This window comes from Canis aureus, chromosome 18 (assembly GCF_053574225.1).
Source record: "Canis aureus isolate CA01 chromosome 18, VMU_Caureus_v.1.0, whole genome shotgun sequence".
Classification (NCBI taxonomy): domain Eukaryota; kingdom Metazoa; phylum Chordata; class Mammalia; order Carnivora; family Canidae; genus Canis; species Canis aureus.
Window position 1 is genome coordinate 30,809,589 of NC_135628.1, and position 422,660 is coordinate 31,232,248.

The 422,660-nt window shown below is 34.5% G+C and overlaps 1 protein-coding gene and 2 long non-coding RNA genes across 6 annotated transcripts; 2 read left to right on the forward strand and 1 right to left on the reverse strand.

Moving 5' to 3' along the window:
- The first annotated feature begins 46,030 nt into the window (after positions 1–46,030).
- Positions 46,031–390,244, forward strand: AGMO (alkylglycerol monooxygenase). 3 transcript variants are annotated; one of them, XM_077856705.1, is made up of 13 exons: positions 46,032–46,353; positions 48,419–48,549; positions 59,929–60,080; positions 170,975–171,078; positions 182,209–182,304; positions 205,866–205,932; positions 208,301–208,366; positions 208,454–208,533; positions 215,327–215,461; positions 217,416–217,532; positions 229,255–229,337; positions 238,348–238,453; positions 372,249–372,392. In XM_077856705.1, exons 1-13 carry the CDS (start codon positions 46,231–46,233, stop codon positions 372,297–372,299), a joined length of 1,311 nt encoding a protein of 436 aa, XP_077712831.1. In that variant the 5' UTR covers positions 46,032–46,230; the 3' UTR covers positions 372,300–372,392. The 3 variants fall into 3 exon arrangements, with proteins under 3 accessions (XP_077712832.1, XP_077712831.1, XP_077712830.1); XM_077856704.1 differs by lacking the exon at positions 372,249–372,392 and adding an exon at positions 388,868–390,244 and having other exon boundaries at positions 46,033–46,353; XM_077856706.1 differs by lacking the exons at positions 215,327–215,461; positions 372,249–372,392 and adding an exon at positions 388,868–390,244 and having other exon boundaries at positions 46,031–46,353.
- Positions 154,960–176,444, reverse strand: LOC144288821 (uncharacterized). Of its 2 annotated transcripts, none has more exons than XR_013356819.1 (6): positions 176,328–176,444; positions 173,324–173,461; positions 171,749–171,826; positions 163,199–163,241; positions 162,591–162,666; positions 154,960–156,638 (listed from the first exon to the last, which is right to left on the reverse strand). It is a non-coding gene; the product is annotated as an uncharacterized LOC144288821 (long non-coding RNA). The 2 variants fall into 2 exon arrangements; XR_013356818.1 differs by having other exon boundaries at positions 162,591–162,692.
- Positions 390,245–407,234: 16,990 nt separating the features above from the next.
- On the forward strand, positions 407,235–413,961 carry LOC144288327 (uncharacterized). The gene is made up of 2 exons (XR_013356283.1): positions 407,235–407,847; positions 411,176–413,961. It is a non-coding gene; the product is annotated as an uncharacterized LOC144288327 (long non-coding RNA).
- The last annotated feature ends 8,699 nt before the right edge of the window (positions 413,962–422,660 follow it).

Genomic DNA, 422,660 nt, shown 5'->3' on the forward strand with positions numbered 1-422,660 from the left:
TATTACAGAATTAGTACAGTAGGCACCCCTTAGGTGGTTTGCCTTTCCACAGTTTCGGTTCTGGAAGTAGATGATCCTCCTGATGATTCGTCAGAAGGTCAATAGTAGCCTAACTTTACCTCAGAGTGTCTACATTACTCCCCTCACTTGTCTCACCACAAAGGCATTTAATCATCTCTCAACATTAGGAAGTGTGAGTACACAGTAATAAGATATTTTGGGAGACACTATATTCATGTAGCTTTTATTACAATATACTGTTAAAATTCTTCTATTTTAGTATTACTCATTGTTGTTAATCACTTGTCATGCCTAATTATAAGTTGAAATTTACCACAGTTGTGTAGGCATAGGAAGAAACACAGTCTATGTATAGGGTTTGATACTATCTCAGTTTCAGACATTTACTGGGGGTCTTGGAATGTAGCCCCTGTGGCTCCAAGAGAGGACATCTGTAAATCAAGGAATTTGTTCAAAATAATTTTACCTTAAATTTTCTTTAAATGATTTTTCCAGATTACCTTAGCAAATATTTGGTTAAAGTTAATTCAATTCAATTCACTAATTTAGTCAACAAATATTTGTATACTAATTACATGTTATGCTCTAGTCCATCATTTTATTTATTATGTTACTGACTTTTGTTAGCGTATTTCTTTTTCTTTAAAGATTTTATTTATTTATTTATGAAAGGCACAGAGATATAGGCAGAGAAGCAGGCTCCCTGCAGTGAGCCTGATGCGAGACTTGATCCTGGGATCATGACCTGAGCCAAAGGCAGATGCTCAACCACTGAGCCACCCAGGTGCCCCTGTTAGCATATTTCTTAACGTTAAATCACGTTTGGAATGTTGGTGTATTCAGCATTTTTGTGTGCTTATTCATTCCAGTTCCATCTGATCAATGCAAAAACTCACTTCTATCCCCTGAGTGTTGGGTAGGAGCAGACATAGCTGCACCTGGATCATCTTTAAGAAAAGGAGCGCTTAACAAAGGCTGGCTGACACATATGACTCACAATTTTTGTGTTTTCAACTATCATTTTATTTCTGCCAGCAGATTTTCAAGGTACTGTAGCAAAACCAATATTGATTCTGATCATTTACACTCCATATTTGGAAATTTATTTTGATCACTCATTTGGAAAACAAAGGCAAAAGAAAAATTAAACTCCCTTACTACTTATATAGCCCACTGGCAAGTCCTTGAAACAGGCAGAGCAACACTTCCTCTAGGAACTCAGCTGCCTCAATGTTAATACTTTGCTAAGAGCAAGAAACAATCTTAGCCCGACTCCCAGGATCCTGTAAGTCTACTTTAACATAAAAAATTCCTTTGGAAACTTCGTCTTCACCCTCCCAAGATACATTTTGGCAATCATCCTCCAAGCATATGACCTACCATTTAGACACAGAAAGGGTCTCATTACCATGGTTTTATTAGTCAGTAATAAATGACCTTTTCTCAACAATAGCTAGCATGCTCAAGATCCTGGAAACCTACTTCCAAAATTTCCTAGAGACTTAACCCCTTCGCAACTTGAAAGTATATAATCGGCCACTCCTCATGACTCCAATGCAGCTCTTTTGGCTCACAGGTCCTGTCCCTGTGCTTTATAAAACCACCTTTTTTGCACCAAAGATGTCTCAAGACACCAAAGATGTCTCAAGAATTCTTTGTTGGCCATCAGCTTCGAGCCCTAACATCTTTTCTACATCACTAGTTATTATTTTATTGTTGTTTCTTTGAAAATACATGATTTTGAAAGTTTGTTAGACTATTACATGGAATTTTACTAGATCATAAGGAAATTTTCTTGTAAGTCATTCTTTCAGCAATATGAGTTCACCTAAGTTTTTTGTGTCATTCTTGCTAGTCAATAATTCAATCATAAAAGATAATTTTAAAGAGACTTCTAAAGGTGTTGGAAATAATTTTGATGAACATGTTCAAAGTTAAAGAACGGTCATCTGCAATTAAAAATAACAATTTCATGAATAAAGCCATATGAAACTGTGACTCTGTCATGCCATTTGATGTTCTAGGTGGTTCCCTAGGCAAGAGGACAGAAGAATTGGTCCTGTATTGTGCCCACTTAAACCATTTAGGGAAACCTGACTCATGAAAATAGCTGTCCTCCTGGTTCCCATTCTTCTGCTGTAATCAGTTCTCCACACTGCAGCAAGACTGTTTCCTTTAAAATGCAAATCAGATTAGTAAGTGGTTCATGGTGAGTTGCAAATGTAAAATTTCAAGTGAAAGCTGTAATCCATAATGATACACTTGTAGACATTTTTAAAAAGCCAATCAGATCATGTCTCTCCTTTACACTAGACACTTCGATGGCTTAGAATAAAAATCAAAACCCTTATCTGGGCCTCGAGACAGATCTGACCACAAAGTGGTGACTCCTATCATCTTCTCATACTTCTTCTGCAAGGCTTCAGCTCTAACCACTCTTGCTTCCTGCCTATCCTTGGCCACCCTGAGTACTCCTCTCTCTCATTTAGGTCTTGCATTTCCTGGTCCCTCTGCCTGGAATGCTTTTCCATCACATATATCTTGGACTTATTCCCTCATTTCTTTTAGGTCTCTACTTTCCCATAGGCAACACTTGATCTTCTTATATAAAATGGCACTGCTTGTCACATTCTACCCCTTTGAGTAATATTGTTTTTTCTTATCAGCTCTAGTTAACTTTCTGCTTAGTTCCTCCTCTTATTGATTTCAGCCTTCAAGAGAGCTGGAACTTTGTCCGCTGTGTCATTGCTGTATCTCTAGTATCTTGAACAGTCCCAGGAAGTCCCACCACCAGCCTACATCTTGAGTTTCTGTGAATTAGAAAAGGACACTCCTGCCTCAAGATATTAGTATGCCAAACCTGGTGACCATAGTGATCGTTGTAAAACTATATGGCTATTGTGAGGTGGACACCCCCTGGAGATATGCAGCGCATAATTTGCATAATTATGAACATTGACTCTGCTCTTGACAGGTTGTAGCAATCAATAAATATTTGTTTAATTAATCTCTTCAGAGAAATACCTGTAAATCTAAATTACTTGTAAAATGTACCTCTGAAACACATGTTTAATGGCCACTATATTGGTGCCATAAGCCAAAACAAAAGTTTGGTTATACAGTCTTTGAAATTGGACTAAAAATATATCAAGACAGATGAGACTAAATAGAAAAGTTAAGGAGAATAGGCCTTAACAGATGTTCACTTATGGTTTGAGAGAAAAGGGAAATTTTTCCTTTTGCTCAGATGTCTGTCTTGAAATTCTCACATTTTTTTGCAGACAGTTTGGCTGACTTCCAAACATACATCGTTGCTTGTCTGGTATGAGGAATGCCATCTGTGCAGTATGGAAGTTCTTTTTCAGAAATGGACTGCTAATTATGCTCTGGGCAGGTGCTGTTAAAGTGAAATCAGGTGTCAAGCTTACAGTGTTCTAAAATGGCTATGTTTTGTTGAAAAAGAATGGCATAATATTGTAAAATGGAATTCAAGCATGGCATATAAGCATTCCATTTTGGGGGTGTTGCAAAGGTCAGATTGCATAGCAAAACTGTAAGATTTTCAAACTACTTCTACCATCAACAATGGAATAAAGCTTTACATTAAATCAGGGATATAGGCTACATCAAAGTTATGTATTTCCTACTAAAATATCATCCCAATTATATTATTTTTGAAAAATCCATAGAGAACAGTGAGATGAAAAGTATAGCCACCAATTCCAAAATACATAAATTAATTCTGCACTATTAGTCAAAATTGGGTTTAAATAATTATTAAATGGAACCCCATTTTATTATCAGAGTAAACAGGCCTCCATGGAGTCTTTTGCTCCCTCCGTGGCAAAATGTCCAATTTATTTCCTTTACATATATTAATAAAAAGGAAGTATTACAGGCTTTCACAGTTTTACTTCAAACTCATGGTGGCACACTCATTTGATAAGGTGCTAACTCATATAAATTAAGGTACAAAAACCTCAGACAATTTTAAAAGTAGAAATGTCTACTACTATAGAAATGTCTACTACAATAAAAAGTCTTCATTAGTATTGTAAGAATCTAACTCTATTATTGCTTATGGTATGTCACCTATCTGCTATTTGCAGTATAACTAATACATTATATCATCTAATCCTCACAGCAGCTCTCTTAGACTCAATTATCTCATCTGTCCTAGGCTGCAGATGAGATAATTGTGTTCAGTAAATTGAAGTGTCTTGCCTAAATCCACATGGCACTACACGGCAGTGTTGGGGCTCATAATTAAGGCTTTTGAACCTCAAAGCCTGTGTTTTAACTATTTCAAAAATAGCCGTTTGTCTAAACAAGTATATTAGGTAGAAGGATTTCCCTCATTAGCTCATCTAATCTCAAAGGAAATGTCATTTGCATAGTAAAATATCACAATTTACATACTACTTGATTTCAGCTGGAATTTTAGCCACTGTAGCCAAGACAAACAGGGCCACTAAGAGGAAGTTTAAAAAAGGCTTCTCCTTCATCATGAATTTAGTGGGTTTGTTAAAGCCAAGGAACTTAAAGCAAGAAGCTTATTCTTATATCCAATTCAATTGCTCAGTTATCTTGTTTCTTGTCCTACAATGGATTAGAATTATCAAATAAGACATGGAAAGTTGTTATTGCCAGAAACAGGCTATGAACTGGAAGCTTACATATCATAAGAGAATACAGAAAAAGAAAAAAGAGTGATTTGGAGCTGTTAAAAAAATACACCGAGGCATATTAAGAATTGTAAGGGTTTATTTGAGCAAGAAGTGATTCAAATGGGATAATGCCAAACCGGAAGTGGTTAGGAGCATTCCACGGACAGGAGTTAGGGGAGACACTTTTATAGAAAACAGAAGGAGGCAAATTATTGATTAAAGGTTAAATTCCAGTTGGCTGTTTGTGATTGGATGGCCTTAGCATTTTGATTTTGTAACCTGGAGGCTTAGGTTTTTCATCACTTACTTATATAGACTGCCATGGCATAAGAGCCACATCAGTCTAATGGCCTCTATGTTTAATTAATTTCATAGAGCTAATTGCAGTTAGATGAAAAAAAATCTGTGTTATGGTATGATTTTGTTATTAGGATGTTTTTTAAATATACTTTTTATTGAAGTTCGATTTGCCAACATACAGTATAACACCCAGTGCTCATCCCGTCAAGTGCCCTCCTCAGTGCTGGTCACCCAGTCACCCCATCCCCCCACCCAACTCCCACTTCCACTATTAAGATGTTTTAAAAATAAGACAGCAGGTCCAAAATGAAGTGCTAAGCCCTCTGTCACCACACAGAGATTTAATTACAGTTTCAGTTCTCCCAGCAATGAGATCTTAAACCAGTCAAAAAGGAATCACCTGATGGGCACTGGTTAGGTAAACCTGAAAGATCCCTTCCATCCTCTGAAGGAAAGTAACTTTGCAATAACCAACCTCCTTTTGGCTGCATGTAACTTCCTTGCTCCTTTTCCCTTCTGCCTACAAAATTCTTTCATTTTATATGGGTCTTCAGAGTTCTTTTCTATCTGCTAAATTGAATGCTGCCAGATTTGAATTCAATTTTGATCAAATAAACTCTTAAAAATGTTAATGTGCTCAGTTTATTTTTTAATAGCTCTAGGGTCAGAGAAGGCTTCCAGGAGCACTGGGCACCTAGACAGGTAGCTGCTGACTCCCCCTGAGCTCTCTACTCTTTCAGCCCCTGGAAGTTGATGGTAGGTCTCTCTCAGACCCTGGCTTCCCCCTACCTTTTACATTTTGTACTTTCAGACCTTGAGTATTTCTTTTTCTGGACTGGGTCCAGAAGTTGACCAGAGTCAGTGTGGGTCCAATGTAGAAACCGCACTGGGTCTGGTATCAGGCTGAGTCCAGCTTAAGCTGGAATTGGGTTCAATATGAGGCCTCAGGGAAGTAAAATTGTATTTTAAGGCAGAACAAGCAGTTTAACCTTAATAAAGGTAATCTTGAATTACAGTGGCCACAGTGGAGAACTTTTCGTCTAGATAGGCTTATTCATTTCTAAGGTGCCCTAGAGGAAAAGAAGTCTTAGCTAAGCATTCACTATAAATGGTCGAGGGGAAATTATTTTTCCTTCTATACAGTTTTTGGCGACCAGGATGAGATCCACTGAGACACACCACTTGTTCCAGAGACTGCAGAGGGCATCCTGGAAAAACTGTAGAGATCATCAAAGGGTGAGAATTCTTAGCAAAGTCAGTTCTCCCAGACCTCTATCTGTGGTGCCCAGTCAAGAGAGAAAGGTAAAATTTTACATTGTTCCTTTCAGATTGGCAGGCAAAAAACATTTGTAAGAATTACATCTTTGAATTGTGACTTGAGATTTTGCTTTCTAGTACCATCGGTTGTCAATCCTTTCCCCGTCTTCTTGTTTGTCTCATTTCGTGCCCTAAGAACTTGACTTACCTTGCTGCTTGACTAGGGCATGTGGGTTCTTGTGTGTGCAGGCAGCTCAACCATCATATTTGTGGCTCCCAAAATATGGGAGGATAGAATTTTCAATTGTACTCCATTTGTGGCGAGGATCGTACTGACTGTTGTCAGCTCTCAGTTGAGGGGAAGGCAATTGCCTACATCTTTCTTTTGGTTATCTCTGGGAGTGGCTCTGGATATTGGAAGAGTAGCACCTCTTTGGGGGACGCCTCTTATGTACATTGGATTTTTCAATACTGACAGGAATTTTACTGTTTGTCTCAGCTGAAACTGGACAAAATATTGAAAGAATTTTTTAAAGTAGCTCTATGGTCAGAAGTTGGCCAAATTTGAAGCTGATATTCAGAACCCGATAGGAGCTTTTTCTCAGTTCTTCTCCCATAAACTTCAGTGAAACTATGTACCCAGAGAAAAAGAAAAATATTCTGAAACCTTTGTGGAAGAATTTATTAAACCTTTACAAAGACACAGAGTTCTAAATCTAGAATATAGGAATCTTTTGACTTCCATGTTAGTTGAAGGTCTTCTTTCTGATACAAAGAAGCAATTTGAGGTTAATATAGTTGGATAGATGGGTCAGCCAAAATATCATTCAGATTGCAACCCAGTTCTTGGAGGAATTAAAAGCAACTGGGTAGTAGAGTAGTTCTATTTTTAACATTCTGAGGAACCTCCATACTGTTTTCCAGAGTGGCTGTACCGGTTTGCATTCCCAACAACAATACAAGAAGGTTCCCTTTTTTGCACATCCTCACCAACATCTGTTGTTTCCTGAGTTGCTAATTTTAGCCATTCTGACAGGTGTGAGGTTGTATCTCATTGTGGTTTTCATTCATATTTCCCTGATGATGAATAATGTTGAGCACTTTTTCATGTGTCTGTTAGCCATTTGTTGTATTCTTCGGAGAAATATCTGTTCATGTCTTCTGCCCATTTCCTAATGGGATTATGTATTTTTTTGGTGTTGACTTTGATGAATTCTTTATAGATTCTGGATACTAGCCTCTTAGCTGATAAGTCATTTGCAAATATCTTCTTCCATTCTGTCAGTTGCCTTTTAATTTTATGTACTGTTTTCTTCATGGGCAGAAGGTTTTTATCTTGATGATGTCCCAACAGTTCAGTTTTGCTTTTGTTTCCCTTGCCTCTGGAGACGTGTCTAGCAAGAAGTTGCTGCAGCCAAGATGAATAAGGTTGCTGCCTGCTTTCTCCTCCAGGATTTTGATGGTTTCCTATCTTACATTTAAGTCTTTCAATCCATTTTGAATTCATTTTTGTGCATGATATAAGAAAGTGGTCCAGTTTCATTCTTTTTGCAGGTGCCTGTCGAGTTTTCCCAACACCATTGGTTGAAGAAACTGTCTTTTTTCCTTTGGATATTCTTTCCTGCTTTGTTGTGGATGGATTAGTTGACCATATAGTTGTGGGTCCATTTCTGGGTTCCCTATTCTTTTCCATTGATCTGTTTGTTTTTTTCACCAGTACCATCCTGTCTTGATGATGACAGCTTTGTAATAGAGATTGAGGTCTGGGATTGTGATGCCTCCCACTTTATTTTCTTTTTCAACTTTTCTCTGGCCAGTAAGGGTCTTTTCTAGTTTCACACAAGCTTTAGGATTGTTTGTTCTGGTTCTACAAAAATGCTGATGTTATGTTGATAGGGATTTCAATGAATGTGTAAATCGTTTTAGGTATACACATTTAACAATATTTGTTCTTCCAATCCATGAGCATGGAATGTTTTTCCATTTCTTTGTATCTTCTTCAGTTTCTTTCATAAGTGTTCTATAGTTTTCAGCATACAGGTCTTTTACCTCTTTGGTTAGGTTTATTCCTAGATATCTTATGGTTTTATAAAAGACCTGGATTTAGATAGCAAAAGCTCTCCTTGGAGAAATATGCATCCTTTCTCTGTTCCCTTGAGGTACAGTCTCCTCTAGGAAGCCAGAGCCATAAGATCTCTGTGTTCGTGTATATATTTATGAGTGTCTACATATATACGTTATTTTTTAAAGATTTATTTATTATTTATTCATGCAGAGAGAGAGGCAGAGACATAGGCAGAGGGAGAAACAGGCTCCCTACAGGGAAACTTATGCTGGATTCAGTTCCAGGATTCTGAGATCATGACCTGAGCCAAAGGCAGATGCTCAAACACTGAGCCACCCAGTTGCCCATATGTGTTATAAACATGTGATTTTTTTTTCTGCCTCTGGATGGTGCTGCCAAAATTAATTTATAAAGAACTCTATTTAATGTGCTATAAAAAAGTAAGAATACTATCATGGTGCCTGCATGGTTCAGTCAATTAAGCATCCGACTCTTGATTTCGGCTCCGGTTATGATCTCATGGTTGAGCCCAGAAATCATGGGATTCTTTCTCTTTCTCTTCCTCTGCCCCTCCCACTCTTGCTTTCTCTCTCTTTCTCTCTCTCTAAAATAAATAAATAAATCCTAAAAAATAGGAATACTCAAAATATAGAAACTAACCCAAATGTTTTTCAACTTCACATGGACAAGGATAATCTTCAGTAAATAAAAACTACTTTAAGTTTGGTATTTTAATTAAAGCGGCCTATCTTTAGAACTATCAATATTGAATTTAATGCAGCATATAACTTTTATTCTACTCAAGTTTACTAAAAGTCAAATAAGTTCGTGTTACTTCCATTACATAATTTCTCAGTGAGAACGAAAACTTAAGTTGATGGTTAACATTTAATGTCTCATAAAATTTTCATGAGTAATCTAAGCAAAATGTTAAGAAAAAGTAGGTAGATATAAGTAAAAGTAAAATAATGTTTTAGAGTATCTGCTTAAAATAGTTTCATAACCTTTTTGCTAACTTGAAATCTTACAGTTATACTGACATAAGTTAAATGATGAATATTCATTGAGCATCTAGATCATTTCCAAATAAGATAAAATGCTGAAATATTAATTACTGAACACTTTGGACTTCTTTTTACTAAAGAACTAAAGATACAATGGTCTACTAGTAAACATGTTTTGTGCCGCATTGGAAAATTTACTATGAAAAAGAATATACTCTTAGGAAGTATGAAAGACATTTGTAAATTTGCCAACCACAGAATGCTAGTGTACCAGACAGTCCACAATTGCTTACTTCTTAGGCTCCATTAGGAATTATGATTCTAAGGGCTAAAATTCTAATCAGTTTTGTAATTAAAAATACTTAGAAATAGTAAGAGTGAAAGAAATCAACTGTGTGTGAAAAATAGGTAAGGAAAGTAAAATTACAGGTTGTTTCAGAATGAGTAAAAAGAAAAAAACTTTAGGACAAAAACTGAATGGATATTAAAAAAAAGTTGTATAGGGTTTGTGGAAAAAGAATCTTGGGGAAGGAATTTTATGTGGTCAAGCTGGCTAAGATTGAAAATGGACTTAAGTGTTTTAAAAATGAATTTTAGTATCAAAAGCATACTGATACAAAACTAGAATCTGGTTTTCTCTCTGTTAAAAATAAATAGTTTTCTTGGATTATTGGTCTGCTCTTAATAAGAAATTGTGAACAAAGATTTTTCTTTAACTTTTCAGTAATCTATTTAGTAAAGATTTTGTGTTTTACCAAAATAATTCATATGCTTCCCATTGAAGTAAAAGCTAGTCTTCTCCCTATTAGAAGAGCTAAATTTCATCCACAACTGTGTAATCCTCTGTACTTGTCCTTAACATCCCCTATTGTCATTTTGGTTAGATAGAAAATGAAGTATTATTTTGTAATTCCTCCACATGCAATTATATATTATATATTATAGTGAATAATTCAGTAGCAAATAAACCATAAATACATTTTTAACTAACATAATCATTAAAATATGCAATTCAACAAAACTATGTAGGATGAAAAACATTGGATTTTACCCAGTATTCATTAATGAGTGATTACTTTTATGATGACATAGGACTATTCTCTTACCTAGACCTTGTCATGTGAATATCTGTCTAGTGACTCTAGTTCAGTGACTTTTTAAAAAATTAATTCATTAATTTATTTTTTAGGTTCAGTGACTTGTTATGTGTGTTCCTTGGTTTATCACTGAATATTTAAATTAATTTATATTAATTAAATTTTGCTCACTGATGAAAAATATTTAAGTTTTTTTTAGATATTTAGATAAAATACAGGACCCCAGGGTCCTGCCTTTACTGGCTCAATTGATTCCAAATGACAGTGGATTTACCCAGGCTTCCATCTGACTTTTGATTTAGGAATATTCCCACCTGTGACTTCATAGTAAGTTGTTGCAGGGACATCCAGGCCTTTTAATGTTTTGGGTAAGCTTTAAAAGAGACAGAGACTAATTTGATTTATAAATTATCATACTTCTGTATACAAGAAGGCAACACAGTGCCTGAAATCTATCTCAAAGTTGTTTCTGTCTACACTTACATTATTGTAAAACAGCTACCCCAACAAAGTGTTAATAGTTTTTTTTTTTTCCATTTTTAGCTACTTCACCCCCCAAATTTTATCATCCACAGTACATGATAGTAGATTGGAAAGAACATTATCAAGAAAGAAGTATTCAATCAATTTCAACTGAAATCCTTACCCTTTGTCTGGGAATTCCACCCACTCTCCTTATAAACATTTGGCAATTTGTGACATTTTACACATATGAAGAGAAGACTTCATGTCCCAACATCACATGTATACTATGCATCCAATAGGGAAAAGGGAGTAAAATCTAAGAGAATAAAAACAAATCCAAAAAGTAAGGAAAGAGAGTGTTGTAGGATTGCTAAATGCAGAATGATGCTGAAGTATTGGCTAATCCCCCAGGCAGTTAGTACTGCAGATCCCCTGTGATAATGAGGGGCTCCAGGAGGCCTGCAAACTACAATGAAGCAAACCTTATGAATATACAATATATCAAGAATATAATCAAATACTCATCTGCTATCAATAGCAAAAAAAATGTTATTTCTTCCTTTTGTCTTTTATTAGATTTTTTTAACTTTATATTTTGAATTATTTTAAAGACACCTAGAGAAAAAAAAAAAGCTACCTTATTATTTGATTTTGGTGACTCTTCTTCCTTCCAAAATTCCACTTAGCTAAAAATCTTTCTGGAGCAAGGCAGTGTATAAAAAATAAAAACATGCCAATTGGTTAACATTTTCTTACCTTCTGGCTCAGTAGTAAATTATGATATTTTATACACTTTTGTCATGGCTTTCCATTCTGAAATTACTCCCTGAACTTGCTGTTGTGACTGCATCTAGATTCCACTCAACCCTATCCTTAACAAATTTCAATGGGTAAAAAGGTGTGAGATGGATTTTCTAAATGTCAGTATTGGTGGATATATTTTCTGACCCACAGAATCTGTTAAGGCTGAGGGAACCAGAATCTTCTGACAGTCATAAGTCAGTTGTTAACAAATCCTTTATGTTGGAGCATAGACTAAAATTGGAGAGACACAGGGAGATTGGCTCCCCACCTCCCCAAGTACGTATTATTTTTTTAAAGATTTTATTTATTTATTTTTTAAAAATATTTTATTTATTTATTAATGAGAGACACGGACAGATGGAGCCATAGAGAGAGGGAGCTTGATCTGGGACTCGATTTGAGGACCCTGAGATCATGACCTAAGCAAACACTTAACTCACTGAACCATCCAGGTGCCCCTCCCCAAGTATTTAAATGGCTCAATTTCAAAACTATCACTTTAACTTCTAACCTTTGAGAACACATTTTTTCCAGGATATTACCATATTATAAATCACTCAAAATGATAATTTTTCCTCATGAAACAGGAAATAAGAGATAAAGATACAAATTATTTATTTTCCTAAGTATAGGAAACAGCAAGAAAGGTGAAAAATTTGAATAAAGACAAGATAAAAATTGTTAAGCTATACTTTGTAATTTTGCCTTAGTGGCTGAACAAGACCAATACAAATAGTGTTTTATAAACACAAAATTTCATCTGACACCTTTTTAATTTTTTTAAATTCAAGCATAATTTCGTATTTTTGGATATCATACCCCTGGCTTTTCACTAGAGATTCATAATATACCTTAAACTGGATTTATTGTTAGGTTTCCTTTTCTTTGGGGAGCGTGTTTGCTCTCCATTTCTCCTTATCTGGTGTTTGTATTTCAATTACTATTACCTCCTTAGTCAGTAAATTGCATTTTGTGGTTGGTAGTAGCTTTTTTTCCTAAACATCTATAAATCCAGTTCCTGGAAATTCAGTGTACTGTTAAATATTTTTAATCTTACATGGAAAATACTTGGGCAGAAATTGCCAATGAAAATGATATCTCTTACTCAAAAGTGACATTTCCCAAAGTAGTCATATTTAACAAACAATTATGATGGCTTGTATTAAGGACTCTTTGATGTAATTCAAAGTATAATCCAATGTATATTTCCCATTAATCAGTTTCATATAAAACATTTAAAGGATTAATTTTACTAATCTAGGATATACCAGTAGGGTTGTTTATGGCTACAGGTCTTATATATCTCAATGAATTTTTTGATAGGAAAATGATTCCACTTGTTTCTAGCTAAATTGTTATATAGAAGATGTTAACATGTCATTGTGCCTTATCTCCAGCCACTCCCAGTGGCACTAGACATTGGAGGCATGCTCTAATTTTTCCACATGTATATATATCCATATCTTTAAACCCTGGGTATAGTTTTGTTCTGTAGCTAACATTTTAACTCACGCACCACAGTGGGTTTTGTTTATTTTTGTACCTTTCAGAAACACTTTCCTGCCAGGATTCTCCTTCTTTTGCTTGAACCCCCTTTCCTGTCAGTGTTTTCCAAGACTACATCTGGTCCTCTTTGAGATTATCACTCAAACTCTGCTGAGTGTCACAGGTTTTATTCTGTATTAGGGAGTTAGCTTTCTGAGAAGATGACATGTATATAGACTGAAATCTAAGTAGTTGAACTGAGATTCAGGAATAGTTGCTTTTGGCTGACTCTTATTCTCTTTACCACTTTTCTGAAAATGAATATATTTCAATTAGAAAAAAAAAAGAAGTTGCCCAAATTAAACATTTTGCTTTTCTTCTAAAACCAAGGGGGAAACTTCTCTCCTTATGAAATGTTTTATAACCTCCATTCTTACTCATTCATTAGAGTATTCAATTTAAATTTTGAGATCTTTACCATATTCAGTTTACTATGTTAAATGAAACAATATATTTGTAAGGTGTATGTTTGTATTGAATGTGAAAAATGAATATTCTACTTTAGATAATCTGATAGATTAGATTATTATTTTCACCAGTTGTTTGCTTCCTTCCCTGGTTCAGGGCTGCTTCATAAATCACTTTTTCTCAATGGAAAGAGTTAGAATTCCTTGGAAATTGTATTTTCATGTAAATATGCTGAGACAAAAAAATTACAAAAATAACAGAATTTAATGTGTTTAGATAAATATAAATTAGATAAAAGCTTGCAAACAATTAAAAATGTAATTTTTAAAGTTTTCAAATATTATTAGAACTTTGTATAAAACTTGAGCTTGAGATAGGAATGTCTTCTGTAAAGTTTCAAACTGAAGAGGGGAATATATTTCCAATATATACTGATATTTCAGTGGTGTCAGGTTTCCAGTTGAACATGGTAACTATAGTGAGATAAATTTTTTTTAATTGACTATGAGTTTTATTAATTCTACTTCAAATAAGTTATGCTTTTATTTCACTTTTATAAATTTGTTTTTTCTTTATGTTCTTAGAAGAATTCATGACCAACATGACTATTTGTGCATTTAAGACTTTCACCACATAGCTATTTCACATAAACCTTAACAGGTGGCATTCACATCATGCATACTCAGGCTGCCCAGTGATGGCAAATGCAAAGAGTCAGGTCCAGACATATAAAAAATATTGTTTTCCTAGACACTTTTCCTGTAATAGGACACATCTCCACCTGGAACAAATCCACAAATACTTCAAAGTGCAATAAATCCCATTCAAACTTATTAGCTCTTTCATTTCCTAGACGGACTTCTCCTGTGTTATGTCCTACTCAAATTATACCACTGCACATTATAATCCTAAGTCAAAATTGCATCTTCCTTCTGACTCTTTCCCTTCCTGCACTCAAATTGATGGTAGATAGTTCAGTTAACTCCCCTGAATCTTTGCTCTGCTACTCCTTCTTTGATCTTATTACTTTGACAATGACACTCATTATTATTAGACATCTGGGTGATTTTATATATCTCCAGAAAGAATTAAAGTTTGCTTCTGGCATTCTTTTAGGCTAGGAGCACATAACCTTAATCCAGTTAGGAATGAGATAATTTGTAGCTGAGTTTATCTATTTGAGGATGATTTACTTCTAATTTATCCTTATTCTAAGGTATGACTCTGAGCCTCTCTTTATTGGAAACAGAACTTAACTTTTTTTTCTATATTCCATACCTACTCATTTAGCATCTTCAGATTATAGAAATTTTGCTGAGCTTCTGATCCTGTCACTTTATTCAGTGAAGTCATTTAGCTTCTGAGCTAATGCTTGGAATCCGCAAATGGTTTGATTACTTTCTTTCTCCTCAGGATTGAGGCTTATCAAGTCTTACCTTTCTCACTCTCTAATGCCTTCAAACTTATTTTTTTTATGAAAAATGGACATAACATAAAATATACCCTTTTAAGGTGAACATCTACCTTATTCCCAAACATTTTATGATCCCAAAAGAAAATCCTATAATCATAAAGCAGTTACTTTCCATTACTGCCTTCATCCTCCAGCCCCTGGAAATCAATTTTCTGTGTTTATGAATTTATCTCTTCTAGGTATTTCATATGAATGGAATAATAAAATATGCAACCTTTTTGTCTGACTTCTTTCACTTAACAAATTTTTAAAGTTCATTTATGTTAAATTAACTATGTAGTCATATTTCATTTTAATGGCTTAATAATATTCCATTGTTTGTAGAGATCACATTTTGTTCATCTAGTCATCTATTGGTAGACATTTGGGATGTTTTCACCGTTTGGTTATTGCAAATAGTGTTTCCATAAACATATATTTCCAAATAATTGTGAAGTGCCTGTTTTCAATTCTTTTGGGCATACACCTAGCATTGGAATTGCTGGGTCACATGGTAATTCTATGTTTAATTTTTTTAAAGAATTACCAACCTGTTTTTTTACAGTAGCTAAACAATTTTACATTCTTACCTAACAATGTATAAGATTCTGATTTCTCTACATCCTTGCTAACAGTTGTTATATGCTGTTGTGTTTTTATTGTTGTTTTTTAAAATAGTGGCCATTCTAATCTCTAATGATTAATGTGAGCTTCTTTTCATGTGATTGTTGGTCATTTGTGGATCTTATTTGGAGAAATAGCTGTTCAAGTCTTTGGCCTATTTTGAAATTGGGAAGTTTGACTTTTTGCTTTTGAGTTGTATGAATTCTCTGTGTATTCTGGAAAGTTTACACTTATAATATAATAGAATTTGCAAATATTTTCTCATGTTAGTCATCTTTTTATTTTTTAGCAGTGTCCTTTGACGAACGAAAGTTTTCCATTTTGATAAAATCCAATTTAACTCTTTTTTTCTCCTTTTGTCATGTATTTTTTTGTGTCATATATAAGAATTCACTGTCAAATTCAAAGTCATGAAGAAACAATCCTGTGTTTTCTTCGAATAGTTTCATGATTTTAGTTCTTCTGTTTAGGTTATTTATTTTTAGTTATTTTTTTAACGTGGTATAAGGTAGGGACTCAACTCTATCCTTATATATGTAGGTATCTAGTTATCTTAGCACAGGTTTTTTTGGTTTTTTGTTTGTTTGTTTTAGTTTCAAGTTTTTATTCAAATTCCAGTTAACATATAGTGTAATTTTAGTTTCAGGAGTAGATTTTAGTGACTCATTACTTATATCAGCACAGTTTTTGAAAAGGCTGTTGGGGGCGCCTGGATGGCTCAGTCAGCAAAGAATCCAGTTCTTGGTTTCGGCTCAAGTCATGATCTCATAGTCATGCGATGGAACCCCATGTGAGCTCTGTACTCAGCATGGAGTCTGCTTCAGATTCTTTCTCCCTCTCCCTCTTTCTCTTTCAAATAAATTAATTAAATCTTTTTTTTTTAAAGGAAAGATTATTCTTTTCCTATTAAATGATATTGGTATTCTTGTCAAAAGTCTATTTGGGTATAGATATACAGGTTTATTTCTGGACTCTCAATTGTATTCCATTGGTCTATATTTCTAACCTATGTCAGTACTACACTATTTTGACTACCATAGCTTTGTACTAAGTGTTACTAATTGGAATATAAGTCCTCCAACTTTTTTTCTTTTTCTTCTCTATTGTTTTAGCTCTTTAGGACCCTTGTAATCCCATATGAATATAAAGATGGTCTTTCCCATTTCTGAAAAAAAGACTGTTAGAATTTTGATATGGATAATTTTAAATCTGTAGATCACTTTGGGTAGTATTGCAATCTTAATAGCATTGTTTTCTAGTCTGTGAACATAGGATATAGAACTATTATTCTATATAGATTGGTCTTCCTTCCTTCCTAATTATTTTTTCAAAAATATTTTGTAGTTTTCTCAAATATAATTGTTTTAAATAACTTTTGTTACTTAGGAGAAGGTTTAAGTTCACAGTAAAACTGAGTGGAAAGTACAAAGAGTTCTCATGTACCACCTGCCTCTCCCTCACCCCCTGAACTTCCCACTGTTAACATTCCCCATCAGAGTGGTACATTTGTTACAATGAACCTAAATTGTTATATTGTTACCACTCAAAGTATATATCTTTCACTGAGGTTCACTGTTAGTCTTGTACATTCTGTGGATTTTGACAAATAGATAATGATATATGTTCATCTTTGTCGTATCATACAGAATATTTTCACTGTCTTTGTTCTCTGCCTATTCATCCCTTTCTTGCATGAAATCCCTGGGAACTACTAATATTTTTACTGTCTCCATAGTTTTCTTCATTTTTCATTTTCCAGAATGCCACGTAGTTGGAATCATATAGTATGTAGCCTTTTCAGACTGGCTTCTTTCACTTAGTAATATGTGTTTAAATTTTCTGTAAGTCTTTTCATGGCTTGATAGATCATTTTAAGTACTTAGTACTGAATAATATTCTATTGTCTGGATGTATCAGTTTGTTTACCTAGTCTCCTTTTACTTTTTATTTTATTTTTTTAATTTTTATTTATTTATGATAGTCACAGAGAGAGAGAGAGAGAGAGAGGCAGAGACACAGGCAGAGGGAGAGGGAGAAGCAGGCTCCATGCACCGGGAGCCCGACGTGGGATTCGATCCCGGGTCTCCAGGATCGTGCCCTGGGCCAAAGGCAGGCTCTAAACCGCTGCGCCACCCAGGGATCCCCCTAGTCTCCTTTTAAAGGACATTTTGATTGCTCATATGTTTTCCCAATTGTGATAAAGCTATGATAAACTGTGTGGACATAGTTTTTAACTCCTGCGAGTAGATACCAAAGAGCACAACTGCTGGATCATATGGGAAGATAATGCCTAGTTCTATAAAAAAACAAAACAAAACAAAACAAAAACAAAAACAAAAACAAAAACAAAAACAAACCGGTCAAACTATCTTCCAGAGTGACTCTACTATTTTGCATTCCCATCAGCAATGAATGAGATTTCCTACTACTCCATATCTTCATCAGTATTTGGTATTGTCAGTGTTTGGATGCTCATCATTCTTACAAGTATAGAATAGTATGTTGTTTTAACTTTCAAATACATTGAGTTGGCTTATAGTACTTGCTCACTCTTTCCATTATATAATAAACTTACTCAATTGTAGGCTTATATTATTAGAGTAACATATAGTAAACTTTATATTGTTAAAGATAAATATTATTTACCTTTGTTTTTTTATATATTTTTATTATTATTATTTATTATTTACTTTTGTATCAGTTATATATAGAGTGTGTGTGTTTGTGTGTGTACTTGTGTTATGGTGTTTGGATTCAACCAAAAAGAAAAACACAAAATTTTGGGGATGGCTGGGTGTTCAGTGGTTGAGCATCTGCCTTCCGCTAAGGGTATGATCCCGAGTCTGGGATCAAGTCCTGCCCGCATTGGGCTCCCTGTGAGGAGCCTGCTTCTCTCTCTCTCTGTGTCTCTGCCTCTCTCTCTGTGTATCTCTCATGAATAAATAAATAAAATCTTAAAACAATTTTTTTGAAAATAAATTGATATTTTGTCTTTCTAATCAATATTTTCTTAGTGTTAATTATGAGTTTACCAAAGTACAGCAAAGCATATGGCAATGTCAGGTGTAAGCTGTATTAACAGCCTGGATATAATTATAATGTATCTGAGAAATATAAGAAATAAACAGATGATCTTTGAAGATTTTACTGTCAGGCATGTATTATAATGCTATGTATTAGGGAATGGACAGCAATAAACTGACACTAAAATATAGTCCTCATTTTCTAAAACTAAGGTGTTCCCAGACATATAGAAACTATTGAGGGTGATATATTTATTATCTTGATTGCAGTGATGGTCTCATTGATCTAACACCACAAAAGTAAGATAACAAAATAAATACAGATTAAAAAAAAAAGATTTTATTTACTTATTCATGAGAGACAGAGAGAGAGAGGGGGAGAGGCAGAGACACTGGCAGAGGGAGAAGCAGGCTCTATCAGAGGGAGCCTGATGTGGGACTTGATCCCAGGTCTCCAGGATCACATCCCAGGCTGAAGGCAGCGCTAAACCACTGGGCCACTGGGGCTGCCCTAAATACAGATTTTTATGAGGAAAATTATAAAACTCTAAAAAAAGGAGTACCAGAAATTCAAAATAAAATGAGAGGTATTCCATGTTCTTGGATAGAAAGTTCAATATTGCTAAGATTCCAAATCTTGCCAAAGCATCCTATTCAACATAATCTCAATCAAAATTCTGGTAAGTTATTCTGATTCTGATTTGATGGAAGTTGAAAGGCCTAGAATAGCCACCATGGTACAGGAGAAAAAATTAAGTCAGAGGCTTGAAACTACTTAAGTTCAAGACTTAATATAAATCTAGTGTATTCAAGAGAGTGTGATATTGATAAAAGAATATAAAACTATATCAATTGATCAGAACAGACAGCCCAGAAATAGACTCACACAAATATAGTAAATTCATCTTTGATCCAGGGGCAATGGCAATTCAAAGGAGAAAGGACAGTCTTTTTAGTATATGGTGCTGGAGCAACTGGACATCCATATACAAGATTTAAAAACCATACCATTTACAAAGATTAACTCAAAATGAGTCACATACCTAAATATAAAGTGCAAAACTATAGAATTTCTGGAAGATAAGCTAGAAGATTATCTATTTGATGTTGGGTTTGGCAATGATTTTTTAAATGGAACCAAAAGTGCACTCAATGAAAGAAAAATGTGATAGGTTGGTCTTTTTAAAATTAAAGACTTCTGTTCTGCAAAAGACACTGTCAAGAGAATAAAAATACAAGCCAAATATAGAGAAAGAATATTTGCAAAACACATATCTGACAAAGAACTTTTATATCTAAAATATACAAAGAAATCCTAAAACTAATAAGAAAGCAAACAGCTGAATTTAAAAATGGATAAAATATGTGAACAGATATCTAACCAACAAGATGTACAGATGACAAGCATATAAAAAGATGCTCAACAGCAAGTGTCATTATGAAATTGAAAGTTAAACAGTGAGATACTATTATTAGATATAATACACGCTTTTTAAAATTACTGAATCCAAAAAACCTGGCAATAATTGTTGACAGGAATACAGAGCAAGGAGAATTTATCATTTATTATTTATTTATTGGTAGTGAAATGCAGAAATATTATAGCCACTTCAAAAGATAGTTTGGCAATGTCTTAAAAATCCAACATAGTCTTACCACATGATCCTGCAATCATGCTCCTAGATATTTACTCAACTGAGTTGGAAACTTATGGCTACACACAAAAAAACTGCATTTAAATGTTTATAGCAGTTTTATTCATAGTTGCCAAAATTTAGAAGTAACCAAGGTGTCCTTCAATAGCTCAATGAATAAACAAACTGTGGTTCATCTATACAAAAGAATGTTATTCAGTGATAAAAATAAATGAGTTGTCAAGCCAAAACAAAACAAAACAAACAAACAAACAAAAAAACAAAAAAAGAAAGAAAGAAAAAAAATGGTGGAAACTTAAATTCATATTGGTAGTGAAAGAAGCCTGTATGAAAAGGCTACACACTATGATTCCAGCCATATGACATCCTCAGAAAGGCAAAATGATAGAGGCAGTAAAATAATCAGGGGTTGCCACAAAATGGGGAGAGAAGAGAGGAGTGCATAGGTATATTAAAAGAATGGGTTGTTTAGGTCTGTGAAACTATTTTGTATGATGCTGTAATGGTGGATCTATAACATTATAAATTTTACACATTTTTTTTAAAACTCATAGAACTGCAGAGTACACAGTGAATTCTAATATAAATTGTGGGTATCAGTTAATTGAAACAAATGAATAATAAATAAAATAAAGCCAGATATAACTGTATTTGCATTAGTACTAATCCATATTCAAAGAATTTTGCTTTCAATTTTTTAAGTTATTTTGTGCATTTAATTAGACCCTAGTTTGTGATCTAATATTTCATCTTTCTCCCATGTTTGTTAACCAGCCTTCAGCTAATTACTAATCTAATGCCCTATCTCAAGTTTTATTTTCCTCTGATACTCTATAACTATATACAGTGAATATCATTATTTGCTTTATATTATATTAAAGTGTTCTAGTTTTCCAGTCATCTTTCCAATATATTCCCATGGTCTCTACTTTGTCCCTGTCCACCTAAGTACATTCCTGTACTTATCTCATGCTCCTTTTCTCTCATTATTTAAACCTACTCTTCTGACTTGATTTGCCAGTATATAGCTAAATGTTCATTTTGTTTTCTATTTAAATTTCTGACTTGGATGTTTGAAAACTTGCTATAAAATTCTTCCTATTTGATGTTTCACCTCAAAATTCAACATATTTAAAACTGATGTTTAAAAACAATGATAAATTCATCAAAAGAATTGGATTACCTTCTAATTCCAGTGGAATATGTCTTCATTGTTGTAAGAACTGTGTTTGAATTGTTGGAATATTATTTCAAATTTCCTCTTTCCCTTAAACTCTCATTTTTTAAACCTCTTTTATCCATTCCTTTAATCGGATTCCCGTCATCACTACTGGATTCTGACCACCTCATATCTGAGGCTATTGTTGAAGTCTGCTAATTGTTACTCTGCTTCTACCATTTATTCCTTCCAATCTAGCTGTTAAATTCTGAATTGATTGTCTGTCAATACCATTTTTACACATCAATTTTGCTTCAAAAACAGAGTTTATTTGTCATAGAGTGGCATTCATAGTCTTTCATAATTTAACATCAGATACCTCTTAGATTTAGCTCTCAGTATACAAATGCACCAGCCCCACCCAGCAAAACACAGCTATTGATTTGTTCACAGAACTTGCCTCTAGGACTAGACATACATTCCCAATTAACATATTTTGTTCCCATTCTCTCACTCATATGTCAATATCGTACTCATATTTTATCTTCTCTCTGCTCACTTTTCTGTAGCTCATATTGATTTTACTCTTATATTTTACTGTAAATCATCTCTTAATGTCCTTTTTCCACAATGCTATTGCAAGTTCTTATGTGGGATGTCAGGGGGTTACTATCCCCATCCCAGATAATGGCTATAATTTATATGCTGAGATGCAATGTTTCCTACACAGAATGGCAAACTTGCAGACAGAAAAAGCCCATAAGAGAAAATATCATGGAATAATTTTCTCCTCTAAAGGAAAGGTGGCATGTTCTGACATTTATTTATTCAAAAATGCTTTCTGAGATTTTACTCTTTGTAAGAACCAGGACTAGGCCCCAAGATACCAACAATGAAGAAAACACCTTAAAGTTTGTATTAATTAGTATTCTAGGCATTCCACATTATGCTTTTTTAATTTTCTGGGGCCTCTGCCTTTTAAAAAAATTATCAAGCATATGCTTTGTAAATATATGAACGGTTGGGAGGGGGGAAATTCTAGTACCTCAAAACAGCAAGAACATTCATTAAGGAAAAAAACTACTTAAACTAGAGCCATATGTGTCCTTCTCTTTGTGGCCATATTATGCCAAGAAGACAGGCTTTTAACTCTGCTTTATACATCAACACAAAGGAGTTTTTCCAGGCAGGCTACTGTCTGTGCCAAATTTGCCACAGTGACATTTAGAGAACAGGCCTTCCTATGTTAAGAATTTATAAGCCATGAGGATAGAAGGCATTCAACTATCTCCATTTTCAGAGGTCATAATAACAATATTTCTGTTTCCTCTAACTTACTTTGAAATAGGTTTGCAGTTTGTGACTATTTGTTGTTTGTGAGATTTTTGTTGGACATAAGAAATTAGTTCATTTTGAATTTTTTATATCAATACCTGTATCCTAGTAATTTAATAAGGATTGCAAAAATTTAGAATGAACTGATTGGCAACCTTAAACTACATGGAATGATTAAGTTTCTTGAAAGATGGTGATATCAACCTCTGCTAATAATCACTAGAACCACAATGATGTCAAACATAACTACAGAACTAGAGAGAAAAAGAAGAAGGGAAAGAAAACCCTCAAGTGTTGCCTGGCTGGCTCAGTTGGTGGAGCATCCAACCTTTGATTTTATCAGGTTTAAGGGATTGAGTCCAGTGTCAGGCTCATGCTTAGCACAGAATCTTCTTGTGCCTCTCCCTCTGCTCCTTACCCCGCTCACTCTCTCTCTCTCTCAAAATAAATAAATAAATACAATCTTTAAAACAATAAAATTAAAAACAAAAACAAAACCTTAAAGAATAGACAGAAAGGGCAGAAAATATATAAATGATAGAGTTAAGTCTAGGTATATCAGTAATTACATTAAATGTAAATGTTCTGTATACCACAATTATCACGAAGCATTTGTCAGATTGAATGTAATAGCAAGGCCAGATAGTAGTGTATGGTTATTGGAAATGCACTTTAAGTGTAAAGATGCTAATAGAGTACAAGTAATAGGATAGAAAAGGATATCCAATACTAGTTAGCACTAATAAAAAAGTCTGGAGTGGCTATATTATTAGGCAAAGTAGATTTCAGAGATAAAATATAACCACTGCTAAAGAAAGCTATTTCCTAATGATTAAGGGCCTGCATTAGGATGAGATAGCAATTCTACATATTTATCACCTAATAACAGAGTACCAAAATACATGAAGGAAAAACTTAAAACTGTAAGAAAGGAAAGAAATCCATATTTGTAGTCAGAGATTCTAATACCATCCCTCTCAAAAATAAATTGAACAAGCAGAAATCAGTAAGGATATACAAACTTAAATATCATCACCTAACTTTGGTTTTAATACATCATTTCACCAAACAACAGCAGAATACCTTCCTTTTTCATTTTTTTTTTCCTAGTACATTGGAGAACATTTAGATAGAGGATCCTTGGGGCTATAAAACAAGTCTCAACAAATGTAAAACGTCTCAAGTCGAACAAAATGCATTCTGTAAATACACTGAAACTAAATTAAAAATCAATAATAAGCCCCTAGAAAATAGTCAGGTATTTGGAAAATAAATAACACACAGAAATAACCATGTATCAAAGAATAAATCATTAAAGGAATAAATATTTTAAACTAAATAAAAACAAAAATATAACATCAAAATTTCTCTTTGTTCTTAGATGACATTTTCATATATATAATATATAATATCTGTGTTATATATATAATAGCTATATATAATACAGATATAATATCTGTATATACAAAAGGCCTACTAGAACTGATTAGTGAGTTTGGCGAAGTTTGGGATGTAAAACAAGATTAATTGTATTCTAGCAGGAACAATTAGAAACTGAAAGTAAAAAAGAAATACCATTTACAATAGCGTCAAAAATTATGAAATAAGGATAAATCTGACAAAATTTATGCAAAAACCATAGGCAAAAGGCTATAATACACAGTAAGAAAAAAGAATTGTTAAATAAGTGGGAAAACGTACCAAATTCTTAGATTAGAAGGCTGAAGATTTTTAAGATGTTAATCTATCCAAATTAATCTACGGATTCCATTCAATACAAATTCAAGTCCATTTATTAGTTGTTTTTTTTTGTAAAAATTGGTATATAAAATTTATATTGAAATTCAAATAATGTAGAACAGGTGATGTGAATTTAAATAAGAAGAACAAAGTTTGAGAATTAATACTATACTACCTGATTTCAATACCTACTATAAGGCTACAATAATCAAGAAAATATGTTGTTGTGAAGATAGAAAAACACATTAGTGAACAGAATACAGGATCCAGAGGTAAGTTTACACATACATGGACAACTGTTTTTTAACAAAGAAGACTATTTTCTCCACTGAAAAGACTGTATTTTCTTCACTGAATTGCTTTTGCTTTAAGGAAAATATACTCTTTACGATATATGATGCTGGAACAATTGGCTATCCAAATAAAAAAAATAAGAAATTTTATCTATAACTTGCACAATGAACAAAAATAACTTAAAACACTTTGTATACTTAATATAAAACCTGTATTTATATTTATAAAAACTATAAACTTATAGAACATAGGAGAAAACCTTTGTATCTATGAGTTAAGCAAAGATTTTTTTAAAGTAAGAATTTCCTAAATATAACACCAGAAGCATAACAGATAAGAATGTTGGGGCATCTGGGTGGTTCAGTCAGTTAAGAGTCTGCCTTTGGCTCAGGTCATGGTCCTGGGGTACTGGGATTGAGCCCTGAGTCAGACTCCTTACTCAGCAGGGAGCTCTGCTTCTCTTCCTCTTTATAAAATAAATAAAAAGAATCTCAAAACAAACAAATAAATATACAAAAAAACCCACAAAAATGTCAATAAGTTGGACTTCATTAAAAAAAAAAAAAGAACTTCCATGTTTCAAGGTTACTATTAAGAGAATATAAAGACAAGCCAGAGACTGGGAAAAAATGTAATGAACTCATAAAACTCAATAAAAAATAAAAAAACAAAACAGAAACAACTAAAAAAACCCTCTCAACTCAATAGAAAGATGGGCAAAAGATTTGAATAGACAATTTACCAGAGAAATTGCATAAATGGCAAATAAGCACATAAAAGGATACTCAACATTAATGTTCATTAGGAAATAAGAACACACAATATGATATTACTATATATACCTATTTTAAAGGCTAAAGTTAAAAAGACTGACTATAGCAAATATTTCAAAAGATAGGAACTCGCTCTTGTACACTGCTGGTATAATTTTAAATTAGTACACTTATTTTGGAAAGTGGTTTGGCTGTTCTTAAAAAGTTAAATACACATTTACTATATAGTCCATCCATTCTACTCCTAAGCATTTTCTCAAGAGAAATTGAAGTATATGTTGATACAAGATGTACACATGAGTGTTTACAGTATCTTTATTAGTTATAGTAAAAAACTGCAAAATACTCAATGTTTATCAGCAGATCAATGGATAAATGAATTATAAAATATCCATATAATGGATTTGTTCATCAATAAAAGTAAATAAAACTTGATACATACAACAAGTTGGATGACTCACAAATGCTGAGTGAAATAAACCAAAATGAAAAAGTCTATAGTTCTTACTATATTATGACATTCAAAGAACATTTTAGAAAATGTGGACTAATTTGTAATGACTGATGAGGATGGAATTTGGAGGTAGAAGTAGAACAATATATTATAAAGTTCATGAGGAACTTCGGGGCATGACAAATATATTCATTATCTTGATGGTGGTGTTAGTTTCATGGGTGTATACATAGACCCATAGCATACTTTAAATATATACAGTTTGCATATGTAGATTATACCTTAATAAAGTTGTTTACAAATATGTTGATCCATGTTCCACTTTGAATCATTTGTCTATGCATGACTTTGCAATGACATGCATTAGTAATTGGAAAATATCTGTCACAGAATTACACTGTCAAGTCGATAATGGCCTATATACATTTTCCAAGATATTTTCATTTGGAAGCTAGGAATTATTGTTGAAGTGGCAGGCTTATTTAGTTCAGTTTCTTGAAAATGTTTCCAAGTACTAAAGTCTGAAGAACTATAATTTGTCCATTGTTCTTTTATGTCTAACGTTTCCGTGAAAACAGTGGATAGTTAAGCTCACAAGTCAGTCATAAAAGTGATTTTTCTTGAGATATCTATTATACTTTATTATGCAACAGCAGTGTTTTGTGGGCAGTTCCCATTTTGTCAAATAGAATATTATAAAGGTATGAACTTAAAAATTGAGATTTAATAAAGTTCACATTTTTAACTACTTGAGAAAGGATATTTTTCAGTGTATTTTTTTGCTTTTGTTTTGCATTGCCAGTCTGTTGTGCTAAAGAGTACAGTGTTTCCTACCTAGTATAATTTGTTGTCAACAGTTTTACCCACCATTGCTTTTGCACACAGTGAAAAAAACAAATAATGTCTTAGAGTTATTGTGAAAATAGTTTTGACTTTTTAGCCCCAGAAAGGTCTTTTGGAATCACAGGGTTTTACAGCCCATTTTCAGAACTGTTGGAAATGATTACATATTTAAAAGATAGAAAAAAAAAAAACATTTGAGGTATTGTAAAGGCAAGTAGTACAAGAAACAAACAAGAAAAGAATAATTAAAAGCACCTGGGCGAAAAAACCCTAAAAGGGTAAATTATGTTCCAAATATGAAGCAAACTAAAATGTGGCAAGATTTTACAGTTTAAAGTGTCTTAAACAAGAATGTCAATAACATTTTTCTTGCATAGTCCAGAGTTTCTGACATTGGAACATATGAAAAAGAAATATAACTCTTACATATTTTTTAGCCAGGAATAAATGATTTTTATATACTTGTATAATTAAGATCTTGTTTATTTATTTCCAACATTTAGGGTAGATAAATCACATAGCACTTGGTTGGGATTACTAACTAGATTCACCTGTTAACAGCTTTCAGGTGAAGTGCTCATCAAGGATGGGATGTGGCAGTGGAAATCCATTGGCAGGAAAGATGGAGAGAACAGGCTGCTAAAAAATAACAGGCAAGAGATACCATTCGTCAAGTGACAGAGTGATTGATTGATTGATTGAATGATTGTAAAGATTTTATTTATTTGGCAGAGAGAATGCACAAGCAGGGGAAGCAGAAGGGAGACGGAGAAGCAGGCTCCCTGCAGAGCAGGTACTGGGATCAGGACCTGAGCCTAAGGAGGTAGATGCTTAACCGACTGAGTCACCCAGGTGCCCCAGGAATACAGATTTAAATAAATTGCTTAAAGTTACAATTGTAATGCAATATAAGCCTTCAGTTAATGGCATTTAAAGAAGACTACTGTGGAGGAGTTGGAAGGCATGAACAAACTAAATCTTCAGTTTCAGGGCAAGATGATCTCTAGTTAACTTTTGAAACTAATAAATCAGTATTCAAGTAGAATAGTTATAAAAATAGCCTCTAACAATTAAAATTAGACACAAAATAGAATTCTGTTTCTAGAAAATTGGACTGAAGTAAGGAGGAAGAATAATCTTTTTAGCACTGTCTTCTGTAGTGTTTTCTTCAATAAAAGCAGTGATTGAGTAATTAAATAAATAATATACATTAATGTGTATTTGGTATATTACATAGTCATATACATTATTTACATTTAAGATATATATGGCATATATAATTAATTACAAAATTAAAATAAATAAGTAAATATTTTACCCGTGGTTTAACTCATAGGCATTGCTCATCTCTCATAATGATACCTTAAGTTTGATCTCCTTGAGTTTGTAGGCTTTTTTATTCTTAATGCATAGTACAGTATCCAGCCTATGGTAGGTGCTCAGTAAATATTGAGTAAATGTATAGCTACCATGATATTGTTGTAGTCCCAAGGAACACTGTGACATCCTTTGAAGAATTTCATCTGATACAACTTTACTTTTCTCCACCTATCTTTCTAGGGATTCTAGTGTAAAATTAAACTATAGTCTGGTGGTCAGTGTCCTTTTTCAATAAATAGAAGGGAAGAAAGTAATGTCTTTTTGAGTGCCTGCTCTTTGCCTCATGCATCATTTTATTTAATCTTTACCACAATCATATGTATGAATTATACTAGCAAGACCATTGCAAGTCATCTTGCTTCTCCTGCTAGTCCAGTGCTAGGTAAAGTGGAAGAGCCTCAAAAAATAGTCATTGAAGAAATGAAAGTTAAAATTATTGGGATACCTGGGTGGCTCCGCGGTTGAGCATCTGCCTTCCGCTCGGGTCGTGATCCTGGGGCCCGGGGATAGAGTCCTGCTTGGGGCTCCCTGTGCGGAGCCTGCTTCTCCCTCTGCCTGTGTCTCTTAACTCTCTCTCTCTGTGTCTCTCATGAATAAATAAATAAAATCTTAAAAAAAAAAAAAGTTAAAATTATTTTACTGAGAAATAGAGAAAACAAAGCATCAGAAACTTTAAACAACTTTTTTAGAGTTATACTAGAACTGGTAAATGGTTTGAAATACACACCTGGCCAAGCTCAGAACCTGGGGATCCACATTATGTCCTGGTGTGACACTGGGAAACATATTGCCAACTCTGTTTTGGTTCGGTATTGTGGGTTTTGTTTTTAAATTATGTAGTTTTATTTAGCTTCAAGGAAAGACTTGCATCTGATCCTTGGTTCGGTATTGTGGGTTTTGTTTTTAAATTATGTAGTTTTATTTAGCTTCAAGGAAAGACTTGCATCTGATCCTTGAACAGTCTTTTAAATTAATGGTTACAATGTACCATCTTCGATTAACAGGCTAATTCTTTGTAGCTATTTTCCTAGACTACACTACAACTTTATGAGTAGAACGCTATTGGCATTGAGTACCTGATTTTCCCGTAAAGGAACTTTTAGGAAATTGAAGTTCAAGTGATAGTAGCTATTATATTGAACACTTTTACAACCTCCATGAATCTGACTGCTTGAATTTTATAATGTAGCATGTTAATAAATGAAATTAAATTAAGCTTTGATTTAGCATTGACTTAGACACTTTACCAAGCAACTTGGTTCAGTCATGATGCCCTAATCCATATTCCATTTTCTTTAAATATGTCCATGCCATTTTTTTTTAAGTGTAACACACACATACCAAGAGCAAAACCACACCTAACCTATGGATGCTGGCCAAAATTTAGCTTTTGATTTGGCATTCTCTGTACCAAGAGTCTGTGCTATACTTGGTAACTAGACTAATAATAAATGTCACATAGAGCCCTAAAAATAGACCACTGCCAGTTTTGATATAGTCTGCAAATAGCTGGAAAACAATATGAGTCACCCTTTCAAGGGTGTTCTCTTTTTTGTTAGTTTGTTTTAATATTCCAAGATAATGTTAAGTGATAGAAATAAATTCCATTGGCTCAGTTCTGAATACTATTTCATTTTTTAAAAAGATTTTACTTACTTATTCATGAGAGATACAAAAAGAGAGAGGCAGAGACACAGGCGGAGGGAGAAGCAGGCTTCATGCAGGGAGCCCGATGTGGGACTCGATCCCAGGACCCTGGGATCAGGCCCGGAGCCGAAGGCAGACACTCAATCACTGAGCCACTTAGGCATCCCCCAAATAGTATTTCAAATCCGGTAAATGGCTGCTGATTTCACGTTGTTTTGTCTTAGCTTCTTTCAACTTGTACTTTATGAGTTGTGTTTAGTTTGGGTCCAGTATTCAGAAACTCAAACCAATAGCATCTGAGGATTCTCTGTTTTGAAGTGTCTATAGATCAGGAATAGATCTATATTATATAGAATAAGCCAGCTTTTAAAGTGGGCTAAGTTTCTGATCCCATTCAAGTCTGATGGTATCATTAAGTCTTTTAGATATTTGAATAATTCCCACCAAATAGAATGTAAAAAGAGTTTAATGTAAAGCATACTGAAGTTAGAAATTTTTCTTCTTTTTTACTTCATAATTCATATTTTAAAATATTCCTATTGTTTGAATCAGACTTCACTGTTTCAGTTTTCACACCCTCCCCAGCCATTCAGTAAACTACATTTTACCTCTTCTTTGTTGTCCCCTTTACAGTCATTTTTTGGTACGCACCATACACAAAATATCCCAAGGATGGGCTCATATGATTATCACTAATGGAAGTGCAGGCTTCTCAGAGTTGGGTCTTTTATTTTTGTCACCTTTAAGAAAGTGCTGGTTTAAAAAACTGTTGTGTTTACCTTCAGCATAATTATCTTTGACTTTGCTCACATTTTAAATTATAAATATGACCTTGAATAATTTAAGTACTCCTCATATCCAGTTCCCTCATTTGTTAAATGGGATAATATATTCCTCATGAGATAAATATTAAATAAAATAATATGATATTAGTCGAACTTTAGTTATAAGACTATCAATTTTGAAAAAAAGTTGCTAGATTGTTAAATGTCTTTAATTTTACTTAAATATTAATACAATTTTATAGAAGAAATTTTATATTATAAACATAAATGCTCAATAATATTTTCTATAGATGGTATTTTTAAAAAGTAAAACAACAAAAATATCATTAAATATTTAACATTTAATAAAAATTTAATAACAATAAGAACTTAAAAGCAAATGATAAAAATTTATTTATGAAGTACATGAATGAGAACATTTCTTGAATAAAGCAAACTATTAAAAATCAGTTGGCAATAAACTCAGTATTGGACTCAATATTGCTTTCTTTATGAACATGAAGTTCTTCATCTGTAGACATATCAGTGTTTTTCCTTTGATATCATTTAGCATAGGAATACTAAATGATATGTATATGCAGCAGGAATATATATTGTATCATTACTCAGGTTGTTATTTAATTTTTTTTTCAGAGTCCCATATTGATTTATTTTTATACATCTGCAAACTACAGCTTCTGCAAATAACAGAAGTGTGGTAAACTAGATGCTTCCCCTCAGGAATTAAAATATAATAAACATACTATAGATTGAGGAGCCCCTTGACTTAGTAGCAAGTATCGAGGGCTATGAGATCCTACAATACAGTAGGAAATGTGCAAATGTCAGAAGTCCAAATGACAATATTCTCGGTAGATGATCACTCCTGTGGATAGTGGTTACTTGGTTCCTAGAAAACATGGTTCCCTGATGTACTTCCTTTGCATGTATTTTCTACTTATATTTATGAAAGTATCTTTCTATTTGCCCTTATATTTCTAATTTAATTTGCCTGTAATTTTCCAGGGAATGGTTGTTCAATTATTGGAATTCTATCATGGAACCCCATGGATTGGAGTTTTATTGGTAGAAGGACTTTAATTGCAGTTTCACTCCCTTTACTAGTAATGACAGTATTAAGATTTTCAAATTCTTTTGATGTCCCCTTTTGGTAAGCTATATTTCCAGTTACTGTTTCCACTTTGGTGGCGCACATTATTCCACGTATAATTGATGAACTATATTTGTCTAAATATTTCCAGATACTTAATTCATTTAAAATTTTTATAGAAATGGGCAGCCTTACTGTCCATGGAGGAGAGGTGCAATATTTATTAATTTACCTAAGATATGTTTAACTATCAGAAAAACACCACATATCTATGTATTTGAAGACTTTCAGGAACATTCACTGTTTTAGAGATAAAATATTAAGTATCTTAATTGGCAGATATGCTTCCTGAGAAAGAAGATATGTAAGAAAATTCACATTTTTTTCAAGGATATTACAAATAAATTTAAGAAAAAAATATTTAAATTGACTGATAGTTTAAACAGAGCTGTCAAATAATTCTTATCCTAAAAGTATATTGAAAAAGGTAGATTGAGGACAGAAAAAGACTAGTACAAATCATGTATTAATGAATTTTACCTTTCCTTTTTTACTGAAGTATAATTAACCTATAGTGTTATATCACTTTCAGGTGTAGAGTACAATATAATGATTTAACAATTTCATACATTACTCAGTGCTAATCAAGATAAGTATGCTAATCATCTTTACGTATTTCACTTATCCTGACACACATTTCCCCTCTAGCAACCACCAGCTTTGTCTTTTTTTCTTTGTTCATTTGTTTTGTTTTTTAAATTCCACGTACAAATGAAATCATACAGTACTTGTTTTTCTGATTTACTTCACTTAGCATTAAACCCTGTAGATCCAACCATGTTGTTGCAGATGGCAAGAGCTCAAGCTTTTTTATGGCTGAGTAATATTCCATTGTACATATATACATAATTCTTATCCATTTTTTCTATCAATGTACACAGGTTACTTCCATTTTTTGGCTATTGTAAATAATGCTACAAGAAACATAGGGGTGCACGCCTCCTCTTGAATTAATGCCTTTATTTTCTTGGGATTAATACCTAGTAGTGAAATAACTTGATTATATAGTAATTCTATTTATAATTTTTTGAGGAGCCCTCATACTGTTTTCCACAGTGGCTGCACCAGCTTTCATTCCCATCAACAGTGGGTTCCCTTTTCCCTATATGCCCCCTAATACTTGTTATTTCTAATCTTTGATACTATTTCTTTTAACAGGTATTTTAACAATATCTCATTGTGGTTTTGATTTGCATTTGCCTGATGATGAGTGATGTTGAACATCTTTGCACGTATCCGTTGGCCATTTGTATGTCTTCTTTGGAAAAATATCTATTCGTGTCTTCTGTCCATTTTTAATTGTATTATTATTGGTAGTATTAGTATTGAGTTGTATACATTTTTATATATTTTGAATATTAACCCCTTTTGGATATATCATTTCCAAGAATCTTCTCCCATTCAGTAGGTTGCTTTGTTTTATTGATGACATTCTTTGCTGTCCAAAAGTAGTTTAATTGTGCTTCTGTTTCCCTTGGCTGAGGAAACATATCTAGAAGAATGTTACTATAGCAGATGTCAAAGAAAATACTATCTTCTTTTCTAGGAATTTTATGGTTTCAAGTTTCATATGCAGGTCTTTAATCCATTTTGAGTTTGTCTTTGTGTTTGATGCAAGAAAGTGGTCCAGTTTCATTCTTTGGCATGTAGCTATCCAGGTTTCCCACCACCATAAGTTGAAGAGACTGTCTTTTCCCCCCTGTATGGCCTTGCCTCTTTTTGTCATAGATTAATTTATCATATAATCATATGTTTATTTCTGGGATCTCTGTTCTGTTCCCTTGACCTATGTGTCTATTTTTATGCCAGTACCATACTGTTTTAATTACTACAGCTTTATAGTATAACTTGAAATCTGGGATTGAGATACCTCCAGCTTTGTTCTTCTTTCTCAAGATGGCTTTGGCCATTTGGGAATTTTTGTAGTTTCATAAAAATTTTAGGATTATTTATTTTAGTTCTGTGAAAAATGCTGTTGGTATTCTGATAGAGATTGCATTAAATTTGTAAATTTCTTTGGTAATATGGACACTTAACAATATTGTTTTTTCCAGTCCGTGAGCATTGAATATCTTTCCATTTATTTATGTCATCTTCAATTTCTTTCACCAGTGTTTTATAGTCTTTGGAGTACAAGTCTTTCATCCCTTGGTTAAGTTTATTCCTAGGTATTTTATTATTTTTGAGACAATATAACAGGATGTTTTCTTAATTTATCTGCTACTTCATTATTAGTACATAGAAATTCATCCAATTTCTGTGTATATTAATTTTGTATCCTGCACCTTTACTGAATTCATTTATCAGTTCTAGTAGTTTTTTAGTAGAGTCTTTAGAGTTATTAATGTTTTAGCGGATTTTTAAAAAGAATAAGTCCAGCATTGATGCATACTTATAGGAGACTGCTTCAGGTTGAAACTAATTTGAAACTAGAATTTGCCATCTGTGTTCCCTTTGCTGTTGGGCTGAGAGGCCTCTGTCCTAATGCAGGAATGATTTGGGCTCCCAATCCACTACCTGCCACAAATGCACACAATAGGACATTTCACAGTCATAGAGATAAGCGCAGTTGCTGCAAATTATGTCATAGCATATATGATAATAAGATCTATAAGTTAGAAAATCCTATGAAATGGTGTATTTCAAACATTCTCTCTCTCTCTCTCTCAATCTGTCTTGAATGAAAAGCTGATATGCTAAGCCATTTAGTTGAAAACTGACAGTGTCGGGAGAAGCAGAATTGGCAAGACTTGGAGATAGAATGGATGTGAGAGTGGGAGGGCTTAGGATGTATCTAAACGCTATAGAAACATCTCTACTCTAAAAAGTGGCAGCCTTCACAAAAGTAATGATACAGGACAGATCACAATTTTGACAATGGTGATGGGAGGATGGGGCAATGATAAACAATGATAAGCTCAATACTGACATGTCACATTCTAGGCATGAATGTAGCATTCCACTGAGATATTCAGGAGTCAGCTGGTATTCAAAGACAACCATCAGGAGGGCATATACAGTATTCATGAAGAGTGAGAGGGAGGGATCCAAGGATACTAAGAGGACCTGAAAAATATTTAAGGAAGAGGCAAAAATAAGCTTGAAGGTGCTGAGGTGCATTTGAGAGACTGAGAAAAATCACAGAGAATGAAATGAAGAAGGTGGAGGCATGCAATGAGATTGTTGCTGGGATTGCTAGGAGCTGGTTCATGGTATATACTCAAATCTTGGTAAGATGGGCATGGGAATTTGTAATTTGTTTCAAAAGCAATGAAAGGGAATGTAAAATTTTAAGTTAAAAATGACCGATATTATTAACATTCTAGAAAGATTTTTCTAATTATTGTGTAGGCAGCAGATTCAAAGCATGTTGTAGAGAAAGCAGATAGGTGTCATAAAAGGTAATTATAATGATGCTGGAGAGACATAAAGGAGGCTTGAGGATAGTTAACAGTAGAAAGGAAAGGGGTCAGATTTGGAGGTATGGTTTTCGATTTTTTTAAACTGTAACTTAAATTTAAACAAAAATAAAATTTCAACTTGCAAGATATGTGTCTCAGTGACTGGTATGTATGTAACTGTAATGAAATTTCATGAAATTATACTTATTTATATACCTGATAAAAAATGTTGACATTTGGAAGAATTTTAATTATCTTTCTTCCTACTTTATTTTAAAAATTCTACTCATGACCCATTATCTGACTTCACAACTCACAAGTAGGTCCAATACCCACTTGTTTGCTAGTACAATCTACAGGAATTGATGTTAAACTGAATATGAAAAATAAGAAAGAGAAACATCAAGGTAGAGGCTGTTCAGTGAAATATGTCAGAACTACTGAATATTCCCTGGAAACCCAATGTGGCCATGGTTATATTTGGTATGCTATATTTTGAACCAATGGATTACTGTGTGTTGTCTGTTATAAATAGAAATAAATATGCTGTGAACATGTGTGTACAGGTATTTGCATGGTGGGTAGTTTTCATTCCTTTTAGGTACATTTCTAGGAGTTATATGGATAGACCATAAGGTTAGTGTATATTGAAATTTTTAAAGAATCTGCCTGATAGCTTTCCATCATGGTATGTATGATTTTCCATTCCCATCAGGGAGATAATTCTTTTTTTTTTAAATTTTTATTTATTTATGATAGTCACAGAGAGAGAGAGAGGCGCAGAGACACAGGCAGAGGGAGAAGCAGGCTCCATGCACCGGGAGCCCGATGTGGGATTCGATCCCCGGTCTATCAGGATCGCGCCCTGGGCCAAAGGCAGGCGCCAAACCGCTGCGCCACCCAGGGATCCCTCAGGGAGATAATTCTTGAAATAAAAATTAAATACAATGAAAAATTCATCAGTTTGGATTTGGATCATGAATTAGTTCCTAAACATCTTTAATTTTTTCCATTGACATCACCAGCAGCCTGATCCCAGCAGATACTAAGTCTTCTTAATTACAATATGTGCTTTTGTGAAGATAATAAAAATTTACAAGTATATCCCTGAGAATGTCTGTCAAAATGAGGCACTAACTAGAAAATTGCTCTTTTTACTCATTAAACAATCTCTTAACTTCTCTTCACCTCATGACAAGATGGAATTAAAATATCTAACACCAGTACACTCAATAAAGCTCAATCATACAGAGTAAAATAGGTGATAAAAATTAAGTAAGGAAAATATAGGCAGGAATCAATATGGATCCAGGGGTGAGTTTGGTATGCTACCACTTGAGTGCTATACACTGGCTAGATTTATGCCATAAATTTGGCACTAAGCTACATATTAAACTATCTGAAGTGGGAAACATGATTAGGTAGGTGATTCATTGCATCCATAAAATTAAATAGCACCAGTGCTGTTCAGGAGAAACACATTATTCTTGGTACTGAAACTAGGGAGAAATTCCTAACCACATGTCCTAGAGAATGATAAGACCTGGATTTATGTCTTCGATGAATTGCTTCAACTCTGCTTCATAAAAGAAGGTTCACAGGTCCTTTCATCAGCAGGCAGCAGTTCCTGTGATGGATATTTAGGTAAAGGACTTTGTCTGATCTGCTGGTATTATTAGAAACACACTTTTGTATGTAGTGTAGAACACTAATCTTGTCTTTTTACTTATTTTGAATTATATACGTCGTTCATAGTGATTTCTCCCTTAGATTATAAGCGATAATTGCCATTACCAGAGATATGTGTCCATTCTTTACCTGAAAGAGAAATGGCTGTACAGAGACCCTAATTTAAATAGCAATCCCCAAACCATACAGTATGTAATATAGGCTCTACAAGGTATTTGCAAGTGTGAGAGTAAAAAGAATTCTGCATAAATTACAATTGAGAAACTCCAAATTGAGCAAATTCAAATAAATTTATTTGCTGCTGGACTTGTCAGAACCTTTAAAATATTTATTCCACGTGAGATTAATTTCTAAGCAGTATATGCATTATTTTGTATTTTTCAAACTTATTTTCCAAAATAAATTCTTCTCTTTGCAGAGAACCTCATGAGCTATTTCAAGAAATACTCTTGAGATCTTACACATTCTTTTATTCTGCACTGTGCATTTGGGTTAATTCCAGCATTGACTCAAAATCAATCCTATAAAGAGCGAGTTACATCCATTCTGACACTGATATGTGTGCAGCACTCTGAGTTGCTCTTTTGGCACTGACTACTGTTAAAATAACAATGAGATGTATTAGCTTGATGGGATTTTAAAGAAATAACTTCTGAAATACTATTTGTTTTTTATGCTCTGAACTCAAGCGTATGCCATAAATTTCTTAAAGATCATACCTGATCTTTGCCTTCTAAGTCGTGGAAAGGACTTTGGCCAAAAGTAATAAAATCTGATCTAAGAAAATAGAGATTGATTTAAGTTTCACATGGTGCCATTTTTAAGTGAAAAGTATTAATACAAAGGATTCAAAGGCTCTTATAGACAATATTAAAATTTTAGCAGCAAATAGCTATATTATTTTTTAAAAATTGCCCTCAAAATATGTAAGGATGAAAATAATGAACTTTGTGTTATGACAATATATTTGCCACAAATTATGCAGCCTTTTAAATATGAAAAAAGATAATGAAAAATAAAAATAAGCCTGCATATGCCAAAGACTGGAAAGCATGCAGAGCAACTGGAAGTCTCATGCTGGTGGGGATGCTTAATGGTACGTACACTTTGGAAAACCAGTTTGACAGTTTCTTAGAATGTATGCTTTCTAACTCTATCTTAAAATAAGAATAGGGAAGATTATTTCAATTACTTCTGCAATGAGACTATTTCATAGTGATGTGAAGATTATATTTTATGTTTTCTGTATTTGAACTACAAAAATTTTGTCATGCAAATAAGATCAATGTAACAAAAATGGTTTTCAAATTAAAATGTGTATTGTTTATGCATACAGACATGGTTGAACAGTCTATATGTGGAAATCGTCCTTATGTTTGGCGTGTAGCTATTCTATTCTTGTGAGCACTTCTTTCTATTCATAGCTAATTCTCCTATTTTGAGTTTTCAGCTCCGGATTTATATATCCAACTGCTGGACTCATCTCCACTTAGATGTCTGCAGACATATCATGTTTAAAGCCAAATCCCTCAATTTGTCTGTTGTAGTAAACAACAACTCTTCTTTCATTTGCTTAAACAAAACTTTTGAAACTACACATTTCCTCATCCAGTCTGTTAGTAAACCTTGTCAACTTTACCATCAAAATGTATCCAGAGCCTTTCCATTTCTCACTACTTCTGGAGAAGCCATCCTAGTGAAAGTCACATGTGGTACCTGGACCACCTCACTCACTTCTGTGCAGGCTCCTGCCCCTTTAAAATCTATTCTTCACATGGAAACCAGACTGATGTTTTGTTTTGTTTTTTGTTCTGTTTTGTTTTAAGATTTTATTTATTTATTCATGAGAGACACACAGAGAGAGGAAGAGACATAGGCAGAGGGAGAGGCACTTCCTGTGGGGAGGCTGTTGCTGGACTCAATCCCAAAACCCCAGGATCACGCCCTGAGCCTAAGGCAGACGCTCAACCACTGAGACACCCAGATGCCCCTAGACCGATGGCTTTAATACCTACCTCAGATTATGTGACGCTTTTGTTCAAAACCCTCCAGTGCTTTTTGTCAACATTAGGGAACTATACCAAGTGAACGTTAGGGAACTATACCAAGTGAAACACAAAACACATTATAAGTTTAAATTTTGCTTATATAATATTCTAAATGGATGGAGAGCTCTCCCGGGTAGTGGTTCAGAGACTAAAACACCTGCTCTTTTTAGGCTTTGTCATTCATCATGGGGCTTCCAATTTTTAGAAAATTGCTCCTAAAATTACACATAGAGTGTGGACTCATTTATTAACATAATGTACCTGAGAAAACTTTAAATACGGATATACATTAAAATATTAATAAAGTACTAATATGGTGGGATTATGATATCTTTTTTCTTGAGTATGTTCTTCATTTTTCTATATTTCTATAGTGAATATATATAGTTTCTATAATCTCAGAAAAATAAAATTTTAAAGATGGTGGTGTAAGAGAAGAAGTTGTCTCAAATAATTAAAGAGAAGGATATGTGGAGAAGTGTTATGGACTGAATTGTGACTCTCCAAATTTCAGATGTTCAAGATCTGCCCCCCAATATGACTATACCTGGAAGTAACTAAGGTTAAATCAGGTCACAAAGGTGGAATCCTAATCTGATAGGACTGGTGTCCTTATAAAAACAACAGAAACAAAAGGAATATGTGTCAGGGTCCCCTTTCTTGCATCTACCTTGAAATTCAACCTTGATGTGTTATTCTTAATGCCTAGTAGAAAGATGACTTCTCCAACCCAGTTTTTCAAAAGCAGAGTTTGATCGCTCTGCTATATTAGATAAACTCTGTAATCTGCAAATGGTCAGGACTGGTGATAAGAAATATGGCTGAGTCACTTTGGTCTTTACGGCCAATGACCCCAGAGAAGGATGGAACCCTCTGGGGTGGCAAGGAGTAGAGAATTTATCATAGAAGAGAAAAGACAGGGACTGAGAAGATTTTCTGTAAACAAGATCTCATTTTTCCCTGTTGTCAAATTGTCCAAAATCAAAAGGCAAAATTTTCTGGCTGGAAGCCCTCCATAATAGACCATCAACCTTCTCCAGCCTCAATAGATAGAAATTACAGAGATTACATATTAAATGGTCTTTTTGTATGACTGGAGTAGAAGAGGCCAAAGAGCAAGAATCAAATTAAGGAAAACTGGCCAGCAATACAACAGTTCCAAACCAATAAAAAACATTCAAAGATTGGTAGAGACTGACCATATTCACAGCCCCTCCTCCACCTACTTAAGCTAAACCGATGAGATAAACGTAAACTCTGAAGCTCCATGTATAGTTGGAGGTATATCACCAAGAAATAGTTATTCACATCTTTTAGAGGTGGGGGATGTATGAAAAGACATATCCATTCAAGGTTAAACAAATTGAAAATGAGGGCAGGGAAAGAGGATGCCAAAATTAGGTGAAGGACTTCCTTATAATCCCCCCGGAAATTAAGAATAGTTTTAGGCAGAACTGTTGTATGCACATAAAGAAGTTAAATAGGACATGAATTTGAAGGAAAGTGAAATTATGTGATAAGCAATAGACATAATAGGGCAACTAAGAGAGTTAAGGAAAGAGTTTAAGAAAACAAATAATGTCATTGTAGAATTTAGAGTAGAGCCAGAAGAAATAGTGAAGAAAAAATATACCAAAAGTATCGGTTTGAACGAATCAGTTAGAGAGCCTTAGAAAATAAGAAATGAAAATGCTCAGAGACAGTAAATGGATGTGGATACAAATGGGATCTGATAAACATAAATTACATTTGTGAAGAAGTATAAAAAAATAAATGAAACAAAAATAATAGGAAAAATAAAGTAGCAGAAAATTTCCATGAAGTAAAGGAAGATTTGGAATCTGAGGTTTAAGAGACCTGCTTCTTCAAGATATACCTATAGGAAGAAGAAATAACACACCAAAATGATTTAATTTCAAGAGCACAAAAATATTTCACAAACATCCAAGAGGCAGAACTGAGTAACTCAAGGGGAAAAAAAAGTCACATTGAACTCAGACTTAATATTAGTCTGAAATGTTAAATGCTTAAATAAAATGCAGGATAGTAAGTGGAGATTCTCTCCCTCCTCTTCTTATAATGCACATCTCATTAAAAATTATTTTTACATGATTTATAATTTTATAAACATTAAGGCTAAGTATCACATGCAGAAGAGTCTGTGATGAAGAATTTCTGTAATTACTAAAAAGCATCACGTCTTGTGTTAGAGGCCTATTGCTTCTCAGACATGGTGCCTGGGTGGCTCAGTCAGTTAACTGTCTGACTCTTTATTTCAGCTCAATCATGATCTGAGTCAAGAGATCGAGCCCTGTTTCGGGCTCTGCACTAAGCGTGGAGCCTGCTTAATATTGTCCCTCTACTTCTGCCCCACTCCACTTCCCCCAATTGAGGGCTCTCTCCCTCTCAAAATAAACAAACAAACAAAAACAAACAAAACAAAACAAACTTTACTTCTTTTCATCTCCAAGTTCATACTTTATTGGCTGTGAAAATGGATCCGAGTCTTTTAAATATTTTTTTCCTTGCTAGCAAGATGATGTTAAGCTTTGTCAGAAGCAGACCCTGGATAATCATTGTTGAAAGCGCAATGCTGTGGGCATCGTGGGCAGGCTGTACATTCCATAAACAGGAGTGAGTCCAGTCTGAGGGCCAACTAGTGAACATGGTCCTCTTAATGACCTCTTCCAACACAATTTCCAGTAAGTTCCTCCATCCACCCTGAGGGGACTGACTACTCTACTTCTGCTATTCCTATATTTTTTAGAGTTCCTTCAATTTTAATTAGGCACTCCCTCATTACTCCAGTTCCCTATTATAGCTGACAATTTTTTTATTTACTTATTTATTTGTATGAAGTAGAATTTTTAAAAAGATGTTATTCATTTAAGAGAGAATGAGGGCGGGGGGAGGGAGAGAGAGAGAGAGTACATGAGTGGGGGAAGGGGCAGGAGGAGAGGAAGAACCAGACTCCCCAGTGAGCAGGGAGCCCAAAGCAGGACTCAATCCCAGGACCCTGAGATTGTGACCTGAGCTGAAGGAAGATGCCTAACTGACTGAACCACCCAGGCACCCCTGTACAAAGTAGAATAAACATACAATGTTATGTTACTTTCAGGTGTACAATATAGTGATTCAGCAATTTTTTACATTACTCAGTGCTCATCGCAATAAGTGTACTCTAACCTCTTTACCTATTTTACCCATCTCACCATCAATCTCCCTTCTGGCAACCAACAGCTTATTCTCTGTATTTGAGTCTGTTTGTTTTTTTCTTTTTCTTTTTTTTTTTTTAATTATTTCTTTATTAATGAGAGACACAGAGAGAGAGAGAGGCAGAGATACAGGCAGAGGGAGAAGCGGGTTCCATGAAAGGAGTCCGATGTGGGACTCAATCCCAGGAATCCATGATCAGGACCTGAGCCAAAGGCAAGACGCTCAACCCCTGAGCAACCCAGCCGTCCCTGTTTTGTGTTTTTCTTTTGGGTTTTTTCATTTCTTTGGTTTCTTAAATCCCACGCATGAGTGAAACCTTATGGCATTTGTCTTTGCCTGCCCTTAATAACTTAGCTTTACGCTTTCTAGGCCCATCTGTGTTGTTAAAATGGCAAGATCTCATTCTTTTCTATGTCTGAGTAGTGTTCCATTGTGTGTATATACCACTTCTTTATCCATTCATCTGTGGATAGGTACTTGGGTTGCTTCCATAATTTGGCAGTTGTAAATAGTGCTACAGTAAACATAGGTGTGCATGTATCTTTTCAAATTAGTCCTTTCATTTTCTTTGGGTAAATATCCAGTAGAGGAATTACTGAGTCATATGATAATTTCATTTTTAATTTTTTGAGGACCCTCCACACTGTTTTTCACAGTGGCTATGCGAATTTTCATTCCAACAGTGCACAAGAGTTCCTTTTTCTCCTCACCAACACTTGTTTCTTACCTTTTTTATTTCAACCACTCTGACAACTGTGAGTTGATATCCCATTGTGATTTTGACTTGCATTTTCCTGATGATTGGTGATGTTGAACATCTCTTCCTGTATCTATTGGCAGTCTATGTGTCTTCTTTGGAAAAATGTCTAGTTAGGTCCTCTGGCAGTTTTTTTAAATCTAATTATTTGTATTTTTTAGTGTTGAGTTGCACAAATATCTACATATATATAAAATATCATATATATATAATAGACATATATAGGATATTAACCCTTATTGGATATATAATTTCCCAACATCTTCTCTGATTCAGTATGTTGCCTTGTCATTTTGTTGATGATTTTCCCTTCTGTGAAAAAGCTTTTTTGTTGGTATACTCCCAATGGTTTATTTTTCCTTTTGTTTCTCCTGCCTGATGAGATATATCTAGAAAAATATTTCTACAGACTATGTCAAGACTGACAATTCTTTATTTTTTTAATTTTTTTTCTGACAATTCTTTATATTAAACTTTCCCTGTTCAGATTACTTTCCCTGTTCAGATCTCTCTTCCTTGACTGGATGCTTATCAGAATCATTAGAAGTTTCATATCAGGTTTTTTGTTGTTGTTGTTGTTGTTGTTGTTGTTGTTTCTTTGTTTTTTTTTTTTATGTCTGTTCAATACAGAAAGCTTCTGATGTCTTTTTGTTCTGATTTATTTGTAAATGAGAACATTAGTGCAGCAAGTTCTCATGTCTAGAATTCTCATGGGATGCTTATCATTCATATCAGGCTCTTTATAAGAATTTCCACTTAGATAAAAGAAAGGACTGCCAGCAAAGCCACATTGATTAGGAGTCTTTGGAGAGAAACCTGGAAGAAAAGCATCTTGGAACTATCTCAGGCTTCCTCTTTCTCTCCTGGTATAGGCTTTAAGCCATCTATTCCATATATCTTGCTTCACCTGACAGGTTTCTAGCCAAAGTGTTTTGTCTTTGTTGATTTTAGGGGGAATTAATTTTTGAACTAGAGATTTTATATTTAACCAAAGTACTCTTCACATATATAGGTAAGAAAAAAATATGGTAAGACATCCAATCATATTTATAACTTCTAATGAAAAAAAGGAAGAAAAGACAGAAAACTTTGCCACTTGTGCCAGTACAAGAAAAAAAAAAAAAAAAAAGAATGAAGAAGATGGGTGGTTGGCTGGCTCAGTCAGCAGAGTGTGTGACTCTCAACCTTGGGGTGTGGGCTTGAGCCCCATGTCAGGGGAGAGATTACTTAAAAAATAAAATCTAAAAAAAAAAAAAAGAATGGAGAGGATAAGGAATCAATAGTTAGCATTAGCATCATTTAAATACAGAATGAGGCTTAAATGGTGGTAGTGTCTATGTTCATTTGTTTGAGACAAGTTTATTGAGTGCTTATGATGTCAATTCTCCCAAATCAATCCCACTTAAAGTGCCAATATATTTTTTCAAATTTAGTTTAAATAGATCCACTAGGACAAATGTGAAAAATATTTTAAAATTTTTGAAGAACAAAATTCACAAGTGAAAAGTTATTCTACAAGTCACTATAATTTATTATGGTAGTTCAATAATTAAGACAACATGACACAGTACAAGAATAGATACATACATCGATGGAACAGAGTGGAGAGCCTGGAAACAGTGCAGATATATTGACAAATAGTGTAGTAAGTACTGACTTTAAATAATGGTATGGGAAGAACTGGGATCTGTCCAGGGGTGGTAGGGAGGGTATAACATGAAATAATGACTTTATACCATGTGCAAACTGATGTCCAGATAACTAAAGGAAAAACTGAAAAATCCTAGAAACATTCTAGAAGAAAACACAGGTCATTTTTATTGAATTCTGATGAAGAAAACATTCACAAACAAGACCCAAAGGAACAAGTAATGAACTAAAAGATGGCAGTACACACAAGTTACAATTGCTGTAAGAAAGAAAGAAAGACGAACGCTATCTAATAACCACATAGTGAGTGGAGCAAACATCTGTTACATTGCTGACTCCACAATAACTCAAGTTCTACCACTTTTCCAATGCCCACTTCCACAAACAAATGTTAGGCCTTTTTCAAGATGAAGTACCATACTTATTGTAGTGTTTATACATTTCTTAACCATGTAACACACATGTAGAAAAGTGTACTATAATTTTTATCAGGTCTCAATCTTCTTTTTTTTTCCTTATGGATCATTACAAAACTTTTCAGTATTGCACTCAAATCCTATTTTTCTCATATGCCTCATTGTTTTCATTGCACAGCTTTGCATAATATACTGATTTTTATCAGCATGTATGTCATATAACAGCAGAATTGACTATTCAAAGTGGAATGTGCCCTCTAATCTCCCTAAAAGGCATAATCAACTTGTGCTCCTCCTACAGAACACAAATATGGACATGCAGCAACATCTTAGCAGATTCTTCAGAGTCCCCATAAGCACTCAGAAGAATACAGGTGTGATTAGTCAAGGTTCCATTAAACATGATAGATCATGTAATAAACCAAATGCCCCTAAATTGGTTTGCAAACATTCAGAAGTTAACATCATACAAATTCAGAAATCTATAGGCAATAACCAGTCTGATATATTCAGTGCTTATTGACTTTGCGCTTAGTCTTACTGAGATTAGAGCACCCTGTCCTTTCAGGAAATAAGACTCTGCGAGGAAGACTACAAACTGAACACGACGTGAAGTTAACAAAACAAAACAAAACAAAAAAGAATTTTCCTTTCGTGATCTGAGTCTTGAATTGCCATACACTTTTTCAGAGTGAACTTTCACTTGTTAGCACTTTTTTCTTCCCCTTTCTTTTTTTTTTTTTTCTTCCCCTTTCTAAGGCTGTATCATGTTTTTGTTTTGTTTGTCTGTTTTTCCACTTCTTTTTAATGTTAAGTTACTCCACCTACAGTCAAACTCCAGTGTTTATCTTAGATTTGGGCATGATTCCTCCCCTTTCCCTCCTCACGTGTCCTGCACCGCTGAACTCTGAACTCTGTCTTGATCCCTGTATTTTCTTGTCTCTACGCAGGCTCTTGGCTGTGTTCTCCATGGAGCTTTGTTTCTAGCTGTTCTCTGACAAAGAGCTTGTTCTGTGCAGCACAGCTCTCGTCCTCTTTGTTCAGCCTCTGGCTTCAACCACTGAATCACAAATATTCTCCAGCTGGGAATCAGACAAGGGCAGACATGAACCCAGAAGCCCAACAGGATGTTTCAGTTTCCCAGAGAATTCGCATGATGTTTTACATGATGAAGCCCAATGAAACGTCATTCCAAATACTGGAAGAGGTGCCTGATTATGTAAAACAGGTGAGACTCTCTGGGAAGAGACTACTGTTGCTTTTTTCTTAATAATAAGTAAGCTAGGGGATTGCTAGGTGGTTCAGCGGTTTAGTGCCTGCCTTTGGCCCAGGGCGTGATCCTGAGATTCCAGGATCGAGTCCCACATTGGGCTTTCTTGCATGGAGCCTGCTTCTCCCTCTGCCTGTGTCTCTGCCTCTCTCTCTGTGTTTCTCATGAATAAACAAATACAATATTTAAAAAAAATAATAAGTAAGCTAAACACATCCTGGGGTTTTTGTTCACTTTCGTTCTTCAAATTATTAAATTCTAATAAAAAACAATTCTGTTTTATAAAGGCATGGAACACAATTAGAATTTCTACTTGAATTTCCATACAGTATGTGTAACCAATTTCTCCTGTTAAACTCCTTTCCTTGGATATGTCACTGCAGAATGTGATAAAACTTTACAAAGTTTTCCTAGATACAGTGGTGTTACAAATTTAGCTGTCAGAAGCTCAGTGTCAAATGGTTATATGACATCAGTAAACTTTGTAACAGTTTTGGTTTTAAAGGGCAAACCACCTCCCAGGAAACTATTTCCTCTTGAATTTAGTAGAGTAGTTCTGCAGAATGGATATAGAGCTGAGTCTAACTCTGACTTCCTAAGTTTGAACTTGAACCAAGTTTTCTTTGAAATTCTGAAGTGTTCAGAGGCACTTTTTACTTCTGGTTCCTGGCTATGATTGGAAGTGGAAATATCCAGAATTAGAACTTGAATACCTAAGTTCCCCACCCTGTCAAAGTTGTTCCTATAACACTTACTAGTTCAGACCAGAAATAAGGGGAAAAAAATGACATCAGAGAATATGTTCTTGGGAGTTCAGTTTAGAAAATTCAGAACTCATGACCAGTTTCCAAGTGAGTGAAACCCATAACTTTCAGGATTTGATATTATTCCTTTCTGAGTTTTCTAAGGAGAAAAATGTGGTACTCACATCTTCATAAGTCATTACCTTTTGCATTTAACACCAAACTTCGTTCAATATTTGTTATCCATAGTGGAGCCTAAAAACACTTACCATAGCACAAAACTAAATCTGAGTGAATAAAACTTGGATGATGTTTTAGATTTTTTAAATTTTTTTTAAAGATGTTATTTATCTATTTGAGAGAGTGTGTGCAGAGCAAGAGAGGGAAAGAGAGAGAAAGAGCATGAGCGAGGATAAAGGCAGATGGAGAGGGAGAAGCATACTTCCCACTGAGCGAGGAGCCGGGTGTGGGGTTCAAACCCCGACCCAAGCCAAAGGCAGATGCCTAACAGACTGAGCCACCCAGGTGCCCCTGAATGATGTTTTAAATACACATTTTAAGTGATCATATTCCCTAAAATACTTGGAAGAAAATGCTTTGTTTCTACAATTTCAATTTTGTCATTCCTGTAATTCTAATATGAAAAACTAGCAATGCATGTGTCCTAAGTGAAGCCTTGTAAAGAGGGTCTGTGTTAGTCATGGAGATAATAGACTTCTGATTTTTGTGCTTATTTAATATGTATTTTTAGGGGCACCTGGGTGGCTCAGTTGGTTAAGTCTGCCTTCCATTCAGGTAATGATCCAGTCCGGCATCAGGCTCCCTGCTCAGCGGGGAGTCTGCTTCTCCCTCTACCTCTGCCTGTCACTCCCCTTGCTTTGTGCTCTCTCTCTCTCTCTCTGTCAAATAAATAAATAAATAAATAAATAAATAAATAAATAAATAAAATCTTTTTTAAAATGTATTTTTTTTTTAGCTCTAACTTGAAACCTGTCCATCCTAATCTTATTATTTTCTTGGCAGAAATATCATGGTTACATCTATGTTATATTTCATTTCCAAATTGGATGATAGATTTTGAGCACCTTTTTCATATATATCCAAAATAAATAGATTACTTTGCCTGTTGGGAGGAAATGATCCTGTAGGATAAGTATATACCTTCTCCTGCTATGAGATGTCACTCTGGGCCTCTGACTTCTGGAATGACTAATCAGGAAATGTGGAAGAATTTCATACCAAGCACAATAACATCTTTTTTTGTGCCATTTCCTTTCCAGGCAACTCCATTTTTCATTTCCTTAATGCTTCTTGAACTGGTCATCAGCTGGATTCTCAAAGGGAAGCCACCAGGTCGTTTGGATGATGCATTAACATCAATATCAGCCGGTGTTTTTTCTCGGCTTCCAAGGTGAGTTAGTAGGTTAGCCACAGTGAGTGAATGAGCCAAAATTCTCTAAGTAAGATGGAAAAGGAACCCACCATATGGAGAATTTCTCTATTTTCACATATACACATAAATCCCCAAAGAATTCAGTTTCTGTCATTATTTAAATTTTTGATATTTTATTCAGCATAGATTTGTTTTTGTATACATTTTTAAAGATACTGCTCTAAATATTACTTATCTTGATTACTGAGTTTACTGCTGCCCCCTTAAATTTTGTGCCCAAGGTAAAGGTTTTTCTTGCCTTACCCTAGGCCCAACCCTGAGTTATGGTCTAGTTATCTCCTGGAAAATCAATTTTGCCTCAGGCAAATTCACACGCTAAGTAACCTGGGGTACAGTCACTCCCTAATAAAGATTGCAGAAAGGGTTGAATTACTACATGGCCTCCCAAGTTGTCTCTAGTGCTCATTTTCAGTCAAACATTTTCATAATGTGGATCTGGTGAAAATTTTTCACAGGTTCCATCTTGCCTAAGGATAATGTCTGAATTTTTCCCCATGATCTATAGAAGCCTTTGTCTATCTACCTGTACTTTTGCTCCCTTCATTCTCTTTCCCCCTTTGCAATATTTGTTCCTTCCATACTCTACCACTTGCCATTGCCCAGATGTCACACATGCTTCCCTCTGCTTGGAAAGCCATTCACGTGGCTGACTCTGATTCATTTCTTAAGTCTAAGCAAAGACTTCTCTTAAAGGGTCACATTGTTCAGTGAATCTTTTCTGTTCTCCAATGTACTTCAGGTATCACTTCACTGTGGTCCCAGGGAATCTTGTGTTTACCTCAGATATAGAATTGTCACATGGCATTATGCTTACCCGTTTTGTTTCCAGTCCTCCCTGATAAATTGCATGCAATTCGCGAGCAAGAGGGTTCTTCTTCATAGTTTTAACTATAATGCCTGGAATGATGTCTGGTACATCCTAGATTTTTTTAATTTCATATTTTTATAGTTTTATGTTGATGATAAGATTAGATGATAAAGGAACCAAACAGTAAATAATAAATGACCTACTACTTTTTAGGAAGAGTAAATTATAATGTAGGCAGAGGAGAAAGCAGAAGAAATGCGTGGGAAGCTCTTTAATATGTGAGGATTTAACAAAGAGGCAGAGGGTGACCAAAGATTCCCTTAAAACTCTGTGCTTTGCATTGCTGACGAATGTTCTCGTTCCTACATCTCACCCATTGCTTCTTTTACTGTTTTAAGAGCTTTATTTCTGACTAGTGCTCATTGCTTCAGAATGTTTCTATGAACCACTCAGTGGCAAACCAAGATAGATTTTTCAAAAATAAAACCTAAAGATATCTGAGAAAAGTAGAAAAATTTCATATAATTGCATAAAACTATTTAGATAGGAAGTAACCTAAAGGTAAAAATTTCTTTCATAAATGTTACTATGGAAAAGTAGACTAGTGGGTATAAAATAATAGTAATAATTCTGATAATTATCATAATAATGACTCTGAAAATCCACTCCTATGGTTTCACATTGCTGTCAGAATTAGAGGATAATATCTCAAATTATTTGCAGTTAATTCCCATAATACGCTAAATAAGAGTTCATAATTATACATAATTTCCTCTGTTTCATGTCTCCTCGAACAGAATTGAGCAAGAAATACATTCAACATGCTGAAAGGATACATAGAATTGATCATTGAAACTACCCAGTTGGTTACTGTAGTTTATTCTGAGGAAGTTAAGTGTACAGGTTTATGGAAATTATACAACTGACAAACTGTAAGAATAACATGATAATTGAGAATTGCCCTCAGGTACAATTAAAGATCACACATTTTGTTGAGTTGGAATGAATTTATTAAGAAATCAAGGAGACATCAAGCTGAATGAATGTTTGAGCATTACTTTTATTTTTTCAAGGTGGACTTTGGTAACAAGCAGAGTTAGATTATCCTCTTATCATAACATGATAACTACTAGAAATATAAACTGCATCCTTAATACTATATTTCTTCTAAGCAGTGTGGTTAAAAAACAGAGTACGGGGTTTTAACAGGATATATAAGAATCAAATATATATATATTTCATATATATAATTACATATGTGTGTGTGTGTGTGTGTGTGTGTGTGTGTGTATTTGCTAAAAACGAACCCCCAAAGCATAAGGGAGATGGGGAGGAAGGAGAGAAGGAAAAAAAGAAAGACAGGAGAGAGAATGGGAGAGATCAAAACAAAGCAGTCCTTCAGGGATGATACACGCAGCAACTTCCCTTCACAGCCCACTACCCACAACGCTCCTTAAACTAACACAAGCTGTTCATCCTGGTGCCCTCTGAGAGAAAGGTAAAATGTTGTGAACTTGAATGGAGAGTATATGTTTCCTAGTTGCATTTTGAATGGGAACGGAAAAATGCTTGTTGCTGTTGTTGTTCTTGTAGATGTGGCCAGCAATTCCAAATTATGAAATGTGGATACTTTCGTAAGTTTTATGAGAATTTCATCTTTTATAACCTTTTATCTAGAACATTTCAGCAAAGCGAATGATCTGAAAAAGAAATTTTAAAATATTCTTATTTATTTTGTTCCTATTAAGTACACACACACACACACACACACACACACACAAGCAGAGAAGGAAAGCTGATCCACAGGATCCACTCCACTCAATCCCCTTTCAGCAAAAGACAGGAAGGGGGATTTAACAGAAACTCTTAAAACAATATTTCAGCATCAAGGGGAATCCTCGTGCAAATCATTAACAGCTGAAGTTTAGATTAACACGGCATTGATCAAACCCTCTCCAAGGGACTAATTTCATTTTCTACACCAGCAACAGGGGCTTGCCACATCCTTAAAATACATGATTGTGAGAAAAATGGTACTATACCATTTGTTAATCTACTTGTGAGGAATTACATGTCGGATAATAATTCCAAGTAGGCATATGGCCTCTGACAAAAGAAATTGTGGAAATCAAAGTGAAACCATGAACATGTTTTTCCACTTTGCCATTCATGTAATGGAAATGCTGTATGCAGACTTTGAGGAAAAACAATGTTTGTTTGAAGATCTCAATTTCATTATTACATAAAAGTCCAAGTATCTTGAAGATTAGTAGCACACTTAGCATATTGATAGAAAAGATACATACTGTGACTTTCAAATATTTATGTAAGGGAAAATATTAATCATAGACAAGATTATATCTTGTTTATAAGCCTGTCAGACAGACCGTGACGTGTAATAAAAGCCCATGTGTCCTAAGAACCAGATTCTGGGCAGACCTGCATCTGTTTTGCTCTTCTGGAATCTAGTAGACAGACTCTTCCTCGTTAGAATCTAGTTCTGAAGTTATAGACAGATATTCGTATTTATAATAGTTAAATGTCGTGTAGCATACGTAGATAATCTGCCTATCAATTACTTGCATATGTGACTATAAAAAATTAAACTTAACAAAATACTTACTAAACCTACTTTAAAAAAATCTATCTAAAACTTGTGAAATATCCTGCTACTGACTTAAATGCTAATGAGTGAAAAATAATCACATCTCTTTTTTTCCCCCTGCTTATTTAAGCAGAACCCAATTTCCAATTCTTCATTAGAAAACCAGGACCTCAATTTGTTACTTCCTTCCAATGTTTCTGCTTCCATAAATTGCATCCTCCCCAGAGAAATTTTATTCCCGATATAAATATCTACAGTATGTTTGTTTTTAATGGGTTCATTTAGTCTGTTGAAACAGCAGATTATAAATCAAATTGCAATAGGCTGAGGGATAATTTAAGTAGGTAAATTTTCAAATAAGTTGGGGACACTCCACTTTTAATACATATGGGTCATTGCCAATTTTTACTATGGAGCCAGCTCCACGATATTCAACCATACATATGCACAGTTTTACTGGCCATGACTGCCACAGAATTTTCCATTCCTGACAAGAAAGTTTCAATTCATTAAAAAAAAATTAGAGAGGAGGAAATTAAATTTCTTTAAAATACTTTGACTCCTTGGGGTGGGATTGGAGAATAAAGGAAAATTGTATACTGAGTTTTTATACTAGACTGTGGTATCAGAGGCAGTACTGCCTTTGGTGACATCAGACTACTAACAAATCATTGCCTGTCATTTTGGGTGAGGACTTTAATAAATAGTTATTCCTTTTTCAAAATAAGAGAGAATGCATTTATGTACTGTTAATTACGATATTTCATTATTAATATTCTTTTTATTTACCTAAATTTTTATTAACACTACAGGTGAAGATAATAACGTTTTGAAATTTGTTGGTTTGTTAATTATGTTTGCTGGGGAGAATATCCGATTTCCTCTCAACTTTTATCTCAAACTTTGTAAATAGACTTTGTCTTCGTTGTTAATTGTGGAATTTCAGAGGTTGCTATTAGGCTAACCCTCCCTAATGATGCAAGCAAGCTTCCTTGTACTTATTCAGTAGAGAAATGGAATTACTTCAAGTAATTTACATCTTGCAAAGTAAAGAATGTAGTGAATTTGCTTCTTCCAAATTTACCACGTTCTATTTATAAAAGTCCATAGGTTTCCTGGTTGTTGTAAAAAGAAATTAAGTGATTGCATCATCAATGTAATGTCATTTCGCAGCAAGAACTATCAGTACAAATGTTATCTGTCTTTAGGAGGTGGAGGTTGTATTACGTATTCTGTTAATACTGAGCAAAAATCAATATTCCACTAGATGGAGCAAAAGTGGCAGTAGCTTTAAGATAGGGCAAGTTCCTGGACTAGGTTTAGGAGATTTTGAAATAAATAAACAACAAAATTTCTTGGAAAAATCCGTATATATAGTCCAACCATATTCTTTTCTAACTTTCTGAAGCTTGTAAGAATATTTAGAATGATCCTGTTCAAATATTGTTTTATTTTCTGGCTTAGAAGACAGGATTATTAGAAACAAAAAATGTTCTATTGATTTTCTTCCATTTTGCATTAACTAGCCAAATCAGACAAGACACACAGCTCTAATGACAGTGATGAAATAGTATAAATTGGCAGATATCTGTGGGTTCTGAGTACAAAATTTCATTTCGAGTCGCTTTGAAATGTTGTGTTTACAATAAAAGCATCACATCAAATTTCACTTGCTTAATGTATGACTAGACTATGAGAGTATTTGAGAGTTAGAAAATTTTAGGGTCCTTTTAGCCTAATTTTCTCATATTTTAAATTAGCCCTAAGATGCTGAAGGGTGGACAACCTATCCAATGTTACCTTTTTGCTTTTTTTTTTTTTTAAAAATGTTTATTTATTTATGATAGTCACACAGAGAGAGAGGCAGAGACATAGGCAGAGGGAGAAGCAGGCTCCATGCACCAGGAGCCCGACATGGGATTCGATCCCAGGTCTCTAGGATCGCGCCCTGGGCCAAAGGCAGGCGCTAAACCACTGCGCCACCCAGGGATCCCTACCTTTTTGCTTTTGATGCTGGGTATATTCAAACTAAGATGACTTTGAGAACTGCATAGCTTTGTAATTCTCAATCTCCAATTAATATTTATTCCAATGCACTGATTATTTTTAAGTTTTAACATTATAAATTAACTTCATCTTTTTAAAAATTCGGGATCAGACCTGGAATAGCAATTGAGTAACTAAATACTGACAGGACAATTTTTAAGTTTTGAGAGAAATGTTATATAAAATGCTACCTTTCATTTGCCAGAAACATCTTAGATGCAAGAGAAATTGAAATTATTTGAGGAGAAATCATGAAGAAAAAAGACAATAGGAGGAAAGCTCTATAAACGAAGGTTGTTGATTAGAGGATTCTCATGTCTCCTTATATTTAGACCATTTCTTCGTCTTGCATTCAAAATTATTGAGTAAAAAGGATCTAGTATTTGGTTATATAAAGCTCTATGCTTCCCCAAATTTCATCTCCATATGATAAAGAAAGCTCACTACATTCATACATATTACATATGTCTCTTCCCACAGAGAGTTGAAGTTCGAATTCCACAGTGCAGAGTCATATGCTGGAGGTCAAGGCTGGGAGAGGACAGAGGAATTGGGAAGAAAAAGAGGAAGGGAGCTTTGGTTTATGATTCAGGGTCTGGTGGGAACATTTTTGAAAATGTAGGTGCTATTTCCTGCAATCAAGGGCTTTCCAGAGCTTGATAATCATTTCCCAGCTGTATCCCTTTGCTGAATTGTTTTTAGCTGTGGGTACTCCATGGCTGTTTTTTCCCATCTATGATGGAAGAGGATCATATTCATCTTGCTGATAGAAAGCAGGGAGTTTAACTCCCACAGCTTTTCCCCTTTTTCCCTTTGCTTTGGGGAAGGTTTGGCTTCTTGCTAAAGTGTGAAAAAAAAAGTCTTGACTGTAGTATGTCAGGCATATTTCAGCTCGATTTGTGTCAACCCTAATAAGTAAGTTTACAGAGTAATAAATTGGGTGTCTGCTCAAGACCTGGCACCTGTACAGGAAATAAAAATGTATTTTCAATTGCAGGCAGGTTCTCTTTGTTTTGCAAGTGGAAGTTTTACACTTTTCCTGGGACCCTCTTTCTTTTATTGAAGTCTTAGTATCTCTAAAGCCTATTTCAATTGTCTGTGGAACAGGCAAGGGAGATAGCACTTTAAAAAAAAAAAGAGAGATTCTGAATGGATGGAACACTGATGAGACAGGTGATTATGAATGCCGTGTTCACCAGTGTGTCCTCCTAGTTTCATGTTTTACCTGGCACCTCGCAGGCCTTCAACTTGAATTTATTGAATGATTCAGTAAATCCATAAATGGATCTGCTTTAATAGCATGTACTAAAGTTTACGCAATAAGCTATAGATTATTTCAACTTTTTGTACTATTTTCTAAGTTTTAAAGTTTTTTCTTCCTGGATTAATCTTTTTTAAGGATTATTGAGTGGAACACTTGTGCCTCTCAAGAAATGTTTTAGCATTTTGTTGTCATAACTGGGTGGCAGAGCTGTGCTACCAGTATCTAGTAAATAGAGACCCAAGAGGAGGTACCTGGTGGCTCAGTCAGTTAGGTATTTGACTCTTGGCTTTGGCACAGGTCCTGATCTCAGAGTCATGGGATCAAGTCCTTCATTGGGCTTAAAGCTCAGTGAGGCATCTACTTGGGATTCTTTTTCTCCCTCTCCCTCTGCCACTCCCCTGCTCACTTTTGTTCTCCCTCTCTCTCCTCATCCCTCCCTCTCTCTCTAAAATAAATAAATACATCTTAAAAAAATAGAGACCCAGGGATGCTGCTAAACATTCTACAATTCACAGGACAGGTCCTCACAACAAAGAGTTATATGGCCCAAATGGGAATAATATCAAGGTTTAGAATCCCTATTTTAGAGAAATTGTTAGATTGAGCCAAACAAAATTGATATTATTCACTGTTTTTTACTTAAAAGTTGAATTTTATATGGTTAGTCCTCTATTAATGGATAATAGGAAGCAATTGTAAAATTTCATAATTCGAGTAACTTTTTCCACATAATAGACCCCAACAATAAAGAATTGTCTTGAATGAATGTCAGTAATGACACTGTCAAGAAGCCCTTGTCTAAGTATATAAAAGTTTCTAACCAAGCTAACATGCTTTAGGATAAAATTTGTTCTTTCTCCCACCTTGATAAATGTTGTATATTAGTTTGTCGTGATTGCAGATCTGCTTGTTTATAGTGCAAGGGAAGTTGCTTTGATCTAAGAGTGAATTACTTCACGTCGAGGAAGCCTTGGTAAGACAATGTCATCATATTATGATGCTACTGAGTGCTTTTGATATGGCCATATGATACAATGGACATTTAAACTCAAGAATTTGTGAGGACTTAAAGAAAATGTTCAGCCTAGGCAAGGCTGTTCTTTACTGACCTAAATCACTCTCTGAAGACCGTGGGACATTAGCTCCTGCCATGGCAAGGCTACTCTTCATTGGCAGTGGTGGAGACCGTGCAGCGGCCCCATGAAAGAAATCATCTTGCCCATTAACACTGGTGCCTTTGTTCTGCCAGCACTGTGCTTCTCTAGCAACAAGAGACTTTCAATTTGTGCTGGCAGCTAGACATCAGCTCTTGATTGGCTCCACTAATTCTTCCAAGAGCCAACCCATAGAAAAAGCTATACCTTCACTAAATCTGGACTTTATTTCTTCCATCTCCCTTTTGCCTAAAACAATAGTGTAATTAATCTATCACTGGTTTGGAGTTTTTATTTCTTTATTGGCTTATGAAGAGGCATGATCCTGTATGCTACTGGCTTGTGAAATATTACTATTCTAAATTATAATTCCTACAGCAAATCTGCCTTAAATAAATTAACAAAGATAGTCTCTAAGCATAATTTGCCATGAACAAAATAATGAATAAAATAATAATAATAATAATAATAATAATAAACATAGGGACACCTGGGTGGCTCAGCAGTCTGCCTTTGGTTCAGGGCATGATCCCAGAGTCCTGGGATCGAGTTCTGCATTGGGTTTCCTGCATGGAGCCTGCTTCTCCCTCTGCTTATGTCTCTGCCTCTCTCTCTCTCTCTGTCCTTCATGAATAAATAAATAAAATATTTAAAATAATAATAATAATAATAAACATAATAATAAATTGGAAGACAAGTTTACATTTTAAGTTTTTGAATTCCTCAGAACATTGTGGGTGCTCCTGGCCCATGGGCAGTTCTATCTCGTGACGGACCCCGAACACTTGTATGTGACTATCCCAGAATGCTTGTCCTAGTTCTTGTCTGCATATCTAAAAATAGTCACTGGGGATTACCTTGTCATGTCTAGTAGTTTACACACCTGCACAGGTTGGCTCTCTGGAGGACCAGACGAGAAAAGAAGCCCATGCAGTTCCTACAAGCAGAGTCAGAGGCATTTTGATTGGGATTCTGAAATATCTAGGGCATGGCCTGGGTCATGACAGGGGTTCTGCATAAACAGTTTCCTTTGGTCAAGAACTCACACTCAGAGACAAAACTGCTCTTTCTAGCCATATAATTGTTGGAGAAGGTCATTGGGAGAATGTGTCCACTGCATGACCCTCAAACTGGACTTGGGCAATCAGTCTCCTTCCTTCACCCCGTCCTTGGAATGTATATTCTGCAACTATTCCCATACTAGTTTTAAGGATGAAACCTTAAGAGAGTAAGGTGTTGAGACCATCTGGACTGAATATGTGACTAGCAGGCAAGTAAAGATCTATTTATCTTGAGGCTGCCCAAGACAAGTCTTCTGTGTAAGTTTTTTTCCTTATTAAAACTACTACCCACCATTGTGGAGTGGTTTGCCTCTTTCTTTGGTTTTTCCTTGCTTTCCACATAGAGGAGCCACTTTAGGAACCAACAATAATATCAAATTGAAAATTGGGTTTTAAGATCTGATAATGTGTAGTCCTTTTCAAAAATGTAGGTATTTGACATTTCTAGTCATTATTTGTATTAATGCTGTTATGGCATAACCTAGTGTTTTATGTTACAGATTAATAACATGAAGCCCTCAAAATACAAGACAATTTTAATACTATTAAATCATAGTTATAGTCATATCATTAAATCAAAAGTAGATTAAAATTAAAGGCTCATGATCTTCAAAAGACTCAGTTACATGTTAATTCATAGATACTCACTGTCAAAGGGAAATACTATTAAAATGGTGAATTTTAATAAGTATACTAATTTGAGCTTTTTTCAGCTTTTATTTAAAATTAGAATGTTTAACAATTTCCTCTTTTGCTAATAGCTTATAAATGAATCTTTATTAAATAAAATGATTAGTTTATTTTACATGTTAATGATAAATATAAAAGAAAAAGTCAATTCAACCAAGTTTATATAAGTGATAAAGGAATGATTATCTTTAGTCTAAATTTAAATTTGATCATAGATAATTTCAAGAGAAAAAGCTACGCTTAATAAAATTCAAGTATATGATGTATTTTTTTTTAAACTACTTGAAATAATAACGTATAGAAACTTGGTAGCATAGGTGGCAAGACATATTCTGGTATCTGGGTTTTAAAAACAATTGTGTTTTTTAACGAGTTTAAAAAACTTTTTTAAAAAGATTTTATTTATTTGAGATAGAGCGTGAACATGAGAGAGAAAGAAGGAGTGGGGTGGGTAGGAAGAGTGTCAGAGGGAGAAGCCGACTCCCTACTAAGCAGGGAGCCTGATGCAGGGCTCAAATCCAGGACCTCTGGACCATGACCTGAGCCAAAGGCAGACGCTCAACCAACTGAGCAACTCAGGTGCCTCTATTTACCACATCTTGTTTATCCTTTTTCATCTATGATGGAGGCTTGGGTTGTTTCCATATCTTGGCTATGGAAAGTAAAGCTGCAATAAACAAAGGGGTACATATATATTTTTTTCAGATTAGTGTTTTCATTTTCTTTGGTGAGTACCCAGCAGTGGACTTACAAGATCATATGGCATTTCTATTTTTAATTTCTTGAGGAAACTGCATACTGTTTTTTGCAGTGGCTGCACCAATTCACATTCCCACCAACGATGCATGAAGTTTCTCTTTTCTCCATATCCTCACCAACACCTGTTGTTTCTTGTCTTCTCCCTCTGACTGGTGTAATGTGATACCTCATTGTGATTATTAGGTTTTTTTATTTTATTTCTAGGGAAACATTATTCCCTTATATCTTGAGAGTTGTAGTTTATATTACTACAAGAATTATTGAAATGCTGTAAGAATCCAATTTGTGATCCTAAGTATAACATCTAAAAACAGAAAAATATGTGTACATGTGTGCGTGTGCAAAAGAGAGGAGGGAATAGAGAGAAATAAAGAAAATAGTAGCCAGAAGCAACTTTAATTGAAAGGCAAATTTTATGAGATTAACGTATTTTAAAATAGTAGGCATTTTTGCAGTCCCCTTTAAACTTTATGCCTCTTACACTTCCTTTAAAAAGCACCCTTGTTGTGCTCTTTGTTAAGATTTGGAAATGAAAGTCACAGAAAATAAGTTGTAGTTTTGAAAATGAATGTTACAGAAAATAAGTTGTAGTTTTTTCATGTTTATTTTGTATGAGTTCCATGGAAGTATTTTAAGAGACATTTAAAAAGGAGAAAAAAATTTTAAAAAATAAAAAAGGAAAATGGCATCCTACAATCCATGAAACTGAGAGTGTAAATAGTTGACATCCATGATAACTACGAGGAAAAAGGAAGCATCATGTGAAATATTTTGATACCAAGGAAACTGAGCTGTTTAAAAGGTATGATAGAACAGTGAGAAAAGAAGAGAGAAAGAATTTTATTTTTATATAGGAATAACTTAATTTTTAAATGCTACCTAAAATGTTTTAGCATAATTTTATATTTAAAATGTGGTATAATCATTGTTTGTGAATTTTATTTTTCCAGCTTGTTTTCTAGAAGCATTGAATTGACCACTTACATTTATGTCTGGGAGAACTACAGGCTCATCAATTTGCCTTGGGATTCTCCATGGACTTGGTATTTGACTTTCTTAGGAGTTGATTTCGGCTACTACTGGTTCCATCGCATGGCCCATGGTAAGTTGCAAATCAAGGTTTTATTGATAATGTATTTTGAATAGTTTTGCTTATAGTAAGTATTCAGTAAATACTGAAGGAATGAATAAATGAATAACATCGTGCATTTTGTATAAAGATGAATGATAAAAGTTTAGTTTGAAGTTTAAATGGAAACAATCTGGTCATTTTTGAAAAAAAAGAAATTATTGGAGATACATTTTTTCACTCCTCTTGTATATAACTTGTAAAAAAGGTGAAAAAGTGATGGTTGTAGCATTACTTTTTAATATACTGCCTTCCGTTTTTCTTATTACAACATGCTTGGTAGAGTTTGTGGACTTTTGCACTTAATATGAGACTTCACATCACAGTTATCAGTGGTCATTCAGAAGAGCCCTGGAACAGCATGGAATCCTAGCTGTCATACATAAGCTTGATTCAAGTTCTTGGCAGTAATTCCATATTGCAAATGAAAATGCAATCATCTAGGCACTAACCTTAATACATTTCAGTATTACCATAGTTTTGCAAAATTTCTCATTTAATACAAAGCCCTCTTACCTCACTGGTTCACTGAATTTGCTTTTTGGGATTCTTGGCTGTACTTTCCAAAGAAATGTTTTGTTATGAAAAGGTAAGTGGAAGAACAGGAAACAGTCTAAACCTCTCTAAGGCTAAGTAGAGGTTGGAGAAGGATTGTAAAGGTAAGGTGAGCAAGTGGTCTCTAAGGAAGAAGAAGGCATGCAAAAGCATTTCTGAAGGGAAATTGGGAAAGTGCTAATTTTGAAAACCTACTAAAGAGTAGAACTGAACTTTTCAGTGGGTGGTTGGGTTGAGTGGGTGGGGAGGAAGGAAGGAAGAGGAAGAAATCTGGAATAATAATACAAAGTAGAGGGGAGATGGCAAGAAGAGACTCATGATCAGGATGAGTAACTGAGCAATGTGTGTAGGAGTATGGTGATCAAACATCCTTCCCAAGCGAGGATGGAGGAAGAAGAAGCAATGTAGGCAAATACTATGCTTAAAGGCAGTGAAATTTTAAATGCAAAAATTATTTTTGTTAAGTACTTTAAACATTACACATAATGAAACTATAAAGAATGTTAATTCATTAAAACAATTTGAAGGGAATGTATAAACTAGAAAAAGTTATTTATTTTGTGTGTGATAACCTTTGTCTGGGAAAATAACAGGTCAGCCTCTGACATCATTTCCTTGTGTATAAATGCAAGAGGATACTCCCAAATTGAACATGACTAGGAATAAGATATGGTCATGTAGCAAATTTTGTATTTTATTTCAAAATAGTCGTTTTCTCCCTAAAATAAACCCATTGGCAAGCTTCCTCATTTTCTATGCAGCAGATGGGTAACGCAGAAAGCATTTACATTGTATTATTTAATTTCAGGAGCCTTCTAATATCACACTGTCCTGGACAGATGTGTTTGTGTGGGAAATCTGCAAATTCGCTTAATCTTTAAAAGCCCATTATAACAGGAAACAAAGAACCAACAAAATATTACCAAATATAAAACTTTAAAAAATATGTGGATTGCTAAGTGCTCTCAGGGAAGAGCAATAAAGTAAAATAATATATTAAATAAATAGAATCAAGGCTATTTGAAGTATGCTTCCCATTAGAAAATTTTGAACCAAATCCAATGGAGGCAGGCATTAAAAAAAAATCTGAAAACCTTCTGGAAAAACACTCACCACCTTCGGGCTATGAAGTCTAATCATAAGTTCAAAGACTTTTGACTTATGATGGAAAGCTCATAGGAAAAAAATAAATTAGTAGTTGAATGTGTCAACCTTCGATATGATAGTTGACTTTTAAATTGTATGTAATAACAATGTAAAATATTAAAATGGACTTCTAGAAGTCTAGAAGTACACAGGAGTAAGAAAAACTTATAATATCAAATTTCTTGAGCCTCTTGGGTGACTGAGCACATACTAATTAATTAGCCAAATGTATTTAACTGAGAAGTTTGAGGACTTCTAAAATCCTAATGTTTGTCCTATAATATAATAAGAAAAAAAGCCCTCTTTTCTCTACTTGCAATAAAATTATAGAATAAAAATGCATTCCACATTTGTTGATATGTTAAATGCTGTGAGTTTTGAAGAAATAATAGACACTTTTCGTTTTTACCTATATATAGATTATTTCTTAGTAGCCCAAATTACTGCTAGGGTTTTTGTTGTTATTGTTTTGTTAGTGTTATTTGTTTGGTTTGCACACGTACAGAATTTTCTTACATTACAGGTATGGAAAAAAGTTTATTTTCAAAAACTTGAATTCTATTTCTATTCTTATGCAAAAGAACAGAGGGATATTTGAGACTGTTATTTATTTCATTCTCTTTTCCTCTGGAATAATGAGAAATTAATCGCTCATTATTATCAACTTACAGAAAAATAAGAGCAGCACAATAATTTCTATAGAATACCTTAACATGTTTAGAAAGAAAGGGTAGAATAACAAAATTAAATAGGTGTTAAATTAAAAACAGCTTCTGGCATGCTTAGTCTCCATACAAAAGGTTGCATTATCTTTCTTTGTCTTTCCTATTAGTTATACTAAACATGTAAAAAATCCAGTAAAGATTTTTAAGGGAGCACTTAAAATGTAAAAGATTACAATTTAGAAGCAAGGATGATCCTTCCAGAGTGCTAGGCATGGACTTTATCTCATCTTGGTTATGGTTACATGAATGTATGAATCTGTAATAAATGTTGAGTTGTGTGCTTAAAGTTTACAAACTCTATGCATAGTTCAAAAAAAGTTAAGTTAGTTAGTAAATAATGCCACCAATATGATTTCTTAGTGAATAGTTTGAAGTCAGAATGATATCATAGGTAACCCAATTTAGAAATAAGAACCAAGAAATTATTTGTGACTGTAAGCATAAACAGTTACTAGAGGTGGACCCTACAGACATTTCTCCTTTGCAAGCTCACTTGATGTTAGGCTTTGTCCTTTTAAAAGATTGGAGGGATATTACAGAATCAGAACAGCGAGGGTTTTGTTCCATTTGCCAGAGTGTTGTTTTTCACGTGGCACTTAGCAGATTGGTGCCAGTTAACCCTACACCTTTTGGTAGGACCTTCTGTCTTCCAGGGGACCACATCAGAGGACTGCCTGTAATATTCTCCCTCTGGGATCTGTATATTCTAGCAAGTCTCTCTATCACCACCAGAATCCTGTGGTGCCACAATCTCTCCAAAGATGTCTGACTCAGACTTGGTGGGGAGAGAAGGGTGGAGAATTTTCTAAATTTGTACATACCAGCTTTGTTCATTCCCTCTCAGCTCCATAGGCAGTAACTGTGCTCATAGTTGCTACTTCTATACCACTGAACTACTCCCTGTTTACATCTTTTAACTCCTTTTTTATCAGTTAATAATTCTTTACATTAACTTTTCAAATCACTGGTGTGTTTTTTGTCTCCTCATAGGACCCTGACTTATAAAGCCAGTCTTCCCACATATTCTATAGAATGGTATATTGAAGTTCACCCTGACTATATCTTTAATATCTCATTCTGAGGCATTGATTACTCATTTGGGCTATAATAAGATTTAGTTCATTTCTGAAATAAAGATGTTCATCCATAAAATTGTTATAATAAGAATCTATAAAATCCCCTCAAACTCTCATTCTTTTACTCAATAAGTAAACTGTATAGTTCAGTTTCTATTTATCTCTTTATGTATCTAAATAAGGTAAGTGATCATAATTTTTGTTTAATTACTTATATTCATTCCTATAATTTTGTTGTGATTAAGTGGGCATCTGTAGATGACTTATTAAACTTCATTTTTTCCTCTTCCTTTCTGACTTTTAACAGGGGTTGAATTTAGACCATCTTCACTTCCAGTATTGTTTAAATAAAGAAAATAAGCAGATGTATTGATTAAAATTAATTTTATTTTCTGATAGAACTGTGGTCTCTATTGAAGAAAAGGTGACTTAAATTCAGCTATGTTTGTGTTTATTTTTAAAAAAATACAAGAATATGCCTAATTTTTATAGCTTTTTGCTGTATATTTCACTCTTTATTTTAAAAATACAGTGTGATTTTATTCATATTGGATCACTGAGAGTGACACCCAGTGTGCATTGGCCTAAATTATAGTACTTCCTCTCACCTCTTCCCATGATTTTTTACTTTGTCAGTCCTTGAGTCATCATCATTCAGAATATCCATAAGGGTAGCCTTGGAATTCCCATCAATTTACTTAAGACCTCCAGTTTCTCACCATTACTTTCTATATCAACCATTTTCCTCTGAGTTCATTTTAATGAAAAATCAGTCCTATGTCTGATGCTAAATATTTTTTAAGAGAGAACTTAAAATTTATATGCGCTGAAGGATTAGCATTATTTCTCCACAGAAAGACTCATTTGAAGGAGCCCGCCTCTTAGAAATAGCTTATGTTTATCACTGGCAGTTGTGGTCACCCTTAAAACCACGGTTTGAATTTCCTTTGATGTAGTTAGATTCCAAATGTAGGTGATATATGAAAAGCACATTTGAAACAAAGATTTAGGCCATCATCCAGGTGTTGAAAATATGCCTGCATTGAGACATCAAACAGGCAAGGTCATATACCTGATAATAAAGAATAAGAGTTTCAGGAATCTCCAACAGCCTATATTTGAACATTGATACTAAAGTTGGAAATATTTCCAGGAATAGTTGGGAGTATTTGAGAATGGCTACGGTAATATTTTCCAGGGATTAAAAAAGCTGTGAAATGAGTAATCAAAATGAAATTGAAAGACAAAGAAGGAGTAAAGATTAACTCTTGGTCTGCTTGTGACTCTGCTTAAGACAGAGAATGTGCCTGATTTTTTTTTTCCTTTAGTGCTAGAACTTAGTCCACTTGCCTCTCAGCAAAAAGAGCACTGAAATTTGTTTCCAGAAATATAGTCATATAACTGTATGTGCAGTTATTTACCACACATATAACCTTGGGGTTAACTTTTTTGAGATAGATTTTATTGGTTTTATTTATCTCTCAATTTTGTGAAGTTTAAATGAAAAATGCTTTAAGAGTGCATCAACAAAGTAAAAATGAATGAATGAATACACCAACATGAAGAAAGCAAGATGGAGGCTTATGTAAAGATTTATAGGTATTTAAAATGGGCAGAAGAAGGAAAAACTGAAGTTTGACCTTAAGTCAGGGTGACCTTCAGGATTGTATTGAAATGATAATTAAATATGACCTGGGAAAAGCACATTTTATCCCAAGTAATTTTGTTCAAAAGAAAAATTTAGAAAAATCTTATTGGATGTATATGACACATTAGCAAACATAAAGTTTGAGCACAGCCATGCTAGATGGTGAAAAGCAAAATTAGGTAGAATTCTATCCTCTTTCATTTAATAAACAATTTTAACTGTGACTGAATTTAATGTTACCATATTAAAATAACACAATGAGAAAAACTGCTCTGTGAATTACTAAGAAAATAAGTGAAGATTCCTGGAAATACTATCGACTAACCTAGAGACTTTTTTTTTTTTTACAGTTATACACTTTTTATTCATGCTTTAATTTTTTCAGTAAATAATTAATGATCACCTATTGTATACTAACCCTATACTAGGCACCAGAGATAGCTTTGTTAATGACAGATCTGGCCACTGATTGTTCATTCTACTATGGATGACAAGTGTTAATAATTAGTTATAATAATAATAATAAGGGAAGTACAAAGATAATTATAGCATGAACTCTGAAACTGACAGGGGAAACAAAATTGACACTAAATTCTTATATTTCCACATTTCTGAATATATTGATCATTTTTCTCAAAGAAGTGTACATAAAAAACAAATGGGGTTCTGTTGAAAATGCATGTGATGATAGTAATAGTATTAAAAGCAATGCTAATAATTAAAAGTTAACTATTATTAAAAGCCATTGGAGAATGTTTAAAAAGCATAGATTCTGGAGTAGGTTATCTTTTCTTAAAAAAAATATTTTATTTATTTTTCATGAGAAACAGAGAGAGAGAGAGAGAGACAGGCAGAGGGAGAAGCAGGCTCCATGCAGGGAGCCCAAGTGGGACTCCATCCCAGGTCTCCAGGATCACGCCCTGGGCTGAAGGTGGCGCTAAACCGTTGAGCCACCCGGGCTGCCGGTGGAGTAGATTATCTTAATTCAGTTCCCAGTGTTGCCACTTACTGAGATTTGGAACAGGTTAATCTGTCTTGATTTCTTCATTTATTAAGTGAGGATAATACTGTGTACTTAATAGGGTTTTTATAAATATTTAAATGATCTAAAGGTAGGAAAGTGACTTGTACATTGTAAATACTGTTTAAGTATTATTATTATTATTGAATTAATGTTTATTACATTGCTAAGTGCTAGACTAGGTGCTTTATATTAATAATATAACATGTTATATTATTTACTTCCCAGAACAATCATATGAACTAGGCATTCAGTTGTTCATCAGGTATTAAGTGAGGAACTACTATATACTAGGAATTCTAATTCTAATAGTGAAAACATAAATGCCACTGTCTTTGTGAAGCGTGCATTCTAATAGAAAAGGAAATCCGGATATAAAACATATGTAATATTATGCCAGATAGTGAGGAGTGCTGTTGGGATAGAGGGAGAAGGATACAGGAGTCTAGTAAGTCCTCTATTGGAACTCATAGAGGTAATAGGTGGCATTTTAGTAGAAACTTTAATGGGGTAAAGAATGCATCCTAGGAATGTCTGAGGAAAGAGCTTTCTACACAGAGGAATCTGCTGGTTCAAAGTACCCAAGGAGAGAATGTGCTGGACAAATTTGAGAAATATCAAGAAACTGTACTGGGGAACTGGAGGAAAGAGACTGAGGAAGTTAGTCAGGATTCTGGTCATATAGGATCCTGTAGACTGGCAATATCAAAAGGTAAGTCAATTCTCAGCTACTCTCCCCACTTTACCTTGCTGCCTATTTATCATAGATGTAGTATAAAGGCAGGAAGATTTTTAGGAGAGGAGTAACATTTATTTATTAATTTAATAAATACTCATCAAAAACCTTCTTCATGCTTTCACTTTCATTGGCATATGTGATACTCAAACAAAAGCCAAAACAGTCTTATGTAGGTTACTAATATAATGTCAGGATGTGATATGTGCAGTAAAACTAATAAGGCAGGTTAGAAGAAATAGAAAGTGTCATATAGGTTTGAGCATTAAAATTTTATATAGAATGATCCATAATATTTGTCTGATAGAGTGACTTTTAAGCACAGACTTAAAGCTCTTTAAGAATATAATTCATGTGGGATCCCTGGGTGGCTCAGTGGTTTAGCGCCTGCCTTTGGCCCAGGGCACGATCCTGGAGTCCCGGGATCGAGTCCCGCATCAGACTCCCTGTGTGGAGCCTGCTTCTCCCTCTGCCTGTGTCTCTGCTTCTCTCTCTCTCTCTCTCTGTGTCTCTTATGAATAAATAAACAAAATCTTAAAAAAAAGAATATAATTCATGTGATTCTGGGGAGAGTACCAGGCAGATATGATAGCAAGTGCAAAGGCTCTGAGGCAGAGAAATCATGGGCCTTTTGAGTAAATGGAAGGAGATCATTGTGTCTGGAGCTACATGGTAGAGGATTAAAGTTGCAAGAAATGAAGGGCATCACAAATGTGAGGCAGTTAAGGCAGATCATGCAAGAACTCATAAACTATTATAAAGACATGGATTTTACTCAGTGTGAACTGAGAAGTCACAATAAGATTTGCCTTTTATTTTTTTAAAAGGTTTTATTTATTTATATTAGAGAGAGAGAGAACACGTGAGCAGAAGGGAGGAGCAGAAGGAGAGGGAGAAGCAGACTCCCCTCTGAGCAAGGAGCCCCATGTGGGGCTTGATCCCAGGACCCTGAGATCATGACCTGAGGGAAGGCAGACACTTAACTGACTGAGCTACCCAGGCACCCTGGATTTATCATTTAAAATTATTGTTCTATTTCAATGAATTTGAAACTTTCTATATCAATTCACCATTAAGTTTCTTACTCTATTTTGGTATTATTTATTTAATTTAGAAAAATTCTGTTTCATCCTAGCTAATGCTATAACTGGAAATGGAAATACAAGGTATGCAATTGAGAAGGAAGAAATGAAACTGTCTTTGTTTGCAGATGGCTTTATTGTATATGTAGAAAATCCAAAAGAATCAACAATAACATGGGGCACCTGGGTGGCTTGGTGGTTGGGCATCTGCCTTTGGCTCAGGGCATGATCCCAGTCCTGGGATTGGGTCCCATGTCGGGCTCCCTGCGAGGAGCCTGCTTCTCCCTCTGCCTATGTCTCTGCTTCTCTCTGTGTGTCTCTCATGAATGAATAAATAAAATCTTTAAAAACAAACAATAAGAAGACTATAACAATAAGAATCCTGGAACTAATAAGCAATTATAATAAGGTTGCAGGATGTAAGGTTAATATAAAAGAGTCAATAGATTTTTTATAATGGCAATGCATAATTGGAATTTGAAATTAAAAACATAATACCATCGGGGCACCTGGGTGGCTCAGCTAAGTGTCCAACTCTTAATTTCAGCTCAGATCATGATTTTATGGTTGTGAGTTGGAGCCCCATGTCAGGCTCTGCACTGGGTGTGGAGCCTGCTTAATATTCTCTCTCTCTCTCTCTCTCTCTCTCCTTCTGCCCCTCCCCTCCAACTGTGCTCTTTCTCTAAAAACAAACACCCATTTATATTAGTATCCAAAAAATAATATTAATTAATAATATTGAAGGAAAATAAAAAGTTGAGGTCTGACACTACTTAAAGACTTACTACAATGCTACAGTAACCAAGACAGTGTGGTATTGGTGAAAGAATAGATGGATAGATCACTGGAACAAAATACAGAGTGTAAAAATAGACTCGCATAAATATAGTCAGCTGATGTCTGCCAAAGGAGCAAAGGGAATACAGTGGAGTCAGGACAGTCTTTTCAATACATAGTGCCAGAACAATTGGACATTCACATGCAAAAAATTGAATCTAGACACAGACTCTGAATTCACAAAAATTCATTCCAAATATATCGTAGACCTAAATGTAAAGTGCAAAACTCTAAAATTACTAGATGGTATCTCCTAGAAGATAATTAGGAGAAAACCTAGATGACCTTGGATATGTCAAGGATTTGTTTTATATGATACAAAGGCTTTATCTATGAAAGATTTGGCAAGCTGGACTTTATTAAAATTAAAAACTTCTGTTCTGTGAAAGACAATGTCAAGAGAGTGAGAAGAGAAGCCAGGCTGGAAGAAAACATTGGCAAAAGACACATTTGATGTGGGACTATTCTCCAAAATACACAAAGAACTCTTAAAAGTCAACCATAAGAGAACAATGACCAAAGTGAAAAATGGGCCCTTCACCTTTACAGACACCTCACCGAAGAATATGTACGGATGTCAAATAAGCATATGAAAAGATGCTATGGATCGCCTGGGTGGCTCAGTAGTTTAGTGCCTGCCTTCACCCAGAGCATGATCCTGGAGTCCGGGGATGAAGTCCTATGTCAGGCTCCCTGAATGGAGTCTGCTTCTCCCTCTGCCTGTGTCTCTGCCTCTCTCTCTGTGTCTCTCATGAATAAATAAATAAAATCTAAAAAAAAAAAAAAAAAGAAAAGAAAAGAAAAGATGTTGCACATCATCTAATCAGGGAAATGCAAATTATTGAATAGTGAGATGCCACTACACACTGTTATAATGTCCCAAATCTAGAACATTCATAACACCACATACTGGCCAGGTTGTGGAACAACAGAGATTCTCATGATTGCTGATGGAATGCAAAATGGTATAGCCATTTTGGAATATAATTTGTCTGTTTCTTACAAAACTAAACATACTCTACCTAAATGATCCAGCAGTTGGATTCCTTGGTATTTACATAAAGGATGTGAAAAATCATGTTCACAGAAAAACTTATACATAGATGTTTATAGCAACATTATTCAAATGTGCCAAAGCCTAGAAGCAATCAAAAAGTTATTCAGTAGTTGAAAGGATACATAAGCTGTGGTGCATCTAGATGATGGAATATTATTCAGCACTGGACAGAAAAGAGCTATCAAGCCATAAAAGACATGGGGGAAACAAATACATATTACTAAGTGAAAGAGTCCAATATAAAAAGTCTACATACTTTATAGACAATCTGAAATAGTCAAAACTATGACGACAGTGAATAGCTCAGTGGTTACCAGAATTCAGGGGGAATAGTGGGGTGGGTAGGTGGGACACAGAATTTTTAGTAAAATACTCTGTATGATGTCACAATGAAGGATTTATATCATTATACATTTACCCAGATTTATACATTTTTATCACCAATATTGAGCCCTATTCTAAGTTATGCAATTTGGAAGAATTTGTCAATATACGTTCCTCAGTTGCACCAAATGAATCATTCTGGTGAGGGAAGTTGATAAGGGGAAGGGTATTGATGTGTGAGGGCTGAGGGTACATAGGACATCTCTGTACCTTCCTCTTAATTTTTGCTGTGAACTTACAGCTACTCTAAAAAATGAAGTCTTTAATTCTATTTCCAATGCAATGGACTGATTCTTTGTTATTTTTAGAAATATATTAACTACTTGAAACATAAATCTATTATTTTGAAGTTCCTTCATTAATCCTTATAGATATCTTCCCAAATTTAATTATACCTTTTGTTTGGTGCCTCAGCATTTTTCACACTCCAGAGTAGTGCACTATAGAATAATATGTGGCAATCACCAGGGAAGATGGTGGAGCAGAAGGATCCTCTGCTCACCTCATCCCACAGATAGAACTACACCCACATCGGTGTAAATAACAGAATAACAAGCCAAAGACTGGCAGAGCAGACTCTTCACAACTAAATGTAGAGAAGAAGGGGAGCCAAAGGGGCCACAGAACTATTTGCAAGAAGGAGGCACACAAGGGGTGTGGAAAAGAGAGAGGAGCAGACCACTGCATTACGCACCCCGACACTGAAGATGAATCCCCATAACATTTGTGTTAGAAAACTAAAGAGGCCTGATTTTGCAAGTTCTTACAATCATTGGGGCTTAAGAGCTGGAACTTAAAATCAGGAGCTTGGCTCTGGGAGAGCTTGAGGGCAATAGGAAACCGAGTCTCCATCTTTAGCCAGCACAACCAACAGCCCCACTGAGAACAGCATAAAAACAGCAGTTGAGCAATACCTGGGGTATATGAGAAGATTTATTTACTAATTTCAGAGCATGTGTTGAAGGGGCAGGGATCTTTTGAAGATTTCTCCAAGAACAAAAGACTTAGTGGGTGCCATTTCCCTCCCTCACCTCAGCCCAGATACATGGACACCTGTAGGAACTGCACAGGGCAACACTCTCCACCTAGCTACCTAACAGCACATGCCACGCATGCATGCTTCTTTAGATCATTCAAATGAAGTGGAAAGAAAGCCAGGGTAGCAATACTTATATTGGACAATGTTGACTTTAAAACAAAGACATAACAAGAGACAAAAAAGTATACTCGCATAATCATAAAACAAACAATCCAGCAAGAAAGTATAGCAATTGTAAACATTTATGCTCCCAACATAGGAGCACCTAAATACATAAAGCATCTAATAATAAACATAAAGGAAGTAATCAATAGTAATATGATAATAGCAGGGGACTTTAAAACCCCACTTATATCAATGGGTAGGTTATCCAAACAGAAAATCAACAAAGAAACAATATCTTTGAATGACACATTGGACCAGATGGATCTAACAGACATAGAGCATTCCATCCTAAAATAGCAGAATACACGTTCTTTACAAGCACGCTTGGAATATTCTCCAGAATAGATCACATATTAGGCTCAACAAGTTAAAAAAAAAAAGAAACTGAAGTCATACCAGGCATCTTTTCCAACCACAATGTTATGAAACTAGAAATCAACCACAAGAAAAAATCTGGAAGAAACACAAAGGCATGAGGTTCAATAACATGGTACTAAATAATGAATGGATCAACCAAGAAATCAAAGAGGATATAAAAAAATTCATGGAGACAATTAAAAATGAAAACACAATGATCCAAAATGTTTTTCACGCAGCAGAAGTTGTTCTAAGAGAGTTTATAGCAATATGGGCCTACCTCAAGAAGCAAGAAAATTGTCAGATAAATAATCTAACCTTACACCTAAAGGAGCTAGAAAAGAGCAAACAAAACCCAAAACCAGTAGAAGGAAGGGAATAATAAAGATTAGAGCAGAAATAAAATAGAAATTAAAGACAAAGCAAAACAAGAGAACAGATCAATGAAACCAGGAGCTGATTCTTTGAAAAGATCCACAAAGTCAATAAACATTTAGCCAGACTCATCAAAAACAAAAACAAAAAAACAAAAAACAAAACATAACAAAGAGGGAGAGAGAGAGAGAGAGAGAGCACTTAAATAAACAAAATCATAAATGAAAGAGGAGCAATAACAACCAACATCACAGAAATACAAAGGGTTGTAAGAAAATATGATGAAAAATTATATGTCCACAAGCTGGACAACCTATAAGTAATAAAGAAATTCTTAGAAACATATAATCTCCCAAAATTGAATAAGGAAGAAATAGAAAATTTGAACAGAATGATTACCTGCATTGAAATGGAATCAGTAATCAAAAAACTCCCAACAGGGGCACCTGGGTGGCTCAGTGGTTGAGTGTCTGTCTTTGGCTCAGGTTGTGATTCTGAGGTCCTGAGATTGAGTCTGCTTCTCTTTCTGCCTATGTCTCTGCCTCTCTTTCTCTCTATGTCTCTCTCTGTCTCTCATGAATAAATAAATAAATTTATTTATTTATTTATTTTTTATTTATTAATAAATAAAATCTTAAAAAAAAAAACCTCCCAACAAACAAAGATACATGACCAGATAGCTTCACAGGTGAATTATTTCAAACATATAAAGAAAAATTAATACCTATCCTTCTGAAACTATTCCAAAAAGTAGAACAAGAGGAAAGCTTCCAAATTCATTCTGTGAGACCAATATTACCTTGATATCAAAACCAGATAAAGACACTACAAAAAAGAGAACTACAGGCCAATATTTCTGATGAACACAGATGCAAAAATCCTCAACAAAATATTAGCAAACCAAATCCAACAGTATATTAAAAAGAATCATTCACCACAATCAAGTGGAATTTATTCCTGGGATGCATGGGTAGTTCAACATTCACAAATCAATCAACATGATGCATTACATCAAGTAGAGAAGGATAAAAAAACATATGATCATTTCAGTAGATGCAGAAAAAGCACTTGACAAAGAACAGCATACATTCATGATAAAAGCACCCAGTAAAATAGGTTTAGAGGGAACATAGCTCAGCAGAATAGAGACTATTTATGAAAAATACATAGCTAACATCATACTTAATGATGAAAAGCTGAGAGATTTCCCCCTAAGGTCAGGAACAAGATAAGGATGTCCAATCTCATCAATTTTATTCAATATAGTACTAGCAGTATTACCACAGCCATCAGACAAGAAGAAATAAAAGGCATCCAAATTGGTATGGAAGAGGCAAACCTTTCACTATTTGCAGATGACATGAATAGTATATATAGAAAACCCTAAAGACTCCACCAAAGAACTACTAGAACTAATAGATGAACTCAGTAAGGTCACAGAATACAAAATCAATATACAGAAATCCATTGCATTTCTATAGATTAATAATGAAGTAGGAGAAAGAGAAATTAAGAAAACAATCCCATTTACAATTAATTATAAAATTAGTATCACTAAAAATAATTAAAAACCAAGAAGTAGACTTAACCAAGGACATGAAAGATCTGAATTCTGAAAATTATAAAACATTGATCAAAGAAACTGAAGATGATGCAAATAAATGGAAAGATATTCTATGCTCATGGATTGAAAGAACCAACATTGTTTAAATGTTTATACCACCCAAAGCAGTCTACAGATTTAATGTGATCTCTATCAAAATACCAATAGCATTTTTTTACATAACTAGAACAAATAATCCAAAAACTTGTATGGAGCCATACAACACAAATAGCCAAAACAATCTTGAAAAAGAAGAAAACTGGAGATATCACAATCCCAAATATCAAGATAATATCAGAGTTTTAGTAATTCAAATAGCATGGTATTGGTAGAAAAATAGACATAAGATCATGGGGTACAGAATAGAGAGCCCAGAAATAAGCCCATGATTATATGCTCGATTCATCTTCTACAAAGGAGGCAAGAATGTGCAGTGCAAAGAAGACAAGCTCTTTAACAAATAGTGTTGGGAAAACTGGACAGCTATATACAAAAGAATGAAACTGGACCCCTTTCTTACACAATACACAATACACAAAGATAAATTCAAAGTAGATTAAAGACCTAAATGTGAGACCTGAAACCATAAAAAGCCTAGACGAGAGCACAGGCAGTAAATTTCTCTGACACTGGCATAGCATCATCTTTCTAGTTATGTCATGTCAGGAAAGGGAAACAAAAGCAAAAATAAACTAATGAGACTATATTAAAATAAAAAAAATCTTTCCTCACAGCAAAGGAAACAAAAAACAAAGCTAAAAGACAATCTGCTAAATGGGAGAAGATATTTGCAAATGACATATCCAATAAAGGGTTAGTATCCAAAATACATAAAAACTTCATAGCTCAACACCAAACAAACAAAAAACAAAAAAACAAAACAAACCCCCCAAAACAACAAATAATCTAATTTAAAGAAGAGCAGAAGGCATAAACAGACATTTTGCCCAAAGGAGACACACAGATGGCCAACAGACACATGAAAAAATGCTCAACATCCCTCATCATCAGGAAATGCAAATCAAAACTACAGTGAGATATTACCTTATATCTACCTGTCAACTAAAATAAAAAACACCACCAACAAGCATTCATGAGAATGTGGTGAAAAAGGAATCCTAGTACACTGATGGTGGGAATGCAAACTGGTGCAACCACATGGAAAGCAGTGTGGAGGTTCTTCAGAAATTAAAAATAGAATTACCATATAATCCAGTAATTCTACTACTATTTACCCAAAGAATATGAAAACACTAATTCAAAAAGATAAATGCACCCCTATGTTTATTGCAGTATTATTTACAATAGCCAAATTATGGAAGCAACCTAAGTGTCCATGATAGATGAATAAAGAAAATGTGGAATAAACACACACACAATGGAATATTACTCAATCATAAAAAAGAATGAAATCTTGCCATTGGCAATAACAAAAGTAGATCTGATGGCATAATGCTATGTGAAATAAGTCAGACAGAGAAAGGCAAATAACACATGATTTTACTGATATATTGATTTTAAGAAACAAAACAAAAAACAGACTTTTAAATAAAAAGAACAAACGGATGATTACCAGAGGCAAGATGGATGGGGAGATTGGTGAAACAGGTCAAGGGGATTAAGAGTACCTTATCCTGGTGAGCACTGAGTATAGTTTTGTTGAATCACTATAATATACACCTAAAATGAATGTGACACTCTATATTAACTCTACTGGAATAAAAATATAAATAAAAGTAAAAATAAATTTAAAAAAATAAATGAAAAAAAATAATAAATGGCTATGCCGTGGGTTTTTTCTGTTTCTGTTTTTTTGGGATTAGCTTATTTTTTGTAGGGTTAGAAAATATATATTATGTATATAGATTTATATTCAGTTAAGTGTTATTAAGATCATGTGTATAGGGAATTTGACAATCTGAGAATTTATTCCTTAAAACTACCTTTGTATTGAATAACCTTTGGGGTTTTTGCATTGCATACTACAATTTGAAAGGCTCTATCTTAGATTATGGAAGTATCAACAGAGGTGATGGGAATTGGTTAGATTCTGGATATATTTTGAAGGTAATGCCAGTAGGATTTGCTGACATTTTTTATGTGAGTTGTGTAGGAAAGAGGAAATTCATAAATGCTCCAAAAACTTGGCCTGAGAAAATGAGTGAATACTGTCATTTATTTAGAAGGAAGATTTGTGGATTGAGTAGACTGGGACATGGGGCTGGGGATTGATTTACCAGTTTTATTCCCTCTGTTTATAGAAATAAAAAGGGGTCAAATAGTTAAGTAATATGCCACAAAGCTAGTAAATTTTAGTGCCTGTTTTCAATCCAACTTTAGTCTGACTAAGGATGTGGGTTGTGAAAGAAATGAGATTCTCTCATACATTTATAGTTTGGAGCAAAGAAAGTATTGTAGAATCAGAAGGAGAATAAAATTAAGTAAAGCAAGACTCATGGCTGACTCTATGGAAGTGGCTATCCTTAACACCTTGGCCTACTGTCTTTGTCCCAATTTTAGAAAAGACCAGTAATCTTTTCCCTTTTAGGACATTTGGACTCAGATTGATTTTCTTGGTTTAATGTCTTGGGGGATTTTTTGCTTCAAGTAGTAAGGAAAAACAACCAAAAATTTCCTCACAATTCTAAAGGCTAGAAAAATCTGAGATCAAGAGATCACCAAGGTTGGTTTCTTCTGAGGCCTCTCTTCTTGGATGATAGATGACGATTTTGTGGTCCTTTTGTGTGTGTGTGTGTTTAAAGATTTTTTTATTTATTTATTTATTCATTCATTCATTCATTTTAGAGATAGAGGTGGGGGGGGGGTTGGAAGGGCCAGAGGGAAAGAGAGAATCTCAAGTAGACTCCCCGCTGAGTGTGGAGCCTAACCCGGGGCTTGATCTCATGACCTGAGCTGAAATCAAGAGTGAGTTGCTTGACTGAGCCACCCAGGTGCCTCTGGTTTGCTGTGTTTCTATATCATCTTCCTTTTGTATGTGTCTCTCTCCTAATCTCCTTTATAAGGGTATCAGTCATACTAGAGTAGGACCCACCCTGATCATCTTCTTTGAACTTAATTACCTTTTTAAAGCTCTGTCTTCAAAAATAGTCACATTCTGAGGTACTGGGGTTTAGGAATTCAACATATAATATTTTTTTGGGGGGGGGGACACAGTTCATCCCACTAATAAATAAACTAGCTGATGAGAAAACAGTATGTTCTCACCTCATGATTTCATGAGTGCAGCTTCATTGGCCGGAGGAAGAAGTGATGTTTAGTGGGGGAAAAAAAAGACACATGTCGTCAATGATTCCTAGTTTCCAATATACTTAATCTTTCTAAAACTCAGTTTCTTGATTTGTGAAATGGGAATAATAATCTCTTTATTCTTATGTGGTCAACAAGCTTGAATAAATAATGAATTGTGATACATCATAGAGCCAGCACTAAATACTAAAACTCTCACGTTAATTTTAAAGATCTTATTTAAAGTACTTCAGATTTGTTCACCGTTTTTTCTAAAACTTTCTAAGATATTAGAATATATTTTTGTACAATGTTTGTACAAATTATAAATTATGCACAGAAGTCAAAATAATTAGCTTAAAATGTATAATTTTTGGAGTTTAATTAATTTTCTAAGTTATTTTTCTTCTATATGTTCAAAAGCAAACAAATCTCTCAATTTACTATCATTTTGTAACAAAAGTTTTTGTTATAAAGTTTTTGGAATTTTAATTCTTTTATTTTGAAGATACAAAAAGAGAGTGCCATAAGAATGGATTTTATATTTATATAAAAATAAATAATTTGTCTTTCTTATTTCAAAGCACTTGTAAGAAATAAAAATATTGCAGAAAAAAAGCACAGGGGAGCAAAAGATAGAAAATGAAATGTAAACCTAAACTCATCCCCCAAGGACAGCTTCTGTAAGCACAATGTAATGAAGGGAACCTGGAAGCAAATTGCTTGGGTTCAGACCCCGGTTTAACATTTTTTGTGTCATATTAAACAAGCTATGCCTCCTCTTTTTCCCCCTTATTTACAGTATTCAAATAACTATAGCAAAATCCACATTAGGTCAATGTGAGGTTTAAATGAATTACAATTGAGAAAACAGTGAAGAGAGAACCTCATTTTTGACACATGGAAAAAAAACCACAATTAACTGTTACATTGGTCTCTCTGTTTATGTTATGTGTTATCTATAATATAACAATATGAAAATTACTATGTTTTCCTTAAAAGATAATTAATATACATTACTTGTTAAAATAATTACCTTTATCAAAATGCCATATTAAGTTTATTTATCCTCATACAAACTTTTTTCTCTCATTGTTACTTGGAGATAACAAAAGGACTTCATAAAGGATCTTAAAATATTTATTATATAGCTATATCATTTGGTATATGTACAAGCGTATTATATAATATAAAGCTAGGGAATTCTGATATATGAAACACATCATGTGGATTTCTATTTATTAAATTTTAATGAAATTGTCTTTATATTTAATAAGATTCATTCATAGGAAAATGAACATTTTAGATCTCAACACAGATGTATAGGCAATAGGAAACACTGAAAGATGGTTTTAGGCTTGCACTCATACAGGTAAGCTATTAATGATCTTTTTTTAGATGAATGGTTGTCAACTATAATAAATAAAATTACAGTGCACTTTTTAAAATTTTTTATTTATTTATGATAGTCACAGAGAGAGAGAGGCAGAGACACAGGCAGAGGGAGAAGCAGGCTCCATGCACCGGGAGCCCGGTGTGGGATTCGATCCCGGGTCTCCAGGATCGCGCCCTGGGCCAAAGGCAGGCGCCAAACCGCTGTGCCACCCAGGGATCCCTACAGTGCACTTTTATTTTAAAATTATTTCTTTTCCTCAAGTGAATATTATGGAATTTGATTTTTTTTAATAAAAATTTTTTTTCCCACTAGAACAGAAATAAATTTTAATTTGTTGAAAAGTGCAGCAGTGAACAGGGTCTTTTTTGAAGGGCACTTTCTAAGTCAGGTGACTGAGATGACACAAAGCCAGGGCAGAGTAATTTCTAGGAACAGATGACACAAACACAGGAATTCACAGAAGTCAGTGGGACCTAAGTGGTGGTGAAAGTCAAGAACCCAAGTAGTCCCATCTCGTTCAGTGATACACCAGCTGAAATACCCTTTGAGTTCTCTTAGTGAGGACCCTCGAGCAATCCATCGTCTTTTGTTAAAGCACCAATCCTTAGACACCAGAAATAAACTTAAGTTTGTTTCTCACAGACCAAGGTATAACTTCCATGACTATTATTTTGTAAATAACCTTGGATTGTGAATTAAAATGTACTTTGGAACAGTATGGTTGGTCAAATTCAAAGATGCTCAGAAGGGGTTGCCCCCCCGCTTGGTATTTGAAGGAGAGCTTTTAATAGGACAAGGCTTCAGGCTTATCACACTCCTTTTTCCTTCAAACTTCAATGTTTTTATATATTGTACTTTTTAAAAATAGTGAAAATTTTTGGAAGAAAAAACCCATTAGAATTTGTACATTTTATCTACATTTTAAAAGTTTCTTTTGCTAACTTCTCAGCTTAATTAAACATTAACTTGTCAATAGTTTTTTTCTAACTTAGAGATTGAAATAGCTTTTCCAGCACCTAGAAAGTGACTTGGGAAAAAAAATCACTAAAACAGATTTGTTCTTTCTTCTTTTATGCTAGTAAGTAATTTGACTTCATCCTTTTTCTTTAAATTCTGAAGGCTTATACTTAGATTGGTTCCCAAAATGTAATTTTCATAGGCAATTTAAAAGCAAGTGTATGTTTTTTCTACTCTCCAAATTCACAAATCTTCATAATATAAAAAAACTCCACAACTGTATATTTTCACAATATATAGCATGTGGGGTATTATTTTTCTAAATAAATTTTTGTTCCTAGCTCTGTGCTTTGGAGGTATTTGAAGCATCAAAAAGGACATGTCCTCTATTATATTGTGAATTAAACAAATACAGATGAGCCCCAGAAAATATACCAGATACACAGGTGGCAGCTAAATCAATAAGAAATCTTATTTCACAACTGCTAGATTTCATTAGCAGTGATTTCTGTGTCTTTAGAAATTTAAGAAAATATGCCATTATGCATAATTTGAGATGGGCTCTACCATGGTGATAATATTGCTTAGGGAAAAAACTTACTCTAAGTAACGACTTAGGGAACTGCACATAAAGCATAAAATCAAATAAGTAGAAAGTGGTTTAAAAATGTAAGTGAGCCAGGGATCCCTGGGTGGCTCAGCGATTTGGCGCCTGCCTTTGGCCCAGGGCGCGATCCTGGAGTCCCGGGATCGAGTCCCGCGTCGGGCTCCCGGCATGGAGCCTGCTTCTCCCTCCTCCTCTGCCTCTCTCTCTCTCTCTGTCTATCATAAATAAATAAATATTTTTTAAAAAATGTAAGTGAGTTTAAGTAGAGGATATTCCAGTGGAAGTAGTGATATATAAATTATATTTATACAAAGACCCATATTTAAAATCTTGCTGAAAAGGAATGTCGAGCAATCACATAATTTGAATAAACCAGATAATAGTTACATAGGCATATTAAATAGCTTACTTTTTTGACTAAATATCAGTGGAAAACTGGGGATATGAAAAAGGAGATATACAATTACTAATGTCAAGAACAGATATTAGTACTTTATGAGAATGGCGATAAATAAGAATAATTCAGTATAATGAAATACATAACCACAGCATAACAGGAACTCATCGGAATGACAGCAGGTATTACTTAGATTTTAAGTTAATCACCAACTTGTCGGTGATTCTAAATACATACTTCAGGGTATACACACATCAAAAACTTCAACAGGAAGAACTAATGAATATCACTGTGAGGGGTTTTGCCAAAAGTTGGAAGGTGAAGGATGAATACTGAATTTTACTAAAATTTAAATTTAAGGGAGTGGTTTAATAGGTGACAAGTAGTCTCCTTGCCATTTTCAAATCCTGTAGGACTCCAGATTCTTCATTAGAATTAGATCTAGTGAATAAAATATTTGTGAACATATTAAGGTCATATAAATGCCAGACCTTCTTGTCCTATTAGGCAATGAAAACCTTTATGAAAACCTTTATGAAACAGTATCAGCGGTGACTAACATTTACTGAGTTCTTTTAGTGTTTCTAAGTGTTTCTTATACATTTTAATATTTAATTTAAAAATACCCAGATGATTTCTATCATAACATTTTCACAAAAGAGAAAACTAAAACAAAAAGAGTTTAAGTAACTTGTCCAACTCTCAGAATTAATATGCCAGAGCATGGATATTTTTGACCAATGGACATTGATTTCAGAGTCTGTGGGCTTTGCCATTTCTTTAGTGTCTTTGTAAAATTAAAAATTTTCATTAAATACAACATATATGAATATCAACATTATGCAAAATACCTATTTTAGATTGTGTTAACATATGTAAATCCTCAAATAATTTGTCAGGAAAGAGAATTTAAATATATTGATTTGGTTGTTAAGGTTGTCAAAATTTTTACCAGTTATGCCAAGAATATCTTTTATGAAATTTTTAATTAAGTCAATATTTACCAAATAGTTCTTTTGTCTTTTCTGAGGGGGTGCCTTTTATTTTGAAACTGTCACCTCATTTTTTAACGCTACTTAGATCTGAAGTATCTGGGCCAGTGGTCTTATAAGATGGTCTACATCTAGATGTATCTGACTATTCTCTCGCAGTATTCCTTAACTCTACCCCTCTGATCTCTGAGTTATCTGCAAACTGGATGTTAGATTTAGACTCCAGATTGACTAGACTCAGGATAAGTATTTTTTGGCAAGAATAGTTCATAAATAATATTAGGTACTTCAAATTAGGATTTCCATGAAGCAGATGATAATTGCTTTAGCCAAAATCCATGAAGGTGCATTTTCCCTTTAATAAGAAATCAATATATAAATGAATATGCAATTGTAGATATATTATGTATGTTCATATATCCATGAGATAAACATGACAACTTTCTAGAAGAAAAATTGCATATTCAAGTTGATTCAGTAACCTAAGGAAAACCATTAAAGATTTACTCAGGGGGCATCTGGATGGCTCAGTCTGTTAAGCATCTGCTTTTGGGTCAGGTCGCTCAGGTTATGGTGGGTCCTGGGATCAAACCCTGTGTCAGGCAGGGAGTCTGTTTCTCCCTCTCTCTGCCTCTCCCCCTACTTGCGCATGCACACTCTCTCTCAAATAAATAAATAAATAAATAAATAAATAAATAAATAAATAAACAAATAAATAAACAAAAAAATAAAATCTTTAAAAAAATCTAGAAGAATTCAGTTGTCAAAAATCAGCACTTTTTGTATGTAACAATTACATACAAATTGTTTGTATGTAACAATTACATACAAATGCAATTAACCTATACTTTGACACATAATTCTATTCTGCTCACCAAGCCTTCATATAATCATTTTAGCTTCCATTTTTTTAAAATGCCTGAATTACTATTACTATTATGGGAATTGCAAAATGATGATGTTTTAAAATTCTATTATTCCTTTTTTAACCATTATCTGGCATTTTTCTGTGTCTTACAGTGAACAGACCTAGAATATATGGATAGTATGTATAATTTCATATTGATATCTCAAATTCAATTTTAATATTTTAGATTTTGCTCTTCTCATATTTGCTCATTTCTCATATTTGTATTTATATTCTCTTAAACTGAAAATCTTGACTTGTAATAATATTAATAATATTAATGTATTTACTTTTTGCTGCTGTGTTATACAGTCTATGATAAATCTTTTATAGAAAAATATCAAACTAAAAATTTACTGATAGAAGTTTAAGATTTCTTTTCAGGTTTTTTTTTTTTTTTATTCTTTTTTATTTTTTTTTTATGCGTTCCATTATGAGGACGCCTGGGTGGCTCAGCAGTTGAGCATCTGCCTTTGGCTCAGTGCGTGATCCCAGTCGGGGAATTGAGTCCCACATCAGGCTCCCTGTGAGGAGCCTGTTTCTCCTTCTGTCTGTGTCCCTTGCCTCTCTCTGTGTGTCTCTCATGAATAAATATATAAAATCTTTACAAAAAAATGTGTTGCATTATGAGTATAATCAGAGAACTCTTCCAAAATTACTTGAGATAATTTTTTTCTCTGTTTGGTTATGTTAACAATTTGATATATAGTTAAATTAATTTGTTTCATTTATGTTCAGTTGTTTATATTTACTTTTATTTTCATGGTACATAAAATAATTCAGAAGCATAAAAATATATATTCAGAAATATTGTTCCCATCTCTCTTCCTTTTACCTATTGCAACCACACTATATAGTTAACCTTTTTTTGTAACTCCTCTCTCTTCCTCTGTACATTTTAATAAAAATGTAACTATACCTACTAATCTCCCCTATATACATAGACATACACAAACATATAAACATTTGAAACATAAATATTTTTAAATATAAAACAAGCATACACACATACAGCTATAGACAGATTTAAATATAACACATAGCAGGGGAACCTGGGTGGCTCAGGGGTTGAGCGCCTCCTTTCGGCCCAGGGCTGATCCTCGGGTGCTGGGATCAAGTCCCACATCCGGCTCCCTACGGAGAGCCTGCTTCTCCCTCTGCCTGTGTCTCTGCCTCTCTGTGTGTGTCTCTCAAGAATAAATAAATAAAATCTTTTTTAAAAAATATAACATAGCAGTACACACACACCATTAAATTTCTTAATCACAATAGTCACGTCTCCTATTTTATTGTCCTTTTATTAAGAGATGTGCTAAACTCTTGCACTGTGATTATAAGATTTTAAATTATTCTTATGATTCTGTCAAGTGAGGCTGAGCCATTAGGTGTACACACATTCAGAATCATTGCTTTTTTTGATGACTTGAAAATTTTAATATTTTGAAGTGTGAGATCCTTATCTGTTGTGCATACAGATCTTCCACATTTGTGCTCAAGCTCCCTCCTTTCTATATTCAAGTTATCTTTACTTTGTCAAAGAAAAGATACCTGCTCAATAACTGTGTGGACCATCAGTGTCTTGTTTTTTTCATATGAAGTCTTTGTTCTTTATTCTATAGAAGCAAATGTTAATGGAGCACATGCCGCTTATCCTCCCATGTTCCTTTCTCCAGAGTCAAAAGGAATTCAGACTGCTTATTTTTATACTTACTGGTATCCTGGGGAAAAAGGTAAAGAAGAGTTTATAAAACCTGGACAAAAGAAGGATGTAACTTTTTCAGTTCTCCCAAGGGCTGAATCTTGGCTGACATAACTGACAGTTTTTGGACATACAGAAGGAAATGATGAGTTGGGCTAAATGTCCAGATGTGTGCTCAACAGATGTATAAGGTTACATTTGAAAAGGCAAGGAATGCAATACCTGTATCTTTAGAGAGGAAGTTGTAAATAGTAAACACATAACTCAGCTATCAACTGTAGTCTGATTTTAAAAGATTTTTGGAGTGACACAAACACTTTTTCATCTCCTTAAAGCATTTCGCCAGTGCTTAAAAAAGTCCTTATATCTGAAAAATCAGTTCAAAAAAGATCATAAATTGAAGTAAATCAAATGGAGACTTAGAATATAATTCTTGCTTTATCCTCTTTAAAATATGGTTGAACATTTTTATTAACTTATTTTTATGATAAAATATAAACAGACTTTTAAAATCTTTACTCATCTATACCTGGTAATTTCTTGTTCTTAATACTACATCTTTATAAACACCTTGCAATATTCTATTACCTCAGGCTAGGAAAACTATTGAAGAAAAATAGCACAATTACTCCATTTCTTTTCAATTCCATAGAACAATGCCATTTTTTAGCAATTTATTTCTGAATTCTCTTAAGAAAACCAAAATGCACAATATCTTAGAATATCAAGCAAGAAGAGTGGAGTCTGTTCTACATGAGAGTTAATGTAGCACTACACTGAAATGTTCCGGCTTGGGATAGATAACCACCCTCATTCAAATATTCATTCATATACATCAAAATATTCTTTTATGTTCTACATGGTTACCATGCCTTGCATGCTTCTTAGAAGCCAAAACATACATCCATGGGAATGACAACAAAGCACATCCTAATTCGGGAATTTTAAAGGCCTCTGGGATTTAAAGTTGACACTTCTTTGGCTGAGCTCCAATGCACAACTGAACTGGGAAAAAGAAAGAAGCCATTTGGGCTCTGTGTTTCTCTACATCTCAGACAGTTCTGGAGAGAAAAAATTATGTCCAAGGTAAAAGTATGATAACTTGCTCAGATAATAAGATGTTAATTTGAAATGAATTAAACAATCTTTAATAAAGAGAAAATTGTCAGTTGAAATTCACCTAAGAGTTGGACTACTTGGATTATTAGTTGGACTACCTTTAGGAGTCTCAGGAGCATCAGTCTACAGCAAATAATTCTTCATAATGGAAGAGAAATTTAAAAACTCACAGCATTTCCTCTTCATCCTTTGCAAATGCAGCCAAGGGAGGAGCTACTTCTCTAGGGTTTAGCTTCTTCCTATTTCAGACAGGTGCTGGGGGAAGAAGTGAGGAGAGAAATGGCAGAAAGAGGAGTCCAGCATTGGATAAGATGTTCAGGCATCAGGGGGTTCATCGACATCTCCCTTCTCCCAGGACAGCCTCCAAATCTAACAGAGATGTTGCTTCCCTTAGTTGTGTTTGAGTGCAGAGATGGCGGTAGGGAAGGGGAAGGTGAGCAAACTGCCAAAAAAAGTTGAACTATCTCTAGAAAAGTGTCTACATTTCAATCAATACCACAAAAAGCCATAAAGGAGAGATGGTTAGTTTAGTTATTCTTGCAAAATATACCACTACAAGTGTTTTTCTTCCCTCACTGACATTAAGTAGCTATGTATATGGCACGTTTTATTGGTCAAGATATAAAAGCATTTTCACATATTCACATGCTTTTTTAAGACATTCGTTTAGTTTCTTTCCTAATCTTTAGAGCCTTTAATTTCTAGAAAGGCAGTTTCATCAAGAGGATAAGAGGAGAGAATTTAAAGTCAGACCTGATTTCACATTCTGGTTCAATCAGCTATTCATTATTGTGACCATGTACAAACTACTTGATTTCTCTGAGTCTCAATTTACTAATTTTTAAAATGTGCACGAGTATTTTTATATAATACTCAAAATGTGAGATTAAATGAAATAATTATGTGTGCAAAGGCCGGCATATAGCTGAGATAGTTGTTTTAATTATTATTACTCGTATGTACAATAAGGATGTGGTAGCCATTCCAAGAACTCCAGAATTCCAGGCTAGAAGAGTCAGTGCTCGTTGATTAAGATGCTTTGTCTCACTGATACTCTACAGTCTCAGAAATTTTTAACAGAGTACTATAAATAACTGCTTCTAAAGATGGCACTTATATTCTATCACTTTATAAGAGTATAAGAAAATGAGAAAAGAGATCTTGCCTTACTCATCGTTGAAAGGGCAACATCAAGTACTATTTGGATTGGTATATTCTATATGTTTGCAAGTACTTTGTGAACTCATTCTATATGAGTAATAATAATTATGCTACTTTGCATTTCCAAATTATCTTTCTTTAAAGACTAAAATAATACCTTTCCCTTATATATTCTGATTTAAGTTAAATATCTTAAACCAAATAATACACACTTATTTTTTTTAATGATTTAAGGAATATTTTCTTTACAATAAAAAAATTAAATATATTTTTACTTCTGGAAATCTAGTCAAGGGGGCAGGGTAGGTAGATTTAGTGAGCCAGGAGTTTCTGAGTTCCATTTTGGACATGTTAAATTTGAGATGCCTATTAGACCCTCTAGTGGAAAAGCCAAGGAGGAAGTTTTATGTAAGATCGGCATTCAGGGAAGAAAAGAGATCCAGGCTGGAGATATAAATGTACACATTTTAAGGATATTAATAGTATTTAAAACTATGAGAGAGATTGAGATACAAAGGAATGAGTCTGTAGAGAGAAAAATCTCCATAAGCTGAGACTTATGGTATTCCATTATCTTTATTTGGACATATAAAGAAGAAACAGCAAAGTAGACTAGAAAAGCAACAGAAAAATCACAAGGGGGGTGTGGTGTAGCATCCTAAAAGAAAGTGGAGAAAGTGTATCAAGAAGAACTTCATGATGAAGTGTGTCAAAAACTGCTGAGAGATTCCTGGTTTACAAACAGTAGTAGCCCAGGTTACTGGGACTACCTTCCTTTCTGAGGGCAGCTAAAAACTTCTGGATAAATATAGAAGCTGTCTTAATATTTTCGGAGAGATATCCGAATAGTGAAGAGTCAGTAGGCCGAATCTTGAAGACAGTTAAGGACACAGAAAATTAAGGTAGCACTCCAATCCACCTTTATTGTGTGGGCATCTGGTAGTCCTGAATGAAGTGTGAAAATGAGTGGAGATTTTGGTTATCTTTGGGTGCAAGGAGGTAGGAGTTAAGGCCTTAAAGAGTGCAAGATCAAACAGATATCAACTAACCCCATCATTCACACACACCTCCACCCCGAATGTGGGAAAAATATCTTGATACAGGGAAATAGAGGAAATAAAGAAATATAAAATCAATATTAGTCTCTAAGAGTTTGCAAATCACACATCATTTCAAACAGATAATTGTAGCCAAAATGTACATTGCCGGATTTGTCCAAGATATTTCAAGACATGAATGTAGTTCAAAGTGGTGCTCAAGATACCTCACAACAAATAATGCAAATCCCTTGGAAAAAATATTGATGCTTACATAAGCCTCCATTGTGTTTTCAAAAGCAATGACCAGCACACATCAAAGAAAATCAGGCACACAAGGAAACAGTATAATTATATTTAACAACTAGCAAAAACAATGGACAAGTGAGACTCGTGGTAGAGATTTCAGACATCTATAGTATCAGACACAGATTTTAGCAACTATGCTTAAGATGTTTTAAAGAGTTAAAAGAAAATCATACAAATAAATAGACATATTAGGAAAATAATTTCAAGTGACATTGCAGATTTGCAAAGAATAGACTTTCTAGAAACGAAAAATAGAAAAATTGAAATAAAAAATAGAGTACTTTAATTTGATAGCAGATTGCATAAGGCAAGAGAGAAAATTACTCAATTGTAGATCAAAAGAAATTCCACAGAATGAAGGCTATTAGGGAAAAATTAAAGGATGGAAATGAAGGAAGAAAGGATAAATAACACCAAACAGCAAAAAGCTGAAATTTCATGTATGTTAAAGAGTCCTATTTCTTCAGGACTCCTTAGTGCCTGGAGCCAGCCTTAGCATTACTCCAAATTTTTTCTGAGCAAATGAAAATATTATTGAAGCAAAAAATGCATATTGTCTGAGGACGGGCCTGTGAAATACTGACCCAATATAGTCAATTTTATTAAATGTGTGGGCAAACCTCTAGTTTACATACTTCTCAGTCAGAAAATATCAAACTTCATCATAAGTGATTTATAATGAGTGAGACTGATGCAAATTTTATTTGAGAAGACAGAAGTATTTCAGAGTATTACATAGTGTGCTGTTCTGTGGGTGCAACGTTTGGATGAATGAAGCCTGTTGTAGCAGCAGAAGTTCCATTTAACTTATTTAACTTAGTTTGTATATTCATTTCCTTTTCTTAATCATTAGTGTCTATTTGTCCTTAAGGAAGTTACTTATTCTTTCAAAGCCCCCCCTTTTCTTATCCAAAAATTAGAAATAATAAAACTGTCCCCTTTTTACCTTGTCAGATTGTCCTGAGCCTTAACAAATTAAGCACAAATTAGGTAATTTGTGTCATACTGTCAAGGGCCCTGCAATTATAAGTACTGGTTCCATGCAGAACTCCTGAAGCTTCCTCACAGGAAAGGTCATTATGTCAATTTTGAGCATTACTGATGATGTTTTCTTTTTCTTCCTCCATATTCTTAAAAACTCTGGGAAGTGTGTATTAAGGCATATTTTTAGGTTAAATTTTCATGCATTAGTTATATGGCATAAGAAAATAGAAATATGCAAAAATGTGATCAATTTTTGTTTGCTCTTCTATTACAAAAACTGACATTACGGTACTAAGTTAAGTCTAGTAAGGGGGTGGTGAGAAGTGTAAAGAATCTACTGTTGCGTGAGATGTGCACAGGCTCTGTCTTGTGTTGGCATTCTTGTTGGGCTCTCCTTGGTATTTTTCTCTCTTCCTTTGTAGACTGGATTAAGCTCAATCTTGTTGCTCTATTCTTTATCTCTTTATCCATTTTTACTTCCCTATGTATGTTAACACCACATCCTAATGGGATGTGTTAACAAGACAAAAGAGGGTTTTTTACTGCAGCAAGCAGCTGCCTTACATGCATTTCAATAGTTACACTGTTTATTTATACAAATAAATAAATAAATAGCCACTATAATAACTTCCAAAGAAAAGAGGACATTACAAATGGCAGCTTGCCTTCTTGATTCATTACAGCTGAATACAAATTAGTGCTTTTACTATTTCCCAGATAATACAAGAATCACAGAACACTTCCATTAATCCTTGTGTCTTTTGTTCATTTTTTTTGTCATTTTTATTCTACTTGTATTTCAACCCTATAAGACAATTATTTTAAACAGTATTCATTTAGATTTACTCACTTTTTACTTTCCCCAGGGACTTTCTTTCTTATTGTGTGGTCATCTGGGACAACTTCTTGAAACTCTTTCAGTACAACTTTCAACACAGACCCACATACTATCTAAAGAACAAGTCTCTCTTTTCGCTTTTGTATATTTACCTGGCCAATGTCACATATAAAAAAAAAGATTTTTTTTTTTTTTTTTAAGAATTCCTTAGGGGTGCCTGAGTGGCTCAGTTGGTTGAACTTCTGACTCTTGATTTCCCTCAAGTCATGATCTCAGGGTTGTGGGATCAAAGCCCAAATCATGTCTGCTTGAGAATGTCTTGTGCCCCTCCCCCCCACGTCCCCACGTCCCCACTCCACTCACTCTCTTGCTCGCATGCACACTCTCTCTGTCTCCAAACTAAATAAAATAAATCTTTTAAAAAACTGCTTAATGTCACAGGCTACCTAGTCAATGTTCAAATTTCTCATTGTCTTATAAATGTCATAACATTTAGCTTAGTTTTTTAATAAGGATGCAATAAAGTCCTTACCTTGCTGAAGTTACTTTATTAAATATAATTTAACTGTAAAGGCCACTTCTTATCTCCACTCCCCATTTTTTTTTCTTGCAATTTATTTGTCAAAGGAATTATGTATCTCCTTCCCACATATATGCCTATCTGGGTTTGCTGATTGCATCCCAGTGATAAAGTGTACATATTCCTTTGTCTTCTGTAATTCCTGTGAATTACTGGTAGAAATCTAAAGACTGGATAAGATTGAAGTTTGGCTTTAGGGACAAGATCACTTTGTAAGTGGTATTGTTTTCTATTGTCAGGAGGAGCATGCTCTTGTGTTTTTCTCTCTTTTTGTGATGTTAGCACTGAGAATCATGCAACCAGTCTTTATACCAATGTCTCTCCATTCATTATGGTTTTCTGAAGTTCTTCAGTAGATTCCTCTAGGAAAAATATTTCTTGACTTTTTTTTATGCCGATAACAGTGTGTCCTTGGCTTTTATACTTGGAAGTCAGTTTAGCTTCATATGAAATCCTGAGCTCACATTTTCTTTTCTTGAGTATTTTAAATATGTTTTTCCTTTTCCTTCTCTTTCTTTTTTCTTTAAATGGAGCATCATTTTAATAAATACAACATAAATTTGTTTTCCTTTCCTTTTCAAGTGATCCAGTCAAATCTCTAGTATGTGAGATCATGATCCTTTTATTCATTTTATGGGAAATTAGTTTTCCTTAAATTGAGGTGAAAGGGTTTGCTTACAATAGCTCTCTCAACTTTGAAGCATTCTCTTTTTTTATTATTAAATTTTAATGTAGTATACATGTCTGAAACATTTATACAATAATATAGCATTACCTATATATATGATTTATATAATTATATATATATGATTTTATATGGTTATGCTTTATATTTTCTGAGATGTCCAGACTCTATTTTCTTCTCCCACTTTTACCTGAATTTTTCATTTCCTGTGCTCTTACAGCAGTTTCCTATATCTACAGTGGTATTGGAATTAATATGAATGAGATGAAGGAGACTACTTCAGGTACAATATTAGTACCAAATATTGCTTGGGGAATTTTGGTTTTGTTTTTGTTCCACAAACAAAAATATTGGAGTACATAGTGAATTAAGGTTCAGAACCAAAATAGGCAGACATATACTACCTCATATTATCTGTAGTTTCCTAGCAAGTTTCAGAGGTGGTGAAGGGAATACATATGTTTTCCCATCATCTGGCCACTGAGAGCAGTGGTTTCAAAAACACATTATCACAGAGCGCCAGTGGAGGACTGGTTATCACCACAGACTCTGGAATCTGACGCCTAGTGTTTGAATCTTAGCTCTGTCACTTAGAATCTGCACAAATTGGGTAAGTTTCTTAGCCTCTTTATGACTTAGTTTCCTCATCTATAAAAATAAACTACTACTAGTTACTTACTGGTAACTAGTAGTATTTTATATCATTTATATGCAGTTTCTGACACGTAGTAAATGTTCAATTACTAAAACTTCACTCAGTTCATCTTAAGAGGTTTTGAGGTAAATTCAAGTCACTGAACTCGAAATATCTTTCCAAGTAAGTTCAATAATGTGACTTTACTTTTAAATTTAATAAAAATCAGACAAAATGCAGTTAAAATGAAAATGAATGTTCTTTCTAGGTAGTTTTGATCTTTACAGGATTAAAATTGTGTTTTCCTGTCCTTTTATAAATTTGCCATTGTGGTAGTCTAGACGTTGGCAACTTGCCAAGTGTGTAGGTGGATACTTCATTTTAAAATACTGAATTTTGTATCATGCTGAAGTTATTAAGCTTTAAAAAGTCATCAGATAGCTCATCTGATAGTCACTTTTATTTTACTTTTCTTCTTTAAAAACAGAAATAAAGATTTTATTTGGAGTTTTTAGACTCCCTCTCTTATTAATAATCTAAACAAAAAAGTATTTCCCTAAATTACAAATTGATGGGAATTATGTGAAATATTTTGAAGTTACAGACTGCATGGGGGTTTAACATCAGTTAATTTTTATAGAAGTAATTATATAAATTATGTTTATATTAACTCCTCATCCTCATCTTACAACTCTGTAGCACAAGTAACTGTCTGGTGCATGTTTTTATTTTAGTACCAGTACCATAAGCATCTAACTGGAAGGAAGAATGACATAGTCCTGGTTCAGATGATATAGAAATAACATCTGCCTGGTTGGGTGAAGTGGCAGAGAGTAGTTTTAGCTATATTCTTGAGTAAGCACAGATATCTATAAATTCTGCTAAATTATTGATTACACTTCAACCAGACAAAACACATGTTAGCTTTATATTATCTTATATGAATACCAGGTCTGTGTCTTACTCTAGCTTAATTGTATGATCTATCCTCCATACTGCTCATAAATCCTCATGACCTTGAAAAGAAAAAAAGTAAACAGCTTTTTTCTCCTGTTATTTTAAATGGACACTTTCTTTCTTATTCTGGGTATGGTGAAGGATTTTGTTCATTGTGCTCTTCATTATGACATGACAAACTGTAGCAGTTTGGAGGTAGGGGATTTTATTTGAAGCATGGATAACCCAGAGATACAGCTCTGTGCCCCCTGGAATCACACTTGGGAAACTGGATTAATGTCTTATATAATAATCATGAAATTAGAATTAGCATTATAAAATTGATGACTTGGAGCAAATAATAATCCTAGAAAAACCACTTCAGAGAAGAAACAATGTTTACTGATAATATTAAACACTCAGTTATCTTTTTATTTTAAAGAGGTGAATATTGAACTGAGTATTTTGCATTTATTGAGGTAATATTAGAAAATGATTGCATCTCCGGTTCTAGGTTGAGGACTTTTTTCCAGGACCTATGACAGGCTGTTTTCTCTTAGTCTCTCTCTCTCTCTCTCTTTTTTTTTTTCCATTTTAACTAGAAAAGAAAAATCTTTCTTGCCAGATTATTTTAACCCTAAGTAATAAAATTGTATCTAAGAATGTAGTTATTAGAAAGAACTGCTATCTATTTAAAACTTACGGAAACACTTAATTTTTAAGGCAACATTAACTGGGGTTGAATTATGGAGGAATTCCTCCGGAAGTTCATGTCAGAGGAATGTTATTGCCAAATAAATCCACTATGATCAGTTGAGCGACAGTGAATAGGAAAGGCACTTAAAATAATTGGACACTCAGGGGTACCTTTCCAAAGTCTGTTGTGACATGTTAGCTGTGTCACTCCCATTAAAACCAGTGGGGGTTTTGAGGATGAAATTCATCTTTACAGATTAAAGCCTTCCTTCTTAACACGTGGCACTGTAGAAACGATCAGAGAAGCCCGGGGTGGAACATATCAAGTGTTCTTTGCAAAATAGTGATACCAATTTTTCCCCCTCACATTTGTCTTTTGAAACTTTCTAAATTTTAATGCATTCAACTGATTATGGAAGGAACAGATATATTTAAGCTAGAATTTATATGTTAAAATGATCATTTTTTAAGTTGATACGCTGGGTCACAAAATAACTATTGCCTTTTAAAATGTTTTTTTATATTCCATCCAGAAATGTATCCTTTTTAGATCTCCACTCCCTCTGCTGGTATTCAGATAGATGCTTAAATTTCTTCTAGAAGGGTTGAGGGCTTTTACACAAACTGTGTGTAAATGGTCTCTATCATTACTTTAGGGAGGATTATAGAAGGAAAGAATGATTTTTAAGACGACACAGAGCCAATCTCCCTATGTAATTTGAGAAATGACAATACGTTTATCTTATTAGAAAGGAAAATGTAATATGGTTTTTTAATAATTTTTTTGAATTGGGAGCAAGAAATGTGACTCATTTGCTATCATTTATTTTAGGGAAATTTTTGTGATGTTGTCAGAGAACATTAATCAATGTTTACATTCCTTGCATGCTCTGATTCATGTACAAATCAAAAAAGTTTCTTTTGTAAATATGCTCCAGGGATATTCAAAAGGAATATCTGAGTTATATAATTCTTGAAAAATACATTAATTATTCAATCAATAAACACTAGATAGAATAAATAAATTTGACCTCAAATCTCTGCTCTGTCACTTAACAGTTGTATGCTAAAGATAATTTAACTTCTTTTTTTATCTTACTTTCTTCATCTGTAAAATCATGATAATAAAACCTTCCTATCAAGGTTATATGAGCAGTAAACAATGGAGTGGATATTAACCACCAGCAATTTGTTTGTTGATGGTCCCTATTCCAGATTAACAGATGTACCATCTAACCTGCTTCAGAGAACTAAATGAATAAGTAACTTGAGAAAATAAATGAATGACTTAAAACTAGTGGGCCACTGTAGCTCTGATTTGTCCTGGTTTTCTGAATCAATGCCTTAATTGCAAAACTAACACCAATGATGATGCATATAGGGCCCTGGTGTGGATCGGTAAGAGAAGGTATGTGAGGAAAGTTACTCTTGTTCTCACCATTTTATGTCCCTACATTTAGACCTCTGTTACTAGCACAGAGTCAGAAATCTGTGATAGAATTTTAATTGGAACACACATCTTCAGGCATCAAATTCAGTATTCTTTTTTCTATCACACTTCCACTGTCCTACCCATTAATGACTAAATGAAAAAAGAAAATAATGTACTCTGTTTCTCTAAATATATTTGCCTGATTTGCTTTCCACATTTTTGTTTCTGCCTAACATCACCTTACCTAAACCATTGTTTTTCATCTTACTTGTTAAACTGAAGTCTTCCTTTCTGTAGTTCATCATTTATTCGTTAGAATAATTTGCCGTGGCATTTCCTAGGGTGGCCCTTACAGAATCCAGGGGAAGAGATGAGAGGGAACTTTATGAGGAGCAACACAGGATGCAAATGTTAGCCAGGCCCTTGAAACCATCAGAGACTCTCTAGAGAACTGACCTGTGAGCTGGGGACCACTGCTTTGATAATTTTAAGAGGCCCATTGTTTATTATAAATTGTCTTTTTCTCTAAGGTGACAGCAGCAGTATATATAATTATAAATTGCTTCCCAGTGTCCTGCCTCTGGCATTCACCCATGCTGCCAGAATGTGTGTTGGTGGTGGGGGTGGTTAGTGAAAGAATGTTTAAAGATGAAGGAGGAGGGGCAGGGCTGGATACAGGCTCCTCTGGTCTGAAACTGTGTAAAAGATCAGGGAATTTTGGAGAGGTGAGAAAACATAAACTTGGTCATCTAATTATAGAATGTCAATTCTAAAATACTTAAGAGATCATTTGATTTAAAACCCTTATTTGGCAGATGAGAAAATGCATGCCCAGAGAGGATAAGTGGATTAATCTGTCATTCAGAATCTGATATATGCTTAGATTTGTGAACTTCAAGACTTGAAACATCTTACTGCCTCTGACTGTTCTTTTTCATTTTATACGTACTGAGTAGTTTTGATAAAGTTGATTTCAAATACAAAATTAAATTACAATATTAACTTAATATAGATTTAATTAGCCTCCCTTATAGCGAAAGCTTTTTGAAACCACTTAGGTTCTTCTGCAGTTCATTTTAATTTTTTCCCTTGTGATTATTTACTCTTGGATTATTGCATTTTGGCCAACTCTGCTTTTCACAGAGTTTTCCTATCTTTCTTCTTTTATGCTTTCTACTCTGTCCAATTACACTTATCTTCCTATTAAATAAAGAATTACTGTCTTAAGTCTATTCTTGATTTTAAAAATGTATATGCTAACCTTTCCTTGTCCCTACAAATTTGCCACTTAATGCTCTTAGCATTTTGTGTTGTTGTATGTCATTATTTCATCTCAACCTTGCTCTATAGGAAGCAATAATGGAGTTCTTGTTTATTAACTTAATTGGACCTAAAATCAATAATTACAGTGATTGAATTGTTAATCACATACTTTATTATAATTATTATTTTAATTTTATGGTAAATTTGAATATCTGCAAAAGTGTAAAGAATAGTATAATAAACACCATTACCAATAAACTCGTTACCCAGTTTCAAAATTACCAATCATCTGCCATTCTTACCTCACCCATTACAGGCACAAACTTTTTTGCCTGAAATATTGTAAAACCAATCTTAAACATTGTATTTCAACTCTGAGTATGTATTTGCAACTCTAACAACACTCTTCTTTTAATATAAGAATGCTGTGGCAACTGGGTGCCTTAATCACTTGAGCATGGGACTCTTGATTTCTGCTCAGGTCATGATCTCAAGGTTGTGGGATGAAGCCCTGAGTTAGGCTCTGTGCTGAACATGAAGCCTGCTTGGTATTCTTTCTCTCCCTCTCCCTCTGCCCCTCTCTGCACCCCACCCTCAAGCACACACTCTCTCTCTAAAGAAAATAATAATTATTAATAACAATGCCATTATCACACAACTTATAATAATTCCTTAATAGCATCTAATGAACAGAGTTTGTTTGTTTGGTTTTTAACAGTTGATTGTTTGAATTAAAATCTAAAAATAAGATCAAACAGATTTGTGACAGATGTCATAATCTTTTTAAATCTATCTGACAATCCTTCCTTTTTTTCTTTCCACTTATCTGTTGAGAAACCATGTTGTCTTTTTTTTTTATCTGAAGACCTGACCATATTTAATTCTCTTAATGCCACTTTTATTCTTCTATCACTGTAATATTTCCTGAAACCATAATTAGATCTAGAGAACTGATAAGGTTCAAGTTGAATTTTGGGAGAGTAGGAAAAGCAAAGATACTTTCTAGATAGTGCTATCTACACTTATGTTAACATATCATGAGTGGTATCAAGTTGACCCATCTATTATGAAGGTCCACATCAACTATCAATCTAGTGATTGTAGCACCTGGTGAGAAATATTTCTTAATTCATGATCTTATCAGGACTGCAAAATGGTAATTTTCTAAGTATATTATTTCTCCTGCATTTAAATCTATAAAGAAAAATTTCCCCTCACTATATATTCAATGAGTTAGTCAGCTAGTGAATTAGTTTAGGAAAGGCAGGGTAAAGACTTGGTTCTCTCTTGGTAATTTTTAGATTAATCAATTGGTTTCTTAGCAAAGATGATCCAGGAGTCTATTTTGCTTTTTTGAAATATTGTAAGATCTTGGTTTTATGAGCTTTCAAAAATGTATTTGTTGTGTTAAACTCTTGTAAATTGATCATTTGTTTTTATACTTGAATATGCTTATGACCTTTGATGTGACCTTATTAGTCTGGTAACCGTTTTGTTTTTAGGCAAGATAAGCTGTCTTCACTTCATCATCTACATTATTTGACCCAAACCTGGAATTAGCTATTACTTTGAAAAGTTCTGATTTAATTTTGGGGATCACATTCCAGGTGCTAGGATGTACATTACTAGGAGGGTGTCAATGTTTATAGGCCATTTTCATGGAAAGAAGTATGGAATATTTTTCTTTCCTTAAAAAAAGAAATATGGAGAATTATAAAAAGTTTATGGGATTTCCTTGATCTATACTTGACATTTTCTATGAGTTCAGTATATTATTAGAATAGAAAGTAACACACACACACATACACAAATATATGAATTTATACTGACACCTGCAAATAAAAATAAATATTATAGCATTTTTGCTTCTTGGATTATGTTTTTAAAATATTTTTACTTATAATGAAAATTTTGGTTCCTAATGACTTTAAAGTAATTACTAGTGTACTATATTCTCTCTAAAAACAAAGTAATTTAATCTTAAACTGTATTAATCTACTGTGTGGCTCTTTTTGTCCTTTGGACATGCCCTACTAGGGATAAACACATAAAATACTGTTTAAAATAACTAGAAAGAAAGTTTTTTTTGGTATTCCATTAACAGGAAATTCAGCTAAGCCCACTTGTTAATTATTTTCAATTTCTAAGCTTTGGTTTTTAAAATTTTAAGCATGTTTATGACTTAGATAAAACATTTGCATCTAAAGTCAAAACTATAAGATAATGTATATTCAGAGAGAATTTGCTTTCATACACTCCATGTGTACACACACCTACTTCTCTCCTTCCCCATGTATATAAACATTTTTATTAATTCTTATTTCAAAGTTCAGATGCTTCCTTTTGGGAAAAATATTTATATTTGTATGCATACACATATAATCTCTACTTTTTCTTTGCAAAAATTTCATAAAGTGAATATAATTTTGTACATTTTTTCATATAATAATATATCATGGAGGTCAATATGAGGAAGCTTATAGAGATCTGCTTTGTTCAATTACAGTTGCATAATACATTGTGAGATGTATCATAGTTTATTCAGGCTGTTTACTATAGTCAGACATTTGGATTATCTCAGTCTTTGGCAACAATAAATAGCCTTTTCCATATATTCATTATTATTTTTTTGGCAGTATATATCTAAAAGAGTTTTTTAAGGGGACCTCAAAGGGAAAATGAATATGTATGTTTGATAGATATTGCAAAATTCCATCACAGTGGCGGTGATCCATTTTGTATACTCATCTGCCTTGTATGAGAACACCAGTTTCTTCATAGCCTCTCTAAAAAGAGTGTACTGTCAAACTTATAAATATTGGTCCATCTGATTGTATTTCAGTGTAATTTTAATGGCATAGAGACCCATTTGGAAGATTTCTTGTTGATAGAACAAGCAATCCTGTATACCATGATTTTTTAATGCACATATGTCTGCCAGTGAACCCTTTCTTAGGTAAGCATTTGCTTCAAAACTATATTCAGTTCTGTGTTACAAAGGGCGTACGTAAATGGAGAGCCTAGAGTAGACTTTATTTTTATTGATGGCTGCAGTGGAATAGAAGACTTCTTTGCGTTGTTCTCAAATTTACCACTAGATTTGGGGTGGGGGGAGGAAGGTCTGTGTTGCATTGAAGTTTTTACTGATCACTTCCTAAATGATCACTTAATAATGATCCTCTTTGAAAAGATCGGAGGACCATGACTTAAAATTTTATGTGGTATTCATTTTTAAGCACAAAGATAGAAGAATACTTTTGACTTTATGTACCCTCAAATTTTCCACTCTAAATACTTCATGATTCATGCAACTTCATTTCTTCTTTGAGGATGACATGACTTTTTTTATAACTTGATTTTTAAAATTTAGTTATCAAATAAAATTTTTTACAGTTTAGATAACTGTTGCAAAATAGTTTAAAATTTATAAACAGTGCTGGAAAAATATACAGTAGATATCTTCAAAAAAGTACATTTCTTACTGTTTCTCATTTATACTCTAAAAACACAATGAAACAAGAACCAGACACCCTTTACATTTGTACCTCTGATTAAATTAGACACTTGTGGTAAATCAAATGTATTTTATAAGTGAAGGAATAGGAAGCCAAATTCTTATTTGGGCTGGAAATTTTCTAAAGGAAGAAAATAAGCACACTGTTTTGATTTGGTCAATGCATCAGTAAGTTTAATTTTCCAATTGACTAGAGAGATGCTGTAATACCTTCTACAAACATGATTTGTAACCTCCTAACCTCTCTTATTCTGGGCACACAAAATTAAACTATTTTTCATCTGTAACAAACTGCAGAAACATAAGCATGGAAAAGTCATTCTTTGCTTCCTTTATGTATACAAGTGACTTAAACAATATAAATAACCAGAATAATGTCTCCAGAAAAAAAAGGCATTCATCAGTTTTCTGATGCAAAAATTAGAGTTACACTCAAAACTATCAAATAGTCCCATTAGCTACCCTTTTTTGCTAATGTACAAAGTAAATTATCACTACTACATTTTTCCACCAGAGAAACATTTTTGCAAGGAAAAAGTTATAGCAACTTATTTCTTGACTGCTAGGAAATCTTAGCTATTTCTTTTTAAAAAATGATCTTTTTGGACAGCCTTTATATTTTCTGTGATAGTAGGTATAATTAACATGTAGATAGCCAAATTAATAGTCTCTATAAGCCTCTGACATAGGATGTTTAATTAGTGTAATCTAATTCACTGAAGGGAGCCAAGTAAAATTACTACATAGGCTAAGTGTGTGTGGTGGGGGGAGGGCAGCCTGCATAGTATAATTTGAAGAGTCTTCTTACCACCAAGTATTTCTCCCACCAAGCCTGATATGGTATCCAGAAAATTATTTTTGAAACATATTCCTTTTGATTAAGGCATTGGTCTTTAAATATACTATTTATTAAAATCTCTTAGTAAAGTTTCTAAAAACTCCTTTGCTCAAGTGCTAACAGCTCACTCTATAAGAATCTCCTAGAATGGACTAAAGACTCCAGAACATTTATTTCTTTGTTTTAATGTTGATTTTGGTATACTTTAAGTTTGGACAACCACTGAGTTAAGGAACTATAATCTTCATATTCTTCTGTTAAACTGAAATTGCCCTATGGTTTGATACAGAATATGTTGGGATTCACAAGTCAAGTGAGTCACAGGCAGTGGTATTATGATTGTGGAGAAGATGTTTCTTTTGCTGTTCTTCTGGCTTCTCGGTGTTTTTATAAGTCTTGTCTCTTTATGATTTCTCTCTATTATCAATACATGATTTTAAAAATAACCTAATAATTGTGAGGTTTGGAGTTAATGCAACTCAGTGTTTGTGTACTCCTACTATTTGGAAACATCAAAGGAATGGATGTCTTATATTTAAATAAAGATATATTTTCTGTGGCTTTCTTCTCATGAGATATCATGCCTTATTTCAGTTGTCAAAACCAGTTCAGAGATTCTTTACCCCTTGATAATATTTGTACCTGCATTTATAGAGTTCTTTACTCTTTATTTATTCATTCATCATCATCTTTTAAGAGCGAGATAGGAGAGGGGCAGAGGGAGAGGAAGAGAGAGAATCTTAAGGAGGTTTCATGCTAGGCAGGACTCTATCTCACAACACTGAGATCATGACCTGATCCAAAATTAAAAGTCAGATGCTCAACCAACTGAGGCACCCAGGTGCCCTGAGTTCCTTACTATTTAAAACATACTTACTCAACTATGTTTTTTATTTTATGCTTAAAAGAAATCCATGTGAAATAGTATAGTTGTATTGTAGAAACAAAGACTCAAGGAGGTAAGAAGATTAGAAGACAATACAAACAAATGGTTACAGTATGAGGCTTTGGAGTCTGACAGATCGGGTTTCAAATCTTGGCTATATCTTAGAACCCTGAGCAAGATACTAAATTTTTCTGACTCACCTTTTCTCATCTGTAAAATAGGAATAATATGGTTGTTGTGAGGAGTAAATGTGTTAAAATGATTTCAAGAAACAACTCAGTGCTCAAGAAATGGGCCATTTGCCAAGGATGTAGGACGACTAAGGCAAGTGTGGTGGTTCTCTGACATAGAGTTCATTGTACTTTCCTCTTGAGCATACCTTAGACGCTTTCCATCAGATTCTTTCCAGATGTTACAGATAGCGGAGAGCGGGGCAAGAATGGCATATAATATAGATAAGTTTTCAGAATAGAGAAAAGGGTACATGGCTAGGGACATTGTGAGGAATACAAGGCCTAAAATATCAATGAAGTTTGGGGTAAATGGGAATGTGATCGTTAATAAAAGAGTGAGTAACCATGAATAATGAGTATTAAATGAGGGTTGAGGTAACTGAATTGTGTCTTACTAATTTCACTGAATTAAAAGAATATTTAATCAGTATTTTATCATGCATATTTTCTCTTTTTAAAGATTTTATTTATTTATTCACAAGAGACGCAGAGAGAGAGAGAGGCAGGGACACAGGCAGAAGGAGAAGCAGGCTCCATTCAGGGAGCCTGACGTGGGACTCGATCCCAGGTCTCCAGGATTATGCCCTGGGCCAAAGGCAGACTCTCAACCACTGAGACACCCAGGCGTCCCTTATCATGCGTATTTTCAATCAACTAGACAAATTGAAAGAATTTCCCAGTGAACATTCACATAAACATGCACTTACCATCTAGATCCTACAATTGACTTTTTGTTATAATTTGATCACATATCGCTCCATTTTTTCATCCTCTTCACAGCAATTGCATCAGGCAGGATAGCAGCATTTTCACTGGTTTCTTAAACCTCTATCCTTGTAAGGCAACAGGAAGATTGAGTAAGGTGACATCAGAACTAACAGGAGGTTCCATTACAGGACAGAAACCTTGATCTTAGGACACCCATGTCTTACATAATAGACAGTAAGCATCTTTTTCCTTTACTCTAAACAGAATCTCTTTCAGAAACATGGTAATTTGTCATTTGGTTGACTTTGACTCTCAATAGGCCCTATGAAGCTGATGTGCAAAGCCAACCATTTATCCAGTGGTAGATCAGAGGGGATGCTGACCAGGCATATCTCAGGTATGCTTTGTCAAATCCTTTTCTCACTGCCCATGTTATAACCCTCTTGAGATAGCAGAATGATCACAAGGAAGCTGAGGCCTTTCCACTCATCTTCAGGATAGGTGTGATGATATCTGCAGTGCTGCTCAGGCCATGCAAGGCAATATCTAATAGTATTGCTTTTTAATGTATTTTTAGCATATCATAGATATTATGAACTGAATGTGGTTGCTCCCTGCCCCCTTCAAGTCATATGTTGAAACTCTAGTCCCTAATGTGGGGGTATTTAGAGGTGGAACCTTGGGGAGGTACTTAGACTTATATTAGGTCATGCGGGCAGAAAACTTATCATGGGATTAAAGCCTATAATAAGAGAGAGACCTTCTTCCCTCTCTGTCTCCATGTACATGCCCCCAGAAAAGACCATGTGAGCACACAGTGAGAAGGCAGCTATCTATTAGCCAGGAAGAGGGCCTTACCCAATATCTGATTCTGACAGTACCTTGATCTTGGACTTCCCAGCCTCTAGGACTGTGAGAAATAAATGTCTGTTGTCTAAGATGTCAGCCTATGGCATTTTCTTACAGCATCCCAAGCAGACTAAGTGGATGTGCTTACAAATAGAGTGAGGTATTGGGAAGCTATGAGCTATAGGGATTTAAAATCAAAACTACTTTTCCTCTTTAGTTACTATGTAAGGCCTATAAAATCCCCCCTTCCTTTGTAGAGAGGAATGCTCTAAGATCGTGTTGGGAAGACAACTTGAGTGTAAAGTAATTCTAAGCAAACAATATTTCGATGACATAAGGCTAAAGGAATCAGAAACATATGGGCCACATTCTAAAACATATTAGAGCATAAGCATGAAGGAGAAGGGGTAGGACTTGGAAAGATGCCAAATCCTATTGGTACTGCCAAACCTAAGCTAGTGTGAGAAGAAGAGGGGCATTTTACAACTCCAGGGGGGCAATCAGAGCCTCGGAATCCTGGAATTTAAGGCAATAGAATATTAGAAATCTAAAGCGTGGGGCAGAATGCTGTGAGGCAAGTGTGTACTGGCAGAGGCATCAATGGTGGGAGATTTTACTTTTGCTTGTGAGAACTGTATTTGCCAAAGTTGTTTGGTTTTGGGGTTTTGTTTTGTTTTTCCCTAAAGCAATGAAAATGAAAAAGTCATACTTTGGGTTATACTGGCTTGGTAAAATTTCTAAGGTTCTAGGGTCATCACATTCAAGGCAATATTAACTAGAGTGTATTTATAATTAGTGACAGCTGCCTGTTCACCCAACTTGTAAATATTGGTTAATAGACCTCCAAGAGGGCAGCCTGGGTGGCACAGTGGTTTAGCGCCCCCTTTAGCCTACGGTGTGATCCTGGAGACCCGGAATTGAGTCCCACATTGGGCTCCCTGCATGGAGCCTGCTTCTCCCTCTGCCTGTGTCTCTGCCTCTCTCTCTCTCTCTCTGTGTCTCTCATGAATAAATAAAGTCTTAAAAAAATAGACCTGCAAGAATAACTATGTCAATATAACAATTTCTTCAGGACACTATATTTGGCCTGGTTAAGTGGTGGCTGTAATTCTATGCCCCTAAAAAATAGAGCTCTGAGTTAAGATCTATTCCGTAATACTTAAGAGGATATTCATGCATTAGGCATTTTCTATAAACTGGCTACTTATTTCTCATAATTATCAAGACTAATGAGGAAAAAGGAAATATTTTTTCTGCTCAAACCCTCACTGAGCATGCTTCTCCCCGATGGCACGTGGTCCAGGAGCACCTTTACTAGATAGCTATGAACAGCTTCACTGGGCACTTGTGCTACTGTTCACTACAACTGTTTCAGCTGACACAAGATAATTAATCTCAACACACTACAACATAATTTCATGTATTTATACTATAATTGCACATTTTAATTTCGGTCATTAAACATATTTAGAGAGCATTAATTTTAAAATGAAGTACTTATTTTAATTGTATAGCATGAATATAATCAACCATAATGCACTAGATCTAGTACTAAATTCAGTTTTAGTATATGCTACAGAATATGAATAGCGGTGCTCAAATACCCTGAACTTATGTTTTTATTTTGATAAGCCTCTATTTTCAAATCAAATCTTAGTTGAGGAGTGTCTCTTGAAAGCCCTATCCTCATTGTCTTAAGTTATAAGGAAATATTTACTTAGTCTCCATTATGTATAATATACTGAGCCAGATTCTGAAGGTATTTGGTGCTGTGGGACTTATTCATTGAACTTGAGAGCCTTAATTTAGTATTGAAGAGGAAATAAGAAATACAAATTACAAATAAATATCTGGAAAACCATGCCCTGATCTTGATCATTGTACTGGGATTATGTAAGTAAATATCCTGTTCCTTAGGAAATGCACAGGGAAAGATTTAGGAGTAAAGGAACCTGAGGCCTCCAGGTTACTAACAAATGGATAAAAATATTCTGTAATGTGTGTGTGTATGTGTGTGTGCACGCGCACATGTCTAAAAGAGAGAGAAAGAGTAACAAAACAAATGGGGCAAAATGCAAAAATGTTGGTGAATTTGGGTAACAATTATACAGGAATTCGTTGTATCTTGTCTGCAACTTTTTTTTTCAGATTTTATTTATTTATTCATGAGAGAGAGAGAGAGACAGAGAGAGACCAAGGGCAAAGCAGGCTCCACACAGGGAGCCCGATGTGGGACTCAATTCCGGATCTCCGGGATCACACCCTGTGCTGAAGGCAACACTAAACCGCTGAGCCACCCAGGCTGCCCTTGTCTGCAATTTTTAAGTAAGCTTGAAAAACAGAAGTAAATAAAGCTCTGATAGAAGCCTGTATTGGAACAATTTGGCAATCTCTTAATCTAGATCATTCAGATATTTATACGGGAAGTTTGAAACAAAAATTTGACTCTTAAGAATCTTAGAGAAATAATTAGAAAATTATTTATTGCAGCATTGACTATCATAGCAAACACTTCTAAAACACCTAAATATCTCATAGTGAGACAAGAAAGTGATGAGGTCAGAAATGGCAAATTTAATTTAAGATGTAGAGGGCAAAGGGGCTGGAAAAATCAAAACAAAAACCAAAGCAGGAACAGAAGAAAAAGTTGTAAAAGGATCAGGATAAAGGCAGAGGTGTAGAAGCAATCTTTTCCTTTTATTTCCCTTTCTTCCTTCCTTTCATCTTTCCTTCATTCCTTCATCTATGAATTCAACATGTGTTTACTGTAAGACTACTAAGTCCCAAGCACTTTATAATTATTGGGGAAATAGTGATGAACTAGATAAAGAAGGTCCTTGCCTTTACTGAGCTCAAGGTCTAGTAAAATCATGACAACAACGGAAGGAGAAGGTGATAAAATGTGTGTAATTATATAAAAACTTTGAATGTGGGGCCCCCGGGTGGCTCAGTGCTTGAGTGTCAGCCTTTGGCTCAGGTCATGATCTTGGCGTCCTGGGATGGAGGACCTGATAGGGAGCCTGCTTCCCTCTCTGCTTATGTCTCTGCCTCTCTATCTGTGTCTCTCATGAATGGATGGATAAAATCTCTAAAAAAAAGAAATCTTTGAATGTGAATGAACATAAAGAAGATCAGTAGTATATGTGTTCAGACACATTCAGGGGGCATGAAGGACTGAAAAAGAAGTTTTCACAAGCCCAACAACTACTACTTCATGGAAGAATAGAAAATAATATAATAAAGTCAAGATCTCCTCTGTTCTTCATTTTGCAATGGTATTTCCTTTCCTTAATAAAAGAAGCCATTTACTGAGACATTTAGATATTTATTTGAGAAGAGAAATTCCCAAACTTTCTTGACTTATGATACTCGTAGTGTCTCAGGACATTTTCACAGCATCCCTATGTCAGGAGAAATATCCATCAGTTCTGTATATTAGGCAGTTAGGTCAAGTCAACTTAAAAGTATTTATGTCCTAACAACTTAGTAGCTGTTTGAAAAAATAAGACATATAAATTGAAAACATTTATTTCATTCTTAAACAACCACAATTACTTCCTAATGGGATATTGTGTCTATTGGGCAGCGCACAGTTACTCAAATCTGGAAATCAGATTGTATACCAATGTTCTCATTTCCTCTCCTGCATTGCATTAACCATGGTGTTTTATGAAACCCCCACTTTACGAAGACAGGATGTCGTAGAAATAAATGTAGTGCTTTGTAATGTTGGAATTGTGAACACTTTGAGCTAGTAATTTGTGTAGTTAGATAGACGTCAAGTATGACTGTGAAGGGCACGAGGGTACCTAAGGACATAATTTGGGGACTGTGGTTCTAGAAGATTTCATTTCTGGCTTCCACACAATGTATAGCCCTGTGGAAAATCAGGTCATTTCCATTGCTAGGGAGTGAATTTAGTAATAGTAGTAGTAGTGGTAGTAGCCGTATGGGGCCTAAAAGGACCTGCTATATGACTTGCAGTAAGTTGTAAGCCATTTCAGTTCACAGAGTTTCAGTTTCCTTAAAATGAAAAACACATCTTGTCCATTTACAATCCTAGAATGAGTATCAAATAAGATGTTATGTTGGAAAGCACTTTAGAACACAGGAAATGCTCTATAAGAATGATGTTTCATACTGCCACCACTGTTGGTATTGACACTCTGTGAAGTCTTAGTGGGATAGAGACTCTGGTATAGAATTGTACTGCCAATATTTCTAGCTTTGGTCTAATTAGGACAATTGGTTAGAAGCCAGGATGATATTTATCCTCCCTCCAATCAGTTGAAAGGTAATAGACTTTAGTGTCTCTGATGTTAGGATTCAGAAAATGGCTAGTTTTGATGTGAAGAGCCATATATCATCTATTTACTACAAATATATTAAAAAATAAAAATTATTGTCTTGAGAAGTCTTTTGTTTCCATCTGGTAGATTTCCTTTGGTATGCTCTGATTCTCACAAATACAGAAGTATGAATTTTGTATGAACTGATTAATGCCATGTCTTTAAAATGTGTTGTATGATGATCTGTTTGGTCTCTGGGATATCATCCTAGGCTGTGCTGTAACTTTAGCACATGGTACTTTTCGTCATTAGCATGAAGTGATTTAAATGAGTTAATATTATTAAAGCTTTTAGAGCATTATATATAGTGCTTACTTCTTGGTATGACACATAATAAGTATTATATCTAAGTGTTTAATAGTAAAAATATGAGAGAATTTACTCTTTTTAGTCTTGGAACAAATGAGGAGCAAATAGAATAAATACTAGTATGAGATTCATTTAGCAAGTGATGTTAAGATTATTGTGGGCCAAGACCATTCCCTGGCAATTCTTCTCTCTTACCTCCCAGTATAGTTTTTGTCCTTGCTTTTTATTTGCACACATGACATTGAATAATTATTGCTTCCTCGCATGTTCCCCAACTAGACTGTAACATGCTGGTTGGTAGGGACTTTTTCTCCATCATCTCTGTATCTTACAGGGTCTGGACATATAAACATTGTTTGATACATCTTTGTTGATTAATGGACTAAGAAATTAAAACAGTAAATACATGTAATGCAACCTAATTATTGATTGAACAGATTAGAATCTCAGACTTATAGTTGCTAAACCACCAGGACTCTCTTCGAAGATTCCACCTAACATAAATCCTACTGGTAGGTGACATGCTTACCAAAATATTGATTCTTGAGCCAAGCTATATTGATAACAAGTAATCTATTTTGATGAGTAGTTTCACCAATATAGCTGATTACTTAATGCCCTCAAGCATTTTATAATATTCAATCTTTAAATTATAAGACTTTTTTTTACATGGGTTTCTGACAAGATCAGAGTTTATGGCAGACAATAGGTATTCTATATCCACCCCAGCTTATTTTGTATATGAAATAGTGAGATTATTTTTTATTTTCTTGTATTGATTTCCCTCTTCACTTGATTTAAATTCCTTATGGTCTCTGCATTTAGAATTGTCTATTACTAAAATGTTCCTTGCAGATTGTTCAGTTTATGGTGCACAATATTACTTTTTCATTGGTAATTGCACTGCAGATTATTATATGAAAAAAGATCCATTCTTTTCTTGAGGCATAAAACCAAGTTCCTGTCTGTATTGCGGATGTTAAAAATCCCAAGACACCTAAGGAAGAAGAGTGGGAGTATTAACTCTAGAAAAAAAAAAAAAAAAGCTCTGGCCAAATACCCATGAAAAGACTCTCTCATCACAGCACAGGGGACTAAGATTGTTAAGAATGATTTTTCTGAGAAAACTCCTTTATGTAATTACAATAAAATATTGAGCATTTCTTTGGATTTTATACACATTCCTTTCCAAGAGGAAATCCCAAAACGTTTTGTAAAATCTACAAATTTATACTACCAGAAAATAAAATTAATGATTTAAATAAATTATTAACATTTCAGGTACAATAATTTAGCTCATTCATAAAATATCCTAAATGCCAAATTGGTAAAAGCAGAACGAGTTTTTCCCCATGAAAAATTATGTGATATTTACAACTCAGGAGTCTATTTTTATATAAATCTAAAATTTTTAAAAGCTTGGGGAAGACTCCTAAAAGCAGAACAAAGATTAGATTTTAATAACTTATTGATACATATTCTCAAATTAGACCTCTCAATTCAGAGCTTTGTAATATTTTAGTTTGTCTCCATTGTGCTTTGGGATCATTTACTTATGATTCTGTTGAAATATGTTTACTTTTGTTGCAAATTCTTCTTAAAGTTCACCATTTGAATATCAAAATGCAAATCCTATCAACCTTTTGAAGTGTACAGACATTTGACCAATGTGTTACCTTAGATAACATCAGGTTGAAAGGCCACAAGGGTCTGGGCTACTGTGCCCAGTAGAATTGATGATGGCGCTCATTGCAACTGGGGGCTTTGAATGTGCACTGGTTGTTAAGATAAACACAAAATGTTAATGCCAAGAGACTCAGCCCAACAGAGCTGTAGATGGATGTTATTATTTTTATGAAGAAGGCCTCTGGTGATAAAACAGGTTTGACCCTGTTAGTGGGAGCTCCATAAATCTTTCCTGGCTGAAGGTTCCTGGCCGTGTAGGTTGGAGGGTGGACAAAAGAATCAAAAGATCCAGGATGTACTGTACATGTGAGGATTGCCTATGGGACTTTGCAATAATATAACAATAGCCAAGACTGCAAGGCACAGCTTCAGTTCCTGCCTGCTTTCAACTGCTTCTAATAACAGTTTTAATTTTAGAGTCTTCTTTCTCTACAGCATTAAAGAAAATTTTTATAAGTTATACCAATTTTTATCATCGTTTAGGGTTTTCTTCTACTAATAAAAGGCTCCCCACGATTTTACAAGTTTTATAATAAATATTAGTTATTTTATTTTCATGGCCATTATGAAAGTAATGTTTTTCAGTTATTTATGTTGAACATGTTCAAGAGCCTTTCCTAAATTAAAAAATATCATTAAAAAATGTAGACTTCACTTTTTAGGGCAGAGGTCATAGTTTGAGGACATAGTATGTAATTTATTGGAATCTTTATATTTTATTAGTTATTACAAATTAAAGTAAGGAAAATTAATTATGTTACATTGTAACATTTCCCAAATTGTTGTATTTGAATAGAAATCTTTATCTTTAATAAAACAACTCAACACATATTCAGTTTATCAAATATTGTCATTTTTTTCTATTGATTTTTAAATGACAATTTATTTATTTATTTATTTATTTATTTATTTATTTATTTATTTATTGTTTACATATAGTATAAGAGTCACAATAGAATGTGTTTCTGTGTACTTGTTGTTGGACATGAACAGGTCAAAGATATAGTCTTTCTTGCTGGTGGTTCTAAACTGTTCTGTGACAGTGAGAATCAAAGCTCAGTGATCTTTAAATATTTATTAAGTACCAACTGATTGTTCAACACTATTAGGTGTTTTGTGATTTAAATGAAATATGTGATGTGAACCTTAATGATTTTCTGAGGTTAGATCAAAGCCCAATATTTTCCCATGCCTTGTCAAATAGATAATAAAACAAGTTCTATGTTATATGACCCATGATAATGTCAAGAATGGGCTTATTTAACATTTATTGAGTCTGATTGCTTAAAGACATTTTCAAATATTACCATGAAGGCAGAGAGTATTACACAGGTCAACTGTCCCTTGGTATGTTTCCCTGGAAAAGCAAAACAAAACAAAGCAAAATCTTCTTTTGCAATATGGTATCTGGCTCTCAGTACACATTGTAATCATCAAAGAGTCAAGACTATTTTTTTAAAATAATTTCCCTAGGAAACTACACTTCCAAAGAACATCTTTAATAACGAAGGCTAACCGGATTCACTAGGAGTATAATATTAAAAAACCACCTTCTATTTTCTGTTAAGCTGAAACTCAGGTTGAACAGCTTTTGAAAAGTTGGAGAAAATATGTTCCACATTTCAATAAACTTAGTGGCTTTATACCTTGCTCCCTCTGCTTATGGGCCAGCAATAAAATATGCCATTTCCTTTCCTTTTTAGAAACAGAGCTTCATTCTAAATAGATCTAGGAAAAGTCATACATATATCATAAAGAAGGAAACTACTGAAAACTTAATTCTGATTTCTTGGTTTTTTTTAAGATTTTTAATTTGTTAGGTCATCCTCAGAAGCTGAAGTACTGTTTCCTGTGTCTGTTCTAATTACATTGTAGGAGAAAATGTATTTTAGTTGTCACTGACATTCCAAGAATTTCTAAACGTTTTCAAATATTTTAAGGGCTCTGAATATTACTTTGGAAAATTATGCCCATTTTATGGACTTTTTTCCTCAAAATTCCTGATGTCATTTGGCAAAATAGTATAAATATAAAAGAAAAGATGTGATTATGAAACATGTTTAAATAAAATACTAAATTTTCTAATCAGTTTTTATAGTGTTCAGGGAAAAAAAGTGGACTCTTGTATGGTTAGGAAGTTAGCAATTTTTCAGTATAGTTTAAAAAATAATCATAATAGCTAACTAAATTGAGAACATACTGTATAAGTAGAATCACTGTCCAATTGATCAGATCACAAAATTATTTTGAAAGTGAAATTATAATTTTCATCTTTATCAATTTAAGTATGTTATATAATTTTATCTAATATATTCACTTCTCTCTCAAATTAAATGTGCTAGCACAGAGGCTATAAGATGCTTCAGTCACAAGGCTATGACCCTATATGGCTTTTGACCTGCTTATCTGTGTATCCACTCCATTAACTTCTAACTCCTATTATAATTTACATATTTGGTCATTCTGTTTTGTTTCACACTTATATTTTTTCATTTTAATTATTTCTTACAATTTATTTTGAATCATTTTTTAACCAAATTGAAGTATAAAATACAACTTTATATTTAAAATCTTTGTAAAAAAAAACTTGAAACCACCATTATTTAAGTGTTATAGATTAGAGTCAATTTTGAAATAAATAATTTCATGTTTTTTTTCTTAAGTCTTCACTTTTCTTCATCTCTTCAAACTGACTGGGGTTTGACATGTCTTCTTTAGAGGATAGGAAGGATGGAGGAGGAGCCTGGTGGTTATCAAAAAACAAACAAACAAACAAACAGGGCAGCAAAGAAAGACTCTGTCGCTAGTGGTTCTTGGTTTTTGTTTCATTTGCATATTTTTTTGTGAAGTATAAGGTAGAGAAAATAAGTTTTTCATAGCAAAACAATTCTGCCCATTTTTTCCCCAGTAAGAAGTTTCCCCAGAAAGAACTTATTTTAGTCAAAACAGCTGTAATTTTTTGAAATCAAATAAAATATAAAGAAGTTTTATCATGTATTTTTAAGAAATCCAAAGTGAACACTGTGAATTTTATTTGCCATGACAATAAAATTATTATTAAATTCAGGGTATATTGTGCCTGAGTTCTTACAATTTAGCTTAAGTTTTCTTAAATTAATTGCAGCATTATTTTTTTAACTGCCACTTTTGGTCTTTTTCTCTATATTTAGCTTTTCATTTTTACAAAACTTGTTTTCTCTCCTTATATATTTATTTAGGGTGGCTTACAAAAAATCAGGACTCATTTGAATGTTCTGTTCTGTCAAGCAAAAATCTCCGTTTGTTCATGTTTACTAGGTGTCATTTCTCAAGCTTGTTTATTTCAATTCATGAGAAAGTGTTTTTCATAAACCCAGGGTCATAGGATTGAACTTGAGAATCCACATCACTTCCCAGAAACAATATTTGGTCTCGTCAATCCAAATTATACCTCTGGCTGTCTGGAGATTTTGTGTTGATGTGGTCCTAGAGACCACTGAGCTTGGATGATGTTATCTAGATGCTGAACAGCACTCTTACACCCTATATCTGCTTGAAAACATTTGATAGCAACAACTCTGTGTGCATGAAGGGCAGTTTTTGTTGTCTACAAATGACATAGCGAAAGTCCAACGAATGGGTTGCACAGTACAGTAGAAAAATCAGTGGATTGCAATCATCTCTTCTGAATATGAAATCCAGAGCTGCTACCGACAAGCATTTTTTTTAACCCCCAAAACACAGAAAGGGTACAAATGCAGTGGAATTGAATAGAGCATTCCTTAAGACCACCAAAAAATGACTCCATAACTGTACCGGTAGTCTTAGAATATTTCAGACCTGGAAGCCCCAGATAAGGCCTATGTATAAAAGAGAAACTGATACAGAAGAATAAAGCACATTTCCTTGAAAAGATGGCCTTGTTTGTAAACAAAGAATTACTCCTCCTTGATTATAAGAACAGTGAGAAGGAGTAACGCAATCCTGGTAATGATCACCAGGGTGCTGTGTGAGGACGGTGAAGCCTGTAATCCGTCATCTCCATTTTCTTCCAAGGCTGCCATCAATCTCCATCAGGCCCCAACTTCTTGCATACCCCCCACCAAATTGGGAGAAATGTCTCTGTTATGCTTTAAGAAATGAGTTACAATGTGCATTTGTTAACACTGAGCAGAGTTCCCTGATCGCCGAAGTACAAACCACCCCAGAGACCTCAAATGAACATGAGAAAATTGATGAAGCCTGTTCACGTGCTCATGACCACAGACAAAAGTAATTTGGGTTTCTTGGTTTTGTTTCTATCTTCTAAGCCAACATTTTTGCCATCACTTTTGTATCTCTCTCTTTAAAAAATCTTTTCTCTCATTTTCCCATACTTAAGACAGCGTTTTTTTAATCACTTTTTTTTTTTACTTCTCTACGCTTACCACTATCTTATATCCACATTTCCCTTACTTCTTTTGACCTGCCAGCCTTTAAAATTTCTTATTCACCTGGTGCATATTTCATTCATGTATAAATCTAGCTGAACAGAAAGCATAAGACGTTTTAAACAGGTTGGTTCTCAACAACATTTTTAAGTTCATGATTATTTGTTTTCTCCAACTCTGAAACATCTCATATTTTCATGACAGACTCTGTCTTATCATTTCTCTTGTTTATAAGTTCATCTTCAGGATTTGGTATAACAGAAATGCTAGCCACATAATAGAGATGGGAAATGTTTTTTTTTTTTTTTCAGGTAAATGAAAGTGTTTGAATTTGGCATTTTTTTTTCTTACTGGTTGGAAGAATTCATCCAGGAAACATCTGGGTATTTATTTAAACATATTTAGTTTAAGGCAGTTTCTAATTTAATTTATTTAGGAAATATACCACTATACAGATTTTCTAATCATTATTTCCTTTTCTATAAGTTTTTGCTCGTAGGTACTTGCCCAATTTATCTAATTTTCAAATGTTTGGCGTGAAATTATTTATAATCTCATCCTATAAACTTTTTAAGTCTGTAGGATTTATAATGTGATCTATATTTTATTTCCTTTATTAGATAATGCATGCCTTCCTTATATTTTTCTTGATCAGTCTTATTTACTGGTGCATCAATTTTTTTCAGTTCTTCCAAAGAACCATCTCTTACTTTAGTTGAGTCTCTCTATTGTACATTTGTTTTCTGTTTCTTTTATTTTTGCTCTTTTATTATTTCCTTCCTCCTCCCCTCTTTAGATTTAATTTTATTTTTTAAACTTTTTAATATTCATATTTATATAATTGATTTTTCAAACTTCTTCTTTTAAATATGTGTGCTAAGGCTATAAACTACCCTCAAAGCATAGCTTTATATGCATCCTGTAATTTGTGATATGTCATGTTTTCATTATCATTTAATTTGTTGTGATTTCTTCTTGAACTGCTGTGTTATTTACAAGGATATCGCTTCATTTCCAAACATTTAGGAGTTTTCTAGTTAGATTTTTTTCCTATTGGTTGCTAGCTTAATTCCACCATGTTTAGAGAACATGCCTGCAAGTATTTCAATCTTTTGACACTTATTAAACTGGATTATGGACTAACACTTAGCCTGAGAATTGTGATAGGAATACTTGAAAAAAATGGAATTCAGTAAAGCACACAGTTAACAAATTTGACCTAATTTCTACATCCTTACTAGCTTTTTTTGTCTACTTGTCTCATCAGTTATTGAAAGATAGTTTCCTCAGAATGTGGACTTATCAATTTATCCTTTAGTTCTGTCATTTTTTTTTTTGCTTAAAAATTTTGAAACTATATTGCTAGGTATATACAATTAAGATAGTTATAGTTTTGTCCTATCAGATTGATCTTTTTTATCGCTAAGAAATATTCTTCTTCATTGTTAGAGATGCTTTGTGCCTCTCTAGAATCAAAGAAACTGTCCAGTTCTTCTTCATTTTAAGCTATGATGTCTTTGACAGAGATTCAAGTGCTGGGAGGTAACTCCCAACACTTATGTCATTCTCGAAGTGTCCCCAAAGTCCTTCCCTACTGACAAAGATCTCGCTGCACTTTTCTAAACACCATTATTAGAAACTATGGGTAGGATTCCTCCAATTAAATATTTTGTATTGAGAATTATCATCTTTTACTTTTTCCTCTTATTTTCTATTCTTTCTTCATCCCACTATTTCCCTTTAAAGCAGTGAAGAGAGAGACTGCTACAATCTAGAAGTAATATTTTTTTACCGTACAGTTTTATAATGATGTGGCAATAAATATTAATGCCATAGCTCTTCCAATTTTTTCTCACACCTAAGAATCTATAGTTCTTAATGTTTCTTATTCATTAATCAATCATTATGGCCAACACACAGTTAATTCTCAGTTATTTTAACTTTAGGTGGGGCTTCAACCAATCATCATAACTTTCCTGTGGCAATAACAGGTGACTTTTTCTCCATATAATAACAAAGACAGCTTTTAACCAAAACACCCAAACTATAAAATTTTCTTATGAGATGGGAGAAATGGGATAAAACAAAATCTGTCCCAAAGGGTCTTGCACCTTGATGCTAAAGGTGTCAGCTAATTTTGGTAAGTGCTTGAATTAGAATAAAACTAAAAGGAGAATTTCAGCCAAAATTAAGTCAATTTAGAAACTAATCTAATCTTACCCTGCTTATGATGTCCTATTACTTATTTGCTACTTAGTGGTAGGAAATACTACAAGTCCTTTTTCTAGGAAGTCATATGATTTTATCCTTTTATCTATCTTGCTTTTAGAGCTCTCCTTTTCCCTGCTCCACCATGGCATCACCTACATTCTGAGGTCTATCCAATTCTCCATTTCTACCCCATTCTCCATTTTAAACTTCAGGAAGTTAGACTCAACTGACTCAAGACATTTTTACCTTTCTCATAAAACTTCACGCTACAGATGTCCTGAACAGAACTTCTCTGTACTCACAAACCCACACTTCCTCCCACATGACAGAGGACCCCATACTCTAATGTGGAAAACTGAGTAATCCTTTATTACATGCACCAGCAATTTATAATCACTTTTAAATACTACTTGAGACGAATATTTGTCTCAGAAATAACTAGCAATCAAACATTTCTATATCTGTTTTATTTCAGGTATACCATCTTCTCAGACTATGGCAACTGTTTCTGATTAAGTCACCCTGCTATCTCCCCTTGTCTTACCCATTTGCCTAAAAAACTAGAGTAATTTTCTAAAATAAACCCCCCAGAAACCAAAATGTCACTTTTTTCCTTAAAGTCATCCACAGACTCTTGGTTGCCAAACTATAGTTTAAAATCCTTACCAAGAACATATTCTTTATAATCTGGCTCCATCTTACAGTCCCAGCCCTATTACTAACCTCTCATTGTCACACCTACCATATATATTTTTTTCAGCCATATTAATTTGCTCAGCCCCCTTAGAGAGGAAACACCCTGGCATGGGGTATGCTGTCAGTATAAATGGGGTGCAGGAATGCATGAGGCATGAGAAGGAAGGTCAGTGTTTACTTACATGACTCTTACTAAATTATGTTTGCAAGCATGAACCCAAACTACCACAGCTTCTCATTTTTATCCCATGAAAGATGATGAAAAAAGATGATAATCTCTTTCAAATTTGAACTATCTATACTAAGGGCAATATTTAAATAACCTAAAACTATAGCTATGGGACACAGTAGAAAGAACATTAGATCAAGAATCTGGAGATCTTAGCTTTACTATGAAATTCAGGAAAATCACCTAATCTCTCAGTGAGTAATTTCCTTGCAGATCGTATTTCTCAGGTCTTGTCAACTGTAGAATCCTATGGACATAGAATGATCATCATATCAAATGTGTTAGATTCATTCTATCTTTCTGCACTCTCATTGGCTTCTTCCCTTTTCAGGCTCTGCCTCATTTTACTTTTGTCACTTTAAATTCTTATCACAAACATACAAGAGCTTCTTATTTCTTTTTTTCATTTTTTAAAAAGATTTTAAAAATTTATTCATGAAAGACACAGAGAGAGAAAGGCAGAGACATAGGCAGAGGGAGAAGCAGGCTCCAGGCAGGGAGCCTGATGTGGGACTGGATCCTGAGACTGCGGATCACGCCCTGACCCAGGGGCAGGTGCTCAACCACTGAGCTACCCAGGCGTCCCAAGAGGTTCTTATTTCAAGAAGTTCCCTCTTTTTCATACTAATGACATGTTGTTTTAATGTCTATCATTTCTGCATAGAAAATAATTAAGTACAACAATGCATCCTTTCTTTGTCTATGCAGATTTTTATATTGATTCTAATGAAAACTATGCATGAGCAATTGTATGTCTAAATTCTTTAGCCTCAAAGCTGTATCACTTGCAGGTGCAATGTATATTAGCTCATTTGTCTGACATAACACGATATAAAGTTACTGTGCAAGATTACGTTTCCAGTTCCTATCCCAGATGATGAATGGCATGATAGATTAGGGTTCTAGGGCACCAAATGTAGGATAAATCTGGTTATCTGGAGTGTTTTTCAAAAACCAAATCATTACCTTGAAAATAAAAGAGACAGTCTTGGTGAAGTCAAAATAATTGCTTAAGATCTGATCTGATCTGAACAGCCTTTACTTTTAATGTAAGTAACAGACTCTCTGGCTGGCTCTGGAGTGAGAACAGGAACACAATCAGTGATGACAACACATGACATGGCTGGTGTCTGAGGTTCCCATCGTTATGTGTGGTGTCCTGTTCAGGTCAGCAAATTCCGCAGGATTTTACACCCCATTGACTGTACTAGTGACAAGATCTGATATCTGTCAGCAGACAGAAAAGTCACAGCCATGTTGTGTGCATGTGCTGGTCCCACTTTCCTGGCTTTTGTAAAGTGTATTAGCTGGTCTGCTTCAGGGATCACTTTACAGTCTGACCCATCATGGGAAGGAAAAAACAGTTAAACATTTCTCCTCTAATTCAGTGTATTCTCAGTGACACTTGAGAAATGTGGTCCTCTTTTTCCAAGAAGCACCCTTGGAGATGAACAGATCATATCTTCTCATTTTATGGACCAGGGAATTAAAGGCTGGTGGGATTAAATGACACACTTGAGGTGACATATCAAATTAGGGAATATATTAGATACATGAATTCAACTTATTCTCGGTCTAGGGATTTCACATTATTCTAAGCTTGTTTTCCAATTAACACTAGAGTTATATTATATCATAAGTATGATTAAACCATTGGTACAGATAGGCTTTATTTTTCTGTACCCAAGAAGGGATGGTAGCTGGTCAAAGACAGCATTTCTCTGGAGATTATGTGTCTCTTTATTATACATTAGGGAAAGACACCAGGTTCACCCTCTCATATTGTGGGATTCCCTACAAATAAGGAAAGTGTCTGGTTGCAGGGTGGCCCCAAATTAAATAAATTTCCCCATTAGAAGTCTTTCTGAAATTTGGCTAGCTATCAGAATCACTGAGGGTTATATGATGACTTTTTTATGTTTTAATTTATATTTTCATCATAATTCTCAAATATTAGGACAGAACAACAGAATAAAATCTCCTTTGATAATCAGTGAGTCAGGTTTATTGTTCTGAGGTAAATCCGACTTGCAGTCGGGTTTCAGACTCGTGGTTGTTATGGAAAGAGGTCTAGGCAATCTGTGGATTTCTACTTTAGCATAAGCCTTTCTAATTCTGCAAACTACAACTGAAAATATTTACGTCATGTAACACCTTTCAATAAAGTTTGGAAAGTTTGCTTTACATTGACAAGTCCATACACTTAGATAGTAATGCTTTTCCTGGTTTATTCATAAAATATTATTATCTCGATAATAGCAGGAATGAACAAGTGTATTTTGGGACTGAATCATACCTTGGAAGTGTAGAAAATCTCTTTTTTCTCTTCTGACCTTCCTGCCCGAACCTGAGGGGCAGCAACATCATTTGGAAATGTTTTGATATTTTCAAGGTGTGTAGAAGAATAATTCCAAACTTTGAAGTACCACACAGAAATTCTGGAGAAACAAAGCTTTAGGTTATCATGTATAAAAATATGTCTTTATATACTGTTCATGATAATCTCTACATTTCACCACAGTTTCAGGCATAGGCTTCAAGTTAGAATTCTGATTTTCAAAGGAGAGGGTAGAAAAGTGCCTAAACAAGTGTGTGTGTGTTATTTTTAAGAGGATTACTGTGGAAAAATGGCTAAGCATTAAAATCAATTACTCTCAATTAAACTTGCAAACTGTAGGCATATTTGCCTTTTCAATCTTTTGTATTTTTGACTTACAAATGGGAAATTGGCTTAATCATTCTATTGCTTTCATATTTGAGAAAACCTGTTTCATAGTAGTGATTCTGAAGAGGCACAAAATTAGAAGCGAAAGGAAGCATACTTTTGAGTGTCTAGAGTATTGAGGCAATACTATTTCTTGTGATAATCAATTTGGAGTGCAAAATTTGGTAACAAATTTGGAATCCATAAAGGAAGAAAGGATATTTTCCTGGCTCACTGAGCATTGGGAAACTGTTTGTCTTTTGTTGGCATTTTACATACCAGCTACATAAAAATATTAGGTAGCCCACAAAAATTGCCTATTTTTTTCTTTCAAAGTTTATGAACTGAAAAAATTCTCCCCCTTTTTTGGTCAAATTCTGCTATAAAATAGATACACTTTTCATATTATCCTGTCCCAAGTTATCATTCTTTTACATTCATTATATTCTATTTTGCTAAACATGGTTACACCTGGAAACATGGTAGGCTTTTACAAAATAGAAAATGTATATATGACAGTTATTTGATGAAAACATATGCATTGTCTATGGTGCAGGTTCTATAATCCAATTTAGTTACCAGTTTCAGTGATATCCAGTTACTATAGTCAAGAGATCCTTTCTTGATACTTGAGGTCATCTTCCATTCCTTAAGGATAAAGAAAGGCAAATCAGAAGTGAAATTAGTTTTCTACTTCAAAATGGATTTCCATTTTGTACATATTTGTATCATTAGTTATATACTTATATATTGCTAGGTGTTTTTGTTCTTCAGTGCTTTATTTCAAAGTTTCACTCATTCTTTAACCTGAGATTATCAATTTTGTTTAACATATAAAGCAGTTTGAGAGCGTGTCTTTTTTTATAAAATGGCATTTTCTGGAATGGATGTTTATTGAGAGAATGACGATTTTGCTGTACACACATACTGTATCACAAACTGATGCAATTCAATGAAATATAAAAAGCACTTCCAGGACAACCCCGGTGGTCCAGCGGTTTAGCGCCACCTTCAGCCCAGGGCATGATCCTGGAGACCTAGGATCGAGGCCCACGTCCGGCTCCTTGCATGGAGCCCGCTTCTCCCTCTGCCTGTGTCTCTGCCTCTCTCTCTCTCTCTCTCTCTCTCTCTCTGTGTGTCTCTCATGAATAAATAAATAAATAAAATCTTTTTTTTTAAAATAAATAAAATCTTAAAAAAAAAGCACTTCCATACTATTGGGGTCAGGGGCTCCTTGTGCTGGTGTCAGCTCAGGTAAGTAAAAGATCATGGTGGTTAAGAGGTGGTCTCTAGACTCAGAATGTTGGAGTGTGAACACCAACTCAAGTGGCAAGTTACTTTAATTCACTGTTTCTAATTCCTCATCCACAAAATCGAGTAGATGATATCAAAATTAGCCATGGATAGCATTTTTAAGAACAAAAATCCAAGGGCCCCTGGGTGGTGCAGTTAAGTGCCCAATTCTTGGTTAGGTTCAGGTCTTGAGCTCAGGGTTGTGAGATTGAGCCCCACCTTGGGCTCAGCTCAGCAAGGCTCCTGGCTCTGCCTGGAGTCTGTTATCTGCCTCTCTTTCCATGCTTGTGTTCTCTCTCTCTCTCTCTCTCAAATAAATAAATAAATAAATACATAAATAAATCTTAAAAAAATTAAATTCCATGACATTTCATGCATAAAGGCCTTCAAATGGTGCAAAATTCACCCATTTTGTTTTACCTGTGTTTCACGATATTTGGAGATGTGTTCAAATGTTTTAAAGTCCAATAGACACTTTATCAGCAACTTTCAAAGCTTGATAAAAAGAAAAAGGTTCTTTGATTCTTTCATACTCTATCCTCCCCTGGGAGACTGTACACTGAAAAATAGTCTTCACAAGAAAGAAAAGAAGGATAAAACCACCACCACTACAAATCCAGATTTGTATTTTTCCCAATTTTGAAGAAACTCTAACTTGAAGTAGAAAGCTATAGAGATAATAACTTACTTTATGTCCATAGGAAGATGAAGGCAAGACAATCTTCCTTATCCACGTCCTGCCCCCCTTAGAGCTTCTTGTCAAATAAATGCATGTTGGTGTATGAAGAAGCATTCCATGGAAAGAATATCTTCAGAGACTGAATTTTTCATGAATGTTGTAGTTTACTACTTTCAGTAAAATGTCAGGAATGATATAATCCATATGTGGATTAATGTAACCTCGCAGAAATCTTTGAAATCTGAGATACTGTTTTGGAAAACTGTTACCTTGGTTTCCACAATTTTTTCCTCATATCCTCTGCTTATTCAAACAGCATCAAGCAGCAATTATTTTTGATACTTGAGGTCATCTTCCATTCCTTAAGGATAAAGGCAAATCAGAAGTGAAACTAGATTTCTACTTCAAAATGGATTCCCACTTTGTACATATTTGTGTCATTAAGCTTCCCCTTGAAGTGACATTCCATCTCTTACTTGCCCAAAAGTTTTGCACAAGTCCAATTTGAATCCAATTCAACCTTTCACTTACTTTGGTTGTTAAATTCCAGTTCATTGCTAATGTTCTATTATGTGATGATGATTTGGAAGCATTTCTACCACAGCATTGGAAAATTAAGGCACGCAGGGAAAATGCAACCATTTATATTTACAACTCATTTAAATCCTCTTTTAAATCCTGCTTCTTGAATCATTTTACTCCTTTCTTTTTTAGCCTATAGTCACATCTAGCTGAGTTACCTTAGAAATTCTAAATGAAGTGGAAAGGCATTGATAGATTTACAATTAATAAACTTAAATCCTTCTTGGTAAGCATCTTATGATTGTACATTTACAGATTCTTGATATTTTACATTGAAGAAAATTAGATTTGGCCATATTAATGGAATACATGACAAACATATAAAGAGTTCAGTGGGAAGCAATAAAAACAGGATGTCAGATTTCTTATTGCTCAGTCTCCTGCTTGTGTCTCCTATTCAGTGTACAGGCAAAAGTGACTTTTAGATCCACTCTTAATCACATTGAACATGCCTAATTATTTTATAAAAGGATTCACTCACATAGAAAGATGAAATATTTGGTTTGATAATATATTTTTACAGAATAAAAACACTTCTCTTTTTGACATAGGTGAAGGCATAATGTATATGGCTAATATCACCATGACAAAGTTCCTTTACATGTTGTCAAGAAATACGGTCACATTTGAGTTATTAAAGCATCAAACAAATACATTTTTCAGAATAAAAGTATTTTTAAATCAATCGTGGCATTGAGTTCTTTCTGTGACTTTACAATAGGACTATGTGACCTTTCTCAAGTCAGCACTACATTTTACTTTCTTATGTATAAAATTGAGAGTTTAGACTGGGTGACATCTAAGGTTTCTTTCAGTTCTAAAATATTATGATTTTAGAGTGTTTCAGTGTGTTAGGAGGGACCTCCCATATTTAGTTCCTTATTTTCATTTCACAGAAGGGAAACGGGTTAAAATAATTTGCTAATTGCATACATCTGAGCTTAAGTACAGAACCTTCCTGTTAAGAAACACATTTCCATTCAGCTTGTTGAAAATGTTCATGGGATGTATAGTAAATTATTCTTCGTAATGAATTAATGAGAAAGTTGACCATAATATGAGATTTTCTGACACCATGATTATTGCTAACAAAAATGTGTTTTATCTGAGCCAGAACTTCACCCCCTAAAAAAGCTGACAATGGCCTACAGCACTGACTACTAGCATTACAGTACTTGAAATCTACTTAAATTTAGAGATTTGAGTGGTCATAATCTTTAACCTCAAAGAATTGAAAATCTTCTGCAAGCTGCTAAAATTCAACACATCTTTCAAAAGCTTTTCATCAGAATTTGTAGGCTCCAGCATTTTGAATAACTAGATCATTTAGAACTTGGCTCATATTTATTGTTAGGATTCTTCTTAATACAAAATTACTTGTTTTTATGTTCTAGTCTCTGGGCAGCCAAGTCATCCTGCTAATCAGTCTATACTTCCACAACTTCCAAAAGTGCAAACTGAACTGCTTCTTTTCCTCCTCAGAGATTTGCTGTCCCATTTGTTTTTAAGCTTTTTGAAAGAAAAAAAACACACACACACACACACACACAAACCTTGGCTTTACATAAGAGCTGTGCCTTGTGGAAGTTTTGGAAATTTTAAATTGCAGTCAAGATCCCCACTCGCAGGTGAAACATTATCTGGTCATCTTGTCATTAGTGCTGACAGTTTTGGCTGAGCTTGAAGTTAAGAAAAATGCTGGAATGAACCTGGAAACAGTCATATGTTCCTCATCCATCACCTCATTAATCACAAAGTTAACATTGTCTCTGAAACAATGCTGCTTTATTGTGGGGTAATCCTCATTTATAGTTAGAGCTACTAAACAATATTCAAGAGTCCAGATTCTCCTCCGTGCCCTGCCAAGTATGGCTGAGAAATGACAATCATGACATTATTCATTGATAATTAAAGCAGAAAGACAGATCCTGGGCAATGATCTCATTCTTATAGTTATACAGAATGGAATATGCTAGTAAGAGATTCCATGTAGACCCATAAATATTATTTTTCCTTTTTTTGTTTTACTATTTGCATCATAGTTTATTGCTAACTATACAGTGAAGTCAGAAAATATTAAATTTAAAGCTCTGTACTTCCAGTGTATTATCTCTGTTTACTAATGGCCATGACATTTAATATCTCATCTCTAGCTTACAAAGTTGTGAGATCATACCAGTGTGTGATATCAATACAAAGAATTATGGAGGAAATGGAGAAATGATAATGATGACAATTGGGTACAATTCTGATTTATGTGCACACTATTCTAGAGGTATAAATAAACCACTTAGGGAAATGTGTTCATCATAATGTGTTGGAGTTGCAATATATCATTAAATCCAGAGAGCAAATGTATCTCCATGAGTACTTAATTTTTACTCACAGGCAGCCAATTGTTCCAGAGGGACCTGATTGTTTTGTTTTGCGCTTTTTTTAACGTACAATTGAGGTCTAAGATTATGGATATATTTAATTATTCATAAAAATATACATGACATACAACAGAGAAAAAAGAAATTTGTTATCTATTCACTCCCCACAAAGAAAAGGGTACATTTGAAATAAATATTTGTGTTTATGTGCATACTAAAGAAGGATATGGAGTTTGTCTTACTTTTTTCTTTCAAGCTCTTTAAGCATGTAAGAGTAAATATTTATGTTCCTATAGTTTTCTGTCCTTGAGAATTGAAAAAAAATAATAATTATGAAAAAATAGCAAAATCTTTAAGTGATCTAAGATCACATACAGTTTAATTTTGGTATGACTTGCCTTTAAGAAGAAATGGTCCACTTAGATCACATAAGACTACTCTGGACTTTTTCCACCTTTAATTTACCCTGACTTTAAGTTGTGACTCGTTTTATGAAAGTCAATCTATTAAGATTCCAGTTATGGATAGGCAAAGTTGTAAAATTTTAGAAATTGATTAAATTTCTTTTATTTCTATTTATTAAATTTCTATTATTTCTTTTTTTTAAATTACAAGCTCATGTAACAGATAAAATGAAAAAAATGTTAAGAAACTCTGAAGTTGTAATACTGCAATATGACTATGTTGACTATTAATATTGTCTTCCCCTCATTTCAGATTTCTTGTTTAGTCTTCAAAGCTCTTCCATGTAGTTTGTTTCCAAAGCTCTACCAGAACTCTTCCTGTGAAGGTGAAATGTAGTCTCCTAATGATTAAATTACATGGCATTTCCACACCTTATTTCACCTCTTTACATGCTACCCCATCTTTCTTGAATGTCTGCCTTCTCTTTTGGGGCACTTCTTCTGATTCTCCTGCATCTGACCATCTTTTGTCAGTCATTTACCCATTCCTCTTTTTCTGCCTAGACCTTAGAAATTATTTCCATTAGGTTTTAGTTATTTGATCCTTTCACCTGCAAGTCAGCTATTCCCAAATGAGATCATTCATTCTTTTGGTTTTTCTCTGGATGCCTCTCCAAGTATGATGGACATGACCGTCATCTAAATCCCTGCTTGACCTTTCTCTCCTGAGATCTAGATTTCTATTTCCAGTTGTATCTACTAGACATTTCTTTCCAGATATCCCCTAGCTTGTTCAAAATTAAACTGTGTTAAAATGAAATGCAATCCCATCCTGGCTTTCCTTGTGTTCTATAATTCCATTAATGATATCACCATCTCATAGCCATCTCATAAGCATCTAAAGAGCGTTGACTCTTTTCTCTAATTCCCTTCCACATTCACCCAATCACAAAATCCTGTCAATTAACTACTAAGATGGGTTTGGGTCTCCCCATTGCTTTCATTCCTACTGTCCTATTTAGACTCTATCTCTTTCCATAAACTATGAGGAGCTCAGTTCAACCAAGAGTACATAGTAAGTGTCTCAGGAGGTGACCAAACTTCAATGAGTCTCTGACTCCTAGTTATTTAGTCAGATAATTAACAATGTAATCCATACATTCATTTTGTTAAAATTAGGGGGTATTTTTAAAAGAATTGTTTATTTATTTTAGAGAGAGAGAGGGAGCATTTGCACTTGTGTGAGTTGGGGGAGGGGTAAAGGAAGAGGAAGAGAGAGAATCCTAAAGTAGACTCTCCACTGAGCATGAAGCCCAACACAGGGCTCAATCTCATGACCCATGAGAGCATGACCTGAGCTGAAACCAGAAAGAGTCTGAGGTTAACCAATTGAGCCTCCCAAGTACCCCTATTTTGTTAAAATTAATTTTGTGGTGGGGCACCTGGGTAGCTCAGTGGTTGAGCATCTGCTTTTGGCTCAGTTCATGAACCCGGGGTCCTGGATTCAAGTCCCGCATCAGATTCCCTGTGGGTAGCCTGCTTCTCCCTCTGCCTATGTCTCTGCCTCTCTGTGTGTCTCTCATGACTAAATAAGCAAAATCTTAAAAAAATAGTGCCTGAGGGGCTCAGTTGGTTGAGTGATGGACTCTCGGTTTTGTTTTTAAAAATTTTACTTATCTATTCATGAGAGACACAGAGAGAGAGGCAGAGACACAGGCAGAGGAAGAAGCAGGCTCCATTCTGGAAGCCCGATGTGGGACTCAATCCCAGGTCTCCAGGATCAGGCCCTGGGCTGAAGGCGGCTCTAAACCACTGAGCCCCCACCGGCTGCCCAGTGGACTCTTTGTTTTGGCTCAGGTCATGATCTCTGGTTTGTGAGATGGGTACCATATTGGGCTCTGTGCTCAGCAGAGTCTGCTCCCCATCTCCCTGCTTCTGCAAACACACTCTCTCTCAAAATATATAAATTTATTCCTAAAAAATTAGTTTTGTGTTGCTGTTGTCTTTACATCACTTTCACTTAATATCTGTGTTAGACATGGATAAAATTTTATCCTATTGTTTGACGATATTATCTATTTATTTGAGAGAGAGAGTGAGCAAGAGAGAAAGAGTACAAGTCAGTGGGAGAGGCAATTTAATTAAAAAATTAAAATTTAATTTTTAAAAATTAAAAAATCTTTAAATTTTTTAAGATTTTGATTTATGTACTTGAGAAAGAGCTAGAGAGAGAGAGCACGTGTACATGCAAGCATGAATGGGAAGAGAGGGAGAGGGAGCAGGGAGACTGATAACAATCATGACCTGAGCCAAAGGCCATTGCTTAACTGACTGAGCCACCCAGGAATGTCTGACATGGATAAAATTTTAACTGACTTTCCTCAGCTATCATAAATGAAAATAATGTAATATAAGTTTATTATTTTATCAGAAGGTCCATCTCCCTAGCTTTTTACAAGAAAAATTAACTACATATTCATATATGAGATTTTCAAACCAGTCTTCCTATAGACAGCAAAAGTCATAAGATATTAAAATAGCTAATGAAAGGGGACTTGTAAAAGTTCTCATTGAGATGAGGTGAAGAAGTTGAAAGCATTACTTTGCATAACAACAGTAGTGATGTTATTATGGCCAAGAGTACTTTCCAGAAACACAGAGCAGCTCTAGAGCATGTGTGAGACTTGAATCAAGGTCATCATGATATTATATTGTGGTAATTTATCAAAATAAGTCATTATATCCTCACATTGTTACATGCAAAGAAAACAACCTGTAAATTCCTACTTGAAAAATTTACTCTTGGGGCATCTGGATGGCTCAGTGCTTGAGTTGTTGGCTCTGGGTGTGATCCTGGGGTCCTTGAATCTAGTTCTGCATCAGGCAGGACTCCCATAGGGAGCCTGCTTCCCTCTCTGCCTCTCTCTGTGTATCCCTCATGAATTCATGAAAAAAAAAAAAAGCTTATTTTCTAAATATGTTCTGAGTTTACATTTATATAAATTGAGAAGAAGGGGCAGCCTGGGTGGCTCAGCGGTTTAGTGTCGTCTTCAGCCCAGGGCCTGATCCTGGAGACCCAGGATTGAGTCCTATGTTGGGCTCCCTGCATGGATCCTGCTTTTCCCTCTGCCTATGTCTCTGCCTCTCTCCCTCTCTCATAAATAAATGAATAAAATCTTTAAAAAAATTGAGAAGAAAAGGAAGGCGGAAATCAGCCTGTAATGCAAGGGAAATTCTTAGTTTATTCAGTTATCATTGTAATACTTTTATTGATATAAAAATTGATAGAGAATATATAAACAAAGCAGAGTTTTAGTTACTTTTCTCCTCAATTCACAGTAATAGTATTGAGATAATTAGAAAAACTTTGAATATTAAAATCACCTATCTCTACCCATTTAGCACAATCCCCAAACTTGCATAAGTGTCAGGTAATATTTGATAAGCAAGTCAAATATAACCTCTTGTTGGTAAGAATTCATATAAATAAATACACACATATATACATTTGCTATTTATATGAATTGTGTTCTATATGTAATATATAAATACACATGTATATTCAGAGATAATATGAATTTATGCCTATAGGAAACTTAATCTAGTCAAGTATAGAACAAATCACACATATATACACACTTATAAATTATACATACACATATCTATGTAATTTGTATACATAAACACAACACATATGTATAATTGTTACATATGTTCAATACTCATATATCATAAAGGTACATATAATTATACAATTGACAGCACTACACATTTTCCCTACAGTGAAACTGTTAGACAATATAGGAAATTATTTTTTTAGAAAGTCCACCTCCTTAGCCTATTACAAAAAATTAACTACACATCCATATGTGAGAAAGAGCTTGCTTTTGAATCTTCATAAAAATCATTCTTTTATAGAAAATTCATCTTGGTGTGACCATTTTGATGCCAGTGTGTGGTACTGTCAATAAAAACACAAACAAAAAATCCTTGCATAGCCTTGCCACTTATGAGAATATTACAAAGGGTGTAACTCTTAATAGTATTTTTACAATCACCATGTTGGATTAGCGACTCTAGCCAGCACTTAAGCTCAGATTCTTCTTGATGGGTTATCCCAAAAGTGTATGAGAATTTAATGAATTGCCCACCTTGTTCAGTCAGGAAGCGGGAGGAGAGTTGTTGTGAGCAGATCTGTTAGAACATCTTGTTAAGGGAGGCAGAGGAAGGTTACAAATGAGAAACAGACTAGTAGGTCTGCTGAGGTCAAAGGAGAAGCTGGGTTTGTGTGGGAGGTGGTAGGGCCTTGCTGGGGTCAGGGGTGGGACACATCCTTCATGTAGCATCTCAGGGTCAAGCTGTAGTAAACGATGAACACTTTCCTAAAACAAGGGCATATAAAATCACTCTTCTAAAAAAAGTAACTATTTTTTTATCATCAATAATGTTTCCTTAAAATTATAAAATTATGAAGAAGATTTAGTGAATTCAAATATAGATTTATTTAACAAATCCCATACTGCCTCAAAAATAATATCCCAAAACTACAGATACCTGTTATTTAATATGGTGCAAATACCCTGTGTGAAATTCTGGATTTTCTATTTGCCTGGAAGAGCCATTATAGACACAGTGTTGGGGTGTAAATATTTTCAGGAATCCTGCTATTATTAAATTTCCATGCACTGTTGTGAAGTTTAACTCATTTTGTATGTATTTAAAATGTTTTTTATTCTGTTTTTTGTTTTGTTTTGTTTGTTCCTTTGGAAAAGGAAGAACACTTACAATGCCTTCATGTAAAACAACTTTTAATTAAGAAACACCTACGTTCAGACAAGTAAAAATACCATAACCATTTCTCTTTTCAGGACGAATACTGTAGCTGCCATGAATTAAGCCTAATGTGTCTGGCCAAGTTTTTCTCCAAAAGAATCCCCTTACTTGTAGGCCTTTTACATTCCCTAAATGTGCCCTTTGGCTGCTCACTGTGTTCCACATGTTCACATGAAATTGGGGGAGCCCTAGTAAATCCAATACATCTATTAGGTATGTAGGAATACAACATTTCATTGTTGTCTGGATCATGCTTTCCATATAAAATCCCCTGAGAGACTATTACATTGAATAGGATTTACATTCTTCCATCCTTTTGGTTATATGTCTTTTTTAAATTTAGTAGGACTGTAAACTGTATTATCCATATTTGAAAATATTGTTGCAATAGTACTAAAGAATCAACAGGGCCATGCTACAAAATATTATTTTATACCTCTATTTTGTATTTATCTTGCCAAGTCATTACTAATCATTGTCCTCTTTTCCATTTCCCTGTTAACTTTATCTACTACTATTTACAAATTAAAGAGTGGGTATAAAGTATGGGATCTGGATCCAGAATTTTGTTTGAAACTGACTCTATCCTTTATCAAATGCTTACACATTACTTAAGATGGAAGTACCAAAAATTGCTTGAAATGCTTTACAGGTATTAACTAATTTAATCCTGTAGCAATCCTATGAGGTAGATACAATTATTTGTCCATTTCACAGATGAAAAAAAAGAAAAAACCTGCATCAGAGAGAGTTCAGTAACAGAGCAGAAATTTCAACTCAGGCAGTGGCATTGTAAAGTCTGCCTTCTTAAATAATTCTATATGGTCTCTCCATTTCATGACTTGGGGCAATTTTCTTAACCTTTCTGTCTTCTTCATCTATAAAATGGGACTACTCAGGGTATCACGTTCAGAGACTTGTGATGGTTAGCCATGTTATAGCAGTAATCTTGCCTTGAGTGTTAACTTTTGTTATGTCCACATCATTTTCCCTACTGACCTTTTATATATATAATATATATATAATATATATATTATATATATACATATACATATACATATATATGCATATACATATAATATATATACATATATAATATATATATTTTTAATTGAAGTTCGATTTGCCAACATATAGTATAAACCCAGTGCTCATCCCGTCAAGTGCCCTCCTCGGTGCCAATCACCCAGTTGTCCCATCCACCCATCCACCTCCCCTTCCACTACCCCTTGGTCGTTTCCCACAGTTAGGAGTCTGTCATGTTTTGTCATCCTCTCTAACCTTTTTTATGACTGCAGAAGCATGATGCTTCTGCCCTAATCAGAACTTTGCTTGAAAGCTAGAATTCTCCTCCCCTTCCCCCATCTCCAATCAGTCTATGCACTGATAATGTCAGTACAAAGGTAGCTTTCTCAGAGGACCTTTCCTGACCCTCACACTAGGTGAGCACTCCTTCCCCCTTAGCCTTGGCCCCCTAGGAAATGAAGCCTGAGGCTAAAACATATGCTTTTTCACTTTGGCTGGATATTTTCCCGGGGAAGTATGATCTTAGGAAAGTGGGAGTGAGGAAAATGAAAGCCAGGCATGAAAGGAAAGAGATAGTAAATGCAAAGGAGTACATTACTCAGCAGGCCCCAGCCTCTTGACAAGCAGATTGCTCATCTCCCCCACGCCTCTTCCAAGAGTCCTAATAGGCTCCCTGAGCTGTCCATCAGGGTTAGGAAGGGAAAAGAATTTATTCTGCTGGCTCTGGATTTCCATCAGTCAAAGGTGCTCCATTAGGCTTTAACTCCTTTACACTGTCGTGTACGTGCTTGGATCCCAAGCAGATCCATGATGGTTCTTGCTTTAAAAGCAACATCAAATCCAAAAGGTGAAGGGTTAGAGGTTTTTGCAAAGCCTGGAGGTAAGACACAGTTCGTTTGTACCCTTGAGCCCTATAAGGATTGATGCAGCCACCACAGCTGTCCCTGAGTGTGTAATGGGGGCTGTGCGGTTTTGTGGTGGCAGCAGTTCAGCCCCATGGATTCAGGAAGAGCAAAGATAGGATATCATGGGTCATAAAGTGAGCCAAGTGTGGAAACTGATCAGGAAGGTGCAAAATTCAGGCCAGTTTGCTCTGTTGTTCACATTTATAAGTTCAGGTCTTTTTGTTTTACAGTGTTTATCATAGTTTAAAATTACATCTTCATTTTTTAAAGATTTTATTTACTTCTGTGAGAGAGAGAAAGAGTGAGAGAGACAGAGATCATGCACGAGCAGGAGGAGGGGAAGGGAGAGGGAAAAGCAGGCTCCCCACTGAGCAGGGAGCTTGATGACAGGCTCTATCCTTCCAGGACCCCGAGATCATGACCTGAGCCGAAGACAGATGCTTAACCAACTGAGCCACCCAGGTGCCTTTAAAATTACATATTTGTTTACAAGATTATTACATGAATTATTGTCTCCTCCACTAGACAGAAAGAGACCTTAAGGATGGGAAAAGTACAAAAGGTTCAGAATATATAGATTTGAATCTTGGTCTCACTAATTGCTAACTCTGTTTTGGGACAAGTTGCCTCGCTTCTCTGTGCCCCATTTCTGTCAGGATAAGATAAAAATGCAATGAATATTAAAAGAGACACCATCAATAAGTATTAGCTATTATTACTGTCACAATCATCATCATCATCTTTGTACCCACAGTAATTAGCACAGTGCCTGCCCGGTAGACTCTGGAATATAGGGCATGAGAACAGAGAGGACTGAGATTCAGTCTTTTCTATTCATTGTTATACCTCCAACTCATAAAGGAGAATTATAAGCATACTAGGTATTTCAATAAGTGTGTTCAGAAATATTAGATAAATGAGAGAAAAAATGCCAGTAAATCTTTCCATTTGTGTTCTTGAAAGTGTATCTTATATGGATTTAGGAGAGGTTTTACAGTAGTCCCGAGTAATTTTTTACATAGCAAACCATTAATTTTTAAGTATAGTTGTCTTGGTTTACCTTTAGGATGCATCTCTAAGTAAAGAAAAATAAACAAACGAATCCTTTGGAGCAAATTATAAAGTTCTGTGTTACTAAGCCTCCTTCTCTGAACTAAGAAGGTGAAAAACTTTTGTCTGTCTTGAATAGATACTGATAGAAATTGAAGTGTGATGTTTTCCAACACTAACATATGCTTTAATAACGTCAAATTACTGCTGTTTCATCTAGTATTGAGCCATGCGGTTAAGTTTTTTTAGATTAATTATTGTGCCCTTTGTTGACTATTCTTCCACAAGCATTTAAATCATGATGAGAGATTTTATTTTTCTGTCATGCTGTTCTGTACTTCATCACTGAATGATGGGTACTCACAATGAAGGCCTTCTGACTTAATCAAACAGAATATTGCCAGGAACTCAATAAAAGACCCAAACCAAAAAGACAGTGTAACTACGTACCATAGACATGGTTTTTGACAGTACTGTTTATTAGCTGGAATATCTTGGCAGGTTTATTTTATTCTTTGAAACTCAACTTACTCTTCTGTAGGATAGGGTCACCAATACCAATCTCATGGTGATATTTTGACTATTAAATGAAATAAATATTTTACCTGTGTGATATCAGATCCAACATACCAGCTTCTAGTTAATATGGGAAGATTTATGTACTTATTCTGATTTAAGACCCAAAACAGGGGTTTTTTGTTTGTTGCTTGTTTCTGTAAAGCAGTGGTAAGAAGAGAAGGGAAAGACATATCAGGAAGAGGGAGCAGCATAAGTTGGTCCCAGTGAGTCCACAAATGGTAGATTTGGCTCACAAAGGCATGTACTCAGCCCATCAAAATTATAGATGTGAGGTGAATGGATAAAAAGATGTGGTACATACACAATGGAATATTATTCAGCCATAAGAAAGGAAGATACCCTCCAATTTGGGAATGCAACATGGTTGGATCTTGAGCACCTGAAGCAAAATAAGTATGACAGAGCAAGACAAGTACTGTCTGATATCACTGATATGTAGAATCTAAAAAAAAAAAAAAAAAAAAAAAAAAGTAAACCTGTAAAAAAAAAAAGAGAATAAAATGGTGGTTACCAGAGGATGAGGGTTGGTGGGGGGATAAGAGTGATAGTGTTTAAGGGTACAAACTTGTAATGAGAAATAAATAAGTCATCGAGATCTAATGCAAAGTATAATGAATAGAGAAAATAAGATTATAATGAGGTAATGTGCTAGATTTTGCTACCTCCACAGTCATATTACAATATATAAATATCGAAGTAATATGCTGTACATCTTAAACTTATTCTATGTTACTTATAAAATTTATTCCCCCAAACCCCCAAAATAAAGATAGCTTTTCTGGGGTCATGATACAACAAAAGGCAATGTGGCCTGAGCTACTTGTCTAATTGTAGAAAGAAAAAAAAAACATGACAATGTGGACCTAGTGATGTGCAAATTAGTCCTTTGACTTTGGGTCTGTGTTTGCAAATTGCGACAAACATAGAGGGCTGCTTTTTACCAAGGTTACCTCATTTTATGTTATTGATTACATAATAGAGAGTTATTATTTATTACTTAAGAGTTAGTGTCCTAGATAGTATGTTTTACTGTGATTTACTATTATTGTTTTAGCTTAGTCTTTAGATTTGTTATTTTATAAACATAGTTGGTGACTTCTTGTTAAGAAAAAGGTCTATGCTTATTAATACAACACAATGCACCATACTTGCAACTATTCTTTTCTCTACAATCAGTGCCACTATCTGATCATGATACAATCATTACCACCATCTGAAACAACCATGAATCTTACTCTAGATTTTCTAGGCCCATTTCTCTAATGTTTTTATATTGGAGGACATTCCTTTTAGGTGAATTGACTAATTCTTTTTGAGACCTTGTTGGTCGGTGTCTTTCATGGGTTGTGGAAGAAGTATAATAATAGAGAAACTACCAAAGAGATTAAGTAATTCACAAACATTGGTATGACTTACCTGTTCAAAAAATTTTTATGAGGAGTTTTTTATTTCCAGATGTACCATGTCACATGCAGCACATCAGAGATTAGTTTTGCCTAAAAGGATTAGCTAAAGTCTGCATTTTAAACTGTAGAATTATTTTAATATTTAAAGAACCATCAGGAACCCAGTGCATAATTTATTGATGGCAAGTGACCAAGTAGATCTGGCTAAGATTACATATTTTTATGGAGGGAGAAGACGAGAGCCTCTGGTAAACTCCAGTTTCCATTCCAATTCAATCAGAATACAAAAACGTGAACTCTAACGGGTCTACATTTATCTCACTTTTGCTTGAAGAATCTATGAAAAAGGTCTTCACTAAGTGATCAAGATTGTGTCTTTTCTTCTTCAAGCAAACAAATAGAATGATTAAGGAATCCCCTTGGCCATTATTGGGACATATTTTGAAGAGATTGGTCAACAATTTCCTCATGGATCAATATATCAAATTATGCCCTAAAATTCAGTCAGTTCTGCTGAAATAGTCTGAGAATGATTCTTTAATCTTGTGTCAAAGAGTTTCATCCTGACTTAGAACTAAAAACATTCAAATACAACTTTTGAGTGTTTCTTCTATTGTTATACCCACGATTATTTGAAATGGTCACAGTGTTCCTATACCTGCACATTCAAACAATAGTTTCTTAATTACTTTAACATTTCTGTATGCCTCAGACAAATGTAATTATCCTTCTTTTCCTGAATATTTCTTTGTTCGTGTCTTCACTGCTCATTTTTCCCCCTATCTAAAATGCCTTCCGTTCTTCTCTTCCTGATAAAGAGGCTTAACTCAATTTTGGCTACTGCTCTACTGCTCTCCAAAATGTCAATGAATTATCCAGTTTCACACAGCTAGATAGAGGCATTGGCTCAAGGAGTCCATTGAAAATATACCGATAGATTTCTTGAAGAAGAGAAAGGACCCTATCAATTTTTTTTTTCCCTTGGGTCTCCAGTGTTGAATCTATAATGTGTTCAGGAAATGCTTTTTAATTCTTCTCTTCAAAGTAAATAGAAATAAAGTGAAATTATAGAATCCTATTTGTGTGTGTACGTGTGTGTGCGTGTGTGTGTGTGTTGCCAGTACGAGTGGGTATAGAAGATAGGCAGTGGAGGAAGTTCTGGTCTTTGCCTTCAGACAAATGTAGAGAAGCTTACTGGACTACAGTAGGAAAAGGAGATAAGTAAATATGAAGTAAGACTATGTAATCTGTAGTGAACAAATTTCTAGTATATTCTCACTGCTTTTAATATGCCTCCTAACTAAGGTCCATTTCTACTGCCTCTACTTAGAAAAATGAAAAGGGCCTCTACTTGCAATCCTGTACTTATACATTTGTATATTCTAAACACTCACTATGTCCTGGTAAATAATGCATCCCAAATAGGCACAGCAGAATTTCATCCAGTGATTCAGAATTAAAGGAGAGTGGAATGTTCTTCCTTTTCATAACTTATTCCAATTATATAATTCATAGTGATCTGACACTCCAGATATTCCCATCTAGTTAATTTCATTCACATCGTATAGTAAAGCTCTGTGAAACTGGACCTTTTCAGGGAAGCTGACAGCCTGTCATCCTGCAATTTATGCCTGCTGCATTCTACCCTCTAGGAAATTTGGCTCTGAGTTTCAGAAGAATCCTGTGGAGGAGAGAGAACAGACTACAGTTTGGAAAGCAATTCATTTTTTCCTTTTCTTCCTATTTTGCATGGATTCTTTTATAAATCATTATCATTCTATATTATATAGAATTGGATATGTGAAATGTTCATATAGAACGTTTTGGTGGATCACATGATGCAGCTTAATTTCTCCTTGTGCCTGTGATAGAGTTCTATAAAGAAAAATTTATAGTATTTAGCAGTTAGTGAATCACTAACTGTAGGTAGATTAGATAATGTTGATAACGATCTAGAGTTCCGGCATGTCGTATAACTCTCACGACTGTAATTTAGCTGTGCCTATTAACTTTTGTTTTTAGTGTTCAGGAGTCAAGACATCATTTAGCTATAGGAAGTATGGTTTCTTTTAAGTTATCCCTTTACATATTTCGGCACTTAATCATATATTTTAATTTGTATAATTTTTCCTATGATAGTATAGAAAGAAAGATATCTATGACATTAATAGAATTGATATTGCAGCAAACTAATAAAAAATCTTAAAGACTTATAATTGATGGAACGATGATATAAAATACTTGTTTCATTTTTACAGTCCTGAAACCTTCCATCTCTTTCAGAACATCAAAGAAATTAGAAACAAATAATTTCACCTTACAAAAATTTTATAATACATCAATGTCAACTGACATTTATTGAACTCACATAGTGTGTTAATAATTTAGGGTACTGGGGAATACAAACTATGAAATTAGCTATCTGATATTCTCTAAAACTTACCCTACTAGAAATTCTGTGTTAATGTAGGTGATAAAATTGATCTACAGTATCATATGTATTTTGTGTATAGCTTTCACATTAGAAAACTTTTTACCTTTTCCAAGTAGGATTCTTCTGAGTCCAACTTAATATTGGTCAGCCTTAAGCTTGTGGACCTGTGGTCATTTGTAGAACTATTGTGAATTATTTGAAACATTTGTGGTACATAAATAAAGGGAAGGTTTTATTTCATTTATTTCAGTGTTTATAATATTTGTCTATCATGACACTGAATCTCTGGTCCTTTTGCCAAATATAACCACAAAACAGTATTCGTATTTTCCTGAGAGCCTTGGGAATTTGTACCACACTTCTTCAAGTAAATACACGTGTAAATATGTGAGTTTCTCAGCCCCCCAAAGACTCTGGTTTTCCTTTCTTGGCAAGGGAAGTGAATTCTAAGATCCTGAATCATTTACTGAGTATGCTTTTCTTCTGATATCCCAGAGGTCTGATCAACAAAGTGCCAAAAGACATGCTCATTCTAGAGAGACCAGCAGCCCAGGTCTCTCTGCAGGAAGATTTGATGAATGTTAATGAAAACCCCTACTGCTCAGATATAGACAAGTTAGAGCTCTGATAAAATAGGCCCTCCGTGGTTATCCTAATATCTAAGTAAATCACCACGTCCTATAGCTTTTTACCGAAGCTCGTTGTGCTTGACCTTAAGTGTAACCCATTATGGTTGTTATTGCTATCTAGAGGTGGTAAAGATGAAGTTGTAACACTGGGAGGAAATGTGAGTAATGCTGTTTCTCTACAACCTTTATTTAACATGTGTTTTGTGAAAACAAGAAGGAGCAATCAAGATAGTTTTACAAAAACAGGATTAACATGGGATATTTATTATTATCTCCAGTTATAAAGTTTTATTTATTTTTTCAGTTATAAAGTTTTAAAGAAATACAATGCTGACCTCAAAGACATTTAGCACTATAATGAGACCGTAAATGGAGTAGTAGAAAATTCTAACTACTTTGAAGCAATGACTTTTTGTTTGATGACCTATGCTTTACCTCTTATCTCTGGGCACTTACTGGGTAAAAAAAAAGCAAAACAAAACACTGGGTATATCACACAGTAGGCCCACAATTAATGTCTATTGCTTGAATTATTAGAATATTCTTTATTATAAATTCAGCAAAGAAATTATACACTATTAAATTATAATATATTCTATTGATTATAATATAAATTACCTTAACTTCCTCAAAAATTCAGTTTAATTTCCAATTTAGACTTATAAATTATTTGTTAGTTCACATTTTATCTAAAAAACTTCCTTATAGAACTTATTTTTGTTCCAAAATTTTCCAGCTTCCTATAAATGTTCCTAATTACATATTTGTTACTTTTTCACTAATACCTTATTTTTAAATCCTGTCAATGTGAGTTGAAAATCTTTTTTTTTTTTTTTTTAATTTTTATTTATTTATGATAGTCACACAGAGAGAGGCAGAGACACAGGCAGAGGGAGAAGCAGGCTCCATGCACCGGGAGCCCGACGTGGGATTCGATCCCGGGTCTCCAGGATCGCGCCCTGGGCCAAAGGCAGGAGCTAAACCGCTGCGCCACCCAGGGATCCCTGTGAGCTGAAAATCTTATTGTTAAATTGGCATAAAGCCTAAGCCAATATTTAATTTCTCAGGTCTCACTAAATAACTTATTAACATTAAAATTATTTTTAAGGACATTTCGGTGGCTCAGCAATTGAGCTTCTGTCTTCAGCCCAGGGCGTGATCCTGGAGTCCCAGGATCGAGTCCCACGTCGGGATCCCTGCATGGAGCCTGCTTCTCCCTCTGCCTGTGTCTCTGCCTCTCTCTCTGTTTCTGTGTCTCTCATGAATAAATAAATAAAATCTTTTAAAAAATAGGTATTTATATCATATATATTTCTTAATATAGCAAGTGTAGTTGTACACAATCTAATTTAAATAAGATAAAATGTTTTCCATAATCATGATGGCTGTACTTTTCAGAGGCTCTTCATAAAGAAAAAATTACTGGGAGAAAGTGTGGTTGTTGATATTGTCTATGAAAAAATTTAAAAATGAGGACTTGCCTCTAAGGTTTGACACCTGGGTTTCAGTAAAAGAAATAGCGAAATTGGATATATAGCTACTTAAAACCTCTTGTATTCCTTTTGTTCACTCTTGTATCCCCAGGACTACAAAGTACCTGAAAATCTTGCTATAACCACAGTGAGCACTCAAGAGGTATTTAGTCATGAACAAATAGAATTTAATCAATGAATGAATTAAATGAGTGAAAATTCTTAACAAATACTAATCACTAATTATGGTTTAAAATTCAATATTGGCTGCACATTAAGAACATGATATCCTTCTAATAGAATCTAGAATGACTAAGAAGACTACCCCAGTCTTACACAATAATTGTTATAGTTTGCCTTGTCAGATAGCTTGTTGTATAGGCATCTTGCTCTTCTTGGTCATATTTTTCTGAGTTTAAATTGAATAAAATTATATGTTTTGTAAAAACATAACTTTGTTTAGAACCATTATAAAATCTATGAGCACAAGTCATTAAATTCATGGCTTGGACAGAATGATTTTTTTTTCCTGAAATAACTAACAGTCACTTTTTTTTTTCTTTTAAAGATCAATCCTAAATTTTACCCATCCCTTAAAAGTTGAAAAAGAATTATTTTAGGATTCAGAAAAGTTCATTCCAGGACCTTTTATGATATCTATGCCTCCCTGGGGAGAGGGCAGGAAATGAGAGCATTCTGCACATGACCACTCTTCCCCTCCTCTCAGCATCTTGAGGCCGTGCAAAGGGCCTCTGTCATCTGAGAACCCCCTCAAACCTCTGCCCGCGAGCACCTTTTCTCACTGCATCACTTAGATTGTTTTTACACATATGAACCGTTTCAGGGAACTTTATTGACTTATTCACTCAAAAATAAAAGCAAATAGTTTTTAGTCAAAACAATCCATTGTATGATTGTATTCACATTGCTTAACTAAGTCAATCAAATTGCCAAAACCAGTGTGTGTGCACAAGACATGGTTTAAATTGCTAGAACTAACGTTTAAGAAACAAGAAAAGAAACACTAAGTTTTTATGGTATAGTTTTAAAACAGGACACTTGCATGTGAGTAGTGTTGCAAATTATCAAATATCTTTACAGGGATTCTTTATGTATTAGTTGAACTATATGAAATCACTAGTATTCACCTGCTTCTGACCTGAAAAAAAAAACTAATTTTGCGTGCTTCAATCTGACATATGATGGAGGCTGATGTTTCTTTAAGTCTGGAGTAATGTTAAGCTAATTAAAAGAAGGAAGAAGATGTCACAGGGATGGTAGAAAGGAGTGTCCTCTTTGGATTTGAAGGCAGGAGTTCAGGGTTCCGCACTTGGCTTTATTATTTAGTGTTTGTGTAGTCTTAGGAAATTCACTAATTCCTTTTGGTCTTCAGTTTTCTCTTAGATAAAGCAGAGATATTAATAACACCCTCAACAGTTGTTGCAGGGATTAAAGGAGGTGACGTATGTGAAAGTACTTTGAAAACCATAGAGAACCATAAAATCCAAGATAATATGCAGACTTCTGTTTAATACTGTCTAGCAAAAGTAAGATGAATAATGAGAAAAGCAAGAAAACTTTTCTCTTGTATAATAACTGATTCCTTTCATAAAAAGAAAAAAAAGTAAAATATTATACTTATTGCTTTATAAGACAGACATCCCATGTGCATTTTTAAGCTGTGATATCTGCCAATAAAATTCCCAGGCTAGGCCATTCCTTTCCTATGAAAGCAAGTCACACCACTCCCAAGCTTCATGCAAACTGTCAGTACCATCTAAAAATACTCTTACATATTATGAATTAATGCTTCCCACTTTGACATTACAGTATCGTTTTTATATACTCTCTCAGTGCTTTTCTCCAAGCATGATTTTATTAATGCTCATTTTTGGTACAAGACAAAAATCTTTGCAAATATTTGTTCTTGTTTTTCTTTGGAACTGTGAGAGGAGACTGCTGGCTGTTAAAGGAGGGACAGGATGTCTTTTTTGGGCTGTAGTTGTATTTGGCTTGATCCACTGAAGGAGAGACGGTGCTCTTAGGTGCCAATATTTGGTTAAGAACTCACAGCAGAAAAATAGCTACTTTGGTAATTCAAGTGATGCTTCCTTGTAGGCAAGTGAGAGAGTACGCAGGCCTGTGAGCTAAATAAACTTTTTTTCCTTTCTTTTCCTACTTCTGAATAGTTACTATGTAAATTTAACTCAGTTTATTTCATTATAGACTACCTAATTAAATAACGATTTTGGGTATCAGGGATGGGTTAGATTTTCAACATGTATGTATTTGTGCTAAAGAGTAAAACAGCAAAAGAATGATTTCTCTATTACCTATAGAGCTATGTGTACAGATGGCAGGCATAATTTATTCTTTGTCATCATGTATTCTCCATAAAATGTAACTGTCACACTTAATCATTGGAGTCCAAATATTAATGATACTACTGTAGTCATATATCCACGGCAAGCTAATCCACTATAGTTCTTTCCTAACATATTGAAAGAATTGATAATAATTGCAATAAACATTAATTACACATTATGTTTGTGCTAACAGTGCATAAGTAAATATTAAGCCTAACAGCAGAGTTTCTCAGAATGTATTTCACAGAACATATATTCCACTTTTTACAATTCTGCTTCTTGGACTTTTCTAGGAACATCGTCAAATTGTGAAATAAGTTTAGGAAAGTCAAGTTTAAAGAAAGCTAAATGTGTTTTCTACTCTGAACCTTTGTTATATTAATAAACATCATGTATCTCTAAAAGGTGGATATTATACTTATTAAAATTATCTGACCACTGAATGGCTGGTAGACTTCAGAAAATCTTGATTTTGAGACATAATATGCAAAAGGAATTGATATTTCAAATTCTTTGTTGGAAAAATTGATAGTGTTGAAATAAAAATCCCAAACTTTCATTGGAATATTAAAGTTTATTTTTTAAATGACTGAATATTGTTTGTTACAACATTAAGTATTATTAAAAGTTCATAGATTACTGTAGCAATTTATACTACAAAAACATGGATATTTGTTTCTATTTCAACATGGCTGCTTGACCACTTGCATTCATCTCTACTTCTTCAAGAAGCCTTATGAAAATTACAGTTACACAATGGAAAGCCTTAAACCCTAAAAATAATAAGAAGCAAGTGGAAGGTACTGCAACAAAATTTTGAAAGCTGAAAGTTGATAGCAAGAATTTGACAACTTAGCTGAACCAAGAAGGCTGAATCCAAAGCTCACAGATTTTGGAGCCAAGAACAAAGATAGGCTGTACCAGACACCCTAGAAGTGTCAAGAATTAGAGACAGTAAGAGCATCTGAAGAGGGTTTATAGTTAGGAGTTCAAAACTAGAGGATCAGTTGAAATTCTGTATAAGCATTTTTTAATCCCCAGAAGCCCAGAACACCTGAGCAAACTTTATCCCCTTACTCAGGAAAAGTCAGTTTACTTTCTGATCGAAGTGAACTAGAAGGTCCTTGGACGTGGGAATAGCTGGTAGAGCTGAGAACAAGATAACTAAACATCACAGGAAAATTGAGGCAATCTTTTTCACTGCATTCAAGAATTTCTGAATTTCTCTTGTAACCTCCATGCCAATAATAAAAAGATTTCTCCCTGACCTATAGATATTCAAAGTGTTTGAGAAAGATAGAAGTCAAACTAAAAAACAAAATAGCAGTAGCAACCAAAGAAAATTGGGGAAACAGAGACATGCATGGAGCAGAAGAAAATAGTTTTTAAATCCTATCATAATGTCTTTAAAGAAGTAAGAGTAAGTATTGCATTTATAAAACAAGAATAGAATGCTATATAAAAGAAATGTACAGGAACAAAAATGAGTTTGACAAATAAAATATAGAACAGAAATAAAATACTCCAAATATGGGCTGGAAGATAAAGTTGAGAAAAACTTCCAAAGGATAGAATAAAAAACAAAAAAAAAGAAAAAAAAAAAAAAACCTAGAAATAAGGTAAAAAAAAAAAAAAAAAAAAAAGAAGAAGAAAAAGAAATAGAGGATTAGTCCAAAGATCTAAAGTGTAATCAACTTTAAGACTTTTTTTTTTTTTTTTTTAATAGAGCAGTTTTAGGTTCAGAAGAAAATTAAGAGGAGATTTCTTCGGTAACTCTTACTCCCATATATGCATAGCCTTGCCTATTATCAACATTCCCACTAGACTGATACATTAGTTATAACTGGACCTACACTGACACACCATAATCACTCAAAGTCCATAATTTACATTCTGTGTAACGTGGTGTTGTACATTCTATGGGTTTGGACAAATGTGTAATGACATATATCCCTCATTATATCATGAGAAGTATTTTCATTGCCCTAGAAATCTTCTGAGCTTCACCTGTTTATCCTTCCCCTCACTCCAACCCCTGGCAATCACTGATCCTTTTACTTTCCATAGTTTTGCCTTTTCCAAAAGGTATATAATTTAAATCATAATATAGTCTTTTTAGATTGGCTTATTTCACTTATTAATACATGTGTAAGTTTCCTTCATACATTTTCATGGCTTGATAGCTTATATCTTTTTAGTGCCAATTAATAATATTCTATTCTTTGAATACACCAGTTTATCCATTCACTTACTGAATGATATTTTGGTTGCTTCCAAATTTTTATAATTATGAATACATCTGCTGTGAAAATTCATGTTCAGGATTTTGTGTAAATATGTTTTCAATTCCTTTGGGCAAATACCAAGGAGAGCAATTGCTGGATCATATGGTAAGAATATGTTTAGCTTTATAAGAAACTACTAAGCTGTCTTTCAAAGTGGCTGTATAATTTTTTATTCCCACCAGCAATAATGAAAGTTCCTGTTATTCCACAGTCTCACCAGCATTTGGAGTTGACAGCGTTCTGGATTTTGACCATTTTAATTGTTGTGTAGTCATCTCATTGTTTTTTGAATTTGCATTTCCCTGATCACATGTAATGTGGAGCATATTCTAATACACTTGTCATTTGTGTATGTTGTTTTATAAGGAGGCTGTTAAGCTATTGGGTTCATTGTTTCCTTGTTGCTGAGTTTTACTTTTTTTTTTTCCCCCTATATTTTGGATAGCTGTCCTTTATCAGATGTGTCTTTTTTTTTTTAAGATTTTATTTATTTATTCATGAGAAACACAAAGAGGGGAGAGAGAGGAGAGAGAGAGAGAGAGAGAGAGAGAGAGAGAGAGAGAGGCAGAGGGAGAAGCAGACTCCATGCAGGGACCCCGACGCGGGACTCGATCCGGGGTCTCCAGGATCATGCCCTGGGGCAAAGGTGGCGCTAAACCGCTGAGCCACCCGGGCTACCCAGATGTGTCTTTTGTAAACATTTTCTTTCACTGTAATTTGTCTTCTCAACCGCTTGACGTTATCTTTCACAGATCAATTTTTTTTATTTTAATAAAGTCCAGCTTATCAGTTCTTTGATGGATTATACTTTCAATGCTGTATCTAAGAAGTTACTGCAATACCCAGAGTTGTCTAGATTTTCTCATAACTTATCTTTTAGGAATTTTAGTATTTTATATTTAGATCTGTGATGCATTTTGAATTAATTTTTGTGAAGAGTTGTAAGGTCTGAGTCTAGATTCCTTTTTTTAAATTTTTGCATTTGGATGTCTGGTTTTCCAGCATTGTTTGTTGAAAAAACTATCTTTGCTCCATTGTATTACCTTTGCTCCTTTGTCACAGGACAAAGTTCTCTATATTTATGTGAGTCCATTACTGGGATCTCTATTTTGCTGTATTAATCTATTTGTCTGTTCTTTCACCAATACCACACTGTCTTGAATACTCTAGCTTGTAGTACATCTTGAAATCAGGTCATGTTGTTTTTAAGATACTGTCTTTTAATATTGTGTTTGCTATTTTGAGTCCTTTGCTTCCCCATATAAACTTTAGAATTGGCAAAAATTCAAAAACTGACTTGCTGGGATTTTGGTTGTGATTGCATTGATTTTATTGATCAAGTTGAGAAAAACTGACATCTTGACAGTATTGAGCCTTCCTATCCATGAACATATACTGTCTCTCCATTTAGTTAGTTTTTGTTTGATTTTGTTTATTTACTGTTCGTTGTATAAGTCTTATACATATTCTATTAGATTTATACCTATTTCATTATGGGAAGTGCTAATATAAATGGCATTGTGTTTTTAATTTCAAATTTTGTGTGTTCATTGCTGATATATCTGAAAGCAATCAATTTTTAAAAAGATTTTATTCCCTTTCACTATTATTTATATTCCCCAAATGAATGAGAACATATAATGTTTGTCCTTCTCCGATTGACTTACTTCACTCAGCATATAACCCTTCAGTTCCATCCACGTTGAAGCAAATGGTGGGTATTTGTCGTTTCTAATAGCTGAGTAATATTCCATTGTATACATAAACCACATCTTCTTTATCCATTCATCTTTTGATGGACACCGAGGCTCCTTCCACAGTGGCTATTGTGGACATTGCTGCTAGAAACATCAGGGTGCAGGTGTCCCGGCGTTTCATTGCATCTGTATCTTTGGGGTAAATCCCCAACAGTGCAATTGCTGGGTCAAAGGGAATATAAGGGAAGGGAGAAGAAATGTGTGGGAAATATCAGAAAGGGAGACAGAACATAAAAACTCCTAACTCTGGGAAACGAACTAGGGGTGGTGGAAGGGGTGGAGGGCGGGGGTTGGGAGTGAATGGGTGACGGGCACTGGGGGTTATTCTGTATGTTGGTAAATTGAACACCAATAAAAAATAAATTAAAAAAAAGAATTTATTTGTTTATTCATGAGAGAGTAAGAGAAAGAGGCAGAGACACAGGCAGAGGGAGAAGCAGGAGAAGCAGGCTTTCCGCAGGAGCAGGAGCCCAATGTGAGACTCTACCCCCGGACTCCGGGATCACGCCCTGAGTCAAAGGCAGACACTCAACCGCTGAGCCACCCAGTCATCCCTGAAAGCAATGAACTTTTGTATACTAACTTTGTATCCTGAAATCTCTTGTTATAATCTCTTACTAGTTCCAGGAGCTTCTTTTGTCATTTCAGTTGGATTTTTCATATAGATGATTATGTTGTCTGTGAACAAAGACACTTTTATATCTTCTTTCTCAATCTGTAGAACTTTTGTTTCCTTTTCTTACTATGTTAGCTAGAACTTCCATTACAGTCTTCAAAAGGAGTTGTAGAGGGAACATCCATGCCTATTCCTGGTCTTAATGGAAAGCTTCCAGTTTTTCACTATTAAGTATGGCCTTAGCTATAGGTTTTTGTTTGTTTGTTTGTTTTTTGTAAATATCCTTTATCAAGTTAAGGAAGAGTCCTTCTATTCCTAGATTATTGAGAATTTTTTGTCATGAATGAGCATTGGATTTTAACAAATACTTTTTCTGCTTCTATTGATATGATTTTTGTTTTTTAGCCTGTTGAATTATGGGTTATTTTATTTTTTGAATGTTGAATCAGTCTTGTGTACCTGGGATAAATCCCATTTGGTTGTGGTGTCTAATTCCTTTTGCATATTATTGGATTCAATTTGCTGATATTTTGTTGAGGACTTTGCATGTATGTTCATGAGAAATATTAGTCAGTAGTTTTCTTGTAATATCTGTGGGTGGCTTTGGTTAACCTACTGGTCCCCCCCCCCCAAAAAAAAAGAACAGAGAAAGTGGAAAGTTATTATCAAAAAAAAAATAAATCAAGAAAATTTTTGAGACTTAAAGATTAGAACTTTCCAAGTTTAGCATGTTCCAGCCAAGTAAATGAAAATAATACCTATACTTAAATATGTTATTATGAAATGTCAGAACATTGGAAATAAAAACATAGACTAATGTTTTCTAGAAAGGTGAAAGTAATCAAGTCAGATATCCAAAAGTGATGGAATAAAAATTGCATGAGATTTTTCACCAGCAACTAGATGTTGGTGGCATTCAGTGCATTCAAAATTCTGAAGGAAAATTATTCCCAGCCTGAAATCATATACCTAAGCAAAGTATCAATCAAGCATGTGAAGAGAATGAAAAATATTTTCCAGTGTGCCTGATACTGAACTTTACCTTCTGCAGACTAGAGGGGGTATTTATTAAGACAAAATTTAAAGAAATAGGAAGAAATGGCATCTAGGAAACAGGAAATCCAGTAAGAGAGACATAGAAGAAAACCCCCAAATGATGGTTAAGGGTAACCCTAGGACAACAGCTATGAAGCAACCTGAGAAGAGAAGCTAATGAGCCAAAGTCTCCACAAATTATTTCCAAAAAGAAAAATAAAAGTCACCTTTCTCAGAATACTTATTATATATGTTATTTTATTTTTTATTTAAATTCAATTTGCCAACTTATACTACATCATCAGTTTCAGATGTAGTTTCCAATAGTTCATCAGTTGTGTGTAACACCCAGTGCTCATAACATCACATGCCCATCACCCAGTTGACCCCCCAAACCTCCCCTTCAGCAACCCTCAGTTTGTTTCCCAGAGTTAAGAGCTTCTCATGGTTTGTCTCCCTCTCTGATTTTTTTCCCATTCAGTTTCTCTTCTTTCCCTTATGGTCCTCTGCACTATTTCCTATACTCTGCATATAAAGTATTAATAGAGAGGCTTTCAGCGGCAGGATTTGTGGATAAATCAATGATAGCTAAGCAGAGAAAAAACAAATTTTGTGTAAACAGAATGGAAGAAGAAAATCTCATAATATGCTGCATAGCTCAACAGCATATAACATTTTCAAAGTCACTAAATACACACATTTAAATTTATCAAAAATAATGATGACAGCTCTATTGGGAAGAAATGAGAGGAAATCTGTGGAATATGTATGTGTGTTTGTGAGTGTGTGTGTGTGTGTGTGTGTATACGTGCCAGTATAAAGAGCTAAATTTTATCTGTTGTAGCAGGCAAGCAGGCAGGCAATAGATAATGTCTAAAATATTTGAAAAATAGTAATATAAGAATGCCATTTTAACATATGGAGATAGCAGCACCCAGGTGGCTCAGTTGGTTAAGCGTCTGCCTTCAGCTCAGGTCATGATATCATGGTCCTGAGATTGAGTTCTTCATCAGGCTCCCTGCTCATTGGGGAGTCTGCTTCTCCCTCTCTCTTTGCCTTTCCACATACTTGTGTACTTTCCCTCTCTCTGTCAATAAATAAGTAAAACCTTTTTTAAAATATGGAGGTAAATACCAAAGAAAATAGTTAAAGCATTTGAAAGCGGTTGCCTCTGGGAAGCAAGAATCAGAAAGGGGAAAAGAGGGGTCAAGCATTGATGTTTCCCTTTACAAGCATAATGGAAAGCATAACTTCTAAAAATATATAATATATTACTTGGTAAATATATAAAAATATGTAAGCCAGGAATATCCAAAGAGATAGAAGAATCAAAGCTCTCAAAATGATGGTACTTATATAATTAGGGTAAATATATACTAAAAGCAGAACATTATAGGATTTTTAAAATGTTTAAGGGTAATGGAAATGTTTGTCATATCATATTTTGTTTATTATTATTATTATCATACTCATACACTAATCACACACTAAAAGATTGGCAGGATATACACTAAGGCGTTATCAATGACCATCTCTGTGTACAGAGAGTATATATGTCAGTAATATTTTTCCATGTATTATTCTATTTTTCCAATTTACTACAATAAACAAAAATTTACTTTTGTAATGAGAAAAGTAATATTTGCTGTGTACCTACTATTCGTAGAGTACAAATAATATTCTATTTTTGTCATCTCCTTTGAGTTTTCTCAATATTCTGTTGTGGTGTATTTTCCTGACACTCAGATTGGAGGCTATTTTGAGGAAGGTCTCTCAGCTCCATAGGTAGTGGAAGTGGGATGAGAAACCAGGTAGGTGTGATCTAAACAATTTGGCAGACTCTTCAGTGGAACCTGCTGCCAAAAACTTCCTGTATTGACCTACCCGCAGCTCTTCTTTTCACAAGCTTGAGCTCTAGCCTACAGGAGTACCTTTTGTTTTCCAGATGCTCTAGTCACAGTTAGGTCTTTCCACCTTTGCTTATTTTCCTTTGCCTGAAATGCCTTTTTTTTTTTTTTTTTTTTTAACCTGGAGAAATCTTTCAAGACCTGCTAAAGAAAGCACCTCTGGTTAGTTGCTTTCTCGTCTCTCTTCATATTTCAACCATTTGTTAAAGCTGCACTTTTTTTACAGCCTGCCTTGTGTTGTAGTCTGTTGGGCTGCATCTGCTTTCTCTACATTATGAATATTTCAAACACGGGAGGCTTTTATCCTTTGATCCACACTTCTTAGTACAGATGTAGTTTTGTTTTGTTTCACTTTTAATTGGAAAGATGTATAACTGGACCACTCATGAAGGTTTCTTCTCTCACCCACCTCTTCTTCTACCCCAGTGAATTTTTCATTTTAACTTATTGAGATATAATTTCTATACCCTTTAAAGTAAAATTTACCCTTTCAAGATGTATAATTCATTGACTTTTAGCATCTTCTCAAGGTTGCATAACTATCACCACTATCTAATCCGAAAACATTTTCATCAACCTAAAAGAAATCTCAAGTACATTAGCAGTGACTCTCCACTCCCCCTCCCTCCAGATCATGGCAACTGCTAATTTACTTTGTTTCTATGTAGTTGCCTATTTTGGACATTTCATGTGAATGATATCTGGCCTTCTGCGTCTGGCCTTTTTCACTTAGCATGAGGTTTTTAGGTTAATCCACACTGATACATCCCCATGTATCAATACTTAATTTCTTTTATGGCTCAATAATATTTCATTATACAGAATACCACATTTTATTTATATATTTATTAGCTAATGGATATTTGGCCATTCCACCTTTTGGATATTATAAATAATGCTATTATGAACATCTGTGTACAAGTTTTATGTAAATACATAAAACTCTCTTGGGTGCATACCTAGGAGTGGAATTGCAGACTTATGTGATAACTCTATGTTTAACTTTTTGAGGAGTTTTAAACTGTTTTCCAAAGCAGCTGAACCATTGTACATTCCACCAGCAACGTATGTATTCTAATCTCTACACATCTGCATTTGCATTTGTTACTGTCTACTTGTTTTGATTATAACAAATTTAGTAGATATAAAGTGGTATCTTATCATAATTTTGATTGGCATTTCACTGATGACTGATAACATTGAGCATCTTGTCCTTTGTTTATTGGTTGGTCACCTTTAATCTTCTTCTGAGAAATATCTATGTAAGCATTTGCTTATATTTAAATCAGATAATTTATCTTACTATTGTTGAGTTATAAGTTCTTTTATATTCTAGTTGTAAGGACTTTATTAGTACAATTTGAAAAAATTTTCCTTCATTCTATGGATTGTCTTTCATTTTCTTGTGTCCTTTGATCTACATTTTTAATTTTAATTTAAACCAATATATCTATTTTTTTGTTTGTTTAAGATAGATATCATACCTAAGAGACTATTGCCTAAACCAAGGTCACAGAGAAATACACATATGTTTTCTTTCAAAAGTTGTTTAGTGGGATCCCTGGGTGGCACAGTGGTTTAGCGCCTGCCTTTGGCCCAGGGCGCGATCCTGGAGACCCGGGATCGAATCCCACATCGGGCTCCCGGTACATGGAGCCTGCTTCTCCCTCGGCCTGTGTCTCTGCCCCTCTCTCTCTCTGTGTGTGACTATCATAAATAAATAAATAAATTGTTTAGTTTTAGCTCTTACATTTAGGTCTTTGATCCATTTAGACTTATTTTTAGTGTATGAGGGACACAATGTTTTACAAATAGAGAATGCACAGAAAATGTTTATTGCAACAAATTGAATTGAGATTGAGATGACTAGAATGTTGTCGTTTTTTTTTTTTTTTTTTTTTTTTTTTTTTTTTTTTTTTTTTTTTTAGAATGTTGTCTTCTAATAGAATTTTATTCTACTGACAAAGTATTGAGCTTGAATTGTCCAGGCAGAGAGATAAAAGGTAAATATTAAAAAATGTCATCCACATCCAGTGTGATACATGAGAAAGACACAGAAACGAAATTCTGGAGACTGAGATTGAGGCTGATTTGTTGAGAGTGTGAATATAATTTGCAAAGTATGGTGAAGTATATGGATCACTATAAATAATTATACCTATGTAAGAGATGATTATATGTAGTATTAGTCTAGATTTGTCACCAAATTGCTTTGTGCCCTTGAGCAAGTTATTCACTCTGCATCTCCACTTTTCTTCTCTATGTGAAAATTGATAATGTCCATGGCTTACATATATTGCAGCAAGAAGAATAAAGAAACAAGTGCAGAGCCTAGGGGACACACATATGCTATACAGACACTCCAAAAAAGCACATGAGAAGAAGGTATATTAAGAAATAAGAATACCCTAGAACTATCATCCAGGTGAGATAAGGAGCTGGTGAGCCAGAATATTTAATGACTGGGAGAAGAAAAGAAGATGATATTCCATACAAGTTTTATGCAAATTGGAATATACATCAAATGAAAAGAGACATAATTTAACTTTTGTTTCTGATACAGCAAAAGTTTGAGATCCATTTATAAAATTAAGTAGGATATTAATCTTTAACATAGTGAAAAATTAGGAGCCATGATATGAATTCTTAGATAATAACACTATAATAACTTTATAAGATTTAATACTTGTTACTATTCAGTTACATCTCTTTTTTCTTTCTCTTCTTTATTTCCTTCCTCTCTTCTTTCTTTCCTTCTCCCTCTCTCCTTTCTTTCTTTCTTTCTTTCTTTCTTTCTTTCTTTCTTTCTTTCTTTCTTTCTTTTTCTTCTTTCTTTCTCTCTTTCTTTCTTCTTTCTTTCTTTCTTTCTTTCTTTCTTTTTCTTTCTTTCTTTCTTTCTTTCTTTCTTTCTTTCTTTCTTTCTTTTTCTTTCTTTCTTTCTTTCTCTTTCTTTCTCTCTCTCTCTCCTTTTTCCCTTATTCAGATTTTCAGTTTCTCAAAGAAATAAAATTATCCTGGCTAATATCTTTGGAGCAACGATTCCATACCAAATAGGAGCCAGCCTATTCCTAGGCATGAGAGTGTTTGTGCAACTGAATAGGAAGTCCTATTGATACAATGCATTTCTACAAACATTTTCCAAAATACCATTATTTCTCTAATGAAGAAACTGACTATATACACTATGTATATATGAATATTATGTATATATACACTATGTATATATGAATATTATGTATATTTGAATATATACATATACTAATAAAAGAAATGCAATGACTTGTGTTAGTTTATACTAGAACTCAAGGCCTTTAAAATCTTGTGCCTTGGGGGTCCCTGGGTGGCTCAGCGGTTTAGCGCTGCCTTCAGCCCAGGGCGTGATCCTGGAGTCCCAGGATCGAGTCCCGCGTCGGGCTCCCGGCATGGTGCCTGCTTCTCCTTCTGCCTGTGCCTCTCTCTCTCTCTCTCTCTCTCTATGTCTATCATGATTAAATAAATAAAATCTTAAAAAAATGAAAAAATAAAATCTTGTGCCTTTTGCATTATTAGAAACATCTTTATTTCTTCATTCTAGATTAGAGTGTTGCTCTGTCCACAAACCGTCTTTGAAAGTGAAAATATTCCCTTTTGTTCATCCCTAAGAATATAGCTCCAAGAGGTCAGTGGTTACACAGGAGGAGGTCCCTAGGAGGTCCCTGGGGAAGAAGGAGGGAAGGAAGGAAGGAAGGAAGGAAGGAAGGAAGGAAGGAAGGAAGGAAGTTCCTGAAACAAGAGAGAAATATTTAATTAATTATTTCAATATTGTTTCATGTGGCCAATGTCAACTCTAAATTTTTGAAAACTGATAATTCATATCATAAGTTGCATTTCTCAATTAACCAGTATCCACAACTCCTCATCACCTATTTTAGGAAGATTATGTGAATTACTCTAACCTTTTTAAAATATAGGCAATACATTATAAACATTGTCTTCTTTGAAATTTATAGTTTCCATTACAGTGAAAATAATTTTATATCACATATAAAATATTAAAATATGTATTAAAATACATATTTAAACATTAAAAATATGTATAATCCTCTACAGAATTGCTTGCTTTCCCTAACAAACAGGCTAAAAAAGCCCAGCTAAAATTCTAGATGAAAAAAGATGATAGGTTTGACTAAAACATCCTCTGCTGAAATTTATTTTGCTTTAGTAAAGTATGATGCTAGACAATATTCCTGACATATTTAGCTTCATTTCTCACTGAAATAAAACATTGTAATTGAATAACATAACAGTTAACATTATCTATTAAAGAACTTTTTTTCTTTATTTCAGTTCTAATTTTATTTTTGCCCCTTCCAAAGTAATGCGTAATAGCATTTGTTTAATTTTTCCTGTCAGTATTTTATGTTTTGATTCCTAAGCATCTATTTCAAATAAAAGTAAGAAATTTGCCAAAAGAGTTGGTTCTATTAAAAGAGTGTATCAGCCAGCAACAGGCCTTTCAGTAAAACCAAAGGAAGTAACATATATTCATGTTCATTTTATTGGTAAGAGCACATTTCATTGCTAAAAAGGTATAGAGACCAATAATTTAATTCATTGATGATAATATCAGATACTGTATTTACTTTGTGTGTATGTGTGTGCGTGTGTGTGAGAGAGAGAGAGAGTGTGTGTATATGGTTGTGAATAGAGTAACCAAGATTAACAATCTCATTTATGTAAATATTTTTTAAAAGATTTTATTTATTTATTCATGAGAAACAGAGAGAGAGAGAGAGAGAGAGAGGCAGATACATAGGCAGAGGGAGAATAAGGCTCCATGCAGGGAGTGTGGGACTTGATTCTGGGACTCCAGGATCATGCCCTGGGCCAAAGGCAGGCGCTCACCCACTGAGCCATCAAGGGGTCCCATCACTTATCTAAATATTCACTTCGAAATCCACAAAAGGACTTTCTTTCTTTCTTCCTTTCTTTCTTCCTTCCTTTCTTTCTTTCTTTTAAAAAATACATTTAAATAAATACTTTTGGTGAAATTTTAAAGAAAGCAGCACAGATATTTTGAGCAAAAACTAGTATTTTTAGTAAATTTAATTAACTGAAGTAGAAATTTAAAGTGTTCAGCTGATAGAGAATATTTGTGATGTTTTACTAAAATTTCTGGTTCTTTTTAAAGAAAAATTAAGTTTCCTGATTATGTAAATTAAGTTGGAAAAAGAGTTGAGCAAAAATTCATTTAAGTATCTGGGTCTTAAAACTATTTGCTGTAAAATTTGAGTAAAGGGGATTTTAAGATGTGATGAAGTGTTAAGGGGTCCTTTTTTATTCAAGTGATATTTGAATTCCATTTTCCTTACTTAAATGGAACATTATTAAATAGTTTATATTTTGTAGACTTCACTTTGAGTGTTAGTAATAGTTCCTAAAAATGCACATAAAATGAATTGCTAAATATTACTTAACTTTTAAGTCAAACACTATTTTAAACTAAGTCGTTTTTCACCTTTTTTTGAACCAAGTAGTACTTTGTAAAAGTAAAAAATATACATAAGTAAAGTTAATCTCAATGTCCACTTTTGAATTTGTTTTAAAGGAAAACACATTGTAACAATTATTTTGCATTGTTTATATGTATTTTTAATAGAGAAAGTTATTCTCTTAATGCATTAAACACCAGCCTTTTAGGAAATTATTATTTTAACATTCAGGCAGTTTCAACCCTAGCCTTTTCTGATGTTTTAATCTGACCAATCTGGCCCCAGCTATATTGTTCTTTCTCTGATCTCCATTATAAGCAATGTTTGCACAACTAATCTGGCACTAGTAGTTTCCTATTTCCCATTTTTTTTTTTCCCACATGAATGTCTTCATCTTCTCCATCTAAAGAACACATATTTCAGAGCAGGCACTATGCATCACTCACCTGGACATTCTATCTCATGCAGAGCTGCATATTTACCAATTTCAGACTTCAGGAAAGAGTATGGGATCTGAGACCAAAATGATCTAAATTTAAGTCCTGGCTCTGCCACTTTGTACCTATGATCTTGAAAAGTTTTTCCTTGGGCAGCCCGGGTGGCTCGGCAGTTTAGCGCCGCCTTCAGTCCAGGGTGTGATCCTGGAGACCTGGAATCAAGACCCACGTCGGACTCCCTGCATGGAGCCTGCTTCTCCTTCTGCCTGTGTGTGTCTCTCTCTCTCTCTCTCTCTGTGTCTCTCATGAATAAGTAAATATTGAGTTTTCCTCAATTTCCTCTTCTTTAAAATAGGAAGAACTAAGAGTTAACTCATTATTAAGGTTAGCAAATATAATCTTCAAAATATGCCTAGCCCTCTAAACATTTTTGTTCTTCAATGTATGTTTCTTACTTCTCTTCCTAACTACTTTTACCTCTCTTCACAACTACTTACAATAAACTTTTTTTTTGTCTTTATTTCCCCTGTCTCCACCACTCCTTTTAAAAATGGTTCCTTTCTGGTGTCCCTAACTCAAAAACAGCATAAAGACCTGATAGAATTTTACTCACATTTGAAAAAGTCTTGGCAGTGACCCTAGGCAAAAACTAAAAACTGAAAAAAAAAAAAAAAAAAAGGAAAAGAAAGAAAGCAAGCAAGCCAAAACATAACATAACTTAAACTTACTAGAGAAATCACTCATGGCTGTTAGGATCAATTTAAGACCTTATGGTTAATGGTTTTACTTGCAAAATATTCAATGTTTATTTCATTGAATGGGTCAAAGAAGTAGGTCATTTACTTAAAGAATGAATATAATAAGACCTAGGTGGTAGGTCAAATCACCATGAGGTTAGTTGGTTTCACTGGATTTGGTGGCTTTAACTAATTTGTAACTTAAAGCAATCAAATGAGTAACTTATTTAACTCAATCAGAATCCATCTCCACCTGTAAAAAAGAAAAACTCACATTCTAGTCCTGCTTGATATTGTGAATGTAGCCACATTCTTCTTCATGAAAAGCAATACCTTAACTTGCTCATATTGATGGGAACATTGGGAACTCTAAATAGCATTGCCACGATCATGCAGCTTCTGAATGTCTTGCTTCCATAGTATCACATTTTTACCCCAGTAAGGAGCTCAGTGTTTCTTTAACACCTGTTTTATGTCATCTTATATAAATTCCTTTCATTTTACTTACATTGCAAGTGTTCCCTCCTATTGCTCTACTCTCCATAGGGGTGGAGGTATAGCTGGAACATGTTATACTGTGGAAATAACTTCTAAAAAAGCACACTGACAATTGTTATTATTAACACAATTGATCACTAAGTTCTTATGTCTGGAAAAAGAGGGTCAAGACATTGTTAAACAGATCCAGATACTACCAGGCTATCATTAAGATGAAATTTTTGGTGAACAGTTTTCTGGTAGAGGAAATTTTAAATCTCTCTCAGCATTGGTTAGATAAATAGCATAAGAACCTGTTGGCTAACTTACCCATTTATCCTCTTTTGTCCTGCCATTAGTGCCTCAGCCTCCAACCACTAAGTTTTGAGCATTGTGGGAAAGGTTTCATTGGCATCACTTATTGCCATTAAAGCACTTCCCTTCTGAATGTTGGCTGCCAAAGTATGTGGTATCCTGTGGAGCAAGAGGATGAGGACATAGATTGCAGTGAGGCTGAACAGTTTGCACTTCCTAGCAGTGACACCAGACATCAATCTTTCCTAAAGACAGCCGAGAACACATGAATATAAGAACTCTTTAAAAAGAACAAGTGAGGCATTATCCAACCGAAAAAAAAAAAAAAAAAAAAGGCCACCAAAGCATTTTCCTAGTAAGTTTTTCAAGGATGAAAATGCATCGAAATTACTTACGTTGTCATGTTGGTTGTTTTAAGAAACAAATAAAAAAGAAATCTCTATAAGGTAGATATTTATGAGGTTGGAATTATTGATGGTGTAATGTTTGAGAATCATTTAATTGCATCTCAAAGTATGGGTTGCATGTTTTACATGTGCACATCAGCTGGCCTTACAAAGGAATACTAATTTGGTCACAGTTAATCTGTTTCACATGGTCTGTAGCATCAAACGTGACATCATTATAGGAAATCATTTAATGCAACTCTGCAATGCTAGGAGATTTTTTTTTTTTTTTTTTTTTTTTTTTTTTTTGTCATTTGACAAGGTTTCAGACAAGCTGGTCACAAGAAAAGAGAGAATTACTAGGAGAAATGTGTTAAGATCATTGTTTTGACCTATACTAATTTGTTGTGTTATCTAATAGATTTGTGGCTGCTCAAATTTACAATGCACTGCAAAGATCAGAGATCAAGGCAAATTGCTGTAGACTCACAGGCACTAGGCTCTACTGAGAAATGTCTAATATGAGTTGTAGACTTAGATAATATTTTGATTCATGTCTTCTCATTTTAACCAATTTAAATGATCTTCATTGCATGCAGAGTAACTTTAAAATAAGTTTCTGATATTAATGACATCATAAAGTATTTCTAATAATGTGTTTTTGAAATTATATTTAAATAGAATACTACTTTTAGAAAAGAGCAATATTTTCAATAATAAATATGTTTTTTTTGTATTTGACCAGTAAGATTAAGACTAGTTCACAGTACAACCACAAATATTTGGAATAACAGAAAAGAGGGAGAAAGGGGATGCATGCAAGCTTTGACTGACTTCCTTTGGATTTTACTAACAAGTTGAATAATACTACAAGAGAACTCCGTGGATAGTCCTATGTGTTTCAATCACTTTTTGGTTTTCTATTGTGGGGTCTAAAAATATTCAGAGTTTTGTGTAGCTATATAATTGATTTGTTTTTGTTTTTATTGTTTGAAGCTTCTGAAAAGAAAATATGACAAAATGATATATCACATTCATATTCTCCCAGCCTCAAGAGTGTAGCAAAATTATATTTCTTCAAGTGGAGATTAATTTTGTGGAGGGGTAAGCTTAATTATGAGCAAGTGGGGTAGCTCTAGCGGAGACATTCTGCAAATAGTTAAGAAATAGAAAAACAGCCCTCATTATAGATGAATGGGCTCCAAGTTTGATATTTTCACTTCAGGACAAAGGGGCAGCAAGACACCAAATGATAATATTTAATATATACTAAAGGATTAAAAGAGAATTCCTTTAGTATGAAAGCTACCTTATGTAGAATCTGACTGCATCAAATACAGTTTTTTTTTTTTTTCTTTTGGTTTGTTTGGGTTTTTTTTGTTGTTGTTGTTGTTGTTTTTGTTTGTTTGTTTGTTTTGTTTCTTCATGTGCTCTCTCCTATAATTTTTCTAAGGTGTCAAATCTGAAAAAAGAATATCTTAGATTTTATTATTGACCTTCACAAGTAATAATGTATTTTGTGTTACCTTTGCCATTCAACATTTTTTCTTCATATTTTCTCACATGTATGAATGTTCCTTTGAGTAATAAAACCAACTCTTAGGCCTGTTTGTTGCTGTGTATTAGAAGAAAACATCACAAGCTTATGTGCAGTTATTTTAAAAAATTATTTATAAAGACATATTGATTTTTGTCCTGAATATTTGCTAAGCCCTGCATAATTATCTAAAGAGAGGTCAGAAGGATACAAAAAGGCACTGAGATCTGCTTCAAAGTTTTCCTGGGTTATTGTCTCCCTTGCTTGTGTGGCCAAGATGATGGTGACACCATTAAGAAGGAAAGGACAATAGGGGATGGAAAGCAAGACAATGAAATAAATTCAAAGCATAATATGTATGGAATTCACCCCCCCAAAGGAATTCAGACTCAGAAGTCAAAAGAGACCCGTAGACTAAAGTATTTCAAAGTCATCAACTTTTGGATAAGCAATGATTTGAAGTAATTTCAGGTAACAGCACAGCATGAAAAACAGCAAGTGCAAGGAGCAAAGAAAAATGAGTTAGTCCCTTTAAATATGTAACTAAAGGGGAAGAGGTCAGGGAAATACTCCTGGCCTGAAAAAAGAAAGAGGAGAAATGAGAGCAAGGGGAAAGGAATGCAAAGGAAGAGGTTTTCAAGACAGATGCAGTGGTCGGATGTTTCAGAAAGTTCAAATAAAATGACACCTAAAAGAGGTCTTCAGTTTTGATAAGGAAGGAGACAATAAGGATTTTGGAGATAAATAAGTGATATTCAGAATGAGCTTAATGAATAGGAGGTAAGGAAGTAAAGAAACTGCTCTTTTAAGATATTTGAGATAAAAACAAATTAAAGAAATGGAAGGTCCAAGAATCATGTTTTACAAAGTGGACTGTTTGGTTATGATTGAAATTAGGGAAAAGGTATCAGTGTAAAGGGAAAGGGAAACTTTAAAAAGCATTGATTTCACTAATGAAAATACATATTATTTAGCACATAAAACAGTGTGACTTGGTAGTGACTACTACTCAAATAAGCCAATTTTTGATAAACCCAGTTTGAATCAAGAAAAATATATTGGTGTCTACTATTGCAAAGACACAATGAGGTGCTGTAGAAAATACAAAGATGGACAAATTAATCTCATTAAGAAACCCATAATATAGAAGAGAATGCAAAATAGTAGAGTATTTGTGATGTTAGATGCCTAGGAATAATAAAGATTTTGTAATAATTGTGGCCAGAAGGGCTAGAAAATGACATAGGTAGTGGTCCTTGAGAGATTAAGAATATTTTGACAGGTCTTACACACAGAGGATTGTGAAAATGCTGAGAATGGAGAGTACACAGAAAAGAGGAGAGGGAGGCTACATAATTTTTCATTTTTTTGATATAACAAACTTACTCTTCTGGTTTTACATTAATCATTACAAATATGTAAAAACAACTCTTATTTTGTTGGTTGTACAAAGCAGGCTGTGGGCTGGATTTGGCCCATAAATTAATGCTGACCCTTATACTACATTGTGAATAGTCTAAGGGTAGCATATCTTACACATAGATGTCACAGTGAATATTATATTTCTTTTTTTAAAAGATTCTATTTATCCGTGAGAAACACACACACACACACACACACACACACACACACGGAGAAGGAGAGAGAGAGAGAGAGAGAGAGTCAGAGACACAGTCAGAGGGAGAAGCAGTCTCCCTGCAGGGAGCCCAATGTGGGACCCAATCCTGGGACCCCAGAATCTCACCCTAAACTGAAGGCAGACACTTTAATCACTGAGCCACCCAGGCATCCCTATTATATTTCTTTATTGTATTGAGACACTGGGGCCTCAGTCTACGAAAGCAGGCATGGGTTATGAAAGGGAAGGAGGTGATATAGTAGATTGATGGGAAGCCAATAGTGGAATCTCACTGGAAATGGCAGGGAGAAAAAGGCATGATCAAATGTACAATAGTCATATTACAAGGTACAATAGTCATATTACAAGATCAGAAACAGGAATTATGGGCAGAAAACAATGAATTCAGTTAGGAAATGGCATTTTGGTTTGAAAGTCATATAGCAAGAGGGTCATATTTGGGGAATCCAACAGGTAGACTAGGAGGTTACCCCATTAGAATAGTACAGCATATGTTCCCACATAGCCACTTTCATCTTTCAATGCCCAAAGGTCAAAGAATATTACATAAACCTCTTTCTCCAGTAGCAATAAGACAAGGTAGTCCTTGGCATTCTTCCTCTTAAATGAGACATACGTTCAGATTTAAGGAATACTTTGAAGGAGAGGAGGAAAGGGCAAAATAACTTATCAAAGTAACAACATTCAGTTGTAAGCTGTGTCAGCAAGTGGTAATAACAGAGTGAGGAACAACAGTTCCCAATGTACAAAATGAAATCTATCAGATATAGACAATGCCCTCAAAAACCAGTAACAATGCTAATCTAAGTCAGAATGACATCATTCACAAAGGATACACTGACTTGTTCAATTGGGACCTTCAGTTCCGATTCAATGTGGCACCTTCATTGGACACCATAGTATTTCTCATATATCCAGTGATATTGAAAGTTTCTGACATAAAAACCATACTCATTTGCTATGACACAGTAAAAATTAGTTTCAAAATGTGACGATGAATTTTAAGATCAATAGTAAGCTCTTATTATTGGCAGAGAGATACTGGTAAGTTTTTGTTGTTGTTGACAGGTAATTTACTCATGAGGTTTATCAAAGAGAGAATGAAGACAGATTGCAACCACTTTCTAACGAGTGGTTTCAATGCCATTTTTCCTTGATCTCTGTCTTCCTGACAAACTCCTGGTTGTTTTGCTTTCCTATTCACTTCCTTATGTTGCTCTCTTTTTTAACTTTGGAAGTTATTTGTTCTTAGATTCTGTGACCTGTGGAGACAAATTAATAAATCATTGTTCCAGGGCAGCCTGGATGGCTCAGCAGTTTAGCGCCACCTTCAGCCCAGGACGTGATCCTGGAGACCCGGTATCAAGTCCCACATCGGGCTCCCTGCATGGAGCCTGCTTCTCCCTCTGCCTGTGTCTCTGACTCTCTCTCTCTCTCTCTCTCTCTCTCTCTCTCTCTCGAATAAATAAATAAATAAATAATTTTAAAAAATCATCGTTCCAAACATAATACAGCAGAAGCTCATTGTGTCTCACAACAGGCAAGCATGGGGCACAGGAGTGTCACAGAGTGCATGCTAAACCTAGCTAACTCTATTGACGTAAAGAAAACGCTTCTCCCATGATTTCTGACCCCTGATTTTACTGGTTGGGTTATTATGAATGCCAAATATACATCATTAAATACTCTGGAAAATTCCTTGTTTTTAATCTATGAAGTTGTGTGCCTTTTTTTGAATAAATTTTAAGACTCTCATAATAAAAATCACTAACTTTATCAAAACCCAAATCATGACTTTTATGTGGTTCCTGACAACCGGGACCCTCTAGGACTAGAGTTTGGTTTTATTCAATGGATAAGTAATTTTTATGAGACTTAAGCATTGTCAAATTTGTGGTTATTTTGAAATATAATACTGTTAACTTTTGCTCAAATGATTTTTATCTAAGTCTGCCAACATTTTCAGTTAGGGATAGTGTCCTTATGGACATGGCTAATTTTCCACATGATTGAAAGGTATGGGAATCTCTCTCAGCCAAAAATATCTCTTCATTGACCTATTATATTTCTGGAAATTTCACTATGTATACCACTTAAGAATTTTAGTTTAATGATATCTTTTCTACTGAGGAAGAGCTCTTTCCATGGGTCAGAAGTGATATAAGTCAGGATTCTGTAGCAGATTACTCAGTCCATGGCCTAGGCCCCAGGAAGTATAAGTTTGAACTAAACATACCTAGGTGGTCACTTAGTCTTGATCAATATCTATACACAAACCAACTAGGAGTAGAGGAATATAAATGGAGAATGATGGAGCTTAGAGAAAGAAGATACATTGAAATCAAGCTGTCTTATTTATAGCATTACTTTCAGGCAACCCTGGATATAATCTTGTAACAGAATAGACAGTAAAGTCATCAGAATGAAGTTAGGAATGACTCCAGGTAGCAGAGGAAAGAGTGGGAAAACCCAGAGGAAATGTTTTGGATTTTCTATAACCATCACTTTTAAGCAGTCATTTTGGAAGTTTAGTGATAATAAAATGTTACCTTGAGCTGCGCTAGTTGGAGGTTGCATTTAGAAGCATAGGAACCAGTTTCCTCAGTATGCTATGACGTACTTTCCCTGTAGAAATGAGTCGGTAGGAAGAACTGGGTGATGGAGAACATAGTTTGTAGTAAGGTCACTGACATTAATGGTTACCATATCACATCCACATGTATTAGGAGCAAAAGTTACTAGTGGGAATGTAGGAGAGTTAGTTCACTGAGTTGTCACAAATCCCAGTGATTTAATGCAATAAGGATTTATTTCTCACTCACATTCTGGTTAAATATGGGTGAGTGAGGGGACCCTACTCCGTGCTATCATTCAGACATCCAAGATCCTTCCATCTTTCGTTTGTCTTTGCATACAGAACCCAGGGCACCAGCATCCTCTGCTGAATATTTTATATGTTGTTTGCAGTTGAAGGGGAACAGAGAGAGTGGAGGAGGTACAGCTGCTCTTTACCTCATCCTGAGATCATATACAATATTTCTACTCCCACTTCATCACTGAGAATCAGTCACAACACCCACTGAGGGATAGTGGGGGTAAAAAATATAGTTTCTGCAACTGATAACAAAATTATTAACTAATAATAATAATTACTCACCTTAGGCAAATTATTAGATCTCATTGTATCTCCATTTCTTCCTCTATAAAATGGAAACCATACAATTACTATCTTCTAATGTAGTTGTGAGTAACATATGAATTAGTACGTGTGATGTGTTTAAATATTGCCTGGTACATGTTAATATGTGTTTATAATTATTGCTGTTGATATTATTAATATATATATAACTTTGGGTAAAAAGAGGGAGGGACTTTTCTGACTATTCTAACCATTGAGTCAAATATGCAATGATCAAAAGCTGATTTGCATGAGATACTGTGAAATCTCATTTCCAGGAAATTTTGAGAATAGACAATAAAGGAAGTTAGGAAAGTGGTCAGTCACTTAAAAGGAGGGAAGATAATATCTTCTTAAGTTCTACAGAAGCCCTGGTTATAATAATCTTTAAGAAGTTTTTATAGAATATTGACTACAAAGTGATGCAGAACATATGCACTTCATACAGAATTATATTTATCTTAAGGTACATAAAACTTTCCTGGACCACTCAATTCTTTCTATACCTTGTTAAAAATTTCTTTTTGGCTGTAGTTTCTTTGAGGAATTTTTTTTCTATTTTTTTTATATTAGAATACCTAAACAAATATTTGTACATAGTAGAGATTTCATAGAGTAGTGCTAAATAAGCCTTTATTTTTAAAAATTTACAATTTAAATGTAATCTTATTAGGTTTAATCTTAATTTTTAGACCTTCCCAAATGGCTTTAAAGGAATACAACTGACATAAATGTGGACATATGAAAATTCTAAAGTTTTAAAATTATATTTCTCATTTGTAATGCAAGTGAATATGGTAGGTCGTAATAACACACTTATCAATATGATTTTGATTAATTTTACCGTTTTTTTCAAATAACTCAATAATAAGCTTTACATTTTTGCTTATGCATTGTATAGAAAAGAAGTTTAGATTGGAAAATAATATAAATCCTAATGGATTATTTTTTACTTCATACTGAAAAGCTGTATCTGCTTCTTTTTTGCTTTGTTTAAATTTTAAAAGAATATAAACACAGAAATAGAGAATGCTCATTCTAAAAACTTACATGATTGAATTTAAAAGCTTCCATTGAATATAAATTTTTAAAAACATATTGAAGTTGTGATTCCTAGAAAGTTTAGAATGACTATTTAGTGTTTGTGACAACTTTAGTGCCATAAAGTTAGTTCCTCTAAAGAAATAATTTAGTATCTACATGTTGCTAAACATTCAGATAAGAAGAGAAAAATCTGGTCAATTCTGTATATGAACAGTTTCTGTGATGCTGAACATCTAGATATGTGCAAACGTGTTGATCAAGAATTGTGGAGGTCCAGCCAACTTGTTCATTTTTCCTCATTGATTTGACATTTTTAGATATACTTAGTAATTTGTATTTTTATTAATTGGGCAAAGGACAGATTAGAATAAGATACAACAAATATTAGTCTCGATGAATGAATTGATATTGTCATCAATTTTATCATGACAATTTCATTTGCTGCTATAGCAAGAGCATGAAGTTGTGTTGATAAAATTGATGATGCTGGTAATTCATTCAATGAGTAGAGAATAGGAAGGTAAGTGAGAGTATGTTCATTGTTATTCACTGGCTATAATATTTTCCGATTAGACTTTAGTTTAATAGCTTGAATCTTTTACTTTCTGTTTGCTTAACTCAATAAATTTCTTGAAATAATTTATCAATCCTGCTTATCTGTTGGGAAGAGATTGTACAAACTTTTGAAGGATTCACTTATATCTGGCATATTCAAATTCAAAGTGACGATTGTTTTCATTTTTAAAAAGGAGAAGTTCAATGGTTTATAGTGTTAGATTTCTTGTCAAAGGGAATAGGTAGTTGTCCCTATTCAAAGTCAGCATTTAAGTGTGCACATTGAACACCTTAATGTCCTTAACTTATTGGAAATTATCATCTAAGACCCAGAGAAAACTTGGACCCAAGTACCACCATTTCTGAAAGAAAAAAAAAATCCAAGAAGGATGTGAATATATTAAATAAATCGCTGCTGAAAGAGAAGGAAAAAAAAATCTTTCCTTTAGTGAAACAATTTTTCCCTTCACTCTCTCAATTTCATTTTTAAAAAATTTTAAAAGATTTTATTTATTTATTCATGAGATACAGAGAGAGAGAGAGAGAGAGACAAAGACATATGCAGAGAGAGAAGCAGGCTCCATGCAGGGAGCCCCATGTGGGACTCAATCCCAGGACTCCAGGATCACACCCTGGGCCAAAGGCAAACGCTCAACCGCTGAGCCACCCAGGAGTCTCCTCATTTTTATTATTAATAAAATTAAAAAATTAAACTAGACAGTTCTGTGAGACTCTTTGCAGTTCTCATGTTCCATAGTCAACATAAATACTAATGTGGCTATAAGGTGTTACTATCACCCCTTTCTTGGTGCCAAGCATCACTAACATTTTACAAATATGCCTCTTACATTTCTGCCTTCATAACTTGAGGGCTTTCCAAATTATGAGAGAAGGCAACATCATCACTCCCCAAAGATGCCCCAAGACTTTCTGGCCTGTCCACTAATGAAGATTAAATAGCTATCCTGTACCTGTTAAAATTTCTTGTAGACCTATGTTTATGGCTCAGATTAACCTACAGGGTTATTCTCTCCATCCATAGAGGCAAGACACTTATTTAGACAAAATATTTATTTAGATACATTTTAGATGTATAACACACATAGACTTTGTTAGCTTCCAGACACAAATTTCTCATCATTCTGAAAATTTTCCCCAAAGTAACACTGTTCTTTGTTATATATGTTAAAAATATCCTTTAATAAAACTCTCGAGTATTTATATTGTGTTTAATCAAAATTAAGACTTTTTTTCATCATAAGACTCTTAAAAAATGAAGAGTCAAGGAGAAAATGTTTGCAAATCACATATCTAATAAAGGACTTGTATGAAGATTATATAAGATTTCTGAAAGTTGAAAAATAAGAAAATAACTCAATTAAAACATGGGCACAAATTTTGAATAAATAGTTCAAAGGACATATACAGATGGCAAATGACTACATGGAAAGCTAATCATAGTCATTAGCCATTATGTCAATGAAAATTAAAACTTCAATGTGACACAATTACATAGATATTAAAATGCTATGAAATAAATGAATTAAAAATAAAATTAATAATGTCAAGTGTTGCCAGAAATGTGGAGCAAATGTAACTCTCATACAATCCTTGTGATAATACAAAAAGGCACAGCCATTTTGGGAAATGGTTGGACTATTTCTTTAGAAGCTAAATGTAAAAATACCACACAGCTCAGTAATCTCACTCCTAGGTATTTGTCCAAGTGAAATGAAACTTATGTTCAGAGAAAAACTATATGAGAATGTTTATAGGTGCTTTATTTGTAATTGCCCCAAACTGGAAGCAACTAAAATGTTCTCCAGCTACTGAATGAATAAAAACAAAACAGTAAGTGTGATGTGACCATGGAAATGGAATACTATTTGGCAAAAAAAAAAAAAAAAAAAAAAGGAACAAACTACTGATAAATATAGCAAAATGGAGAAATCTGCAATGCATTATGCTAAGTGAAAGAAACCAGACTCAAAAGGCTAAATACCATAATTCATTTATACGACATTCTCAAAAAGGCAAAACTATAGGAAAGAATTCAAATCATTGGATGCAAGACACTGGGAGAATGAGGCCAAAGAGGATTGACTACTATATTATATACTTCTTTGTAACACATTAGTGGTTTATCTCACAGTCTCTGTGGGTCTGGAATCTGGGCACAGCTTCGTTGAGTGCTTCTGGCTCATGATCTTTCATGAGGTTGTAGTTAAGTAGTTAAGCTGTCTGCTAGCTGCAGTGTTATATGAAGGATCAGCTAGGAGAAGATCTGCTTCCAAACTCACTTACATGGTTGTTGGCAGGATTCAGTTCCTTGTAGATTGATCTGAGATGCTTAGTTCCTCACCGGTTAACTTGAGGCCTCTCCTAATTCCCTACTATATATGCTTTTCCAAAAGGCAGTTCACAACATGGCAGCTAACTTTCCTCAGAGCATATGAGAGTATGAGAGAGTACCCGAGACTTAAGCCTCTTTTTACAACCTGATATCAGAAATGACATCCCATCACCTTTGCCAAAATTATATTCATTGGACAGGAATTATTAAATCTAGCCTATGATCAAAAAGAGGGATTACACAAGAGATGAACATCCTACAAGGGCAGGAATCATTGGGGGCCATCGTAGAAGCTACCTCCATAGGCAATACTCTGGATCCCAGTGATTCATTTTTCTGCTACATTCAAAACATCCTCACCTCCAAGGTCCCAAGAGTTTCATCCCATTACATTATCAGTTCCAGAAACTCATCATCTGAACAGGGAGCCATGTTTAATTCTACTTGCCACAACCACAACCACAAAGTACAATGAAAATTTTTTTGGTTGGTCAAAACTATTCTGTATCTTAATTATGATTATGCACCTATACTTGTTTGGTAAAAACTCATATTACCCACTACTTAAAGGGATAAGTTTCATTGCCTGTAAGATGTACTTCAGTTTTAAAAAATATAGAAACAGGGATCCCTGGGTGGCGCAGTGGTTTAGCGCCTGCCTTTGGCCTAGGGCGCGATCCTGGAGACCCAGGATCAAATCCCACGTCGGGCTCCCGGTGCATGGAGCCTGCTTCTCCCTCTGCCTATGTCACTGCCTCTCTCTCTCTCTCTCTCTCTATCATAAATAAATAAAAAAATTTAAAAAAAAATATAGAAACAGTTAACAAACTCAACAATATAACACACACAAACACATATATTACATTTAATTTTGACCAAATTGAATGATTAGTCAATTTATTAATAAAATACACTTCTGCAAATATATGTTTTAATACTGGTAGACAGCATAACTGTTTCTAACTATATCATTGAAAAGCCATAATAACATACCAAATGCTTGTAAAAATCAGTAATTCTCTTATAGAAAAATAAAATTGTTATAGGCTACAACTTGTAATTACATTAGTTATTTGATAGACTTTTGTTCTTAAAATATCATTTTTTCCTCGTTAATATTTGTTTTTGTTCCTTAGAACAGATAATTGATCAATTAAAATATTAGGGAAAGTGAACATATTTGTAAATGCGTCATTATTATATTTTCATTTTGTTTATAAAAGAACTATTGAAACAGTTTTCTATAAAATGCATTTTTATAACCACTTGGAAAATGATTTACTTCAAGTAAAGTGCGTAAACAGTGAGAAAAAAAATCTTATATTTTTTTCTTGTTTTTCCTAGTTTTGAAAAGTGACAGAAGTAAGGCAGTAGGATCCAGTTACTGTACCCTGTTTATACAGCTGTACTTCATTGAACGAAGTCTTGTGTTACACACAGTTTGTGATAGGAAGTAAATGCTTTTAAAACAACTAAAGAGATAGGTCTTTAACCTCCACCTTTGCGGATTCTTTGTTCCACCATTTAGCTTCTGTGGGAGTTATAGGAAGTAATTTAAATATGTGTTTTTACTCTCTAATTGAGCCTCATTTGATTAGCTCATTCCCTCTGATCTCAATATGGATGCAGTATGAGTTTTTAAAGCACATCCTTAAAAGTGCAACAAATTTTTTTAAGTCTATAATTAATAGGTCCTGAAATTTTAATAATGGGTATGTTCTAAAGAGAAGGTGGTGTTTTAATTATTTCAGGGTCTCACTCTGTAAGGAGATTTTAAAGATTTGGGAGATTCAACAAATTTATTACCTCTTAATAAACTTCTGTACAATATCTGAAGATACCAAGTGCCACAGGATTCTTAGTATATCTCTTATTTATAGCTGTATAAACCAGTCAATGAATCAGAGATTAAGGTTCTAGGTTATTTCAAAGATTGTACCTGGAAAGTTAGAGGTCATTCTGGTGAAGTAGTTTTCAAAAAAAAAAAAAAAAAAGAAGTAGTAGTTTTCATTTGTATAAGAGCAATTTCCTCAATTGCTTGGGTGAAAATATAGGGTCATTACTAGGAATAATTAAAATGTCAAACAATCAGGATCAAATTATATATAAATTTATGGCTTATGAAAATACTTGCCCCCCCTTGAAAGTATACAACTTTTAACAACAATGACTTATGATGGGGCCCTTTATTCATAATTCTGTTCATAATTTTTCCCTTTTCACAGAATTAAGTCCTTCTTATATCTGAGCTATTATTTATTTACCAAAATTCTTTTTGTCCCTACACAGACTGTCCAAAGAGTTTTCATTTCCTCAATAAATGGCAGAGAAGTCCACCCAGATTGACAGGGGGATGGAATATATATATATATATATATATATATATATATATATATATATATTCCATGATTTTCATCAAATCTTCTAACAAATTATTCTACTATGTGCCAGGTATTTTAACTACTAGTTTATGGCAGTTGTAAAGGCAAATAACCAGGGGCACCTGGGTGGCTCCGTTAGTTAAGCATCTGACTTTTGTTTTGGCTCAAGTCATGATCTCAGGGTCCTGAGATCTAAATCAAGCCCTATGGCAGACTCTGTGCTGTGCATGGAGCCTGCTTAAGATTCTTTCTCTTCCTTTCCCTCTGTTCTTCTTCCCTTCCTCTTTCCTCCTCCTCCCACTCTGGTGCTCCCCTCTGTGCACTCTCTCTTATATAAAAAAAAAAAAAAAAAGACCCATAACCCAATATTTCCACTCTTAAGTTCACTGTTCAGTCTCCATGCATGGAAAATTAAAAGATTTAATTTCTAACCTATACAGGCATGTATATAGTGATTACATCACAGGGTTAATTCTATATCCTATATTTGTAGCAAAAAAACTTAATTATAGTTAGTTTAGCTAAGAACATATTTTCTTTTAACTGAATAGACTATAATGTGGTATCTGTAATTCTGGTAGGAAATAAAAAGTAGGCACAAAATGAAAAAATGTGGGCTTGTTCTATCTACTTAGAAGGTCATTATAGTGGTCTATTGTAGAAAAAACAACTATCCCTTTGGGATGTAAATGAATTGCAAGGCAGTATGTGGGCAACCTGCATAATACTTGATGAAAATAAACAATTTACATTTCCTTTTTTATTATAATTATGGACAGCAATTATATGAGAATATTTTAGGAGTGATAGTGTTTTGGTAAGGTATAGGAAGAGCTATATGTATTAACTAATATATTTCTGTAAAAAAAAAAAAAGAAATATTAAGTCCTGGAACCAAATATTACTCTGCTTTGCCTTTTATTCCAATAGATTTTAAGACTTCTTAAAAAACCATCAGGAAGGAACTTCATGTAATATTTCATTCCAATATTTATCCACCAATTTCTCCCATGACATTATTCTTCTTTAATTATAAATATATTATCAGATACTGAAGACTCATCACTATCCATTGACAGTATTGTTACAATATTCACAACTTTTATGATTTATCATATTATAATAATAGCAAGTATAAATTTTGGAAATCATTTTAGCTGGCTGGAGGCATTTAATTATATCATATACACTGTACATACTTATTTTCTATGTTTCAATTTTCTTATTTGTTTGTAGTTTATACCCTCTCTGTTTCCAAAAATCATTTGAAGCAGCTTACTTTAATTATAAGTATATTGGCTAGGTTTTTCAGAGATGTTCCAGATTTTTCTTCCTCACTTAACAAGAACAGCATACATAACTGAAAATGTGAGTTGCTTTGTTCTTATTCTCATGGCTCATTTCAAATTATGTGTTTTGCAGAGGTTAATATTATGTGGGCTGGACACCAAACCCACCACAGTTCTGAAGACTATAACTTATCCACAGCACTGAGACAATCTGTTCTCCAAATATATACTTCCTGGGTAAGTTGTATAAAATTGAATAAACGTGATAACATAATACATTTTTTAAAGTCTCAATTGTTTCTATTTCCTGCAAGTAAGCTAAAGAAAATGTTTTACTAAAATGCTTTTCTCTCCTTTTATAAAGCAAGACACATAATGAAGCAAGTAATGTTTTGCAATGGTAGTCTTTTATTTGACAAAATAAAACTAAAGAAAGCAAAACAACAAAAAACTTAATCTTGAGGTATTAAGCAAGGTGAGAGATTGTCAATTTTTTAATTTACTATAACATGAGATTGGTATATGGACAATATCTCAATTCAGATATAAGCAAACAAAGATTTCATTTGAAATTTTTAAAACCAGGTTTTAAAAATTCAGTTCCCATTTCTGCATGCTTAAGTGAAATCTACTTTTTTTTTTTTTGCTTTTCATTTACATATTAGAGCAGTTCATATGAGGTTCAATATAAATTTTGGCTCTAAAATATTTTTGCACAAGGAAATGAGCAGAATAACGAAAACCAGAAATAACCTCTAGTTTGAAGTTTCTTCTGATTCATTGGGCAAACCTGACCCACTCGGTAATAGCCCTCATTTGTGATTGTCACTCTTTAGATTTCCATAGCTGTCCAAAATACTGCTGCTTAGGGGCATATTGAGCTCAGAGGTCAGAGTTATTGGGATACCTGGCTGGCTTAGTCAGTAGAGCATCTGGCTCTTGATTTGGAGGTCATGAGTTTGAGCACTCATGGGTATAGATATTGCTTTAAAAAAAAAAAGAAAGTCAGAGTTATTGATGTATAAATGCTATTAACTATAACTTATAATGATCTAACATTTGTATGGTTAATTTTTTATAGTTTGAGGGGCACTTGTGGATATCATTTATTGAATACTTTCTGTGCACCAATCTTCTAATATCTCTTTAAGCATTAACTTATTTGATCTTCGTGGCAAATTTAAGACACAGGTACTATTACAACCCTCATTTTAAAATGATGAAACTGAGTTCATAGTTGAGTCATGAAACTAACAAAGAGTTGAATTTGAACTCATTCACCCTGGCTGTAGGATCCCCAATCTTATCCTCACACTAAATACTCTTCTGTTTGTCTCTATAGTATTTTTCACTTGTGTTACTGCATTAGATAAAGTGCTACTATTATCAGGGAACCAAAGATCAGTGAGGTTAAGTACACAGCCAATAAGTGACAAAGCCCCATGTTTGATACTAGGTGTCTCATAACAGGTAAAAATACATACACTGGCTTGTGTTATAACTCAAACAGCAGCATAGGCAAAACAAATCTATGAGCCAGTGATAGTACAAATACATTTGTTTAAAGAGATATTAAAAGAAATCCACCCTCTCTCCCACATACCACATACCACACACCTGTGTTACAGCTTGCGTTAATTTTCTAGGACCGCCATGACAAAGTATCACAAACTGTATAGCTTAGAACAACAGAAATGTGTTGTCTCGTAGTTCTGGAAGCCAGTAGTCTGAAATTATTGTTGTCAGGGCCATGGTCAGCCCTAAAGACTCTGGGGAAGGACTTTTCTAGTCCTGTCTGTGAAATTTTCAGTTTCTGATAGTTCCTTGGCTTTTGGGAGCATAATGTCAGCCTTCACATGGTGATCTCCCCATGTCTATGTCCAAATTTCTCTTTTTTATATGTAAGGACACCAGTCATTTTGTATTAGGCCAACCCTTCTCCATTATGAGCACTATCTTAACTGATTATATTGTAAGGACTCTATTTCCAAATAAGGTCAAATTCTGAGGTATTAGGCAATAGGATTTCAACACATGAATTTTTGGGGAAACACAGTTCAATGCATAACATGCTCTAAGCAACATAGGTGGAAAAAAATATATATATATATTCTATATATATATATAGAATATATATATATATATATATATATATATATATATATATATATTCCATCTCCTTATAGCTTGTGCTGGAACTCTGGATGATTCAATGGAAAGAAAATACTACCCCTTTCACAGCTGCATAGCTCAAGACTAGTTTAGAGCTCTAGTGAATTAAGGAAACAGATCCCAGATGGAGGGGAGGGATATTGACTATCCTCCCTTCATAAGAAATAGCTTCATTAATACAAACTTTTATTATCCTGTACAAAACAGGCTGGATATGTGACTGATTAAAATAGTAATCTCAGAAATCTTTATTCCCTCCTGAGTTACATATTTCTCTTTGCATAAAGATAACTCAGCCTCTAGTACTTACATTTTGGAGGAGAAAGCCTCCAAGAAAAGATGTAGCTATATTTGAAATTGCTCCAGGGAACTCAAATGTAGTGAGTGAGTTGGTTGTCTGAGGAATTATCAAATGAAAATTGTTATCAGAACATCATAGACTTCAGAACTAGAAGAAAACCAGGAGACAATATATTTAAATCAGCCCCTTTAAAAACTACAAAAATGAATCTCAGAGGAGCCTGCTACATCATACAGTATTGAACATTGCTGGTTGGAATTTGAGTCCAGACATCTGACTTCTAGTTTATGATAATCTTTATCCTGATTTCATTTGTGCCATTCCCCCTATTAAGTCAATGCACTCAAAGTTACAGATTAGTGAAAGCCTAAGTAAAATGCAGGTTCACACCTATTTATTGCCAGTATAAATCCCTTTTACAACCTCATATCATCTTGCCAACGACACAAAATATGCTGAGTAAGGAAATGAGCACTGGGAATGCATCAGCAACTGCTAATTTGGAGTAGGGGAAGGAGCAGGGGCATTTGCAGTGTGGGAAATGGAAGGTAGAGATTGTGAATCAGTCTGAGTTTTTGTCTAGCATTTGTAGTTCTGTTAGAAGAGAGCATAGATGGTTTAAGTGTCTGATGGTTAACAATCTGTAATAGGTCTTTCTAGACATTAAAATCAAAGAGTACCATCAGGATTTTTTCATTTTCTTTGAGCCTTTTGTAAGATTCTTTTCATTAGCACTGCTGTGTAAGGTTTATAACTTGGTAGTTACTAAGGTAACAGTATATTTTAGAACATATAATACATGTCTTTGAAGAGAGAATTAATTTGTAAAATGAAAAGCAAAATTAATTTCAGAGTGCTTTTCTTTGATATTACTATGAGAATTATGGTGACAGACCTGTCATTTAAAGTAGTTAACAACAATAATTCAGCTTTCAAGAATTTCTAACCATATTTTTTGCACTTTTTAAAATCCAGTTTTAACCTTAGTTTTAACATTACTCAACCAAAAAGAATTGCAATGGGTGGAGTAACACTTTAAATGGGCTTTATTTACTATACTCTGGAATAGGTGGTTTTGCATGTTACTTCAGTCTTTTGTGACATATCTTAATTAATATAACTATTAAAACTTGATAGTCTCTCCAAATAATAAAATGTGTCTAGATCTACAGATATGTTATATATAACAGTGTCAGGACTAACATTTCATTTTCTTCCAGCTTTATTCAGATAGAATACCTGAATGCTATAGGTTATATTCAATGCATAGCTAGAGAAGTGCTACAAAAATAACAGAATGGAATATGTCAAAGGGTTACAAGAGCCAGCTTGAGAGAACTCCCAAAAGCCAAAATCTGGAACAATTTGAACAACAATATAACATAATGTGGAGTTATATATAATCCAAAGCATTAAATAAATATCTTTGAAATCAGTCCATACTGATATAGATAAATGATTGAATAACTAAATAAATGGGGACAAATATTTAGGAGACAAATTCCTTTAAAGAATTCCAAAAGAATTCCAGATAACATACACAGATACTTCCCTGTCCCCAGAAAATGTGCTTACACCAGTCCTGTGACTGTGGACTATACTGAGTAACTCTTGGTCCAAGAATAGAGAATGCATAAGGGCCAATAGTAATGTAATGGGACAGATGGTGGCTACACTTGTGCTGAACATAGCATTATGTATAGATTTAGCAAATCAGTAAGTTGCATACTTGAAACTAATGTAACATTGTGTGTCAACTATATTCAGATCAAAACAAACAAACAAAACAGACACACATTCACCAAAAAGAAAAAGAGACAAAGGGTGAAATGGCAAGGGGGGGCTGACTTTAGAACACACAATCTCAGATAAAGTTAACATTTAACAGTGATATCTTGATAACATATACCATTTGATAAGACTTGATAATAATGTCCTATTAAATGGCCCTTCTCCCCTGTGGTATTTATCACCAAAACCCATAGCCCCAGGCTTTAACCATGAGAAAAGACATTTGCCAAACCCAAACTGAGAGGCATTCTACAAAATATGTAACCTAATGCTCTTCAAAAGTACAAAATGAAACACAAGTGACATCTAAGAAACTGTCACAGATCAGAAGAGCCTATAAGATGTAAAAACTATGTAATAATGCATCCTGGATGGGATCCTAAAACAGAAAAAGAACATTAGGGGAGAAAAACTAGTGATATCTAAATAAGGTGTAGAGTTTAGTGGAGTCTGATTAATAGTAATGTACCAATTTGTTTCTTAGTTGTGGCAATACAGCACAATATAATGTTAACAAGAGAAACTGAATGGAGAGTATGTAGCAAGTCTGTACTACCTTTGTAATTCTTTTACAAATATAAAACTTATAAAAATATTTATTAAAAAATATAACTACATCTAGTAGCTACATTTTCCCAGAGCCACTATGAAAAATGTAGCAACTCTAGAAAACCCAAAACCAGCCAAACAAAACCCCTTAGAATCAGCAGCAATAGTCATTGATTCCTGGGGTGCCTAAAGCATCATAAAGAACAGTGATCTAGCTGGTACAATATTATCTGTTTAAATATTTTTTAAAATATTTTATTCATTTATTCATGAGAGATGCAGAGACATAGGCAGAGGGAGAAGTAGGATCCCCACAGGGAACCTGTAGGGGAATTGATCCCAAGCCAAAGGCAGATGCTCAAACACTGAGCCACCCAGGCACCCCTAAAGATTTCATTTGTTTGTTTGTCTGTTTATTGAAAGAGAGAGAGAGTGATAGCATGATCTGGAGGAGGGGCAGAGGGAAAGGAGAGAGAGAGAGAGAATCCTAAGTCAACTCTGCACTCAGCGAGTGCTCGATTCCATGACCCCAGATCATGACCTGAGCCAAAACCAAGAGTCATTCAATCAACTAAGCCACCCAGGCACCCCCAGCCATTACTATTTTAAATTGGTTCTACAGCAACTCTTTATTTTTCCATTTTTAATCCCTCAATCCATTACCCAATGTTACCTTTCCAGAACGCTAGCTCTGAACAAGCTAAATTGCTCTATAGCTTTGAGAGAGGAATTTCATAGACTCCCTGCCACATGCAGAGGAGGTCAAAACCTGTTCCCACTTCTGTCTCTAATCTCATCTTCCACAATCTCCCATTGTCACCTCATCTTCAGTTAACAATTTTCAGTTCCCTAAATCTACTCTGTCATAATGTCTTGATATGTCATTGCCCATGCAGTTACCTCTGCTAGGAAAATTGTTGCTTCTTTACCCCTGATTGTTATAGCCTTCAAGACTCAATTCCTTCTTCTCTACACATGCTTTTCTAACTTTGCCTAGGTTTCTTTTATTTTCTATAAAACCCCTGCATATCTATCTTATAATATCTATTTTTTGCATTATTGCTTTTCATGCCTGCCCATAAACTTTAAAAGTATTTTTCACGAGTATCTCTAAACTGCCTGATGCAGTCAGTACTTAATAAATGTATAATACATAAATGAAAGAAATTTTTAAAAGTTTTATGATGTCACATATTTGATATTATGGATGTCAAATATTCTGCTATGGTAACTAGGCTAAGTCTGGTGTGTGAAATACTTTAAATCTGTCATTCATTTGAGTATTTTTCATTTAAAATATCTCCAAACATTAGAGAATAGGTAACTTATTTACCTTTTTGAATAAAATGTATTTTGGTATGTTCTTTTCATATATTAGGCTATAGAATGGGAAAGAGTACATCTACATTTAATGAGCTGAGTATTTCTCTTAAGAGCATGGTAAATTAATGATAAATGGACTTAGTTTAAATGACTAGGCTGAGTAATTTATTTTTAGCTCGGTAATATATCTGAATTCTTAAAATCGTTTTGTTTTTCACATTACTGTTATAATGAATACTATAAGAATTTATAAAATATATAGTGTATTAAGCAATCTAAAAAGAGGTAAATTTTATCTACCATCAGAGTAGAGAAATATAACATCAGTTTATGAACATTTTTCTTACCACAGGTTAGGGAACCCGTAAATATATGATGATATTATTTTTGAGCATAATAATTTAAAAATACATAATGATTACATTTAAGAAACACTAGGGAAATAAGGAAGTCTGAATCCCAGATAGCTCACTAATTAGCTAGCTTCGCCACTCTGAATCAATTGATTGATGTTTGCACCTCAGTGATTTTGCACATGAAATGGGATAATTAATATTTGCTCTGCCTTTGTCTATTATTAGTTTGAAAATTACTTTCAGGGATGAGTATGGAAATTCTTTGAACTATATCGAGTATGTTTCACTTGTATTAATATTGTTTTTTTATTACATATAAGATTGCAGAGGAACCTTTAGTGAAATCTCAAATCTTTTATTATATCATACTTTCTGCCAAACTACATAAGCAAAGGCTATTTTTCAATATGTGAGAGTTAGAATTATGTAAAGACAAATGTGAACAAATAAAGGCACAGAAACTAACAACTTTGATGTACTGCAGTTAAATACGTTGGGGATAAAATTCTCATAACTCTTAAGTTACAGATGGAAAACATACCTTGAGCCCCCCGTGCAGTAAAGAAACAAAACAACTCTCAGGACTTTGTCTCAGAATTCCAAGGCATTCCTCCCCACCCTCAACCACCATTCAGAGACAGCATATAAGACAAAGTTTGTATCAACATATTAAATAAATGAAGCCCTTATCTTGTGTTTTGACTAGTTTGAGCCTTGATTCTAGCATGCATCAGGAAAATGGAATTATTCTGTAATTTATCAAAGTCAATTCAAAGTTTGGTAAAAATAAAATCATTCTCTTATATTTGATGTTTCATTTTACAGATACTTAATAGTCATTTGTAGTTTTTTTGATGAAGGATAGATAAGAAGACTCATAGTGAAGAGCTCTACATAAGACAGCATTATCCTATTGCTACTTTTAAAGAAATGTAAAGCTGGCTAAAATATTCAACTCCCTTTATATGTAATTGTTCCTGCTTTGAAATATACATTTCACTCATTTTGTTTGTTTTGTTTTCTGTATACAATCTTGATTGTCAGAGCTGGTCATGGTAGCAAAGATTGGGGATATAAAGAGAAATAGGATGAGCTCTGTTCTTAAAGTGCTTGCTTTCTTTGTTGGGATTCCAGTAAGTCAACAGCTATTATTAATACAGGTTGTTAAGATTTTAGAGAGAAGTGTGTGCTTTGAGAACTATGATGGGTGAAATGAAGAATCACAGAAGAAATGCCTGAGCCCAATCTGTAAGAAAAATGAAATTTTGTCAAAATGAGATTGTGAATGGATATTATATAGAAGGAACATATCTTTGGAAACACAAAAATATGAGAAAATATAATAAACTTAGGGAATTGCAAGGAAAGTGCATGGTTTAGTTTCTAAGAGCTGCCATACCAATGTACCAAGACTGGATCTTAGAAATTTATTGCCTCATAGTTCTGGATGCTAGAAATTGGATATCAAGGTATAGGCAGGGTTGATTACTTCTGAAGGCTGTGAGGAAATATCTATTCCATGCCTCATTTCTAACTTCTGGTCACTTGCTGGTGATTTATGGTGTTCCTTAGCTTGTGGATATACCATACCGATCTCTGACTTCGTCTTCACATGGCATTCTTCCTGTGTGCATGTCTGTCTCTATATCCAAATCCCCCCCCCCAAATTTTTAAGATTTTGTTTATTTATTTGAGAGAGAGAGAGAGCGAGAGAGTGAGAGTACAAGCAGGGGGAGAGGCAGAGAGAGAGGGAGAAGCAGACTCCCCATTGAGCAGGGAGCCCTATGCGGGGCTCAATCCCAGTACCCTGAGATCATGACCTGAGCCAAAGCAGCTGCTTAACCACTGAGCCACCCAGATGCCCCCAAATTTCCCATTTATATGGAAACCTATCAATTCGATTAGACCCCTCCCCCATTACCTCATTTTACCTTGATTACTTCCATAAAGAATCTATTTCCAAATAAGGGCACATTCTGATGTACTAGGGGATTAGGCCTCATATATATTTTTGGGAAACATAATTCAATGCATAAAGTTTGAGTGTGACTAGAATATAGGATGGATAAGAAGGTGTAATGGGCAAAGGGAAAAATGGATAAAAGCATAGAAATGGGAACAGAAAGATGAGCCTAAATTACTTAAAATAAGGATGTCCTAAGTAGAAACACAGGCACTTATTCCAAACATGCAATCAAAGTAAATTAAAGGATAGATAGAGATTAGTATACTCTATCTGCAATCAGATTTGGTTCTGGGCAGCCCCGGTGGCACAGCGGTTTAGCGCCGCCTGCAGCCCAGGGTGTGATCCTGGAGACCCAGGATCAGGTCCCACATCAGGCTTCCTACATGGAGCCTGCTTCTCCCTCTGCCTGTGTCTCTGCCTCTCTCTCTCTCTCTCTCTCTCTCTCTCTCTCTGTTGCTCATGAAAAAATAAAGAAAATCTTAAAAAAAAAAAAAGATTTGGTTCTGTATCCTGATAGATTATGTAGATTTTAGGAATGTGGCACAGTGTACTTGATTATTCAAACTTTAGTTCCTCAATTATGAAGGAAATGTTTTCTCTTAAGTAGCTTTATAAAAATAAATAATAGAAATATAGATATTAGTAAAGTTAAATTAGTTTATTGAAATAAGATAGACATGAATCCTGGAGCTCATTTTTTTTTTTCCATTTCAAAGTAATTATACACCTAACTTTAACCAGTTTGCTTTGCAGCTCACTTGTGGACAGCTCTCCTCTCTTGACCCCTGCTTCTCCTCCCAGTTTGTCATGCCTCGTGGCTTTATTTCCTACAGCATCCAACCTAAAGTGTATTTCTTTGACTCTGGAAAACAGTCCGCCTACTGTTACATCTGTCCTGAAATCCCTGAGCTGTGCTTAAATCCAGTCACCCACCTACTTCATTCCCACACTCAGCTTGCTGAACTCTGTGGGTGCCCTACAGTACCAACTGGCAGCTTGTTGCTCCTCCATAGATGGCTTCCAGAGCTGAGTGGTCCATGCTCCTCACCAAGCTGTAAACATGATAGTCTTCCCTACTGGGGTGAAGACCTTCCAGAATTTTGCAGTCTCCTTAAGGGCTTTTCTCCAGTCATGTTCCTTGCTTTCAGCCAACGATCATATTTAAAACTTCACGGAGAACATGAGTTTTTCTGTTTTACCCTGTCTCTATTTTCTTTTCAGATATGTTCACTTAGATTTGTGAATCCACAAGTGCACACACTTCCTTGTCTCTAGTTTTATAGAAAGTGTTCACCTCTTTTCCAGTTCAGATCATGATCTTGGGGTGGTAAGGTCAGGGTGATGAGATCAAGCCCTGCATTAAGTTCCTTGCACAATGAGGAGTCTGCCTCTCTCTCTCTGCCCCTCCTCCCAATCACAGCTTGCTCTCTTTCTTTAAAATAAATAAATATATATATTTTTAAAAATCAAAATATTATGACAGATCTTTTGGAACCAAAACGATGACTAAGTTTCAAATGGTTTTCTTTACCATTCTCTTGAGAGAACTGAAGCCTAGAGAAATTTAAGAACTTTGTGAACATCACAGAGATTCTGTAGTAGAACCAAGACTTAAAGTGGATGTCTTGAAAAAGAGCCTAGTATTCTTTTGTTACTCACTAATCCAATCCTTTGCTTAATAGTACATTTATAAATAATAAAACTGATCCTACTTGTGATGACAGTTGAGATTTTTCATGACTTAAGGTTCAAGACCAAAACTAGAAGTGTTTATGTAAATGTCCAATTTCAGATGCATAATCACAGCTAAACATAGTTGAAATGATATTGGCCTGAGAACAAAAACTATAACAATAATTTAGAAATAAAATTTAATATTTAGAAGAAATATTTTAAAAATAACTAGTCTTTTGGAAATATTAACTCTATAAAATCCAAAGTGTAAAGTGGAAGAAAGATTCCTTTTATTCTTATTTGTTTGTTTAACATTTCATTTAATAAAATGTTTTCTTACAACATGAAATCGCTCTTGGAGATCAAAGTCATTACGAGAACACAGCAGATTGTGCTTATTAGTTGATTCTAACCAGTTCTGCGGTTTAAGCAGAAGTTGTTTTTCCAAGGCAGAGGCATTTCCGTCTGTTAGGAAATACAGACCTTTAAAATTTGTTTCCACTATGGCATTATATCATAGCTTCTTCCTTACTAACTTTGAAGAATTTAAGACATATCATGTTTTCAATCAACCACATAAGAACATTTAAAAGAGAAAATGTATATCATCTTGTTATATTCTTATATGAAGTTACTTTTTTAAATTATAATTTCATTTTTTTACTAAGCATGCCAGGCCATAATACAGTTATGGGGATCTGTCAAGGTATAAAGGCACATGCTCTTTTCTTTTCTTTTTTGTTCTTTTTTCTTCCCTTCCCTTCCCTTCCCTTCCCTTCCCTTCCCTTCCCTTCCCTTCTCTTTCTCCGTCGTCGTCTTCTTCTTCTTCTTCTTCTTCTTCTTCTTCTTCTTCTTCTTCTCCTTCTCCTTCTCTTTCTCCTTCTCCTTCTCAGTATTTCTGTGTATAAGAAAAACCTCTTTACTTCCAGGAAACACATCCAACCTTTTCAAGATTAAGGAAATAACACACCAAGTATGCTATTTTAATTAGACAATATTAAGTGAGAACTAAAAAGTCTGGTGGACTTAGCTCCAACATGTCTGTAACTTTATCACCATGTGGAAAATTAATGTTGCAAAGTCAAATGTGGCAATAAAATATACAGAATAAGGCATATTTGCTAAAGAATAAGTTGTATTCATGAAGCTTATACTCATAACATTGAGCCATGAATAAAACTGTGTTTTATGTTGAGAAGTAATATGTATAAATTTTAAAATGTTTAATTTTTTAGATGTTCTACTCTCCCCTGGCCCTCTTCATACCACCTTCAGTATATGCTGTTCATCTTCAATTCAATCTTCTCTACCAATTTTGGATCCACACAGAGGTAACTCTATTTTTTTTTTTTAAGTTTTATACCTAAATAGTTAGCCTGAAGCAATGTCCTCGAAATCCACTAGCAGCTGATTTATTGTGTAAGAAAAATCTTTGTCTGCCTTCTTTAAGGAGAAACATCTGTTCATTTTTATTCCTTTTTATTGAATATATATTGCAAAGTTTATAAGAAGCAATGAGGCCAGTTGGTCTCAATTAAATAAAACAATTTTTTGAACTATTAAGTACCAAAACATTCTAATACTGTATTCAATACAATGTCTTCCTGTATTACAGTTTATTAAACATTGTTTACCAAAAGATGTTGAAATTCATTTCTATTTAAAGATATAAATATAATATATTAATAAATATCAAATATATTATAGATAATTTATAAATATAGTAATATATTTACAAATATATATGTAATTTTATATATTTAATATAAATGCTATTTAAAATAATTATCATTTTATAATATAATTTATTGTGTGTACTGGTATTGATACATTTCAAGGTACATATTTATACATACACACATACATATATCAATCAGAGGGTACTCCTTGGAAAAAGTTTAATGCTTAAAGAAATTGTGAAGATATAATTTGATTGGAAATCTTGCTTTAATTTTAGAGTTTAGGTTTTATTTAGAGAGTGTTCAATATGTTTAGTTCTTTTCTCCTTAGAAAAGTGAGCAAGTATAGTTTCTTGGGTTTTCTGTGATATCTCAAATTGTCAGATGTGAATGTTTGCAGATAGATCATTAAGCAACTGATTGTTTTATGAACTATTGTACGGTTCTGGTTGTTAAATACCAAAAATCACAGACCCAGAAAAATTTTTACTTATACACATGAGAACCTTTCTAAGCATTTGGCATTTGTTGGAAGCCTTTTGAAGTTTCGTAGGAAACACAGTGATGGGTGTTGCAGCTGGTTGAATACTGCAGATCACGGCTGCATTTGATATCAAAGCCTGATACAACAAAGTGCATTATTCATTAATCTGCAGTATTTCATGCTACTGCTTTACTTGGAATACAGAGACTGTTGCTATGACTTTGGACATATGTGGCATTATTTGAAGACCTGTGGTGAAACAGCATTACATTTTATGGCAGTTGACATACATCAAACAGTCAATAAGACAACCGTCTGAGGCCAATTCTGACTGTAGAGGTCAAAGACCAAATTTGTTTAAATCAGTAGAGGAAAGCTTTCTGATGATTTACATGGAGGGGTTAAAGGAGAATTACATTTTTATAGCAGCTCTGCTACAGGTCAGGCCACGTGTTGGGTCAGGTATTAGTTTGGATACAGAACAATGGTGCCTAAGTAACTTCCTCATTTTCCCGTGCCCCTCAGAGAGGTCTATGAGCTTGAGTTCCATTGCAATATGTAAATGGGCAGTGGAGGAAAGCCCGTGATGAGACATTTCTTTTAAGCTCAGGACCTCCAGGTGGTTTCATTTCCAAGCTCAAAAGCAAAGTATGACAACCTTTCACATGTGTTGTACCTCATATTTTTTAAAATATAGTATCATGTATAATTACTACTACTGAGCTGCACAGGAAGCAAGAAGACACTTTCTGAAATTGAGGTTTTCTCTAAAAATTTAAAATGATATCATTAGGCGTGAATACATTTATAAGATTTTTTTTACAGCTGTGCATTTCATTACATTTATTATTCTAGACAGCATATTACCACTCGTTTAAAAGAACAGAATCATACAGGAAGTAGAACCAAGAGATTTGTAACAGTGGCCATTTCTAGAGAGAGAGGCAAGTGTAATCAAGAAATGGAGTGAAAAGAAGACTTAATTAAAAAAAAATATATATATATTATTATCATGTGCTTGCCCTAGGTTTTCAAAGTTTAATACACAGAAACAATACTCCATTCACAGAAACAATATGCGAGCTGAAGTACATGTGACAATGATGGCCAAACAGCCTAGAATAGTCTCAAATGGAGGTTTGATTCTTCCAGTTGTTTCACTGCTACTGACATCCATAAAATAAGCTTTCATTCTGAGGGGATTTGGCCGTAAGAAGGTAATGATTTTGTAAAAGTGAAGACAGGTTCATGTGTGTCAATCAATCAGGTTAGGATAAGAGAAATAAAATACAAGACAAAGCAAAACAGTAACAATATGCTTTTGGAAGATTGTATGTGAGAGAAAAAATATATCATGAAACAAACTGAAGAGTTTATAATGAAATTTTCTATTTATTTTTGGATTACTTTTGATGAAGACACAACAGTGTCCGTCCCCTTTTCTTTTCTGAAAATCACAAAATCTGCTATAAATTATACTCTGTTGTTTAATTCTTGCCTACATTTTTGTTTATTGTTCATTCATCCAAAGTGTCTGCAACACATAGTCAGTGATGCTCTTTTCTTCTGAGTTTACACAGGCAAGTAGAAAAATTTATTATTTAATGCATGTTTTAAAGTTAATAGCTGTGGAACACTGTAACTTTTTTTAGATTTTAAATGATATTTGGGTATTGGTTGATTCACACAGTACAAGAGTAATAGTAACATTATCTCTTACCTTTGATTTGCTATCATTGTTCATGCTATATCAGTCAATGCTTGGGCAAAGAAACATAAAAGAGAAATAATTATTTGTATTGAAGATTTGAACCAACATGATTCAAGAATTTTTATACTGCTGAACTGAAGCCCCTAAATGGGATATGATGCAGTTGCAAAGAATATGAGCAATCTTTTTATGTACTAACTTGGACAGATATCCAAAAAATAACAGGGCATGGTGTGTGTTAATATTTATATTAAAAAAGAGAAAACAACCATATGTTTTATATGTTCACAGATGCATGAAATGTTTCTAGAAGTACTTTGGCTATGTGGGTAGCCAACTCTTTTCCCAGGGGAGAGATATTTGGGATGACTAGGAAAGAAGGATTAGGATGAGATATTAACATTAATTTTACCCATTCTAATGTGGTCAAGGAGCTATCTCTTTGTGATAATAGTTCCCTAATAATTGATGATGTTGTGCAGCATTCCATGTACTTATTGGGCATTGATGCATTTGCATTAATAAACTGCCCGTTCAAGCTTTTATCTATTTTTTATTAAGTTGTTTGCCTGAGTATCTTGGAATTCTTTATAGATTTTGGACATAAATCATTGTCAGCTTATATGTAGTTACATTGTATTTCCCCATCCTGTAGCATGCTTTTTCATTTTCTTTGTGATTACTTTTGAAAAAAATGTTGAATTTCAAAGTTTAATTTATCTTTTCCTACTGGTTACTTTAGGTGGATTTTGTTTGTTTTTTGTATTTTCTCCAAGAAGTCTTGATTATCATTTTTTGAATACCCACTTACTATTGCACCCTTTAGACTGGAGACTTTGTTTCAGCCTTTGGATTTCCTGAGTCCTTTGTTGAAAAGAAATTGACCATATGCAGTTGGCTCTAATTTTAGACTTCTATTTTCTTCCAATGATTTTTTTCCTTTTATACTAATCCCTCACTTTAATGATTGTTATTGCTTAATAGGAAGACTCGTATAAAATGATGTGTTTGAAAATTCTCCAGGGGGATACCTGGGTGGCTCAGCAGTTGAGCATCTGCCTTTGGCTCAGGGCATGATCCCAGGGTCCTGGGATCGAGTCCCACATCTCCCTTTCCCTATGTCTCTGCCTCTCTCTCTGTGTCTTTCATGAATAAATAAATAAAATTTATAAATTAAAAAAAAAAAAGTTCTCCAGGGCTTTCTTATGGACAATTGTATAGTCTTTGAATAGAGAGTTTTCCTTTCCTTTCCTTTCCTTTCCTTTCCTTTCCTTTCCTTTCCTTTCCTTTCCTTTCCTTTCCTTTCCTTCCCTTCCCTTCCCTTCCCTTCCCTTTTCTTTCTTTCTTTCTTTCTTTCTTTCTTTCTTTCTTTCTTTCTTTCTTTCTTTCTTTCTTCTTTTTCTTCTTTCTTTCTTTCTTTCTTTCTTTCTTTCTTTCTCTTTCTTTCTTTTTCTTTTATTCCTTTATTTATGTCATATATTTCTCTCTCTTTCTCTCTCTCTCTTACTTCATTGTTTAGAGTTCACAGATAGTTTAGGTCAAAGTTTGGAAAACAAACAAACCAATCTACCTGTTAATTATTTCCTTAAACATTGTATCTGTGCTTTTCTCTCTGGACTCAAAATACATGTTTATTAGACCACTTGATATTGATTCATATTAGTTATGCTCTCCAATTATTTAAATTTCATTTTTTTATTTAAATTGGCTATTTTTTGTTAATTTGTCTTCAGATTTAATTACCTTTTCACCTGCTCTTGCTAATGTATTATTAAGCCCATTCAGTGGATATCTCACATCAGATAGTGTGCCTTAAGTTATAGAATTTCCATTTTTATTTATAAATAGGTTTTACTTCTCTGCTGAAATTATCTGTCACTCGTTATGATTGTGTTTTCCTTTAAGTCTTAAATTTAATAATTATTTTAAATTTTTATTTTTTTAAAGATTTATTTATTTATTCATGAGAGACACAGAGCGCAAGAGAGAGGCAGAGACACAGGCAGAGGGAGAAACAGGCTCCATGCAGGGAGCCTGACATGGGACTCGATCCCAGGACTCTAGGATCACAACCTGGGCTGAAGGCAGCGCTAAACCTCTGAGCCACCCGGGCTGCCCTATTTTTAAATTCCCATCAACTAATTCCAACATCTGAGTCATGTGTAAGTCTACTTCATTTGACTGTTATTTTCCTTCTCTGTATATCTCGTAAATTATTATTGTTGTTATATGCCAGTCTACTTGGCACATTTGTCATAGGGACTTTAGATTCTGTGATATTCCTCTGACTTTTTATTATTTTTATTGTGGGAGACAGTGAAATAATTAGCTAATTATCCTACATATTTGGAGGCTTTGATTGGACATGGGACTTTTGGTATGATCTGAAGTCCTGGGGTTTTTTATTTTTATTTTTTATTTTTATTTTATTTTTATTTTTTATTTTTATTTTTTATTTACTATCCTTGGTGGTCTTTAATTAGTGGTCTTTACTCTTAGGGCAAAAACTTTTTTTTTTTTTTAAAGATTTTATTTATATAAGAAAAAAAGAGAGCACTAGCAGAAGGACGGGCGCAGGGAGACAAAGAAGGAGAGGGACTCCCCGCTGAGCACAGAGCTTGATGCAAGATTTGAGGCAGGGCTCCATGCTGGGCTCCAGGGTAGTTGGGTTGGGGATGGGGGTCCTCTTTTCCAGAACATGGAGATCTTGACCTGAGCCAAAATCAGACCCTTAAGCAACTGAGCCACACGAGTGCCCCGTATCTTTTGTTTTTGTTTTGTTTTGTTTAAATGAAATGCCTGTAGTGTTTACAAAAATTTAGCATTTGCATTCTACTTTTTCTCTTACCAGCACTAGGCAACAGTTGAGATCCTCGTCAGCAATTTTCTAGCTTTTTACATTTCTAGCTTTTCAGCAAGTTCCTTAATGCCTCTTCCTATCCATGAATATTTGTATGATATTTAAGAGTCAGTCAAGACTCTTAATTCAAGAGTCAGGAGACTTATATGTGGTTATTGTGGCTTCTCCCTCTGTGGGTCCTTTCTTTATAGGAAAGAAACCTTTCAGTTTCCAGTCACTCTTGCTGTCTCAAATTTTGATTTCTGATCCTAGCTTCATGAGACTGGCACTTCTTCTTTCAATCTTCCCACTCCCACCCTCTTCTCATTGCAATCAGGACATGCCTTAGGGCAGTCATTCTATTGGAATCCTACTGAGTGAACTATATCCACTAAGCATAAACGGTGCCACCAGAGCTCTAGTTAGCAAGCTATGAGGAAAACAAATTCTTCTCATCACAACACTATACTCATACAACTGTCCCAAGAAGATGTTTTCTCTGCAAATATGTATATGACATGCATATAGAGTAAGCATCAATAGAAATTAGAATATAGGGGAACTACAGGAATGCAATGTGCAAAATTAGAAAGCATAAGGGATATGCAGTGGAATTATGAAGCAATGTAACTGAAGAGACAATAGGAACTTGAAGCTCATAGAAGGTAGGAGATAGAAGAATAGGAAAATGTTATGAGTGGGAAATATCAGAGAGGGTGATAGAAGATGAGAGACTCCAAACTCTGGGAAATGAACGAGGAGTAGTGGAAGGGAAGGTGGCGGGGGGATGGGGTGACTGGGTGACAGGCACTGAGGGAGGCACTTGATGGGATGAGCACTGGGTGTTATGCTATATGTTGGCAAATCGAACTCCAATAAAAAATATAAATAAATAAATAAATAAATAAATAAATAAATAAATAAATAAATAGGAAAACATAACTCTATAGCAGCAAAAGCAATAGAGTGGTAGCAGCATGAGCTGGGATTTAGGAGATCTGACTTCTTCATACAACTAATAGAGTGGTTTGCTTATTGCCCTTTTTTGTCCAACATTATGATTTTCTTGGAAGTCTAGCAGTATTTTTCTCTTAATCAAAATCTTATGGAGTCTACCAAGACCCAGTCTTGTATGAAAATGCAGTTTTATTTTAAGTGGACTTATCTATTACATCCTATTATTTATTAAACCGATGAGAAAGAATAAAATATATATTTGTAACATGAATTTTAAGTCATGATTACAGAGAAATATGTTTAGCTTATCTCACATTTCTGTAGCTGTTATTTTATTTTTTGTGTGGATAGGTAATATATTAGAATTATTGAGCTAGTTGATAAAGCTCTTTCACTAATAGATTAATATTTTTTGCATAAAGATGATATTTGGGAAGATATTCTTAAATACTTCACATACTATAATTATTAGTCTTTACATATGAATATTGTAACACATATTTACTCATCTCAAGTGTTTTTCTTAAGACATAATAAAAGTGGGGTACCTGGGAGGTTCAGTTGATTGTCTTCTTTCAGCTCAGGTCATGCTCTCCGGATCCTGGGATCAAACCCTCCCATTCTTGGGCTCCCTGTTTAGCAGGAAGTCTACTTTTCTCTGTCCCTCTGTCCTGTCCCCCCACTCTCCCTGCACATGCATCGTATCTCCCTGTATCATAAATAAATAAATAAATAAATAAATTAGAAAAACATAATAAAAGTAGGGGTGCCTGGCTGGCTTGGTCCATAGAACTTGGAAGTCTTGACCTTAGAGTCATGAATTCATGCCTCATGTTGGGTGTAGAGTTTACTTACAAAAAAAAGAAAATAAAAAATAAAAAATAAAAATAATACTATTTACATAGTGTAAGCTATGTTTGCCTCTTGCGGCCTCAGGGATTATATCGCCTGAGTTCAAGTCCTGACTTCATTTATTACTATTACTATGACCTTGGACAGTGTACTTTACCTTCCTGTGCCTTAGTTTCTTCATATGTAAAATAAAGATAATAACAATACACAGTATTGAGTATTTAAAAAGATAGTTCATATCCTAATCTGTCAGTTAAATGTTTGCAGTAGTTCTGTTATTGTTCTTATCTTTTCTGCAATCTAGATACTGATTTTGTTGTATGTCACTTACTAATCATTCCTAGACATCGTTATGATTATTTACGTACATTTTTATACCTTATAATTTTAATGCAACTCTTATTTTGGTTAGTATGACTCATTAATATGAATAAATGCAGTTGGATTTTAGACTTAAGGAAGTAATGCACAAGTTTACTTTAGAAAAAATGTATTTCTTTATGAGTTTGAAATTCTGATCATGAAATGCATTATTTAGGGGTTTTTGTCATAATCTTTTTTTTCTAATTCAGGAACCAATCGATGTACAAAATTATGAAATTTGCCAAATTCAATGTATCTTTTTAAATATTTCAATTATTATATCCTATTGACTTTCATTGAGTGCCTCTTGCTTTCCTAGTCTTGCATGTAATAACAAGGACAAAAATAAATAAATAAATACTGAAACAATGAGATATAATATTCTGTATGAAGGAAAAGTAGCTCAAAAGATATTTTATTTTTTATTATTTTTTTTTAATATTTAATATTTTTATTTTTTTATTTTTTTTTTTATTTTTTTTTTTATTGGTGTTCAATTTACTAACATACAGAATAACACCCAGTGCCCGTCACCCATTCACTCCCACCCCCCGCCCTCCTCCCCTTCTACTACCCCTAGTTCGTTTCCCAGAGTTAGCAGTCTTTACGTTCTGTCTCCCTTTCTGATATTTTTAAAATGACTGAATTTTAGAAGGCTAAACAGCTACGGTTATCCCAAGTCACAAATTCTCAGTTACTTATATTTGTCATTGATGTGATATGTCCCAAGGAAAAACTTTGATGGGATGAGACTTCTGTTTGTCTCATATTTTTCATTTTGAATGTCATTTCATTTCCAGAACTCATTTTTTCAGGAAGTATTTTAAACATTTTAACCAATATATTCTCACTAAATCTTCAAGACAAGTCTATAGAATAGGTAATACTATTTCCTCAGATTAAGTATACTAAATAACCTGTCGTGCATCACAGGATTAGTAACTGTCAAAGCTGGGCTTTGTACTAAGAAGTCAGGCTCCAGATTCCTTATTTTCATCCATTTCTGATCTTACTGTTATAATAGCCACGATATATTAAACATCCAATATGTGCCAAGTGAAAAATTTTCATTTAATTCTAATAAAATAATTTGAATTACTAAAGGTCAATTAAACTTTTATAGGTTGTAAAGAATCAATATAAGTTCAAATAACTTCAGTTAATGGGGCTTTATTTTAAGGATACATGTAGAAGTACATGTAGCAGGAAACTATCCCAGAAATTTAATAGACAATTTCAGAAAATTGGAATTTTTATATTCACCAACTTTGTAGGCAAACATTATCCTTTTTAAAGCTAAGACTATTGAGATTCTACAGTTTATATAAGGTAACACAGCTGGCTTCAGAGCTTATGTTTTGGCTATGACTTACTTATCACCTTCTTCAAACAATATATTTATATATTTATATTTATTTGTACCATGATGGGAGGCAACAGGGTTCATAAATAACCCATATGGCACACTGAAAGAAGATCAAAGCTATTGGTTAGTTAAGACAGAGCTCAGTTGTAATTTTTGCCTGGACCAAGTTCTGTGTGACTTTTATACACATCTATTTGTCCCTCTTACAATTTGACCTATCCTCAGAGACCAGTCCTACTGGAAACCTCTTGGTAATGTTCAATTGCTTGATGAACGAAATCTAAACTGTTTTAAGTTTAGATTTCTCATGCACTGCCTTCCAAATAGATTTCCTGTGTACATCCCATACTTTCCATTCCGTGCAATTCTGTCAAATTAGACTATTTTCCAGCTCCCAAATACATCTGATATACAATCATTAGTATTTCTCTTCTTTCATATTTTCTACATACATTCTTTAAGGCCCAACTCAAATTCATTCTTCATTAAGTATGTCCTCTGTTAACAGTGTAAGTACCTATGTAGCTCAGGCCATGTGTCAGTCACTATGCTAAGTATTTCATAAGATTTACTGATTTAAGCATCATACGATCCTATTGTCCCCATTCAAAGAGAGGAAATTGAAGTATTAGAGATTAAATAACTTGCCGAATGTTGTAGCTAGATTAACAGATATGTGATACAAAGCCTGGTAAAAAATTTTCACCTTTCCTCCTCTGTAATCTGGTATCACTGATTTTACATTTCTTAGAAATGACCCAGATTACCTGAAACAACCCCAATATATGCCTATTTTCCTGGCATAATTGTTAATAGCTCATCCTTTCACTCTTTTAAGGTATTATACAATCATTTTCCTCCTAAATAACCCTTTGATCTTTCTTAACCTTTTTCATTCATTATTTCACCTTAGCTCATACTCCTTCCATCAATTACATAGATGGCTATGATAGAATTTTATTTTTTCTATTCCTACACTCTTTTCTATATATTTGCATACAACATCCATGGTGATGATTTTAGAGACCCAGTAATATCAGGCACTGCCAACATGAGAACAAACATCCACAATGGGTAGTTTTGAATGGCTTTCTGCTGCCTCCAAGACAAAATGAAATACCTTAAATTCATGAATAGATTTCAGGGTTCTTAGAATATGATCTTTGCTTACCTCTCCATTCCCATCCCATTAGTTAGATGCTCTAGCCAAACCACACTGCATTTTGCTCTCAAGCGTACCAAACACTTACTCATTCTCTGTATTTATACATGCTCTCTTTGTTGATGACCTTTTCCAAATGTTCTTCATGATGCTATTCAATTACCACTTCCTTCACAGTGTCTTTTTTTTACCTTCTACTTAACCCTTTAAGTGCAGTTTCTTTATATTACAATTGTGTTTATTTCTATTTCCATACTGACAGTTAATAAATGAGAGTATGAACTCTGCTGGAGGACATAAATGCTATGACACACTGTTTCCTGCTTATGGAAAGCATTCAGTTAATAATGCTTAGTTTTACTTCTTATACCTCTATATTATATTTCTTGCTAAACTCTGTTTCTCCCATTTTTCTGAGTTCCTTAATAGCAAAAAACAAAATTTGCCTCATCTATTGTGTGAACATGTTTGTCTATATAAGTACATATATTATATACATATGAATGAACTTTAATAAATGCATATGGCAGTGTTTAAATAAATATTTATATCTCTTGTATAATAAATTTGTTATGTATATACATATTCGTACTTATATCTGGAATATAGCTATGCCATATCCCCCCTAATAGAATATAAATTTTTTAGGCTTATGATCATATATCTTTTAAGATTTAAAGGAGTTTTCAGGAAGAAGTAGTTTTTAAAACACATGTTTCTGAAAAAATACTTATTTTAACAAAAATAAAATTTCATGCTTCTCATCCATCACTTGCTTATTTCAGTAGTACCTAATCTAATAAGACTTTTGTTCTGGAAGTAAACTGAGATATTTCATAGTACTTTTGCCTGTTTATTCTCATAGTCCCTTCTATTCCTCTCTGAATTTCAGGTTCCAATTCTCTCTTCTTCTTTTAAAGGATTTATTTTACCTTAATTTAATTTTATCTGAAAGAGAGACTGAGATAGTGAAAGAGAGCAGGAGCAGGGAAAAGAGGGAGAAGCAGTCTTCCTATGGGAAGCTCTATGTGGGGCTTGATCCCAAGACTCTGGGACAATGACCTGAGCCAAAGGGACCATGACCTGAGCCAAAGACAGATGCTCAACTGATTGAGCTACTCCAGCACCCCTCCAATTCTCTCTTTGTAGTACTCTTCTTCTTTAGAATTTAATTTACTTCACTATTTTCATATTGTCTCTAAGTAATTATGTATTTTGTATCTCTAATGCTAACACTCTTATGGATTTAAGGCCAATGTTTCCAATGTCTCATTTAACATATTCACAGGAATACTTAACACTACCCCTAGTTAACATGTTTAAAATGTATTTCATTATGTGTCAAATCAGCTGCTCTTCTTTGCTTCCATTGCTACTTCAGGTCAACATCATGATCAAATCTTGATTTGCTTCTAACCTCTTTGTAGCCTGTCTTTAAGTCCTATACATGTTTTCCCTAGAAATGGTTTTTTGTTCTATTCTATTTACCTTTTAAGATAATTCACCCTCAACTTATTCGTGTATTATTTTGTAGTTTTTCCCCAAATGTATTAGATATACAAATCTCTTTGAAATTCATACATTAAAAAAGTAGTTCTTGAGTGCCTACTCTGGGCCAGAGAAAGAGACTATTCTAACCTGCTGATCTTAACTGGTTTTGCTTGTTAAGGATCATTTTAAGAATCATGTCCTCCTTCAAGAATCTATTAGATTTTAGTGATTCTTTCCTAAAGGAAAAAACTTCACACACACAAAAAAATTATATTGAGCTTCCCGAAGAATATCATTGGACTATCTAAAAATTCATAGATCACTGTTTTAAAATGTCTGTTGTGAAAAGACTGGAATTTGAGGCTTTCTGGCATAAGGTATAAGTTGGAAATTTACTGACAGACTTGAAAAGAAGAATATTTTAGGAACAAGAGAGTAATACGACATAATGTTTAAGAGTATAGGTTGTATAATCAAAGAGATATCTGCCCTCTGTTAGAGGTTTGTACACTACTGTGTTTGCAGAACCTAAAAGAGTTCCTGCATAATAGAATCTCAAGAAATGCTTGCTAAAGGATGAGTGTGAATATTTAGTAAAAGTTATTTAAATTCTCTGACCTTGCTTTCTAATCTGTTAACTGAAGGTAATTATACTCACCCCATAGAGTGTGGTGAGGCTTAATACGATAACATTTGTTAAGTGAATAATCAGGAAAATAATACTAGTTATTATAGTGGTTATTATGAAAGAAGTCATAAGACTATTTATTAGAATTGGTACATAAAGGCAGAGACGGATGGGTCACATGCATGTATCAGAATTATCTGGGTGCTTTCTCAAGATATAGAATGATAGACCCCTTCTAAGAACCACAGAATATGAATAAATCTCCTCTGAGCTAGGATAGGAATCTACAACATTGATACTATAAAGCTTGAGCACCATGAGTATAGGAGCTGACAATAAACTTCTTGAAGATAAAGACTGTTTTATTCATCTTTGTTTTCCCACTGTCTTGAACTTGGGTGACCATCAATGAATATCTTTGTAATTAACGAATGAATTGATCTTGCTAACTAGACTTTTTACGATATATATGTGTATTGGAGAGGAACCAGAGAAACAAATGCTCATAGCAAAGACTTAGATCAGAGAGGACTGAATTGTGTTTCTTCAAATTCATGTGTTGTAGCTGTAATCCCGAAAGTAATGATATTTGAAAATGGGGTTTTTAGAATGTAAACAGGTCATGAGAGTGGAATCCTCATGATAGGATTAGTGCCCTTGTAAGAAGAGACATGAAAGAGAGGAAACAGTAAGAAAGTAGCTCTTACCAAACACTGAATCTTCTGACACCTTGATCTTGGACTCCCTAGCCTCTGTTACTGTGAGAAGTAATGTTTGTTTTTATGCCATTTAATATATTGTATTTAGTTATAGCATCCTGAACTAAGACAGAATGTACTAATTAAAAAAAGAGGCCAGGGTGGCTCAGCAGTTTAGCGCTGCCTTCAGCCCAGGGCCTGATCCTGGAGACCCGGGATCGAGTCCCATGTTGGGCTCCATGCATGGGGCCTGCTTCTTCCTCTGCCTGTGTCTCTGCCTCTCTCTTTCTCTGTATGTCTCTCATTAATAATAAATAAATAAAATCTTTAAAAAAAATCATGAGGGATGAGTGGAGGGCATATACTTTAGCTTGTTCTTAGAAAGAAAGTATGCACATGAAAACAGGGCAAATGAATTTAAGACAGATCCTTGTAGCTTCTAACCTAATGATTGAAAATCCATTATATACTTGACTTTAAAAGATTAGTACTTGCAAATATTTTTTAACGACCAAAACTTATAATTAGAAGATCTGTCACATGAGATTATAAACTCTAATGCAGATCATATGTTTTATGGATGGAAGTATCAAATGCTTAGGCAATTCCAGGTACATAGTCAGTAATCCATTAATATTTGTTGATGAATGAATGTAGAAGCCACACCTGAAATTGAGAATATTTTAATAGTAATCAAAATGTAGTGAGTTTTAGAATGAGTCATATATATGGGGCATATATTACAATGCCTAGATTGGACTTTTTTTTTTTTTAATTGGATATTTAAACAAGGACTACTTAACCCCTCAGTTTATTAGCTACCTTTTCTTAACAAAATGTTACTACTACTGATAATAATGTGGTTCTTTTTTTTCCACTGAGTATCCAAACGGGTAAATATAAAATTTGCATTACATTAGAATAAAGTTTTATATGTTATGCTTATGAATGTTTCCTATTTCCCTTCTGTCAATTTAATAGGTGTCGTTAAAAAAAGAAAGTCACTTGGAATTGACCTCTCTTTGAAGAAACACATTCAGTAGCTAGTTGTACTCATTTTTCCAAGGAAAAGTCAAAAGTGTTATTTAAAATGTAAGCCGAGACAAATTCAAATAAAATGCTAACTAGTCTAGCTTTTGTCCTCTTGTTTAAGGAATAATACAATCATAAATGACAAGAATCAGCCTTCAAGATAATTTATTATAAACGCAGTCCTTTAAAACTGCTGTTTGTTGTATAAACATAGCCTAAGTCTCACTCTTCTTAAAACTAAGCTTTTAACTCTTTAACCCTATGGTATAGATTCATCAGAAATTTACTCCCTATGAAGCTCTTTATGATCCCAACAGTCCTGATTCTTCCAGATTGTTTTATTTCCAAACTATAAATATTGTTTTTTCACTCCTCAGTGTGGAAATTCAGCTACCTCCATATTACATGCTTACTGAAGTAGAAAGCTGCCTAATCAGATAGGAAAACATTTGGCTGTGAATAAATCAGCATTTGTCGAGGATTTCAAAGTGTGAAACTAGGCAGACAAGCACACATCCTAAGAGCTCTGCTTTCTCTTGCTTCCCTGTAGAGAAATCAGAGGTTAATATGGCTGCCGCCACCATCTGTCTAAATACTTGAGTGTGTTGTCTTGAATTAACATAGCAGAACTAGTGGGGGAGGTAATTAAGATTTTATTTTTACATTTCATCACCAGATGCTCTACAATATAAATTTATCCATAAATGTTAAGATTGATTAAGATTTTAACAAGAACGATGAGTATTTAAAAATCAACTAATTCAGAATAAGAAGTAAAATTATTTTAATGTGTTAACTTGCAGTGTTCATGGATTTTATTCCTTTACTAAAACTTTCAATAAGGAATTGCTGTAGAATTTCTTGATAGTAAAAAATTTATTCCTATATATATATTCAAACAATAATAACTGCCATTGTCACTCATTGTAACTTTTTAAAAATATATTTTATTTATTTATTCATGAGAGACACAGAGAGAGAGAAACAGAGACATAGGCAGAGGGAGAAGCAGGCTCCATCCAGGGATTCCAGTGTGGGACTCGAACCTGGGACTCCAGGATCACGCCCTGGGCTGAAGGCAGATGCTCAACCACTGAGCCACCCAGGTGTCCCTCATTGTAACTTTAAGAAATAAATTACCTGCAACTAAATTGTAATTTCCATTGTTCCACTCTGTGGTCTCTGGAAAGATCTTAATTTTCATAAAATAAGCACTCATAAAATAAGTACTTTTCATAAAAGAAGCACTCAATAAATACCTCTTAAATAAAGCAACCTCACATAGTGACTGTTGAAGAAGCTTATGAACAAAAGAAAGTTCTCTACAGTGTTCTCCAGGAGCAATCAATGGGATTTTTTGCAAAGCTACACTATAGGGGGCTATATATAAGAATATACTTTTACCAAAGGTAATTTTTAGCTTTTGACCTAGAAAGGAATTCAATTTGCTTCTTATTAGGTAATCTTGTGCCAGTTATAAATTCAAGTTGATTATAAGTTCAAGTATCTGCACTGTGCAATAGTAACTAAAAAGAAAAAAAAAGAGTGATTTTCTCATCCTTCTCAAAAGTACAGAAAATTTTTGAAAAAAAAAACTTTATAAAACTTTTTTTTTTCTGAAAATGTTCTAACTTTTCCAAGGAAGAATCCACTGGCTTGTAAATAAGCTTCCTGCAGGAAATGCCTGTGTACTAGTTCATTTCTTTTTACTTCTAAAGCCTAGTAAAGTCCATAGAAATTCAAAAAATCTTTGCAGAATAATTGGACTGGCTGACAAGGGATTACTTGGTTGGCTTATTGTGCAATTGTCTTTTGATAAAAAACTCAGATAAAATTTATAAAACAGATTTTAATCTGAAACATTACTTCCAATGCTAATAGAGAACTTTACTGATAACTTAGTATTTAAATATATAATTGAAAGGTCTTGGAAATATTTATAACCAACTTGCTTTTCAAAAAGATATGCATAATCCTATAGTCATTGTAAAGATCTTTCCAAATAAAAGATTTTTTTGAATTTTTTATTCATAAATGTACATGCATAGTTGCAGACATGCTTAGCTGATAGATGAAAGAAAGAAGGAAAAAAATAAAAAAATAAAATAAAAATAAAAAGAAAGAAGGAAAAAGAAAGGAAAGAGAGAAGGAAGTTAAATTACCATGAAATAAATAACTAATCATGGTATAATTATCAGTCCATTTAATTTTAGTTTGGATTTGCATTGAATCTTGTGATTAATGTACCTGAAAAGTTTGCCATTTTCAGACTATCTGTCAAGCATATCATCCTTGGTTAAATATAACATGACAGTGATTTGTATATCAGATGATAATGTATTAGGAACAAGTTAGTATTTCCCTTAAATACTATCTGTAGTGAGACACAGAGGCCCAAGTGGTATGTGTCCCTGGAACATCAATCATGCATGATACTATATAGAAGTCTTGACTAGTTAGAGTCAATGGCATCACTGTAATCTAATGCTCATCTGAATGCAGGCATTTTCCTACTATGGAGATTTCATTTCACTTCACCCCCAGCCCAGTCACTCTTCAGCATCTATCATATTGTTAGCACATTCATTGTTAATGAGGATTCTGTAAAACACATGCTTCCTAGGACATATTTTCCCTATTATGATTTTCTCCCTCTCAGACAGGAAGCATGAATATTTGTAAGCATGTCTTATTTGGAAAGAAACTTATACTTAACCATAGGCTCACATTTTCTTTCTGAAAACTAAGTGGTTATGAATATTCCTGTAGGTTTTCAATAATATATTCCAGTATTTTTAGTACCCATTTGCAAATAGAAAAACTGAAGAGTGGAAATATAATGTGACATTTCCAGTAGTATACTAAAATTTGACAAAAGAATAGAATTGAGTGGTTTCTTTTTAAGATGGATTTAGAAAGTCTCTTCTGTAATATCAATAGTCAGAGTAAGGTGAGAAGAGGCAATTTTCCAAGCAATTCATAAAAACAAAATTAATCATGTTTTGAATTAACTGAGTTTTTGTGGAAAGCAAGTCTGGCGAACCAACTTGTGCATCAGTTAATCATTTCTGCGACTCTTAATTGAACTACAAAACCCTAAACAGTCAATATTTCCCAATCAGAAGAATCAGTGAAAATAACTAAGAAATGTATAGAATAGAATATGTTAATTTTACAAGAAATAACTTCAGACAGGACATTAATTTAGAACATTTATTTTGATGTTTTATAGAGTTCTACTTTAAGTGATTTTTTTCAATTTCAATTGGAAAGACCTCCAGAGGTATATTTTTCAGGTGATGGGGGTTAATTAAAAAACTCTTGAGAGCTACAATGTGGAAGGAATTCATTACAACCAATTCATAGTAGACATTTAATTATTTTATTTACCACATGTACTTATTTTATCAATTTCTAGGGCAAAATTATTCCTGCCTGGTAACCTAGATACAACGGAAGTTTCACTAACCTTTAGGCCTCTACGTCATTCAGCTCACTCAAAATGTGACTGTAGGGCAAGGAGAGAGGAGGGTCATAAGAACTCTCAAAAGACATTTCAGAATCCTTTGGTGATACGGAAACTGTATTTTGTATCTCTGGCTCCCTTTAACTGAAGCTGAAGCCTTCACAGACTGAACTGAGAAAACATAAAAATAATTCAAGAAATCCATCTGCCAATGATCACCAGAATTCAACTATCCCATTATCTGGATTGTGTGATTTTTAATATTTCTGGTTTTTTATTTGTTTGTTTGTTTGTTTGTTGTTACTGGCTTTTGGCTCCTTCATTTTATCTATTTATCTTAATTTTCCAATTCACTAGATCACAGATCATGTTTGGATTTGCTCTCTGGGCTTTAAATGAAAAGGACACTTCAGGCTCATGTTTTGCCTCTATCCTTGGGAATGACCACTAGGCTCATTCCTTAATGCACCCCTTCCTCCAATTTCCAGACTAGAAGACAAGAATTATACAATGCTTCCCTCCAGAACTGCAAAAAGATTAAAGTGCAGCAAGACATGTATCCCTATGAATCAGAGGGCATTATCAACGCTGGGGTACTGTCCTGTGCATCGTAGGATGTTTAGTAGCACTAAAACGTGGTACTCACTAAATTACTGTAGCACTTCCTCTAGTTCCAACATCCAAAAGTATCTCCAGATATTGCCACATGTCCCGTGGGAGCACAATCATCTCCATCTGAGAACTACTACTATAAACGCAAAAGAGGACAGTGGGGCAAATTTATCTGCTCAATATAATCTTGTTGGGTTGTCACTATATGGAAGGCAATGTTGCATGTGCTGTGAGAAACTTAAAGCGAGACAAGGTACAGTTTCTGTCCTCATTGAACTTTCAATTTTGTATAGGAGGTGAATACAAACAGCTAGAAATAGAATAGTGTGACAAAAATTAGTGATGTCTTAATACAATTTTGAGAAAGGTAAACAAAATTCTCATTAAAAAATCAAGAAAAGTGTTTCAAAATTTAGGTATGTATTAAAGGAAGAGTCGGATTTGAACAGGTTGAGATGGAAGGTTAAGGCCTTTGAGGCAGAAGAAAGAGAACATTGGAATTTAGTCTTGAGGAAGAGTTTGAACAGCTTTGAATTTCACAGATTTGGCGTTTCATTTAGTTCGTTATGAGGAGCCTTTCATTCAAGTTCACTTTATTTTTGATGAAGGCAAGGACATGATGAGAAGATGACATTAAATTAAGACCCTGTTCTCCTGATTTTATATTTAACTCTTCTCCTCCCCACCCATAAACTATGAGAGAGAACTGAGTTTGTGGCCACTATGGCAAATGATCCAGAGCACATCTGCTGGATATAATTTAATCAATGGAATGGATGGAGCTTATTATTATAAAATTGTCATTTTCATTATTTATTCATTCATAATTATTATTATACAAGAAAAATAGCTCAAGAAATTATCCCTTTGGAAAAGTATGATTTCAAGAAATAGCAAAATGTTTAGGTTACTGTTCTAAATTTTGGGTCAGAAATTAGCATCCAAGTATTAATAGTATGGAAATTGAAAACACAATTTAAATAAGGGCAAAGGAAATAATCTAAAGACCTCTGTTTGGAACATTGGTTCTTAACCTCTGAGGGAGGACTCACCTATCCCTTTGAATATATGATGAAAAGAGTAGTTTCCTCCCAGAAAAACACCCATTGGCACATATTCATAAAATTTGGTATAACACTTAAGGGTGAGCTTGACTTTTCAAATCCCATTCATGGCCTTTCTAGGCATCCATGATTCTCAGGTTATCAAACTCTGACAGAAATCTATAGCATACAAGACTTAGACCATTGCTGTGGGGACCTACAGAACACTAGAAGTGCCTAAAATCCCATGAGTGGATTCGAATCTGAAATGTCTAAATTTGTTATAAGTTTGGATTTCTGTTTAATAGAATATAATTAAAAAAGCATTTTGTTATTGTCCATGAAACTTCTAAAAGTTTAAATTATTTTTATTTGATAGAAATATTTCTGTACCATTTAGAAGCAATGTGATAGAAAAATAAAAAGAATCCTGAGGTGAAATCGAGAAGACTTTAGGGCTTTTCCCAAGCTGTTTGAACTTGGACTATTAATTTAACTTCTCTGAACTTCAGTTTTTATACTTAAAAAAAATAACAGAATATTGGACTATATGTTTTTTAGTCCTGTAAATATTATAAAATTCCGTCATTTAAATTAACTCGTCCAAATCTTTAAAAATAAGACAAAAAACTAATTTTCTAAAAAAGAGAATAGCTGCAATTATTTCCACAGTAACATATTTTCAGGAAGTGATTCAAAGCTAGATGTGGTTGTATTGCTAAATGACTGAATTTGCAAAAGTGGGCGATAATTAAGTCATTATGCTCAACCCATATTAATTATTGATGACTTCTCCATGATTTTGAGTCAGAAGAGTTTTCTACAAAAGCAATTCTGACTGGGCTGTCTGAATGATGAATCATCTCCCACACCAAGGTGGTCTTCCTCAGCTCCAAGGTACGCATAGGCATTACCAGGAAATTGGACTGGGGTTGCCTGTGTTGTACTTGGCTTTTAACGTTAAAAATGTGGAGGTGGGAGGAATCTTTCAGTATTGATATCACCATGCTTTAGCCTGTAAGAGCAAAAGATTTTCTCTGAGGAAAAGTTCTTGACATTAAAAAATAATAATAATAATGCACTCAGCCAAGGCTCTAATCATCTGAATGCACTCACCATTTGTGTGGCTTTAAATCTGGCTGCATGCATGCCAGGACCAAGGATCAGAAATGCATCTGGGTAGCAGAAGCTGGTCAGTGTAGTCTCCTCCACCCCCTTTTGTTGTCTGTTTTTGTAACACATGTTAGGCACCAAAGAGACAAACAAGGATAAAATGGTTTTCTCCTTTTCCATCTGGTTCTCTGCCAGAGATACAAAGCCCGAACAGAGCATCAGATTTCAATGTTCCGACTGCTGAGAAACCCCACTTTCTTGTTCTCTATCCATCACCATTTTTCTTCTTAACAAATATTTTCCCACCAAGTACAAAGCAATGGAGTCCAATAAAATACAGGGAGTACTTACACCCCTCCCAATCCCTGGCCATTAGTAATATATTTTTGAGATAATATCTTTTGTGGCTTATTTGATAGGAATGTAGTCTGATATAAGTGCTACAAATTCACAGTATTTTGGACTCCTGGAATTAAAAAATACAGATAGTTCTTTGGATATAAATGAATTCTGTTCTATGGGTTAACCAAAAAGTCCATTGTTTGGAGCTCATAGTATATTTCTCATGGAAATAATTTTAAAATAGTGATACAATTCCAGGATAAAAAAAGAGAGAGAGAGAGTGAGAGAGGAGGGAGGCAAAGAAGAAAGGGACAGAGAGAAGGAGGTTAAATCAATGTAGGACACAAAATATTTTATATCCTTTGCACATAAACATTTCTATCTGTTCCATAATGGAAACTGATAATTCCTTAGAAGTTTGGCAACAGTATGGAAGGCAAGGACTGCTTCTTTCAAGTGTGTAAACAATGGGTTTAAGAAGGAGATTACGGTGGCACCTGCCCTGTGGAGAGATACAGTGCTGCCATGTGGAAATATTGCTGCAATTTCCACCTCAAGAGCGTACAGGACCGCACAAGCTGAGGATAGCATGACTACTGCAGCTGTTCACCTTTGCAGAGCAATTTTTAACTGGGTGTTTTAATATCTGTCAGAGATTGTCAAAAAATGATTAAACCCCACTATATAAATAGTTACAATCTAGAAATTTGTTTGGGACTTTAGAGATCTATTAATATTTTCAACTGGCTAACTGAGCATCACTGTGTATTACTAGAGTAGTAATTTATTTAAAATTTAATCTTGAAAATTTTCAAACATTCAGAAAAGTAAAGAAAATAATAGAATGCATTTATGTTTATCTGTCATTTCAATTAAAAAAATCATTTTGGGGGCATCTGGGTGGTTCAGTCAGTTAAGCATCTGCTTTTGGTTCAGGTCATGATCCCAGGTCCTGGGATCAATTCCTCATCAGGGTCCCTATTCAGTGAGGACTCTGCTTCTCTCTCTCCCCACCCCCCTGCTTGTGCTGTCTCATGCTTTCTCTCAAGTAAGTACATAAAATCTTTTAAAAATCATTATGATTTTTATTATTTTCACTAGTTATCCTTTTTTCTTTTTCTTCATTCATTGCCAAGTATTTTATAAAACATAGGTCTCATGTTAAAGAACTCTAAAGAAAACAATTAGAGCTTCTTACACTATGACAACTCCAACATAATTCGCAATAAAAACAGTATTATTTACCATATAATAACCCTGTATATAATCATTGTCTAACCCTCATTGCCTATAAAATGTCTTTTTTGTTTGGTTCAAGTTAGTATTTAAACAAGATTGCCACACTCCATTTGGGTATTATGTAACTTTAATATATTTTTTTTTCTTGAGCAGTCGCATCTCTCTTTTCCCTATACCACTGACTTGTTGCCAATTCGTGTCAGTGTCATGATTGTCAGAGGATGTTTCTCCCCTTAAGCATCATTTAACGTATTCCTTTATTCCTCATATATTCTCTAAATGGGAATTAACTCTAAAGATGAGTAATTTCTTAAAATATAACAGTATGTTGATTTTGTCATTAGATGCCATTAAGACCGTAATTAAAGTAAACATTCTAGTATCTGCCATGACTGATGGAAGAATAACGTAATTAAAATTAAAAGGGTTCCCATATTACTTAACATTCATTACTTAGCACACCAAATGTCTCATATATGACCTGCTGTTCTTTTTTTATGACACCGACCTCCTTCCTACACTCCTTACAATTTGTAGACTCTGACATGGAGGTCCTTACTGAGAAATGTTGAGAGAGAACATTAAAGAGTTAGAAACCACATTTTGAAGGGTCCTTAATTGCAAAAACAAACATACAAACAAAAATCCACAAAAAAACAAAACAGGGCCCTTTATATATTTGACTTCTAATTGTACCTCTAAAATGGACTCAAAGGTGGTTCATCTATAGGTAAAAGACCATTCAGGATTATATTTGAATAAGCAGAATCACCCTAATATAGTAGTTAAAAATTGTAATAGTAAACTGTTGCTACATGACTAAATATTGGGTGAAACTAACTTTCAACTAACCAGAAAGCAAATGTAATATATGTTTTCCCTTCCCTAGTTGTGCGCTAGTTACCATAAATTAACAAGACACAGCTGAAAGGAGAAGAATGTGAAATGACATGAGACCTGAGAGGTGTGCCTTGACAGCGGAAGTATATAAATACTGTACTGTTATTTTTTTTTAATTTAAGGATTTTTATTTATTTATTCATAAGAGACAGAGAGAGAGAGACAGAGAGAGAGAGAGAGAGGGACAGAAACACAGGCAGAGGGAGAAGCAGGCTCCACGCAGGGAGCCCGATGTGGGACTCAGTCCCAGGACTCCAGGATCACACCCTGGGCCAAAGGCAGGCGCTCAACCACTGAGCCATCCAGGGATCCCCTGTACTGTTTGTAATATTCAGAATGTTCTTATGTAGATATTTTTTAATGTTTCCATTTTATATATGAGGAAGCTGAGTTATAAAAAGCTTAAATTGTTTTCCAAGATCACATATAATAAATGGAGTTTTAAGGAACTAAATTTAGTCAGTCGAACTCTTAACTTGTCTACTATTATACTGCCTCTCAATATAGAGTTAGAAACTTATTGTTATTTATTTATTTACTTGAGAGAGAGAGAGCATGCATATGCACACAAGATTTGCGGGGGGAAAGAGAGCATAGGAAGACAGAGAGAGAAAAATCTTAAGCAGGCTCCATGTGCAGATTGGGCCCAAACCTGGGTTTAATCTCATGATCCTGAGATCATGACCTGAGCCAAAATCAAGAGTCCAATGCCTAACTGACTAAGCCACCGTGCCCCCTGAAGCTTATTATTAATTTTATATGAATACCAGGAAGTATAGGAACTTCTTCTGACTTTCTTACTAACCTTGAAACTTGAAATATCTCTTAACCTGAGTGGTCTTTTAACGTGTATTTTTAGACCCATTAATTGACACCTATGTGTATAAATATAAATATTGGTCTTGTTTTAAACAGGTCATCAATAACCTTGGTCCTTTGGAACTGATTATTAATACTCCTAGCCATCATAGGGTTCATCATGGTAAGGAAATTTTATTTTTTTTCCTTCTTCATTTCTTTAAGAACAGTATTATTTTGTATCTTTTCATCACAATTAATCATCATAGTCACCATTCATTGTATACATAGATATCTTTCTTCCACTTCACCTGGATAAGCCTCATTTCCAAAGAAAAGATTGGAGGGGAAAAAAAAAAAAAAAAACACCTTTCTTGGATTTTCCTTTTTGTCTAGATCTCCTTGTTGCAATGGAAAACAAAACAAGTTAACCACCTGAGGCGATGCACACTTTCTACGTTTAAGGAGCCAGTTGAATGTCACTTCCTGACCCTATGCTGAGGATCATTCCTATATCCAGCCAGAAAGCTCTGGTCTTGAAAATTGTTGGATTTCAAGAAAGCCTAATAAGTAGCAATTAACTTTCTTGCCTAAATTCTGTGAGCTACAATAGCCTGACAAAGAAAAAATCCCATGTGGCTCCTGCCTAATGTTTAAAGACAGCAAGAAATGTTTACATGTGTATACCAAAAGACCTGTACAAGAATGTGCGTAACAGCATTATTTGTAATTGAAAAAAATTCAAAGCCTTATCACAGTAGAACATAGAAATTGTAGACCATGCATGTAATGGGGAATTATATAGCAATAAAAATGTCCAGGCTGTTGCAATTCAGGATGACCTAAATAAATCTCACAAACACAATGTCGAGGGTAGGAAGACAGTAATAAAATAATAAATATGGTTGTTCTTTTGTAAGTTTCCAGGCATCATAGTTAGGCCTGCCTTCCCAACGGATGAGTCCATTTCCTCCTGGCTGGGAGCAGAGTGGAAGCATAAGCCACCCTCCCCCACCAAGGAAGAGAGAGGGCAGAATCAGGCTGCACACAGTTTCCTTTTCCAATCTCCATAGGCCTTTCCTGGGGTGTCTGAGTGGGCTCAGCTGGTTAAGCGTCTGACTCTTGATTTTGGCTCAGGGCATGATCTCAAAATTGTGGGATCAGCCCCATGACGGGCTCCTCGCTTGGCCATGAAGCCTGCTTAAAATTCTCTCTTGCCTTCTTCCCTCTTCACCCCTGATCCATTCTCTCTCTTTCTCTCCGCCCCCACCCTCTGCCTTCTAAAAAAAAAGAAAAAAAAAATCCAAACTCCACAGGCATTCCCCAACCCAAGGGGACTGCTAGTGAAGGCCTGGAGAGGCCAAGGGTTATATATTGTACAGGACAGGTACCCTTCATATAAAAGGCAAAGTAAGGAGTGGAGAAGAATAAGTCAGAATTGAAGAAGAAACAGTTGCTAGTGTCCTCTGTTTCACTTCCGGGCACTTGCCACTCATACTGTTTTATATCTGGGTTCCTCAGCCTCAGCACTACTAACATTTTATGCCAAACATTTTGGAGGTGGGACGTTAGGGGTGGGCTACCCTGTCTCTTGCGTCTTCATTTTCAAACATGTATTTGCATGTATGTAAAGGCATGTAAAGGAATGACACAAAGACAGTTGAGTTTGTTGGAGCAATGGCTTGATCCCCTTGATTTACGCTCATGTGAATATGGTTGTATCTATTTATGCATTTTTTAATCATTAAAGGAACTATGCCCAGCTAGTTCCATTTAAATTATAATTTGAATACTTTGGAGCAGAAAAAATATATTTTTTGAGTTAATAAAAATAATCAAGGGTAATTTAATTTTCACTCATGTCTTTTATGATTAAAAAAAAAAACAACAGTAAAGTTTCATTCCAAGTAGAAAATTTTCTTCCTGGAAAAGATGTAGAGAAAAGGGGTAGAGATAACAACTCACTTAAATATATATATATATATATATATATATATATATATATATATATATATCTTATTTTTGTATTGCCTTTTTTCTGGGTTAAATTTTTTTTAAGATTTTTATTTATTCATTCATGAGAAAGAGAGGGAGGCAGAGACACAGGCAGAGGGAGAAGCAGGCTCCATGCAGGGAGCCCGACATGGGACTCCATCCTAGGTCTCCAGGATCTCACCCTGGGCTGAAGGTGGCGCCAAACCGCTGAGCCACCGGGGCTGCCCTAATTTTCAATTATTACATTTTGATAGTTTTAAGTAAAATTACTTAGAATGATTCCAGATTTCTAAAACCACTTTTTAAAATCTAGGATAATTCTAAATATATGTAGTTTTAAGGAATTCTTTGCTATTTTTAGTAAAATTAATTCAAAAAGAAATACAAAAAAGTAGTTGACTAGCAAATAATCTGATTGTCAGTGAAAAGGTATTCCTAGGAAAATCATTTTGTTGCATAAGTCTTAATTTTGTGAATGGGTTCTAAAATACAATAAGATGTCTCAAAAGCATAATTTCATATTTCAAAAAAACTCTTAAAAACATTTTGTTTCATAGGCAGAAACCGTTATTGCATAGACAAAAATTATGCTGGCGTTCTTATCATATGGGACAGAATTTTTGGTAAGTAAAATGTATATTAATTTAAAAATAGTAACCTAGCTCCTTAACTCACAGGGAATCAAAGATCATATCCTGTTTATCTTCCAGGGACATTCGAGGCAGAAAATGAAAAAGTTGTATATGGTCTAACACATCCCATAAATACATTTGAACCATTCCAGGTGCAGGTAACTGATTTTATTGATTATATCCTTTCATAAATCTTATAGTTAAAAAAAAGATCAATTGTTGAAAGGTGAAAGTACGTTACACTATCCTGAAAATAAAGGTTTTTGGTTTTTTTTTTTTTAACCATAAAAGCAGTTGGAAATAATTCTGGCACTCAAACAAAATCTCTGATCAAATTGGGCAAAATGCACTTGAAAACAACTCATTATAAGATCTCTTAAATATATCTACTACCGAGAATTTTTTTAAAATAGTGCTTTAGCAAACATATCCTTTCTCAGAACAGACCTGAAATATATTCATGTATTCAGAAGGAGCAGTAGTAAATGCATAATTAAGGCTGATACCACAGTAAGAAAAAATATTTGCTTTAAGGCTGCATGACTCTGGTTAGAAATTCAACATGAGGCCTTTGCCCTACTCTTCTTGGACCTAGATGTCAGGAGCTATTACAAGCTGGTTAAGTCTGCACATTACCTCACCTGCTAAGAGTTGTTGCACTGGACCCGTTTTCTGTTAGACATGTGGTATTAGTTGTTCACTGATCTCAATGGCTGGCACTAGAGAAATGAAGAATGTCTGTGAAGCTCCGATTCGTCAGCAATGGACCACCACAAACACTCCTGGGGCTAGGAACTAGTAAATGAGAAAAAGATAAGAATGCTTGAAAAACTGAAGAGGTCAGCCAGTGACAGCTCTGTATATGGTTGGGTTTACAGAATTCAGTAAGGGAGGAAATTATAGGTTTATGTGGGGTCTGTTTTCTGAACCTCTGTCTTAAAAGTTTTTAAGAAATTTAAAATAAGAACGTGACATTTATTGAGATTTTACTATGTGCAGGGTATTGCTAATGCCTCAACACAAATGTTTAATGTAGACTTTACTAAAATCTTATGAAACAGTGATTCTTTTTATCCTCATTTTTTAGAGGATGAAACTGAAATTGCCAGGTTTTTTTTTTATGTTTATTTTATTTTATTTTTTTTATTGGTGTTCAATTTACTAACGTAGAGAATAACACCCAGTGCCCGTCACCCATTCACTCCCACCCCGCGCCCTCCTCCCCTTCTACCACCCCTAGTTCGTTTCCCAGAGTTAGCAGTCTTTACGTTCTGTCTCCCTTTCTGATATTTCCCACACATTTCTTCTCCCTTCCCTTATTTTCCCTTTCACTATTATTTATATTCCCCAAATGAATGAGAACATATAATGTTTGTCCTTCTCCGACTGACTTACTTCACTCAGCATAATACCCTCCAGTTCCATCCACGTTGAAGCAAATGGTGGGTTTTAAATAAGTTAACCAGCTACATACAGCAAGCTTAACCAAAGAGGGTTGCAGGCCAAGCCCAAGACTTGCCTACCTCAATTTAACTTTTGCACCGTGCTGCCTATTTACAGAAAAAGCCATCACAAATTGCCTCCATTTTCAAATGAAAGATATTTTTATCTCACTACTTCAAAAGAGAACAGTTAATTATTTATTTTCTTCCTTCTCAACTATAGGCCATTTCTATCTCTATGTTGGGCATTATTAAAAATATATCTCTCAGGGGAAGATTAACAAATATTTCAGAGTACTTTCTTAGTAAGAAATTTTATAGAATTGAAATCAATTTTAAAATAATACATTGAGGGGCATCTGGGTGGCCCAGTCAGTTGAGTGTCTGCCTTCAGCTCAGGTTATGATCCTGGGGTCCTGGGATTGAGTCCCGCATCAGGCTCCAGGCTCCAGGGGGAGCCTGCTTCTCCCTCTCCCTCTGCCTGCCAACTCCCCCTGTTTGTGCTCTCTCTCTCTCTCTCTTTCTCAGTCTCTCTCCGTCAAATAAATAAATAAAATCTTAAAAAAAACAATACGGGGATAGAGGGAACATTCCTCAACATCTTAAAAGCCATCTACGAAAAGCCCACAGCAAATATCATTCTCAATGGGGAAGCACTGGGAGCCTTTCCCCTAAGATCAGGAACAAGACAGGGATGTCCACTCTCACCACTGCTATTCAACATAGTACTGGAAGTCCTAGCCTCAGCAATCAGACAACAAAAAGACATTAAAGGCATTCAAATTGGCAAAGAAGAAGTCAAACTCTCGCTCTTCACCGATGACATGATACTCTATGTAGAAAACCCAAAGTCTCCACCCCAAGATTGCTAAAACTCATACAGCAATTCGGTAGTGTGGCAGGATACAAAATCAATGCCCAGAAATCAGTGGCATTTCTATACACTAACAATGAGACTGAAGAAAGAGAAATTAAGGAGTCAATCCCATTTACAATTGCACCCAAAAGCATAAGATACCTAGGGATAAACCTAACCAAAGAGGTAAAGGATCTATACCCTCAAAACTATAGAACACTTCTGAAAGAAATTGAGGAAGACACAAAGAGATGGAAAAATATTTCATGCTCATGGATTGGCAGAATTAATATTGTGAAAATGTCAATGTTACCCAGGGCAATTTACACGTTTAATGCAATCCCTATCAAAATACCATGGACTTTCTTCAGAGAGTTAGAACAAATTATTTTAAGATTTGTGTGGAATCAGAAAAGACCCCGAATAGCCAGGGGAATTTTAAAAAAGAAAACCACATCTGGGGGCATCACAATGCCAGATTTCAGGTTGTACTACAAAGCTGTGGTCATCAAGACAGTGTGGTACTGGCACAAAAACAGACACATAGATCAGTGGAACAGAATAGAGAACCCAGAAGTGGACCCTGGACTTTATGGTCAACTAATATTCGATAAAGGAGGAAAGACTATCCATTGGAAGAAAGACAGTCTCTTCAATAAATGGTGCTGGGAAAATTGGACATCCACATGCAGAAGAATGAAACTAGACCACTCTCTTGCACCATACACAAAGATAAACTCAAAATGGATGAAAGATCTAAATGTGAGACAAGATTCCATCAAAATCCTAGAGGAGAACACAGGCAACACCCTTTTTGAACTCGGCCACAGTAACTTCTTGCAAGATACATCCACGAAGGCAAAAGAAACAAAAGCAAAAATGAACTATTGGGACTTCATCAAGATAAGAAGCTTTTGCACAGCAAAGGATACAGTCAACAAAACTCAAAGACAACCTATAGAATGGGAGAAGATATTTGCAAATGACATATCAGATAAAGGGCTAGTTTCCAAGATCTATAAAGAACTTCTTAAACTCAACACCAAAGAAACAAACAATCCAATCATGAAATGGGCAAAAGACATGAACAGAAATCTCACAGAGGAAGACATAGACATGGCCAACATGCATATGAGAAAATGCTCCGCATCACTGGCCATCAGGGAAATACAAATCAAAACCACAATGAGATACCAACTCACACCAGTGAGAATGGGGCAAATTAACAAGGCAGGAAACAACAAATGTTGGAGAGGATGCAGAGAAAAGGGAACCCTCATACACTGTTGGTATGTGAACTGGTGCAGCCACTCTGGAAAACTGTGTGGAGGTTCCTCAAAGAGTTAAAAATAGACCTGCCCTATGACCCAGCAATTGCACTGTTGGGGATTTACCCCAAAGATTCAGATGCAACGAAACGCCGGGACACCTGCACCCCGATGTTTATAGCAGCAATGGCCACAATAGCCAAACTGTGGAAGGAGCCTCGGTGTCCATCAAAAGATGAGTGGATCAAGAAGATGTGGTTTATGTATACAATGGAATATTACTCAGCTATTAGAAATGACAAATACCCACCATTTGCTTCAACGTGGATGGAACTGGAGGGTATTATGCTGACTGAAGTAAGTCAATCAGAGAAGGACAAACATTATATGTTCTCATTCATGTGGGGAATATAAATAATAGTGAAAGGGAATATAAGGGAAGGGAGAAGAAATGTGTGGGAAATATCAGAAAGGGAGACAGAACGTAAAGACTGCTAACTCTGGGAAACGAACTAGGGGTGGTAGAAGGGGAGGAGGGCGGGGGGTGGGCATGATTGCGTGACGGGCACTGGGGGTTATTCTGTACATTGGTAAATTGAACACCAATAAAAAAATAATAATAAAAAATCACCAACTCAGAAGCCAGAAAAAAAAAAACAAAAAAACAAAACAAAACAAAACAAAAAACAATACGTTGAGAGCTACCTTTTCACTTGGTGTAGTCTTATCTCTATAATAAGGACATTAAAAAGGAAATAGCCTACTGGTCTCTGTCCTCTGGGATGGAGCCTTTGAAATTTCATGTGCAGGGATTCCTGGGTGGCTCAGTGGTTGTGTCTGCCTTTGCCTCAGGTCATGATCCCAGGGTCCTGGGATCAAGACCCACATCAGGCTCCCCACAGAGACCCTGCTTCTCCCTCTGCCTATGTTTCTGCCTCTCCCCCTGTGTCTCTCATGAATAAATAAATAAGATCTTTAAAAAAATTGCATGTGCATGTGAATCATGAGAGGATCTTATTATTAATGTGCAGATTCTGTGCAGTAGGTCTGAAGTGTGTCCAACATTCTGTATTTCTAACAAGCTCCTGGGAGATGCTGAACCTTTTGTTCCCTGGCTGATCCTCTATGTAGCAAGGCTTTGGGAGTGTACACTCCTGCTGAAGAAAAGGAGCTCATATCTGAAACAGAATGGAAAACAGAAAATTACACACCATGAGCCATACAAGGAGTTACATAATTAGAATTTGGAGGGACACAATATTCAGACAGTCACAATATTTATGAGCGACCACTGTGTATCTCTGTCAGGTTCGGTGCCCCAGGCCTCTGCCCTCATATAAGCATTTTGTTATCACAACTGCGTGTAAGGCATAGGCTTCTAGATGCTCACTTACATTGTGAAAATGTCATATAGGCATGTTGTGTGAATTAAGAGTTCCTGACCCTACAAAACATATACTTACTCTTACTTACATTCCTTTATATTCAGATAAATTTCTCACCTTTCCCTCAGAGGCATCAAAAGCAAGTAGGATGAGTGGGGAAAAATTAGAGAGGAAGACAAACCATGAAAGACTCCTAACTCTGGGAAATAAAGGGTTGCAGAAGGGGAGGTGGGTGGGGGATAGGATAACTGGGTGATAGACATTAAGTAGGGCACTTGATGGGATGAGCACTGAATGTTATACTATATGTTGGCAAACGGAATTTAAATAAAATATATTTTTTAAAAAAGTAAGTAGGATGGCCCCCACTAGTTGGGAGAGGGTTCTTCCCCCCTTTATTATAAGGCATAGGACACTCACTTTGCTCTCCTTTGGAATCTAGGAGTTTCAGAGCATTGGAAAGCAAATAAATAAGAAAGTACTTCTAATTTAAAAACGTTGCCATGTATTTTTCATAGCCTGTGTCTAGGATGAGAGCAATAACATGCAGTTAGAGGCATCTAGGTGGCTCGGTGGGTTGAATGGCGGATTTTGGGTTTTGACTCGGTCATGATCTTAGGGTCCTGGGAACCAGCCCTGCAACGGGCTCCATGCTCAGCAGAAAGCCTACTTGCGGTTCTGTCCTCCCTCAGCCCTTCCCCCTCACTGTGCTCACTCTTTCTCTAAAATAAATAAATAAGTAAATAAGTAAATAAAATGCAGTTTTCAAAATAACACGAGGGATAAGTATATTAATATATGTTATAACTCCTAAGCACATTACATTGTGTATTATTATTATTTTTTTATTATTAAGGCCCGGGATAAATTCCCATCTGACAGTTCCCTTTTCCGGAAAAGCTGCTCTGCTAAAACCTACATTGCTCATTAATTGTTTCAGATTTCTTATTGTAATGTTTCAAGCAGTTTTAAAACCATTTTTATTATCCTAGCAGTTTAATTTATTTAAGAGACAGTGAAAATGCCAGTAAGACCACAAATTCTCATAGAACCAAAACTCCTTTCTACATTAATTTATTATATCACTTATAATAGAAGTCAGCTTTAGAGTTTATAGCTCTAGGACTATTTTTAAATCCAATGATACATTATTATGATATGTATGGAATACATAGCTAATTACCCATTAGCTGATATTTACCAAATACTTCTCATATTTGAGCCTACTTTTAACTTCTGTACTTGTCAAATGTACAATGTTATTTACAGAATATGGATTTCCGCAATAAGACTAAGAAATGGACTGGAATATTTTCCATTAATTATAGACACGATTATCTACAACTCAATACAGTAATTAAAGGACTATTTTTAAAATTTTTATTTATTTATTCATGAGAGAGAGAGAGAGGCAGAGACACAGGCAGAGGGAGAAGCAGTCTCCATGCAGGGAGCCTGATGTGGGGCTCGATACCCGGACTCCAGGATCACGCCCTGGGCTGAAGGCAGGTGCTAAACCACTGAGCCACCCAGGGATCCCCTAAAGACTATTTTTAAATATGTAATATGTTTCCATGTTCAACCTCTTAATATCCATATAGCAAGACTTCAGAAATAATATCATTAAACATGGATGTCGAGTGCACAAGCTGCTAAGTTAATTCCATTGGAAACAGACATTTTTCTATTTTGTCGATTTTCTAAATAGTTGTCCTCTTTTATAATTTCAAAATTATAATTTTGTGGAGCTTCAGAAATATTGAAAGAACACATTTAAGCTTAAAGGACACAGAATGAGTAGAGTGAATTACAATTTGGAATGCAAGTGTATATTAATCTACATTAACCAAATTGCACATAACCCATATATTACAGAACAAATAAACAAATCACATTGAAAAATAAATAAATAAATAAATGTATAATCAATTATATAATCAATTAATATTTTTGTTATGAATTTTTCTTATTTTAAATAAGCCATATTTTTATTCTTCTAGTTTCACCATTTAGTTTACATATGGACTACATTCTGGGCCACACCTGGATTCTTCAATAAGTTTTCTGTCATATTTAAAGGACCAGGATGGGGTCCAGGTAAACCAAGACTTGGACTAAGTGAAGAAATCCCAGAGGTAAATTGAGTTCGTGTTAGTGATGGTGAAGATTAGCATCATATTGCCAGGTCTACAGCCAGCCTGTTGACTTCATGCAGATGTGGAAAAAAAAAAAAAATGTCCTCTTAGGCAGATACTGCTCTCTGGTTCACAACCTGCTGAGTGGAAACCACCTAGGGGCCAAATTAGAGTGGGGACTTCTCCCAGTCAGACACTGCCTCTTACTTGGGAGCATGGTTTGGGGAACAGAACAGCAGAGGCTAGTTTTCAGATCCACTCAAACATATAGCAAAGAGTATTTATGTAATGCAAAAACAATGCAAACACATGTCCCTTGGTCACAAAATTCTAAAACACTAGAGATGGAGGGAGCCTTAGAGATGATTCAGTGTAGCCTTAATTATGTTCATGAAAAAAATGAAGAGATGGTCAACATCACTAATAATCAGGCAAATGCAAACCAAAACCACAATGAGATATCACCTTACACCTGATAGAATGGCTAAAACAAAAAAGACAAGAAATAACAAGTGTTAGTGAGGATGTAGAGAAGAAGAATTTCCCATATGCTGTTGATGGGAATGTAAATAAGTACAGCCAATGAGTGGAGGGGCCTGAAAGATACAGACTTCTAGTTATGAAATGAGTAAGTTACAGGAATAAAAGTCACAGCATAAAGAATATAGTTGATGATATTGTAATAGCAGTATATCAAGATAGATGGTAGCTATACTTGTGGTGAACATACCATAAGGTATAAATTAATCAAATCACCAAGTTGTACACTTGAAACTAATGTAACATTGTGTGGTAACTATACTGAAATTAAAGAAAGAAACAAAGTCTCTAGAATGGAAAGTCTAAAGTCACACCAAGGTGATATGGTTATTAAATTAGACCATAACTTTATCCATTCTGTAGTAGAGTAGTAGTAGCATTAAATTCAGAAATCATATTAAAACCCAAAAGCAAGTGAAGTGGAGATTTGAAACTCTGGAAAACCAATGAAAAATTCAGTTTTAATCTGGAATTCTTTATATAGAGGTGATAAGAAGGAATTTCTTTCCAATCCTTGGGATACATATTGTGATTCCTTATTTTAATAATTGTCATTAATAGTAATCTAAAAACAATAGAAAGAGTAAACTATTGTTGATTTTAAAGATGATTGTGAGTATAAAAATTAGCCAGTATTACAAGGAAATAAAACCAGTTTTTATTTGAATATTGTTATTTTTCAAAAATCTTGATCTAAGTAAGGATGGTTTCTCATCCAATTATGAAAGCTGCTATGCTGATATTTCCCAGATGCTTTTAATTTTGTTCATAACCAGTTATGTAACAATGAGTAAACTGATAGGTGAAAATAATTTCCTTATTTCAGCCCCCAAAATTTAGTTAACTATGATCCATTTTTTATTCCTTCTATTTTTCAATAGATAATCCAAAGTGAATATTCTACATAGTTGTGCCTAAATTTGCATTACAAAAGTAGAATTGTAGTATTTCTGAGAAACTCTATAGCTTAAGAAAGTTGTTTCCAATAAAGCAATATTTCCCTTTAAGGCATGATTATCTCCATTACTAGAATCACTTCCCATTTTTTTTCTTTTTCTTTACTTTCATGTGTAATCATGGACATATTTCTGTATTCATATTTTGTATTTCATCTTTTTATATTCATTTTGGTTGTTTATCATCAGTACATATTGATGACTCAATTCTTACACTGGTTTATTATAAAGCAGACTAAATCAAAATCATAATGCTTCTGAAATGAAAAACGAGTTTCTGTACTTTTGTTTTTCTATCCAAACCAGAAAGATAGCATTAGAGTCATTTGGGGGGAAATAAAAGAAATAGCAAAGTTTTTCTTTTCTTTTTGTGCATCTCCTTTTCACTTAGTGTGAATTTCAATGAGAGGAATAAGCCAAGAAACAATTAAAGGAACACCTTTTTTCTTTCTTCCTAGGTCACGGGGAAAGAAGTTCCCTTCTCATCATCTGTGTCCCATCTATTAAAGATATATGCAGTTGTGCAGTTTGCTTTGATGCTAGCATTTTATGAAGAGACCTTTGCAGATAAAGCTGTAAGTGGTGTCCATTTTAAGTATCTAGGAAATTTTGTGAGAAAATTATCTGCTCTTCTATTATAGCTGTGCTCTATTTTTTTCTGTAACGTCCACTTTAATGTTGGAAAATCTCCCTTTTAAACAGATAAATTAATTCTCCTAGACTATTAAGTATAAGTTAATTAATTATATCTAAAGTGTTCCTATGTAGAATATCTATCAGATGGTATGCTAATGATATTGATTTGGCATTGGAGAAACAATAAAAGTCTTACCTGAGAATTTTTAACCACAAACCAGCCTTCACTCCGGTATAGGTCCTGGACTAATACTAACCATGGATTTATAAACCTAAACCAAGAATATGGTTTAAAGTATTCTCAGATTAAGTCTCGTGTGTCTAATAGAACCATGTTCAAAACATGCTTGGAGCAATCTCCTCAAACTTGAGTGTCAGAATATTCCCACAGATTATGTCAATGATTATGAACTCAGAGCTAAACAGCACAGAAACACCCGAGAGAAAGCAGGCCATCACGATGAAGCATTAGCAAAAATGACAAAACAGAATTGAACTCTCAAAAACAACAGATGTTTAAAATTAAAGTAAAACATAAATTTAGTAAATTTAATATGTTTGAAGAAGCCGAAAATGAAATTGAGAAGATGTGAAAATTATGAAAACTTAAGAAACAAGACCATCAAAAATCATAGGGCATATTTAAAAATAATCACATTAAACTTGTAGAACACAAAAATTTGATAACAGACCTGAGAAAGTCGATGATTTAAATAGCAGTTTAATTTTTATTTATTTATGATAGTCACACACACAGAGAAAGAGAGAGGCAGAGACATAGGCAGAGGGAGAAGCAGGCTCCATGCACCGGGAGCCTGACGTGGGATTCGATCCCAGGTCTCCAGGATCCCGCCCTGGGCCAAAGGCAGGCGCCAAACCGCTGCGCCACCCAGGGATCCCTAAATAGCAGTTTAAAGGCAAATTAAGAGTCTCAGTGAATTAATAGTCATCCATTTTTTTTTAAATGACCCATTATACAGTGCTAAAAGATAATGAGGTAAGTAAAACATGACAAATTATCTTCAGGCATAAAGAATAATGTGGAAAAATACAAAAAAAAAAAAAAAGATGGCAGAATTAAAAAAAAATAAATGAATACAAATGGGATTAGTGGACAGTGAATTCAACCAAAACAAATTAACTTTATTCAAAGACTAGGTTTGTGCTATTTACAGATATCAGTCCATGAAAACTCCATGCTAATAGACATTCATAAATAATATATGCAGAAAAAAATGTGGCTACTATATAGTTACTTTTGATAATTTAATATATAAACCCTATCGGATCATTTTTAATAATTTCATACCATTTTAATAATCCTAATATGGTAATTCCACTAGAACAATTACAATTATTCCATACATCCTATTTAATGAATTTAAGAAGGAAGCCTACTTGAAATAGATTACTGAATGTGTTAGGTAGGACTCACTGGTTATATGTGAGAGATATTCAATCCAGGGTAAATTTATTAACTCACATGACTGAAGAGTTTGGGGCTATTTCTTCTGGATGCAGTGTTGACCCAAAGAGTCAAATGATGTTATCAGGAACTTTCTCATTCTTTTCTGCAACTAGGCTTTTCTCAGTGCAGGTTTTCCTACAAACTCTCCTCCTTCATGGTGGCAAGATGTCTACCAGCAGTTCTAGCTTTAAATACTGCTAAACCAAGATTCCCAGAAGTGATGGCTCCAAGGTGGAGTCTGATGTTCTGGATATCACTGAACCAATCAATGTCATTCATCCTATGAATGGGGGAAGAGGGTCAGTTCCACAGGATCCTCACGGTCAGAGAAGAGGAAAAGAATAGCTTGAAAGAAAATTAAGTGATGGTACACAGAAAAAATGAAATAGATGTGAATAGACAAAAATAACAAATATTAGATACTTATAAATCCTTCTCACTAATAAATATATGCTTAAACTTGTTTCCAAAAAATACTCTTTAAACACTTATAAAATGCATAGTAACATATAAACTTCCCTGTAGGATACCTTTACTTAAATTATCTATTACATGAGTGTCTATTAGATATCTTCTGCCCTATGAAACAGAATATCCAATTAAATATGTCTTAAATATAACTGGAAATTCAGGGGCTGGTGTTTCTGGGATTGGTTAGTTCATCAGTTCAAACATGTAGAGCTTCCAAAAAGGCTTTTCTATAATTCCTTTGGCTTTCATCATCATAAGATAATCACAGCAATTTCAGTGCTCACAGACTGTGACCAAAATCAGCAAGTTCTCTTCTTCTATAGCATCTTATAAATTTCATTTATTTAAGAAGGAGGGAAAATTAAATCTTGAGGATCCCTGAGTGGCTCAGCAGTTGAGCTCCTGCCTTCGGCCCAGGGCGTGATCTTGGAGTCCTAGGATCCAGTCCCACATTAGGCTCCCTGCATGGAGCCTGCTTCTCCCTCTGCCTGTATCTCTGTCTCTGTCTTTCTCTCTCTCTTTCTCTCTCTCTCTCTGTCTCATGAATAAATAAATAAAATCTTTAAAAAAAAGGAAGGAAAAAAAGCCCCAGAATATTTCCCAGCAAATGTCCTTTCATGTCTCATTATTCAGGAGTAATTCACATGTCCACACTGAACCAATAACTAACACCAGCTCATGAATTAACCATGAATGAAATATACCAGACATAATTTATACCCTGGGGATAAAGAGTTCACTTTCCTCCTGAGCACATTCCTTGCTTATACCTTGACAAAATCAGCATAGTAATAGTACAGAAGAAGTGGGGGATATTTCCTGGTTGGGCAGTCAATAGTGTGTGGCACAGTATGTCCTACTAAATAAAATAGGCTTACAGAAAGTTACTATAACAGCACTGGATAATATACTAAGGAAATCCCATTTTAACTTTTAACCTTATTTAAAGATCTTACCGATTGGTATTAGTCATATGTATTTATAGGTTTTACATTTAAAACTAATAAGCTAGCATTGTTACAAGTAGTAACCCCAATTTTTGAACAATAGGCAAGTTCATATGTGCTCTCTGTCCAAAGACAATATTTGTACAAAAACTATAGTAAAATATTGAATTAACTTTTTTGAGTATAACAGAAAACAATGAATTAAATTCTAGTTTTCATTTTGTGAAATGAAAGTAAGAAATAGGATGCAATGTGACCAGAAATTCTCGAGAACAGAGTGGTAGGAAACATGCTGGCTCATTGTTTGCTCTTTCATATATGCACCGCAAGTAATAAAATCAATTCCATGTTGTGCTGGGTTCAGTTGTCTTTAGCTTCAAAATGAGACAAAATATGAACACAAGAATTTATTTTAGTAGTAAAGTTTTCTTAAAAGCAGCATGAACCAAATCACTCTTAGCAATGCATGTGTAGACATCAAACTACCATAATAGACTAATACTCAGGTATGACATAAGTAACCCATCACTGATTACTTCGTTAAGTTACTTTGTTATCTTATTTTTTTTCACCTAAATAATGACCAGAATATGCATGTGTGAATAGAGCTCCCATAGTTGAATGAGACCAGAAGAAAAGCTAGATCATCTACATCTAAATATCTAACTCTCTATAAACTAATCAATGTTGAGTACAGTTTGCATTATTGAATTTTTAGTTGTACTAAGTAAAACCCAAAATAAATTATACCCACTCATAGAAATAAAATTAGAAATTTATCCATTTTGATTTTGAAATAGAAACCCTTCACATTAAGTTTACCAAGATATTTGATGGTCTAGGCATGTGAAAGTACTTCCTGGGCAAAAATGTAGCTAGATACAGTGTATATTAAAAGTTGCAACTGATAACAAGTCTTCATAAGATTTTTCTACCTCAATAAAAAACAGAAACTCGTATAGATATATTGACAAAGAGAAATGCCAAGTGTTGAAATCCTTTTCAGGCTGAAATTAGAGTTGGAGACAGCTTCGTTCCTGACACAAATTAATTTTGAAAGGTGTATTTGCTTGTTTCCCACACATGTTTTTCTTTGCTAAAAACATGCTGCGCAACGAGGAAAAAAAGTTGCTTATTTGTAACATTCTGTAGTACCTTTTTAGGCTCAGCAATGTTTAAAAGCATATGAAGACATTAACATCCAACAGCAATATTTTTTTTCCAGATTCACTGTAGCCAATAATCACATAGAAAAGTTGTGGCTGACTTGTAATTGGGGATCCTGCTGTGGTCCCACAGCCTTTTCTGTTTATGCATATACCAGAGTAGATAAATACTTACTTGTTTTAGGTGTGCATGTTCTGTATAAATAACTTTGAGAGTCAAAAAAGCAATTTGATGGCCACCACAAAAGTGTAAAAGGCACATTCCTTTCTTACTGAGACTTGAAATGCATACATTTAAATATATAGTGTTTGGTTTAGTGATATGACCCACAGACTTCTATGTTGATTTTGGTTTGGTAATGCTTGGGGAATCAATTCCTTAGCTGCCAGAGTCCAGTTCATGGGGTGATATCATGAATACACGTTTGAAATGAAAATATGGACACACTAGCGTGTTTCCAAAGTAAAACTGTAAAGGCAATGCTATTCTTTTAAATAATAGACACACTCAAAAGAGTTTGAATCTTTCACAGAGTCTTAGAATGTGTAAGAAAGTTTCCACAGGTAGTTTTTTTAACACAGATTATTTGATGATATATTTCAAGTTAATGAGGCATCTGAGAATATCCAATATAAATTTGGGAACATACTTTTATAGTTTTGAATTCCCCTGTATATTGAATTCTATAAAATATTATGGGCACTGCAATTTTGTAACTAAGGTTTTCATGTGGACATATTTTAACAGACTCTTTGAAAAAAAATCACTATATTTAATTGTACTCTCATAATACAGCGTAGCTTATGCAAATTAGATCTAGTTTATGTCTTACACAAAATCTCTCAAGTCAATATCCAGGGTCTACTTTTTGTTGTTGTTGTTTTGTTTTGCTTTGTTTTTTTTATTTTTTTTTTTAACTCCAGTGCAGCCCATTGAGATCTAATTTAATTTCTTAAAGTTTTTAGGTGATATCTAAAGTAATGTGAAAAACAAACAAACAAACATGTGAGCTAAAATAAGCATCAGTTATAACTGAAAGCCTGAAATAAATGTATTAAGTGTCTGCTAAAGGATATTTTTAAAAGCTACCTTCTAAGAAGCATGTGCTTCAGGCGCTCAGAAAAGTGATTATCATGAGTTCTAATGAAAAATAGAATTGTTTGGGGATTTTTTTAAAGATTTATTTTATGATTTATTCATGAGAGACACAGAGACAGAGAGAGAGAGAGAGAGAGAGAGAGGGAGAGGCAGAGACACAGGCAGAGGGAGAGGCAGGCTCCATGCAGGGAGCCCGACGTGGGACTCGATCTCGGGTCTCCAGGATCACACTCTGGGCCAAAGGCAGCACTAAACCTCTGAGCCACCCAGGGATCCCCCAAAAATATAATTGTTAAAAAATATTTTATTTATTTATTTGAGAGAAAGGACACAAAATGAGGGAAGAGGCAGAGGGAGAGGGAGAAGTAAATTCCCCGCTGAGCAAGGAACCTGACTCGGGACTTAATTCCAGACCCCGGGGATCATGACCTGAGCTGAAGACAGATGCTTAATCGTCTGTGCTACCCAGGCTCCCTGAAAAATATAATTTTTGTACACTATGATTAAGTGGGATACTGCACATTAAAAAATATCATTTATAGGGCAGCCCCGATGGCCCAGCGGTTTGGCACCGCCTTGGTCCCAGGGCGTGATCCTGGAGACCCGGGATCGAGTCCCACATCAGGCTCCCTGCATGGAGTCTGCTTCTCCCTCTGCCTGTGTCTCTGCTTCTCTCTCTCTCTCTCTCTCTCTCTCTCTCTCTCTGTCTGTCTTGAATAAATAAATAAAATCTTTTAAAAAATATATCATTTATACAAATAATGAAATATTAACTGTGAAATTAAACATGTCATATTATTAGTATTGTCCCAAACTTTTTTTTTTGTCCCAAACTTTGATCCCTATCAGGCAGCTCCTTTAATCATACTAAACACAATCAACTATAAAACTGTTTATAATTTGAAGTAATATCACATTTTGATTTATGAAAAATATGTAAAAATTAGACATTTTCACTCAGCTTTGGAAACTCAAAGTTAAAATTCACAGTTCTGAGGAGTTGTCTTTTTTCATTAAAAGTAATCCTCATGAAAAGAAAGTCTTTCTCAGTCTATCTTTTAACACTTCTTTTTTTCTTTTGTATTTTGATAAATAACTGAAAGATATATAGCTTATATTCTCAGTTGTTTCTTAAATGAAAAAAAGGTAAGAGTTTTCTATCACAAGTATAGCAAAAGTTGGTGTACAGATTTCAATGAGATCTTGAAGTGAATACTGATAATTTAGAATGTCTTCATTGACAGCCAAAATAGTTTTACTGAACTTCCAAGAAGGATACTATGTCAAAATGGATATCTCCCAGCAACCTCGGTAGGACCTTGCGTTCTGAGGTTGTTGCCTTTTGGATTAATTATTACCCAATATTGAGGCAAGACTCTTCTGTGTTCTCTACCCAATGCCCGGTGAACCATGAAGTTACCCAGTCTGTCTGGTGAGAACATCCGCTAGAGCCAGCACTTCGCAAGCTCTCACGTTGCAAGCTGTAATCCTTCTCTGGCCTCTGATGGCTTTCTCATGTGCATGACCTGAAATACTGGACTTGATGGACACTTTCTGCAGATTTCTAGAGTTCTCTCTGTGCAGCTCTTTCTTTATTGGCACTCTGTCCTCAAAATGCTGAATCCCAGCTCTACTTCTTCAATTCAGAAAGTCCCCAAATTCCCGTGTTCCCTCTGTTCTGTGGCCTGGAAACTCTCTCAAAGTAGTAAACTGGGACAATAATAGGGGTTATGTCATTTATATTTCATTTTCTGGGAATCACTGACCTTTGTTGCCTTATGCTCAGTGTCTTGAAAACATTTTTTTTTCAGATAAATATTTTTTCAAGTGAGGGGTAAACTGGCTGTTGTTTTTCTATCTTGTCAGGAACACATTCATTTTTTAATGGAGTGGAATCATAGCGTAAAGTACAACTGTAACATAACTGCTCTTTAGGTATTCAAATAAAGTTTTTAAAATGCAATGTTTTGCTTTTATTCCTTACTTTTTATGTAAAAATGTAGTAATTACCTATCAGTTCAGTGTTTCTGAACAATATATTCACTATCTTTTTTAGCCAATATATTTTCTCCTTTGATATATTTAGTTTCTTTGCTTCTCGTTTATTTGTTTGGAATTCTAGAAAATGTTCATTCTAATCACATTCTTTTTTTGTATAGGCTTCAATAGTAACCACCTAGCGGGTTCTGATAACTTAGAAAAGAAAGAGTATAGTCAATATTGACAGTTTTTTTAAAAAAAAGCATGGTCTTATTTCAAGATAGATTTTTGAGATTCATATGCAAAAATTACAAATTATATATTGTATTATAGTAACCCTGGGGGTTCTATTCTTGTGTCTGTTGCAATACTAAGTATCTTCAAACCTCAAGTTTCAGTGTGACAAATCCAGCAGCTCAAGGCAATGGGAAGGTGGAGCCCACAGTCACAAGGGGGAATGACACAGCCTCCTAGAAGGTGTGCCAGCAAACCCAATCCACTGCCTTCATATCAGAAATCACCAGGATTTAAGTATTAGATGATTTTGACCTCCTTTTAAAGATGCTTGGGAAGATAAGCAATTTGACTTCAAAATAAGACTTCGGTAGTTCTTCTCAGACACCTGTTAGAGAAAATCCTAAAATTTTACTACTTTGTTATAATATCAGTATCTAGACATTTTCATTTCTAAGTCCTTTGAAAAAATCATAGAAAATATTATCAAAACATTTTGACAATACACAAGGTTTTTTCTTAAGATTTATTTACTTGAGAGAGAGAGAGAAGGAGAGGGAGAGGGAGAGAGTGCAAGCAGGGAGAGGGACAGAAGGAGAAGGAAAGAGAGTCTTAAGCAGACTCTGTGCTGAGTATGGAGCCCAATGTGAGGCTCGATCTCATAGTTCTGAGATCACAACCAGAGCTGAAACCAAAAGTCAAGCTCTTAACCTACTGCACCACCCAGGCACCCAATATCTAGAGTTTTTAAAAAAGAAATTGTTTATATAGAAGCATACTATTATTTTACAACATAGTGTATGGAGCTGATATTTCCCTTTGTGAGATATGTCAGGTAGGGAAATAGGAAAAGTAGTTATATTGATCAGCAAAGTTCTCCCATGAAATAGTGAAGAGGTAATATCCCCATCTGAGAAGAAAAAGGCTTTCTTCTTTATACTATAAGCAAAGGAAGGAATCCCACAAACTCATTGATTGTTTAAGCACTTTGAAGCAAACATGTAATTCTAGAGTTCCTATGCAGTTAAAGATGCTTCCTGAGTTGTTTTTTTTTTCCCCATCTACTTAAATGGAAGTTGAACAGAGGTAGAGTTCTTCAGGCATACAGATTTGGACAGTGAATCTTGCACTGGGAAACTTCTATGGAAATAAGGGAAAATGAACTGCTGATTTGAGAGATCGTTTTTATTTTATTTTATTTTTTAAAAAATATTTTATTTATTTATTCATGAGAGACACAGAAAGAGGCAGAGAGAGAAGCAGGCTCCATGAAGGGAGCCCGATGTGGGACTCGATCCTGGAACTCCGGGATCACGCCCTGAGCCAGAGGCAGACACTCAACTGCTGAGCCACTCGGGCATCTGGAGAGATCATTTTTAAAAAGGAAAAATAATTCCTTGCTTGATAAAGCTTTTCACGGTTATGGCCTTCCTCACGGTGGTTTAGTTTTGTTGTTGCTGTTGTTGTTGTTTTGGTGACAAAGACTTAAAATGCATTCAAAGGCTAATTAAGAATAATTCCATTTTAGCAGTTTAGGACAGCACTATTTTATATGAAAGATTTATCAGCAGTGTATGGTATGAAATGGGACTCAACCCAAGGAAAAATAAAATTTTATTTGTTATAAAAACTAATAAGCTTTAAGTCATTTCACAGATTGTTTAAAACACAGGAGTCAAAGTGTTTATAATGGTCAAAGCCTATATACATCCTATTTTATGCTTTTTCTCCCTTTTTGCTCTAGTGTTGCTGGCCTATGGACATATTATCAGGGATTAAAGTAGTATGATTTGTAGGGCAGGGATTTTGTCTTTCTTACCCACTCTTTTAAATTCTTATGTACCGTGTGCCTAGCACATACCTCTGAATTTCCAATGATATTGGAAAGAGTTAATGGACCTTTGATTTTTGCTTCTTTATTTTATAGTAATTCATTAAGGTTAACCCAAGTACCATTTGAAAAAGCAGGATAGCCTAAAAATAACAACAATGATATTCTTATCATAACCATTAGTTAGCTTTGTGCCAAGCACTCTTCTCAGTACTTTATTATAGTTGCTGCCAAATCCATATTTTATTTCAGTTGTACCAAACACATAAAAGAGCCCTAGGAATGCCAAATAATTTGCCTATGATTACATGGTTTATAGATTAAATTCATAATTCCAATCCCATATTCTTACAGAGCATTTAAAATCATGCTATAGTTTTTGGGCACAAATGGTTTCTTTCTTTCATGTGAATTTTCTCCTAAGGAATCAAAATGAAGCAAAAATAATGAAAACAGTAATTTTCTTTAAAGACAAAATGTTTCCCTTAAGCAACCATTAATCTGCTCAAGCACACCCAGTTGCTTCCACCACCAAGAAAATATTTTTCTGGTACTTTTGCTGCACTATCCCAAAGCAGCCGCTGCTGAATTCTGCATACCCAAATAGTGTTTCACTAAAACATTGTAGCGTCCACTGAGCATGCCCTCTTATATCTGATACCTAGCTCTGTCCCCATATCCCTAAATATTACGATACTTTTTGTTCATATTTTTATTACTTTTCTGTACTCATCTACTAAACTATTGCTTTGTTTTAAATCCCTATCAATTCTGGGTGCCATCTGGGCATATGATAGTGAATAGGGAGGTGTTGTAAGTTGGCCATGAGGTCAGGGTTGATTTACAAGGAGGTGTGGAGCTGGGATATTGGATGTGGACAACAGCTGCAATTGATAGCTTTTGCTTATTGTTTATAACTTTGGACAGATACAATTTTGGTAGGTGTATATATTAGTTAACAGTGAGTTGAAATTACCTTGTTATTTCATTAAAAAGCAGAGAGATAGTGTTTGCATAATGTTTTGATCACTATTTTAACCACTTTGTTGTATTGCACTTCTGGTATTCTCATTAGGGTGAAACATAAACAGCATTAGTGTGATACAACAAAGTGGCTAAAATAGTGACCAAAACATTACAGTCTCTCTGTAGGGGAATCCTTCAGGGGATGTGTATCCAACTTTTTGCTTTCACTGATCCATTTTTAAACTAAAGCACTATTCATCTGACTCTAAACAGTAGTTATGTTAACCTCAATTTAGATCTCTGTCCTTGTCCTCTTTAAGTTTGTTGCTCATATTTATCCACCATTGTCACATTTTGAGGTCAGGAAGGTGATTTTGTTTGTTTGTTTGTTTGTTTGTTTTTTAAAGATTTTATTTATTTATTCATGAGAGACACAGAGACAGAGAGAGAGGCAGAGACACAGGCAGAGGGATAAGCAGGCTCCATTGCAGGGAGCCCGACGTCGGACTTGATCCCGGGTCTCCAGGATCACTGGGCTGAAGGCAGCGGTGGACGGCTGAGCCACTCCGGCTGCCCAGGAAGGTGATTTTGAATTTCAGAAGCATCATTTATTTCTGTGTGATGATGGATAACTTACTTAATCCTTTGATTCCCATTTTATTTTTTTTTTCGTATGTGAAACAGATATAATGATCCCGTTTTATTTTTTTTTCATATGTGAAACAGATTTTTTTCATATGTGAAACAACCTTATGTGGAAGGTTGTAGGGAGTATAAAAAGAATAAAAGTATATGAAACACATAACATGAAAGCTATAAAATAGTAGATGCTCAATAAACATTATTATTAAATTTTGATATGTAAGCAAAATGCATAATTTTATAATTATAATGAAACATGTTGTTTTGTTACAATATTTCAAAAGATAGCCTTTGACATGTACATATGAACCTATAGATTTCACCAAATATATGAGTATATATTTGTACAATATGTTCCATTTATGTGTTTGCACTCATAAACACATCCTCCTTTAAATATTTTGTGTATTAAATTGATGATATTAAAAATAGCTATTGCAATGTGATATTTATTTATTCATAAAAATGTATGTGATTTCTCCATATATGGGAACATAGGTGTTTCAAAAAATTATAAATCAAAACATAGAGGAGAATTTTTAGAAAGAACACTTTAAGCAATTTAAGTGTCCAATTCATTCTCTAATTGTCCAGCTCTTATAATCAAATGCCATTAGGAAACCCAAAATGTTCTCTGTGTTTTCAACCTTTTTGAAAACTGTCAGTGACAAATGGTGTAATATAAACAAAATATAAATATATTTATAAATATATAAATGTATATAATAAATATAAATATTATAAATATTTATAATATAAATAAAACTTGAGGTGGGTTTTCTTGACAGTTTTAAATTCTGATGTTCCTTTTGGTAACTCTCCTAAAGAATTTGCTTGTCTCTGTGTTTCCTTGACAGGCACTATCACAGGCCACCCTCCTTTTGAGGGTTTGCTTCATTATCCTAACATTGACTTCCATTGGATTTCTTCTAGATCAAAGGCAAGAAGTGAAATTCTTTCATTTTTTGTAGTTTTATAATGTTGTTTTAAAAAATATATGTGAAACTTTGATATTCATCATCATTTCTTATTAAAAATAAAGTTGAACCTATAATTTCACAATATTTTACATTAAACAGAATAGCAGTTTATCTGATTTTTATAATCAAGAGTGGATTTTAAATCTAAGCATATTAAATGCAATCTAGGTTTTTAATATTATTAATGAAAACCTATAAATGTAATGAGTAATTTGGCAAAACATAGACCATAAATCTAAGTACTTAACAAAATATGGAACATATTTGAGTACTTTCCTTTGCCAGTGAACACTTCAATATATGCCAGAATGTGTGCTGTGTACTTAAAGAGTATGTCCTTTCCTTCACATAGCTTGCTATTTATTTATTTATTTATTTATTTATTTATTTATTTATTATTTTAAAGATTTTATTTATTTATTCATGAGAGAGAGAGAGAGAGAGGCAGAGACACAGGCAGAGGGAGAAGCAGGCTCCATGCAGGGAGCCCGATGTGGATCTTAATCCCGGATCTCCAGGATCACGCCCTGGTCTGAAGGCGGGCTAAACGGCTGAGCCACCCGTGCTGCCCCCCACAGCATATTTAAAGAAATTTGTATTAATAACTACCCTAGCCAGAAACTGCATTCATCTACACAATTTGAGACAGAGATTTTTAAAAAATCAGAGATGATGAGTGCAATAAATGAGATTAGGAACATGCTTGATGCAGTGAACAGCAGGCTGGAAGAAGCAGAGGACCAAGTTAGTGACCTAAAAGAAAAAGTAATAGAAAGTAATCAAGCTACAAAAGAGAGAAAAAAGAATTATGCAAAAAGAGATTAGACTTAGGGAACTCAGTTTTCCCATGAAAAGCAATAACATTAGCATTATAGGGGTCCCAGAAGAAAAGAAAGAAAAGGAGGCAGCAAACTTCTCTAATCTGGGAAAGGAAACAGATATCCAGATACAGGAGACACAGAGAACTTCCAAAAAATCAACAAAAGATCCACACTGAGACATATGATTAAAATGGCAAAACATAGTGATAAAGAAAAATTTTAAAGCAACAAGAAAAAAAAAAAGTTACATACAAGGAAAACTCCACAAGGCTATCAGCAGATTTTTCAGCAGAAGATTTTCAAGCCAGAAGGAAGTGGCATGATTCAAAGGGCTCAATGGGAAAAATCTGCAGTTGAGAATAATCTATCCAGCACGGCTACCATTCGGAATAAAAGGAGAAATAGAGTTCCCCAGAAAAACAAAACCTAAAGGAGTTCATGTCCACTAAACCAGCCCTGCAAGAAATAGTCAAGGTGACTCTTTGAGTGGAAAGGAAAGACCAACAGTGACAGTATGAAGGTGGGAAACACAGGAGTGGTAAAAATGAATATTTTTGTAGAATATCAGTCAAGGAACTCATACCAAAAAAAGAAGGATGTAAAGTATAACACCATATACTTAAAACATGGTGAAGAGAGGAGTAAAGAAAGAATGGGTTCAAACTTAAATGACAATCAACTTAATATAGATTTCTATTTGCAAAAGGTATTATATACAAGCCAAATGGTAACCATAAATAAAAAAAAATTACTACTAAATATGCAAGGAATAAAAAGAAAGGAATCCAAATATATCACTAAAGAAAACCAGCAAGCCATTAAACAGATAAGACAAGAAAGGATTGGAGAAAAGCTTCAGAAATAACCACAAAACAGGTAATAAAATGGCAAAAAAATACATATCTATAAGTAATTACTTAAATGTAAATGGACTAAAGAGTCCAATCAAAAGACATAGGGTAACAAAATAGATTAGAAAAAAAAGAGAGACACATCTATATGCTGTTTAAAAGAGACTCATTTCAGACTTAAAAACACCTGCAGATTGAAGTGAGGAAATGGAGATACATTTAGCATGCAAATCTTTTTTCAAAGAAAAGCCTGAGTAGCAATACTCATATCAGAGAAAATAGATTTTAAATGAAAACTTTAACAAGAGACAAAGAAGGGCACAATATAATAACAAAGGGGACAATCCAACAAGATATAATAATTGAAAATATTTATGCACGCAACATGGGAGCAGCCAAATACATAGAACAGCGAATAAAGGAACTAATTGATAATAATACAATTATAGTAGGGAAATTTAATATCCCACTTATATCAATAGATCATCTAAACTGAAAATCAACTGAAACAGGAACACACATTTGAATAACACACTGAACCAGATGGATTTAACAGATATATTCAGAACATGCCATCCTAAAACAATAGAATACCCATTCTTTTTGAGTGCACATGGAGCATTCTCCAGGATAAGTCACATATTAGGCCACCAAACAAGCCACAGTAAATTGAAAAAGATTGAAGTCACACCTTTTCTGACCACAGTGCTATGAAACTAAAAGTCAACCACAAGAAAAAAAAAATCTGGGAAGAACACAAATACAGGGAGGTTGAATAGCATGCTACTAAACAATGAATAGATAAACCAGGAAATAAAAGAAGAAATCAAAATTTCATGGAAAGAAATGAAAATGAAAACACAATAGTTCAAAGCCTTTGAGATGCAGCAAAAGCAATCCTAAGAGGGTAATTTGTAGCAATACAGACTTACCTCAAGAAACAAGAAAAATCTCAACTAACTGATTTAACCTTGCACCTAAAGGAGCTAGAAAAGTAACAATAGATAAAACCTAAACCTACCAGAAGAAAGGAAATAATAAAGATGAGAGCTGAAATAAATGATCTAGAAACTTAAAAAACAATAGAACAGATCAATGAAACCAGGAGCTAGTTCTTGGAAAAATCAATAAAATTGATAAAACTGTAGCCATGCTTATCAAGAAAAAAAGAGAAAGGATTCAAGTAAATAAAATTACAAATAAGAGAGGAAAAATAACAACCAACACAGCAGAAGTATTATTACAAAAGAATATTATGAAAAACTATATGCCAAAAAATGGCCAACCTCAAAGAAATTGATAAATTCCTACAAACATATAACCTACCAAAACTGAAACAAGAACTAAAAAAAAAAAAAAAATTTAACAGACTGATAATCAGAAAAGAAATTGAATCAATAATCAAAAAACTCCCACCAAACAGAATTCCAGGACTAAATAAATGGTTTCTTACAATCCTTCCATTAAGGAAGAGTTAATATCTATTCTCAAACTATTCCAGAAGATAGAAGAGGAAGGACAACTTAACAACTTTTGCTATGAGGCCAGCATTACCCTGATGCCAAAACCAGATAAAGACCTCACCCCAAAAAAAGAAGTACAGTCCAAGATCTCTGGTGAACATAGATTCAAAAATCCTCAACAAACTACTGAAAACTAAATCCAATAATATATTAAAAAGATTGCTCACCAAGATGATGTGGGGTTTATTCCTGGGTTGCCAGGGCAGCTCAATATTCACAAATTGATCAAAATGACATATCATATAAGTAAAAGAAAGAAAGAAAGGATAAGAACTACATGATCACTTCAATAAATGCAAAAAAAAAGTACTTGACAAAGTACATCTATTCAAGATAAAAACCTTCAATGTAGGAACAGAGGGAACACACTTCCACATCATTAAGACCATACGCAAGACACCCACAGTTAATGTAATCCTCAATGGGGCAAAACTGAAAGCTTTTCATGTAAAGTCAGAAACAAAACAAGGATTTCCACTCTCAGCACTTTTATTCAATCTAGTACTGGAAGTCCTAGCCATACGAATATGACATCAAAAAGAAATAAAAGAGAAAAATTAATAAAAGACATCCAAATTGATAAGCAAGAAATAAAACCTTCACTATTTGCAGATGATGTAATATTCCACACCGAAAACCCTACACCCACCAAAAAAACCTTCTAGTACTCAAAGAAATTCAGTAAACTCGCAAGATATAAAATCAGTATACAGAAATCTGTTGCGTTTCTATACACTAATAATGAAACAGGAGAAAGAGAAATTAAGAAAACATTTCCATTTAAAATTGGATCAAAAATAATAAAGTACCTAGGAATAAATCTAACCAAAAGAGGTGAAATACCTGTACTCTGAAAACTGTAAAACACTGATAAAAGAAATTAAAGATGATACAAAGAAATCGAAACATATTCTATACTCATGGATTGGAAAAAACAAATACTGTTAAAATGTCTACCCAAAGCAATCTACACATTCACTGCAACCACTGTCAAAATACCAACATTTATATATGTAAGAGATATATAAAACTGGAACTAAAATTCCTAAAATTTGTATGGAGCCACAAAAAACCTCAAATAGCCAAAGCAATCTTGAAAAGCAAAGCTCGGGGCATCACAATCTGGACTTCAAGTTATATTACAAAGTTTTAGTGATAAAAATAATATGGTACTGGCACAAAAATAGACACATAGATCAGTAGAACAGAATAGAAAACCCGAAATACGTCCACAATTATATAGTCAATTAATCTTCAACAAAGCATGAAAAAATATCCAATGGGGACTAAAAATTGTCTGTCTCTTCAATAGATGGTTTTGGAAAAACTGGTCAGCCATATCCAAAAAATGAAACTGGACTGCTTTGCTTACACCATACACCAAAAACGAATTCAAAATGGATTAAAAACCTAAATGTGAGACCTGAAATCATAAAAATTCTGGAAGAGAACATAGGCAGTAACTTCTCTGACATTGGCCATAGCAACTTTTTTCTAGTTAGGTCCCTTGAAACAAGGGAAATAATAGCAAAATTAAACTGTTAGGACTTGATCAAAATAAAAAGCTTATCAAAAAGGAAATAATCAACAAAACTGAAAGTCAGCTCATTGAATGGGAGGCTATATCTGCAAATAACATAGCCAATAAAAGGTTAGTATCCAGAATACATAAAGAACTTATACAGTTCAACACCCAAAAACCAAATAATCCAATTAAAAAAATGGGCAGAAGACATGAACAGTTATTTTTCCAAAGAAGACATTCAGATGGCCAACAGACACATGAAAATATGGTTATCATCACCTATCATCTGGGAAATGCAAATCAGAACTACAATGAGATATCACGTCATCCCTATCGGAATGGCTAAAACCAACAACACAAGAAACAACAGGCGTTGGTGAGGATACGAAGAAAAAGGAACCTTCCTGTGCTGTTGATGGGAATACAAACTGGTGCTGCCACTGTGGAAAACAGTAATCGCACTTCTAGGTATTTAACCAAAAATACAAAAACACTAATTCAGAGGGATACATGCACCCTTTTGTTTACAGCAGCATTATTTACAACAGCTAAGATATGGAAGCAGCCCAAGACGTGTCCATTGATTGATTAATGGATATATGGAAGAGTGATATATATATATATATATATTATTCCACCCTAAAAAAGAATGAAATCTTGCCATTTGCAATAACATGGATAGAGCTAGAGAATATAATGCTAAGTGAAATAAGTCAAAGACAAATACCATATGATTTCACTCATATGTGGAAGAAACAAAATAAATGAGCAAAGGGAAAACAAGAGAGAGAAAGAAAAAAACAAGAAAGATTCTTACCTATAGAGAACCAACAGATGGTTACCAGAAGGGAGGGGTGAATGCGGGGATGGTGAAATAGGTGATGGAAATTAAGGAGCTTCCTTGTAATGGACAGTGGGGTATGTATGGAATTGTCAAATCACTATATTGTACCCATGAAACTAATATATCACTATACGTTAACTAACTGGAATTAAAAACTTAAGGGGTGCCTGGGTAGCTCAGTTGGTTAAGTGTCTGCCTTCAGCTCAGGTCATGATCCTAAGTCCTGGGATCCAGTCCTGCATCGGGCTTCCCACTCAGTGGGAGGCTGCTTTTCCCTCTCCCTCTCCCTCTTCTCCTCCCCACTGTGGTCTCTCTCTTCTTTCAAATAAATAAATAAAATCTTAAAAAATAATAAAAACTTAAATGAGTAAAAGATCTCTGTAAAACACTATCAAAGTATTGAAATATGAAAAATAAGGAACTAAATAAATGGAGAGATAACTATAGTCATAGATTGGAATGCTTGGCATTATAAAGATTATAAATTATCAACAAAATATTTACATATTTAATACATTTGGAATTGAAATTGTAAAAGGTTTTTTCCTCGAATTTGTCAGGGTCTTTCTAAGATCTATGTAAATGGAAATACAAAGGACCTACAATAGCCAACACTGTCTCGAGGTTAAAAAAATGGCAGTAGTTGCTCTACTTGCTGTCAAGATTTATTATAAAGCTACAGTAATTAGACATGTTTTATTGGCACAAAGATTAGAACAGAGAACCTAGAAACAGATCTACGAATATATATATATACTTGATTTGTGACAAAAGTGTCCCTGCAGAGCTGTGGAAAAAGGCTGTCTTTTCAATAAATGGTCTTGGAAACACTGGATTTCCACATAGGAATAAGAAAAATAAACTTGATAAATATCTCACACCATAAAAAGTTAATTCTGGGGTCAGGGACTTACAGATTTAAAAATGAATGGAAAACTAATATAGATCCAGCAAATAGCATAGTAACATATCTCTATAACCTTGATGTAGGTAAAAATATTAAATGGCACAAAAAATCCCTAATCATAAAGGTAAATTGATTAATCAGACTATAATAACATTAAGAAAGTAAATTCTTCTATAATTAACTCTCATTAAGACAGTAAAAAATAAAACCTTGAAATAGGAAATGCTTTTTGCAAATTTTGTAAGTAGTAAATACCTTTTATCCTAAATGGCTAAAAGTGTTGACAATCTCTATTGATGAAATGCTCACACACTGAAGGAAGAATTTGTATCATGATATCTATTGAAAAACTGAACATTTTACTAAATTTGAACATATATACTATATTAACTGGCAGTCCAAGCATGTAAAAGAATGTTCAGATAGTATTTTTCATAATAAACAAATGCTGTCGACAATCCAAATGTCCTTTACGAGGTGAATGGATGCATGGATATTGACATATTAACACAATGGAACGCTCTATAAGAGTGAAAAGAATGAATTGCTGCTATGTGCAACATCATAGGTGTATCTCATTAACAACACTAAGTGAAAGATGCTAGGTACAAAAGAGTGTGTACAATATAATGACATTTAGGAGCACCTGGGTGGTTCAGTGATTGAGTGTCTGCCTTTGGCTCTGTTCTTGATCCTGGGGTCCTGGGATCTAGTCCCGCATCAGGCTCCCCTCCAGGGAGTCTTCTTCTCCCTCTGCCTATGTCTCTACCTCTCTTCCTGGATCTCTTATGAATAAATAAATAAAATCTTTTAAAAGAACCAATGTAATGCCATTTATAAAAAGCAAAAATATATATGTACAATAATTTTAAATAATTTATGCTAATGTGGTAAACATGTAAATTTTAAAAAGAGAAAAAGGCTATGACTACCTTAAAAGGGTAATGATTCTTTCTCAGGTAGAAGGAAAGTGGTAGTATTGAAGAGGTGTTATCTTTAGGGATGCTGATATTGAGTGGTGGTTATGAGGTTGTTTATTTGTTGAAATCATCAAACTGCATATTTCTGCTTTATATATTTCTCTCCATATATAGTTAATTTCACAATTTAAAATATTTAAGAGTAAATAATAGAATATAATTAATAAAAATTGTGTTTAAAATAGACATTTTTTTATGTTGGAAATAATCCAGATATTGATTTTTTTTTAAAAAGACTCTAGTTTATACTAATTATATAGCATTATTTGACAAGGTGAAAATTTTAATATTTTATTCACAAAAAGAAAAGTCATATTTACTTGAATGCAAACAAATCATAAAGCATTACTCGTTTTAACTGAGTTTAAAGTAGAAAAAATTGTTCTCTTTTTTGCATAAAAATGTTATATTCAATTTTTTAAAATAGCTATAATTAGAAGCATGAGATATATTTAAGTTAAATAAATGTACTACTTTAGATTTTTTTCACTTTTCTCTTTATACCTCTATATTCTAAATTAAATAATACATCTGTATTATGCCATTAATTCAAGAATATTTTAACTAGACAATTCACCTGTCATAGCAATACTGTTTATTTGTTACAAAATATTTATCCAATGAATGTTAGATCAATATATGAAGTTTATTTTAAGCTGATAAACTAGCTGTTCATTCCTAACATTACAAGGTAATTTATAAATGCTTATCTGTGGGGATCCCTGGGTGGCTCAGCAGTTTAGTGCCTGCCTTCAGCCCAGGGTGTGATCCTGGAGTCCTGGGATCGAGTCCCACATCAGGCTCCCTGCATGGAGCCTGCTTCTCCCTCTGCCTGTGTCTCTGCCTTTCTCTCTCTCTCTGTGTCTCTCATGAATAAATAAATGAAATCTTAAAAAAAAAATAAATGCTTATCTGTATAAGACATTCAATGCTGTTTCAAATACAAAAACATGCTTACTTAACCTTTTTAGAGTTTGAATTTTAAAAATACCATATATACAAAATTGTTCATCACAAAATAATTAACAAAGGTCTATAATTATGCTACTTATAATATTAGGCATAATCACACATTATCCATTTTCCCAATAGTTCAGAAATTGACAATTCATGATTATAGAGTGGTTTAACTATATTAGTCCTCCTTACAAGTAATTTTTTAAATACATGAAGTATAAAAGTATTGAGTGAATGACAGAAGTCTCATTTACTTCAAATCCTAGAAAATTAGTTGTTTAGTATTTTATTTATTAGTTGAAAGTATGCTTCACCCTAACTCATCATAGTTCAAACCAAGCAATACTTTGATACAGAACACATTTTCTGTAAAAAGATGCATTTATTTCTTAATTTAATGGCCATTTTCAAACAGCTTCAGAGGCTCAAGCTCTTCAAATGCATTAAAATACTGTATATTTCTTGAAAATTAAAAGAAATGTATATCACTGTATCAATTATAACATGTAAACATGTAAAGAGCATGTTTAAAGCTAATACATGTTAATGACATTTATTTCAGACCTAAGGCAGCTGTTCTGGAAACTTTCCGGTGCTTGGTATTCCTAATGTTGTACAGAATTGGTCATCTGAAGCCTTTGATTCCTTCCTTGTCATTTGCTTTTGAGGTAAGAGATTTGTTTTAGGTGGCTATCACATGATTATACAACTATTGTGTATTAAACCCATTCATTCAACAGTGTTCTTGTCTATTCATTTTGTGGCTAGTATTCATGGGAAACTCTTACCTATTCATTTACCTAACCATACTGTATTAATTGTGTCATCTGGAGCTAGTTAATATTGTTGAGTTTCAGCTTTCTGGTCTTTAAATTTGGATCAATATCATTAACCTCTTAGAATTGTTGGACAAATTATATTGCATGATGTTTATAAAGAAAAATTAGTCCACATAGTTGGTTCTCAGCAAGTAAACAGATTACAGAAAAGTATTGGCAGAGACTCTTCCATTTGAGATTTTTCTTTATAGGCTTTTAAGGTAAAAATTGTGATTAAAATGTCTTTATCAAATACCCACAAGAGATAATGATTCTATAGAAATAAAACCACTGATGTCACTGAAATCTTTCTACGCCTGAAAAATATTAAGTTATAATTTGATGTTCTATGATGACTAAAACATCTTCCAAGATCTTCCAAAACTGTGGGGATATATGTTTATTATCTCAGATCTGTTAGACAACTGTTAAAACTTTTTTTATTCTCATTATTCTATTAAATTAAGGGTTACATAACTTAACCTGATCAGCCCGCCAACATGCCCAGGATATGAAATATGTAACCTTATTTAAAAATGAAACATAAATGCAAACATTCCCCCAGCATCAATGAAAAGACTAAAGCAAGTGCTTTTATAATTTAGTAATGATAGTAAATTGAAGAAAACTCTTTGGAAAACAATTTGGCACTGCCATACAAAGCATATGAGTATAAAAATGAGGGATGATATACATATATATACATGCATATATTTATAAATATATGAATACATAAACATACATATAAATATATAATAAATGTATTTATTATATGTATGTAAATATATCTGGAAATATAAATAACAACTTAATATGTGGTTGCCTATGGGAAGGTGAACTGTGTGACTGGGAGAAAGAAATATGGGGAAGATTTTCTTAATGTGAAGTTAATATTCTTTACTATTTAAAATTTCTGCACCACCTGAATATATTTCTTACTTTAAATATTGTGTAAATTTAAGAAATGATGCATGAAATGTTAGTAACAGGCTACTAGATATCATCTAATCTAATCCATTTTGTGTTTAAATAGGCACTAAATAAAGTTTATATAACAAGTGCTTATATTGTTTCTTTAGATTACAACCTAAAATCAAAATGAAAAAGCATATATTACACGTATTTAATGAGATTTGGAAATATATATGCCAAAAAATAAAATATTAAAATCAAAGAATAACATTTTCACATTCTAATGAGGAAAAATATTGTAATCATAGGTATGAGAGAAAATAATTCCACTTAATGAATCTGCTCTTGGGTATACTGTGGTAGTTTATCTTAAATGCTCCATAAGCAAATAGAGAATGTGGATTCTTTAAGGTAGCCATGGTATAAGCAAGTGGGATGTAGGCTTATAGAACCACATTGCATTTAGGGTTCATTGATGATGGGATAGTAGAGGACTGTGTAGTGTGTCTAACTTTTGAACATGATGAATTCTAATGGTGAGATGCGGTCCATTGACTTATTTTAGTAAGTAGGTGAACATGAGTGGCTAGGACTTGAGCTTTGAAGCCCCATTGCCTGAATTTGATTTCTAACTCAGGAACTTGCTAATATTTGTCAATTTAAATATTCTTAGCTTTGCCTTCCTTGTCTATAAATGGATGAAGTAAAAATGTCTATCTAGTAGAATTTTGAGGATTAAAGGAGAACCTGTATAAGAGATTTAGCACATCTAAATCTCGTTAACACATGCTTAGCATTCAGTACCTGTTCAATAAAAAATAGATGCTATTATTATTCTCATTTTATATGAAATGAAAAATTCCTTGGATTAATTCTTTGGTTTGCCTCAGGATCCAAAAGTGAAATTTGGGAACCACTGGCTTAAAGGAGCAAATAATGTTGAGCCCAAAAGTCATGATTATGAATTCTTAGCCTAATGCTGACTCTATGACATTAGACTCTGTGCCTCAGGTTGCTAACTGTAAAATATATTTAATGAGAGTTCACATGCACTGATATTTTACTGTGTTCTAAATGCCTTGCTCCTATTATTTCATTTAATCTTCATGTCAGTGTAATAGGGTGTAGCTACTCTTATTATTTTTATAATAAAAAAAACTGAGTTACAGAGAGCTTGAAAACTTGTCTGCATTAACATAACTAATAAGGAAACCAGTCAGAATACAAACTCAGATAGTCTGACACTGTTACTCAATTATCTAGTGACATTTCCTTCCATGTAAGGATAACAATACTCATGCACTTCAAGGGATTTAGATAAAAAAATACAGATGCAATGGAACGAAAGGTCTATGAAAAATGTGAAGACCAAATAAAGGATCTTATCATTTTGACTCCAAAAATGTTTTGAAAAGGCTTCAATAATTTACCTCTGAGCTATCTTTAGTTTATGATTCGAGGGAAGGAAGACAATGGCAAAATATTTCAGGCTGTTTACCTACTCTTTCCAGAACCTGTTCTTGTTCATCTAGGCACACACATGGCTGGTTCTTCAAGAATGAACACTGACTGTGATTTGCCAATGAAACATTTCCTCAACATGGTGTATTAATATGTCTAGTTATATGGTTTGTTGCAAAAAGTTAATGACACAAAGGTAGCATTATAGGAAGCACCTGATACATGTTAGTTAATATCATTGTTCATGTTTACTATTAGTACTCTATATTATAATTAAAATATTGCTGCTATTATTATTAAAGCATTATAATCATCATTATTATTAACCATTGAATTTCCATTGGTAAAACTGAACAAATCTTCTGCGACTGGAAGTCAGTAACTACATGTAAAGACTGGGTTAGTATTTTATTATCAACATTTTACCTATGAAGCAGCCTTTTCTTTCTTTTTAGAGTTCAAAAATATTAAATTATAAGTTATCAATTTTTATGTTCCTTAAACTCAAAATTTAAAAAAAGTTCTTACAATCTTAATTGTAAATTTAATATTTGTGTCTTCCTCACATTAGGATTTTATGTAAATTCTTACTACTTATCAAACTATTAAGATAACTAATTCTTTGCCCCACATAAGGAGGATAGAAACCTAACAAATAGCCTCAGTGACTACATTTAATAGGAATCAGGAGTGATCACATTATAATGACACAATGTTCTCATCATTTTTCTTTGAAGCTATCATTAGAATCAGTGTCATTGAAGCAATTAATCCCTTGTTTTATAAATTAATTTTGTATATATTGGCAGCATCAGCTTGTAGCCCTGTGACTCTTTTCTATTTATCTAGAAGGCTGGTTGCAAGTCTTTCTGTCATACTGCTTCATTATGTAAGTCAGATGCTGTAGATTTGTATGGTAATCATCCTTCTACACTAAGTGAGTGTACCACTGGCCACACTTACAGCTATAAACACATACGCACAAGCACACACAGAATGGAAAATTGACCTTCAATTAATTACCAGTTCCTACGTAATTATAATTCTGAGTCAGAAGTACAAAATAGAATTTAAATTTGATCCTGTGACCTGTACGTGGAAGATTTATTCCCTTTAGCTTCTATCCACAGAATATGAAGTAAGGGAGTGGTGCTCTGGGTATCTATAAATGGAATTAATTGCTATACAAATGCATAGTTGTTTATTTAGTGTTTGCAGTGATTAGCCCATACCCTTGCATATTTCTTTAGCTAGGTTTATTAATATTTTGACCACCAACTCGTGTAGATTTTTTTAAGATTTTTAAAATGTATTTATTTAGAGAGTGTGAGGGAGGAGCAGGGAGAGAGGGAGAGAGAATCTCAAGCATACTTCCTGCTGAGTATGGAGCTGACATAGAGGTCAATCCCATGACCCTAAGACCATAACCTAAGCCGAAACCAGGAGTCTGATACTCAACCAATAGAGCCACCCAGGCACCCCTACTTTTTTTTTTTTACTTGCTTTTTCATTCACAGGAAATTTGATAGAAAAACAGTCCCTTCATTTTTTCATCCATTCATTTCTCACTAACATACAGCACAGACATTTTTTTTTTCTACTAGCTCATATGCCTGTGAGATTGTGGTTGATTTGCCTTCCTTACATCAATAACCTTAAAAATATTTGACCTGATGTGCCTTTAAAGGGAAGATAGCAAAGTCAAAGATGAATAGCTATTTTTGATAAAAAATATATGTATAAGATAATGGAAAATACTTGTTTACAGATATTTTGATCCTATGTGTATTTTGTTAAATATAACTTTTTATTTAATTGAGAAAATAGTTAAGGTGCTGGGAAAAGCATTGGCTTTGAAGTCACACATTCAAAAATGTCATTCCCAGCTCTACCAATTGGTTGTGTGGTCTTTAGGAAGTTATCAAAAATAACCACAGTTTGGCTCACTTAGCTTAGTTCTCTTAGCAAAAAAAGGAGAAAAAAAATCCCACAGGGGTTGTTTTGATATTCAGAGGACTAAAGGAGATAGAGTCAGTAGAACCTAATATAATACCTCGTTTTTGAGTAGTGTGCATTATTCATAATAATTATATCCATGTATATTATAAACACACATACATACACAAACCACACATACAAACCTAAAATAGTGGTTTTAAAACTACATTAAAAGCAATGAAAATACCAACCTGAAAATATTTGCTTTTTAGTGGCCAAATAATTTGAGTTGATTCCAAAAGAACTTTTAGAATTAAAAAAAAATGGCTTTAAATTTATACCTCAGAAAAATTCTAAAATCAGATTTATGGATTTTAGTTTAAATCATCAAAATAGAAGCACATCATCCCTAAATAGTAACCCAACTTACATCTGCTGACGATGTACACAAGAGCTGGGTAGAATTTGGACATGAAAGATTTGGCAGGAAGGTGCAGAGCACTTCAATGAGGGAAGAGTGTAATGAAAAGTCCAGAAGCAGAGGAGACCATGGGCTGCTTCAGTGATAGGAGCCTAGTAACAACAGCCCGAAGTGTGGCTCCTGATAGGAGGTAAATAAATGCCCACAGAAGATAGAACCAGCTAGCCTAATGCTTTAAATAGCAGGCAGAAATGTTTATTCAACACTTACTGGAACACCTGCTCCAGTAAAAACAGAGCAAAAGCCCTGTCTTTGTGGAGATTAGATTTTAATCAGTGTATTAATTTTTGATTGCTGTGTAACAAATTACCACAAATTTAGTGGCTTAAAACAACACCCATTTATTATCTAACAGTTCCCATGGGTCAGGAGGTCAGGCACAGTTTTGCTCAAAACTGTTCAGACTCTCAAGAGGCTGCATTTAAAGTAAGTATTGGCCAGATTGTGTTCTCATCTGGAGGCTCAACGACGGAAAAATTCACTTCCGAGCTCATTCACGTTGTTGACAGAACTCATTTCCTTGCAGCTGTATGACTTAGGGCCCCAGCTTTTTGCTGGCTTTTGAGTAGAGGCTGCTCCCAGGTCCTGGAGGCTGCCTGCAGGTCCATGCCACATGGACATCCTCAACATGGCTGCTTACTTCATCAAGCAAGCAAGGAGAAACTTGCTTCAGGAAGGGCTCAATCCCTCTTCTTAAGAGCGTAGAGCTGATTAAGCTAGGCTCCCTCAGGATAATCTGTTGTATCAAATAAAAAACAACTGATTCAGGACCTTAATTACATCTGCAAAATCCCTTCATCTATTCCATATTCTGTTGGCTAGAAGCAAGTCATAGGCCTCACACACACTCCAGGGGAGGGGATTGTACAGGTTAACAGGTCATAAATGGCAAGGGTAGGGATCATGGGGCCACCCTAGTTTCTGTCTGCCAGTTTGGGAGGATGCACACAATTACTCAGACAAATATTTATATACATACACATATATATTTATATTCATATATAGGGTTAGTAGGTAATGATAAGTACCATGTTAAAAAGTAAATGGGGGTAGAGGAGGCAAAATTCTTTTAGAACATGGTACTCAAGGAAGGCTGGAGGAATTTCAGTTAAGACTTGATGTGAACACAAAAACCAAATGCGTTCCTGGGGAAGAGCAGGTGAAGGCAACATCAGGTGCAAAGGTGCCAAGGCAGGGTGTGCCTATCATGTACATGAACACTACATGTTTGGAATTGTGTAAGCAAGAGGGAGGGTGATAGAAAATAGAGCAATAATGGGGATCAGACCACATAGGCCCTTTTGGTCACTGTAATTATTCATCATACTCCAGATAAAATGACACCCCTGAGGAGTTGGAGCACAAGTGCTATATGAACTGACTTACATTTTAAGATCACTTCGATGGCTGAGTTGAGGACAATGAAAGGAGGGTAGGAAGAGGATGTGAGGACACCAGTTAGGATGTTATTGTAAACCTGAAGGTGAGAGAAGTTAATGTCCTAGAGAAGGGAGGTAATCAGATTCCAGAAGCAATTTTAAAGTAGAAAAAGAAAGCTTTGCTCACAAGTCAGATGAGAAAATGGAAAACAAAACAAAATAAAAACAAAAACAAGAGTCAAGAATGACTGCAATGGTTTTGGTCTGAGAAAATAAAAGAATGGAGTTACCATGAACGAAGATGGGAAGAATCTAGGAGGAAAAGTTGGAAGTGGTAGTGGATCTCCAAGTTCAATTTTATTTGATAGAATTGTGTTTATTGATTTCAGTTATCTTCTTATTGATAAAGTTATTAATCTACTTTGCACAAACAATTCAATGCAGAGAAGATAGATGGGAAGAAAATATACCTACATTTTATTAATGTTTGTGTTTATGTGTTGTGACTTGATTTTTTTTTCTTTGTGATTACTACATTTTTTAGTGAACATATGTTATCTGTAATCCAATATTGTGAAGTCTTTTTTTTTTTTCCAGCCAGGTTTCCCTGTTCAGAGTTTTTAAATAGGGGTTAAGATGAAATATGCAAAAGATATGTCTGGACAACCAGAGGGAAGTCAGAGCTTCAGTTAAAGGCACTTGAATGCTGTTGGCAATAGCAGGGAACAGCAGAACATGGATGGGTGGGGCTTCTACCAGCTGTGCTATCAGAGTCCCAGGGCTGCTATTTATTAGAGGAGTCACTGAAAAGTAACTGAAATGATGTCATGAAACCATGATTTTTTGTTAAATTAAGACTATTAGAGCAATTTAAGTTTTCCAGCAAAACTGACAGAAAGGTAGAGATTTCCCATCTACTCCTTGCCCCTACAAATGTACTCACCACAGTGGTGCATTTGTTACATTTGTTACAACTGATGAACTGAGGTTGTCCCATCATAGTCATCCAAAGTCCATAATTTACCTTATGGTTCTCTATTGTTGAAAATGTTTAGTTTGAACATAGATAGATAGATAGATAGATAGATAGATAGATAGATAGATAGATAAAGTATTCATTATTATAGTATCACACAGAGTAGTTCCACTGCCCTAAAGCTCCTCTGCGCTCTGCCTTATTCATCCCTCCCTATGCTCCTCAATCCCTGACTGACCTTTTTGCTGTGTCCATTTTTCCGCCTTTAGTCATTTAGTTGGGATCAGATAGTATGAAACAATTTCAGATTGTCTTCCTTCACTTAGTAATATGCATTTAAAGTTTCTTTGTGTCTTTTCATGGATTCGTAGCTCTTTTGTTTCTTATGCTGAACCTTTTTCCATTGTTTGGACGTACCATAGTTTATTCATTCACCTACTAAAGGGCATTTTGGTTCCTTCCGAGTTTTAGCAATTATGAATAACAATGCTATAAATATCCCTGTGTGGGTTTTTGTGCAGACTTAAGTTTTCAGTTCCTTTCGGTAAATACAAAGGAGCACAACTGCTGGATCATATGGTAAGAGAATGTTTAGTTTTGTAAGAAATCTCCAAATTGTCTTCCAAAATGGCTGTACCACTTAGCATTCCTGGAGGAGAGTTTCTTTTGCTTCATATCCTCACTAGCATTTGGTGTTAACAGTGTTCCAGATTTTGGCCATTCTGATAGGTATGAAGGGATATCGCATTGTTTTATTTGCGTTTACCTGTTGACATATGATGTGGAGCATCTTTTCATATGATTATTTGCCCCTTGTGTATGTGTTTTGGTGAGTTATCTGTTAAGATCTATAGCCCATATTTAAAAGTTTGGTTGTTTTCTTATGCTGAGTTTTAAGAGTTCTTTGTATATTTTGGATAACTTGTCTTCTCATTCTTTTGACATTGTCTTTTGCATAGCAGAAGTTTTTAATTTTAAAAAATCAGCTTATAAATTATTTCTTTGATGGATTGTGTCTTTGGTGTTGTATCCAAAAAAGCACTGCTGTTCTCAAGATCATCTGTTTTTTCCTATGTTATCATCTGGGAGTTTTCTAGTTTTGTGTTTTTAAATTTAAATCTCTTATTTTTTAGTAAGTTTTTGTGAAGAGTGTAATGTCTGTGTCTAGATTCATTTGTGCGTGTATGTCCATTTCTTTCAGCACCATTTTTTTGAAAAGACTATCTTTGCTCCACTGTATTGTCCTTGTTCCCTTATTAAAGATCAGTTGACTATATTTATATAGATTGAATTCCTCCCTATTCTGTTCCATTGATATAATTGCATATTCTTTCAAGAATACCACACTGCCTTGATCATTGTTGCTTTCCAGTAAGTCTTGATGTCAGGTAATGTCAATCCAACACTGTCCTTCTTTACATTGTGATGGATGTTCTGGGTCTTTTGCCTTTTCACATAAACTAGAATCAGTTTGTCAATATTACAAATTAACTGGCTGGGATTTTTATGGTGATTATGTTGAATCTAGTCGGAATAACTGACATCTTGACAATATTGAATCTTCCTATACATGAATGAAGAATATCTCTCCATTTATTTAGGTTTTTTAAAAAAATATTTATTTATTTATTTGAGAGAGAGCACAGGAAGGGAGGGGCTGAGAGAGAGAGAATATCAAGCAGATTCCCCATTGAGTGTGAAGCCCCATGTGGGGCTCGATCTCACAACCCTGAGATCATGACCTGAGGCAAAATCAAGAGTTGGACACTTAACTGACTGAAACACCCAGGCACCCCATCTATTTATTTAGTTTTTTATTTCATTCTTGGTGTTTTCTAAGTTTCCTCATACAGAACTTGTATATATGGTATTTTGTTAGATTTATTACCTGAATTTTTTTTTTTTTTTAGTTTTAATGTAAAAGGCATTGCACTTTTAAATTTTGAATTCCTCTGGTTCATTCCTGGTACGTAGAGACTGATTGAATTTTTATATTAGCCCTGTATCCTGCAACCTTGTTCTAATCACTTATTAGTCTCAGGAGTTTTTGCTGATTCTTTCAGATTTTCTATGTAGATAATCATATCATCTGCTTAGCTTAGCAAGAAAGGGACAGAACTAGGAGTTTAGTTGTTGACTTTTTAAACTAAATTTATTTTTTATTGGTGTTCAATTTGCCAACATATAGAATAACACCCAGTGCTCATCCCATCAGTGCCCCCCTCAGTGCCTGTCACCTTGTTGACTTTTTATTTATAGATTTATCACTAAAAGAAGAAAGCTTCAGTTAAACTACATCTATATATAAGTTTTTGGCTTTATTATCATTTATTTAAATTTTTACCAAGAAATATCATAGGTAATTTTAGTTTACGAATGCCACAGGTAGTATTCTAAGTGGTTTGTAAATATCCTTTCCTCAAATACTCATAACAACTTTATAATGTGGATGCTACTGTATGTCACATTTAACAGATGAGGAAATTGAGACATTAAGAAGACATCCAATTTGCCCAAGAACACAATTCTGTGTGTAGGAGAGACAGGATTCAAACCCAGACAGTCTGGAATCTGTGCCTTTAACATGCTATACTGTGAATCATGCCTTGAATTTTTTAGCTACTGTTATGTGTCAATGTCGGCTTTTTTTGGTCTGGATTCATTTAGTTACAAGTGATAGAAAACTCAATAAACACTGGTTAAGAAAAAAGTGAAAATACTGATTTACATTTGATGCTGGCATTCTTTACGGCCTACTCCGGGCTCCTGCTTTCTTCTGTCCACCCTTACCATTTCTATTTCTTTCTTTTTTTTATTTTTAAAGCTTTTATTTATTTATTCATGAGAGATACAGAGAGAGAGAGAGAAAGAAAGAGAGAGAGAGAGAGAGGAGAGAGAGAGAGAGGCAGAGAGGCAGAGACACAGGAGAGGGAGAAGCAGGCTCCATTCAGGGAGCCCAATGTGGGACTCAATCCTCCAGGATCAGGCCCTGGGCCAAAGGCGGCGCTAAACCTCTGAGCCACTGGGCTGCCCCCCATTTATATTTCTTTAAACACCATGGATGTGATGACTCCCAAAATTTTATTTCCAGACCAGACCTTTAACCTTAGCTGCAAACTCACACATTCTGCTACCTATTTAAGATCTCTTGAATGACATAGGCACATCATGCAATTGTATATACAAATGTGAGCTCTTAATGTTTTCTCCTACATATCCTGTTCCATCTCAGTAGATTTACATCGCGATAAATAGACACCACAGACACTTTTACTTACTTCATAAATCTAGGAATCATTCTTGTTTTGCCTTCTTTTGTTACTTTTTCAGCAACTTCTGTGGCTTCTACTCCAAGATACTTAGACTTCATTCCCATTGTCACCATCCATGTTATGTGTGTAACATGATTAAATTTAAACTCCTAAATAGATTTAGATGGCACTTAGAATAAAATGCAAACCCTTTACCATAAACTATAAGGCCCTCAGTGAAACATTCATAGACATACTCAGTTGCCACTACAGGCTCATTTCTCAGCCTTGGAAGTTAAGATAATAAAAAGCTTAATTTTTTATTATTTATATGGGTAAATAAAATTATGGCTCCAATATACAGCAGCTGCTTTATTTCTAATAGAGTCAGGAGAAATATCGTGTAACTTTTTTCATTGGTATAGTTAGGAATTTATTGGGAAAAAAACTACACAGAGAAAAGAAACACCTAATGATATATCTGCAGGTCATTTTGATTCATCTCAACATTTTTCTTTAATTATCTCATCTTTTAAAATTTAAATATATTAATTTTAAATAGAAAATTTTTCACTACAGTAATAGAAAATTATAAAATTTAAATAGCCCATAAATAGAAATACTCAATTTAAAAGGTCATAACAATAGATCATTTTTTTGAAATAAAAATACGAGTAAAATAATAAACCTAATTCACAAAAGTCATATCTGAAAATTAAATCCTTATACAAATATATGATTAAATGTGATTATTCAGCAACATAGGGTTAGCTTTAACATACGTTAAAGCTAAACGTATTTAGCTTTAATTGTCAAAATCACTTCTAGTATTCTAGTATTCACATTTCCACGTAACTCCTGTTTCATTTTAAATGTATAATCCCCAAACATTCAGTTGACTGAGGTCAAATCAAACATGTGAAATTGAGATAAGTAAAAAAAAAAAAAAAAAAGTATTATTTGTACCTGAAACTAATGTTACACTGTATATTAACTAACTGGAATTTAAATAAAAGCTTGAAACTAAAAATAATAAAATAAAATAAAAATAAGTCACATGATCAAAAAATTAATATAATTAAACAACTTGAAAACACACAGAGAAGTACTTTTTTGTCTCACAGGTCCTGATTGTGGGACATCAACCTTAAGTACACACTCAATAGATACATATCCTGAGTCCTCCAAGAGCTAGATATAGCATACATTCCTTTCAGGGCACCAGAAGTCCCTGCCAAGTCATGGGGAGTAGTGCTTTAGATCTTAGAGACTTTGGAAAGGGGCTCAGTTTGGAGTGCAGAAAATCCCACCTGTGTCCAAAGACGATATCCTTGGAAGGATCCCTAGCAACCTGTTCTAGAATTCTGACTGAAATCATATCAAATGCCACCATTAGTATGCAACTTAACCTTTAGGAAACATCCTGCTTGTTTTCCAACTCTGGAATCTAATTCGTCATGCCTTCTTATTAGTTACTTTCTCGACATTATTATCTTGCCTGGGCAGATCTTTTGAAAAAAACATTAACCAAGGTTTAACAGTTTGCCACTTCAGGCATTTTCTGTGCAGAAGAGGAAGCCGACACTCAGCAGCAGCAACAATGATAAGACTGTTCAATATTTATTTATTTATTTATTTATTTATTTATTTATTTATTTAGTAAATATTAAAGGAGTACTGGCAGCACCTGCTACATAGCTGTTACCAAAATGGAGGACAGCAAGCTGCTGGAATTAAGCTTACATAGAATGTTGAATTAAGTATTTATTGATTTCAAATAACAAGGTATGTGCAATCAGATGTTTCATGTTACCTAAATATTGGTCAAAATACCTGAATCAGAAAGTGAAGAAAGGTTTAAGAGTTCTTAGCAGTTTCATGGTTCCTGGATTCTTGATTCTTTCTATTTTGGTTAAAATTCAGCTTTCCTTGGTGTTAATCTGTTTCTGCACAACAAACCAACCCAAAACCAATGGCTTATGGTGGTTCCACTGTTTCTTTCTCCAAGGCTCACTTATTGAGCTCTCTTCAGTTTAGGGGTCAGGTGGGCTGGGCAATCACATGGGTCAAATGAAGGGACTCAGTTTTGACTGGTAGAGGGAATACCTTGATTTTCCCTCCACATGACCTCTCACTCCCCAGGGGGTCTTCTTGAAGCCAAGGCTCTGGAACTCAAAAAAAGTCACTTCTGCTGCATTCCATTGGTCACAGCACATGACCAATCTAGCCAAGGTTCCAGGGTGGAGAAATAGACTCTCTCTCTCTTTTTAAAAGATTTTATTTATTTATTACTTACTTACTTACTTATTTATTTATGAGAGAGAGAGAGCACAAGCAGGGAGAGTGGCAGAGGGAGAGGGAGAATAGGCTTCTGCTGAGCAAGGAACCCAATGCAGGACTCGCTCTCAGGACCCTGGGATCATGACCTGAGCCAAAGGCAAACACTTAACCAACTGAGACACCCAAGTGCCCCAAGACTCTGTGTCTTGATTGAAGAGCAGTCAGGTCAATTGTAAAGGAGAATATCTGAATTTATGGCCATAATGCAACCTACCACATTTGGGTTTTACATGATTTAAATTTGTGATAATTAGTATATTACAGAATGTAAACATATTTGTCTGAATCCATCTCAGACAATTGATTTCAGTTTCACATTTGCTCATATCATGAATGCAAAGAGACCATACCTAACTTTTGTCATGAAATATGTGGTAATGTACCATAAATAGACCTAGGGATTCAAGAGGAAAATATAACACACACACACACACACACACACACGCACTGACATATGAATATTCATGGTATATAGTATTTTTTAATAATCTATTTTAAAATTATTCAAACTTTAAATATTTTTATCAACTGCACTAAGTTTGTGTTTGTGGATAGTAGTTATATCAGTTTTAAACAATACCTATCTTATCTCAACTCAATTATTTTTCTAGTATCTAGTATTAATATTAAACTATATATAATATTTTAAGAGATAATACAATAAAAACAACTCAATTAAAACTATAATATTACAATACCAATGAAGTATTATTAACACATGTGATTTACTACCTTTATGATCCTTCTGTATTTCACACTCCCACAGAAACAACTCATATTTTGTACTTAGTGCTTATCACTTCCATGTGTTTTCTAAACAAATTCTATTTTTATTCTTAATTCTATTAAGAATTAATAAATATTCTATTTAATTCTATTTTATTCTTAAATTTTTATATATTCTTAAATTAATCACAAAATCATGTTTGATTTATTTTTTAAAATGTTTGAGTGCAATAAAATGGTATACTAAATATAGTTTCCAGATATTTCCTCTAATTTACTGAATGTTTCTAAAATGTATCCTTTTTCTTGCATGTAGTTGTAATTCATTCACTTTTATTGCTATAAGTATTTTATTGTACAGCTATATTAAAATATCCATTCTCTAATGTTTGTTACTAGCTTTTATTTTTACAATGCTGCAGTGAAAATTCATGCACACATCTTCTAGTGAACATAGCATCTCTGTAGTTTCTCTAGGTTAGAGAGTGGGAGTGGAATGGCTGGATTATAGGAAATGTGCATGATTACATTAAGAGAATGTCAGGTTGTTTTCCAATGTGATTATAAAATTAACCACTATCAGAGTATACATTTCCTCACCAAAGACAGAATTATCTTAACTTTTGTTCATCTGGGGATTATCTCATTGTACTTCTAATTACCATTTTCCTGTTTACTGCTGAAGTGGATCATTATTTTATCTTTATTGGCCATTTACATTTCTTTTCCTGTGATAGGCTTTTCCATGTCATTTACCCATTTTTCTATTTGGTTGTTATTTCCTTCTGCTTTTTAGAAATTCTATATATGAAGATACCAATTATTTTCTATTTATATTTGTTAAAAGCATATTCTCCCAGTTTATAGTTTGTCTTATTGCTCCAGGATTGAACTCAAATGGGTTACATTTCCACCAAATAATGCCGAATAATAGTATACTACCTCCACTCATGAAGGTGGTACTACTAAACCATTCATTATCAGTAATTCAGGTAAACATAAACTTTTTTTCTATATAGTGCTAGTTATATCTAACTACAATTCCTCCAATAACCACCAGTATGTCTGTATAACTCTTCAACGGGCTATGAATTGAGGGTATAATTATGCAAAAATATAAAGTTAACATATAATTTGAAGATTAATTCCACAATCATGGCTTCTTTAGCAAGGTTTATGAACTATTTGAATTTTAAATACATAGATCAGGATTTCCCCCATCCTTTTGCAAGGAAAATCACTCAAATTGAAAGTTTACCCAAAATCTACTCTACGGCATAGCAAAACTTCTAGAATGTATTGAAATTCATCTATATACATGATGCTTTACTACTGAGAATATATTTTTATATAACATAAGAGATTTTTATTTTTACCAAAAAAATGCAGAGTTCATGCAATAGTATAAAAGACACAAACACTGAGGTTTGTTTTTGTTTTTTTTTTAAGCAAATTCCCTTTGAGATTTTGTCATGTGTTCATATAATAAAGCTATGTCACTTTTTCCTTCACCTTTAACTCAATTGAAGTGTCAGTGTCACTTTAAAAATATTTTTGTTCTTTCACTCTCCCTTATCATCCTTGTATCTTTAGTATCTAAAGATATCATTTTTTTCAGGTTCTCATCACATACAATTAACAAATGTTCACTCTGTTCCAAGTTCTGTGTAAAGAGCTTTATGTGTGTAATCTCATTCAAAATGGACATATCTCTCCTATGTTCATACTATCTACTACCCTATAAGTGTGGACAGAAAATAACTAATGTAGGGGCACTTGCGTGGTGCAGTGTTTAAGTATCCAACTCTTGGTTTCTGCTCAAGTCATGATCTCGGGGTCATGAGATGGAGCCCTGCATGGGCTCAGCATGGAGTCTGCTTAAGATTCTCTCTCCCTCTGCCCCTCCACTCTCTCTCTCTCTCTCAAATAAATAAATAAATCTCTCTTAAAAAAAGAGAAATAACTAATGTATTAGGTGAGAAGCAGCCTAAGTAACAAGTGAAAATAAACTCAGGTGATTTAGATGTAGCCCTTTAAAAAAAAATATATTGTCCACTTCCCATTACTCCGCTAAAAATACTTTTTCTTGCTATGAACATAGTACATGGTAACCAAAATGAGCAATATTAGAAGATAGTACAGCTTTTTTTGTTTTAATATAGATTATACATATATAATTAAAGTAGATTTATATATATATATATATATATATATAGCCACATTAAATTTCCTGAAATATATGGTCTTGTGTAGGATTTTAAAATATTGAATCTACATACAAGAAAATGCTAATCCATGATAGGTTCCTTTGTATCATCCTTTCCCATTAAAATTGTTAAAATTAAGAGACATAGATACATATTTTATTTGTACCCAACCTTCTCTTCTCACTTGCCCTTATTTGAAAAGCCCCACATGGGCATTCACTAAGAGCAGGTGCTTTTGTAAATACTTCAGGTCGAAGGAGATTTTCACCATCAGATGCTTTTTTTTTTTTTGCACTTTATTATTACGTGTATCAAAAAGAACACAAATTTTATACATTTCTCATTAGTTCATACTGAGATTATCAAAACATAGGTGATATGTAAAGGAGAATTTTACATTAAAATTACTGAGGTTTTTTTGGGGGGCGGGGGAAGCACCTGGGTGGTGATGTGAGTTAAATCTCCTACTATTGGTGTCCGCTCAGGTGGGGAGCTCAGGGTGGATGGATGAAGCCCCATATCCGGCTCTGCTGAGCACAGAATTTGCTTGAGATTCTCTTTCCCTCTCCTTTGTGTTCGTTCTGTTTAAAATAAACACATCTTTGAAAAATAAAAATACCAACATTTTAAATACATTTCTTTCAGTTTAGTTTTTTGCTTGTTTTGTTTACTTTGTCTTTTTTTTCTGTCGTTTTGCTCCTCTTCTTTGAAAACAGGAAAGCAATTCCCTGCCAAGAGTGGTTTAGCCAGAAGAGCAAACATGTTGGATTTAGTCTAACATCGCAAACTTTGCAATATTGAGTGAGGTCTAAGATGGATACAATCTCTATTAGTTACACTGTATAAAATAGAAATTTAGGGGGACGCCCGGGTGGCTCAAAGGTTTAGAGCCTGCCTTCGGCCTAGGGCCTGACCCTGGAAACCCAGGATCAAGTCCCGCATGGGGCTCCCTGCATGGAGCCTGCTTCTCCCTCTGCCTCTCTCTCTCTGTGTCTCTCATGAATTAGAAAAAAAAAAAACAAAAATAGAAATTTAGGAATGCTAGAAATCTAGTTCTCGGCATGGCCGATTCCTGACCACTGAACAGTTTCCATCCTGTAGGGACTCCTCTCCCTGCCTTTCTCACGCATGTCCTTTACTCTGACTCGCTGGTGGCTGTAATCCGCCAGGGCCAGCATGGTGAATTAGGAGCAGCAGTTTAAGGTAAACATCATTTACTCCTAAGAAATTGTTTCCACATCACCTCGGTTCTCTGCCTGGCATTAAAAAAAAAAAAAAAAAAAAAAACTCTGTCCCCTCCTATAATCACCTGTCCTGCATTTGACATAATAAAGGGCCTCGCGTCTTGCCCGGCCTAGTCTGTGTGCCGCGCGTTGTGCTGTGATTTATGGCCTGAGCATCCGACACTCTCCATGCACTAACAAGAGGGCCCGCTGCGTTTGAAATATATCCCCCGAATGAAAGCAAACACAGCTCTGTGATGTAAAGCCTTGTCAGCACGCGAGGAATTAAACACGTGCAATTTATAATTTTTTAGCCTTTCTTTTTGCATCGCCTTTAGGAACGGCTAAAATGGGTTAAGATCCATGCATGGGTGGACAGCATTTCACATACTAGACGAGAGCTCCAAGGAGAATCCTGACCTTGAGAAAAAGGCACAGGGAGATTTGGCAGAGCGTCAACGTGGTTTCCACTAGTACATGACAGGGACTCATTATGGGCTTGCTGTTGCCTGTAAGCTGGTTTCACTACCATCAACTACGAGGCCAGAATGCCTGGTTCCAGATGCTCTTGCCAATTGACCGTAAAATTGCTATGCATTTCTGGCCAAGTCCGAGATTTTAAAAGCTCCCCTCCTCCTCCCCTCAACACCCTAACCCCCAATTCCCTCTAAAAAGCTGCTCATTATTCTTCCTTTGCCCCCTGATCTCAGCAAAAGAAATACTTCTGGAATCAATTAGAAATGTCTGCCCTTGATGAGGTTTGCACGTGAGTTTGGAGTTGTGAGGCTTTGATAGTGTCAGCCAACAGCTGCAGTTTCAGGTGGTAAAATCTAAGAAGGAATTTTCCAGGGTTTATTTACCATCATAAAAATTTTAAAAATAGGCAAGACATGTCGGGAGACGTCTTATATGCCTTTGAAAGTGAGGTTAAATTTGGATTATATGTTTATTTTATCCACAATGAGCAAACTGGAGATCTCTGATTGGGGGAATCTTACCATTGCCCTAATAGATTGTGTCAAATGGTTGTAAATACTAGAAACAGGGGGTCTCCTGTCCGAAGGTTAATGATAAAAGAACATCTTTTTTTTTTTTCTGTACCTATTAATTGGTGGACAAGTAGATAGTCAAGATGAATGGCAATCAGGACCCATTTTCTGAAAGTAATAGGAACTATTCCGTGTAATATGTTTGCCTACTCTTTCTCTCTAGCTATATATGCATACAAGATTTTTAATAAATTATGAGTTTTTTTCTTTTTAAATATAGCTATTTGGTAAGCTTTTACTAATGCTTATTTAATAAGGTGCTATACATTTATTTTTATATTTAAATGTCCTATTAAAATACATTATCTATTGTGGCATAGAAATGACATGATTTTCCTGAAGCCACACTGAGAAACATAGTAGCAACTCAGATATCCAAATTATCACCTGGCATTTCCAAGCACCGGCTTTTTCTTTCCTTGAATGCATCATATATTTTTTGGGAGTCTGGTTTTGTTTCTCCTGCTGGCTAAAAAGCAGAAACAGTTTCAAGTGTACATTTTTATAGTGAAAATTTTCACTCTGGCTTTCAAGAAATGTTATCAAACACCTCTCCCCCCCCAACAGGTCATCATTAAATATAAAATTTTAGTTCCCAGAAATACCTCTTCTGTAATCAATGTACTTCTTAAAGTGTTGCCATTTCTGCTTATATAGTGGTGGAGAGGTATGGAGAGAGAATTTTATGCCTAGTAGTATCTTCATATTTAAAGGTAACAGAGATAAGTTCAAATTTGCATTTTTATGAGAGCTCTTTCTACATGTGTAAACATTTATCAACCAGTCTGGTTTCTAGATTGAGGTTTTTTTGATAAAACTAAGTGAATAATTGTATTATCAAGTATACCTAAAATATAGTACAGTTTATTATATTCATGGAATAACTCTAAGCTGAAAAATGTCATTACTTAGAATATCTGATATCTCATGCATGCTACAATGTGATAAAGGTTAAAAAGGCATATTTTGCCTACTAGTTTCCTAGATAAAGTTGCATACCAGCAACAATAAGGGCACAAAAAAAATGAGACTGAACAATTTTTAATTGCCATCGTTAAAAAAAAAAAGTCTCATTTATCTTTCTCCATGTCCATCATATGCTTTACATGTGTTAGTGAGCCAACCTTCCTTTTATTGAGTGTAACACACAAACAAACAAAAATGATATGTGCAGGGGCTGCCTGGGTGGCTCAGCGGTTGAGTGTCTGCCTTCGGCTCTGGGTCTGATCCCTGGATCTGGGATCAAGTCCCACATCAGGCTCCCTGCATGGAGCCTGCTTCTCCCTCCACCTGTGTCTCTGTCTCTTTCTCTGTGTCTTGCATGAATACATAAATAAAAATCTTTAAAAAAATGATATGTGCAGTTTTTAACAATATTCTGGAAGATACTTCCCTGTGATCAAATTGTTACAGAAAGGAAAATTGATTAACTTATTCATTCCTTTTCTCTGAGCTGAAACATTCTATATCCAACTTTTCCCCAATATATTCAGATCTAAGAGCAAAATCCAACTGCTTGGTATTTAGCACATTGACAGTTAAAACATTCTCTCCAGGGAAGAAGCAGAAATCTACTCTTTCTGACTTTCAAATATGAGGTTTCCTTGTAGGTATCAAGTGAGACTACAAACTCACTTGAACCATTTGGACATGCAATCTCAGAGAGGAGCATTGAGCTGGTAGAGAATTACTGCCTGACACCCTCACTTGCCACTTCTGTGTTTAAATGCTATCATCTTCTCTACGTACTTACATAATGCATCCAGGGAAATTGGCTTATACAGATTAAAAGCAAATATGGATTTTTTTTCCATATAGTTTTTGCTGTCTTTTATATTATTTCTACCAAAATTCATTACTCAGAAGTATTTTGATCTATGTTTTTTATCTATGACTTTTTAAAATATTTTACTTATTTACTCATGAGAGACACAGAAAGAGGCAGAGACACAGGCAGAGGGAGAAGCAGGCTCCATTCAAGGAACCCAATGTGGGACTCGATCCTGGGACTCCAAGATCACGCCCTGGGCCAAAGGCAGGCGCTAAACCCCTGAGCCACCCAAGGATCCCCAGATTTTGATCTATGTATAGTGCATGAAGGTAATATCTTTCTTAAATTGTGTTTGTTGGGATGCCTGGGTGGCTCAGCAGTTAAGCATCTGCCTTCGGCTCAGAGTGTGATCCTGGAGTCCTGGGATCAAGTCCCACATCGGGCTCCCCGCATGGAGCCTGCTTCTCCCTCTGCCTATGTCTCTGCCTCTCTCTGTGTGCCTCTCATGAATAAATAAATAAAATCTTTAAAAGAAATTGTGTTTGTGACAATGTCTGATAGTGGCTTGGCCTAACTTTGTGCAAGTATTTAAATAATTGTGATGAGTTGGAGAAAAAATTGGGCTCGGATTCCAGACACTTGGCTGTTACAAATTAACAACTTGAAGGAGGTCATTTGGTTCTCAGTTTCACCATCTGTAAAGTTAAGGGAATACAATTGATGTCTAAAGTTACTTAAATGTGTAAGATTTAATACTGGTTGTGTCATTTAGAAAAACATTAAATAGTTGCTATTGGTTTATAGTTTATATAATTAATTTACCAAGAAGAAAGGGATTCTGAGAAATCTTTGAGAAATGAAAAGTTGAATCTATGAGATGTTTTATTATTAGGTATATGAGAACATAAATGAAAAAACAGACAATAAACATCTTAATTGTGCTTTGTGAGATGTCAACTATACCTCCATATAATCACCATCAGGCCCTTTTCAACCTACAAAGTCACTTGAAACAAATGAATAAGAAGTAGATTATTAAGAGTTTGCTTGCTATGAATCTGTCTTCCATCCATACTTCCTTACTAGTAAGGATGGAGGTTAAAGGGGTTTCAGGCCATTGGAATTGGAGTCAGGTCATCGGAGTGGAGCCTGGAACAAATTTGTGTTTGGGAGAGCTTTGGGTATTGAAATACTAAAGCCAGTATTATTGATGTAAATGATAGCAAGTCTTGAAGGACGCTAAGAATCCTTGTGCCAAAAACAGATGGCAGCTCTGCATAGGGAGTGTTATCACCATTCAGCAAGATTAAGTTATTGTCAGTGTGCCTAGAGTAAAAGCAACCAGAGGCATATATTTCTTTCAGGTTGTTCCCATTAAGTGTTAATTATCAAACCACTGGGGTATCACAGAAATAAGTCTTAATGTGAGACACATAAGTGATTTACAATATGTTGGTAGAAGCTCTTTAATCAAAATGCATTAGGCAGATAATTTAGAGAAACTTTAAGGTTTGCTCTTCCATTTTGTTAGTGATACTATGTGAAAAGAATATTTTTCTGCTTTCTAAATACTCTTCAGTTGATTGCTGAAGGCTATGGCTAAATTTGCATGAGATTTCCATTTACTTTAAATTCAACCCTATCCCAACTACAATATGGACTTATTTCAATCTGCAGTGGTACTTTTAGCTCACACTTATCTCCTTATTCTGCAGGAAAATCTTCAAGTGAAAATCAGGGAGATACTTTACTCATATTTAGCTTCAGTAATAATGGCTCTAAAATAGTAGATTCACTGTACAAATACATAAGTGTTACAAAGCAGCAATTGGAAGGAAATCTAGCCAAACCTATATTAGAATAACATATGCGAGAATATTTGTTCCCAAATAACCATAGAATATATTCCAGGGCAATTGACTTTATTCAGAAGTTTGAAATTCTTGTTACTTTCTTCATACGACCTTCTGTCATCTGATCCTCAATTCTTTTATTCTGACAATGGTAGTTTTATCTATCATTCAGTGAAATTCACTTGCTTATTCCCTGCCAGGTACATTCTAAGTTGCATGTATTTGACCTTAGTAGTATATAAATGTAGATAGGGGGATTATGTCAAAAGATAGAGTATAGATAAATGAGCTTAGGAATGCTTCAGAAATAGAGTTGGGTCATTGGAATATGGGCATCTGGTGGAAAATTAGACTTTGAAATGCTTTATTATTCTCTTTGAATTACAAGTGAAGGGGGCTTCTATTTACTCCCACTTATGATCAAACATTAGCATAAAACATTCTATTATTATGTAACGGAATATATAATATAATGTGTTTAATATTATAGATAGACTATATATATATATATATATATATATATATATATATATATATATAATAAAACATTATTATGAAACCATCATGGTAAAGATCATCAGTATCCTGGGATAACGAAAGTCACAAAGAGCAATAGTTAACCTCAGGATGATATTTTTAAGAGCAGGAACTATGAGTGAGTGAACTTGACTTTTTAACAGTTAAGACAGGAGAAGTTAAGGGCACCTGGGTGGCTCAGTGGTTGAATGTCTGCCTTTGGCTTAGGTTATGATCCCAGGGTCCTGGGATGGAGTCCCACACTGGGGTCCTGGCAGGGAGCCTGCTTCTCCCTCTGCCTATGTCTCTGCTTCTCTCTGTGTGTCTCTCATGAATAAATAAAATCTTAAAAAAAAAAGACAAGAGAAGTTATAAGGGGTCAATTTCACATAAAGATAGGTCTACTTTTCCATCAATATACTCCCACTAGTATCAAGGTGGTGACAATAACAGACTTTGTTTAATTTACGTATCTACTGGTCAGCAGATTCTAGACTAAAACTCTGGGTTCATAAGCTAAGTCCAACCAAAGGTTGGATTTGACTTATCCTGCAGAGAGCTATTAGTGTTTAACCTAAAATTTGATAGATTACCAACATTTTTAAATCAGGAGGCTTTAAGAACTTGGATTAAAGATCTCTCTTGAAAAATTCAATGATTTAGCCATCCTGGGCCCACATTCCCTTAAGACATCAATGAATTGAAGACGAGGAAGAGTTTGAGTCCATGAAGCATCTTTTAGGCAGGATTTAGATTCCTTCAGTTCATAGACATCCAGAAGGACAGGCAAAAAGAAGTTACAGATAGCATATGAGTCCCTATAACTTTGTGCCATAGTTTTGAGATGAAAATAAATGAAGGGATAAACTGCTGCTATTGGCTTCCATCATTTGAGTATTAACCCGCATATGGTTAGTAAAGAGTCAGGGCATGGATCTAGGTCTTTCAGTATTTGTATATATGTGGTTGTACGTTCATTAAATTTGTATACACATACACACGTGCACACACAAAAACAGTAACACTGGAACCTTCTGGGGAGAGTATTTGCCTGCCAGGAGAACAGATGTAGAAAGTAACTTTTCACGGAATCTTAAGTCTGATTCATGTGAATGTACTACCTAGTTTTGTTTTTTTTTTTTTAAGATTTATTTATTTATTTATTTATTTATTTATTTATCTATCTATTTATTTATTTATTTATTTATTTATTTATGAGAGAGAGGCAGAGACACAGGCAGAGGGAGAAGCAGGCTCCAAGCCGGAGCCCGACGCAGGACTCGACCCCGGGACTCCAGGATCGCGCCGTGAGCCAAAGGCAGGCGCTAAACCGCTGAGCCACCCAGGGATCCCCACTACCTTTTTTAAAAGGACTTGTACTGACACTCCAAAGAGTATTTTTTCCCAAAAATGTATAAGAAAAAATTGTGATGCATTAAATTGTGTAAACTTAAATGTTTTTTTTTTTAATTTTTATTTATTTATGATAGTCACAGAGAGAGAGAGAGAGAGAGAGAGAGAGAGGCAGAGACACAGGCAGAGGGAGAAGCAGGCTCCATGCACCGGGAGCCCGACGTGGGATTCGATCCCAGGTCTCCAGGATCGCGCCCTGGGCCAAAGGCAGGCGCTAAACCGCTGCGCCACCCAGGGATCCCAAATTGTGTAAATTTAAATATATAAAGTTACTTGAAAATATACTTTTAATGTAAACAAGTGGATCTAATTTTTTAAAAATAATAAGGTGCAGTTCAATTCAGGCAACTTTGATTTTTGCTTATGATCAGCACTAAAATAACTGTTTTCCAGAACCATATGCTGCATATGGTCAACTCATTTTTCAGATTTTAATCCTTGAATAGCTTGAGAAATAAGCGTCTTGGCTAAAATCAAATTGTTGTGTTCTTTTTCTGAATATACACTTTTTAAATTGTCTTATGTTTTACTTTTATTTTCATGATTGAAAAAGATGAGGAGACTTGAAATACAAAGAAGGGTAACAATACAATATTCCTCTTAGTAGTTAGGTATTATGCAAGAATGAGTAATTAAAGTAAATTATCCCTATAACTGTCAAATAAAAAATGCTTTATGAAGGAAGATTAACAAATGTCATGCTTTATCATTGAATCTTAAGCCCAGAATACTTGAAACACTTTGTAATGTTTAAATGTTGGAAATAGGTGTTATGAAGAAATGAATATACAAAACCCAAGTTATTTACTAAATAAAGTACTTGAAACCTAGACCAAATAATGCTGTTACCTCTTTCCCAATGGAATTTGAGTGATTACATCTGTCTTGGCAAAAGTGGCTTGGTTTATCTTAATGTAGAGTCTATGTAATGCTTATATTACATTGTTTACATTGCTGATTGAAAGCTAATGTACAGTATATGCAGTTTGAGATACCTGTTTCCAGTTTGAAATGTTTAATTTTATATGGCAAAGGATATTATCAATGGGTTTTGAAATTCACCTGAATTTAACCCATCTTTTTTTTTTTACTACACCTAACAAGAAATAATCAGTATTTTTGTCCTATTGAAAACAAAATGTAATTAAATGACCCTCTTTAATTTATAGAAAAATGTTTAGCTATATTAAATAATAACTGTATTAGCACTTTTAATTGAATTAACATTTAACGAATCAAAACTTTTATGTTTCATTCACCTTACTTTGATTTAATAAATACCCCAATCGCTCACATACTCAACAAATACATTACGTACCAACTTTGTAATGGAATTGTTAACAATAGTTAGGAACAGGAAGTCCAGACTCATACAAATCTTAGTTGGGGTCCTGGCTTTGATATTTACCAGCTGTGTGAATATTGGTAAGCAACTTTTCAAGCTCTCTGGAGATAATAATAGAATTTTTACAAGAATTAAATGAAATTCTGTATGTAAAGTGCTTAGGGTGATTTCTGCTATAAGGTAAGTAGCAATTGCTATCTATTGTTGATGGTGATTAAAAACAATAAAGGTATTATCACTATCATGTCTGAGGCAGATACTGGGGGAAAATAACAAATGAGACATGATTCTAGTCTTTAAGAATTTAGAAGAGATGATCAAGTAAACTAGTAATTCCAGTAGATTTGGATAAATGCTATGTTAAAGTTATAAACATTGTACTTTGAGAGAACATAGAAGAAAAACATACATAATACAGGTGTGGTGTGTGACAAGATTACCCAAGGTGGTGATGTGTATCTTGAGCATGAGTGAAAGTTTACCAACTGAAGGACTGTGAGGGACTATATTTCAAGCAGTTCAAGCCAAGGCCAATAGGTAAGAAAATGCCTGCTGTGTTGGGAATTGGCAGTGGTTCTTTATGGCTGTAGTGTTACCTGAGAGTGGAAGAACACAAGGGATAATATTAGAAAAATGAAAAAGGGCAGCAGCAGAAAAAGATGTGTAGAGAATGTACAGTAAGGAGTTGGGGACTTGGTCCTTGGGGCATTATATATAACCAGCCATTGAAGAGTTTTAGGCATAGTAACCATTTGGTTAGTTTCACATTTTGCTAAGGTCACAGAAGTGGTTTTGAAAAGAAGGAATTGGTGAGAAATGAGTGAATGACAGGAAACACATTAGGGATTTATTGCAATAATCTTGGTAAATTGTGATAGTGACTTCAACTAGGATAGTCACTCTAAGGATAGAGGCATAGAATCAGGAAACTCTGAGATCTTTAGGATAATTTATCTCTTTCTGTGCATCTCAAGAAAATGACAGTCTCACCAGGGAGAAACTACTAGATATAAAAGAGTAAGAACTACGTAATTCAGATAAAAAGCTGAGAGATGTTTTAAGTTTACAGATTTATTCATTCCATGAAAGAGCATCATATCATTCAGGCCCAACAGTATTGCTAATACAAAAAAAAAATCATTTTTTTAAAGGCAAAGAAAATATTCATTTATGTTTCTAATTTTAAATTGTAAGCTATTTTTATTATGCACATTAATTCTAGATCTGAAACTGTTAGTCCACTGCAAAATAAGCTAGGCTTACAATTCAGTAAGTGTTGGAGAAAACCCAGAATCCTTAAGGGAATTAGGGCATAAATATTTGTAACTATTTTTATTGTTGTGCATTTACACAACAATATATGTTACTAACTACACATATATAAATTATTATGTATAATAATTATATATAAATATTATAATTATATATGATTACAATTATTACGTATATGCATTTGTTTATTCAAAAAATACCAAATTGCTACTATATGTCATAGGTCTAAGTGCTTTAGATATATCAGTGACCAAAAATATGTATAATCAAGAAATTATTGATTGACTCTTAAGCTTTTTTATTTTTATCAACACCAGTGACTGTGTTTGTTTCTTTTTTTAAATTCCTGAATCTGAAAAAATAAATTCCTGAATCTGTAAGAAGAAAGTGACAGTCAGTATCTTCCTGTGACTTTTATGAATAGCTGAAGGAGAAATTATTTTCTAAATCTAATTTCCCATGTGTGCATGAATGAGTAAAAATTTCTACTTTTAAACTATGTTTAGGACATGCTACCAGAACAAATTTTGTACTCTATTTCAGTAGTAAGTAATAAATGGATCTCTCTCTTCCTTTTTTTATGATTCAGGATCACATTTGTAAGGCAATCACTAACATCAAATACAAGTTTTTCAGAGGTTTTTGTGGTCAATATTACAGCAAAATGTAAGCAGAAACTATGAAACTCATGTCTTATGTTTCATATCACTTAGAGGTATGCTGGTTCCAGGTAAGGAAATGAGTTAAATATTTGACACAATATAGTTTATGGTTACTATAATTTGATATTTAAACTCTAATCTAGGATGAAATAAGGGTGAGTGAATGAGTCTTTAAATTCTCATTGACTGAATGTCATATATAATTCAGGTTCTAATAATTGCTGTAGGAAAATATGATATTTTTATTTGTATAATTACTACTAGGTGCCCTGTGAGATTCCGGAAAGGCAAAGCATCCATAAAAGAGAAGGCCACTGATATTTATCAAATATCTTCTCCATTCTAAGTATGCATTTTTATTTACTCTTCACAATGTCTCTTAGGACATACTATCCACACTTTCAGATGAAGAAATTGAGACCTGGAGAGTTAATTGACATGTTCAGGGTGATATGTTTTAAGTTATAAGGGTAGCATTCAAACCTTTTTCCTGTCTATACTTTTACTTTTTTAAAAAGATTTTATTTAGTAATTTGAGAGAGACAAAGCAGAGTGAGAGAGAGAACATAAGCAGGGGGGTGGGCAGGGGCAGAGGAAGAGAAAAGCAGGCTCCCCACCAACAAGGGAGGTCCACACGGGGCTCATGACCTGAGCCGAAGGCAGACGCTTAACCAACTGAGCCACCCAGGCACCCCTGTACTTTTGCTTCTATACTACACTATCACATAAAGAATAAAAATGACAACAATATTAATCAGAATATTAGCACATGCGACAATTCCTTTCTAACTACATACAGTAATGAAACAAGCTAGTTTTTTTTTAAAGTCTGATCAAGAAAGCAAGACCAGGTCTCTTAACTTCCTCAAAATACTCGCACTCTGAGCAAAATTATTAATGAAACTGCCTAAAACCTTGGAGGAAATATGATGAGGTTGACATAAAGCCTGGTCTGACTACGTGGTAAGCATAGGAGATGAAAAGGGATGGGGAGAGTTTGCCAGTAAAGTCATTAATACTGGATTTTAAAGATGAATAAGATTTCCTGAGGTGGAAAAGGATAGACATTTATGAATTCATTTCAGTTAAATTTCAAGGCAATAACCTTGACCTTTCACTCCTCCTTCATTCCTTCTAGTTTCCATAGCAATGCAGTCTTGCAAGTTTTATTCCTGCCTTATTAGCCACTCCTTTGTAGCTGCTAGAACCAACTTTTTTTCCTAAACCTCAATTCCCTTAGTTCCTTGGGACTCAGTCCTCTCTCTTGCTTCCATTGTGTTATATAATCTTTACTCAGTCTCATGGGTTTAAATGCTTTCTAAATGCTAAATGCTATTGGCATAACATTTTATATAACCTTTCTTGGTTACTCTCTTGAACCTCAGACTTTGAAAATAATAGGAGTTGTCTAAGCTATATAAGGATATATAAGTTTGGGAGACATCTATTTAGAGATCCATAGGGTTGATAGATTTGGAAAGGATAGGATAAGTTTCCTTTATAACTACAAAAATGCAAACATGAAACAATTTCAGCACTAACACAAGTTACTTTATTTGGATTAATCTATGTAATGATTATTTCTGAATGAAATAGTTTGTTTGAGAACCACCAGTTACCATCTAATTTTTAAAAACTACATTTTAACCAATTTACATATAAGAAAACAGATTAAATAATAACTTGGCATCATAACCAGTTCTTCAGTGCCTTATTAGGCATCTGGGATTCAACTTCCTCTCCCAAACATTAATTTATATTAAAGTGAAGATCTAGTGGATATAGATAGTTAAAGGCAGTGCAATTATGTGAAGATGATCCATTCTGCATGCTACGTTTTTAAAAAAGATTTTATTTATTTATTTGAGAGAGAGAGAGAGAGAGCACAAGCAGGGGTAGGGGAGAGGGAGAGGGAGAAGAAGACTCCCCACTGAGCAGAGAGCCCAATTTGGGGCTCCATCTTAGGACCCTGGGATCATGACCTGAGCTGAAGGCAGATGCTTAACTGACTGAGCCACCCAGGTATCCCTGTGCACTACATTTTTAATGAAAGATTTGGTGTAGGTGTTAATGAAATGTACTTTTTTTTTTTTTTTGAAATTCACTTTCATCCATCTCTTCATTTTTTTCATTTATACATTCAATGATAAGTTTATTTTAAAGTTGGTTTAATTAAAAAAACAAAGTGGGTTTAATTTTGAGGATGCGTGAAAGTGCTAGGTCTTCCAGTTCCTGAATAGAGACTGCAGTGATGGAAGAGGAGGCCTGTGGAAGTACATATACATGTGGAAGAGTTTTGAAAGTCATCTCCATCAATGTTGACCTTCAAATTAGATAATCTAAGAAGGTCAGAGCTTCACAGCTACCACGTCTGAAAACGAGAGATACAGTAACAAAATGTTTTAACTATTGATTTGAATGATTAAAATGTAATTATATTGGTCTTATCTACTGTTAAAAATCAATTCATATAACTTTTTTTATGTTATGTGAATTTCACGAGGATAAAACCTGAAAAGTAATGTTGAAAAAAAAAAGATGAAATCAAATTAAAATTTTCGTGGATGATTAAAAAAAAAACAAAACTTTGTTCACTTACTTGAAAGAATATCTAAAGTACTTAGAAAACAGTCCTCTCCACTGGAGATAAAATTTTCATGATATATTCCCTCCAGCCATCCTAAGTCACTGCTTAATTACAACCCCAGATCCACTATTATGTCTGCCCTGGAGCCTTTAATCGTTTTCTTCAGTTAATTGCTGGAGCGAAGAATCCACTGGAGAGTAGCTTCCTTTTGCTATTCAGAGTTGGAAAGGTGGAGCCCAGGTGCCTTAATTTATCTGCCCACGGTCAAAAGGGCCAGCAATCTGGCCAATGTAAGAAACAGCTGGTAGGACTCAGCCAGTTGCTGGTCTCAGAGACAGGTGGACAAAGACTGCTAAAGAGATTTTGCAGTGCTGCTGCTGCTCCTGCTGCTGCATTTTATAAACCTATTGCTAGCAAGCTCTCAGATTGTGGAGCGTAAACAGGTGGGTTGCACTTGGCCCTCCCCTTCCCCTGGCAGAATTATAAAGAACTCTGGGGGGATGATGCTTATTTCGCAGGTAAGGGTAAATTTAATCAGCCTTCTCATCTGCCCCTTTCACCAAAATAGTTTGCTCAGCTTGAAGATCTCTGACAAGGCAGAAATGAGCAGCTGGGGTAGTAGATGTCATTAGATGTCCCTTTTAGCTTTTCCAAGCTACAGGACACACCCGTTTTATGGATAATTATTCCTTTCTTAGCTGATCTTCCCTTTATACTTCGTCTTTTCCTCCCACCTGGAGTGACTGAGAATATAAATTGCATGATTATAAAATATGCAGTTACTTGAATGTGATTTTGGGCTTACAATCTTCCCTCTTGTGTACTTCCAGCATTATTATTTCTTACTCTTTATGGGTTTTGAATCGATGGAAATTTAGAATGAGTGGGTATGCTTAACTCAAACTTTAGAAAGCCTGGGGGTACAGTTAAGCTTCTTCCTCCCTCAGAGTCCTTGCTCCTTATCTCACAGATTCAGAGCTGGGACATTTTGCTGCCCTGATAGAAGGACCCAGTTACTTTCTTTTAAGAAAATGTGATGGCATATGACATTGTGATATACACAGTTACATATGTTTGGCTGCCCCCAGGGAGGGCACTGGAATGTTTGACAATCCTGCACATGTTTTTAGATGTTGAAGTTCATGAACTTTAAAGGACCAGGTGTCAAAGTGGTTTTGTTTATGTGGTTTGGGAAAATTACAGCCTAAATGTAAATACAATCTAGGCCATCTTGATTTGCTGAAATATGTGTAGAGCCTGATAAGCAATTACTTAATACATGCTTTATAATCAGGTAAATGCTACAACTTAGGACTTGGTAGATATGTTTAAATTGAAATAACACGTAGATTGATTTCTCTATGCCTTTCTCACAATGTATCAAAACACACAAAATAGTTAAATGACAAATACTTGAGGATGGTTATAACAGCCCAGCTCCTAGAATCTAAAGAATGTGATTAATATATTCAGTGGCACACATTTAAATGACAATTAAATTCCCCAAACACATTAATTCAGAACACCTAACCTCATAAAATATTTTTTATTCAAAAGCAATCCTTAAACATGAATTGGTAAGATTAATTTTGGGATTCAAGATGAAGAATAACAAGTGGGTATGCTGAAAGCTAATGGTGGATATTTTTTTCCGTATTGAGTCAACCAATTTTATAGGAAAGAACAGTGTCCGCCAAATTTAAAGAAAACAAATAAACCCTAAAATAGTATGGTTGCTTTGATTCAGTTGGCACTGAGATTTTCTAAATAAAGGAAAGAACTGGGTGGACATATATTTGTGGTGAGAGCATAGTTTTCTGGGTTTTTTTCCCCCCTTTGGTGGTTGTGATGGATTTCTTTTGCTGTCATAATTTGTGATGTAAATTGAATGTGGTAGAAGTGATGACCCGTAACATTTTTTGATGTGTATGTATGTGTGTGTTTGTGTGTGTAGAGGTTATTTACTTTTTACATGAATGCAAGGATTTAAATAATAGAGTACAGGAGTAGTTAGCTGATTTAGCCTCGTATAGGACTTAGTTTTAAGATTATTGTATATTTTTATAGGGACCCAGTTCTCTCATATATTTTGGAATAGGTCTTCTGTTTATTAAGATGTATTTTCTCATAATAGGGATGTGTTTAAGAAACTAAACTAATTTCTCAAGAGATTAGCAAAATATATGAAATTCCTGCTTTTGGCTTAATATGATCTATTTAAAGTAACAGGAAGACTCTTGTTAGGTTTTGATGAGAAATATGAATATTCTGAGTGACTACTGAAACCACAACTGAGGACAGGTAATATGTAGAGTGTACATTGCTACTGTATTATCGAAGTTGTGGGTATGAAAACTAAAATATATTTACCTACACATGCTACAATAAATCTTAATAGTGACTGGTATGCAGAAAACATTTGAAAGGTAGTGCTGGCCAGACACAAGTCATTTGGCAGTGGCCTTACCTAGTATATATTTTCAGGGCCTGTCTGCACAAAGATGCTGGCACGTTAACCATGATTTCTATTCCAGGTGATGGATTTCTATCCAAGTAAGCGAGTGACTAAATATTTTCCGGTGGAATCTAGGCACCATAAAATCACTGAAGCTGAATAAAAAAAGTTGTAGACCTTTTTAAAAAGTAATTATAATAGCTTTGCGTACCACTATGACAGAAGAAATATTTCCACTTAGATCACTGAATAATGGAATATGTAGAACATAATTAGAAAAAAAGTAATATTGAGTATGCTGCTAATATTTTTATCCATACTAATGAATGTCTTACTGAATTTTCTTGAATTTCCAGAAAACTTCCTAATCATTAACAATAACAGAATGCACGAATTCCACATCCAACTGTATCAAAGTAAAGAAATCCAATCTGAACCCACTGAAAACTCATGCCTTCATCACTTCATCTGATTTATTCTACACAAAACCAGTTAAGAAACCGAACACTTTACATTAGTTTATTTGTGTTACCCTAAGCAATTAGGGATGAATATGCCTTCCCAAGTGATACAAATGTGAGTCTCCCTTTGTGGCAGGTTGTTTAAATTTACAACATAAAGCTAGCATTTCCATCTCCAATAAAATCCAAACAGACATTTAATTTTGGTACATGACATTTCTGACTAAAATAGAGCCAGCAAAGGCACTCAGACAGCTCTTATTGTTCATGAATTTGAACAAATTGGGGATCCGTGAATTTATAGCCAGATTTTGCTCTACTATTGTTTAAAATAGCACACATGGAAAACACGCCATGGGTGTGTTGTAATTCAGCTTTAATGATGTAACACTTGGTTTCAGTCAATTGTTGGAGGGCTGCGAGTGACATTGGTTTTGTGCTTCAGACATTGCATGTAACTTAGCAATTATACTAAGGCTTTCAATAATGGCTGTTGGCGGGATATCCGCAAGTGAAGTCATAGCAATTTTGAAAGAGAAAGCTAATAAAAATACACCTGCTTGTAGTGGAAAGTGAGCCTTTAATATCTCTGCTTTGAAGTTGGACGAAGCCTTTGGTATTAACTAACAGATACTATGATGTAGAAATAATCCACTGCCCCAGGGGAGGTCAAGGTTGAAGCCACAGCAGATTGGTAGTTTCTAATCACCTACTTTCAGACACTCTAATATCACGAAAGGAAAATAGAATGAGGTGACAGTTTTTTCTAAAGTGTTTCAAAGATATTATTATTTGAAAGCAAATCATTTTAGTTATAAATATACAAACTAGCACATACATATTCCTTTAAATAAACTAATCCACAAGGGTATAAATAACATGCTTTGTTAAGTGGTTTTCATTGTTGTCTGAAACCAGAATAATTTGAAAATTCACCTTCTGATATACCATTCAAGATGATGTGTGGAGTTTCAGATTTGCTTCTCGAGTCCTTCCTTTCTTTCTTTGCCTCCTTTCCTTGGCCACTTTTAATGTCATTTGCTAATAGTTCTTTACATGTAAAAAAAAAAAAAAAAAAAAAAGCAAGTAAAGTCACTTGTGACATTTCCTATTACATAATTTGGTACATTCCTGCTCCCAGGAATCCTCTTTGTGCTGTGGTGAATTAATTCCTTCCCTTGGTGACTTGCATCCTTCATTCTTGCCTGGGCTTGCTTAGTCTATAGTAACTTTTATGGGACATTTATAATAGTGAATCTATGATAAATTCTGATATATTGAGATCACTTGGGGCAAGAGATATTTTATGAAAAAAATATAGTTGGCAGTTGGGAATTCTGCAAAGAAAAATGACTATTAAGTACTAAACTACAATTATTTTAACCACATTTCTCAGCGGTCCTCAATATTTTAACCATTGTACTTATTACAGTCATGCTTTTAACTATTGACTGTCGTGTCTAAATTAGTTTGAAATAATTTATATAATCAATATCTTTTCTAAGCACTTTAAATATTGATGGTTTTCTGTAGTTGTTTCCTTTATAAATGAATATTGGAACCTATGGCAGTTACTTTCTTTTTTTCTCTTCTCCTTCTTCTCTTTTTAATTCAGTAGGCATCTCTATGGAGAGTATCAAGTAACCCAAAGGGTATACATTAGCACTTGTCAGGGCCACGTTTAACATCAACATGCTAAGTACATTGAAACTTACTACCAAGTTCAAAGGGAATATATGGACTCTAAATCCCTTGTTAATGTGGTAAAGAATCAGCATCAAGGTGTTTGTTTTGTTGAAAGGAAGTCACATCTTATTTGTCATTTATGAAATGGACTTTGATATTTCTTTAAGCCAAAAGAGATTTTCCCTCCAATTCAGTTACTGTATCAGTTAAGTACACTCTCATTAGAGAGTATTGTACAAGAAGTCTATTTTGGGGGGAAAGGAATGGAGTGTTTTCTTTACAGAATTTCAGTCTATAATTTGCATGTAACTTGAAAGTGGTTTGTTGTTGAGTCTTGGCACCTGCTGGGATGAGTGTCCATTTCAGGCTACAAAGTGGTGCTCTGAAATAAATATCAGCAAGCTTGTTAAATTTTGTTAGGTGTATCATCCCATTAGTATAAGATATTATGGTAAAATAGAGTTGAGTTCAATTTTCTGATTATATGTTTGGGCTATAAACGGCCTTCTAGTGTTCATGAAGAATTTCTATTGACAGACACATTTCAAGGTAAAAAAGAAAAAAAGATAAGAAAAATTGATCCACTTAACTTTTGTGTGACCAGAGAACACCATGTAATTTATGCCATAATGTAAAACATTGATATTATTATGTAACTTCTGCCAGATAATCTGATCATAAAATTATAGTTTTATTTTTTATTTTATATATTTTTTAAGATTTTATTTATTCATGAGAGACACAGAGAGAGGCAGAGACATAGACAGAGGGAGAAGTAGGTTCCATGTGGGCAGCCTGACATGGGACTTGATCTCAGGACCCCGGGATCACAACCTGAGCCGAAAGCAGACACTCAACCACTGAGCTGCCCAGGCATCCCTCAAAATATAGTTTTAAATAACATTTTGTATCCCAAAAAAGTGAAATATGTTTTCATTTTGGTAATGAATATAAATGTAAATAATTAGCAAATAATTATAATCTTGAATAATAAAACCTATTCTTTATTGAGCCTCTAATAAGTACCAGGCAATCTCATGGGCCCCTCATTTCATTTACTTTATATCAATTCATATTAGTTATTCTTGGAATTTTATAAGAAAAGCCTCGTTTCATATTTTGACTTGCCTGAAGTCATACAGCTAGTAATGGGAAAATCACGATGCCAGGTTAGGTTGGACCAGAAGCTATAGCTGAAGTGGGCAGGTGAAGGGGGAAAATGTGGTAAAATATCAGAAAGGATAAAATGAGGAAATATATTAAAATAGAGAAAATTTTATGTGACGTGCATTGAATTCAATGCCTGAAAATATATGGTCTCTTTTACAATGATTTAGTGAAAGTCTCTGATGAGACAGATCTTAGTCTTAGTGGTACTTTTAGCAGTTGAGATCAACTATTTCTCATGTATTGTCAAATTCCTATGATATACCAGAACCAGGCACAGAGTAGGTTGCCAAAAGCCGAGAGGGACTGAGAGTCCTGATTGGGAGGAAGATACAGTGTTCAGTCTAGTTAACATCATACTCTCTACTCTAATGGATGAACTCCAGAGTATCAGTGGATTATCACAATAAAAATTCATTTTTTGCTTCCTAAAAGATCACTGTTAGTGTTCTTATTTGGTGTGTAGTCTTCTCCCTGTCTTTTAGGAACCCAGGCTCCTTTCAAGTTATGGAGGAACTTATCTCCATTATAAAGGAAGAGTGAAGGCAGAGTAGAATATTGTCCATAATAGGGCTTGCGGGCTATAGTGAAAGCTATATATAAAGATATAGATATCTTTATATAAATTTTATATAAAAATTTATATTTATATAAATATTTATATATATAAAGAAGGTGAGATTTGAGGAAGGTTGTGTGTGTGTATATATATATATATATATATAGTGCGGGATCCCTGGGTGGCGCAGCGGTTTGGCGCCTGCCTTTGGCCCAGGGTGCGATCCTGGAGACTTGGGATCGAATCCCACGTCGGGCTCCCGGTGCATGGAGCCTGCTTCTCCCTCTGTCTGTGTCTCTGCCTCTCTCTCTCTCTCTCTCTGTGACTATCATAAATAAATTTAAAAAAATTAAAAAAATATATAGTGCAATATATATAAAACAGTGCAATATATATATATTCTCCCATTTCATTGGCAGGACTTAGTCACATGATCATTTTTGATTAAAAGGGAAGCTGGGAAATACAATCTAGCCCATCAAGTAGAGACACTATGTAACCAGTCTTTCTATCTTTCTTTTTCTAGGTTTAAGCACCTGGCTAAACACACACACACACACACACACACACACACATACACAATTTTAATGGCATCTATCTACTACATTATTTTTTAAGCTTTTACTGTGTGCTAGTCACTTTATTAAACTTTTTATGTACATTTTCTTATTTTAGCCCTACAACAATTCAATCAGAAATTACTCCTGTTAGTCATTATGGTAACATAACAAATTATCCTAAGCCTTAGTGTCTTAAACAGTTACAATCATTTTAATTTCTCACAGCTTCTGTTAGGAATTCAAGAAAGGCTTAGCGGGGCAGTCCTTACTTGATCTGTCTTGCAGTTGTAGTCAGATGTTGGCTGGGGAAGTCATCTAAAGGCTTGACCAGGACTGGAGGGCCTGCTTCCAAGGTTAGCAAGATGGTACTAGTTTTTGACTTTGGTGACCTCAATTCCTCCTCATACAAACCTCTCCACTTGCTTAAATGTTAAAACATGGCTTCTGGCTTGCCCTGCTAAACAATCTAAGAGGAGAAGGGAGAAGTTGTAATACCTTTTATAATTGATATTTAGAAGTCACAAACCATCACTTCCACCATATTCTATGACTCACACAAGAGCCAATTCTGATTCATTGCGGGAGGATCTTATAGAACAGTGTCTACCAAAAAGTAAACTTTCTATACCAAAAAGTACAGTTCATTGGGACCATTTGGTGAGTTTACCTCTACATCTCCATTTGCCAGATAAAGAAGGTGAGATTTGAGGAAGGTTGTGTGTATTGTTCAAAGTCACTTAACATGGGATCCCTGGGTGGCGCAGCGGTTTAGCGCCTGCCTTTGGCCCAGGGCGCGATCCTGGAGACCCGGGATCGAATCCCACGTCGGGCTCCCGGTGCATGGAGCCTGCTTCTCCCTCTGCCTGTGTCTCTGCCTCTCTCTCTCTCTCTGTCTCTCTGTTACTATCATAAATAAATAAAAATTAAAAAAAAAAAAAAAAAAAAACAAAGTCACTTAACAAAAAAAAAAAAAAAAAAAAAGAAAAAAAAAGTCACTTAACTAACAAGCTGAGACCTGCACACAAGAATATTTGATTTTAAAATCCTTGCTATTAACAATGAAAACATACTGTATCTATAAGCAGGTTAAGTATGTAGGCATATATTTCTCAGAAAAAAAAATGTGTGTAGCTGGTGAGAACAAGCAGGGAGAGAAAGCTATTATAGAAATTCAGGCAGCCAAATGTCAGAATTTGAAGTTAAGTAAATGCTGAATACCAGAAAAGCTTAAAACTTTCTAGTAACTCAGATCCAGAAATTACAACATCAATGATTGTCAAAATCATATATATATATATATACACAGATTGTTTTACCAAGTCATCAGTTCCTTTTTTGATCCCAAAATTAGAAGAGGAGGAAGTTTCAAGTGAGACACAATTAAATTTTAAGTAAAGATTCTTTTTTAAAGTACTAGATTGGCAGATGAATGTATCTGTTCTTTAATATTTTGAAATGCTTCAGCTTATCATTGGTGATTAGAGAAGCACTGTAATATTTAAAAAATAATAGTCTCAAAAATACTTAGCAACTCACAGTACAACTTCTTACAATTGTACTGTACCAAAAATAAAAGAGCCCTTAATATTCTATAAATTAGTGATTTTTTTCTCTTCACCAGTCTTTAAGATCCTTGATCATAAATATATGTCTTGTTTCATTTTAGTCCTCTGCACTAAAACATCAGACTGATACTCCATTGACTATAGTGGGCTGCATCACTGCCCTCTACCAAACTCAAAAGTTAAGGACTTTCATGGGATGAGAATCTCCTTTTGCCCTCCATCAAATAGAATCCAAACTCCCAGAGGTTGGTTCAAATTAGAAAGTTATCACTTCTTATCTCATGATCACTCTGTTTCTCTTTATGTAAATTGAGGGAGGGGAATCTCACTGGTTTGAGAAGATAAAATGTGATGATGAACAAAACTTCTTAGATAATGATCAATAAGTGGTAACTATAGTGTCAATTAATATTAACTATGTAAAAATGTCACCTGCCAGTTGCTAGGTTATTGTTCTTGAATAGAACAGAAAAATTCAAATTGTTCTTCTCTCATTTTCATTTCAGAAGCAAATGTTTTCCCATCAAGCAAGTATTACTATTTACCTGGCTCCACGTGGCACAAGAATAAAAGACTTCTTGTTATGCTCTTTGGAGCTTCTAATTTTATTGTGAAGGGTCTCTCACTCTGCACTACTAAACTTTGGTTAGCGTCCTTCATCACTTCTCTTCTTAGGTTTCTGAAATTTTTAATAGCCCTTTTTACCAATGATTTAATTCATTGAAAAAAAAAAAAAAACACTTAATGGGCCTAACTATATGGCAGAAATTGCCTCAGGTTCTAAAGATATACCAATAACAATACACACAAAAATCAAAGCCCTTGGAGAGCTTATATACTAGTAAAGAAAGACCTACTATAGAAATAAGTTAACAAAATAGATAATATGTTCCATGGTGATAAGTCAGATATGAGCAATAGCAAAGCAAGGCAATTTGAGAGGGAGTTGGGCATGGGGACAGAAGGATTGCAAAGAATGTATATGTTTCTGTGAACTCTCAGCAAACACATGAAGGTGGTAAAGGAGCAGACCACACTGTTATTTTAGGGGACAGGAATCCAGAAATGAGAAAGGATGGTTCCACAAACTGTGATGAGAGGATAATTGGCGTGTTCAAGGAAGAGCTGGAAGATAAATGGAAAGAGTTGATGGAAGGGAAGAGGAGTGGGAGATGCACCAAAGAGGTAACATGGGAATAGAATCTGTGGAGACTTATTTGCTAAGTGTAGCAAAAACACGGGGATTTTTGAGCAGAGCAGTTGTGATTTGAGTTAGCCTTCAAAAGACACTCTAAAACTTACTTTTAAAATAATACTGATTGGGATCCCTGGGTGGCGCAGCGGTTTGGCGCCTGCCTTTGGCCCAGGGCGCGATCCTGGAGACCCGGGATCGAATCCCACATCGGGCTCCCGGTGCATGGAGCCTGCTTCTCCCTCTGCCTATGTCTCTGCCTCTCTCTCTCTCTCTATCATAAATAAGTGAAAGTTGAAAAAAAAAACTAAAATAATACTGATTGACTACCTTGAAATAAAAATATAATGAGTTTTCTTCACCAAACCCTCCATGACTGCTCTGGGCATCAGGCATAGTATAATAAGATCCTTTATAATTAGTTTTTCCAGCCCAGCTTTTTCTTCCAATTATCGTGGTACCTTTCTCTCTGAAGAAGTGAATTTTTCATGCTTTACTCCAGTCTGGGAAGAGCACATATGGGAAAAATCTTCTTTCTTTATTCTCAATCACAATCCTCCTTCCTTCATTTGTCTGAATTTTTAATAGCTTAAGAAATCATCATATCATGGTCTCATAGAAGCCTCTTCTCTCTCCTTCTCACATCCAAACACTATACACCCCAAAGATAGATAACCCTCCCATGGTATCCTATCGTAATTTATATTTCCTGTATCACTGTGCCACGATTGTCTCTTTTCTCACTTTTTTCTCATTAAACTCCTATGTTTCATAACTAGCGTGCATTTATAGATATGTATCTTCCTGAACTCAGTAGTGGACAAATTGTTGGTGCTAAACAAATGATCTTTGCATGTGAGGAAGCAAGTGAAGCTTCAGGAAAATCCCTCAGGTTCAGTCCAGTTACTTCCACATTTATTCCTTTTCTTTCTGGTATCCAGGTGCAAGTACTGTTTTTGGTAGCTGATATATTCTTCCTATCCTAAGCTGTTTTGTCTCTGCCAATACTGACTTCTCCATCTTCACTGAGAAAGCCTCATGCTTTCTCAATCTTTAGCTATCTTTCTACTAATTGCAAATTTTGAAACAGAAAATATCAAAATTAAGATGTAGAACAACTTTGTCAGAAAAGTCAAAAAAGATTTCTTTCACAAATAACAAGTTGAGACAACAGAGCTAAGTTGCAACACATATTCTATCTAGGCTGTTAACTAGACCAGCTCTTAAGCTAAGAGGTTCAGAACACAACATGGGATTCAAATCTCTGCCTTGGCAAAATCACCAACACTCTATATTGTGAATTTTCAGGATATATCGCAAAGAATTTGAATCATTTACATTAGGACTACAAATGTCAAAATTCTATTTTTCAGAAAGTTGTGAACTGTTCAGTGATTTACAAAAATTTTCCTACGTTGGTCCTGGGATATATTTTTTAAATCCTTTCTAAAATAATATTTGGAAGTCTGATCAGTATAGTTCTTGAAGGAAGAATGTACCAAGGCTGTCTTTTCCTTTCTCCCCATGCCTTTTGCACATAGGAACCCTTCTTCTATTAGTGCCCTACTTGCCAGATGCCCAAAGATGCAGCTCACAACAAAATGAATGGTATCTATTTGCCCAAAGTAGGCCATTTGTAATTTTTGAATTTAATATCCATCCCATTTGGGTGATCATAGAGTTTTGTCACTTCCTCACAAGAGAGAAAGCCACTTCTTTAAATGCAGTCATTGTTGCCACATTAAGAGATACATATAATCAAGATTAGGAATGAATGTTTCATATGATCAATGGGTTCAGGAAAAAAAAATAAGAAAAATGAAACTGGAATAGTTTTAAGAACGTTGTTAATAATTATTCTTTTTTTTTAAATTTATTTATGATAGTCAGAGAGAGAGAGAGAGAGGCAGAGACACAGGCAGAAGGAGAAGCAGGCTCCATGCAGGGAGCCCGACATGGGACTCAATCCCGGGACTCCAGGATAAGGCCCTGGGTTGAAAGTGGCGCCAAACCGTTGAGCCACCAGGGCGTCCCGTTGTTAATAATTCTGAAGAAGCTTTTACAAATTACAATGTTAAGAAACAGTCATGAAACTAAGGAGGTATATATATCTGTGTGTTTTGCATGTTAGATAATCTGCATTAAAAAAAAATCTCATAAAAACCTTACAAACCGCCAAGAGAAGCAACATCTACTTTTAATTAATTGTTATTTCATCAAGATATTACAGTTTAAGAAACACCATTCCTCCTTCAGATTATACTAATATATGAGTTTCTAAATAATCAAATATAGCCAAATGTAAACATAGTGAGGATTTTGCCATATAGATGCCTGGGCTCCATCTAGTGGCAGAAGGTAACTGTATGTTTTACCATTTTCCCAAACAGCTTTTTTTTCTTTCTTTTTTTTCTTTTTTTTTTTTTTTTAATTTATTTATTTATTTTTTTTTTTAAATCTTTATTTATTTATGATAGTCACACACACAGAGAGAGAGAGAGGCAGAGAGGCAGAGACACAGGCAGAGAGAGAAGCAGGCTCCATGCACCGGGAGCCTGATGTGGGATTCGATCCCAGGTCTCCAGGATCACGCCCTGGGCCAAAGGCAGGCGCTAAACCGCTGCGCCACCCAGGGATCCCTTTAATTTATTTTTTATTGGTGTTCAATTTACTAACATACAGAATAACACCCAGTGCCCGTCACCCATTCACTCCCACCCCCCGCCCTCCTCCGCTTCTACCACCCCTAGTTCGTTTCCCAGAGTTAGGAGTCTTTATGTTCTGTCTCCCTTTCTGATATTTCCCACACATTTCTTCTCCCTTCCCTTATATTCCCTTTTACTATTATTTATATTCCCCAAATGAAGGAGACCATATAATGTTTGTCCTTCTCCAATTGACTTACTTCACTCAGCATAATACCCTCCAGTTCCATCCACGTTGAAGCAAATGGTGGGTATTTGTCATTTCTAATAGCTGAGTAATATTCCATTGTATACATAAACCACATCTTCTTTATCCATTCATCTTTCGTTGGACACCAAGGCTCCTTCCACAGTTTGGCTATCGTGGCCATTGCTGCTATAAACATCGGGGTGCAGGTGTCCCTGCGTTTCATTGCATCTGTATCTTTGGGGTAAATCCCCAACAGTGCAATTGCTGGGTCGTAGGGCAGGTCTATTTTTAACTGTTTGAGGAACCTCCACACAGTTTTCCAGAGTGGCTGCACCAGTTCACATTCCCACCAACAGTGTAAGAGGGATCCCTTTTCTCTGCATCCTCTCCAACATTTGTTGTTTCCTGCCTTGTTAATTTTCCCCATTCTCACTGGTGTGAGGTGGTATCTCATTGTAGTTTTGATTTGTATTTCCCTGATGGCAAGTGATGCGGAGCATTTTCTCATATGCATGTTGGCCATGTCTATGTCTTCCTCTGTGAGATTTCTGTTCATGTCTTTTGCCCATTTCATGATTGGATTGTTTGTTTCTTTGCTGTTGAGTTTAATAAGTTCTTTATGGATCTTGGATACTAGCCCTTTATCTGATACATCATTTGCAAACATCTTCTCCCATTCTGTAGGTTGTCTTTGAGTTTTGTTGACTGTATCCTTTGCTGTGCAAAAGCTTCTTATCTTGATGAAGTCCCAATAGTTCATTTTTGCTTTTGTTTCTTTTGCCTTCGTGGATGTATCTTGCAAAAAGTTACTGTGGCCGAGTTCAAAAAGGGTGTTGCCTGTGTTCTTCTCTAGGATTTTGATGGAATCTTGTCTCACATTTAGATCTTTCATCCATTTTGAGTTTATCTTTGTGTATGGTGAAAGAGAGTGGTCTAGTTTCATTCTTCTGCATGTGGATGTCCAATTTTCCCAGCACCATTTGTTGAAGAGACTGTCTTTCTTCCAATGGATAGTCTTTCCTCCTTTATCGAATATTAGTTGCCCATAAAGTCCAGGGTCCACTTCTGGATTCTCTATTCTGTTCCACTGATCTATGTGTCTGTTTTTGTGCCAGTACCACACTGTCTTGATGACCACAGCTTTGTAGTACAACCTGAAATCTGGCATTGTGATGCCCCCAGATATGGTTTTCTTTTTTAAAATTCCCCTGGCTATTCGGGGTCTTTTCTGATTCCACACAAATCTTAAAATAATTTGTTCTAACTCTCTGAAGAAAGTCCATGGTATTTTGATAGGGATTGCATTAAATGTGTAAATTGCCCTGGGTAACATTGACATTTTCACAATATTAATTCTGCCAATCCATGAGCATGGAATATTTTTCCATCTCTTTGTGTCTTCCTCAATTTCTTTCAGAAGTGTTCTATAGTTTTGAGGGTATAGATCCTTTACATCTTTGGTTAGGTTTATTCCTAGGTATCTTATGCTTTTGGGTGCAATTGTAAATGGGATTGACTCCTTAATTTCTCTTTCTTCAGTCTCATTGTTAGTGTATAGAAATGCCACTGACTTCTGGGCATTGATTTTGTATCCTGCCACGCTACCGAATTGCTGTATGAGTTCTAGCAATCTTGGGGTGGAGACTTTTGGGTTTTCTATGTAGAGTATCATGTCATCGGCGAAGAGGGAGAGTTTGACTTCTTCTTTGACAATTTGAATGCCTTTAATGTCCTTTTGTTGTCTGATTGCTGAGGCTAGGACTTCCAGTACTATGTTGAACAGCAGTGGTGAGAGTGGACATCCCTGTCTTGTTCCTGATCTTAGGGGAAAGGCTCCTAGTGCTTCCCCATTGAGAATGATATTTGCTGTGGGCTTTTCATAGATGGCTTTTAAGATGTCGAGGAATGTTCCCTCTATCCCTACACTCTGAAGAGTTTTGATCAGGAATGGATGCTGTATTTTGTCAAATGCTTTCTCTGCATCCAATGAGAGAATCATATGGTTCTTGGTTTTTCTCTTGCTGATATGATGAATCACATTGATTGTTTTACGGGTGTTGAACCAGCCTTGTGTCCCAGGGATAAATCCTACTTGGTCATGGTGAATAATTTTCTTAATGTACTCTTGGATCCTACTGGCCAGTATCTTGTTGAGAATTTTTGCATCCATGTTCATCAGGGATATTGGTCTGTAATTCTCCTTTTTGGTGGGGTCTTTGTCTGGTTTTGGAATTAAGGTGATGCTGGCCTCATAGAACGAATTTGGAAGTACTCCATCTCTTTCTATCTTTCCAAACAGCTTTAGGAGAATAGGTATGGTTTCTTCTTTAAACGTTTGATAAAATTCCCCTGGGAAGCCATCTGGCCCTGGACTCTTGTGTCTTGGGAGGTTTTTGATGACTGCTTCAATTTCCTCCCTGGTTATTGGCCTGTTCAGGTTTTCTATTTCTTCCTGTTCCAGTTTTGGTAGTTTGTGGCTTTCCAGGAATGCGTCCATTTCTTCTAGATTGCCTAATTTATTGGCATATAGCTGTTCATAATATGTTTTTAAAATCGTTTGTATTTCCTTGGTGTTGGTAGTGATCTCTCCTTTCTCGTTCATGATTTTATTAATTTGAGTCTTCTCTCTCTTCTTTTTAATAAGGCTGGCTAATGGTTTATCTATCTTATTAATTCTTTCAAAGAACCAACTCCTGGTTCTGTTGATCTGTTCCACAGTTCTTCTGGTCTCGATTTCGTTGAGTTCTGCTCGAATCTTTATTAACTCCCTTCTTCTCTTGGGTGTAGGATCTATTTGCTGTTTTTTCTCTAGCTCCTTTATGTGTAAGGTTAGCTTCTGTATTTGAGTTCTTTCCAGTTTTTGAATGGATGCTTGTATTGCGATGTATTTCCCCCTTAGGACTGCTTTTGCTGCATCCCAAAGATTTTGAATGGTTGTATCTTCATTCTCATTAGTTTCCATGAATCTTTTTAATTCTTCCTTAATTTCCTGGTTGACCCTTTTATCTTTTAGCAGGATGGTCCTTAACCTCCATGTGTTTGAGGTCCTTCCAAACTTCTTGTTGTGATTTAGTTCTAATTTCAAGGCATTATGGTCTGAGAATATTCAGGGGACGATCCCAATCTTTTGGTATCGGTTCAGACCCGATTTGTGACCCAATATGTGGTCTATTCTGGAGAAAGTTCCATGTGCGCTTGAGAAGAATGTGTATTCAGTTGAGTTTGGATGTAAAGTTCTGTAGATATCTGTGAAATCCATCTGGTCCAGTGTATCATTTAAAGCTCTCGTTTCTTTGGAGATGTTGTGCTTAGAAGACCTATCGAGTATAGAAAGAGCTAGATTGAAGTCACCAAGTATAAGTGTATTATTATCTAAGTATTTCTTCACTTTGGTTAATAATTGATTTATATATTTGGCAGCTCCCACATTCGGGGCATATATATTGAGGATTGTTAAGTCCTCTTGTTGAATAGATCCTTTAAGTATGATATAGTGTCCCTCTTCATCTCTCACTACAGTCTTTGGGGTAAATTTTAGTTTATCTGATATAAGGATGGCTACCCCTGCTTTCTTTTGAGGACCATTCGAATGGTAAATGGTTCTCCAACCTTTTATTTTCAGGCTGTAGGTGTCCTCCTGTCTAAAATGAGTCTCTTGTAGACAGCAAATAGATGGGTCCTGCTTTTTTATCCAGTCTGAAACCCTGCGCCTTTTGATGGGGTCATTAAGCCCGTTCACATTCAGAGTTACTATTGAGAGATATGAGTTTAGTGTCATCATGATATCTATTCAGTCTTTGTTTTTGTGGACTGTTCCACTGAACTTCTTCTTAAAGGGGAATTTTAAGAGTCCCCCTTAAAATTTCTTGCAGAGCTGGTTTGGAGGTCACATATTCTTTTAGTTGCTGCCTGTCTTGGAAGCTCTTTATCTCTCCTTCCATTTTGAATGCGAGCCTTGCTGGATAAAGTATTCTTGGTTGCATGTTCTTCTCATTTAGGACCCTGAATATATCCTGCCAGCCCTTTCTGGCCTGCCAGGTCTCTGTGGAGAGGTCTGCTGTTACCCTAATACTCCTCCCCATAAAAGTCAGGGATTTCTTGTGTCTTGCTGCTTTAAGGATCTTCTCCTTATCTTTGGAATTTGCAAGCTTCACAATTAAATGTCGAGGTGTTGAACGGTTTTTATTGATTTTAGGGGGGGATCTCTCTATTTCCTGGATCTGAATGCCTGTTTCCCTTCCCAGATTAGGAAAGTTTTCAGCTAGAATTTGTTCAAATACATATTCTGGCCCTCTGTCCCTTTCGGCGCCCTCGGGAACCCCAATTAAACGTAGGTTTTTCTTCCTCAGGCTGTCGTTTATTTCCCTTAATCTATCTTCATGGTCTTTTAATTGTTTGTCTCTTTTTTCCTCAGTTTCCCTCTTTGCTATCAACTTGTCTTCTATGTCACTCACTCGTTCTTCCACCTCGTTAACCCTCGTCGTTAGGACTTCTAGTTTGGATTGCATCTCATTCAATTGATTTTTAATTTCTGCCTGATTAGCTCTAAATTCTGCAGTCATGAAGTCTCTTGAGTCCTTTATGCTTTTTTCTAGAGCCACCAGTAGCTGTATAATAGTGCTTCTGAATTGGCTTTCTGACATTGAATTGTAATCCAGATTTTGTAACTCTGTGGGAGAGAGGACTGTTTCTGATTCTTTCTTTTGAGGTGAGGTTTTCCTTCTAGTCATTTTGCTCAGTGCAGAGTGGCCAAAAACAAGTTGTATTGGGAAAAGGAGAAAAAGAGTGAGAAAAAAAAGGAAAGAAAAGAGAAAAAGAAAAAAGAAAAAAGGAAGAAAAAAGGGAAAAAGGGAAGAAAAAGAGAAAGTAAAAGAAAGAAAGGGGAAAAAAGGGTGGGGGAAGCAAACAAATCAAAAAGCAAAAAAAAAAAAAAAAAGAAAAAAAAGAAAAACCACGGGGGAGTATATCTTCTGATTCTGTGTACTTTAAGTCCCTTGACTTCCCCCTGGAACTTGTCCGTCTAGCTGGTGTTCTCGGGGAGGGGCCTGTTGTGCTGATTTTCAGGTGTTAGCACTTGGGGGAGCTGCTGTGCCCCTGCCTGGTGCAGGGCTCAGTGGGGGTTGTTTACCCCGTGAGGCCGCAGGAGGAACAGCCCCAGTGGCGGGGCCAGCTCTGGAGCCCTGGAGTCAGCCCCCGCAGTAACCCCGGAGCTCTCAGTCTGCAGGGCCTGGAGGCTCCGGGCGGGGCCGCTGATCTGCTCAGCTCGGGCAGGAGCGTCCTTGGGGTCCTGGGCCCTCCCGGCCTCTGCCTGTCCCGGGGGAGGCCGGATCCTGGGCTGTGTCCCGGCGCCCTGTGCTCCGGCGCCTGCGCTGTTGGATTCGCGCTCCCGGGCCGCGCAACCCCCTCCGCGGAGCTGCCCCCGAGCCCCCCGAGCTGCTCCGGGTCCCGCCGGGTCCCGCCGCCCGCGCTGCAGCCCTTAGGGAGCTCGGCGCACTCTCCTGGGCGCGCAGTTGCTGTTACTGTCCCCGGGAGCCCGAGGGCATCCCCGCCCTCCTGGGTCCTGCTCCACCTCCCCGCGAGCCCCTTTCCCCCGGGAAGGTCGGTGCAGCTCCTGCGTCTCCGGGACGGGGCTCTCCTGTCCTGGGGACACTCGCCCCGGCCTCAGCCCGGCTCCTCGCGGGCCCCTCCCCCTTGGAGGCCTTTGTTCCTTTACTTCTTTTTCCCCGTCTTCCTACCTTGATAGAAGCGCGAACTCTTCTCACTGTAGCGTTCCAGCTGGTCTCTCTTTAAATCTCAGGCCAAATTCATAGATTTTCAGGATAATTTGAAGGTTTTCTAGGTAGTTTGGTGGAGACAGGTGATTTGGGGACCCTACTCCTCCGCCGTCTTGCTCCTCCCCCCTCTTTTTTTTCTTTTAATTTATCTAATACAGTTTGCATCTTGAGGACATCATGAATTAAGTTCCATATTCTTCCGAAGAAACAGAAATATCCAAAGTTAACAAATGTCCACTATTTTGGTTTGTACCACTCTTAATGAGAATATCTTAGCGTCTCTCCTTCCTAAAATTTGGCCTAAATAGTTATTGAAGTGAATGCTCATTTATATAGGTTTTATTATTTTGATTTCATTTTTTTTTGTCATTAAAGAGGACAGACACAAATTGCATATCAACCAAGCTGTTATAAATTATCTTACAGTTCAAATGTTGTATTAAACAATGATAAAACTTAAGAAAAATGTACTAATAATGACAAATTAATGAAATAAAGATAAGGCTAAAGAAAGTTGGAATCGAAAAAAAAAGCTGACATGGATAGCTGGAGTTAGGTGTGAGGTGGTATGACACATTACTGTATTTTCAAGCATTTCACTTTTGCATGATATTTCTATTAATGTTTTAGAATTTTTTCAGTTATAACGAGCTATAAAGTTACTGTATTTTCCCTAAAATATATTATAAGGGCCTGCTTTATTATTAAATTACCGTCATTTGTCTGTTTGTATACTCATGACTGTGTGTGTGTGCATGCACGTGTTATGTGGATCAAACGTTTTATTTTTACTTAGATCAGTTCAGATGTGAATTTTGTGAGGGAAGTTCATTTAAAAAACAATTTTAAGCCAAAAAACCCCTCATGAATATAAGCCTTTTACAGTAAATTTTAATATGAAATGCCTTAGAGTCTTCTTTATCAAATAATTATAGATAACATTATGTAATAAATTTATAATAAAATTACTAAATATATAACTATTAGCGTATATAATTGTAAGGATTATATTAGGTATAATGGATATAATTAACTCACTGCTATCTTCACAATAAAAGTAACACAATTTAAAGTGCTTTTTACTTTGGATATATCCAGTATATATTTTTCAAAGAGTAATTTTTTTATTAAAGATTTGATCTTTTAAAAGTAGTTTTATGTTCACAGTAAACTTGAAAAGAATGACAGAGATTTCCCATATACCTTATACCTTCACATATGCATAAGCTCATTATTAACATTTCCTACCAGAGCTGTGCATTTGTTACAGATGATGAACCCATAATGACACATGATAGTCACCCAAAGTCCATAGAGTTTGCTCTCATACATACTCTAAGCATAGACAAATGTGTAATGACATCCACCTATCATTACAGTATCACAACAACAGTATTTTCACTGCCGTAAAAATCCTCTGTGTTTATTATCTCTTCCCCCCAACTCCTGGCAACCATGGATATTTCTGTCTCCATTTTTATTCCTTTTCTTTTTAAAAAATATTTTATTTATTTATTCATAAGAGAGAGAGAGAGGGAGAGACACAGGCAGAGGGAGAAGTAGGCCCCATGCAGGGAGCCCAACATAGGACTCGATCCTGGGTCTCCAGAATCAGGCCCTGGGCTGAAGACTGCGCTAAACTGCTGAGCCCCCCAGGCTGCCGAATTATTCCTTTTCTTGATCTATCTTTCTCCTGGTGTGTGGCTTATCCTCTCATTCCCTTGACATTGTCTTTCATGAGGCAGGCTTCATGGTCATAGCTGAGATGAGTTACTGCTTCAAGGTGATAAGCAAAATTGTATGATACAAGCATTGGTCTAAAGTCTTATTTTAATACATTTATATTGTAATCCATTATTTTGGCAGTATTTGTAGTATGTACAGTAGTTATAATACAAAGTAGAATGTTAAAGAAAGCAACACTTTGGAAAATAAGAATGTCTGTAGCAACCTTGAGTTTCACAGGTGCTCAATCTGAAGTGGTAGCAAGAAGTACTTACTTTCAGTCCCTTATCTGCAGTTAAATGAATTTAAAGCAAAGAAACACATATTTGGCAACATCTCATGTGTGTTTTGATAATATCACCATCTTAAGATAGGTATAAAATTATAATGGTATCTACTTCAAAATCCTAGAGCTGTTTCCTTGTTGCACACTGCAAGGCTGTTCTAAAGCCTCAATTCCAGCAGCACTCTTTCCCATCACACGTAACTTTTGCCATGGCAAAAGTCCTAGACTCTAAGTTCAAGAGAGCACTGAATTGTCACTGCTCAAGTTATGCTGAATCTAATATTATATGAGACTGAGAATGTTTTAGTGTCCTACCTAGATATTTCAGCAGTTTTCTATAGCACGGAATTAGAAATATATGGGTTATTTAAAGAAACAAACTATAAAGAACACCAAATAAATGTCATAAAACAAAACTCAAAAGGTCAATATAATTTCAACATCTCTCCTACCATCTCCGTTTTAAATTTATATTGTACATACTGTATTTCTCTTCTCAGTTTTTCTCTTATCCCCTTTGAAATAAAGGTAATGGAATTTCTGTCATGCTGGTTATTTTTCCTTACCTGCATTTTTAATTCACATCAAAAAAATAAAAACAAAAAAGATACATACGCACAAACAAAAATTTAAATGATCTGAATTAATTTGTCTCTGACTATTGGAACATTTTCATAGAGTAAAATACATGTATCTGTTTGTAGAGATTATTTAATAAATAAATTTATATTGCTCTTAAATTATACTACGAATAATAAGATTATTCTGTGCTTAATAGATTTGCTTATTATCTTTTTATATTAGAAATTAAGCAGCATTCTTATTACTCTAAAGACTGCACTATTATTTAAGTACTTTTTTCAAGATTTTATTTATTTATTCATGAGAGACACAGAGAGAGAGGCAGAGACATAGGCAGATGGAGAAGCAGGCTCCCTCTGGGGAGCCTGATGTGGGACTCGATCCCAGGACCCTGGACCATGACCTGAGCCAAAGGCAGACACTCAACCACTGAGCCACCCAAGTGCCCCTAAGTATGTTTATTTAAACATTACATATGCCTAATTTCTGTCCTTCAGTCACTCAAGATCTCCACAGTTGTGTATATGATCTACTTTTTTTTTAATACAGAGGAAAAGAAAAATATATATATATTTAAATCAGAACTTACCAGTCTTGGTAATTTGAGCCTTTATTTTCTTTACTCCTTAATGATTTGTTCCCTTCCTAATTGCTATGGCATACACCTGCCAATTTTCCATAAAGATACATGAAGTATATTTGATTTTCTAAGGAATGTCTGATAATGACGTGGTTTGGTATTTCATTTTTCTTATTAGTCATATACTTCTATCTAACAAGGAAGTAAAGACTATTGTGTTAATGAGAAGCTTTTTTTATTTATTTTTATTTATTTATTTATTTATTTTTTTTTTGAGAAGCTTTTTTTAAGGGTACCTGGGTGGCTCAGTCAGCGTAGCCTGCAATTCTTGATCTTGGGGTTGTGAGTTTGAGCCCTATGTTGAGTATAGAAACTGAATAAAAATAAAATCTTAAAAAAGATAATATTTTTTAAAAAGCTAATCTGCTTTGCCTATTGTTTACTTGTTTACATGCTTGTTTCTATTTTCAATGATTTATTAATTCTAGAAAACACACTTTAGGAAAAAATACATATTGAATAGACCCTTAATTATGTAGTGTCATAGCCCAAGATTTTAAATATTAAAGTAGAGAAGATTAAAGTAAAGAAAAATAGCCAGTGTACCAGCCTATAAAGAATGAAAACCTATCTATCCCTGTTTTTGGAGTCTCCTTGAGTTCAGGTTATAGAAAAAAAAAAAAAAAACTATTGAAACAAAATCTTGATACTCTTTTGTCTTCCTTTTCTTTTAACGTTGAAAGCTGATTTTTATGGGATAGATGTTGTCTTCTAAATGTAGCAGTGATATATGACTTTTAGAAATATGTTCATCTTCATTAAATACAGAACTCTAAGAAAATTATCTACAAATGTAAACTTTAAAGATGAGAAGCCTTTCTTTTTCTCTTCCCACTGCTTTCTGACCACCACCAACACCACCAACACCCAGAAAACTCCCAAGAGTTCCAGTCTTATAATTAGTTAATTTTGGACATATCTGTTCTTGTTTGGAAGTGATGATGTATTTATAAACATATGCCACTAACAGATCCTTGCTATTGCTTTGTATAAGAATATATCCTACTTGGAAACTTTTAGCACCAGATGTGTTTGGAATTTGGTATATGTTAGAGTTTTAAAAAGGTGCATATACCATGTATTATGGAACATCCCTAAGGGGAGTCTGTGTCAAACCCCTTAGTCCAACATTCTATATTTCTGTAGCAGATTTGATACCAAAAACACTGTAGCAAATTCACCCTTAATTGCTAAAATGAAGAATAGAAATAGCCTTCTTTCAATTCCGGTTTGGTGCTATGGTCAAATAAAATAAGAAAATACACACATACAACAGTTGGGTCTCAGATTTTTGAATTCACAATGTTATTTTAAAAAGAGATGTAGGGGATCCCTGGGTGGCGCAGCGGTTTGGCGCCTGCCTTTGGCCCAGGGTGCGATCCTGGAGACCTGGGATCGAATCCCATGTCAGGCTCCCGGTGCATGGAGCCTGCTTCTCCCTCTGCCTGTGTCTCTGCCTCTCTCTCTCTCTCTCTCTCTCTCTCTCTGTGTGACTATCATAAATAAATAAAAATTAAAAAAAAAATAAAAATAAAAAAAAATAAAAAGAGATGTAAAATTGTACCAAGAATCCTCTGAGAGGTATCTCCATCTCTCTGTTGGTATCTCTTTCTGTCTTTTACCAGGAGAGGGGCTTGAATGGAATGAGTGGATTTGAAGTAAGAGAGTTTTCTAGCAGAGCTATTTCAGACAATTTGATGTAACATTTAACTACACATTTAAAAATATAAGTCATGCAATATTTAAACTTTGTCTTTAGAGATTAAAAATCCTAACTATATAACCTATATGCAACATATACTTGACAATTATGTTCAATACTGTAGTTACTACTATAACATGTTTTCCCTGATTTAGCAAAAAAAAAGACATGGGTGGGGAGGGTTTGTTGTTTTGTTTTGTTAATTTGGAGATTGTGTTTTTAGCTTATTTATATCTATACATTTGATAGGACATCTATGACACTCTGTGACATCTATCATCTCCTTTATTGATGGCAGTTCATTTTCCAGTGAAGACAGAGAAAATAAGAAAATGAGCTACTTTGAAAAATCTCACCATTTAGGATATAAGTAATCTCCTAGTTTATGTATAAGGGCCATTTAAAAACATTTTCCAGGGTTTTATACTATATGTTGGCAAGTTAAATTTAAATAAAATATTAAAAAATAACTTAAAAAAGATTTTCCAATTAAGAAAATGCAATGTGAACTTTTTAAGGCATACAGAGTTGGAAGATTCAGTTATTTTTTCTCTTTATAAACTTAACCATAATTGATTGCACTTAGAGTATTTTGGAGCAAAATCTCTAATCAGTTATGGAACTAGTATGAGATGCCTTGGATAAGAAACAAATATTAGAATTTTTATGTAAAGAAAGAACTATATTATGGGATCTCTCTATGTGGAAGAGTTTATCTTTGTGTTTTCTTTTTTTTCCAGTTTCACTAGGATACAACCGGTGGTAGATTTTTTACCATTTGAATTCTTTGAATTTCTTAAAATTGTAAATTGATGTCTTTTATCAATTTTGGATATTCCAAACCTTTAATCTCTTCAGATACTGCTTCTACCTCATTCTTCCTGCTTTCTCATTCTGAAATTCTAATTAAACTTATTTAAACATTTTACTATTGTATCCTTTTGCATTACCATTTTTCCCTCCTCCTATTTCCTCTCCTGCCCCCTACCTTTTGGGTTTTGTTATGGATTTTTTTTTCATTCTGGATAATTATTATTATTTTTTTAGATCTTTATTCCACCTTACCTACTTTAGTTTCCTGTATGTCTAGTTTTCTCTGAAGCAAGACCACTAAATTTATTTGTTGTTGTATTTTTCAGTTTATAATATCTACATAATTATTCCTCAAATCTTTTACATAACTTTTACTATTTTCTGCTCCCAAACTAAAGCCTGCCATATATCTCCTTTCAGATATTAAGGATATATATTTATAATCTGTCAAATAATTCTGATATCTTTGAGTACCTGTGAGTCTGTTTGTTTTGTTGTCTATCATATCTCTCGATTCTCACCGATGGGATCTTCTCTCCTTATATTTCTAGTGATCTTTGATTGTGTGATCAATATTAAGTTTAAGGTTTAATTTACAGAAAGTAGTTTGAGTCCTGGGAACATGTCATTTTCCACCAAAGAGGATTTTAAGTTACCATTGCCACATCTCTGACCATCCAGACAAACTTAATTCAACTTTGAGGCACGAGATTTTCGGCATAAATAACTCAAAATCAAGCTTCAGGGGATACAAAGTGTGATTTACTTGGTTTTTACCCTCAGTCCCAAAATGTATCCTTTTGGGGCCCCAGTCCAAATTCAAGGTTGACTCATCAAGATCCTTCGTTTGGAAAATTGGATTTTGTTCCCCTGGCCCCTTCTTGTTAGATTCTGTGACAGCAGAAGAGTTCTGAATGTTGTTATATTCACTTCTCTGGATTTCTATTCTCTCCCAATTCTTGCTCTGGTAAATCCACACTAGCATTCACTGATTTCCCTGAAGCATTTTAAATCATTTTGTTTCACTATTTTAGTAGTTTTTGTCATGGGGTTGATTTCCAAGTTGCTATTCCTCTAAGAGGAAATCCCATGCACCCCAATGTTTATAGCAGCAATGTCCACAATAGCCAAACTGTGGAAGGAGCCTCGGTGTCCATCGAAAGATGAATGGATAAAGAAGATGTGGTTTATGTATACAATGGAATATTACTCAGCCATTAGAAATGACAAATACCCACTATTTGCTTCAACGTGGATGGAACTGGAGGGTATTATGCTGAGTGAAGTAAGTCAATCGGAGAAGGACAGACATTATATGTTCTCATTCATTTGGGGAATATAAATAATAGTGAAAGGGAATAGAAGGGAAGGGAGAAGAAATGTGTGGGAAATATAAGAAAGGGAGACAGAACATAAAGACTCCTAACTCTGGGAAACGAACTAGGGGTGGTGGAAGGGGAGGGGGATGGGGGGTGGGGGTGAATAGGTGACAGTCACTGAGGGGGACACTTGACGGGATGAGCACTGGGTGTTATTCTGTATGTTGGCAAATTGAACACCAATAAAAAATAAATTTATTAAAAAAAAAGAAAAAAAAACATGCAGATTAAAGTGCAGTGTGCTCCGAAGCAAAGTGACCTACTTTATTAGAGCCTTGAATGACTCAAGCAGAATACTGATGTAATTACAGTAAGTTATTTCTTTACCAAAATAAGAGAAGATTATTCATAATGCACCAAACAACAACACCCTCTAGACAGTCCAATTTTTGAGACAAAGTTTCTGTACTTGGCTACTGTTGGAGCACTTTGGATTTATATTTGACCACCTGAGCAAGTTCGGGTCTCCTGATGGATCACAGGTGTGGTTACTCTGCAGGGGCTCCAGAGTCAGTGCTGGGAGTCAGCCATCTGGAGGGCCTCTGGGAGGAAAACTCAGCCTCCACTCATTAGTGCTGAGAGGGAACCTTGCACTTGGTATGAGAGAATATGTGAATAAACAGCATTGATTTTGTAAAAAAAAAAAAAAAAAAAAAAAGGAAATCCTATGGTAAGGCATCAGCAATCAACTTTGTGAAGAATGGTCATGAGTAAGAGGAAGTTAGAGTAGAACCAGGCTAGCAGACGAAAGGAAGTTGGAGGAAAAGATCCCCTGGAAGGAATCAGTCATACAAGTAGAGTCAAAGGGATCATGGGACTCAAGAGATAGTGAATAACACTGTAAGAATCACCAAATAGGTTGAAGGCTGAGAAAAAGGTTGATTTGATGATTAGGAAGGCATTAGAGAATTCAATATGGGCTGCTTCAAGAACTCTGGTTTTAGATTTTCCAAGTACTAGTTAGATAAAAAGTATATTTTTTAACTTCTATAAGAAGTCAAGTAAAGGCATGAAAAAATTACTAGTAATGTAATTCTAGACCATGTATTTAAAATATTTTAATTAAATTATACTATCATCCCATTGTAATTAAATTTATTTATGAACAGAACCCAGAGACAATGCTTACCAGACCAATCCTAAAATTAATCTGGCAAGATCTATATAAGAAAAATTTCTAAAAAAAAAAAAAAATTAAAAATTTCTGTTAAATTTAGAAAAATGATAGTATTAGACATTTCATAGTTTTCATAATTTTGTAATATTTAATTTCCATGAACTCAGAGATCATCTTTAGATATGGGTTTGCAAATTCATCTGAGGCAATTACATCAGTTTATTTGATTAAACGTGTAGATTAGGATTTCAAGATCAGCAATGAATTTTTTATCTTTAACTGACACCCATTTTAAAATAATGCCATTTTGAGAGAGAGACTAAATTCAGGTTTCTGTCTTTTATCAGCAGAAACTTGATTATGAAATGTGAGAATAAAACTCATATGAGGAACAATTTTAAAACTTTATAATCATTTTGATTTATATATAACAAAAATGTAAATCTTTCCAAATCTCTTACAGTAGAAATTATTCAATGGTGCTATCTATTCAATATAACTATTATCTTATTGGGTGACAAATTCTCTTCTACTCTTGTTATTACTAGATACTTGTATCAAATCATTTATGACCTTACATTTGGAAATTAATGAACGAATGAAAGTCTTCTGGGATATTTTACTTTACTGTTAGTAGCTTAAAAATAATGTGTTCATGTTCACTCCAATCAAGTTCATAAGAGGATTTAATGGGTGTTCAAAATGGTAAGTAAGTTTAGGCCAACCAGTAGATTAGGGAAGTTCTTTTATTACATGATATTGTACCCAATAATTTGAGTGCAATTTGAACCTTTTTTGCCTATCCCCACTCTGATTTAATAAAGAAAACTGGATTACTCTTGTTATGATTTATTCTAGCCTACATTTATTTTTATGTCCCAACACTAAATATAAGTATTTGGTTTCACCTAGACATCTGTCAATGGTCAGGTTATGGATGGTTAAATAAGCTTTTACAGTGTCTTGGGATTATGGAATTGATTACTTTTCAGGGTCATAAATTCATACCTTATATATGTTGGATTTAGTACAAATCTGCAATTCAGATTAAAAATAATCTTAAAGGACAAAGATTAAGTTAGTATTGATCTCTACTATATTGGAATATTTCTCTGATTTGTGTGAAACAATGACAGAATTTACTAAAATGAAAGTCACAGTTTCTATTTGAAGAGTCAGCATCACAAGGAAAATTCACTTGACCATTCTGGGGAAAAAAGAGATGTAAACTGGAAGTCCTTATAAAAGTACTTATAGGGGATGCCTGGGTGGATCAGCAGTTGAGCCTCTGCCTTCGGCCCAGGTTGTCATCCTGGGATCCAGGATAGAGTCCTGTATCAGGCTCCCTCTGGGGAGCCTGCTTCTTCCTCTGCCTATGTCTCTGCCTTTCTCCCTCTCTCTGTCTTTTATGAATAAATAAATAAATCTTTAAAAAATAATGTACTTAGAGTTTAATAACAATGCCACGTGGACATGCTTGATGATTTTCCTTGTGTCCATCCTGCTAGTTATAAAGAGCGACAACTAAACATCCTCTTTATATGAAGACAATTTGGTTTTTACTACCATGAAATTGGAATGCCATTGGCAGACAGTGAGTTATGCTATTTACATGTTGCTTGAAATAATCAAATAATTTAAGTGATATATAATCAATAAACCTGTGAAGTGAACTGATTTATTAGTTATAGAAATCTACTTTGAGAAAGTTTTTTTATTGAAGTTTATTTTGCTAATGATTTATTGCTAACAATGTTGAGAGTATATATGCATATTAGCCTATACAAGGCTTCAACATGTCTTATAGCAGAAAAAAGGTCTACTTTATTGAGATACCTTTTGCCTAAATATCTGACAAATAAAACTTTTTGCTTTCTGTTTTGGTTAGGAAAGGCAGTCTTGTATGCAGTTTTTAGACCCCCATTCATCCACATAAGAACAGATCTTAGGCCTTGAACACTTCTTTCCAAGAGATAAGGAGTACACACAGCCTATACTGGACATATCCTTGAGGAGGAAATGTCTTTCTCTGTTTCAGACTCAGTGAGTACTCCTTTGTTTTTCCTAAGCAATTATGGCAGTGTCTTGAAAGCAGACCCTCAGCTGTCAATATTTCAGGCTCCAGGGAGGAGAGGTCCTTGTGCTGAAGCATAACCGGGGTGTGCTACGCTGATTGCCCTGCTTCAGCTGCCACAGGTACCCACCTGTGATGGGGAAACTGGCACACACTATTGGGCCTGATCTTGCTGTCTCTCCTCTTTGTGAGTAAAAGTGCTGTTCCATCCAGTGGTTGACTGTGTTGTTTTCTTGGCAACTCCTATACCAAGGTGCAATGAGCAGAAGTGTTTGGACCTCTGTTGTTGGTAGCTTGTGATAATCTTTGTGATACTTCATGGAGTTGGAGTCCTCCCCTGGCAGGGGCAACTAGTGCATGCTGTTCTACTCAGTGATATTACTCCAAATAATGTCTCTCAAAATGAATGCTTCTTGGAACATCATTCAGAAATTATTTCCCTAGATAATTGAAATTATGGACATTGCAGAAGTCTTGTGACATTTGACATTTGTTAAACTGTTTAGGTATTGTGAAGCCGTCCTATAATTAAGAGAATTATGAAAAGTTGTGTGATGGTCTCTTTTTTTTACTCTAAGGTTAAGGACATTGTTCATTATGGGAAGGATACTTTTCCTCTGAGCTCAGTAACAGGTGTAGTTATGTGAATTTGATGTAATCATTTATTCCTTTTTTAAAAAATGTTTATTTAAATTCCAGTTAGTTAACATACAGTGTAATATTAGTTTAAAGTGTACAATATAGTGATTCAACACTTCCATATATCACTGAGTGCTCATCATGACAAGTTCACTCGTTAATCCCCATCACCTCACTAGTATTTGTCTTTCTCTGACTTATTTCACTTAGCCTAATACTTTCTAGCTCCCTCTTATCATTGCAAATGGCAAGACTTAATTCACTTTTATGGTTATGTAATATTCCAGTGTGTGTGTGTGTGTGTGTGTGTGTGTGTGTATTCTTTATCCATTCATCAATGGATGGACACATGGGCTAATTCCCTAATTTGGCTATTGTAAAGAATGCTGATGTGAACATCAGGGTACATATAGCCCTTTGAATTAGAATTTTGTATTCTTTGGGTAAATACCTAGAGTAGGTATTTAGAAAATAGAAAATGGCTATAGGTAAATACCTGATACCTATTAATTTTATAACCGGATCTTATTTTTCTTATGTGTTGGTTGCTAACTAGCACAGAGTCAAATATGTTTTGACTTTTAACTGTTTTTATGTTTTGTCTTCATTTTTACTTCAGTTATACTTTATGTTTTAGTAATAAATTTATTTTTTATTGGTGTTCAATTTGCCAACATACAGAATAACACCCAGTGCTCATCCCATCAAGTGCCCCCCTCAGTGCCCGTCACCCATTCACCCCCATCCCCCACCCACCTCCCCTTCCACCACCCCTAGTTCGTTTCCCAGAGTTAGGAGTCTTCATGTTCAGTTATACTTTAAAAGTTTTGCTGCATGTATAAGTTTTCTATTGCTTCCATAACATTTTACCACAAATTTAGTGACTTAACACAAAAATTTACTATCTCCTAGCTATAGGAGGCCTGTATGTCAGAGTCTGGGTTGGCTCAGCTGGTTTCTCTGCTCCAAGTTTCACCAGGGCAAAATCAAAAGGTCAGTGTGCTGGGTTCTTATCAGGATGCTCCAGAAAATGTTCAGTCCAAGCTCATTCAGGTTGTTAGCAAAAATTAGAGCCCTGTTGTTGTAGGACTGATGTTCCCATTTCTTTCCTGGCTATCAGCTAGGGGCTGCTATCATTGCTGAGAGGCCTCCTTTCAATATTTGCATTGTGATCTCTGCATCTTAGAGCTAGCAATGACATATCAAATCCTTCTGATGCTTGGAATCTGATTTCCCCTTCTGCCACAATTTTTCTTCCCCTTTTGCCTCTAGCCAGTGAAATTTCACTACTTTCAAGGGCTCAAGTGATTAGATTGGATCTACTGAAATATTTCATGATTAAGCTTTCCCTCTTTTTTTTTTTTTTTAAGCTTTCCCTCTTAAAGCTTATAACCTTACTTATATCTGCAGAGTCCCTTTTGCTGTGTAAGGTAATGTCCTCACAAGTCCCAGGGATTAGGAAATGAACATCTTTAGTGGGTCATTACTTGAACTATGACACTATACTTTATAAATTTTTATGTTGTTTTGATGTAAATAAAATTTTAGGAATAAACTAAGAAAAAAATAAATTATTTTCCAATGAAGTAAAAAAAAAAAATAAGAACCTCAGATTAACTTAAATAAGAGGAGAACCTTATCAAATTTTTGAAGGCTGAAATATGATTTGAAGTACAATGTAGTTGTTTTAATTTTTTAATTGTAGGGTTAAAATATATAAAATCAACATTTACAAACTTTAATCATACATATTTCCATATATATTTTTGCTATTTTCCTAAGTTTCTGAACAAAATAAATGTCTGACTATGAATTATAGCACTGTTACTACAACATTATTCTTTTTTTAAAGAGATTTTATTTATTTATTCCTGAGAGACACAGAGAGGCAGAGGCATAGTCAGAGGGAGAAGCAGCTCCCTGCAGGGAGCCTGATGTGGGACTTGATTCCAGGACTCTGGGATCACAGCCTGAGCCAAAGGCAGATACTCAACCGCTGAGCCACCCAGGTGCCCCACTACAACATTACTCTATTTCTCTGTACCTCTGTCCTTTGTGTTTGAGTTCATGAAGCATTTGCTTTATTTCATCTAATTTTATAATTACCAGAAACATAAATTCTTTCACTTTTCAAAATACAGGTACATCTGCTAATTAAAATTACCCATCCTTTTCAGGAAGCTTAGCTGTTAATATGTGGGGGTTTTAAGGCTGTTTTTAACAAAAGTAGGATAAATCTGGGCCCAACTGCTTACTAGTTTTAGTATGTTACCTCATAGGACTGTGAGTAATAACTGTAAATTGTTTAGCACTATGTCTATAATATAGTTAATAGAAAGTCAATGAAGGAGGATTTTTGTTGTTGTTATTAAGACTATCATTTCAGGGGATCAGTGAGAAATATGCCTTTTTTTGCCATGTAAGAAGGGAAATCATAGAAAAGTTTTCTCTATGAAACACTTGTTTTTCTTTTAGCCATAGTAAACATTGATCTAATTATTATGTTACATAGTGAATATTCATATGGGCATTTACACATATCTACAGTATCCTCTATTATTTCTGTTTCTTTGGGTGAGTTCATTCTTTAGAATTCTCTTCTATGAATGTTGGCTGGCAGTGGATTCTCATAGTTTCTGTTTGTCTGAAAATATATTGATTTCACAACTCTACCTTTGAAGATTGCAGCCACTTGGAGAATAAAATTCTGGGTTGGCAACTTTTTCCTTTCAGCACACTAAAGCTATATTTGATTGCTCCATGACTTCTGTAACTATTTTTGAGAGGTCAGTTCTCATCCCAACTGTCAGTTATTTGAAGGAAACCTACCTTTTATTCTTCCTCTGCTCTAGCAACTTTAAACATTTTCTTTTGTATTTAGTGTTTTATAATTTAATACGATGTGTGTAGGCTTGGCTTTCCTTTATTTATCATGCTTGGGATTCATGTGGCTTCTAGACGCTATGAAATAGTGTTTTATATCAGTTTTGGAAAATCCCCAAACTTTCACCTATCAAATATTGTCTCAACAACACTCCCTTTCTTTTTGCAACTGTGTCTTTCATGTATCTTAAGTTCTCTCTCTTTTTGAAATTTTTCATCTTTTATTTTCCTAGTGCTGCATTTGGATAACATTTCCTTAACAGGAAATGTATCTTTAAATGTATCTAATCTGATATTAAATCCATCCATTTACTTAAAAATTTTTGGTTATTATTTTTTTATTACCATTAACACTGGGTTTTTTAATGTATTACTTTTTAATTTATTTCCTGCAAATATTTGCAAATTTCTTTTATTTCTTCAAACATGGCGAAAGGAGTTATTTTAGAATATGTGTCTAATAATGTCAGTAGATGTCTTTCAACTTTCTACTAATTGTGTTTTTCTAACTCAGGATCCTTTGTTTTTTGTGAAGTTAATTACTTTTCATTATATGTTGGTCACTGTCTTTAAAAATGTATATTTAGTGGTTCACTAAGGCCTAAGATGAGGGTGATTTTCTCCAGAGAGGATGTGTGTTTGCTTTAGCCAGACAGCTGGAGGTTCTACCAGATAGCTATTTGGTCCACCTAAGATATGTAAACTTGGCTGCACATCTGAGGAAGTGTTGGCTTGTGATTATAACTTCTTGGAGACATGTTTCTCCCATCTCTATTCAAGGTCTATGTGACTTTTTCTCTAGTCGCCTGATGTTAGAAAGGTAGGTGGAATCATTAAGGATTCCAGATTCATGTGAGGAGAGTTTTCTGTTAGATTACCCACTTTGCATGGTTCCTGAGTTTTTATTTATTTTCCCCTTCACCCAGGTGATGATGCCAAAAACTAAATTATGTTTGATAGAGCACAGATGTCCTTAACCCAAAACTAGTTCTCACACTCCATGATCGCATTTTTACCTCAATTTTTGGCTCCATGGTCCTCATTAGCTCTTTAGTACTTTAATATATATACTTTATATATATATTTGTGTATATTTATATTTTTATATATTATGCCTATAAATGTATGTATTTATATCAAATAAGATACATTTATATAATTATAAATATACATGTAATACATATGCATATATTATAAATGTGTATATATAAACTTTGTTGTTTCATTTTTAGTAGCAGAGTCTTTTAACCCTGTGTGGTGGGCAGAATAATGGCCCACTAAATATGTTCATGTTCTAATTCCCAGAGCTGAATGTGTTATGTTATGTGTCAAGAAGAAGTTAAGGTTGCAGATGGAATTAAGGTTGCTAATTCATCTGCCTTGAGATGGAGAGATTACCCTGAATTGTCTGGGTGGGCCCAGTGTAATCACAGTGTTGTTAGAAGTAAAAGAGAGAGGCAGGAGAGTGAGAATGAGGTGATGTGAGAAGCATGCAACTAGTTATTACTGGCTTTGAAGATGGAAGAGGGCCTTGAGCCAAAGAATGTGGGCAGCTTCTAGAAGCTGGAAAAAGCAAGGAAACGGATTCTCCCTTAGAGCCTCCAGAAAGGAAGGAAACCCTGCCAACATATTTGATTTTGGAACAGTAAGACTCATTTTAGACCTCTGACCTCCAGAACTGTAAAATAATTAATTTGTATTATTTTAAGCCACTTGATTTATAATAATTTATAACAACAGCAATAGGATAATAATATACCCTGTCTTATTAGAAATAGAAGCGCCCCATTGCTTTATAAAGAGTGTAATTAAATATTAAAGATCTAAAAATAGTAATTGTACTGTCCGCATATTTCTGACTACTTTTCACTTAATATCACTTAAAACATTATAATAGTGAAATAACATGATACTAAGGAAAGTAATTTTTGTCTGATCCAATTTGTTTTAATGTTAGTGACTGATGTTCCCTACCTTAAATACAGAGTGATTTGAAACTAATAGACAAAGTATTCCAAATGGTTACCAAATATGTTTATTTCTGGCAAAGCAATAGAAACTGAAATTTTAACTAGGTCTCTTCCTCCAAAGTGATAGTTAAGAATTAAATGGAATTTTTTGCTAAAAATGTTATCACAACATTTTTAACAAATGAAAATCTAAATAACCACAGCTTTGATCATTTATTACATGTGAGTTTTTGTGAGAGGTTTTACATTTGCTTAAATAACCTCACTGAATCAAATTATTCTTTAAATTAAAACCAAACTTGATCTATTTAAAATGTGCCAAGTTACTCAGCCTTACTGCTATGTGTTTGCTCATAGCAGCTGCTAATCCTAAAAGGACTGGCACGGACCATGAGAGGAGCTTGGGGATAAGATCCTATGACAAACCACGATGAGCAAAGATTTCCTTCCAGACAGCATATGATATATATTTTCCATCATAAAATACATGTGAAGGCATATAGATGTATATAGTGTTAATTCAGAAACCTGAAAACATGAGATTGGAAGAACTTGACCTGATCCTTGAGCCAATATACTTTCCAATGGGTAAAAATGTTTATTAAATAGAGCAATATTTATTAAAGAGAATGATGATCATTGATTGAGGGATCTTGGGCAAGTTAATTAGTCCTTCTTGACTTTATTCATATTATTTCTAAAATAATAAAGAATAAATATAATAACTAAGGTTTGTCTCTAACATTTAACTATTTTACAGATGATGTACACACACATGCACCTATACAAACATATATATGCACACATATTATTATTATATTTTATGTAATATGTTAACAAATGAGGACCTTCCTCTAACATTCTGAATATGTCTTTTAAGATAAAATTCAATAAAAACAACACCTGAGTAATATTGACTAAATCAGATCTTATGTTGGAAGGAGATGGAAAAAGGTATATCTCACTGTGGCTAGGGCAATGAACTTCAAAGTTGCCCTAGTTCCCTCTGACCCATAAAATTTGTTTTATAACTCTTCTGGTAGAGTTGAAGATCATCACTACTACAGAGAGATGTTAACAAAGTATGAAGTATTTCCCCTCTGCTGATCATCTTTTACTGGTACCTACTCAAAAATTTGGAGATGTCCTCCTATGGAAAAAATGTTGGACCTATTCATCTTCCCTGTCTGTAAAACAGCTCAGTGAGGGTAATGATGATTCTTTATAATGTGTGCCTGTAGTTGCAATTAATGTGTTCCCCCAAAGGATTTTGAGCAGGACTTGTCTTTCCGTAATATACCATGTCTCTTTTATACTGAGCATTTAATAAATAACTGTTTGAAGGGGCTATTACTGATGGACTATTATTGCTTGATGTGGCTGTTGCAGCTAGTGATTTTAGCCCAATCTCTGACCTAATGGAATGCATACTAAAGCTGCTTAACATTAAGAAGTAGTAAGCTTTTAAGTTGTGAATTTAATCCAGATCACTCTGTTTGACCAACTGCAAGAAAGTGATTTTGAAATCACGCTTAAACTGGATTAAATATCAATTTTGCCATACACTGACTGGAGAACATTGGATAAATTACTTAAATATTGTGAAAATTTGTTCCTTTATCCACAAAATGAAGAAAATATTGCCTGCCTCCATGAGTTATGTGAAATCCTTTGTAAACTCTAAAGCATATCATATTACTTATCATCTCATTATGTGTGATATAATAGTATGATTATCAGTCAATACAGGAATCTCAAAGGGCTTAGCAGAGAAGTATTCGTACAATTTTATTTATTTCTGACCTGAAATTCAGAAAGCTCTGATGAAAATTAAAGGCATAAACTTTGTCCCTAAAAAGTTACAGTAAATTAATACATGCCAGTGAGGCAACAGTTACTGTGTACAGTGAAAGACTATGATATAGGTAGATATTAAGTGGATACTCCAGGAGTATAGTAGAAGGGATATCCAACCCTCACTGGTAATTCAGAAAGGACTTCTCAAGTGAGATAAACCTGATCAAAAGTGTAGAGAAGAAAAATTAAGCAGAAGAGGGTGTGCCTGGGTGGCTCAGTGGGGTAAGTGACTGACACTTGATTTCAGTTTGGGTCATGATCTTAGGATCGTGAGATCAAGCCCCATATTGGACTCCACCCTCAGTGGGGAGTTGCTTCAGATTATCTGTCTCCAAAACATGAGAGACACCTAACTGTGGGAAATGAACAAGAGGTGGTGGTAGGGGAGGTGGGCAGGGGGTTGGGGTGACTGGGTGATGGGCAGTGAGTAGGGCACTTGGTGGGATGAGCACTGGGTGTTATGCTATATGTTGTCAAATTGAACTCCAATTAAAAAAATAAATTAGGTTATCTGTCTCCCCATCCTCTGCTCTTCCTTGCCCCCCCCTACTCTCTCCTCTCTCTCTCTCTCAAATAATAAATAAATAAATATTAAAAAATATAAGCAGATGAGGACATATTTTTAAGGGGGAGAATATGTGCAAAGTGATGACAAGTTTTCTGTACTCGGAATAACAAATGGTTTGTGGTGGGGAGAGGTACATGCATGGAGAGTGGAAGGGATATAAATAAGGGACATACCTGTTGAAGCAGAATTTATCCCACTCTCTGGTGAGGAGAAGAATGGAAAATCTTTAAATAGGGAAATGACACAAACAGATTTGTTCTTCCAGAAGATTTTTCTCCTAGCTTGTGGGTGATGGATGGAGAGGTGGAGGGAAGCACTGAGAAAAGGGGCAAGAAAAACTGGAGGCAGGGACATGGTAGGGAAATCTTAGGTATTTCAAAAGAAGAGATCACATTAAGTTAGACTGAAGCATTAGGCCCTGGGCATGAATGGGATCTACTAAAGAAAGATGTGAGAGATAATTATCACTTTGTTTACTGATTGGCCAGAGGTGGTGGGCTAAGGAGGGAAGAATTGTGCACAGTCTCCTAAATTTCTGGTTGGTATGCTCCTACTCTTGTTGAGCAAGGGACCTGGGAACAAGCAGAGATTTGAAGAGAGAAATACTGAATTTATTTGTTGGCATGTCTATGCTAAGCCTGCAAGATACCTGAATCTCAGTTACAAGTCTGAAATTCAGGAAAATTGGTCAGGCCTGGAAGTGAAGATTTGGGTGTCAGTTTGAAGGTGGTAATTATGACCATCGGCACAGAAACAATCACCTTGTAAAATGCTTTATTGTTCCTCATTTTGATGCAATTACATGATTAGATAATTATAATGTCTCCTTCCCGTAGGCTTCATATGAAATAAAGAGTCTTGTATACATTAGTGATAGACCTCAAGACATCCACATTAGTTTTAAAAGAAGAAATTAAAGAGTCATATTGTGTTAGATTTTGGTCTGTTTATCTAAGAAAAAAGGTTCTATATCAGCCACTGACACTATTTTATTTATTTATTTATTTATTTATTTATTTATTTATTTATGACAAAGAAAAAGTGCACTTGTGAGTGGGTGTAGGGACAGAGAAAGAATCTTCAAACAGACACCCTGCTAAGCACAGAACCCCAAGCAGGGCTGATCCCACAACTCGTAAGACCATGACCTGAGTCAAAATTGAGAGTTGGATGCTCAACCAACTGAGCCACCCAGGGACCCCTGCCACTATACTTTTAAATTAAGTATTTTGAATTATACCTACAAGTAAAAGTGTATGGCTGTTTTAACTCTTCCCCATGTGATAAAATGGGTGATTCAAAGTGTTTTCAAATAAATTGGTTTGGCTTAAGACAAGTCACGTCAAACAAGAATTCACACATTTTAGCATCTCAAGGCAATCCATCATGATGAAATATAAATCATGTCTTTATTTTTCACAAGGTTATTGGAGCTGGGTGACTAGACTAGACATTAAGATAGTGTAATATATGGATCTCATCATCATTGGTAGATTTGTCTTATTAGTCATGGAATGATTGTGCACATCAAAAATTATTTTTTCCTTTTGGAATGACTTCATCATGTTTGAAAAACTTTAAATGTAGACATTTCTATGGCTTTTGAATATCAAAACTCCCCCAAATTCGATGTGCTGTAGTTACTTTTATTCCTTAAGATTGTAACTTATGAATTTAGAAAGAGTGGACTATTTTATGGAAAGATTTCATTATCCTTATTATAATGATTATAATGTTTTTAATACTCTTTATACACCAGATGTACAAATTAAGTTTCTCCACTAGCCTTTCAAATGCGACATACTTAGCATGATAAAGTAGAAGTTTTAGTTTGGGGGGCATATTGTTCAGCCTACAAGAATTAATACAATATAAAATAATAGGTGAGAACTTAAATTGTACTAATTCTAAACATTAAAATCTAACTATTTGAAGTATTAACAATTCTTAACAATGTCATAAATCATTTTAACTTTTAGCAAGGTGACAAAAATTGCTATATTTTGTAAAGCTTTTTTTTTACATAGTCATATTCTGTTAAAAGTAAATTTGGGCTCCAGGCCAAGGAGAACTTTGGAGAACTTTTAAGTTTGAGAGACTGTCTCACAGCTGGAAAGCACCCCAAAGTGGATTGATCGCAGAAGAATATGTTTTCCATTATCAAGCTCTCTACCAAACTATTTCTTGTAGCTTGAAAATAATAAAGATTTTGTAAGCCCCAAGAGGTCTTTTTTGATCCATGAATGAAGTTACCCTGGATTCATATAACTAAAATCTGACTTCCTTTCAGCCATTGAAATTCAAAACCCTTCCATTTATTAGAATGGAATAAGAAAATTCTTCCAAAATGTCAAAACTTAGTATTTTAATGAAGTCAATGTCAGTGCATATCAAAAGTTTTTATTCCATTTAAGGTGAGTACAATATGATGTGAAAGGAAGTGTAAAATCAGTAATGGAAGTAGTTTAATTAAAACAGATGATTAGATGATGAATTCAGGCAGCCTTCAAATTATTTTTAACAGTGCATTTTTTTCTATTTTTTAAAAAGATGTATTTATTTTCTTGAGAGAGAGAGTACATGAGTGCAGGGAGGCAGAGGAAGAGGGAGACAAGCAGACTCACTGCTGAGCAGCAAGCCTGAGGTGGGGCTTTATCCTAGGATCCCAAGATCACGACCTGAGCAGAAACCACGAGTCAGACATTTAACAGAGACACCGAGGCACCACTTAACTGTATTTTTTAAAAATCAAAGTTATAATGTTTCCTTTTATTTATCACAAAATTATTTTATTCATATTTCAATGTTTACAATTTATGAATTTCCAGGAAAAAAATAAGATATTTGGGGGTTTGTTACTTTAAATTTGTTACCCAGAATTTTAAGGTGAAAAAAATCTTTAAAAAGTGGTTCTTACAGCCCATCCATGAACATATAATTCATTTATGCATGATATATTGTACATTTGTAGTAACTTTTTATGGAGGAAACCAAGCAAACTCATAGTCTTCTATATGACTTATCTAGAACTAGTTTCCATTTTACAGTAACACAGTGGAAATACTAGGTTGTTGTATATAAATGTAGTACCCTAGCAAATTAGTTGTATATCAGAAATAAAATCCAGACCATCATTTCAATTCTAAATCACATATATATCCAGATCATATATATAGAAATGTAATTTTAAAGCAATTTTCCTCAGAATAAAATTGGGAATGGTTCTTAAGAATTATTTACTAGAACCATTGGAGTCAAAGGAAATAACTACAAAATCACAAGATTGAAGAAGTGGCAGAATCACCCATCTTGCCGGGTGAAAAGAAATCAATGCAACATGTTGAACTTTGATCGTTAATGTTTCACTAGTGAACCTAAATACACAGAAAATACTTTACCCAAATTGCTTATGATAAATGATTTGATACGGAGAGATGTGGATATGAAGAATATTCTAAAAAGACTGCAAATAATCCTTAAATCGTATTTTAGATAACATTATTTTTACTTCCTGTCCTATCAAACTTTTAACCAGATTTCTTAACAGAATTGTTCTCCTTGCCCCTGTCTGCCCTCTCGTGGAGAACAGCAGGAGGACACAGAGTAAGGGAAAAAAAGCCACGTGGCCGACTCTTCACGGTGAGATGATAAGTACTTACATAGGTGTAACCACATGTCACTAGATGAGAATGTCTAGTGAGAATCTGTATATTTCAAAATAATGCCCTATTTTTAATATTACATTTATTTTTAACTACTGCATCTCAGCTGGCTCACTCTGCTCTAAGATTGCAGGAGGGAATCCCAGAGGAAAGGAAAAAGCAAGAGGAAATTGTTATCCAATGTGCTTTCCAGGGTTTAACTAAATCATTGGCCAGAGCTGATTTTCTTATTAAATGATGGTGTTTTTGTGTAAGTGAAAGAGTAACAATACCTAATGTTTTCATCATGATATTTGCTGGGGGAGGGGGTGGGAAAAGGAGACAGGGGAATTGGAGAAGACACATAATTTTCCAGATCTGTTTAGAGAACTTGATTACTAGTTTCATCTCAGTTCATGCAGGCGTCCTAAAAAATAAAGATTTCTGTTTCTTTGGGTTTATTGGACTAGTAAAAAATCACAGCCCAGTAAAGGTTCAGTCAGGGACTTTTGAAATAGATAAACAGAACTCTTGACTCATAACTAATAACTGAATAAGTAAGATTTTTATTATAAAATCACTGGGAAAAACCCAAACACTTCCATTGTAAAATCTCCCTTCTATTTCCACAATAAAACCGATGTGATGGACCGTAAGTCACCACCATTTAACAATAACATAATTGAGGACTCAAAATTGTTCAGTTTTCCTCATACCAATAAATTAGAGATCACCCCTCAATATTTCTGTCCTGGCTTGGCCTCGTGCCTCAGCTCCACTCTTCCCTTCACAGCTGTTTGCTGGGTGCTTTCTGACTTAGGTAATGGGGCTCCATGGAGAAGACCCCAAGGGGATTCAGGAAATGGATTGCTGGAGAAGAGAAAGGGATGAAAGAGACTTTAAAAGATGAAACAAATGGTAGGGGTTTATGTAGGTCAAGACATTTAAATTTCCTTTTATTTATATTGCAATGTGGGGATTTTCAGCTCCTTTGAGCAGAGACCACTTATTTTACAGAATAAAAAAAATTCTGAGGACATTGCCAAGCTTTGGATAAGGGTGTTGACTTGGTCTGATTATCTGTAAAAGGACTGAAGGTTGAACCGACATAAATTTATGTTTTGGACTTGGGACCATAGGAGTTCATGGAAAATGATGTTAGATATTTTGAGCTGTTAGAGATGTGCATACAGGTCTATTCTCCTGCAGGTAAATAGCATCATTTTCTTTATAAGGAGAAGAGATGATCAGAAACATATTTGATCCCCACAATTAGACAACAACAAAAAGCTACATGTATGAATGTGTGTGCGTGTAAACATGTGCATCTCTTCGTGCAAATAGCAGTGTATATATATACACACACACACACACAAATACATATACATATATTTGTATCTTTCTTTCCTACCTAACATTCTTAAAAGGCAGGGCCAACTTAATATTCCATTTTTTCCATAGCCTGCATCAAGTTCCTCATGCTCCACTGCTCTCCTCTGCCTTTCAGCACCTTCATATCCCTCACATTCTTTTATGGCAGAGCACAACTCTCTCACTTTTTCTAACAAGAAACACACATTGCAGTTAAACAGCCGAGGTCATCCCCATGCTCGCGTCACAGGTCAAGCAAGATCACTTACATTTTTTAGGGGGTCACTTCTTCTCACTGGGTGGGATATGACCTTTTTTCTTTTCCTAGAAAAGAAACCACCCCAGATGTTCACCACCCCTTCTCCTTTTATTTTTCCTTTCTCTTCTTCGGTCGTTGCCAAACGCACATACTTAGACATCAGTCATCCTGCTAGTTATCTTCCACTATGTTGGCAAAAGACTGATCTTTATTTCAGTCTGGTGTATTTTTTAAATAAAAAAGCAAACAAATAAAGGAAAACAATCCAACTGATATTTAGAAGCAAATTTAGGCCACAGGTGCTCATTTTTTAACTTGAATGCGTAATTCTGAAAAGTCCTTGGTATTTTCAGTATATTATAAAGCCATTATTACAATTCATTCTCTTTGCATCTGTGTTACCATCTTAATATCATCTGAGGGCTGCATTTTTCTTGTGACCATCTGCATTTTGAGTTGTATTTTGAGGAGTAGACCTAAGAAAGTATTTACTTTTGTTCTTCTTGTGCAGAATGTTCTTCCTGTTTCTTCATTGACTCTCCCATGTAACTTCTATCTTTTAAGGTCCTTCAAATCTTACCTAATAAAATCAAGTTTGTAGGGGGTTTGAACTGATTAAAAATATAGAGATAATTCTTTTTGTCTTTCATAAGATAAGAAGCGGTATCTTTTTTTAAATAATAAATTTATTTTTTATTGGTGTTAAATTTGCCAACATACAGAATAACAACCAGTGCTCATCCCGTCAAGTGCCCCCCTCAGTGCCCGTCACCCAGTCACCCCCACCCCCTGCCCACCTCCCCTTCCTCCACCCCTAGTTCGTTTCCCAGAGTTAGGAGTCTTCATGTTCTGTCTCCCTTTCTGATATTTCCTACCCATTTCTTCTATTCCCTTTCACTATTATTTATATTCCCCAAATGAATGAGACATACACTGTTTGTCCTTCTCCGATTGACTTACTTCACTCAGCATAATACCCTCCAGTTCCATCCAAGTTGAAGCAAATGGTGGGTATTTGTCATTTCTAATGGCTGAGTAATATTCCATTGTATACATAAACCACATCTTCTTTATCCATTCATCTTTCGATGGACACCGAGGCTCCTTCCACAGTTTGGCTATTGTGGACATTGGGGTGCTAGAAACATCGGGGTGCAGGTGTCCCGGCGTTTCATTGCATCTGCATCTTTGGGGTAAATCCCCAGCAGTGCAATTGCTGGGTCGTAGGGCAGGTCTATTTTTAACTCTTTGAGGAACCTCCACACAGTTTTCCAGAGTGGCTGCACCAGTTCACATTCCCACCAACAGTGGAAGAGGGTTCCCCTTTCTCTGCATCCTCTCCAACATTTGTGGTTTCCTGCCTTGTTAATTTTCCCCATTCTCCCTGGTGTGAGGTCACTACCAACACCAAGGAAATACAAACTATTTTAAAAACATATTATGAACAGCTATACGCCAATAAATTCGGCAATCTAGAAGAAATGGACACATTTCTGGAAAGCCACAAATTACCAAAACTGGATCAGGAAGAAATAGAAAACCTGAATAGGCCAATAACCAGCAAGGAAATTGAAGCAGTCATCAAAAACCTCCCAAGACACAAAAGTCCAGGGCCAGATGGCTTTCCTGGGGAATTCTATCAAACGTTTAAAGAAGAAACCATACCTATTCTTCTAAAGCTGTTCGGAAAGATAAAAAGAGATGGAGTACTTCCAAATTCATTCTATGAGGCAAGCATCACCTTAATTCCAAAACCAGACAAAGACCCCACCAAAAAGGAGAATTACAGACCAATATCCCTGATGAACATGGATGCAAAAATTCTCAACAAGATACTAACCAATAGGATCCAACAGTACATTAAGAAAATTATTCACCATGACCAAGTAGGATTTATCCCTGGGACACAAGGCTGGTTCAACACTCGTAAAACAATCAGTGTGATTCATCATATCAGCAAGAGAAAAATCAAGAACCATATGATCCTCTCAATAGACGCAGAGAAAGCATTTGACAAAATACAGCATCCATTCCTGATCAAAACTCTTCAGAGTGTAGGGATAGAGGGAACATTCCTCAACATCTTAAAAGCCATCTACGAAAAGCCCACAGCAAATATCATTCTCAATGGGGAAGCACTGGGAGCCTTTCCCCTAAGATCAGGAACAAGACAGGGATGTCCACTCTCACCACTGCTATTCAACATAGTACTGGAAGTCCTCGCCTCAGCAATCAGACAACAAAAGGACATTAAAGGCATTCAAATTGGCAAAGAAGAAGTCAAACTCTCCCTCTTCGCCGATGACAAGAAGTGGTATCTTGACTATAATAATTATCAAGAAATAATTACTACTACTAATTTTATGGCTTGAACCCTGCCTTTTTTATAAAGCTCAATCCTTATGGATCGATTTACTTGGCACATATTAATTGAAAAGATACTATGCGGCAAGCACTGCTCCAAATGCTAGCGGTACAGCAGTGAAGCAAAACAAAAAAAATGACTCTTCATGGAGCTTACAGTCTAGTGAAAATAGACCTTCTAATTGAAAACAGCCAATATATAGGAAAATAAACACTTGCTCTGAAACCACTACTGAACTGAAAGCCCTCAGCCAGTCAGCCTGAGTTATATATTCTTTATCCTCATTTCCAGTGATTTTAATTTTTAAATAACTTTTACATTTTCCTTCTCTTTTGCATTCCTGACTTTGTTTTTATTAAGCTGTGGAGTTGGAACAAAATAATACATTTTAAAATAGCGAAATCTGGCAAAAATACGCCCACACCTTTTGTCGCCATACCAATTTTACTAGGGAACATTAATACCCTATAAAAAATCCATAACCAACATGATTTTCAAAAAAAGTCCACTGTCTAATTTTTTGGCTACAAGAGTAATTCTGTAAATTAAAATCACATTTCTCTTGAGATGAAACATTTTTTTCCAAAGGAAGTTTGTTCATTTCAGAGGTGAAAAATGTTTATAAAGACCAAACTAACAGTTTATCTTAGGGAAAAATTCTAAAATTCTGCCCTTAAAAAAATCTGATGATAAATAACAATTAAGTCAAAAGGATCAATTATTAACATTATAACTGTGCATTATTTTGTAAATTTAAATGATAGAAAAAAACATAGCAAACATGTATGTACCCAAAATAATTTTATCAAATCTTATTATGAGACATCTGCTTAATACTTTTAAATAAATAAAATATTACCTAAACAGCTGAGGAGCTCTCTCTAAATGCTCTTCTCTAATAGCATTTTCCTTCTTTCAGTACCAGAAGTAACTTCTGCTATGAATTCAGGAAGGGCTATATCTGATCTTCATGGGACCTAGGCACTTTTGCCTCCTTGGTCCCTTTTCTCCATAATAGAAATCTTAAAAACACACTTTATGTCTGTATTAGTAGAAAGACAACTATAAACCAGGGAGGATTCATTGATATACATTAAATGCTATTATATTAATTTTTTCTGGTTTTAAAAGAAATTAAAATCAGTACATTTCTATGGGCCCCTAAAATTATTGTGGGTGCTTGGCACTGTGGCTATTTTACCTGATGGCCAAATCAGCCCTGATTTCAATATTGTGTTCTATGTTTTAGCTTATATATTCATGTATTGAGATTAATTCTTAAATTACCATTTGTATTGTTTTCAGCTCATGTTATGGGAACTAGTTTCATGACCTTGGTTATAATGCTCTGAGATTTAATAAAACAATTTTTGCCTTCGTTTTGTGGATACATTCTGTATCTGCAATCAGATTATTATCAGTGACACTTTTAATTTCTCCCACAAGCACATACCATCACAAGACAATATAAATATTGGAAATATTTCTTAAAGTGTAAAATTGTTTCTTAGAACATAAGAAGTTGTTTTCCTTTTTTCCTCAGTCAAAAATTCCTCTGTGTTTGTGTGTGTGTGTGTGTGTGTGTTTAAAACGGAGGAGGGAGAGACATCGAGAAGAGATTGAACTGACTCCTTAGTGTACCTTGTTATATACAGCAAACTTACATTTAAATATTGGGATGTAAAAAAAAATAAAATAATAAATAAATAAATAAATAAATAAATAAATAAATAAATAAATAAATAAAATATTGGGATGTGAGATCCCTGGGTGGCGCAGCGGTTTAGCGCCTGCCTTTGGCCCAGGGCGCGATCCTGGAGACCCGGAATCGAATCCCACGTCGGGCTCCCGGTGCATGGAGCCTGCTTCTCCCTCTGCCTATGTCTCTGCCTCCGTGTGTGTGTGTGTGTGTGTGTGTGTGACTATCATAAATTTAAAAAAATTAAATATTGGCATGTTTGGAGAGTAATCCCTGGAAAAAATGTACATATTGCCATGGAGAGAGAGTCTGCTGCTGTTTGGCTTTAGAGTTTAGTGCCATAATTTGTGTCTTTTTTTTTTTTTTTTTTTTTTTTGGACAAGCAATACTACAGAATGTCATCCACACCTTTAAGATTTGCTAATTTCCTCTAGGAGTTTTGCTCTTTCTCATGCCAGTTGGTGGTAGAAAAATAGCTTCTTCCCTTCATCAGATGAGGTAATGCTCTGTTACTGTTCACATTTGAATACACTATGAGTGTTATATTTAAATAATATCAGTGAAAAAATAGCTTCTTTCTTTTGAAGATTATTCCTGTGCTCTCACTCATTAAGAATTTTAGGATAATTATACTAAACTATTTTCTTGAAGATTTTTAAAATGTTCTACAGTTTAATGAATGAATAAACAATGACTGTTACTGGGATAGGGTGAGAGAGCCACTGTTTTAAGTCCCACAAGATGACAGGAGCACTGCGATAAATTAATCTGGTCATGTAGTGGCCATGCCTGAGAATATGTTACAATTTCAACATGTTCAAATCTGGTTAAGCTATTGAACCATCCTTCTAGGCTCCATGTTAGCTGCTAAAAGACACTCACCACTTTTGCTATGATTAACTCTAATCTAGTGGAGCTATTTGGCTAGCAACTAAACATGTCCAGCATTCCCTCACTTTGATATTCTTCTTTCCCCTCTACCTCTACCTTCTTTTCCTTTCTACCTCCACTTCTCAGATCTATGTTCAAATCTTAACTACTTTTCCAGGCATCCACTCAGATGCTACGAATTTCTTAAGATCTTCCTCATTTCTAACTCTGTTACCCCCCTCTGTATTAACCCCCATTTCTATCAAGATAAAAGTATGTGCTCTCTTCTGAAATCCCATGCTATTGCCAGTGTTTACTTAATGATATTCACAGCATTTTTTTCACAGCATTTTTTATCATGTTATGCTTTGCATAACGTCTCTTTACATGTTCTTATATACTAAGGAAGGGCAAATTATATGTTGAATATATTCTAATTTATAAAGCTTTGAGCATAGAATTATCCCTTTGCAAATGCCTTAATTATTGATTAGTTGTGTAGATAGAGTGGATAATTCACTACATTTATTCTCTCAAGAAGTTCACAATCTACTTGAGGACACCAAGAACAAATAAAATTCAGCAAAGCACTCTTTATCAGTGTTCTCATAGAGATTTTATTGGGGAACAAAGAAGAGAGAGAAAAGGAAATAATATACTTTGGGCAATGCGCTTTACCTCTGTCAAAACAATACTGTTTATATCATATCATATTACATATCATATCATATTATATATGATAACTAATTGGAGATCAGTAAGGTTAACTTGCTCAATTGCAAATAATTCATAAGTGTTAGAGACAATCTGAATTTCAGATAGAACTAACCTTAAATTAAAAAAAGAACCTACAAATTTGGAGTGATGGTGAAAAAGCTGTAGAGATAATTCCAAGAGGAGGTAACACTTGAACTGAGACTTGAAAGGTAAGTAGAAACAGCAAAGAAGGGAGGCCTGGAGGACAATGACAAGAGCAGACGTGAGGTGTGAAATATCATAGAAAGTTAGGGGAAATGAAAACAGTCTAATGTGAGTGAAACAAAGAGTGATGAAGTAAGAAGTCTAGAGAAGAATAAAATCAGAGAACCTTTAGTACTAAGACATCTGTATTTCAACCCAATAATGGTGAAGAGTTTTAAGAAGAAGAAAAAAAATGGTGAGTGTTGCTCTAGTAGCTTGCAGGCAAGTATAACAATTAAGAGGCTATAACTTAAAATGAATGAGTGGCAATGATGACAGAAAAACATAAAAGAAATATGAAATTATTAGAAGATAGAATTGCTCAGACACATTACATGATTAATGTAACGACAAATCAATGAAGGAGGAAGAATCATATTTAATGGTCTAGATGGTAAAAGTTAAAAAGTGTTGAGTTAACTAAATATTCCTAATGCATTTATATCACATTAATAAAATTATAAGGAAAATTGATTGCATTATAGTCTGCCAGCATAATGTGTAGGAAACCTACTTAGTCTATGTGCTTCTTAGCTTTAAACATGTGTTCTTCAAAAGCCCAGAGGGTATGAATCTTTATGGCTCCCTTTAGGCGTTTACTCAAATATTTCATACCAAATGTACTTGGATATTTTATTGACTTACCTGGAGTTAAAGTATTGCCTTTAGAAACGAGTCATGTTAAAAAATGGACAGACATATTTCCTTTCAACATTGAATTCAACATCCCTCCTAAGAACAAATTAATTCACTACTTATCATTTATTCTTTATACAAAGCTCATTTACTTATATTTGCCTACTTTCCTGTCAACTTACTAAATGTATATATAATTCTCTCTTCATACTTGATGATGATTTCAGGGAAATATTCTTGGACTAAATCCATAATCGTTTGAAAATCTTTTACATCCTCATATGATAATGATCAATGTTGCCTGGGGAGGGGAATAAACTAGTTATATATTTTTCTTTTGCTCATTTGTATGTCTATTCTCAACTCCTTAGCCAAATGCAACACTAACTTGTCTGTAATTTACTCTGCAGTAAATCAGTAAAGAGGTGAACCTTTTCTTTCAAAATCTGCGTGTTTTGGCAAGCTTTCAGGAGTCATTAGATACTGAAAATTTGCCACATTGTATGATCATAACTCCATTTCTATTAAGATATTTAACTTGAAAAAAGTCCATTTAAAACTATGTTCTATAATGCCAATAACTACAATAGTAAAACATAGCACCACCTGGGATTTATATACTCCCATCTTTTGCAAGTATTAAAGTATTTTCCATTTTCACTGTTCTACATTCTTTATAGTCCTGCATCAGTGTGCTTGGTCTTTGATGGTATACTCCAGGGATTTCATGCCTATTTTATCTTTAACACTGGAATTCAAAATATTAATGAAGACTCATTGGTGATAGGTTAAACTTGGATTCTCTTTATATCAGTTTATTAAGTATTTATTTATTGAGCAAGTACTTTCCTCTGTGGATTGATACTGAGTGTGTGTGTGTGTGTGTGTGTGTACACACACGTGTGCGTGCATTTGACATGGCTGGGTGGCAAGAAAAAGACATAGATACTTATGATACAAGATAGTCTGTAAACTCAGTGCTGTCCTCAAGTTCAAAATACAGTTGAGATACAGGGAAGCAAGAGTTTTATTTTCTCTTGGCATCTTAGAAAGACTATGTTAATGTGAAAAAGTGGGAGACAAAACCATAAAATACTATGTTTGTCTTCTTTCAAGCTCAAAGACAAACCCCAGTTTAGCTAACTTTGTAGTTTTGCTTTTGTGGTAAGTTATTTGGTATTTCTGAAATCCAGTTTCCTAGTTTGGAAAAAAAATAAAAGTACCCACTCTGTGCTTTGGGATGTAGATGACTACTGGAGAATTTTTTTTTAAAAGATTTTATTTATTTATTTATTTATTTATTTATTTATTTATTTATTTTATTTATTTTATTTATTTTATTTATTTATTTATGAAAGAAAAAGAAAGAGAGCATGAGCAGAGGGCAGAGGGAGAGGGGGAAGTAGACTCCCTGCTGAGCAGGGAGCCTGATGTGGGGCTCCATCCCAGGACCCTGAAATCATGACCTGAACTGAAGGCAGGTGCTTAACCTCCTGAGCACTCAGGCACTCCTCTAAAGAATTAATATTTGTAAAATATCTTCACTAATAATCTATCAATTATGTTTCTTTTGTGATATATTTTTATTGCTGTTATTACCATGCTTATTATTACTAATTGTTCTATTTTATTTTAATTCCAGTATAGTTAACAATAGTCTTATATTAGTTTCAAGTGTACAATATAGTGATTCAATACTTCCTTACAGCAACCAGTGCCCATCATAGCAAGTGAATTCCGTAATCCCCATCACCTGTTTAACCCATCTTGCCACCTACCTAGGAGGACCCTCGTAACCGTCAGTTTGTTCTCTGCAGATGAGAATCTCTTTCTTAGTTTGTCTCTCTCTCCCCTCTCATTTTTTTTCTCCTTTGCTCATTTGTTTCGTTTCTTAAATTCCACATATGAGTGAAATCATAAGGCATTTTTCTTTCTCTGACTGACTTATTTCACTTAGCATACTCTCTAGCTTCATTCATGTCATTGAAAATGGCAAGATTTTATTCTTTTTTCATATATATATATATATATATATATATATATATATATATAATGGACACTTGGGCTGCTTCCCTAATTTGGCTAATGTAAATAATGCTTCAATCAACATAGAGGTTCATGTATCCCTTCGAAGTAGTGTTTTTATATTTTTTGGGTGAATACTCAGTAGTGCAATTACTACATCATAGGGTAGTTATATTTTTAATTTTTTGAGGAACCTCCATACTATTTTCCATGGTGGCTATACCAGTTTGTATTCCTACCAACAGTGCACAAAGCTTCCTTTTACTTCACATCCTCAACAACACTTGTTTGTGTTTTTTATTTAAGCCATTGTGGCAGGTATGAGGTGATATCTCATTGTAGACTTGATTTGCATTTCCCTGATGATAAGTGCTGTTCAACATCTTTTCATGAGTCTGTTGGCCATCTGGATGTCTTCTTTGGAAAAATGCCTTCATTTCTTCTGCCCATATATTAATTGGATTATATGGTTTTGGGGTGTTGAGATGTATCAGCTCTCTATGTATTTTGTATACCAACCCTTTATTGGATATGTCATTTGCAAATTTCTTGTCCCATTACATAAGTTGTCCTTTAATTTTGTTGATTATTTCTCTTGTGTACAGAAGCTTTTTGTTTTGATGTAGTGCAATAGTTTGTTTTTCCTTTTATTTCCCTTGTCTCAGTAGACATATTTAGAAAAATGTTGCTATGGCTGTTGTCAGTGACATTACTGCCTGAATGATGGCATAAAGTTCTGTATAACCATCCCTATATAATTAATAATTCAGATTTCCAGAATTGCTTCCAAATTTTGACTGTTATAAACTCTACAGGAGCATTGTAAGAGCTATTTATATATTTTTTACTTTTTACTTCAAACAATTTTTCAGAATTGGAATTCCAGAGTGAAATGTTATAAACATTGTTAAGAATTCCAATAAATACATCACTCTGCTTTCTGAAGGCATTACAACATTATACATTGTCATGAATGATGGATACTCACTAACTTTCTGTGTTCTCACAATATCTGCATATTATTTTAACTCCAAATTATTATGTTAATAATAAGAATTAAATTTTAAGTCACTTTATCATTTCTAACCATTTATTTGTTAATAGGAAGCTATAAAATATAGTTCATAAAATTACATGTAAGCTGCCTTCTTTTCCATTCGTCAGGTAGTTTTATTGATCAGAATGCAACTCTAAATACAAAGGGTAATTTGATAAAGCTCAAACAACTCCCAATGATATTTATATGGGCATGGTTTTCAGCCTCTAATTAAGTATGAAAATGTTGAACATCTTTAAGATAATAAGGATACCAATCACCAAAATTATATTTGTCTTAAATTATTCACATTTTTTTAAGAAAATACTTTTTAGGGGTGCCTGACTGGCTCAGTCAGTATGGAATACAACTCTTGATCTTATGGTCATGAGTTTGAACCCCACATTGGGCATAGTGATAACTTTAAAAAATTATTTTTTGTGTTTTTATTAAGATTACCTTCATATATATAACATATTTTTCTTATTAGGTTTATTCCCATATAGTTTACATTTTATTGTTATTAAAATGATATTTTGTTATATTTTATAGTTTGGTATTATTGATACATTGAATATAAGTCCATGTTTATATTGCAACTGGTAATTTATTAGCCACTATTACTAATTCTCATTGTTTTTAGTTCATTACTTCTGGGTTATATGAATTAATGATTTAGTCTTCTGCTCGTCTGTTTTCATTTGTTTCATTGTACTCCTAAGGATATCCAAAAATACTAGCAGATGTATCCATATTGCATTTAATTTTAATTGGATCTCTCTAGCATTCTATGGTCAAACTCATATGGGTTTGTACTATATGCCCTAATAATGTAAGAAAAATAATCCTTTAAAGGTTATGTTTATTCCTTTATGATTAAATGTCATCTCTGTTATACCATTAACCTAAGTAGAATTACTTAGGCTTGTAATTCTAATAAACTTGCTGCTTGTAACATAGTTTGAAAAATACGTTTTATTTTCCTGAATATATTCAAGAATTTAAACCTCAACTATTTAATTATTTAATTAGTATTTACTAAATCCTTAAGTACAAATGCTCTGAACCAAGACATTCATCAATATTTTTAAACCATCATTAAGCTCCTCTCTCTCCTTTCTTAAAAATCTCTACCTAGACTTTCTGCTAAATTTTCTTTCTGATAAATACCCCAGTTGCATGGTTTCACCTTTATACTCATCACTGTTGTTCTCTGTAATGCTTGAAAGTTTCAAGGTAACTTTGGTTCATACCACTATTTCTTAAGAGATATTGCACCTTTGTGCATTCTGAACTCTTTATTCATTACACAGTAAACACATAAAAGTTCTAAGAATCTAGAAATATTTGAAACTGGAGATGATGAAGAAAGCATGTCATTTTTAAATAAGGAAAATGCATAGAGTATTAGTTTAATACTCACTGAAAAAGGCAGAGCATGGCTTAAATGTACACAAAATGCAGAGATCAAGCATAGTTTATATTATTCACTAGTCAGCGCTGGCCTTTGTGAACAACTGAGTATGGATTTTAAGCATTGGCTTGGAAAGCTAGACTGCAGGCTGTGTACTCCTTTGTAACTAGTACCCTGGGGTTATTTGGTTTGTTTTTTAATTTTACATAGGTTAGAGAAATCATAGATTGCTGCACTGGGATAATCCAAACTTTATTAGGATGACTATTTATACATGCAGAGATCATTTTGGGACAAATAACTCCCTTCTGTTACTCTAATCCCTCTATAACATTTTTACTTCACCTAAGATGTCCTGGTTAATGAAGTGTACTCTGAAATCTTTCAGGGTCCTCAAAGAAATGACACAGTTTAATTATAGGTCTCTCCTTTGTCTTAACTAGCTTTTCATTTTAAACTTATCTACCTTTGGGGTGGGTAAAATTTGCCCAGCCTAAGTGACATTTAATAAGTTAAGGCTGGGAATACTGTTGCTAGAGTCTGGAAAGAATATGGGCCTTGAATGGAACTGAGCAAGGGTCTCATTCCTCTTTGCAGAGCCTCTCATACGAAATGTGGCTCACTGAAGGAAAAAGTGATTATTTGTTGAAATAGATACTAAATGAAGAAAACACGGGCTAATACAGGAGAAAGGATATGTTTCCAGAGGCTGGAGAAGCAGAGGCCAAATATTTAAATTCTTCTCTACCTCTTCTTTCCTTATATCATTATAGGCTTTACTCATTCTTCTGAACATACAAAAAGTTCATGAGCAGTGCAGGAAGAGTTTTTACAATATTGTAAAACGCATTTCCCCAGGCTCAAAATTTTAAAAATTGGACTCATAATCATGTTCACAATATACGGCTGTCCTTTCACATTTCCATCGGTATTTATGCTTAACTGTTTACCCAATTCCTGTAGCAAGAAATTGCAGGAGTCAAACTTGATGTCTTCATCCCTCTCATCACCCACATAGATCAACCATTTAGCCCAGTAGAACCAACAATCTAATTGGATTGCAATTTTGGCTGCATGTTAGAATATCCTAGGGAAGTTTAAACAATACTCATGCCTTGGTCCCACCCCTCAGTTCCCCATATAGAGATTCTGCTGTAATTGATCAAATGTGCAATTGGGCATCATGTTTTTACAACTTCCCGCTTGATTCGGATAACCAGCCAAGATGCATATCCACTGATCTCAATGCTCTGTGCATGTCATACTACAGTTTCCCTATCCAAAGCCCCACCTCCAGCCATTATTATCACTGTTTTTAAATATCTTTGGCTCCTCGATGGCTGTGGGTACAAATACAAATGAAAGATGTTTGATGTGTTTCATCCATTACCTTCCTGGAGTCTACCTTCCAGTGTCAACAGGTGGTCATGTCTGTGCTTCTCATACTCTGTCACCAGTGTCTATCCATCCTTTTCCTCTTTGACTGTTATTCTTCTCCTTCATCTAATGAATTTCTGCTTTTCCTCTATTGCTCCTCGTTAGAATAATGTCTTTTTTTTTTTTTTTTTAGAATAATGTCTTTTATGATCTCTTCCTAGGTGCTCATAGACCACTTGCTTCCTTGACATTTGTCATATGATGTATTTACTGTGTGTTTATGTATCTGTTTTCTGCTAGGCTATGTGTCCTTTGAGATTAAGAATTCTGAATTATTCTGTGTATCTATGTCAGTGCTAGCATGGTTCTTATTAATTAAGGACTTTTTACTCAATGGATCTTTTTAGTAAATTTGTTTAAAAGGTTATGATATTATTTCATGGCTTGTAAAAATCTTCTTTCTCATTAATATATATGATGATAATATTTTCCACATTTAAAAAATTGATATTACAAATATTGATTCATTTAAGAGGACTTGAAAAAATATCTGCATTGCACAAATACTCTTATTTTAGAAATATATAACTGTGATTATAGGATTATAAGGTTTTCTTTTACATGAAATAGATAAAAAATATCAAAAAACATTTGTTTTTCAATGTTTTTATATATAATTCTATATGTAAGCTTATATTTGTATATATGCATGCACTTACATTAGATTTCACCACAAATATCTTAACTTTAAAAAATTAATTAAAAATTTGCATACCATAAGAAATACAGTGTGCACTATCTGAAGACCTTAACTGCTTTGTAAAAATGTCATCTGACTTGCACATATTGTGATATTCTAAGTACTAGAGGAATTGCTGGAATTCAGAAAATTCATAAAGCTTGGGTTTTGTTGTAGGTAACAATGAATGAAATTCACTGTCAGTAAAACAGAGCCAAATTACTTTAAATAGACTCCATTATCTGTACTAACAGATGATTTTCTAGCTCTTTTTTTTTTTTCTTAATAAGAAGCCTAGGGGAAAAATAAAGTTTAAAGTTCCTGTGTGACTAAAAAAAAAAAAAATAATAAAAAAAAAAAAATAAAAAAATAAAGTTCCTGTGTGACTTATCCAGAGATTATGAATCAGAAGATCATGTATGGAGCTTCATAATTTCTGTTTTACCAATCATTCAAATGATTTTTTAATATCACAGAAATTATAATTGATATAAGTAAAATTTAATATTTTTTCTTTCAATGATCTGATAAGATAGAATGTGAGGATATCAATCCTTACCCTAACTGTAGGAAAGTCACCCTATTTACATGTAAAATCATGTGAACCAACTTTTGGTGGCTTCATTCCTGTGTATAACCATATCTAAGCCCAGTCTCTTTTCCTTTGTTCAGGATAGACATCAAAGAATAACAGAAATCAAACAAGTGCCATTGAACTGAGTCTTGTCAGAAGATAAGAATACTTGCATTTGATTATCCTCTCTTAGACCTTAATTTTTTATTTATTTATGATAGCCACACAGAGAGAGAAAGAGAGAGAGGGAGAGACACAGGCAGAGGGAGAGGCAGACTCCATGCACCGGGAGCCCGATGTGGGATTCGATCCCGGGTCTCCAGGATCGCGCCCTGGGCCAAAGGCGGGCGCCTAAACCGCTGAGCCACCCAGGGATCCCTCTCTTAGACCTTAAACAGTTCTACAGAAAGAACATTTCACGGATTTTGTTTAACTCAATAGTTTCCCAACTTAATATATTTCAGAATCTTTTTCTGTGCTCCATCACTGTCAACAACCATTAACATTCTAAGAGCACAATGCTTTAAGAAATAAAATTTGAAAAATGCTGTAATAAAATGATAGTCTTGCATGTGATGCCATCATAGCCACTTAAAAGTGAAAAATTCAGACAAAAGTGTAGTTATCTATATCTTTAACAAAGTGATACCGGTTTATCTACCTTTTATTATAATAAATTTAACATTAATCATTTTCTGTTTTAACAGATCTATAAATTGAAGCTCTGAGAAATTTAGTTTTAAATACCAGGATCCAGTACTTCTCTTTCTTTCTTTGAAAAACTTCTTAGGCACATTTTATTTCCCAAGGAAGTGAGTAGGAACTAGTGACAAATTTTCCATAGATATAAAACATATATTCTTGAGGAAATATTATATGTTTAATGGAGTCTATATATCAAATGCCTTTGTAAATTTCTTTTTCAGATATTATGTACTCTTGTTAAGCCACAAAGCAAATATGAACAAAGTAATGACTAAACCAAAGTTATTGGAGTAAAACTATATATTTTTAGTAATATTTTGGATATTTTATCTAGAAATCACTTGATTATATATTATTCTTTAAAATGTGCCTGTCACTTAAAAAAATAAACTCACAATCTTAAATATTAAGACAGCTATTAAAATTTGATACCAAATATTTCATTATTTAGTTCTATAAAGGAATATCACTAACGTTCTTTAAAAATCCACTTTATGCAACTTGTTGAAAGATTTAAATTTATTTTTTGATATAATGCAAAACAAGGAACCATTTTTTTAATGATTTGAACTATGAGTTCAAGTAAATTGCTTTGCATGTGGAGATACACTATTAAAATATTGAGATTATTGTATGAAAGAAGCGGCTCTTTCATAACTCTTAAAATTCAACAATAGCAATAGAAAATATAAAGAGTGAGCAAAAAAATATTTCAAATTGAGCCAAAAGTGTCAGGTAATAGAGCAACAACACACTTAGCAGATCTCTGACTACCAGAATTTTGGATCAACTCCCAGCTTTAGAATTTGGATGAAACTGGTGTGCTGTTTGCCAAAATTGATGGAGGCTCTAAAAATGTTCCAAAAAAAAAAAAAAAAGGAGGGGGGAGAAAGAGAAAAGGAAAAAGAAAAAGTCATGTTTATAAAGATGGAAATATTCTTTCTTCTCCATACATAGTTTTTTTTTTGTCCTAGCATGATTTAATTCCTAAAATCTATTACCATAGCACATTTAATAATTTATTTTGAAGGCATGTAAATGATGATAAAATTAACTACAATGCAAAATTATGCATCAGAATCTTCATGAAGCATAAGAAAATTTCATATATAGAGGGATGAAAATAGAATTCCTATTCCTCCTTCATGTGTAAATTCTTTAGTAAGTAAATGTGTATACAGATTTGGGTGCAGAGAACTCTACCATTATTAATTCATAGACTTATTCATTCTCCCCCCCCACTTAAGGGAAACAGAAAGCAAAATAAGGTATAATCTATAATTCTGACACAGATTCATCATATCATAAACTACTATTGGAAGAAATGCCTCCTGATAAGAAATGAGTCCACAAACACAATTCCACCTCATTATATAAACTTGACTGCACAGAATTCTACTTTATATTTTTGTATTTTAAGTTGTTAAATGAGGTAAACATAACGCAAAGTTTAGTAAGAACTGTGTTTAAACACTGGTACATATTTTTATATCTTAGAACACGAATTTAGCTAAAAATTGATTTTTTCAAAATTTTTCTCATTTTTGGAAAGTGAAAAGAAGTATTCTAATTGAATTAAGTGACTCTAGACTCTAGAAAATATATATTATGGCTGAAAAACTGTCGATTGACTTGAAAATGCTAATAATTAAAAAGACAGGAATTGTAGGAAAGATCTTTTTTGCACTGAAAACACATTTGGTAAATTATTCCCCCCAAAACCCAAGATTTAACATATGTATTTTTTTAACTGTGCTAAAATGCACCTAGATTATTCATTGATGCCATTGTGGATACTTAATAAGTCATTGGAATATTTTGAAAAGCTTGGTGACTACATATAAGTATTCTTAGATATGTTCTGGTGACTACATATACGTATTCTTAGATTGATGATAAGTTCTCAATAATCTCTACTCCCTAATGTGGTGCTTGAACTCATGACCTCAAGATTAAGAGTTGCATGCTCTACTGACTGAGCCAGCAAGGTGCCCTAATATAATCTACTTTTAAAGTAGAGTCTCTATAATCTCAACATTCTATTTATAAATGTTCCTACCTGTTCAAAAGTTGTACATAACAAAATCTATCATGACACTAGATAAGGAAAATATTTTATCTTATGTCAGGTATAGAACCAAATTATGAATTGTCTTGAGAGCCAAGTAGAGAACTTAAGGGTTAATGTTTTATGTTTTTGAATAGGATAAGTGATTTCATGAAAATATTGCTGTGCTTGGTGAAGAAGAAATTCTAGTGGTAAAGAAGATCAGAGTAGGAATATTAGACATGGGACCTTTATAGTAGTAGAAGTCCGAAGACAGAGTTGGTTCAAAACTCCCAATGTTTTGATACTTATTATTAATTTTTGCCCATGGTTTCATGTTTTTAAATGATTATTTTTTAAAACACAGTATTTATTAAGTCATATATTTACTTTATTTGATAACTACATACTGGGTGAGTTACCATCATAGGCCCTTGCAACACTAAACATATGAATAAACAAAACAGACATCTGATGACTGTATGATTACATATGAAACACAAGTATAAAATTTCCAGTAAGCTTTTTGACATATTGATAATTGCCAGTAGATAACCATTTAAATACTCCAACACCTTAAAAAGAATTTGGACTCCATGTTGGTAACCACATGAACTGAAGGGAGGGCAGGGATGACAGTGAGGGATTGAGAAAATTTATTTAAAACAAGTGATTTTGAGAGGAAATGAGAACAAAGGATTAAAAAGAGGAGAATATGTTTCTTAATGAAACTTAAAATACAATCTGGATGCAAATCCTAACCATACATATAAGGCAACTGAAATTTTATGCGATTAAAATTATTTTGTTTTCTCATCATTACATTAACAAGAATAGGCAACTAAAAAAGGAAGATTCTATTGTCAATTAGAGATCCAGAAGTAAATATTCTTCTGGGTGTGATTGTATCAATTTTTCTTTATTGTCAAATAGTCCATGTATAGCACCAATAATAATTGGGCAACAAATGTTTGGGTATGGCTTTGTGATGGATAATGTAGAAATTTAATTTAGAGTAATTTTAACAGGTTAGGCAATATAGTTGTTGGGACATCCTAGGTAATAATCCTGATGTCTTTTTACCTTTATTATTTCTTCTTTTTTGTCTTTTTGCCTTTAAAGATTATTATGACTTAAAAAGAAATTTACTCTTTCATGATATATTTGAAAATACTTTATCTTCTAAGTCTTTTTCACGGAATGAGTCCAGCTATCTTTAATGTATAGAACACATTTCAATGTAGTCAGTATATTTCACTATAATTATCTGAAGTATGTTTTTCCTAGAAACAAAAGAGAAATAAATTTGGAAATAATAGTTTTTTTCTAAGTAAGGAAATAATGAGGATTAGCTACACATGAAACATTTGCCAATGTTTTGCAAATGTTTTTAACTAAAACTCAAGGGATTTCCCCTTAATGAGAAGCAACCTCCCACCTACTAAAATTCTCTGAAATAATGTAAGCACCTCTAATGGGATGGTTTTATCCAAGAGGTCAAAGAAAGAACATTTTCCATCTTCTCTAAGTTCTCTCTTCCAGTAAGTGATGGTTTTAGCAAACATAAAGAATGTTATTGTTGAGTTATGTCAATGTTTTGTGTATCACATTGCCCCTTCCTTAGAGTTTCCAAAATCAGCTAGTCAAGTTTGAAATTATTGATTGCAGTAGAATCTCTATTGTGTTCCCCTAGATATTTTGATACCATCTGTATATATTTTGTTACACTAGTCGAATAACATAAAATAATATAGAAAGTATATTTATGTTACTGAAGAGAATGATTTTATAAAAACTCATGAAGGAAAGCTCCCTTTGAATATAGTTTATATGCCTCATGGACTTCTCTAGGATATTTTTATGAAGCTGTGAGCTCCTGGGAAAGAATCTGAAAATGATAAACACTGAGCAGAGGACAAATAGAAGTAGAAGTAGCAATAAGCCATATGGGTAGAGAAGTGAATCATGGTCCAGAGGGAAAAGCTTTATTTAGTAAAAATTCAATATGAGAAAGTTACAAGGAAAAACCTTTTCACAATAATTACTTTTTTGAAGCTGATTAAAATTTCTTTTTAAATAGGAATCAAAATAGTGATCAATATTAAACTATTTGAAGATCTTCCTAAAGTCAGTACTAATTAATACCACAGAAAAGGCTTGAAGATTAATTACTCCAAGCTGTATGTATGTGTGTGTGTGTTTTTTTTTTTCATTCCAAATGAAATTTAAAATATTTTTTGGCTGAGGTTATCCATTTCTTTGGTTTTATTGCAGATAATTTGAGAGAGAATATATGCCAATTATTTTGCTATGAAGAAATTCTTTTTATGCCATTTTGACTGAATTATAATGTGTGATTAAGGGAGTTAAAGATATCTTTTGAGCTTTCTGAAAATTATTTGAAAATACATAATTATCAATCCTTTAAAAGATTTTTAAGAATGGTTTTTATAGAGGCACATACATATTTAATTAACTATAACCCTGAATAATTTTTGCTCTCTTCTCTTTTCTGATGTTTCAAATATCCATTTAATTTAATTTTTAATCTTTAATCCTGCTTCATACCTCATTCTTTCCTGTATAGAAGTAACCTTCATGGTAATTTGACGTTTCAATATTTCATTCACAGTCTGTGTTTTCTTGATGCTGTGCTTATTGGTGAAAACTATAGACTTTCCTAAAAAGTATTCATGTTAAATCTATGATCTCATTTTTGTTAAAAAAGGGAATAAGTAAATAAAGATTGCAGAAGATGTACTAGGTGGACATGGGAATTTTATAACTTCCTAAAAATATAAAACGCTGGTAGAATCAATATCTTTAACTGCAGATAATGAATCAGCAGATAGTGCCATTTGGTAATTTGATCACCTGAAAATTAAAAGATAGAAAGAAGGAAAGAAAGGAAGAAAGGAAGGAAGGAAGGAAGGAAGGAAGGAAGGAAGGAAGGAAGGAAGAGGAGGAGGGAGGGAAGAAGGGACAGAGAAGAAAGAAAAAGAAGAAAGAAAGAAAGGAAAGAAAGAAAGAAAGAAAGAAAGAAAGAAAGAAAGAAAGAAAGAAAGAAAGAAAGAAAGAAAAAGAGTACCCCCCCCAAATAGTATTTGAAACCTGTAACTGGAAACATCTTTGGTCACACATAATCTATACTCACTTCAAAAATTCATTTCACATTGTGTGCTTCAAAATTAGAAGCCACGACAAAGTAGAAACATACCAAATTATAAGTAAAGATGATACCTTAATTTTTGTAAATTTATAGCCTAAAATACCACCTTGATATTAGGAATTTGTGTTATAAGACAATGTGCTGAGAAATATTATAAATTTAATGAAGAATGGAGAATCATGTGCTTTTAGTTTATTATTCTGAATTTTCCTACTATGCTAAACAGATTATTTAAAATACAGTTTTGGTTAACTACAAAGAAAAGCTCCATAAAATAAATCTGTTTGGGATATGTGATTGGGTGTGGTGCTAAACAGCAGCTTTATGTTTTAGCATAAATTGTTATATGGGTGGTAATCTCCACTGCCCACACCAGTTGTACACAGAAGTTTTAAAAAGTGGGATGAAAGCATATGATTTCACTTTAGGTGGTGCAGCCAGTGAAACCTTTCTTGCCTGTTCTTCTTCACCCTGCAGGCAGGCTTTAAATTGCCTTTCATATTACTATAACTTCCTGAACAGATAGTGTTTCAGGAAAACAATGTTTATAAGTAAAATGTAACATTCTTTGGATAAATTATTCTTATTATATTGGATTTTCTTGAGAAGTTATAAAGAAATAATATTTATAATTATTAGAAAAGTTTGTTAAAATTCTGTGACTTAGTAAAAAATTATATTCTTTGTATTTTATAATCAAAACTTAGCTGAATTTATTTTGTGTGGTCTAAATGTCAACTCACTACCAATAATGAATATTGCATTGTTATAAGAAAAGCATAGAGTGGTATTTCAAAGTAATTCTAAATTTTGTTTTATATTAATATATTGAACAATTATTATATGCCCTTAACAGGCACCAAAGTTCATACCTTAATACTAAATTGTATTTAAACTACCTAAGATAGTTGTCCTGTATTGTCTATTGTGATCCTTCTTAGTCACTCATTCCTTATTTCTCCATATAGTTTATGTGAATAATGTATTTGAAACATTTTTCATTTCTTTTGAGTTTATGGATTGTTACTCATGTGGTGGTTTGAATAATTATGTTTTAGAATTAAGACATTTTTTCGATTGACCTCTTCTGTGAGTACAATAATACTTTAGTAACAACATCTCTAATTCTCTATATTTCTCCATGGTACTTACCTGTATGTAAATAAATTGGAAGTTTTGGGGACTGGATTTCTTTATCTGGTATTTCTCTCTTTAAATTAATATATTGGTATGTGGGGGATCTCTGGATGGTTCAGCGGTTTAGCGCCACCTTCAGCCCAGGGTGTGGTCCTGGAGGCCCGGGATAGAGTCCCACATCAAGCTCCCTGAATGGAGCCTGCGTCTCTGCCCCTCTCTCTCTCTCTCTCTGTGTGTGTGTGTGTGTGTGGGTGTATGTTTGTCATGAATAAAGAAATAAAATATTTTAAAAAGACATTTTAGTATGTACTTCAGCACCCCTTTAGACGTTTAACCATTGCTTATTGAGCAGCTGTTACTTATTAGGCATGGTGCTCAATACTGGATTTATAAGAGTAAACTTGATAGACATGATACCAGCTCATGAGTTTTCTATGAGAGGTAATGTGAATGAAGATGTATATATTGCTCTAGAAGGACAAAGGAGAACACTAGACTGGACTGGGAGGGTCATGGGGCAACTTGTTAAAAGAAGTTGTATTAAAAGCTAATGAATGGAATTATAATGATTATGGAACCAGGGATATTCAAAGAATATTTTAGGGAAAAGAAAGAACCTGTGCATTTGTGAAGACTAGAATACAAAAGAACATGGCTAGAGTTTTCAGGGAACTTAAAGTACTTCAATGTGCTCAGTATACAGTGTGGAAGTGGCAATGTGGTAGGAGTTGAGGTTGGAAATGTGAGCAAGTGCCAGACTCTACTGGATTGTTTAAATTATGGGGTTTGGACTTTATCCTGAGAAGAATTAAAAACCATTAAAATAATTTAAGGGAAAGATTCCCACAATCATATAGTTATTTTATAAAAAATGTTGCCTAGTTATGCTATGGAGAACGGGTTGGTGGGTTCAAGGGACATTGTGAAATGTAATATCTGAACAAGCCAATCTGAAGATTCCTTTTTACTTTCTGTGCTAAGTAAAACCAGGTACTGCCATGAGAACACTGCTTCTCCCACAGCCCTATCAGTTGGTAGCTCTTTTTCCTTCCACATCAATTGAATCAGTGGTCTAGGGGTGAAATAAGTTATTTATTGGCTCTTCACTCATGCCTGGAGTCCATTATCTATGTCTCCTCCATTAAAACACTCAGCTTTGTATCTCATGCCATAAGACTCTATCCAACACTACCCCTCACAGTTGTTCTCTTGTTGGTTACCAAGATATGCCCCCTCATTTCCTAATGATTTGTAACTCCTGGCTATCCTCATTCTACCCAATACCAGTCCTAACTAAATTCTGAGCAATTTTGATATACATGGATATGTACTTTTCATATCTCTGGATTAGTCTCCTCCATAATCCAGCCCTGCAAACTACCTTGACACTTGTTCCCAGAGATATATCAAAGATCTTTGTCATTACCAAATAGCTGGCACCTTCAAATTCTCAATTTCAAACATCCCATTGACTGAGCACACTACCTCTTATTTCATGGGTTTACTGCATTCAGTATCCTAACTATGGCAATATTTCCATTATACTAACACATTGAATTGGTGGAACATTTTGCCTGTTTGTTATCTTTATATCTCTGGTGTCCCGTTTTCCCTCCTTATTCAGCTTAAGTCTAATGGTCAATTGTCATAATAGCCACTTCGTATATATTCTCAACCCTTTCCTATCCATTCTCTCCTGCATTCTTCCAGATAATTATCTAATATCATCTAACTTATATTTGAACTCTAATTAGCACCTCTGCACCCTTATTCCTAGCTGATACTTTTGGTTTAGCTGTCAAAATTGAAACAATAGGGAAAATGTTGGCAAACTCCTACCTACCAGCAAGGTGTATCTACACCCTGCCACCTCTTTATTCTGAGAAATGTACTTTCTTTGTTTCTACGCAGGCCTTTACTTTTGAGAAGATCCATTCTTTCTCATTTACATGAAATTATCACTCCAGCAATTCTTCTATTCCACAGTGTCAAGTTTCCTATGTTTGTTTCTCTCATCTCAAAACTAATCTTTGTTCTTCATCCCATAAATGCATTTAAAACACATTTAATCCCACTGCTTTTATGAGCCTGTCCTTGTGAAATTTATCAATGACTTCTACTGAATTCAGTGGTTCTCAATTTATTTTATCTTTCAGTAGCACTTGATATAGTGGATCACCAGCCTCATCCTGGAAATGTTCTCCCCATATGGCTCTCTGTATGCCACAATCCCTTGGTTTGTCTTCCAATTTATTGGCTCTATTGTCTCCATCTGTGAGGCTAGTTTTTTTTTTTTCTTTTCTTTTCTTAAAATTACTTAACCTTGGAGTGTTCGAGCACTCAGTGTGCGGCTCTCCCCTCTCTCTACATTTGCTCCCTTGAGAACCCTATCCAGCCTCATAGTTTTAAATACCTAAATGTATCCTCCAGGCTGTGTCTGCTCTCTGAAATGGTACCACAACACTGATACAACACTTGCAGCTAGACACTAATAGACATTTCAGGTGTCACATGTCCCTTATTGATTGACATTCACCACCTTTCTCACTGAAAAACAAAACCAAGCAAAACAAAACAAATTACCTGCTCACTCATAGTTCTCTCTATCTTGATTGGTTTTGCCTAAGCCCTTCTGGTCATCCTGAATTTTCTTTTCCTTACACCCCATATATAATTAATCTGGAACTCTTGTTGGCTGTAGCTTCAAAATATAACCAGATTCAACCACTTCTCACCACTTACACTATCACTCACTCTGATCTAAGCCACCGTCATCTCTCACCTAGATTATTGTAATAGCCTCCTAACTGGTCTCTTTTATTACTTATTTTGATTTCCCTCCACCTATTCTCAACACACCAGCCAGTACAAAGCTATTTAAATATTAAGCCATAGCCTGTGACCTTTTCCAAACCCTCCAATTAATGTGCCTCCATTTTATTCAAATATCATAGTACTTTCAAGGGCTTATAAATTCCTATGTAACTTCTCTTTCTTGTTCATTCAACTGCAACTGTACTGGCCCCTTGCTAGCCCTGAAACATTTTAGATACCTTCCCACCCCAGGATTTTTTTTTTTTTACTCTATTTTCTCTGCCCTGTGTGCTCTTCATCCTGAGAGAACCACACAGCCATGACATTTGAACAGATTGCTAATGGGAACTACATTGATGCATGAGCTATCTATTGCTGCACAATATTATCCTAAATTTAGCAGCTTACAACACACATTTATTTCCTCACAGTTTTTGTGAGTCAAGAGTCCAGTCATAGCTTAGCTGTGTTTCAAGGCTGAAATCAAACTGCCAGGACTGTATCACATCTGAGGTTTGATTGGGAAAGAATCTATGTCTTTGCTCATATGGTTGTTGACAACATTTAATTTCCTCATGAGCTGTTGGAGTGAGAGACTTGGTTTCTTGGCCAACGTCTACCTTCAGCTCCTTTCCACTTGGGCCTTCCTAATATGGCAACTGTCTTCCTCAAAGCCAGAAATGGAAAGGCATTACAATCATATGTAATGTGATCACAGAAATGACATCTTGCCATCTTTAGGATATACTATTTGTTATAAAGATAAGAGTACCGGAATATAGAGATCATGGGGTCTATTCTAGAATATGTACATCATACTTGACCACCATATTTAAAATTGTAACCACCTTCTAATGTTTCTTATACTCCTCAAGTTTCTTTTCCTCCTATTACTTACCAATTTCTAATATAATGTATAATTTATTTTGTGGTTATTGTGAGTCAAAGAGTTTGCAAAACTCTTTGCCCACTGCATGAGAATCAGATCTTCAATTAAACAGCAGCTCTTTTTCTCTGAAAAGATCTAAAGATGATGTCAACTATCTTATGATATGTTATTGCTAATAATGATTGTTGGTTGGCAAATTCCACTGAACCTGGAGGAAATATGAATGAACTATAAATACTTGATAAATACATCCTACTTTGGTCTTCTCTGAATGTCTTGAGTCTTATAACCAGTGTGTTCCTTACAGAGGGGAGATATTAACACCTGACAGGGATAAAGTCTCATGGCAAGTCAATGCTGACCAGCAGTCCCTGCACCTGCCCCATGTGGACCTTATCTTGTACTATCAACTGTCTGCTATGTGGCTGTTACAAGGACTCCACTGGGAGGAATGCCTGATATCGATTGCCCTTCTAGTAAGCTGTGGTTTCTGCCCTACATCCCCTCTACAGACAGGACAGTCCATTGGGTAAAAATGCTTAGTAAAGACTAAAAAGACCCTTTGATAAACTTTATAGTTATTATCTATCCCCCTTTCTAGAGCATTAACTCCTCAAAGACAAGGACTTTTGATGAGTTGTTCTCTAGTAGTTCTGGTAATACCACATCTTTATTCCTCCAAACTAGGGATGTGGTAGCCTCCTTTTTGTGTTGATTCACTCTCCTTCATTGACTTTATAAATTATTCATCACAAATGTAACAAACTTCCTGTAATAAATTATCTTGGGTTTAATTACCCAGGATCGTTTCTATTTTCCTTGTGGTATCTGATTGCTCCACATTCCCAGTCTCTAACTGAGTTCAACCTTCCAACTTCCTTTCAGAGAATCTAATTGTTTCGTATTTGCTTAAGTGTCCATCCCTGAATTTGTAAGCTATGAACAAAGAAGAAACAAGGCCATTACAGTATGAGAATGCCTGAAGGGAATGATGAAGGGCTATCTCAAAGAAAGAAACAAGCATTATAAGTTGGACTGGAGTATTTAATATTCTAATTGAGCTGTCAAATATCATATTAATATGGTCAAGCAAAACATACTTGGATCAGAGACATATATATAAACATATTATATCATATATCCATATATATGGATCATATATATATATATATATATATATATATATATATAACTTTGCTGTTTCAGAAACAATTTTTCTGGCAAAGGCATTCACACATAAATTTTTCATTTACTCATCTGACCATGCTTTGTCTTTTTGACCCTACAATAAAACTCAGAGCTGAAACTTTTCAAATGTTTTCAAATGGTCATCTCAGGAGTTTCTTCAACTTCAGATTTATATCTGCAAATCAATTCAGGTATATAAATCAGTGGTATGTGATTCCATTCCCTTTTAGGTTCATTTCCTTCTGAGACTTCCACTTATTGGAATATATTATCAAAGCATCAGACAGTATGAATAATGCTTGAATGCTACCAGACTATGATTCTACCTGTTACAGAATAAACAGATCATTGATTTTGTTTTACATTTAGTACATAGTTCACACATGCAGAATGACTCTTTAATATTGCGTGACTTAATTTTTCATGTGTATGAATCAGATTCCTTAACCTAAGAATCTAGCCACTCCTTAAGTGTCTTAGGATTCTTTTTCTAATACTGAGAATATCCTAATAAATACTTTTTGGCAACAAACTTTATCATTAAGCAAAATTAATAGATCATGATGGTATAAACCCAACCTCACAGACATTGCTCCCCAGAGATCATCTAAAAGATCCTGGGTCAGCCAAAGAATATGAATGTTGGACTTTAGTTAATAATCATCTTACAAAATGTAGTAACTCAGCACAATTATATTAAGCTGTTGAAAATTTCAACTACAATTACTAAAAGATTGAGCCCAAATAAGTGAGTGGAATACAATCACTTGTCTCCTAGTCTGGAATACATACTGACAGATGCAAACTTGTGAAATGGATGTTTATCAAAAGATATGTTTTAAATCAGAATTTAAAACCTTTTCTGTGGGTGTTTTCCTAAGAGAAAATGTTATAGAAGTCTAGAGTTCTCAAGCTAAATTTTAGAAACCATTAAGCCTATGATGTTAGATCATAATTCTTTCCTAATTTCACATCTGGAGGAAAAGTTTTTAGAGAGGGAGTTTCCTACCCCTTTCCCCGGCATAAGTGTGGCTCTGGGAAATTTTGTGAAGTACATGGGGCTTATCTCTTGTTTCCTAATACCTCCTTTCTGTTCCCCTCTTCACATCCCCAACTTCTAAATATCCATGATCTTCACACCAACCTCAGATTTGTTCTAGCACATTCTACTCAGGTCTGCTTTCAGCTGAGGATGGCTTTTTATGAAAAGTGTGTTATGCTTCAGAATTGCTTTTTGAAATGTACTTTTATCATGATTAAAACTATCATCTCTTCGACACAAGAGATATTGGCTGGCAGAAAAACAATGACAAATTAGAATGCTGTACATTTGAAATAAGTACATATTTTTGCATCTTCCTAGAGGTATCCTAATCTTAAGAGGTCCTTATTAAGGCATATATTTTTAACCCTAAACTTTTGTGTTCCTTTAATTCCTCCTATCATACCTCCATACAAGAGTAAGCCACTGTCACCTACTCCTTCACTCTTAAACCCACTGCAGTTTGAATTTCATGTATGCATCTTTATTGATATTCTGGCATTAAAGTCATCAATAACTTTCCAAATGATGAATTCTGTGGCAATTAGTCAGTTGTCTATATGACTGTTCTGAAGTTCTTAGCACAAATACCATCCCTCCTGGAAATAAAGTCTTTATTCTCTTGATTTCTGTGACCCCTCAATGTTCATCTTATTTCTCTGGACAATTCTTCGTGGAGTGTCATAGTCTTCATAATCTTGTAGGTTCCATAATGTCTTAAATGTTTTTTCTCAAATGCTGAAAAAAAAACCTCATCAATACTCATTCACTAAATTGAGCTTTTTACTGAGGATCTATAAAGATGTATTTCTTTCTTATCAAAGGGCTTAGAGTCTAGGAGGGAAGTTAGACAATAAAATAAGATCTTTAAGTATGACATGATGATTGTCATTATAGAAATGAAAGTAACAAGCTGTTTCCTTGGTTAAAGTTTTTTTTTTAATGTCTCTTTACTGTACTCAGGACTTCTGAGGATGGAAGAACACCCTTGCAATAACATTTACCTATCCACTGAGCATTATTTCCTGCTATCACTCCCCTTCTCCCCAATTTCTGCCTGTGTTGTGGCCCAGAAATAGCCATAACACAGCATGTATCTTATGTGTCATCACTCCCAAATTCAATGTCCATAGCTAGTAAAATCAATTGCTTGCAGCACTCATTCCTACTGACACTGTATTAGCAGCAGCTACAAAATTTCTACAAAGATTGGAATTATAAGCTCGCAAGTCATATCTTGGCTGTATCATGTCTTTTTGACATGTTTAAGCTCTCATTGTTCTCACTTAAGCTAATGATTCCTGTCCAATCTTGGCTGTGCTACATTCATACATAGGCTGTCTTATGTTTGGAAGATTTTTTTTCATTCTTTTGCTTGGCTAATTCCTTCCTCCTTTTTAGGAGTTCAACTCTCCAGTTTCTCTAGGAAGTTTTCTTTAAGCTCCCTCTGAAGTCAGTTTAGGTTCAAAAGCCAGTCAGTTTTGTATATTACCTTGAATAAGTTAATTGATTTTTCCTTGGTTCCCCTTCATCACCTTTAAGATAGGGATAATCATGGCACCTATCTCATAATTCTATTGTAAAGAACAAAGAGATAATTCATGTTAAGGCTTTAGAACAGTATTTGCACATATTGCTCAATTTAGCTACTGTTTTTGGCAAAATAAAAAATGTAATCCAGAGAATGTATACCAATCGCCTTGCCTGATAGCTCTTATAACCTTGCAGTATTGATTTCTTTCCTCTATCATCTCTTAAAGCCTATTGGTCACAATGTAAAATTTTCCAAGCTTTCATGCCAAAAGTTTCATTTTCAATTCTATTCAATATAGAAAGTAAGAATAAGAGAACATTATGAAACAACAACCTTCACTTACTTTGTTAGCTTCTAAATACCTAGAGAGACAACAATAAATTTACTCAAGTTAATAAACGCAGAGCTCCAAATCAAAAACTCACTGAGTCTAGTTTATTCAAGTACAAACACTTCTGAAATTATTTTCATTGTTATTCTCAACTGGCAAAATAATACTTGCTTCTGTAGAATCTTTAAAAATTGCAACTTTTTAATTTTTTAAAAAGATTTTATTTATTTACTCATGAGAGACACAGAGAAAGAGAGACAGAGACCTAGACAGAGGGAGAAGCAGGCTCCCGGCAAGGAGCCCGATGAAGGACTTGATCTGGGGACTCCAGGATCACACCCTGGGCTGAAAGCCACGCTCAATCGCTGGGCCACCCGGGCGTCCCAAACGTTTCTTAAAAATCACCTGTAGTTCCACCAATCAGATAAAATAGCAGTCAACACTTGGATTCATTACCTTACAGTATTTTATGCATTTGTATGTACATGTTCATATACATACTCGTTTTATAAATAGTAAGATTACAACTAACATGAAGTTCTATGTTCTGTCTCACCAACTTGAAAACGTATTGAGTAAAATGGGTACATAAAATCACTTGCATCATTTTAAATAGCTGCTTGTCATTTATTTGGATAGAGAAGTTCTTTATATATTTCTCTAAATTGGGCATTTAAGCTGTTTACCAATTTCCTTATTATAACCAGTGCTGCGACAGGAATGTCCTGAGAAATAAACTTTTTTTTTCTTTCCTTAGGCCATAGTCTCAACATTAGAACTCTATAAAGACAAGGAGTATACAACTTTTTTTGAACTTTTGAAACTGTGCTAAATTTCCTTTTGGAAAGATTGTTTTATTCCCATTAGCAATGTATGAACTCTTTTCCTTATATATGTTATAAGAAATACAATATAAATCATGGTTTGATTTGATTTAATTACCAATGAAATTTCCATGTTGTAAAAGTGTATATTTGCCCAAGAAGATTATATCACAGAAACCAAAGGGATGGAGTTTTAAGGAGAGTAATTTTAGAAGTCGTGAAATGTAAGGACTGCAAGAGGACTAAGGGTGTTAGTGACACATCCAGGAGAGGCTGAGGGGAGCAATGGGAAAATATACCTATTTGGTGTTGAGGCAGGAATGAGAAGTCAGGAAGAAGGACAATGACTATAGAATAAATCTTTTAGAAGCTTAGCTTTCAGGGGTAGGGAAAGATGCTATCTAGAAGGTGGACAAAGGGCAAAATTTAGAGAATCCTAACCTGTTTAAAAGTGGAATCATAGGTGAGAAGCTCTAGATTAAAAACAAAATGAGACATTTGATATTCAGGTAGGCATGTGTTAAAGGAGTTGGATTTTGAGTTCAGAATGCAGGAGAGGACCCATCAACTGGATATCCCCTTACCATGGAAAATGGAGATACAACAGTAAAGATATAAAATATATTAAAAAGCAAGTATGTTATTGGTGGAGTGGGAAGGCCACAAGAATTTGAGAAAGTTCTGCTTGGTAGCTTTTATCTTCTGTTGGAGAGGAATATGACATGTGCAGAGTGAACAAACTTCAAGTCATCATCTATTAACTGACATTTTAAAAAACCTATCAAGGAATGTAAGAATCAAGATTCCATTACCAGTTGTTCCCCCCCCCCTCCAAAATTGATACATAAAACATATTTTAGAGGCTGTTTAATTAACAACTTGTGGAGTTTACTGCCATAGAAACAAATCTATTAATTAGTTAAATTTCTATTGAGTACCATATGCAGCATATTTAGTTTGGAAATGCTTATCTATTTTAACCACTGGAAGCTATTTTATCAAACCAACATCCTTAGAGAGCTATTGCTAGACTATGTAATCATTTTGGCATAAAACTTAATCCCTAAAAATGCAGTTTGAATTATGGCATGATTTCTTTATCTTTGGTAAGGATTTGTGATGAAACAGATGAGCCATTTAATCAGCTTTTTAAAAATACGTTGTGATATATTCTAGGGAAATGGCTCTATTTTCTATGGTAAGACATCTCTTAATCATACTGGACAGTTTCATTGTATCTGTAATAAAGGAAATGAACAATGGAAACATTTATGCAGTGTCTGATTGTCTGGGGATGATGATCTATAAGATGCAAACCTATTATTTAATGCTTTGGGGATTCCCTTCTCTTCCTCCATCATTCCTTTGAGCTCTGGTTTCTGGACTAATCCAAGGGAGAAAACATAGCATTTATGTTATTTCTGGATTGGAAAATTAGACTTGTAGTGAACAGTTAAATAATATTCTTAATTAACTAAAAATAGAATTGGTTAAATTGCCATGAGTCATCATTGTGGCATTTTCCTCCTTTTTAGTAGAGAAAATGATCCATAACTCTGGGCACTCAGGACATGTATATGAAACCCTTCCAACTTGTAGGTTTGTGATTCTGGGTTTGGAATATTTATGGTGCACTATACCTCTATGATGGTGATTTATTTTTACTGAGCCTCATGGGTTGTACATTGTCTTGCCAAGTTGGGGGAGGATCAGAAGAGAAAGGAAGGCTGAAATGCTATTTTGTTCCCTGTTGAGCTAATTAGGAATCTAGGGCTTATTTAGAAGACTGCAAATCTCAGACTCCCTCTCCATCAATTTGTTTAGCCCAGGCTCTAATTTAGACTATATTTAGTGGTTCCCCAGGTCAAAGGAGAAGGAGAGGTATATTCTTCAGTCTCAAGCCTCAGAGAAAAAAAGTTTTGAAAAGACAGGTGGTGGTGACACTGGGAATCTGGTGGAGTGGCAGACCAGTTGCAAGGAGGACATCTTTAATGGTAGTAAAGTAAAAGGAAATGAAGGACTTGTAATGGAATGTGTCATATAATAATACAATAACCTGGTCTACTAAAGGGCTAGAACTTCCATGTGATCTAAAATACTGAATAACTTATTATTGACGTTGTTCTCGTAATCTACAGATTAACTTTTATTTTTCATCTCCTAGACTCCAAGATGCCTTTTTAAATGATCTAATGGTGGTATAAATGATTATTTTCAAGATAGCAAATCAGTTAGAATTAGTTCTATTTTCATCTCCTTAAAATTGGTGAGTAATTTATTCTTTGACTAAAATAGCAAAGAAGCTCTGATGCCGTCATCGAAACATTAATGGTGTAAATTATCACTTCTACAGAATGGGAAGATTTTCTTTCTTCATGTTAATTTTTATTAGCTTTTGTTTCATAATATTTCCTAATGGAGCAAGTTGGGGGGTAAGAATTTAAGCAGTGCCCTCATGTATACATGATACAAGATCAGGCAAAAGATAAACAGATGAACCATGTATATTCACTGTTCTAGGAGAACATACCAAAAAAAGAGAGAATGTTCAGGAGAGAATGTTCATAAACAGCAGTGAGAGATTATCTTTTTTGTATCTGAATATGCCTTTGAACAGATAATCACTTGGTGCAAAAACTCAAGTTGTCAGACAAAAGTACACATTGAAAACCTTGATTCCTTCTCACTTTTTGTGTTTCTTATGTATTTTTTCACTATTTATGTGTGCAAACCTAAGTACGTGTATGTGATTTCTCCTTTCTTATATACATAAGTTACTACATACACCACTTTGTTCCTTATACAAGGCTTGCTAGGAGTTGTGGACAAAATACTTTAAGAAGATAAAAAATTTTAGCTAAGGAGAGTTGAAGGATGTTTCAAGGATGAGTTTTTATTTGATTTATGACCTAAAACAATGATGCTGGAAAAGAACAATTTATAGATACAAAGAAAGAATATCAAAATCCCAGATGTCAGAAAGTGAGAGTTTAGGGAATGTTTAGAAAGTATCAAGCAGTTGACTGGTCTGTCAACTGAGGGAGTAATGGAAGACAAAACTGGATGAGTGGTTTGGGGGAATTGGCATTTTTGCCTGTTGTAACCTTGAAATTATCCATGCTTTGGAAAGTATATACAAATCCTGCATTCCTGGAGTTGATGTTTTTCTGGGTTTTGATGACTGCTAAAATCTCCATGTATGACTAAACAATCCAGTGGGATTTTTATATTACTATTTAAAATATTTAAAAATCAAATTTAAAGCTTAATTGGCATATGTTTTGATAACTGTGTAGCTTCTCTCTTTGAAACTCTCCAGCCACAATCACTGCAAACTCTTCTCAGCCTAGTGTCAAAGCCGTTTATACGATCCATAGCTGTCCAGTCATGGGCCAACACTAGAAAAACAGATTCTTCCAAGTCCCAAACAGAGAATAAAATAGATAGATCTGGATTGATTTAACTTTTTGCTTTATCTTCTTGGGAAAAATATAACTCATAGGGTTTCTGTGTAGCCAGGGTCCATCTATTTTAACCAGATGCACTTCTAAGTCTCCAGATGATGATATCATAATGATAGGGTAGTCTAGAGAATAATAATGCTGTAGCTTCTTAGAACAAAGAAACATTGATAAATGTTTACCACCCAACTCTAAAAGGATACTTAGAGATAATTTGAAGTTTACTTTCCTGATGATTTAGATCTAGCGAGTAGGATTGTGAAAACAATCCCTTGAGATCTGACCATTCTTACATATTAAGACTAAAGAGGTTTTTTTTATGTAAATCTCTATTTTTTAAGTATATAAAATTATAAATATAATATGATAGAGTGGGCTTTTAACGTGGTATAAGAAATCCTTTTCAGCTGCTCCTATATTCTCTCCCAAATACTGTCTTTCCAAACAACAAAACTTGTTTTTGGTTTTGACATTTTTCTTCCATCTTAGATTAGTGAATGGTAAAATATTGTAGTGGCATCTATCATCTACACTTACTGTAATTTACCTTATATCTGTATTCAGTAGATGAAATCATTCTTTTAAGATATAGCTAAGAGAATATACTTGTCGGGTGGTATAGTCTCTGCTCATTATTTCACATATTTATCTTAACTCTGCCACCAATTCAAAAACTGTTATTTCACGTGAACTTTTCCTGATTCTAAGTTCTCTGTCTTTACAGACTCACTTTAAAATCACCTGGCCCAGACAGAAAACCCTCTAAATATTCTCTGAATTTCCTCTTCTTGATACTGCTAAGATTCTTGTGTTTCTTTTAGTGTTACCCCTCCCTGAAGAATATCTGCTAAACTTAGTTTTGCTTGATCAACAAGTTTTTCTGATGATTTTTTAAGGGAACTGACAGTCAACAGATGAGAGAAAAATTCTGAGACTCCAATTAATGCCTCCATCTTTAACCTATCATATCAGTTGTCTTTTTTCCCCCCTTTTTTAGAGTGGAGGGAAGGGCACAGCAAAGTCAGCAGAAGGGAATCTTGCTTTTTCCATGGAAAGCATCATTACCTAAACACTGTTCACTTTATGACTTCCCTAATGTTTACTTGGCTGCTGCATGTTAACCTGGTGGCTTGACACCAAGACCAGTCCTACCAGAGTGAGCACACTATATCTCTGGGAGTTTATATTTCCTGATGGGAACTTTTGACATTCCCTTGTATAGATGATTCCTTCTTTTGGCACCATTTATGGTAGTTAATTCAAGCTGATTGGAATCTAGATCCAGCTGGTATAATGGACAAAATGTGGTTAGTAGATAAAGATTTAGTTAGAATTCTGCTTTCACATTTACTAGACCTGTCACCTAAGGAAATCAATGAACTCCATTAAACTTGTTTTCCTATTTTGGAGGAAAAAATCATATGGACATTACAAGAGTTGGGCTTAAAAAAATGGTTAAAGCTTCTAGTAAGGTTCTGAATATATTGCAAATGTTCATGAATTATTGGTATTTCTTTGTTTATTGTTTTTCTTTTAATGATGTCTTAGAATTCCAAAAATATCCCTGAATATACTTTCACCAGACAGCATCTATATTTATTATAAACATGGAATATAGAATGCAGTAATTTTTAAAGTTATCAGAAGATAGGATTTATATTGTATGTAAGGTTCCATTCATCATTGCTTTTTAATCTTAATGAATGCTAAATTGTACCTATCTTTAGGGATAAAAAGACATTGTGGATCTTCCTGAGCGTAAGCCCAAGTGACTGCCTAAGTCAAAGGAAACAAATTATAGAAGGGAAATTGTAAAAAAGATAGAAGAACATGTCCTAACTAGCTTTTACCTCTCACCTTTGTCAGAGGAAAACTACCTACTAAGGAGAGTTGTCAGATAAATTATAAAAGTTCAATTAAATTTAAATAGTAGATAAATAACTAATATTTTTTAGTATAAGTATCTCCAGTATTACATGGGACTAAGTTTTCTGAAAACATATGCATTATTTATCTGAAATTCAAATTCAATTAGTGTCTTGTATTTTTATTTGCTAAATATGGAAACCCTATTATGAAGAGACCTGGCATACCTGACATTTGCATATATTTAATAAATAGCTGTTTGTTTCGTTATATTATCCCTTCCAGATAGTTTGATCATCTGTTATGAGAAAACATATTTTATAGTTAAAAGATTCTATTGTCAAAAGCAGTTATTGCTTGAAACAACAAAAAAAGAAAAAAGAAAAAAAACCAAGATACTTGCAAGGGAAAATGTTAGTTTCAAAATGCATGGATTAGGAAGTGCACGTATGAAAACCAACATGTTCTTTTATGTCCTAGACAAAGCTAAGGTTTGCTTTTAAGGCTAAAAAGCAGTGAGGTTCATTAAACAGTTTTATTTAATTCAACAAGGTGTTCAAAATATGTTAATTTGTAGAAACATCTACATAGAATTAAATGATAGCAAATTAAATGATTTATAAAACACCCTAGTTAATTTACAAAGCATCCTGATTGCTTTATTAACATAAATGGTACCTTAAAAATCATATTATATTAAGATGTTAATCTAAGACATTTAGTTTGACAGGATACTACTTTTAAAGAAAAACACAAAATGCTGTAGTGTTCTTTTAAAAGACATAGAGAACCTAAAATATATACCCCCACACCCAGCTTGCCCAGACGCCATACAGTGTACTATGTACATTACATGACTTTATTCTTCCATTGCCTTCTTTTTTTTGTGTAAATCTATACATTAACAATTACTCTCTTATAGCCCATGAGATAAAGTGTTGTTTTTTTAATTCGTTCTCATTTTGATTTAGTTGGTATATAATAAATGTGAGTTACACATGTGCATTAAAAAAACAAAACAAAACAAAACAAAAGGAAGATACTTTGAAATGAATTGCAGAATCTCTTCAACCCAGTATTTAATTTTAATATATCTCTATGTTTGCCAAAACAAAAATATAATGTGTCTATCATCTTTTTAATAACAGCTTGAAATGTTCCTTGAGATTCTCAAATTAAAAACAGAAAGAGTTATTATCTTAAAGTAGGTGGAGTCTCCCTGATTTAATTTGTTTTCTTTTATACAGAGAAACTAAGAAGAAGATGGAATTATGCATGCTATTTCATGAGAAGACCCATTCTACCTTATCAGTTTAGGTTTTTCCAGTTGTATTGAATTTGCTTGTTACTTGGGGAAGAGGAATTATTACATAGGGGTGTTATATATATATATATTTTAAATTTATAGGTCCTTCGCCTACAGTTCCCACCTCCATTCCCTGTCTGCAACCACCCATCTACAAGTTTTTTGTTTTACTTGGTTTTTTTTTTAGATTCCACATATAAAAGTCATGATAGGGTATTTGGCATTTTTCCTTCTCTGATTGATTTATTTTACTTAGCCTAATGTCCTTGAGGTTCATCCATGTTGTTGTAAATGACAAAATTTCATTATTTTTAATGGCTAAATAATACTCCATGGTATGTGTGTGTTTCATCATCAGTGGTCATTTACATTGTCCTAATTCTGTATCCCTTCATCCATAGCTGGAAATGTAGGTTGCTTCATATCTTGACTATTGTAAATAATTCTGCAGGGAACATGGGGGTGTATTATCTTCTCAAGTTAATATTTTTATTTTATTTTTTTAAAGACTTTATTTATTTATTCATGGGAGACACACAGATAGAGAGAGAGGCAGAGACATAGGCAGAGGAAGAAGCAGGCTGCATGCAGGAAGCCCGATGTGGGACTCGATCCCGGGACTCCAGGATCATGCCCTGAGCCAAAGGCAGACCTCAACCACTGAGCCACCCAGGCATCCCAATATTTTTATTTTCTTTAAACAAATATTCAAAAGTGATATTGCTGCATCATGTAGTAGGTCAATTTTTAATTATTTGAGAAACTTCCATACTGTTTTCCATAGTGACTGCACCAATTTATTTACATTCCCACCAAGAGTGCATGAGGGTTCCCTTTTCTTTACATCCTTGTCAACACTGTTTATTTTTTACTTTTCAGTAATAGCTGTTGCAGCATGTGTGAGGTATTATCTCATTGTGGTTTTGATTTACATTTCCCTGATGGTTAATGATGTTGAGCATTTTTTCATGTACTTGTTGGCTATCTGTATGTCCTCTTTGGAAAAATGTCTATTCAGATATTCTTCCTATTTTTTATCAGATTATTTCTTTGCCATTGAGTTATATGAGTTCTTTATACATTTTGGATATTAGTTTCTTCTCAGATATATGATTTGCAAATATCTTCTATTTAGTAGGTTGTCTTTTCATTTTGTTTATGGTTTCCTTTGTTATGCAGAGCTTTTTAGCATGATGTAGTCCTATTTATTTACTTTGGCTTTTGTTGCTTTTGCTTTGGTGTCAGATTAAAAAAAATCATGATCAAGGTTTATGCCAAGGAGCTTACCATCTATATTTTCTTCTCAGAATTTTATGGTTTCAGGTATTACATTCAAATCTTTAATCTATTTTGAATTTTTAGTTAATTTTTTTTTTTTTTTTTTTTTTTTTTTTTAGAGAGAGAGAGAGAACACAAGAGATAGAACACAAGTGGGAGAGGAGGAGCAGAAGCAGAGGGGAAGAGAGAATCTTAAGCAGGCTCCAAGCCCAGCGCAAAGCCTGATACAGGGCTTGATGTCATGATCCTGAGATCATGACCTGAGCTGAAATCAAGAGTCAGACACTTAACTGACTGAGCCACCCTAGCACCCCAAGTTACTTTTTGTATATGGTGTAAGATGGTGGTCCAATGTCATTCTTTTATATGTGACTGTATGGTTTTCCCAAATAGCATTTATTGAAGATATTGTCCTTTCCCCTCTGTATATTCTTGGTTCCTTCCTCATTCTTCCTTCCTTCCTCAATTCAAAGTAATTGACCATGTGTATATAGGTTTATTTCTGGGCTTTCTATTCCATACCATCAATCTATACATCTGTTTTTATGCCAATACCATACTGTTTCAAATGCCATTACCATTCTCTTAAAAAGAAGATTATTGTTTTCTTTAGCATGACTTTAACTCTGACAGGTTGCTTGACATTTCATACATGTCCAGATTGATCCATCTTCAACAGAAAGCATAGACAAGACAGTTTGTTCCCTAAATTCATTAAACCTTTTGTCTCAAATATCTTTAGCTTGTTGTTTCCACCAATCTTACACTGTTGTATCTGGATCTTTACCCAATCATAATTAAGCTGCCCCTCTGTGAGACCTGTCTTAACCTAAACTTTTAATTTTCAATAAATTCTGACCTTTGATACTCTCCTCAGAGACACTACTGAAGCTCTGGAAGTAATGATCTCCCTTAAGGCAATAATCAACAAACTTGGCTTTGTCACATCGACAAGTTATGTTGGTGACATTTGAGGAGTTGGCCTACAGCAATATTAAGGACACAGATCTAGAACCAGACTTCCTGAGTCCAAATTTCAGTTCTGCTATTTACTATCTGAGTGAACTTAGGGCAAACTTTGTCTCCATTTCCTCATCTGAGAGACAGGGGATAATAATTCCTACTTCATAAAGTTATTGTGTGGATTGGTAGTACATTTATATATGCAAATAATTTTAAACCGTACCTGGCATGTAACAATGCAGTTATATATCATAAAATTGTTATTATTAATATTTACATGGTTTAAGTTAGCATAAAACTAATTATTAATATTGCTCAAGTATTAGATATTTAAATATTTTTAAATGTGAGTGTGTGTTATAAAAGAAAAACTGCTCTAGATACTCATTAAAAATGGCAGGGAAGACTTTATTTAAGAGTATTGCAATAGAGGTCAAGGCTCTTGCAATAAGGGAGAGAAACTGAACTGAACTACACTGAAACAAAAGGCGGGAAGATTTTTAAATGCTGGGGTTAGCTAATGGAAGAATACCTGAGGATATTAGTAGAGAGATTGGTCAGTGTGATTAGGACATCTGTGTTTGAGAATTGACATTTTTTTTTTAAAAGTTAGACTTCTGTCTTCCCACAGAGACTGGGAGATAGGGTCCTATTTGTCTTGATTATATTTCAAAGGAATGACATCCCAGTCCCCCAAGGATGTTTCTGGGTTTTAAAACTGATAAAAGGCCAAAAGACATATCTCAAAAGGCAGAGAAATAATTTATAATTGCAAGTTTTCTAAAGCAAACATTCTAAGAAAAAGGAAGTTAGGGACGCCTACATGGCTCAGTCAGTTAAGCGTCTGCCTTCAGCTCAGGTCCCAGGATCCTGGGATCAAGCCCTGCATTAGACTCCCTGCTGTTCCCTCTGCTTGTGCTCTCTCAATCTCTCTATCAAATGATTAAATAAAATCTTTAAAAGAAAAAAGAAAGAAAGAAAAGAGAAGTCATAGACCTATGGTCACAAAGAAGGCTCTAAACTTTCATCAGATGAGGGAAACTTTTTTTTAATAAATTTATTTTTTATTGGTGTTCAATTTACCAACATACAGAATAACACCCAGTGCTCATCCCGTCAAGTGCCCCCCTCAGTGCCCGTCACCCATTCACCCCCACCCCCCGCCCTCCTCCCCTTCCACCACCCCTAGTTCATTTCCCAGAGTTAGGAGTCTTTATGTTCTGTCTCCCTTTCTGATATTTCCCACACATTTCTTCTCCCTTCCCTTATATTCCCTTTCACTATTATTTATATTCCCCAAATGAATGAGAACATATAATGTTGATGAGGGAAACTTAAGGCCATCTTGGTCAGAAAATAGGTTTATTACTGTTATTTAAAGAACAAATGTGGATATTTTACACCTGCAAGAGGAATGTTCATCCTACCTTTTTATTTTTGCAGTAACATTTCTCTTAGTTTCCTTGCCTTCTCATATCCCACCTCTTAAAATCGACTTAAAATTCTGTAGATTTGTGTCGTCAGTTTTCTAATGTAAATTATTCTTCATGCAAGGAAAAACTTGTTCTCTAGAGCTAACCCAAATATGCTATATAGATATTGTCACAGAACTGTAGACAAGATTTTAAGTACCAAGTTGACCTATACCTTCTTTCTACAAATGAAGAAAACACAGGGACAGTATAGGGAAGAGGAAGCTTCATGAGCCTCTTCTCTTCCTTGATGTTACTTTCATCTTTTCTGCTGAAAATGTCTTTGAAAACTCTGACATAAGCTTGACCTTCCAAATTAGAAAGAATATACAATATTGGTAGACACAGTTTCTCCACCCACATGTTCTGGATCTCAGCTGCTGCTTCTGGAAGCTACTTCCTCTTGTTCTCTCTCCATTGTCTGGTATGAATATGTGCAGATGCAGAGCTTCATAACAAAATAATCTTTCAGGAAGTTCCAAGAGTTACAAGGCAAATTTGAGGTTGATTACACAATGTTTCTAGAAGAAACACATTCAAAGACTCTGCCTTAGTCATAAAGATCACTTCACTTTTTATACTGAAGGATTATATATTTTCTATTTCTTAGATGGCTTAGTTGTTTAGGTTTTAGATGACGGTCACAATTATCATGACTTTCAGTTTACTTTTTATATAATTTTAGTATTTAGGGATTTTTAAAGTACTTTTTGGTGATAAAAGAGGTAAGAAAATCTGAGGTTTATAAAAAGATTCAGGTCAACTCTTTACTACTAACCAGTGACTAGACTCCTTTTTTTTTTTTTTTAAATTAGAGCAACTTTCAGTAGATAACAGAAGGGCAACACCCTGAATCTTTTGGTATTTAAATTATATATGCCTAACTTACACCGGAGCTGATTGTCTCACTTCACTGCACCTGCCAATTATCTCATCTTTAGCTGCTCCTTTATGCTTTCGAATTACATACTTCATTGTCTCCATACATATTTCTTATGTCCAAATCAAAGCAGGGATCTTGAAACAGCATTTTCATATCTAACATCTGATATAGATAATTCAGGACAGGAATGTTTATCTCCTTTTGCCATACTTAGCAATGAAGAGCTGTTTCTTTTTGTTCATTGACTAATTTGTTAATAAACATATGACTGTTCTCTAAATTTATGAAAAACACAATAACATATTACTTAGAAACACCATAAACACATAGATTTCACCAAGATCTATGAAGTCATATCTTTGTACACGAAATCCTGTTAATTATATCCAGAGAGAATATTATCTTTAAAATCTTCAGAATAACTGTCTTCAACTAAGGAATCATTTCAACGTCTGTCTCTAAATTGTAATACCACTGGTAACGTTTCACAATGTATAACTTAAATTCATTAAACTTGCCCCTCTTGCTAATGACATAGAGAGCAGTATCTCATTTTCCTTTACTTAATGTTTTTAGTGTTTGGCAATGTCAGAAAGTTGTTCTTCAAAGATGCCATTCACTAATAACAATGCGTCCAAGAATCATCTTCTAAAGATACCAAAAAGCAGAGAAGAATAAGCAACATTTTATGTGGAATTTCTTTACAATTTCATGAGTTAACCAAAAAATCTGAACAAATTTTTCATTCCAAAACACAAAATTGCCTTGTTTATCAGTTTGTTTTTTAAAAATAAGGTTTTAAATTACTTTCCAAAGTGAATTATTTCCTGTCTTTATTCAAAAAAGGTAAAACTGACCAAAAAAGTCACCAATGTCATTCTCAGCATTTCACATACAGGTCCCAATGGATCAATGGCTATTGTTGGTGACAGTGATCTCCACCTCTATTTTTCTTCAGTAGGATCTGTTTTCCAAAACAAAAAAATTAATCCATCTCCAGGAAAAACAAAACAAAACAGAGGAAAACAAAAAACAAGTTGTTTCTGATTGTAACTACACTAGGAGGAACCACCACTCTCCAGTAATTGCAGTAGTGGTTGGTGAGAGTCTCAAGAAGGGTCACCTTGAGCAGGCATTTGCAGAATTCATAGAAGAAAGAGAAGTCATTACAGGTAGAGGAAAATTGCAGCAAACAGCCTGATTTGTTCTGATAAAAGTAAGCAGCTCAGCCAACTAAACCATAGGTAATAGTGGGGGTGGCGAGACAAGATGAAAAAGAATGTGGGGCCAGATCTTAGAAAGTGTTATTTGTAAACAAACCAGGGTCTTCAGGTTTGTTTGTTTGTTTACTGCTAGAAAGCTAAAAATGGTTTTTATATACGTATATAGTAGAATAATAGCCCAAAGAAGAATAATATTTTGTGATAACCTGAAATTATATGAAATTCAAGTTCCAATGTACATAAATAAAGTTTTATTGGAACATAGCCACTCCCATTTGTTTATAGATTGTCTATGGCTGCTTTTACATAGGGTAGCAGATTGAGTGGTTGTAACAGAGACCATATGGCCTGCAAAATCTAAAATATTTACTCTGTGTTGCCTTCCAGAAAAAATTTGCTGACCCTTGCTGTAGACCAAAGACTTTAAGAGTTTATGCTAGTAAGAGAAAAAAAGGCATGGTTGGGTTTTAAAGAATAAAGTGTCTCACTAAGAGCTGTTTTGTAAACTATTTTCTTGGGTGGCATATTATGAAAATAATTTGAATACAGACAAAGCCAGTATCCAAGTAAGGCGTCAGCAGATTAGCAAGGCAGGACATTTTTGGTTCTTTGCTATGCTGAGAAAATGAAGATAGGAAGTATGAAACTGACCCTGGGGGAGAGAGACATTCACACAGAATAAAGCACTCCAAGATGGAAAGAAAACGAGGACATCCCCTGTGAGAGAGGAAATAATGAGCCTCACATTGGAAGATTCAAGTTATAATTTATCTGATAAACATAAATTCACCTAAGGTCTAAAAAATAAATGGATAGAAAGACTGTTTTTAATCATTTTCCAGAGATGGTTGTTAGTGGTGCAGTTTCAGGTAAAGATTTATTTTGACCCTTTTTTTCTCTAATATGTTTTATAATTTGGTCAACTCCTTGTAGTATTTTTGATCAGATTCCTTTGAGATATGCCCAACTACACTGTGAGTGATGCATGTTGTGTGGGTGTTGCTTGCTTGTTTCTCCCACATCCATTTACTGTCTTTTCTTTGTTCTGCTCTGGATTACACAGACCCAACACTGAACACAGCATTATTGGGCTCCTTAACCTCTGTCTTTTTCCTACTTCTGGCCACTTAGGCCAGAAACAGGAAATTGATATTTAGGAGGAAAGGAGAAGCCAGAGTATTTTCCCCTCTGACTGTTTTGGGCCACATCTTCAGCAATGGTTGTGTCTCCCTTGTGATTTCAGCTCCTGTTGGAAAACTTCCACTGTTGTTCCAGTCCTGCTGGAACCTTGGCTCCCAGACTCTGGTGAATCTGTTTTCCTTCCCTTGGGCCCTCCAGCCTGGCAGCAGGGGCTTTTGAGCACAGTTAATCTGTTGCTGTTGTTAATCTCTAAATTGTACACTCTCTCCTTTTGATTTTTATGCTCTGCCATCAATTTTGTTGGTTTTGGTTTTGGGTTTGGTTTGGTTTGATTTGGTTTGGTTTGGTTTGGATTTGTATTGACTGCTTGGTCACTTTTGACTGTAGTAAAATATGCACAATCCAAAGTCTACCAATTTGACCATTTCTCAGTGTACAGTTCAGTGTGTATTGTCAACATTTCAAGTGTAGAATTCAGTGGTCAGGTATAGTCATAATGTTCCATAACTAACACTGCTATCTATTTCCAAAACTTTTTCAACACCCAGAAAAAAACTCTGTAACTGTTAAGCAATAAATCCCGGGGCACCTGGGTGGATCAGTTGGTTAAACATCTGACTCTTGATTTTGGCTCAAATTCTGATCTCAGGCTCATAAGACCAAGCCCTAGGTTGGGTTGAGTGTGGAGCTTGCTTATGACTCTCTCTCTCTCTCTCCCTTTGCCCACCAGGCCACCACTAGCTCTCTCTCTCACTTGCTCTCTCTTTCCCTTTATAAATAAATAAATAAATAAATAAATAAATAAATAAATAAATAAATAATAAATAAATAAAAATAAAAATAAATAATAATAATAATAATAATAATAATAATAATAATAATAATAACTTCTTAACCCCCATTCCCCAGCCCCTGGAAACCTCTCTTCTTTCCCCTCACTTTTATAACTGGTTCTGTATACTCAAATCTCTCCCTCTTTCTCCTTGGGGTGGGCTGTTTTCTTGCCTGTACCTTCACTAACACATGTTGTGATTCCAGGAAGAGTGTTTCCTTACATCCAGCCAGATAAGTGTGTGCAGTACCAAGCTGTGACTGGTGCTTTGCATGGGTTCATTCTACCATGCTTTTCAGCAAACTTCTTCATAGTAATACAGAACTTAATATGTTTGTGTAAAAATCTATACTTTTGGAGGCTATTATTTTCATTTTTCTTTTCCTGATGTCCCTAATTTTTCTCTTTGAGTTCTTATTCTTTTTTTGAGTTGATATGAATCAAAAATAATAATTTGTAGTTTCTTTAGAGCAACAGTCTACCTTTATGATAGGAGTCATGATGTCAAATTATATCTATGCCATGATTCCCTATTTCATGAACTCACTTTACTCTAAAATGCTTTGTTCAGGGCAGCCCTGGTGGTGCAGTGGTTTAGCGCCACCTGCAGCCCAGGGTGTGATCCTGGAGACCCTGGATCGAGTCCCATGTCGGGCTCCCTGAATGGAGCCTGCTTCTCCCTCTGCCTGTCTCTCTCTCTCTCTCTGTCTCTCATGAATAAATAAATAAAATCTTAAAAAACAAAGCTTTGTCCAGTTCTCTCTTTGGTACCTCCCTGTTCTTCCTTCCATCCTGAATTTAGTCACTGTTGCAAACACTACCTACCTACTAAAAATTCCAGATGGAATTTTTGTGAGATGGGGGGGGTGATTGCACAAATATCAGTGTAATTACTGTATTTTTTAAAAGTACTGGAGTGTTGAACTGTAATTGGGGCAATTTTGTTAGATAAAACTTCCTTTGATCCAGATTCTACTTGTTGGCAGATTTTTTTTTCATTGCTATGTAGCACACATTCTTCAAATCATAGCCTAAACATTCCAAGTTATAAAGACAGAATCTTTTCTCCATAAAATACTTCAATGTTCATTGATCACTCCCAGCTCTTCCACAATCCTCTTGTCTATCAAGTGAGCAGTGGTGCAAGACTCATTTTTATGCCTCATGTATTCTGACATATTGATATGTGATTAAGGCCATATGGTTTATTAAAAAAGAGCACTGGGACAGGGACAGTGGGAAGAGATGGAGTGAAGGAAAGAGGAGGAAAAAAAGCAGATACTAAATCTTTCACTTACAAAGTCTGTGATCTTGTGCAAGTCATTTAGCTTCACAAATCCTGTTCTCCAAAATACATGTGGACACTCGGTATCTCTACCTTTCATGCCTGGTGATGAGCAGTTGGCCAGAATCTTGGGCAGTTGTTGAGCTGAATGAGCAAATAAGTAATGAAGAGGGTATAATGCTTTTCATTGAAGATAATTGAAAGCTGAGGAGAAGAGAAGAAAACATTCAGCAGAAAAGAGGATGAGAATAAAAAAATCATTTTGGAGATTTTTGTGAGAAAGATTGAGAGCTGATATACTTACATGACAAATATGACTTGGGAAGGAAATGGTGAAAAGGATTTTAAGGGCATTTTATTTTCTGTGCATAACCTGCACCCCCACCTTTGGCATTTTTGTAAGGTCTGCAATGAACATATGAATTATCTTTGCATTATTTTTGATTGTCATGGTGTTACTTTTGCCATGACACCATGCTGTGTCTGGACCACAAAGTTGAGCAGCTTTTAAACCAGTTACATGTGAAAAGAGGTGCAGAAGAAAGACAAAAATAGGTGTTGAAGATCACATTATTCTATTCTATTCTCGTAGAACCCTGCAAGATCAGTAACATTATCCCACAGATAATTCAGTAATGCCTGAAAGATCTAAGTTCCTAACCCAGATCTGACTGACTCCACCAGATTTTGCTTTGCAGAGTGGAATATATGTATCAGCTGAGTAGGGGCATTCCTTATGCAAGGTTGTTGTATAAACATAGATATAGACTTTCTCAAATAGCATGATGTTTAACACATTTTTACCTTAGAACAAACTGGCACCATAAACTATAATGCAAACTTTGCATTATGTTACATACAAAATGGGACTTCAAAGAGATCTCATCATGTGAGAAATGACAATTTGATCTTTGCCTTCAGATGGGGTGGGAGGACCAGCAGAGTATACACTGGCTTACATTGCTGGGGTAGTGAAAGATAAATATAGAAGGAGCATCCATCAAACTGTCTTATGTAGATTTTGATTGTGAAATGAAAAGGATAAAAAAGGCATTAAAAGTTGAGCAAGCATCTCAGTGTTACAACAGTCATAGTCCTGTCCTTCTGTAACCTCTGTTTGCCCTGCTACAACCGTCAAACTGATATATTCAGGAATTAGTGAGAAATTAAAGGAGAAATTCTTTATATTTTGTGATGCTCTGAAAAGCCTCTTCTTGTGTTACTTTAAATTGCAAATGAGTGAGTTTTGCTCATTATTATTGTCTGAGGCTCAGCTGAGCTGGGAGAGAGCGAGCTGAGCTGCCAGGTGTCAGAGTCACTGATTAAAGCTGCAAGCCAGAAATGATTAAGCCTCTACTACTGCTTGGAATAAGCAAAAGTCTAACACCAGAGAAGGTGCCAATTCTCTCCCCGTTCCATTTTTCCCCCCCGAACAGGTGGAGGGTCAGGTGGATCAGCACAGATGTGGGACTCACTTCTCACTGCCGCAGGAGCCCCAAATAAAATGCTCCCACCGTTTTATGGGCCCTGGGTTGAGGAAATAGCAAGACAGAAGGGCTTCAGGAGTGGAAAAGTACTTTGTACTGAGTCGGAGTAGAGTCTTCAAAGTTTCCCTTACTCTTCCCCTTGAGGAGGTCTCAGCAGAGGCACCTGAAGAAGGACTCTGCTCAAGGCCCCAGTTGAAGTGACAGGAATGAAGCTGCCTAGCCTAAGGTTGTCAGGTCATGAAAGAGCATGTCCCTAAGTGAAAATGCTGATTCCCTGACTGCAGCTCCCTCCAACCACACCAAGACCGGTATGAGGTCTGCCAGGTGCAGCCTGGAAGATAGCACATCAGTTTTTAAGCAGGAACTGGACTCCCCCCACTCCCACCCCCACTACCAATTATCTTTATTGGGAACTTTATGGACCTTTAATTTTGCAGAATACCAAAGCTTTTAACTGTAAGAGGGAACACAGGAGAACGTTTGTACTCCTTTGCAAGAAAAAGGAAAACACTCGTTTAGCTCCTAATGCCCTTTTTTGCTCCTTTCTTCACTCAGGCTTCTTGGAACTCATGCTTCCAGACACTCCTAAGTTGCTGCTACTGACACTGCTCCTTCTTTTGCTCCCTCCTCCGGCTGCTTTTTTGTCAACTTTTAATGAGAAAAATAATCATTTTGAGTGGTTTAAAATGTTGCATGGGCCTATGTGTAAACAGTTTTCTCTAATGAGAAATATATGTACATTGATTAGGATTTTAAAATGTGAAATTAATGTAAATTGTGTAAATTATAACATTAATTTGGGTTTTATGAATTAACAATGGGAAATGTGGTTTGTATTTAACTCTTATTAGGGCAAGCAAGTTGGTTGCTGGGGGCATAATAAAATATCAAGTATTAAGAGAATGTTTCTACTTCCCTTTTCAGGGTATCATCTAGCATATTTTGGACTCTACACTAGTCAATATGTTATTAGAAGACATAAGCACCATAGTTTGGTTTGCAAAACACACAAAATGATTTGGTTTATTTATTTTTTTTTAATTTTTTTTATTTATTTATGATAGTCACAGAGAGAGAGGCGCAGAGACATAGGCAGAGGGAGAAGCAGGCTCCATACACCGGGAACCTGATGTGGGATTCAATCCCGGGTCTCCAGGATCGCGCCCTGGGCCAAAGGCAGGCGCCAAACCGCTGCGCCACCCAGGGATCCCAAATGATTTGGTTTAAATCATGAATTTTTTTTTAAGTTTTTTTAAATCATGAATAGTTTATATATTAAATTTTTCAGGGTGTCTGGCCAGCTCAGACAGTAGTGCTTGTGACTCTTGACCTCAGGATCGTGAGTTTGAGTCCTGTGTTATGGGTAGTTTACTTAATAAATTTTTCATTTTTCCATCAGCATTGTTACAGTAGAATAAATTCTTAACCTTAAATTTTGGATTGACCTTGTAGCGAGTGAAAGTTTTATGACATTGGCAAAATTGTCACCATTTCCCCACACAGTGCTGGAGCTACCATTTGGAGGGCTATTTGTCTTTTTATCTTCCTTTACCTTTATTTTTCAGAAAGTGTGCAGAGAATGTGTCAAAGAAGAGAAGTGTCTAGTAAAAAGGAGTAAGGGAGTAGCAAGACAAAAATTCCATCCAGTTGGGGCTAGCCTTTCTTTTTCTTTCTTTCTTCTTTCTTTCTTTCTTTCTTTCTTTCTTTCTTTCTTTCTTTCTTTCTTTCTTTCTTTCTTTCTTTTTTCTTTCTTTCTTTCTTTCTTTTTCTTTCTTTTCTTCTTTCCCTTTCTTTCTTCTTTCTTTCTCTTTCTTTCTTTCTTTCTTTCTTTCTTTCTTTCTTTCTTTCTTTCTTTCTTTCTTTCTTTCTTTCTTTCTTCTTTTTTCCTAATTCCAACCACTAAAATTCACCTTTCATCTTAAATATCTGTACTGGTCTGAACACTGTGTGAAGGAATTCTGCAGATTGAATGTGTGCCATTTTCACATACAGTGTCTCTCCTTGTAAACATGATCAAATTATCAATGAAACTCCCTAATTTGATCCTGAAGTGAAGGGACATTGTCCAATGAATCATTTGTGTTTGGAGGAGGCAGCATTGTAGCTAACAGAGCAGGAATGGGACCCAGATGTTTTCTAAAAAGTTGGTTGCACCAGAGGCAAGGAGCATTACCTAAAGTGTAGGCGGCCATATGGAAGTGAAGGTTGGAAACATCCCATTACAAGTCATATATCACTGAGCTGACAGCAAAGGTTTCAGCTTGTTTTTATTTAAATCATGAAAGCAGCTGCTCAGCTGTCTAGCTGTATTAAATTTAACCCCTTTTCCTGGCAATTGAATTCAGTAATTTATGCAATTTTGATTGGACCACTGCATAAATATCATTTGGAGAGCATTCAGTTATTCTTGTCCCTTAAATTCACATCCAGACCCATGATTGGCTAATTTTTCTCCTGAATGAGCATGCTTACAGATAATGCACCTGGTTGAGTCTATTAAGGTGAATCGCAGAGGAATAGTGTAATTTTAGCTTTGGCAGATAATAGCTAGGGTAAAACATGAATAAATGCCAGATAGTTTTTTAAGTAATCTTTCCTATCTCTTGGTGTCTTTTACTATTTTCCTTTAGTTATTTTGCTTCCTTCCTCTTTTTGTCTTAGTGACTTGCTCCTTCATTTCTCTGGCCTGCATGCATTTCCAATATGTGATTCTGTCTAACTCTTAGTATTTTATTTTCTAGTTGTGCCTCTTAGCTCTTTGAGTTGACCCCTTCACAACCTCTCCACCCTTTTTTCTTCAGACTTCTTTCTTTGCTTCTCCTTGCATGTGTCTTTCTTTCCTCAAACTCTGCCTCTCATAAGCCCCTTTCCAGCTTTATAGCTTGCAGGGTTGGTTTTAATTACCTTTTCTTGAGCTCTATGGATCTTTGGGGATGTTCCATGCCCTCCATGAAGTATGTTTTGTCAACATTTGGAAAGCCTTCAACTCAGGTTTTGGCCACATGTGCCTCAAACTACCTGTTAATTTAAGATATATTTTATCGCTTGCCCACCAAAGTAGAGACTTGTACTATTGCCTGTTGGAAAAGTATAGACTTTAATTTCCTGTGGAAAGAAACACAAATTTTATCCAAAACAATGGGAGAAACTGGTAGAACAGAGATAACCCGGTTCTAGGAAAACAGATGAGATTAAGGCCGGGGTTTTGCATTTGTTTGGATTTTTCAGGTAATTACTCATGTGATAATTCAACATTCCTCCTTAACTGTAATTAAAGTTCTCTGCTAGATGGAATTTTGTTTGAGATACTTAAAGGATGTGTTTCTTAGTTTTCCTTTGTATTGATTTTATATGATGTTTTCTGTTGGATTATTTTTCATGAATATGAAACTCTTTTGAAAGTGACCATAATAATGAGTTATATCTGCAATGATTGTGGTCCAGTGTTTTTCCCCTAAAAATAGTTGGAAATTAAAATTTGAGAGTAATTTAGAGGCCTTTAGGTGCCAAAGTGATTTGCTGTGGGTCAATGAGCAAGCTGACATTCTCCGAGTCATTTTCTCCTGGGCTGATAATAAAGTAAAGGTTCCATGCAGAAAGATTTTTTTTTTTTCTCAAGAGCCAATCCTACCTGAACAGAAATTCTGACCCCATATTTCCACTCTTTAAAGATGTAACATGGCTCAATAAGCTAAGCAATGGACTGGAACACTGAGGATTATTTATTTATATAAAGCCTGTAGAAAATTATGCTGTGATTAATATATTTCTACTTTTTCTCAACGGACATCAACTCAAAATGTTCTTCTCGGTACTGATGTGAGAAGATAATTGCTATCTCACAGCTTGACTGAATTTTCTAAGGTCATGTCTGATGTGGCCAAACAATGTAGCGTCCCTGTAATCAAAGAGCAAACTGGCTTCTTCTGGGGCAGATCATCTCCTTGGCGTGTCAGTCTTGAGTTTAGACATGGACATAGTCCAGTGATATTTAAAGTAAAGAGTGCATTATCAGATGTTATGAAGAGGTAACCTAGAGCTCAAAGTTCTACTTTTTGGATATCCCCCAGACCCAGGTTTGATAAGTTGTTAGCCAATAAAATATGATGTGAGAAAAGCTGGTTTTTATTAGGGCAGAGGATAAACATGACTAGAGCAGATAAAGCAGATAAAGCCAGGACAAAGTTTGGTCACATTCACACATGCGAAATGGCATATCACAGTAGAGGCTGACTTGTTTCTTTCATTCATTTGACAAATATTGAGAATGTAGCATGAGTTAAAGAGTGGGATAGGTGACTAGATGCCTGGGTGAGAAGAGATCTATGGAAAAACCTGTCAAGAAAAAGCCAAGTTTCAGAGAATAAATATAAGAATTGGGATCAATCAGTTTAACCAATACTCAAATAATTAAGAAGGTGCCTTAAAATGTTTACTGTTTCTGTTCTTATCTTCCTTGAATATTTCATAAGCAAAGACATTTATTTACTCATATAAACAAGACCTTCGGGATTAATTTTTTTTAATGTTGGGTTTTTAATCTGAGCTAGTATGAGTAAGAATTTTGATAGGAACTGAATCACCTTAGCAATTATAAAAAAAGTTTAAACCAAAAATCAGTAAATTGACTTTTATCTCTCATATTAACATATATCTTAAAAAAACAGATAATATCAAGATTGGTATGAGTATAATGAAATGCACATACTCTTATATTTGGGTAAAATTACACATTTTCATGCAATTTTACAAGGGGCTTTGGCAATATGTAATGAAAATTAAAATATTTGTAGTCTTTGATATAATAAGTCCAACCACAAAAACATATAAGAGAATATAAAGATTAAGAGGAGAAGATGATATGAAAATCATGGGGAAGAAACAGGAGAGATGAGAGACAAAGGCAGGGAAGGAGGGAGAGAAAAAAGAAAATATAAAGATTAACTGAAGAATTGTACAAAGATTACCATAATCTTATTATTTATAAAGGCAAATTATCAAGAGCATATGGAATGTTCAATTTCAGAGAAATGGATAAAAATTATGCATAGTAATGCAATGAAACACTACACAATCCTTGAGAAAGTTATTTTTGAAAAATATGTAATCACATAGAAAAATGTTCACATTGTGAACATTTAAATTAAAAATATCAAAGCATTAATATGATTTTAATATGCACTGAATAAAAAAAGAAAAAGAGAAACAAAGAAAGAAAAATTTGAAGAACTTATACCAAATGTTAATTGTGTCTCCCCAATTCTTGGCCCTTAGTCCTGAATTAGGATCTTTATTTTTATTTTCTTTGTAATATCTCTTTCCAATATCTCTATAACCAATGCACATATTTTATTACACAAATTAAAGTTTAAATTCCTCCCAATATTACTAGATGTGTAATATGAAACAAAAATAACTTTTAAGTTTTTAATAACTTTTTAAAATGTTGTAGATATAATCAGACCCATTTACTAATACTGACAAAATTGCTAACTGCTTTGATCCTATTCATGGCCCAAACCATTGTGTCATATTTCCTGTGGGCAGTTCTATCTAATTACTTAGTGTTAGGAAAGGAAAGTGGTGCTCAGACAAACAATAGAGAATTTTCAAAGGTACAGAGTTCCAGGGGCATGTGATGATGAGGATGGGATATAAGACAATTAGAGATTGAATATTGGGCCACAGTATATAGTTCCAAAGAATAGTGGGAATCTACGAAATCTTTTTTTTTCCTTTAGGTTGTTCTTACTCTAGACCTCTTTGGAAGACTTGATAGGGAAGTGCACCAAACCTCCATAGAAAGAGCAGCTCTCTCACTTCTCCAGTGAATTTAAATCTCCGTTTTATTCTTATTACCCACATGTAATAATACTGACACACATCAACATGAGGAAATATTATATATCAAAGCTTCATCAAAATAATACTTCAAATAATAGAATTTCTATCTGACAACCTGAAGCTGTGACTTCTCCAGCTATGTTTGCTGAGAACATGTACTTTTAGTACATTTCACAAAAAACTACTGATGAAAATACTTTGCCTACTTGCATATTCAGTTTATCCTTTATCAGGAATCAATTGTACAGATCTCAGTAATTCAAATGCCACATTACTGCTCTTCCTTTGAAGTTAAATGTAGTCATCACAATAATAAATTCTAAATGGATAGGGGCAGGTATTAATCAAAGATATAGAAAAAAATGTGTGCTTCAGTGAAAAACTATACATTGTCTAGACTCTTAGAAAAGACCTTTTCAGATTTCCTATTCTAAGGAAGCTATTTTACAACTCTATAAATTACAGATATCTGATAGCAATGTAAAATAATTCTTATCTGCAGACATGTAAATTTTGTTCTGTCTAGCTTCCCTGACCCACATGACAAAAAGAAATTTTGCCTCCTATTGCACATTCATTTTAATGCTTTGTAAATGTGCCTATTTTTAATACTATTTTTGAACCACTTATAATATCTGCCTGGTTTCCTCACCAAGTACAATCTCTTAAAAATGTCCAATTCTTATATTTATATGAGATTCACCTTTTTTCTGAAAATTATCCTTTCTACAAGGATAAAGAAAGTAGTCACTTTCCACTTGAAAATTTGGTGGATAATTCAAAGTACCTAATATCATTGAAACTATAATTTTATCAAAATTTTTATCTCCTAATTGTATCTTATATACTGAATCATAGCATGTCTTTTTTTTCCTTTTTAAAAATTTATTTATGAACACAGAGAGAGAGTGCAGGGAGAGGAGCAGAGGGAGAGAGATAAAAAGACTGTGTTCAGTGTGGAGCCATGACCTGAGCTGAAACCAAGAATCAGACACTTAATCAACTGAGCAACCTAAGCTCCCCAAATAATAGCATTTCTAATAACCCTTAGTTTCCATATTAAATGGAATAGGAATGATGATCAAATTAGGGATACCGATTACTGTGACATATTAGATTTTCTTCATATATTCTAGGTTTTGAAACAAACTGGATTTCCATATTTTCTTTAAGTTGCCTTTTGGTCATTCATTTCAAATTTGCAAGCTTATCAGATTCTAACTATTATGCTTCCTCTGCACCCATAAGATCTTAAAGTGGTATTTGCATTAAATATACAATCGAATCAAATGCAATGCTTGATTTCTGGGTATATTCGAGTTACCCACAGGCCCATGTGTGTGCATGTGAAATTAATGAAACTGCACAACATACATTCAGCAATCACCTGTTAATTCATATATACTGCAGAAGAGGCAACACTGTGTTCCTTGTGTAAAATCTCTCTCCAGAGCGAGGGTAAGTGGCTATTCCTTGAAGGAAGCAGATGCTGAAATTTAATTTTATGGATATCATGTTTACCATTCAACTACACAACAGTTTTACAAAAACAAAACAAAACAAAACAAAAAAACCAAACCTCCCATATGTTCATTCTTCCTTTAAAAGGAACTCTACAGTTCCAGTATGGCTGCAAACAAAGGCAAAGTAGCATATCCAACTCCTCACAAGGAGAAAAATATCAAAGTTGACTGCTATGAAATCAAAACACTGTGCGTGATTTTTTTGGTGGGAGGAAGATAATTACATGTATGGTTGCCACTATTGCCCTTGGTCTCAGCAAGGGAAATAAAGAATTCAAAAAGAAAGACAAAGAGGATTTTTTTTTTTAATCATGACATTTCCCCCTCCCTCTCTGTGATGATGATGCAGGTAAAGTTGTTATTTCGTGAAAGGCACCTCTGCAGCAGTCAGCATTATCAGCCAGATTCCGGAGTTTTGATAGATGACTTATATGAGCTGAGTTCTGGCTCAAGGAATTGACAGATGAACGTTACTTCCAGAAGGGTTGGAATAGATTCATGGAAATCACCCTGTAACTCTGAGCCGACACACATGTCCTCAATATCCAGAAGCCAAATAGAGGCCAAATGATTCTTTTACATTTTCTATTGGCCCCGGACCAAGAAGGCACACTGATTCAAACAAGTAAAAAATAATTCTGCCTCTCTCTTCTTCTAATCTTGGGCAGAGATAAAACAGAACCAAGTTATTAAAAATTTTAATATCATAATTTTATTTTTCCTGTTCTCTCAACTCTATTGAATGCTCTTATGGTTTTCATTATTTTAAAAGACTTAAAAACATCATAGAGAAAATAGCATCATTATAAGCCTACATATCACTTTGGACACCTACTTCTTAAAAAATAAGGCTAATTTTATTTATTTCAAGGAACAGATATTAAGAACCATATATGATTATAATATATCATCAGTCAATAAACTGTTTTCAACTTGGTTTTTCAATCAGCTCCAAAATTTCAACACTTCTAAAAAGAAGTTAATTTTCTATTGAAATAAGTTACAAGACAATATTTAATGAAGTATTTCTGGATTCATGCAGCATATTATTATTGTAGAAATACACTGTAATATATTACATCTAAAGACATTTTGATATGCACAAAACAGTATGTCAAGTGCTTGAATTTGGTATATTTTCCCTGGCTGGAAAGCACAGCTAGGTTGGTACCTAAGATACAAAATTAGCATCATGCCAGACAATATATAGTAAATGCAGTAAAAGGAATAAGAAAAAAAAAAGTGATGGCTTAGAGGAGGTAGCAATTCTGTATTTTGGAGAACCGTGATCATGGAAGATTCCATGAAAGAGGTAATTTGAGGCCCATCTTGACAATGGGATTTAAAGAAATGGGTCTGGAGGAGAAGAGAGATGGAGGGAGTGAGCGTGAAGAGTTGTACAACAGGAAAGATCTGGGGTGTGTTCAGGAAACATGTAATGAGCCGTCTGGTTTGTCTGGAAATATGTTAGGGGATTATCAGGAGAGCATAAAAATATTTTCTTATGTATATGCTCCTTGGAGAACTCATTCACTCTCATGGTTTAAACCCCTAAAATCCTTTAAATCCATCTTTTTCTCTCTATCCCCATAGCCAATCATACTCTAGTTCTGGCCACTGTCATCATCAGCTTACTGAATCGTGTCCTAACAGGCGTCTTGTCCAGTTTGTCAGGCTCCATGCTGTATACCACAGCCAGGGGCTTACAAACAAATCTCTTCTTATTACTCTGTGATGAAAACCCCTCGGTTGCCTACCCTGTATCTTGCAAGCCTCATCTTTCTCTCTCCTTTTTTAATGCTTTTGTAGTTAGATTTCTCTGATTGTCTCTTAATTCTTTCAGGGAGTCATTTTTTTTTCTCTACTGATTGTTATCTCTGCTCCCAAAACTTTCCCTTCTTTTTTCAGCTAGCAAACTTTTCTTTATAATCTACTGTCTCAGTTTTAAAATCAGTTTGATTCAATAATGCAGTCATTCATTCATAACTACTCAGTTGAGGAGATGCTATATTCCAGGCACTCAATTCTTCCAAAATATGTTGCTCAAACTCCTAGATTGTATTGTATGGCCCTGTTACACACACACCCTATATTGTAACTGTGTGTGCAGTAAATCTGTATTACCTATTCTAATTTAAGTACCATAAGAGTAGAATTGCCTGGTTGGTAATTGATTCAAAATTAATAAAAATTTTTAAAGATTTTATTTATTTATTCATAGAGACACACACAGAGAGAGAGAGAGAGAGACGCAGAGACACAGGCAGGGGGAGAAGCAGGCTCCATGCAGAGAGCCTGACGTGGGACTCGATTCCAGGGTCTCCAGGATCACGCCCTGGGCTGCAGGCAGCACTACACTGCTGCGCCACCGGGGCTGCCCAAAATTAATAAATTTTTAGTGGTATTCTACGAAAGCATCAAATGAGATCTTCATTCTTGAGTTTGGCTTTGAACAGCCCCCATAGGAAGACTTGTGTTCATTTTTACATTAACTCTCAAGTATGTTCTGAATGAGTCTGCCAGTCCTCTCTACAAGGTTGACTGTGAACCTCTTCTATATGGTTGTATTGGTTCTTCTTTCCATTTCAGGTCCAATTCAATGCTTAAGTAGACAGAAATACCACCTCTATCTACCCCAAAGCTCTCCTGAATTTTCAAAGATCTCATTGCATCTCTTCTTTTTTTTTAATTAAAAAAATTTTACAGGGTAGCCCTGGTGGCTCAGCAGTTTAGAGCTGCCTTCAGCCCAGGGTGTGATCCTGGAGACCCCGGATCAAGTCCCATGTCGGGCTCCCTGCATGGAGCCTGCTTCTCCCTCTACCTGTGTCCCTGCCTCTATCTCTCTCTGTGTGACTCTCGTGAATAAATAAATAAAATCTTAAAAAAAAATTTATAATACAATTCTTTTTCAAAACCACAGAATAAAATATTTTTAAAACCATGAATTAACATTAACCAAATTTATTCAGAGTTTCTGTTTCTTAAATCCATCTTTTCAGCTTTATCGAGATATGATTGACAAAAAGTGCCAGATAAAGTATACACCTGATGATTTGATGTACATCCTGAAAGGATTTCCCCATTGAGTTAGTTAACACGTCCATCACTTTTTCTTATTTTGTTAGAACAGTTAAGTTCTACTGTCAGCAAACTTCAATTATATATAGTACAGTGTTATCAGCTATATTTCAATTATATAATACAATGCTATATAGTCTATAACTATAGTTATCAACTATAGTCGCTATGTTATACATTAGATCCTCAGAACTTTTCATTTTATAACTGTTTGTTTGTACCCTTTTAACAACCTCTCCTGATTTTCCCAGGCCTTCAGCCTTCAGTCATTGACTTTTTCTACTCTCTCTTTCTATACATTTGACTTTTGTTTTTTAAGATCCTGACTGTAAGTGGAACCGTGCAATATTTGTCTTTCTCTGTCTGGCTGATTTCACTTATCATAATGCCTTCCAACTTTGTCCATGTTTTTTTAAAATGACAAGATTTTTTCTTTTTTAAGGCTGAATAATACTCCACTGTATAGATATACCACATTTTCTTTATTCATTCATCTGTCATCAAACATAGGTTATTTTCATACTTTGACCATTATGAATAATGCTGCAATGAATAGAAGAGTACTTACATTTCTTTTTTTTTTTTTTTTTTTTTAGTACTTACATTTCTTAGAGATAATTATTTCATTTCATTTGGATATACATCCAGAAATAGGATTGCTGGATCATATGATCCACTTTTAATTTTTAATTTCTTGGGAAACCTCCATGCCTTTTGCTGTAGTGGCTATCATAGTTTACATTCCCACAAACAGTACACAAAGTTTCCCTTTCCTACATATCCTTGTCAGCATTTGTTATCTCTTGCCTTTTGCTTAGTTTTTTATTAGTTTCAGAGGTAGAATTTAGTGATACATCAGTTTCATATGACACCCAGTGCTCATTACATCAAGTGTCCTCCTTAATGCCTATCACCCAATTATCCCTTCCCCCCATTCCCCTCCCCTCCAGCAACCTTCAGTTTGTTTCCTAGAGTTTAGCATCTCTTATGGTTTGTCTCCCTTTCAATTTTCATCTCATTTTTTTTTCCCTTCCCCTATGTTCACCTGTTTTGTTTCTTAAAATTCCACATATGTGTTAAATCATATGATATTTATCTTTCTCTGACTGACTTATTTCACTTAGCATAATACCCTCTAGTTCCATCCATGTCATTGCAAATGGCAAGATTTCATTCTTTTTGGTGGTGGAGTAGAGAAATGGAATATATATCACATCTTTTTTATCCATTTATCTGTCAGTGGACATCTGGGCTCTTTCCATAGTTTGGCTATTAGTGGATACTGCTGCTATAAACATTTGGGTGTATGTGCCCCTTTGAATCACTATGTTGGATAAATATCCAGTAGTGCAATTGCTGGGTCATAAGGTAGCTCTATTTTTATCTTGTCTTTTTGATAATAGGCAACCTAACAGTTGTAAGGTTATATCTCATTATGGTTTTGATTTGCATTCCCGATGATTAGTGATGTTGACTTCCTTTTCATGTATCTGTTAGGCATTTTTGTCTTTGAAAAATGCCCACTGAGATTCTCTGACCATTTTTCATTGGCTTTATTTTCATTTTTGTTTTTGTGGTTTTTTGTTTTAGTTTTTGTTTTTGTTTTGCTACTGAGTCAAATGAGTTGTATTATGGATATTATTTATTTTTGCTTTTGTTGTCTAATTAAAAAACCCTTGCCAAGGCCAATGGCAGGGGTCTTGCCTCCTATTTTTTCAGAACTTTATGGATTTAGCTCTTAAGTTTGTGCCTTTAATCTATTTTGAGTTGATTTTTGTGTATAGTATAAGATACAAATCGAGTTTCATTCTTTTACATATGACCACTTAGTTTTCCCAGCATCATTTATTGAAGAGACTATCCTTTCTCCAAATGTATTCTTGGCTCCTTTGTCATAAATTAACTAACAATGTAGACATGGATTCATTAATGGACTTTTCTGTTTTATTGATCTCTTGTGTCTGTTTTTATGCTAATACCATACTGGTTTGATGCTTGGTAAATAATTTAAAATCAGAAAGCTTGGTAAAGAGTTTAAAATCAGAAAGTGTGATGCCTCCAGCTTTGTTCTTCCTTCTCAAGATTCCTTTGGCTACTGAGTATATTTTGTTCAGGTTTTTGAAAGAAATATATTTGTATCTGAACATTTAAAACACACTCCTCTTATCTCTTCTCCCTTTCTGTCTAATTGCTATACAGACTAACTACTAACTAAAATGGAGGTGCCTGGGTGGCTCGGTCAGGTAAGCATCCGACTCTTGATTTTGGTTCAAGTCATGATCTCAGGGTTGTTTGTTTTGTTTTGCTTTTTAACAATTCTTTTTTTTTAAGATTATATTTATTTATTTGACAGAGAGAAGGAGAGAGAGAGAGAGAGAGAGAGTAGTCAGTGTGGCAGGCAGAGGGAGAGGGAGAAGCAGAAGCACGTTCTCCTCTGAGCAGAGAGCCAGATACAGTGCTTGATCCCAGGACCCTGAGATCATGACCTGAGTCGAAAGAAGACACTTAACCAACTGAGCCACACAGGTGACCCAAGTTTTTTTTTCTTTTTTTAAAGAATTGAAATGTGAAACTTCCAAAATAGTAAAACAGAAATTTGTAAGATACACACACACAATAGTCAATGTAGTATTAGTGTTTATCATTCTTCTGCATGATGTAATATATTTCCATTTACTTGTAATTTCAAACAATATATGTCAGTTTTTGCTACTTTTAAAAATAATACATAAATAATGCCATACTATTATAATATTGCTCAATTTTGTTTTTTAGATTTATCCACATTGGAATATAAAATTTTAATTCATTTTTTTAAGGTTTCTTTTTTTTAAATTTTTATTTATTTATGATAGTCACAGACAGAGAGAGAGAGAGAGAAGCAGAGACAGGCAGAGGGAGAAGCAGGCTCCATGCACCGGGAGCCCGACGTGGGATTCGATCCCGGGTCCCCAGGATCGCGCCCTGGGTCAAAGGCAGGCGCCAAACCGCTGCGCCACCCAGGGATCCCTTTAATTCATTTTTAATTAAATTTTTATCCACTTTTTATCTACCTTATAGTTTTTAATTGGTTGACTATATCAATATTTATATATTTTTCCTTTTTTCTTATTGATTTATCTATTAATTTCTTTTTATGATTTTAAATGCATCCCACAAATTTGACATACAGTATTTTTATTGTCATTTAGTTATATATAGTAATCCCCCTTATAAATTATATCCACTAACAGATTATTTATCAGTGTGTTATTTAGATCCCAAATATTTGATTTTTAGTATATTGATTTATTCTATCTTAATTACTTTTCGGTCAGATACTGTGGTCTGTATATCATTTACTTTTTATTTGATATAAAATGAGATATCATATATGTATATATATACGTCATTTTCATGTTTACATCTTCTATCTTCTTACTAAAATTTTACTTGATAATGTGTACTTTTCCAAGAGAGATTAAAGTCTCCAGCTATATTTGTTCATTTCTCAGTTTGTTTTTGGTAATTTTGTTTTTTTTGTGTTTTAAGATTATATTGCTTGGCACATCCAGATTCAGCACTGTTACATGCTTATGGCACATTGTTCATTTTGTAGTATTAAGTAATAATGCTCTATCTTTAAAACATTTTACCTTGAAGTCTACTATATCAAATATCACTGGTTATTCTACTTAATTGACTTAATATATAGCATGCTATTTTTTTTCTTTAAATCCTTCTATATCAATATGTGTGAATATAAATGTACACATTATAAACATAATATGATTGGATTAAAATTGTAAAGACTTATTTATTTGAGAGAGAGAGAGAGAGAATGCAAGTTGGGGGAGGGGCAGAGAGCAAGAGAGAATCTCAAGCAGACTCTCCACGGAGCCCAGAGCCCAACATGGGGCTGGATCTCAGGACCCTGAAATCATGACCTGAGCTGAAACCAGGAGTTATACACTTATCCATCTGAGCCCCCCACACACACCTGGATTAATTTTTTTAAGATTTTATTTATTTATTCATGAGAAACACACAGAGAGAGAGGCAAAGACAGGCAGAGAGAGAAGCAGGCTCCATGCAGGGATCCCAATGTGGGACTTGATCCCGGGATTCCAGGATCACACCCTGGGCCAAAGGGAGGCACTCAACCACTGAGCCACCCAGGCATCCCTGGATTAAAATTTTAAATCCAGTATGAGAATCTCCTTTATTGGCAAGTAAAATCCATTTAAATATTTAGTGATTTCTGACATTTTTAACAGTTTGTCAGTTTCAACTTATCATGTGTTTACTTTCATCGTCTCTTCTTCCCCTATACTGCATACTACATTGACTATGGTGTGCATGGATGTGTGTGTGTGTGTGTGTGTGTGTGTGTGTGTTTGCAAACATTTGTTTTACTATTTTGGGTATTATATATTTCAGTTCTTTTATTCCTTAGTCTTATGTTATACTGTTCTTAGTTGATTTAGTAATGCTTTAAATCTTATACTTCTACTTCCAAGGTTATTATTCCCTAGGGTTCAATTCTAACTAGTTTTTAATTTCTTGTTTGTGATTGATTAATATTCAATTTATTATAAATAAGTCAATAGTCACTTACTTTCCCAAAGCCTGCACCCTTCTTGTGCAGACATCATTTTCCCCTTTTTAAAACTACCTCCCATGTTTCCTTCTTGCTTTAATTTCATTTTTTCTGAAGTATAAAGTATAAATTTTTCTGTGATTTTTTTTCACAGTGGTTTATGATTACCAAACATTTTTATCTGAAAATGATTTCACTTCACCTTCAATCTTAAGTGACAAGTTAGCTGGCATAGGGCTATCATTTGACAGTGGATATTTAGAGATTTGTTGAGATTTAAAGATATTTCTTTACTGTTTGGCCAAAAGTCTGATATATTTATATTTTCCTCTTAACCTAATATATCTTTTGTTTCTGGTTTCCATTAAGATTTATGTCTTTGTCCCTAGTCTTTTATAGTTTCACTAAAATACATGCAGTTTATTTCTTTGTTTCTTTTTACCTTTCTTGGGCTTCATCGTGGTTTTTCAATTGAGGGATACATGTCTTCTTTTCCCTTCACTTCTGCAATATTAACATCCATTATAGCTTCTAGTGTCACCTCTCAACCATTCCTTTTATTCCCTCTTTCTTAACTCCAATCAGATATATTAGATTTTCATGTCACCAACTCTTTTTCATATTTTGTTTCCATAACTCCCTCTATGCCATTTTCATCTTCTAGCTTCCTAATTATATCTTCTTCTCTACATAATCATTTTTTAACCAGTTCACCAGATTTTTTTAATTTCAACAATTATTATTGTTAATTATTATTTTGGATTTTCTGATGTTTTTTTCCAGTCCTTTGCTGTCCCTGTCCCTCATTATTTCTATTATTATTTTTTTTTATTTAATTTTAATTTTTTTTTTAATTCTTACTTTACAGGTAACCTGGGTGGCTCAGTGGTTGAGCATCTGCCTTTGGCTCAGGTCGTGATCCCAGGGTCCTGGGATCAAGTTTTGCATCAATGTTTCTGCCTCCCTCTCTGTGTCTCTCATGAATAAATAAATAAAATCTTTTTAAAAAATTCTTACTTTACACTATCTTTTCAATTCCTCCATTACTTCTTATATTTTTGGTATAGATTATCCATTTGCTGAGTGTGTTAAAATCTCCCCCAGGATTTTTAAAAAATGTATGTGTGTATGTGTGTACATTTAAACTTTTATCATGAGCTCTTTCTCAGTAGGGATTGTTATATCCCTGGGCTTCTCAGGTACTTTGGCTTAGGAAAGCATCTCTATGGTATTCAGCGTGTCTTTATTTGTGGGCCCCAGCAATTTCATGTTACTCAGTTATGTTAATTTTTCTGCTTTGGGTGTCTGAACCACACTCACTTGTAGAACAGTTTTAGCTTTTCAGGTTCTCACAGAGCACTTTCTTTTTTCTCCTATCTCTAGCAGAGGATGATTAAAAGCTTCCTTGCCACTTCTCTGGGCCACTGTTTATTTTTCTAGTACCTTTTCATGGATTGAGAGAAAATCATCTTTTTCCAGGTCACACAGCTCTCATAGAGTCAAGGCCATTATTCATGGCTCAATTGAAGCATTGAACCTCCTCCTTCTTCTATTCTTTTCTCCTAGTTTCTAGTATTCCCTTTCTTTCTTTTGAAATAAGCTACATCTTAGATTTCTAAAGGATGTATTTATCCAGCATTCCATTTATTTCTCTTTTTTTGTCACACAAAAAGCAATTTTATTTATTTTTTCTCTTAAAAATTATTTATTTATTTATTTTATAATAAATTTATTTTTTATTGGTGTTCAATTTGCCAACTTACGGAATAACACCCAGTGCTCATCCCGTCAAGTGCCCCCTTCATTTATTTCTTGAAGAGTGTTCTGTATGTAATATGTCATTTTGCAGAAAGCCCCAACCGTTTACAGAATATATTCTCTCTTCTATATAAATTATTATTTTATATTATTTTTATCACTTTTTGTTCTAGTACATATCTAGGAATATAGTGTATGCCCAGTGGATATGTATTGATCTCTTGATCCTGGCATTTCCAAATCTGCTGCACAATAAGCAATTCTTAGTTTTATACTTTATATTTTATATAAAAATGATCTAAACAATAATATATTTGATTTTGTGTGGCATATTCTGAATTCAGTATGAAATTTGACAAACTTTTTTTAAACTGTAATAGACATTTTTTACCATTAAGAAAATTTATTATTATTGTTTAATATTATTATTGCTACTGTTTATAAGTGATGTATATAGAATTTCACCCAAAAGAATTGGCTTATTATTTTATCATAAATGTATAATTTAATTGTTATGCTGTGAATATCAAGACTTCTGGAATTTAGTATTACTCACAAGCATATCCATTTGTGGCTACAGTTGAAAAGAAAAGGAAAAGAAGAAAGAAAAAGAAAAAAGAAATCCTGTAAGTCATCATCGAGAAAGTATAGTTTTCTAACTCCCATTTAAAATTTCCTCAGGAGAGCAGGCAATCCCTTCATGGAATTGAACAGAGATGAGGTTTGATCACAAAGCCATAAATTCTCTTTCTGATTGCTATTTGGCCTGAGGGTTTGCTGGAAGCATCACCGTCCTAGTTAGACTGTTTTCCAGCTTTTAAATGTACTAGAGTATGATTGTATTATGTGTTGACCCTGATTTATGTTGAAAACCCAGAAACATTTTTTCCAGAAGAAGTGCTTTGTGTATGTGTGAGCATTTGAGGCCTGGCCCCATCTGAGAGTTGACTGGCTCACCTCAGTATACTGTTCATTTATTCAGATGGCTGAACTCTAAAGGAGAAATCTTTAAATATCCAGTGGTATTTCAGTGAAATAAATACTATGAAGCAGATATGGGTTGTTTAAAACGTATCACTATGATGTAATATGTCAATGCTCAATTATGCATTTGCATGCACCTTAAAAAATTCTGTCTCCAGAGAAAAACTGATTGTCATAATACCGCATTTCAATTAAACCCACATCCTACGCATTCTGAGGTCCAAATTCCTGAAACCCTCAAGTTAATGTGTTCCATGCTATGGGGTTAATTTACATAAAGTTCTGGAGCTCCTGCTACACTGTTTCAAATCTCGGTAGCTTTGATACTCTCCATAGTGCTATACACAAATACTATAAACTAGTTTTCACAGAGACAACTTATAATTATCAGCAGGAATTAGTTTCATACAGTGATCTCTAGCCATATTGTACCAGAACATTACCCAGACCCCCTCACTTCTGAACTTCATTTTTCAGTTCCTATAAAACACATCTGTTCCACTGTGTGTGTTTTGAAAATTAAATATACTAATATCATTCTGACTGACCCGGCCACCAAACTCATGTGGGAGAAATCCAGTCCTCAACCCAAGCTGTGTTGAGTCTTCAGGTCTTATGGGAGCTTGTAACTCACTTCACCACGACAAAGGAAAAAAGTAAAAAATAAAAGAGAGAGAGAGAGGGGAAAAGAAAAAAAGCAAAAGAAAGGAAAACAACATTTCTAGGCATGTGTACTTTCTTCTGATAAGAGCATAGAAAAACTCAGCCAATTACAATGCAGTTTAGCCAGTATTCATCTCAGCGAAATTTTCAAGGTCACCACAGTCATCACATCCCAAGATTTTGTAAACTTTCTCTGTGTAACTTCTGCTTCACAACAAGGGGAATCCCTGTACTAAATGCTCTGTGGTAAACCAGGTTATTACAGGGAGTCATAATTAGGTCAAGAAAAATGCTAGTATTGAAATCTAAATATAGTTGACATAACAGAAAGTCTCAGTACACTGCATTTGTTGTGACAGCATTTATATTACGTTTATTCACTTGAAAGTTTGAAGTAAAAGCATGGTCTGTGCAGCTGTGATAGGATCATTGCTGTCAAAGACAGAGTTAGAAATAGCAGTGTATGCAGAGGTTTACTGAGGTTTAACTACTTAGGGCAGTTAAAACATATTTTAAAGCAAAATTTGTGTGCCAAAAAAAAACAAATATTCTCCTATATGTTAATGTAAAGTGGGGGTGACGTCATATGTACATTTAAGCTGCTTTTGGAATTTGGAGCTCTCAGATACACTCTGCTGTCTTGTTTGATCAAAAGCAAAGACATCTATTTAACCAATACTAGAGTAATAGAAGCTCAACATCAAAAATTAAAAGAAGTAACCTTACAAATAACCAGGAACAATTTAGATCTCATCATCCCCTTTTTTCTCTTTCTTTTCCCACTAAGTTTTGCCATTTAATCAAAAGGCAAGATTGGTTTAAATTATCAGACAACTACCTAGAGACGTCCCTTTGTTAATTTCTTCAGTCTTGCACAATAGTTCTCCAACATGAATATGTAAAAGAATTACCATAAAGGGTTTGCATACACAAAACCATGTGTAGTACACTAAAGGCGTTATTTAAGGGATATCCTAGGGTAATTTTAGCTTGGGACAACTTTTGTTGCATGTGCTAATTTCAGAAGCTAACCAGGAAGGTTCCATTGGCCCTTACTTATTTATGAGAATTATTAACACATTTACCCAGAATCCATAAAATTTATCTTTTGACATAATTATAAACACATTTGCAGATACAAAGATATTGTCTAAAGACTCATACCACACCATGCGTCATTGATTCTTTATTCAATATTTGGCATTGGTTATTTATAAGTTTCTCCTAGAATTTTTATCATATAGTAATTGTTTTTAAGGATCTTCCCTCTGTCTTTTTTCTCTCTCAAAGAAGAGAGAAATAATCAACAATGAATTATGGACTATATAAAAACTAGCAGTTCTGAAGGTTTTGTGTTATAACTTGACCTAGATGATATATTAATGATTAAACTGTATTCTGCCCCCAACTCCAACCTTATTGAGCTATGGCTGTATTTCCTGAACTATAACTAAAAACAGGCAAAGTATTTTACCTCTGGAATTTCTTTTGTTTTTAAAACCCATCATTATTTACCAATATCTACCAAAACTGTCCATGACTTGTTTTATTTTAGTATATACCTCTGCAAAGTTTTATAAGAATCACTAGTGCTACTCTACCTTTTCTTTGTTGATGTTCACCAAGTTATTTTTCAAAAGTGAACCTAATGTGTCTTAACTTTTTAAATTTTAGGCCACAGTGGACCAGCTTATGTCCAAGGTGAAGATTAGGGATTTTGATTTCTAGAAATGGATGTTTGGGGAATCCATCTCTGCCGTCCTCTGCCAGTCTGTAAATATATTCCACATGTATGGAAAATAATTTTTTTTAGGATTGGCTATTTTATTTTATTTTATTTATTTTTTTATTTGAATATAGTCAACAAACAATGTTACAGTAGTGTCAGTATATGACATAGTAATTCAACACCATGCCATGGTGTATGCCATGTTCACCCCAAGTGTAGCTACCCGTTGTCACCATACAACACTATTACAATATCATTCACTATATTCTCTATGCTGTTGTGCCTTTTATCCTTGTGACTTCATTCCATACCTGGGAGTCTCTTTCTCCTACTCCCCTTTACCTACTTTGTCCCTTCCTTCTGGCAACCATCAGTTTGTTCTCTGGAAAGCTGATTTTCTTTAAGACTCCTCCCTTGTCTTTTCCTCCATTATTTCAGTTACCTTATTGTGCTAGTAACTAGGGCAAGATGAAGAAGTATTTCTGGTATACTCTTTTTATTAAAATTTTAATTATTTATGGGAGCTATCCTTAGAACTCTCTAACATTATAATATTGTATTGGCCAATTCTGTTATTTTTTTTTTCAGATAATGGAATAGAATAGATATTAGAGATTTCCTATTTCTATCTCATTGGGCAGAAAAGAAAATGACATCCAGAGAACATAAATGATTTGACTATTTCATGACCGAAAGGACAAGAATCCAAGTTTCAAGGCTCTCAACCTGTTTTTTTCCCAGGGCACTGGTTTAGATTTTTGAATATTCCTTTAAGCTTGTGGTTGTGATTTTAAAAAGTGGTGGATGAGGATACATTGAGATGAAAAAAAGTAAATATTAGAATTTTTGTTTCTAGTTGTTTTAACCCATCCTTTTAAAATAATTTTTTTTGTGGCTTATAATACACAAAAAAATAATTGAAATATTTAAAGGCTAAATGCAATGGAAGAGAAGAACTGCTATGATATATTTTCAAAATTAAATTTAGGGGTGCCCAGATGACTCCTTTGGCTAAGTGTCCAACTCTTCGTGCCAGCCCAGGTCATGCTCTCAGGGTCATGAGATTGAGCCCCACATTGGGCTCTGTGCTCAGTGCAGAGTCTGCTTGGGATTGTCTCCCTCTACCCCTCCTCCTGCTCTCTCTCTCTCTCTCTCTCAATTAAATAAATCTTTTTTTTAATTTTTAAAAAAATAAAGTTTAGAAAACTTTGCTGTAAAAGCTGATCTAATATCAGTAGTAACTATAATAACAAAATAGAAAAAAAAATAGCATCAGTGGAAACTACTAACATTTGCTGAGCACATGCATACATCAAATCCCAAGTGTTTATGCTCACTCTTTCACTTAATTATGCCAACTACCTTGTAAAATTATCCATGTGTTTCAGGTGAAGATAGTGAGATATATCAGCATTAAATAACTTCCTCAGGATAGAATTATGATTCAAAGCCACCTTTATAATCACATATAAGTTCAAAACAGTAATATATAGGTACTTTAGAAAACACTCTATCTGCTGAATGAAAATGATTCATCCCTTATTCATATAAGAATCCTATAAGGTAGCTGTGGCAAATATTCATCTTACAAATAAGCTAAGTCAGTGAAAAATATAACATATCTCTGTGATTGGCCTCTTTTCAGTAAAACATGTTTTTACATTGAGCCACATTGTGAAGATAGTTTTAACCTGAAGATTTAGAAATACGATATATATACAAATACCAGCCCTTAATAGATACTTCGTAGAAAACTATGTAGACCTACTTCTCTGAATTCAGGGCCTATGTGGCTCACAAGTGAGTTCCATTAGAGTGAATTGCCTGGCATAAAACAAGAATTAGATATATATTTGCATAATAAATACAAACTAATGGGGGATGGTTCATTGCAATTTTTTGTGCATATATTTGCCTTTGAGGTAAGTACCATGATATTTTTTCTTATGCATGTCATACCTAGCACTAAATAAATAATAAGTAATTAGAAGGATATGGGTGTTTATTTTTAAAGTTTATTATTTTAGCAGTTGTGACTTTGCAATATTAGATTTTCTTACATTGAGTCTCTACTAAAATTTTTGATGACTTTTCAAGTATTTTGTCTATAACACAAAGGTATAGAACAATAATTTTTTGCTGGCATTTTCTTACTATTCTTCCTCCATTATGTCCATTAAATTTGGCCCCTTCCTTTATGTTATATTGTCTATCCTAGTCAAAAAACATGTCGTGCTATCAGCTTAGTTCCAGTTAGAATTTTTTTGACTCAGCTTTGCTCAATATATATATTTTTTCATTTGTCAAAGAATATTTCAAAAATACTACTACTAAAAAATTATCTCTATTTTTATATAATTTTCATGGAAGACCATTTCCATTACATTGGTTAGCATCCCTGAGGAAAAATATCTGTAATAATTGTAAAAAAAAATATTTTAACATAATTTTAGATATGATTGGAAATTTAATGTAACATGAAAGATCAAAACCATGGTTTGGTAATAGAAGTGGGCTGGAGGATCATTAGTAACTATTATTTAGGGACACATAGGTGGCTCAGTGGTTGAGTATCTGCCTTTGGCTCAGGGCATGGTCCTGGAGTCCCAGATCAAGTCCCACATTGGGCTCCCTACGAGGAGCCTACATCTCCCTCTGCCTGTCTCTGCCTCTCTCTCTCTGTCCCTGGTGAACAAATAAATAAAATCTTTTTTAAAAATTGAAACTATTATTTAGTCTATATTTTTGTGTCATAAAAAGGATTTAAAATTTAAAATATTTTATGACACTAAAACTCATCAAGATCATCAAATTCTATGTCTTTACAGGATGAGGTACATAACGGAAATACTTCAAATGATGATCAACCTAATTGTACTTACCCACTAAGGACAATTATAGATTACTCTAGTTTGTAAGATAGTTATATTTTCCCAGCAATAATTATGTACCTACAATATTGAAAGGATCATTTTAATTTGTGACCATGAATGAGAAAGAACTGACATGTTGAAAACTCTTATGTTCCAAATTCTACTTATAATCTATATCTCATTATCTGTCACTCTGTTGTCACTTTTATTTTTTATTTTTTTTTGTCACTTTTAGTTTATTGAATCTTTTTAGCAAGAAATATAGCACAGTTTAATATCTTATATTTTCATAGAACTTTATGATTTTTTAATTGAGTCAATATTTACCATAATCTTGTGAGACCTCGAAGCTTTTATCTTTATTTTATAGAGGCAGAAACTGAAATTCTGAGTAACCTGCTGAGGCAAAATAATTTGTGTTGAATTGGGACAACCTAATTCTCTTATTCCTTTTCCAGAGTTCTAGTTTGACTAGGTTTCTGAACCTGATTTTGATATAATCAGAAGACCTTCTGCAATATTTTATGAGTATTCTTTCTTGGATATTTTAGATATAATTGACCATTGAACAGCATGGAGGTTAGAAACACCAACCCCCCATGCAATTGAAAATCCACATATAACTTTTGATTCTTCATAAACTTAACTACTAATAACCTAAGTTGACCAGAGGCCTTACTGATAACATAAATAGTTGATTAACACATATTTTGCATGTAACATGTATTATATAGTACATTTTTTAATAAAGGAAGCTAAGGAAAAGAAAATGTTATTAAGCAAATCATAAGGAAGATAAAAAATCATTTGCAGTGCTGTATTGTGTTTATGGAAAAACAACAGCACTTAAGTGGCTGCGTGCAATTCAAACTTGTGTTGTTCAAAGTTCATTGTGTATATTAAGAAGTTAGAATAATATTTTTGAATACATGCAAATGAAAAGGAAAATGTGCTATATTGCAAATGGATGATGCAACAGCTAATTGTTTTCTTCCATGGATTGTGGGAATTATAAGACATCCAGTGATTTAATTGCACATTTTTACCTCATTGTTTCCTAAAGGAAAAAATACATATTCTTGTCCCTGAAATGTGGAAATTTCTCATCTTTCCAATTCTCTGCATAATTTGAGCTCTTTCCCAGCAGTTCATGATATCATGTTTCCTTTAATAATCTTTGCTTTCATAATTAGAGCCTTAATTATCATTATTGTTGTCATCGTCATCATCATGGTAGTCATCATTATGATCAGTATTATCATTATTTGGAACAGAAGAGATATAGGGTACAGGCTCACACTTTTTTATAGCTTAAAAGCTAGAAAATATGCTCTTTGAATGTTTGCAGTGTTTATGTAATCAGTACCTACATTGCCAAGGCTTATTGAAAACAGCTGGGTGCCTGCTGCCTGCCTCCCCCTTTGTTGGAACTGTTGCCAGAACAGGTAGTCAAAAATGGAAAGTAAGGGAAAATTCAGGCATCTGGGGTGTCTCTCAGGAAAGCAGCTGTGGCTTCCTTAGGAAGCAGTCATTGTTTCCCATCAGCCAAGACTCCGTATACCCTTGGGTCCAGTTCTGGCATGGCTGGCTTAGTAGGATGCAGTTTATGACTTAGGACTTACGCGAGAAACCATTTGGGCAGTCCCATCTTTGGCAGAACTTTGAGAGAAATCCCCCAAGCTGCAAGCCATATGTTGGCTGTTGGCCTTCTATTTAGCCTACTCTGGGAGGCTCCCATTTACTGGGACTCTAATCATCCCTTTGACACAAGCAAAAACAATACAAAGAGATCTTTTCAAAACATATCCTTCCAAGATATACTGTCGTTCTTTTTAAAAAAAACAGACATCACTATTATTTCTGTAAACATGGCAATTTTTTTCATGAAAAAAAAATTTTTTAAGAGGCTTCCTTTGTTTCCTAAATAGTAGGCAAGTACAAAGAATTTTTTTAACAGCCCACTGGACGTCCTGGACTAGCAGTGTTGAATGGCGTTCTGCATTTGTAAACACATGGTCTTTCAGATATAAATTTTTGTACACCAAGTATTAAAATTTTTTATGCACGTGAAAAGATTTAGGAATTTTTTTTACGACGTAAGCTCTCAACTGTGATGTCAGAGAGATGCTAGGAGCTGGCCTTTGTTATGTACAATACACTGAAAATCAAACTGCTGTGATGAGATTATCAGGAACCACTATGTGTTTACCATGAAAATGGCATTTTGGTAGAGCAGGATTGAATGTTTTTCTTGATAATTTTTGTTAAAACAGAGTTCTGATTTTAGAATGCAAATGCTTTAAATTTCAGCAGTCAGAAATAAAAGGGAATTAGAAAGGTGTTGTACTTTGAATTTTAGATTAAAGATCATACTTTTCATTATTACAGAGAGTTCTGTTAGGACACTTAAGGACCATGATTAATCCACCAACATTTTATTCAAAAATATTCAGTTTCAAAATATACTACTGGATATGAAGCAAACAATTCTGTGCCAATGTTAGACATACTCAGGAAAATTAAATGAAATGTTATTCTAGTTGTAGCTAGAACTTACTTGCAGAAATATGAAAGTAAAAAAAAAACGAATGAATTTTTTAATTCACTGAGCTCTCTTCCATTTAAAAAAATATTACCTTCCATTTAAGTAAGGTAATAGTTTTTAGGGAAATGTTTACAATGTTTACAATGCTTGCCCTTGACTAATTTTAATATATAAAAATGTCTCAGGACAAATTAGGTAATGTTCGTCAAGTGCCTTATTTTTCCTACACTTATTCCCAAATTTATAAAAACTAAAATAGACTAGCCTTAAAATTTTTTACTGCTCTGATATCTTTTTCATTCCTAAATCCATAAAAAGTAAAGAACATGGGGCTCCATGGTAAGTACTAGAGGAAGATTATGAGTATAAACAGATGCTTTTCATAATGTACACTTTTCCTAAGGTATTTTTCCAACAGAACGGTCAACCTTTAACCTCACATTCATTCTCACTAGTGATATTTGGTCTTTTAATCTGACCTTATCATAACTTTCTCTCCATATCTCCATATTGTTTTTTATCCTACAGTTCAAAATAGAGTTCTAAAAAAAAAAGTCTTACCCTTCTACATTAAGAATTTTAATTAGAAAAATATAAAGTCAGGCTCCAGCTTTGATAAGGCACATATTCTGACCATTCTATGGATACAAATCATGTCTAATCAACTTTGGTTGTCTCTTTAATTTTTCCTCCGTTTTAATTGTGGTAAGTTTAGCCTTTCCTTGTACCTATCCTTTTGGAAACTTCAAGCTGGGGATGAAAAAAATAACTGGAAAAAACTGAGAAGAAAGCCCGAATATCTAGAGTATGTATATTAAAATATTTAGAAATTTTCTAGGAAATCAACATAAATTGAGCTGTATCACTGTGTATAAGGAAAAGCAAGAATGTAGTAAGTAATTAAAGACAATTTTAAAATCCACACTACTGGATGGTCATACCCTCAGAATAAGGGTTGGTAATATTGGATAATTTTGAAGTCCTATATCTATAAACACACTTTATTCATAATTTTGAATTCAAAGATGAAAAATTCACAGATGTTTTTGAGAAATGTAGCATCTATTTTCACTTTATGCTAATTACAGTTTATACAATTTTGACCAGATGGGTTTGCATGCACAGTAGCTAATTCATGACAACTGTCTTCAAGTATATTCTCTGAATGGTAGGTAGTTCTTGAAGACCTATAAGTGATCTCTAATGCTCTTACTAATATTTATGGTTTTAAAATGTTATCATGATAACTCAAGTGTGATATAGATGAACAATAGAATGTTCTGTAGGGGCATTATTGTAAAGTATATACAATTTCTTGAGCTGTTTAGACATTTAGAAGTGAGTAAATTATTGTACATCATAGGAGATAATCATTTCCAGGGAGCTGAAGAAATGGTTACAATGAAGATTCTGTATTTGTTATCTAAAATTAACTTAGTACTTTTTTGTCACTAAAATTATTAGAGTCCTTTGCCCACACTGAGTAGTAAAATAGTGAAATATCTAGTTTTTCAGGTTTCAGAGTTCAGTTGAATTATTTAAAACTTTTGTTCCGATGTTTATTTTGTGTTTATTTTCTTTTAAAAAACATGATCATAGTATGTTTAATATTTTATCTTGTTTGAAAATGACTATCAGGGTATATGTAATGATTGAGAAAAATATATATTCTTTTTAAATAAGGCATTGTTATTATGGACATTCACATAAACTTTCTTCTTATATTGTTTTCCCTCTGTTAAGAATTTCAATATATATTTAAAAACAAGTGTAAAACAATGATACTTGATTTAAATCTTGACAGTATTAAATATGATAAGACTATGCATTAAGTATAGTGGTGATTGTATCTGCTTTGGATAGGATACAGAAATAAAGATAAAACACACGTAATAGTTGCAATGCCTGGAAATTATTTGTTTTAAGCCTTTTGTTTATTTGTCTGCAGATGACTCTTAGTATTTAAGTCATATATAGAATATACTGGAAGTAAAATCAGCAATTCCCAATTGCTTTTGAGTTAGCATTTGTCATATTTTATCTTTGAAAAATTCTAAGAAAAAAAAGTATAATTACCTAATATCTTTCTGATGTTTTCACTTCAGAAGGACTTTCAGTCCATTTGGCTCCAATTTCTAGTCTAGTACTGTTTGTGTTTGTCTCTTGCATTAATAGAAAATAGAGATATTTTATTGCAATTCAGGTGTGTACTCTAAGTTCTTATCTGCTTCTCTGTACAGCAGATGATGGTAATCTTTTAAAAAATTGAAATATTATGTTAAAAAGTATATTTAACAAAGAATTGGTACATTTTTCTCCAAATAATTTAGTAAAAACTTCTGCTTGTTTAATATGTTGCTCTTAAAACAAATTGTTGCTGTTGTCGTTGTTATGGTTGTGATAATTGGCTAGTTAATTGTTATTTTATGAACCTCATCAATGTCAAAGAAAAAATTTTTAGGTAAAAGTATGCTCTTCCATTTATAGGCAGGATATGATTTGTTAGGCATAAAAAAAAAAAGTATATCCATTCCAGGAGAATTTTAGGAAATCCAGACAAATGTCTAAATTTGGCTGAAAATATATGCAGTGAAATAAGCAGTAATATTTTTTAAATTATTTGAAAGTGATTAAGTCTCAGATCTTCACCAAAAAAATGTTATTTATAGTTAAAGTATTTCATGTTCCTTGTCAAGGCAGAATTTATCAAGCAACTTTACCCACCATTTACAAAATGACTTATCTTTTCTAACTTACTCGTTCAACTTTTTAGTGATTTAGTATACATAATTATATCACCACTGTGAAGACGCATAAAATTAAATGAGATATTATCTCTCAGGCAATGTATTCTATTTCAGTATTTGCAACAATAAATCCATGCTTGAGAATCAAACTAAATTTCAGCTATTTCAGAGATTTAGTTTCTCCTGTGGGTAATGTTTCAAGTACTTCAAAAGTTTCATTTTATTTGCAAGTTTATTTGAAAGTTAAATGATTTGAGATATGTGGAGTTCTAGTTCTAATAGAAATTATCCACTACCTAAGAGGATATGTTATTTGCACCTCAGGTCATTTATTAATATATATATTAATTAATATTAATATTAATATATATATAGTAGGTATATTCAAACTGACAGAGACAGATATGTACATAGGTGTAAGAACAATCCACTAGCTTTGTAATTTGAGAGATAGCAGTATGAGGAGAAGTCACATGCACATAAATACCTCTTTTGGTACTATTCTGTCTCCTTTTAGATTAGATGTCTGATTTGCTCATAAGTAGAGCCGTGTTTAGTAAGTCCTCTTAAAACACAGACATTAACAGGGAGGAGCAGCAGAATAAAATATCAGTTCCCTCTGGTGTTTTAGTATGGATTACAGGCTCAGGTTAGCCACCTGTCAATTGATGCACTTTTTTGGAAAGAGGTGGAGGAAACAGGGAGAGCATCTGTACAGGCCAAAGTTCAGGAATCAGAGTCTAGGGCCATGGGAAGTCAAGGAAATAGCCTGAAGACAAGGGCCACTAATGATGTGTTAGCTCAAGGAGGGCTTGACACCAAGAGTGAACTTCCTCTGTTTCATATTTTAAATCCAGCTGTTAAAATCTTGAGACTTGCCCAGGCCTATGATAAAATAAGTGTTCATTGAATTTGTATATATTCAGAAACATTCTATCTATGATTAGAGAATATTGCAAAAAAATGCTCACTTTAATTGTCTTTTATTCTTATACTAGCCTCACTAGTAGTTTTCTTATCTTCCTTGAACAAATACTTAGTTGGGAAATATGTTAATGAACAATTATTTCAATGATACATTTAATCTAATCAGCTACGGAGAACCAAATGAACAACTTCATACAAAAATCAAGAGAGAGTTAAAACAAGAGAAAATTTTAAAAATGGAATGACTGCAATCAATAATCAACTGGTTTTATTGAGTCCACATTAAATAATTTTCCAGCTTAAAATGATATGTGAAATACACATTTAGGTCTAATGTATGTATTGCACAACACATACATACTTGAAAATATAAGAGCAAATCTATTTTTCCTACTTAACTATTTTCTAATGAAACTGAGTGACTATTTCAGAGTCATGCATATTTTGAGAGGGGCATATTCATTGCATTAATTTTTATGTTTCTGGGCCATTCTGGATTATATACAAAAACTCCAATTTATACTTAAAATGCTGACGGTGAAAAATGTCAGAAACCTAGCAGTTACTGACTCAAAAATCATTAGGCAAGGATGAGTGACTACAAAATAAGAGGCAATGATTCACTACTGATGCACATATTCACTGAACTGACTTCACTGGATATGCAGTTAGATTTTCTGGGAGATGCTATGTAAACAAAAAAACTACCATGTCCCAGCTCTGATAGTTAGTAGCTTTGTGATTTCTCTGTAAATTCTAAGTTCCCATCGCCTAATGAGCAAATTGGGTACCAATCTACCAAGATTTGTAATGAGAATTAAACATTATAATCTAATAAAGCACCTAAAACAATGGCTGGTTTAGGCAAGGATCTCACTGCACATTAACATTGAACCTGAATTGGATTCCTATGCTTCATCAAGTTTTCACCCCATCCTTTTGAAGAGATAATATATACGGATGAAAAATCCCAGAGAAACAAAATAAAACTGCAAACTGTCCAATATTGCATTTTTTGATAAGCTAAAAACATTTTAAATCACTGGAAAAGACAATTGTGTTTAGTTAGGAATGGATCCTTAAGGAAATAGGACTTGAATTATAGTTTCAAAACACAAAGATTTAGTTGTGAAGTTGCAGATAAACAACAAAGGAGTGAAGTGAATTGTAATTTTTTTTCATTCTTTTGTTAGGTTGGAAGTTCTTACTCTTTCTGGGATTCCAGATGAAAGTATGGATAGTCTAGTGTGTGGGGAGTAGGGAAGAGGAGAATCATGACATACTAGCAAACTTTTACATACATTTTAGCTATTTCATTCTCCCTAGCCTTCACCCATGGAATCCTTATGACCCTAAACACTAAACTCAAAACCAGTAAAAATTTAAACTGCCAATATATTTCAGGTTCCACTACCTTACACAACACAAGGTATCTATTAGTTGCTTGAATTGGATATTGTAATATTATGAATTGGAATGGAACTATTTATACTATTATTATGCATTTATCATCTCTCTCCCATTTGAAAGTTGTTTTTGCAGCTAGTACTCTGTCAACATTACCCATCTTCACAGACTAATGCAATTCATTGCACAGTCAAAGGGCTTTCATAAATACTCCCACCTTAGTATTATTTTGCTTGGCACCATCATGAGAAATCCCATGAGGTCATTTTTCTTGAATTACAGTCAAAAGAAACAAAATCAAAACCAGCCTTTAAATATATTGTATTTGATTTCTGAGGCAACTCCATAATGCTAATATTATTCTTGACTTCTGCTTCAATATAACTGTAGAGTTTGTTATTCATATGTATTTTTATATTGTGCGTATTATAGGCTGAAAGGAATGCATGTATTTGAAGAAAACTGCAGACTGGCTAATGTGAAGGATAATAGTTCTCTAGGAAGAACCATAAGGTTCATATGAAATTGAACAACCTACCTGTGAAGTCTAAATATCAGTGTTTAGGAAAGTCGTATTGTTGTTTTTGTTTTTATATTCAGGCTTTCATAGCAAAATAACCACAGTTAAAGCTGTTTTCTCTTAATTGATGGCTGGTCTCAGTTCATGCCTTTGGCTTCTCCACAGTCCATCACCCCAAAATGTCCCTCATACCTCCATCTTATTACTTAAATGTTCTCCTTTGTATATTTTTGTGGATCTTTCAGGGATAGTGATCTTCTTCCTGGGGAGAAGACTTGGTCATATTTTGGTAGTTGGGATAGGCGGTTTGCACAATAAAAAAATATATGGATACAGCTATCCCAATAACTCCATTTGTTTGGGCATTACTCTTTTCTATCATCATACCAGTAACACCTCAAATGGAGATCATAAAAGCAATCTTACAGTTTAATTTTAGTACACAGGTAATAGCAAAGGAAAGGGTTGGCTTAGGAGGCCTCTAATGGTATAAAGATCATGACTAGTGCTTGGATTTTACCTCAAGAGAAGATACATGTTTTATGGCATTATGGCATTTAGATTATGCATAATAAAAAATTCTGCAACCATGAGTTCTTCTGAGAATGAATGTATAATCCTTCTTGCTAGGATCATCAGAAATCAAGAGTTTTATTTGGCTAATTTTGGGTGATTTATTGGGAATGTGTGATATTACTTGAAAGCAAAAAAAAAAGAACCAAAGAACTCAATGAACTCTGATGCTTCTTATGGCTTAGCTATGTTATCAATTTTAAAGAGAAATTTGTAGTACTTTTTTTAATATACACCTGATGAGATCAACAGACTGAGAAGGAAAATCAGCAGTGGTGTTTAACCTTTCATTCATGTTAGGTAAAGTTCATAACATGTTAGATCACATTGCCCCAGAGAGGAATGATTCTTTATAATGTTTTTATTCCTCCTTTTCCAAATGCTTCTTAAACTATATAAACAATGAGATCATTTCATACAGTACATTCTGCATACAGTATGCCCAGATGCCAGAAGAAAGTTCTGTCTCATTCAGTATCTAACGTTCATAGTCCCAAACCTAGAAATGATCCAGGTTGGAGAGTTTAAAAATAAAAGCCACAAAACCAAAACTTTTTACTCCCACTCCTGTCTGCAACGTAATGAGTTTTAAGTTGTGTTGGCTAAATTCTATCAGTGAACAACTGCTAAATTCAATTTGATTAATTTAACTGTCTAAAATGTTTATGTTCATTTCCCCTACAAAGATATTTTTAACTCAGTTGAACAAAACTATCTATTCAATTGTAATTGTTTTTCCTCTTTGTATCTTATTTCTTCAGATATTTTTTTCCATCTGCATTGCTTTCTGGGGAGTCAGAAGCATGAAACAACTTGCCTCCAGCCCTTTGAAATAACATAAGTTTGTATTCAATTCTTTTGTTTTAATCAGTTGTCCACAACCATGGTATATTATGATTGCATCTGAAAATATAATCGTATAATGATTATATGAAGCATTTCTTTAATGAAAGGTAAATATGCATATTTACTTTTGCTTGCTTTCCATATTTGTTAGTTTGTATTAAAATTAAAGTCAGCTGAGATGACTTTTCTTTATTGCTAGTGTTGAAAGCAAGTAATCTCAAATACAATAATGTGACATTCACCGGTAGCATCTAAGCTAATGAGTATAAGGGAAGTGAGAGAAAAAAGAACAAAGATTTAATTTGCACTTTTTGACAACTTCCATTTGCTAAAGTTGTGCTTAGATAAATACTTGTTGTCATAAAAATATATCACATTAGTTGTCACTTAGGTCTATATTTACCTTTGAAAACCACATAACCTAAGGAGCTATGTTACTGAAAAAGACATCACTGAAATGGAAATGAATAGAATTTGTCAGAATGTGTGTATTCAACAGTTAATACATCTGTCTAATATGTTTGATCTGTTTGTTTTGGCAATTTGAAGAGCATGCGGTACAAGTATCCCTGCTCTTCAAAAGCTTACATTATGCTTTGCTTTTATGCATTATGAAAGACCAACATTAGTACCTATTTTCACCAACTGAAGGAAATTTTCACTTTTACAAAAAAAGTCAGATCTTTCAGAAACCTATAATTTCAGAAACCTGTAATTCTGTGTTACAGGATTCCCCTGTTTTCTGAAAGTAGAGCCTTCTTATGAAATCTTTCATAAGTCAAAATGGTGTAAAGTGAAGAAGCAATTACCATTAATTTATATGGAAAAGTTTTGAGCATTCCCAGACCCCCCAAAAAAATCTCTCATAGATTTTTCTGATCCTTTACAACTCATCTTGCTAATGGGTGAGGAAAATAAATCAGAAAAAAGCACAGATGCTTAGAGACACAGTTCAAAGCTATGGCAGCTTGATGCTGAGTATAGTTCCCTGGGAAGGAGATTGACCCAGCCACTCTTACTTCTTCAGGTGTGGGTGGCCTCTAGAACTGCTCACTGCAAAACAAGTGCTGCATGCTATTTTTGCTTTACAACATTTTTTTATAGAAGCAAAAATTATCTTCCTGTTTCTTATTAGTTAAGGAAAATGGGTACTAATATAGGTCTTTCATAAAACTGAGGTAGCTTAATTAATGCATAACATAAAAGTAAGGGATACCTGTATTTTAAATTGTCACAGTACTGTTCAGAATCTTTCTAAACAATTTTTAAAATAAATTTCTAAATAAATTTGTCCTAAGTGTTGTGTGTACATTACTCACTGGGATCGTAAGAAATCTCTTGAGTATTTTTATTAGGAACAGACAGGAATAAGCAGGATAAGGTTCAAAATGGCGGGAGGGATTGAAAACAGCTGGAAATTTTTCCTTCCCTTCTTTCAGTATTTCTTAGATTTAAATGTACAGTTTAAGTACAACAGTCTACCCATATACATAGTTTCATTTTCCGTGGTTTCAATTACCTGCACTCAACTGTGGTCTGGAAACAGATGATCCTCCTTCTGATGTCTGAAGGTCAATAGTAGTCTAATGCTACACACAGTGTATGTAGCACAGTGCCTATGCCATTTGCCTCTCTTCTATCATCAGGTAGGCATTTTATCTTCTCACATCATCACCAGAAGGAGCGGTGAGTACAGTAGAATATGATATTTTTAGAGCCATATTCACCTAACTTTATATTGCTATAATTGTTCTATTTTATTATTAATTATTATTGTTAATCTATTACTGTGCCTAATTTATAAATTCAGCTTTATCATGGGTACATATGTATAAGACAAAGCATAGGATATAGAAGGCTCGGTACTATTTGTGGTTTCTGGTGTTCATTGGAAGTCTTGGAATGTATTCCCTCCAGATAAGGGGAGACTACCGTAATCAAAGTTATAAGCACCAAAACAATGCCATTCTTCGTTGAGTTTTGCTTATATTCATCTCCAAGTTTAAGACACTGATCAATTGGTTAATCTCATCTTAAAATGTGTTATTCATAAATAAATAAATAAATGTATATTTAAGCCCTGAACAGAGAGAAATATAAAACTGTTAGAAGAATCAGACAGCAGGTGTCTATGAGGACTCATGATGAAAAATTGAAACACATTTGGTTTTCAAACTGCTAAGGCGGAAGAAGATTAAATTTTGCATGATGAAACAATTAACAAATTATATATCAAGCTTCAGAAGTAGAGACTTGGCTTTGCTTCATTCATCTTTTTAAACTTCTTAATTTAACACAGTTAAAGCAAATACTTAAGGCCATAACAAATATTAAACCCTGCTTTGGTTCCTTACCAAGAGTTTGTGTTAGACTTTGCATATGTAGGATCATATCAAAGCAAGGAGCCCTCTGCTGGCTGAAAATGCTAAATTTATAGCATAAAAATTCTGAATATTCATATTATACATCCTAGAGACTTCAGTCTATAGGTTACATCCCCAAGGGATGGCAAGAAAAGAGAGGTTTCATTGATCTTTAGGTAAGTTTCTAGTGTGTCAGAATAGTCCATTGGTTTGTGTATAAATACATATATATGCTTGAATAAATGTGAATTTATAGGAGTGATCTAAAAAAATGGAAATTTAAAACAAACAAAAAGGGAAAAGGGAAACAGTTGCAGAAGGGGAGGTAGGTGGAAGATGGGGTAACTGGGTGATAGGCATTAAGGAGAGCACATGATGAGCTGATCACTGGGTGTTATGCTATTTGTTGTCAAATTGAATTTAAATAAAATTTTAAAAAATAAAAATGAAAATAATTTAAAAATTATAAAAGATACTTCTATGGTAAAGTTCCATTTTCTTAAAGTAAATGCAAATTCATCCATTCTCTTTTCTCTCTTAACTACCCTCAAGATCATTATAAATGCTGTTCTTTTGGAAATGCAGACATTTTCAAGCTACAAATTTTCCAGATAAGCAGTGTTTCCAGGGCCTGTTTGTGTTAACTGAGGCACTTTATTCTTCACCTTTAACCTTGCTAATTTTCCAGTCCAGTTTTCTCTTGCCGAGTTCTAATACATGATGACAGTTCATATAACTACTATAAATGTTGTGAATTAATCTTGAGTGATGCCATGTAATTTATGCTTACTCTCGACTGAAGCACTACCTCTCTCTCATTCTCTCAAGAGGGAAAGTACTAAAAATAGAATTCATCAATCACTGGCCGCTTCTAATGGAGAGATGCAAACTGACTCAGCAAATAATTATAAAGATTCTCAGATTTGCTAATCTACCATAAGGAAGGATAGAGAGGGAAGGCATATTTGTTTGCTGAGTAGTACTCAATTAGAATTATTTCATTTAGTCTCTAAAATCCTGGGAACAAAGCACTGTTAATACCATTTTACAGAAGAAAATTCTGAAGGTGACAGAGCTTTAAAAGCTTTCTCAGGCCCAAAAATGGTTCCCCCACCAAATTTCAAGACTCTGAATCCCGACATCGAAGTCCGTGATCTTTCTCCATTCTGTGATGTCAGATATCCAAAGTGAATCTTTAGAAGTATAGGCTGAGGATCCTAAGCTCACTGTATCTTCTATTCAATTTGATGCTTCAAAGTAAAAAATAAAATTCAGAGGATAAGCAGCTTAGTTAAAGGATAGATTTGGTGAATAGGTAGATGACTACAGAATTTCTAATCACTCTAAGGATGATAAGGTCATAGGTTTATTTAAAGGATTGCCATGTGTCTACAGGAGCCCATTCCTGCACTTGAGTTTATTTGATAGAACTGCCCATTACTTTAGCTCTATTTGTTGTATCATTTACTTCCCCTTCGTCATGGTCTTTCTAATGATTTCTGCTAAACTTAATGTAATCACCTCATGGCCATCATACTCAGCACTATGTGGATCTGTAATTATGTATCTAAAGTTGAATTAATCACCAAAGGAATGAACCTTGTTATATTTAACATTGGCAGCTTAGATTAATGTTTATTAAAGGTTCTCAAATTTTATTTTGCTGGTAATATGTCATTCAGTATGGAATTTGCAATAGAACCCCCTAGTGGAATATTGATACACATTATGGTGTAATGTCACTTAATTGAGACAGCAACAGTAATTTAAAATGAACTTCAGAGGATCCCTGGGCGGCTCAGCAGTTTCTCTCTCTCTCTCTCTCCCTCATGAATGAATAAATAAATAAAAATAAGTAAATAAAATAAAGTGAAATGAGCTTCATCCTTTATCCCCCCTCCTCTATTTTTCTTTCATTTTCATAGCTTCCAGAATCTCAACGAAAGAAGGAAAGACAGAAAACACAGAGGCTACTTTAGTTTTCAGAGTCTTAAAACACTTTTTAAAATTTTTATTTATTTATGATAGTCACACAGAGAGAGAGAGAGGGGCAGAGACACAGGCAGAGGGAGAAGCAGGCTCCATGCACCGGGAGCCCAACGTGGGATTTGATCCCGGGTCTCCAGGATCGCGCCCTGGGCCAAAGGCAGGCAAACCGCTGCGCCACCCAGGGATCCCTTTTTTTTTTTTTTTTTTCTTAAAATATTTTTGATGTCATGATTGTCAGCAACACTGTGGAAGCAGGCTGGCTCCATCTCAAGCCTGCCTCAGTAAAAGAAAATTGACAATATTTTTCCTTTATCGGAGTATTTTTTCAAATCTCACTGTAGTCTGCATTCCCTTCTTCTCAATAGTATAACATATTAAACACCTTCCTCCTTATAGACTCAATTAGGAAAAGTTATTAGCAAAAAGAAGTGAGCATCGATGGTTTTCTCTTGTCTTCTTTTGGAATTCTGTAACTCTAATACCTCTATAGTCAGAATTTCCAATCATTCCATACACTTCAGTATCCATCAGTAATAAGTTCATCTGTTGAGTGTGTTCTCCTTTTGTTTTAGCAGCCAAAAATCCAAAATTCTAACTTGCATAGATTTACATTACAGGAAACAGAAAGAAGCAGTCTTTGTCTTTGTACATCAGTTTTATCTGTGGATCATTGGAATTTTGATTTAGGAAGACTGAAATGGTGCCAGAGTATCTGTACTATTCAAAGTTCTGCCAACAATAAGTACAGAGGCCATAACCAATCTGGAGTGGAAGAAAATTTTCTAGATCCTCCCTTTGAGTTTCAGAAATATACAAGAAAGATGTACAATATAAGGGAATATTCTTTCCATAACAAATATTTCAATTAAAGAAAGAGATGGTACTGATTAAATATGGATATTTAGATTTGCTAAATACCAGTTTAGCATGAGATTATTTTTACATATATTTTTAAAAGCCTAAAGGTTTTTACAAAAAAAAAAAAAAAAAAAAAAGGTTAAGGGGCAGCTGGGTGTTTCCTTGATTGAGTATTTGCCTTTGGCTCAGGTCGTGATCCTGGGGTCACGATTGAGTCCTGCATCAGGCTTTTCCAAGGGAGCCTGCTTTTCCCTCTGCCTGCGTCTCTGCCTTTCTCTTTCTCTCTCATGAATAAATAAATAAAATCTTTTAAAAATTGGATTAGTATCAATGAGAGAGAAAATACAGGGAGGTCTAGCAGACAAAGAAGATGTACTCAAAAAACATAGTCACCCAAGGCCCTGTTTGCCTCTGATTTTTTTATCTTTGTATGAAAAGTTTTGTCCAGTTTATTTTACTTGTTCTTTTTTATTATTAAAGTAGAGTTGACACATAATGTTACATTAGTTTCAAGTCTACAACATAATATCATAACCAGAGCTGAAACCTGAAGTCAGATGCTTAACTGGCTGTGCCAACTATGTACCCCTACTCACTTGTTTTACTTGTTTTTTAATTGGAACTTTGTACCTCTTAATCCTCTTTACTTATTTCACCTGTCCTCTGAATGATCTAATCTTACTGTTTGGCTGAGTAATACTCTGTTGTTTATCTATCCCATATCTTCTTTATCCATTCATCTATTGGTGGGACCTTAGGTTGCTTCCATATCTTAGCTATTGTTAAGTAATGCTGCAATAAACAGAGGTGCAGATATCTTTTTGAATTAGTATTTTTGTTTTCTTTGGGCAACTATCCAGTAGTGGAGTATTAGAACATACATTTCTATTTTTAATTTTTTGAGAAACGTCCAATACTACTTTCCACCATAATCATACCAATTCCCACCAACAGTGCACAAGGGTTCCTTTTTCTCCACATCCTCACCAACACTTGTTATTTCCTGTTATATCTTTTTGCTACTAGTCATTCTGATTGGTGTAACATGATATCTTATGTGGTTTTGAATTGTCTTTCCCTGATGGTGAGTGATGCTGAGCCTATTTTCTTGTTGGCCATCTATATGTCTTTGAAAAAAATGTCTGCTCCCGTCCTCTGCCAATGTTTAATCAGATTATTTGTTTTGGTTTTGGCTTTTGGTTTTTCTTTTCTTTTCATCCTTTGGTATTGAATTGTATAAGTTCTTTACATATTTTGGATATTGACCCCTTATCAGATATATCATTTGCAAATATCCTCTCCCATTCAGTAGAGCAGTTTTTATTTTATTGATTTCTTTAAAAAAAGGTTTATTTATTTATTCATGAGAGACATAGACTGAGAGAGAGAGGCAGAGACATAGGAAGAGGGAGAAGCAGGCTCCTCGCAGAGAGCCTGATGCAGGACTCAATCCCGGACCCCAGGATCACGACCTGAGCTGAAGGCAGGCGCTGAACCGCTGAGCCACTCAGGCATCCCTTATTAATGATTTCTTTCGCTTTGTAGAAGCTTTTTATTTTGTTCCAATAGTTTAGTCCCTTCAGTTTATTTTGTTTTCCTTGCCTGAGGGACAATAAATGGTATTGGGAAAACTGGATAGCTACATGCAAATGAATGAATGAATAAATGAATGATCTTACACAATACATAGAAATAAAGTAAAAATAAAGACCTAAATGTGAGAACTGAAACCATAAAACTCCTAAAATAAAACATAGGCAGCAATCTTTTCGACATTGGCCTTAACATTTTTCAAGATATGTCTTTTCCACCTTATATTTTTACCTCCTTTGTCCTAAATTAATGATGATACAGGCATGGGTGTAGTTCTGGGCTCTAAATTCCTGTTCCGTTGACCACTGTGTCTATTTTTGTGCCATTACCATACTATTACTACAGCTTTGTGGTAGATCTTGAAATCTGGGCTTATGATTTTCATTTTAAATAAAGTATTATTTATTATAAATAATGTATTATTAGGAGCAGTATTAAGTATACTGGATTAGGTTTTGCAGACGTCTATTTTGTATCTTCAGCTTCTCCACCTTCTCCTGTAATAATGCAAGAGATGCCTATGCAGTGATTAAAGTTCTCACTTTAGTGAAGTACAAAGGATTTCCATATCTAATGGTCTCTGTTCCCCCTGCTTTGCCCTATCCAGAAAAATTGCAAGCAACTAATATCTCCTTTTCAGAAACAGTACACAGAATTCATTTACTTTGCTGGTAAAATGCTATATGCCAAGATAATCAGTGCGTAAGGACAGCTAATTCCATCTAAATGGAACATGTTGGGAGACCATGTAACAATGACATCTGGCATCCACATGACATATTATAAAGTCTTACCCTGGCCTTTGCAATAGTCTATAAGAATAAAATCATCAGACAGCTATTTACAACAATAATTCAAATATTAATAAATGCATATTTAATGATAATTAAGTATTGAATTTTTAAGACAGTTTGTGCTGTGTAACTTGCATAAAATATTTATCAACCTTAATACCTGAAAGGTGAGGAGAGGCTTACCTTAGTGAGATCGTTGATTATATGAAACCCAGAAGAAATAAATGTGAAGGAGCATCAGTCTTATCTCCTAAGACTACTCATTTCGAGAAAAGATTGTGTTAAAGGTGACAATACTTTAACCTTCTAGATTAAAAGACTCTAATAAGTTCATTTCACTTGTAACTATTAGAAGTTTTCTTGTGCACATGCAGAAAGGTGAAGTTGTAGCTGGTAATGTATTGGCTCCGTTCACTGAAGAACTTTGCAATCAGTTCAATGATATCAGTTTTATTCCAGTGTCATCTGATGTTCCTGATAGAAAATCAGCTAATACCAAGAATAAGCCAACATCTTCATCCATTTCATGGAATCAGAGCTGTTTCTAATAGCCTATCCTGCCAAATGTGAAACATCTGATACTCCTGTGCCAGTTAAAATGTTTAATAATAAAGATATTATTATTTTGTTTTGTGGTGATATTATGAATACGTACTTTAATGGAGTATAGTATAATGATAAAAGCAGTGTTCTTTCTAAATTAAGAAACTGATGGCAGTTGGGACACCTGGGCGCCTCATTCAGTTAAGTGTCCAACTCTTGACTTCAGGCTCTGGTCATGATCTCAGGATCATGAGATGGAGCCCCACATTGGGCTCCACGCTCATGGGGAGTCTGCTTGAGATTCTCTCTCTCTCTTCCTTCTGCTCCCCCCCCATCATGTGCACTGTCACCCTCTCTAAAAATAATCAATCTTTTTTTTTTTTAAAGCTGAAGGTAGAGAAACTTTTTGAAACTGTTTTAAACATATATTTAATAATAGTATTCAAAGAGGTATATTTTTAAAATTGAATTTTTTTATATATACTGTTACAATTTATCCAGAAAATTGTTTGTTGTGAAGGTGATATTCAGTACAAAAGAATACATCAATAAGACAATACGTTTTGCTCCAGACATCCCAACAGATTTTATTATTTTTTATTTTTTTAGAGATTTTTATTTATTTTTTCATGAGAGACACACAGAGAGAGGAAGAGACATAGGCAGAGGGATTCAGCCTCTCTTGGGGAGCCTAATGTGGGACTTGATCCCAGGACCCCGGGATCACAACCTGAGCCAAAGCCAAATGTTCAACCACTGAGCCACCCAGGCTCCCCCCAAAAAAAAGATTGTATGTATTTATTTATTTTTATTTATTTATTTATTTTCCAAAAAAAGATTTTAGAAATGAGCCTTTGAAGAACAATTTTGTAAGCCATCCTGTGTCCTCCATATATTTAAGTACATGGTAGAGTTTGCTAAACTTGGTTGCATTTTATTTATCACCAGTTAGAAATCTTTAGGCAAATATCAATGAATGAAGTGACAAAACTTCAGCGATTAATGCAATTAGCAAATCTCAGTTATTGAAAACAGAGCTTGCAAATAGGGAGATATTGAAATTTATTCCTATGAAAGTGGGGGAAAATTGAATAAATTAAATTTTAGGAGTTCAAATTGCATATGACATCTAATTTTGAAAACCTACAATTAAGTTCGAGAATATCTTTATTTGTGGCTATTTAAAAAACTATTAATGAAGCTCCTGTTTTTAAATGGATAATTTTACATTATATACTAAAAAGGAGCAAAATAGAGAAAGCCTACAATTTTGCATGCAGCCTATAAACAATAAAAATGATGAAACAATAAGAATAATAAGAAAGAAAAATGGATGAGTTTTGTTTTATAAATTATATTTCAAGCAGATCAGTCTGAAGGAAAGCAAAAATACAAAGCCTATTCTAATTATTGAACTTAAATATTTACATTTTTCATTAAGAAAAAATTAGAACAAAAAATATCATTCCTTGACCACACCATATTTTTGTGAACTTACTAGATACCTAATAAAGAGAATTTTCACAATTGAAAATGTACAGGGGCGCCTGGGTGGTTCAGTCAGTTAACCCTCTGCCTTGGTCTCAGGTCATGAACCCAGAGTCCTGGAATGGAGTACCACTTCAGGCTCCCTCTCAGGACCCTGCTTCTCCCTCTTCCTCTGCCTGCTGCTCCCCCTGCTTGTGCTCTCTTTCTCTCTCTCACTCTCTCCGTGTCAAATAAATAAATAAAATCTTGTAAAAAAAAGTACAGACAAGTCAAAAATAATACAAGTTCAAAATAGTAAGACTATATTGGGAAAAAAAATCTTCAGAAAAATACCAGTGACTTGCTAGAAGCAGTTAAGAAACTGATTAATGTGTTTAATGTTATCAAGAAAAATTATTGTTTGTATTATTCTTAATATTCTATAATCTATATAATCAGTATGAGTGTTTTGTGTTGTTATAAATTTGCTTTCTTTACAGAGTTTTGTTATTTTCATTTTAAAAATGTTATCTTTGGAAATAGTTTTGAATATACTATCATATAAGTCTACTAATATAATAAAACAGATTTTTTATTAATAATATATAAGGGTGTGTGTGTGTGAATGAGAGAGAGGGGGAAAGAAATCACTTCTATTTGGCCAAGCATTTAGACACTTACTCTCCAATAAGCCCTATGTAATGCATTTGTAAGTGTCCTACAGACAGGAAAATAATTTCCTTTCTTTCACATTCTTTAATACTACTGTGATATATCCTATGTTGGTGTACTGGAAATGAACTAAACACTCATCTTTTAAATGCTAAACATACAAATTTAGTAAATATAAGAACTAATGTGTTAGTGCCTTAAAAACCCTTACAAAGTGATAAAAATTTGATGTAATGTATTGAGATCCTTGTGCTTTTTAACATTGATCACTTCAAGAATCCATTCAATGTGATGAAGACTTATTTTGTAGCTCTTAGATGTGAGAGATTTAGCTATTCATGCATGAAAAGTTATCTGACAAAAGCCTATGTTGAGTGGCTTGATATTAAATCTCATTTATGGTGTCTGACTAGGGTAGTATTTCTCAATTTGTGGGCTGACAAATTTATCTGCATCACAACACCCTGCTACTTTCAGAACTCTACTTCAGATTTAAGGAATCTGGACCTCCAGAGAGGGGTTCTGACATCTGCATAAATAAATACCTCCCCAGGAGGATTATTTGCACTCTAACATGTAAAAATCCTTGTTCTAAGGGAGAGAAGATCTGTATATCCTCTCTTATTTAACAAGATGGCTAGATGTCTTGTCCCCAGTAGGACTTCTGGTGATCAGAAGCTTCCTTTTGAGCTTGTGATGATCATTGGTCCTTGACTGGTCTGAAATTTTCTTTCCACTCTCTACAAATAAACTATTCTTTTTCCATTACTTTGAAATATCAATGTTATATAATGTTTACAGCAAAATACCTGGGATCATATTTAAACTGTTAAAAATAGCTTTTTCCCCAAGAAATTCTTTGATATGTACACGTAGAGATAAAAAGAGGTTGAGGAATCTTTAGAATAAAGGCCTCCAAACCAATTTGGTCATCTGGTGTACCAGGCTCTTTCTCACAAAAATATGAGCGCTGGGCCAGATCATATCTAGGGTCCTTTGTAACTCTGAGCTCCCGGTGAGCAGCCTATCCAAATTACTTCTGTATTTTATTTTCTTTCTGTATTTATTCATTTATTCATTATTTGAAACAGAGAGAGAGAAAAGAACAAGTGGAAGGGGGAGGGACAGAGAGAGAAGGAGAAGCAGGCTCACTACTGAACAGGAGGTCTGATGCGGGGCTCCATCCCAGGACCTCAAGATCATGACTTGAACTGAAGCCAAACACCTTAACTGACTGAGCCACCTAGGCACCCCCAAAATTACTTCTGTATTTTAAAGTAAAACTACATTTCTTTTGAAAAGATGATCAAATTTGGACTTGGATTAATAATGAATTAATAGGGTTTTATTTCAGAGTATGTTCATTGGAATCAAGTCAATGGAGACAACCTTAGAATGAAGTTATAATACCCAGAATAAAATGTCCTTCATCATCTAAGAATCCTAGAACCATTTATGCACTCTAATTTTTATTTTTCAAACATGATTTTCCTTCTAATCCCTATTATCTTTTCTTGGCTATATTATTCTATTCCTTCCATTTATTTTCCCTCCCTTATTTCTACTACAATTAAATTAAAACAGTTTTATATGAAGAATGGTCTATTTTACCTTCTGTGTGCTTATGATGACCACATTTTGACTTACTATTTGATAAATTACTTTTTTGGCCTCCTTTTCACTTTTTTGGAGTGAAAAGTCTCAGGGAGTCCCTTAACGGGTATTTCATCTAAAATGAAAAACAAACAACTGTCCGCTGCATATGTAGTACTTGGGAGCCTTAAGTACAGGGAGTACATAGACAACTCAGGAAATTCAGGTCATTTGATCCATGTGAGTGTGGTTAGCTCTGTGGAAGGGAAAGGGAAAGAGTCCCAGCACACAAAAGGAAATTGCTTACTGTATCAGGAAAACATTTAGGTTTTAAATTTATTATTAAACATGAATGGTAAACAACATTTATTATAGAACTATTATAGTTTTTCATAAATGTAACCTATCAGCTTGAAAAATGCAACCAGAAATAGCTTTTTCTGCCCTTACCTCTCTGTACTAGAATATAGGAGAGGCAAAGATGAAATATAAAAGTTAGCTTTATTTGGATTTCTTGATCATTGAAATTCACTGCCACAATTGTGTATCCTCATGGGACCCCAGAGTGGTGTGGAAGACAGGGAATTGAGGTAGATGCTTATAGTAGAGAAGAGGTTGCCTGTTAACATTTTACTGGCTGACAAATTCAGCCCACAGTGATTGCAACATGAAATTGGGTTTCTTTATGGTTCTCTAATGAAATAGAAACTGAAAATTTTATAAAATGAGATCTTATTTTCAGGTCTTTGATAATAAAAAAAAGTTTGAAGAAATGTCTAAAATCAGTTGGCATCTTCTCTCTTTTGGAAGATCTTGTAAATTCCATTTGTAAATCCTTTATAGGTAAATTTCCTTGTGGCAGTTTTTAACACTCTATGGATGTCTCCTCTAATCCTTTGAAGACTTTTACTGGTAGCTTATTGTCATTGTCCCCAATAGTCCTCTTGTAATTCTTGGCAATTCAATATCCACATAAATGATCTTTCTAGTATCCTGGCATCTCTATTTCTTGGTCCCTTTGCCCAAGTGATTTACATTAGCCTTGTTGTCATTATCAATAACTGTAATTCTGTCGTCTTTTCAACTTTAAACATGTCATTCTCTGATAGCTGTATCTTCTTTTTCCAACTCACTACATGGGTTGTGAGGCATTCCTACCACCTTTCCATTGTCTCTCCCTTCCTCATGCATTTTCTTACTTTCTTAGATGGTTGAAGCTCATGAACAATCATTACAATCACTGTTTTGGTCTTATTAATCATAAAGAAGGGATTAAATCCAATGATGCGTCTTCTTTCTGTCTGCACTCTTGTCATTGAATATGAATAGAGGAAAACACACAATCCTGAATCTAATCTCACTTATCATGATTGCATACCTGAAGTAAGCTCTTAAATCTGTCCAGCAATCATACTATCCTTCCCCACTCATTCATTCTTCCACACTCCACAGTGACCATTTTGTACCCTTCAGACTTTCAACATGTTCTCAGTATTGGTTGATGATGTTGTTCCTTAGTTCTCTGAAAACAAAAAAAATATATATATAAACCATCAAAGAGAACTTTACTGACATTAAGACCACCACCCAAACCTATTGCCAGTAATGGGCTGTTCCTGTTCTTAAATAGGGCTAAACTTTGTGCTTGTGTCCAAGTTCCCATCTACTTCAGTAATTCCGTTTCCCTCTGTCTATTGGATTATTTCTGTCAACATGCAAAAAAGGTTGCTATTTCCCCCCATATTAAAAAGTTTTTATTTCACTCTTTCTTTGCTTCCAGTTGTCCCTATTCATCTCCATTTACTTTCTCTCAAATCCTCCAGAGTTGTCTATAATCATTGTTGTTAATTTTCTTCTACCCTTTTTCCCTTGAACATAAGCCAGTTGGGAGTTACCTACCTACTCCATCCCACCCTCTCACCCCACTGCTCCACTGAAATATCTGTTACCAAAGTTAGCACAATGCCCGTGTTGTTAAATCCCATAGCTAGTTCATGGCCCCTATATTACTGACTCTTCAGCAGCATTTGACACCATTTTCACAATGTCCTCCTGAAAATACTTTTCCCTTCTGTTTATAGGACACCTCACTCACCTAGGTTTTCCCTGTGGTCATGTGCCCCTCTTGCTAGTGTTTTCTCATCTCCACAATCCATAATTCTCTCAGTGTCCAGGATTTAGAACTCAATCCTTGACATTCTAATTGTCTACACTCCCTTTCTAGGTGCCATTATCCAATCCCATAGTACTAGCAAGATCTAAAACATATCTGGAGGCTTAAGCCCCCAAACGTCTATCTTTGATTTATAATTTCCCCCCTTACTTACAGACTTGTATCCTATCGACATTGCTTCTTCAATTATAGTAACTGAAAAGAAAAAAAAGATACAATGCTTACTGTGTTCCTGACACTCTTCTTAGCATTTTAAATGTATTAACTCATTAAATTCTCACAACAACCTTATGAGGTAGATAGTGTTATTTTTACTTTTCAGCTAGGAAAACTGAATCAGAGAGAGAAAAAAAAGATACAATGCTTACTGTGTTCCTGACACTCTTCTTAGCATTTTAAATGTATTAACTCATTAAATTCTCACAACAACCTTATGAGGTAGATAGTGTTATTTTTACTTTTCAGCTAGGAAAACTGAATCAGAGAGAGAAAAAAAAGATACAATGCTTACTGTGTTCCTGACACTCTTCTTAGCATTTTAAATGTATTAACTCATTAAATTCTCACAACCTTATGAGGTAGATAGTGTTATTTTTACTTTTCAGCTAGGAAAACTGAATCAGAGAGAGATTAAGTGATTTACATAAGGCCATACAACCAGTAATGCTCTCAGAAGATACACTGTCATCCCCTATAATGTGCTACACCTTTTCTCAAATTAGATAGTTAAACAGCATCCCTCAAGTGGGGAGACATCACCCTTGTCAGGAATTTACCTGAGAGAGCCTAACTGGTAGTTAGCCTTAAACATCACCTGAGCATGGAGAAAACTGTATGAAAACTTTTTCCTGATTTTTTTTCCTCCTCTCTGCTTCAACTCTGACTAAGCTCTGACTATTCTATCACAGGAGATGTGATAGAATAAAGAGAACCTGAGACTAAGCCCCCAGTATTCCTTCTAGACACACACATGTACACACACACATTCACTGCACACTTCTCACATTCAGCAAGCCAAATTGGGAAGGAGTAGGATGCTAGACAGGAGAAACCCTAATTTTAATGAAGTTCAGAGCTGGTTTTTCAAACACAGTCATTGACACATCAATTTTGAACTAAGAATATTATTATAACTGAGATTACTAAAAGAGTTACCATTTGGAAGAATACTCAGCTAAATTATGGATGCTTTGTAAGATGTTAGTCAAGGGCAAATAAATAGTTGGTAGTAGAGAGAAAAGAGGAGAGGAGCAGAGAAAATCATAGTGGTTGTTTTCTTTTGTTATCTATGAGGCCTGCTTTTTCAGCATTTGGGTCCCATATTCCCCTGCACAATCATGGAATTTTCATTTTTTTATGAAAATTGTTTCAAAATTCCGGGATGCAGTCTATAAACTGCATGTAGTGTACATCACAGACATCCTAATTTTCCTAGTTTTTCTAATTCCTTAAACAATACCATTTAAACAAAATTATGCGAAGTTTTCTAATACAGAATAACCTGCCTGGGACTTCTGGAAGATGGCATGATATGATGATTTGTTTATTTATTTACTTTTATTTTTTTTTAAATCACTTTATACACCACTTCCTATAGCTAGCAGTGTGGGAAAGGTGAATAGGTCTAAAGTTATTTTCTTCTCTGTTTCAGCATTTTTGAAAGGCACAAAAGGAAATAAGACCAATCCAGAAGTTTATGATTTCTCTCCAATTTTTCCTTTTTCCCACATGAGCCTAGCCTGGAAGTGCACAGACACACTAGGGCATTATCCCACTGTGTGGGAGAAACATCTGCAGAGTGCGCCATGGACCACCAGACTTGGAGCAAGAAAGAAGTATGTGGGGGCGGAGGCGGCAGACAATAAAAGAAAAACTAGGCGCTGGTTGGGCCCAAACATTCAACAGAATCGCCTAACCTTCAGGTTACCTTTAGTGTTATATAAGACGTCTAAAGAGCAATAACATTCATATGAAAAACATTTTTTAAAATGGTGGTGAAATAGAATTCATAGCATACCCTTCAAAAAAATTTTTTTTTCTGCGAGTCTGGGAAATGTTAGCATTCTGCTTTACACATCACCCTCTAGAGAGCCCAAGCTGGGTGGTTTTCATGTGCTCCTTTCTCCTCTTCCCTTGCAGCCACTTACTAAGGTGGCCATGCAAAAGCCCAGGAGCTACAGGCCTCAGCTCAAACCAGAAGGAAGCACAGTGAAGACAGATGAATTCTGAGTAAGTTTGTTGTAAAACATCAGGGGCAAAAGGGCTCTGGAAATGCAAATGATTATCATTAGAAAGTAATATGTGACTACTGAAGAAACATTTGAAAGAATAATGTGGTTTCGCAAAACAATCCTACAATCTGCATTCAATCAAAACTGACCAAAAATGCTTGCAATGGTTCTTTGTACTGTTGGGAGCCAAATGCTTTCTGGAACTCGTGAAGCAAGTTTTACCAAGTGGCACATTACCAACAGAATATTAGTGAAACAATAACCAGCCTTAGAGTTGACTTTTCCAATAAAAGGGAGACTCTCCAATCGTGATGGCCAAGGTATTGAGAGTGACAAGAATATTGATATACCTGTAAATGCTCACAGATGAGATTTGTGCATGGGTTTTAAGTCTACAGCATGTGTGACTGGACATCTTGCCCACCAAATAGCTTATGCATGAGGAAAATTAGAATTCAGTATGCAGAGTTTTGAAAATCATATGGGGCAGAGCTATACTTAGAAGATTAGACTGGAAGAACACATACCACAGACTGGTGGAACCTGCTTAATTAATTTTGATTTTGAGCCAACTTAATAAATCTCTTTAAGTGCAGTGGTATTGAAATTCTATTAATCTTATTCTCATAGAAAACAAGACATATATTCTTTCTAGATTGTGGTTTTCACTATTCATCCTTAGTTCAGAGCCTAAGTGAACAAGCTTTTTGGGCTCTAATCCTGAAAAAGAAATCTCTAGCCCTGGCTATGATTAAGTCTCAGACAAATTATCTGCCCTCACCCCTCCCGGTTCACACCTGGCATACACAAGAAGTGCAGTCTCCTTGGGATGCAGACTGGCAGTCAGAGGGCAGAAGCCCTGCTGTCTTTCATAAAAGAAATGCTTATCCTGGCGCCATATATCATATATAGCCAAAGTGCATGGCTTAGGAGATGTCAAGCACATGCAGAAATCCTAGGCTTCATTCATCCACCTACTGAAAACAGAAATATATTCATCAGTAGTTTCTTTTTTTTTTTTCAAGAAAATACCATAAAGTTAAGATGAAGTTGAGACCTGTGAGTTTACTGCCAAAAAACAGACAAACTGAAAGACCTAAGATTTTCTAACTTAAATATATCATGCCTTTCCATTTCTATTTATTTTTCTAAGAGAGAGTCTGATAAAATTAGTTAATATCAATACTCAACTAAAAGGGCGCATTGAAGAAGAATAGTAAATATGGTGATGAACTCTTTGAACATGACAAAGTAGTTTGTATTATCAAATGAATATAAAAGAAAAATGTTATGAATTTAAATCTTATAGAAATATTTTTCTTCTACATTCTGGGGAGGTTTTATTTTACTATATAATGACAGTACTACATGTATAAAATACACTCACACAATAAAATAATTTGCTTATAACTTTCAGGATTCCCTTAAATAATCTTTGTTTCCTCCCTTCCTACCTAGTCCCCTTCTTTTTCTCTTTTCCTTTCTCCTAAGAGAAATGTCATTTTATTTCTTTAACTATTTGAAAATTAAGATTCAAATGAGCATCCAGGGGATGCCTAGGTGGCTCAGCGGTTGAGGTCTGCCTTTGACTCAAGGTGTGGTTCCACGGTCCCGGGATGGAGTCCCACGTTGGGCTCCCTGCATGGAGTTTGCTTCTCCCTCTGCCTGTGTCTCTGCCTCTCTCTCTCTCTCTCTCTCTCTCTGTGTGTGTGTGTGTCTCTCATGAATAAATAAATAAAAATTCTTAAAAAAAATAAATGAGCATCCAGGTATCAGAAATACAGATTAAGTATAAATAATTGTCAAAATATTCAGATTGGTGGTTATGAGATAAAATTAAAGACTGTTTCCCCAGGAGATATTATATTTAACATTTTTAAAAATTTATTAAAACATGCTGTTTTCTGCCTAATTAAAATGTGCTTAACAATCACATTATAGAAAACTGTACTTGCAAAGGGGGGCAATTATCTAATTTTATGAGTTTAATACACTGAAATTATTAATGTCTCAATGTTGTCTTTGTTGAGCCCCTCAGGGCATTAGAGAGAATTGGTTTCATAGAGTTTTTCTTTGAATACCACTACCCGAGGCTAAATGGCCTAATTCATTCTAACGTGACTGCAATTTGGCTCCCAAACGTAGAGGCGACATGTTATCGATTTCTCGGCTGGTGTATTAACTCACTGAATCTTCAGATTGTCCCTACTGAGTAGTAGTATCTTCATTTTCTGAGGAAAGTGAGCCTTCGAGACAGTAAGCAACTTGCTAAAAGTGGTTAAACAGCAGAATCTGATACCTAAGAGTGTTCTAATCTAAAATTTGGTATATTGCCTCTTCTTTCACTGAACTAAAAGCCAGGAACAAAATCTAGACAAATGAAGGTATCTAAGTGAAGATGGTATTGATAAAGTAATCAGCTTTTTCAAGAAAAGTGGCTCATCTAAAGCATGAAATAAGCATTTTACAATATTGGAAATTGAATCATCAGAATATCATGACAGCTAATAAAGAAAATGAACACTTGCCAACTTCAAACACCTGGTCTGCTGTTCTCATTCACCCTGCAGAATGGATGGACACTATGAGACCCATTTACTTGGATCTACTTCCAACTGGGTGAGTTTTGGATATGAAATAATCTATTTTCTCTGAAGTCAGGAAGAAACACAGGAAATATATAAAGAGGATAGAATACACATCTAAAGGCAGAACCTGCCTCAATTGCTAATATATGTCTTCATGATAAAAAAATGTTAACATATTTAAACTAAAGAAATATATTCTCCAATATGTATTTTTATTGTGGTAAAATATGTATGATATAAATTGCCCATTTTATGCTTTTTTAGTGTGTAGTTCAATAGCATTATATATGTTCACATTGTTGTGTAACTATCACCACCACCCATCTCCAGAACTTTTCACCTTCCAAAAGTGAAACTATGTACTCATTAAACACTGACTTTCCACTCCTCCTCTCCCTCCATTTCTTGGGAATTACCATTCTACTTTCTGTTTCTATGATTTTGAGTACTCCAGATATCTCATAGAAGTGGAATCATACTGTATCACCATTTTGATGAGCTTATTTCATTTAGCATTATGTTTTCAAAATCCATCCAAGCTACAGTATTTGTTAGAATCTCCTACTCTTTTAAAGCTGGATATTCCACTATACATATATATATAGTTATGTATATATAATAATTATAATATATATATATATTTTTTTATCCTTTCATCCATTTGGTTTGCTTCCACCTTTTGGCCATTATGAAAATGCTACTATGAAGATAAAAACAATGTATATCTTTATCTATAAGTTTTAACTAAACACCCTCAGAAGTTTCGGACATCCCTGGATCCTACAGTATTCACTTTGACAAACTTTCCAGTTTATTTTCTTAGGAGCCGCATCTACTAAACTAAATAAAGCAAATCAAACAGAACTATTTACATGAAAAAAAATAGATATCCAAATGCCTGTAATTTCATTTTAGAGTGAATATTAAAACTATAGAAAAATTAAAGGAGAATTCCAATTTAAAATTATATAGTGAAACTGTAAGTCTATCTCCCTCCCTCCTAAAATCTAAGAATCTAAAAATAGATTTTTATCTATTACATCAGGAGTAATGGAATAAAGTATGTATCTACAAACAAAGAAGGGAATAGGAATGGAGGGATTAGAAAGCCAGAAAGTCAATTCATGGATGAATGACTGATAAAATAATACAACATTGGGCCCAGTGAAGACTATAGATAGTGAGGGGCTCTAGCTAAGGGGGAGATAGGTTTGTCTCTAAAGAATCTCTACAAATAGAAGTGGAAAGTAGGAATGAAATATCAATATTGAAATAATAATTAATTGAAATTTTATGTTGAAGACTTCTCTGCATTTAGCATGAAATGCCAAGAGTGAGGTGATACCATCCCAGAGAAGAAAAAGGAGAATTTTTCTCTAATATACTCTGAACAATTTAGGAGTTAGTACCTAGAACAAAGCCTCTTTCTTTTTAGCATTTAACGGCTCCAAAATATAATACAATGCTCCTTGGTTGCCTAAAAGCTAAGAGAGTCAAGAATCTCTACTTATATACAAGGTACATACAGTCATTGTTACTACAGTCTCTTTCTCAGATGAGAAGAGGCACCAAGAAACACCAGATATACGGGGAAAGTCAGCAAAACAAAAAGGAAACAATAACATAAAAACAGAAACAGAAAAAAAGCAATAACAAAGATCTGTAATCAGATATATCACCATGAAGTTCACATGCACATGTAGCAGTATTCTGGTGGAAGAGAGGCCTCTCTCTATATACCTTCAATGTCTGAGGGAAAAGAAAGTTTAACCTAGAATCCTAAATCAGCCAATGTATCAATGAAGTGGATACACAGAATAAAGGCACTGGCGGCATACCATGCCTCAGAAAAGCTTTCATAGGAAAATTTCTCTCAGAGAATTATTTGATGAAGCGTTCTGACAAAACAAGAGATAAACAGAGAAAGAAAATGGTGGTCCAGGAAACAGTTTCAGCTCCTCCAAGAAAATAATGAGAGGATTTCCCAGGATAAAGCTAGCAACCACGAAGAGAATGGTACAGGAAAGACGTTGGGTGAGTAAGGAGGGATGAGGGGAGTGGAATAAAACTGATACTATGATTAAGAACTTGGGAATAATTGAGGATTGAGGGTATAGAGATGAAAATTAACTTTAATTTGTGTCCCAAATGTTTATTTGGAGAGGCATCAATACTGGACCCATAAAAGGAAGTATCATAATATAGTTAAAAAGTCTGTTTAGGGTTTTACTTCTTAGAATGGTTCTTAAAAATGGCGGATGATAGCTGTTGAATGTGCATATCATTAACCTTAAAATTATAAAACTGAAGGTTCAGAAGACAAGTAGGAAGGTGGATTGGGATAGAGAAAAGTGGAAAGATTGGTGGAAACTCTAATATCTTCTGTTTTACAGAGAGGGGTCAAGAGATGCTATTTATGGATAAAAAATAGATTTTTAAGAAAGTCTTCTGAAACATAGGAGTAGAGAGATGTAGCAGGGAATAGATGTGAGCCAATTACTTTCTTATCATAAGAAATAAGTAGACAATGTTTACATTTTGGGAATAAATAAAAAAAAAATGTTGTAAAAGAGGATTTAAAGACCAGGTAAGCATCAGTTGAACCCAAACCAGAAAACAAAGATTTACTTTGGAATGAATAGAACTGTTGGTAGGCTGGGAGAGCACTGTTTATTTTCATTATTTTTTATTATTTTTATTATTATATAATCCTTCTTACAGTTTTTGACTTTGTTTAAAAAAATGTGAATATATATTTTTAATTTTATGTAAGTACTTAATTTAAAAGAAAGTAAATACTAGGGTGAAGGGATTTGTGCAAAAAAAAACTACAAACAACACTTTTTCTTCACTTTTTATTAACTCAGATATTACCTTTTTTATGTTTGATCTTTTTTGGTCATGTTTCACGTACACAAACCTCATCTCATTAAAAGCAATGCCCTTATGCCCATTAATCTCTAAAATTTTGGAGAGAGCTGATGGATTTCCTAATTGGCAAAAATACTCTAGATCCAACAAAAAAAATGGTTGTAAATCATTGGTTTTTTCCCTTTGGGAACATTCGATCTGCATCATTTTTTAGTGTTTATGAAGCGCTTTATCAATACCTTCACAATAAATCTAATTGATGAGGCAAGTATGTGACATCCAGTTTCGAGATATTAAAAGACATGTCTAGGTCATATCGTTGATGAGTGACAAGTAATAAGAGCCCACATCTTTCTGACTGAGGCAAAAAAGTCAAGCAAAAGTGCTCAAACCTGTGTGTATGAATGTGTATCCTGAAAATCCTATCAGAAAACTGTCATTTCAGTATCACTAAAACTGCTTTCCTACTGTGCTTTCTCTTTTTATAGAACAGGAATAGCAACATGTGCTCTCTACGTTCCTACATTGTGCAAAGGGTCCTTTCTGATCATAAGAAGGAAACATTCTTTCATATGTTCGGTTCTCAACCTGAAAAATTTGCACATTTACATACTTATGGGCAAAACTGAATCTGGTACAGATCAGAAACTTGCATATGGTTTGTCTCGTAGTCCATCTGGGTTTCAGTCCTCATCCTCATGCAAAAGAGCAAAGCCTGAAGGAACAAGATGATGGACTTCTTTTTGATGGCTCAACCACAGCAAAAGGACATGTAAACAATAGAATGTATGAGATTTTTTTTTTCATTTCTCTCTTGATCACATAAGTAGCTGTAAGTACTAAAGTAGGCAATGAGATAAAGGTAAATTTAGATTGCTATAATGTAATAAATGGAAATGCCAGGCATGTCATGAATTGTGTTAACCATTTCTCCCAACACCATTACATGTTAGGACTCCATGCATACTGACAATATAGGATTAAATACAAATTTCAGAATGAATCTTTCCTATTTTTAACATAATTCCCAATTCCCAATTCTCTCCAAACCCAAATCCTATATGTTATTGGTGGATTAATTTGCAAGCTCTGTTAACTAATATTTCTTCTACACATGATGCTTTATTTAAAGTTCTACAATAATGAAAATGGAGTGGATAAAAAGGACTACTCATTATTATTTTTAAAAAATATATTATAGATTTCAAAAATCAAAATGCCACATGAACAAAGGTAAACGTTTTTGAACATAAAATCATTTTCAAATTAACAGTAGGAAATGGAAACTCAAGATGGAGGTTAGGTCTTATACAGAGAAGAGGCAGAGTAACAGAACCACAAAGAAATAAAGGCACTAGGGACTATTTTGAAAACAGTCAGATGTTTCCTTATTGTTTCATTCCTTTTCAAGCACCATAATCCCCAAAATACTAATCACATGAACTCCTCCCACCCAAAAAATAATAATCATTCCGTGTTTAAAAACTACTGTCCCTTGTTGGACTGCTTAGACCAGCTATAGCAATTCTAATTACATGAAGCTGGAAAGAAGGGGGGAAAATTCTCCTTTGTGCTGCAAGACAGTCATATTAAACAACTATCTCTTTTCTTTTTTGATACTGACATCTATTGGAAAACAGGAGAATATGTGTATGTTGTTTTTTGAAATCAAATAAAAACCAATTAAATTTAAGATCTCCATTTAAATTAAAAATTAAGAATGTATAATAGATTGACATTTTAATTATACCATTCTCTAACTGTCCTAAAACACAATTATATGAGTTTTCGATCACATAGACCTCTTTTAAAGCCAGTAGCTGTTATTGCAAATATAATTATATATCCTTTAAAACTCATGCACTCTAGGTAATGTGCTCATGATTCAAAATAACAATTGAACATTAGCTAGTGAAAGAAAAAGAGTCAAGTTTGATTTAAGCTCAAGTGTTCTCCTCAATTCTCTGAAGATTTTTCTTTCTACCATTATGAATTGATAACGTAAAGAAAAGACAGTTATTTGAAATACTTTGATTCAATTCTATCCTTTTAAAAAATATTTGGGGAATAATTTAACTAAGGTTTTCCAAATCTGTTTGGCACTTAGGCAAAAATATATATGACAATAAAGCATGTATGCTAATTGTGTAACTAGTACCTAAATCTCTCTTCAAATTAAGTAGATCTACTTACTAAACCTACATGGAGTATTTCATGTCCAAAGAAACTCTCAGACTTTCATGGAGATACAGAACACACAACCTGTTTGATAAAACAGCCTGTGAAGTGTACATTGAGCTTGGTTACAGACTTTACCAAATATCTCACTATTTTTCTTTGAGCTTTTACCAATATAAGAAAAGCAAGAATATGATGGAGAAAAGTATTTTTCCTAAAATTTAACTTCTAAAATGTCAGTGCTTGTTTTTTTTACAAAAATTATAAAATACATAATTGTGATACAAATGCAAGTAATATGTAGAATAAGAAGTGATAATTCCCCCCTTGCCCTCACTTACTATTATTACTCTCCACCTCCTCTCAGGTAAAAAATGTTAACCTTAATAAATTTTAAAATTTTGAAAAGGAAGTAAGAATCCCCTAACTGCTACTACTGAGGAACACTTAACCTCAATATTTTATGAACATCATTTCAGACTTCTCACATTTATAAAGTAAGATATGAATAAGAAAGATAAAATGTGACCATACTCTTCACATTATTTTACATTGGAAATGTATTAAAGTTAACATGAAATTCACAGAATTAAAATAAATTGAAATAAAGCCAAAGGAGTCATTGAACTTTAGATAAATGTTTCTTTACATTAAAAATATTAATTCCTAAAGGTAGATCCCACTAAACATGACAGGAAATATATGGAGATAATATAAAAGAAATATAAATAAAAACATAATTTCCTTATATTACATTTTCAAATTTATAGTGCCTATTGGCTCTTTGCTGTGCAAAATAAAGGGTTCTGTAACTTAACTCCCAACTCCCTTTTCAATCTTTATTCCATTTTTTAGCCTTATTAATTAGTTGTACATAGTTATGTTTCTATAATTGTAAGCACTACAATTTAGAAGTTTTACTCTTATCTATTTTTATTTCATCTATATATTTTTATTATGTTATATTCACATTTCTTTGCCCACTGTGTTCATAGTTTGCTTCTGAATCTATGGGTGATGATTTATGGGCCAGACATATAGCTTAATTTCAATTTGTGTTACAGGGAATAAATCTTACTCATATTGATATAAGAAATCAATGTGACTTTAAATTTTTTTAGAACCAATTCTATATGAAAGATCAAGAAATGGAACATTTATTCCGTAAAAATAGATGACATTATGGTCTTCCTATAAAATGGCATATGCCATGCTTTTTCTTTGGTTTTATTTGTTTTTTTTTTTTTTGTTGTTGTTGTTTATTTTTATAAAAATCTATACAGGGGTATCTTTTCAACAGGCTCCTTTACATATTCTTGCCCTCTCCAGAGTGATATAAAGAACTTTATTCAATAGAATGAAAGTGAAAAAAAACAAAATTCAGTAAAAAAATTATAGATACATAGATGAGAGAAGAAAGAAAGAGAGAGAGGGACGGGAGGAAGGAAGAGAGGAAGGAAGGAAGGAAGGAAGGAAGGAAGGAAGGAAGGAAGGAAGGAAGGAAGGAAGGAAAGAAAGAAGATAGCCAAAGAGAAGCTATAAATACATATTTACCTCTTCAGCAGATGCAGTGATACATAATTATTTCAGAATCCCTTCTCTTTGAGACTTACCTCTCATCTAAGTTATTTATGTCTATCAGTTAGGATGGTAATATGTTTCAGATCTTACATCTTTACCAGATAGTGTTTATATCTGAATCCAAAGGAAAGGAAGACAACAGAAAACCACCCTCTTCCCCAGTATGTCATCTATCTGTTCCTCTCCACCCATTCTGGATTCTGGATAAGCATCATTCTTCTCTCCAGCCTATATGGAGGCAGTGAGATGATCAACTGGCTGAGTCCTCAAAGTCCATTTCTACTGGGACTGGGGATTGTGGAATGCTCCTGGATCTCTCACACTTAACGTTCAAAAAAAGAGTGTGTGGCTCAGTCAGTTAAACATCTGCCATAGGCTTGGGTCGTGATCCTGGAATCCCTGCATGCTGAGCAGGGAGCCTGCTTCTCCTTCTACCCATCACCCTGCTCCTGCTCTCTCTCTCTCTCTCTCTCAAATAACTAACTGAAAAAAAAAAAAAAAAAAAAAAAAAAAAAAAAAAAAAAAAAGGAGGGCAGCCCAGGCGGCTCAGCGGTTTAGCGCCGCCTTCAACCCAGGGTGTGATCCTGGAGTCCCGGATCGAGTCCCATGTCGGGCTCCCTGCATGGAGCCTGCTTCTCCCTCTGCCTGTGTCTCTGCCTCTCTCTCTCTCTCTCTCTCATAAATAAAATCTTTTAAAAAAAAAAAAAAAAAAAAAAGGAGAATGTGTCCAGCCACCATTAGAAGTCCTGCTCTTCACTCCAACTAAGTCAAATGTATGGTTTTCTTTAGGTCTTGATGTTTTAGTCAAAGCACAATCAATGTATCTACCTCATTTTTTCCGAGGCATAAAAATGCCTATTGCAGTCTCACTCCTGGCACTTTCTATGGGACTAGAAGTAACTATGTCTTGTCTTCAACCTGGCCTGAAATACTTTGAAAGAAACTTGAATTGGAATTGTTTAACCAACACATTTTTACCCACTGATACTCACTGAGACATACTTGATGTCTGGCATGTATCCACTATGGACAACTCCCTACCTCTGTCAGATTTTAGCAACCCTGTGCTCAAAAGGTAGCCATAAACACTTCCTACCTCCTCATTCCTGAGATATCCTCAGGGTTACAATGAAGACTATAGCTTAATTTAGGATATCTTGGTTACAAACAATTAACTAACAAATTTAATCTGCAACATCTGTGCCTGAAAGCCTGGCTGTGGTGAATAGAACTCTCTGGTATGTCTTTGTGTTGCAACCCAAAAGAAAAACATTCCTCACTGCCTTGTGAGATGTGGTTATACATTTTAGATTATACCAGGCCTTCAATACTTGTTCCATATGTGGCCTCTAGTGCTTAGACATAGAGATGGTTACTTAGATAACTAGGGTACCTCCATCTCTGAGATGGTGCATCTCTTCACTATTTCTGACATTCCTTAAACTCAACTCATAACTGTGACATGACACTGTCCATAAAATTCTCAAGTTTCTTAATAATTATGGCAGGGTTTATAATAGTTAAAAGAAAATTTAAATGTTAATAAGAAATTTATTAAAAAATAATTTATGATACACACATGTAGTGGAATACTAGATGGCTAATTAAATAATCATGCAAATCTTTTTATTATTAACATGGAAAGACATAGTAAGTTGCTTAGTGGAAGAAAGTGGTTGTTAAATACATTGAAATAGACAAATCCTCCATGCAGAATAACTACAATAATTTATATACATACTCTACCCTCAAGGAGGGAACTTAACTCCCCAGAACATAAGTGTAGGCTATGCATAATGACTTCCTTCCAAAGAGTACAACATGGGAAGGGGAAAAAAGTACATACTTCACATTGGCAAACACTACTTAACCAGGTAAACAAGGTCAATAACAATAATGATAAGTCACTTTGATAGTATATACCCTTGATATGATGTGGTGATGTCACTATGCCTATATGATCTTCCTTCCAAAATCCCTGTCTCACCTTGAGAAAATAAAATTAAAACAAATACAGTGACATTCTACAAAATATCTGACCAGTACTCAAGACCATCAAGATTTTCAAAAACAAGGAAAATCTCAGAAATTATAATAACCAAAAAGCCATAGCAGCTGCACAAAAATGTGATATCCTGGATGGGGTCCTGAAGCAGAAAAAGGACATTAGATAAAAACTTTAAAAAATAGCATGCAATATGGACTTTAGTTAATAATGATGTATCAAGTCTTTTATTCAAATTGAGTTAATTTTTGTGTGTGATATAAGATTGTGGTCCACGTCTTTTGAATGGCTGTCCAGTTTACTTAACACTGTTTATATAATGCTGTTCTCCATTCCCCATTGTATATTCTTGGCTACTTTGTCATAAATTAATTGACCTCTATGTTGAGGATTAATTCTGGGCTTTCTATTCCTGTTCCATTGATCTACATATAATCTTGGTTTCTTAACTGTGATAAATATACCATACTAATGTAACCAAACTGGATACAGGGTATATAGAAAGACTGTATACTTTTATGTACAATATAAAGCTATTTTAAATATTTTGAATGTTAAAAAATAATTAAAATAGGGACGCCTGGGTGGCTCAGCGGTGAGCGCCTGTCTTCAGCCCAGGGCGTGATCCTGGAGTCCTGGGATCAAGTCCCGCATCAGGCTCCCTGCATGGAGCCTGCTTTTCTCTCTGCCTATGTCTCTGCCTCTCTCTCTCTCTCTCTCTCCCATGAAGAAATAAATAAAATCTTAAAAAAATAAAATTAAAATATTGTTCATGGTACGTCTTTATTAATGTAAAATATGTGTACCTATTTGTGTATATATACCTTGCAAGATGTGGGATGACATTATAATATGCTAACTCTGGTTGTCCTTTGATGGTGGGCTTTCTTTTTGTTATCTGCATTTTTTCTATGTTGGTCATTTATTATTGTATAACAGAAAAAATAAACACATGTAAAATCAATCTTCTGTCCCCTTTTAAGTAGCTCATTTTACCTATACACCACAAAAATCTTACACAATACTGTCATGTATTTTCTCACAAAACAAGGGATCTAGAGAGAAGGTGGGTTCTCCTCATATATACAACAGAGCTCTGGAAGCACTGCACTCATTTGACTCTGTGTCCTCAGCATGCCAGCTTTGTCCTCAGGCTTGCTTCCTTCATGGTCACAAGATAAATGACAGCAATAATTACTTGACAACATGCTTTCTTGCTCATATGCAGTGGAAGAGTGGAAAGCCATCTCCTCCAACCTTGGAAAAAGATTTGATCAACTCAGATCACTGTGCCCATTGCTAACTGGTAGTATTTGCCACCACATTTTACAAATGCTCACTGTTTTAAGCCTTATTTCCTGAACCAGTCAATCAATGTCAAAGGATCATGGGAATGGGAATCATGGCTTAGGTCAAATCAGGACCCACTTACAACTGGGAATGGAGTTAATGTCTCCTGATACATGGGTTACCTGGAGAGGACAAAACAAAGTCTACTACAAACCTCCAGAAGGAAAGTTTAAGTATGCAAATGAGCCACATCTGCCTAGGCAATTGACTCCCAATGAATAAATAAAGTAGTAAGAATAGACACCAACTACTCACAGTCTACCTGCATTTGGGACCTTCAGTAGATTAGTTCTCTCCACTTGAGAGAAATAAACTAATGGTATGATCCATCAATCTGGTAAATCTATGTCAGTAAAAAAATAAAATAAAATAAAGAGTGCAATGAGAGACCAGTAGTGTAATTCTGACAGATGTCACGGGTCAGAGAAGAAAACATCACAGGTGGACAAAAGGAGCTTCCACCGTAACACACTGGGCATACATTGTAACCTAGTCCAGAGGTCAGCCCAGGTGGTAGCCTCCAGGCCATTCCAGCCTCCTGCAATGTTTTTGTATAACCCAGGAGGTAGGAATGGGCCTCAGTATTTTAAATGGTAAAATTTTAAAATAATAATATTTTGTTAACACATGAAAATTAAATGGAATTCAAATTTCAGCGTCCACAAATAAAATTTCATTGGCCACAGTTACATCCGTTTATTTACATCTTGTCCATGGCTACTTTTGCACTACATGTTGGAAGAGTTAGGTAGTTGTGACAAAGACCATCTGGCCTGCAGAGCAGAAAACATTTACTATATGGCCCTTTATTGGAAGAGAGCCACCCTCTGACTTGCAGTCAATCAGGAACTTTGCTACCTCGTTAATGGAGATGATCAGCAGTCTCCAGCCAGGTCTGTGCACAACTCCAAGAGGCTCCTCTCCTGAAACCAACCACTACGCTTCTGGTTATACTCCTGAAATCACTGACAAGCAGATGGATTTTTCCTGTGGAACAACTCTCCCAGGGCACTCTGAATTAGGTCAGAACAGTATATACATTAGTCTAACTCCAAGGCTGAAAATGATCTTTTTCCCCCACCATTGTCCAGTCTAAATAATTTCCAACTATGTCATTGCATACAGCCTATTAAAATTTCTGCAGTGAGAGACAGGCACCCTCTTGCAAAGACTAGAAATTGGCATGTGGGCATGAGTTTATTTTAGGTGCCTTTCTTTCACATCGAACATATTTAAAGGATTTTAATTCTCCTGTTGCTTCTTAGTCATAGGTTTCTAGCACCCCAAAAGTGGATTGAGTGTGGGCTCCATCTAGTGACAGAGCACGCACAATCTCTTGTGAGTATTTTCAGCCCTGTGTCTTAGGAAATGTTTCCACAGCCTCTTGCAATGAAAACACTTAGGCCTAAAAATAGCCTCAAGAAAGATAGTTCTACTTATGTAATTAACCAATGCAGAGTCAAATGAAGACTAGGTGATGGGTGATACCAAAGTGTGGAGACCAGCCATGGAATCCAAAGTTAACCCTCCATAATTCCCTTCTTGGCTCTGTATGCATATTAACATTTGGGTGGCACTCACTGCTCACTAGGTGATGTCCAAACAATTTTCAGTTTAAGGCCTCAATAATGCTTTGCAACTTAAAAATAGGAAAAATTGATCTAAACATCAATGCATAAAAGGCCTATGGAGGCCCCTTCTGTTTTCTTTCTTTCTTTTTTTTTTTCCTTTGCTTTTCTTAAATCCTTACTTCTGTTGCTTTGCTTATTAAGGCCCTTGAGACCTGCTGGCATATGCTGACCATCTCTTCCCCCTGCAGTAGATATTCTAGGCAGTGTTTAAAACTAATGTCATATTGAGTATATGTACTCTGAGGTTGCCAAAGCTAGCTAATGGCCTGTACCTTTACTAAGGCCAGGGCTGTGGGCATTACTTGGTAAACCCCATGCAACCATAGTCTATAGTGTATGTCTATATCTCACAGGTATATGTTTGCTGAGATAAGTTTGGCCTCTGCACCATGGCTGGCACCTGCTTTGACTCATATTCACTAAATTTGTAGAGACTGCCAGTTGCCTGTGGGCAAGATTACCCTATGCTGCAATGAATGATGATGCCTACAGCTTACATTTATTAAGATTTAGAACTATTCCCCCAGGACACAGCACTTAAAGTCAGTTACACTTACATGTCTGCAATATCTTACTCCACTTAACCACTTTTATGGTTCCAAAACCATAGGATTTGGAATAAGTGCCCATTATACATTTAAAAAGGTACATATAGGTTCATGATGCCAAAGCATTGATAATGGATGGCAGATTTAAGTTTCCTGCTCTGGTTGGCCTTGGAGAAGCTTCTACTGTGGTTGAAAAGCTCTCAGAAAGTGATTTTAGCCAAGCAATTTAGAGAGATGAACTTTCAGTTTTCAGTCTGTTCTGAGAACCCAGTGAGTGGATGAAATGTGTTATAATTGCTTTTAAAAAGTTCTGTGATTTCTTTCTTCCTTTCTTAGTAGATTGTAATGGCTTAGTAAATACACAGACCTTAAAGCACCTGGTCTTCTTCTTTGAATTGTACTGTTCAAGAATGGGCAGCTTATAGAAGAAAGTGTAATGTAGTTACACAGTTTCTTTTGTCAGAATTTTCATTTTAGCTCTTTCCTGCAAAGTGTCACTTGCAATATGCCTTCTATTATCAGATATAAAGCTCTTCCGTGATAATTCTTTTGAATAAAACAAATCTGAAGGAAAATATTTATTCCTTAATTTTCAGTCTATAGTATATTTAATAACTAGCTTTATTAACAAAGCAATGTTTTAAGACAATGTTTTACATGAGTTGCTCACCTTCAACACTGAATATAACCAAAACCGATCAGTATTTCTAAATAGTGTTTTCCAACTCTCCCTGGAATATTCTTTCATATAGTTCAGTGAGGGTGAAATAACTTTTTTTGTTAGAGTACAATTGACATACAATATCCTTTTAGTTTCAGGCATACATCATAGTGATTCAATATTTTTATACATTGCAAAATGATCCCCACAAGAAGTCTAGTTACCACCTGTCACCCTTATAAATGTAAGAGTCTCTTATAAAAGAGGAACTACTACTTAATTTCCAGAGTTTCCCCTGTGTCTGCTGTTTCTCAAATATAATCAGATCAAGATAATCCTGTGCCCAAGACACAATTTTTTTGGGTGGCCAAGTATGCTTCCCTTTCCAAGAAAATGTCACTCTTTTTCTAGGATGAGGCATGGAAGCTGAGGTAATTCAGTGACTTGTCTATTATCACATAGTAGCCATAGTAGGGACATAATTGATTCAAGATTAACACCTTAGTTTTCCTATTATTTTATTGCTTGGTTTGTGAAGTCACATTGTCTTCCAATACATTTCCTGACACCTCTTGTTATTTGCATTGTTCTATAAGAAATAACCTCACTAAGAATTAGGAGTGAAAGATTACATAAACCAGTAAACATTCAAAATTAATTCACACTTGTGTCATCTGTATATATGTAACTCCTCTAATAAAGGTTTTGTTGGCTTAAAGGGCCCTGGATACTTTGTGTATATGTCTTAGGAGGTTGAAGAGAGAGGCTAATAAGAAGGAGCAAGTGGGAATTTCGTGACCATACTTCACTTGCCTTGAAACTCCACACTAGAGAAAATGCAAACTCCATTTGCAATGACAAATAATAAAATTTAGGGATAGTATACATAAAAATGATGGGCTTTGAGGCAGTTCACCCCAGAATGTGCCATTTTGGCACATGGATTATTGTGAGCTGAAGACACTCGAGGGCTAAGAAGTGCCTCCCCTTTAAGTGCCTAGAAGAATTTAGATAGTGGGGCTCCTGGGTGGCTCAGTGTTTGAGCATATGCCTTTGGCTCATGTAGTGATCCTCGGGTCTTGGGATGAAGTCCCACATCAGGCTCCCCATAGGGAGCCTCTTCTCCCTCTGACTATGTCTCTGTCTCTCTTTGTGTGCCTCTCATGAATAAATGAATAAAATCTTAAAAAAAAAAGAATTTAGATAGAGAGCAGGGTTCTGGAAGAGATTTAAATCAGTAATATTTTTCTGCATCAGAAAGACATATCTACAAAGCATGGCAAAGAGTAGTTCTTCCTATCTTCCTATCTTCCTATCTTCCTGTGGATTGTCTTCTTCCTCTTTGAAGCACCAGACCCTCACCCCTTTCTCCTTAGCTCAGGATTGCATATAAACCTCAATTGTCTCACTTTAAAGCAGTCTTTTATGTCTTTGTGGGGCTCCCACTGATATCTAATTAAATTTCTTTTTCTCCTGTTAATCCGTATTATGTCAATTTAATTATTAGGCCAGCCAAAGAACCTAGAAAAGAAAGAGAAAATAAGCAACATGGGATCCCTGGGTGGCGCAGCGGTTTGGCGCCTGCCTTTGGCCCAGGGCGTGATCCTGGAGACCTGGGATCGAATCCCATGTCGGGCTCCCGGCATGGAGCCTGCTTCTCACTCTGCCTCTCTCTCTCTGTGTGACTATCATAAATAAATAAAAATTTATTTAAAACAAAACAAAAACAAAATAAGCAACATTAGCATAATTGTGAGTGAGGAATGAGGGAATACTTTTTTTTCTGACAACATTTAAGATCTCTAGTGCAGCTTATGACACCGTATTTTTCTTCCATTCTTCATTTTGAGAGTATGATATGGAGCTCAAAGGACATATTATTTCATTCTTTCATATGAATATGTCCATCTCTTACTTGCTTCTAGTGATTTCCCAAAATCCTAGGAGTAATTTTTTCTTCTTTTTAAAAATTTTTTTCTTCTTAATCCATGAATTGCAATCACCAGTTCATGCACAGGT

What these genes read in the sequence shown, in the direction of transcription:
- AGMO (XM_077856704.1), top strand. Translation starts at nt 46,231, where the DNA reads ATGAACCCAGAAGCCCAACAGGATGTTTCAGTTTCCCAGAGAATTCGC. An exon ending in GTTTTTTCTCGGCTTCCAAG is followed by an intron (nt 48,550 to 59,928) that starts GTGAGTTAGTAG and finishes TTATTTTTCCAG; the next exon opens with CTTGTTTTCTAGAAGCATTG. An exon ending in GGATTTCTTCTAGATCAAAG is followed by an intron (nt 229,338 to 238,347) that starts GCAAGAAGTGAA and finishes CATTTATTTCAG; the next exon opens with ACCTAAGGCAGCTGTTCTGG.